The 576,716-nt window shown below is 41.4% G+C and overlaps 1 protein-coding gene, 3 long non-coding RNA genes and 1 pseudogene across 11 annotated transcripts; 3 read left to right on the top strand and 2 right to left on the bottom strand.

The window, feature by feature from the left end:
- Positions 1-100,957: 100,957 nt before the first annotated feature.
- On the top strand, positions 100,958-127,660 carry LOC113594128 (uncharacterized). 6 transcript variants are annotated; one of them, XR_008298960.1, is made up of 6 exons: positions 100,958-101,073; positions 121,935-122,037; positions 124,789-125,069; positions 125,562-125,679; positions 126,783-126,933; positions 127,204-127,660. It is a non-coding gene; the product is annotated as an uncharacterized LOC113594128 (long non-coding RNA). The 6 variants fall into 6 exon arrangements; XR_008298959.1 differs by having other exon boundaries at positions 124,789-125,205; XR_003414424.2 differs by lacking the exon at positions 125,562-125,679.
- PIK3R1 (phosphoinositide-3-kinase regulatory subunit 1) lies at positions 119,933-485,267 on the bottom strand. Of its 3 annotated transcripts, XM_053223535.1 has the most exons (16): positions 485,254-485,267; positions 194,950-195,311; positions 149,239-149,331; positions 148,723-148,797; positions 142,027-142,158; positions 141,016-141,217; positions 140,730-140,809; positions 128,527-128,629; positions 127,728-127,826; positions 127,445-127,625; positions 127,109-127,234; positions 126,239-126,381; positions 125,859-126,035; positions 125,692-125,760; positions 124,878-125,048; positions 119,933-123,971 (listed from the first exon to the last, which is right to left on the bottom strand). In XM_053223535.1, exons 2-16 carry the CDS (start codon positions 195,284-195,286, stop codon positions 123,782-123,784), a joined length of 2,178 nt encoding a protein of 725 aa, XP_053079510.1. In that variant the 5' UTR covers positions 195,287-195,311; positions 485,254-485,267; the 3' UTR covers positions 119,933-123,781. The 3 variants fall into 3 exon arrangements, with proteins under 3 accessions (XP_053079510.1, XP_026896475.2, XP_026896484.1); XM_027040674.2 differs by lacking the exons at positions 140,730-140,809; positions 141,016-141,217; positions 142,027-142,158; ... (2 more) ...; positions 194,950-195,311; positions 485,254-485,267 and adding an exon at positions 132,121-133,026; XM_027040683.2 differs by lacking the exons at positions 140,730-140,809; positions 141,016-141,217; positions 142,027-142,158; ... (2 more) ...; positions 194,950-195,311; positions 485,254-485,267 and adding an exon at positions 130,018-132,081.
- LOC106976961 (small nuclear ribonucleoprotein E-like) lies at positions 286,467-288,458 on the bottom strand (annotated as a pseudogene).
- LOC128315856 (uncharacterized) lies at positions 478,693-482,120 on the top strand. The gene is made up of 2 exons (XR_008298961.1): positions 478,693-478,839; positions 481,606-482,120. It is a non-coding gene; the product is annotated as an uncharacterized LOC128315856 (long non-coding RNA).
- A 5,507-nt stretch (positions 485,268-490,774) lies between the features above and the next one.
- On the top strand, positions 490,775-508,895 carry LOC128315854 (uncharacterized). Its single transcript, XR_008298950.1, has 3 exons — positions 490,775-491,376; positions 502,013-502,140; positions 507,738-508,895. It is a non-coding gene; the product is annotated as an uncharacterized LOC128315854 (long non-coding RNA).
- Positions 508,896-576,716: the final 67,821 nt, after the last annotated feature.

The raw sequence follows: 576,716 nt of genomic DNA, 5'->3' as shown, positions 1-576,716 counted from the left end.
AGGCCCTCTAAGGAGTGATCTACAGAGTACCCTTAAGGGATGTTCAGGCAACCAAGAACAGGCTGCATTCTTGAGAGGGCACATGGCTTCCAGTGTACTTAATCAAAGTCTGTCAGGAGATGGGCAAAACCTCCCCTGATAAGTCAGCCCTTCTGTGTAACTTGACTTTGTTTTTTCCTCTCAATGTTCTAAGGTTGCCTTTGAAGCAAAAACAAGAAAGATTTATACAAGTTTTTGAAGCTTCATATATATATATATTTATTTTTGGTCTGCTTAATTGGAGGTCAAATGGGAAAGTACATAAGTGAAATAGAAAATCTAAAGCTTGTGGCTAAGGAGCTTGAATTAACATTTCCTGTAGTTGTAATTCAATAAGTCAATCTATTTTACTCTAGGAGAAGAAAGGTGACTCACTAAACTTCTGTAAGGATCAGCTGTAAAATTAAGTCTATATCAAAAGTCAAGACACCTGGGAATATGTAAGCAAATTACTTATTGCAGTGTTAGCACATATGTGCTAATGGGTATTATGAGTATAGGTTTAACAGGTAGTATGGCTTCTTTAGTTAAGAAAACAACCATTTATTTAGCTTAGTTAGGCTGGGCTCAGCCGGATAGTTCTTCTGGTTTTAGCTGGGCACCCTTACGAATCTGGTGTGAGTGACAGATCATCTAGGTGTTTGTTTCTGGGATGTGGCTGGCTATTGATTGGGACAATGGAACCAGTGGTCTTTATGTATCTCATCTTCCAGAAAGGCAGACTGGGCTTATTCATGTGGCTGTCTCAAGGATCCAAGAGAAAAAAAAAAGCATTTAAGGCCTCAAGGCTTGAGTTCAGAACTGGCATACTCTCATTGCTGCTATATTCTCTTGGCTAAAGCAAGTCCCAAAACGAGCCCACATTTAAGGGATGGGAAAATAGATTCTACTGCCTCCTGGGAGGAGTTAAGAAGGCATTTGGCAAAGGCCATGATAAAAGGACGCATGAAAATTTATGGGCTTTTTTGTTATCTACCACAATAAGTATATGCTGTATAATTTATTATTTATACTTAGCTTAATTTCACAATGACTTTGAGGTGGCTTATATAAAAAATGAATAGAGTGATATAGTAACATATCATAAAAATAAAAGCTAGTCATAATATACGTGAAAACAGGCCAAATCCAGGATTTTTATAATTGAGAACATGCTGTTGGGAACAGTGAAGCTGTCCTGATAGACCATTCAAACCATTGAGGTGACAAGTTTGGGCCAAAAACCTATTAAATAAAATGGTGACATAGGTTAATAGTAATGGAACCCTTGAGCCATTATCTGTATAGCGTATATTAGGCTGATTGAAGAACTAAGAGATTGGTAGTATAATTGTCTGTGTCCCTCTTGAATTGTATTGCTGTGATTCAAGGACCTCATGAGAAACTTGATGAGGCAGAAGAGAGGGCTTCAGAGCAAGACTGTCCTAAGTGACGAACTGGGAGTTTATCCAGTTCTGTGCGGCCTTTCTTGACAGTCTTCTCAAATTTGTGCTAATGATGCCTATGGGACAGAATCTGTGAAGTCATGTGAGAAAGATGTTGTAGATGTCAAAAGTGTCACTTTCCTCTGATTCTTTATTTTATCTTGTCTCCCAGAAAACCTGCATAACTACTTTTTGCCAGTGGTATTGTTTCTCCTTAGTCATCCTCAGGTACATCCAAGAATAGAGGATATTTATGGAAGGGAATTGGTGGACGTTCTGAATCTTTCCCTCAAATAAAATTTCCAAGAATAGTTCCCCAAGCCAAAACAAAGGCCCTTCCCAATAGATTGAGGGGAGTTTTCTGTGCCTTGAAGCCTCTAATCTGTTCAGCTCTCCAGATTCTAAACCCTAAGGCCATTGGGAGCATTCTGTGGCACAGTAGCTCCATTCCAAGTGTTGGGTTGGGTGTGCCTTTTGCTCAAGCCAGTCTGTGGTCTCCTGAAGCTACATCATTTGCTTCTTTATCTCAGAAAAGAGAGGGGATAACGTGGCTAGAAATATCTCTGTGTCTTGATTGAGTCATTCATTTGTATTTCTTATGCTCCTACTATGTGCTTTCTTGGGTCAGCGGAATGTGAATAAGAAAGACAAAGTTCCTGCTCTTATCCGTGGATCTTATCCATCCATGGCTTCCATCTATGGAAACCAAGGGACAAAGAGATAATAAAGTACTAGATGAGATCAGATAATGATAAATGGTATTTTTTTAAAAAGTAAGATGTTGTGATAGGGCATCTAGGGGTAGGGACAGAGGTGGGCACTATTTCAATCTGGTGCCATGGTTGACCTCACTGGTAAAGAAAATGTATCTGTACTGAGATACAAATAAAAAGGAGTCTGCCGGGAAGATCCTTCCATTCAGAGGTCCCATAAGTGCGAAGACTCTGAAGCAAGAATAAGCTTGATGTATTTAAGAAACAGCAAAGGCCATATGACTGGAAGTCTAGGGAGAGGGAGTGAATGGAAGGAAATAAGCCAGAGAGATGGGCAGGAGTCAGACCTTGGGAGTCTATGTAGACCCTTATAGACTTAGTAAGAAGCTGAGATTTTCTTAATATATATATATATAAAAATATATAAATTTCTTATTTTATGTAAATTTATGAATATACATTTATAAAATTATGTAATATACTCTATATAATAGAATCTTTATATAGATTATATGTAAAATTTATATACAAATATGTATATAATTTTCTTATATAAATGTATATAATATCATAATAATATTTTCAAATACATAAATACAGTTTCAAATCTAAAGGTAGCTTTTTGAGTGTAGCGTCCATTGGTGACACACTCCTTGGTTCAAAGCCATAGACTGTATGAAAATTTGGTCTGCTTGAATTACATTTCTAGTATGTATAGCCAACTCATCGATGCTGGAAACATTTTAAATAAAATATTCCTTGAAATATAATGAAGCAGAGGACCAGAGGACCTAAGTGATAATAATGAGCAGCCCTGCCATGGACTAAATCCAGCATTAATGGTGAACTCTGAAGATCCATCTGTGCTTGGATGTGATCAGAGACTTCAGAAATGGTCCCTTTGCTATCAGCCTTCTTTCCCTTCCATTATTTATTAGGAAATAAATATTTTGTAGTTGAAGAATCCTGAGTGGGTAATTTCTGTTAGTGAGCTTGTGTGTACCTATCTGTGTCATCTGTCAGACATTAGTTTGTAAATTTCTGAACTATTCACGATTCATTTGCTAATTTTCTACTCACACCAGTAAGCTCCTCTATAGAAAAACTGGTCTTCTGTGAAAATGTATACATGTAGGCATTATGGGGAAAAAAATCTATATAAAGTAATTGGTTTTTAATGAGCACCTACTACGAGCATTGCACTAAGTGTTGGGGATAAAATAATAAACCAGAAATGCATAGCCTAATAAGAGAGACCAGAAAGGCTTCTTTCTCGCCCTCTCCAAAAAAAAGTGACAGTAAAGTATAGCATGCAATGAACACTAAAACTCCCTCCTCAGAGATGACTGTTGGCCATTGTTTTCTGGAATTTCTTCTTTATATTTCCCAACATATCTCTTTGTATAAATGTTACTGAAGGCAAACTATTTCTTTTTTGTATTATTTTCACTTAATAGATCTTGAACATCTTTATGCGAGAATACTCAGAAGTCAACTCATTTCAGTGGTCATGTGCTGGCATTTGTAATACAGAAATAAGAAATAGGAGGAAGGGAGAGGAGGCTACGGCAGGGACATGTAGAAAGGCACTTCCCCCCGACCCTGGATATTAGGAATGAGTTCCCAACTTGCATGGACAGAGATCTGTGAAGTAAAACATGCTGGATTGGGTGGAGGCTGGGCTAGTAGGGAGGGAGCCAGCATGCTGGAGGAAAGAGCGCTCCAAATAGAAGAGTCGTGGGCAAAGTTAGTGAACAGGTATGAGGATGGGCATAGAGAACAAGGAACTGAAAGCAGTTCAAGTCTCTCAAAATTATCTATGTAATTCTTTTTTTTTTTTACTATTTCTTTTTCTTTTTTTTAAGTAACCGACACCCAACGTGGGGCTTGAACTGACAACCCAGAGATGGAGTCACATGTTCTACCTACTGAGCCAGTCAGGTGCCCCTAATTTTTAAATGTGGGATAAAATTTATAGTTCAATTTTTTTTTTTAGATTTTTTTTTTTTTTTTAATGTTTATTTTTGAGACACAGTGCGAGCGAGGGAGGGGCAGAGAGAGAAGAGACACAGAATCCGAAACAGGCTCCAGGCTCCGAGCTGTCAGCACAGAACCCGATGCGGGGCTCGAACCCATGAACCACGAGACCGTGACCTGAGCCAAAGTTGGCTCAACCGACAGCCACCCAGGGCCCCATCAAATGTTTTTCTTTTTAAAACTTGGGCACAAAATGAAGAAATTTATAATATGTGTTATGCAAGGGGATTGAAACTGAGACAGTCACTTCTTAGCCCGTGTTGTCCCAAAGGGAGCACCAATTTGTTTTCCTTGAGCACTTGGAGAAGAAATGAGTGGTGGCCAGAAGCATCAAGGGCTCACTATTTAGGTGGAGCCAACAGTTTAGAGATCAAAGGCATTATCAAGTAGTGGGAGAGGCAAATGTTAATACTAATTTTTGTAGTATTTTATGGCTTAACAAATATTTCTACTTACTCTTCACAGCATTTGTGAGAATTGGAAAAAAATGTAAAGTCCTAATTTGCAGCATTTGCCAATTTCCATGGTATAAATACTCCTACTGTGGCCAATTTCAAGCTAATAACATTTTAACAGCTGGCTCACAAATTCCTGAATATTTAACAATCAGGTCTCCAGCACACAACTGTAAATAGTAGGGGGCACTCAGCTTCATTTTTCCCTCAGTCCAACTTGTACCTCCGAAGGCACCTCTGTCTTTGGTTTCTCGAATTCAATTTGGTCGCAAGATGAAGTCTGACAATGGGTTCTGTCTATTGACTAGGCAGTTTCTTTAGCAAAGCGATTCAAAGATAGTCTGTGTCTCTTTCATCCTTCAATTACTTAACACTTATCTATTAAGCACATGGTAAGGGTTATAAATTACATCTCAAAAAACTTATAAGACAGCTACTATTATTATCCAGTTTGACAGATGGCAATAAAAACACAGAGACTGAGGGATTTGCCCAGTGTCACACAGGTGTTAAATGCAGGAGCTGGGATTCAAACTCGGGCATCCGGCTTGAGTCCGTTCACAGCGCTTCTTCCGTGCTCGTGTCTGAAATATGCCTACAGCACATTAATATCGCAGCCCACGTCACCTAAAAAATGAGGCCTGAGTCAAAAACTTACATGTGTAGTAACACTTCGTTTAGAAGTGTAATCCTAAGGCGGCAGCAGTGGGGGGAAAAGTGAGGAAGTCAGGACAAAGGAAAAGCACATGGAAGGGGATGCCGCTCATGGTTTCCAGGACAGCTATGCTGTGGTCTCAGGGGTTGTCTACAGAGAAGCCACACAAAGCTACTGTACCTCTTGACAGTGCATTCCACAGATGGCAAGAGAAATTCATCCCAAGGGATGGTAACTCCCTCCCCTGTACTTTTGGGTTGTCCGTACGCGGGTGCCAGGTGGGTCCTGGGATGTCTCACGTCTCAGCAGCAACAGAAAATCCTGGGACGTGAGGTCGGAGGGCTGTGGTGTAGGCTGTAGTAAGGTGCCCTTGGGTTGTGCCTGTGAGCGGTCTGGGGGTCAGAGTCAGCAGCCACCTAGTCAGCACACCCTTGAGTCAGTGGTTGTGGCGGAGGCAGCAGGGACCTGGTTGCCTCAGCACAGGTGTTGATCCTCTAAAAGCCAAATCGAGGTAAGTGGACAGATCTGGGATTGTGCCTCAGTTAGAAGCATGACTTTGAATGGGAGGGTGTCAGTATACCTTACATTTAAATATTGTAGCGCGGAGTAGACCGGCTGCCGACTCGTCCCGCAGTTCATAACAGTGCTGCTGTTAATGGAGGGTAAGGACCGCATTTCTCCTTCTCACAGAATCCCCATACACTTGCGACTTGTAGGGGATCAATGGTAAAGTGACTCTGGAGACCCAGGCCTAAGCCTCCTGAAGAAGATAGAAATCAAGTTAGGTTGTAAACATCGAAGATGTCCTCTAAAGCTACTTGGCAATCCTAGGAGGTCATCTGGAAAAGGATTAATTCAATCTCCCACTATACTCTCATAATACTTTTGTTGTTCTTTATATGACGTATTTGGCCCTAGGTTAACATTATTGGACTCACAATCCTAGACTGTAAGTTCCTTGAAGGTGTGTATCTCATTTTTTGTCTTGATCACTCCTTTCATTGGTTCATGTAATCACCAACTCAATTTTTTGACCTGAATGTAATGTTGTATGGTATATCATGTATATGTATATGTATCATACATGTATGATGTATATATCATGAAGGGCTTTGTGCAAAATGAAAATGCAAGGTCTGTTTTCAAAAAAGAGAAAGTGCTGGGATGCCTGACTGGTTCAGTTGGAAGAGTGTGCGATTCTTGCTCTCAGGGCTGTGATTTCAAACCCCATGTTGGGTGTAGAGATTACTTAAATAAATAACTTAAAGGTGTCATTAAACCTACAAAAATAAAAGATTTAAAAAGTTATTATAAAACACAATGTGGATAATTTTGGAGTAACAACACAAACTTACAAATTATGAAAAAAATATTTCTGATGCTGTCATTTTATACAATAAATACAACAAACGTGATCTTCATCACAAATTATTTATTGCCTCATTTCTCTAAATTCATTTATTAGATCATTAAACACACTTTGAGCAATATTAAAATATTTTAAGCAATATTGAAAGTGAGGTCATTTTTTGAAAAATGTTTACTTTGGAGAGAGAGAGTACAAGAGGGGCAGGTGCAGAGAGAGAGGGGGACAGAGGATCCCAAGCAGGCTCTGCCCTGACAGCAGAGAACCAATGTGGGGCTCGAACCCACGAACTGTGAGATCATGACCTGAGCCGAATTTGGAGGCATAACCCATGGAGTCAATAGTGCAGAGACATCAGTCATTCGTAATTTAGGATTGAAAATATTTCTTGTAATTTTTACTGTGCTGGGGCACCTGGGTGGCCCAGTCGGTTAAGCTTCCGACTTCAGCTCAGGTCATGATCTTGTGGTCTGTGAGTTCAAGCCCCACATCGGGCTCTGTGCTGACAGTTCAGAGCCTGCTTCAGATTCTGTGTCTCCCTCTCTCTTTGCCCTCCTCTGCTCATGCTCTGTCTCTCTCACTCTCAAAAATAAACAAACATTAAAAAAAATTTTTTTTGAAAGTATTTCTTGTAATTTTTAATTGTGAGGAAAATCTGAAATAGCTGTTAGTCTGGTTAGGAGTATTTTATACACCATGACAACGTTAGGATAAATTTCTGATATCAAAATAGAAGTTTGTAGCACATCTAGAACTGATTCCTGTGGAACAATTTTTCTAAAAGGATTTAATTTTTCACAAAAAAACCGTTTTGAGTTGGTGTGAATTTAATTTTATGTGTAAATTTACACAGTGGCCTTTTAATGTTTCCTCTGACAATTCTTGTAAACCTGTAGAGGTTGTACAAGATGCTACAAGTGACTTGGTGATCTGCATATAAATCAAAACATGTTTATGCATAATATTGCCATGTATTCAGTTACAGTAAAATTTGAATTTAAAAAAATTGTTTTGTCATTAATCAGTTTGTCTCAAGCTTCATATGAAAATAGCGTGGGGGGAGTGTTATTCAATGCTACGATATTTCCATTAACTTGTGTTGATAAGCCTGTGGGTATTTAATTTGCAATATTGTAAGCGCTTTCCAAAGCTGGAGATTCTAAACTCCTTTAAGAATTCTAAGAACTCCCTAATGTTCTTTATTTCCATGTCCCTGCATATGCTTTTGTTGTGTAATAACAGACTGACAAAGTTTAGTGCCCTAGCACAACAAAACGATCGCCATCTAAATGGGTCTCACACCCAAAAAGTTGACCCTGGCTGTATCTTAATTTTAGCAAGACATCCGTGGACTGTGGAAAAATAAGGCCTAGATCAATGGGACCAAAATGCTTTTGATTCCAAATGTAAAAAGAAGGACGTATGACATCATGACTCAGATTACAAACATATCTGTATGTTCCTGAGACAGACGTTTTCTGCAAAAATACTTAAAATTAATAGGAGAGGCCCTCTGATCATTTCTGTCCAACTTTTAAGGACTAACAATCCACCCAGTTGATTTCACAACGTGTTATCAGTTGTAACCCTACAATTGGAAAAATGGTGGTGTGGATAGGGATACAAGTCAGTAGCTTGACGGGAGTGACAGTGTGCAATTCTGTATTTTAAAACTTTGAAGTAAGGCATATTATCTAACTGGAAAATCTTGCTCAAAGGTAGCTCCTTAGAAGGAATGGTCAGAAATGGAGACAAATGTTTTGCAATGAAAGGCAAGGCTCAATACTCAGCCCTGCTTGGTTGAACATTTCCATCGGTGGCTTGGATAAAACGGGTTTTATTCCCATTCAGTGCAGCGTGCACAACTCTGGGGCTTAGTGCTGTGCTCTGGCTGGGGTTGCCTACCTCAAGTGAAGGACCCAAACACACGAATCAGTACAATAAGGTGAAGTCCTATGACAGAAGTCAGCACCTGGGGATTCAGGAGCACACAGAAAGGAAGGAGTCCTCGCCTAACAGTGCAGGCTGGTCACGCACAAGAATACCATCCCCAAGCTGTGAATTACAAATACAGTAAAAAAATGGGGGGCAAACAGACCTCACATGCTTTTAGTCATCCCCAACACTTAAGGGCATTAATGCCCATCAAGCAAAACAATGTTCTAAAACAAGGGACAACTTTTTTTTTTAATTTTTTTTTTTTTTTTTTTTTTTGTGAGAGAGAGAGACAGAATGAGCAGGGGAGGGGCAGAGAGGGAGACACAGAATCTGAAGCAGGCTCCAGGCTCTGAGCTGTCAGCACAGAGCCTGACGTGGGGCTCGAACTTACAAACTGTAAGATCATGACCTGAGCTGAAGTTGGACGCTCAACTGACTGAGCTACCCAAGTACCTCAAGGGGCAACTTTTTGACAAATAATTCAAGTGCTTCGGAAAAGACTAAATTCTGAATCTCTCTTGATTTCTCCTTTTTCTCAACTGGGGTTTACATGGAATTATTTTTTCCTGTTAAGGCTAACGTTACTTGTCGACTGGGCCATGGGGGTGCTGCGATCTTTGGTGAAACGTTATTCTGGGTGTGTCTGTGAGAGTGTCTCTGGATGAGCTTAACATTTGACTCTGTAGATGGAGTTAAACTGATTGTCCTCCTTAACATGAGTGGGCCACATCCAATCATTTGAAGGCCTGAATAGAACAAAAAGGCTGCCTTCTAAGCAAGGGAGAATTTCTCCTGCCTAGTTAGGACATGTCTTGGGACATCCAATGTCCCAGTTGGGGACCTCAGATTTTTTCTGCTTTCTGACTCAAACTGAAACAACTACTTTTCTCAAGTCTCAAGCAAACCAGCCTTTGGATAGAAACCACACCCTTGGTCCTTCTGGCTCTCAGGTCTTCAGACTGGGACTGTAAATACACCTCTTGTCTCCTGGGTCGCTAGCTTAACCACTCACCCTGCAGACCTTGTGGCTGGTCAGCTTCCATAATCCATGAGCCAATTCTTTAAAATAAATGTCTTCACCTCCACACACACATCCTATTGGTTCATTGTGTTGGTTCTGTTCTCCCTAGAACCTTAATACATAGTTGTAAAAAATTTTTTCAAGTTATTTTCAAGTTTTTTTATTATAAAAGCAATGGAACTTTAAGTGAAAAATTGAGATAAGCTGAAAAGAAGAGCATGGAAAGGAGGGGAGGGAAAGAAAAGGGAGGGAAGTAAGGAACAAAATCCATAATCCTACCAATTTTAGTTAATCCCTGTTACAACCTTGGTATATATCCTTCCAGATCTGTGAGTGTTTATGCACATAGATATTTAGTATAGTGAAAATGGGATTACATGCTTTCATAAACAGTTTGATTTTTTCAGATGCTGACATATTTTCAACCTGTTTCCATGTCTGTAAATCTCCATCCTCTACATCTTCTATAGCCAAATAATATTCCAGAACTTAATACCCAAGGCTATGTTGTTATTTAGATTGTGTTCAATATTTTAATAAACATTATACACATCTTTGCATCTATTCTTAGCATATACCCATTATCATTTCCTCATGATAAATTCCTGAAGTGGAATTTCTGGGACAAAGAAATGTACATTTTAAAAGACTTTGACCTCCCTTTTTTGGTGGGGGAGGGGAAGATAGGAATTTTCTTCCAGGAAATGTGTCCCAATTTGTACTTCTGCCAACATGGTCTCAGATGTGTAACATCAACAGAAAACATGAACTGAGAGACGTAATACATTAATTGGATAACAATTAAAATTCACAAAAATCTCAATGGTTTTCACTCTAAATAGCATGATCATTCACAGAAATACATAAAAGGTCTTTAAGTTCATAAAAATATTTTTTGTTTATTACTGGCTGTGAAAAACTTGTGTCGTTCTGATAATCTCTTGCTGCATAACAGACCACCTTAAAACTTGGAGGCTTACAGCAATGACATCATTTATTTTGTTTGTAAATCGGAATCTGAGGTTTGGTCAGGGCTTGGTGGGGTCATCTCAATTAGTGTTGATGCTGCCTGCTGCTGGGAATCCAGGTGGGTCTGTCACCCAGAATATCGGCATGTCTGTGCCCTTTGCCTGGGTTTCTCACAGCAGGATGGCTGGGTGTTCAGGGCAAAGGTCCTCATGGGGTCCAGGTGGAAGTTCTATTGCCCTATGACTTAGCCTTAGAGATCCTGTAGTGTCACTTCCTCCCTTCCCAGACCCACCTGGATTCGAGGGAATGTGAATTTCCCACTTCTCTATAGAAGGTTGTAGGGGCGCCTGGGTGGCGCAGTCGGTTAAGCGTCCGACTTCAGCCAGGTCACGATCTCGCGGTCCGTGAGTTCGAGCTCCGCGTCAGGCTCTGGGCTGATGACTCGGAGCCTGGAGCCTGTTTCCGATTCTGTGTCTCCCTCTCTCTCTGCCCCTCCCCCGTTCATGCTCTGTCTCTCTCTGTCCCAAAAATAAATAAAAAAACGTTGAAAAAAACATTAAAAAAAAAAAAGAAGGTTGTCAATATTCTATCATCAGAGTAAGCGGAATGGGATATACTGGGGCAGCCATCTCTGGAACATACAATCTACTACATATGTTCTGTGAAAATGGTGTTTTAGTTTCAAGAACAGTACAAATAAGGGTGCCTGTGTGGCTCAGTTGGTTAAGCAACCAACTTTGGCTCAGGTCATGATCTCACTGTGGGTTCGAGCCCAGCATCGGGCTCTGTACTGACAGCTCAGAGCCTGGAGCCTGCTTCAGATTCTGTGTGTGTGTGTGTGTGTGTGTGTGTGTGTGTGTGTGTGTGTGTGTCTGTGTGTGTCTGTGTCTCTGTTCCTACCCTGCTTGCACTCTGTCTCTCTTTGAAAAATGAATAAATGTTTTAAAAAATTTTAAAAGAACAGTACAAGTCAGCTACATATCCTTCATGCCAAATAGAATCTTAAGTTCTATACTGTAAGAACCTGGACATTAAAAAGCATTTTTCCCTATAATTATTCCCCAGGATTTAGGGACTGGCCTCATATTTGAGAATCCCCTGTAAAACTTTCACACAACTAAATACTATTGGCGTAAGATATGTAGCCTAAAACAAATTCAGTGTGTGTTTGTTTGGAGATAGTTTTAAAGGTCAAAAAATAAGATCTATGAGAGAGAAGTGAAGAAATTTTAAGAAGTTTTAGTCATCATTCAGGGTATGTGACTTCACGGGTGAGTACTGTAGGTGACTAAAAATAATATTTTATAAATCACTTTAAAAAGTGAAAGAGTCAGTTGTAGATAGACCCACAGAACAAAGGGGTACAGCAATCAGTACCTGTGGCATGGGATAAAATTTCCTGTGTCAGCATTACACGTTTGTCTCAATTTGGACCGAGTTGAACATGATATTTTCCAGAAGCTGTATAAGATCATCAGGATTGGCTTGAATGATGACAAAGTCAGTGATGTCAAGAGTGGATATATAAAGTTTGAGCAAAATTATTTCATGAGATATGAGTAAGGAAAAACACTGTTTCTAAATTCAGATTATTTTATACAATTTGCAGTTGGAGAAGCTGTTACAAAATTCATAAATTCATAAACAGCTGACTGTATCATCTCCATTTTTCTATAAATATTTGCCTCATGTTTCAATAGTTTATATTTTCATTTTATTTTTAGAACAGTATTAAATGAATTTTTGAAGTATTCTCGTTTTTAGTTTATTAAGGTTATTTTCCTTGAGTGTGATCAATTAGTCAAGCGATTTAAAATGTTCCAAATGGCTTAATAATAACCAAATCTGTGTTTCAACTAACCTGATCTGTGTGTTCCAGTGCCTGGGACATACTGGGCCCCCAGTGAACGTTCCTTGAAGTGAATGCATCTCTTAGATCCTCTCTGCCGTTTTATATTAGCCTGTAGGGCCAGGGGAGGAAGGAGAATAAGGCCTATCAGCTGGCTTGCGATTGCTTTTGCTTCAAAGGGACCCCCTGCCCTCTACCTGCCTACTCTCCCACAAATATTTAAAATGCAGGAGGAGGGGGGCTCCTGGGTGGCTCAGTCAGTTGAGCGACCGACTTTGGCTCAGGTCATGATCTCACGGCTTGTGAGTTTGAGCCCCACGTGGGGCTCTGTGCTGACAGCTCAGAGCCTGGAGCCTGCTTCGGATTCTGTGTCTCCCTCTCTCTCTGCCCCTCCCCACTCATGCTCTGTCTCTCTCTCTGTCAAAAATAAATGAAACATTTGAAAAATAAACAAAATAAAATAAAATGCAGGAGGAGGAAGAATTCCAAAGAAAGTCTCTCTTAACCATTTTGAATGTTACCTGCCATGGGAAAAAAGAGGACATAAAACATAAATATTATGACAACCTTTCGGGGTTTGGCCAAACTCTCTGCCAGGTCACCCCTTGCCTGGAGGAATATTCTGAGGGCCTAGGTCACACAGGCCAGTCCAAAGAACACATTTATGCTGCTTCCTGTATTGTGCTTTTTTTTTTTTTTTTTAAGAGAGGGAGAGAGCCTCTGTGAGCAGGGAGAAGGGCGGAGGGAGGGAGGGAGGGAGAGAGGGAGAGGCAGAGAGAGAGAGAGAGAGAGAGAATCTTAAGCAGACTGCAGGCAGACTCAGCATGGAGCCCAACATGGGACTTGACACCACGACCCTGGGATCATGACCTGAGCCCAAGTCAGGAATCGGATTCTCGGCGCACTGAGCCTCCCAGGCACCCTCTGAATTGGGCTTTTTGAGTGACAGAATCTCAGTGCAGCAGGTGGTACCCACCTACCATGGGCAGTACATTGTGGGGTTAAGCTTGTGTTTGAATTACCTGAGTTAATAGAGTCTCATTTCTTGGACTTGGGGGGCTGCTGCAGGGGCCGTGGGCTAGCCCTGAACTGGAGGCGCTAACAAGTAATACTGACCAATGCTGAATGTGGAGGAGACCCCAGAGTCTGAAATATTATAAGCCTTCCAGGACTGTCTTTTTATCCACGCATGGAACTTCTTGGTTTCTCTTTAGGATCCAGTCCATCATCGTTCCCTCTCCCACGGTCTTTTTTCCTGCAAATTCCAGTTTTTAGAAACCCTCTTTATTATCTGGATATTGATGGGTTTGGGGACGTGTGAGCTTAGGAAAATGAAAACTTTTTCTGAATGGCAGTATAGATACTGATTTCTCTTACAGATTGGTCACTTGTAGGCATAGTAATTTAATGTACATATTAAGAAAGAGTGTTTCATAGAACATTTTCTGAGATGCTTCCTCTAGTTGGAAAAAAGTGCCTGGTAAAAGGAGAATAAATCTTCTATAAGGTTTTTGATGGAGAGAGAGTTCTCTGAGGTAGTTACGGATGCTTTGGCAACGGTATAACTACTGGGGTAGCTCCTAAAGGTGTTAATTAGCACCTTATTCTTGAGATTATTTATCTATTGATTTTTTTTCTTTTTTTAAATTTTGAAATATTTATTTTTGAAAGAGAGAGAGAGCGCGAGCGCACATGCACAAGCAGGGGAGGGGCCAAGAGAGAGGAGAACATAAAATCTGAAACAGGCTCCAGGTTCTGAGCTGTCAGCACAGAGCCTGACGTGGGACTTGAACTCAAACCGTGAGATCATGACCTGAGCCGAAGTCAGATGCTCAACGACTGAGCTGCTCAGGCACCTCCCCACCACCCCCCACCCCGCCATTGATTGCTTTTTAAACTACAAAGCAATATACAACAAAATGTGTGCAAGGAGAAATTTAGTGATAATATTTGTGATACCTCCATACTACTTCACAAAGTAACCAATATTAACAGTATAGTGTGAATAATTCCATATAGGTCTATATGTTAATTAGTTTATTTAACAAATTTTACCAAAACACGTTCAATCTGATTGGTCTCATTTAGCAGTATACCACGGTTATGGTCAATATTCTATGCCAATGCATAAAGCTTTAACTCATTCTTTTTATTATCCATATCTAGAGTATGCCTGTACTGCACCTGAGGCCATTTTGTTGTTAACTTTTTAACCCTTTGAGCCATGTTTTCACCAATATTTTTGTAGCTACATCCTTATGTATGGTGTAGCACACTCAAAGGGTAAAAAACCTACTCCTGAAGAGGGAACCCTCTTATACTGTTGGTGGGAATGCAAAGTGGTACAGCCACTCTGGAAAACAGTATGGAGGTTCCTCAGAAAGTTAAAAATAGAACTCCCCTATGACCTAGCAATTGTACTACTGAGTATTTACCCAAAGAATACAAAAATACTAAATCAAAGGGATACATGCACCCCGATGTTTATAGCAGCATTATCTATAATAGCCAAATTACGGAAAAAGCCCAAGTGTCCGTCTACTGATGAATGGATAAAAAAAGATGAGGGGGCACCTGGCGGACTCAGTTGGTTTAGCTTCTGACTCTTGGTTTCAGCTCAGGTCATGATCTCATGGTTTGTAAGTTTGAGCCCTTCGCTAACAGTGTGGAGCCTGCTTGGGATTCTCTCTCTCCCGCTCTCTTTGCCCCTCCCCTGCTCTCATGCACTCTCTTTCAAAATAAACTTTACTTTTTTTTTAAATCTTTTTTTTTAACGTTTATTTATTTTTGAGACAGAGACAGAGCATGAACAGGGGAGGGGCAGAGAGAGAGGGAGACACAGAATCCAAAGCAGGCTCCAGGCTCTGAGCCATCAGCCCAGAGCCTGACGCGGGGCTTGAACTCATGGACCGCGAGATCTTGACCTGGGCTGAAGTCGGACGTCTAACCAACTGAGCCACCCAGGCGCCCCTCAAAATAAACTTTAAAAAAGAAGAATGAAATCTTGCCATTTGCAGTGCCATGGATGGAGCTAGAGAGTATAATGCTAAGTGAAATAAGTTAGAGAAAGACAAATACTATGTGATTTCACTTATACGTGGAATCTAAGAAGCAAAACAACTGAAAAAGGGGCGGGGGGAGGGAGAGGCAAACCAAGAAACAGACTCTTAACTGTGGAGAACAAACCAATGACTACTAGAGGTTAGGTTGGTGGGGGGCTGGGTGAAATAGGTGATGGGGATTAAGGAACACACTTGTCATGAGGAGCACTGGGTGATGTATGGAAGTGTTAAATCACTATATTGGATACCTGAAAGTAATAGAATACTGTATGTTAACTAACCAGACTTTAAATAATAATAAAAAAACCTACTCCGTACCCCTATTGGATGTTATAGATTCACATCCACCACGTCCAGTGCAGTAGCGGTGAGCTACAGGTGGCAATTAAGCATATGAAACATGGCTGGTCTGAGTGAAGATGTGCTAGAAGTTTAAAATATACATCAGATTTCAAAGATTTAGTGAGGAAAAAAGGAAAATAGCTCTTAAAATTTTTTACTGCTTACAGATGGAAATACTATATTGGCTATAATAGGCTAAACAAAACTTATTACTGAATTGAATTATATGTGTTTGGTTTTCCTTTTTTAAATGCGGCTCTCAAAAAACTTTTAATTACTTACATGGCTCCCATTTGTGGCTGGTATTCTATTTCTACAAAGACGAGTGTTACAGGTATTTAAAATTTTTTCCCAGGTGACTCAAGCCATTGTAAATAGGTTTCCTACTTTGTTTTGATTTAAATTTTGAATAGGTAATATGTGTACACAGTGCAAAATTCAAAAAGGATAAAATGGTGTAAGAAGTGCTTATAATGGTCTTCTATGACTACTATAACAAATTAGCCCAAACTTCATGGCTTAAAACAACACAAATTTATTCTCTTACAGTTCTAGAGGTCAGAAGTCTTTTTTTTTTTTTTAATTTTTTTTTCAACGTTTATTTATTTTTGGGACAGAGAGAGACAGAGCATGAACGGGGGAGGGGCAGAGAGAGAGGGAGACGCAGAATCGGAAACAGGCTCCAGGCTCTGAGCCATCAGCTCAGAGGCTGACGCGGGGCTCGAACTCACGGACCGCGAGATCGTGACCTGGCTGAAGTCGGACGCTTAACCGACTGCGCCACCCAGGCGCCCCGAGAGGTCAGAAGTCTTAACTGGGTCTCACTGGCCTAAAGCCAAGGTGTCTTTTTTTGCTGGCTTGCCTTTTCCCACTCTTAGAGATTGCTTGCATTTCTTGGTTCGTGGTCCTGTACCATCTTCATGGCCATTAACGATGGGTCACATCTCCTGCTCTGACTCTGGCTCCCCTTCTGGTTGCCTTTTTCCCCTTTTTTTCAGGCAGCTTTGTTGAGATATAAATCACATACCGTACAATTTACCCATTTAAATGTGTAACTCGGGGGATTTTAGTGTATTCGTAGACTTGGGCATCCGTGATGACAATCACTTGTAGAACATTTTCATCACCTCCAAAAAAACCCTGTAGCCTGTAGCCATCAACTCCCCTCCAGTCACTCTAGCCCCTAGAAACCACTAATAGATTCCCCATCTGTCTAGATTTGCCTATTCTGGACTTTTCATATAAATAGAATCACAATACATAGTCCCTGGTGACTGGCCACTTTCACTTAGCATGATGCTTTCCAGATTCATCCATATTGTACTGTGTATCAGCACTTTCTTTTTATTGCCAAATAATATAGTATTGCATCCTCTTTTCCACCACTGAGGACTCTTGTGATTCCTGGACCTACCAGACAGTCTGGGATAATCTTCCTATCTAAATTCAACTGTTCAGCAACCTTTGTTCCATGTGCAATCTAAATTTCCTCCTGCTGTTTAACATTTATATTCACACGTTCCAGGGATTAGGATGTGGAGGTCTTTGCGGGGGGGGGGGGGGGGGGCGGGCGGGCAGGCATCACTCTGCCTATCTGCGTGCCCAGCTTCAGGAGGTACCTTTTACAGCAGAACACAAGAAACTCTCTTCCCAGAGGCAGCACTGTTGCTAATGTCTTTTATATTCTTAAGTCATATTCTGCATATGCAGACATAGACTTTTTTTTTCTCATGTCAGAGTAACATCTACACTATACTATAAACTGTATATACTATCTTTAGCCTTGTTTTTTTGTTTTTGGTTTTCTAGTCTTAAATTTGTCTTGGAATTTGTATTCATTCCCTAGGAGTGCTGTAACAAACTACTACAGATCGGGTGACTTAAAACAACAGAAATGTCTTCTTTTACAGCTCTGGAGGGCAGAAGTCCCTCCAGAGGGAAGAATCTGTTCCTTGCTTCTTCCACCTTCTTGTGCATCCAGACATTACTTGTCTTATGGCTACATCATTCTCATCTCTGCCTCTGTCTTCACATAGCTTTCTGTCCTTCTCTCTTGGTGTGTTCACCCATCTCTTAGAAAGATACTTGTCATTGAATTTAGGGCCCACCCAGATTGTCTAGGGTGATCTCATTTTAAATCCTAACTTAATTACATCAGTAAAGGCCTTTTCCCAATTAAGGTCCCATTCACAGATTCTGGGGATTAGGACATGGGCATACCTTTTGGCACATCAACATTCAACCTACTAGAGCCATCATTCCACATAACGTGTAGCGTAGCCTTACTCGCTAAAGCAATTGCATAGTATTTCATGGTGAGATTTTGCTTAGACAAGTGTCCTATGGTGACACCTATGTTGTTCTATTTGTGGCTTTTCTTTTAAATTAGCGGTCACAATATTTTGAAATGGCCTGTAAATTTACATAAAGGGGCGCATCTTAAGAAAAAGAATGGCTGATTTAGACTGTCTTGTGGAATCGTGCTGGGAGTGGAATTAAGCAAAGGCACTTAAAAGAGGGTATCAGGCATGCCCATTGCTGTTGAATTTGGAGGTTATTTCACACTGAAGGAGATACAGAAATCCAGTTGAAATATTTCAGGCTTGTGAAGGGACCTGAGGTCATTCTGACCAGGGAGTAGGGTAGAGCCCTTGTTGGCTCTTTCCCGGTACTCCTTACCCTCCCAGGGAGCTGTGAGCTTGCTTCAACAGTGAGCTCATATTTACCAACTGCCTGAGGATCCTTGGAGAGAGACGTGCAAGCAGACAGCTCTGCCAGGTTCGGGAACAGCCTCTTCTCCTCTGGGAAGAACGAACGTCCCAGAGCCTGTTTACTGGTTAACCAAGTGCTTGCCAGAATGGCAGCTGTCCTGCCCAAACCCCATACGGTCTCTAACTTGTGTGGCAGCATCTGGTTAAGTCGCCCTCCCCATATGATTTCAAAAGCTGCATTTTGTGCCCACAACTTCATTTCCCACAAACTTTGCTAGTGAGAATTTCAAGTTTGACTTGTAGTTTTGTTCTTCTACTCACTTCCCTTCCCCCTCAACACACACACACACACACACACACACACACACACACACACACCCCGTCAAAAGAAATCACATCAGGTAAACTTGGGTTATTGTGTTTCTTAGGTAAGGCTTTTAGATAAAACCTGAGGTGCGGCACTGCTGGCTTCCAGTGGCCTCCAGCCCAGAAGCAGTTTGCATAGATTATATTACACAAAGGCACGATTCAGAGAGGGCTCCAAACAAGGGCGTATTGTATCACTGTCGCTTTGTTGGGAGTCCTGTTAATGGTTTACATGCACTGTGTCCTCCAACTTAAACATATACGTCCTATATAACAGGAGCAACCTGAGGACTTCTATGATAACTTTTGCAGACTGACTGTATTTGAGGGAGACCCTAAACCTGGGGTGCCAAGGACCTTCCTTCTCTCCCCTCTCCATCCTGCCAGCTTCCCTCATTATGCCACTCTCTGGCCCCTCCCTCTGGAGCCACTGCTGACTTATGACTCCAAACCCTCAGGGCCCTCTCTGGGACTCAGGTCTAGCAGGGGTGGGGGTGGGCAGTAGGCACCCCAAACTTGACAGAGCAGCGCCTTCTCCCGCCCCCAAAGGAAGTAACTGCTTCAGTGCCTGGTAGGGGTGATTCTAGCTCTTTGTGAGCCAGGATGGATTGCTGTCTCCTCTCCACAGATTGCTCAATCAGACCATCAGATAATAACACAATGTCCAATTCTCCATGCTGCCCTTAGGAGGATCCAAGCAATCTGTCTCCCTAAATAGAGGTAGGAGAAGCCCTCTCACCTCTCTGCACAACATGGATCTCTGATAAGGCTAATGCTAATATAATGCCAGCTGACATTCACTGAAGGCTCACTCTATGTCTGGCCCTTTTCAATTTTTTTTTAATGTTTTTATTTTTTCATTTTTGAGACAGAGACAGAGCATGAACAGGGGAGGGGCAGAGAGAGAGGGAGACACAGAATCTGAAACAGGCTCCAGGCTCTGAGCGGTCAGCACAGAGCCCAACACGGGGCTTGAACTCACGGACCGTGAGATCATGACCTGAGCCGAAGTCGGATGCTTAACCAACCAAGCCACCCAGGTGCCCCTGTCTGGCCCTTTTCAAGATTATTCCTATCAGGGCTGCCTGGGTGGCTCAGATGGCTAAGCACTGGTTGAGCACCCAACTCTTGATATTGGCTCAGCTTGATCTTTCACTGTTGTGGGATCGAGTCCTGTGTCATGCTCCACGCTGAGCATGGAGCCTGTTTGGGATTCTCTCTATCTCAAAAAAAAAAAAAAAAAAAAAACTTAAAAAAAAAAAAAGATATTCCTATCAGTCTTCACAGGAACCCCAGGAGGCAGGCACTATGACTGACACCATTTAAGCAGATGGGGAAACCCAAAGCACAGATAAGAGAAGTGACCAAGGTTACATCTTAAAGAGAATTTCAGGGCTGGTGCTCACTGGGGAGGCGAGCTCACCACAAGTACAGACAGGGTTCCCACTGGCCCAACCTGGTCCTGTTTGGGTTACTGACAAGGGCCGCGGGGGGGTGGGGGGGGCAAAAAACGTGGGTGTGGGTCCGGCATGAGCGGCCATTTCTCTGATTGTCTATAATGGAAGGATGATGTAATACCTGATTTCAGGCTCAGTTCTGCAAAAGATATGAGGGATGGCTTATATTCTTTTTGTAAACATGCCATTTATATTAAGGATGGACTTACCTTCATCATAAACTTTCCCTCTACTAGAGATGAAAAAACAGTAAATGTCCTGTGTCAGTTTTCAGGAGGATCCAAGACCACCTCGTTTTGGAGCCTTGTTGCCCATGTTCTGTCACGTCAGTACAATCAAAAGCATCTTCTTGTTCTAGGTTTGAGAGATATGGTGGTTAACAAAAGCTGGTCAGTTCCTCTTTGCATGGAGACTCCTGGGTGCCCTTCCTGTAATCAATTATCTCCTTGGAATTTTATCCACTGTTTGTGGCATTGACTGACACCATTAATAGTCAGCCAAGTGCTTATCTAATCAATTCCTTGGGTCGGAAGGAGGGCAGCCACCTATGTGCAGAAGAGCCTACATCATGTGAGGGAGGAAGCGGGGGGGACGTCCCCCAGGCCTAAAGACTTTCTCTCTCCTTAGGAGTCCTGAGGCTCCTGGCATCTCACCATTAGATTCCATGCTTCCCTTAGACATACCCCCCGTGCCAGGCTTTTATGTCAGTTAGGACTGAGTTGATTTGCATGTAACAGGAACCAAGCTTGCATAGTTTAACCAAGTTGTTTATTTTTCTCACATAACAAGAAGTCTGGAGATAACTGATGCAGAGTGGTGCGTACCTGAGGAGGCCGCCCGGTGCTCACGCCCCTCACTGTGGCCTCCTGCTCAAGTACCTTCCGTGTGTGTGGCTTTTGCCTTCACACTTGTAAGATGGCACCTGCTTTCCTCTGCTATCCCATCCCATTTGCATTCCAGGTGAGAAGAGGGAAAAGAACAAATGGAACAAAGCTCAGGGCCAGCTAAGTCTGCTCACTGTTATTAGGCAAGCAGTCTCCTTCCCAAACCTCCACCCGTAGACATCCTAGTCCTTCTCAGATCCACCTCTATCTGGGAGGACGTTTGAGGGGGGTCATTGTTTTTACTTGGGCACATTGCTTCCTTGGACAAAGTTGTGAGATCTTGAAGAAAAAAAAGATGGACCCTTTGAAATAGGGTACATCTCTTGAACAGGAATATGTCTTGAACAGTCAGCATGTGAAGTCATTAACACTCTAATACAAATTGGGGTATTGTAGCCAGATACTGTCTTCCCGCAACTCAAGGAATCAACGGCCACACAGGGACACCAGGCTAAAAGATCAGGACCAGAGGACAACAACTTTGTCCCCTTCACACATCTGCTTGCTTGCTTGCCTGCTTCTCGGATGTGGTCAACTTCCCTCCAGTCCAGGGTTTCTGAACCTTGGCGCTACTGACATTTTGGACTGGGCAATTCTTGGATCTGAGAGCTGTCCCGCGCACTGTAGGATGTTTATCCTGGCCTCTACCCACTAGATGCCAGTAATGCTGGGCCTCACCCCCAGCTGTGATAACCAAAACAGTCTCCAGACACTGCCAGACTGCCCTTGGTTCGGAATCACTGATCTAGTCTGTTCCACTCCACAAAAAATTGCTGACAAAACCCCTCTTTTTCCTGGTTTTTGAAATGAGAGGTGTGGACTTGACCTCCTCCCCAGCAGTGGACCTCGGCCAAGGAGGACCTCCGGGCAAGATCTGTCCTGCACATCTGCACAGCAGCGGCAGTGGGCTGCTTCTGGCCCACGTGGCACCTGCAGGGTGGCCCCTTGTATTCAAAGCCCAGCACCCCGTGGGCAAAACTGAGGGCTGTCAGATTGTAAATAAAAATAAAAACGTGGAATGCCCGGTAAAATTTCAATTTCAGATGAACAGCAAAGAATTTTTTGATATGAGTGGGTCCCATACAGCCTTAAATGGGAGCAACGGGTCTGTGTTTTCAGTCCGGATAATTCCTGAGATCCGCTTTTACTGCCACGTTTCATGACAGTGTGCACAGCCACTTCCTCTTACTAGTATACCTAGTATGCTGGCAGCCAAAAGCTCTGATAGAAAGGCATCACACATAGAGGCTGTGCCCTTACCCTGACCTTGAACCCCATGTGGTGCCAAGCAAAGTCACCAGGCACTCAAAGGCAGTTCTCATTTCTGCCCCTTCATATCTTGAGTGCATCAGGCCCATTCGTCTTCACCGAAGAAGGGATCCTCTGGCTCTGCTTCTCCCCTTGTTCTCCATAGCTAGGGGGCAGGGGGAGTGTTCCCTGGGCAAGGGACGGGACTGTGTTCCCCAGGTCGGCCCCAGACTCTCCAGGAGTCTGCCAGCTGCCAGCACTGAGAAAGTAGGATGCTTACCTCCTTCACATGGGAGCCCTGAAGTTCCACCTGACACACTCAGAAGAGTGGTTCCCAGAGTGCGTCCCCAGGGTAGGCTCCCTGGCACGCTGCAGGAGGGAAGTGCCTGGGCACCTTGTGTACCCCAGAAAGCTGCCTTAGGGAGCCACGGGATACATTAGCAGGTTAAAATCTGGGAAGGTCCTGCATTAAGGAAGCCCGTTTGACTTTGTCTAACCCAAGCTTCCTTCAAATTATCTGACAGTCTTTTTCTTGCCCTGTACCTATTCCCAGAATGTACTTGGGCATTTACTGCCAATGCAGATAACCTGTGCAACAGCAGACAATCGACAAATATTTATTATGCATATATATATAGTGCTGGGCCGGGTGCTTGGGATCTAGAGGTTTGTCCTTCTTTTTGTAGTTCTTAAATCAGCTGTAAATATTTAATTAACTATAATTATTTGTTTAGTGTCTGACTCCCCCCCATAAAAGTTTGATGAGGCAAGGATGATACCCCTCTTACTCACTATCATGTGGCCAGCCCCTAACAGGTCCTGGCCCATCATAGACACTCAATAATTATTACTTGAATATGTAGAGAAAAATACAATCTTTGTCCTTTGAGAACTTCCTGTCTAATACAGTGGTTCTCATGGGACTGCAGAACCTAATCATAGCAGGAAGTTTTTTTTAAAATACAGGTGTCTGGTCCTCACCACTGGACATGGTGTAAAAAAGATGGGGAGATAGCATTCTATAGACAAAGCTGAGGTTTGAGACAATGCCCCTGATTCTTCAGGAAACGCATACATACCACACTTTGAATTAGTCTGCCTCGCGGACTTCTCTCTTTTGTCTCTCAAGGCCGGCAAGTCTGGGCCTAGCTTATGCTGCTAAGAGGCCCTAGGAGAAAAGCCTCTTGGAAGCTAAGTGCTCACCAGAGGGCAACAAACTTTTCTTTTCAAGGGACAAGCATGAAGCGTATTTAAAACAAAAACAAAACTCCTAGAAAATGTCGTGACGGTGGCCATGGAGTAGACTGCTCACTCATTTCCAGAAGGCATTTAACTTTGCTTTTTGAGCCTTAGCCTGTGCTCCAGCATTCAAGTCTGGCCCTAACCTCCCACTTCTGAGCTCCTGGCTGCTCACACATTCTCCTCGCATGAGGCTTTGAGATAATTTGTCAGAGTGCACTTTGAGTCCTTGGATTTCTTCAGGACAGAATAAGTCCCAGTTTTAGCCCCAGGTAGGTGTTTGCCTTCCCAAGTTTCACTTCCCATCACTGCCCCTCAGTTTAGTTGGGGTAAACCATCTTCCCAGGGAAGACTTTACACACATACACACACACACACACACACACACACACACACCACATAGAACTCCCATTTATATGGGGTTATTATAAAAGTCGACTTTTCCATTTCTGCACAATGCTTTAAACATTGATGGAGTCTAAATATAACTGTGTCTTATCAAGAATCTTGGATACAGAGGCACCTGGGTGGCTCAGTCACTTAAGCGTCCGACTTTGGCTTAGGTCATGATCTCCCAGTTCGTGAGTTTGAGCCCCGCATCAGGCTCTGTGCTGACAGCTCAGAGCCTGAAGCCTGCTTCGGATTCTGTGTCTTCTCCTCTCTCTGTCCCTTCCCCGCTCATGTTCTGTGTCTCTTTCTCAAAAAATGAATAAACATTAAAAAAAATTTTTTTTTAAATCTTGGATGTAAGGAAATTTGAACTCCTTTCATATATCAGGATCTGGTTTGTTATTACATGTATATGTACATACACATATATATATATATATATTTATATAGTGTCTAGCAACATGGTTTTTAGGGGTTTTAAGTGTCTTTTTTGTACTGAGTTTTGGTGGAGGTGTGCAACTTCTTTGTTTACTAATGTGTGTATTCCATTATGCAAGTATCCATTTACCATTCTCCTGAAACATAATGAATTATCATCCTAACTTGGCTTCTGAATCGTTATCCTCAGTAGCCCCTTCCTTAGAAATGGTTAATTCTTGTTCGTTATTTTTATCTCTTTCTTACATGAATGCCAAAGGAACAGAAACATTAAATAGATTTGAATCAGTTGCTAAAAAGCCAGCATTCACAAAATTCTAAAGCATAGGACTCTAGCAGTAGCTTCAGTGAATAATGCAATATGCTGCTTACAGAATTTGGATCAGGCCTTTGATATAAACTGAAAGATTTTTCAGTTCACTATGTTTTATTCCAGTAATATTAAACATGAAAATAATCTCTGTTCTCTGTGGATCCTTCTCCTCCTTCTTTTCATGCCGATGCATTGGCATGAATCTCAGAATTTAACTGTGCTGTCCTCTGGTCCAGCTGAGATGCTTCCTCAGCGCTCACAATCTACGCTGGTGTCGATCATAGCACACGGCTGTGTCATCGTGGCATTGTTTGCTGGTCTCCTGTGGTTGACTGTCAGCTCCTCGAGGACGGGCATATTTAGTTTAGGATTGTTGTGGTGGTCCTCTTCAGCTGTTCTGTCTAAGACCTGCATTGCTGGCTAACAGAGGTCAGTGCCAACCCCAGATGCTGACCTCCAAATTCTTCTTTCCTAGCTGACTTCAGGAGATCAGTTTCCTAGGAACCTATTGGCCCTTTTGAGAAAATTAGCTCTGAATTCTTCATGGTATTTTAGAATGGTAAGATCTATATAGCACAGTAAATGCTAAGATGGGGGAGGCACTCTTCTGTTGTTTTTCTACTTCAATTGTACTGATTGCTGTTCATTATTATTTCCGGCCATCTTTCCTGCTTTGGATTTAATTTGGTCTTCCTTTTCTGATTTCTTAAAGTAGAAGTTTTGATGACCACTTAGAAAACTTTCTCCTTTTCGAATATAAGTATTTACTGCCATAAATTTCCCTCTACGTACTACCTTAACTGTATTCCATACATTGTGTTATGTTTTTATTTCCATTCTGCTAAAATATTTTTAATTACTCTTGAGAATTTTTCTTGGAGCCCTGGGTAGTTTAGAAGCACATTGCTTAATTTGCAAATATTTGCAGATTTTCCAGATATCTTTCTGTTATTTATTTCTGGTTTAATTCTGGTTATGGCCAGAGAACATACTTTGCGTGATTTCCTAGTCTTTTTAATTTGTTCAGGTTTGTTCTATGGCCTGGAATATGGCCATGTCTTGGTGAATGGTCCATGTACACTTAGAAAGAAGGTGTACTTTGCTCATTAATTGGAGGATTCTATAGACGTCAGTTAAGACAAGTCGGTTGATAATGTTTTTTAGGTCGTCTTTATTCTTTCTGTTGATAACAGAGAAGGAAGAGGGAAGCCTCCATGTATAATGCTCATTGTTTCCTTTTATTTCTGTCTCTTTCTGATTCAAGTATTTTTAATGCTCTTCTGTTAGGTGTTTTGGATGGTTGTCTTTCTGGATCGCTAACCCCATTATCATCATGCAGTGTTCTTCTTTATCCCAGAGGTGGAGGGGTCTTGCCACATCCTGCTGCATTGGGCTGTGGGTGTTGGTTGCCTCCTCCCCGCTCCCCCCAGCAGTTTACAGCTTTTGTTCTGCAGAGGAGATGCAGGGACGAATCTGGGCAAAATTTCAAGCCTCTCTGGCAGTGGCGGCCCTTCCCCTTTTCCCAAACTATACCCCCAGGGTGCTTTCCCGTGACTCTTGCCTGTCCTTCCATGAGTGCCCTCTGGGTCCATGCAGAAGGGCCTTCGTGACATTCCCATATGTCTGTGGTTCCTGGGATTCCCGTGTCTTGTTTGCTTACATTTGGCCACTGCCAGCAAGTTCTCTCGTAGTTTCAGCAGAGTCCTTCTTGTGAGGGCCTGTCAATCAGCCCCAGGTGAGGAAGTGCTCACATCCCATCCCTGCTCATGATCATCTGTCTAAAACTAATTAGTTTTGGTTGGTTGGTTGGATGGTTGCCCTGTGACCTCAACTCTCCGATGTATTTATAAAAAGTTGCGAATATGCAAGTCTAGGTTTTTATTGTTTGAAGAGGAAGAATGAAGCTCTTTTCAGCTTTCTACCTCTCATGTGTAAACGGAAGGTAGGGATTATTATTTTATCCAATACCCCCATCCTTTCTAAAAAGGAATTTGAAATGGCAATCTTGAGAATAACTTTCTGGACCCAGCCCAATTTGTGATCCGTTTCCTTGACCTTAAAACTGGAGCCAGACTTTCTGAAGGGAGGGAAGGAACAAAGGATAATATGGCTAGGAATAGAATTCCCTGCTTTGCCTTTTCTTCTCTCCTTGATAGAGGTTGAATGAGATAGCATCACTATTGTTCTCTGACTCTCAAAACAACGGGTTTGGGCTAGGAAAGCTAAGTAATATCTGGAGGCCAGAGGAAAAAAAATAGAGGAAGTTTTTAGGTACTTCTCAATGAACTGAAATGAAGATTCTGTCAAAACTTCTCAAAGGAATGCAACCATTTGGGAGATTAACTCATAGTACACATTTTTCTTCCTTCTACACCTCTCCCCCATCCCCCTGCCCACTGACAGTGGGAACCTCAGTTCGCTATACCCCTCTGGGAGAGGGCTGAGATGCTGGGCATGGGTGGAAGAGGAGACCCTGTTTGCTCCTGCTATTCACGTCTGTTACATGGTGGCATCCACCCCTTGGTCATGTTTGCATCACAACACACCTCATCAGCTTGCTTTGACCCTGACACCATTTTATAGGCTTAATAATAATAAATCTATGTCCTGAAATAGTTTCACAGATTATAGCAATCAATCAAAATTCAGGGAGCCCAAGACCATTAATGTCATCAGCAGTGATGCAGCACCCCGGGAATCCATCTAAATCAGCCATTATGACGGAAAATACACCTTAAGAGCCTGAAGATAGAGAGAGTAGACGGAGGCATAAATTGCAATTCTATTTTTATCAGCCATCAAGTGATAATTTTCTTGGGAGGCTTTGTTCTTGGTAGGAGACAAAACTAGGACTTGCTGTCCATGGCTGATTCCCACTCCAAATTAACAACTGGAAAGATTTTGCTGGTCCTGGGACTCAGAGGCCTGAAATGCAGTCTATAGTTGCCTGCAAGCCTAAGCCCTGGGCATTTTCTTTTGAAACTCCCCAGTGAGCCCAGTCAAGGCCCTGTACTTTGCCTTTCTTTGTAGATGGCTTCAATTGCTCACACATTCCCTTCGTCAAGACAAATCCTAAATGAACACTCAGCAGAGAAGGACTTGAGATGCAGCCACACGGATATCCTAGATCCTCCACAAAGATGGCTTGTGGCTGATCATTAACTGAGGATGAGGGGTAGGGAGGAATGAGAAGATGCCTTCTCAGGTCCTCTGTGGTCTATATCTTCCCATAACCTCTGTGAGACTTGTTTCTTGTAAGACAATATGGTATAGCAAAAGTAACTAAGATTTAAGAGTGAGGAAAAATGGATTCCTGGCTCTTCAGCAAATTAAAGGACCTTGGGCAAGTAATCTCACCTTTATGGATCTTATTTCACCGTCTATCTGTAAAGTGAACGGGTCGCTCTAAATCGGGCATTCTAAACCAGTGACCCATGGTTCAGTTCCAGATGTGGGTTTGTTTGGTTTTGCGCTGGTCTCTGTATGCGCTAAATAATAACTTAAACATCAGTAAAGTTCACATACTAACTAATGTTTCATCTTCTGAAAACTTGGAGGTGCTGGCTCTACTGGGTCCTAGCCCCACATGGCAGCTGTATGGTATTGCTGGCTAGTGAAGACTGCTTATGGCAGGGCCTGTCTCCTTGTCCAGGACTCTAGAATCCCATCTAATGTCCTACCTGCCCCTACCCCCATGACTTATTCACATGGTCCAACTGTTAGAAGCACAGCTCCTGGATTATATGATCTATATGAAGAGTGATATTTAACTTTGTCTAATAAAGCAGAACTGAGGTTGAAAGACGTTTAAGGCAGGGGTGCCTGAGCGGCCGGGATGGTTAAGTGCCCAACTCTTGATCTTGGCTCAGGTCCTGATCTCATGGTTTGTGAGATCGAGCCCTGCTGTCAGCACAGAACCTGCTTGGGATTCTCTCTCTCCCTCTCTCTCTCTCTGCCCCTCTCCCACTCTCTCTCCCACTGTCTCTAAAAATCAATAAGGATCTCACATTTTTCATTCTTCACTTCAAATAAGCAGTATGAGTACAAGCAGCCACAGATTAGTAACGAACTGCTGCCTTCTTAATTTGCAATAGAAAAACAAGAAATAGTTTATTTTTATAGCCTCTTTCATTTTAAGCTCCTTTTACATGTACTAGAAGGCCTTCTCCTAGGCCTGGGGACACAGGCAAGAAAACTGGAATTTGGAACTTTTGCTAAGTATTAAGTTCTTGGGCCAGTAGTAGTGTGAAGTTAATCACGCTCTCATTCATCCTTCTCTTCTTCCTCCGCTGGTGGCATCTACTATTTAATATTAATCGGTCCATATCCTCAGGCCTCCTCTTGCTGTTTCATATGTCAACAAGTATAAACTCCTTGAGAGCAGGGATCAGATACAATGCTTTTATAACTTCTTTCTTTCCAAGTGCAGTGCCAAGCAGAGCCTAGACCCATCCCAAGTGGTCCCTAAGCAAAGATCTGCTTTTGTAGTCTTGACCTTGGTGAGAATGTTCCTTCCAAAGAATCAGCCAAGTCCAGAGCTCTTGTCATAAGCCCATCCAAACACAGATGAAGGGGCCCTGATTGTGGACAAGTTCTGAGATCCCAGGGCCCACATTTAAGCACTCAATGCCAGAATATTGGAGATTAACTGTGGGGTTGACGATTGATGTTCCTGGACTCACTGTTGTATTTCACTGCCCTCTCTGGTTAAGCTGTTTTCACTAGATGAGTCCCTGTTTGTCTCATTCCCTGCTTTACCCTCACAGCCTCCCCCTCCTTGGTCTGCACAGTGGATTGATAATAGCAAGATGCATGGAAATTTTCAACTAAATGCCTATAAAGATAAATCATCTGACACTTTCCCTTCTTTGCCCTCTTAGCCATTGTCTCAAATGGAGCTTGTGACCCTTTATGTGTTTTCTAATAAGAGAAAGATTGATTCCATGGCAGGGAGTGGTGGCCTCAGCAAAGCCAAATAATTGGATATGCCACGAGGTGCCAGGCCTGTCCATTGGGTTCATTTGCAGTCATCGCTGGTACTGTTTTCTCTGAACAATATGGCTGTTGAGTGGGACCGGAGTGGTGGTCGTCCATGCAGCAAGTTGCTGAAAGAGCCTTCCAATTTCATTGTTAATGGGAAAATAAAATCAGTTACTGTATCAGCCAAAGCTTTTCAGAGAAATCAGGTCACTCTCTGGTCCACAGCTCTTGTATTATGATTGGAATCATGTGACTACCTACACACATAATAAAATGCTGCCTTGTTGGTCTGGGGAGACAGGAGAGAAAGTCAGGTTTTCAAAAGTTTGATTACATTTTACTTTCTTGAGACAACACAACTGTGGGAACTTTGGGAAGAAAGTAGCCTCAGCTTGGCCAGGAAGCAAGTTGAAGCTGTGGTGGTCCCTTATGCGGAAAAAAGAGAAATGAATTTTTCTTGTGAATTTGCAGCCTACTCCCTTCATGGAGAGACCAGGCCATTGTACAGGACCCATCTCTGCCCCTTAAAATTACACTGGCCACCATCTCTTTACCCAGGCCTGAAATCAGGCACACTTGCTTTTACATGTGGGCTCTCCCACTTACGGGGTGATCTTGGGCAAGTTATTTAACCTTTGTTTCCTCGCTGTCTGAATTAAGTGAGATTGTGCTTAGAATGGACTCCTCGCTCTGAGCCAGGGGTTATTAAGTGGTAGTTGTATTCGTATCATTATTGCTACGGGGCTTGGCCGTTGGATCCTTAATCACCTGTGGGCTCCACCCCATCAGTGTCTGTCTCCTGACGGCCTTCTTTGTACCTGGGTTTCACTGCTGGATCATTGCCAGCTTCTCCCCCCAAAAGCACCGAGGGAATGGCGTCCTTTTCCTTTCTCTGGTTGGTAATGTGATAACCTCCAGGCACTTTCACATTCCTTGAAGCAGAGCTATAGTCTAACAATAGGCGCTCCCTGAACTATGGGCACCCAGAGCCTTGGGGCACAGCAGAGCCCAACCTGTCTGAGCTCTTTGGACCACCCAGGTAGGAAATTCTCTGAGCCTTCCACTGCAGGGAAAATAGTGGCATAGTAATCCTTTGTTTCTGCACAGAAATATATTTCCAAGGTGCACACAGACTTTCTTTATACTCCTTCCAAGCACCTGCCAGCATCCTTTGGACACAGGGCTCCAGACCACCCTAGTTTCATAGTAGTCTGCTAGTGTCCTGTCAGTGCTGCTCACAACGGGGGATGGGGTATCGTCTCCATCCCCACACGTTCTGTTGTTGTTGACTGTTGAATTGCCGGCACTAAAAATCAAAACTTTTTCACATTTAAGTTTGGATTTGGGGCTTTTCCTGATAAAAAAAAAAAATTAGAGATTCTGGCAACACTGGATCAGCACACTTCACTGTGGAAGGGAAGAATAGTCATCCTACGTGTTTAATGGCAACAAAAAAGTGCTTAATGTACAAATGTTCTACCTCTTTATGTCAACTCCCTGGCCCACCAAGTACCTGAGTTTGAAAATCTGATCTAAGGAGGTTGAACTTTCATCATGAGTCATAACCTCTTAAAACTGGGGGAGGCCCTAAGATTAAGTCATCCAGGAACTAGTCCCGGACAGATTAGAGATGTGTCTCAAATTCACAGAAAATTTGTGGCCAAAGAGAAGCTGGGGTGCCTGGAGTCACTGTCCTTTCTCAGGGCAGCATGCGTTCCCTACATTCAAAAGAAACACCGTGAGAACCTCTGGTTTAGGAGGCCTCTGTCAATCCTTTTCAAGTTCTGAGGGAGTGATCCAAGGGGCTAAGAGAACCACTCAATCCATGGTCTCTCTTCCATCACTCAGGACCAGAATTCCTACGGTTCGTATAGCACAGCATTCATCTGTGAAGCAGTGCCTTCTACTGGGTTAAGACCCCAGAGTGGCAACATTTATTGAGAAAATGCATCAATTAAAGTTTTTCCCAGAGTACTTTACCTCTGTCATGGCCAGCAGAAACAGGGAGTTCAGAGAATGGGTTCTGGATGATTTTGGGCCGAGACTGGGGCGGTAGAGTAGAGCCTGGTAAAGCAGAAAAGTCATAGTTGTGAGTCATGAACCCAGTGTAATTGATGGATCCCTTATACTCAATTTCTACCCCTGGGAAGTGGGGGCATTTGGCATGATGGTGTTTGAGAGCCTCCCTAGGCCAGGTAGTCCATGATTTTACAAACAGAAATGTCTGGAGTGATGGTTGTCCCTGGTCTGAAAGAACAACATGAAGAAGGTCTTTTGGAAGCCAAACCCATGGGATTCCAGGACCCCAGGGCAAGAAGGTGGCTTGCCAATATGAAGTTGGAAAAACTTTTTGTAAGGGGTGGAGAAAGTTAGGCTCATAAAGAAGTGACTAAGAAATGCACTCTAATTTAGTAAGGAATGTAAGGAGGAAGTTTGAATTTTGAAAGTGCTATGATGTGGAAGAAAGAACACTGGCCATTGAGTTGTAAGACTTGGGCTCCAAATACCTCCTCTGATGATGCAAAAGATATGACACATGAGATTTTCAGAGACTTTTAGAAGTACCTTTCACACTTAGAATCTAAGCAAGGTCAACCTGCTTCCTGTAGCAGACATCTTTTTGATGTCTACACCTATTGGAGGAAGTGTGCAGTCTTCAGAAGTAGCCACAAGAAAATTACAAGGCCACAGATAAACCTGACAGTTTCAAAGACAAGATTATTGTGGACAGACTCGCTGTTTTGAAGTATGATACGAGTGGATATCAGTCATAACTGGTCAGGAAAGCTGCCTAAGTGTGTTGCAGCTTAAGCTGCTTAAGCTTAAGCTAAGTGTGGAGTCAGATTCTCAAGGACTCCACTGCTCATTCGACTGTGTGTATGTGTTTGCCAGGACAAGGAAGATAGCAAGGGGATGCTTGGGTGGCTCAGTCAATTAAGTATCCAGCTCTTGATTTTGGCTCAGATCATGATCTCATCGTTCATGAGATGGATCCCCTCAGTGGGCTCCATCTCTCTCTCTCTCTGGTCCCCACCCCTTGCTCATGTTTGTGCTTATGCTCCCTCTCTCTGTCTCTCTCAAATAAGTAAACTGAAAAAAAAAGTGGGGGTGTGACAGAAGGGATGAGAGAAGAGGATAAAGGCAAACACTTGACTGTCGTGCCTTTGGACATGGCTTCTACCTTGGCTCACAGCTGAACAGTGTCACTTTTGCCATCACAACCCATAAAAACACTGGGTGGGGATCCTTCTGTGTGCTTGATCTTAGACCATGGTTGTTGCCTACATTCCCTACAGCAATCAGAGGCCCTATACACAATCCTTTGGATAAGGACTGACCTTGAAGACAATTTTAGTCCCCTTTTAGAGTTGCCATCCTTTATTGGCCAATCAGGGCATCAGAGTCACCATAGTTTATCAACGCTCACTTAATCCATTGGAGAGTGGGGCTCAAGCATTAGGTTTATTACATGCAAAAGCTCCATCTTTCAGAGAGACTTTGTTCTCCAGTGACAAAGGTCCTTTCAGGGGACTCTATCCCCAAACATCCTCCTCTGAACTCTATCTCCCACTGCCAGCGTCATGCTTTTTAAGTTGCTACCACAAGTTAGAATTGACGTAAGAGATTATTACCACTGTCTGTTTTTAGAAACCTCCATCCAAATGTCCTTAGGCTCAGAGGAATCTTTTTTCATTTTAAGTACTTCCAGAGAAAGAAAGTTCTGCAGATGTCTTCATCAACCTGTTCTGGCACTGGGCAACCTTCACATCCACTTCCTCACTTTTTTATGCCCTTTGTGGGGTGGAGAACTATTTGCCACAGTCTTAGTACTAATCTTTCATGTGCTCAGAGATGTTATTGTGGCTATTTCTGTGGTCTCCTCTAGTTTATGAAAACCTGTGACTACGTCAGTGACAGTTGCAGGTTAGGACCCACTCTTTCCCATGAGCCAGCCAGAGATGTGGAAGACAAAAGTGGTGTTGTGATTCCTACCTTCCAGAAGCTTCAGGTTCTGCTGGGGCAGTGGTGCATGTATATATACTTACATCAAGAACTGAAGGCTTGCAATACCCCCTTAATCCTAACCTGGAAGTGAAGAAACTCCAGAAGCCTTGACGTGTAGCCGTTGTGGGGGTAAGAGACGTTTGTAACAAATCACCCTAGAGTTCACCTATTTCCTTTGTAAACTGTTTGAACTAGGGCAACACTCGTGGGGTTCAATACATTGATGACATAGGCATTTATGCCCAATTTAAAGCACTGTGTATACAGTTATTGTACATCGACTATAATGCAAACCCCTGGAAGGCAGGGATTTTTGTGTCTTTGGTTTGCTGATTAGTTCAAGTGCCTACAACAGTGCCTGGCACAATAGAGTCATGCCAGAGTTACCAAAGGAAGAATTAGGGGGGAGAGGGCTCAAGAGCAGATTTTTTACTCTATTAGTCTATGAATAGTATGGTTCAATTTATTTTCCCTCTGGGAAAAATAATAATGAATAACCACCAAAGTTTTTGCCTCCTGATTAAATTATGTAAATATGAAAAGATCAAACCAGCCCTATGAGTAACCCCTTTCCAGCAAAGATGTTACCTCTTTTTACCCATTTTTGTTTCCTATTTGAGAAGCATTTTATCTTCACATTGAGCTATTTTACCCCCTACCATGATTTCTTGCCTGGGACAGTTGACTTTAATGTGCAACCTTATTGAATGCTTTTTGAAGTTTTAGGTGAATATAATCCTAGGCTTTGGTCTTTCTTTAGTCTCCTATCGCAGTAATTCCTCTAAAAAATATATAACTCAAACAAATCCAAGGGGTTCTTTCAAACCAGGCCCGCCATCAAAAATCCACACTGGCTGCATCTGACTGGGTTTTGGTACTGTGGGTTCTTTGCCCCTTGACAGCCCACTTGGCTTCTATTGTTTTCTTGGCCAGTCTGATAGACATTCTCTTCTGATTGTAGCAATTTGGGAATAAAATGTGTTGGGCTTGGCCCTCATTCCTTTCCACCCTCTTTTGCGACTGGCTGGGGAGGTTCATTAGCTGAAACCCAGCCAAGGGAAGGACGTGTCTCTTGAATACAGAGATGAGCTTTACTCCAAGGGCCAAGTTTTACTTGATTCCAAAGGCAAGAACCTATAACTGCTCTTTGGGCAGTGCGAGTCTGGGAATTGGGAGGTCAATCAATACCGTTTGGAATTTATCAAGATCATTTCTATTTCTTTCTCTTTTTCTCAGCCTCTATTTGCTTTCTCCCATTCTCTCCATTCTGGGGATACAATGATAACCCTCGGCCTGCTTGAGGTTAGATGGTGCTTTGGACTCAAGTAGATCTGGGTTTGAATTCTGACCTAGGGTGTTATACTTCACGTCTTGTTACAGACTGCATGTGTCCTTCCAACATTCATATGTTGAAGCCTTAATCCCCAATCTGGTGATATCGGGAGGTGGGGCCTAGAGAGGTAATTACTTTTGATAAACCCTCATGATGGGGTTATTGCCCTTATAAGCAGAAGAGACCTGAGTTCTCTCTCTCTCTCTCTCTCTCTCTCCACCTGTGAGGATACAGAAATAAGGCAGCCATCTGCAAACCAGAAAGAGGGCCCCAGCAAGAACTGAACTGGTTGGCACCTTCATCTTGGACTTCCTGGACTCCAGAACTGTGTGAAAGAAGTATGTGTTTTTAAGCCACTCGGTCTGTGGTATTCTATTAGAACAACCCCAGGCAGACTAAGATACCTCTCTAAGCTTCAGTTTCATCACCTGTGAAATAGAGTAATAATATCTTCTTGAAATTGTTGTTGTCAGGATTACATGAGGGAATGAATGTAAAAGGCTGGGCTTTCAGGAGACACAAAATGAAAGGTAGCTATTGTAGTATCCTCCCTCTGTTCAACTCCACAGACTTCATAAGTAACAATAATAGGAACAAAAACCACTAACATTTATAAAGCCCTCGTTACATATAAGCCACTGTTCCGAGTGCTTTTCGTGTATTAAGTCATTGAATGTCAATTGCTGTGTTCTACAGTTATCTCTCTTTCCCTGTTTACCCAGCCATCTTTGGGTTTGCCTCTTCGCCATTTTCTTCTAAAAAGTCTTTTCTCTAAACGTCTATGGAGATTTATGCATGGAATATAAACAACAATAAGATGCGATTCCTTGTATGTCAGGAGAATTTGACCAGTGTCATATTTTTAGCCAGAACTCATGGCCACATCCTGGGGCACTATAGCCGTTCTCAGCTATGGCTGCCCTTTAGCAGTGCCTGGGGAAACTTCTGAAAGCTCTTTACCCACCTCACAAACCCAGACCAATTAAATCCGAATCTCTGGGAATGGGACCAGGCACCACCTCTCAAAGTTTAATGCATATGAGTATTACCTGAAGATCTTGAGAAACTGCAGATTCTCCTTTTCTAACAAGCTCCCAAAGAGGCTGATGCTGCTGGTCAGCAGAGGCCCCTTGAAGTGGCAAGTCTAGATCAGACACCCCTCACTGCTCTTTGGGCTTCTTCTAACTTAGTCACAGACTATTTCTTGACTACTCCTCAGTCACCCTAGAGTAAACCCTAACTGGGCTTGAAGGTCACATACCACAACAACAGTTGATATGACCAGTGGCAGAGAAAGAAAGTGACTCACACACATAGGCAGACCAAATGTCTTTGCTTAGGAAATTCATCTAGAACCCAGGATTTGGAGATCAGGGATGAACCACTACCAAATGCCTTGGAACAGCTTAACATGGAAGCATTTCTCAATCTGTGCTCCTTTCTAAATCATGGGCCATTCTTGACAGGACCTTTATAAATAGGATATGAGAGTGTAGTGAATTATGATTTTGTGGCTTCGTCAGCTTCCTGCAGCAATCTTGGGCAAAATTCCCCTTATTCTGACCTCTTATCTGACCTCTCAACATTGACCACCCAGACCATCCTCTCTCTCACTCTGTGCCAAGTGCTGGTAGCTTCTTGAGCTATTTAAGTTACATGGAGGGAAGAGAAAGTAAACCCCCCTAAGAAAATGCTGGAAGGACATGATATCCCTTCTAGAACTCAGCTTCCTCATTCGTAGTGAATGGAAAGGTTCGAGTCAGGCAACCTCTGAGCTGTCTAACTCCTAATGCGTGTGTTTTTGAGTTGAGGTCAGAGCATCACCTTCCTTTCAAGGGCTTAGATAAGCAGGCCTTTAAGGGTAATGATAATTCTCCAAATGCACATTGCCTGGTTCTCTCATTTCTTAAATAAGTTTTATCCTTAAAGATGACAAAGAGGTCTCATGAATTATAGTAGTGGTTCTCCTGCATCAGTCACCAACATTACATGGAAATTAGTGAATGGTGAATTTAAGTTGGAGAAATAGACTCAGATTCCAGTCCTAATTCTGCTGTAGATATGTCCAAGGTGGAATTAAACCAAGTGTTTAACAAGTGAAGTTGTTTTTCTCTTCATTCAGAAGACAGGCATAGGCAATGTTTCCAGTCAAGTAAAATTAAAAAAAGAAAAAAAATCATGCTGCATGGTGACCATATTACCTATTGGCCCCTCAACTTGGGATAGTTTAAATAGACAGATAATAACTTCTTTCTTCTTTTCTCTTCTGTTTACCAGGAGAGTAGCAGCTGCAAGTAACATTTGCTGTGGAATGAATCTAGACTGTCTTGAAGAGCTAAGATTTAAGTCCACTCTTTCCACATTTCCATAGTACCCAGTTTGGTTTCAGCTGTGTGCATGTTTGATCTTGTTTAAAGCCAAGCTCCTGGAATGAACCTGGAAAAGACGGGAAATGCTGGGAAACCCAACTCTTATTTATTTTGGAAGCAAAGGGCCACTGCATTCCAATTTTCATGGCAGGGAGGCAAATCTATATCATGTTGTAACACTGTAGTTGGAGCGTGGAGAAGGAAGGGTGATTGAATCCTGTCTCGCCTCCAGTTGTTCCATAGGCCTGAGCTCTCTGATAGCAGCAGATACATTGGTTTCTTTTTGAGGATACACAATGGGAACTTAGTGAACTTGATTTTGAAACCTTGATATTAGGTGCAGCCACTTTTTACACCAAACCCTTCAAATTATCTTACAATAAGTACAGCATTTTTCCGACCACCCCAGTTTTTTGCAGTTTTTAGCAGCCTTCCCCCCATTTCAGAATGCACCCTTCCCTCCTCCATCCCACCACAATAACATAATGAAAACACACACTGATGGTTTTGTCATTTGGGCATTGTGGTTTCCCTTGGTACAGAGAAAATAGTTATCTGTAAGATTACCTTGAATATTATTCATTCTTAGTAAAAGCACATTATTCAACAAAGAGAAGACTATAACCAAAGAAGATTCAGGGCATGGCAAGTTTTAAATGTCAGTTCTATTTTAGGTTTTTCTGCACTGCCAGAGATCAAATCCAGAGTCAATGTTGGAAAACTAGCAAAAACCGAACAAACAAGTAAACAAACAAAAATGGTTTAATTCAGCTTATATGTGGAGGAAAAAAAGAATGCTCATGCTTTTTAGGTTTGAGTTTCCCACTTCTCAAAGTGAAGGCAATACACTCTCTCAGCATGTTGTGTTGGTAAATGTGTTGCTTTCCTTCAGTTAAAAAATTTTTTTTACATAAATATATTTTAAGGTTAAACTTGTAGAATTCAGGCTTCTGGCTGAGAAGCTTGGAGGAATTCATGGGAGAGTCATTCCCCCTATCTAGTGTGAATTGCATTATAACAGAATACAAAGAAAACTACCCGTCTGAAATATATATGCACTACCTAGAAAAATAAATGAAACCACCCCTCCCTGTCCTCATGGCTATAAGAATCTTTATGTCTCAACTCCATGCACCCTGTTGTCACTCAAGTCCTTTCCTTAGAGCTGGGTCCTCTGAAGGAGGGAGTGACTGTGTTCTGTCCTTCAGACAATATACACTGAACTCTCTCTTCTTCGTCCTTCCTTAATTAAGGCTCTCTTCACAAAAGCCCTTCTCTTTTCTATACAATTACATCCCATTCCCATATTCCTTCCAGGTATGGCTCACTTCCAGAATCTTTCCTCACTTTTGCTATCTATTTCCCTGGCTCATCCTAGTTGGCTCTGTCTCACTATCTCTGTGGGGCCCAGATAGGAAGCACAATAAGCCAATAAAGGTTCCACTGACTGGGAATAGGGATGAGAAGTCCCTTGGGACTCTTACAGCCCTCTAAGTAGGCTGCTGGTGGGAGTGGGGGGGGGAAATCAAATGATCCCAAGAGACTTCTTCATTGCTTCTTGTTCATGGAAACTACAGAAATAAAATGTGAAAATCATACCATTCTCTGAAATGTTAATCTTCCACGAACATGCATGTACATGTACCAACAGCATGAAAGGAATGGAAACATCTGACCCATCCAAAATCAGAAAAGAAAAACCCCACACAGACCAGCCAGCAGCTCCCCCTGCTTCCCCTACCCCATTACCAAAGCAGACTTCTTGATTTGCATCTGCCACCACACCCCAGTCCCTGTGAATACTGTGTTGACTTGAACGTGCCATCAACAATGGTTCTCTTTCTTTTTAAAATTTCTCTGCCAAAGACAACAAATGCAAATGGTAAGATGGAATTGGGATTAAAGGAGTCCAAATAAGGGCTAGCATAGCACTAAGGTTAGGCCTATAGGATAATCCCCAAATGATCAAGAGGGAGGCGAGTACAGCTGTGTGGGCCATAAATAAAGCTTTTCTGACTTAGCATGTAAAGTCTCCACCCTAAATGTTACATTAACATTGTTTCGTGTAACCAAAGGGAAAGAAGTCCCCTGTAAGGATTTTGCCCTTTTGTTGCTTCTACCTAAGGTGTATGGAACCATACTTTGACTTAAGGGTTTGAAAGTCCTTAGAATTGGGCAATTTCTTGTAATATTGGGGTAACTGCAAAATGGGGGTGGAGGTGGTGACTGTAGAGAGTGTGGTGGTCAGGCAAAGGGCCAAGAGAGAAGTTTCCCAGAAAGTGTTGGATCTATTCTCTACCCTGCCGGAAATACCATCTCTTTTCATTGAACTTGTCCATGATATGAGCTGTTGTTTTCCCCAAGTAAGGTTTTAAAAGCTTATAGACAGGGAATTACTTTAAAGCTGAGTTATCCATGGCTTCTTTTTAAAATATACAAATTAAAACAGGAATGAATACGTAGGGAAAGCAAAGTTGGCTCTTGGGCGTGAAGCTTCCTCCCACAGTCATAAAGATGCAGACAGGTAGATCTATCACTTTAATTTAAAAATGAAAATCCCTTTAGAAAATTGGCAGACAGTCAGCCCTGGCCAAATGGACTTGAAAGGATTGTGATTTCTCCTGCTGTCAACTGGCTCCAGGAGAGTGGCTGCTGGCAAGCCCATTCATAGTAGGATTTGCAATGGAGCCTCCAATGTACCATCACCCTTGGCTTTGGGCTAAGTTGGGAGGAGGCTTAAAAATAACAGCATCTATATACTGAGTACTTGGTCAGTAACAGGCAGTGGAGGTTACCTGAACGGTCTAGGCAATCATTTTAAGATGGGTACCATTATTAACTGGATTTCAGAGAGAGTGCATTAGTTTTCTATTGCTGCTATAACACAGGACCCCCATGCAGTGCCTTAAAACAACTTAAATTTATTATCTTATGGCTCTATAGAAGTCTGATGCAGGTTTCCCTGGAATAACATCAAGGTGTGTCCGAAGGGTGGCAGTCCTTTTTGAAGGCTGTAGGGAAGAGTCATTTTCTTGCCTTTTCCAGCTTCTAGAGGTCACTCATATTCCTAGGCACATGGTACCCTCCCTCCATCTTCAAAGCCAGCAAAGACTGGCTGAGTTTTTTTAAATCACATCACACCCCTCTGACCTTTGCTGCCTTCTTGGTCCTTTGTGATTACTGTGGGCCCATGTGGATCACTGTGGATAGTCTTCCCATCTCAGGGTCAATTGACTGGCAACTTTAAGTCCATATGCAACCTTAATTTCTCTTTACCATATAACCTAACGTAGTCACAGTTTTCAGGGATTGGGAAGGGGCCATCTTTGGGGAGCCATTATTCTGCCTCCACAAATAGAAAAGCGGAGGATTAGAGATGTGAAGACATTTATGTTGGGTCACACAGCTACTTGGTAGTAGCAAAGACTACATTTGACCCAAAGCCTGGACTGGGAACAGAAGAGGAAGAAAGAAAGAAAGTAGAGAAGAAATTTTTCCACCATAGAGGACACTGACTTTTGTCAAAAAACGCACTGTTGGTTATAAGTCAATTTAATAAGAGGAACGTGTGAGTAGACAATTTGCTTTTGTTAACCACCTCCTTTATTCCCCCATTTAACCTGTAAAGAGTTTCCATAAATCATAGTTCACCAAATTACATCAGCCTCACTCATAATACTGGTCTTTCTGGTGTCATAAAATCTACCAATGCATTGAGACCCACCCCACGATGGACCACACACAATTATAGGGATCTAGTATGAAGGTGTTAGTGTATGTACACACACATACATACACCACACGATGCATATTTAAGCAAGTTGATGCATATTTAAGCAAGTCGACTTGTTCCATATAATCCTCATAGAGAGGATTTGAATGAATAAGTGAAAGGTAGGGGGAGATAAGTCAAGATTAAGGTCCAGAAGACTTTTTCTAACAGGAAGAATGGTAAGCTACCCAACAGTAAGACTCTTTGCCTCGGGAATTATCAAGTCAATGCTAGAGGAGCCCTTGGATACCACCATTTTAAGCATTTTAGTGTGCTTTCTTATTTGGGACTCCTACCACTTGCTTCTCTAAAAGACACATGCAAGGAGGGAATAAAAGCAAGAAAGGGCAGAAGTTCTTTTGTGGTTTTTTACTGACAGCTATTTCCTACAGTTCCTCCTTCTCCAGCGGAATCACTGAATATTGCAGGAATATTTGAGATGTCTTTGTCCAACTCTCCATACACAGATGAGAAAAATGAGCATCAAAAAGATGAAATAACACCCTATAGAGATGATTCCGGTAGAATTGCATGAAACGTTGGGCATCGGTTCTAAAGTCCGATAAGCCTAGAAAAGTCACATGAAAGTTAGACTATCATCCCCTGCTGAAGACTGATGTGTGGTTTCTTGAAAAATCTAGCACAAACAACTTTCCACCCAGTATTGCAATAGAAGAAAGACCCTTTCCTTGGTGCATTTCAGGAGCCAGGTTAAATGAAAAACATATGCGAAAATATATGTGAAAAGCACACGTCGCGTTGGAAGATGCTCACTCTGTCACAGGCACGGGGGCACCCAAAACTGAAGTGGGACTAGGAGATATGCATCCCCCACCTCACACCTATGGTAGGGCATCTACCATCCCTGAGTAGAAGGCCACATTCTCGAAGGAATCTTAGTCATTGTAGGTTATAGTGTACATAGCCCCTGGGGTCAGGGAAAATGGAACAGTTTGCCTTCTTGATCTTTGCTGCTGTGGGTTCTCAAACATTGTGCAGATAGGCCGATTTCTTATCTGGTCTCTGGGGCCCTAAGTGAAGAACTGGGTCTCTTGGGAACTGTTAGGTCTTGCTCGTTTCGAAGATGAACCAAAGTGGGAAGAAGGACATCTTTGAGCAGGCCAGGCACAAAATTCTCTGGTGGTGTAGTAGAGTGTCAGGATCACCTCCTTTTTGCTTTTATCAGATTATATGGGCAGATGTGTAGTTTTCCAAGTGTCCCAAACCTTGACCAGTGCTCTGAAGCACTGTGCATGGAGTATTGTGCATGGAGTTGTCAGCTCTGAGTATTTGCATTTGACTTCTTGTTCTGTCCCATTGTCAAGAACGTTAGTCATTATGAAATTCTCATTACTCTAGAGGATATAACCTTTTGTCATATAAAGATTAGTATTTTATATATCTCTAAGGTTCTCATTCTCTCACCTCCCCACCCCAGGGGTAGGTCTGTCTAATTCTCCTGATGGCAAAACTCACTGTTCTTTTTAAGAGGAGAATTCCCAGTCTTCTAGATGAGTATATCTAAGGGAAAAGGGAACCTCTCTCTAGGGACAATGATGGCATTACAAAAACTATGGCAGTAGAGGCAGAGATAGGTAGGGATCAATATTGGAAATCCGGGGAGCGGGGGGAAAGAATTTAATAGTATACTCCTGAAAATCTTGGTGTCATCAAATGCTAAGGTTATCATGTCATCTGGAGTGGGCTTTCAAATGTTGCAGGGTTCTCAGACACATGGACGGACTATTCTCTGGAAGAAGCAGAGATCACTTGGGAATTTGGCAGGTGAGATGGTGCTGAGTGGGTGAATCCATCCTATGCTTGGGCCTCATACTATGATTCAGTTCAATGGCAGGATTGCTATACCCCTGTTGAAGGTATCCTAGCCTTTTCTCTGTCCCTGTGAGGACAACAGCCTCCTGCTCCACAAAGGACTGCCAGGGGATGAGGCCTTCACCTTGTCAGGAGTTAGGTCGGTGGTCCAGGAGCTCTGGGGGAGTGGGGGGCGGGGGGAGCGGTACACCCAGCCCTGACTGATACTAAATGTAAGATGGTTCAGCTGCTAAGGAACACAGTGTGGCAGTTCATCAGAAAATCAAAAATGGAACTACCATATGACCCAGCAGTCCCATTTCTGGGAATCGAGCCAAAAAACTGAAGGCAGGATCTTGAAGAGATGTTTGCACCATCATGTTCATAGCAGCATTATTTATAAGGGCTAGGGTAGAATAACCCAAATATCCAGTCATGGATGAATGGATAAGCAAAATGTGGTATGGACATGCAATGGAATATCATTCAGCCTTGAAGAGGAAGGATATTTTGACACCTGCTACAACAGGGATGAACCTTGCAAATGTTAGGCTACGGGAAATAAGCCGGACACAAAAAGATAAATACTGTATGCTTCCACTCATGTGAGATCTGAAGTTGTCAGATTCATAGAAACAGAAAGGAGAATGGTGGTTACTAGGGACCAGGGGAGGAGGAGATGGGGCGTTGTTGTTGAATGGGTATTACAGTTTCAATTCTGCAAGATGAAAAAGTTCTGGAGACCAGTTGCCCAATAATGGGAATGTATTTAACACTACCGAACGCTGCACTTAAAAATGGCTGAGGTAGTAAACCTTGTGTTAGGTGTTTTTTTTACTGCATTTAAAAATAAAAATTACCAAACAGAAGACAAAATGTAGTTTAAAGAAAATGAGAGACTCAACAGTGATACCCAGCAACGAGCAAAAAACCCGCAGTATTAACAACTTTCTGAGATGCACTTCCCTTAAATTTTCCTGGTACAGAAGACTTTTGCGGAGATCGGTAAGTAAAGATTCCTTGGAGTGACTCCCCTGAAAGGTGGTGAGTTTATTCAGTCAGCTTATTCTGGAAGCCAGCCAGCATATGAGAATTACAATAGTTTAAGCTATAAATGCTCTGTTATGCTTCCCTGGAAAAAAAAAAATGAATGAATGAACGTCTAAATAAATAAAAGGTGATCCAAAAGTCTCTGGCCTGTTGCCAGGATCCAGCTTGAGGAATTGCATTAAAGAGCCCACCCTGAGTGGTTCTCCACACCTACACGCTTCTCTGCCCCTGCTGGGCGATACCTCGGAGGCCTGGGAAACTCTGCATGGGATTGGACAGTAATGGATAAATGAATGGGTCCTTTGAGTTTGCTTTCATTGCAGCTCTACCTTCATCCCTACTAGGGCCCCTACCATGCTCCCCCTCTCGCGGTAAGCTAGACTCTGCTGCGGGTGCCTGTATCGTTCTGTGCATACTGGCCTCTGAGCACTTCCTGTGCTGTATTAGCCACCTCTCGCTCACTGATGCGTCTGTGGGTTCCTCTGAAAGGACAAGATTTTCGACAAGTGGCACGAAGCGAAGAATACTGTTGATGCTTCACGAATCGGTGCTGTAAGACGATGACATCAGCGATTGTTTTTGTGTTCTCAGGCCACGAGAATGTCCTTTTTGGTCAACTCCCCATGCGGATGGAACAACTGTGAGCGTATTCTGGCCCCAGCGTTGTGCTCCTGCTCAGAACTTCTTCGAGCTCCATCTTCAGTGACCTGACTTGCTTCATGTCATCCGTCTGTCACCTCCTCCCAAAATAAGCGTGTGTGGTTTCTGTTTGACTTGTTTGCGTTATACGTGTCCTTATTAGTCATGTGTGGGCGTCCCTACACCTCATTATCTCCTGAACTTCTCAGGGACCCAGTAGCCAACTCATTGTCTGCATTGTCCCAAAGCATCGCACACAGGGATACCACATTTAAAAGCGCTGACTGCTGGAGAAGCGTCTGACCTGTCAAAAGGCTTGAAGGACACCCCTCCTCCTTGTTCTGCCAGGATCTCCAAAGGTGACTTCATCATCTTTCGTCCATCAGCCTGCTCGCTTTTCTGAATTCTTTGAGGGGTGGTTGCTTCTATGTGTTTTGTTTGTTTCAAAAGAAACAACAAAAAAAAAACCTTTAAAAAAATTTTTTTTAATGTTTTACTTATTTTTGAAAAAGGGAGACAGAGTACAAGCAGAGAAGGGGTAGACAGAGAGGGAGACACAGAATCCAAAGCAGGCTCCAGTTTCTAAGGTGTCAACACAGAGCCCGACACGGGGCTCAAACTCACAAATTGTGAGATCATGACCTGAGCTGAAGTCGGATGCTTAACTGACTGAGCCACCCAGGGACCCCAGAGACTGCTTTTCTTAATAGCACCAAATCTTCTCCCACTCTTAAGATTTGAACACTTACTGTGACCTTTGACCTGGCTGTCTTCATGCTTGCCCCTGCCCTAGTCAAAAATGTAGGCACTAACTATCATCACCCAGTACCTGCTGGCCCCCAGGACTTTATATGCCAGCTTCCATCTATTGGAATTGGAGCAGAGTTTTGAGACATGTTGATGCTTTGTCTGGGATCAGCAGAGGAGAATACAGTATTTTAATCAGTTAAAGTTCTCTGTTGTGAGTATAGCTGAGAGGATCTACGGCCCAAGTGGTGAGATTCTGTCATCTGTGGCCAAGACCAGCCCTTTCCCCCCCCGACTCCTCATCCAGCGCATCCTACACTCTGACCCAAAGTTGACTCTTTTAATTAGCACTGTGGCATCTTCCTAAAAAAATGATATCCCGTTGCCCACACCATCTGCCAAGCTTTCCCAGCCACTCACAAGACTCTCCACTGCCTACCACATACAGGCTCATTCATGCCCAGGAGCTGAGCTGGTCTAGATTAAGACAGGAAATGTATCAGCTGCCTCAACCCCTCCAGATACGGGGCCTAGAGTTAATCGTGGCTGCCCACAAACCTGGTATCTGGTCCACCTCGCATAGGCCCTGGATGCCAACTTAGCCTCCAGGTCACAACACTTTTTTATCTTTTTTTCTACTTCCCCTTTCCCCACACCCTCAGACATACTGGCCTCTGGATGCTTCTGAGCCTCTGTCACAGGTTACCTGGCTGTTCTCAACAGCTTGTTTTGAACATAGCCTGCTTATTTCGGCTCCCAGGAATTTAAGACTTGCCAGGTTTCCTACTCCCAACCAGGCTGGCTTCTGGCCGTAGGTGAGCAGATTGTCCAGAATTTTGTGGTGGATTATGGGAATCTTCTACTGGGTCAAACCCATCCAACTGCCCCCTTCCTACTATTAGCCCAGCGCGGTCCTTGGATGAGACTGCCGCATGCTCTGGATACTGCATAGGAGTACTTGGCCCAAACAAGCCAACAAATTCCCTACTCCCTCGTTTAGTGCTTTCCTTTTGCCAGCACTCCCAGCGAGTCCTGTGCTTGACCAGAAGAATTATAATGATATCATTGATTGAGCACCTGCAAATAAGTTCTTTGTACACATTACCTCACTCCACTTTCATAAGGACCCTATGAAACAGGTACTGTTGGGGCACCTGGATGCCTCAGTCAGTTAAACATCCAACTTCTGCTCAGGTCATGATCTCATGGTTCATGGGTTCGAGCCCCACATCAGGCTCTCTGCTAATGGTGTAGAGACTGCTGGGGGTTCTCTCTCTCCCCCTCTCTCAGCCCCTCCCCCACTCATACTTTTTCTCTCTCTCAAAAATAAATTAAAAAAAAATAAATTTATGCTTTTTCCCTTTACTACAGATTGGAAACTAGTAGCTCATGGTAAAATGTTGACCATGGTTATATTTGGTTACCACAGCTTTTTGGTTGCTTGTTTACTTAGGGCCAAAGCTTTAAAAGGAGATGTCACATAAAAATTTAGATGTATGACTTCTCCTTACAAAATTGGAAGGCCTAGAAACCTAGGTTCCATGTCCTATAAAGCAAAGTCAAATACAGCTGAAAGAAGTCTGTCCTTCACATGGAGTGGGAGCTCATCAGTTTGCCTCTGACTCTGCCTTATGGCAGTGCCGTTCAGACGTTACGATCCATCAGAACCATCTGGAGATTGCTGGGCCCCACCCCAGCGTTTGTGATTTGGTAAGTGGGGGTTGGGCCCAAGAACTTGTCTTATTACAACCCAGGTGTTGATTGCCACTTCTCATCTCATTGCTACTGTTGCTATTTTTACATTTCAGCCCACCCACCGACTTCTTTTAGCTCAGTGCTCCCTATGGGCATTTGAGTTTGTATCTGAGGCGCTTTGTTATACTAACAGTAAGGAATCAGGGCCCTCTCCTCTGTTCCTAAACTCCCACTAATCTCCAACATGAATCTTAAACTTCATCTGGACGATTACTGTTCAACTTTTTCTTTCAACTCTTATAAAAACAGCACAACTTCTTTCTTTAATTTCACAAAGGCAGTAGAAGATTTAATAAATAGCACCCAAACACGCGTGTTGCACTACCTTCTTCCCCTGAGCTGGAAGGGACAAGCGTAAAAAACACATCTTACGTATACGAAAGATAAGAGCTTCTGCGAACATAATCCTTTGACAGCTCAGATTTAAAAGCTGTAGGATCCACACAGAAGCAACCACTCCATCTATTCTGTTCTTCCAGGAGAACCTGGTTGATGGCCCCAGCAAGCTCTCTTCCCTGGTTATACAAAGTCTACTCCAGAAAAAATCTGTTCATACATTTATGCAGGAAACAGAGCTCATCAGTTCAAAAAATGCTCATGAGGTTTTCGCTGTGCCCGGAATGCCCTAATTACAATCTTCAAGACCTATCTTGGATGTCACTTAGTCCAAATGCCCTTCCTGATTAGCCTAGACTGAAAGAATCCCTTCTATCATGCCCATTTCCATGACACTCAGCCCATACTTCCCTGAAATATAAAATAACTCTGTTGTCACCTATCTCAGTTATGAGATTATAAACTCTTTTAGAGCGTAAGATGAGACCACGTGACTTTGTGGCCTGAATTATGCCTGGTATGGTACTTTGCCTTTAGGTGATGCTAAGGTCAGACTTCTGAACATTTAGATGAATAGAGGGACTGAAACACAGTGTCATGGAGAGGGCAGAGAGCAGAGCAGAGGTTCAGAGCCATTTGGGACCACCTGAAGTGCTCAGTTACTTAGGGCCTATTCACTTGGACACTACTGGAGATTGGAGCACCAAATGATGAGCCCTGCCATGATAAAACTGGCATAACCAACACACGCGACCAAAGCTGAGAACACTTGACAGTGTGAGCACTGAACTACGTGAGAAAGAAGAGACAATTGGATAAATAAAAAGTTGAGAAAAGAGCATAAGGAGAGTGAGCTAGAAAAATGGAGATGACTCTACACAGCAGAGCTCGCATATGCATCCGAGCCAGGTATTTATTTAAGCAGGGGTGGTTCAGTTTTCTTCTGCCAAGTTCATGAAGATTCTCTCATGTTACCTGCTAAAAGCTTTATTATTTTCCTTTTCGATCTAAAATGCATCTAGAATTGATTTTTGGGCATGGCGTGTGGTGGAGGTCAAGGTTCGTGTCTTTCTGTATGGATATGAAATTGACAGGGTATCATTCATTGAAAAAAACCCTCCTTCCTTCTATAGTACCATGGCAACTTTACTATAAAAACAGATGTCAAGTATGTATACGTTTATTTCTGGACTCTCTTCCTTCATCTGTTTTTCTATCCTTGCCTCAATACACACCATTTTTGTTTGTTTGTTTTTATATTCTTTAAAGAACTGTCGCTTTGTAAGACCTTGATATTTAGTAGTTCGGATCCTCTAACTTGATATTTTTCACATTTGTCTTTTGCTGCTCTTGGGCCTTAATGTTTCCCTTTTACATTTTAGAATCTATGTGTCAGTTTCCGCAAAGAAGTTCTGGGATTTTGATTGCGATTTTATTGTATCTGAAGGTTAATTTAGGGGAAATTGGCAGTTTTACTGTATTCAGTAGTCCAATCCCAAACTGACCTATCTTTTCATTTCCTTAGATCTTCCTTTATTTCTTTCATTCATGTTTTGTATTTTTCTCTGGTGATGTTTTACATTTTTCTAAAATTTGATTTGTTCCTAGATACTTAAAAGTTTTTAATTCTATTTTTAGTTATATAACTTAAGAATTTTATTTTCAACTTGTATCTTGCTAAGGTATAGACATATAATTGAGCTTTTTTATGTTGATCTTGTATCCAGGGACCTTGCTAAATTCACTTACTCTAATATTTTAAACCTTGATTTTTCTACACGCACAATTATGTCATTGTGAAAAATGACAGTTTTACTTCTTCCTTTCCAATCTTTACATAGATCTTTTTTTTTTATCTTTAAATTATTTCACTGTCTGCAACCTTACGGTTTGCGTATACATACTAAAAATGGTCATCTTGGCCTCATCCCTAATCTCAGGATTACTTTTTTTTTAATGTTTATTTATTTTGAGACAGAGAGAGACAGAGAGAGACAGAGAGAGAGAGAGAGCTGAGTGGGGGAGGTGCAGAGAGAGAGGGAGACACAGAATCCGAAGCAGGCTCCAGGCTCCAAACTGTCAGCAGAGAGCCCGATGTGGGGCTTCTGTGGGATCATGACCTGAGCCGAAGTCAGATGCTTAACCAACTGAGCCACCCAGGTGCCCCAGGATTACTTTTTTAAAAACTAATTTTACTATTAAGTGTGAAATTTCATGTAGGTTTTTTTTAAAAGATTTTATTTTTTAAGTAATCTCTATACCCAACATGGGGCTTGAACTCACAACCCTGGGATCTAGAGTGTCACATTCCACCAACTGAGCCAGCCAGGCACCCCAGAAGTTTCATGTAGATTTGTAAAAATGTATACTTTATGAAGTTAAGGAAGTCTTTCTATTCTTGCCCAGAAAAAAAAAATTAATAATAAGTGAGATTAAATCTTGTCAAATTCTGTTTTACATCTAGCAAAATAATTATGATTTTTCTCTTTTATCCCATTAACGTGGTTAATTTCATTGACTGATTTTCTAAGTTTTTCAAACTTAGAAAAATGCGTTGGTTTTTCCTTGTATTGTTCTCCTGAGTTTTTGGAATGAGGGTTTGGTGGTCTCATTAAACTAGTTGGGGAGTGTCAACTGTTTTTCTATTCTTTGGAAATGTTTATGTACGATTGGTATTATTCCTTAGATATTTGGAAGAATTCACTGTTGAAGCCATGTGGGTCTAGAGTTTTCTCTGTGGAAAAGTATTTTAATACAAAGACCTTTTCTTTAATAAAGGATTTTCTATTTCTTCTGGTGTCCTTTTAAATGTTATATTTTTTCAGTGAATTTTACCATTTATCTAAATTTTCACATGTATCAGCAAACACCTCTTCATAAATACTCTCCTCTTTGTACCATATGTACAATCTGTAGTGATGTTCCCTATTTCACTCTTTTTATTGATGTATATGTTTTCTTTTTGCTTGCTAAACAAAGTCAATCAATTTTTTCAATATTAAAAAATTTTTTTTTAACATTTGTGTTTGAGAGAGAGAGAGACAGAGCATGAGTAGGGGAGGGGCAGAGAGGGAGGGAGACACAGCATCCAAAACAGCCTCCAGGCCCCCAGCTGTCAGCACAGAGCCAATGCAGGGCTCCAACACAAGAACCACAAGATCATGACCTGAGCTGAAGTCGGGCGCTTAACCAACCGAGCCACCCAGGCGCCCCAATTTTTTCAATATTTTTAAAGAAAAAACTTCAGGTCTGTTGAATTTCCCTATTGTATGTTTGTTTTCTGTACCATTGATTTTTACTTTTTATTGCCTTCTTTCTATGTTCTTTGGGTTTAATTTGCTATTCCTTTTCTAGCTTCTTGAGATAAAAACTCAAATCATTCTTCTTTGCTAATGTATTTAAAGATACAATTTTTTTTTTTCTGAGCACTGCGTAGGCTATGTAATAGATTGCAAAAATGACCACGATTTTTTCCTATCTCTGTCAGCATGACCTATTGTAGAGTTTTTTCCATCAAGAGGTATCTCCACCCTTGAGTCTAGGTTTGGACATGTGACTTGCTTTAGTCAAGAGATGTTAGCAAATATAAAACAAACATAAGCTTGGAAAGCTTTTGAGCATTGGAGCTTGTCCTCACTTGTTGTGCTTGGAAACTTGAGAATACTATGTGAATGAGAGCAAGCTAGTTTGCTGGAGGGTAAGAGGCCACACAGGAAAGAACTAAGGCATCCTGGCTGAAAGCCTACCAACGGCCAAATAACGTAAGGCTATTCTAGATCTTCCATACTCCCCAACCTCTGTCTGATATTAGATACAGGCAGTCCAACAACATCAGTTGAGCCAGAACAGAAGAATTACCCAGCCAACCCATAGAATCTTGATATAAATAAAATGCTTCCCTGCAGGCTACTGAGTTTTGGAATGATTTGTTACACAGCAAAAGCTAGCTGAAACAGGCTCTAACCTGACACAAGAGTGTTAATACGAAGTATGTTTCCATTCTCACTTCATTCAAAACATTTTCTAATTTCCTTGGTGATTTCTTATTTAGATCCATGAAATATTTAGAAGTTTACTGTTTAATATTCAAGTTGGAGACTTTATTAGTGATTTTTTTGTGACTGACTTCTAGCTGAATTCCTCTAAGGTCAAAGAATATAATCTATAGTCTTTTCAGTCCTTACAAATTTGTTGAGACTTGCATTATGGCCTGACAAGTAGTCAGTCTTAACAAATGTTCTTTATTGGCTACTGGAGATTTGCTCAGAAAGATCAAGCTTAAGTGTCAGATTAGTCTGACACATGTTACTTTATAATTGCTGGAAGTCAAAGTCTCCTGTGTGTAACATTTAATATCTTTAAAAGAAAATACTCACGTAATTACTGTGAAGTTAAAAACATCTTATAAGCATGATTTGACCAGCCTCACTAAGGCAGATTTGGTTATTGTGTGGTAGTTGCCAAAGTATATTTTTAAAGACAGGGGCTCCTGGGTGGTTCAGTCAGTTAAGTGTCTGACTTTGGATCAGGTCGTGATCTCGTGGTTTGTGGGTTCGAGCCCTGCATCGGACTCTGTGCTTACAGCTCAGAGCCTAGAGCCTGCTTCCAATTCTGTGTCTCCCTCTCTCTCTGCCCCTCCTCCACTCACTCTCTGTCCCTCTCTCAAAAATAAACATTAAAGAAATCAAAAATAAATAGATACAGTATATGCCTGTATATATTTGCAGTGTTGATTCATAGTCCTTCCAAATAATATTGCCTTAATGTAAATGGATGAGACTACTAGCTCAAATGAAGCTTTTTTGATAACAAAACCCTTGTAATGCTTTCATTTTTAGAAGTTTTGGACCCATTAGACCCCACTGTATAAAATATGTCAAATCACAGTTACCTTGAGGCTGATGTCAGCCACAGATATCAACAGCGAGGAATGAACTTGAAATGATTTATTCATGAGAGCCTTAGGAAACTCCTGTCAAGTTTTAATTTTTCGTATTTCTTTAAACCTCAAGCAAGAGATAGGCTGTTTATGACCATTAACTATCTGGTAATTTAATTATTTTTATGAAAATCTTTAATAATTCTAATACTCTAAACATTTTTTTTTTTAATACTTAGGCACTAAGGGGCTAAGGTTGCAGGAACACAGGCCTTTGATGCATTTGTGAAGCTTTCGGCGAGTTATTTAAAATACAGATAGGAACCTTCAGAATTATATGTTTTAAATTTATAATTTTTATATAATTCTATTTCATTGTAGTTATAATAATGAAACAATCATACATGCATAAACAGAGAGAAATCTCTTTTTTAGCCCAATATTAAAGAACTTACACAAAATAAAACATCCCACAACAGAGCATTGTATTTTAAAAGTGTCACATCGATGGGACTGAATTGTATGCCACCACTTAAAACTATTTTAGAGGAATATTTAGTGACATAGCAATTTGTGAAGTAGGGGAAAAATTCTTTTTATGTATTAATTTTTAAGTTTTATTTATTTATTTTGAGTGAGAGAGAACATGAGCAGAGGAAGGGGAGAGAGAGAGGGAGAAAGAGAATCCCAGGCAGGCTCTGCACTGTCAGCACGGAGCCCGATGTGGGACCCAGGAACTGTGAGATCATGACCTGGGCTGACATTAAAGAGTCGAAGGCTTAACTGACTAAACCACCCAGGTGCCCCAAGAAATTCTTTTTAAAAAGCCACCAAGAGTTGAATGGCCAGTTCAAGTGAAAGGTCATATTCCTTTTGGAGTGAGACTTCACTATTAGTTTAGGAAGACACCTGAAGGGGCCTGCTTCACTTTGAAAGTTACGGTCTCCCACCCCCCCCACCCCCCCCCCCCCCCCTGGGACATAACCTAGATAGAAGACCTTTAGACCAAGAAAAGGCAAAGGAATTTGGGAGTGGGCCTTTGGGAGCTCCTGAGTAAGCAGTAGGAAGGGGCCGAGATTAAAACAGGAGAGGGCAGTGGAACTCGTGTGGGGGGGTCCACTACATGGGAACAGGGGGAGTCCGGGGGGAGCCCAGGGGGAAGAAGTTGGCCACGCTCTATTTCCCTGTGGTAAGAGGTGGCCAAGCAACTTGGGGACACAAACGTTTATTACTAAATTTTAGGTCGTCTGCTGTGGTGGACTGAGAACCACATGCAATTTAGTCACTTGTCACCCGAAGGATCCCCAGCAAACTACAAATGAAATAATGTGCTTCGTTAACCCTCACTTCACCTCGTGGTTGGTGAGAACCCGCAGCAAGCAAACTGTGGCTGTAAAGCTATCTCATACCTTGCCTGGTCTGCATCCTTTGTTTACCTGTCTTTATCCTTTCTGGCCACATGACATTTCCTTTCTCTCGGGCTTTGACACCAATTTCAGAGACATTTGTCTTTCTATCCACAGTTCAGGTTCCATACAATGTAGTTTTTGCCCCTGTATGGTATTTCCTTTACTACCCCCACCCCCACCCCCCACCACTTACTTGTGTTCATGTTCTAGCTGAGGGAACTACATCCTGTGCTTCGGCTTTTGGCTGGGAGGCTGGGAACAGCCTCCAAGTTAAATCCATCTGGAAAAAGACTCTTTCAGGAGCGACATACTCTATACTTCCGGCACAGCACGATCCAATATTCCCCTGGCTGCGATCCTTCATGTTGGTCTCGTGAGCACAGGCCACGTTGTGATCCGACATGATTCCTGAATTAGCTATTAAAATCCAGAGTCTTACTGCTCTCCCTTCCTTTCCTCTTTGGCCTTCGCTGTGGCTGGTTGTATTTATGTCGCAGTTGATTCCTATGCTATTGCCTGTGCTCTGAAACCTTTCAGTGACTGCCTGGTCTGAGAGAGGATGCTGGCACCTGTCAATGATCAAGTCCACAGGTAGATACAAGAAGAGATGCAGAGAAGGAGTGTCACACATTTTTTTCTTTAATGGAAAAGGTGTTATTTGTATTATGTTTTTAGTTCGTTGGTTAATTAATCTTATTTGTTGACTTACAGTTGACTTTCAACATCACGTTGGTTTCCGGTGTACAACATAATGATTCGACAAGTTTATAGGTTATGCTGTGATCAACCCAAGGGCAGCTACCATCTGTCACCTTGCAATGCTATTGCACTATTCCCTATGCTGTGCCTTTCATGTTATATATAGTTTTTGATCACCCTTAGTTGTAAGACATTACAATCACCCGTTCAGCACCACCTTGTTTCCAAACAAGAATGTTTTATTTAACATACACTGAGAGGTAATTCACTTTAGAAAAATCAATTGTTGTGTAAAGGGCAGTTCCCCCTAAGAACCTATTTTGAATGAGATCTGAATATTTGCTCCTCAAGATTTAATGGCATCACCTTGATAACTGCAGCACGCTGCCTTGGAAGAGTCTGTACCCAACACTTTGACCTGTTATTCCTTTGAGACTTTCAAAAGTGGAAGCTATTACTATCAGGCAAATGGAGAACTTGTAAATTGTTCCTGTTTGGGAGGAAATCTGCTGGTAGCTGGGATTTCATGTATCAAGTTCAGTTTTGAAGTCTCAGCTATAACCTTTAGGCTTAATAATTGCCTTTGTGCAGGTAATCTGACAAAAGAGGGTTTCAAATGCTTTGTGGACCGTGGTTTGAACATACTGCTAGTGAAGAGTTAGAGAGTGGATTACATTATTGATAATTCATTTTCTCCTAGTAGTAAATAAGCATCTATTATCTAGGTAAAGGGCTAGGCACTGGGGTCAGGACCAGCTACATAATTTGTGAAGCCCAGTGCAAAATGAAAATGAAAGGTTTCTTGCTTGAAAATTATCTAGAATTTAGCAATAATTATGAAGAATTTAATGTTCAGACAGCAGAACGTTAAACCAGGTGCGGGGCCGTTCGAAGCTCCAGGCTCTGTGAGACTGCACAGGTCACAAGCTGCTGAAGCAGCCCCCCACTGGGGTCAGTGAAATTGTACTATCTCTGACTTCAAGGGAACAAGTAAGTGAGAACCAGTCTAGTCCCTAGGTGGGATGCAAAATGCTCTAGATTTCATTTATGCATATTAAAAAAAAATTTTTTTAATGTTTTTATTTATTTTTGGAAGAGAGAAAGAGACAGAGCATGAGCAGGGGAGGGGCAGAGAGAGAGGAAGACAGAGAATCTGAAGCAGGCTCCAGGCTCTGAGCTGTCAGCACAGAGCCCGACGCAGGGCTCGAACCCACGAACTGTGAGATCATGACCTGAGCTGAAGTCAAATGCTCAACCGACTAAGCCACCCAGGCGCCCCAATTTATACATATTTTTAAAACAGCTGCTTAACTGTGAAATTGACACTTTTACAATTGAGGAAAAATCTAAATGCTGATGGGTATTACCTGAGTTTGTACCTTGTTTGTTTGTGTGTGTGTTTGTTTAGGGACCTGTTTAACAAAGGTCACAGGCCCAAAACTGCCAGAGGCACCATTTCCACTCTCAGTCTAATTAGCCTTTCTCACCCATCAGGCAATTCTTTGTATAAAATGGATTTAGTTTGAAAATCCTACCTGAAAGTCTGGAGGTCTGTCACCTTTCTTCAACCTCCAGGCCTTGGAAAGCTTAGGTGGCCTCTAAGAGGTTGGGGAAGAGCAAGGCTGTATTTCCTCCTCATCTAGAGACGAGGCGTGTCTTCGGATCTAGCCCTGACTTGGTGACAAATTGGATAAAGAAAGGGTGGGTGAAATGAAGCGTTGGGCACTATTTCTTTTTTTTTTTAATTTTTTCATGTTTTTATTTATTTTTGAGAGAGCGCAAGAGTGAGCATGAATAGGAGAGGGGCAGAGAGCGAGGGAGACACAGAATCTGAGGCAGTTTCCAGGCTCTGAGCTGTCAGTGGGGCTCAAACTCACAAGCCGTGAGATCACGACCTGAACCAAAGTCAGACGCTTGGCTGACGGAGCCACCCCGTCCCCCTCTCCCCCCGCCCCCCGATGGGGACTATTTCTGCCAGTGAAAGTCGTTCTCCAGTCTTGGCTTCTCCGGGGGATCCACCACGAGGTGCATGAGAATCACACGGGAAGGTGCAGAGGTTGAATGGACACTGTCTGAAAATCACAGGACCTGGCCTTGTTATGCAGTAATTGCTACCATTTACTGAGTGTTTTGTGTCGGCCAGGGGTGGTGCCCACCGATATCACTGCAGTTGCTCTTTACAAATACTCTTCTCCTATACTCTGGTTTCTCTTCAGATCGTATAAATCTTTACAAATACTCTTCTCGTATTCATGCGCACGGGGGTGGGGAAACGGGCAGCAAAGTGAGGCAGGCTTCCCCCGGCTGGCGTGTGCCTGGAGCTGGATGCAAGCCCAGGTGTTGGTGCCTCCAAGGCCCCTGCTCTCTGCCACCATACAGTTCTGTCTGCCATCCCTGTTGGAGAACCTGGAGCGCAGGGGCTGAATCTCACGCAGTGGAAAGGGGCCTCCAGCTCAGTTCCCAAAGAGGCAGGAAGGCAATTCCCAGGAACCCACTCTGTTGTTGCTTTTCCCAACACAGAACACGTTCCAGACAGGACACTGAAGAGGGAGGTGTTAGTTGCCTTCATCTGTGAAGTAGAGCCCCATGAAGGGTACAGACAGCTGGAAGGAGATCGGATGGCTCTGGCGGCACAGCCACCAACAGTTCCCAAGGAGCATCCTCAGTTGGGGAGATAAACTGGCTGGTTATCATGGCTAAAGGATGTGGAGATGGCAGGGTTCGGATGCCCAACAGGGAGACTCGGGATGTGCTCAGGGAAACAGAAAGCCTGGCCAGAGAGAGAGAGGAGAGAGAGAGAGAGAGAGAGACTGTGTTACTCAGTTTGGGTAAACTTACCTAGAATTTTGAAATCAGGAAATGTAGAATGAATTTATTTCTGTTTCAGCCTTCACGTGGACACTGTGTTTCTAGTTTATGGTTTGTTTTGTTTTTTTTTTTTTAATTTTTTTTTCCACGTTTATTTATTTTGGGGACAGAGAGAGACAGAGCACGAACGGGGGAGGGGCAGAGAGAGAGGGAGACACAGAATCGGAAACAGGCTCCAGGCTCCGAGCCATCAGCCCAGAGCCTGACGCGGGGCTCGAACTCCCGGACCGCGAGATCGTGACCTGGCTGAAGTCGGACGCCTAACCGACTGCGCCACCCAGGCGCCCCTAGTTTATGGTTTTATATAATGTTTAGTCTGAATTATTTATGTGATGATTAGCATGAATATTTTATATCAGTGTGATGGGTATCAAAATCTCATGTGTGCTTAGGGCCTCCAACAGTCTTAATCTGGCCCTGAGCATCTGGCGGCTCTTGCTATCCTAACACCCGTCCGTCGTGTGCAAAACCCCTCCTCGGACTGTCCTTGTGCCCCACATCCCACAAATGCAGACCCCTCTTTGGAAGGGTAAGAACTTTTCCCAGTTCCTCTAGGATGATAATAGTGTCTCTTGAACCAGTTTAGGAGGTGATGGTAGACAACAATATTTTCAAGATACAGGCTAAGGACCTGGGGCCAGTAGGAGCTCAGGACGGAAAAAGTCTTAAAATAAGGCTGTAAATGACATGCCCCTCTCCCTAGTCCAGAGTTGAACTGTATACTTATTTAATCCCTCCCATCCTCCGGTTGAAATGCCTTTTCCTTAATAATGTGAAATCCACTCAAGAACTCTCCCCTTACTTCCATGTAAAATGTAGACCCCAACCGAATGCGCAGACTTCATTCTGTGTCTGGATCTGTGTTCTTGCACATCCACACACACCCCCAAGTAAGCCATCCAATATATATTAAAAGTTATCACTTCACGGAGACCTAGGAAAATCTCTTGTAAATGACGAGATAATGCTGAAGTGATAATAACAGTGTCCTTTATTTTTATATTAGCCTCTATTCATTAAGAACTTGACGTCCAGTAACTCATCGATTCCCACAAAAACTCTCTGAAGCGGGCAGTCAGAACCCCATGTACAGATAGGTAAGCTGAGCATCGTAGAGGTTAAATAATTCACCGGGCGTCACACAGTGCCATGGGCTGTCGGGTTCCTGGCCTGAGCTCTCTCCATCACTATTTCACTCTGCCCCTACATCCCCTATGGTGCTGTGGCTTTAAAACGTGTGTTCCTATTAATTATCTTATTAATTATTCACATAATCCCCCTGGGCATGAATTATTAATCCCATTCTACAGAAAAAGACACTGAGCCTCAGAGGTTTAAGGCTCACCCTTCTTTGTAAGGTACATTTTAATTTGAGTTTCGCTGTAGAACATTCTTGATGAGAAATGAATGGGGAAAGGGCAGTTCATGAATTTGAAGAAGGAAGACCATGTGGGATGCTGAGAGATCTTAGAGGAATGACTGCTTCCCTCCTTACCTCTATGCTTCAGCAAGGGGGAAATAAAACTTAATCATCTGTCGTGAAGAGCTGTTTGCAACTGAAGTGCGGAAAGGCTAGCCCCCTGGGAGCAGAGAACTCTCTTGTGGAATTTACCGAATTAATGAAAAGGTATTTAAATGAGACTATGGAGAGATAATGAGAAGGAAAATGCCATCAGTTCGACCTTAAGCTCTGTACTTTGCCTCACAGAAAACCTACATCCATATTTCTTGAATTGAATTGAATCCAATTCTTTGGTATGCATTTTCCTCTTGAGCAATCTACTGCCAATTCAAAAGTAAAAGAAACAGCCTGCTTTCTAAAACATTTAGGCTTTTGCAAGACTTTAAGGTCCTTCAGACTCCTACAATTACCCTCACATGATTGCGCCACATCAATTTAATGTCCAGATTGAAAATGAAATAAATGTTTACCAGAAACCCATTTACTTGTCAACTTCAACAATGAGTCTGGAATGAGACACAAGATTCTCTGAGCTGAGGGGTGTAATTTCACCACTTGATGCCATTGTCAATGTTGCATCAATTGAAAATCAATAAAATTCAATCATTTCCCTAGGCCCATGGACCTTAACCTTTGGATGGCAAAAGGGCCCTTCCTGTTCCAGAGACCTTCCGGTCTAGGATGGTTTTGCCTTTTTCATATAATCAGCAAAGCTCAGACTGTTTCCTGATTGAACAAAATTGCTCAGCAGCCCCTGGCAAATGATTGGAAAAAGTGTTTTCTAACAAGTTTCTAACAATGGCTTCAGAAGTGTATGCAGTTGGAGAAAGCCAGGCTCTTGGTATCTCTGCAAACCCCCGTGGTTCTTTTCTTTATTTTCCTGTTCTATTATTTTTATTTTTCCTGTGTTTGTTGCGGTGACCTGAAGTTAGCTGGGCCCCTATCTCCTTCTCTAAGGGCCAGGGTGACCCCCATTGGGAACCTGCTTTGGCAAAGACCTTGCATTACAGGCATGGATATTCCACTGCCCAGGCTTGCCCCTAGCTCCTGCTGTTCCAGGATGTTTTGAGATTCTGCTAGACTCTTGCACAGGGACAATTGGACTTTTCCTTGCACTGGGTAAGACTTGGGCTGGTTAGTTTTTCCATCTATCTGCTCCTATTTATGCTCTTTTGCCAAATTCCTCCTAATTGCTTTCCTGTTAATAGCACTTTGCACTTTTTCAGATTAAAAGTTTGTTTTTTAAAAAAAAATTCTGAAATATGTATTTGGTCTTTTCCATAAGAACTTAAGAAGCAGGGGAGTGGTTAAACGTGCATGCTTCATTCGCCATTTTAGAACGGAAGTCTTGACATCCTTTTCAAAAACAATTACTAATACAATTTATAGTCCTGTTTATGGTATAAGAGTAAAAGCCCATGAAACTACTCAGCACTGTAGGAAATGAATGGTTTATTAAACTGTTGACTGTGTTCTAATCCTGGCTTCAGAATGATTAACTAACAAATCTATCATCTGGGGGAAAGCTGGCTTGGCAGAGATTAATTCCTAAACTATTCTTATTTGGGGGCATTGTTTGGTTTTTATTTGGAAGAGCTTCCAAAATTGTTAAGAAACATTATATATGTTTGTTTTTAATTAAAACGGAAATAATCTGCATTTTACACATGGCTATAGAGGCACTCTATACATTTTAACTGGTACCGAATTTTTTTAATGGTGCAAAAGATCAGAATTCCAGCAAGGAGCTCTAGAAGGTTTCATCAGTAGCAAAAAGGAGGCAGGCATATCAGTTAAGGTTCAGTTGATGGCAGGCACTAGAAATCAACTCCAGTTAACTAAAGATCAAAAGAAGAAATTATTATAAGGCTATGATTGGAAGGGGGGGCCCTCCCAGAATCTGCAAGTACAGGTGAAACTAGAGAGGGTTATCAGTTCCCATGGATTCATCTGCCAATTACAGAAAACTAGACATAATGGACTTCTTCCTGACTCAGGTTAACTGGAAGTCCAAGGTAGGAGAGAAGGGCTCCCAGGCTGGCCAGTGATGTTATCAAATTTCTTTCAGCTCTCTGCCTGCTGCTCATGTTACTGGCTTCATCCTTGCACTGGTTCATATGGCCACGAGAGAGCTACCAGCAGTCTATGAGCTTACATCCTCCTGGGCTTAGCCCGGGTTCCCAGGAAAACTGCTGGGTCGACATTTTATTAGTAATCGGAATGAGATCTTGGGATGCAAGAGAAGGAAGAGAGGCAATTAAGCGGGAAAGGGGTGAGACCAAGTACAATGGGGAGGCTTCAGAGGGGTTGCACGAGCTACTGTATCTCAGGACTAGCTGCGTGGGTGTGGGAAGAGAGAAGAATTGACCCATCAGCTCCTGGGAAACAGGACAAAGTGGGGCCAGGGCAGAGGCTCAGCAGTCTCTCTGTGTCAGGTAGCCCTGCTATGTGGCCTCTCCATATCTAGTGTTAGCAATGGCTGCAACAATGACTGCGCCCATAGTCTCAGTGACAGCAGGCTATTGCTGGGGTCTTGATGACCTATAAGCAAGGCTGGTGCATGGATCTAGGATGACACATAAACTAAGTCCAATATATCACCCTCCTCTTTGGTGGGGATTTCTTCCAGCAGCTGCTCCAAAAAAAGTAAGGAAGCCTCTCTCCTTGAATCCCTCAGCAATTACCTTTCTCTATGTCATTCCTGTATCCACTTGGTGTTCCTGTCCATCTCTGAACCAGCACCTTTACTCAGAGAATAGGATTGTGATAAACTTAGGCCACAGTCATTTAACTGTGGACTTAAACAGTTTCCAAGGGATGATTGCAGTAGCTGTGGATATCAAAGTAAAAACTGAGTGGTTACCAAAAAAGGAAGAATAAATGTTGAGGAGATAACCATAATGATCACTGCAAGAAAATTCTTGGAAACAGGAGCCAGAAAAGATAAGAAGACAGTTTCTCCCCCATATACATCTGTTTCATTTTTCTCATTCTAAAGGGAACTTCGTGTCCAGGGCATAAAATATGGCATGAAAGTTTAATTGTTCCAAGTCTAGCCACACTCAGACTGAATCTTTTCTTTGTATCTGATTGACCCAGCTTGAGTCCCATATCTCTCTTGGACCAGTCCACCTGTCACCTGGGAAATAGTTTACAATGGGCTCAATAGAAGCCCATTACCACAAGACAGCCCTGTGGATGGGGGAAAGATGGTTACAGAAAAAAATAATATTCATAGAATTTCTTGATTGGAGCATTTTTAAGGTTAAATTAAACTGTGTATTTGCCTCCAGATTAGTATATTACATGACATCTCTGATCCTGTTCAAAGTTTCTTGGTGCTAACCAAATGTGGCCAACGCCATTAGCTCCTACTGGGCAATATTCTCTTTAGTTGCTATAACATCTCCTATTTCCATTTCATGGATGACAGCAAGGCTTCCACTCCATTCCAGAAGATATTTAATTTCAAACTCTAGTTGTGGAAGTTTCACTACTTGGAAGATCCAGGAACTCGCTCTCAGCCAAAGTAGCCAATTCACTGTGTAATTATGGGCATTCCATCTTAAAAACATATTCCACTGGCATTCAGTACACATTCAAGTACCATTTGCCAAGAAAGAGTTGATATACCACCGGACTAAAACCACCAACCAGAAACCCTCTGAGCCCTGTCATATTCATGTAGGAATAGTAGTCACATAAGCTAATAGGAAGGGACAAGAAATTCACAGTGGTCCATTAAAGACATGAAGTAGAAGTAAAAAATACTCTTGAGATTAATTTAAGAACAGAGAAGTAAACAATAAATGATGGCAAATGAATGAATAAACAAGCTTTGGCGTATCGCTACAATGGAATAGTATTCGGCAATAAAAAGTAAAGAGCTATCAAGCTGCAAAAAGACAAGGGGGAACCTCAAGTGCATGTCACCAAGTGTAAGAAGCCAGTCTGAAAGGGCCGTCTACCGTATAATTCCATCTGTGACAGTCTGGAAAAGGCAAAACCACAGAGGTGGTAAAAAGACCAGTGGTCACCAGGAATTGGGGACAATGGATAAATACGTGGAGCATGGGGACTTTTAGGGTAGTGAAACTATTCAGGACATAATGACAAAGGCATGACATTGTACAATTGTCAAAACCTGTAGAACTGTACAACACAAACAATGCACCCTAATGTAAATGATGGACTTCAGGTAATAGCGTATCAACATTGGTTCATCAGTTATAACAAGTGTACCACCCTAATGTAAGATGTTGATAATAGGAGAAACTGTGCGGGGAGAGGAGGAAAAAAGGAGCATATTGGAACTCTCATTTTTCTGGTCAGTTGTTCTCTAAGTCTAAAACCACCCTAAAAAAGAAAGTTTATCCAAGGAAGTAAGGAAGGAAAGAAAGAAGGAAGGAGGAGGGAGAGAGGGAGGTAAGGAAGTGGGAAGGAAGGAAGGAAGGAAGGAAGGAAGGAAGGAAGGAAGGAAGGAAGGAAGGAGGAGGGAGAAAGGGAGGGAGGGAGGGAGGGAAGGAAGGAAGGAAGGAAGGAAGGAAGGAAGGAAGGAAGGAAGGAAGGAAGGAAGGAAGGAAAGAAGGAAGGAAAAGGGAGGGACTTTCTGTGACTCTCTCCCCCTGGCGGCAGTTGGATTGTTCCAGGAGAGAATAGGTCACTCCAGTTGGGCCAGTTAGACTCAAAGGAGAGATTTAGTCTTTGTGAAAGTAGATGGAGTTTTAATTTTATTAAAAAAAAAAAAAAGGCCCAGTCAACAACTGTGTTTGCAGAGAATAGATTCTGCTACCCTTTAAAGACCATAATTTGTTTCCTTGGGGATTTTGCCCAATCTGGTCTCGTAATAAAGGAAAGATTTTCATTCAGATCTCCATAATATAAATTCCTTGAAGATGCAAATTCTGTCTGCACAGTCAGCCCTCCAAAAACATGTGTTGTCTGTGATATCAATGACAATTGTTGTTGATAATAATGATAGAGGAGGAAGTTATTCAGTAAATCTTACTGAAGATTAATCACCTGTAAAACGGCATTTCCCCACTTTGTCCTTTCCTGGATGTCCTGAGGATGAACCAGGGCATGCTGGTCTACCCTCCTCAAAGCTGTGTGCTCTGTGAGCTTGAGCTGCAGTCCCTGACGTGTGCCAGTGGTGGGAGGCCCTCCTTTCGTTGAGCACCACAGTCCCCCCAGCCTCGGTGGCTGTTCATGGTACAGGTAGGTTAGCAGGAAGAATGATGCACAAACCCAGTCTTAATACAATGACCTTGCTCTGCTTCTTAGTATTTTTGCCCTTGTCTCCCAAGGGCTGTGAGGGCTTCTCTAGGCACAGGATCTATTCTGGGGCTTCCTGTGAAGTAGACAGAAGAAATTGGGAAATTGTAGTACACGCGAACAATGGCAAGTCCTTCTCCATAGTGTCGCCTGGAGAGAGCTTGATGACATCAGCAGCAGGGTCTGTGCCCTCCCCCACATGGTGCCCCAGAGTTTCTGTGCATGGGTGAGCGAGTGTCTTATGAGCTGAATGATAATTAGGAAGACCATTGAGAAGATGGGAGAAGCATCCTGCAAATGAAAGAAAAGTTGAAATGTAAAAGGAAATGAAATCCTCAGTTTTCTCAACAGAGAGGCAATGTCGCCTACCAACACGCTGACCCTTTTTCTCTTGACTTCTTCCCACCCATGCTCCCCTCTGTCTTTTCTCGTGCCCATTCACAGTCTCTGAACTGAGTTGATTCTGCTTCAGACAGCTGGGTGGCTTCTGTCGATGTGTCATGAAAGCGACGACATGGCTTCAAGCATCTGACAACTTAGTCCAGGCTCTGCCTGCTGAGGGACCTGCCTCCTCTTGCTGCACAGAACCTGCCAGGTGTCTGGGGTGCTCGGCAGGTTCTGTTTGAGAAGTCATTAATGTATGAGGGCCCTAACGAACACCGGCAGGTTGCCTGGAGGAGGGCTTTCTTTCCTGTGCTGTGGGACACTGGTGGGACAGTCTTGGCCAGTCTATTCATTATAATGTCTACTCCTCTACCCTGGGTTTTTCCTCTGGGAGCTGTGGGGTCAGGCTCACCCAAGCCTCTGTGAGCAGTGGTTTAGCTTAGTGCTTCCCCAATGTTAACATTCACACACATCAGCTGAGATCTTGTTAAAATGCAGATTCACAGGAGGTGGGGGGAGGAGGGCCTGGGTGGCTCCGTCGGTTGAGCATCCAACTCTTGATTTAGGCTCTGGGCATGCTCCCAGGGTCATGGGACTGAGCCCTGTGTCAGGTTTCATGCTAAGCATGGAGCCTGCTTGGGATTCTCTCTCTCTCTCTCTCTCTCTCTCTCTCTCTCTCTCTCTCTCTCTCTCTCTCTTTATCTACCTCTTGTCATAAATAAATAAATAAATAAATAAATAAATGCAGCTTCAGATTCAGTGGGTGTGGAGTAGGCTGATGATTCTGCATATCTCACCGAGCTGCTGTTCCACGGACCACACCTTGAAGAGCAAAAGCTTCACCAACCAAAGCGGGGTCCACCATTTTGTAAGAGCCCGCCTCCATGAATAGATGGGAAAACAGAACCACACGTGCCTTTGGAATTTGCCACCCTCGTGACCTCCAGAAAGGGGAAAGGAAATGGAACTATCAATAATGTGGCCTCTTTTCACGCCCTGGGCATGAAGCCAGGCAGCCAGCATTTAATTATATTATCTCAGTTGATGAGAATCTGAGCAACTGGAAAAAGAAAGTGCTGAAGTAAACCTTGTCTGGGGAGTCCCACCCCTTTTTGCCATTATGAGTAGCTAGTGTTGCCAAGGCGACTCGGCAGGCCCAGGATGCCAAATCTGAGCAGAGGGGACCTCAAAGGAGACCGCGTACTTAACGCGCACTACAGGAAACCCCAACTCCAAAAAGACCTGCCCAAAATAGAGGTGTGCTGATGCAAATGAGTTACCACTGCTATTCTCAGGGTATAAGAATAGGTTGGAAACCTCTCTGGTGACTCATCAGCCTCCACTGTTGCCAGGAGCTCTACCGCTAGTCAGACAGCCAGTCCCTGCCTGGCTGGCGGAAACCTCCCTGCAAGCTTTTTCTCGAGGATGTTCCGCATCTGAGGCAGGAGCTGCTTGGACCCATCAGTCAGGAGGCAGGGAGGACTGTGCTGCACCCTCTGGGAGGGACATTCTGAGGGCACGAGAACCAGATCAGTTTGTCATAGGCCCCGACCCCCTTCTGGCCTAAGCCCCATGCATGGAAGAGTGTGAGTGGTGGGGGGTGGGGCTCTCCAGAGCCAGCTGGAGATGCATTGCTCTGGGATGCTTGACGGTTTGGCGAAATGAATGAGGACCCATAGTCAGAAGAGCTAGTGCAGAAACCATTGGGCTGGCCTCGTGAAAGTGCCCCTAGCAGGCAAGTGTCCCCCCGCCCCCGTGACCCCGTGACTCACACTCCTTTGCGTTTCCCTGACCATTCTGACTCACCCGTTTTTTTCCAAGGCTCCTGGTGACTGAAGAAAGTAAAAGTCAACAATTAAGGATGGATTTTAATAATGTCAGGTCTTCTGAAATGTTTACTCCTCTGTAAAATACTCCTAAAACACCCAGCTCCTGGCCTAGGATGTAACAGAGCAGAAATGTTTCTTTGGCTTGTGGAAAGGAGAGAATTATCAGTGTTGGCTGGAAACCTATTCTGAGGATTTGCTATGGGTATGACACAGTGTTAGCAGCTGCGAGAAATAATAAAAGCTACTCCTCAAATTTTTATTATGTGATGTGGAAGAGGAGTTACGCATTTAAAAAAAAAAGCATGTATGGAACATTAGCGTTTATAGAGCACTTTCATAGAAATTGTATGGTACAACCAACTTGCAAGGTAAAAAATTATCTTCTGCGTTGTGGAGATGAAAAAAAAAATGAACCTCAGAGGGGTGGAGATAATTTTTCAAAATTAAATAGGAATCTAGACGTGGATTTGAGATTAAACGGAAGTATTGGGTGTGTTTTCTCCTCATCACAGTGCCCAGAGTCAGTTCAACCCTTCTGGAGTTAGGAAGGAAAGGGAGAATGCCTCTTGTCAGAACCTTTACCCTTGGGGCACCTGGGTGGCTCAGTCAATTAAGCATCCGACTTCAACTCAGGTCATAATCTCACGTTTCATGAGTTTAAGCCCTGCATTGGGTTCTCTGCTGTCAGCACAGAGCCTGCTTCAGATCCTCTGTCCCTCTGTCTCTCTCTTCTCCTCCCTCACTCATCCGCTCTCTCTTTCAAAAATGAAAAACAAAACAAACAAACAAACAACGTTTACCCTTGTTCTAGAAGAGCCCTGAGTGTATGCATCTGTGTGAGCAGGAGACATCCCTGTGCCCTTTCCTCTTCCTTCCATAGCCCTTCATTCTCCAAAAGGCACAGAGTCCTCTAGTGCAAAGCTCATGACTTTTAACAATGCATCCTTCCCCAAAACATACCCCTGATCCCCTGAGGACTTCATCTTGACTTAGCCACACTCGCTTCCCTTGCTAAAAGTATAAAGAAGCAAAGTTCCTGCTGTGCAGGGAATGAGCCATACAAAACAGGGACTGCATGATACCCTGTCCCGGAACCATTTTTAACCAGTCACAATTTTGTCATAACTATGCTCCCCTAAATTATTTCATTAAGGGCTACTAGTCTCGCCAATTAATCACCTGTCTGTAAGCATTCCAGATATGGATTGCATTTTATACTTCTTCGTTACTCCAGCTCCTAACAGAGCTTCTTAAACAATTGTAATTATTAGAATAACCCAGGGAGAAGCCTGGGTATTAAGGAAAAGCCTGAAAAACTCTTCTCTCTGTCATAATGCCTCTTCCAGGATTTTCTTTGGTGGGAGGGCGTACTTACAGAACATGGACTGTATCCTCCACCCTTGGGAATTCAGTAGAAGGGGTTCTTTGAGCTGGGAGGTGGAGAAGGCTCTCGGAGGAATGTTCAGCTATAGCACCTCCCTGGAGTCTCATTGCCTCCTCTTGCTCAGCCAAAACTTGGTTAATTCTTTCAGGCTCTGGGCCAAGAGAGGACCAAGGATGCAAATTCCCACCTCTCCCCCACCTAAGAAGGGTCGGTTCTGTAGATCTAGATGGAGCCCGACCATGTGCATTTTGAAAGGCACTCAGGGTGATCCTGACTCAGGTGGCCCCCACACCACAGTTTGAGAAAACACTATTAAACAGAGATCATATTTAGGGCAGTGGGTACCATTCCTTGGGGAACCTCAAGTCTGAGTCATGCCCAGTCTGGTCACATCTTGGCAGACAATCAAGGAAGCCATTTCTGGGTCATACCAGGACCATTCTTTAAAAAAAAAAAAAGTTTTTTAATGTTTATTTATTTTGAGAGGGAGAGCATGTGCAAATGGGGGCAGGGAGAGTGGGGGAGAGAGAGAGAATCCCGAGCAGGCTCCGTACTATCAGCTCAGAGCCCAACACGAGGCTCAAACTCATGAACTGTAAGATTATGACCTGAGCCGAAATCAAGGGTCAGACACTTAACCAACTGAGCCACCCAGGCACCTCCATACCAGGACTACTCTATGGGGATATGACGTTTCTGGTCCATCCATATGAGTCACAGTGTATGGGACACACCAGGCCTTCTCCAGTTTAGGTAAGAATTTACTCAACTTCTCCTTCACCCAACCAGGGTATTAAGTGTTTCTATGTGTCAGCCACTGTTTTGGCTTTCACATGGGTCAGCTAATCCTCACAATGACTGTATGGGTTGTTCCCCTGTTAGAGATGATAAAACTGAAGTCCAGAGAGGCTGAGGCATTTGTCTCAACAACGTTAAAATGACTATTGGACTACGCATCCAAGCACAGACTATGGCCCACCAATCTTCTTTCCACTATGCTGTGCTCTCCCATCTAAAACAAACAGCTCTGGGATTACAGAAAGAGGTGGCTCAGTGGGGATTATCTCTACCTGAAGATATTCCAGCCCCCACTGACATTGCATTTCCATCCTGTGGTCTAGCTGGAATCTTTCTCTACTGGGGACGTTTGTTTAAAAAACTAAAATAAAAGCTAAATAGGAAGTCCAGAAAGGTGAAGGGGAGTGGGAGCATTTATGTGCATGGCTGGATGAGCCTGCCTGTCTACCATGAAACTTGCCCTTTGCCCCACACACCAAGCTGACCTCAGGGAGCACATACAGCCCGTTGCCAGGGCCACCCAGGGCGAGGGTCAGTAGGTACACAAGCTCAGACCACCTCATATCGTGGTCATGTCGGTTTGGGCAGGATCGGACTGTTTTATCTTATACAGAACATTCATCTGTGTATCTAAGTGTAAAAAGGGAGAGACGAGGGATGAAGGGTCGGTAGCAAATTTAGCAGGAATTAGGAATTGGTGCGCACTCTTTAGGACAGACCCGCAGGCTACCTATTTGTTCCACGTAAATTAGTGGGTTTATAAATTAATAACATCGTGGTATTTCTTTCCTAAAAAATTCAAGGCACAGAACACAGAATTTGGATCAGACATCCCTGGATTGCCACCCTGCTTCCGTCACTTGAGCAAGTTGCTTAACCTCTGGGTCTTAGTTTCTCGGGCTCTAATTGTGGACAGTAATATCTGCTTGAAAGAGTGAGCTGTGGCGATTAGAAATAATGCAGGGGAGGCTCTCAATAAATGTAGCTAACCTGATACTACTCTAGAACTCATTTCCAAAGTTAATGGAGTATCTGAAGATGAACCTAATTGTATGAAAGGTGTAGACTTCTGGTAGTTACAGTTTTGAAAATAATAATGCAGAGTTTTAACTGGTATATTCCTGCTTCTGGGAGCTCAGAGCACTTTATAAGTAATTAGAAATTTGGCATTTATTTTTTCCATTCGATCCTCATAACAATCCTGTGATATATTGTGGGTATCATTGTTATTTTACAAATGGCCATGTTAAAGATTAGCAAGATTAGATGGTTTACCTTAAAGGACACTGCAGTACATAGCAAGGATAACCCAAGGGGATGTGGATGGGCTCTGCTTCTTGCTCACTGTAGGACTCACACTTGGGCAACTTAACCTTATTAGACTGCATTCCCAAGTTCTAACTGGAGAAGAACAGCACCAGCTTCAGAGTGTTGCTGTGGTGATAAAATTAGATTATAGGGGCGCCTGGGTGGCTCAGGTGGTTGAGCGTCCGACTCCAGCTCAGGTCATGATCTCACGGTTTGTGAGTTCAAGCCCCGCGTCGGGCTCTGTGCTGACAGCTCAGAGCCTGGAGCCTGCTTCGGATTCTGTGTCTCCCTCTCTCTCTGCCCTTCCCCCACTCGTGTTCTGTCTGTCTGTCTCTCTCTCTCAAAAATAAATAAACATTAAAAAAATTTTTTTTAAAGATTATAGATGTGCACCTGGAAAAGAGATGCTCAATAGACATGGGTTTCCTGTAGTGCATGCATTCGGTTGGCAAACATCTACTTGGCAAAACCTGGTAATGAAAGTCCTGGCGTCATGAAGCCTTCTCATGCCCACAAACCAGGTACAGTGGGTACTTGGCAGGGGTGGCCAACCATCTTGGCAGTTCTCAGCCTTAGCCATCCTGAAGCAGAGCTGTTCCTGGAAGGGGCATTGAAAATGCTTTGACCTCTGTAAATACATTGATTCCCTCCCTTTGCTGCATAAGGGTAATTGCAAATGAGGGTGCTAATGCAATCCACATGTCAGAATTGTTTGCTTTGGAAGACTTAGATGTTGATAACTAAAAGATAGACAAGCACTCAAGTTCGAGCTTAATGTGAACATGTGCTTGCCTAAGAACCAGACTGGGACCATTAGTTCATAGCACGAAGGTTACTGAGCCTCTCTGAAATGATCAGAGCACTCACTTGTTATTCCCATCAGAGCAACGGTGAGTCCTGACTCCCATTACCAACTGTTGAAGCCTCATTCTTCTGGCCCTGTTTGTGGTCTACCCGTGCACAGGGGCAATTCCCAAAGGTGGGAGGGGGAAATCCATTTGATTTGAAGGAGTTAAGTCTTTCCTGTGAGTCTTCATTCTTCTCAGCAGACAAAGTAATTGGGGAGACTAAAAGTTTTAGCTGTCTCTATCTCTATGTGCGTATACATGGGTGTTCATGAGCATGTGTACAAGTGCACCAGCTGACCATAAACCAATCTTGTTTTCATAATTGTCTCCTTCTATATGACCATGATATAGAACACACCATGAGGGTCAACTTATGTGAGGATTATGAACAAAGTCACTTTTCTAAAGGCAGGCTGTTATCAGTGACTGTCAACTTGGGCTCATTTACTACTAGATCTGTGGGTTTGGCCCTCGCTTCTTGGCTTGTCAAATCTGAGTTCTTAAAATTCTTCATGACCTCACCTTGGTGGGACAATATCCAGTGGTTTGTGTTTTGGTTTGATTTTAGTAGGTTCTAGTTTAATGGCAATATTTCAGGTGTCAGTAGCAGTCAAATAATGGCCAAACTCTAGACTGCTTTAACCCCAGGAAGGACCCAGTGGGCCAAGAAGAACCTTGTTCTCTGGTACCTTCCTTGGTTTTGGTCTTCTTCCCAATCACAGGAATCATAGCATCTGCCCTCCTTGTCCAGCATGTGGTCCCTTTCATCTCCCAAGGGCAGCCTGGGAGGTTTCCACCAATCTGCCCTGGTCCTGAGGGTCCAGTCATATCAAGACCCCTCTATTCTATGCACTTTCTGGATGGAAGCCAGTAAAAGCTCAGGCCATAATGTGGTAGTTTCCCATAACTACTGAGACGAACTGAATGGCTAAAAACCACACAGATTGATTATCTGTGTTATAGTTTTGGAGATTAGAAGTTCCACAGAGGTCTCACTGGACTAAAATCAATGTTGGGAAGAGTAACCTGCCTTCTGGAGGTGCTGGAGAAGAATCTGTCTCCTTGCTTTTTCAAGCTTCTAGAGGTTACCCACATTCATTGTGTGACACATGGTCCCTGTCCATCTTCAAAGAGAGGCAGGTCTTCTCACACTGCCATCTCTCTGGTTCTCTCTCTTTGGCCTCCCTTTCCCACTTACAAGGCCTCCTGTGATTGCGCTGGGCCCAGCTGCACAGTCCAGGAGAATCTTCTCATCTCAAAGTCAGATGATCAGCAAACACAGTTCCATCTGCAACCTTCATTCCTCTTCGCCACACAACCAACATAGTCACAGTTCCTGGGGATTAGGTTGTGGACACCTTTGGGGGCTATTATTCTGCCTATCAAACACTTGTTTTTTTTCCCACAAGGTAGAGGATGCACAGGACCGTTGCCAAAAGCAGGCCTGATCAGGTACAGCCTCGCCCACTGAACCGCCTCTTCCTGTCCACTGGTAAGTGTTTGCGAGCAACCTCCCTTGGCAGCCTTCCCCAGCATGTGGTCTGAATCTACTATCAGGAATCCCAACATCGTTTCCCTTTCAGCTGACACAAGCTCTGTGTCCTCGGTCGTTACCCTGGGACTAGTTCACTAAACTCCACCTTGGATGGAAATTTCACTTTGGAGAAACGTGACTGAAGCTAAGCTTTCTAATGGCTCGGATCTGCTCCAGGCAGAGTGTCAACACTTGACCTTGGCCTGGGTCTGCTGGATCTCTGAAAACGTCCATGTTGAGCTTCCTCCACCAGCCCCTGGGATGGCATATGGCCCAGGCCTAGCACTGGGAGTATGTCATGCTCTGGCCACAGTCCTGGGCCAAGCCAGGCATGGTAGGAATGGTGAGAGTCATCAAACATTCTAAATTCTCCCTCATATTCCCAGCCAGCATGTGGTTAGGCAGGGCCATGAGGGTAGTTTTAACCAAAAAGGAGAGGAAGTGTTATTGGTCACTTCTAGGCTGAAGCAGTGAAAAACTTACGCCTAATTCTCTAGTTTTCTCTTTCTTCTGCTGCAGCAGTGAAGGAAATGTTAAGTTCCAGATGGTGCAGCTGCAAAATGGGGGAATGTCCAACATTCTGGGTACCTGGGGATCAATGACACACATTGGACATGAGCAGGAACTTGGGTGTTGAGTCTCAAATTTGAGATCAACCGTTACCACAGCATAACCAGCCTATGCTGCTGGCTAACATACCAGCCCAGTAAGAGTACTCCCTGAGACTTCCCAGAGCTCTCAGAAAAGGCTCCACATCTTTCTTTCTCCGGCACTATAAGCACATTTTGAGACATCTTCAGCTTGGAACTTCCAACAGCCATCTTGTCATCGTGAAGTGAGGGTTTATCTGAAAAGAAAGCCACTCAGAAGTGAGAGATGAAGAAAAAGAATCTTGTCGACTTCGTTTGAATTCTTGGATACATTTGGGCACAAAGTCTACCTGACCCTTTGAATCTCTCCGCAATGTGAGAGAGACATGTCCATTTTTGCTTAAACTAATCTCAACTGTGTTTCTGCCCTTTGCAGTGGCAAGAATCCTCCCAATCCCTCTCATCTGACGGACTCATGTGGCAACATAGAATTATCCTTGCCACAGAAAGCAAGACCCCTGAATATCAGAGTGGGTCCCTCAACACAATTTGCTGCCACTAGAGAATATAATTCTGTATTCTATATGCATGTCCCCCATTGAAGTATAATTACATCCCTCTTTCCCATTTCCAGAGAAGGAAGGGTGTGTGACCGTTAGGAGCAGGGAGACAACATAATCATCCAATCACTAAAGGGAAGAATTCACAGTGATCAAAAATAAAACAAAGGGAAAGTGAATTATTGATGATTTCAACTTATGAAACCAACGGAAAGAAAATGGTGCTGCCCTTTTTTTTTTTTTTTTACTATCATACTCTCTCTAGGCATTGATTTGCCTTCACATGTTTCCTGATAATTTGGGCCTTTGGGAAAGTGACTGGAGGTTTTGAGGTTTTCCCCAGTAGAAATGATGAATGTGCACAGACCCACCCACAGTCTCTCTTTTGTTCCCTGTACCAGCCAGGAAGGAGGCATGTGGGAGGCGACAGATTGAAATGAGGTTACACTCTGTGGCCATGGGATCGAACCAAGCTATCAGGTCCCCTGAAGGGTCAAACCAACAGAACTGACCTCTGCTCCACACTTTAACCACCAGTGCCAAATCCTGACCAGCTGCCTTGGCTGGGCTGGACCACACTTTGATGTGACCTGAGCTGACCCTGGATCCACACAATCCAAACACATGATTCCTCAGAAAGCCTCCTGAATTGACCAGATGAAACCTTCTAGCTTAGAAATGGCCAGGGGCCTGGAGGCAGCAGAGTCAGAATTACTTCCACCCTGACCACAGCTGTGAGTCAGTGGATGAAACTGAGTCTTCACCAAGTGTCCTTCTGGGACTAAACTTGGGAATTCAGCAAAATCTATAGGAAGGATAGCACTTTATTGAGAGCAGGAGGTCAGTTTCAAGTTTTCAAAAAACCCCACGGCTACCTGATAGCTTTCACTTAGCAAGGGAACATAGTATGCACATTCCTATGTACACATGTGTATTACTGACCTACAGATTATCACTAGAAGATTGGAAAACTTGTTTTCTTAGTCATATGGCCTCTGATGGAGAGTCTTCAAGCAGTTTTCCCCACAGCTGACTAAAGCCAGAATACATTAACACATATTTCAAAAGGATCTATTTGCCCATTGGAACTATTACTATCTTGGGGTCATCTCTAAATAGTGTCTGACTTGGGTGAAAACAAGTTGGATGCCATTGACAATATTTCATTGAATTATCACTTCTCATTACTTCTTGATAACTGTGTTAACACATTTGTTGCCAGAGTGTGAACTTTGACTTGGAGAATTTAGCATTTCATATGCGAAGGGATTATCTAGCCTACAGGCTCAGATGTTCTCCACAACATTTCCTACTAACATCCCCCACTTCAGCCTGGGATGCTTCTAGAAACAATCTGTAGTGCGTATTGCTGGAGCCCTATCATGTCACCCGGGCCCACCTGTGAATTCACCCCTAGCCCAGACCAGACTCACTTTGAGCTGATGTTGTCTCACCTCTGCTGGGTGCCCCACATATTTCCACTTCCGTTCATGACCTTCTCTTAGGCCGCTTACTGTGCTAGCACAGCCAAGAAGTAGAGTGGCACTAAAGCTTTGAGGGTAACCTTCAATCAAGGTGGGGAGGGGGAGGGGCGGTGGGCTCTGGGTCATTGTTGCTGCCTGCCCTTCTTCAGGTGGATGATTCTGGGAGGCTTGCCACACGATTATCAGAGGTCTCTGGATAATGCTCTCTTATTGGCTCCTCTGCCTTTCCTACCTCACTCCTCCAAGCCCTTCTCTCTTTTCCGTTACCTGGGATCTTCTCCCAAAGAAATGGCTTGCATTCAAGCCCTTGTGTCAGGCTCTAATGATGAGGGAAAATAGACTAAATTATAGCCTATTCCATTGTGATGGGTAAGAATATGGGCTTTGGAAATATACTGCCTGACACCAACTATGTGACCCCGGACTAGTTTATTAACCTCTATGCCTTAGTTTATCTGTAAAATGGGGGTAATAATATTACCTATATCCTACAATTATTTTGAGAATTAAATATTTTAAAAGCACTTACAAGAGTGTCCAGCTCATCCTAAGTGCTGTCTAAGCTTTGTTTCTATATGTAGGTTTGTGTACACGTGAATATCAGTCATTGTTTAAGGACTTTCCCCTAGTCTGATGTGGAATCTGTCATCCTATAAATTTTATCCTTCAGACAAAAATGGCCAAGAGCTTCAGGTCACAGCAGCTCAGTTGGTTAGCAATGAGGGGAATGGGGAAGTGAGTTAAGTTTACTGGGGATTCCTAGATCACTTGTAAATCATTTTTCTGGAACTGGCTTTGTTCTAGGCTCCCAGGGAACTAAAAACAAAAAATCCTACAGTGATGAGACAACCAGATTATTTTAATAAGTATAAATGAATGGCAGTTAATTGTTACAAAAATACTAATGAAAATGCTATTTAATGCAATAATTTTCAATAATTTTAATTTCTTTTCTTTTTAAAAAATTTTTAACGTTTATTTATTTTTGAGAGACAGATCACATGAGCAGGGGAGGGGCAGAGAGAGAAGGAGGCACAGAATCCCAAGCAGGCTCCAGGCTCTGAGCCGTCAGCCCAGAGCCCGATGCAGGGCTCGAACTCATGAGCCGTGATATCATAACCTGAACCGAAGTTGGACACTTAACCATCTGAGGCACTCAAGTGTCCCACTGAATTCTTTTCTTTCTAAAAGCAGGGTCACAAATATCAGAATACAATATCTGGCCGTGTGACAATCTGAGTTTATTATTGCAAATGTTCTTCTACCAAGAACACCTGCCTCCCTTTGATACAGAGCCTAACACTATGTGGAGATTTAATGTACAAGTATAGAAAGAACATTTCAAGGAAGTGATAAAAATCAGAGATTGAGAGACGATAATGGGGATTTGCTGGGGTCACCAATTGGCAGACTGTGTGTGACAAGGAACACAGGGAAAAAGACTAATTGTAATTGCGGGCTCCTACTAGCCCTCTCCTCTTGCACTCCTTTGCAAACATATCCACTCAGTTTCTAAAGCCTTTTTACTCCAACTATGGGCATAGACCGGCAGCATCAATTACATGCATCCAGAGAGCTTCTCCCTTTTGGAGTGGAAATATCACAAAGATACTGTTGTTAATCAGAATACTTTTAGAATTTCATTAAAACCCAAAGCACATTCTTTTGACTATCATCACAGAAGGGAAGTCCTTATCTTTTGGGGAAAGGCTTACTTCTGTAGGTAACCAAAGATCATCATGAGTCAAGTGTTGCAAGAAAAGAAATGATCAGCTGAGTAAGAACATTTTTGGTCAAACAATGACTAAAATTGATTTCCTGATGTGGCTTTAGAGCAAAGTGACCATCCATCCGAATTGCCCAAGACTGGGTTTTTGCTGGTTATCCCAACTAAATTATTAATAGTACCCACTGTCACTCTCAAGGTGCCCGAGACTGTGTGATGAATTATGATATCCTGTCCTGAAAGCAATTCCAAGTAATAAGTCACAAATGTGTAAGCAGTGTCAAGATTTCAGGACTGAGAGCCCAACTTCCTAATATGACTTTTTAAAAAAAAATGTAGAGTTAGAGAGCAAATGGGGAGAGGGGCAGGGGCAGAGGGAGAGAGAATCTTAAATGCTCAGTACGGAGCCAATGTGGGACTCGATCCCACAACCCTCGGATCATGACCCGAGCTGAAATCGAGAGTTGGTTGCTCAACAAACGGAGCCACCAGGTGCCCCCTAATATCACTACCTTCGAGAACACATTGATAGAAATGTACAAATTCTGCTGCCTTTTCTTTAAAAACAAACACAGAAACAAATAAATCACCCTGTACATTTTTCTTGGCTTTTTTGGTAAAAAACGTGAGCATGCAAATAGCAGGCAAATAGAGCTGACGTGCGACAGTGATTGGCAGCAAGCCTCCCTCCTCCCCCCTCACATGCCATCAAGATGAGCTTGCATGACTTTTCCTCCTGCAGATTGCCCTTGATATTATTTACTGGAAGTAGAATTTCTCTCAGTAATAGCATTAAGAGAAAACGAAAGGGCTCATGTAGCGTAGTGTCCTGGGTCCTGCAGTCCCACAGGAATGGCCTTGAAGGCATGAGTTTCTTTTCGGAGCCAGGATAAAACCAGGAGTGTGCTGATCCGTAACACTGTAATGCAGAAAGTGTGAGAGCCGTCGCTCTAGTGCGGGGGGCGTATTCCCATGCATCGCCAACAACTTAATTCCATACCCGCTCTCTCTTCCTTCCATTTGGGGGAGGGATACACTGGCATCCCTGGCATCCCTTCATAACTATGACCTTACTCATTACCGTAATACACTTTCCCGTAAGCTGGAGAGGGCAAAAAATAACGCGTGGAGACTTGTGATTATTGCTGTAACATCATAAAATTCCGTTAGAACCATGAAGACATAATACTGACACTTCAGACTATTTTGGGCTAAGGAATGTAAATAGACAATGTTTCAAATAGAAACATCCCCAACCTTCTGATATCAAAAATAACAACTTTGCAACAGGCTATCTATCTACGGGTACTGGCAAGAAGAATTTCAGGGTGGAATCACAAACCATAGTGATGAAATGCAAGAATCAAAATAACACCATTTCATCTATTTTGGGAACACTTTTCTCCCAAGGAGGTCAACATCATCAAGATGTTTGATCGTTTTCCCAAGCCGGCTTTCTTTCGGAAGGTGGTGTAGGCGGGACTGGGTCAGAGGAGGGGTGGGAAAATCAACAATTAATTGATGAGCAAATATTTATTGAGTGACTGTTGTGTGCAGAGCACGGCACAATGGTTAAGCACATAGGCATTACATCTGCCCCCACAACTTACCAACCTCCGGGGACCTGCCTTAGCTCTGTCTATCCCCGCTCTCCAACCTAATGTGGGGCTAATGACAGGACCTGCCTCACAAGTGTCTTGTGAAAATTAACAATTTTAGGCATTTTTAAATTGTAATTAGTCATTTATAAAGTAAGGGGCACAGAGCAAGCACTCAAACGTTATGTTTACGGGCAATAAAACATCTGTAGGTAAAAAATACAAGGGCCAAACAAGGCAGCAATGCGATGGTAATTAACTACAGCCAATCAAGAGAGGGCAGATGTCCGTGTGTTCGGGTGCATGGATTCCTCGGGGAGGAAGTGGGGTTTTCCATAGCCCTGATGTTCTTTAGGAGAGGAGGTCAGTCATAGGGAGCACCACGTGCAGCATGGAGCAGGTGAGAAGGAGATGCGATCGACAGGGCATTCTGGCTGGAATAGAGGGTTCATGCAGGAGACATGAGAGGAAAAGTGGTAGATGTGGTTTGGGGGTAGTTTGGGAGACTCTTGGATTTGAGCCCCAAAGGCTTTTTGGACGAGCTCTTGCTTGTGCAACTGATGCGCAGTTGCTTGGCGCAACTGATGCCATTGGAAACATCATCAGGTGGGGCTGGCTTGCCGGCCAGGACGAAAGACAACCTATAGGATGCAGCACAGCGGGTCACGTGAGAGGGCCTGGCGTGGGGGAAGGCGGCCAACAGTATCAGTCTCCTGCGCATTCGGCCAGAGGCAGAGGCTTCTGCCTAACTGGAGCTAAACCGACCCCAGGGTTCTCGTGGTGCTCAGGGCAGGCCGCAGGTCACACAGGTCAGCCTAGGTTGCTAGAAAGAGTGGTGCTTGTACTTTCTTTTTGGTGTTGGACAAGAATATCCTCGGAGTAACAGTTCTCTTTCATCACAAAACAATGTCGGGTAACATTCAGAAGAAACACAAAACGAGTTCTCTAAGAACCCTAAGGATCTCACAACCAGGGTAGGGAAGGGGAGAGGACGTGTGTGGGGAGAGGCATTTGTTCAGAAGAAGGCCAGACATATGGCTTCTGTGTGTTCCAGAATCGAGTCAGTAATGTGAGTAGAGTGTGCTCCTGAAGGGCAGAGGGGATTTCTTTAGCCACAGTGGTTATAGAAGGCCGATTTGATGGTTTATTTTATTATAAATCAAGATAGTTCTCATTTTCGAGAGGAAAAGACAATCTTATATTTGGTTAAAGTGGAGAGCAAATTAGGGAAATAAAGTAAAATTCAACAGTATCGCTGATCTCTTTGCTCTTATGAAGCATTCCATCTGGCTCCTAGACTTGAATGAGAAAAAAAGAGATTTAATAGTAATAGCTAACATTTATTGAATGGCTACTTGGTTCCGGGTGCTATGTGATGCCATTTACGTATCAGCTCATTTAATCCTCACAAACTTTACTAAATGGGTCCCCATTTTTTTAAAGATTTTATTTTATTTTTTAAATGTTTTTATTTATTTTTTTTAGAAAGAGAGAGAGACAGAGCAAGTGGGAGAGGGGCAGAGAGTGAGAGGGAGACACAGAATCCGCAGCAGGCTCCAGGCTCTGAGCCGTCAGCACAGAGCCCCACGCAGGGCTCGGACTCACAAGCCGTGAGATCATGACCTGAGCTGAAGTCGGACGCTCAACCAACTGAGCCACCCAGGTGCCGTAAGATTTTATTTTTTAAGTAATCTCTACACCCAGGGAGGGGCTCAAACTCACAGCCCAGAGCTCGAGAGTCGCATGTTACACCGACTGAGCCAGCCAGGCACCCCACGTATGCTTTTATTATATGCCTTTTTCAAATGGGGAAAGGGCTGTGTGGAAAGAGTCTACTTTGTTCTCCAGAAGATTTGCTTCGCTGTCACATGACCCCCATGATTAGACTCTGACCTGTCCTGTCCTTTGTTTCAGCCACCTTTTCCACCACTTTTATGAGACTAATAACCTTATGTTTGGGAAGCTTCAACTGCGGGGACCCTTAAGCTCTAGCCGAGGCAGATTTGTGGATTCCCTCTCAGTGTTGTCACGCCATAACTGTCGTGGATGCAGGTGTGTTTGGGCACTTGTAACGGTCTCTGCTGCCAGGGCCACCCTGCGGCGCTCACAGGCCTGGGCACTTGTGTGCTGCCAGGGACACCCGCGTGCAGGTCAAGAAGCCAAGGGGTGGAAGTCGCTGAGGTCTGCGTGGGTCCTGTGCTTCTTCAGCTCTTGTGATCATTGTTGAAAATGTCAGCAGCGCTTCATATTTCAGTCACTTCCCGTTCTTCCACTTATTGGCTGTGTGATCTGGGCAAGGTATTCAGCTAACCATCACTTTCCCTACCTTTCACATGAGGATGAAAATGGTACGTCCCTCGTAGCGTTGTGTGGTTAAGTACTAACCGTAAAGCACTTAGAATAATGCTTGGCACGTAGCAAGTGCTCAGTCGGTGTTTGTTGATTACTACTTCCCGAGCTTCCTCAGTGTTTGTGGGGGATACTGGGTGGGTTCAGGCACTAGAATCAATTCATGACTTAGGAACTGTAGATAATTATATGCAAGAACAGGTTGTCGCGTGGTGACAGAACAAGACTGCCAGGTAACTATTTTACAAGTAAAGTACCTTGGGCTGCAACTTAAGTTTCTTTATCAATCAGGAAGGAGAACAAAAGCAAGGACAGACAGCACTGTAAGGAGAGCCTGGTACCTCTGATTTGCGTGTGATGAAGGTTGTCATAGTGCTGATCAGAGTGAAGTCTCTTGCCTGGGTACTTCTAAAAAGGTCAACTCTTGGATCCTGCTGATTCAGAAGCCCTGGGAATTTCTTTCTTCTCTGCGTCTCTCTCTTGATGCCTCTGTCTGTCTGTCTATATCTTTCTCTCTCTTTTAAACAAGTACCCTGGCTGATTGTTAGGCGCTTGAAAGTTTGGTCGTCATTCGTCCAAGGATTAAGAAATGGCATTTCACCAGGTTCAAAGTAGTCATGCAGCTGGGCAAAAGCAAGCCTGAGCCTTGAAGTTTGACAAAACGATCCCAATTCCTGGGCCTTCAGGACATCAATTGACCAGAAAGATAATAACAAACTGGCCCTGTGGGACATTTATTGAGTAAAGAGCATTGATCATCTTATGATCCCACCTTGCCTGATACCAGCTCTGTAGGACACCCAATGATCAAGGGACATGGGGCTTAACAATAGCTGAGTAACAATGGCTTAATCTCCTCTCAAAACTCATCCCGTTAACAACAAGAATTACAGGCAACAGCAACACTGTCATCCACATTACTAGAGCCCCAATAAAACCCTGAAACGTGAGATACGGGGACAAAAAGAAGATGGAAACTTGGTAAATGACTTAGTAAAACAGTATAGGGTCGAAACTAAAGGTCTACAGAAGAAGAACTAAATCAAGTCAATTCACCTGTAGGACTCTGGAAAGCCATCAAAATTGGAGATACCAGGTATTATAAAAAATGGGAAAAGATTGGGTGGGAAAGGCTGAAAAAAGATGTGGGGGCTAATAACAAAATATTAGCAGAACAAACCTGTTTTTAGATATATTAACCAGGAAGCTTCTCTCTCTCTTTCCCTCTCTCTCTCTCTCTCTTTCTCTCTCTCTCTCTCTCTCTCTCTCTCTCACACACACACACACACACACACACACACACGCAGGCGTACACACACATACACACATAGTTCTTTTTTCTCGCCCTCTCGGCTCACAGGAACCACAAGCCATGTGGCCTCCTTTTTGGGATCCCCTGGATTCCAAATAACTACCCTACCCACTCTTCCTGGAAACTATTAGAGGATGTACTGACCAAAAGAGGGTATAAACTAAGAAGGAGGAAGACAGGTTTTAGGAAACAGGAGATCCACACAGGAAGGAGACGAAGGGAATTCCCTGGATGATAGCATGGGGAAGTCCCTGCACAGCAGCTGTGCAACAAGAACAGAGAACAGCCAGCCCAAAGTGGAGCAGGAGAACAGAGGACTCTGGGAGGAATGTCTCCAGGGAGGGGTATTGAAACTTACAGTTATCTGAGGGGTTTGGGGATATGAGAAAAGGTATTGAAAGCCATGGTGCACAGCTACAGAGACACATGGAAAGATTTTGCCATTGATTAAAAAAAAAAAAACTAAGCAAATAAAAAATTAGGTAATAATTAACTTCAGGAAACACAAAAAGTTATACAGTCTAGGGAATGTAAATAGTGTACATTATTTGGCTTAGAAGTGAATTGTCATCAAAAAATGAAAACACTGAGTATGAATTTAACCAAAAATGATGATTATAATTATATTGAAAGAATATGAAGAGTGAAAATGCTCATTGTGAGAATTACGTAGATTTTCCAAAATTAAAAACCAAGAGATAGAATTATATGAATATCATTTAGAACTATAGTAGTAAATATCCAAAGACACACCCTCAGAGAGTTAAAAGTAGATGCTTGTGAGGAGTAGGACAATGAGGAGAAAGAGAGTGTGAGAGGGAGAGAGAGTTAGGAATCTGCTGCTTTTTTTCCCCAAGACTCTAAACTCTAAACTTTTATTATAAACTTTCTTGAAGCAGAATACCGTAATATTAAATGTACTAATGCCAGAGAAAAACTGTTGAAGTTCAAATTCTAATGCCACTGCTACGTAGCATGGTGACCTTGAGAAAGTTACTTATGATCTGTGTGCCTCCGTTTTCACATCAGTACAATGGGACTGACATGACGCAGGGGGGGTTGAGAAGTAAGTAAGATAACGCTTGTAAAAGTACCTAGTACAATTCTGGCATTCAACAACACACCCTATCCATTATCATTTCACTTTTTAAGTGACATTCATGTCTTACTTTGATAAGAAAAAAAAATTTTTTTACAAGCAGATAAGACACACAGAGATTCTTGACAAGGGAGTTGGGGAAAGTCTTTCTAGCCACCCCGACACTTCACCCCTACTGCATCCCGATTCACCATGCCAAAAAAGGAGAGTCCATGGGTTGTGCTTCCTGTGAGCTGACAGGGAAAAAGGAACTCCATGTTTGTGCACGTGCGTGTGTTTGTGGGTGAGAAAGAATGAAGCTTCCTGGTTAATGTGCCTGCTTCAAAACAGGTTTGTTTCACTAACGTGTTGTCATTAGCCTTCCTCTCCTAAGTCTTCACTTAGGTGTGTAGAAACATGCCCCCTCCTAGAGAGTAGGAAGGAGAACAGTCTGGCAACTCCCGATGAATTCGCTCAGGCCCCGGCATAGTCCTGCCGTTCGCCTGTGGTGGGCATGTGCAATTCACAGGCCTGGGACAGTGGGGTTTCGTGCGGTGCTGTCTCTCCACTTGTCTAGCTGGGGAAAATGACCAGTGAAGATTGGAGATAGTTCGAGCTCGGGGTTGTTTTCCTGACTGCTGCTAAATCAAAACAGCTAATTGGTACCTTTTGCAGCTCACTCTAGGTGCAATTGGCTGAAAATCAACCATAATAGCTGATACAGCTGGAACTTCATTTTGTTTCTCCTGGAGAGGTCTGTCTGCAGGGCTCTTATTAGGAGCAAATAGCGTCTGCTGACTCACTCTGCTCTGAAGTTTTTCAGGCCCGCACCCCCCACCCCCTTAAGGCTGTCCTCCTGGGGACCCATCACACTGCAGGTGTCTGGAGAACAGCTTCTCTTACTCACTACGCCCTGCAAAGAGGTTCGTTGACGTCCATGAAATGCCACCCTTTCACAAAACTCTTGTCAGCCCTGACCACTGGAACGGAGATAACTTCTCACTTCTTCCTGCCCAGGCTTGGAACTGTGGGCCCTCCTCCCTCCCACCCCCAGCTCCTCAGCCTGGCTCCTCACCTTTCCTGCACTTATCCTTGATTTAAATGGGCCCATTCTTTTTTATCTCTTCAGCATTTCGTGTTTAGGTTTAATATGTCCTAGCTTGTCCATGTCTTAGATTGTGAATGCCCAAGGGTCAAGGACTTGAATCTCTGCAATTCTCTCCTTTGGGCAGTTGACACGGCAGGAAGGTGCTTCTGTAGCTGCTTTGGTAAACGGGGAGAAGTGGAAAACTTTGAAGCTCAAAGAGTGTTTAGAAGAGTAAGAGAAAGTACCTGACTTTTGGGTAAGAGAACACGAAGACCGAGGTCAGGGACCAAGTGGCATTGTGCATTTGGGCTCTTTGCAGTGCCTCCATGCATGTTGAGAACTTTTCGTCAAATAAGGCATCAGGCCGGGGCTGCTGAACCCCTTGGGGGGACAGGTCAGGCTTGGCTACTTGCCGGCCTTCAGCAAGTCCCTCATGTCTCTGTCCTTAGGTATCCTTCCAAAAACGTTCCAAGACCAATGGCCAGCTGTAGAGGGTGAGATCAGGTTGAGGAGTGTTTCTGAGGGCCCCTGAGCGCGGAGGGTTTAAACCTCAGCAGTGTCATGATTTGGCAAGTAGGAGAGAGAGGGGAAAGAAGTGGAGATTAACTCAAAGGTCGATAGAAGTGGGGTTGCATTTGTGGCTTCAGCCAGGGAAGCTGGGACACCAAGCCAGAGGAAGGCTGGAGGGGGCATGGGAAGTGAGGACTCCTCCTTTCTGCCATAGAAATCCAGAGCAGAAGTTCCTGATGTGCCATCGTATGTCCGGACGAGCAGTAGACACTCCCTTATAGCTCATCACCTGGAGGGGCACAAGGAGCAGCCTTCTGATCCCTGCTGTCTTCGTCTTTCCATAGCTTCTGTAACAAATGACAATAAAGGTAGTTATCTCACAGTTCCGGGGGTCAGATCACAAACAGCTCTACCATCAAGGGAGAGCTGCCTTCAGGAAAACCTGGTGGAGAACCCATTCCCTTGCCTTTTCCTGTAAAGCCATCCTGCCTCTTTGGCTTGGGACCCCACCTGCGCATTTCTCTGACCTCTGCTTTGTCCTATCTTCTCTTTGACTGTGGTTCTTCTGACTCCCTCCTTCGTATGAGGACCCTTGTGGCCACATTGCTCCTCTCCCCCAAGTCATTCATGCGAACCTTCCTATCTCAGGAGCCTTAACTTAATCACACCTGGGAAGTCCCTTTTACCAAGGAAGGTAAGTATATTCAGAGGTCCTGGATGATGGAGTAGAAATCTCTAGTATGTCACCACACTCCCCAGGGAAGCTCATTCCCTTCGTTAACTGATTTTTTTTTTATAGTGGTAAAACCATGACCCTCTGCCAATATAAAATAAACATGTCAGAGATGTTATTTAACTCACTAATTAATTAAGGAGCTGGTCACATGACACAACTGTTGCAAAGATTAATTAAAAACCCATACAATAGGGACTCCTGAGTGGCTCACTTGGTTAAGCATCTGATGCTTGATTTCAGCTCAGGTCGTGATCTCATGGTTCGTGAGGTCAAGACCCACACTGGGCTCTGTGCTGACAGTGCAGAGCCTGCTTGGGATTCTCTCTCTTCCTCTCTCTCTTAGTCCCTCCCCTGCTCTCTCTCTCTTTTTCTCAAAATAAATAAATAAACGTAAAAAAAAAAAAACAGAATATACATAGGCCCTCAGGAATCCTGAAATGAATTTAATCAATTGATATAAAATTGTCAATATAGAACATTAATTGAGTACATCTCCTCATAATCTGCCTGTACATTCTTTCTACGAAGAAAATGGTTTGTATCACTATTTGTATTCTACAATTGACAAGAGTTGTGGTTTCGTTGAAAGGCAGAGATAACCCAGTGTACTATCCCAGATACCCAATCACCTTTTTTTGCCCATTTCCATCTTTCCCACTGTTTCCTGACACCTCCTACAACTGAAAAATTCCCTGTGATCCTCAAAGAAACATGGGGCAACCCCAGATAAGACTTGAAACACCCATGGTGTGGCATCAGCACCTCCCGCCTCCCAACTGCACAGAACTTTGCCTCTGTTCTCCCCACCCTTGTGTCACGAAGCCACCTCATGGACAGGCATTTACAATGACCCAGTACACTCCTGAGCGAATGTAAAACAAACAGGACTTCAAGTATTGTAAATCAAATGCAATAAAGTTGAAAGTGTAGGCAACAGGTTTCACCCTAGTCAGAACTACCTCGAAGATTTTTTCTTTTTTCTGAGTGCAGTGCTGGGATGCAACCTTAAACCAACTGAATCAGCATTTCTGTGGGTGGGCTTGAGCCCTGATAGTCTATAAATCTCCCTGGATGATTTTCCTGTGAATTCTTACACGAATTCTTACACTAGCTCTGCTAGTTAAAGTGCTGTCCGGACACCAGGGCACAAGGAGCTAGAAGTTCATTAGATGTCTCGGGCCTCACCTAGACTTTCTGAATCAAACCCTACAGATTAACACACTGTTAGGTATTTTGTACGTAGGTTAAAGTTTCAAGAACCCTGGTGTTGACCAATGGTTCTCAAACTTTAGCCAAGCATGAGAATCACCCAGATGGCTTATTATAACATTGATTGCTGGGTCCCATCCCCAGAATTTCCAATTTGGTAAGTCTCAGTGGGGTCCAAGGATATGACTTTCTTACAAGTTCCCGGGGAAACACATCTTGAGAACCACTTATATAGAGCACGAAAAAGTTCTGAGGAGGCATCGCTTCTTCCAGGCAAACCACACCGTGTTCTTGGCTTACCTATTCCGTTGAGCTAGTTGGTTCTCCGAGCAAATAAATGAATTCACATACCCCAAACTCTTCAGGGCGACCCTAGAAATTGTTGCAAAGCCAGGCAGGGAGTTGGTCCTAAGAGCAGGAATGTACAGAATGAGTCTTGGGCAGAATTTACTCACCTTCCCCTCTAAAGTCCTTCGATGTCCGTCATTCTTTAGGTTTTCTTGGCAGTAGAAAGCCAATGTCTTCTTTCCCCTCAGGCTATAGTGTAGGAATGACTCCACTTACATCGCAGTTACCTTAGCATTTTAAAAACATTTCTTCGTTCCTTCCTTCCTTCTTTCCTTTCTTCCTCTCCTCCCTCCCTTCCTCCCTTCCTTCCTTCCGTCCGTCCTTCCTTCCTCCTTCCCCCCTCTCTTCCCTCTGCTCCACTTCTCTCTTTTTCCTCTCTTTTACTTTTTTGCCCACCAGAGAGTCCTAGTTACATCAGAATGGCTTGCAATTAACTGCCACCTTGTTCTGTGGCAATCTCTTTTAACATTTTCCTGATCCAAACCTGTTCCCTGGGATAACAGCAGCCATAAGTCTCATTTTATAGATGTGGCGTCTACAGCTAAGTTACCTGCCCAAAGGTACTTAGCAAGTTGGTGCTAAGGCCTGGTCACTACCCACAAACGCCCCTAAGGGCTTTTCAACAAAGAAGCCATCCATTCAGGCTTGCTTGCTCCAGCTGTCCTCCTGGGAGAAAATGTCACTGAGGTAAGTGGAGGAGCCTGGAGTGTTGCTTGCAGAAGTGGGCAAGGAGGAATGGGATTCTGCATGCTTCCAGGCGGGAGCCCACGGCTGCCCCTGGCATCTGTCTAGCAGCCCTCAGGGAAGTGGAATGTTAAGGCTGAGAGAGAGTGAGTGGGGAACTCCAACTATACGAGGGCCTGTTGGTGGGTCCCAGCCCAGTGACTGCTTTCCAGAGAGCCTGGTAATAGGTGGGTAGCCCAAGGATTTCACTGCCATCAGTCGTGCGTATTTCCTTTATCCCTTCCTTCTTCCTCACAGGGCTTACCTAAGGCCACCTTCTCAGGGTGGTTAGGAGGATAAAGGCTTTCTTCCAGCTGCCCCGGAGAGTTAAAATGTAAACGTGTCGGCCTGGTTCTCCGTTTCTTTTCCCCCTCTCGTTCATTTGGTCTGCTTGCCTTCTCCCACCTGCTGGCTGCTTCCTGGGATCCTCCCCTTACAGGGGCCTCTCTTTTCCCCTTGGCCTGATCTAGCCCTCTTGTAATACTGTGTTGGCTAGAACAACTTTTGATAAATGCTCTGAGTAATGGCTCTTTGTATGACTCTTCCTCCTTGGTACATCTTCACTACTCCACAGAGATGTCTTCTCCGTGTGATTGTTTCTTATCAATGCTACAGTCCCTGGCCACTCTCTGCATGCCAGGCACTGAGCTAAGTTTGTTTGTTTGTTTTGTTTTTTTAAATTTTTAAAAAAAATTTTTACCTTTATTTATTTATTTTTAAGAGACAGAGAGAGACAGAGCACAAGCGGGGGAGGGGCAGAGAGAGGAGACACAGAATCCCAAGCAGGCTCCAGGCTCCGAGCTGTCAGTACAGAGCCCGACGCGGGGCTCGAACTCACAAACCGTGAGATCATGACCTGAACCGAAATCTGACGCTCAACCGACTGAGCCACCCAGCCACCCCCGTTGGTTTTGTTTTTTAAATTTTGTTAATATCTATTTTCGAAGGAGAGAGAGAGAGAGAGCGTGAGCGAGGAGGGGCAGAGAGAGAGGAAGACACAGAATCCAAAGCAGGTTCCAGGCTCCGAGCTGTTAGCACAGAGCCCAGTGTGGGGCTCGAACCCACAAGCTGTGAGATCATGACCCGAGCCGAAGTCACATACTCAACCAACTGAGCCACCCAGGTGCCCCACTGAGCTGTTTTTTACATAGGTTTGTTTGTTTCCATTTAATTCTCCTAATCCTGCATGAAACAGGTATTATTATTGAACCCATTTCACAGATGAAGAAGAAATCAGAGGGGTCACCAAGAGTTTAAGTGACAGTTTTTTAGTAAATGTGTTGTGTTCCAGAATATTATAGCAGATTCCCATTGAGGAGGTCCTAAGGGTAGGTTACTCCCAAACTTTCATGTGGTCAGTCCCCATACTGTGAGCTTCAGGTAGAGGGATGACAGAAAAGGACCTATTCTGAGTTATCTTTTGGCAAGGTGAGTAGGTTATAGGGAAGGCCATACCATGTGTGGGGAACAAGCACAAGACACAGTGCCACAGGCCTCTCGTCAATCCCAGATGTGTCTTGTTTAGTAAAATGCAATGGTTGAGTTATATTACTTCCAAGAATGTGTCCAACTATGAAAGCCTATAAATATACAAAAGCTTTAGAAAAGTAGAAGTCCCGTTTGATCTTAGCTGCTCCCCCTTTGTGTTTGTTAACAGGGAGTCCAGCCTTCCTGTGGACTAGTAGACCAGTGAGGCATATGACCTTGAGTGACGCAGAGGGTGTGGCTGATCATTCTCTGCCATGAGGGGAGTATCCAATGGCAGAAAGGAAAATTTAGCTGAAATGGTTTGCTAACACTCTACTCAACTAAATTCCTGTTTTATAGTCCTGCAGACAGGGATGCTTAAAGCTCTTACCTCTACTTGCCTTCTCTCTTTGCTATGGTCCAAACTGGGAAAACATGTTTCACATCCAAAGCCTTGAGAGCTGCCCTCTAATCAGGGATTTACAAAGTGTGAGCCCAATCCTGTGGCCAAGTGCCATTTCCTATCTCCTGGAAACTGGGTTCTTCTGGAAATGGAGGTAGCTTTGGAAAGAAGCTATGATGGGGAAAATGTGGAAAAAAGAAATCATAGAAAGCATGGGGGCTTCTTCTCTACCCAAAGCTTGGCTCCAAATAGCTGGGAAGCTCTTGAACCGGGTGAGAATGGCATATTCTAATGGGAACTGTGAGCTAAGAGGAAGCAACCTGAGTCATCATCTTTCCATCTGACTTCAAAACCTTCTTTGGAGAGAGACAAAGATGTCCAGAGGAAGGCTGAGGCTAAAGAAGGAGAAGGAAAAGAAATTTAATTTGGAGATAGCATGTACATTTCCATCACCTAGCTCAGGTAGCATGGCTCCTGTGCTCAGGATGCCCAGGGCCATAGGTGAATTATCTGTGATCCCAGTGAGAGGCTAGAGATCTAAGCTGGTGTCAGTTTGAACCCTACTCAGTCTAGTAGTTACGCCAATGATCCATTACTTAGGGGCAGGGAATGAAATGAAAGCTCTGTTGCTACTTTCCTTACACCCCACTGGTTTAACAGAGGGCCATGGTAGAAAATATCCCAAACTAGAAGTCAGATGACCAGGGTCCTTGGCCAGGCACTATCATGCATTAGCAATGTGATCCTGGCCATCCTGCCTCGTCTTTCTGAGCCTGTGCACGCTTGTTTGTGAAGTGTAGATTGTTGTACCCATTCTTCCTACCTCGTATCAGGTGGTTTATGAGGTTGAACTTGAAAGGCTGAATATTAAACACTGAGAGAATGAGTATGGTAGTGTCTTAGGATTAGTGGCTTCCAAAAAACAATAAATGTTTATTGTAGTATGTCAGAAATTTGGGGGAAGTTAAGCTGAGTGGCTGGGGTTTGAGAATTCTCAGGAATTGGCAGTCAATATAGCTTCCAGGGCTGTGTCATCTGAGGTTTGACTAGGGCTTGAGGATTTGGTTCTCAGACAGTGTCCTCACATGGCTGGCAAGTTGATGCTGGCTTTTTTTTTTTTTTTTTTTTGACAGGAGGCCTTAGTTCTTCACCATATGGACCTCTCAGGGCTACTTGAATGTTCTCGTGACATCCAGCATGTTTCCCCCAGTGCAGACTTCCCCTGGTTACATGGGTCAGCCAGATTCAGTGTGGAAGGGACTACCTAGGACCATAAATACCAGGGGTCAAGAATCCCCGGAACCATCATAGAGGCCATTCTGTAAGCTGGCTACTGCCATTGTCATCAGCTTTATCACTGAGAATATTGCTGTAAGGTGGAAATTTTCCAGCTTACGTGTTGACTTTGGCTAAAATTCAGGCTTTCTTTCAGCACAGCATTTCTTTCTGTTCACTGAACTTATGACTCCAAAATGTATTTTTTATTTATTTATTTTTCAAAATGTATTTTTTAAAGGCCATTTCGAGAGCAGGGGCGAGTAGGGAGGCAATGCAAATGATGGGAAAGAAAAGGCAAGGAAGTATCATGGATACTTAAAAAGAGCAATGACTAAGGATTGGGCAAAGGGGCTCAGAAAAGTTTCAGGAATGCTAAGTCAATATTGTCTTTGCGAGCCTTCACTGTGCCTACCCTTGAGACAAAGCAGTAACAGAACCAACCTTAACCAATAGTTTCAAATTTCCACCCCAGCAAACCTGTGATTAGTTCTGCCAACAAAAGGCAAATGCAGGCTTGACTTCCTGTGGTGTGTCCAGCGCAGGCTCCGTAAGCGGTCAGCCATCATGGAAATGGTTGGCAAAAGTGGCCAAATCAGAAAAGAAAGCGTTAGGTTCAGCGACCTCCCTTCTGCTCTGAGAATTGCATGGTTTTTTTTCACAATAGTGGAATACAATCAAATCTTGACCGGGGCGCCTGGGTGGCTCAGTCAGTTAAGCATCTGACTGCGGCTCAGGTCATGATTTCACAGCTTGTGAGTTCTAGCCCCGCATCGGGCTCTGTGCTGACAGCTCGGAGACTGGACCCTGCTTCAGATTCTGTGTCTCCCTCTTTCTCTCTGTCCCTCCCCTGCTCATACTCTGTCTCTCTCTCTCTCTCTCTCAAAAAATAAGCATTAAAAAAAAATTTTTTTTTAAATCTTGATGGGATTTCTCAAAGGTTTCCTTTCACTTTTTGTCTCAATCAAAATTAAAAAAATAAAATGTCAAAAAAGAATACTCCTTATATTTATAGGTATTTTTTTTAAACTTAATAAATGAATTTCACAGGTATTTATATAATACCACTAATGTGCCCGAGGCCTTTGTGAGAGTGGGGAGGGGGCACAGTGAAGAGAAAATTAAAAACACTGCCTTCAGGAAATGTATGGTGTGTGTGGGAATGACAGAGGATTAAACGAAAAGAGCTGAAAGGGACTATGAAGCCACAGGGGCAAACACCATTGACTGGCTGACCCAGGAGTCAGTCTAGTACCTTCTCCTTGCCCACCTTCCACTATAGATTAAGAAGTGAGGTACTCTCTTTCCTGGCCTCACTGGAAGCTGGGAATGTCCACATAACCCAGTCTTGGCCAAGGAGATATAAAGTCTGCTGAAGGCATTTGGGAAAGTTTCCTCTTACTTTATAAAAGGGACCCAGTGTAAGAAGAGGGCTCATTCCTTCCTCTCCTTCCTGCCTTGAATGTGGATCTAATGGCTAATATGGAGGAGTTATCTTGTGACCATGAAGCATCAAAGATGAGGCCAAAAAAACTATATGTAAAGCATGAAAGGAACCTCAGTCATGGATGGCATTGTTGTATCACCAAACTGACCCCAACTGCCTGCCTCCAGATTTCTAGTAATATTTATTTCATCATTTTTTAACATTTATTCATTTTTGAGAAAGAGAAAGAGAGTGTTAGTGGGAGAGGGGCAGAGACAGGAGGAGACACAGAATCTGAAGCAAGCTCCAGGCTCTGAGCAGTCTGCCCAGAGCCCAAGACGAGGCTCGAATTCATGGACTATAAGATTATGACCAGAGCTGAAGTTGGACGCCCAACCAACTGAACCACCCAGGCGCCCCTCTGATAATATTTATTGAAGCCACTTTTTAGGTGGCTTTTCTCATATTTGAAAATTATTCCTAACTGAAATGGAAGATAGAACTTAAGGCCAAATGAGAGTGTTAGAAAGTAAATGTAATGAAAAATCAGTGAGAAGGAGTAGAGAGTAAAGGGAGGGCTGGTTAGAGGAATCGGAGTCCATGGGGAGCACTTGGATAGGTGGAAACGTAGCTCAGGGATGAAGAATGGCATTCTAGAATGGATGCACTGAAATCTGTTTACTGTTGTCACCAAATCTGTATCTTTGAGGACGAGGTTGTTATGAGTCCCTGTTCCCTAAGATGTGACACACGGCTAAAGACATTTCATATAATTGAAGATAATACAGGCTTCTCATGTCTGAACACAGGCTCTGGCATGAGGTAGACATGGTTTTGGGTCCCAGCTGTATCACAAACTGGCTGCATGAGTTTTTAACATTCTACACAACCTTGTTAAAGCTTCAGCTCCCTCATCTGTAAACTCCAGGCAAAAAAAATTAAATAAGGTAACACAAATATGGCACATAGAGCTCAGTACAAAGCAGTCAAGACAATGAGTGGCAGTTATTATCATTACTGTGACCAGATATTATATTGTCCTTCTTTACATGCCATCATAGGGATGCTTTCTTTTTTTTTTTCAATATATGAACTTTATTGTCAAATTGGTTTCCATACAACACCCAGTGCTCATCCCAAAATGTGCCCTCCTCAATACCCATCACCCACCCTCCCCTCCCTCTCATCCCCCATCAACCCTCAGTTTGTTCTCAGTTTTTAAGAGTCTCTTATGCTTTGGCTCTCTCCCACTCTAACCTCTTTTTTTTTTCCTTCCCCTCCCCCATGGGTTTCTGTTAAATTTCTCAGGATCCACATAAGAGTGAAACCATATGGTATCTGTCTTTCTCTGTATGGCTTATTTCACTTAGCATCACACTCTCCAGTTCCATCCATGTTGCTACAAAGGGCCATATTTCATTGTTTCTCATTGGCACGTAGTACTCCATTGTGTATATAAACCACAATTTTTTTATCCATTCATCAGTTGATGGACATTTAGGCTCTTCCCATCATTTGGCTATTGTTGAGAGTGCTGCTATAAACATTGGGATACAAGTGCCCCTATGCATCAGTACTCCTGTATCCCTTGGGCAAATTCCTAGCAGTGCTATTGCTGGGTCATAGGGTAGGTCTATTTTTAATTTTTTGAGGAACCTCCACACTGTTTTCCAGAGTGGCTGCACCAATTTGCATTCCCACCAACAGTGCAAGAGGGTTCCCATTTCTCCACATCCTCTCCAGCATCTATAGTCTCCTGATTTGTTCATTTTGGCCACTCTGACTGGCATGAGGTGATATCTGAGTGTGGTTTTGATTTGTATTTCCCTGATGAGAAGCGACGTTGAGCATCTTTTCATGTGCCTGTTGGCCATCCGGATGTCTTCTTTAGAGAAGTGTCTGTTCATGTTTTCTGCCCATTTCTTCACTGGGCTATTTGTTTTTTGGGTGTGGAGTTTGATGAGCTCTTTATAGATTTTGGATACCAGCCCTTTGTCCGATATGTCATTTGCAAATATCTTTTCCCATTCTGTTGGTTGCCTTTTAGTTTTGTTGGTTGTTTCCTTTGCTGTGCAGAAGCTTTTTATCTTCATAAGGTCCCAGTTGTTCATTTTTGCTTTTAATTCCCTTGCCTTTGGGGATGTGTCAAGTAAGAAATTGCTACGGCTGAGGTCAGAGAGGTTTTTTCCTGCTTTCTCCTCTAGGGTCTTGATGCTTTCCCGTCTCACATTCAGGTCCTTTATCCATTTTGAGTTTATTTTTGTGAATGGTGTGAGAAAGTGGTCTAGTTTCAATCTTCTGCATGTTGCTGTCCAGTTCTCCCAGCACCATTTGTTAAAGAGACTGTCTTTTTTCCATTGGATGTTCTTTCCTGCTTTGTCAAAGATTAGTTGGCCAAACGTTTGTGGGTCTAGTTCTGGGGTTTCTATTCTATTCCACTGGTCTATGTGTCTGTTTTTGTGCCAATACCATGCTGTCTTGATGATTACAGCTTTGTAGTAGAGGCTAAAGTCTGGGATTGTGATGCCTCCCGCTTTGGTCTTCTTCTTCAAAATTACTTTGACTATTCGGGGCCTTTTGTGGTTATAGGGATGCTTTCTTAACCCTCTGGAACCTGAATGTTCCATCTATCAAATAAGAATGTCATCTCTCACCCTTTCAAAGTAACACCAGCATTCTTCCCAGAGCTAGAACAAATAATCCTAAAATTTGTATGGAACCATAAAAGACCCCAAACAGCCAAAGCAATCTTGAAAAAGAAAACCAAAGCAGGAGGCATCATAATCCTGGACTTCAAGCTATACTAGAAAGCTGTAATCATCAAGACAGTATGGTACTGGCATAAGAACAGACACTCAGATCAATGGAACAGAATAGAGAACCCAGAAATGGACCCACATACGTATGGCCAACTAATCTTTGACAAAGCAGGAAAGACTATCCAATGCAATAAAGACAGTCTCTTCAGCAAGTGGTGCTGGGAAAACTGGAGAGCGACATGCAGAAGAATGAACACAAAAATAAACTCAAAGTGGATGAAAGACCTCAATGTAAGACAGGAAGCCATCAAAATCCTCGAGGAGAAAGCAGGCAAAAACCTCTTTGATCTTGCCCGCAGCAATTTCTTACTCAACATGTTTCTGGAGGCAAGGGAAACAAAAGCAAAAATGAACTACTGGGACCTCATCAAAATAAAAAGCTTCTGCACAGCAAAGGAAACAATCAGCAAAACTAAAAGTCAACTGACAGAATGGGAGAAGATATTTGCAAATGACATATCAGATAAAGGGCTAGTATCCAAAATCTACAAAGAACTTATCAAACTTAACACCCAAAAAACAAACCATCCAGTGAAGAAATGGGCAAAAGACATGAATAGACACTTCTCCAAAGAAGGCATCCAGATGGCCAACCAACACATGAAAAAGTGCTCAACATCACTCATCATCAGGGAAATACAAATCAAAACCACAATGAGATACCACCTTACATCTGTCAGAATGGTTAACATTAACAACTCAGGCCACAACAAATGTTGGCGAGGATGTGAAGAGAGAGGATCTCTTTTGCATTGTTGGTGGGAATGCAAGCTGATGCAGCCACTCTGGAAAACAGCATGGAGGTTTCTGAAAAAACTAAAAATAGAACTACCCTATGACCCAGCAATTGCACTACTAGGCATTTATCCAAGGGATACAGGTGTGCTGTTTTGAAGGGACACATGCACCCCCATGTTTATAGCAGCACTATCAAAAATAGCCAAAGTATGGAAAGAGCCCAAATGTCTATCGATGGATGAATGGATAAAGAAGATGTGGTATATATATGCAATGGAGTATTACTCAGCAATCAAAAAGAATGAAATCTTGCTATTTGCAACCATGTGGATGGAACTGGAGGTTATTATGCTAAGTGAAATCAGAGAAAGACAAAACTCATATGACTTCACTCATATGAGGACTTTAAGAGACAAAACAGATGAACATAAGGGAAGGGAAACAAAAATAATATAAAAACAGGGAGGGGGACTAAACAAAAGAGACTCATAAATATGGAGAACAAACTGAGGGTTGCTGGAGGGGTTGTGGGAGGGGGGATGGACTAAATGGGTAAGGGGCATTAAGGAATCTACTCCTGAAATCATTGCTTCACTATATACTAACTAATTTGGATGTATATTTTACAAAATAAAAAAATAAAGTTAAATTTAAAAAAAAGGAAGTCATCTCTCAAAGGTGCATTAAATATTCATGAAGGTCCTTGTGGAATTGTGTGAAGCAATTTTGCCTATATATAACATGAAATTTTATTTTATTTTATTTAGTCCTTTAAATACACTTTTGAGCTAAAAATCACTATGTGATTTTTTTTTCCCCAGCAGAAGATATAAGAATTAGACAAGGAGACAAAGATCAAGTCTTTAAACAATGACCTTTACATTCAGTGAATGTTTCAGGGTTGCTATAGTCCGAAGTAAACTGTCTTAGATATTAACAGTTTCTAAAGGAGTTTGGACCTCAAGGCATGCTCTGGAAAATTCTGGGTCATGAAGTTGTCTCTTTTAGTAAGACTTTCTTGTATTGTATCCGGTGTTCACTGTTAACAAAAGATGAAGGATATATGGGGAGATTGAGAGTAGGAAAAAGATGCCAAGTCAAGAAGAAACCTGGAAGCTGCCATCTGAATGTGCTTTTGAATTCTTGAAAACTCTCCAAGGGTTTCCAGATGACGGTTACTCAGGTAAGTGATTGAACTCTGAGCATTAACATGAACAAACGCATACATTTTCTCACCTCCACGCATTTCTTCCTGCTTCAAACTGGGTGCCTTTCAAAATTTTTCCCTCCTTTATCCATGGTATTTCTTAAAAGCCTGTATGACACCCCCAATCAAAATGTGCTACTTTTGTTCTCCCTTAGATACTTGCTTTTCACATTTCAAAATCCCACAGGTATTCCATGCTCCCTGAAGGAAAATAAATAGATTAAAGAAGACAAGAGATAAAACACCAAAGGCAGTATCCCTCAAAGAATTGATAAATTCGGCTTCATTAAAATAAAAAACTTCTGCTCTGCAGAAGACATTATCAAGAAAATACAAAGGGAAGCCACAGACTGGGAGAAAATATTTGCAGAAGACATGTTTGATAAAGGATTATTATCTGAAATATACAAAGAACCCTTAAAACTCACCAATAAGAAAGCAACCCAACTAAGAATGAAGCCAAAAACCTTACAGACGTCTCACCAGAGGAGATATACAGATGGCAAGTGAGCATGTGAAAAGATGTCCCACGTCATATGTCATCTGGAAAATGCAAATGAAGGCAACAATGAGATGCCACTACATATCTGGTAGAAAGGCTCTTTCTGACTGCCAGCGGTTATGCTGGAGCTGACTCAAAACTCAACTTGCTGTATTTTCACTTATTTCGCAAGCTGGTTGTTCTACACGGCTGTTATTAAAAATTGAAGGATACAAACTTAAAATCAGATAAATTATATCTTAGGTAACAATTAAATCATATAAACTTATAACCAAATAAATATCCAACACTCATCACTTCCCCAATGTTTTACTATATGTTATTGTATGTGACCTTGAGGGCATTTTTCATGTGGAGTATCCGTATGGTGACAATGCTCTGTATTAGTGTGCTGCTTTGCGTATCTTCCCTATTCCACATTCAGTGACATTTGGGAGAGCTGATGGTTGAATATTTTCCATCATCCCCTGCTGACCTACCCTTCTAGCCTCAGTTTCTCTGAACTGGGGAGGGGTGGGATATGTTGTGGAATTCTGTTGAGGTTCGATAGCCACTTCATTCCCCGAGACACCTTTCCTTCTAACGCCTTTAATCATAGGCTGGTCAGAACCTCCTTCTACCCTATCCTGTCCTCAAAAATTTTTACCGAAATTCTTCAAAAGTTCTACGTATTGATGAAGGCTCTCTCCCCGAACCCCGCCCCCCACCACCTCTCCAAGGAAAAGACCAGAATACTTGGACTTCCAAAGATTCAGGGGTGTTATTGAGCTAAAATGTATCATTGGCATCTATCTTTGAGAGATGAAGTAAAAAAAAAAAATAAATAAAGGTGACGTTAAAGATGAACTGGAACTAGGAAATCCCATAGGAGAATGATGAACAGAAAGTAGCTGCCTGTGGAGGCGGGCTCCAAACCAGACCAAGCTGACGACTAGATAAGAGGAGGCAGTGTCTGGTTCCCCATAGCTTTGAGACCTGCCTCCGCCACAGGTGTCACAAGGACCTCTTGAAAAGTTGCATTAACTTTCATTTTGCACTAACGTTTATTCCCCATGTGCCAAAAGTAATGTTAATTGGCAAAAGAAATTTACCACTGAGATTCTGGCCTGGAACAGTCTAGGGAATGAGCTGTGGTCTGCAATTTTGTTGGCCTTTCCTCTTGAAGAGCTTTGCAGATCAGCTTTTTCAGTCATGTTAAAGTGAGTGCTGCCCAAGGGTGCTAGGAAATGGACAGGTACCATGAACAGGGTTTTAGAGCCAAGCCAGAGGACCTCCTTTCTAGATGAGCACCAGGCTTCTGCCACAGTTTGAATAAGAAAGCACTGTATGGAATAGTTCTCAGACGTTTTTAAATCAAGAACATTGTGTAAGAGCTACTGTGGTTTTTACAAAGGTCCCGTAGGCAGATTCCTCTCAAGTATTATCTGGACAAGGCAGATGCTTAACTCACAATGAACTACAAGTTCCTCTTATTGGAGCATTAAGTCTATGAAACCATAGCGTGGTTCTTTTTTTGCTTGGCTGATAGGAAGCTCTGTTTTCCTTTAATTATTGGAACTTTCCTTAGACATGATTTGTTTTCATTCTTAATAACTTCTCCCTTCTCCTCCTCCTTCACTACTTGTTTTGTGTCTATTTTATGTTGGCCTTTTTTTTTTTTAATCTTGTCATACTTGTATTTGTTATATGTTAAATGTTATAGAATATTTTTAAAGGATAATTACGTAATAGAACGGCCAATGGATCAGTGAAGTTAGTGTGTTGGATTATGAGTAATCCAATGTGGGTACCTAAGATCTAATGAAAGTAAAACAATAAAATATTTTTTGGAAGTCATTAAGGTTGTAAATAAATACTTGAGAAGCTAAGTAAACTCATTTTCAATGGTCTGCCGTATGTCCAGCCCAATGCTAAGAATGATAGTAAATTGTAAGTTGTAGATACAGTTTACTGAGAATCTAATTTTATTGGATGGGGAAGTCTTACCAACAATTATAATTATTAGCTTCCATTATTAGATGCCAGCCATGTTCCAGGTGCATTCTAGACATTATCTTATTTACTCTATACCCTTGAGATTCTATTTCAGTAGGTCAGTTTTCCTATTAAATCGCTACCTACAGGTGGAACTGAGAGTTTCTAATCCAGAATAAAAGGAAAAGGTGTAACTGCATGCATTTCACATCCGATGCCAGGCAGAAGCCAGTGAGGCCGTGACATATGCCCATGAATGGAGGACAGCAGCCTGCCTGGAGAGAGGAAAGTATGAGGTCAGCTGATGGAACCACAGATGGGGACATTCAATTCTGGAGGAGAACTGGGAACGAAGATAATGCCTGTGACAGCACTTAAGGAAAAAGCAAAACCACTTCACCTTAAAAGTGATTGTACTAAGAGGCACTGTGGCCTTGCTACAAAAATAGTAGCTCTCCTGAAGGCTGGAGAGGAGTGTTAAGGGCTGAAAACCCTAGCCCCCATTGTGATATTTGGAGATGTGTTGCAGACTGAGTCTCGAGTTCTCTCTTGTCCAGCAAGAGAGCGGACACAGAATTGAATAGGGGAGTGCGGTAGGGTCCCCACCCTAAGGAGAGGGAAAAAAACCCCAAACCCTCAAGGCAACCTGGCTGTATGCGTAGGTGACAACATCCCTCACAACCTTGTAACATGAGACGCCTTCATCAGACTGCATGTTTGTGTGTTACCATATAGGGGAGACAAAGAAATAGAAAATGTATTAAAAAACCCATGCCACATGGCGTTCAGGGCTCACTTCTTTGGGTACAAACCCAGCTGAGCCGAGCTGGCAGGAATAAAGTTGCTTCCTGGAAAGAAAAGCCTCGGTGTCACGACTCTCCGTGTAAGAATCCTGCTACAAGAGAGCCTAATGTCCAGGAGGAGACCAGAGTCCCAAACCGGGCTTTCATCTCCCTATTTATTGAGCTCACAAGATGTTACCCACATGGTGAACTTGAGGAAAACAAGATCTTACACACGTGAACGTGGAGAAAAACAATCAGACAGTCATCATTAACTTGTGTGTGTAAGAAGCAAAGGGTCGGGGCGGGGTGGGGGGCATGCAGTTTGTGATCAAGGTAGATTGGCGCCAGGTGGAGGGTAATTTCCTGCAGGTGATGTAACAAGTTACTCGTCATCCCATTATAGTCTCTCTCGCTCGCTAACCTCAGGCGCTTTCGCCCCATGGTGGCGGCTTTCTGCCCCAAGCTTTTTTCTAACCCGTTTATGTAAGTATAAGGAATTCTTGAACCTATGTCCCCCCAGAGATGGACTTTTGGGAGGTAATTAGGGTCAGAAGAAGTAGGGAGATACTCAGGTAGGTGTCCTTTATGTAGAGAGACACCTCAGCTTTTGCTCCCTATACCCACGCACACACGCACGCACACACGCATGCGTGCAGGTGCAACAGAGGTCGTTAGAGCATGTAACAGACAGAGGCTGCCTGCAAGCCTGGAGAGGAGGCTTCGTTGGAAGCCTACCTTGCCAGCCTCTTGATCTTGGATTTCCCAGACTCTGGAATGGTAAGAAATACATTTCTTTATTCTCTTATTTATAAGCTACCCCAGTTATGGTGTTTTGTGATGACAGCCAGAATGAAGACAGGGAGTTTTTCTAAACTAGGTAAGGTTTCAGGTATCTCCTTTCTGAACCTTTGCCTAACTCCTCTCTCTGGCCTCCTGTAACTTACTGTTCATTCCTCTCCACTACATTTCTTACCATGATGATAGAGTTTGCTTTCACTAGCAGCAGACTGAGATCTTTGACGACAGCCACCTGTCTTCTTGGTCATTGGGCTTCCAGAAAGCCCAGTGTCCTGAATAAAATAGGCACTCAATAAAGTTTGTCAAATAAATCAGGAAGCCCTCGTTAGACGTCTCATCCTCGGCAGTGCAAGGAAACAGATCATCACCATGCCAGCAAAACCTATTTAAAGCCCTAAACCACGTGTTACTGGGCCTCTCATAAGATGACAGAAAATCGGAAGTAAAGTGACCAACACATTTTCTCCAGTGTGATGAAGTTATCCATACTTTTTGGTCTGGAAAGGCTTGGACTATAAATCACTGAACCCTGAAATAAACTCGTAAATAAATTGATTCCAGTAGGTTAGTCATAGAACGTATGGTATATTTTCCAGTCAAAACCATAATTCTCGTGAGCAGTCTTGGTGATGAATGGAGCTGTCCTGTAACTTTGCTCTTAAGGTGATGACGGTTGGTAGTTGGAGGTGGATTGTCCTGTTCTCGTATTATAGGCCGACCTCTACATGTGTCAAGCTAGGTGTAGCTTTAGAATTTTTTTATTTAACAACAAGCTAAGTCTGAGGTCATGCTTCAGACAGTTGTGATTGAGTGCTACACAAAGCAGAGAGAATTTCTAAATTTCCTTCTGGAGAGCAAATGCACGTAAGCTTGTTGGTGATTACTCATTTATCCCCCTTCCCTGCAAAGCCTTAGTAGTTTTCTGGGGAGCTGATTTATGACAGCAGTATCAAGCTGGAGAGAACAAAGTTCTCTTGTTCTTCTATCTGAAGTTTAGATGGCTATCAATTGTATCTATTTACACCTAAACGAACACACCAGGATTCTTTTACTGTTTTAGTTTTATTGAGATATAATTGACACATGGCACTGTATAAATTTAGGGTCTACAGCATGTTTTGACTTACATATATTATGAAACAATTGCCACAGTCAGTGTAGTTAACGTGCATCATCTGATAAAAATACAAGAAAGGGGCGTCTGGGTGGCCCCGTCCTTTGAGCGTCTGACTCCTGATTTCAGCCCAGGTCATGATCCCAGGGTGGTGGGTTGGGGCCTTGCTTGAGGCTCCCCACTGAGCATGGAGCCTGGGTAGGTTTCTCTCCTACTTCCCCTTCCTCTCCCCCTCCCCCTCCCTCCGTGCTCTCTCTCAAATATATTATATATAGATAATATATTTTTCCTTGTGATTTAATCTTAGGATTTGTTCTTAGGATTTATTCTTCTAACAACTTTGAAATATACCATACCTTGTTAACTCCAGCCATCACATTGTACGTTATATCCCTAGTACTTGTTTATTTTATAACTGAAAGTTTGTAACTTTTGACTACCTCATCCAGTCATCCCCCGCCCCTTCTCTACTAACCTTTCAACAAGTGTGAGGTGATTTTGTGGTTTTGATTTGTATTTCCCTAATGACTAGAAATGTTGAACATCTTTTCACGTACCTATTGGCCATTCATAGATCTCTTTTTGGAAAAAATGTCTATTAGGTCTTTTGTGCATTTTCAGTTAGATTAATGTTGTTTTGCTATTGAGTTGTGTGGGGTTTTTTTATATATATTTGGATATTAACTGCTTATCAGGTATATAGTTTGTAAATCTTTTTTCCCATTTCATACTCTATTTTTTCTTTTGTTGACTTTCTTTTGCTCTGCAGAAACTTTTTAGTTTGATATAGTCCCCTTGTTTACCTTTGGTTTTATTGCTTATGCTTCAGGGGTCATATCCAAAAACCATTGCCAAGACCATGTCTTGGAGCTTTTTTCCTGTTTTCTTGTAGGTTTCTGATGGTTTTCAGTCTTAAAATTTAAATATTGAATCCATTTTGAGTTAATTTTTGAGTGATGTAAGATAGGGGTCTGGTTTTATTCTTTTACACGTGAATATCGAATTTTCCCACCACCATTTATTGAAGATACTGTCTCTTCTCCATTGAGAGTCCTTGGCTCCCTTAGGGTTCTTTGTGGGCTTTCATTTCTGTTCTATTGATCTATTTGCCTTTGTGCCAATACCATCATATTTTGATTACTGTATCTTTATAGCATAACTTGAAAGAGGAAGTGTAACATCTCCCACTTTGTTCTTTTTCAGGAGTACTTTGGCTATTCAGGGTCTTTTGTGGTTCCATATAAATTTTAGGATTTTTTTTTTCCATTCCTATAAAAATACCTTTGGAATGTTGATACGAATTGCATTGAATCTATACATAGCTTTTGGTAGTATTAATTCTTTCAATCCATGAACACTGATACCTTTGCGTTTATTTTTATCTTCTTTGCTTTCTTTCATCAATGACTTGTAGTTTTCAGACAGAGTTCATTCACCTCCTTGGTTAAGTTTATTCCTAAGTATTTTATTGTTTTTGATATTTTTGTAAATAGAATTGGTTTCCTTATTTCTTGTAAGGACAATCTGTTGTTAGTACATAGAAAAACTGCTGAATTGTGAATGTTAATTTTATATCCTGCAATTTTACTGAAATCATTGAGGAGATAGAGCAATTTTTTGGTGGAGTCTTTAGGATTTTCTTCATGTAAAATCATGTCATCTGCAAATGTAGGCAATCTGACTTCTTTTCCAATTCTGATTGGAAGTTCTCTGGCAAGGACTTCCAGTATTATGTTGAATGAAAGTGGTGAGACTGGGCATCCTTGTTTTGTTCTTGATCTTAGAGGAAGAACTTTGTACATCTCATCATTGAGTATGATGCTAGCTGTGGGTTTATCATTTATGACCTTTATTTATGTTGAGAGATACTTTGTTAAGAGTTGCTGATCCTGAATGGATGTTGAATTTGGTCGAATGCTTTTTCTGTGTCTGTTGAGATGATAAGTTTTTTTGTTCTATTAATGTGTATTTCACATCGATTGATACATATGTTGAACATTCCTTGCATCCTAGGTATAAATCCCACATTATCATGGTGAATGATCCTTTGAATTACTGCTGAATTTGGTATACTAGTATTATATTGAGAATTTTTGTGTCTGTATTCATCTGAAATGTTGATTTGTAGTTGCCTTTCTTGGTAGTGGGCTTTCTAGCTTCGGTAGAAGGCTAATGCTAGCTTTATTTTTTTTTTTTAATTTTTTTTTAATGTTTATTTTTGAGAGGGAAAGAGAGAGAGAGACAGAGTGTGAGTGGGGGAGGGGCAGAGAGAGAGGGAGACACAGAATCTGAAGCAGGCTCCAGGCTCTGAGGTGTCAGCACAGAGCCCTACATGGGGCTCAAACTGATGAACCATGAAATGATGACCCGAGCCAAAGTCAGGTGCTTAAGCAACAAACTGAGCCATCCAGGTGCCCTGGCTCTTGCCGGCTTTATAAAATGAGTTTGGGAGTATTCCTTCCTCTTCATTTTTTTGGGAGAGTTGGAGGATTAATGTTAATTCTTTAAATATTTGTAATATTCACTAGGGAATTTATCTGGACCTGGGCTTTTCTCTATTGGGAGATACTGATTCAGTCTCTTTACCAGTAATTTTGTTTTTTCTTTTTTTTTTTTTTTTGTTTATTTTTGAGAGAGAGAGAGCATGCGTACACACAGGGGAGGGGCTGAGAGAGAGGGAAATATGGAATCCGAACAAGGCTCCAAGCTCTAAGCTGTCCTCACAGAGCCGACATGGGGCTTGAACTCGCCAACTGCGAGATCATGACCTGAGCCAAAGTCGACACTTCCCTAACTGAACCAACCAGGCACCCCTATTAATAATTTGGTTTATTCAAACATTGTATTTTTTCCTGATTCAGTCTAGGTAGTTTGTATGTTTCTAAGAAATTTGACCTTTCTTTTTCTTCTAAGTTGTCAGTTTCTGCACAGAAGGTGCCCTGGATGCAAGCTGGGGGATGCTGGGGCTCCCACTGCAGAGGGTGCCCTGGCAGGTGAAGCTTACAGGGGCATAGATAGGGCATTCTGAGGCACTCTACTTGGAGGCACCCTGGCAGAGGAGCTGTAGCCAAAGCAGGCACAGGCCAGAGGTTTCTAGGTGCTTCATGAGGGGGTTGCCCTAGTGGGGCAAGCAGGCATGGGCTGTGGGGTCCTTGGGTGCTGTATACTGGGAGTGCCCTGGCACATTGTCTGGAGCTAAAGTTGTAGAGGTCTAGAGTGTTCGAGTATGCCTTGAGTCTGTGTCTTTGGCAAGATGGCTGGAGCTGTGGTGAGCACTGACCGTGGGTGTCCTGATGTACACCACCCTGGGGCCGCTTTGGTGGAACAGCTGGGTCTGGTGAGCGCTAGGAGCTGGGGGCTCCTTGAGACAGTAGGCTGGGTAGGGCTTCTGAACCCTCCCCCTGTCTGTGATATTAAAGTGGAAGGGGAGTGTAAACTGTGGCATTTCCCAGTTCCACTGACCCAAAGAGAGTTTCAGCAGCTCCTCCACTGTTTGGCAGGGTTTTAGGGCTGGATATTTATTGATATTCTCCTTCTTTTAAACCACGGCTTTTGGAGGAGATGAGTTCAGGATCTTCCTACCTTACCATCTTGGACTGGAATTCTCCCTTTACCATTTCTTGTAAGGCTCTTTCAGGGTGATGAACTCCTTTAACTTTTGTTTGTCCAGAAATCTCTGTCTCCGCTTCAATTTTGTGTGATGCTCACGGTTGCAGTTTTTTTCCTTTTAGCCCTTTGAGAACATTGTGGCACTCCCTCTGAGTTGCAAAGTTTCTGCTGAAAAATCAGCTAGGAGCTTTATATGGATTTGCTTGTAGGTAACTAACTGGTTTTCTCTTACTGCTTTTAAGATTCTCTCTTTAATTTTTGACTTGGTTTCATCTTGTTTGGAGCTCTCTGTGGTTCCTCAGTCTAGATGTCTATTTTCTTCCCCACATTGGGGATGTTTTTCAGCTATTTCTTCAAATTAGAACATAAACTGAGAGTGAGAGTGAAGGGATGGATATGTGTGTGTGTGTGTGTGTATGTATGTGTGTGTGTGTATATATATATATACACATATATACATATACATATATACATATATACATATATATATATGTATATATATACATATTCCAAGCTTTTTGTTGGTTACCATTTGCTTGAAATATGTATTTTTGTCTCTTCACTCACAGTTTATGTTAAAATTAAAGGTTATGTTAAAGTTAAAATGTGTGTCTTGTAGGCAACATCTTATTGGATCTATTTTTTAAAAATTGATTCACCTGTTTCATGTCTTTTTATTGGCAAATTTAATCCTTTTGTGTTTAAAGTAATTATTGATAAGTAAGGACTTACTACTGGGGTTTTTGTTATCGTGATTGAACATTTCTATACAGTGCTTATCATGATGTGTGTACTCTTAATCCCCTTTATTATATCACCCCTCCCCCGACCTACCTCCCCTTTGGTAAACATCAGTTTCATCTCTAGAGTTAAGAGTCTGTTTTTGGTTCGTCTCTTTTTTTGTCATTTGTTTTGTTTCTTAAATTCCACAGATGAGTGAAACCATACAGTTTTTATCTTGCTCAGACTCATTTCACTTAGCTTTCTACTATCTAGATCTCTCCATGTTGTTGCAAATGGCAAGATTTCTTTCTTTTTTATGATTAATGTTTCGTTGTATATCTGTGTGTGTGTGTGTGTGTGTGTGTGTGTGTGTGTGTGTGTGTGTGTATCTATCTGTAGGCACTTGGGCTACTTGCATAATTTGGCTATTGTGAATAATACTGTAATGAACAGAGGGGTGCATATATGGTTTTGAATTAGTGTTTTTGTATTCTTTGGGTACATATCAATTAGTGGAATTGTTGAATCATGTGGTAATTTTATTTTTAATTTTTTGAGGAACCTCCAGACCATATTCCGCAGTGGCTGCACCAGTTTGCATTCCCATGAAAGTGTAAGAGGTTCCTTTTTCTCCACATCCTCACCGATACTTGTTGTTTTTTTGTTTTTAGTTCAGTCATTCTGACATGTGTGAGCTGATAGCTTATTGTGGTTTTGATTTGCATTTCCCTGTTGATTAGTGATATTGAACATCTTTTCATGCATCTGTTGGCCATCTGTATGTCTTCTTTGGAGGCATGGTCTTCTGTTCATTTTTAATTGGATTATTTGGTTTATAGGTGTTGAGTTGTACAAGTTCTTATATATTTTGGATGCTAATGCTTGGATGTGTCATTTGCAAATAGCTTTTCCCATTCAGTAAGTTGTCTTTGAGTTTTGTTGATTGTTTCCTTTGCAGGGGGTTTTAATTCGATGTGGTCCCAATGGTTTATTTTCACTTCTGTTTCCCTTGCCTCAGGAGACATACCTAGATAAACGTTGCTGTGGCTGTGTCAGAGAAATTACTGCCTGTGCTCTCTTAGAGGATTTTTATGATTTCAGGTCTCAAATTGAGGTCCCTAATTCATTTTGAGTTTATATTTGTGTGTGGTATAAGAAAGTGGTCCAATTTCATTCTTTTGCATATAGCTGTCCAGTTTTCCCAACCCCACTGTTGAAGAGACTGCCTTGTTCTTGCTCCCATTGTATATTCTTGTCTCCTTTGTCAGATTAATTGATCTTATAATTTTGGGTTTATTTCTGTGCCTCTATTCTGTTCCATTGATCATTGTGTCTACTTTTGTGCCAGTACCATACTGTTTGTATTATTATATCTTTGTAGTACCTCTAGAAATCTGAGATTGTGATACCTCCTGTTTTGTTCTTCTTTTTCAAGATTGTTTTGGTTATTTGGGGTATTTTATGGTTCCAGACGAATTTTAGGATTGGGGTATTTTATGGTTCCAGACGAATTTTAGGATTGTTTGTTCTAGTTCTGTGAAAAATGTTGTTGGTGTTTTGATAGGGTTTGCATTAAATCTATAGATTGCTTTGGGTTGTTTGGACATTTTAACAATATTTCTTCTTCCAGTTTGCGAGCATGTAACATCTTTCTATTTGTGGCATCTTCAGTTCTTTTTATCAGTGTTTTTCAGTTTTCATAGTATAGGTCTTTTACCTCCTTGGTTAAGTTTCTGTATGAGTGTTGTTTCTTGTCCAATTGTATATGGGATTGTTTTCTTAATTTATTTTTCTGCTACTTTGTTATTAGTGTATAGAAATTTAATGGATTTCTGTTACTGATTTTCTATCCTGCAATCTTACTGAGTTTATCACTTCTAATAGTTTTTGTTGAAGTCTTTAGAGTTTTCTATATACAGTAGCATGTTATCTGCAAAGAGTGAACGTTTTATTTCTTCCTTAACAATTTGGAAGCCTTTTATTTCTTGTCAGCTTGCTGTGGGTAGGACTTCCAACACTATATTGAATACAAGTAGTGAGAGTGGACATCCTTGTCTTCTTCCTGACCTTAAGGGAAAAGCTTTCAGTTTTTCACCATTGAGGATAATGATGGCTGTGGGTTTTTCATAGATGGCCTTTATTATATTGAGGTATGTAACCTCTAAACCTGTTTCGTTGAGGGTTTGTATCATGAGTGAATGTGGTACTTTGTCAAATGCTTTTTCTGCATCTATTGAAACAATCATAGGGTTTTTGTTTTTTCCTTATTGATGAGATTTGTCACATTGATTGATTTGAGCATATTTAGCCTCCCTTGCATTCTGGGAATGAATCCTACTTGATCGTGGTGAATAGTTTCTTTAATGTATTGTTGGATTTGGTTTGCTAATATTTTATTGAAGATTTTTGCATCTATGTTCATCAGAATTACTGGCTTCTAGTTCTCTCTTTTTTTGTGGTGTCTTTATCTCATTTTGGCTTCAATGAAATAGTGGTCTCATAGAATGAATTTGGAAGCTCTCCTTCCACGTCAATTTTTAGAATAGCTTGAGAAGAATAGGTATTTACCTGTCTTTATTTATTATTACTAACTTTTTTAGAAGGGTGAGGGGACTGAGGGAGAGGAAGAGGATCCCAATTTGATTTCACGCTCAGTGCAGAGCCTGATGTGGGCTTGATCCCACAACCCTGGGCTCATGACCTGAGCTGACATCAAGAGTTGGACACTCAAAACTGACTGAGCCACCCAGGTGCCCCAATAATTAATCGTCTTTAGATATTTGGTAGAATACACCTGTGAAGACTTCTGGTCCTGGACTTTGTGTGTTGGGAGTTTTTTGATTATTGATCCAATTTTATTGCTGGTAATCATTCTGTTCAAATGTTCTCTTTACTCCTGCTTCAGTTTTGGTAGGTTGCATGTTTCTAGGAATTTATCCGTTTCTTCTAGGTTGTCAGTTGGCCTATAATTTTTCATAATATTTTCTTATAACCTTTACATTTCTGTGGTGTCGGTTGTTCTCTTCTTTGATTTCTGATTTTGAATACTCTTTATTTTTTTAATGACAATGGGTAAAGATTTATCAATTTTGTTGATCTTTTCAGAGAACCTACTATTTACCATTTCTATTTTTTTTTTTTAGTTCCTGTTTTTTTTTTTTCTACTCTAATTTTATTTCCTTTCTTCTGGTGTTGGATTTTGTTTTGTTTTTCTTTTCTAGATCCTCTAGGTATAAGGATAAGTTGTTTGAGATTATTCTTCTTGAGTAGGCCAGTATTTCTTCTTTAAACTGTTCTCAGACCAGCTTTTTCACTGCATCCCAGAAATAGTGGACCACTGCGTTCGCAGTTTCGTTTGTCTCCATGTGTTTTTTGATGTCTTCCATGATTTTGTGATTGACCCATTTATGGTTTAGTAGCATGTTATTTAACCTCAACATATTGGTGTTCTTTCCAGGTTTTTTTCTTGTGGTTGATTTCTAGCTTCATAGCATTGTGGTCAGAAAAGATGCATGGTCTGACTTCATTCTTTTTTGCTTTTGTCGAGACTTGTCTTGTGGCCTAATTTGTAATCTCTTCTGGGGAATGTTCCTTGTGTACTTGAAAAGAATATGCATTGTACCATTTCAGGATGGAATGTTCTGAATATCGGTTAGATCCATCTGGTCATTCAAAGGCACTGTTGCCTTGTTGATTTCCTGTTTAGATGATCTAAATGGATTTACTGTTTGATGGATGTAGACTGTTAACATTCCCTACTATTACTGTATCACTATCAATTACTTTCTTTATGTTTACTATTAGCTGCTTTATGTATTTGGGTACTTCCATGTTGGGTGCATAAATGTTTACAATTGTTATATCTTGTTGGATTGTTCCCTTTATGATTATATAGTGTCCTTCTTCGTCTCTTGTTACAGTCTATTTTAAATCAGTTGTGTTTGTTATAAGTACTGTTACTTTTTTTTCTCTTCCATTTGCATGATATATGCTTTTCCATCCCTTTACTTTGAATCTGTATGCGTTTTTTAGGTCTGAAATGAATCTCTTGAAAGGAGCGTATAGATGAGTCATCTTTTTTTTTTTTTTTAATCCATCCTGTTACTCCATGTCTTTTGGAGCATTTAATCCATTTATATTCAAATTAATTATTTATAAGTATGTAACTACTGGTTTTTTTGTTTCTAGTATTGTTATTTTTGTAGTTCTTCTCTGTTCCTTTCTCATGTTTTGCTCTCTTTCTTTAGTGATATACTTGGATTCGTTTCTGTTTTTGCATATCACTCTTTTTGATTGGTTACAGTTAGATTTATGTATAACATCTGCTTAAAGCAGTCTATATTAAATTGATGGTTGCTTAAGCTTAAACCCATTCTAAAACCACCAAATTTTTACTCCTCTGTCTGCTCCATATATTAAGTATATGGTGTCATAGTTTATATGTTTTTATTTTGTGCATCCCTTGATTGATTTTGTTTTTGTAGATACAGGTAATTTTACTGTTTTTGTGCTTCCTACTTGTCTTAATCCTACTAATGACCTTTTCTTTCCACTCAAAACTTCCCCAGTAACATTTCTTGTTGGGCTGGTTTAGGGGTCATGAATTCCTTTAACTTTTGTTTGTCTGGGAAACTTTTTCTTTCCTTCTATTCTTAATGATAGCCTTGCTGTAAAGTGTATTCATGGTTGCAGGGTTTTGTTTGGTTTTTTTTGTTTGTTTCATCAGTTTGAATATATTATGTCACTTCCTTCTGGCTTACAAAGTTTCTGCTAAAAAATCAGCTTACCACCTTCTGGGGTTTCCCTTCTATGTAACTATTTTCTTTTCCCTTATTGCTTTAAAAATTCTCTTTATCACTACTTTTTGCCATTTTAATTACTGTGTGTTTTGGTGTCGACCTCCCTGGGTTGATTTTATTAGGGGCTCTCTGTGCATCCTCAATCCATATTTCTGCTTCCTTCTCCAAATTTGGGAAGTTTTTAGCTATTATTTCTTCAAATAAATTAAAAAAAATTTTTTTTACATTTATTTTTGAGAGACAGAATGAGACAGAGCGCAAGCAGGGTAGGTTAGAGAGAGAGGGAGACGTAGAATCGTAGAATCTGAAGCAAGCTCCAGGCTCTGAACTGTCAGCACAGAGCCTGATGTGAGGCTTGAACCCACAAACCATGAGATCATGACCTGAGCCGAAGCCAGACGCTTAAGTGACTGAGCCACCCACGTGCCCCATCTTCAAATAAATTTTCTGCTCCTCTTTCTTTCCTCCTCCTGGGATCCCTATAATAATAAGAATGTTATTATGCTCGGTGGTGTCACTGAGTTCCTTTAGTCTATTTTCATTTTTCACTATTTTTTTCTCTATCCTGTGGAAGTTGATTGCCTTTCATTACTGTGTCCTCCTAGTTACTGATCCATTCTTTGGCTTTCTCTAGTTTACTCTTTATTCCATCTAGTGTATTTTTAATTTCACTTATTGCATTCTTCATCTCTTACTGGTTCTTTGTGTTTTCCATCTCTTTGCGAAGGATCTCACTGAGGTCCTCCACTCTGTTCTTAGGTCCAGTGAATATCTTTATGACAATCAGTATAAATTGTCTATCAGGCATATTACTAATCTCTGTCTCATTTAGCTCTCTTGCTGTGATTTTTTCCTATTTCATTAGGGGCATATTCCTCTGTCTCCTCATTTTGTCTAACTCTCTTTATCTGTTTCTATGTGTTAGAAAAATCAGCTGCATCTCCTACTTTTGAAAGTAGTGGCCTTATAAAGAAGAGTTCCTGTAAAGCCCTGAAATGCAATGTCCCTAATCGCCAGAATCTGGTGCTTTTGGGGGTGTCTCCTGTTTGTGTTGCATGCACTCTAATGTGGCTGAGCCACTTTTTCCTTTATTCCAGTCATTTGCAACAGCCTACTTTGTTATGGGCAGGGTTTGGTTCCTTCGTTGTTAGTGAGCTAGTCTGGGGCCACGTTGGCCTTGAGTTGTGTCAGATCGGCCATTTGCCAGAGATGGAGTAGCATGTTTTCCCTTGACATGCTTTTGTTGGTAGGCAGGCCCTGCAGTCACATCAGATGCATGCCACCATTCCACTGCTGGGGCTGCATTTGGACTGGTGTGTGTGGTTTTATTCCCTTCTCCCCAGAGTAGAAGTCACTTTGTAGTGGTTTTGACCCCTGTTGGGGCTGTTTGCACCGCCAGGCTTGTGACACTGCTTTGGATGGGCTCCAGCCACGGGTGCATTGGAGGGGGGAAGGTTTGCATGAGAACTTGGGAGCAGGGTGGCAGTGTTAGCATGGTTTGCCCAGGTCTGCTATGGGAGGGGACCTGGACCAAAACCCTGGCTGCAGGGGTCATGGCTGCAGGAGAATGGCAGTGCAGGGCACTATTAACAAGCTAGGTTAAGAGTGTTGATGTTGCACTGGTTCCTGTAGATGTCCATGTATCTAGGCTGGGAGGTGGGGTAGAAGAAGCTCTTTTGTTTTTGGAGAAGGCTCCCAATGATCCCTGCCCCCTCCAGCACATGTTCTCAGATTAGTAAACACACCTTCCTTTCCTACATCCCAGTTGTCAAACTATTGTTTCTGTGTTGTACTTCATCAAGACTGTTTGTTGTGCTATGTCTTGAAGGGCAGGGACTCAGTTTCCTCTCACCCCTCAGCTGTCCTAGAGCCAAGACTGCAGAATTTTAAAGTTCCTTGTGTTAAGTCTGCGGATGGTAAGAAATCCTGCATGTTGGCCCCTCTAGTTTTCAAAGCCAAATGTTACAGGGATTTGTTTTCCCTGTGCAGGCTCCTCGTGCCTAGGCCCCCTGGTGCAAGTGTTTTTGTTGTTTCTCTTCCCTGCATCCACAATGCCCTTTCCTTCTGTGGACAGTCTCATGGCTCTTTTTAGCTCCCGATGGTGTCTCTGCCCTTCCTACCCACTTCAATTTGGCCTCATCTCTACATGGGAGCTGTGGAGAGTCTGTTCTGCCGGTGTCCACTTTTTTTTCTAGGTTATTTACACTGATGTGGGCATTATGTATTTGTATCCATCGGATGATATGAGCATAGGATCTTCCTACTCTGCCATCTTCCCAGGGAGTTTCTTGTGAAATTACTACAGGCTTTTCCCAAGTTACCTTGAGGTTTACATAAAATATCTTAAAATTAACACTGCTTTATTTTAAACTAATAACAACTTCAATAGAATTCCTAAGCTTTGTATACTGTTAGTTCTTCTTCCCCTCACATTTTAAGTTATTGATGTTACAGTTTACATATTTTTTTTAATTTTGTGCAATAACAGACTTTTGTACTTAGGGTTACGTTTTTGTATTTGTTTTTTAGCTTTTAAATTAGAATTATAAGTGAATTACAACCATTACCATATTATGGAATCTAACTTTGACTGTGTTTTTACCATTACCAGTAGGTTTTACACTGCTTTCTTAGATTTTTATGTGTTAAATAACATCCCTTTATTTCCACTCAAAAAACTCCATTAGCATTTTTTTAATGTTTATTTTTGAGAGAGAGAGAGAGAGAGAGAGAGAGAGAGAGAGAGAGCCCAGCAGGGGTAGAGAGAGAGAGGGAGACCCAGAATCTGTAGTAGGCTCTGAATTTGTGCTTATAGCTCAGAGCCTGATGCAGGGCTTGAACTCACAAACTGCAAGATCATGACCTGAACCAAAGTTGGATGCTTAACTGATTGAGCCCCCCGGCGCCCCTAGCATTTCTTGTAAGGCAAGTCTATTGGTGTTGAATTCCTTCAGCTTTTGTTTAGGAAAGTCTTTATCCCTCCTCCATTTCTGAAGGACAGCTTTGTTAGGTACAGTCTTCTTGGTTGGCAGGTTTTTCCTTTCAATATTTTGAATATGTCATCACATTATCTCCTGTCTAGAAAAATTTCTGTTTAGAGAACTTCTGATAGACTTAATGGGGGCTCCCTTGTCATTCTTTTCCTGCTTTTAAAATTCTTTGTCTTTGACTTTTGACAATCTAATTATAATGTATCTTAATGTAACCCTATTTGGCTTCAAACTTTTTGTGGTATTTTTGCCTCTTGGATCTCAATGTTTATTTCTCTCCTTATTTTGGGAGAGTTTTCAGCCATTATTCCTTTAAATATCCCTTTTGTCATTTGCCTTGTCCCTCTGGAATTCCATGAGAGTAATGTTTCTTTGTTTTTAAAGGTTCTGTAGGCTTTCTTCACTCTTCTTGGTTCCTTTTTCTCTTGGTTCCTCTGACCGGTTAATTTCAAATGTCTTACATTTCAGATTGCTGATTATTTCTTCATAGTTGGGTCTGCTTTTGAAGCTCTTTGTTGAATTCTTCAGTTGAGTAGTTATATTTTTCCACTGTAGGATTTCTGTTGGATTTTTTTTTGATGGTTTCTATTTATTTGTTGAACTTCTCACTTTGTTCATGCATTATTTTCCTAATTTCATTTAGTAGTCTCCGCGTTCTTGTAATTCATTAAATTTCTTTAAGAGGATTATTGTGAATTCTTTGACAGTTCGTACATCTCCAATTCTTTAGGGTGAGTTATTAGAGTTTTATTAGTCTCCTTTGGTGGGGTCATATTTACCTAACTTTTGATGATCTTTGATTTCTTACATTTGTATCTGCACATTTGAGTGAGTGTTTTCCTCTTCCGGACTTTGCTGGTTCCCTTTGGCAAAGACAGATTTTGACAAGCCAGTTGAGTTTGGGTTCTGGGACATGGCTGCCAGTAACGTTCTTGGGCAGATGGGGTCTGGTATTAGGGTCTATTTTGGGGTGAGGCAACTGTTCAAGCTCTGAGGTCATCAGGAGGAGTGGGAGGGATGGTATGACACTGAGAACAGTTGTACAGGACTGCTGTTTTGGTTCTGTGCCCAAGTTAGGCTACAGGATGGGCCCCAGAGTTGCCTGGATTTTTTGGTCAGGCTTATTCTACAGTTGGATTGGGTACTCTACTCAGAAGTTGGTGGGGCTGTGAATTGGTTTCCCTGGCCTGGCAGAGCAATAGGATTGGTTCCAGGGCCTGTTTGGCTCATTGTTTGGGGATCCAAATTAGGCAAGCATGCACACTGAATATCCTGGTCAGGCGGGGCCCTGGTGTTGTTCTATAGACATGAGTTACGCTCTCTGTGCAAGTCCAACTGTAAGCAAGGCTCTTGGATGGGTTATGCAGCCCCTGATGTGTTTCGGTAAGGTTCTCTGGTCAGGCAGGCTGAAGACTGTATACACCAGAAAGACAGTATATGAATTAGTTTTTCTTCCTAGTGCAGTGGGAGGAGGAAGTCCAAGGCCACTAAAACTCTTTGTGGTCTTGATTTAAGTTGACCTATGCCCCTCGATCCCAATCACAACCCTGACTTTTCTCTGAGGGTGATCAGCTTAACTTGCCTATCTCCTGGCTTGAATGATGCTGGACTATACAGCCTCCAGGTGTTCTCATCAGCTCTTCCTTTCAGATGGGGCTGAGGGCCATGCTCTGCAGTGGATGGGGCTATGACTTAGCCTTTCTGCCTCGGCATAGGCAGACCAGACTTCAGATCTGGTGAGACCTCTTGTTTGAGAACTCTAATCAGGCAGACTTGCACCCTGTAAAGTACCTTGGTCAGACTACACTCCCGGCTTGGTTTTGCAGATGAGCAAAACTGCTGGTTGGGAATGACTACTTGGGCTCTACTGGTAGGAATCTGGTCTGCCAACATCCAAGTGCTGGTTGATGGAATCCCCTCCCCTTTTCTCTGTTATGATTAGATTCCCAGGGTTTACGTCCTGTAGAATCCCCTGTGATCCCTATGGGACAGAACCAGAATAGCGGCTCTCAAGAACTGCCCCCAGTGCTGCAGGGCTGGATGCCACCCCTGGGCTCTCTTTTTGCACTGGAAGACCTGTAGGCTCAGGGGAGATCTCTTGACATGCTGTGGCGCTGGCCTAGGGGAAGGGCACTGTGGTCAGAAGGTAGCTGTTCCTCTTACCCTGGTAACGCAGTCTATCTTGTTCTCTGCGGTACTTGGGGTGCTTTAGCATTCTAGGATTCTTTCAGTGCTGTTTTTTTCACGAATAGTTGTTAGTTGTGACGGGGAGCAAAATCAGGAATGACCTATGTCCCGATCTTGGTTATGTCACTTGCTGATAATAGCATTTCACACCTGTGAATAGTAATCTCATTGTGATTTTGACTTATTTCCCTAATGATTGGTGATATTGACCACCTTTTCATGTGCCTTCAGTCATTCATTTGTCTTCTTAGGAAAAATTTCTATTCAGGTCCTCTGCCTATCTTTAAACTGGATTATTTGGGTTCTTTTTGCTATTAAGTTTTATGAGTTCTTTACATATTTTGGACATTAATCCATTCCTTCTCATATACATAGATTGAAAACATTTTCTCCTATTCTGGAAATTGTCTTTTCACTTGGTTGATAGTTTCCTTTGCTACGAAGAAGCTTTTTAGTTTGACGTAGTCCCATGTTTATTTTTTACTTCGTTGCGTGCGCTTTAGATGTCCTATCCAAAAATGTATTGCCAAGACCCATGTCAGGCAGCTTTTTCCTGTTTTCTTCTAGATGTTTCATGGCCTCCAGTCTTACATGTAAGTCTTTAGAAAATTCTTATTTTTAGGCAGACTTTAAGGGAGAAGTTCAGAAAAAAAGTTTTTAATGTGTTGAGACGGTGTCAGTTACAACATGACTATAGTCTTGGCACGTCCTAGAGGATTTGGTAGGCCACGTTCTCTGACTCAGTGCTTCATGCTTTGGAGAGTCAGTGTCATTTCCCAGTATGCTCACCTTCACATTATTGAGAACTTAACTTCCTACTTGGAGTCACCTGAAGTGTAACCTTAAGACTTCAGGTAAATGGACCCAAATTTTGCTAATGCATTCTTGGCCATGGTCACTGGCAACACAAGGGGCCAGTTCTCAATAAACTTCAGTGATCTGCAGTCACCATTTATGTTGTGGGTTAACGGAAAACCAGGGGATTGAATAGTCTCAGTCTACTAAATCACACCACAGTCTCTGGGACTCCTTCTAGAGCATATTTAGACTCACAACTTTATTTTACAGGTAAGGAGTTAGAGGCCTACACAGGTGAACTGAGTTGACCAAGTTCCCACAGCTAATTAAAGACCGAAGACAAGACTAGATCTCCTAAACTGAAAATCAGTCTATTTTCTGTATAGGCCCTATGCTATGAATGTAAACTATATCATAAAGTAAAAATATGTTTCTGTCACTCAATAATAGTAGTGGCTTCTAATGAAAATACTGGTAGTACTATTTCAACAATCAGATGATGTTAACTAGTGATTCTCACACTTGAGTTTGCATTAAAGTCAGAGAACTGGGGCACCTGGGTGGCTCTATCGGTTAAGCGCCCGCCTTTGGCTCAGGTCATCATCTCATGGTTCCTGAGTTCAAGCTGTATGTTGGGCCCTGTGCTGACAGCTCAAAGCCTGGAGCCTGCTTCGGATTCTGTGTCTCCTTCGCTCTCTGCCCCTCCCCCACTCGCACTCTTTCTCTGTTTCTCAAAAATAAACATTGAAAAAAACCTTTTTTAAACTGGAGAACTTGTGGAAAAAGGTTGCTGGGCCTACTCTCCGTTAGTAGTTTGAGGGTGAGAACCTCGAATTTGCACTTGGGACAGGTTTCCAAGTAGTGCTGATGATAATGCTGTTGGTCAGGAACCTCTGGTCGAAAGCATACCTTTGCCATTTCCTGCCATTCGTTACTGGTCCCTTGTGCACTGTCCACCAGTGGAAACCACATCTTCAGCGCCTCATCGGGAAGAGTGACCTGTAAACTTTTCTTTGATCTTCCTAGCATTTCCCATTGGAAGGCTGTGACAGCGTGAAGAGCTTTGGCTTGAGTCACACGGCTTAGTGTTCCACTCTGCTCTGTTACATGATTGGAGTAAATCATGTAACATGTCTCCTTCAGTTTCTGATCGTAGAATGGCAAGCTTGTCTTCAAACTCACAATTGTGGAAGGATTATATGAGATGATGCATATACAGTATTGAATGGAACTTACATGGTTTATCAATCAAAGGTCAGCCAGGAAAAAAAAATTGTAGCTGTGATAGGAAGAATTGAATGACGAGAATAGGTTACTCACATGGTGGAAGGTCTCAGAAACCAGACAGGTGGGGGTGAGAGAATCCTGAGGACTAGCAATAGCCGATAGCTGCCACCACCCCTGGGGCCAGACTAAAAATGGCAGAAGGCACTGAGGCTCTATGTAACTCAGAAGCCAGAGGCTTCTTCTGAGAGGCAGAGCATCCTGGGGCCCCTCTAAACCTTGGTCGGGAGGGTTGATCTGGCAAACGTTAGTGCCACGGGAGGACTCAGGACCGAGAAGCCAGATGGCAAAAGACACTGGGAATGTAGTTCTCTGGGATACGGAACGGAGCAGGGGAAAAGCAGGAAGGGAATCAGAGTTCCTGCCATACTCTGTTAGTCATTGTTGCCATGACTGTATTTACGTGCCCTTCTCATTTCCATTACTAGACCATGCCTCCATGTCCAGGACCCTCGCTGTGCCTACATAGTGACTGAGTGCCATATACATGCAAAGTAGCAGGCTGCAAATTCACTCAGCAATAAAACAAATAGGAAAGGTACTGCAGATTAAGAATGGTTTGTATGTATTAACTAGATGCTACAATGAGAAACCTCACTCTGGAGTGTAGCTTTGCTCCCTAAGCCTCACGCCACATCCCGTGTCACACTTAGGCGTGTTGAACAGTGCCTCAGGCTGTCCTTGTCCTGTGGGTGTTCAATATATGCAGACTGCAGAATAGAGACAAAACCAGCAGGTGTAACAAAGTGGGATGGATGGATGGGGAAAGAATTGAGGGACAGTGGCCATTATAGCAAGAACATGCTTTGCAATGGTATCACATCACCTAGAGGTATCTTCTTTTCATCATTGAGAATATGGTGAAACTATGCCAGTAACACTAACCCATTATTCCTGTGAAGGGGTATCTTGCGATAATGTGGTAATAGGATGAAAACGGAGGTGGGAAGCCCTGGGAACAGCAGTGACGTTTGTTAACCAGAAGAGCAAGAGAGCAATTTTAGAAACGCTTCTTAGGTGATCACTGAAACTTCAAACCGTAACTTCAGTTTCAAAACAACCTTTATTCTGTTTGAAGACCTAATACAATGCATCAAAGCAACTTAAAACAACAAGACATAGCTCCATTGAATCTATAGCTTGAACAAAATGTCAAGGAGGCACACTCCCCCCGCCCCCCCACCCCCGTTGCCTTGTAAAGGCAAAATTACAACTGACCATGACATCCTCCCTCTCGTCAAAAGACCAACTTTATTTTAACAATGTCATATAAACAGATTTGTAAAAACATTGAACAGATCGTAGCTTTTAAAAAATACACACATATAAATGAGTTTTTTTTGTTTTGCTTTTTTTTTTTAATTTTTTTTCTTTTTTTTTTTTTTTTCTTTTTTTTAATAGCAGCATCCCGGGCAGCTAATGCTATCTCATGGTGACAAGTTTAACCTTAAGTTGAATAGTGTTTCCAATGAACCCAATTCTGTTCCCTTGCTACTCATAATACTAATATTTTATACAACTAGATTTTTAAAAAGTGGGAATTTGGTATTTTCAAACTTTGTCCCATGTGAGGCATTGTGCTTTAAACTGCCCCTTTCTTAAAAGGCCCTGCACTCAGATTTCAGGGTCTGTTCTCCAACTACTTGGATACCATGCATAGCAAAAGCACAGGTGTTAAAACCAGCAGAGTTTTTCTCCCATTAAGGAACATCAGTAGGACTCCCAAACACGTCACTAGTTCATAACCAGTTATATGACAAAGCAATTGATTCCCCACAGTGACAGCTCACATAAACACATTGTGACTCGACACACCGAAAATGAGTATTTCCAAGTTAAGTGAGTCATCCAGTCCAGCTCCCCCAAAGGAGTAACTTTTAAAAGCAGAAAAAAAGCCAAAGAATTATGAACTTCTCACTTCACTTGCAAAGTTTTCACCTTTTTAAGACAAAGCAACTTCAAAGGAAAAAAAAAAAAAAAAAACAACAAACCACCCATACACATACACAAGAATTGTACTAGACATTTGCTTGTTATGTACTTGAACTCGACGACTGTGGATCTGTTGTGGCTGAAAGGTGTACTGGAAACAGTCCATGCACATATACATATATACATATATCAAGGGCCGTGAACTTGTCAGATGTTGCAAACACATGCTTTTTGCCTTTTCACACGGTTCTGATTTTTCTTCCGTGTGTACGATCAGGTCCCGGTGCTCCCACTTGTACAGCCCTATCCCAGCCTCTCTGCAGCTAGCTTAGCGTCTGGCTTTTATCTTTAGGATGCTACACTGGGTGGGGAGAATCAATGCATGCATAAAAGCATGTTATCAGGAATGCCTCTGCTGTATCCATTCATACTCACGAGCCACTCAGTGTTATTAGGAGAAGACTGTCTGATTGAACGCAAAGAGCCCTTCTGGTCAAACATCTATAAGGACGAATGTGGTGGGTATGCCACACGCAATTAAAAAGGCGTTTGGCAGAGATGTAACATCACAGATCTAGTGAGTTACGACATAACAGGGAATGACGAATCCTGCCTCTGCTGTTCAAAGAGAAACTTTCCTCTTGCATTTATGTTTGCGAAACGCAAAAATAAGGCAGGTGCCTGAATACCATGCCACCTCACCAGAGTGTTGAACCAGAAACATTAACAAAACTTGGCATGAAACATTCCATCTTCAGTCTTGTATTTCAGACAGTAAATGAAAATTCTACCTAACAGCATACGTGGATGTGCTATCAAAAAAACCCCACCAAAATGCTAGTTGATAAACCACTCTTAATTAGTCGTCAGACTTGTGTGTGAAGGGGAAGGGTGTTTTTAAAGTTGACACTTACAGACTACACCCAGGGGGATCCTCAGTTGTGTGATGAGAGGGAGGCGGTCAGATCAGTACAGTCAAGTGTGAAGGCTGACAGTCTGGCCGTAAGACTGACTATTGCTCTTGGTATGGATAGCATCATAGCATCATGTAAAGAAGAAAAAAATACATTCTACAGTTGATGAAGTCAGCGGCTAGACTGATTATTTTCAGAAGAATTTTTAAAAGGAACAACACTGAAAACCAAAACAAAAACCCCTCCCCAGTGTCAGAAAGCAAGCCGTGGCTGAACCACTCCTGGGAAAGGAAAACTGTGATTTTTTTTTAAGATCCTGTTTGACCCTACCCGGAAAGGGACCGTCACACTGATCCTGTGCTGCTCCCCCCACAAATGGACAGTTTCCGTGGAACAGAATGGACTTTGCATATGTCAGTCAGGGAGAGAGACCTCTCCCTCTTGCCCAGAATTGGAAAGAACACTCTAAAACCTCTTCCTTTCCCCACAGTGACGTGTAACACACACAGTGACTCTGATGAATGAGAAGCACTGTCAGGATTCCTGAAGCGGCCAGGACCTTAACGAGCTCGACACAGCCCAACGCGGTAACGGTGAGGATCCTGTTTATTTGCTTTATGATCTCAATTGAATGGAAAGCGAGGAAAATAACACATGGGCGGATCGAAAATAGTTTTTCAGATCATGCTTCTTCCAAAATGAGGGTTTATGGTTGCAATGGGTAGTCTAACGTTGGAGAGACACACGGTCTAAATGCAGCGATGATACCTTGAAAACAGTGGTCCAAACAAAGGCGGACACTGCCCCAGGAGGCTCCCTTTCTTCCTAAGAACTAGATGCTCTGACCTGCTCCATGGCGTTAGCGTTCCAGTAGGTCTTGTACTTGTAATTAATGTGTAATAACTCGCAGATCCAAGTGGGAAAAGAGTGAAGTAGTTACTCATTTCTCTGTAATCAGGAGAAAGTGCAAACCATCCTAGCCCGCCCTCCCCCCACCTGTACATCCCTTTGCTACCTCTCCCCCCCCCCCACCCCCACCCCAGATTCAAGAAGTTCACAATTCTTAATGAAGCACACATTACCTGGTACCGTATTTTAAGAGTTTTGAAACAACATTGTTGAACTCAGCAATACTTTGTCATATTCATATATCTTTCTCTTTTTTTTTATTGAATAAAGCAGCTTTGAAGCTTATCAGGCACTGCCCAACAAAACATTTAGTCCACAAAAATCTGTTATGAACTTTTTAACCTTGGGCTAACAGCCAAGTACTCTGTACAAGAAAAAGTGTAAAATAATTCATAGTTTTAATTCTGAAGCCATTTTTGTTTTTTGTTTGTTTTTTTTTTTTTTTTTACTGGCATCCTGTACACATTTCTTCTTTAAAAAAAAAATCACAAAATGAATATTAACAAAAAAAAATTAGGGACAATAATATTTTCAGGCAACAAAAATTGGGATGGGGTAAGCTTATTCTGAAGGTACATTTAAAACTGAGAACAATGAAAATTAAGATTTGCATAGCACTGTGAATTTAGTCTTCAGGAAAACAAAACAGAAGCTATTTGGTATTGATACAAATCCATCTATTTGATAGTTAGTCATCCATTGTTATGTACATATTTTATATAATGAATGTCCTTTAAAGTCCGGTTTTCCAAGCTCCATTTTTCTGTTGGTGTGGTGGTTTTTACAGTTTAAAGGAGACACTTTCTGGCATTCAGCTACACCAGAATTTCTTCTGAACATACGTGAGCGGACGTTCTCCCAAAACGTCTCTGGTGAGCCCAAGTGCCTTTCTGCTACATACCGTTCATTTGTTAGAAAATGAAATAATCCACAGTGCGATGTGTCTGGGTCCACCGTGCACAGCCCATACCCAGGCTGAAGCAGCCCGGCTCGAGCGTTCCCAGGCCAGGGCTCTTGAGCCCGTCCACCCTCTGGTCTACAAGGTCCCAACTTTGAGCTGGTAAAGCTTCAAAAAGCATTAACAAGCACCATGGTTAAAGGCCTCTTTGTCCCTGCACGCAGAGATTTTTGCATTTCTTTTTCTCTTTGTGTCGTGTGTCCTTGTGGCTTTAAATTAAACCAAAAAATAAAAAATAAAAAAAAAAAAATTTAAAAAAAAGGACAAGGACTCCAGAAACGTGTGGTCCTGGCACAGTGCTAGGCTGCGTATCTTCCCCTCTACTTTTTTGTCGAAAGCTCGAGTCCCATCTGAAGGCAGATGGCTGCATTTCCTCAGCTCAATTACAGGTCAGGCTGGAGAGGAGCCCTGTGCTTTCCAGAGGCCTCGGGGTGGTTGAGCTCCAGGAGGAGGATCAGAGGACAAGTGCTTCATCGCCTCTGCTGTGCATATACCGGGTAGGCTAGTGTGACGTTGAGGGAGTCGTTGTGCTGCACGAGGGAGGTGTGTTGGTAATGTAGCACCAGCTCTTTCAGGGAGCTGTACAGGTTATAGGGCTCGGCAAAGCCGTAGCCAGTTGCCGTTTTGTTGATGACACAGTGCTTCACTTCGCCATCCACCCTGCAGAGGACAGAGAGAGAGAACAGGGTTTTCAGAAAAGGGTCCTCGTGAAAAAGTACCTTCTGCAGGCCTTGCTCCAGGAAGGGAACACTCCCCGGGGAGCTACGGGCTTGGGCTGCTACCTCAGCTTCCCTGAGCCACTGTATTCTCATCTTGAAGGTGGCAGACGTGTCACAGGGTGACTTTGAGAAACGAGATCAGGTAGAGGACAAGCGCACTACCATCACCGACGGCCCTGCCACGCGAGCAGAGCTCTACGGTTAGCAGAGGCGTGAATTTATCACGTTGCATTTATCCTCAACTCTCTCCCTCCTGTTCAGTAGGAATATTTCTCCGGTTAAATGGAGGGAGATGGCTGGGTGCAATTTTCAGAACCTTTCCTTCCCAGAGGACACTCGCTTTTCTTAACTCATAGTGATCCGAAACTTAGTGTTCATAGTATTCCCCAAACACATGGGACATAAAAGGAAAACGCGCCACATGCCAGAAAGGTCTTCTCTTGGGTACACTGATCTCAAGGCCAATGACCTCTCTCTCTAGCTGTTGGGCCCTGTTCCTGGTGCAGACTTGACCTGCGGGTGGAGCTCTCTTGTGAATTCCCTCATATTCTAATGCTATTAACCTTGGGAAGTAAAACAAAAAACCCCCCCCCGTGTTGCTACTTCCATTTTAAAGATGAGAAGATCGAGACTGCTCATGATGAGACGAAGGAGTTGGTGAACGGAGACCCAAACCCCAGTCTTTGACCTCAACAGCAGGTTTCTATGCTGCTGCCTAGACCTGAAAAACATTGTATCTTTTTTACTTCCTACTCTAGGTTATGGCACTGTGAGGTTCTTCGAAGCTTGGTTGGCTGAATGAATGAAACACGTCTGCAGCTGTCTGACAGGAGAGAAAGATACGTACACTACCGAGCAGGCATAGCAGCCCTGTTTACTGCTTTCCCGGACCAGGAAGGTGCCATCTCGCTTCCCCCGGAGTAGGTTTTCAGCCTTGTTTCTGTTGCTGCTGCCGACATTCCATGTCTTCTCGTCGTGGTGCGGCAAATCCTCATCATCCTCCACCAGCGAGTATTGGCTAAGGAGGCAGGAGAGAAAGGTTGGACATGAAGCCCTGGGAGAGGTCACCTCTCCCACCGAGCCCGTCAGGCCAGCCACCGCGGCTCTGACTCAGGCGGCACTTGGCCGTGGAGCTCAGCCTTCCATGTGACCTCCCTGGACAAAGAGCCCCAGTAGTAAGAGTCTTCCTCTTTGTAAGTCAGGAGCTACATGTAGGCAGCTGGGCAGAGGGGAAGGTATCAAATGATCCTGTTGGTCCAGTTCAGATCAGGAAACCGACTGACTAGGAGGACTGCCAGTTTCTCATGTAATTCAAACAAAACCCAGCCTTAAGCTTTAGAGATACACTGAACAGAATTGTGTCCTTTTTTTCCTCCCGACTGTTCCAGAAACCCACTGGGGATTTTTACAGGTTTGGGGCCTTCCTTCTAGACAGAGTCACTCAATTGCACTGTGGGTAAAAACTAACTCTGCATCCTTCACTAAACTTTCCTTTTTTGTAACATTCTGGAAAATGCGACGTGGTTTACAGAAGATGTTCCAAACTCCGTGAAATTCCTCCCTTGGTCTGCAAACAAAGCAAGTCACGAGTTCTCTTACCATGAAGACCCCCCCACCCCCGCCAGCCCCCGGGCAGCCTCCCACCTACGGTGAGTACTCACTCTTCAGTGTTCTCATTGCCCAGCCACTCGTTCAGCTTCTTCTGCCGAACACCTTTCTGAGTCAACCACCTGGAAGACAGTTAGAAAAGGAAAATGCATTAATCATGTATCCTTGGTTTGGGCAACGGCCGGTCATTTGCTCCCAGGGTTCTGCCTCGAGGACTTACATCAAGTATTGGTCTCTTGTCTTTCTCAGCTGAATGAGGTCTGGTTTAATGCTGTTCATGCGCTTGTCAATCTCCCGATACTCAGCTGCCTGTTTCTTCAAGTCCTCCTCCAGTCGTCTTCTACTGTCCACAATTTCGCTGATGCGAGACTTCAACTTTTCATAATTATGCATAATCCTATAGGCAAGAGTAAGGCATAGGTCATGACCTGCTTCACCACAATGGTTTCCCACAGCTTATAGAAAGTCAGAAAGAATGCTTTCTCGTGCTGCCATTTTTAAAAATTATTCAAAGGGCAGAAAGCAAGATCATCTTTCAATAGTTTTGGAGGATTTGCATTATTATCTTGAATACAGGGACAACCCTCATGGTTCACCAACCTTTGTATTTCTTTCTCATTGCCTTCCCGTTTAAATTTTTCTATGTATTCTTTGCTGTACCGTTCTTGGCTTTGGCACTGCTCTTCAAATATTTTTATGGTTTCATTAAATGCTTCAATAGCTGTTCTTTTCATCTGGATTTCCTACAACACAATGTTTAATAAGACAATGTCATACCTTTCACAGAACGGATAATTTGTTATTGTGAGACACTGCCGGGACATTTGATGGTATTCCTGTCTAGCATGGAAGGGACTGTGTTAGCAAGGAAGGCCTCTAATTCATAAAACCCATTAAAATAGTATCACAGAAGCACACATTTCCTTTGGGAATTTTCCCAGTCTATGAAAGCAGACTGCCTAACAATTTCCTATAGTTTTCATTTTAAAAGCCATTCCCCTTTATCAGCAATTTAAGGAATCCATGTTGCCTTCTACTCCCTCTGGTGGTTCTAGATACATCGTAGCCTAGAGAAGATTACCTCTCCAGGAAAACATTGTCATAAATGGAGCTTCTATACTTGTTTTATTTTTTTTTATTACAGGGCATCAAAAAGTTAAATCTTCATTTTGGAGGTCAGACAAGTTTGTGGAACTTTGAGTTGTTACGTCAAATCCACTTGAAACTCCCAGCGACCTCTGCAATTATCATCACGAGAACTTCTCATTCTGACACTTACGAGCTTCATTTAAAAGGTTTATTAGAGATGCTATGAATATTAAACAATGATCTGCAAATACATGATCTTTCTCCCCACTTGATGGGCAAAACCTCAACTTTACTTTCTTTTTCCTAAACCGAACTGACACATGTTCGATTCTAGTAACTAAGAGTTCTGAGATTTTAATTTGATTTTAGCAAAAAACTCACCTGGGAAGTACGGGTATAATCTTCATATAATCTATCATATTCCCGACTTTTTTCTTGAAATTGAGTGTTATATTCATGTAATTTTTTCCCTACAGCTTCAATATTATCTTCTTTGACAACTTGATCCTGGAAGAATGAGAGATGGGAAGAGAGAAAACTTCAGTTCATCGGCTATGCAGTCCAGTAACTGGCCATTCTCAAACTGTAATTTTGTGACCACAGGTATAAAGTTTTTGAAATTTTATTACATGCAATTCACCTGCTTCACAATGTTTTCTAAGGATTTGAAAGTGTCTTGTCTAAACATTGTAATGTGAGCATTTCAGTTTTGAATACCTGTTGGTATTTGGATACTGGATAAAGTAATTTCACGTCCAGTTTGGGATTGTACTGAGCTAGGGACTCATTCCGGTAGTGGTTTATTAGTTCAACCACAGAGTTGAAGGTTAGTGGGTCAGAGAAGCCATATTTCCCATCTCGGTGAAATATTTTGATTAACTTGTTATTTCCTCCTTTCCTGTAAACACAATAAAATAAAGGGCATTATTACAATCTTCTTTAGAAATGTGTTCCAGTGTCTACTTACACACCTCAAGCGTTGCTATGTTCCCAGACTCACCTTAGTGTAAGAGTATAATCACCGTGCATTTTAGTAGATGCGTCTCGTACCAAAAAGGTCCCATCAGCTGTATCTCGAAGTTTTTCATTCACTTCTTCCCTGAAATGGACACAGGACAAAGCTCACCTTGAGGATTTTAAAACAGGCTTCATTTTTAGAGTTTTAGCTTCACAGCAAAATTAAGCACCAACTATGTAGAGAGCCTCTATCTCCCCACCCCTTTGTTAATTGCATTTTCTGATTATATGTATTGTTTATATAGAAATGTAATAAATTTCATCTCATTACAAACTGGGAGCTGAAAGAAAAAAAAAAAAAAAAAACAAAAAAACCTTTCATTACTGGTCTATCAGTGGTCCAAACACACTAATCACTCAGTCATGATCCTGAAAAGGACTCCTTCCTCCCCTTCAGAAAAAAAAAAAAAAAAAAAAAAAAACTACGAATAAACAGGCCTTTTTCATATGTACAAGATACTAACATTAATTCTTACACTTCTGCCTAACAGAAAGCGACCCTGGACCCTCCCTTAAGGCGGTGGGCCACCTCACCCTGGTGCTTTCCTGACCTCTCTGTCAATAATGAAGCTTCTCGAGTATTTAATTTCCTGTGGCATCCAGCACCCAACAGTTCCCCAGTGCTCAGGGACTTCTCTGGTCTTCTTTGGAAGACAACCAACTATGCTTCATGCTTATGTTGGAGGATATCCTAAAAATGGAACTCAGCAAGCTGGTGTGTTTCTTTCTCTAAAACCAGAGCTCTGTCTCTAGCGAAAACTCCAGAGTTTGTGGAGCCTTACCTTGAGATATCTCCCCAGTACCATTCAGCATCTTGTAAGGACATATTGTTATTCATACCGTTGTTGGCTACAGTAGTGGGTTTGGGTGGTTTAGGAGGCAATGCTGTAGATTAAAGAGAAACAAAAAGTTGTTTGCGATCCCAACCACGGTGGAAGGTTGCAATGAGAACTAAGTTTCTTTACAATACTATGAAATACAGCAGTAATTCACAACTCCATGAAACATGATCGTTTGCTTTAAAAAAAAAAAAAAAAGGCATCTCTCAGAGCATGGATCAAAAAGAAAAGGAAGTGAAAAAGAGAGAACGGCTTAGAGATGAACAAATAAACCCGGCTGGCCATGTGAGTGTATTTCAGAGTAAATCCTGAGTCCCGGCATTCTGCTTCTAGGCTCTAGTTATATTAAAGTTTCAGGCCTGATCAAATCCATCTAAAATAGGAAACCATGAACATATGAGCAGGAGGAATCACATGGGTTGGCTTTAATTTCCTCCTCTTATTTAATTATAAAAGACAAATTTGGTTTCTGTCCTCCACAAATGCTGTTGCTGTAAGAAAAAAGCTCATCTACAGCAATATGTTTTAAGAGGAGGAATTGGGTTTCTCTAATCTTAGTATTTCAGGCCCTCTTTTGCCAAAAGCCACTTTAAGAAACTCATCTGTGACCTAAATCTCTTTAGCATTCATGTTAATATTCTAGTGGATAGATTGTGCTCTATATGCCAAGACTGATTAAAAACCATATCCCTCTTCCTCAATGTCAAGTGTTTCTGAATTTCTTAATTGGGAGCAGGGCTAATACGGGAAGAAAATTTGGGAAGCAAAATAAGGCTAGGATTTGTAAGTGAATTCTAAGTCGTTAAGTTTTAAAGGACAGTATTTCATGCAAAAATTATTTCAGGAGTCTATCAAGAACATTGTATAAGGACTAGGATGAAATAAGGGCAAGCCAACTCCTTTTCTCAATATAGTGTCTCAATATAAGAGTAGGCAAAGTCTCAGCGTCTGATTTAGAATAGTTTCAGGTCACCTACAACTGAGTTGTAATCACTGCTACATTCTACACGCCTTCTAAAGTACCAAGTGTTATCACTGCAAAGTACCACTGTTCCCATCCACTGTCAAAAGAGAAAAGCAGCACAAAGGACGCATCATTTTAATTAAAGGAACAGTATGAAAGATACACAACAATACAACACAAATACCAAAGGACCTCGATTAACAAAAGACACCAGTGAAAAACTGGAATTCAATTCATATCTATTCAAGTAAGAAAAAAAAACCATTTACCAACAGACAGCCTGATCTGCTTGCTTCCACAGGCAAACGATTTAATGTCCAAGCTATGATCAAACTAATTTTTATTAAGTTACAACAAATTAGTAAAAAATAGAAAACTCAAGAGGATCGGTTTACAGTAGTTGTCAATCCCCCCCCTCCCCAAAAATCCGCAAAATTAACTAGCTTTCTAAAAGAATACTGCAGTGTTACCTGGTGGATCCATTTCTATATAAAACATCAAGTCTGTGCCACAATTTATATCTGTCTTAGCATATTCTAAATCCAGGTCTTCCATATTCCAAACAGTGTTGTACATTTGTGCGAGAGTTTCCTTGGCTGAGCTCAGTTATAAGAAAAGAGTCCGGCTTTCTTTGTAATGGTGTCTTGGAATTCATTTTAAAACCTATAAGGGGCTGCACTGTAACCTATTACATCACACACCCCAGCCAATCAAGTCAGAAAAATGTCACCAGACCACTCCTGCTCCATCATTTCTCTTCTAGATCCAGTCTTAACACAATCCCAGCCTCAGGAAGAACCCACATTTCATAGAACTGCAATGTATACATGCTCATCGTTTCAAAAAGGTGTTTAATTTGACTCTTCTCCTCCAGCACCGAGTTCTCTAATTCCTTTTTTATTACTCCTTGCAGCATGGTACGCTCCGCTGTTGGCAGGTTGACAAAAGCTGATATGCTGCAGCCCGGAGCTTTTTTTTTTTTTTTTTTTTTTTCTTCTTTCCCTAGTGCATCTGGGTTTATGGAGAGCCTGGTCATGCCTTGGTTTAAAAATCTTACAAATGCATCAGAATGGTATATTTAAGGTATATTTTACAGTCCTTAAATGCCTCCTGTATATATTAAAAGCAGAAGGGATCAAGAACTCAGGATGTTTAATTTCATTCCTGCATAACTCACTGACAACTCAGAACTTAAACACTGTTACAAACGTACCACATTAGAAAGCACAATTTAAAGAAAAATCTCCTTCTACCAAACATACTAAAGTTAACACTAGCCACTAGGGAATAATAATGCAACATCTCAACAGGAATGAAGATCTGCCTATTACCAGCACACATTTAATGTTACTGTCTAACAAGACTAGTCCAGGTGAGTTACGCCTTCCAAAAAGAAAGGGGCCATATATATCAAGAATGCAGAGCAGAGGTAGGGTTATGTTTGCAAACTATTTGTCACTGATAAACCCATCCTCCGACTTCTTGTGCTAATACTGCTTGAGGGGAGAGTGATGTAATCACTTTTGGTTGTTCGCCACCCCCCCCCCCCATCTCAAATGCCTTACCCTGGGGACTATTATTCCTGGTTAGCAATATTTAATGTAAAGAAATCAATTCCTCTATAAATCTATTAATTTCAGTTCTCTACAGCCATTCTGCATATAGTCTTCCCATCCTCACTAGAGCTTAATGTACATTTCCATTATAAACCACCTCTTTACATTTACATTATTATGAAGAGGTGAGGAGGAAAAGCCCCCATCCCCAATTAGTAGCTGATTGAAAAAAACTATAGTGGGCTTGTGATCAATGCACTTATGTATGTCACATATTTGTGTGACCATTTAAAGAACACAGAACCCCTTAAAATTTATTGTTAGACCCTCTATCAAATTTAGAATCATATAAAATAGTAGAGCAAAGGCACGTCATTTCACCGAGCACTCTGCTTGAATCCTGTCTAGCTGGATTTATTGTCCCATTGATGAGGAAGGCAGTCTCAACCTATACCCTCCTGCGGATGGCCCGGGCCACTTTTCTATTCCTAAATTCAAAATCACACGCACAAAAATGGTCCAAGTGGTTGGGATATGTCCTCGACTGAGGGTCAGAAAAAATTTTTGACTTTAATAAAAACGTGTTTTCTCTCCCCCAGGAGGAGTCCCGCCAGCAGCTGTGGACAGGCTAACAGCCCAGAGGGCTGCCCCATGTCTTTGGGAGCGCTTGGTGCAAACCAGTCCTGCTGCGGGATCCCATGTGGCAAACCGACCAGGGGAGGAGGGGAGGGAGACAGGTGATTTTCCACGTCTCTCCAAAGCCTGGCCGGGCACCAACTTCCAGCCAAGCACTTTGTAATTACCTCCTTCCCCGTTTCCAGCCTAAAGCCCATCTTTTCCGCACACTGTGCCCCTCCAGGAAAGGGGGGAGTGTCTCCGCTAATCTCTTATCTGCCCTCCCCAGACAGCACTTCGTCTCACTGACACACCCGCAAAGACAAACTACAGAGGGGAACCTGGCACACAAGCACAAAAGCAGGGCAGCGGCGAGGGGGGTACAAGTTAAAGGCAACTTACTTTGCAGGTTATGCATGTCTGCAGTTTCCCGCGGCCAGGCCGGTCTCCGACAATGCGAACGCCGCCCCCGGCTCTCCCCGCCGCCCCCACGGTGGCGCCCACTCCGCGGCAGCGCTCCCGCCCGCCGAGCGCAGGGGCGGCGGCGGCGCGGGACCCTCGGGCTCGCGCGGCGCGACACGGACGTCGGGACGGGACCGCCGCAGCAGCGCCGCTCACCGCCCGCTCCCCATGGACACAGCCACTGGCTGCCGGTGGTGCCGTACGCGGGAGGGAGAAAGCCCCGGCGCTCGCACGTCTCGCAGATAAAGATCACGGCTTCATGATTAACTTGGGCAGGTTCAAATATTTGCTGAGCTAGGGATTTCGGGTGGGGGAGGGGAGCCCAAGTCAAAGTCAAAGTTGTCATCGGCTAACGAGTGGCCACTGCCAGCCCAACTCGCTCATTTTCGCCAAGGAAATGAGAAGGCCATTGTGAGGGGACCTAAAATAGTCTCTCTAACTGGCTGCGGCAGCGCGCGGGGCTCAAGTGGCCACAGTGAAGCGAGGCACTATGCACGGCCAAACACAGGAAGTGGCTGAGCTAGTTCAGCAAAAATAGAATCAAAGCCTTGCTTGTAAAGGCCTGAACCTCTCCGAACAGCCCAGAACACCGTGCCTTGCTCGTGTCCACCTCCTCCCACACACCAGCACAGACAGCCCCGCAGGTGTAAGAGGAAAGCCCTACGGAGGAACTGAGCAGGGGTACAGGGTTGAAAAGAACGTTTGATCCCGGGAGGAGAGTTTGGTGGGGAAGACGTAGATCCCATACGCTCCACGACCTCGTGAAGAGGAGCAGAAAAACCCCACTCTGCGAGCTACTTTTATGAAGCCAATTTCCACTCACGTTTAACTGGCCCTAGAAGTGTCTGGTAATTAAAAGTTGTGTCTGCGTGCAGTTCATGTGACTGCTAAATGGAGCAAAGGAGAGGGCGAGGAGCCCATGAGCCTTTCCAGAGGATCTGTGTCCTTTGAGAAAGTGCTAATGGACCACACTAAAATTTGACCGAAGAAAATTTTCGCTCTGCATCAGCATAGATGGATGGCTTTACTAATATCCCAAGAACCTTAACAATGGAAAATCACAGAATCACTAACTTTAAAACCAGAAAGTAATCCAGAGACCACTTCGAGCAAATCCCTCATGCTACACACACACACACACACACACACACACACACACACACACACACACGATCCTGATCCAGGGGGATCGAAGGGGTTTGCACAAGATCAAAGCTCCGGGGCCACAACCTAGCCTTCTGACATTCAGTCCTAAACTCCTTTTTCTCCACCCACTGGCCCTGTCTTTACTTCCCTCTGCCAGATAAAGTTAAAATTAACAAGTGAAACTTAAGTTAATGTCTTAAAGGCCACATGTGAAAAAATTCACACCTATAACAAAACTGACTTTTTCTGTTCTCTATTTTTAGCTTATTTAAAGGTTTAAAAAAAAACACAACACCTTCTAGTTCTCTTCGAGGCAACAAGGATCTGTCTGTAAGACCCTCAGACTCTGTACAGGAAGGGAACCCCAGGGTCATATGCAGAGAGTGCTAAAGGAAGATCTAGGTGGGGACCATAAAGTCCACGTAGGCAAGGGGTCTTTACAAACTTGCCTTTGGTGTGACTGATAAAGCATGAAAAACCTACTTGCCAGTGGGAAGAAAAGAGTCTATAAGTGAATCTTGCGGCTCCCGCCTGCTGATCACAGGGACGTAAGGTGAGTTCAGAGAAAACCTTTGCATCCTGAGCTGCAGAATCTTGTCCTACTTTTAAAAATAGTCTCTCTAAAGCTAGAAACCTTGGAAACACCGGTCTCTTAAGCATCTGTCTAAATTTACATGATGTTCCATGTGAAAACTTCCCCAAGATTAAAATATTGACTAGTCCAACAGTATTCTGTCACAGAACACTGGCCACTGGAAAGCCTAACAGCTTCGACTTCGAGAGATTTGAAAACTCTGCTTCTAATGTCTCACGATATGTCCAATCCTCTACCACAGAGGTTCTATTACATTACTGAAAGTGTGAGCTGAGTTTTTTCCCCCGTTCAATTTCAGTCTTTGAAAAGTCATGGGCGAGACACATACTGCTTCTTTATTAGCTTAAAAAGGGAGCCCTCTGCTGGTAGAACAGAATCAGTAACTTCTCCTTGGGAGAACATGATCAACTTTCTGTGTACTGTATTTCATTCATCTCCCACTATGTCCAAAGTATCACACAAACATAGGATTCACTTACAAATAACTAATAAATGGAACACACAGATGTTATAACAGCTTAGGAAATGTTTTTCACTTTCTTTAAGCCCTTTTTAAATTTTTTTCAATGTTTATTTTTTAGAGAGAGAGAGAGAGAGAGAGAGAGAGAGAGGGAGAGGAAGGGAGGGGCAGAGAAAGAGGGAGACACAGATTCCAAAGCAGGCTCCAGGCTCTGACTTGTCACCACAGAGCCCGACGTGGGGCTGGAACCCACAAACTGTAAGATCATGACCTGAGCCGAAGTCGGATGCTCAACCGACTGAGCCACCAAGGTGCCCCTTCTTTAAGCCCTTTTTAAAAAAAACTTGTATTTTAATGCCAACATTTATTGGAGACCCAAAGACTCAGCCACACTGGAAAACTTACACATGTAACTGAAAACTAACTTTACCTTGTGGAGTCTTCAAAACACTATGTCTTACTACTTTTCCTTTCCTCAAAGTTTTGTAAAACTCATTTCAGAGGCAAAAAGAGACCACATTCCATTTCTCAGCAGGTGTGATCTTGTCAGGAAAAATATCCTTAATCATTAAGATACGTTTGAAAGAATACACTGAACACTATCTCCCATGTGCACATCGCCATCAGACAGTGACTATCCCACAACCAGCTTGCACCCTGCACAACTTCTTTAAAAAAAATGCAGTGAGAAGGAAAAAATAAACGAACCCAAATCTTCGTTTAAGGGTTAAATGAATACCTCCCTTCATAATTTTAACTTAACACGAATTGGGACAGAAGAGCCTTTCAGTATGATGCAAATTCTTTACTCTATATCCAGTGCTCTTAATGACCCTGCACTAAGGAAAACGTCCATTTGAACTTCTAAATAAATCCAGATTTACATAGGCTACATTCTACGAAATGTATAAAAGGTGGGACCGTTGCTCAGCAGAATAAAGCACTCCTTCCCTCTCAGATGCTGTCCTTGGAGAGAAAGAGAAGACAGCACTGTGAAAACAAATTTGACCTTTACCCCACCAATATATACACCCTGAAATGGGTTTCTTTTTCAGAGCACAAACAAAACTTCCTATTTCATGATAAAACCTAGTATGGCTTGCCTCTCTGTTTATTCCAACCCATCTAAATACATGAAGTTTTTTCAAGGTTTCATTTCTCACCTTTGAAACAACCCTCTAATGTCAGACCACATTTTAAACCCAATAAAAAATAAATCAGAGAAAAGTATAACTCTTTGAAAGTCATTTCCCTCTACCTTAGTGCTTGCTTTAGTCTTGGTTGAAAACCAAGCCCAGTGCATTTAAAACAAGATTTATGAATCAGGCTCTTCAGGATGAATGTTTTGCAATGCGCCAGTGGTTAAACATTAACTCTGACAGGTGTAGAAGGGGCAGGAGGGAAAAAGAGTCATTTATTTTCCACTCTGGGCTTGAGGGTGCAATATTAGACTTCAATTATGCTGCATTAATATTTCTGAATATATCCATGAAATCTGAAATATGTAAATACACTTATAATGGGTTTCATTCAAAGGCACCCTGTGTTAAATGGTCCCAATTTTACCCTAGCTGCCCTATAGAAAGCTGCTTTAGCTACCTAAATATTAGTAGGGTAAACATAACACGTAATGATTCAAGAAAACCTGCTGTTCAGCTTTAGGTATTTTTAAGACTTTTAGTAACAAAGGGAACAGCAGACTATCAAAGTTGTGAGAACTTACTCTCTGTTCCACCTTTCAAACCTTAGTTTCCCTCCAAACATAGGGAAGATCCTTGCTTCAGTTTTGCTGGATGCATTCAATGAGTGGGTGTGCCAAAGCGTGTTGAAAGTTGGTTAGTTTATCAAAACGTTTTTACAAATTTTATTATGCTGTGCTTCGTTCTATGCTAGGAGGAGCTCAACAGGAGAAGCAGCCTTTGCCCTTGAGGAATGTAGCTGAGCAGATGAAAAGAACAGAAAGCACCACAAAAAAGTGAAGTTTAAGAAGACAAGGTGTTAAGGGCATAGACCTATTTGAATGGGTTTACACTGCACACCCAGCAGGGAGAGAGCTACTTGTGAAATGAAGTGGATGGGACTGCTGGGGGCGGGGCGGGGGGGTGGGGGGTGGGGGCTGTGTTCAGTTGTGCGTTCTGTGCACTGCATACGGGCATGTGGCAGGGGGAGCTGGTACTGAAATCCAGGCCCCTCTACTCACCAAGCCACACACAGCGGAAAGGGCATCATACTAAATAAGGTACCTTCCTCCCGCCAAGCAGCGCAGCCATGGAGCAGCAAATGCCAAGGGAGAGGGTGTCTTTTGCAGATTAGCAGTGAAGCCCAGGCAGGTACCTGGAGGCCTGGCTCTGCTGGCTGGGAATGGGGGCTCAGTGGACAGAAGGGCATGACAGGACTCGGGAGCTGGGGCTGCAGAATGGGGGTGGGGGGGAGGTGCTCTGAGAGGTCCTTGAAAACCAGAGCTGGGCCACAGGAGAGATAGGCTATAGGGTGGTGAGCAGCAGTACGTATTACCTCATTTACATCTCACAACCACCCCAAGAGAGAGGCATTATTCCCATTTCACAGACTAGAAAACAGTTTGGAATGGCTAAATTACTTGATAGGAACTTGGCAAATGAGTAGCAAGAGCTGAGTCAAAGCAGATCTATTTGACTCACTGTTCTTACCAGTGCAAGGCGGACGGAGCGATTCTGAGTTTTAGCCCCAAAAGCTATAACAACCGCCGTGGGGCTCCCCACTATATGGGGACCCATAGAAGCCAGTATCATCTATCTTTAGTTTCTTTCTTACTGGAAGCCTCAGAGGACTTGGGACTAGACACTAAAAGCGGTCCCATTGCTCATGAAGCTTCCCAAAACCCAGGAAGCAGGTGCAGCACCAAGCAGCAGGCTGGGGTCCAGGACTAGGTCCCCCCTGCAGACCTAGCTCGGGCACACGCTGCTTGGGTAGCACCAGGGAGAGCTCTCAACCTCTGGGGGCGCTTCACTTTCCTACTGAGCAAATGAAGCATTGGACTATGCCTTTGACTCTAAAATGATGCTTTCCACGACACTGTCATTGAAAACATTTACTACCTCGGGGCGCCTGGGTGGCTCGGTCGGTTAAGCGGCCGACTTCTGCTCAAGTCATGATCTCGCGGTCCGTGAGTTCAAGCCCTGCGTCGGGCTCTGTGCTGACAGCTCAGAGCCTGGAGCCTGTTTCAGATTCTGTGTCTCCCTCTCTCTCTGACCCTCCCCCGTTCATGCTCTGTCTCTCTCTGTCTCAAAAAAATAAATAAACGTTAAAAAAAAATTTAAAAAAAACCAAACATTTACTACCTCTTCAAATCTGGTGTATCCAGCCATTATTTTTGTACTTTGCAACTTATTTTGATTAAACCTCTGAACCTCGTCGAATTGGAATACTATTTCCTCTTCCCCTTTTCAAACTCTAGCAATTCTTCCAAGCCCATTGCAAGTCCTATTTTTTTCTACAAGCCTTTTCAGTCTACTCAGTTACCCTACCAAGTACCCATCACATTTCTAACATTCTTTTTATATTCAGAGTAAGCACCCTAGAGCCTAGCACTTAGATACTGTGTGCTAATGGTCTTATAGGAATTGACACATTGCCTCAGTCGTCATCAGTTTTGCCTATCACCTCAAGTTTTACCATGTAAAAACTACAAAAGATGCCTATCTATTACATGATAGCCTTGCTTCCCTGTCTCCCCCCCTAAAATCATTCAAGTACTTCGTTCTTTTTTTTTTTTTTTTTTTATGATTATTTTTATTTTTGAGAGAGAGAGTGCGAGCAAGGGAGGGCAGAGAGAGGGAGACACAGAATCCGAAGCAGGCTCCAGACTCTGAGTTGTCAGCAGAGAACCTGACGCGGGGCTCAAACTCAAGAACCTCGAGATCATGACCCAAGCTGATGTTGGATGCTTAATCAACTGAGCCACCCAGGCTCCCCTCCAAGCACTTATTTCTATTCACAACAATAAAGGCAGTTCAAATGAATGATTTAAGACTGTTCAATGGAGATGCACTGGTGTTGCGTTTCCAGACCCCTCTGGTAATAGCACACGCTGGGGCAATGATGAAGGACTCGAGGAAAATGTCGGATTCCCACCAGGCCTAAGAAATCATTTCTCTAACCAAGAGTGCCCTGCCAATCATTTGCAGCAAAGCCACCCCTGAATACAAAGGTGTTTCAGGACGACGTTCTTCCTGAAGTAGGTGGTGTGTTTCCACAAGTGAGGGACACTGAAGCCTCTATTTCATTCCAAAGGGCCTACACATTCCTTACAATAGCTGAGAGATACCACACAAAGGGAAAAATAGCTCAAACTAGGGTTTAGAGATTACTTGGGTTCAATTTTCTTGAAGAGGCTGCATGAATCTTGGGATGGTCTCGGAAACATTCAGTGCAGTGTGCGTCATTCAACAGCGCTGATAGAACGAACCCGCCTGGGAAACTGGCACACCACTTTCTTGGAAGAATGTACCAGGGTCTATGACACAGCAGGCGGTCCGAAGCGCGCATAACGAAAATGGATGAACGTGAATGCTTTCTTCGGTGGAATCGCGCTGAAACGGATAAGGACGTTTAACCAGCTTACACCAGACTAATTAAACTCCACCCGTGACTCTCCCAGGTATGTAGGAGATACTCTTAAGATACTCCGGTTAAATTCACTGGTGGGTATCTATCAAACCTTGTCTGGCTGTTAGCTTTCCTACCTCCCCGTGTCCAGAGGGGCGGGCACTGAGAAGAGCGGCACCACCTCTGGCCCTTTCTACAAGCGGGACTCAGCTGTCCCTCCACTGAGACAAACCTCCACATGTACACCATGGGCCAGGAGGGAGTGGGAGAGCACAGCCCCGCCCGTTGGCCCAGGGTCCTGTTTTGTTGTTACTAGTCTTCTCCATTCCCCGCCCATGTGTTTAGTCTGGGGTGGGGACTAGTCAATAAAGGACTCAAGTGCCATGTTTCACACCTGCCCCCTGTCCCCGCATCACAGGGTACCTTTAACAACCGACCACGGACTCTTTCATACTGAGCCGAAAGGCAGCCTCTGAACACCAACAAAGAGTTCCCAAATCCATTAACAAGTGCCCCAAGCAGTTACATGAGATGAACCTTCTGGCCACCCCCTGGGCTAAAGTCCTTGGCTATTGTTGACACACTGCTCTGATGCCATTCACCTACAATTCAGAGTATCCCCACTGAACATCCTGCTTGTTGTGATCTGGAACATTTGGAACATACCACACTTGCCCTATATACTATTTCCGCTGCCTCTCTTACCTTTGGATACCATATTTTGAGCCTGCCCACAGCAGCCCTTCCAAATACTTGCCTCGTGAGTGGTTACCTATGCCATCCTTCAATCCTCACATCCTTCAATCCTTCAAGCCTAAGCCCTGCCTCTCGCAATCTGCACCATCCCACTGCGAACAACCAAGCCTGGCTATTTAACACCTATAAAAGCACAAGTTAATTTCCCCTTGCTTAATTAACACTGATCAGTGGGTCCCTATGCCTGTTTATCCAGAGACAAATTTGGTAGTTTGTATGAGTTACCTATAACGAAGAGTAAATGCATGGTGTTTTATTTTAACTCTGGGCATAAGTTAAGATACAAGCCACATTTTGACTGGTCCTGAAACTTCACTTACTGGACCCGAATCGTTATGCTAAATGACCAGCTTCTGTTGGCTAACTTCTAATCAGTATATGGCAAAGGAAGGTTGTTTAGACTTTCCACAGAAGAAAAATACATCAGTTTAAATTAAATCCACTGCTAACATGGTCTACATTTCCTGCTTTGTTAAATGGCTAATTGAATGCCAGCCTGCTTTCAAAGAAGTGTCTGGCTTGCTCAAACTTGCTGCAGTGAACACCCTGGGTTCATACTGCTTGCATTATTGAAAATGTTTATTTTGACAGACATTTCTCAGCATACCTGCTTCCAAAACACACATTCCAAAATACTTGAAATTATATAGTAATTATAAATCCCCTACTTTAGAAGTATTAGAAAGAAAAACAAGAATGTCAACAACTAAAACGAGCCCCGTAATTTATGCAACAACGGGAGGCATCAAAGCTGACGGGAAGGGGGAGCACTCCCAACAACCCTCGTCTAAGACGGAGGTCATCTAAAATCCACAGACACTGAAATCCAGGTAACATTTACCATATAGGATACCACTCAGCCATTGTGTCTCTAAATCCCAAGGCAAAACGTTATGGATCTCATTCTACAAGAAACTTGTTACTCCACAGGAGTTCTAAAGCCACCATTTTTCAGGCTCTAAAAAACGAACCACGAGAAAACTTGAGAAGTCCAAAAGGCATTACCTGGTGCAGGCTGTCGTTCATTCCACTCGGTCGAGATTAAAATTTCTATAACTTTTATGAGGTGTTCAGTATTCTCAGAGCTACAAAAACAGAGAGCTTGATTAGAGACCTTTTTTTCTCAACAACAAACTCATCTTCATTTCTACACATTCAAGTCAACGTGTCTGGTGTAAATGTGCCCATGAATCTGTGAGCGAGTATCTTCAGAATAAGGTTAATGATCAATCGATCCCCTTAGGACTGTCCCCATCACCCCAAAATACATGCTTCTCTCCTTTCGCCTTACCTGGCTGCTGGGAATCTGAAAAGCAGAGGGCTGAAAAGTTCAGAGAGTACTCTTGCATTCAGAAGATTCTTGCTGGAGATTTGAGAGAGCTTGAAGAAATGTTTTAGCAAATACTGAAGCGTAAGCCAATACTGATGAGGTATGTTGGGTGCCCTAATGAGCTTCTTCAACAGCTGGATATATTCTTCAGGGCTTTGTACTTCTACAGAGTTTAAAAAGAAAAAAAAAGAAAGAAAGAAGCGAAAAAGAGTAAGAGACTCTAGATCTCAGTAGCTCAACACCTAGAACGTTCTTCTGCTCTAGCTACAGAAGAACAAGTCCTTTAAAACAAAGTCATCAGGAGCAGCAGACAGCACGTTTGTTCTCATCACAAAAGGCTTTGTGAGAAAGGAGAAATCTCAAGTCAAATGGAAATGCAAGAAACTTTTGGTGTAAAAAACCACAAGAGGATGAGGGTGTGCTGGCAGAGATCTGCCCCCTATTGAGCAGCTCTCAGTGTGATTGGCTAATTCAGAGGAGCATCAGATAAGTATCACACGGTTTAACTTTGAAGGTTCCGAACCACAATTTCCTGTCCCCAGAGCACTTGAACTGAGCATTAGGCTCCTAAGCCTGAGAGCCCTCCTCTCTCAACACATTTTGTAATGGCCCCTCGAGGAAAGAACATCGCTAGTCAACGGTCCTAGTCCCTGGTTCCCTGAATCCCAAGATGGCACTTGGAACACTGTGGCCTTCAGTGACGTAGTGAACTTTGTTAGTACTGATAAAAGGTTAACAATTAGCCATTTCAACATGTGGACAGCCTTCCTAAGCAAACGAGGGTCTGGGTCTTCCATTGGACGCCCGGGTAAGGGAGGGAATTTGTGCCAAAGGAGAGGGTGTCAGGGAAGCGGCAGATTCCTACTAATATTTTCCAAAACAGCTCTCTTTACAGGCAGCGTTTCATAGAGTTTACATGCGCATCCACATCTCACTGTATGTTCAATGAGGTTTTCAGAACAGAAAACAAACCTTGGGCTAAATAAAGCATCTCATTGTAAACGGCTACTGGAATGACAGGATTCGGTAAGTCCATAAGATAGCGTTTGAAAGCGTCTCCTAAAACTTGCACATCGATCATTTCCAAGTCCACGGAGGCGGCATCTAGGACAGAAACATTTTAAAACGCATTTCAAACATTGTATGCATCGGCAGGGCCAATTTTCTATGTGTGTGACTAAACTGTGACACATGAAAAGTAAGCAGTATGAGGACAGATGTAAAAGACATCAGTGGTTATCAGCAGGGTTTCTCACAGGGGTTGCTCCTGGCATTTCAAACAGAACAATTTTTCTTTGTGCAAGTCCGCCCCTTAAGTTATAAGCATTTAGCATGATGGCCTCTCCCCAGGATGCCAGGGGCACAGGCCCAGACTCTGGGTTGACAACAGAAAAACAATGTTCCCATTATGAGCTGAATTCATATGCTGAAGCCCTAACTCCCACTATCTCAGAAGGTGTATTTCAAGATAGGGCCTTTATTTATTTATTTTTTTTTAAGTTTATTTTTATCTGTTTTGACAGAGAGCAAGCGGGGGAGGGGCAGCGAGGGGGGAGAGAGAGAATCCCAAGCAGGCTCCACAATGTCAGTGCAGAGCCCGATGCGGGGCTTGAACTCACAAACCCTGCGATCATGACCTGAGCTGAAGTTGGACACTTAGCCGACTGAGCCACCCACATGTGCCTTCAGACGGGCCTTTAAAGAGGTGGTTTTGTTAAAATGAAGCCATTAGGGATGAGCCTGGGAGGGGCGGAGAGAGAGAGAGAGAGAAAGAATCCCAAACAGGCTCCACAATGTCAGTACAGAGCCTGACGCGGGGCTTGAACTTTCAAACTGCGAGATCATGTCCTGAGCTGGAGTCGGACGCTTAACTGACTGAGCCACCCAGGTGCCCCTGGTATCCTTGTAAGAAGAGCAAATTTGGACACACAGAGATGCCAGGAGTACATGCACGGAGGGAATGCGGTGTGAGGACACAGTGAGAAGGTGGCCATCTGTACACCAGGGAGAGAGGCCTCAGAGGAAACCAAACCGGCCTTGATCTGGGACTTCTAGTCTCAAGAACAGTGAGAAGACAGGTTTGTGTCTGAAGCCACCCAGTCTGTGGAAGGTTGTCATGGAAGCCCTGGCAAACTAAAGTAGCCCCGCAAATATTTCCAAACACCTTCTGGAGGGTGCTTCTGCTCTGAGAAGAGTTCTGTCTAGGGATGGCTAATCAGAGTAAATGCTTCCTAAAACCTCCACAGGAAAGCATAAAATGCACATCCATTAAATTTCCTAAATTTTGAGTCGCTAAATACTGCATGTCACAATTAATATATATTTAGCTCAACAGAGTGTCTGAACAAACAGTAAGATACACAGAATTTTAACAGTCAATCTCAAGAATAGTCATAAGAATATTTATAACATTTTTAGAACGCTCCCCCCAATTCTGACAGAGTATTCTGATTAGGATATGACTCATCTAACCTGTGGGCACTGAACTAGCTCAGAACAAAGAGAAGACAAGCACATCTATCTGTCCAGTAAATTCCTCAGCTGGAAAAGAGGTCAGGCAATTCAATAATGGGGTGATACTAACCCAAACCACTCTGAGTACTCAGGGTAGAAAAAGGTACCATGTCCAGCAGAAAGAGGGGATGCTGGGGCAGGATGGACCACAGGCATCTAGATCTGAGGAGAACCATCTAGCTGCTGCTGAAGGACTGCACACCCAGTGATGTGACGGCTACCTTGAGGAAGAGTGTCTGGAGATGTGTGTACTCAATGGGCAAAAGGTAAGCTGATGAGCAAAATGCTACATTTTTCAACAGCTTTATTAATTGTGGTGTTAAAAAGAAGTTGGAAAAGGGCGCTGCTGGAAGTGAAAATAACACTTCTGGTAATTCCAATTTTAACGGTTAGAAATGTGTGAGACATGATCAAGAACTAACATAACCTGGTGATTGACTGGATTAGGTTGTGGCCTCGGAGAGAATGAGAAGGAATCCATTCAGTCCAAGGTGTTCGAGCTGGAGGAGAAGGTGGTGTCCTGGAGAGCCATGAAGGGAGTGTGATACTATCAATCACTCCGGGTTGAAACTGAAGTTACCTAAGGTCTTTAGACACATCATTATCATAGACCCGATGCGCCCCACTATGTAGGCAGAATTCTCAAAAGAATCACGCAACACCAATGAAGCTAAGAAAATTCCATCTGGTAGAAAATGTGGTAGGGGAAATGGAGGAAAAGAATTATTAATCTCAGGAAGTGGAGAGGTAAAGGCTTATATCACTTAAGTGTCCAACAGAGAACCACCTGCGGACTTACCGCATCTCTAACAAGGGTGGCAGAGACAATATTACGTCTTTGCATAAAGGATCCACATTAGAAGGAACGCAACTACTAGAAATTGTGTGCGCATCACTCGAGGAACATTCCACAGCCTCTGTCCAATTCACAAGCTGCTGGACCCCATACCCTTCACACCCTGTACACTTCATTTACTAGGTCTCTTTGCCCAGAAAATGAAAATTACTTAATTTGCTCATCATAAAGAATGCAATACCATTTGGCGATGTGCTATAAGATAGTAAGATGTTCAGGATTCTGCGGGGCCCTCCCTCAAGGGAGGGCCACGTCTCTTCCATGACACTTCCCAGATGGTACGGTAATTAAATGTCTCCCTGCTAGACTGAGAGCACCTCAAGGTCATGGGCTGCGGCTCTTTCCTGCTCTTCCTGCTCCCCTCAGGGCCCAGCACATAGGACGTGCTTGCTCAATGTTTGTGGACTGAGCTATAAAAAACCTTAGAGTAATGTTAATTCTCCTAAGACCTTCCTGAACACATGAGATGTATTCCAAAGAGCATTTTATAGCCTTTGAACAAAATCATCTTATTTCAAGTCTTGGGAATAGTCATTGGATAAGCTCACCTTATGTCAAATCCACTAGAGTTGATGACATAGATTTTATTTTCTGTTACTGTAGCTTCTAAGGCTCCTTGGAGCGTCTATGATTCTGCAAATCCCCTTTTCTGCATTATAACCATCCTAACAAGCTCTTCTAAGAGCCACAGGCATCGGTCACGTGATGACTTTTGTGGTGAGCTAGGCGAGAACTACACCATCTTTGGGTCTGGGATGGGAGAGTTGACATCCCTCTGCAACCTCCCTTTTCACTGAGTCTGCTCAGGACAGGTAACTAGTAAGCTCTCTAGCATTTCAGCCTTCCTCCCAATGGAATGGAGTCCCCTTCCCAGCTCATCTCTCCCTTAACTTAGTAGTTCTCAGTTGGGGTTTTGAATTGTTGCCCCACCTGAATTCCCAAGAGATATCTGGCCATATCTGGAGACATTTTTGATTGTTACAACTTGGGGACAACGCTACTGGCATCTAGTGAGTAGTGGACAGGTGCGCTGGGGCTAAAAAAGCCTGATTTTTTTTTTTTTAAATGCGGTATAATTAACATATAACCTTATATATGTTGTTATTAACAACAACATAATGATTTGATATTTGTTTATGTTACAAAATGATCATTCACAGGAAGTCTAATTAACATCCATCACCATAGTTACAGGGTTTTTCATGAGAACTTTTATTATTTAAAAGACATTTTTTTAGTGTTTATTTTTGAGGAAGAGAGAGAGAAAGAGTGTGAGCAGGGGAGGGGCAGAGAGAGAGGGAGACACAAACTCCGAAGCAGGCTCCAGGCTCTGAGTTGGCAGCACAGAGCCCGATGTGGGGCTTGAACCCACGAGCCAAAGTCGGATGCTTAACGGAATGAGCCACCCAGGCGTCCCTGTTAGGAGAAGTTTTAAAGAAAAGGTGTGCTTCAGGATGAGGCACCTGCTGAGGTGGTTCAGTCAGTTCAGCATCTGACTTTTAGCTCAGGTCATGATCTTCTAGTTCCTGAGTTCCAGCCCCACATCAGGCATTCAACACAGAGCCCGCTTTAGATCCTGTGTCTCCCTCTCTCGCCTCTCCCCATCCCCAGCTTGAAGGCACGCTCTCTCTCTCAAAAACAAATAAAAACATTTAAAAAAAGAAAAGAAAAGAGGGGCGCCTGGGTGGCACAGTCAGTTGAGCATCCGACTTCAGCTCAGGTCATGATCTCATGGTCCATGAGTTCGGGCCCCGCATCGGGCTCTGTGGTGACAGCTCAGAGCCTAGAGCCTGGAGCCTGCTTCGGATTCTGTGTCTCCCTCTCTCTCTCTGCCCCTCCTCCACTCGCGCTGTCTCTCTCTCTGCCTCTCAAAAATAAAGAAAACTAATCAAAAATCTTTTTAAAAAGAAAAGACCTGCTTCAGGTTAAGAGAAACCAAAACAATCAGGAGAAAATTCAAATGAGAACAACAAAGAAACAATTCACTGTGGGTCAATACAGTGAGAAAAAAAAAAGAGTAGAGATCTTTGAGTTGGAACAATTTGGGTGCAAGTCAGAGTTCTGCCATCAGCAATAACTAATATCACAAGGGTAATATGTAGATGAAATAAAATAACTTAGTAAGTACTAATAAAAGTGGGATGTTGTCCTTCACATCTATCCTTTTCAGACACTGGTAATTCACAAGTTTGGTTAAAAGCCATGAATTCCAGGGGCACCTGGCTGGCTCAGTGGGTTGAGCGTCCGACTTTGGCTCAGGTCATGATCTTACAGTTCATGAGTTCAAGCCCCACGTCCAGCTCTGTGCTGACAGCTCGGAGCCTGGAGCCTGTTTCAGATTCTAGGTCTCCCTCTCTCTCTGGCCCTCCCCCACTCATGCTCTGCCTCTCTCTCTGTCAAAAATAAAATAAACATTAAAAAAAAAAAGCCATGTTTTCTCTCTGTCTCTCTCTCTTTTTAGTGTAAGTGATTACCCTGAGCTTCCTCCAAGGTATTACAATATTTTTATGGACTGAAAAATCCTCAAGCTATAAAAAGTCCGAGGATCTACTCCTAAATTTAGATAATGTTTACGCCTTCTCTTCTCACAAATTCACTTTTATCACACAGAATCCAAAGGAAACCAGTTTTCTACCTGTGTGATTTGCTCTCAAGGGGGGCAGAAAAGCTGCCTGTCAAAACATACTGTTGACGTAATTTTGGTTAGGTATTCCATCTCAGAGGTGAAGTGAAGGTTTTTTTCTTAGCCTAGCCTGCATCATCTGTATTCAGTCACACTGAAAAGCTTAACCACTATTTCTCAAATAACTCTCATTTCATCGGTCTCTGATGTCTAAACATTTCCTGTGACTGTTGTTCAGTTTGACCAATTTTCTGACCAAAACATGTATCTCAACTCCAACCGGCTAAGGACAAAATTCACTGTTTCTTTCCCACTCTGGTCAGGCTGTAAGAAATAAAGGTACGTCTTTCACCTACAGCTTTCTGCCAGTCAGCTCGTACTGACCCAGTCTGGGGGTGAGGCAGGATTTGCAGCTGTCAGGGGACATGCCCTGCATGTGCGTGACTCTGGTTTCCATGCACAAAATAAAAATGAAAGTTTGAAAAAATTATTTTCAAACTTCAAACATCTGGGTGGTGCATTTCAAATGAAACTATTTACTGACAGAGATAGAATCTTCGTTTTTCCCAGAAACATCTTTTCTAGAAACTTTCATGAGCTGCCTCATTTGAAAGCTGCTCAACTTCAGAGTTTTTCATTTACTACATGCTCTGCACAAGTGTATGTCTCAAAGACCTTCCTCCCCAACAGGGTTTCATTCTTTCGGGTTCCTAAATCCAAATTCGGTGAAATGATGTGAGGCAGAAAATTATTTTTCTAAAAAAAAATTCTGAGAGGGAATGAAGGATCGGAGGGATTCTACAAGTTGATGCAGAAGATGATTTGCCAGAATGATGGCCAGTGAATTTATTCACATTTATAGTTTTATTCGGTTTGGCAAAGGAGAGAGGGAACAAAGAGTAACGCCACCATTGGCTGAATTAATTGATGTCCTTTAACCAGTGGTGTGCAGGCGCTGGCCTGCTCATCGCCAACTACGCTCAATTCTTTCCAAGTTGGAGTTTAGTGATAACATGTTGGCAGCCTGAAACTGACCGCGGCGGGCATATTTATGCCACGGAAGTGGGCAACTAGTACAAACCAGGGTTCCCCCACCTCCCTGAGAGGGGTTTACCAGCACACCATTGAATATAACAGTATCATGATGTTACTTAATATAAACATGGTATGAAAAAGCGAATAAGCATTTGGAAGGAAGGAAGGAAGGAAGGCCAAAAAGAAAAAAAAGGGGGGGGGGAGGAAAATGGAAAAGATCAGAAGAGACATTTGTTAAATGACACAGGCTTATAAATATTTTTTAAGCTGATCCAGATGAATCAGATGTAGCCAAATGCATGGTCAGAGAAAAGATGGTGGATACGCAGAGCCAGAGAAATCCCAAGAGGGTGTTTCTCTCCTCTGCAATTCCTGCAGGGCCCAGAGGCTCTTAGCTGTGATGACAGCCAATATGCCTGCAGGCAGGCACACACACCCCAACTCAGGAGACAAACATCAAAGGTCAGCACTGGTTTGGGCTGTTACCATAATAGGGCAGAGGGAACCGTGTGTGATTTCTGAGCTTCCTTCAAACTCAGAATGCTGCATGATCGAGTTCAAGTGTTTTTGTGTGCTTTACCTGAAACAGAAAGGTAAGAACCGTGTCTCCCATTTGTCTTTCTAGCTCCATGACACTCACCACAATCAAGAAGCTGTCGTAATTCTGCTGGGTTGCTGGAGCTCTGTGTTCTGTATAAAGTTGAACATTCCAGACCTAAGACACAAAACAGACTGAGCACGCAAAACACAGCTCTCTGGAGAACCTGTGGGCCGGCTGCCAGAACGACATTCCAGTTCCCAGCTCCTATCTATTCTAGATGCGTGTACCAAATATTCTTGGAAGTTAACTCCTGCTATTAATCGCAGCTGGCATGTCAATACTTTTGGTGAAGTCGTCTGGCCACGAAGGAGCAAGTTAATTATATTTATTAAATTGTGGAGAATTTAATAGTTTCCATACAGTAACTACATGTTAATATGGAGTCAGGAATCAGACCAAGGCTGTTTCCCCAGGACACAGCAACAAAGAGCTTATGTGTCTAGCACAAGTTGGCGAGAAGCTTATTTAACGAATGCCCAACGGACAAGTATAAATTGCAATACCCATGAAATAAGGACATAACAAATTAACTGATTCCCTCTATCAGCCGATTACCTTTCTTTTCAATGGCTTCCACTAGCTTCACAAGAAGAGGCGGAGCGATGTCAGGAGGGGCAAACTGCTCAGCAAGATCTGGCAGAGCCAAAGCTGCGAATGAACAGAATCCTACAATTAGATTATGTTTAGGTGGGGGCAAGCAAATGCATTAGACAACAACGAAGAAAACCGAAATACAGAACAGGTTAGTTCTACCTGACACCAGCAAACTCAGGCCTGAGCAAGATGGCGCCCTGTGCTGGGCCCTGCACTTCAGAGGGCTCCTCTCTGGGCCTCTTCCAGCCGTGCCTCTTCCTGCAGTTTAAGGAGTTTTGGGGGCCCAAGGGTAAGGCCTACTTCTCTCCTGGGACACACTCAGAATACTTAGCTAGAATCAGGGAATTCCCTGCCCAATTAGCTTCTCAAGGCCTCTTCCCCAGGTCCATCCTCCCTGGGGCAGACCTCCCTGCTGGGGTGTGCCCCTGGGCCTGAGGCAGTTGGGTTGGGGGCTGGGGCTGGGTGGGCAGGACTCAGGGTAGGATGGAATGTGGATGTGCCAGAGCCCCCGCAGTGCAGGGCAAGACTAGGTTGGGTGAGTGGTCAGCTCTCCCCAGATCACCACACTCCGTGGCAGAAGTGAAACCCAAGAACTGGCCGCCTGGCCATTATGAAGCAACAACTTCATAATGTCCAGGTAGGAGGATGGACCAGCCTTTACTCAACTGTTCATTAACATGACTTAGAACTTTAAAATATTCAGACACAGGGCATTTGCAAATGATCACTGGCCACATGACATTAATTCCAAATTAAGCCCCTGTGCACTTGCTACCGAAGCCTTAGTTTGCTCACATATATTTTGGTTGGTTAGTATCTTCAGAAATGCGATGTTTTCACAAACTGTTTTTCCATGCTTTATTTATATGTTTTACCATTCCTGGTGATTCAAGAAGAAACTAACTGGATAACACACCAATAATGGCCTTGAACATTACATTAATAACTGTATTCTCACTCCAAAAATACACGAAACCATTTTAAGTAAAAATATTCATCTCATAATATACCAGAAGAGGGAGCTAAATATATTCACCTTATTTTTCTCAAACTGCAAAATACACGCAAATGACAGTCTATATAAAAATACCTACAGGTGCAACCTTTTTATTAGCCTCCAACATGTAACTTGTTAGACACTTAAGGTTCATCACTGCACCCTCTTTTCTAGGAATAAATCGTTTATATAACTTAAGAAAGATTAAATATTTATAATTTTGTTTCAGGGAGATTTTAGTGGCATGATTATTATACGGCGTTTATTATGCTAAGCAAATTTCTAATGAAGCCCATCTTTCTAATACCAAGAATCATCACAGAACAAGAAACTCACAACACATAAATCAAGTAAAATTATTTTCGATGCTGCCCTCAGAGGGGGACGTATGATTTATGTCGTTTTACAAACCCTAAACCCTGCAGTGTAAGAGCCTGTTAGACTCCAATATGCCCTGGGTCAGACACATGTGGTCTTGCCACTAACCTCTACTGGCCATTTAAGTACTCGGGATAAAAGGATAAGAGCTAAATTTTGGAATAAAATCCCACAGCAGCCCTGTCCAGTCAAACTTTCTGGGAATGATGGAAATGTTCTATTAGTTGTACTATCCGAAAAAGCAGAGACCAGCCAACTAGCCACATGTGGCTAGTGAGCACTTGAGATGTAGCCACTGCAGCGGAATAAATGAATTTTTTAAAACTGATTTAAACTGAAAAAGCTCTATGTGCTAGCGGCCACCATATTAGAGAGCAGGGTCCTGTATGTCCTGAGCATGGACATATTTGTCAAGAGCAAATGAAAGATTCCTGAGTTGGCTTTGTGCAACTAAGACCCCACCATAAAGCCATGCCTGGGGACAGGACATCTGGGCATAGGGCTAAGCGACATCTGTACTCAGAGCACGAAAAGTCTGTCACAGCTTCCCAGGTGACTCCGTTCTACTGCAACATCACTTAAACATGTTATGGACTTCATAAAGGCAGGACAGGCAGGCCACTGACCTTCTAGACCGTTACTAGGCACAGGGCTGAGTGGGAACTTCATCTCTCCTGTGTTCCCTGTACCTACCGGAGCCTATACATCACGTGGAGAACCTGCTAAGAAGAAAGATTCCCAGGTATGACCATAAACCCCCAGAATCAGAAAATCCAGGAATGGAGCTACTAATCTAGTTTGGAGTAGTGCTAAGTTTTAGGACATGCTATTATGATAAGCAAATTCATGTGGGTAACCCCCTGAAAAAAACCCATCAGGGACATCCCCCAAATCTCTAAATGTTAAAATGTCAGTATATTTGAGAAGCACCGAGAATACAATGTCTTGCAAGTTTCGTGTGGTCTTTTTCATCAAAAGTATTGTAAAATAAAAAACGACACACTATCAAATAAAAGAGCATACCATTTCATTCTCTCTGATGAACTATAAACTACTTCCTTTTGCCTCAGAAAACTATCAACTCACAAAAATGTCCTCCCCCATAAATGCCTTCTATGCTGAACCAAGTGATATGTATCATCCCAACAGCACATGTAACAGAGGCAAACCTAAAGGTAGAAATGATGTAGAGAAATATCAGTAAGAATTCACTGTAGTGTTTCTCCTTGGCCTTCTCAAACTTCTAGTTCTCACTTACTAGCACACGCCAAGATGTAAGAAGCTAAAGATTAACTAGTAAATACACAATCCCACATAGCCATGCAACACTCGCCTGGCTCTGTCCCCGCCCTCTTAAGTTACTTAGGCCCTTTTTTTTTTTTTTAATTAAAAAAAAATCTTTAAAGTTGGCACCTGAAAATGGAATTACTTAATAAAGGTTTATCTCCTTCCAGAATCTTATCAACACAATCATTTCTGCAGGCAAATTTGAAAGTTAAATTAACTGATAATTAAAGATTTCACCTAATTGCGATTCAAATATGCACCCGGCAGTTGTTAGATTCCTGGGTTGGCAAATACGACATATAAAAGGGTTTCCATCTATTTGTTCACTTTGGCTTGAAGAAGAAAAAAAGGAAAAAAAGGAAAAACCTTCTTTCTTTAGTCCTTTCAAGGTTTCTTTGGCAAAAAAAAAAAAAAAAAGAAAAAAAAAATGGTAGTTTGCCATCTGTATCCCGAACTACAAAATATCATGTGTTTCCCTCATAAACTATTACTTCAAGGTTTTGAAAAGCACCGTGATAGCCATTGGGTACCTATAACAATTCTGGAACTTTTCTCAAGGAGCGCACCACAATATGAAGAACAAAACTAGATGCATATATAAGGAGTATGGGCAGTCTTCTTATAATAGAGCTAGTGAATTTCCCACTGGGTTGTTAATATTGCTAAAAGCTGTATTACTCAAATGTCTGAATCACTGATCCATTGCTGATTAAGCCTTTGCAATGGGAGTTTTAAAAGATAAATTTTATATGGAGAGACCCTATTTTTTAAATAACAATTCAAGGATTTCCTATTCTCTAGTACAATATCTGTGATTCAATCCGTTTCCCCTTAAAAATATTTAAACATAGGGGATGTGGAGTCCTACCCAAGAAGCTTTTCGAGTTCACATTTTCTCCTACGGGTAAGAGGATCAATCAACATCAAAAATCTAAAAAAGTATTCTAAAGCAAACTATTAATTATTTCAACAATCCTAAAATCAATGATTCCTCTAATTTTATTAAGTACACAAGGTCGGTATTTCCTTTTCCATTACATTCCATTTTAAGAAATTCTAACAGGAAACTATAATTGCGAGGCATTGCCAAATTTGGCAAGTTGTTTTCTGAAAGGTGCATGATAAAGCACCACATTATATACAACAACAGACTAAAACATAGTGGGACTAAAAAAGAAAAAAATACAGAATATACAGATCATCTACAAAACACAAAATCACACAGCATGATCCTCATGAAGGTGATATATACATTTTTATTAGGTTTTATCATTCAGACCAATTTTTTTTAACTGAATTAGGAATGCTTTTTGGCTCTGAAGCCTGCTTGTAGCCAGTGTGTCAAGTCTGAGCCAAGCCCACTCTTAAGAATCTGGGTGAATTCACAGATTCCCCTGCGATAGTCCAACACCAGTTTTTGACTAAGTGGAATCATTTCCCATCAAAAGAAATCAGTATTACTTAAGGATAAAGGAGACAAGAAAGAACAGTAGAAGGGTCCAGAAGTGGTGAAGCAAGACATATATTGTTTCGGAAGAGGAATCAAGTCTTCAACACCGATACAAATACCAATGAATTAGGTGTCCCCGGTTGTAGAAAGAAGTTTTTGATGACACCTCAGATGCTGCATTTTCCATTAGTTCTATTTTTCTACCTTAACCCTGGTGACAGCCAATCACATGGAACAGAAGGGAGCCTTCTTTCCAAACTCAGACCCTTCCCAAACCACTAACCCGGACAGGCCTGAACAGTCCTTGGGCACCAGTGGTGTGTGGGAGACAGTGGCATTCCTCACATTAAATGGTGCCAACACAGCTACAAAGTGCAAGATGAAACCAGCACACAGCTGCACCTTTTGGAGGCGGTCTCCATAAAAAAAGATATTTCAGAGTCAGTGCCTGGCAGGGACGAATGGAAAGTTTAAGCTGAAATTCTGGGACTCCAGAGACCGCCCAAGCCAAGTATTTCATTACTTGATGGAAGTAGCTTGGAAGTACATGAAAAACTGCCACTTACCTTTTAAAATGTCATACAAATACACAGAAAAGAAAGTATATGTGCCAGGCGTGGATCAATATTAAATCAAGATGTGTGCCGATTAACTGTTGTTGAGTCAAAACTTTATTTCTGTCTGAAGGAACTTCTCTCATTGTTTCAAACGAAAAATGTACATTCTGGTGGGCAAAATCTGAAACTTTATAAAAACTAAAAGCAAAAAACCAACATGGGTTCCTCAACTTTGGAACGCACCTGTTGAATCAGAAGTAATACAATTATGAAAAGCACACGTTTAAAGCCAAAGAGACTTGGGGTTTAATCTCGTGTATGTCACTTACTCAATGTATTCTTGGGCATGTTAATTAACTTGAACCTCAGTTTTTTCATGTGTAAAATGGGCATAATTAAGAAGGTAATAAGGATTAAATGAATAATATAAATAAACATGGTAGGCACAGTGCCTAGTATGTAGAAAGCACAAACTAATAGTTAGGTGTTATTAATTTAGAATTATTTATGTAATCTTTTTCACTACTAATAGATTTTCTATTGTAATGGCAAATTTTAAGACCAGATACTATTGTAACGGAGACAGAATTTTCAATACTTTTTTTAAGGTGGCAAACTAGAAACATTTTGACAGAGTAGATACTTGCATTTTACCTTTCTTTCACTGTAGCATATGAACAGTATCTTTTCAGGAGTCGTATCTAAAATACCACATTATTTTCAATATGTTGCACTTTCCCCCCAGAAAGTCTCCCCTATTTGAGTTATACTTCAGTTTTCTGAACATAAATGAAAAATGAAGTTGGAATGGTACTGAACTTGGGGGAAATAGGGACTTTTTTTTGAGGAGGGAGGAAAAAAAAGGATGGACAAAGAAAAAAGGAAGAGCAAGTCGATGCGGAAATAAATCTCCAGCCATAGCTACATTATTTTCAGAGATAACTAGTCAGGGGGAATTAAAAGACTTGTCAACACATTTAAACAGTAAGTTTGCAAATCTTTTCAGATACTCTAAACTAATTAGTCTTTAATATCTTTATCTTTTCCCACTTATCCCTTCTGCTCCACAGCTTAAAAACAAATGAAAGGGATTGGAGTTCTCTGCCCATTTAGTTTTATTTCTAGACCACAGCCTCATATAGGAAACAAACAGCACTCAAAGATCTTATTAAACCTAAGAAGACATTACAGTTTTGCTTTGGATGGCCTTAGCTAAAAATTCAGAGGTAAGAGATCACTGAAATGCAAGATTATACTTAATCTTTGACAGGCTAGCCTAATTAATTGTGATTGTTATCCCCTAGAGTCTGATTTAAAGATGACAATTTATAGTGTATACAAAAAATTAAAACACTGGTCAGGAGGTAAATGAGGAAGAAAGGAACTCCTGTTTTTGTACCCCTGAAAATAATTTATAGGTGAGTCCCTGGGAGTTCCGGGACTAATGACTTATAAAAGAAGTTGGTCTTTTGGTCTGTTGGCTTAGAAAGATTTCACGTGAAGCCCCAAAAGGGAAGGAGAGAAAACAAAACCACATAACACACCACAAGGGGTACTGACCATTCGCTGAATACTAGGGAACATCAATTAGGAGCCATATTCCCACCAAGTCATGGCATTCATTTTTTTTTTTTATTCACAGCCATCCAAAGACGCAATGGTCCTTATTATCCCCACTCAAAAGACAAGGAACTTGAGCCTTAAAGAAATTGAGTCATGTGGTCAAGGTCGCCAAGCTCGTAAGCAGTGTCTTGAAGTTCAGTTTGTACCTGTTTTTCTCCCCCAGAGCCTCCAAGTCCCAGTTGAGGACAGAACCCCGTGAGAAGTTTCCCAGAATTTCCAGCAAGTCTCCTGAATTTAAAAGGAGACTGCGATCGTGAATGGTGTTGCATAACGCACAGATATGTAATGTTTGATCCTGCAGGCGAGGAGCCCCGATACTTGCTGGTGCGCTCAAGTAAACTTATCCTAGCAACACTAGTTTCGGCACTTCTCCCACATAACCTAGGGGGCACCTTCTCCCTCACTAGATAGTATTTTGAAATGCAGGTAATTAACACCAGAAAGAGAAAGCAAAGAGAGTCCCTTTAGTGAGGAGAGAGGCAGGGGCTCCAGGGAACCTGCAGAGGCACTCACTTCTCTCTCGTTTGTGTCTGGTAATAGATTTCACAGTCAAACATATAAAACTACCATGTTAAAAAAGCAGGGTCTTCCAATGTAGTCCGAGAAGCCCCCATCTCTCCAGAATTAAAGATCCTCTGATCAGGAGAGCACAGAAGTGAAAGAGAAACTGTAAAGATTTACATTCCTGGGGAAAGGAGAGAGCTGAAAGAAGCTTCTTGATCCAGGCTGGCCCCTCACTAACTGCGCAGAAGCAGGCTGCTGGAGGTCCGAGGCGTAAGTGCCAAAGGAGGGAGGAGGTGCCACAGAGGCAAAGTCGTCCAGCCGGGTAGCACCAGCTTCCTCACAAAGCCTGGATGGAAACCAGAGGAAAGAACACCAGACTCCATTCTAATGACGACAGAAAGAGCTGGGCTTTTTCTCTGACATTTGGAAACATACCAAAAAGTTGAAAGAATTGTACGGTGAGTGCCCACGTAGCCTCCTCCTAGATTCTACGAGCAACATTTAACTAATCTGTCGTATTACCTATTGATTCATCAATCCACCTTTCTTTCTGGGAAGCATTTCAAAGTAGGTGGCAGAAATCAGTTGCTGTGGACTGAACTGCATGGGGCACCCTCTCCCCTCATCCTTGTGATAAAGCCTTAACTACCATGAAGACAGTATTTGGAGATGGGATTTTTGAGAATTAAGTTTAGATGAGGTCATGAGGGTGGGGCCATCATGATGGGATTAGTGTCCTTCTAAGACTCCAAAAAGCTTCCTCTTTCTCTCCCGGCCCTAGGAGAGAGTAGGAAGAGAGGCCAACTGCCTACAAGTCAGGAAACAGCCCTCACTAGAACCCAACCATGGTGGCCCCTGGAACTCAGACTTTCAGCCACCTGGACTGAGATGAACAAATAAAGGCCTCTTGTTCAAGCCATTCAGTCTATGGTATTTTGTCATAGCGGCCCAAGCTGACCAAAACATCAATACACTACACCCAAAGGAAGCAAGGAAACCTTAGGTCTAGGAAAAAAAAAAAAATCAGTGGCAAAGGCTAATTCCAGAGAGTTAGTAAGTATCTTCTGAGTGTCAGAATGTTCACAAGGGCACATGCTTCCTAAATTTTACTGAGCATACTAAAAGCCCAATTCAGATAGATCTGCGTGGGCTTCAGGATTCTGCATATCCGACAAGCTCCCAGGTAAGGCCCATGCTGCTGGCCCTCGGAACACACTTTGAGCAGCAAGGATGAGCCCACCAGTCCCAGAGAGAAAATCCAGATCACGGTGGGAGAGCGAATCCCAACAGCTAACGTTCCATACTTGATACTTATTACCAACACACCCTGGGCTTCAAGGGGTGGTTTTATACCAGATCCCAGGAGCCCAGCATCTAAACATGTGTCGGACAGATGACAGGACTAACTCAGAGCTTCTAGTTGTCAAATCTAATTAGAGCTGATATCATACCTAATTACACATCCAAAGAGAGATTAGCAGTAGAGGCTCTGCTGCACTGTGTGCCTGGGCACTGCTTCGTGTGGGGAGAGGGGTCACGTGGGTCACGACTCGACAAAGTCCCGCAGTAAATTCAGGCCAAGAACTAAGAAGTACCCACCTCCCCTGACGTCCCCAAGAAAGCTTTTCCTAACTGGTCATGTTCAAGAGGACTCAGGTGTTCAGATTATGGTTGGAGGAGAGGAATAGGAAGTATTCCTACAACCACTACTATAAGCCCTACTACTGCTACTACTTCTACTACTGATAGTACTTGTGTACTTAACACTTAGTTTTGGAAATTGTGCTCAGGGCTTTGTGGGGTTTATCTCATTTAATCTGCACAACCTTGTAAAGGATTATAACCGTCCCCATTTTACAGAGGAGGAAAGTGAGGCTAAGAAAAATTAAGCACTTTTTTTGTGCCAGTAGTAAGTGGTAAAGGAATGATTTTATAGAACAAATCGACTTCAAAGCCAACAGTAACCACTCCAGGCATCTCAGGCGACTCCTCAGGCAGACACACTGCAGAACTCCATTCTGGGGGTTACAAAGCCCTGAGCAGAGAACAAAGATGGAAAAGCACTCGTCAAGAGAAGACACGCACAGTGACAACCCCTGGTGACAAGAGGTGGCATGGGTTCAACTTGAGCTTGGGCTGGCAGGCCAGCATCTCGCCATCACCTCTGCTCTATCAGGATTGAACACTTGCCAGTTCACTCAGCCAGGCTAAATATTTTGAGGACAGCATTTATTAAATATTTTCTCATAAGGCTAAACTAAGCACATTCTTCCCCAAGGATGTAATGGGTTTTATTGAGCTAAATATAGTTGGCTAACATATCACTTTCGGCAAGGTACAGATGGCCATAAAGCCAGCAAATAATTTACAAATACACATACATTGTCTCAGGGGGATGCAAAAAGAAACGGATGAGCCGTCCATGGGATTGCGAAGAAAAAGAAAATAAAGCAAAAAAGTAAAGGGGCCCAAAAGTACTGGACGGAAAATTCCTTATCAGCTACTGCAGAAAAATTACATAAGAACATGTCCATTTGGACAGACTAGTTCAATTAAACATATTTTTAAAAATCACTGATACATAAAACTAAGTTATCCATTTATAATAAGGCAATTGGTAACAAATTTTAACAGTAAACACAACCCTTAATAATCATGAGCAACTGGAATTAAAAAAATAAAATAAGCAATATCCTTTCACTACCTCAAATGTGATTAATTCTGGGGGGCTAATACGTTCTCCTATCTCACAATATACTATGATCACTGGTAAAATGATTATTCACCTCTCAACTACAGAAATTCATGGACTTACGTTGGCTGTGACTTTCCTTTTAAGGGTAACAATTTTAGATGGGTCCATTTGGGCAGCAGTTGGACCATACCATTACATTCTCAAAAAAGCCAGGACAATACATAGTCCTATATGCTACAGAGACTTATTTTTGCCAGACCCATCTACCTTGTTTTAAAGACTGTGATATACAGGAGACCCTACAGACAGAAGCAAAATATAAAATGCGTATCAATTACAGAAAGAAATCGGACCATGTTCCTACAAAGATTCTCAGAAATTAAGCAAAACATATAGATGGGTAATATATGAGGAGTGGGCCTATTTTATAATTGCTTAAAACAGAGTAAGGGGACCACATCAAATACACGAAGAGCAAAACAGTCAAACAAGAAGTGACATCAAAAATTAGGCTGGCCCCAGATACGAAACTATTCCATCAGTAATTCTAATGAACCCCTGAGGTTCTTGATAGAAAATACACTGTAACAGTCTGTAGATTTCACACTGCTGAAACTTCTCAGGCACAGTCCGCATGGTAAAGAAAATGTGGGCTGCCTATAACGGAAGTCACTGTGATGTTGTTAATGAAAAAGTACCCCTGGAAGATGGACGCCCCGGAGGGACTAGCAATCCCTGACCACAAAGGGGTGTTCCTTTCTGCATTCTGGTCTCAGAGCCACCTCTGTCCTAACCACCGTGATGACCTGTGCTCTGCTTCTCGGGGAAGCCACTTGTATCTTCCGTTGGAAGGGAAGTGATAGGGCCTGAACCATGGGACGAAGTTTTGTACATTTTGTTCTATCAGATCAGGCCTCAGTAACTTTATGAATTATGAGCTGTCAACTTTTTTTCATCTGCTATAGAATATGCTTCTTAGAAATCAGCGCTATAAATAACACAACAGATGTTTTTTGCTGGCTTCAATAGGAGCTTGGGTAATTTTTTTAAAAGGGGCTAGAAGTTAAGCGAATTAAGCCAAAAGGATGTACTAGGTTTCCCCCTGTTGGTCACTCTTTGCATTATCCTTTTGAAGTCCCAGACTCAGTGTAGCCCACAAAACAGTTTTTGGGGCCATTTCATGTAACCTATTGAAGAAATGAGAAAGGGTTTTATAACATATTGCATCTGTTCTGTGGCTTCTTCTATCTCAAAAAATATTATTAGGTCCTATGCTAGATTGTTACTCGATGACATCAAAACAATTGAAAAGCTACTGTGCAGCAGCAGACAGCGGGTGCAGACATGAGTTCTAGATGGCTCTATCAATAATAGGTTGGGAACTCGGAGGAAAACATTTAATAGCTCTGGGCCTTCAAGTGCATATCAGTGAAGTGATAAGGTTTAGCTAAAGAATTCTAAAACAACTTTTGGTTCTTAAATTCTGTAGTTGGAAGATAAAAGTTGAGGTAATCATTGGGCCAACATAAAATCACTGAATTACATTTCAACATGAATTGCTTTAACAATAACTCTAGGGGCATCTGGGTGACTTGGTCAGTTAAGCGTCCAAGGTCAGCTCAGGTCACATGATCTCACAGTTTGTGAGTTCAAGCCCCACATTGGGCTCGTTACTGCCAGCCTGTCAGAGCAGAGCCCTCTTTGGATCCTCTGTCACCCTCTCTCTGCCCATCCTCCGCTTGTGCTCTCTCAAAAAATAAATAAATATCAAAACAATAATAATAGCTCTATTCTCTTCAGCTGTTATGTTATTGCATGGCTGGCAAAACTTCCAGAGGAAGGCTGGACTTCATGCAAAAAGTTACTTCAAGTAAGGGGAGGGAGGGGAAATAAATTAAATGAGTTAAATTAAAAGAATGGAAAAATGTCAAAATTGAATTAGATTTCATTCGGCTACCTTAACCTGTAATTTCTGACACAGGATGGGGGAAATTTTTTTGAAGCAGTCTTTTCGAATGAGATACAACCTTTCACTTGGTCATTTCTCCCATTTCTTTGCATGTGGATCTAACAGAAGGACAATGGACTACATGCTCTTAAATGCATCCCAAAGTCCAGACCCGCTACAAATCCGAGCATGCAGTTTCACCTAGGTGTCTATGTAGCACGATTGGGAGGGACGGGGGTAGAGACTCAGAAATTCAGAGCAACGTAAAAGTCAGGCCAAGAGAAGGAAGGAGGGAGAGCGGAGGGTGAACAGTCACTGGCCTAGATACGGCTCTAGTCACTTAGCTTATTTCCATCAGTCACGCTAACAACCTTGTGAAGGACATCAGTCTTGTTTCACATGTGGCAAAGACTGAGAGGTTAGGCGACTGCAGCAAAATCACTTGGTCAGGGTTTGGCAGATCAGATACCAACAACCCACGTCTGTCTGCACCCAAGGGCAGTGCTCTTTCCACTTCAACCTTTGTTCTACAGGGAGGTATTTCTCCTGTGTTCCTTCTCCTGAGTTTCTGAATTAAGTTGCTTGTAAATGCAGCCCCTTTTAACATTTTGGCATTTCTGACCAACGCATGCTGGGCTCTAAGAGATAGCAGGGAGGGTCCATGCAAAAGTGGCTCATGATCTACACAGTCAGTGAGTACAAATATCCATGATAAAACACATAAAGGGGTTAATCATAAATAATGATACTCATGGGAAAGTGCTCCATTTCCTAAAACCTAGATCTCTGTAAGTTTATTCATTTCCTTCTGAGGGGATTTGGCATTCAGTTCACTTGGAAAATGACATGCTCTCGAAAATGCAGTAGTAAGAAATAATCTCAAATCAAACAAGACCGGAAATAATACACCAAGGCCTGCCTTTCACATTTGAGGCTCTCATTACCAACATGCTAATAATAATAATGGCTAACACTTACGATGCACTTAACATGTGCCAGGTCCTGTGCTAAATTGCTTTAATGAAATTATCGCATTTGGGGGCAGGCTGTCTCATCACTTCCATTTTGCAGAGGTGAACTGAGGCTCAGAGATGGTAAGTGATTTGTCCAGGCTCACATGGCTATACCAGTCAGATCCAGGACTTAACTGACAGGGGTTATCTAGTTTAGACATAAAGGTTGCTCCCTTCCAAGGGATCTTTATTTAGTAGTGGAGTGTCCTCTCACCGAGTTCCTTTAGGGCATATAGTTTCCTTAAAGACTACATCTTTTTTTGGTCCAGCCCAGTGCACTACCCTGGCAACTGGGACTGCTAAGAGCCAGACAACAAAGTTAGAAAAAGAAGACTTCTCTAGGTAAAGAACACAGGTGGAAAGCAGAGAGCTCAAGAAGGGCCACTCAGGCTCCTTGACTGACCCATTTCTGTATTTACTATATTCTTCCAATTCTAGAACATTCTACAAGATGTTGAGCATATCAGATCTACACCTACTAAGTGAGGGCAGAACTTGCCAGGCAGAGGGACAACCGACCTTCTCAAACCTGTGAAAACCACAGAGTGATACCAACCATTTCCATGGTCCTGTGTTCTATCAGACGATCGTTCATTTTGAAAGAAAAGGCAAAAATACACATGAAAGGAAATCCAACGAAATTTATGGGAACAGTCACCAAGTACTATTTACCCCAAAAATGCAAAGAATGATTTTTAAGACGCTGTAATGATGGGGTCCAAATATAAGCCATATATGTAATTTAAAATCTTCTAGGGGCCACATTACCGGTAAAAATAAACGAGAGAAAATGTAATCTTTTATTTAACTCTGTTTATCCAAACTATTATCATTTTAACACGCAATCGATATAAAGGTTATTAACGAGGTATTTTACATTCTTTACCTCTTCTTTTACACTCCTCGCACATCTCGATTCAGACCGGTCACATTTCAATGGCTCAGTGTGACTGTGGCATGTGACTAGTCAATGTCTCCTGGACAGCACTGCCCTAGAAGACACAGCCTTTCATTTTCCCTCAGTGTGCTGCCGTCTGCTGACCACAGCCGACAAAAGGTTCCATTATCAAGGAAAGGCTGCCAGAGTCCAGCTATTAAGTGAGACAATCTAAGGTCTGCTTAGGTTCACATCTTGACAGTATGATCCTCAATCATTTCATTTATAAGATTAGTGATCATTAACATGTCCAATATTAGTTACCAGACAAATGAACATGAAAGGGGTGGAAGGGCAGCCATGTCTACTGAGGACTGGAGGCAGAGGCAGAAGGAGGTGCCTGAGGGTGCCCTGCCTATTTTTAAAGCGCAGCATCTTCAAATTCAAGGCCTCAAATACAGCCATCTTTCCGAAACACGCAATTTTACCAATCTGTTCTTACAAAAACTTGGAAACTATCGCTCGACTGTGTTAACCATACAAAGCACATTCCGGGATTCAAACTCTTGCTACAAAGGCAGCATGGCATGGGGCTGTGGACAAGGTTGGAGCAGCTTAAGTGACATCCCGTTCTGTCAAATACCGTCTCTCCCGCGACAGGTGCTTGTGCTGTTTGCTCCCAGTCTTAAAACTTGACTCTTTCCAAGTAATGGAATGTGAAGCTTAAACCCAGCTAATAACTGACACTTCTATGGGGGGCGGGGAGGAAGGAGTTTCACAGCTCACATATCTGCTTCCCTTTTGGACCCCAGAAGAGAAAACTCGTTCCTTTAAAAAGTCAAAGCTGCTATTGTTCTCCCCAAATGTAAAATGTTTTAGAAGTGGCAGAAGCTGGAAGTGGGAAGCGGTTCCCAGCTCAGATTAGATGATAACATTATAAAAAGTATAAAGGCACTGAATCAAATATCATTATTCAGGAAAGGCAACAAGAATGGAGATTGACACTGTGCTCCTCAGACCTTGGGGCTTCTTCCAGGAGGAGGCCTCAGTCTGAAGGCAGTGGGGGTCACCACGCCTGAATTTCAAAGGCGATGTTTACAAGAGTCTGCCCTTATCAGACACTTGACATTTTGACAGAGTTTATCAAGTGAACATGGCTCTTGAGGTGTCAATTTTAATGGTTTTAGCACTTGACTATGCAGGTCAAATCTTGGTATAATGTGCTACTTGATGATGATACCCAGGAAATTGGGTCTTGGGAGGAAGTATGCGGTCTGTAACAGTGTGTCCACGCTGCCTGCATTGAACAGCTAAAAAAAGATTAATTTTAGATGCAAACCAATGTTTGAAGAAGGGGGCTCAAGATCGCCATGAGAATATAAACTCTGGAAACTCACTCATGGAATTCATCGCATACCCACTGCACCAGCACGCAGAGGATGTGATCGGTGAATACAGGTTGTCTGAATGCACGGATAAAGGAGTCCATTACTCCCAAAATGTTCAAGAATTCTTGGTCTAAGAGAACAATTTGAAGATGAAACTTACGACAGACTATGACCCATGTGAGATTCTTAATTAAGAGAGCTTACTGAGTTTAGTTAATATACATGAAAGCACAGGGGCACCTGGGTGGCTCAGTCGGTTAAGCATCTGACTTTGGCTCAGGTCATGATCTCATGGTTTGTGGGTTCGAGCACTCCATGGGGCTCCATCCTGGCAGCGCAGAGCTTGCTTGGGGATTCTCTCTCTTTCTCTCTCAAAATAAATAAATAAGTGTAAAAAAAAAAAAAGTTTAATGAAAGAACAATCACTTTGGAAGTAGTGATGCTACATTCAGATGCTGTTTCTTTGCCCCTCAGTGGTTTGGTGTCTCCAGAGCACACATGTAGGGCAGGGATGTTGATTACTGCACCCTGTGCTTGGTGGCGTGCCTGACACAGGGAAGTTTTTTCATGAATGTTGGTTGGGACTCCTCTAAGTGGAATCTTTCTGGACCTTAGTTTTCTTGGATATAAGCTATATGGACTGAGTTATCATTTCTAAGATCCTTTCCAGTACTCTATGAATACTGTGAATTGAACTTGCTGTCTGAAAATAATTGAGCATCCGAGTTATATATTTCTGCCAGCAATACTGAATATAAGCCCTGACAAAATGTATCATCGAGATTTTAACACCCAGAAGTGGCAGCCCTTTCCTTACCCAGTACTTGAATATGGTATATGAATAATTCAGGGATTACTGATGAACAAAAAAGTATCAGGGGGTTGGAAAAATCAAAAACCAAAACGAAAACCCCAAATAACAGACCATGTACACTGAATGTCTGAACATGTTAATTAATCTGTTCCACAGGAATTGTTTAGCCAAGTAAAAAGAACACCGTTTTACAGGACAGATGAAAAATTATTAGCAGAACAGAATAATTTCAAGTGTAGTACGTACCTTTTCCCCATCCTCGTGACTGTATTACTCCTTGTGGAGACTTTCCAACAGATAGTAAGCCAAAGGCATAAAGGGACCACTGGAGAATCACTAAAGGTTAGCCCCATGTTAATAAGGGTCACTCCTTCATGGTTATATCTGCCTTTCAGCAGGCTCTTTGGTAGACTGGACAAAGGGGGGTGAAATTTGTGGGAAGAGGCAGCTTCTTTCATCCAGCTGCCATATTTCATTGAGTTATGAACTCCTTTATACTTGTTCCTATTATTCAAAATGCTGAAGCAGGAAAACAACCCGAAGTAAAGGTAAGTGACTGGGCAATGGAGCTCTCACTTCTGGTTCTCCCACCTCAGACTGTGGTCCGAGCAGCATCCTACGTCCCTTATGGAACACCTCACAGCAGTGGGCAAAGAGGCCCCCATAAAGCACACTGTCGCTCCCTCTTGTGACCACGCCCTGAAGAGGAGGCCCTCTACCACAGACCCGCACAGGGGATACCCTGACCCTGGCTTGGTGGGTCACCACACTACAACTGGCCGCGTGAATGCACGGACCTCCTTCAAGAGAGCCAGACCTAGGATCAAGTGAAGAACAGGAGACTTCTCTTGAGCATCTCCATTTTCCTTTCCCAAACCTTTTTCCCAATGGGGCAATATTCTTTATCATCTCACACCCTTACTAATCCTCCTCCCCAACCCATGAGATTGCTCAGCGCCTCATGGCCTCTCTGGTTTCCCCCAGGCTCAAAAACCAGCCTCTTACAGAAGGCTGATCACGGTGAAATGGGAATGACCAGCAACATTTCATGTGTTATCATTCCAGAGATATATGGTTGATTTTAATAGGGTCTCTAGCCACATTCTTCTAATCGTAGAATTCCAGGCGTAATCTTCTCTGAAGACATACACCCAAATATATGGTTCCTTAGCATTGGGCTGTAAATGAGTCATTAGAATAGGTCTAAGTTCATTAAAATGCTCTGCTCAGTGGTAGATTTTGCAAACCTGAGACCAGATGATCATTTAGGACACCAACCGTGCTCACTGTCTGTGCTTCAACAACAATCAACTTCATACTGCCACGATAAAATTAAGAAATATTACAATAATACCTTAAATGTCTGTAGCACTTAAAAGATTACAAAATGTTTTCATACCTTTTTTTTTTCGGACCCTCAAAATAGAGGGGGAAAAAAAACCCGAAAAAACACACACAAAAAACAACAACTAGTCAAAGAGAAAAGCAGAGGTGGTGACCAAGGTAGAAAAAGACATAGGTTAACAAATAAGTTCAGGCTGTTTTCATTAAAGAACAGGAAAACATCCAGTTGGGGTCATCAAAGTTGCTTTGAACCATGTCTTATTTTGAATAAACAGATACTTGATTTTAAAGATTTCTGTGAATACGCCCTTATGAATTCTGTGTCCGCCCCCCTATTCCCCACTTGCAACCAGGTGCTTCAGAAAAAAAAAGAATAAAAACCACACCAGAAAGGCACTCGGTTACCACGCCTGCAAAGCCCATGTCTTTGTGGTTTTTAAAGATGTTATCAGCATTTTATATGAAATGCCTTGCAGAATGAAGTCCCAAGCAATCACCACTTCTCAGGAATTGTGCGAAGCATAAATAATATTCCAAATGACATAACAACACTTATGCATGTGCATATTACAATCTCTCTATTACAAGCTTTAATGGGAAGAGATACCAGTTCCAGAGACGAATTGTTTCACTGTTTCACACTGACAGCCAGTGGGTTTCACTTCTGCCCTCTGATCCCCTCCCAAGAAGATCAGTCAACTAGGATCTTAAAAGAATACTACAAAAGAAGTGAAGCCACCAATCAAAATAAAGGTAAGGTTCCCTGTTTTTCCCAACACCACGGTCTTCATAAAATTACTAGCCCATTTTCCCTAAGGACCATTTTACAGAGCATGGCTTCCAGTCAACGCTTGGTCCCTAAGGCAGGCCCATGAAGAAGTAGCTAACAAGTGACATTTGGTTACCAGCCCCTTGCTGAAATAGATGGTGTGTGGCAGAATGAGAGGCTGACCGAGATAAAGATGCTATTCACGTACAGCTTGGTCAAGAATGAATCCTGCCAAAGACCCCAGAGAAGCCCTGAATTCACCATTTGTTCCCGTACAATACTAACTTCCCTTTATCAGCAAGACAGGGTTATTTCTTCCACATGTGTGGCATGGAAAAATCTTTACCTGACAAAAATTTCCAAGGACCAAAAAGTGAGTACTTTGCAAATTAGGGGATGAAACAATTCTCCTTAGGTAACTTTAGAAAATTAGATGCTGTTAAATTTTATCACTCATTTAAAAATCTCAGAAGCTAAGCTCTGTGAAGCTTCTGGAGCAACCCAGTGACTAATGCTGCAGGCCAATCCAGAGTTACATCCCCTGAAAGATTTCTCTCCCCAGCAATCACAGCTTCGGAGCAGCATCAAGTCCATTCATGGTACAAATCGTGGCCTGATCCATGTCAACTGGGGACAAAGGCAAGATAAAGATTTCAAGGCTACTCAGTGGAAAATTTAGGAATAAGATTCCAGAACCTCAGAAAACCTTGATTTAACTTACAATACTACTTAATTTGCCTCAATGGGGGGAAAAAAAAAGACTGTGCTCAGGCAATCAACTTCCCTGTATTATATAAAGTTTTAAGACCTAAAAAGAAACAAGATTATGGGGACAAACAATAGCTAAGCACTTCCAAGGAGGGCTTCTCTTCAACCACATTGAAATTGTCAAAAGTAAGTTGCCAGTGGTGACTAAGGAAAACTCATTAGTCCATTCAGGCCAGCTCCAAGAGAAGGGACTTGACTGTACAAAACGAATAAACATCTACACAGTTCACATTTAGATTTGGGATGCAGAATCATTCTTTAGTCCCCAACAAATTTCTCCTGGTCTAACTCTCCATTTGCTAACAGTGCCAGAAGAATAGAGTTCACAGAGCTACCAGCTGACGTTTGCTCAAACATGGACCATGCAACTGATCCGTAGAATATTCAAGCGTGCCGGCTCACATTATGACCAAATGGCAAACATTTAAAAATGACTCAAGACTCTGGAAAGGTTATAAAAATACCAAAAAAAAAAAAAAAGGAAGAAGAAAGAAAGAAAAAAATAACGGGATTCGTGGGAAGATAAAATGTAGATATTTAATAGCTCCTGGAATGGATATAGATGGGTTTATAGTTCATTGTTTTCAGTAATTCCTCTGACTAAATAAACTTTCCACCTGCTTAGTCAAGTGCTGAGAGAACAGGACTACAGTGATGTATGTAAGAAGCATGCATTTCATTGACCATAAACGACTCTAATAAGGCAAATGTGTGCAGCTGGAATTAACCTGTATCACATTTCACCAATCTCCCATCTCCCTGTAGATATTTGCAAACACCTCTCTAAGTCCCAGCTGCTTTTAGTTAATAGCTGATGTGGAGAGCATCTTGCTGAACTTTCCAGACCATTGTTTCATGAAAAAGGAGGATTCTGAACCTTTTTTAAAATAAGGATCAGATCAATTTATTTTCAAGTCAAACGTATGACCCAAAGATAAATTTAAGTTTAGCTCTTTTAAAAAAAGAGTAATACTTCACATTGAATGTGCTCCTGAGGCCAGAGGAAATGTTCTTTCCTTTCCTAAAATTTCTAGCCAAGTTCTAACAAACCCAGTTTCTTCCCAAGAATATTTGTTTTCTATTTCTCCGAGTCTAGTGTAAAAGGGCTGGAACCTTTCACAAGACAGAATCATTCCATTTGCTAGCTGGCTCTTTCTCCGAGTCCAGCTCCAATCCTATGGGACACGTAAATCCTCAACTGAAATGTAGGGTAAGTGTCAAGAAACATACTTGGAAACTGGGAAACCACCGCTCAAAGCACAAACACAAAGACAGCAGTGAAGACCCACTTTAAATTAAAACTCTAGCAAGCAGAAATACCACTAATCGTTAATTCTTTAGCCAAAAAATAAAACACATTCAAGGAAAAAGTATGCAAATTATTACTAATGGGGGAACAGTAATGCAGATTAATCATTAGTATTGCTTGGAAGGAGGGGCAAGGTAAATAAATTTACATTTACGCTGACTTACTTAAGCCGGACATATAGCTCATTTCTCTCATTAAATACTGTGTCAGGCAGTATCTGGGGTAAAACACAAAAGTGGGAGCAACAAAAAGGAAGAGAAGGCAGGAGGAGGCAGCTTTCACAGCTACTGTGCTGTGCAGGCAGCTGCCACTGGATGGCAGTGGGGTGTCACACAGGTAGGTTGCTAAGTGCTGGGATGGGTCACTCAACACTCCAGGTTCTGCGCCCGCCCGTAACTCAAAGCCTCAGGAAATAAAAAGAAGCTCCTCTCCACAAACAAGGTTGGGGACTTCTGGCTTCGGGGTCTGCAAACCCTCATTCTGATCATCACCAAGTGCCTTGAAAAACACCAATTTACTGTCAGAGTATGGCAGGGAGGACTGAAATAAATTAAATTCTAATTCTAAATAACATCTAGGATTCTGAAATTCAGAGAACGAACACACACTCCACACATACACTCCCTCCAGTTTACTATTGAAACATCATCATCCCAAGCCCAGGACAGCAAATTGAAACCACATTTTATTCTACTTTTTCTTGTTAGCTTGATGGCTTCACCACACTTTTAAATGCTACACACTCTCCTCCCTCTCCCTTGGCATTTGATCCTTTTTTTTTTTTTTTTTTTTTTTTTGGTGAAATCAGTAATCTCACCAGTAACAAGCTTTGCTTTCACTAAGTATATCTGCCAACTTAAACAGCATCTCCTACGGCAACGGGATAATGAAAGACACATGTAGGTACTTGCCCATCATTAGACACCAACTCCTCAAGTCGGCCTGAAATTGGGCCTGTAATTCTGTTGATCGTTGGGCTCAGGAGAGCTGTAAAGAGTGGTCTAAGATAGTCTGGATCTGAGTCTCAGCCGCGAGTGAAAGATGCAAGCAGCCGACCTTTCTCATCTGTGCGGGACTCACCGTGAGGCAAGTCCCAGCTCTTGGGTTCAATGGGGGAGATGTGAAGGATTGCTCAACACTTGGCAAATGGTGACGTCTCAAGACATCAAATCGTGAATTCTGCCTCATTCCTGCTAGTTGAACTGGAGGCAGTGTTTTCAAGCCCAAACTTATGATCCAGCCAGAACATCTCCAAGGTCGGCCATTCCTTCTGCACACAGCCAAGGCTCCACCAGCTCCCATCCAGGGCGGGGCCTGCAGATCTAATCTGAGTCCTTCCACGGAGGACACGCAGTTCACTCCTTTCTCCCTCTCTCTCCACAGTGTCCACTGGGCACTTTCCTCTATGGATACTGACAGATTCTATTATAAAACTTACAAAGTCTGAAGAATGGACTAACAAAAAGGCTGGAAGATTTGAAAGGAAGGACCTGTAGTTCTAGTTCACAAGAAAACCTTCCCATTTTCTGCAGCTGGGTCCACCATCAGGAATCAGTGAATGATTAATCCAGGTCTACAGGCACCCACCCCCCCTCCCGCCTTTCTGCATCCCCCAACCCCAACCTGGAGACTGACTTAAGCCCCTTTTTATGCACTTCCTTTGGGAGTCCATCAGTGGCTCACAAATGTCGGGCCCCCTTACTTCTACTCAACAAGTAAAAACCTAGAGGGCCATTGGGCCTCATAAAGACATGCTCATTATTCAAATTATTACTTTTTTTTTTTAACATAACAGTACATTGAAAAACTGACTCAGGAACCGTTGACATCTTTCATCTTCTAAACCAAGAACCTCTGAGTCATCTTATGCACAGCACGGCAATGAGAGACGTGTTGCAAAGGTTCTATGAAGAATACATTTCCCCTCTACATTAAATAGCTATTTTAAAAGCAAATCTAGAATGCAGGAATTTTAACTTCCATAAGGACAAAGGCAACGTTAGACAACAGGACCACTGTATTACCTACTTAAAAGAAGCTCTTTGGCAAAAAATAGATAAAATAAAAAGTAAATCCAATGGTAGTTTAAATGGAATCCTTATCTGAAAGCAATAGTGGTAACCCATGGCACGTGACTAGGTTCTGAAGATAAATCTTTAATAGCTAAGAGTTGATTATTGTGTCAGGAAATTAATCATTTCCCTCACTTCCCTCCTCCCTTGGGGAGTCCCAAGGCAACAAGCTGTTGGAGCACCAGGTTAATTTTAGTAATATGCATATAAGGTAATCACATATACACTTTTGATTTAAAAGGGCCTTTTAGGATATGAATTAGGTTTCCTTTAGCTCAGTGGCTCTGGTAAGCACATTTTGAAAATGAGTGACTAACTTCCAAAACTCCAAGAGAGTCAATTCAAACTCCCAGAGCAGAACAGAAGTCTGGGGATACGGAAGATCTAACAAAATTTTCCTAGCATGGCTAAATATCAACACAGGAAGTCTCCAACTTATATAGGGATTAGGTTTCCAAAGCTCATTTCTGAGTTGACTGTCCAAAACTCAGAACGCAGGAATATCATAAAGGGTGGTCAGGTCCCCAGATCAGACCGCCCAAGTCTATTTCACAGAAGTTATTTTGAATAACTACACTGGTGATGACTACAAATGGGCTTATTTCAGTGACATTATGGGCAATAAAAATTTTAGTATGTAAATATGGAAACCTAAGGCACTTAAGATAATTTCTGTATCTAAGTATGTCAAGACCCATGGGAGTAACCCAATCCACCTCCCTTTGCAAATGATGTCAGAGCCAAGGGGGCAGGCAGAGCAGTGGGAAATACAAGGGCTAGGAGGAAGGGAACACAGGAGGTATGGCAATGCAAGGAGAGCAACAAGGGGTGGGGGTGGGGGGTTCCCCTCGCCTTCCTATCCTCTGCTGGGGTCTGTCACTGAGATCCCAGACCCTGTGGGAGGTACCCACTTCCCTCTTCCTGCTTCAGACAATCTGAGGAGGGGGCAACACAGCCCCAGCAACCTGAGAAAGGGCAGTGATGCAAAAGGAGGAGGGCGCGGTAACGGTGAAGGAAGGTGCCTTGTCCTGTTTCCAAGGTACACTGTTGCTCACCCGGCTGCAGCCGGAGCTCAGCTCACACACTCTGCTTCCCTCCACCAGGGTTTGAGCTTCAGAGATAACAGTGAAGATACCCTATTCACTATGTTGACCCCCACATCCAGCCCAGTTAAGTGGCATACAGTAAGAATGTAACAAATGACTGTGAGTAGGGGTGCCCAAGGAACTGCTTCCAAATCTCCAGGGCAACAACGTCAGGACACTGGCCTATTCACCCATGTATTGACTCACAAGTACTCTATCGACCGCCTTCCATGTGGAATGTTCAAATAATGGCCCAACTGAGGAAGGATCTGTGTTAACTTTTCTTCCTAGGAATTCCCATTCAGAGTACTTGAAATGCTTGGTAAGTGACACCTATAAACACCTATTAAATCGTAGCTTTATGGGAGGTTAAATCATTCTTGTGCTAGCCCAGCAACAGGAGCTACACAGAGCAGCAGTATTCCCAGAATGGTTTGTTGAACTAACCGATGTCATTGGGGGGGGGGGGGGGGGGGGAACAAAACAGTTTAGTTATGAAATCCAACTGCCCAGTACAATATTCTGAAATGAGAGGGTACATAATCTGTCTGGGCAGCATTTAAAAGGCCCAATGTGTCTGCTTTTATGGAAACACGCTACAAAAAGACCAAGGAGAGATACCACAATACACAGCTGATGGATGAGAGTAGAATTTAAAAGGGGAGAAGAGCTGGGTAGTTGAAAAAAGCAGAAATTGAAGAGAGAGCCAAGTTTCACATGCACCTAATTCTACTCTTCTTTAATGTTATGAATAAAACCAACCAGAACAGGAAAATGACTCTGAATTTTAAATAGTGAGTAAGCATATATTCCTTTTCCTAAGGAAGGGACAAAAATAGAAGAGAAAGAAGGTATCATTACTGGTAAATGGGCAGGTCTTTGCAGAAGGAAATGACACAGACTGATTATAACAATGCACTTCAACTTTCCTACATAAAAGGCTCATGATTTAAAACTTCTGACAACGTTCACAAAGCTACCTTTCCTCCTCTATCTCAACTCTTCAAATTACACCGCGGGCACCAGGTACGAGCCTCCTGCAGACAGCCACAGAAATCTGCTGGAAAATATAAATATATTTTACTTACCTCAGAAAGCATTTCTTGATTTATTATGGACTCAGTCCGACCACTCTTGTGTTTGGTTTTTGCTTTTATCGTGCCTACTCATTTAAATTCACCAATATGTTGCTTTATAACAGTTTATATATTTTCTTTTCACACATAGATAGGTGTACTATATAAAAATTAAAGCAAATAACATATGGTTCTCCCCATTTTCCTTATATTACCTCTTCCTTTAGCTGATAGAGTACTAAGTTCCCAGGGCAAAATCGGGGGAGGGTTGCCGAAACAATTAATTTGGGGAATATGTAATGCCACCAAAGGGTATTAAATAATTATTTGGGAAGTAGCTAACATCAAAAGGCTTAAAATTCCAAATATGAGTAGACATGTGAGCAAAAAATAAGGACACAATACAGGGAGAGCGGTGGCTTTATTCCTAAGTTTGGTAGGATATATATCAACACATACATACACACACACAGTCACAAATAAAACACTAATTTATGTAGGTGTTAATTTTCTCAAGATTTGAATGAAGCGTGTGTAGATATTTGGGATACAGAGGAAAGGTGGATTTAAGATGATACAGCATTAACAATAAAAAAAAAAACTCTACTGCGCTACCGTTTTATATTTGTATCCAAGTATTCTTAATAACTGAATTTATGTATCAATCTTAATAGTGGGGAATGATTTATTAAAAACATTTTCCAGAGACGCCTGGGCAGCTCAACGGGTTAAGCGTCCAACTTCGGCTCAGGTCATGATCCCACGGTTTGTGAGTTTGAGCCCCACGTTGGACTCTTTGCTGATAGCTCAGAGTTTGGAGCCTGCTTCAAGTTCTATGCCTCCCTCTCTCTCTGCCCCTCCCCTGCTCATGGTCTGTCTATTTCTCTCTCTTTCTCTCTCAAAAATGAATAAACATTAAAAAAAACAAAACAAAACATGTTCCAAGTTTGTAGACATTTGAGACTTTCCAAAAAAATCACCTTTTATTATTTTATTATTATTACTATTATTATTATTATCAATGCACCTTTAAGATGTTCAAAGACTATGGGGAGATGGCATCACTCAGGGCAGTGCTCTCTGTCTAGTGTTCATGATCTAGAAAAGCAGATCCTGGCACCAAGGCACAGAAGGCCAATGTCTCCAAGCCCATCCCATTTTGGTTGGACAGGAAATGATGGATTTCAAAGGCTGGAGTGAAGCAAAGACCAAATTAACAATAAAGTTAGAAAAATGTTTTCAAAATCAAACCTCCAAATTTGTCTAATTAAACATGCATGTATCCATTAATAGTCCATTAAAGTGGAATTCTGACCATCTCTAAACTATGCTTTTAAGAAAGGGATCATGAGAGCAGCACACCTCCTCTCCATCAATATCTACTATGATTTAATGAGACAGGGTATGAAAAAAAGAAAGCACAGAGTAAGAATTCCTCATCAAATCACACGCTTTCAAATATCTCAGCTAAAAGCACCATCAAAGTAATTCCGTTCTGATCACACCCACTATCTGTTAGATGGGCAAACATCTTTTAGTTTTACTTCTTTTTTTAACCAATAGGTGGCAATCTTTATTGCCAAGACTATTTAAGCAAAACCTTCAGTGTAGAAAGACGGTTTTTCCTCCCTCCTGTCAAGACTCAGAACGTCATTTACCAATGAGCTATCTAATAAATGATTATTAATCATAAAGGCGAAATAGTTGTGATTTATTACATTACTGTAATTTTGGCTTGGTAAGAAAAAAAAAAAAGACGACGACCTGACGATTTTTTCAATTAAGAAACATACCGAACAGAGGGAGCAAAATGACACTTTTTTCCTGGGTATGGTTTTGACAGTGTTATTACACCAAAGGAAGGCAGATAATAAGTACAGAATATACCCAAATGGTATATAGGTCATGAAGACGCATAATGTAAAAAGAATACAGGAATTGACCAGAGTACATCTTCTAGGGGACCAGACTTGTTAAGCACACATGAAGACACTTGTAAGGAAGAGAGCACTATGCCAGCACACAGGTGTTTGGCGAAAGCACTGCCCCTTTCCTTGGAAGCGAAGACAAGGTTCAAGAATGAGTCTCAGAAAACTGGTCAGTGCCACAGCCAGGGCTGTGTAGCTTCTGTCATTTCTGCTGTCATTTAACCTCATTTCTTCTTGGGATAGCCACAAAGAAGATACAAAAGAATCGTTTCATAAATTTCCAGATGTTTAAATCAGCTCGAGGTCTTTATTTCCTGTGGCTAAACAATTCCAATTCTTCTCATTCCCTTCAGATCTAAACACATCACTTAATTTTAAGAACTTCTTTTGTGTGCATGCCAAACGCGTTTTTAAAATTTTTGAATGGTATCAACGACTTGCTGATTTTTGCCAAATACTAGGTTTTTAATACTCTAATTTTTTAGGGGCTTGGTTGTGACCACGATGCCTCACCAAAATCCTCTGGTTGGCGGAGCATCATTAAATTCTATTTTACAGATGAGAAAACCAACGTGAAGTATGTTACCATCTTTACGACACACGGCAAATTAGTCTCAGTAATTAGGACTAACGGTTGGCCAAGGGCATTGTTCAAAGCCCAGCCTGTTCATAAGTGTTCTAACATAAGCAAGAACAATGAAAAATGACGTTGAACAAAAAAGTGCAATGGTTGCTTTGGTGAGCCTACAACATTAGTAACAAACTCCTTCTCCTATACATCTTCCAAATGCCCACAAACACCCAAACTTACAGGACATTCCAAACTCAACCAGCTTGAAATCAATGAAGAAACAAAGCATATTTATCAGAAGTCCTAAATTTTCCCACAGGTGCAACCACTGTTAAACAGATCCACTTACAGTACAATAATTATGAAATAGGAATTTGCTCATGTACAAAAGTAGTTCACAATCTTCCTCAAAACAGGAGGCAGCCTCTTTGGAATAGGACACAAAGAGAGTCAGAAAGACCCATCGCGTATTGTGTGCTAGGTTCTTTTAGGATGCTGAAATGTATTTCTTCCTTTTGAAGACAGCAGCTGAGACTCAGAGAACCAACCCGAAGTGAGTGATTTGGATGCCTGATTTAATCCGGCAATTAACTGTGAGTCACTTCACCCCTGGTTTGTCCTTTCAATAACAAAAATAATTCCTTATGCCAAACGGATGCAGGGAAGTTGATTAAACTATACACTGCTTTGGGTTTCTTTAGAAATTGTCTATAAAACCCATGGGGTGTGCTAGTCAACAAAACATTACACAACTGGAAATGAGGTTCAGTTAAAGCTGTTATTTCTTACCTCTAGTCCCACTGACTGCCACATGAGATCTGAGTTCAAAGAGGTATGTTTTTCTAATGCCTAGGCTGTCTTACGACTAGTATTAGAAAACAAAGGGAGAAAACTTGGAATTAAGATAGATCTGACCAGTCAACTATTCGGTGAACGGCGGCATTAATACATTCTGCCTGACCTACAATTATGGTTACAGCAAATACTCTTCACCCCACCGCAGAAATTTAACTTGGTGCTCAATATGAAATATGCAGTCAAAAGACAAGTTTTCACAAGGGCCACTGAGTGAGCTTAATAATCCAATTAAAAGAAATACATCCTCAAGTCTTTAATTAAAACCCATTTAGGTAAGAAACTTTCAATGCGTGCTTTTGGCTAAGTCCCACTGAATGAAAGAACAGAATTTCCTCCTCCCCTTAGTCCTGCATCCAATGCAAATGCACTCCTTTTGACTGTGTTTCAGGCTCAAATTCTTGTTTTTCTTGTACCTAACTAGAAGAAAAAAATCAAGTCAAATTCTTTCAATTTTAAAAGGTTTCTATGTATAAATAAAAGATCACCAAGGATCAGTGATTAACAGAATTTCGGTTTGCTCCTGATAAAGCTTTGGTTTGCATGTACGCATCTGTCAAATCCGCAGGAATGTCATCTTAGTAAAGATATAATTAATGCAGCCACACAACACTCCAAATTAATGCTTTAATTTAAACTACAGCTGTTTAATCTTCTCATTGGAAGAGACCAGAATAACTAATGCTCGATTCTAGAGGAGCAGGAAGTAAACAAGAGTAAAAGGAAACTGAAGTTACTCAATTGTCCATGAAGCTTAAGGAACCATTTTATGCAGTTTCAATTAAATAGTCCCTTGTCACCCTGGTCCACGTGACTGGTGAATGGCAGATGTCTCGGAATCTGAATCCCAAAGCTAACTTGTCTCTGCCCCTGAGCCACCGAAGTTAACTAAGCACTTACTTGCTTTATGTTTACAGTCCTGGGCCGGGACCTAGTCCCCAGGTAGCTTCTTTTTGTTTAGCCAACTACATTGCCTCAAAAGACAAAGAAAGGCTGCGACTGGACACCTGTGTCTTCCACAGCTGTTCACCCATATTCTCTTCAGTGAACATTTTGAGGAGGAAAGAAAGGTAGGACCATTGGGACAAATTCCCAGTGGGGCCCCCAGGCTACCTCTCTCCTCCACTGTGAAGGGACATCAGTGACGTGTGTAGACAAGTTTGCAACAAACTAGGGGACCTCCGGAATCCAGGCTGAAATGGTTTATTCAGCTACAGCTGTGAGAGAACAGAACTTGGAGCTTCCTAACTCCGCCCTCTTTCAATTCACTGAAACTTCCTTTGAAAAATGTTCTAGGTTATGACCTCCACATAGATGATTCTTCCCAGAGATGAATTTTCTCTGAGGGAAATCCTCTCAGCTAGTCGGAGACTGTAAGAGAGGACACGTTTTTTAAAACAGGAAACACAACATCAAAACCTTTCTAAGTTTTATGTGTCTAATCATAGCAGCAAACAAATCTTTTCTTCATCAAAATTTAACCGAGAGCCCAGGTTTTACATGCCTATGAAAGGTTCAAAAATAACAATTCTTCTGATACCAAGAACAGAAACACAAGTGTGTTTCAAATAACACAGAGGCAAAGGCCTCAAAATGGGCCTTCCTCTTTCATCGTGGCCTTTTGTAAAAATTGCGACAGTGCACCAGTGGGAATTCTGGCAGGAAAAAAGTCCCATCAGAGACTGGCTTTTTGTTTTAAGGAAAAAAAAAACAACAAAAAAAACATGCTTATGCTGAAAATTCTTGCTTTTTCCATTATGTGGTGTCTGGGGGAGGGTGGGAAGAGGAAGGCTTCTTTCTATATCTGTAGAGCACTGTAATTTAAAATGAGTCATGTAAAACATAAATGAAAATGTTAACCTCTCAGACGGGGGTCAGCATATTATATTCCTGCTTAGATCCATTTTTTCTCTGGCTAGCTTGACTAATCCCAAGCCAGGGGCTTTCCCTATAGACATACTCCAACGTACCTAGAAAACTGAGGGTTAAGTCTGAAAAATGGCAGGCTTGAGGAGGAGGCCTCAAGGCCTTAAGGATTGAGAAATCCTTGGCCACAGCTCAGCCTTGGGCTATCCCTACACTACCCCTCAGCCCCAGATCCCTCCCATTTCACAGCAGTGAATTTTCCCAAACAGGTATAGAGAAGAGACCCTGACTCCTATGAGGGGTGGAATTATTTGTCTTTGTGTCACCTCCCGCTTAACCTCTCTCTCCTGGACCGGTCCTGGGAAAGCATCTGCGTGTCTGTCTGCCCACAGAAGACTTCTCTTTCTGGGCATGCCCCTGCCTCAAATCCATCTTGACGGTTTACCAGGATCACCCAGCATCGAAAACTTTTCTTCTGCCTGCATACATCACGAGTGGGACAGGAACCCAAATGTGACTGCTGTGCTCTCTGAGCAAGACTCAACATGGGGTCACGTGGAGAAGCGCGGACGCCTGATCCCCTGTCCAGCCTCACCTGCTCTTAGTCAGCGCTGCTCTCTTCTTGAAGATTAAACTTTTACTAAGTCAAGCAATTAAAGCACCAACATTCTTCTAGATTGTAATTGCTATAAATGAGTCCAGGCCTAGGTTCAAACACTGATAACATTCTAATAGCACAATACTTTCACCTGGATGGAATGAGGTCATTGCTTTAACTTGCAGTATTTCAAAGTCTTCCCTCTTTATTGTAAAGAAAACTTTTAAAGAAATTGATGATTTTGTACGAAGAGTCTCAACTAAGTCTCCGGTTTGATATATGGTTCACGTACATGATCTTGATGGAAACAAGATACTGGCTAATCAAGCATTTTTTTAAAAGACTTTTTTTTAACATTTATTTTTGAGAGAGAGACACAGCGTGAGTGGGGGAGGGGCAAAGAGAGAGGGAGACACAGCATCCGAAGCAGGCTCCAGGCTCCGAGCTGTCAGCACAGAGCCCAACGGGGGCCTCGAACTCACGAACAGCGAGACCATGACCTGAGCCGAAGCTGGACACCCAACCGACTGAGCCACCCAGGCGCCACTAATCAAGCATTTTTAATACCTATATCTTGAAGATTTTTAAATTAGTTCGAGGGTAACTGAAAATGACCAAGGATTATAGAGATGCGAGACCCTATTTAAAGAGTCCAACACATAGGCCACTTCTTCCTAATATTCACTTAATATTCGCTTCCAGAATCAGTGATAGGTTTGATATGACATAGCCTCTGGGTAAGTTAATGCTGCTGGAGGTTCCTTTCTTTATCCGTTCCACTTTGAGGGTGGGAAACAGTGTGATGTTGGAAAGCACAGGGAAGTCAGAGTCGGCATGCAAATCCCAGCTCTCTACTATTTACTAGTGTTTGCTTCTGGGCATGATTCTTTCTCTAAGCCTCAACCTGGAAAGTGGAATAAGTGAGATAATGTGGGCAGTGCACACAGCATGGGTGCCTGGCTCAAAGCAAGGGCTCAACGCATGCCAGCAAACTTTAAGAATCATGGTGAAGAAATTTCAAACTTTTCATCCCAGGGGTAAAACATTTCATCTTACACGTGTTTAAGAAAAAGGCAGAAACCAGATGCAACAAACTAAAAAGGGTAATATGAAAAAATTGCAAAGGCAACCTTTTTAGCAAATCAAAAATTCATGTCATCATTTAGTGACATGCTGGTAAATGAAAGGTCCTGAATAAGGCAACGAAATTAATCAGAGCCTACAATGCGTGTGCCTAAAACATTAAATATCAACTCAGTGAGATAGATTTCTGGGAAAAGGCTAAACCAATCAGTAATGATCTCTTCAACTTCTATAAGCAAAGGATTTTTGCCTTCATTTTAAGAAGCTTTGGTTGCTGTAACTATTAACTCTCAGCCTTCTTCATTTCCTTCTCTTAGCAAATTATACATTAAATGTGAGACAACATAATTTGGAGATTACAAACTACATTTGCTGGGATATAAAATTTGAAACATTTCAAAATGTGAACTAAACATAACATCTGAGGCTGGCTAAAGATGGTCCCCTAGAGATTACTTGAATCAAGAGATTCTTAAGCAAAAGCTTCAGTTATATTTCAAACGTGTTCTAGAAAATGGATTGCATGGGGGATACCTGCGAGGTGGGAGGGACAGTGTTCTGTATTTTGGGACAAAAAGATGATTGTAAAGCTGTCCCCATCTTTCTTTTTCAGAGTATATGAAAGGCAACTAGTCCTACAGCCAGACCGTAACTAACACTACCCCCGCACCCCTAAAATGTTTTTTCACCCTTAGACCTAAAAATACTCAAAATACTAACTAAAGGATGGAACAGCGAAGTTGGAATTCGCCAAAAAGCAGCTAAGGGGATAAAATAGTTATATGATTAGACAAATTCCCTTATTCGACCACACTGCCATTGGATAGGCAGAGGTCTTGGGGTCTGCTACACAGGCTCCGGAAGCCAACACGAGTAAACATTTGGTGTATCTTATGAAACTTGTCCTGAATGTGGGCCACAGTTAGACGATTCCATTCGCAGAAGAGTTGGATCAATGTGGTCTGACAGGAAACGGAGTTTCAACCTAAACAACCATGAATTTTATGCTCCAATGTTTAAACTTCCTCTCAATGTTAAAGCTGACCGGGTTTCTCAAGTTTCCCTTCTGGGGAAGATTAGACCACAAATGACAGTTACAATATGACCGTACATGTAACTACAAGCATCTGATGGCTAGGGGAGTAGCAGGCTACAACTAACTTTCAATCCTTTCAAGCCGATTTTAGTGAAATTAGCAAACTCAATCACAAAGGAATATTTGCATGATTGAATCAACAGCGCCTTGTCTGTTTTGCCTTATACACTGTGCCATCAGACATGTTTATATATAGCATTATATACACTGTTCAATATATGTTACCCCATTTTATAAATATATAATGTCATATATATGTAAAAAACATTTTGAGAGGCGCTAGTCAAGTGAGTGCGAACTTAAAAGTTCATATTTTAACCATTTACATCCCACAGATTCCAACACGACTTTAATGGCCTCCTCCCAGCCTCCTGTTCTGATGAGGTTCTTCTGCCCAAACGGAGAGTAACTCACACAACTGCTTCATTGTCTTTAGTTTTTCTTGGGTCCGTTTCCTGCAACTGGAAAAACCTGGTTGTTCAACTCATCGCCTGATACCAGGTCATGTCATTATGTCACAGGTCCCTGGCAAGCCAGGGGATCATCTTTGGCTCAGGGGTGCCCTCCTGGCCGATGGGCTGTGTCCAGGAATGTAGCCTCGTCACAGAGCACAGACATCCCGCCCGAGGGGCCTTCGGCGGTATGGTAGAGCTGCTTAAGCACAGTGGGGCACCAGGCGGACGGTCTGGGGTCAAATCCCAACTCCTACACTAGCTGTGTGAGCTTGGGCTATCATTTAATTCAACTTTAATTTCTTTTCCTTTACAACAGGTATAATAATAAGGCCAATGTCCCAGAATTCCTATGAAAAGTAACAATTTAACGTAGTAAAATGTTATTAGCACAGCACCTGACGCAGAACTAGCATTTGCTGAACACACAAATATAGGTACGTATACATCCACACTTCTAGATTTGTGTGTGTATACACAGGTACCTATGTATGCTTATACACGTATTTCCTTAAATTTTTCACACAAGGTAAGTATCTTCCCCACGGCAATAATATTTTCACACTGTCTCTGTAGTCTGCGTTTGGGAACATGCACTTTATTTCTAGGTATTTGGAAAATACACCCCTGACAGTTTTATCCTTTGGGTAACTGTTCTTCCAGGTAATCAACCTCTGCCTTTCTCATTAAAAAGTTTAAATGAAGAGCAATGTTTAGGTCCTCCCATGTGAGACGAGAAGTTTCGTGTATGTTTCTGAGCTCTTGCTGACAGGATAGAGTGTCTGTCAATTGCCTTTCCATGTGAAATAAGAGGAAGCAACACCCTAAATTCTCAAGTTACCATCTTTGTCCTCAAAACTCTACTGACAGCAAACTACAATCTGTTGGCACGTACAGCTACAAAGGAGAAGGAAGCCTGGTACTTAACCAGATATTGTGACTAGAGGCTTTAATATTTTTACATTTAAAACTTTTTTTTTTTTTTTTTTTTTTTGGCCAAAATGTATCCAGAAGAGGCCTTCCACTGATTTCATACCAACCATGTGGAGAACACTTTCAAATGTGCACACATGCATGCAAGGTTATTTTTATTATGTTGCTCTTTTTCGCTTGATAGGATTTCCTGTTTATCAGCACCTGCAATTCTCATGTTGTATCTCCTTTCTATGCATCCATCATCTTTCTCCCTCATTTTTCTTTTTCTTTGGATGCCAGAAGAGCTGTATCTGCATTTCTTCTTTACGACACTAAATTTCTTTTCAACTGCGTTAATTCTACTCCTAATGGTCTCCCATATGGATTTTAATGTACTATCACATTTTTAATTTCTTTACGATCACTTTTTATGGTTTCACTTCCATTTCATCCATCCCATCGTTTTTTGTTATTTTTTTCAACTCATGAACATCTAACTGCTTTCTGCCCCTCTTTCATCAGGGCCGTGTCATTCTGAAGCAATAAATCATTGCTGGAGGTCTGTTCTTTCTTCCAGTCTTCTATTTGATCTCCCCTTTCCTTTATGGAGCAACCCTGTTGATCAGGCCAAGCTATGTTTCTCCCGTTTCGTGATCAGGAAGCAAGGAGAAATCTACCCAGGCCTGGTGTTTACTCTGAGCTACTCCTGATCCACTGGGCGCTGGCTTCAGAACTGGAGTCGCCTGTCCAGTTGAGATGAACAGTTCCCAGGCCAATTCCCAGTGTGGTTTTCGTTCCAATGTCATTTCCCTGGCCTGAAAGAAAACCTTCTTCTGCCTTCACTGCCTGGCTTCCTGAGGTGCTGAATGATGGAGAACTCGATCAGAGTGCTCAAACCCTCAGTCAACGCAGGTCTTTCTAACTCTTTCCCACCTTGGACACTTTACTTTTGTGGAGGGACAATGGCAGGATGTAACAGTAATAACCCCTGTCCCAAGATCCCAGCTTCGCCCCATTCTTTGCGGAGCTAGGACCTCTCCCACTACATAAGAAAGCACCTTCGGGTGCTTCCACCCCAAAGAGGACGGGAAGGGCACTCTAGGGACAGATGCGTGAGCTCCTTGTGAATTACAGGTGGGGGGTGGGGGGGAGCACATGGCCCCACCCAGCTATTTACAGGGGGCCAGGACTTACTCTCTGCTTTGAAACCCAGTTCTGTTTAGTTTACAGTAGCCATTTCTCATTTTTATAAAACTCTAAGTGATTTTCTTAGGAACTCTAGTGAGAAGTCTCAAAAGGCTGTGTCCGGACCACCCGGCAGACACACCTTTGCAAATCAGGAAACTTGCAAATGTTTTCAAGTATAAAGACATGAGTCCAAATAAAAGCATCCAAGAAGTTTTGCTGGCACTCATTGCCTCGGAGAGACTATCTCTATGCAAGATCATATGGTCCTTTTAATCACCCAGAAATAGGGGCGCCTGGGTGGCTCGGTCGGTTAAGCGTCCGACTTTGGCTCAGGTCACGATCTCGCGGTCCGTGAGTTCGAGCCCCGCGTCGGGCTCTGTGCTGACCTCTCGGAGCCTGGAGCCTGTTTCAGATTCTGTGTCTCCCTCTCTCTGTCCCTCCCCTGTTCATGCTCTGTCTCTCTCTGTCTCAAAAATAAATAAACGTTAAAAAATAAAAATAAAAAAAAAAATAAACACCCAGAAATAAAATTCACCTGTGCCTTTCACGTGCTCTCACCTACCCTCCTGTCCTTGGGATTCTGGAAACAGAAACACAGTGTTTATGTGAGAAACTTGGCGAGGACTGACTGACTTTCCTGAGAAATAAAGCTTGACATTCAAAGGAATTCAGTCATTAGCCAGACTTTAAAATGGCATTTACTGCTAACTGTGACACAACTTAGGTTTAAGACTTCAGATTCATTTGAGTCCACTTGGAATTTCCTGTACTTCTGAATTTCAAGCAGCCAGCATCCATATGCCAAAACACCTAATTCTTATGCTGGACACACTCAGCTTTTTGGCTTTTAAACAGGTAATAACCGGCCTGTGCTCCATTTCAATCAAAATGATATAATTGTGAGAAAGAAGAAAATTTCAAATTCAGGTAAACGCCTGAAACAGACATAAACTTCTTCCAAAATAACAGATATGGAAGTGAAACCATTTAACCATGGCACATAGCTTTGGAGTATCTGATCAAGGTTTATTTCTTCCCCCATGAAAACTGCATATACACACACAGACCCAAAACTTTGTCTTGGTTTCCTGGCCTCATCAGTCTCCTTGTGATGCAACCCTTGAATGTATTTAAGAGACATAAGAAAATGCTGTGAGTTGTATGTAAAACAAAGGTAATTTGTTGTGTGGCTGTATGAATGTAACAGCCAGTGAAACTTAACTGATAAAACAAACATAATTGAAGACCACCCAAAAAGCTGCAACTATCTGGTTTCTTCAGTTACTGATAACTTCACAAAGGACTGCTTACCCAGAACCACACAAGGCCTTGCTGGAGTGTTTCTGAACCCTCTGAATGCTCCTTCTATGGAGCCCCCTCCTTTCTAAATATTTGCACAGTCCCCTGAGCTTTACCTTCTTAATCGGGAAAATAATGGTCAGAATGCAATCTGTGCAGGGTGGATACAAGAATCAAATGAAAAATATCTCTGACATGTCTAGCAAAATGCCTGGCAAACAGTAAGTCTGCAAACTTTTCAGGTACTTTTTTTTATAACAAAGTCTTGATGATATTTGTTAATTTAAGGTACATTTTGAAAAAGGCATTTTCCACATTTAAATACAACCATGGGGAAAGTGTGGTACAATGACAATAATATATACTTTTGATATGTCCTAACCAAATGCACTAAATCTCACTCCTTGGTACTCAGTAGATACTCAATATTATTTAGCAATAAAGTCTTTTTGCTCTAACCTTTCTGAATCTTTCTCCTTCAAAAAATAGGAAATTTATTTTTTGGCTACCTAAAAAAGCAAGTCAGCAACGTTGTGAAATACTTTCAAATTATAAAGTAATGATACAAATATTCAACTATGTTTCTACCATTAGGACACAGGGATGGAAAGATCTATTTCAAATGAACTGTTCACTGATAAAGACGCAACATTCTTAAACATTAAAAATTATTTTAAAAAATAGGATAAAAATAAACCCAGGGGTGTTGAATGCGGATTCACAATAGATGATCTTACTCACAACTTTAAGTAATTTTGAAAAACGAATTTTCCAAGAACCAACAGCAAGTGGGAACCAGTGCGAGGGCTCCTCGCTTTGGCAATGGTACCGTGTGCCGAGTCTGAGTTGTGGCGCCATATGGCAGCTTCCTTCCTCAGGATAAAGCTTGTAGGATGAGGACGACCCCAACAATCTGGCTGACTTTACAATGAAGCCTTGCCCAACGCCTGTGCTCATGTGTTGCCTCTTGGGCACATATTCTAATACTTCCATCACATAAATTTGAAGAGCTCTGAAGAAACAAATCTTTCTAATTGGAATAGACAAATGTTAACACCATCACCCTCTCTACCTGCCTTGGAAAACTTAACAAAAAACCCACTAGACAAATACTTAAGAACTCTGAGCGCCTATCATGTCAACACATTGAATTACACCACACAGACACAGCACAAGGGAGGCATTCCATGAGTATCTCTTAATTCACTCATGAACTATAATATGTCACAATGGGAGTCACAAACTAATTTAGATGTCAGCCATTCCTCAGTGACCACCAACAGAGGGAGAGCGTAAGTTCTCACACTGGTGAAATATATCTTAAAATCATACAGTGCACAGTTTTGCAAAAAAACAAAAACAAAAACAAAAACAAAAACAACCCTTGGTATCAATGTGGCACTTTCATTAGCAATAATCCCATCTGATTTCCTGGCCCAACCTCCATATCAGATCTTGCAGGGGGGTCACACGAGCACATGTGCCCCATCATCCCAGCTTGGGTTTCCATCCAAGTCCCTTCGCCATTTACCCTTCTTCTGGATTCTGGGCTGAAGTACTAATGAACGACTACTAGTGACAACTTAAGTTTTCTGGGTTTTGTTTCTCCAGCAATTCTTATGAGTAGGAATGGAGAAAGTTTTACTGACCAAGTGTCAGTATGAGGTTAAAGCAAAAATACAGCCAAAAATCAGAAGAGACAGTATCTACTTTTTTTTTAACATTTATTTGTTTTTGAGAGAGAGAGAGAGAGAGAGAGAGAGAGAGAGAGAGAGAGAGAGAGAGTTTGAGTGGGGGAGGAGCAGAGAGAGAGAGAGATGGACACCGAATCCGAAGCAGGGTCCAGGTTCTGAGCTGTCAGCACAGAGCCCAATGGGAGGCTCGGACTCACAGATCAGGAGATCATGACTTGAGCCAAGTTGGAAGCTCAACTGACTGAGCCACCCAGGTACCCAGAGACAGTATCTACTTCTTATTTTTACAACTAAACAACACTAGGATGGGGAGGGGCTCAGGAGGAGGAGGAGGAGGAGGAGGAGGAGAGGAAGAAGAAGAAGAAGAAGAAGAAGAAGAAGAAGAAGAAGAAGAAGAAAGTGAGGGAGGGAGAGGAGGGAGGAGGACGGAGAGGAGGAGGGAGGAGGAAAAAGAAGAAGGGAGGGAGGGAGGGAGGGAAAGAGAGAGGGAGGGAGAGAGAGAGGGAGGGAGGGGGAGGAGCAGGAGGGGGAGGAGAGGGAGGAGGAGGAGGGAGGAGGAGGAGGGATGAGGAGGAGGAAGAAAAAGAAGGGAGGGAGGGAGGGAGGGAGAGAGAGGGAGGGGGAGGAGGAGGGGAGAAAGAGGGGGAAGAGGAGGGGGGAGGAGGGGGGAGGAGGAGGAGGAAGGAGGTAGAAGAAGAAGAAGAAGGGAGGGAGGGAGGGAGAGAGGGAGGGGGAGGAGGAGGAGGAGGGGGGAGAAGGAGGGGGGAAGAGGGGGGAGGAGGAAAAGGAGGGAGGATGAAGAAGAAGAAGGGAGGGAGGGAGGGAGAGAGAGGGAGGCAGAGGAGGAGGAGGGAGAGGAGGAGGAGGAGGAGGAAGGAGAGGAGGAGGAGAAGGGCAGGAAGAGGAAGAAGGATTAAGGAATTTAGAGGAAGTAAAGTAGAGTGGAATTTCTGACTCTAATAATGTATCATAGAGATTTATATTTCACTTATACCAACATCTTTACTATCTTGGATATCACATTTGATCATCAAATTACCAACAGTCTCCTACAATACAGTGTAATAAATTCACAGTCAGAACTTCAGTATGCCTCAAACTGTGACGGGATAGATGAATCCATAGGCACCGCATAATACAAGCTATCAACTGAAAATAGATGAACAGATGAATGCAAATACCTCCAAGCAAGAAGTATCCAGAAAAGGTATTCCTGAAAGTGACAGCCATGCTTTCGATGGCAGAAAGCCACTGGGACAAAGTTGTGCATACATAATTAAACAGGAAGATCTGCTTGTTTTTTGTTTTCAAGTGCAAGTTCTATTTTATCAGAACATTTTAACAATGTAGAGTGCATGGAATTATCATAGTAAAAACAAAATACTGTGGACGTTTATAGAAATTAGTAAGTAAGAATAACACATTTATAAAGTATTCTGACAGTTATCTTGTTAAACTTGACATTTTAGGGATTATACCCAAGAAATGAAAATAAAGCCAACTTCTAGTGCACCTTGACCTTCTCTATTTAGATTAGTTTCAATGAAAGCCTAAGAACTGTTTTGGTACTCAATGCTATAAAACTGACCAAGACCTCGAAACATTAGATATAATCCATCATGCAATTATGCTTCTCGTTTCCAGCCATCACACCAAGTTATTTTTCCCCCTACCTCAGCCTTCAAACCAATTTTGTGTCATTCCTCATGGAAATGTGTTTGCAACGAAGATACACATACAAACAACAGTCAGCTGTACTGCTAACAACTGTTTTACAAAGAAAAACATGGGTATGTGTATGACATCACAGATTTGCTATTCTTTCTTGCCAGAGATACAAAATTCTCCCCTTTCTGGATGCTACTTAGCAGATGCAAGGCATCTGCTTTTGTTAAACTTAGTAATTTCAATTATTTTCTCAAACCCTGACTTTGGGAAGAAGTACTTATTAATCAGCATTTCTCCTGTCTTCGACTAAGATGCGTTCACCTAGAAACCAGAAAGATTGACCTCAAAGTTATCAAAGAATCTACTGACGACTAAATGCAAAAGGAAACATTTTCGCAAGACAGAGTTCTATTTTTATGATAAAGAAAATTTCATTAGAGCATCACCATTAGCTGGGTGGCTAGGACACAGAAGAGGCTCACTCCACTTGACAAAGATCCTGTTTGAGGCAGAGGTGTGGAGGCTTTGTTTAGGTTGTACAGATAGGGACATTGGACGTTTTACCCATGTTGGAAAAAAGAGCACATAATGAAATGTTGATAGCCAGAACCCTTGAGGAAATCATCTGAACATATATCTCACCTAAGAAAGTATCACTTCCGTACCAAAGCTCTGTGATTCTACACGACACAGGTCATGGTAACACGGCAGAAATCTTTTCCTCAAATAATGTCTTATCTGTAACCTTGAACTTAACTGTCCTGGAAAAGAGAAAACAGAGCCCTTCTGGTCAAATAAGAGACTGGAGGAAGGAGGGAGGAATGTCTTCCTCTCTGTGTGGGGGTACCAAGGGATGCTCCCTACTCATCTGCCATCAGGGTTTGCCTAGAGTTCCGAACATGGCCAGCCAGCTCCCAGCAGAACTTTTCTGGCAAAAAGCAGCCAAGGTGAGAAGCTTTTCTCTGTCAATTTTCTTCTCAAGGATATGGAAATTGTTCATTGGGATTACTCTCCTTTCCCTTCACATTTCTGGGGAGACAAATAACTAAATTTCAAATTCGCAGGAAAAATGTCTTAAAAGTCAAGAATCTAGCAAAAAAGAACAGCAGTGCTGACACTCAAGAGGGGAGAACTATAATATGTAACTTAACACAGGAGTAATATATTCTGGGATTGCAAGAGAAGTGGTCAGGCACATCTGATCTTATCAGAAATAATTAGCACATTTGTTTTCTCCGCACCTAGTCTCCAATCAATTCTATTGATGATATCCTTTGGAAATGTATTTCATTTCATACTAAAACACGGAGGTCAAACACTTAAATTTTTACACCTGGCTAAAAATCTCTAGCATGCTGACTAAACTTTCTAGTTGGTCAGAAGTCAGAGGCAGAGCTCTATAGCCTTCACCTTCAAATACCCTCTAACCAGCCTTGCTTTCTCACACAAGCAGCATGGACAAAGCCGGGTGGGCAGTCAGCACCAAAAGTCGGGTGTGTTACCCCACCATTCAGGGGACATCGGCAGGACGATGCTCTGACCTCACAGCCAAGTCTCACTTAAGTAGGAAAAAAGGTGCAGAAAGTTACGACAAGGTCTAATCGCAACTGAAACAGAATTCATAAAGGCAGGGCTTTGTGAAGCAAAGCCGATTGCTTTCACGGGTACTATCTGGGGGAGTAACAGCAGTAAGTTATGACCACGAGTCTCAGCAAAGGTGTGCAACTTGGGATCAGGTCGCTATCTTCTGTGACCTCCGTACAGTATAGTCAATTTATGTGATTTATTACAGCCTTGCCTTCTAGACGGCGAATGACAACCACGGAGGGGCACTCAGACGCTGAGTGTGATAAATGTAAAAATAACATGGCTGGGGGAACCTTGAAAGCAAAGACAAGTTAGAAGCTTTTTGCCTTTTCTGTTTAGAAAGAGTTTTGATCAAAATTTAAAATCAGTCTTACCAAATGTATGCTTCATGTTTTATATGTGGAACCAGCTGGCCCCTGGGACTCATGGTCAGGGTCCGCAATGGGGGTGGTAAGGGGTGTGTAGACGGGGGACAGAGGTGGGTACAAACTCGGACCCCTAAGTGACCTCGAAAGTGAGCAGATTCCAATGTTTGTTGGAACTAACAACTAACACGGTCACTAGTTTGTAGAGTAAACTAGATTCTAGTTTGTCCCTAGGATCTCACTAGTCTAAATATTCTACGTGACCGTGACTTTATAATTAAAGAATCGCAAAATGCGGTTTCAAGAAATAGCCCCGCGGCACGGTTTACTTACGTAAGAAAGGAATACATTTTCATTCCTCTATCCCTACATCTCCACCTCCACCATTTCTTGGTGTACAAAGAAGTGGGGACCATGGCTGGATGGGGCTGTGTGTTCAGGGATGGAGTGCCAGTGTCTGAAGAGCCTAACGCAGAAGGAGCCAGTGTAGTCTTTCAACAGCATGGTGCCCCCAAGGACCACATGACACCCATTTTGCACACCCTTCACCTGTTCGCAAGGGAGTTGTCTCCAAAGGTCAAACAGGGCTTGACTGCGTTGTGGGCAAGTGTAACGGGACACTCTCGTTGGCAATTTTAGCCCCCACGCAAAGGGAAGCAGGTGAAAGCAGGGGAGAGGGAATAAAATCTGTGCCTGAAGACACTTTGCTGCTTTTGACACATGTTCTCATCACTTTGCTTAAGTGGCTGACAGTACCCACTATCAGCTTAACACACTTCCCACTAGCAGAACTACCTATCCCAAGCCCTGGAGTATTAAATAACAGCTTTGGAGACATGGCATGCAACAGTCACGGCCAAGGCTGCAAGGTTCCTCAGATGTGAATGGTGTGAAAGAACAAAGAAACTGTGATTTCTAAAAACAGGATGGGCTGTCACAGCCTTGTGTGCCTGTGTAGAACATACAAAGCACATGGCTCCTTTCAAGTCACATGGGATGTGAAACAGCTAGATGATGAACCTCGGAAGCAAGCCTTTATCCACTTACTGAGAACCTACTGCACTGTTCTAGATGCTTCGGATAATGGAGGGACAACCAAGACCCTCGCCCTCATGGAGCCTACAGTCTACCAGAGGGAACAGATGATAAAATACCAACATGGTAAGTGAGTGCTTTGTGAAAGCAGAGGGGCATGTCGCCACGTGAAGTAAGGAGAGCAGAGCCAGCCTCCGTGAGATTTGAGCCAAGAGCTGACGGTAGGTCACCCAAGAGCTGCCCAAGCGGAGGGAAGGAAGCAGAGCCCTGAGGTAGCAGGAGGAAGGCCAGGGTATCAGAAGGCATGCTATCCCTCTCAAATCTAGATGCCGATTTTCATCACTACTTTCTGGCACAAAACAGGGATGCAATTCATGGTGAATGAATGACTCGAAGTCCAATCAACACAACAATGTGCAATTCACACATTTAATTCAATCCACGGGTTGGGCTTCCTCAGACACTGTACGCAAAATGTACTGGTGGAAGGTTTATCGGATTTTCAAAGGAATTTCAAAAGCTAACCTTCACACCTTTATTTCCAGGAACATTCACGGAAAGTGGAAAAGTGGGTTCTATTATGTAAGAAGGAATCCCTCACACAAAGTCTACTTTTGGCCAAAGCTCAATGACAACTTTCTTTTAAGAAGAGACAGGGCACCTGGGTGGCTCAGTCAGTTAGGCATCCAACTCTTAATCTCGACTCAGGTCATGGGATCGAGCTCTGACTGGACAGCACAGAGCTCTCTTGGGATTCTCTCTCTCTCTCTGTCCCTTCTTCACTTGCATGCACAAGCTCGCTCACACTCTCCCTCTCAAAATAAACTTTAAAAAAAATTTTTAAAGGGTGCCAGGGTGGCTCAGTCAGTAAGCATCCAACTTCAGCTAAGGTCATCATCTCAGGGTTTGTGGGTTCGAGCCCCACATTGGGTTCTATGCTGACAGCTCAGAGCCTGGAGTCTGCTTCAGGTTCTGTGACTCCCTCTCTCTCTGCTCCTCCCCTGCTTGCACTCTCTCTCTCTCTCTCACGCCCAAAAAAGAAAAAGAATAAAAATAAAAATAAAAATAAACATTAAAAAAATAAAAAGAGAGTACGTTGCAAGAGTAGGAGACAAGAACCACACAATTAGTAGGCAGGCAGGCGTGAGCACCTTCTATCTATCCCATTCCCATTACGGGGTGTGCCAACTCCCCACGGCACACTATCTCAACAGGAGGACCGCATTTGATCCTTAGACCTCAGGGGTAACCTTCAAAATAAAATAAAGACAGTCAAACACGAAAAACAGGTTAAATCAAGTTAGGAGAGGGGAATAAAAGGAAAAAAGGGCTAAAGAATTCAATGACAGCAAGAAAAGAACTATCCTCTCTGTCTGTCCCACAATCTGTCACTGCAGAGCCTTCCAAGTAAACATACACGTGGGCAAAAAGAAAGTGAATCCCATAGTTGTCCTTACAACTACTTTCCTTGTCAATGTGACATGCAACTACTAGGAGCTACTGAATTCTTACTTCATAGCAGTCATAGATATGTAAATGAGACTAGAAGGTTACATTTCTGGAAAATCTACAGTTTAGTACCAAAGCCCCCTCACAATCTCCCATTTCAACTGCCTATTCAATCTTTCAGTTACTCCTAATGACTCATTTATATTTAGGCCAGCTCTTTCTAATATCTGAATGCACAATGTCACGGTTTCTTTCTTAAATTCTGCTAAAAATTTCATTTAGTCCACTTTCCATGTAGTAAAAAGAAAAAAGGAAAAAGCTGTTAAAAATCTCTATTGTCACCGCATCAGATGAGAAAGCAAGCATTATAAAATAGGTTCGGACTTTAAAAAGAGAAAATCACTTTGCTTATAATGAAAAGTTATACCTAATGGCAGTTTTCAAATGCAATTTTGCTTAGAAATTACTTTTACAGAATCTTGTGTCACTAATCTCAACAGGGTATCCCTTTTTCCACCTTTTATCTTCTCTGGTAATCCAACAGATACTTGTAGGATTCTGTAATCTTTTGTATTCTGGGACAAATTAAGTAATTTTTCCTTTTGAATTTTTTTTTAACTCAAAAAATAAACAAATTAAAAATATGTAGTTTGGTGGTGGTGGGGGGACCCAATTGCATGTATACTTTCTATCTGCTAAATGAAACACAATGATTAACAAAACCATACATACATATGCAGAGTCAGTGTTTTATGTTTTTGTTGCACAAAAAATTAACTTTTGCTTTGGAACTGTACAGTAGATGACATTATCTGGACATGATTTATAAAGTACGGTATAATGTTCATCAAACAAGTATCCCTGTTGGGTCGGGCAGGGGAGGAAAGAGCACATCCCTTCAGGTATCTCTAGGCAGTTACCCTTGACTTTTAAAAATATTCCCTATCCTATTGCTACCCATTGCTAAAAAGCAGCTATTTATCCTTGCATTCTGCTCCTTTATTCTTGTTACCTCATTCATATGTGCTAGAATAAGCCAACGTTCAAGAAGGCATGATTGTATCAGAATCCCTTCCAGAAAGACACTGTAATGCCACAGGCAGTTTTACTCAACATGCAACCACGGCAAATGGGCCCACCTGTTTTAAACATACCTTGCCAAACCTTTCTCAGTCTGAGAAAAAAAAAAAAAAATTTACGTAGGGGAAAGAAAAAAAAAAAGAAAGAACAAAAAGCTTGAAATTTACCGATGAAGAAATGAGTATTTAACAAAGGTGATAACAGCAAAACGGAGCAAAGGGCTGGTCTTCGTGTGAAAACGAACAGAAGAAAAATCTTAAACGACCAGCTGTGCACAAAGCTAGAATGTGGACCATCTCCAGGATCAAGGAGTGGTTTTTGAATCAAGGTGGTTTCCATTTAAGAAAAGTATTCAGTAAGTTTTTTCTTCTCATGAGGGCCAAGCACCGTAGAGGCATTAATGCTACAAATGACATTGCTGATGAAGGAAGGGAACTCCCTCTACACCTAGACTGAGTACAGGATTAGGTTTCAGCTGCAGCCACAGTGTTTCTGGAGAGGAAACCCAGAGGTAGATACCAGGTTATAAAAACAATGGTTTCTTCTCTCCTGAGTTCTGGGGTCACTTTATTACTTTCTACATTTCTCCATACCAATCAAATTAACGTTACATCTACTGACGTTAGACTTACCCTCTTCTTTCCTTAAAGGATTATTTATATGTATTACGAGCAACTAAAGAATAAGGATGCAAGAGATGTTTAATTCAATGGCAACTATAAAAACAGGGTTTCAAGACAGTGACCAAGTTCTCATACACCATCTCCGTCTTTTGACAACTCCCTACCCCACAAACACAAATTTCCAGTCTTGTAATGGTTGACCCAGTTTTTATGTACCATATATAAATTGAGGTAAGGCTGTCAAAGTAAGTTTCTGCTCAGAGCACACTACAGTCTGCCGCAAATCGTAGGCTTTTCCTTAAAAAAAAAAAAAGGGGGGAGGTGGAGCGGGGGTGCCCCACGAAGCAATCGCTCATTAACACTGACCTTGTTGTTGCTCACTGTCTGCTTCAGCTTTTGAAGAACCTGGTGCAACAGGAAGGGGTCGAGGTGGTCGGGGCTTTGGTGTGGGAGGCGAGATTTTTTTCCTTCCAATATATTCAACGTAAGTTCCTGGAAAGTCCCCTCTTTCCCCTGTGGTTTCATTATAACCATTTAACCAGCCAATTTCTTCAGGCCTGGCTTCCTGTCCATCACTGAATCCAAGAGCTACTAAAGACCCTTTATTCACAGTCAATACATCGCCCAAGTGCAAGTCAATATCTTCTTCTCGTTCCTTTTTGTAATCGTACAGCGCCCGGTACTGGTAGCCCTCAGCACTCATGGTTGCAAACCTGTCACGTTACACACTGCAGTCTGATTTTACGTTTCTATGGAAAGCGAATTCAGAGAGTATGTTAAGATTCCTAATATGTGTCCAGCAGAGGACAAAGGACAACTCTCCAAAGGTTTAAGAGGAGAGGTGACTGGATGTCCGGCTGTCCATCTGTCCTCCATCAATGGTGTGACTGAAGACAGAGTGCCACTTCCTCTGCGGCCCGCAGTCCTCCCACTGGCTTCCTTTTCAGCAACTCATCAACACTTGGCCTCCAGGCTGACTCTCACAGCGAGGCCCAATCCTTTCTGACACTCTTGTCACACTGTCCATCTGGCGTCTGATTTTACTGTTGCACTCCACACGCGAGCTTCACCTAGCAAAGGAAAAACAAGGCTTATGAATGAACATCACACTTTGCCATCTGTGTGAATTTGAATTTCTACTTCCATTCAACAAGTATTTAATCAATTTGGCATACATGCACAGGCCGTTGTGCTATTGCTCAACATGATACACACAACAAAGATTAGTAAGAACACCAGGCAGGGGTGGGAGGTGTGCTGGCATGTGGCAGTGTCTCAGAGATAAGAAGGGTAAACAAGGAACCATAACACTAGGTCAGTACCCTAAGACAGGCAGAGACTAAGTGCTATTGGGTTCGATGAGGGAGGGACCACATCTAACTTCAGGGATCTGAAGACAGAATGGAATGTGTAGCATGATCTTACGTACAGATGTGACTAAGCAAATGTCATATTCTGGGAAGAGCTAGAACAGGCAGTCCAATCCATCTGAAGCCAAAGAGGGAACACTGGATCTGGATTAGGAAGATAGGTAGGGGTTATATGACATGATGCATGCCTGCACTGAGTTTGTGAGTCATGTGGTCCAATTTAGGACGCCAATGAAAATGCGTGGAGAGAGGGGAGCAGCAAGGTCAGAGATGCACTTAAAGAATCTCAATCTAGTAACAGCGACTAGGACAGATTGGCATAGGGATAGAAGAGGTGAGGAAAGGTGTCAACCGTGTTCTGCAGTGGTCTGGGCAAAAGGGTCCTGAGGGCATGAACCAAGGTGGCAGCAGAAGGTATGGAAAGGAGAAGAATGAAATAACAGACACTGCCGAAGAAGCCTGAGTGGATGCGGCGATGCTCAAATGTGGGTCAGGACAGCAGCAAAAGGCCTGAACCTGAGTTCGTTAAAAGAATTTAGCCACGGGTATCAGGCAAAGGGAAGCCAAGAGGACTGACAGGCTTACAGATGCAAGGACGGTGGGAGGCAGGGGAAAACCTGGTCTGGGACTCTAAGACAGGGAACATGCTACAGATCTGGTGATCAGCTGCAAATAAGGCAAGCCTGAACTCAGTGGAATGGAGGAACTCACAAGGAAAAATATTAAAGGTTAAAAAATGATGCAAGGATCAAACACTGGGGTTTGCTGAACACACCTGAAAAAGCAAAGTCAAGCTTTGGACACAAACCCTATGTGCGGGAAATAATAAATTAGAGGGTTTTGGTGGGAAAAGCGAATCCCTGAGACCAAATCCCACAGGGGCCTCCAGCAGGGAGGAAAGTGAAGCAAGGCCAGGTAACCTGGGCTCTGCCCATCACCGCATCATCACTGGCTTTTGAGAAAGCAGACCCCAGTCTAGAGGTATTGAGGATACTAACTAGAATTTGAGGAGTTAAGGAACTGAAGAGAAAGCAGAGATGGTTGTGGGAGATCACCCTGGAAAGACAGCCCCAGTGTCGGGGAAAACGAGCAGTTGCAAGCTTTTCTCTTTTTTTTTAACATAGTGGAGGCAGAGGGATTCCAGACTCTCGAGAGGGAAAGTCAGCAAGGGGCCTGCCTGCCAATAGAACAGGGTGTCCATGTACACGCTTTGCACCCTAGTTGTTTCTCAATGCTATCTTTATTACAAAGAGTAAAAGCAACCTAAAGGTTTCAGTTAAGCTGGCCAAGTCACAAAGCCATCCGCGACAGCCACAGAATATCAGTGCTCTATATCAAAGACAGCTTGATACGTTTTAACGAGGGGGGCCACTTTAGATATTTAGTATTAAAGGAACTCATCGGCGTATGCATCTTAAGAAGTAAGATCTAATCGCAGACAGTAATGTTGGCATTCAGAAGCATAAAGCATTCAACTTTACATGGTTATAGAGCCTCTTAGCCATAGTACAATAACACTCTTAGGAGAGTTAAAATTAAGAGAACTAAAAAACAAACACTGGAAACCTTTGCAGAGTAAGAATATTAATTTGAGATAGATATTCTACTTTGTGTTTCAGTCATTGGATTAAAAAAAATTAAAGCAACCAGCAGGGTGTAGGAGAAAAATAAACTATATTATGTTTGAAGACAACCTCTCCTTTTGATAGATCCAGGATCAAATTAAATATTCACTGCAGAAATTCACACAAAAATGTAGAACTAGCAAATTTCGTTTTTAGTACTAATGTACTCTGTACAAATGAGACACAGAACTCTAAAGAACATGAAAATTTACATATCCCTAAATGCCTGGAAACCAGGCAACATGCCTAAGAATAATTTAATTCCTCCAAATCTGCCTTGAAATTTTTGTTAGCTTTTCCTGGCAATGTAGGTCTTTATGGAAAGAAAAAAAAAAAAAAACATCTTCAACTAGTAGGTTGGAGAGATCTTCCCACCAGCTGCTGCCTATGGCTTCCTCTATTTCAACAACCCAGTGGGCCAGTTTGGTGAGATTCTTCACAGAATGGCGAGTATTTTATGCTCCCTCTCTTCCTCCCTTTCTCTCTCCCTCCCGCCCTGTCTCTCTTAATCACTGTCTCCCCCACACAGCCCTCAGCAGCCACCAGGCCCCCCATCACAGCACACCTCTGTAGATATGCATGTTCCTCAACAGCGGAGGCCACACTAAGAGGCTCCACGTGTGGTCAAGGTTTTGCAAACCTGAAAATTATACTAATGTTGGCCTGAGGCTAAATCTGTGCAAAGAGGAAAAAAACCCTGAGGAACTTGATGACCTCAAGAAGGCCAGACCTGAGAGTTAGCAACTCCCACCCAGGTGCCAGAGACCCATATATCTCTACAAATTCCCGTCCCTCAATGTTTGTAAGGAGAACCTGACTTTCCCTGTTAGAAGAATCCTGCGCAGAATTCTGGGCTCTCATTGGATTTAAAAAAAACAAAAACAAAAACAAAAACAAAACAAAAAAAAAGCCACATCTTCTATGACGCTAAGATTATAAGAACACACCATTCCTGTCTTCTGGGACTCAACAATGCCAAGGGCACGAAGATCAATCAAAACAATTCAAGGTTGGCCAAGATTCAGTGCCAACAAAGTGGTTGGAGAGCAACCTTGTAAGAGAAGAGGGAGAGCTGACTAGTCATGTGGGTGGGGACTGGATAGTGTCCTGTCCCTATCCTGTCTTGGCCAGGGAGAAGAGGCAGGCTCTTCTACCCTGCTGCACAATACACAATTTCTCCCAATGGCCATCCCATTTCAATGACGGTCACTGTCATACTGGTCATCACGGGCATCATCTAACACTACTGGAAGCTGTATGTATGCTAATCTATCCAATCTTTTTCCTCTTCCTCCTTATCTAATACTTACTGGGAGCTCTGTGTGTATTAACTCATTCAATCAGAATCATCTAACGCTTAATGGGATCTATACGCGCCCCAGCATGTTGGGTCAATACTCAGCATAACCCTGAGGCAGCACTATCAATGTTCTCATTTTGCAGAGGAGGAAACTGAGATAACAAAGAATTTAGCACCTTGGCCATGGTAACACTGATCAACTGATGGGAGGAATCACAAGTCACCTTCAAGTACTTTAGCTCCAGGTCTACCACTTTTAACACCACGAAAACCTACTGCCCAAATTCAACTTGCTTTGATGACAAAAGACAGCCCTGGTGGGTCCATTGGGTTAATGATGCAGATTCCTTGCCTGCATACTCTGGCCCCCCAGATTAACCTTGAATGTCTGCTTTCTATTTACTCTCTGTGACAGTGGCCCTAACTGATAGTGTCTGTGGCTCTTTCACAAACACACCTGCCAAAAAAAGCCACTACAACCTGGCAGCAGTCCCATCAAGTTCAGGACCCAGTATCTTAGACAATGCAAATTTTCTTCCAAAGAGACTTCAGTAAAATGCATCCTTGCCAAAGAAGTCTATAAACTATGAATAAAAGAATACTGGGCACATCACTTCTGGAAGGCTGCCCACTTCTGGAATCCTGCCCACTTTTGCTCTAAGAGCTTCAACTACTGCCACCTGTACCCCTCTTGGCATTTATGTCCCCTACCGCTGTCCCAGGCCCCTGACTACACAATTTCTAACAACTCAGCTCCTCCTGAGGGGGGATATGAGAAACATTAAACCATAGTCACAAGAGCTATCATATCTTGACAACTGGCAAGTTTTTTGTTTTTCGTCTTTCCCTTACCCTCAAATTCTCCCCAGGACTGCAGAAAACTCAGCAGCCTGAGGCACCGGCATTGCCTGTGTAACATAACCCTCCTAAGATCAATTTGGAGCCCAAACTATCCAGATTGACCAGATACATGTTGCCAAGATTCACAAGATTATGGCTCCAATCTCCTTGGCTATGTTCACCTGTCCAATGAACTATTTCCACCTAGCTCCAACATAATTGTTAACACAGTAAAGGTTTTATATGTGAAAAATATCTACCATCCATAAATTAATGTTTTCAAATAAGTAATGCAGTTTTCTAATCTGGGCTCTAAGCTACTGCACATGTAAATTACTGTAAAAGGTATAAAGAAATCCCATCAACAAATAACAAGCTTACTCATATAACATCACATATAATAGTTTAAAATTTCTTTAACAGTAATTATTGTGCTCCAGTCTTTCAATCTTTTCAAAGATTGCCTGTCACACCATTTATCAGAAGTGTATTTTCTCTCTTTGCTAAGATACTGATCTATTCTTATTCTGTGCCTCAAAATAAAGTTGTGTCTGATGTCTGACAATCAGCAATCCATGACTTCTTAATGTTCAAATGCCTCAATGTAAATTTTCAATTTAACACTCTAACCTGCAGGCATTCTGGCAGAGAACCAAACAAAATTCTTTGCAAAGTGCTCTGACTTTGTGTTGACTTACTCCCCTTTTACAAAGGACAAGGATTTAGCAAACTTAATGGGAGGAAGGAATATAAGATATATTAAAATCACTTCAAATAAATCAAGAATATACTCTAATCATACAATTCTATCCTGTGGTTAAATTAGCAGTTTGGCACTGGGTCCCAGCACACATTGGATGTTCGACTCAGATGCAAAGGCCATGGAGTGTTCATGGACCCCGACCCCCACGCCCCTACATTCCATTTCTCTGTCCTCCTGGTGCTAGGTCTGAGTCTAGGGCAAGCTCCCAACCTAAATTAAGAAATTATTTAAAAAGCTTTCCACCTTTCAAGTATAGTGTTCTGGAAATCATAAAAATCAAAGTCAGAGCAAAGTTAAATTGAACCTAAATCAATAGTCATCAAACACCCCCATTCATTTTCAAACCAACCAGAACGTGCTGATGATTGCAACCCTCGGGGCTGAGTCCCTACTGTGGGCAAGCAGGGTGTTTAGATGAAGACTCCTGCCTGCAAGCCCGTTTGGCACCCCAGGAGCAGTGAGGCTAGGAAGGGTACAGGACAGTACAGGGGTACTAGGTGAAATAACCAGGAGGCAGGACTCTGCAGAAAACCAAGTGATGACACAGAGCCGGAGCACCTGAGGAGGGGCAGAGAACAGAGACCCAGGTCCAGCTGGAGTCATCACCAGGAGGCTGGCAGAAAGATGCCGATGCTCCTCCAGCAGCTTCTGAGGGGCCTCAGAAACATATGCCATCACCCGGGAAAGGCCAGGGGGGTGACTATTCTGGTTCTCTGCCTCATCACGGTGAACAGGTACTGAGGAAAAGGCCATGGAACGAAGAGGACTAAGGAAGATGATCTGAACTGGCTCCTCTTGTGAAAATGCAGCGCTATTTTGCAAAAGTCTTAGCAAGAAGATTAGTATAACCACTGAGCTTCAGACGCGGGCAGCTGTCCCCATCACTGGATTTTTAACCTTGGGCAAGTTACTCAGATCTCTCCGTGGCACAATTTTATCATCTATGAGGCAGATACAATAAGCAAACCTGCACCTTACAGGGTTACTAGGACGATTAAATGAAATTACATCTATAAAGTGCTAAGCTCTGTGCTGGATAATTAGAGCTTAATACAATTAACACCAACGTAGTGTTTACTATGGATCAGGCACAGCTCTTAAGAGTTTCGTATATACCAACTCATTTAACCCTTACAACTTCCTAGATACAATTTGTATCCCCATTTTACTGATGAGAAAACAAGCACAGAAAACTTAGATAATTTGCCTGACGTTACATAGCTAGTAAACTGTGGCTATGTTATCACTGATATCATTATTATTATGGCTACTAGTATTCAACATCCCTTACTTCCAATTATACACTTCCTACCTGAAAGAGGAAAATTTGCTAGGAATTTGTGTGTGTGTGTGTGTGTGTGTGTGTGTGTGTGTGTTGCCTCTAAATGCTTGCAAACCCTTGTAAATGCATCCTGAAGTTAGCCAAAATAAAAGTCTGCTGTCTCCTTAACTTCTTTTCAGACAGACACATAAAGGCAGCAGGTGGACTTTGCCCACCTAGTTCTCTCCCCGCCTGAGGGAGAGGGTGGTTCTGGAGAGACCAGGGAGGGGCCAAGACTTCTCCAACAGGATATGGTGATCTAGCTGCCCTCAAAGAGAAAAGATGACAGGCACTAACACAGTCCTCCAGGGACTAAAGGGAGCTTCGTCCTTAGGTTGCAGCCCTCGCTCCTCCCAGGGTCTGGACCACCGGGGTCCAGCCAGGGAGGGGAGGGGCAAGGCATGCCTGTCCAGGGACCTCGCTTTATTAACTCACTCTGCACAGTGCTGGAGTCTTCTCACACTTTGCCCAAACTCCTGTGATTTCAGTACTTTCTGGGGTGATCCTTAACGTGAAAACTATTTTCACTACAGGTGCCTGTGGGTATGTATTTTATTTACTTTAAGGAGGACAATGCTGGGAAGATAAAATCTCCAAAGATGTTTTTATAGCAGGATTTTTTTCTTCAGCAAAAGCTATGCTAAGCTCATTGTACCCTTTCAAAAAAAAAAAAAACAAAAACCCCTAACATAAGCCAAACAGACAAGTTTATGAGTAATTATGTAGTCTATTTTTCAGCTCATTTGGCATAATGTACATGAAATGGCCTTTAATTGCCATTCTTTTAGGCAAGTAATTCCAATAAGAGCGTTGGCAGAAGCATAACAAGAAATCACATTAGGATATAGGTGGAAGAGACAGAGAAAAAAAAGCAATAAATAATACCGATATTTTAAAAATTACTTACAACCTAAGTCTTTTATTAATAGTTGTTACACAATTTATATTGTGCCTTCTAAGGCAAAAAGCTAAATTGATAAGCCATTCCCTCCACTGATAAGCAATCTCATTTTCTAACAGCTTTACTAAGAGGCTCCATTCTCTTGCCTTCTCTGGCAAATCCCTGTGTCCTCCAAAACAGGGAGATCTGTGGGGAGCCTATTTAAAATGTATTAATGTACAGAAAAAAACACTTCTCATTTTCTTCTGCATGGTGTATGCCCCACAGGTGAGAGAATTAAAAGCAAAACTCTAAATGCAACCATTATCTCAGCTTTCTATGATCTAACCTAACCATTAAATCACTTTCTTTGAATCTGCTCCTTCACCATCGCTTTATGCAATAAAATGCATTTTGAAAATCACAAAATGCAAACACAATAAAAGGTGAACTGAAATTGTTCCTGTTTTAATGAGCATATGGACAATCTTTCAGAGTGGATGCCTTTTTAGAACCTGATCCCTGAACTATCTAAGAAAAAAAGGAGATTTTGACCAACACACTAATTTAAAAATCACACGGCATTCACGGAAGAATTTAATTAAAGGTATGGTCACACCTTTAACAACACAAGATTTGGGTAGTTAGGTGGTGTATCTTTGCAATGAAGATACAAAACCCTTCAGAAATCAGCTTAGATACAATTGGCATTTCCAGAAGATAAACGCATACTACCAGATTCACTACCAACAACCAAAATATGTGGTAACTGTAACTTATTGTACCACTTCATTCCTCCAAACCAACTTTATGCTGTGGGGATTTCCTGATCTTGATAAATTAAACAAAAAATAGCTAAGAAAAGACAATATAATTAACCAATGGGAAGGGAAGTGCTTTTTCACACTATCAGCATCATACGTGAGAAAACACACAGTGATAACATCATTTTACAAAAGCAGATAAAACAGCAGATAGCCAGTATGCACCAGAGTTCTGTTATGCAACTGACAAGAACAGGTCCCAAAACAAGATGGAAGTTAGAAAGCAAATGCACATAGCACTTTGAAAGCCAGTTTGAGATACACAGAACTTCCTTCCAATCATAAAAACCCGTACATTGTTATGGAAAAGTATGACTATCTACTACCTGCCTACAACTAGCATATAAAAGCTGAAGAGGCCAGCAGTGACATAACCCAACAATTCTGTAAGGCAGGTAGGTCTCCTCCACTGACCTTTCCAGTTTAAACCTTGATTCTGAACCAAACACACCTTCTAGAACTTTACAGGGACCACCCCCCCAAGAAAAGAATTACTCTTAAGGTATTTTCTTTGTAACAACCAAAAAACACTTGCTTCCCAAAGTTTAAGCAACTTTTCTTTCTAAGAAGCTATCCTCTGAGTTTTAACTGTTAATTTCAAGAAAGGTGAACTGTATTAAGGAACTGTGGGGGGGGGGTGCTTTTATTTTTCTTTTTTAAGATTAATATTTGCGGCCTTCTGTGCAGAATTCCCCAAATTCCCAATTATTTGCACCCTGAAGATCCTTTATTCTGAGAGCATACCTCAGAAATAAACATGTCTACTCCGATCTTTTCTAGCTTACCTACCCATCTTTAAAGTGGAAAACGCAACCCAAGCTAATGAAACATTAAAATGCAATTCCACATAAATGCCTAGGTCAATAAGCTTGGTCAAAGTCCCGCCTAACAACTAAAACTTGAACCTCCTTACGCTGAAATGACAATCTTAGGCTGCACTCAAAACCCGGAACTGTTTTATCCAGTCGTACTTCGCACTGAATGACAAAGAGAAAAAGAACAGAACAGGAAAAGAAAAAAAGAAAAAAAACCAACCCCGTACCGCTTCCAAAGTCAACCCTCCCCCCCCCCCCCCAATAAAGAGTAAACTCATACTCAGCCACCAACAGTGCTGCAGCTCCACCAGGGATTAACGGTGGAAGGGAGACCTTTTCCATGTTAACAGCACTCAGGGAAGCCTAAGAATTTCCCCAAATCCAGTTCACACACATTCTGCATTCAACATGTAACAGCCATTCCACTCACACCCTTCTAGTTCATGCTCCAATTCAGGTTACCAAAGTATGTATCGGTACTGGAGCGCCTGGCCTGAGCTTTCCAGTTCTCTTTGTCTTGCGATCTGCGGGGCAGTTTCTGCTCTTGGGAAGTGAGTGTTAGAGCAGCGGTTGCCAGATAATTCCCCCACGATATTTTAGCTCGGGTTTGCCACACTCTCTTGCTCTCCCTAGCCGGCTCCATATTGCTGGGCAGGTCCCTCCACTCTCGCTCCGCGCTACAAAAAGCTGGATTTCCGGGCTGTTGGAGGACCCGGTTAAATATGCCTCCAACAACCTGTCCAGGCCCGGCCGGCACTAAACGCCGTTAGGGCCCCAGCGACCAGCCGCCCCGAGGCGCACTTCCCCCACCCCGGAAGAGGAGGAAGACAAACTTCGGAGGGCGGGGGCTCGGGGCGAGCTCAGGGGACCACCGCCGCCCCACCCGCTCGGGGGAAGGGCCCGAGCAGCTACCCTGGCTGCAGCCGAAGGACGCGGGGGAAGGCTTCGCTCCTTCCCGCTAACTCAAAGGCAACGGTTTGGGCGCTCTGTAAAGGACCCCGGAAAACTGCAAGGCGACAGCAAGGACCCTCAGAAGTGTGCGGTAACGGAGGGGTGGAGACCAGCCCGAGATCGCCTGCAACTCAGGGGACGAATGCGCCCGGCGGCGTGCAGCTAGAGCCAGCTCGGAAGAGGACCGGGGAAACGGGAGCTCTGAGGCGGCCGGGAGCACGCAAAATGCTGGCCATGAGCCGGAGATGCCGGCGGCCAGCCCGCTCTCCCCCGGCTCTGCTCTGCAGGAGAAGCGGCTGCTGGTGACAGGAAGAGAACGGCGGCAGCCGCGCGCGCACGCACTGCCTCCCCCTCCCGGGCACACACACCCGGACCCGCTGCCGCCGCCTACCTCCCCTGCCGGCCGGCTTCCTTCCTCTGCGGGGCCCAGGCTGCAGCGGCGGCCTCCGACGCGCCTCCGACCCGGCCTCGACCCACCCGCCGTTCCCGATTCGAGCGCGCCGCCTGCAACCCGCTAGCCCGCAGCCCTCGTCGCGGACGCCGCTTCCTCCAACTCCGCTCCAGCTGCTCGCGACTCCTCTCCGTCAGCCAGCAGCTCCAGCGCCCGGCGCCGGCCCCGCCTCCGGCCCGGCCCAGCGCGCCCCGCCCCCGAGCCCGCGCCAACCAGCGCGCACGTCTCCGCCCCTCGCCGCTGGCGCCGCGCCCTCGGCCGCCGCCACTCACCGTGCCGGCCCTGGAGCTGGGCGGCCGGAGGGGCGGAGCTCCGGCTCTGCGGACCCTTCCTGCCGCCGGGCCGGCCTTCCGCCCCCGGCCACGGGGATGCCCCGGGCGGCCGGGCCCCGCGCTAGGTCCGCGGCGGAGCGCTCTGGATCTGCGCCAGGCCGCGGCACAGCCAGCTGCTGGTGTCTCCGGGACCAGAGGCGGTGGGGCCGGGAGAGGTGGGGGATGATTTCAGACGTAACAGGCTGCGTCTCTGATCGGAGGGTCTGGAGCCGACCCCTATCCTCCTTCGAGCCCCCAGCGCCCCAGCGGAGTGCCAAGGGCGGGGAGGATTCGGATTCCTGGGCTCGCCAAGGCGGGGAGGCCCTGCAATTCCCGGCCTCGCCAGCACAGCCTCGGGAGTGGGCGGAAAAACCACGCTATCCGCGTGGCGTCCCGGGGTGAAGGAAGGGTGAAGGGGTGAGCCGGAGAGGCTAGCGCCCGCAAGCTGCCACGAGCTCCAGCAGCCTGGCACCGCCGCCGCTGGGAGCCAGGCGGGCCCGCGACTGGGGAAGAGAGTTTTATGAAGAGGGCGCACGCTAACTGATCCCTTCCAGCCTTGACATGACGGAGCAAATGTAGGTCGCTCTGCCGGACCACGGCCCCTCGGGTAGGGAGTGGAGGCTCACATGAAATTATACTCTCTCTTAAATGTTAGTTTTCAAATGCAGATTCTTCCACTAAGAATCATTACTTAGTTGCTGAAGAAAAATCTGATGTTGGTTCAGACCTTCCCAGGACGGGTGAGATGGAATGCCAGCAACTTGTGTTCTGCTCTTTACTATTAAACCGTGGAGGAATCCGCTTTTTAAACATCTATTCGCAGATCCCTCTTTTCAGCAGTTTTGAGATCTGCACGCGCCCAGCCTGCTTGCCCTAAAGCCCTTTTACAGCTCTTTGCCAATTCCCTTGCAAGGATTTTCCTTTTTTCTTTTCTTTTTTTTCTTTTCTTTTTTCTTTTTTTTACCATCACTTAAGACTTGTGTCAAACTTTGAATTTGGTGGTTTATTCCTTGGGTGTTGGAAGTAGAGGACATCCTGAAATTGATTGAGTATCCTCAGAAAATAAAATCATTTTGAAAGGTGACTCACACTCTAATGGAAAGAGTTTCTTCTGTTTTAGGTTTCAGGTACTGACCTATTATTCGAACATGTCTCTTAAAGTGGAGATAGAGAAGTAGAGAACTACCTACATGTTTAAGAAACCACTTTACCGAAACTTTACCAAGCAATATCCTTTCCACCTATTCTATGAAATGATGGGCTTCATCTATTGTTTGCCTGAGCATGGTAAATGAAATGAGGTGTCTCAGCCTGGAGTAGAATTACCTTGACCCAGTCCAATAAACTGAGCTCTAAGTGCTGTGATATTTGCACTATTTCCTTTAGGCTTGGGTCTGAAGAAACCTTACCAGCTACCCTCTCCTTTTGTACACGATGAGTTCCTGGAAAGGGACTTACATACTGTTATGATGGGGTTCTATTCCCTCAAACCTAAAAAAGCATGAAATCCTTAAATTGAGCTTCCTTGTTTTTAGGTGGTCTTTAGCAATTTATGTTGTATATTCTTTCATTTTTTCCATCCTATGGAACACACAGCATTAAGTCCCATGGGAGGAAAATTATGCTTTTCTTCGATAAGCTGAATAATTTCAGTCTTTGTTTCCTCTGTATTGATACCTGCCCCCCATAGCACTAACATTAGCTTTTTTATTTTCATTTTCCATTGATGTCTATGAAATAACAAAAAGCAACAAAACAGTAGTAATCAAACTTAAAAATAAACCTTTTTCCTAAATAAAATCTTACCTGGACTCCAGAAATGTAACTGTTACAAGAAGCCTTGTGGTGAGGTCAAGGGAACCTTTAGGCCTTTGGACAAGGCAGGTTATTATCTCCTGGGGATGGGTTGGAAATGCAAATTCTCTGTCCTTACTGCATCACAAATGCTGGGGGGGCGGGGAGGGTGGAGCCTACCAATCTGTTTAAATAAGCCTTCCAAGTCTTCTGTGCACACTAGGGGTTGAGAGCCTTTGCTCTAGGCCTAGGGCAGCTGGGAACACAGACGGAAAACCACTGCACTGAAATGCTCAAATGGGCACAGAAACACCACTGTTCAATCAGTAGCAGCCAAACTGTTGGCTGCCAGGTGGGGCCACTACTGAGGAGCTCAAAATGTCAGAAGATGTACAGTTTCCCAAAGGAAGATGGGTATGATGTGCACAACTGGTGATGGTCAAGGGGGTTTGGAAGTCAGACCTAACAGAGACAAGGACCCGCAGCACCCTGAAAGGCTTTCAGTGGCCACAGCAAGCCACTTTGGGGAAGAAGTGTCCTCCCCAAAGAAGACTGGTCAGATATCCTCATTGGCCCCCATCACTCCAACTACTGCAGTGATGTGAATGCTAGAACACAATTCCTTTAGACTCAAAACCCAATGATGTGGTTTAGAGTTCAAACAACAACACAAGTACAAATGCCTTAGAGCCTTATTTCGCAAAGAGAGGTGCACAGACCAGCAGCATTGGCACCATCTAGGAGCTGGTTAGATATGCAGCGTCCCGGGCCCCATCCCAGGACTCTTGAATCACAGTCTGCGTTTTAACCAAATCCCCAGGTGACTGATGTGCAATTTAAAGTTTGCAATGTTCCGTCTTAGCAGGGGTCCTCAGTTTTGGCTATGGCACTTGTCATTGGCTGGGGAGCTTATAAAAATCCCAGTGCCTGGTCAGCAGCCCAGAGAGATTATATCAAAACTTCTGTGGGTAGAACAGAGGCATCCGTGGCCTCTATAGTTCCTCACGTGTCTCCACTGTGAAGCCAGGGTTAAGAACCACTGCTCTGGGGGATCCAGGTAGGAAAGGTACCATCAGGAAGGCCAGCTGGGAGAGACTGGAGCACAAATGGCTGGTCTTACAGGAAGCAGCTGGTAGTAGCATTTAGCTGATCGTCAGCACATGGGAATGTGAGCCCAAATTTACCAAACCTTCCAATTTTCAGAGAGGAGCTGGAAACCCAGACTTTTATGGGCCATTTCTCAATGACTAAATGCTGGCAATTAATTCAACATTTTTTGAAACCTGGGTTAGGCCACATAAGTGTGATGACCACTGGTCGATGGTTTTATGATGCCTTACATCATAAAATTAAGTGGACCTCAACAACAAAAAAAAGGACACCCAAGAGGACAACTAGCTTGTTGGAATCTCAAACTGCTGGTCTAAAGGCCTCTGTATTTCCAATCTTCTGTTCTCCATGGCACCAAACACTGCAGGCATTCAATAACTGAGAGATAGTAACGGGTGAGAAATGAGCACCACCAAACACTAAGGAGTTTTGCCTAATAATTTTATTTTCCCTCTTTCCTGCCCTGATAATGGAAATTCGGGGGTGGGGGGGCACGGCAATCAGTCCCTGTATTACTTAGCTTAAGATTTTTCACTTTTGTGAATGACTAGGTTAAACACAGGTTAAGGGAAACAAGAAAAAAGTGGCTGGAATGCTTCCTAGCAGAGTGAAAATTCTTAAGGCCACCAATACTGTACTTCTCAGTCTGGTGTTTCTGAGCCTGAACAAGCTGTTAACCATGTTGAAGTCCTACAAAGAGTGACGACTTTCCGAGTGTACCCCAGAGAACGTGTCAGATCATAATCGCTCATACATACCCTGAGTTCTCTGCTCACAATCCATTCTCTGGACATCCCTTTCTAATCTTTTAGTGTCTGAATCCTCATCAACTGTTGAGGATAACACAAAACAAATCAACCAGTATGAAATACAAGTGAATAAGCCACCTGTGCAGTAGTTTTCAGCCACATTCTACCCAATGGCTGCCCTCAAAGTCCCTTGAAATAAGAAGCTGTACTTCAAAAAGTTACAACACAGTAACCTCAGTTGAGGTGATAAAATGTGAAACATAGAAGCAAATGTTTGTGTAGCTATTTTCTTGAATGCAAGGGCCACGTTTTATTTTGGGGTAACTCCAGCAGCTCATGGACTTACTGGTACAGAGAGGGTACTCAGTAAGGGAGAAAAGCCTGGAAGTTGAAAGGAAACTCAATATAAATTCTTAGATTTGTGACCTTTAGAGCAATCGTGTGCAAGCACTCTCGAGAAAGAGCCTCTGAGAGTCAGAAGAAGTCAGGCCAGATTCGGGGACAGAGGGACAGGGCCAGCAGGATGCCAGTCTACAACTGGTGCTAAAACACCAGCAGGCATGGGGCAACTGGAAAACCACATCCACGGAAAAATGAACTTGGGTGCTGATATCCCACCATATAAAAAATTGCCTGGAAATGAATCATAGACCTAAACATCTAAGAGCAGACACTACAAAACTCCTAAAAGAAAATATAGGTTCTAAACCTTTTCTTCTAAAGAAAAGATTTCTTAAAAATTAGGACACAGCTACGAAAGAAAAAAAATCAAAATCAAACTGAACTTCATCAAAACTGCAAAGTTTTGCTCTTCAAATGACACTGTTGTGAAAATAAGAAGCCACATCTTGGGAAACACATTTGCTGTTAAACATATATCCAACAAAGGACTTGTATTAGAATACATTAGGAGGGGCGCCTCGGTGGCTCAGTTGGTTAAGCGTCCAACTCTTGATTTCGGCTCAGGTCATGATCTCACGGTTTGTGAGTTCAAGCCCCACGTTGGGCTCTGCACTGACAGCATGGAGCCTGCTTGGGATTCTCTGTCTCCCTCTCACTCTGCCCCTCCCCCACTCACAATCAATCTCTCTCTCTCTCTCTCTCAAAAGTAATATAAATAAAAAGGAATACGTTAGGAAATCTCACAACACGGTAACAAAAAAGCAAACAAACAACAGTTTTTAAAAATGAACAAAAGCAGGGTGCCTGGGTGGGTCAGTCAGTTAAGCATCCGACTCTTAGTTTCGGCTCAGGTCATGATCTCAGGGTTCATGAGTTCATTCCCGGTAACAGGCTCTGTGCTGACAGTGCAGAGCCTGCTTGGGATCCTCCCTCCTTCTGTCTGCCCCTCCCCTGCTCATGCTCTCTTTCTCACTAAAAAATAAATAAAATAAAGATTTTTAAAAAATGGACAAAAGAGGGGCACCTGGGTGGCTCAGCTGGTTAAGCATCTGACTTCAGCTCAGGTCATGATCTCACAGTTCATGGGTTTGAGCCCCACAATGGGCTCTGTGCTGACAGCTCAGAGCCTGGAGCTGCTTCAGATTCTGTGTCTTCCTCTCTCACTGCCCCTCCCCCACTCAGCTCTGCCACTCTCAAAAATAAAAACATTAAAAAAAAATTTTTTTAATGGACAAAAGATTTAAACACTTTACCAAAGAAGATATGTGCATGGCAAATAAACTCATGTATAGAAGCTAAACATCTTTAATTATTAGAGAAATACAAATTAAAACCACAGTGAGAAGGGACTCAAATAGAAACTTGCATGCCAATGTTCACAACAGCATTGTTCACAAAAGCCAAAAGCTGGAAACAGCCAAGTGTTCAGCAATTAATGAATGGAGGTACAAAAATGGTAAATCCAGGGGCACCTGGGTGGCTCAGTCATTTAAGCAACTGACTTTGGCTCAGGTCATGATCTCACGGTCTGTGGGTTCGAGCTCAGCATCAGGCTCTGTACTGTTATAACAACTTGGAGCCTGGAACCTGCTTCAGATTCTGTGTCTCCCTCCCTCTCTGTCCCTCCCTGGCTCATGCTCTGTCTCTCTTTCTCTCAAAAAATAACATTAAAAAAAAAATCTTTTACCAAGCTTACAGGACACTTAGCCTTCAGCTTTCTGAGCTAACATCACATTCCAGGTTTGCCTCTTAGAAACTAAAACTTAATCACCTTGTTTAGACTTGGGTGATACAAGATCTTCTGCATCACCATTTACAGACTCTCTCTCTCTCTCTCTCTCTCTCTCTCTCTCTCACACACACACACACACACACACACAAACACACTGCTACATCATGTGTTAATTGTTAATTCTGATTTCTTTCTCAGAGGATCACCTTTTCCCAACCTTCTGGAGCCACCTTACTCCAATACAAGCAACCCACTTAGATCCATAAGCATGTGTCAGTTGAGCTAAGAAAACAATTCTGAAACATTCTACCATCGATTTTCTTATTTGAAAATGAGCTTGCATTTGAAAAGTGCCAAGTGTAAATACAATAAGAAGCAAGCAAATAAACTATATTTCTTGCTGATTGAAATAACTGGAAATTTAACCCATATTGATTATATTCCACACCCAAGTTTGGAGCCCTGGCACAAATTGTTAGGGTGCTGTTACAGCTGTCTGGGTAAAAGGATTTGCTTAAATATGCTCATGTTGGCCCTGCCAGCATAAAAATTAAGGGCAAAGTCACACCGACAGATAATGAGCCCTTTATCAAGGAAACTGTGTTGGACAATCTCTCTGCTCAGAAAGAATTTTTCAAAAGAAACCCTAGCCTTTGTTCCCTCCACTGGAGGAGATCCAGAACTGTCAGAGCTTCTGACGGAACCTAGCCCGAGTATTCAGACAGCCTCGGAGAATAAAGGAAACACATTACCCTCAGCCTCCCCAATCTAGCTCCAATCACACAGCCTTTTCTCTGGGTCTTGTCAAGCTGTGTATGCAAAGGAAAACACTTTAGATCAGGTAAGGCTGTCTTCTGACAGTACCCATTTTTCTAAAATTGGTTAGAGTCGTATTTTAACACTCAACATCCTTGGTGGGTGGATGTATCATAATGCTAACAAGCACTTCCTTTCTCCAGTTATGAATAAAATGCATCCTGAAGGAACGACTACTCATAATTTAGGATGTTTTGCAGTGTATCGGTTTCTTTAAGCACTCATGTCTTCTGTTTTCTGCTTTAAGGGAGCTGTGTTTACAATGGCTTTTATATTGGATTTCAATGTTTCAAGAGGGCTTGCACCAAAAAAAAAAAAAAAAAAAAAAAAGAGGGCTTGCACATGAACTGTTCTGTGAAATGCACTGGCTCTGGGTTGTGGGTACAGCACGTGTCGTGACTGCCATCTTACAGATGGACAGACAGACTGAGAAAGGCTTTGTGATTTGACCCGGTCCCATCCATGATGAGCACCAGAACCAAATCTCCACTGGGGCCCTTTTGCCTCGAGGTAGCCCCTGCTGCCTCACTGTTCACTGATACCTTCCTGCTTTCCTGTCACGGTGCCCCTTATCCTGAATTTGTGATGTGCTACTTCAAGGCAACTTTCAGACTAACCATTGTGATTATCAACTAATCTATTGGTGACCACCGATCACAGAGAAACTCTGATGATTTGGGCTCATCAATAGAGAATTTCAGACCTTTGGGACCTCCCTGGTCTCTCTCTTTGGGGAATCCTAAATTAGAAAGCTGCCTAGTGCCTTATGCCTCTAGCTTACCTCTCCCGTTTTCAGATAAGGACACTGAGTCCTAGAGAGGTTAGATAACTGTCTCTGCGTTACCAATGTAGTTGATGCTCCAAGTCACCAGCAGCTGAGTGACAGACAGCATCACGACAAGTACCTAAGCCTCCTCCAGTCGGCCACACTGTTGTAGCTTGTGGTCTCACTGGCACCATCCTGGTTTAGCTGGGGCCTGGTAAATACTGGCCAAATGTAACAGGTACTGTGGAGTTACTAAAGAAAAGATTTACGACTTTTATGCATGCTTGTGGGTCTGTCAGCAATGCCCTTGTAAAAGATTACTAAACTCGTGCATAATTGAGGCACCCTGCCACTTGAAAAACAGGGGAAACTATGCAGGCTGATGATGCAATCTAAGGCAAAACAACCTGAAGTTGCTAAAAAATAATTGACCGCACAGTTCTGTGGCGAAGGAGCTGGCAATTCCGGCTATTTTTGTTTGTTTGTTTTTAATCGTGGAATGCAAAGGGAGAAAAGAATACACGTCTGTTCCCAAGCCATTTTCCTCACAACGAATGTCAGCACACACAACGACACCCGTTCCCACCAATACCTCCTTGCTACAATCCACGTTGGACCCCATTAAAACTGTATCCTAATGTTCTCATTCGGGGGAATGTTCCCTCACCAGTCCCTGCATGATACTAACAAGCTAGTGGTACTAAATCTGAAAAACTCACTCTCTTCCCTAACACGAGGCTCAGCCCTTTGACAGAGGTGGTTATGCCACGCTTTTTTCTTACTCGTTCTTTCTTGGAAGGGGGTTCAGAAGCCTCTGGGCTTACCAACAGGCTACCATGCGGAAAGCTACAGGACGATTTATGTTTTACATTCAAAGCCTATCACGCAAGTGAGGGCTAGAGCCGCAAGTTTGAGGCAGGCTAAACTGATGTGCTTTTGCTCTGGTAAGAAGCTTTGAATAGATCTATAACTGTCCACCGGTGGAAACTTCATGAACAGGAAAGTTTCCTTACAAGGATATGTCTTTACTCACCTGGCATTGAGTGGCTCTTGCCCCATTACCACCTCCCTGCAGAAGAGGCCGCTGGGCCAAGCTCATTGACAGGAAAATACGGTGCCGAAACACAAAATGAAGCTGACGAGGGAGAGAATAATATAGTTAACGGCACTTATTATAAAGTGAGCACTGGTTCAAGTGCTTTACACATCTGAACGCATTTAGTCACCACCGCCACCCTATGAGGTACCTGTAGTATCATTTCTCTCATTTTACAGATGAGGTAACTGTGGCCTGAAAAGGTTGGGTAGGTGGCAGAGCTGAGCTTTGAACTCAAGCAACTTGGTTCCAGACTGCATTGCTAAAGCAGGGGTGTGAAAACTACACCTGTAGGCCAATTCCAGCCATCAGCTATTTTTGTAAATAAGTTCTCTTGTCGATGGCTGTTTTCACACTACCATGGCAGCGTCAGTGGTTGTGACAGGGACTATACGGCCCACAAGGCCTAAAATATTTACTCTCTGGCTCTTGATAAAAAAAAAAAGTGGGCTGACCTTTGCTCTGAATTATACCTGGGGAAGAAGAAAAGACTGTCCATCTCACACCTTTTAAAGATACAAATACATCTGAAGGCTGTTGTTATAGAGGCTAACAATTTAATATCTGGAAGGCAGTGTAGCATCGAATTCTTTCCTATGTGTTTTAAAGATGAGAAAATGGAAGTCTGGGACATGACGAAATTAGCCCTAGGTTACACGGAGTGGTCACAGCAGAAAAAGGTCTACGATCTGAATCCCCACCACACAGTTCTGCTGCGTTTGAGGTAACACCTCAACTACCAGTTAACCCCTTAACAGAAATCAGGTGAAAATGAGTGGAGAACAAGAATTATAGGTACCGTCGAGCAGACAGAGAAGGAAGTTAAAGGTAAGTATAGAGGGTCCAAAAGGGGGAAAACACAGACCTTGCTGATGAGAACAAGGGCACCCAAAGCAAACTGTACCCACTTCACAAACTTGTCAAGAGCCAGTCCCAGCCTGCCTGGACTCCCAGCCCCTGACTCCTCTCTCAACTAATGGAGATTGTCTACTGGACACTCTAGATTCGTTTATAAACATTATTAACCATGTTATTTCTTCAGCCCTAACTAGATTATACATTTATGTCTTGAGGGAAATTCCAAAGGTCATGACCTCACAAAGTATAGAGTCTGCAAAGAAGGCCACACCCTGCGAGGTCAGAATGGAAATACCAGCCGGATTATTTCCTAGTGGGTTTTCAATACCCATCCATGAGATAGCTCCTGGAAGATCTTTATTTATGATCACTTTCATCACCAGTAATGTGCACAGCCCTCATCTTATCTTGGAGCTTCAAAAGAATACACTGTCAAAACCAGCTTCTTCATGACTTCTCTTCTAGCAAGTTCTCCTCCATCTCTTAGGAAACAAAGTACATATTTTCCCAAACGCAACTGAAATCTGAATCCTGCTACTTCTATTTGGGCTTTGGGGAGTCTCAATGTTAATCACATACTAATGAGAATCAAAGGAGCTAGGATTTGTTATGTAATTTTTCCACCTAAAGAAATGCAAATGATATTTAAAATCAGTGTAACATCAGAGCTAGTAGTGCACGGCTTTGGTGAATCAGCTGGAAAACTGCCTAGTCCAAATAATATACAAATACAAGTTTCCTAGCATTCCTCCCTAGCCAATATGAGGTTTTAAAAATTTTGGAGACTTCAGATTCCATAGTAACAGCAGTCTAGAAAGACGGGATACTTTATAAAATTATCAACCTGCTTAGAATTGTTTTCAGTTAGAGCTTGTGGTTTGCACATTTTAATATACTCAACTGGGATGTCATGGCAAACGTGTGCTTTTCCAGGACTTGCAACCCTAGTCCTACCACAATTGCCGAGGACTATCACTGAGAGCATCCAGTGCAGCCAGTTACGTGGGGTAAATGACTCAATGTGGGCTGATCATAACCTTTCCTTCAGATCCTACTTCCTGGCCACAGGTAATTGGTCCAGAGCAGGATACCTGGCGCATTTGGCCAATGAGTTCCTTCCTCAGGATTCTGGAGTTTGTAGTGACAGTCAGGATAGCCTCCCTTGAAGTCTGAGCTCAGAAGCTCTGTAAACCTATCAGAAGCTATCAGCTGCCAGTTCTTGTATGTTGACAGCAGAAGTGATGGAAGCTGGTTGGTGAAGAGACAGAAGCAGGAAGGACAAAGCAGATAGGCAGAGAGCCAGAACTGAGGAGAGATACCATAAAGTCATGAGTTCATGATTTTAATTTTTCTTGGAACCTGGCTGCAAATTTATCTTTGTATTCCAAGTGATACTTTTATAGCCCTACAATAAAATGTTCTTTTAATTTAAGCTTCTTGGAGTGAGGTTTCTTTCTGTCATTCGGCACCAAACATCTCAAGGGATCTGCAACATGAAAAATGTTAATGAGAAGATGGAAAGGAGACAACTTTGCTAGGAAAATGTGTGTATTTACTAGGAAGGCTTATTTACGCGGCAGTAAGCTTCTTCAAGTTACCATCCAAGGCAGATCAATCAAGCCAATGACTTGAAATTAGTGTTTAGTAGTTTTCTGTTGTTGTTGTTATGGTTGGTTTCAATACATAATAAATAGCAAGGATTTGTGGGTGACACCTTGAAGGCCTAGAGAAAGGAGAAGTAAAGCACAAGATGAAATGATGGCCGACTCCACCTGCCAAAACTGAAGCCCGGCCATCACTCTAACCACGTCTGGTTCTGGTCCTTGCTGCTATCCCAACAAATAGCACGGTTATGCAGCCTGCTGTATAGGCAGAACCCTGTTAACCCGCCTCTCTCTTTTCCCCTACAATGAGTCCATGATTTCAGCACTCCCCAACCCCAGAGGTTTAAACAAACAGAAATCTTTCATATTTACCCGTCTCTTTTCATCTCCATGGTTTCTACCCCACCCCCCCCCCCACCCCAAACTTGCACCATTCAGCAGTCACTGAACTAGTCTGCCTTCTGAGGGGAGACCTAGCTTTGCAAACTCCAGAGTTCTGGCCACAGGATGCTTTCTGCATGTAAATCTGATGATGGCCTTCACTTCCCCCTAAACACACAGAGTACACATCTTCTCTTTTAAACATCTTGTGGCTTCCCAGGGCCGGAGGGTCATGATTTCCCATCAAATCATCTGGAAGCTTTGAAAACAAAACATGAAACACAAAGCAAAAAAAAACCTGATGCCTGGGTCTCCGTTCCAGTTCGGATTTAATTTTCTGGAGTGGAATTCTCTTACCAGTGTTTCTAAAATGCTCCCCAGGTTTTTCTGATGAGCAGCCAGCGTTGCAAAAAATGTGTAGGTATACAGGCTGACATCCTTAATGTGGGCGGTGCAGTCTCGTCCCTGCTTACTCTTCTTCCCTCTTCCTATACCACATCCCCGTCCTGTGTCCTCCAGTCACGCTGGCCTTCTTTCAGTTCCTCAAAATCACCACGCTCCTCCCTGCCCGGGTGTAGGGACTCTGAGCAGGTTCTTGGGACACAGTCTCCTTTTTCTCCAGACCTGCACTTTGTACCACACCTCCCTAGGGAAGGCTGCCTGGGGCTCCCTGATTAGGTCAACTCCCCGCTCTGGACTCATCAAACACTTCTTTTACAGCACCAGTCACAGTGTAGCTTTATAGGATGTGTCATTCTGTGAATAATGTTCGTTTCCCCCAGTAGACTATCAACTCCGTGTGGGCAGGGGCCACGTTAGCTTTGCTGACCACTGCGTCTGCAGTCCCCAGCCTATACCAGGAAGAGAAGGCCTTCTTTATATGGGCATAAGGACCAAGGAAGAGAAGGGTGACAGTTCCTGAGAGCAGGCTGTGGAAATGAAAATTCTACACACAGATTTTTTTTGTGACAAAGGTAGCAGCAACTTCAAAGGGAAACCCAAGTCTTGAGTGGAAAGGACAGGACTATATGCCAAGGGGCATGTGGTTGATGACGGGTTGGAGGATGGGGAGGGTGGGGTGTGAAAAAGTCTCAGGACAGGAGGTCTGGAGGAGAAGCCTCTGACCCTTCCATGTCTGGTCTTCCAGTTTATTTCTCTAAACTTCTGCTGCTCAAGCAGCATGGCCTGAAAACAGAAAAGAACATATGCCCAGCAGTCCTGTGGGGTCACTGGAGTGGACTGCAGGCTTGTTTGGGTGGCAGACAGAGAAATCACCCAAATGGACATCTAGTTTGGTGGTTAGACTTGAAGCAGACTCCCCAGTTTCAAATTCCTGTAGCGAGCTCTGCTGTGTAACTTTAGAACAAGTTACTTACATTCTCTATGCTTCTGTGTCCAGACTGTAGCACAGGGACCCTAACAGAACGTACCTCACAGCAGTCACAGCAGGTATAGAAGATTTTATAATCTCTTTAGCCTGGTAGTTACAAATGTAATGGATTCTAACTAATACAATCACAAATTCCAGCTCGCAACCCTTCTTCAGCCATTGTTTTCATAATTTTATTGCTACTCTAAGAACTCTCTGAGGTTCCCTATTTTTGCTTCTGTTGGCAGATGTGCAGTAGACGGCCTGGTAGTTCCATGTCCTTAGCCGCTGTGGCACACAGCCTCCACCCTGCAAGCCCAACTTTGTACTATCAAGTGAGAAAAAGCTACCGGTTTCTGAATAAAACCTAAGGGCGGCACACGTATGATTTCTGAATTTTCAATACGTCATAATCACGCTAGTCACATGGAATTGGGAGTAATGATGGTTCATTTTACGTGTCAGCTGGACTGGGCCATGGGGTCCCATCCAATCAGTGAGGACCTGACCAGAACAAAAAGGCTGACTCTCCCACCAGTAAGAGGGAATTTCCTCCTGCCTGACCACCCTGAGCTGAGATGCTATCTTTTTCCTGCTTTGGACTCAAACTAAAAACGCTGGCCCTTCCTGAGTCTCAAGCCTGCTGGCTTTTGGACTGGAACAAGACTACTGGTTCTCCTGTTCTCAGGCTTTTGGACTCAGATTGGAACTAAACCATCAGCTCTCCTGGTGTCTCCAACTTGTCAACAGCAAATCTTGGGATTTGCCTCCAATCCCAATCCCAGCCTCCAATATCACATGAGCGAATTCCTTATAATAAATGTTTTTCCGTGTGTGTGTGTGTGTGTGTGTGTGTGTGTGTGTGTGTTTATTCTATTTGTTCTCTGGAGATCCCTGACCAAAGAGAAAGAACTTAGGAGAAAGCCTTTTCTGCCTTAGTAAATTTGGGAGGCCAAATGCATGACTTTTTTTCTTGCTAACTAATATTCAGAGGATTTAACACAAATACTCAGCATTGTGAACATGAGTCACTCACTATTCAGTGCGGTGGGAAACAAAAGGGGAATTAACATGTATGAAGTACTCCTTATAAGCTAGTTGCTTCCACAAACAGCACTTCGATGAATTAAAGCAGTATCTACTGACCTAAGAAATTAGCTTAAGAAAAGGTCCCAGACATTAGTTCTATGATTTGTCTTTCCCAATATATATGGAATTTACTAAACTGGAAAAGCCTCTTACACAGCCCAGACACACGCTAAGGCAACAGCCTTCTCTTGCTTAAGGAAACTATAGAAACTTCAAAGGAGAAGGTGTGATTTCTTTCCTTGTTAAGTAACTGAATGGTAGTGTTAAAAATGCCATTCTTTCTGACAAACTGCATCTTTGTGATGCAGAAGAGGTGGCTTGATATTCAGCCTTCAAGACCCACAATAGCTAGGATGACTGTTTTAGCATATCACAGTACCACATGTGGTCACCCCCTGAACATACAATAGGACCCTGTCCCAGATTTAGGCAGGCTCAGGGACATCTCCATTTCCTCACAGGCCTTTTGTAAACCACAGGAAGCCTTCCAGATTCAGCAATGCCCCTGATGTAAAACTACAAGATTTTGGTGGAAGACATGAGAAAAGGTTCAGAAAATTAGTTTTTCTGACCTGTATCTGAAGAGAGCCACTTGGGAGTCTTATGGCTGGCGCCATCTTTCTGAGATTTTCCGTGTCTGCACAATGGAATGGGCAGAAAGGACAGGACACAGTGTCTCACTGACCTCAGCCTCATATATAAAAAGACCTGAACCTCACTGACCCTGCAATTTTTGATACAGTCATAACTGAACAGTGACCGGCAAAAATGTTTTATAATGGAAAAGATGCAATGGCTAGAATTTTACAAATAGAGACTCTACCTCTATTGTTTAGTTTAAGTCACTTAACTTCTCAGTGCCTCAGCTGTAAAACTGGAGTGGGGTGAGGAGGGCTGGGAAGGTGTCAGGGAGGGTGGGACCATACGATTTCTCAGACTCCCTGACCTTTAAAAATCCACGTTTTTCTGTTATCTCCATATTAGAGTGGTGTTATTGGCATGCTAACCCTTTTAACTTAACAAAGGTAAGAATTTGTTGGCCACAAAGTACCTTCTTCATTTGGATGGCAGGGTTCTGAGCTAGTCAACCCTCTGTTTAGTTTAACAAACATTGTGGAGTATCTGCTAGAACAGAGAACCATGCTACCTTCTGGATGTACAAAATGAACTCACAAACTTGTGGGGTCTTAAGGAGGATCCAGATTACTGGTCGAAGATAATATGCACTAAACTGTTATTCTTAAAGAGAAACACAAAACCGCATGTAGGGCAGTTTAGGAATATCTGTGCTATTCCTTCTACAAAAGGGGTCAATATTAGCAAGTCATTTGTAACCAACTGAGTCTTGCAGCAGTCATGTTCTGTCATGTCAGAGGCTAGGGTGGAAAAGGCTTCTGCCTGGTTCTTTTGGGACAATCATTGTGGCAGAAGCCATTTACCAGGGGGCAAGTCTGACTACCCTGAGGCCGCCACGCTGATGGAAGTGCTCTGTTACCTACCACTGCTGAGGTCCCATGGGACTCTTCAACTGTGGGGCTGTGAGAAAGCTCCGGGGAGCCTCCGATGACAGCAGCCTCGGGAGCATCTGACCTGCCCACACTGAGCTCTTCCTGAATTTCCAGCCCACAAGACGGTGAGCAGAATAAAGTGGTGTTTGCTGCTCTTGGTTTGGAGTAATTTGTTATGCAGCAAGAGTAACCAGAACATTATCCTCACCAAAGTTACTCTCGAGATAATTAATCCAAAATCATGGTTACCACAGAAACACTTACATTACAATAAATTTTCCAGTGGATATACAGTCCATGCTTCCGGAGAGAAACAACAATGGCACATGCCACCTAAAACCTTCACGAATGGAGTCATGCAATGTTCTAAAATACCTTTTTTTTTTCTTTTTTTAAGTATAGCCTTGAAAAGTAGCCTGTTTGCTCAAACTAGGAACGCATGCACAGAACATTATATTCTAAAAAAACAAAAATTTAAGAAATTTGAAACCAAGATGACCCTTTATTGTTATTTATTATTTTTTTTTTTTGTAAAACCGAGATGACCCTTGAAATAACAACTACAGTTGTACTATTTCACATTATCAGTGCTCCTCAGGACAACTGAATTTTTTGTTTTTGTTTGAAAAAAAAAGTCACTCTGAGTCTTTATTTACTCTAACCACAGTGAAACACATTCTGGCCTGGTGATCAGAGGAAAAATACAGAAAGATAAGAATAGACTCCCTGCCTCCCACCCTTCCAGCTATATTTCATGGCGCACAATCCTCCAATCAGGAATTTGCAGGCATTTTCAACACCATCAAGATTCAAGTACTCTAACTCAAGGGGGGAGTGAAGCATGAGCCATCTCCTAAAAATGAGAGCTTCATGACTTTGACAGACCTGAAGCCTGTCGGAGGATGCAGCTTTCAGTCACTGCAGAAAATAGCTCCATTTCAACAGGTGACAATTTAAGGCCCCACCAAGGGGAGCAGCTAGCGGCTGACCTTGCCTCTTCATTTCGGTTTCTCTATTTGCAAAGTTGCAATTATACTCCTGACCCATCTTAACAGACACTTTGTCAGCTGGGGGGGAGAATGCAAACAGGTTTTAAAAAAAATTCTGAGAATTAAAGACACTAAGTCAGCTTTGCCAATATAGTAGCTTTGAGAATAAACTTCTTTTCACCCAGGCCATGTGTGCCTGTGCTACTGCCTCCCTTTTGTCATCTGAATTTTAACATATTCACTCTAAAGGTACAATAAGTACAGGTGTGAGGATAGGGGGAGGGGTCAGCAAATAAACATAAAACTGGAGGTCCTTTTGTGTTTGGAACTAATGAATAGAACAAGTGGGGAGACATCTATTTTCATGGTTGCATATCACCACAGGTTACGATATGTCAAGTCCCATTTGAAAAAAATACAAACGACAACCCAGAAAATAAGGGGTTATCTACATAAACAAATTCACAGTAAGGTGCTCCTTTATCTTACTTATTTAGTTATTTAAAAAAATTTTTTTAATGTTTATTTTTGGCGGGGGGGAGCGGCAGAGAGAGAAGGAGACAGAATCTGAAGCAGGCTCCAGGCTCTGAGCTGTCAGCACAGAGCCCGAGGTGGGACTCGAACTTACAAACCGAGAGATCATGACCTGAGCCGAAGTCAGATGCTTAACCAACTGAGCCACCCAGACGGCCCGGTAAGTTTCTCCTTTAAATTTTTTTTTTTACGTTTATTTATTATTGAGAGATAGACACACAGCATGAGCAGGGGAGGAGCCGAGAGAGACGGGGAGACACAGAATGTGAAGCAGGCTCCAGGCTCAGAGCTGTCAGCACAGAGCCGGACGCAGGGCTTGAATTCACACGCTGTGAGATCATGACCCAAGCCGAAGTCGGATGCTCAACCGACTGAGCCACCCAGGTGCCCCTAGGTTCTCCTTTAAATAGGCTCTCCTTTTATTTGTTTGAAATATACTTAAAATATCAAAGTTTGTCCTGTGCAAGGCTTCTCAGGAACACTTCTAACAACAACAACAACAAAAGGACAAGACTGTATCAAATAACTTTGGGTCCTAAGCCCATGAAGAAAAAAAAAAATTAATACAGTTGCTTTTCTTTGCCAACCCAATTGTGCAAAGTTCCTCCACTGCTTCTCCTTTTCTCCTATGGTTGCGAGGTTTCATTTTTCTTAACTCACCTCCACTGTCGCTTCATCTCTGTGATCTTCTGATCTTCTGTGAGCCCTCTCCTCACTTCTGTCGGGCTCCCATGGGACTTCATTCATTTCTCTCTATATGCAACCCTAGTGCTGAGTGAAAAAGGCTTGCCTATAGCCTGTGTCCTCCATCAGACTGGGGCTGACTCATCTGTCTTCATACCCACAGCACAGATGGCTCTCTGTGCAGCAGGGGCTTAGGCCAGGCTCAAGGCCCCGTCCTTGGATCTGTCTGCCACCACTTTGTTACCCCTGCATTTCTGGTAGGTCACACATCTTTTCCTCTTAATATTTGTGATTTTTCCTCTGAATCCTTTTGGGTTTTGATTCCACGGTTCTTAGTTAAGCGATGAAATCACATCAGCCGGTGTAAGGCTGGTGCGAGGCATAGTCAGTCGGGGGTGTGTGTGAGGCAAGTCGCTACCTCCCGCTTCTGGCTTTGCTCTTCTCATCCACACCCCATCCTTGTGCTGTATGTTCACTCCTCCTTCTCATTTCCCTCGCAGAGCACATGTGAAGGTGAGAAAACTTCTTCTTACTCTTACATTTGTACTTCCCGAATACTATGTGGAATCCGGCCACACTTCTATCCTTCTGAAGAAAGGGGTTATCTAGTGCAAAATAAATTTTCTTGTAATCTCTAGTTACAAAAATCCTGTCCTATTTTGTTCAAGTATGGCATGGTGTACGTAAAACTCTGTTCTGAACCTTTTCTTGGCATCAAGATACTTAGGGTGAAACTATTCCAAAGTCATTACAAGTCATTCTTTTAAGAATACCTAATGGCATATGCAGTGGTCACCACAGGTGGAAAAAACCACGGTATAAACCTGAATAGAACCGGATTCCATTTAAGCACATTGAAAACTTCTTTTCATCGGTGTATGTGTGCACATATAAAAACTGAAAGGAAATACATAAAAACATCAGTGCTAATTTAAGGACATGGGGCTTATATTTTCCTCATTATACTTCTTTTCCACATTTCTCAATTTACCACAATTATAATGTACTTTTCTGTAACTAGAAAAAAAAAACCCTAAATTCTGACATGTTAAAGAAAAATAAGCGTGAAAGTTAAAAACAGAATAGACCGGACATTTAAAAAAAAAAAATCCACATTTTGTATTTTAGCCTGAGAGAAGGGGAGACCGAAAAGGTTTATTGTGTTTTTTAATGCACTCAATTTTTATTTTTTTTAAGTTTATTCATTTATTTCTGAGAGAGAGAGAGTGTGCGTGTGCATGAGTGGGGAAGGGGCAGAGAGAGGGAGAGAGAGAGAATCTCAAGCAGACTCTGTGCCCCACAGGAAGCAGGGCTGGAACTCACTAATGGCGAGATCATGACCTGAGCCAATGTCCGGTGCTCAAAGGACTGAGCCACCAGGCGTCCCGTTGCACTCCATTTTTAAAGTCTCCAGAAGAGAGAACAGCATAGGAAGGTCCCGGGCACCCATCTCTCACTCCGCTTCCCCAATAACCACACTGCTATCTGTCTTTCATGCACTTTCCCGTGCCTACTTTGTCTTCAAAGCAGTTTTTTAGGGATTCCAGTTATCCTTTCATTTGGATATATTTGCTTTTAAGTAGCTTGGGTTTTCTTTTGGGATGGCTTACAAGGCCAGAAAGCTTCTGAAGACCCGCTAATGTGAGAGGGCACCCTGATTCTGCAAGCGTGTGCCCTTCGACCCCATCCGGAGACAATCCTACTGAAGTCCCAGGGAGCAAACATGTAGCAAAAGCAAAGCGATATGGTATTTACTCAACTTGACTCCTGTCCGGTGGGTCAGAGAACAGACTCCAGGGTCCAGGATCAAGCCGGGCCTCGCTGGCCTCGGCAGCTCAAGCCGCTCCATTGTGATTCAAGATTCGGGGTGTAAACACATGCAGTGTTTAACCATGGCCAGTTTGCTTTGAATGTTTGATAGCCGTGACTGAGGCTCAGGAAGAACACAGTAGTGACTTCTTCGCTGGAACTGAACTTGAGGCTTTATTTAGTATTTGGGCAAGCGGCACTGGCAGCTGCAAGCCCTCAATGGGCGCTTTCTAGTCCCAGGGCGGCCGTGTTGCTGGGAGCTGAGGGTCCGGAGCTGCCGGGGAGCTGGGTGGGGGGAGGAGGAAGCAGGACTGCCCAGCCTGGGGCCATCCCGGACCCAGCGACAGGTGCTGAGGAGCAAGGAGGAGGAGGCCCTCCCCGCCCGCTCCCAAGCCCAGCCTTGGTGTCTGACACTAACTGCCGTTTTTATTGCGTTTTTGTTTCAGGAATACAGGACCTTGGCAGGCAGAGATGTACCCCGTGGCTTGGGCTTTCTCTGCGCAGCCAGTGGTGATGAAAACAATAACAAAGACCCTGACGTTGCTTAATGGCCAAGACTCGCTCAGATAACAAACCAGCACAGTTATTGACCGAGACCCTTGATTACAGAGGGGAGGGGAAGGGACAGAAGGAGCTCTAAGTTATATTTCGGTGCAATCAAAGGAGATTATCGTCTCGTGATCTGGACCGATGATCGCGTTTATTAGTAACTATCGTTTCCTGACAACTTTTATGTGCCAGGTACTGAATTAGGTACTTTATGTTCATTTTCTTGCTCACACAACCCTGCAAGGTTTTGGTGTTTTCTTTTTTTTAACAGAAGAGGACACTGAGTGTCAGAAAGGTTAAGTAACTTGTTCGATATTATTACACAGCTTATCAATAGTACAGCCAGAAATCCAATCTTGGTATGACTATAACATAACTTTTATTCTTTCTTGGGGAAACAGATAGCTTATGCCTTATAAATTTTCAATTCAAAGTGTCAGATGACTAGCCTGGAACTGCTGAGTTGGCCATGGGAGTATGTAGTAAAAGTCAGTAATTTACATACACAACAATGTCTACTCTTCATTACAGAGAATTACAGAAAAATTTGGATGAGGTAGAATCATTCCCCCCCCCCCAAAAAAACCCACAAAAGGCAAATGATCCTGTGATGATGATAAAGAGGAGGACAAAGACGATGAAGGAGGAAAGAAGTTTAAAATAAAGTATCGTTTTTCCAGTGTTGTATATACAACATTTGTTTGGATGTCTACAGTATATACAAAATAAAAATAAATAAAATAACTGCAGATGTAAAGCACAGTTCTTATCTAAGAAGACACTTTAAATTTTAATCACTTCTGTCTCTGAACTAATGAGGGTACTTTTTCTTTGTTCACTTCTTTCTCTTAAAAAATATTTTTTAACACTTTATTTTTGCAAGACAGAGAGAGACAGAGCGTGAGCAGGGGAGGGGCAGAGAGAGAGGGAGACACAGAATCTGAAGCAGCTTCCAGACTCCAGGCTGTCATCACAGAGCCTGATTTGGGGCTCGAACCCACAAACCGTGAGATCATGACCTGAGCCGAAGTTGGACACTTAACTGACTGAGCCACCCAGGCACCCCTGTTCCCTTCTTTCTTGTTTAAATATTTTACACTATACTTTTTTAATTAAAAAAATTGAAACTTTATTACTATGTCAGAAATGTCACTGAAATTGTCCGATTCTGATAGCTCACTTTAGTGAGAAAAAAATGAACAAAGTCAGCAGTGTGCCTTTGACCTTGAACTGTTATTTAACAAGCAATCTGAGTATCAAGCTTTTTAACATCTTATCAAGGTCCTAGATTACCTAGGTATATCCTTCCTATAGGTCACATATGCCATTTTTTTTTTTTTTGAGTAGGAAGATTCAGAAAGTGGACTTCCATTTTATCCAAAAGAATCTGCACCCAAATCTACATAAGGAACAAGATGGATGAAGAAAGATGGGTTAGGTGAATTCACCCCAGGGAAAAACAGAAAGGATTTTCCTCAGTGGAAATACACTGATGGATATTTTAAAGGAAGTTTTTAAGAGACTTATTTATTTTATCCAGTGTTCTGAATAGGACACCAAATAAATATCCTCTGGTGGTAGGCAAAGGGATCATATTCATAAGCTGATGATTGAAGCACATGGCAGTGATAATGCAAAGGCAATGATGCAGCCCAATGTTTTCAATCTTTTCAAGAACAAGAATCTCTTTGGCAAGTCAATAAAATTTTATGGGTCCCCATATGATAGTAGTTGTGTTCATTGACAAAATAAAGAATTATAAATTAGGGATATTAATCACATAACCACACTACGGCTTCCGTATACATCTGGAAAACCGGTAGCATCTCTGTGTGAAAACATGGATCTATTGAGTCTGTAGTGTTTGCTGCATAAAGCCTTATAATAACCTCTGGGGCCCCTAAACAGGAAGGTATGAGGGTCTTCTGCTTCCTCACCCCTCCCTCCTTCCCCGCCCAAAGGTAGGTTCCTGACCTAGGCCTTCTCTTCTAGCAGATGAGCTATCACACCTAGACTTCCAGTTTCTGTGGATCCACTTCCTCCTCATATCTCCAGAGAACTCTGTGAGAAGGAGGCACAGAGGGAACTCCGTGTGGGCTGGTGGGTTGATCTAGATGGAGTTCTGCTGCTCTTCCAGGGTCCAGCCAACTCTTGGCCACACTGGCCAACATATCCCCCAGCTCCCACTACCAGTTCTAAAAGTACCACGAGTGTGGAGTAAGGAGCATTTGGGTCTTGGTGCCTTGAATTTGTTTGTGCCCCAGAGCACAGACCAAGCTCAAGTAAAACGGTATGAGCTCTGGGTTCAGACTCACTCCTAAGGTCACTCATGGATCACAGTGTCCTATTCTGGCATCTTAGGTACAATGCATGCTACCTCAGGAAAGGTACCTTTTGTCCTCAGTAAAGGCTTTTGCTTCTTGGTAGATCTGCCTTCTCCCTCAACTCCCTGGCTCCCCTGAAGGCACTTCTGATTTTCTATCCCTGCTCTGCTGCCTCAGGAAGTCCTGAGGAAAATCCAACACCTCTTTCCCACCTGCTCACCTAGTTAGCTCCCTTCTTGGTTGAGGTGTGGAACCTGGATTCATAGGAAAGACATGGGCTTCCTCCCTTTCCCTTGCCCCTTATCTCACACCAGCAAAACAAAACAAAAATGCAAACCTGCCCCAGTCTTGACCGATACTAAAACCATAACATTACAGATCCTTTGGTTTAGGCTTTAACTTTTGGTAAAAGTACAAAATGCAGCTAAGGGCAGAGGTCACTGGTTAAGCCTTATCAGCAAGTTGCCAGTGAATGAATGAGCTTATCAGATCCTTTCCTGGTGGCAACTCTCAATAGCAATCTGGTAGAAAGAGGAGAGAGAACACTGAACCTTGCTCCTTCAATACCAACCAACAGTCAGGAAAAGCAGAAAAGGAAAAACCAAAGCTTACACAGATTAAGAGTAAAATTAGGGTCCCTCTTGTCTAATACCACAGTCAGCAGAAGTTCTTTTCTAGAGCAGATATAGAGTAGATGCTGGACTGACTGTAACTAATTCACACTGGATATAAAGAGAGTACAAGACTCCTGAAAGGTGGTCAAGATGGGGCCAAGATGGAAAAAGAATCAGAGCCACTGATATAGTAAATTGTGAGCTGGTCAATGGTAGGAAGGACCTAGCACTCACCATGCTTCTGATGTTGTTTTATGCGACTTACATTCAAGAGATAGGTGCTATTATTATGCCCCAGTTACCACAGGAGGAAATCAAGGTCTGAAAAGATTGCTCAACTGGACCTACCCTGGGGCAGGGGCAGGCACTGAACCCCAGTAGTGTGGTTCCAAAATGAGAACTCTCAAAAAAACACTATGCTATGGATTAGAGAAGTGGAGCCCAAAGCACACTCTGGTTCTAGTTTAAGCACTGCCTCTTGCTATATGACTTTAGGGAAGGTCATTTCAGCTCTCTGGCCTCAGTTCCATCAACTACAATATATATATATATATATATATATATCATATATATATATATATATTTATATATATATATATGATATATATATATATATCATATATATATCAGAGTAGACGACACAATGTTCTCCCACTGCTCCAACATTCAGTGATTCTACATGGAGTACATACAGCCATAAGATGTGATAGCCTGTGCAACCAATACAGTAGGCTGAGGGTTCACAGTACCCCCCCCCAACTCCTACTCCCAAAGACTTATGTGCCCAGAGGGGCTTTTCTGCCTTCCTTTCCTTATCCTCACTGATAATAGTGGCTGATGGTGATGATAACAGAACTGATATGAGAAGGTACTTCTGGGATCTGTCAAAGGAGAAGAGGAGGGAGAAGCATCGGAGGCAGATGAAAACCTGCTTGGTGCTTTGTAACATGATCTTGCCCAAGTTAGTTAACGTCTCTGAGACTCAGCTTCTCCATCTGCTGTAGTCAAAGTAGCTACACAAAAGGTTTTCATGGGGATTCAGGAAAATACGTGAAGAACCAAGGCCAGCACCTAGCAACTGCTCAGGAAGTTTTAGTTCCAGGTACTTTTTCTATCATTCTCCCTTCCTAACAAATATTCCGAGTTGTAATACCAACAGGGATGCCATGTGATCTCATGTCCCCTTCTGTTATATTAAACTTTTGTGTTCTAACACAGCTCTTGTTTTTCCAATTTTTTTCAACATTTATTTTTGAGAGAGAGAGAGACAGAGAAACAGAGTGTGAGTGGGGGAGGGGCAGAGAGAGAGGGAGACACAGAATCTGAAGCAGGCTCCAGCCTCTGAGTTGTCAACACAGAGCCCAATGTGGGGCTTGAACATACCAACTGTGAGATCATGACTTGAGCTGAAGTCCAACGCTCAACCTACTGAGCCACACAGTCACCCCTAAGACAACTCTTGATTTAGGTGAAAGGGAGTCACATTCCTTTGTGTAGACAGCTTGAGGTACCCGCCTAGCTCAAAACAATTTTGTCTTCTTGGGAAATATCCAAGATACACAAATGATTTCAGATATAACTAACAGAAAATACAACTTATAAAGGTTTAATTAATAAAGGAAAATACTGACTTAATGTTTGTTAAGTCTATCTGTTAAGTCCAAAGGAACATAAGCTTCAGGGAGGGCTCACTTAGGCATCAGATAGTACTGAGAACACGGTGAAAAGTAAAAAAATAAAAAAATAAAAAAAAATGAAAAATGAAAATACAGAGAAATTAAAAATAAAGTTTAGAATGATAAACACCTACATTGAGAAACAAGAAAAAATCTCAACCTAACCTTATGCCTTAAGGAACTAGAAAAAGAACAAACTAAGCTCAAAGTTAGAAGAAAAGTAATTACAAATATCAGACTGAAAATAAATGAAACAGAGACTGTAAAAGAAAAGATCAGTGAAACTAAGAGCAGGTTTTTTGATAACATAAACAAATAAACCTCTATCTAGTTTCACCAAGAAAAAAGAGAGAGGATTCAAAAATCAAAAATGACAGATGTTACAACTGATACCATAAGAATATAAAGGACTCTGAAAGACTACTATGAACAATTATACACCAAAACAATAAGAACCACAAACCCCAAACTGGACAACCTAGAAGAAATGGATAAATTCCTAGAAACATACCAACTACCAAGTATGAATCATGAAAAAATGGAAACAGACCAATTACAAGTAAGGAGATTGAATCAGTAATCAAAAACCTCCCAACAAAAGAAAGTTCAGGACCAGATGATTTCACTGGTGAATTCTACCAAACATTTGAACCACTAACTAATTCTTCTTACCCTCTTCCAAAAAAGAAAAGGGGGGAAACACTTTCACCCTCATTCTATGAGGCCAGCATTCTCTGATACTAAAACCAGGTAAGAAAATCACAAGAAAATTACAATTCTAATATCCCTGATGAACACAGATGCAATAATCCTGAACAAAATATCAGCAATCTGTATTTGACAATACATGAAAGAAATCATACACCATGATCAAGTGGAATTTATTCCAGGAAGACAAGAAGGGTATATAACATCTGCAAATCAATCAGTGTGATACAGCACATAAACTAAAAAATAAAAATCATATGAACATCTCAACAGATGCAGAAAAAACATCCGAAAACATTCAACACCGATTTATGATAAAAACTCTCAACAAAGCAGGTATAGAGGGAATGCATCTCGACATGATAAAGGGTATAGATGACAAGTCCACAGCTAATACCATAGTCCACATTAAAAGCTGAGAGCCTTTCCTCTAAAATCAGGGACAAGGATGCTACTTTTGTTCAACACAGTATTGGAAGCTATTGGAAGGTCTAGCCACAGCAATTAGGTAAGAAAAAGAAATAAAATGGATCCAAGTCAGAAAAGAAGAGGTAAGTAACACTGTCACTATTTGCACATGATGTGGTATCATATAAAGAAAACCCTAACATCTCCACCAAATAGCTCTTAGGATAAATGAGTAAGTTCTACAATACAAAACTGGCATACAAAAATTAGTTGTATTTCTATACACTAATAACAAACTATCAAAAAGAGAAATTAGGAAAACAATTTTGTTTACCATTGCATCAAAAAGAATAAAATATCTAGGAAGAGATTTAACCAAGGACTGAAATACCTGTACACTGAAGTGAGAACTATAAGATAGTGATGAAATAAACTGAAGACACAAACAAATAGAAAGACATTCTATGCTCAAGGAGTGGAAGAATTAATCTTGTTAAAATGTTCATACTACCCAAAGCAATCGACAGGTTAAATGCAGTCCCTATCAAAATTCCAATGGCATTTTTCACTGAAATAGAATGAAAAAAATCCTACAATTTGCATGGAACCATAAAAGACCCTAAGTAGCCAAAGTAATCTTGAGAAAGAAGAACAAAGCAGGAAGCAAGCTTTGTGATTTCAATTATATTACAAGGTTACAGTAATCAAAACAGTATGGTATTAACATGAAAACCAATGAACAGATGAATGGAACAGAAGCCCAGAAATACACCCACACATATATGGTCAATTAATTTTTGACAAGGGAGCCAAGAAAATACAATGGTGAAAAAGCAGTCTCTTCAATAAATGGTGCTGGGAAAACTGGGCAGCCACAGGAAAAGACACCACATGGTATCTTACATCATACACAAACTTCAACTTAACGTGGATTAAAGACTTGACCATAAGACCTGAAACCATAAAACTCCTAGAAGAAAAAATTGGTGGTAAACCCCTTGATAATGGTCTTGACAGTAAGTTTTGGGATTTGACACCTAAAGCAAAGGCAACAGAAGCAAAAATAAACAAGTGGGACTCCATCAAACTAAAAAGCTAGTACACAGCAAAGGAGACCATCAAAACAAAAATGGAATGGAATAAAATATTTGCAGATCATTTATCTGATAAGGGGTTTATGTCCAAAATACATAAAGAACTTATACAACTCAACAGCAAAACAAACAATCCAACTAAAAAGTGGTCAGAGGATCTGAATAGAAAAGTTTCCAAAGAAGACAGATGGCCAATATATACACAAAAAGGTGCTCAACACGACCAATCATCAGGGAAATGCAAATCACAACCAGGTGAGCGATCACCTCATACCAGTCAGAATAGCTCGCGTCAAAAGCAAGAAATAACAAGTGTTGGCAAGAATGTGGAGAAAAGGGACCCCCTGTGCACCGTTGGCGAGAATGTAAAACTGGTGCAGACCCTCTGGAAACCAGTATAGAGGTTCCCCCAATAATTAAAAGTAGAACTACCAGATGATCCAGCAATTCCACTCCTGGATATTTACCCAAAAGAAACAAGAACGCTAAACGAAAAAGATACATGCATCCCCATGTTCACACCTGATCTTAGCCAAAAGGCCGAGAAGCAATGCATCCCCATGTTCACTACAGCATTATTTATGAGAACCAAAATATGGAACCAACCTAAGTGTCCATCAACAGATCAATGACAAAGAAAATGTGGTGTGAGTATATACACACACATACATAATAGAATACTAGTCACGCTCAAAAAAGAAGGAAATCTTGCCACTTGTGGCAACACAGACAGACTCTGGAGGCCTCATGTTAAATGAAAATAAGTCAGACCGAGAAAGACAGACAAAAAACCAAACTAAAATAAATTTGTGGATACAGAGAATTCATTGCTGATGAATAGCAGGGGGCTGGGAGTGGGGGAAATGGATAAAAAGGGTTAAGAAATACAACTCTCAGCTCTAAAATAAGTAAGTCATGGCACATAATGTACAGCATAATAATACTACAGTTAATAATACTGTGTTAGTAATACTGTGTTGTATATTTGAAAGTTGCTAGGAGAGTGTATCTCACCAAGTTTTCATGGTAACAAAAAAAATTCTAAGTATGTGTGGTGATGGATGTCCATTAGAGTCATTGTGGTGATCCTATTGTAATATATACATATACTATACCATCATGTTGTATACCCTCAACTATTATGTCAAGTGTATCTCAATATTAAAAAAAAAAGGAAGAAAAAGATTTGGTACATATACACATATACACTGGAATAGTACTCAGCCATAAAAAAGGATATTCTGCCTTTTGTGGCAACATGGATGGGCTTTGAGAACATCATGCTAAGTGAAGTTAAGTCAGACATAGAAAGAAATACTATACGATCTCATTTCTATGTGGAATCTAAATAAAAATGAAAGCAGAGAAACAGAACGCATTGCTGTTGTCAGAGGCAGAGTTGAAGGTTTGGGGGATTAAGTGAAGGTGCTCAAAAGGTACAGACTTCCACTTATAGGATAAATAAATTTTAGGAGCATAATGTACAGTGTGGTGAGTATATTATCAATACTGTATTGTAGGTTTGAAAGTTGCCAAGATAATAGAGCTTAAAAGTTATTGCAAGGAAAAAATTGTAACTATGTGAGGAGATGGACTTTAACCCTATTGTGATAATCATTTTGTAATATATACATATATCAAATTAGTATTTTGTAAGCCTTAAATGTATAGAAGGTTATGTCAGCCATATCTCAAAAACTAGAAAATAAATAACAACAAAGAGAGTCACAGGGCCAGCCCATATTCAGTGTGGACCTACATAAGGTCATGAACACTAGGAGGCATGATTCATTGTGGGCCATCTATGGAGACTAGTTACGGCAATCGGACAATGAGTAGTCTTCCAGTAATTTTCATTTGTATTTCTTTGAATAAAAAAGAGTCAGATTCTGCTGCTTAAAATAAAAACCTCTTTATTAATACGCCTCTGATCAACCCTAATATAAAAGGGTAGAATAAGCAAAAGAGAAAAATATGAGAGAAGTTAACCGAAGTCAGTTATAAAAATACCAATTGTCTCTGTGTGTATGTGTGTGTGTGTGTGCGTGTGCACACATGTGCACATGCTCATCTTCAAAGACCTAAACATTTTTTTAAAAATCAAATTTTATTATTTTAATTTTTTCAAGACATATCATTCCATTTACCAACACGTCTACTATGTATTTCTAAGACATACTCTTCTTAAAAATCCATGACACCATTATCACACCTAAAAATGAATAGTTCCTTATTATAAGATCAGCATTCAGGTTTCCCTAATTGTTTAATAAACAGCTTTATATTTTTAAAACCTCTAATAGCCAAGAATAATGTGGGTAAGAGGTTCCAGATTATATAATATGCTCATGAATTAGATATTGAATCAAAATATTTCTCAAAGGAATGGGTCCCCAAAAGGGGTATATTCCATGAACTAAAGGAAGAAATAAGACAGACACTTCTGAATGTAAGAGCCTGGCCTTTCTCTACCTGTAGCACCCTTTTTTAATTTTAATTTTTTAAAAAAATGTTTATTTATTTTTGAGGGGAGGGCAAGAGAGAGAGAGGGAGACACATAATCCAAAGCAGGCTCCAGGCTCTAAACTGTCAGCACAGAGCCTGACATGGGGCTCGAACTCCTGAACTGTGAGATCATGACCTGAATCAAAGTCAGACACTTCACTCACTGAGCCACCCAGGCACCCCTACCTGTTGTACTCCTATTCATTTCTTCCTGAACAGCTCAAACTTTACCTCTTCTCTTACCCTACTCTATCCATTCCACTAGGCAGAGTTACTTGTGTTCTCTGGTTTCCCATGGCTCATTGTAGGGATCTTTAATATACCATTTAATATATCATTTACTCTGGCAGACAGTAACTTTTTTGTTACATGGGGTAGACAGAATTTTAAGACAACCACCAATAAGCCCCGTGTATGATTCCCTCCCATTCTGTGTAAGGACCTGTGAAATGTGAGGAGGTGTTACTCCTTGATTACAAAACACTATTGACACAAGGGATTTTACAGATGTCCAAACTGGTTCACCTTAAAATAAAAATATCACCCTTTGGTTGCACTGACCTATCTGATCAGGTCAGCTTTGAAAAGAGACCACATATGAGAGGGATTTGATGCCTGGGAGACTGCCAGCCTGGAGATGGAGGGGGCCATGTGGCAAGGAATGCAAGCAGCCTGTAGGATTGGAGACCAGCCCCTGGCTGACAACCTGCAAGAAATTTCAGTCTTATAACTGTAAGGGAATGAATTCTGTCACAAGCACACGAGTTTGGCCTAAGATCCCAGCTCTAGATGAGAATGCAGCCCACTTGAAACCATGATGTTAGTCCAGAGAACCCACCTGTGCTGTACCCAGACTTCTGCCTGCAGAACTGTGAGCTAACAAAAGGGTACTGTTTCCAGCTGCTAAATTTATGATTTGTTACACAGCAATACAAACTGATACATTATGAATCTGTCTTCCCCAATGAATGGTGATCTCTTGGAAGGCAGGGACCACCTCTTATCAACATAGGCTCCTCTGAGCAAAGTGTCTGATTTGGAGCAGTGGTCGAATAAATGCTTATTAAACAAAATTATAAATTAATCGCAAGTGCTGCATTTTGCAGCACCGTACAGGGAATTACAAAAAAGGGTTCATTGCACTCAATTTGTTTCATTAAGTGTTCTTCAAATGCCCACTAAGTGCTTAGCACCATGCCAAAGTCACGTTCCTCCAAGGTAACATCCCTGATTCTCCTGGTCTCCTGGGGAGCCTTATTACAAAATCATGGGGCTTTGAAAAATTACTGATGCAGACATAATTAATCATGGTTATTACACTAGTAGAGTTAAGAACTGATAGGGGGGTGAAAGTAAGAGACAGAAAAAGTTCCAAAATTTATTTTGAGGAAGAACTTTATTATGCTGTCCTAACAGAACTTCTGATTAACGCCACTCTTGACTATAACTCAGGGCAATTCATTGATCTTTGAGTTTCAGTTTCCTAATAAAGACGTAGATTACATTAGGTCACTCCTAGCTATGAGATTCTAGGTGGCCTATGGATTTCGTGTCTTCTCTTCACCCCTGCTCACTATCCACACAACGAGATGTTCACACTGTGACCTACGAGCTCAAGAAATGGCAAGGCGACAATCATCTACAGATTAACTCTCTTATTTTCTCCCCAGGGGTTAGCATTTCAAAATCTTCAAGAAACAAGAAGAAAACAGGTTCTTATTTTTAAAAAATCTCCCGGGGCGCCTGGGTGGCGCAGTCGGTTAAGCGTCTGACTTCAGCCAGGTCACGATCTCGCGGTCCGGGAGTTCGAGCCCCGCGTCGGGCTCTGGGCTGACGGCTCAGAGCCTGGAGCCTGTTTCCGATTCTGTGTCTCCCTCTCTCTCTGCCCCTCCCCCGTTCATGCTCTGTCTCTCTCTGTCCCCAAAATAAATAAACGTTGAAAAAAAAAAATCTCCCAATATCTTCGCCTCAATGTTTAAGAAATCAGTAAATCGCTTTTTTACCCTGAAAAAGCTCAGGCATTATAGTGTAACTGGAAGAATTCCAGTCTGAAAGTCTTGACATTTGACTATCTGGGCAGCAACAAAACATGCACTCAAAAGGAAAAGAAAATGACATGATGTTTGAACTATGCTTTAAAGTCCCTCCTGCCACCCATTGTGGTGGGGTGGGAGAGGAGGAGGTTGGATGATGTAAGAAAGCGTATCTCAAGGGTAGATGAAGACATTAAAAGTGAACAATATCCAAGTAGTTTCCTGTTGGTCGGCCTGTTTTAACCCAGAAAAACAAAAAAAGCATTGGTAGCTAAGTTTGGTCCCCCCTACAGATGGAAAAATACTCTGAGAAAGGGCCTTCTCATTCATTTAGCAACCAATCGTGTGCTAGGTACTGCTGTAAATGATAAAGATAAGAGCCGTGAACCTGCCTGTGGAGCCCACAATATTAAGTGTATTAAGTAGAGGTCACTTTGGCCAGGAAATGTCCATTATGTGCCGGGGATGGAATGTAGAGATGCATTCTTAGTAAAACTGATGAACTTTGAGCTTCATGGTTGCTTACTTTCATGGGCCCCTTCTAAAGTATAGTTATCTTCCTCTGAAATTTGGGGCTCATCTGGGTGCTTGGTGGGCTGCCCAACTAGGGCAGTGCCCTCTATATCCTGGGTCTCTAGACGATGTCAGTGGGCTGCTGGAAAGCTGACTGCTTTTGCTGGCCCCTAGTGACATCCTATACTATGTGGGGCCTCTGCAAATATCTGCAGCCCAACCTCGGTACCCAGGAGAAGATTCTAATTAAGATGCCTCTCCACCTTCTCCAGCCTCCAGAAGAAGGCTCCAACAGGAGCTCCTTGTGCTCTGAAAACTCCTTTCCCCTGCCCAGGACTACTAACAGGATGCTGGACCTGGCTGAGCTGGGCCAGCTGTGGAGGCAAGGGTCCAGTGACATCAAAGGTCTGAAGCCTCAAAGGGCTTTTCCTAGGACAGGAGGCACCTCCAGAGTAAGAAATTATTTCAGCTGTGGCATGACCAACAAGTTATGAAGCTGAAAGAACCTTTTCTAAACCATCCATAACGAAAAACATATTTCTATCTACTATGCCAGAAGACAAAATTATCGTTCTCTCTTCACAAAATGGTAGTATAAAACTTTTACCACGTGAAGAAGGATCAGAGAGGATAAAACCAGAGAAGTAAGGAAAAGATTTATTACACAGGCAGATCAACCAGTGAAGGTATAATAGTAACAAAAATCATTAGAGCTACAATAATGCCATTTTTCTAGATGCTCCTTAAAATGTGTAATTCGTTATGATTTCTTGTTTTCCTTTCAAATAGATATATATTTTTGAACCTACTTTCCTATTCTCTTTCACAAACAGGGCTCCACATTTGAAAAGCTTCAGACCTCATAAGAATCTGGATCTAGACTGCCAACTCCTTTTCCTTAAGAGGTGAGTAGGACAAAGGACATGAAAAAAAAATCACTAATATCTTGAGGAATCAATTCCCACAGCTTTTCTTCACTCCATTAAATCCTCACCCTCTCATACTTGGTCTTGAGTCTATTAAAGAAACTTAGAAGATTCAAATGCCAATAAGGACTACTGAAAATGGGTAAATGCAAAAGACCTGCCTGACCTGACTTCAGTGAAAAAGCAAGTCTCCATTCTGTCTTCCTAACCTGGAAGAAGGCAAATTGGCCTGGATCGCTTTTTTGGAAGGTGATTACTTCAGAAATGTGGCGCTCCAGAAACTGCAAAGTGTATCATTTTGTGAGTACGTTTCTTTTAAAATTAGTTATTAATACAGAGGCGGTCACTATTGAATGTCTTTGTAACAACACATCAACCGCTATTTTCCATCAATTCAGGAGGGAATGGCAAGGCCGAGAGCCAAGGAAGGGAAAAGAAATGACTGCCCATTTTGTTGCAGCAAAACCAAAGGACTCTTGATTTATCAGTACATTTGGCACACTCTTTTTGGGGAGGGGGGAGGGGTGACTGGGAGATGGGAATAAAGGGTTGTAAATTTTATAAATGCAAGCCCTCTAAAGTAGGCCAATTGGTCAGCTGCAAACTTGGCAGACGTGACGAAGCATGTGTGCTGGGGCAGCTTCAGAACACGATGTTCTGGTTCACTCTGAGAGCAAAGGAAAGTGGAAGAAGGGCTCAACCCAGGACAGAGAGGGCTCAGCACAGACATGCAAGGGGCCAAGAGACAAAGCCAACACTAAGGAATAAATGCAACTTGGTTAGACTCCTGGCCACAAAATCAAGAGAGAGAGAGAGAAAGAAACAGAGAGAAGGAAAGAAAAAGCTATTAAAGCCCCCAAGAGAGGTGCTGTGGTTCTGATGTTTACTCGAACTAAATTCTGGAAAATTCAGAGCTGTTGTGTGATTAATGATTAAGAGTAATCATTGAATGTTTTATGTAACAGTAATGATGAAATTCTGCAAAAGCGCTCAGGAATAATGCTGAGTCTATAAACTTTGAAATATAAAGATGCATGGCATAGAGAGAAAAAGAGTATTAAAAAAAAAGAAAAAGAATAGCATCTGAGGTCCAAATTTAATAAGGACCTACTAGGGCTTTTTGAACCTTTATTTACAGTTCATATCATTTCAGTAATTACTCAGCTGCTAATGAATAAACTAATAATGTATAATATATACAAATAACAAAATATTTGGCATACTGGAGTATGCAACCTTCTCAGACATTTTCAAAAGATTCAAGAAAGTAAACCTAATACTTCAAGTTCAAATAACATGAAATAATATTAACAGCTCAAGGAAAACAAGGAACCAATGGCAAATTATATTTTAATTCACAAAACATTCTGTGGATTGGTACTGAATGCCCATAATCTTGAGATTTTTGTTTTTTATTAAAAAATTTTTTAATGTTTATTTATTTTTGAGAGAGACAGAGACAAAATGCGAGTGGGTTAGGGGCAGAGAGAGAGACACACACACAGCATCCGAAGCAGGCTCCAGGCTCTGAGCTGTTGGCACAGAGCCCAATATGGGGCTCGAACTCACGAGCTGTGAGATCATGACCTGAGCTGAAGTCGGTCGCTCAACCTACTGAGCCACCCAGGCGACCCCAGATTTTTATTTTTATTCAAATGATTTTGAACGGTGCTAAGGTTTTATTCCATTAGATGGAATCATTTACAGCTGATAACATGCAATGAGTAAGTTCACACATGTGTTTCCTCAAACATCCGGTACTGTCATAAGCTTGGAAGGACAGAGATTCCGCTCGGGATAATTCCTAATTCCAAATGTACACTATCATTTAAAAATTTCAAGTTGAAAATAATTTCTTAAGGAATGTCTCTACACCTGATTTATTGCACAAAACAATTCAAGTATATATGAAAAAATGGTTTTTACTACTCCTCCACGTAGGAAAAAAAAATGCAGCTTATTTATCAGTGTAAAAAACCAGAGCCTACAGTAGCCAGAAGACTCAGCTGGTCTTTGCAAAGGAGTTTATAGCTTTCAGTTGAAAACTGTGAGGGAGAATTCTCATTCTCAGCTGCTGGCTCCCTGTGAGCTCCCTGTGGCCTCTGGCCCCATTTCCATGGAGACAGAGGTGGGAAGGGTAAAAATAAGTTAAGGGGAAAACTTTTCTTTGAAGGAAGTATTTCCAAATCCCTACTCCTCCAATACTTATGAGTGTCCAAATTAAAACTGACCGCACTTTACTGACTGAAGTTCACATTCAGTTCTTCAAGGTTCAGTGCCTGAAAATAACACATCTGATGGTTAAGGTATGTTTGCATGAATCAAAGCAAATACCTGCCTTATTCGGTACTCTGTAAGCTCAAAATAGAAGCTCGAAAGAAAGGTAAAATGGCTGCTGCCATTCAACAGTGGACAGAGAATCCTACCATTTTCCAGGGTCTGTCTACCTACTATTCGAAAACAATCCTGCCAGTTTTTTATTGGCTGAGAGCTGTGAAAGTTACCACTGCAAACCTCTCATAGAGGAGGCAGGGTGGGTTGGTGTTACCCCAAATATGAGAAAAATGGGATCTTCACCAGGAGAATCTTTTTTGAAAAGTGTTGGTTTTCCTCGGGGCGCCTGGGTGGCTTGGTCGGTTAAGCGTCTGACTATAGCTCAGGTCATGATCTCACAGTCTGTGAGTTCGAGCCCCGCGTCAGGCTCTGTGCTGACAGCTCAGAGCCAGGAGCCTGTTTCATATTCTGTGCCTCCCTCTCTCTCTGCTCCTCCCCTGTTCATGCTCTGTCTCTCTCTGTCTCAAAAATAAATAAACGTTAAAAAAAATATTTAAAAGTGTTGGTTTTCCTCACATGTAGCAACTAATCCATTGCCTCGCTCTAGGCTTTTGTTCCTGAGCATTCTACCGAAGTTAATAAAAATAGATAGGATGGTCAAATAACTATTGCTATAAATCATCAGTTTACAGCTCACTACTAGCGGTCATTTATTGAGTCATCACTGCCTACCTGCTACTGTCTGATGTATCTGTTCACTTAATGATAGTGTCTTAGGAAAAACTTTTCATGAGGAAAAACTCAAACACACACACAAAACAGAGCACTCCGCTGAGCCCGTGTGTTTATCGCTCAATTATGACAGCCATCAATTCAAGGCCACTCTTCTTCTATCCATACTGCCACACACTGCTCCACTATTTTGAAGCAAATCTCAGATAATTTATGAATATTTTAGGATTAATAAAATATAACAACTCATTAAAAATAAACAATACCATTAGCACACCTAACACCACTATCACACCTAAAAAATTAATAATTTCCTAATAACTATTAAGTCAGAGAACTTTTCGAATTAATTAGTAGTCATATTATTATTATTCTTTATTCACATTTTACAATTACAGGGAGTGAGGGTGAGAGGAGTTTAAAATCCTGCATAATACCAAAGAGAAGTTAAGTAGGAGAACTCACTTATAGGTTCAGGTATAAGACCACCACAAAGCCTGAGTTTAAGGTCACAGGGTTTACATTAAAACAAAACAAAACAAAATAAAAATCCTGATACTAACAGTTTTTCTGTGAGTTAGTAACTACGGGACAAACTTTGTTCTGACTGTTCTCAAAACAATCCAACAAAATAAGAGCCAATACCTGCATTTTACAGATGAAGGCACAGAGCTAGTCCAGGGTACATCTGGTCTGAACATACCTTCACTCACTGCCTCATGCCTTTACTCACTTTGTTACCTTAAAAATTTTTTTTTATTTATTTTTATTTTAATTCCAGTATAGCTAACATACAGTATCATAGTATATGTTGTATAACATAGAGTTTCAACAATTGTATGCATCAGTCAGCGCTTATCATGCTAAGTGCACCCATCTTCCCCACCTACCTCTCCTCTGGTGGCCATCAGTTCATTTCCTGTAGTTAAGAGTCCGTTTTTGTCTCTTTTTTTCTTCATTTGCTTCTTGAATTCCATGTATGAGTGAAATCATATGCTACCTGTTTTTCTCTGAATGACTTATTTCACTTGGCATTATACTCTGTAGATGTATCCATGTTGCTGCAAATAGCAGGCTTTCTTTTTTTTTTTTTAATAACTGAATACAATTCCATTGTGTGTGTGTGTGTGTGTGTGTGTGTGTGTGTGTGTATACACATACATATACACCACTTCTTACCCATTAGCAGAATTACTGGATTATAGGGTAGTATTTTTTTTTAATTTTTTGAGGAACCTCCATACTGTTTTCCAAAGCGACTGCACCAGTTTGCATTCCCACCAACAGTGCACGAGGGTTCCTTTTTCTCCACATCCTTGCCAACACTTGCTGTTTCTTGTGTTTTTGATTTTAGCCATTCTGACAAGTATCAGGTGATATCTCATTTGATTTGCATTTCTCTGATGATGAGTGACATCAAGCATCTTTTCATGTCTCCACTGGCCATCTGTATATCTTCTTTGGAGACATGTCTGTTCATGTCTGCTGCCCATTTTTAATTAGATTATTTGCTTTTTTGGTGTTGAGTTGTATAAATTTTTATATATTTTGGATACTAACACTTTGTTAGATATGCCATTTACAAATACCTTTTCCCATTCAGCAGGTAGTCTTTTAGTTTTGTTGATTGTTTCCTTTGCTTTGCAGTAGCTTTTTACTCTGATGTAGTCCCAACAGTTTATTTTTGCTTTTGTTTCTCTTGCCTCAGGAGACATATCCAGAAAAATGTTGCTATGGCTCATGTTAGAGAAATCTCTTCATGAGCTCTCTTCTAGGATTTTTATAGTTTCAGGTTTCACATTTAGGTCTTTAATCCACTTTGAATTTATTTTTGTCTGTTATGTAAGAAAGTGGTTCAGTTTCCTTCTTTTGCATGTTGGTGTCCCGTTTTCCTAACATCATTTGTTGAAGACACTTTTTCCAATTTCATATTCTTGCCTCCTTTGTCAAAGATTAATGGATCAATGTAATCATGGGTTTATTTCTGGGCTCTCTATTCTGTTCCACTGATCTATGTGTCTATTTTTGTGTCAGTACCATACTGTTTTGATCACTACAGCTTTGTAGTATACCTTGAAACCTGAAATTATGGTACCTGCAGTTTGTTGGTCTTTTTCAGGATTGCTTTGGCTACTCGGGGTCTTTTGTGGTTCCATACAAATGTTTGGAATGTGTGTTCTAGTTTGGTGACAAATGCTATTGGTATTTTGATAAGGATTGTATTAAATTTGTCGATTGCTTTGGGTACTTTGGGCATTTTAACAATATTTGCTCTTCAAATCCAGGAGCATGACGTCTTTTCATTTGTTTGTGTTGTCTTCAGTTTCTTTCATCAATGTTTTATAGTTTTCATAGTACAGGTCTTTCACTTCCTTGGTTAAGTTTATCCTAGGTATTTTACTATTTTTGGTGCAACTGTAAATGAAACTTTCTTAATTTCTCTTTCTGCTACTTCACTATTAGAGTATGGAAATGCAACAGATTTCTGTATGTGGATTTTGTATCCTGCGATCTTATTGAATTCATTGATCAGTTCTAGTAGATTTTTGATGGAGTCGTAAGGGTTTTTCTACATATCATGTTATCTGTAAACAAAGTTTTACTTTTTCCTTACCAATTTGGATGCCTTTTCTTTTTGCTGTCTGACTGCTGTGGAGAGGACTTCTAGTACCATGTTGAATAAAAGTGGTGAGAGTGGACATTCATGTCTTATTCCTGATCTCAGGGGGAAAAGCCCTCAGTTTTTCCCCATTGAGTATAACTAACGCTGTGCATTTTTCATATATGGCTTTTGTTATGTTGAAGTATGTTCCCTCTAAATCTACTTTCTTGAGGATTTTTATCATGAATGGATGCTGTACTTTGCCAAATGCTTTTTCTACATCTATTGAAATAATCATGATTTTTATCCTTTTCTTGTTGATAAATCACTTGGATTGATTTGTCTTTTTACACACCTTTATATCTATCAATTCATTCATCTATATAGTCAGTTATGTGAATACTTAATATGTTTTCATGGCTCAAAACACAAGAGGTTCAACATGGTACTTATGGAAAAATCTCTATCACCTCTGTCCAATTCCCATTTCCAGAGGTAACCAATATTTTTGGTTTCTTGATTGTCTTTCCATACGGATCTTGTGCACACACAAGCAAATGCACATCCTTTCTCTATTTTTACACGGGAGGCAGGATACTACATACACTGTTCTTATTTTGGAGCTTTATTCTCTTCTTTTATACAGAGCCCACACTATGCCATCCTGCCCATTCTCATTGAGAAGCAAGCCCAGATCTGAGTTTCTAAGTCTCTAAATCTTAACTTCCCTATAAATATTTAATATTGACTCAGAACTTGTATGTTTCCCTCATTCATATTTTGAGGCTGTTTAAGCATTCTTTAAAATCAACTAATTCTGCTATCATTGCTTTAGGCAATGCCCTGAAACTTACTTTAAAAGCAAAGCACATTGGACTGTGTTGCCTGAGATACCAGCAGGTTTATTTAAAAATAATCCAATGTTATAATTACTGGCTTTTAAATATTCTTCCGTTTATTTGTTTCATTTTGTCGTTTCTATTTAAAAGTGTTCTCAAAGAGGATGGAAGATGATTTGCAGTAATGGCACTATCAGCTAAAGCAGCGAAATTAAAAACTAATAAAGATGGGAAAAATAATTTAAAATGTCTCCTTGGAGAATTTCTAACCATACTGGTTTGGGGCCATCATTTCCCATGTCTATACAGTGTTTATAAAAATCCCAAATTGATATTATCCCCAGGTGCATGGCAGAAGTGAACACAAATTCTCTTTAACCCCAGCCTTTGAATGAATTCCTGTATGCCAAGGTCCAAGGAACACCAATCATCATCATCCCCCCACCACACATACACACACTCACACACACACACACACACACACACACACACACACTCACATAGAGTAGCATGGGCAAACCAGCCACCATGAGTAAGAGTCAGCAAAACAACATAATACACAAACAGTCCCACAAAGGCAGGAGATTTGGGAATTATCAGATATAAATGAAGTTAAAGAAAAATAGATTTGAAAAGGAATGAAAATATAAAAGAGAAGTCTAGAAATAATGGGCATGGGGTGAGATAACCTAATGTAATCAGACTATTAGAAAAGAGAATAGGAAAATGTAGCACGTTTTAAGTTGCATGAAAATGTAGAATGGAATTAATTTCTCCATGAAAAGGCCTATTCTTAGATTCAGGCATCCCAGCAAATCCCAGGCAAGTTAGACAGAAATCTACATTTAGACACATTATGGAGAAAGTGCAGAAGTTTAAAAAAAAAAAAAAAGAAGTATCAGTTTGAGCAGAAGACAAGTTTAGTACAAAAGAATAATTAGTTGACCGGTCAAACAGCTATATGGAAATTAGAGGACACTGGAATACTACTTGTGGGTATCCCAACAATGCATCTTCAAAACACACTAACTAAATACAGATAGAACTACAAGGAGAATCTGACACGTCTATGAACACACTAGATCTGTGGTTCTTGACTTTGAGTGTGCATCAGAATCACTTGGTGGGCATGTTAAAATGCAGATTCCCGGGTCTACCTTTTGTTTCTGATTTAGTAGGTCTGCGGTAGGGCCCCAGAATTTGTATTTCTAGCGAGTTTCCAAGTGGTGCTGATTCTACTGGCTCAGGAATTACACCGTGAGAACCACTGCCCTAGAAAAGTATTATACATATGCATCAAGAGACAGGTATATAAAAGTTTACAGCAGTGCTGGCTGTTATTGAAAATTACTGACAACCTGTTATGTCAATCCACAACAGAAACTAGAAGTAACTCATAGTATATTGAGGCAACTGAACGCTGTAGAGTGATAGGAAAGAACCAACTATTGCTACTTGTATAACATAGCTAATTCTCAAAAACAATGAGCAAAAGAAGAAAATCTAAGAAAAATACATAAACTAGGATCTCATTTACATAAATTTCAATTAAAACATTGTATAAAGATATGTCTAGTTTTAATAAAGCCATGAAGAAAACGAATACTCCAATAATAGACCTGGCAATTTCCCCTGTAGGGTGGGGTGGGGACATGCAATCATGGAGACAAATGTTCTACTTCTTAAATGGGGGTAGGTGAGTTGTTGGATGCTTATTTTATTCTAAGTTGTACAGTTACATGAGGCATACTTTTTGTATCCAAGGTCTATCTTGCAAAAAAAAAAAATTAGTAGGTAATGAAACCAGATAGTATATAAGAAGAGCCAAATCACTGCCAGCTAAAGTGGTCAAGAGTGGATTCCACAAGGAATGAAGATTTGAGGGATTACTGAAAATGTGACAGGCAAAGATTTGGAGCAATGGGGGTACTGCACCCTTGGCAGAGTAATATAATCAAGTGATCAGAAGTAGATTAGTCTGGCCAGAGAGAATTGTCATCTGGGCTATTGCAGGCAGATTAGGTTGAAAGGGAAGCTAGATCAAATTCTTTTTTCTTAAATATATAATTAATTTGTTTATTTAGAGAGAGAGAGAGAGAGAGAGAGAGGGAGGGGAGCACTCAGGGAGCAGGGGGGGGGGCAGAGAGGGAGAGAGAGAATCCCAAGCAGACTCCACGCTCACCTTGCAGCCCAAAGCAGGGCTCAATCTCACAACTGTGAGATCATGACCCGAGCCAAAATCAATAGTTGTATGCTTAACCAACTGAGCCACTGAGGCACCCCTCAAATTTTTAATTCAACTAAGAATATAAAGTCAGAATTTTGAGAAATTAGGACATACGCAGATACCTTTTGATGGGAGAGGTGAAGACGAATCAGGGATAGGGCTACTGTTAGGCACAAGTCTTGTTATTCAGTCAGAGCTACCTACATAAAAAGGGAAACGTCTTTGATTTAGTAACTTCCTTTTTTTTTATACCAATATGAGGGAATATACATATGCTATTTTGATAACTCTGTAAGGTTTAAAATGAAAAATAATAGTTGCTTTCTCTTAACCCCACCCATTCCTAAGTTCTACTATCTAGAAGAATGACTTCCACCATTTTTCAGGCTTTTCTGGTTTTAACTTCCATTTCTTTTTTGAAGTAACATACTTATTTTATACAGCTATGTCTTGATTTAGACATGATTTTCTCTACTAGGATTTGGCTCTTTTATAACTACTACCTGTAGACTCAAGCACACACAAGCACTTTCCCACTTATTTCCCCCCAACACAAATCAGAATTTTTGGCTAACCCAATGGACAGTATTTACATTATTACGGCCATATGAACATTGTTCTTACTGAACCACGTGGCACACTGTGAACACATTACTTTTCTTGTATAGCTTTTAAATTTTCTAGGAGTTAACTGCCTTTTTTATATTTGAATAGCTTCTATTTACCTATCAACAATTTATACCCAAATTCTCCATTCAGGCTAGAACATTCCTCAAGTGGTGAAATTCGATGGGTAATTTGTATGTTCCATTTCTCCCCCTTGGAGACATCCTTCATGGACTACTCCATATTCTTGCTTCAGTGTGGCTTACTAAGGAGTTGTTATCCCAGAATTCACTTAATAACATTCTAGAAATTCTTATCACCTTCTTCTTTTGTTGGATATGATCTTCCTTTTTCTCCTGAGCACGTGGGGTGGGGCTTGTCAAATGGTAGACTATGTGGTTTTGGGGGAAACCCCAAACACTAGTTATGTTTACATCTTACCAGTTTTCTCAGACAGAATCATTTGGGTACCTGATGGTAGGAGACTGTGGATAAGGCTGGCAGCCAGAGTTTTGACTATCATGGCTGTGCCATGCATGGACAGGCCTTGGAGAGAAGGCTTACCTTTCAGGATGCATAAATTCCCTTAATCATTCTTTTTTCAACAGAGGGCTTTGCTTTTGCCTTCAAGTATTCCAGGGGCCTAAAAAATAGCCCTCTCCTGTCTAGATGGACGAAGGTTGAAAATCATATCACCAGACCATAAAACTATCAATATTATAAGTTAATTATATTTTATAGTTGACAAATGTTTAAGTGCCTCATCTGAGCAAAGCATTGTTGGAAACTGAGTGAATGCATGTATGCTTCTTTTCCAAATTTCTTGGAACCGGAAGCTATCTTTAAGGGGGGCGGGGGGTGGGGGGGAGGGAAACAACCAGAAAGTGGTGCTGACATATAAGGTCTTAAAATTCATTACTTTGAGAGAATCTAGGCTAAATGTGAAAGTACTTCCAAAAAAAAAAAAATATAGGAAAATTCGCAAATGTCAGTTCCATTAAAAGAAACTAAAATGTTTAGAAACATTTCTAATTTCTGAGATTGTTGTAGAGAACAGTCATAGTTTTTATAATTTTGGTGGCAGAGGGAGAAATATTCCTCAAATGCCATGTGCAGTTCTTGGGATCTACTAAGTTCTAGTATGAAGAAGTGTATCTGCTATTATGTATGCCTATCAGAAGATATTTTCTAGAATATTCAAATTAAGTGTACTGTAGAATGATCATCATAGACCAGTAGTTCTCAAAGTTAGTCTGTGGGTCTCTGGGGGTTCCCCAAGGTCTAAAAATTTTTTTATGATAATTCTAAGACATTACTGGTCTTTTTCACTGTGTTGATATTTACACCAATGTTGTAAGTCATGCTGATGCTTTAGTAAGAACCAAGACAGCGGCATCAAACTACACAAGCAGACATTTTATTCTTTACCATCAGGCACTACTGACAGTGGGGGTGGGAGGGTGGTGGAGAAGCCAGGTTCACTTAAGAATGTCTTTGATAAAACAAGCAAACAAACAAAATGATTGCTCTTATTAAATCTCAACTATTAGGTAAACTTGAAAATACATCCTGCGTGGGGTGCCTGGGGGGATCAGTCCGTTCAGCATCTGACTCTGGATTTTGGCACAGGTCATGATCTCACAGTTCATGAGTTCAAGCCCCGTGTCGGGCTATACACTGGTAGCATGGAGCGTGCTTGGGATTCTCTCTCTCCCTCTCTCTCTCTGCCCTCCTCCACTCACTCTCTCTCTCTCTCAAAAATAAATGAATCAACTTTAACAATATATATAAAAATAAAATATATCATGTGTGATAAAATAGGAAATGAACATAAAACTTGCAGCATGCTACAGGAGGACGGCTTGTCTTGAGGAAAAGGGCATATTGAATTGTATGGGCTGCAAACTAAATAGCCATTTTTCACAGAACATGATTTTTTATTTGAAGGAATGACTGACAAATTATGGTTTTCATACTTGAGTATTTGTCAGACATTTTCTCAAAAATTAATGAAATAAGTCTTTCACTTCAAGGGAAGCCACTGGCAGTATTTGTTGCCAATGATAAAATTCCAGCTTTCAAACTCCTATCTACCACTATGAGCTTGACAACGGCCTAATACTTAAAGACACTGCCTTTGAGACTGGCAATTATGTTAATGATTGTGATTTCTTATGTTAAAACGATAACATCGATAATAAAATGGGCCAAATACGTAGAAGAACCACATAACTCAACAAACCAGTATTTTCCAAATGACCAATGCATGGGTAAAAGACCCTTTCAAAATGAAAGGGACACAAAATAATCTTAAAATTACAAAGTAACCTTTAAGAAACTACTCCTTGGTGAGTTTGGACACATAAAGAAAAATATCCACAAGGACCTGAAAAGGCTGTTACAATACTCCTCCGTTTTCCCCCTATATCTATGTGGAATTTTCTTTATATGCTTCAACCAAGACAGCATATATCAACACGATGAAAGAAGAAGATACGAGACTCCAGCTGCCTTCTATTAAGTTAGACAACGACATTTACAACAATGTAACACTGCTACTCATCTTTTTTGAAAAAATAGATTTAATATCCATAAAATATTTATACAAACATGTAATGAGTATCTTATTATTGTTTTTCAATGAATACATAAATATTAATTTTTTTTCTCATGCAGTCAATATTGATAAGTTATACCCAAAATACACAAGAAGCCCAGTGAGCTCACCAATAATTTTCAAGACGAATTCTGAGACTCAAAAGTATGAGAATTAAACAAACCTTAACTGGTCTTTCTGCTCATGGTCATAGGTTTGGGCAGATTGAGGAGATAAATTTGGAAGCAATGACGACGCATTGAAAATAATTTGGCAAAGCAATGGTTCCCACCTGGGATCAATGCTGACCACCCATCCCTTCAGGGGCACTTGAAATGTCCGTAGACCTTTGTGCCAGTCATGCTTGAAGGATCCAAGTGTGGGGGTTGAGGGGTTGGGGGAGTTGCGGGGAGGTGAGGAGAGTTGTTACTGGCTTCTAGTGTGTAGAGGCCTGGGATGCTACAGGACAGATTACAATGCACAACACAGCTCCCACAACAAATAATTATCAAGCACAAAATGCTGGTAGTACTGAGGGTGAGAAACCCTGGAGTAAAGTTTAGTAGATAAATATAAAAACTGCCTGTCAAAACAAAATACTGATGCTAAATCACTTAAGTGTATGCATCCAAGACACCACATTTTTCCATCCAGATACATACAGATTAGAATGGGATAAGCACATTTAAACCATGAAGCTGCCTTCTGATTTACCAGTGAGACCAGTCTGTCATTTTCTAAAGTCAAATAAAGGACTAATGTTTGCTCTCTGCTCTATCATTAAAACCCTAATAAATTCTTAAAAGTTCAGTCTACCCCACATTCAACATCTAACTCAAGTCTGGTAACATATATCTGTATTTCTGAGGACACAGTAAATGTGAGATCCATAAGCCTTAATGTTAATTAAAAGGACATGGTAAATAAAAACTTGTGTTCTGACTCAAGGCAGCATCCTAAGGTGCCCCAATCATTTATAAAACACAAGACTTAAAGAATCAGCAAGACATCCATTAAACAAAAGAGAGTAATACTTACTACTCGGTTTAATACTAACGGAGACAGTTAATAATTGTTGGGCCAGCCGATGTCATCATTTTGGTAGAAAGCAGTTTAGAAACTCCTAGACTCTCACAGTAGGTAGGATCATCCTATCAGCCAACTAGTCATACCTACCTGTAGGCCATCCCCAAACTCCCAACCCTTGGTTGAGGTCCTAACCCTCTCTGTACCAGTGAATGTGACTTTACACGGAAATCAGGTTTTTGCAGAAGTAACCAAGTTGAGATGACATCATACTGGATTAAGGTGGGCCCTAAACTCAATCAATGACTGATCTCCTTAGAAAGAGAGAATGATTTGGAGTCACACATAGATGGAAGACGTCCCCGTGAAGACAGAAGCAGAGATTAGGGTGATACAGCTACAAACCAAGGATTAGGATTAGGATTTCTGGCAAGCACCACAAACTAGGAAGAGGCAAGAAATGATTCTTCCGTAGGGCTTTCAGAAAGAGCATGGTCCTGCTGCTAACTTGATTTCTGACTTGGGGAACCGTGAGACAATAAAATTCTGTTGGTTTAAGCCACTCAGATTGTGGTACTTTGTTACAGCAGCTTAAGGATGCTAATATATCTAGCAATCTATACCAGAGTCTCTTCCTTCTAATCCTTTGGTGACTGTTTTCTGGTATTGGATGGAGAAGGTCCAGCGATGGGACACTCATTAACAGAAGAGGCAGGTTTGCTGCTGGATGATTCTAAAAACTACTCAGTTCTTCTTTGCATAATGAGCAGACAGACTTTTCCACTCGGTTGCTTAAATTGTTTTATTTTTATCAACCATCAGTCTGGTATTCTGTCATCTATAAGGCCTATCATGATATACTTGGACAAATGGGTCACTGAAAGTTCACCTCATCCAAAGGCAGAAACCAAAATCCCCAAAGGCTAAATCAAGGCTCTCTCTAACTCATCAACGTTAGAGCAGGCAATAACAAATGTGTGAGCCTGAGCTCTCACCTCCACCGAGAATGATGGGCATCCCCTTGAGTCATTCAAATTCAGTTGTAAAAACGTGTGTAAGGGGAATCTGGCCCAATGGGTGGGAGCCCAGTTTACGCAACATGGATAAGTGCCTTCTGAACCTTCACAAAATGAGTAGCAGAAATGAGATTAGAATTCACTTCATTATGCACCAGATCCTAGTGGTTTTTCTGACTTCCGTGCAGAGAGCCTTTCTTGGGCACACTGTGGGATATTCATCTTTACTCCACTATACACTGTCCCTTGTGAGGGGAGATCTTAATAAGGTGTTTAATAAACGCTCACAAATTAGTTTACTTCCGTGCCGTTGAGTGTCCCTTCTCTCACAGCAATTGAAATTCTATTTATAATAAATTCACTCAGTATTCACGTGGGCGATGCATACATTTCAAAATGTTCAGCTGCAATTTGGATCTAATTAGTTGACACTTTGAGGACTGCCAAAAGTTTTTTTATTCAGGAGTGGATTGGCTGTTTCAACAACAAATCCTCAAAAACATCTGTAGGATAAAGCCAACTGACAAAAATATTTATGTTACAGTTTTCAGCTGTGACATAAGGGGACATTCCGTTTTATGTGCTTTGCATTTATTGCAAGAGCTTTGGCCACAAAGATGCTCTGTGGGAAGGACTTTCCTCATTATCATTTTGTCTTGTCCTTCCTTTCTGTTGGTTCAAATTTACAGGGTGCTATAGAGGGAAAATTCAATAGCCTGACTGCATACTTTGTTTTGTGCCTCAACATCTCATTGTCCGTAGTTAAAAATTAAAAGCAAGGATGACAGCCACATTCAAAATCACTTTTAAAAATGCTGCAGAAGGATGACAACAGAGCAGGGGCTAATTATGATGAAGATGTTGAAGAAAAAGGTGAAGAAAACAATCGCAGCTAACAATGATGCAGCTTACTTTTGCACAGTTGCTGCACCGGATGTGGGCTCTCAGGCGGCTCTCTCAACAACTCTGTGAAGTAGGTATGCATTAGGCCCATTTTGAAGATGAGAAAACTGAGACTTAGGGAGATTAAGTCACTTTCCCAAGGTCTCAGAGCTCCTAGGTTGGGGGGACCAGCATTTGAAACCAGGTCTGACTTGCAAAGTCACAACTTTACACGGACTTAGCTGTGTTTCTGGAGAAGAACAGGAGAAGAACAATGACACAAAATGAAAATGTGGCTTTCTACAGTCACAGAGGAAGTGAGTATCCAAGGGACTCTGCCTTTCTAGGTAGGTGTCGTGCAGCAACACGTAAGAAAACTCCAAGGCAATTCTCTCTGCAACCGAGCAACCCCTCATTTTTGTTTAATTCCCTAATGGTGTGCAGGGCTGATGTTGTCCGAGTAATTGTTACAGTGATTCAGCTTGATAATTGCCAGTAAAAGGATGCAGACCTGTTTCTACAGTCTGATAACATGAGCCTTTGACCCCAGCCCACCTCAAAGGGATCTGAGCTGGGGAGGCCAGACTGCAATGCAGTGTGCTGTGTAAGAGCGAGCTCCGGAACCAGACTGTCTGGGTTCAGTTCCCGGCAACATGAATCATTCCCTACGTGATTTTGGAGAAGGTTTAAAATTTCTTTATGATTTGGGGCGCCTGGGTGGCTGAGTCGGTTAAGCATCTGACTGCAGCTCAGGTCATGATCTCACTGCTCGCGGGTTTGAGCCCTGCATCGGGCTCTGTGCAGACAGCTCAGAGCCTGGAGCCTCCTTCAGATTCTGTGTCTCCCTCTCTCTCTATACCTACCCCCACTTGTACTCTGTCTCTCTCAAAAAAAAAAAAAACAATAAAAAAATAAATAAAATCTTTAAAATTTCTTTATGATTCCGTTTCCTTCTCTTAAAATAGGGGATACATCTGGGGCACCTGGCTGACTCAGTCAGTAGAGCATGTAACTCTTAACCTCGGAGTTGTGAGTTCAAGCCTCGTGTTGGGTGCAGAGATTATTTAAAAATAAAATCCTTTAATGAAAATAGGGAACACATCTAACTCCTCACATTTGTTGGGTAGATTAAGATAATCCATAAATGTAAAGCACTTGGAGTAGTGCCTGACATAAGTAAGGGCCCATTAAGGACTGGCCATCATCATCACTGTCACTGTAATCTCTCAGCCTCTTGGGGGAACTGAAGGGTTTGACTCTGCTACAGACTTTTTTTTACTATGGAGAAACAGCCCAAAGATCTTCATCTGTACCTCAAAACTTCCCTAGGGAAATTCTAATAGGTATTAGAACCTTTATTAATTGCTATTATGTTTGTACTCAACACCAATAATTTTCAAGGTAATGTGATAAGCAGAAGTTTTTAAAATTTGAGTTTTTATGAAATTACCTTTTTGAAAAGTAATTCGTAAAGCAGCTTTTTGGGGGGTGCTTGGGTGGCTCAGTTGGTTGAGTATCTCTTTTTTTAAAAAAGTTTTCTTAATGTTTATTTTTCAGAGACAGAGAGAGAGGGAGAACGCGCACGCACATGAGTAGGGGAGAGACAGAGGAGAGGGAGACACAGAATCCGAAGCAGGCTCCAGGCTCTGAGCTGTCAGTGCAGAGCCCAACATGGGGCTCGAACTCATGAACTGCGAGATCATGACCTGAGCCAAAGTCAGACAGTTAACGGACTGTGCCACCCAGGTGCCGGGAGTGTCTGACCCTTGATTTAGGCTCAGGTCAGATCCCAGGGTCATGGATCAAGTCCTGCATAGGGCTCCTCGCTGAGTATGGAGCCTGCTTAAAATTCTCTCTCTCCCTCTGCCCTTCTCTCTCTCTTGCACTCTCTCTAAATAAATAAAATTAAAAAAAAAGAAAACAGCTTGTTTTTAAAGAAGTTACTTCTCGCTAGAGATAACGTAATAAAACATATGGCACCGTGACTAGCACAGGGAAGGCACTCGGTAAATATCACCATCACTACTATTAAGGTAATATCTTCCTGTCTGTTTTGTGGTCCTTAATAGTACTTTATCACACAGTGTGCTTTTCTGTTGTGGATTACGGTGTTTGTTATAACACTGAGACAGTTGGCTTTTTCCAGTAAAGCCACTGTAACTTCTCTATCCCTGAACCTTCTGGCTAAAAATATCTGCCTCACCCTTTTCTCTACAGCTGTGATTAGAAAAATTTGCCCTGGGCATGAAAATCACTAATTAGAGTACATACCCCCTTCACAACAGGACCTGATTAGGTGCTACCTACACCGAGGCCTCCCATTTCATGTTCCTCAACAGAATCAGTCTCAAATGTCACTATGGATGGTGTTCTGTTAATATCAGCTCAAAGTGCACCAAAATAAGTGCAACAAAAGATTCAACTTCCAGCCCTTTTCATGATGAGGAAAGAATGGCAACGTTAGCAGGCTTGAACGACCTGCTGTAAAGCATTTCCTTCGCACGAACAGACATACGTAGTCTATGTTTTAGTGGAAAATGGTGTGTCAACAGGGCATCGTTTCACGGTCCCAATATATCACACAATATTTTAAATGTAAGCTAAGACACAGTTATCATTAAGTAATGCATGTTAATTTCCAACAACAACAACAACCAGGAAATAAGAAAGGAAAATTATAATCACCTGTGTAACACTACCACAAAACCAAACTACTGTGACATTACCCTACCCAGCCTTGTAGATTACGTCTTTCTCTGTATCTCCATGTAATTTCTGTTATTTATATTTGGGGAAATTTTGCAAGTTTCAATTTTTATCTAATTATCTAACTTCTCCTTTTCTACTTGTATGGTACTTAATGAGCTTTTCCATGTTCAGTTGTATTTGCATCTATTATGATTTCTTTCTTTTTCTTTCATTCAAAGTCCTAATCTATTTGAAACTGATTTGGTTTAGGAGCGAGCGAGAGACCGCACTTGGTGTTTCTCCAAATGGCTGACCTGTTGCTAAGACACAATTTATCAATCCATTCCTCCCTGTTGATTTGAGGCTCGCCTCATATAGTAAACATGGTACTTTCAGCCAAGACCCTAAGATGATAGATATTACATTGCCAAATAGCAAGGTGAGTGCCATACCAAAATATGTCTTCAAAGGAAATAGTGAGAATACAGTTTCATGACCCTTAAATTTCATACCCATGTTGAGGATATAAAATGGTGGGGTGCTGGTAAAAAAAAAAAAAGGACAGTGAGATGTATCTGTAACTGTGAAGATTAATGTCTTTGGAGAGAGTAGGGCAGTGTGTCCCATTTTTCACCCACTCAGGCCTTGAGAGAATCTTCCATAGAACTACTTTGAGAGTTTGACATATGGCCCCGGCAAATGACGGACACTAACAACAGTATCAGCAACTCGTCCTCAGCGAAGAACCAGTGAGGACAGAGGGGCTGGCTACTGTAGGTGGAGCCATAGGAGTGCGGGTCACGTGACTCGGGCCTGCAAACTCAAGAGTTTGTCAAGACAAAGAATATGTGAGTTGATCCTCATGTACCAGATGTGGGCCACAAATGAGACAGAGACAAGGAGGGGTAGAGGGGTGGAGACGGACAGTGAGCGTGTGTGAATTCATGCACAATCATCTGGCTAGAGGGACAAGAGACGTCAGCAATTGGAAGCTAGAGGTGGACTGCAAGCTTCCCGGGAGGAAGAGCAAGAAATGCCCCTATGGACAGTGCACCACACACATCAAGGGAATGCAGGTGATATATGTCCATTCCTAGGAGGGATGCCACAAAAAGGCCACAACAGCATCCCCTGAGTAGGGTGACCAACTATCCCAAGTGACGTGGATTGAGGGAATTTCAGAGACATGGACTTTCATGTTAAAATTGGGAAGGTCTAAGTAACCTGGACCAGTTGGTCACACTATCCCTTAGTAATGAGGTCAGTTTCAAACACCTGGCGGGCCTAGAGAGTGTACAGCCATCTTAGGACAAGAGAGTCCAATTCTTATTCTCATGTTCTCCAAACCTCTCTCATCTCACCCTGGAAGGGTCAGAAACAACAAGGAACAAGAAGAAGCACAACTGAGCTAGAGAAGGCTAGCCTCATTTGGGAGAAGGGGTGCAACCGGAATGCTGAGTGGGCATTTTGATTATGTACTTTGAGCTCGTGATCTAAGGTGATCCAAAACTTTGTATCGTTCACAAGTGATCAGAAAATTCACGGAACTGGGGTGCCTAGGTGGTTCAGTCAGTTAAGTGCCAACTCTTGATTTTGGCTCAGGTCATGACTTCATGGTTCATGGGATCAAGCCCCACACTGGGCTCTGAATGGACAGCATAGAGCCTGCTTGGATTCTCTCTCTCCTTCTCTCTCTGTTCCTTACCTGCTCTCTTTCGCACACACACACACTCTCTCAAAATAAATAAACTTTAAAAAGAAAAAAAAAAAAAAAGAAAATCATGGAACTGAATTTTCACCCAGAGGCAAGAGACCTTCCCCACTGAATACATTTTAACGGGTCACTGGGACACAAAACCAAGTTGCTTTGTGATTTCACTCCACGAGCCATGCTGTGTCAATGTGCTAGCTTTTTATTTGTGGGTTTAAAAAAAAACCCTACAAAAGTGTAGTATGTTTTGCACCCTATTCCACTCTGTTTTTCATACAATATACTTTAGGGCTTATCCATTATACTCTGGACAGAGCTGCTTCATTCTTTTTTAATGTTACATGGTATTCCATAATTGGATAATCCATGTTTTATCTAACCAATTCCTCATGATGGCTATCTAGGCTGTCCTCAAGATGGTCCCATTACAATTGGCTGTTAGTATCAATTTGACACAAGTGTGAATATAATCTAGAAGTGGCAGGCTGGGTTAAAAGATCATTTAAATTTTTGCTGGTTACTAATGAATTGCCACCCAAAGAGGTTCCATTCATTTATATTTCATTTGGAAATAAATGTAAGGCAGAACACTTACTTCTCCATTCACTAACATATGTGTTATTAAGCCAGTCTGATAGAGAGAAAGCAGCAAACGAGGGCCTTGGTGGCTCAGTCGGTTGAATGTCCAACTCTTGATTTGGCTTGGGTCATGCTCCCAAGGCTGTAGTTAGAGTCCCATGTTAGGCTCCATGTGAGCATGGAGCCTGCTTGAGATTCTCTCTCTCTCTCTTCCTCTCTCTCTCCCTCTGCCCCTCTCCCCCACTCATGCATGCTCTAAATAAATAAGAAAACAGCAAACAATAATTTATGTTTACATTCCTCTCATGGGATTGAGAATCACTTCATGTTTGAGAGCCACTTGGATTTTCTCATTGAGGACAGGCCCTTAGTTTTCTAAGGGCATTTTATTTATTTATTTATTTATTTATTTATTTATTTATTTGTTTGTTTGTTTGTTACATTTTATTTCTTTTTGAGAGAGAGAGAGGCAGAGCACAAGTGGGGGTGAGGCAGAGAGAGAGGGAGATGTAGAATCTGAAGCAGGCTCAAGGCTCTGAGCTGTTAGCACAGAGCTCGATGTGGGGCTCAAACTCACAAACAGTGAGATCATGACCCGAGCTGAAGTTGGATGCCTAATCCACTGAGCCATCCAGGCGCCCCGGGCATTTTATTTTTAAAATATGGATTTCTAGGATTTCAGTATTAAGAAAATTCGTCATTTGTGTTTTGTGTCTTTAAATATTTTCACACACTTAATTTTTCTATTCGTCTTGTTTATGGCTTATTTTTATATGGAAATTTTGACTTTTATATATTCTAATTTTTTAATTTTAAAAAAGAGTTTCTGGGGCTTTGTGTCTTACTCAGGGAAACATTTCATACTCTGAGATTATAGAGTCTTTCTTCCATATATTATTTTAATATTCTTGTATTTTTAATATTAAGTCTTTGATCTCTCATATATTTAGATATAATAAAGCACTGATTTTTTTCCAAGTTGTCCCAATGCCCCTACTCAAATAGTCTCTAGTCTCCATTTCTCCCCACTGATTTGCAATGCCATTTTATCACAGAATTACTCCCTAAAAATCATCAGGCCCACATAAGTTTTCCTAGTTGAATTTTACCAAACCACTGCGGAACAGAGAACCTCTAATGTTATTTAAACTCAACTGAACAGAAAAAAGAAATGTTCATACAAATAAACAGATGTTTTTAGGAAATGGCTCTTTGACACGTTCCCTCCTTTAGTCTTTGGAAATTTAAATGTTTGATTTTTTTTCCCTCTTTCTTATGTACTCAGTTCTGGAAAATCACACATTTCATCCAGATTTTTTATTTTACTTGTGTAGAGTTTAACATTATTTATATTTCCTTTGTAGTTCTGAGTATTTCCCCATTCTTTTTTCCTTTGAGGGTATTTTTTGCTTTGTTGTTTTTTTAAATGCTTATTTTTTTGGAAAGAGAGAGCAAGTATGCGTACATCATGGGGGAGGGGGGGAGAGAGAGAGGGAGAATCCCAAGCAGGCTCCACACTGTCAGCACAGAGCCCTACACAGGGCTCAATCCCATGACTGCCACTGAGATCACAACTTGAGCCGAAATCAAGAGTTGGACACTTAACCAGCTAAGCCACCCAGGTGTTCCTGCTTTATTTTTCACTTGATATGATTAGCCTGTTTCACCCAAGTCTCTATTCTTGAATTGATTTATTGGTTTTATAGTTGATTTTTTTTTTTTTTACTCTCTTCTTGGGTTCCCTTTGTAGTTCATTTTCTAATTTGTACAATTAAGTACTTAACTCCTTGCCATTAACATAAATACAGACTTGCCTTTCAGAATTGCTTTATCTCTACTCCACAGATTCTGCTAGGCCATGCTTTATTATCAGCATTTCTTAAGCATTCTTCAGTTTCTGATTTGATTTCCTTTTTGTTCTAGGAGTTGTCTAAGGGAGCAGTTTTCAACTTTGGCACAAAGGTTTTTTTGTTTTGTCCCTTAGTTTTTAATATTAAAAGTTAGTTAAAAGTTAGTTTTATTTATTTGTGTTCAGGTAACTTTTTTTTAATGTTTTATTTATTTTTGAGAGTGAGAGAGAGACAGAGTGTGAGTGGGGAGGGACAGAGAGAGGGAGACACAGAATCTGAAGCAGTCAGCACAGAGCCCGACATGGGGCTCGAACCCATGAACTGTGAGATCATGACCTGAGCTGAAGTCTGACACTTAACCGACGAGCCACCCAGGCACCCCTGGTAACTTTCAAACAAATGTTTCAGTGGAGAAATTCTTTCCTATTTCTCTGAAGGCTAGATACTCCTGGAGATAAAGAAAGGTGTGTGTGTGTGTGTGTGTGTGTGTGTGTGTGCAGGGATGGTGTAAGGTAGCGAAAGGGAGTCCATAAACACTCCTTGTCTAGAATCATTTCCTTAAACCCCTTCCCTACCCTCTGAGAAAAACATGAAGAAGGAGGGGAAGTAAAAAAAGGGGATGGCACGTGGATGGTTTTTGTTGCAGCAATTGTGGATTCAACCAAGTAAGGCTTCTGTGTGGCAGGAGCCATGCCCTGCAAGAGACAGGCTTAGCACCATTTACCTCATTAGTAGGCCTCCATGTTGCCATGCTGGGTATGAGGGCGGAGGACTAGAGCTGAACTGCTCCAGTGCAAGGGACTTGTAGAGATGATGTGAGGAATGAGAAAGAAAGGGAAAGCAGCAGCAAGAGGCAAGAGAAAACCTTCGGGGGAAAACCGAGATGTTTACTGATGGCTGTAACGAGTTCTCCTCAAAGCTTTCAGAAAAAGTTCTATGTTTTGCCATCGTGGTGTGTAGCTGGATCTCCCAGAGCGCCCTTACTGAACGGATGACTGGGATTTCCAGTTTCATGAGGCATGAAAGCAGAGGTGGTCAGTAGGAGGTTACTATACTTGAGTTACACCTTTAAGGGCTTGATATAAAACATGTGTTCCTTTAACAGCATGAAGAAATGGTCTGAATGGAGGACTGTGAGACCCTGCACGTACTTTGGGCCTTCTCACTTTCTGTGCAATCTAGAGGAGCTCAATGACACCACTAGTTCTCAATCCCTCTGGAAAAAGACTGTGTAATAGCAGCTTACCCTTCATCTCTTTCTGGAATATTCCAAAAGCTAAGAGCTCTGAATAGGGTCAATGCACCCGGCTTTGCCCCTGACCTCATCATCTGGTTTGATCCCGGGCAAGTTACCCAATCTCTTTAAGAAATGAATTCCTCCGGTGTGAAATGATAATAAAATGTTGCCTGCTTCAAAGAGTTGTGGTAATGATTCAATGAGATAATTTCTTAAAAACTTGTTTATCAGAGTGCAGGATGCAGGGTAAGAATCAAACAGGTGGTATCTGAAACAAGTTAAGAGGCAAATGAAGGAATCAATGCACAAGACTACTAGGAGTTCTAGTTCAGGATGAACAGGCTTAGCTTTGTAGTTGCAGGCAGTTCATCTAACCTTTGTCTTCAGCTTCCTCATTCAACTTAACTCTTAATTATTCAGAAGGTGTTTTGATAGACATCACAAGTCACAACATCTCTGGCCTTCCATTTCTTCACTGGCCTAATGATAGGATCAATAACAAAAAATCAGGATTTTTTTTAATATGCTTTTTAAAAAGATGTTTATTTATTTTGAGAGAGAGAGAGAGAGAAAAGAAGAAGAAGAGAGAGAGCAGCCGAAGGGAAGAGAGACAGGAGGAGAGAGAATCCCAAGCAGGCTCCACACTGTCAGTACAGAGCCCAATGTGGGGCTTGATCTCAGGAACCTTGAGATCAAGACCTGAGCTAAGATCCAGAGCTGGACCGTTAACTGAATGAGCCGCCAAGGCGCCCCACCAACTAGCTGGTTTTTAACATCCCTTCCATCTCTAACTTTTCATGAGATCATTATAGTTGTTACCTTCAACATCTGTGTCCTTGGGCTCAGTCATTTATATCCTGCTCCTAAATATCTATGATCTAGACATCAACATCAGCGGTGGTCTTCCACTCTTAGACATAGCATAATATCCACACTGCTCAGGCACCCAAACATACTCAGACACATTGCACTCTTCTGTATTTATTCCAGGTTTCCTTTTGACTTGATAACCAATGACATCACTAGTCAAGAGCCCTAAATGAGCTCGTAGATGACTCCTAAACTCCACAGTCATTGATAAAAGGATAACATACTCACAAATAACATAGGATGGATTGTATTTAATGTCATTATATGTCCTCTCTTGAAGTATGAGGCAAAGGTAGGGTACAAAGAAAACTTTGGTGTCAGGTCAGTATGAATTTGAATGGTGGCTGATTGTACTTCCTAGCCTAGTTGGGCTCGTTAATCTCTCTAAACTTCAATTTCTTGGTCTGTATAATGGAGCTAGATAGCCCAGCATAATTTGAGAAAATTAAATGAAATAATGATGTAAAAGGGCTTCGCACAGTGCTCTGCATTCCTTCCTTCTCTCTTGGAAGGGAGGTATAGATTACAAGATTGATGCATCCCAGTAGCTCATGATCCTGGAACCCTGTTGACCGAGCACTACAAATGAAGGGGGAAAACGCCATCTCTGATGCCACATTTAAAGAAGTTAAATTGGGAAAAAAAAGAAAGTACTTCCGTAAATGAAGCCTCCAAGGGTTACTTACTGCAGGGTTATTCAGCATTTTCAAATTCTGCGACCTGACCTCAGTTCTTAACTGTCCTGTTGTGCCACCGTGTGCAGGGGGTGTGGCTGTGACGTGTGCGTGAAGGACAGCAGTCTTGGAGAAAGGACTGGGAGAGTGATGGGGCTCTAGGGACCCGCCCACATGATGCCATGAAGAGTCTAATAGGAAAGAGGGGAAATGGGAAGAATAAAGAAAAGCAAAATGCCAATAAATTGAAAAATAAACCTTACTATCCTTACCTGTCTTTTTGCTTTATCCAACTGCTAGCAGATACTCTAACAAACAGTACAATCTCTCTAATATGGACTAGGAGAGGCTCATTTCAGGTCTGATGACAAGAGAAAGAAAAGCAAAACTGAATAACTGAAAATCCAAATGCCGATTAACCGAGAGTTGCCTCTAAAAAGAATGAAAACATCTGCTGGCTTCTTTGAAGAAAGAAAGAAAAAAAAAAAACCAATCCCTTTGGGTTTTTCCTGCACCAAATCCTGTTCTCAATTTTCTGTTTGGGAGCCATCCAGGAAAAAAATGACCTCTCCCATTCGAGTAATGAATTTCTATTCCCTTTTGAACTTTAAATATGTTAATTTAATCCCCACATGGTCACCAAAAAATATGTATTGTCAAACCATAGATCTTGACACACTGCTTCAGGGCTCACTGCTACCCTGGATCTCTGTTTCTCTAGTTCTAAACATAGAGCTTGTCCAAAGGAAAGATAGCCTGGCCTGGCCCAGCCCAGGCCTATCCCTCCAGTGTTTACAAGAATTCTGCCTTTTTGTCACAATGTCCCTTCAATGAAATGAAGCATTCCCAAACCTCTAACGATTTCAGAAACTGGCCAAGAACAGTCAGTAGGATGGGACCAAAACCACACTACTACTCATTTCTGGCCATGAAATCAACCAGCATTCAGAACATATTATCCTACAACACGGTCAATACCTCCCAACTGGGATTTTATTTATTCTTTTTTTTACAAAACTATCCAAGTATTTGCCCTCATTGAAAAAAAAAATGTGATATGTTAATTTGCAGGCCGAAAAACATTGTATAATCTTGAGTGTGTGTGAACACTGAGGGTGGTTGGATGGGCTTGTGTTCCTGGGAATACTGATACCTGCTGCTGCTCAACGTCTAGCTGGTTAGGTGTAGATTTTTTTAAGCTGGGGAGTCATCTTTATAATCTGGGATTCACAGGCATTTATTAAGTACAGGGTGCTTTCGGGGAGGCAGAGTCTAAAAGCTATAGGAAATTTTGTCCCTGTCTTCAAGGGATGCACTCCCCCACCCTCCTTCCACCGTGGCAATCAGACTTACCCTCTTGGCCATCCCAAACCCTCCAACTTAATGCAAGCAGGCCAAAGCTGCACATATAGAAAGCATTATGTGAGGGTTTGAGCATTACTATAATCATCTGTAAAAGCAGTATGCAAACATCTAAAGATTTACTGGAACCATTTGCAAACCATTAATTACACAAACTTATCGAACAACTGCTCTGTGTGCTAAGAACAGGGGGAGGATGCACAGATGGCCAGGGCAGACCTCCTTTTAGGAACCTATAATTGAGCAGAGCCGATGAGAAATGTACACAGCCCCATAAATGAGGAAGAAATTCAGATCCCTGAACTACCTGATCCATGTCATTTGGTTACTTCTTACATCCAGTGATCTTTTTTTTTTTTTTTTTTTAATATTTATTTTTGAGAGAGACAGAGAAAGAGAGACAGAGCATGACCAGGGGAGGCGCAGAAAGAGAGGGAGACAGAATCTGAAGCAGACTTCAGGCTCTGAGATGTCAGCACAGAACCTGACATGGGGCTCAGACCCATGGACCATGAGATCATGACCTGAGCTGAAGTCGGATACTCAAGTAACTGAGTCACCCAGGCGCCCCATCCAGTGATCATTTTTATATTTATTCTATCTCGCTGGTTCTCCATTTTATTTGCTTCCTTGGTCCACAAGTATTGGAAGTGACTGATAACAAGAGGGTCCACAAGAAAACCATGACATAATATTACTAGGAAAAAAGAAAAGCACCTCCATAGTCACAGATATCTTCAATCCTGCTGACCCACTCTTTCCAGGAAGTAGCCTCAAGATTCATTCTTTACCACTTCACATGTTTTTTATCTCAGTCACCTATTCCTACTGATAAATGTACCCTGGGTCTTACCACCTGGACTGTTATATCCCCTGATATCGTAAACTCTAATTTATTAATTATTGGCCAACTTCCTTCTCTTTTTCTCCCATATCCAAATATGCTTTTTATTCAACCTCATCTCCTTGCTTTAAACACACCAGCTTTTCTATGTTCCTTTCTCTCCCCATTTATCAGCCCTACTCATGTCTTCGCTTCCTTCCTTCCCCAAACTAGACACAAAACACATCACTTCCACCACTGTTTTTCTGCTACACCTGAGTCCAATTCCCAAACTTGGGTCAACCAAATTATCTGCTGTGTCCTATTTTTATCTGTCACTCAGTTGCCCATTGCTGCCCTAATACATTCAGAATCTCCAAACTCACTTGGTCTTTGGGGTCCTCTGTGTTCTTTGAAAAAAATTTTCTGATCCCTCTCTCATTCTGGGGATGAGATTTTCACTCCTCTTTTCAATGGGGAAGACCCCTCTTTGCTCATGGGGAAAATCAAGACCATCGTGTAGGACAACCCTAAAACTCAAGGGCTCCTTTTAGTGAAGTATCTACCTCCTCACCACCCCACCACCTCCTTATATTTAACAGCAGTAGAAGGGAGGTCCCTCCCTGAACAGAGTTTATCCATCTTTGTTTCTCTAAGAGGTTCCCTAGGATTCTAATGTGGGGAGAAATGAGTTTTCAAGTGTCAGATAGAATCCAAATTTCTACAATTTCTTTAACACCACTTCTTAGGAAACTATGTCCCAACATCTATTCTCATAACTGGATCTCAGAGCTGCATCTAGGACCTCCTCCAAGCACTCAATATTATCAAATGTGGGGACATGATAAAATCTATGATGACATACAAATGTGCAAAGTTCTTGAATACTCTATTCCATTTTGTATTTTGGAATCTGCATTGCGAATGTACCCAAGATTTATACTTTGAAATTTTTAAAATTTCCTGTTAGTTGTTATCAAACTGGGATTTAAGGGAACAAGGTCCACATTTACCCACACATGAGACAGCCAGGAACAATTTGAAGTCTGTCAATAGTAAACTGATAGGCAGGGAGAGTAACTCAAGGAAGCTAATAAAAATGGAACTTCAGAAGACCCTCAACAAAAGAAAACTATCTCTAGATACAGGAAGCCCTTCACTCCAAACCCATCAATTTTGAGAACAGTAAGTTGTATTTATAAATGGGCCTCATCAGGAATTTCTCAGTGTCATCACTAAGTCTTTCCTATAAGAATGGTCTTTGGGCAACAGTGCTCCAAGTGCAACTAGTCTGTAGGTAAAGTCTCAGCCAGCCCACTGCCAAGCTCGGCATTCAGCACGCTGAATCTGGCTTATGGCTGGATTACCCCAGCCATAAGACACAGCTTCACACTATTTTATAAGGTTCAAAATATTCTCAAACTAAGTCAATATTCTAAACCATGAGCATCCCCAGGAGATGCATGTAATTCTAAGTTTACTCGATCCGTGCTACCAGGTGTTAGGATGGACACACGATTGCTCAGCAGTGGACCTACCTACCTTGACTAACATCCTCCTGCTTATCTGTTGATATGAATCATGTGAAGGAGTTCTTTCCTTGGCCACAAAGAACTGAAACATCGGAAAAGAGGAGTTCAATACTTAGGATACCCACCTTGGGTGTTTGCTAAAACCCTCGGGAGAAACTCTCATAGACAGAACCAACGTAGCGTGATTCAGGCCAATCACCAGGCAGTCTAAGGGCTGACTCAAATTTTAGATTTTGGTTTACACATCTTTAAACTGAGAAAAATGACAATGTCTACTTATAGAGTAGTTTCCACGGTTGCAAAGCCCTTAGCTTTGAAGACAAAATGTTACGTATAATTTATTGTTTTGGTCATCAAAGACCCCATCCAGTCCCACTTTTAGAAAGAATTTTTGCTATTGGGAAATATAAGCAGGGGTCATTTCTAAGTCTCAGAACATAAAGGGAAGCTATAGCTGCTGGCTGAATATAATGACTTGAAATCAGCAGGCCTAGTCATTTCAACCAAGACCTAACATGAGCAGCCAGTTCTCTGCGGTAGGAAAATCTGAGGACTCCCTGGATCCAGATACCCACAGAAGAGCTGGGTTCCCAGGAGAGGCTGCAGCTGAAGAAGAACCATAACTGTGCCGAGCAGAGCTGGAAAGGGGCCAGGAGGGAATAACCCAATCTAAACCCTGCAGATGAAAAGGATCTTGGATTAAACAAGGTATGTCTTAATTTGAATGAAAAAGGCATATTATGAATCAAAACATGCCTCTCCATCTAATCAAGTGCCACCATCCTGAACAACCGCTGCAGCTCTACGTGGGAGCCCTGCCATCAGATAGCTCTATCTAGAAACACAGCTATATCTGTATTTATAAACCCAAGTGTATCTATAAACACATCTATAGCAATCATCTTTCATTCAGATCTAGATTTCTAGTATCTCAGTCTATACCCATAAGGAATATAAAGGCTATACACCAAAGTGTTAATACTAGTTATCTCTGGGTGTATGTGGTTATGGATATCAAGAAATTTTATACTGGGGCACCTGGGTGGCTCAGTCAGTTAAATGTCTGACATCAGGTCAGGTCATGATCTCACGGTTTGTGCATTCAAGCCCCATGTCGTGCTCTGTGCTGACAGCTCAGATCCTGGAGGCTGCTTTGGATTCTGTGTCTCCCTCTCTCTCTGTGCCCCTCCCTGGCTCACACTCCATCTCTCTCTCTCTCTCTCTCTCAAAAATAAATAAACATTTAAAAAAAATTTTAAGAAATTTTATACTATTTTTTTGCTGGGTTTTCTGAGAAGTATGTGTTACAATTACAACAATACAATAATGGAATACTGATTTTGAAAAAGACATTGGAGGGAAAGAAAAGACACTGGGGTGATCTCAGCCTTTGTCAACTTCCCCTTGCCCCTCGTGAGAAGCAGCACCAGGGAGGCATGTCCTGGGGGAAAATCTTGTCAGTGAGGAGGGATCAGACTGGAATAGTTTATGAACAGGAAGCAAAAAACAAAACAAGGAAAAACAAAAACAAAACAAAAATCAAACCCTGCTTGTGGATTCTCAGCTTTTGTACATGGAATTTCATTTTAAGGTTATATCCTATACAATGTGGTGTGTTTTTTTGTTGTTGTTCTGGTTTTGTTTTTTGTTTTTTTTTTTTACTAAAGTAAAACCAAGAATGTTATGGTTCACCATCCTTGGACACTTCTCTATTCTTCCCATTGTAAAGAACTTTGTTCACATGGTTTCCCTGAAATTAGATGATTAGAAATATATTTTATATCATGCTTCTTAAAAAGAAAACAGATAAAGGACACCTAAGAAAGAAACTCATTTTAATTTTTCCAATGTAATGCCCACACAAGTAAAGTTGGTATTTCCCTAAGAGGCAATTTTAGGTCATGTGTCTCTTGGGCTTCCCAAGTTAGTATTTTGGCAGGGATTCAATCCTAGGAGGCACGGATGGGAAGGATGAGAAATAGGTGAAGACAGGAAGAAAAATAGGATTTTTTACATCTGTCTGGGTTAATGTACGGTAGAGGATCCTGGACTTTGTGTATGAAGAGGTTCTAGACTCACAATGGAGAGGATACCAACAGGTGTGATGGAAAGAGCAGAAAGCCATGGGCTTCACTGTGCTTCTTGTCCTTGGCTCTTCACCTGAAGAGAATCTTCCGATGGCTCCAGGACCATTATTTCTATAAAAGCATGGTCTTGTTTTCCATATACAGACCTTAGTCGCCAGCAGACATCTATACTTTGCCACCTCATTGGACTGCAAACCACGACAACTGAAAATGATGTGTTTATCTTTCCCCTCCCATGTTTCCTGTCTTGGCAATGACATTACCACTCACCTGGTCACTGTGACTCCCCCTTCTTTCATTCTCTCTATCCACTCACTACATTCAAGCCTGGAAACTTCCCTACAGTTTCTCCTCTCTCTCCATCCTGTTTCAGTTGCCTTGGTTCTGGCCCTCATCATTTTTATTCTTGGACCACTTCTAGGCCTAAGCTATTGGCCTTCAGTCTGTCTCTATTCTATTCAAGTCTCTTCAATCACATTCGAACTAAACATTATTGTACACCTTTTAAGTGCTAGATGTAGAGTGCCAGATGCTGGATGTACATACAAAGCTTATAAAAATAGGTAACAGCTAATCATCATTAGTCCTTAACTCCATAGCAGATATACACTTTACATGTCTAATATACTGTAATCTTCACAATATCCCAGTGAGGTAGCCATCATTATTATGTCATTCTACAGATGATGAAATCTAGGAGTAGAGTGCTTAGATACAACTGCTGAAGGCATATAGCTAGTACTTCTTGGTGCTGGTGTGGGCCCTGACTGTTTGACTCTAGAGACTGGGCCTCTGAGGTCTAAGAAGAGAGCTCTCTGGCCTTATAGAGTCACAGAATAGCGGGAAAGGCAACTGATACTCAAATATATACATATTAACTGGCATCAATTTCCTGTGGGAACATGAAACATGATGTGAGGTCAGAGAAGTGTTCTCAAAAGAGGTGGCTCTTGACCCAAGCCTTCTATGAGGAACAGGACTCCACCAGGGCACAATAATTGTAACAGAGAACTCTTAAACAGCATTTATACTGGGCACTGTTCTAAGTGTTCTACACATATTGACTAATTTTATCTTTATAATTTTTGGTAAGAGATATGGTTCCCACTGTACAAATGAGAAAACTGAGATTAGGTAGGTTAAGTGAGAAGTTCAAAGTCACACAATAATGGAAATGGCAGAGCCAGGATCCCAAACCGGATTTTTGGGTTTTGGGATCAATGCTGTTAACCATTACACTCCCTTGCCTCTCAAGAAAAATGTGGTCAGGGCATTCCAGGCAGAGAAAAAAGTCCAGGCAAAGACATAATGCATGGTATGGAGTGTGGCCAATGACAGGAGATGACCTCTGTTATGGGCCATAACATGTTTATATTGAAGTCCCAATCCTTAGTACCTCAAAATGTCCCTGTATTTAGAGTTAGGATATTTGAAGAGGTAATTAAGTTAAAATGAGATAGGGTAAGCCCTCATCCAACATGATTGTTGTCATTATAAGAAAAGTTTAGGACCCAAGGAGAAGGCAGCTACATACAAACCAAGGAGAGAGGCCTGGAACAGATCTTTCCCTGAAGGCCTCAGAAGAAACAAATGTTGTGGACACCTTGATCTTGGACTTCTAGCCTCCCTAACTATAAGAAAATAAACTTCTGCTATTAGAGTCATCCAGGCTGTGGTACTTCATTACAGCAGTCCTGAAGATTAATACAAGCCTACAGGGGTAGGCAGGGACATGTGAAATTGGGCCTTGATCTTAGGGGCACTGGAAATGGACCACGGGGTTTTCATCTGTAGTCATATGCTCTGACTGCTGTTTAATTGTGGTCACCCTGGTTGCACTGTGGAGATTAACACTTGAGGCTTGGTGAGGTTCATGTGGAGGTCCATGCAGGGGATAATGAAGGTCTCATCCAAATCAGGAATAGGATGGAGGAGAAGGAAGCAGAAATCACGATGAGGGAGGCAACCACCTCCTTTTCCTTCCGGCCCCCTGAACCTACCTCTACAGCCATTTTGAATTTCCTATCAGTTACCAAACATGCCATGTGCCCCCCACCCCCCATTACCATGTCTCTGTACCTTTGTACATAACATTCTGAGCTGCCTCACATTTACAGATGATTTTAAGACCAGGCTCCAGGGACAACTCCTCTAAGACACTATGTCCAGGTCAGTGTGTCACTGTCTGCTTTACTTCCATAGTATTGTGTATACATCTTTATTTTGACTTTCACCCTCTTGGCTCTGTGACTGTTCCATGTCTGTCTCTCCAATTAGATGGTAAAGTCCTTGAGAGAAGATATAGGCCTCTAATGGACAAAGGTAAGTGCATGACAGATTCTTTCTTCCTTCCTTCCTTCCTTCCTTCCTTCCTTCCTTCCTTCCTTCCTTTCTTTCTTTTTCTTAGAGAGAGAGAGAGCAAGGGACAGAGAGATAATCCCACAAGGAGCAGAGAAACACACACACACACAGAGAGAGAGAGAGAGAGAGAGAGAGAGAGAGGAAGAGAGAGAAGCAGGGCTCATGGTCACCCAATGCAGGGACTCGAACTCATGAACCCTTAGATCATGACCTGAGCCAAAGTCAGATGCTTAATGATTGAGGGCACCCAGGCGCTCACAACAGATCTTGAATGAACAAAATAAAGCCTTAAAAAAGGTACAAAGGACCACACAAATTTAAAGGAGAACCAGATTCTGGTTCCATAAGGTTTCTAAGGATGTGCATCACAAATCAGGCATATAGGAAGAGATGCACTCTTGAAATAGGTCACATGTACCTGTTTGATAGTCTTGCCCTTTTTTCTGCTAGAGAAGCTCAATATACCCAATTTCTCTAGTGGGCTTTAGAGGAAACCACGTTGGGGGCAGCATAGGGGATTCAACATACTTACTTAACAAAGGATGATAAATGAGTTGAATGATCCTAATGCTCTGTGGCCTCTAATGGAGTTTTCCCTTGTGTAATTTGCTATGTCAGCTTTGGTTTTTAAACTCTCATTTAGATAAGTGTCTAGACTTTATAAAATGACTGTTGCCTCCACAGCCTTCAGATCCATGAGGATGTCTTGGTTACAGCTCTCACATTCAATCCACAGCAACGGAGGCAAGAACAAATACCAGTCAGAATGTGTGATTATACTCAATGCCGTATTGACTTCTTAGGCACAGTGAGTGGCCCAAATGTATATGGTTCTCAGTGTAGCTCTCTCTTGAATGGTATTTTTCACTGAAGTTTCATTTTCTCTGTGGGTGATATGAGCATTTTAGTTTAGTTTTGAGGTCATGACAACTAGAGTATAACTAGAGGAGTTGATTTTCATTTTTGGCACAAATTCTTGATAAATCCATCATTCTCAGAGTCACCATCAAATATCAGATGGTGAAGGTGATGCTATGATGCCCTGTTTACAAAGATGAGGTGACTGACCTCTGTTAGTTTCCTATGACTGCCATAACGAATTAGCACACACTTGGTGGCTTAAAAGAGCAGAAAGTAATTCTCAGAGTTCTGGAGGATAGAAGTACAAAGTCAAGGTGTCAACGGGACCAAGTTTCCTCTGAGGGCTCTAGGGCAGATGCGGTTCATTGCCTCTTCCAGCTTCTAGTGCCTTCAGGTGTTCCATGGCTCCTGCCCATATAACTCCAATCTCTGCCCTCGTCTTCCCTGGTCCTCTCTTCTCCACTCACATCCTCTGCATGTCTTCTTAAAGGACACTTGTCACTGGATTTGGGGTCCATATGGATAATCCAGAGTAATCACCTTAGGGTCCCTACCTAAATTATATTTGCAAAGACCCTTTTTCAAAGTAAGGTCACACTCACATGTTTGGGGAGATAGAACATTCAAGTATTGGGGCGCCTGGGTGACTCAGTTGGTTGAGCGTCCGACCTCGGCTCAGGTCATAATCTCACGGTCTGTGAGTTCGAGCCCCGCGTCGGGCTCGGTGCTGACAGCTCGGAGCCTGAAGCCTGCCTGAGATTCTGTGTCTCCCTCTCTCTGACCCTCCCCCGTTCATGCAAAGTTTAAAATAAATTTTTAAAAAAAGAACATTCAAGTATCATTGTGGGGACCACCATTCATGTACTACATGATCCAAGGGTAGAAAGTCGTGAGGTTGGTAGAGGTGCTTTCTCAGGAGTGATGACAGGTTTCTACTGATGTACCTACAGCTCTTGCCACTTGGACTCTGAATGTAAAGTTATTAATTTGCACACCCACTAGCCTCAGAGCCAAAAGCCAGCTCTTATCAAGGAATGTCTTCTCCTTGCCCTCCATAAACATGCCTTTAACATGTTTGAACTGGCTGACTATGTGAAAAATGGGAATATTTTTTACATAACAGTCTAGGTTTCTGGCTTTTCTTGTAATGTCAGAGCTAACAACACTGGGTCCAGATTCTCTCTCAGTAACAAGGCTGTAACTTGTACTGTAGCTGCTCCCTTAGATGGGGTCTGAGTTTGCCACAGTCCCTCACCACCCTATTGCTTATCCAAGCTCCACTTTACTCACTGGAATTACACTTGACTCTTGAACATGGGTTTGAGCTGCCCGAGTGTGTATTATGTATTACATGTATGTTATACATAAAAATTATATGTATTTATTATATTTTTATATTTACACATATACATATGGCCATATATTTACAATATGTGTTTATGTTATATAATGTAATATTTATATATAACATACATATAATTAATGTAGTATTTCTATATAACATACAAAATAAGTGTTAATTGAGTAGGTTATTGGTAAGGCTTCTGGTCAACAGTAGGCTATGAATAGTTAAGTTTTTGTGGAGTCAAAAGTTATAGGCAGTGTTTTAACTGTGCAGGGTGTTTGACATGGCTAATCTCCCTGTTGTTCAAGGGTCAACAGTAGTTACCTGGCTCCTGAGTTGGCAATCTGTGGCTCATGGGCATGTTTCAAGGGCAGTTAACCATGGGTGAAAATTCAAACAATGACCCTGATTCGTTCTAACCATGGAGCTGAATTCCAGAAACTGTTGTCCAAAGCGTTTGCGTAGACAAGGATAATGAGCCATTTTAGATTGCCCCAACGTATCCAGTGGCAGCCAAGATTCACGACCCAAAGATCTACAACTCTATTACTAGGAGACAGATCCTATGAAGTAATGATCTCACTTCTTTCAGGCCCAGCCTCATGTAAACATTATTTATAATCTTGAATTTTGCAGGCCCAACTTAACTCCAGAAGACTTGCTCACAGCCTTGTGCACCAAACGTTTTATCTATTTTATAATACTCGTTACATAATATGATGAATATTTTCCTACTCATGGTAAAATTTGTTTATTGAGCTTATACCCACAGAGCTTAGCTGAGTTAACCTCTCAGCATTTTATTACCCAACACCTTTTTTCTAAGGGCATACGGGGGGAAAGTAAAAAGAAAACTGTATTTTCAGCAGGAGTGGATTTAACAGACATCCACTACTTGTGCTTCCACTCTGGAGTCCAGATCATACAGAGCTAGGAATGGCCATGAAATAAAGAAATATACAGAGACCTTCAACGTGCAAGACTCATTTATTATTTGCAATTAGACTGACAGTTGGCAGTGAGTAATTAAGGAAACACTGACCTAGCTAGTGTTCCTACAGAGGTATTTTCTCTGGCATTAGCTGTTCTTGCACAAATTTCCCCATGCCATTCTCAATTTTAAAAACTGGTATGATTTCTGCCTGTAACATGGAGATATATTTTCATGTGTACTATTCTCATGAACAAAATTGAATTTCCTTCATATATTTTGTGCTTCTTTAAATACATTTCAATATAATAAATTCAAGATTCTTGAAAAAATATCACACACACACACACACACACACACACACACACAGAACACGCTTCCTACTGGGTCAAACCTGTGACATCTTTCTTCATTAGCACTGACTAATGAGTTGACTTACTTTAGCAGAGACAATCTAGGTAAAATGACGGATTAAGTGGCAAATTGAACACACACAATGGCAACATTCAGGGTATACATAAAAGCCATCACTTTTCAAAACCTCAACCAAAGTAGATTCCACGGAAGTAGGGGTGGGAATGGCAACGGGCTGGTTTATAATGTATGAGAAAACAATCTGCTTTGGTATTCTATGGAAAATAAATTATTTTTTAGTATATAAGATACAGAAAGAGATCACTTTAAGAATGATTAAATAGCAACTCTTGTCTATCAACTGATGAATGGATAAAGAAGATGCGGTATATATACACCATGGAATGTTATTCAGCTATAAAAAAGAACGAAATCTTCCTATCTGCAACGACGTGGATGGAACTAGAAAGTATAATGCTAAGCAAAATAAGGCGGTCAGAAAAGGAGTTAAGACCATACTGATTTCACTCATTATGTGGAATCGAAGACATAAATGTACAGAGGGAAGAAAAAAGAGAGACAAACCATGAACTAGACTCTTAACTATAGAGAACTGAAGGGGACCAGAGCAGCGATGGGGAGACGGGGTGAAGTAGACGACAGGGATTAGGAAATGCACTTGTGATGAGCACCGGGTGATGTACAGAACTGTTGAATGATTATACTGTGCACCTGAAACTACTAAAACACTGTGTTAACTCACTGGCATCAAAATAAAACCCTCCAAAAAGAAATTAATAGCCCTCTTATAAGAGACATCTCACAGTCTACCTCATTAATAATATAATAAGGAGTGTAGCTGCCCACTTTGATAATTCACCAAAGGAATTCTACCCATTTCATTGAAAATGCTTTGGAGGAAATTCTTCTAACTAAAATAAGACAAAATTTACCCTTGATCTTTTATTTGAAACATTCAAGAGCTGAATGGTAGAGGGCTGTCACTGATTCTTTGAAGACTGCCTCCAGATTCCTCTCTCAAGACTTATGTGAACCATGCTTATCGACAACCATGGAGACACTGCGTAAAGTGAGCAGCAGGCTGAGGAAGGGAAGTGCTGATTAGTGAGGCCTGCTGGCTGTAACCCTCCATCCCGGACATCTGTCACTGGTTTTTGTGAGTAATGAATTTTGTTCCTATAAATTGCTCTGAAAGAGTTACACAGTCAGAAGCGTAATTAGTGATGATAAATAGCTATACGCGAGGCTACTGCAGCTCAATCAATCTTAATTTTTCAAACTGTTGCTTCTCTACAGAACAAATGGACATAGCCATGAAGTGCTGGCAAAGCAAGGTTGACTAAGCAAAGACTGATAAGGAAATGAGTTTACAAAATGCATATTCCATTACATAGGGGCCATAACGTCACAGTTACTTGTTCATTCATTTCTCCTAATAATCTTGAATCATAAGCTCTTGAGGTAGCGAAATATCCTCACTGAGAACACATTTTAATCTCAAAATAAGCCAGGTGGTTCTTCAACGTCTCCAGGAATTTTTTTCCATTCTTTAAGCTACAAGAACATAATTACTATTATCGCCACTGATACGACATGTGTTTAACAAGCGTCTAAGGAGCATCTGATACTGTGGAAAACTCAGGGAAGAGGAGGAAGAGCTCATATGACATAACCTCAGCCTCAGGGATCTTGGGGTCCAGTTGATGTGGTGACATGACAGTAAAGAAGCACCAAAATGGCAACATTAGTGGCTACGGAGTCAGGACTGTCCCAAATAGTGAATGTCAGGATGACCCCAAGCACTGAGGGTGTCCAATGTCAGTGTGATACACACATATGGGGAAAGCACCTTAATGAAGTGAGATACAAGTCCAAAAAATTTTGCAAGAGGGAGGTTTGATGTAAAGCATAGCGGTGGACTCTATGGACTTTGCAAAGCAGTTCACCTGGGGAAGTCACTAAGCATCTCAAGGGGTTGTTCTGAGTCCTTAATGAGACAGCAAACAAATCGTGATCAGCATGATTAGCTTGGTGTCTGTCCTACTCCGGTAATTATTATTATATTCCCGATTTTATTACCCCAAGTTTTAACAACAGTTGCAGAATGTGCTCAATTACTAAAACAATTTACTTTGTGATGCATATTGTAAATAAGAGCCATGTGAAAAATAATTAGATACGTTGACTTCCCCACCGTGCTCCCCGCCCCAACTGTAGCATGAAATGCCTGCTTGGACCCTTTTATGGTTCCTTCCCCCATGAATTTTCATAAGTTGAACTCCTAGAATGGCTCTCTGGTGAATCATTACTAGATGGATAAAGCTTTTTAATTTGGGTGCATACTTGATTTGACAGCTACCAAGTCTGGCCAGGTCCCAGATTTGCAGATTGATAAATTAACAGCCTCTCAGCCTGTCTGCTTTTGTTCCCTCCCCCCCACCCCCTGCCCTGAGATTTGAAGGCCCATGATGTGAGCAATTTTTCCAAACTTATGGCATCTCTCCGGCACAAATCGTTCTCCCCGGAGGCTAGTAACTGGCCTCAGTTGTTACAAGAAGGATCCTTTAACAACACCTTTCAATAAAGCTACAGAACGCAGAGCAGTTTTGACTTTGGCACACACAGCATGTCCAGCTAAGCATGTCTTTCTCTGGTCTTCCCCACTAGGCATGGGGATTCAGCAAGGGAGGTAGCTTAAGACCTAGAGAGGGAGGGATTATTGCAGGGAGCCCAAAAGCAATGAACACAGAATAGAAACAGGGACACCTCGATGAGGAGGGTGGTTCTGTGGCCTTCACAGCCTTCGCCTCCACCTCTTTGAACTATTTCGTCTCTTGCACAGGCATCTCAACCTGCAACCCCTACAGCATACAGGTGGCCTATCAGCTCTAGACAGGGCTCTGCCAGTATTACAACACTGGTTTACACACACCGGCCAAACTTGCCTCATCAGCTCAAGTCTGGTGCCAGCAAGCCTGCAGATGTGGCTTCCTTTCCTGTTGCCCAAATTTTCCTGCTTATAAGACTCAACTGAGACACTGGTAAAAAACGCAGATTCTAAGGCTCCTTCTCTGGAACTTAGAAGGCAGAGCCCAGGGATCTGGCTTATTCACACACCTCAGGAGGTTTTTAGGATCTGGCAGAGCAGCAAAACACCGCTCTGGTCTTCCTAGGGGTACCTACTGTATCTTGCAGGAGAGACCGGACGTCAGTGGGTATGTTCACCTATGTTCAGTCATGGCTCCGACCACAGAGTCAGAGGCTTTGAGGTGTTTTTCCAAAAGCATCAAATCCTCCATCTAGTTTCCAGGCACTTAAACCATGTGAGAGGTAATGTTTTTAATACTCATCTAAAAGCCTATAAAGAAGGAAAATTCCAAATCCCAGTTGCCCTCTTAATTAAGCACCTGGACAATTTTGCATCAATAGTGAAAACTTCTTAGAAAATCACTGAGGAGGGAGGGAGGGATAGTCAACTATTTGTTGAGGGAGCCAGAGAGTGAATAAAGTAGCTGTTTTTTGAGTATCACTGTTGGCTCAAGCCTCACTTGTGTACATTTGTAAACTAAGCATGCATTTTTCAAGATCCATTGTTGCTTTAAGAATGTTTAACCTTGGGGCACCTGGGTGGCTCAGTCAGTTAAGCGTCCAACTTCGGCTCAAGTCATGATCTCGCGGTTCATAAGTTTGGGCCCCGCGTCGGGCTCTGTGCTGACAGCTTGGAGCCTGGAGCCTGCTTCAGATTCTCTGTCTCTCTCTCTCTCTCTCTGTCCTTCCCCTGCTCTCACTCTGTCTTGCTCTCCCTCAAAAATAAAAACATAAAAAAAAAAAAGAGTAACCTTGTGTATGTTCTGAAATGTTCATAATAAAAAATAAAAGACTATCTAAAACCACTTTTCTCATCAAACTTTGTTGGTGCATTTAGAGATATAAAATATATGTAATCATAATGTTCTTTCAAGCCTTACTGTAAATTATCTGACCCTCACTTCTCCTGGATATGTTCAGAGAAAAAGTATTTCCATCACTTTAGTAATTGTACATAGATAGACTTTATGCCCGGAAATATGTTTTCTCCTTACTGGTAACTTGGCTGAGCCATCCTGTAAATTAAAGCCCAGTACATATTTAAAAATACAAAAACCATGGGATACTAAGATTTTTTTAATTAAAAAATTTAGATATAAATAAGGTCTGTAGATTTGATAATAGTGATGTATCAATGGCTGGGTTTTGATCACTACTGTGATTATGTAAGATGCTGACATCTGTGGAAAGTGCATGAAGGGTATAGAGAAATTCTTTACCCTGTTTTAACAATGTTTGAAGGTCTCAAACTGTTTCAAAATAAAAAGCTAATGAGTAATTTAAAATTAGATGGGATTCAAATTCATATATTCACCACTTAGACTGCATACATGGCAACATTATCTTACTTGCCTTTTTAATTTTTATTATTTTTTTAATGTTTACTTTTGAGAGAGAGATAGGGAGTGTGAGTGGGGGAAGGGCAGAGAGAGAGGGAGACACAGAATCCGAAGCAGGCTCCAGGCTGTGAGCTGTTAACATAGAGCGTCACTGGGGCTCGAACTCATGAACCATGAGATCATGACTTGAGCCAAAGTGGGACCCTTAACCGACTGAGCCACCCAGGTGCCCCACCTTGCCTTTGTTTTTTTTAAGGAAAAACATTTAACAAATCAATCTTCTCTTTCATCACTCTGTACTCCCACTAGCAGTGAGTAGAAGCTCCTGTTTTTCTTCTTCTTCTCCAATACTTGGTATTTTAAGACTTTTTAGTTATTTCCAGCATCTAGTATAAAGAACAGAATTTTACTCTCACCACTTCTAAGACAGATCGAACTTCTTTGAGTGGCTGATTTGCCACTCAGATTTTCTGTTCTTCATAATGTTCATATTCTTTGTTGGTTGGTATCTTCCTATATTTGTTTTCTTCTTTAATTTTATGTTTATTTTTGAGAGAGAGGGAAAGAGAGAGCGTGCATGTGAGGAGTGGAGGGGCAGAAGGAGAGGGAGACTGAATCCAAAGCAGGCTCCAGGCTCTCAGCTGTCAGCACAGAGCCCGACGTGGGGCCCAAACTCATGGACAGCGAGATCATGAACTGAGCTGAAGTTGGGACACTGAACCAACTGAGCCACCCAGGGGCCCCTGTTCTTAACGATATGATAGCTCTCAGTGTAATCTGCAAAGTAGCCTTTACTTACAATATGCTTGCATATATCTTTCATCACTTCATAGCTTGCCCGTTTATGGTGTCTCTTGTCGGACAGATATTTTGTATTTTAACAAAGTCACAGGTTTCCATCTTTTTCTTTTGTTTTTAGTATCTTATATATTTCCACTTGCCTCAGTATCATGATAGCTTGATATTTTGCTCCAAAAGTTTTGCTTTTAACACAAGTTTTCATCTTCACAGAACTTACGTCTGTTACTATTTTAGAGGCTGGAATCTATTTTTACTCACTTGTTCCACTTTATTTAATGATTTATCCTTTTCCAACAGACTTTTAATGCCACATTTTACAACAAGTTTTCATATATGCTTGGATCTATTTTTGATTCTCTGAGCTGTTCCTTATTTGTCTTTTCCTACACAAATATGTCACTTTTACTTTACCATAACTTTAAAATAAGTCTTACAATCTCGCAGATCAAGAGTTCTTTTTTCTTCAGAATCATTTGGTGTTTCTGACTCTTTAATCTTGTGTATGTATTTTGCATTCATCGCCAGATGACAAACATTTTAGGTTTTCTTAATTGGAACATTATTGAATTGGCAGATAATTTTGGAGAAATTGACTTTATGACATTGTGCCTTTTTATCCACAAATATGGCATAATTCTTCACTTACAGATCCTTCTACATTCTTCATTAGTATTTTAACTTTCTCTATAACTATCTTACACAGATTAAGTTAGATTTATTTCTGAATAGCTTATAAGTTTTATTGCTTTTGTCAATGAGTTTCTTACCTTTATTTGGTTATTGACACTGTGTAGAAACACTATTGACTTTGGTATAGTAATCTTATACCCAGGACCTTATTGAACTTTCTTATTAAAAATCCCAGATTTTTAATGAGTGGCTCAGTCAGATAAGTGCCCAACTTCGGCTCAGGTCATGATCTCATGGTTTGTGAGTTTGAGTTCCGCACCGGGCTCTCTGCTGACAGCTCAGAGCCTGGAGCCTGATTCAGATTCTGTGTCTCCCTCTCTCTCTCTTCCTCCCCTGCTTGTGCTGTCTCAAAAGTAAATAAACGTTAAAAAAAATTAAAAAATAATTCTAGGTTCCCAACTCTTAATGCTCACTGAAAAATAAACTAGTTTGGGTTGAAGATCACAGGAGAATTTTTGGTGACAACCAGGAATGTGCTGGGACTCCTTCTCACCAAATGTAAGTAGCTCCCACTCCTTTCTTAAATCCAGACATGAGGGATTTAAGAAGCCTAATAAAATATGTCCTCACGAGTCTATAGTTCTAAGTGGACCGGCACTCTGCCTTCCCATGGGAAATGTAAAAGGGGTGGCTGAGCAAAGGAGGGGTGGCCATATTGGCAGCCTGGACCATTGGAATTGGTCGGGGCAGAGGCTGGTGGGATGGTTCCTGGGATTAGGTACAGTTCAGTAGGAGAGCATGCTGTATGCTCATTACAGGATTTGTTCAAGAGTACTACCTTGATGGGTCAAAGATTCCAACAGGAGTAAAATGTCAGACATCCAGAAAATGAAGAAGGAGCTACATGAGCAGTTGGACTGGCATTCCTCTAGAGAATTACAAGTGAGAAATCTGGTAATGGAGGAGGGGCTGCAAACAACAGCCTTTAACCCATACAGATAGTCAGCCTTTAACCCATAGCTACAGAAAACTAAGGTCAGATTGTTGCCAGTTAGGCAAGACATTTCTGGCCACTTTAGCTCTGCTTTCCCCTTTTGGCCCTGGAGGGCAGGGGTCAGAAACCACAGCTAGCAAGACAAGGGAGGTGGAGTAAAGGGGAAGTTTGGGAAAAGGGAGGAAGGTTAAACTCCTCTTCCCTTACCACCTCTAGAGGCTGCTGATCTGTATCATGTAGGTTTTGAGAAAAGAAAACTGTGTAATGAAGTTTCAATTTCAGCTGTTGCATTGGCCTGGAGATGCTATTACCGATGGCAGGGACTTACTCCCATGAGTCCTGCTAACTGTGACATGACATAATATGGGAGGTACTATACTGCAGAGGTTAGATACTGGGCTTGGAAGCCAGACTGCTGAGTCCTAGCTTTGTTATTCGTCAGATGTCTAAACTTTCTGTTTCAGTTTTTCCCTTTGTAAAGCACGTAATTGTGTTGTTATGAGCATTCAGTTAATATATTCAGAAGTGCCTAAAGCAGTGTCTGCCCTTTTGTAAATGCGTAACACTTACTGTAAGCAGGCAGTAAATGTTAGCGAGCATGATTATAATAGCTTTATTTATAATTAGCTGTAAAAGTCGTCTGTTAACACATACAGTAAAGTTCAGGTTTGAGAGACACAATACGCTTATGGAAGGTATTTGAGGGTTTGTGAGCAGTTTTAAGGAAATTTAACTCAATTATTTTCAATGTCCTGGTTTACCTGCCTGGCAAGAAATTTCAAAATATTTTTCAAATATGAGAACACATTTTTTTTCTCCTCAAAAAATGAAGACTGAGCCCTTACATGGAGATGGTGCCGAAAGCAAAGAAGGAAAGTTAGCTGTGCGATGCCCCTGCTCCTCCTGAAGCTGAGGCCAAGGCAAAGGCTTTGAGGGTCAAGAAGGCAGCACTGGAAGATACCCACAGCAACACCAGCAACAGAAGTCCACAGATCACCCACCCGGCAGTCCAAGACACTGCTGCCCAAAGATCCTTGAAAGAATGCTCCAAGGAGAAACGAGCTCGATTACTAGGACCCAATTCCCCTTGACCATCAAGTGGGTCACAGAGACGGATGACAGTACGTGTGCGTTCACTGTGGATGGCTAATGAGCACCTGATCGTCCAGCCTGCGAAGAGGCTGTAGGACACTGAGGTGGCCAAGGTCAACACTCTGAGCAGGACTGATGGAGAGAAGAAGGTGTGTGTTCCACTGGCCCGTGACCAGAAGATGCTTTCTCTGTGATCAGCAAACTTGGGATCATGTCAGTCCAGGTGGCTAATTCTAAATATAATAAATTTTTTTCCAGGGAGAAAGAAGGCTGATCATACCTCTAACTGAATGCCACCCGTATTGTTGAAAATTTCACAAAACCAAGAGGGGTAGCCTCTACAAAAACTCATGCCAGGTGAGTTCAGATCTGCTGTACCTTTGCTATTTAGCAAAACTTTTTTTTTTTCCATTTCCCTACCTCTTGTCAAGTGTGTACTGATTTAACACCCTCCATCAAATCCCCATCTTGATCTCAAGACTATCCACTGACAACCCAGAGAACTCCAACTCCCTGACTGTTCCCCAACCCTTTTCCTATTCCTCTGATCCCATTTCCATAAAAATAATAATTTAAGAGTAGGCATGATAATAGTGTCCTTCCTTCTTTCCGAAGTGAACTTTCCATTTCAAGTGCTAATTTCTGTTGACTACTACCTACTCCATTAATTACCCTCTTCCAATTTCATCTTCAAATTTTCCTCTTAAAGTTTTTTACCCCCCATAGTATATCAGAATTCCCACACTAAATCAAAAGGAAGAAAAACATATTAGAAGCTGAAATCCCTAACAATGAACCAAAATATTTCCTGTTAAATAACTCTTTTTAACCAGTAAGAGTGCTATGAGCAGGAGGTGAGAGGAAGAGGCTAAGGTGGTAGAGAAACATGTGTAACTAACACAAAATAAACATACTTCGTGATTTTTTTCAAAATCTATTATGTCAGTTAGCCATGTAGTGTCTCCTTAATCAACTCATAGAGAGCTGGGATATCCTGGCCAATCTTGTATAGTTTGCATTCCTCTATACACTCCCCAGTTGTTTTGTTTTGGTTTTGTACACAGCTACTGAGTTATGCTTAAAATGTAATAAATAGCATCTATTTAATAGTACATAATGTGGTAAGTTTTGATAGGCACATACACCTGTGAAACTATCTCCATGACTAAGTTAATCAACTGTTCCCTTGGGCTCCCTCACAACTGATTAGCTTTGTCACATTTGATCAATTCACATTTTCTGTAATTCCATACAAATGTGACAAGTACTTTTGTCTGGCTTCTTGCACTCTGCCTAATTATGTTGGGATTCCACACATTATTGCATTGTATCAATAGCTCATTCCTTGCTCTTGCTGAGTAGTGTTCCATTGCACGGATGTACCACAGTTTGCTTACCCAATTACCTGTGAATGGAAATACAGGTTGCTGAGATGTTTATTATAACCACGTGCTATGAACATTCTGCTGTGGGTCTTTGTATGGACTTAGGCTTTCATTTCTCTCGGATAAACACGTAGGGGATAAGATGGCTGGTGTATGTTTAAGTTTTTAGGGAACCGCCAAACCATTTTCCCAAGGGTGTACCACTCTGAACGTTTAAACATTTCAAATATCTTTTTATCCCCCTAACTTATCCGACTGCAAAATATGAGAGGTTCAATGCTGTTCATAGTACACAAGGTAAGGCTTTTAAGAAAGATGATGTTTCATCACCTAGGTCTTTGCTCAAATCCTAGGAATATAATCCCGTGTCTGCTTTGCTCAACAAGACAGTTCAAGTATTCTACAACGTGAGGACATGCGCCAAAGAGAAATGCATGCGCCAACCAAATAACAGCTGTCCTTGGAGGGCTGCTGATTAACCAGCAGGGCTTTGATAGCAGTACAGCCTAAGCAAGGTGGCCCTGTGCCAGGAGCCTAACTATCTCATTCATTTTAATGGTTTTGGCAACATGGAACTACTCATGTCATCTTATTTTGATGAAGCTTTCAATTTTCATTACCCCTTTGGGAAATCAATTTCAAATAAGCTGCCGATGGCACGGTGTGTGTGTGTGTGTGTGTGTGAATATCCATGTCTATATACACACATGTATTTGCACACAGTTACAGATATAAACGTAGACATCTTCTCTTGCTCTAGGAAGATGGAGGTCAGGGTAGTGACATGTATTGTGACATTTCTCACTTTTAAGTTACTAAACCCAGTGAGAAATCTGTGGCATTGACTTAGCAAGCTTCCTGAGCTGGGCCAAGGACAAGCAGGTCCGTGTGGATTGGTCGGAGAAGCCAGATCAACTCTGGCCTAATGTGGAGGGGGAGGGCTCAGGGTGGGGACAGACCCGGACGGAGCACGAAAGGTGCCAGGGAGGCAGCTGCATGCAGACGGCGATCATTCCAGTAACTCTCTGCTGCTGTCATCACCATTCATCCAAGTGAAAAAGAAATTCTCCTTTAAAGATGGCACTTTGGGGGAGTTGCTGACTTCCTCCATTTTTTTCTGCTGTGTTTCTGTCCACCACACTGTTTAATAAGTTGGAGCGCATAGCATCAAACTATGATGCAACGCACTTCAGGGCATCCAAGCTACATAGAGATGTGTTAAGTTATAGTTCAGCACAGCTTCAACTACTAACTGTTTTTTTGGGCCAGGGCATCCCTATTCTCTGTCCCTCCAATGCCAGGTTCTTTCTCTAGACTTGATTTCCAAGACTCCTTCATTTTCAGCCCAAACCAAGGCAGGGATCCACCTTAGGGGATCATGGATTTTTTGTCCTCTGGTTCCTTGGGCACCACTGATTGTCAGGGTGAAAAGGTCTCCTCACACTGACCTCAGCCTGATTCCTGAGACAAAGGGGAACTTTCCCCTGTCCTTTCTGGGCACCACTTTGGGTGACTCTTCACAGTTAACAACTCTCATGTTTCCTCCAATCCCCTGATTCTTCCTAAATTCCATCCTGTACCTTATCTTGGAGAAATTCTTAATTCCCATTAACTTACACCCTTCTCTTCTTTCAGGAAGCAGGCTCTATGCTGCGTCTCCTCAGATAGCATTATCACATCATAAACTCAGCAGCTGTACGCAAACATGGTACGTTGCATTTGGAGGAGGAGTATTGCCCTGAACTTCTTTTCTGCAAAGGACATAGGCTTTTAAGTTCAGAAGGCTGAATTCATTTACTAACTGGCTAACTCTGGGCGAATTACATTCAGCTACAGTTTCCTTACCTGAAAAATGGGGTAGCAACAACTATCTTTCAGGGTTGTATATGAAGGTCAGGTGGGAACATATGTGCAAAATTACTCTGAGACATGAATTCCTTTTACACATGTGCTCGGGGAGGAGCAGTCATCCACAGAAGTGTCAGGCTCGATTTGAATCCTGACTGTGGTAATAGCTACGATCCTGAACAACTTGCTTCATTCTCAGACTTTCAATTGCTTCATCTGTATAATTAGGATAATGATATTTACAAGTCTTGTAAGGAATAAATGACACTGTGCCTATGTCAATGCCTAGAGCCTGCTAGGAGGCTTGCATAGATATGACAGATTCAAAGATTAGTGTAATGAGAGATTTTGAAATATCAAGACTTCCTAGAATCCCCATTCTGTAAGCAGAGAATCTAGGTCTTTCGGTCTTACCTTCCTGGTAATTTTCAGATCCAGACTATAGGCAAAACAATCAGGAGAAAGGCTACTTTCTATCTACTTCTGAACTAGCAACAAGTGAAAAGGACTGTGAAAATGACTGTCTAAACTTTGAATTCAAAACAGCCATTGAAGGAAATGCTAGATGTCTAACATGAACTTGAGGGAGCCAGGGGCCCTAAAGCCTTACTCTTCTGTTATTCATGCTTGATTGGCTCCCTTTCCAATTGGAAAGGACTTTCATCCCTTCTCCTGTTTCCACACTTGGAACTTTGCTCTCACGTCACTGGAAAGAAGAGAAGTCAGGTAGCCTGAGTTCCTCCAGTTTCTTAACTTCCACCTTGTCTTGTCCACCTGCCCCCAGCCTGCCCTCCCTCCTCTTGTCTCCATATGGCTGATATCCCCAACTGCAGGCCCACCGTCTGTCTCACCCATCTTACGTGACTTGAGACTAAGTTCTCGAGTCTTAAATTCCTTTCTACCATTTGTCCTTGCTGTCTTCTCCCTTCTGTGCACAGCCATTTTCTGATTTCTCTCATTATAAAACTGCTGTCCACTGACACTGCCTCTCCTTCAAACTGTGCCCTCCCTGCACAAGGAAGCAAATGCTTCCTTGAATAACCTATGCATATCTGCTCCACTTCTCGTTCTCTTTCTCAAAGTTGGGCTGCACCTCGCCTCTACCGGTACCATTTCCCACCTCCTGAGCCCTGGTAAGACACAGGTCTCATGTGGGATTCCAGCTGCCTGGACCCCTCTGCCACCTGTGATGCGGCAGAACCAGCCTTCACTCTGGAAACTCCTCTCACTTCCTCTAGCTCATCCCTCTGCAGTGGCTTCCTCCCTACTTTTCTCATCATTATTTCGCAGTCCTCTTCATGGGACACCTCTACCTCTGCCAACACCTCCAGATTAGGTTTGCCTGACTCTGTCCCTTGCCCTCCAGTTCTTCCTAGTTTATGCACATCCCTTAGCGATCTCATGTACTTGGGGCTAGCTACATAATGTGAGGCCTAGCATGTACTGAAAAGGCAGGGTTGTTTGCTCAACAGTTATTCAAGATGGCAGGAGCAGAGCATGAAACCAAGGGTGGGCCCTTTGCAACAGCACAAATCATGTGTCAACTCTGGAGCTTCCAAATACATAGTGTTTCGCCAAACGGTATTTCCAGCCAAGAACTTTTTCCTGAGCTTTAGGCTTAAACACTATTCTGCATGAACATCACTCCAGGTAGATTTTGTTTAAATCCTGGTGCTTTTACTTACTAGCTGTACGGTTCTGGTAAAGGCATTTTCTCTGAGCTTCAGGGACTCAATGTAAAATCTGCAAGTTTTTGCAGGTATCAAGCTGATGATTCAATAATAGAGGTTAATAATATATCCTATAAACAGCTATAAACTGTCCACATTCATAAAATACAAAAAGCCCTGAAGCAGGAAAAGTTGGTAGCTGTTGTAACATCAGGGCTGGCTAGGTTCCAATCGTTTGGAAATCGTGCAAATTAGGACAAAGAGGTAGCAACCTTGGAAAGAGCTTGGGAGTAACTTTTTTTTTTTTTTTTAAACAAAAACAACGCCACAGCATTTATTTTCGTCTGGTAATAACATAAAAGTAATCAAAACAATATGAACAGATGTTTCAGAACTACACTCCCAACAAACACCACATTAAAAAAAAAAAAAACAAACTATACTGCCTTCTCAAGAATTTCGCACTTCACTGATCATTTCGAGTTGGAGACACTTTGGAGCAGGGTAATATCTCTTTTTATCATGATTTTACCCAGTTGTTTTCTTGACTTTTACAATCAGTCCCTTCTATATCACCTAATAGGAGGTTTATACACTCATTAAAGCCAGTAATATGGCCCTCTAACCACATATTCCCTCATAAAGCCACACCTGAATCTGAGATTTCTCAACCATCGGAGTATGACGGTTGCTGGGCTGTACCATCAGCTTTTGACTTTCTGGCCCTGGCCACGGCACACCACAGAGGAAGCTGACAAAGACCATATTAACCTGCACACTACTCCAGAAAGCAAATCAAGCTTGGAAATAATTGTTGCCCACAAGCAGTATTTTAAAAACATGTGCAACATCGTATTTCAGTGCAAGAACAAGGACGCTGAGGGCGAGTTCACCTAGCAGAGATCTAGTCACTCTGGCTCTAAGAACTTAACATCATGTACTTTGAGCTGGTGGCCAGGCTCCAACCTCAAAGGCAAAGAACATGGATGGACCCACACAGCAAAACTAGAACAGGTCAGCCTTCAGCTGCCAACACTCAGAAGAGGATAGCTTGTTTGGTAAGTGATGTGTGGATTTCCAACTTACTAGTGGACATCACAAGCAAGAGGTTTGGTTGCAATGTAAAATTCAACATACTCCACACAGAACTCAACAATCCCCTTCCTTCTCAAAGCTGCTTTTCCTCAAACCTGTGTGTTAGTTACTGGTCCCACTGACCACCAAGTTGCTGCAGCTGAAAACCCTGGTCAAGTTTTGCTCTGCTTCTCTTCCTTCATCCCACCAACTACTCCCCATAAGCCTCTGTATGACAACAGGCATATAAATTAAACAAAAAGACAAATGGATCAAATAAAATACTGTTTACAATAATGATTTCATATTGAGAGCCGTAATAGTATTGTCATGTGATTACTGTTTTTCTTACTTTTCTCATTATTTTGTAGGTAGACTTACCGCCCACGCTATTTTAAATGACTACAGGTCAATGAGAAAAAAACCACAAACAGATCAATGGTAAATTGGGCAAAGGCTATCAGCAGTCAATTCAGAGAAATAACACAGATGACCCATATACTTCTGGAAATATTCTCTATCTAGCAAAGACTAGGGAAATGTTGATTAAAGTAAGATAATTCCACCCATCAGGATGGCTTTTAAAAAAGGATAATATTTAGTTTTTATCAGGTGGTGGTAAAAGGGAATATCTGAGACAAACCATACTTGAAACGTGCCCACCTTTGGACTCAGAAATTCTACCTCTCAGTGGCTATGTCTGAGAAATTTTTGCATGTATGCCTAAGAAAGCATACATAAAGCTAGTTCACGACACATTTTCCATGGTAGCAAAAAAAAAAGGGGGAGAGATCACCTAAATGTAGACCTGTTGAAAAGAAATCAAGCAAATTATGGTATATCTAGACTAAAATATTAAAGAACAGATAAAAAATAAAGGAAAGTGTTTATAAATTCTAGCTTGGAAAATCCCTACACATTAAATGAAAAAAATGAGTTTCTGTCAAATTACAACAAAGTAAAATTTAGCTGTATCACATTTATAGTTATGTGATTATACAGAAACAGGTCTGGAAGGAACCTTATTCATAATTAAGAGGGTAGGGTGGCGAATGAGGGTGTGAGGGGGATGAAGGAGGGAAGGGCACTGTTCATTTAATTTCCTATTTGAATTTGCTTAATGGGAATGGCCATGTTAATTACTTATCTGTAATATGGTAATCATTTAAAAAACATGGCTGATACATTTTATCATCACTCTGGGATCAAAATACCTGATTGTATCTGACTAGTATGGATCTGTTTGTATCATCTAAGGCAATGCTCCTCAAAGGGAGGGTTATAAGCTACCTCTATCAGAATCCTTAGGGGTACGTGAAAAAAGGGGGGAAAAATACACATGGCCCAAGCCCATTCCTAAATTTAATGTTATAGCTATGGGATGGTCCCAGGAATTTGTATTTAACAAACTCAGGATCAGAGCGGGAGAACCACAGGAGCAGGGAATTAACTTTATTTGGGTTTCACTGCCCCTTGAATGGTTTTGAATTCCTAGTTCTCTTTAAAGAGACTAGAAAATAAGGCCAGACTGACTTGGGGTGGGAACAGGAGACTGTCATTTAGTAGCTAAATTTTCAAAAATGCTCCCCAACCACCTGTGCTTGTGGATGCAGGTGCTGACCTGTGTGTCTACCTGAGGTGGTTACTTGTACGCGAATCCACACCTGCCATGTTTGCACCGATTCAGAAGAGGTTCAAGACTATGTTTTCTCTTCTGTTTCCTACTTCCAGGGTTTGGGCTTCTGCTCCTAATTATGGTTCTACCTTTTTTTTTTTTTTTTTGTATTCCCCAAGGAGATTTCTGTCTGCTAGCCAATACAGATTCAAGAAAAAAAGGTCTCCTGGGCTTCAGCTAGCATAGCACTTAAACATTATGGTTTGCTAGTTATCTGTGTCTTTCTCAAGACTGTGAGCTACTCAAGGACAGAGCTATTAAGTGCTGTTTCTCCAGCAGCTAGCGTAATCCTTGCTGACCCATAGTAGGTGCTATGCTCCTCACATATCCTTTCTACCACAAGGTATTTGTCTTTTTCACAATTCAGTCTCAAAATTAGGCTGACAAATGAAAACTCTCCTGCCCCCAATTTCTCTCTCCCGCTTTTTACCACTTAAGGCATCATTTTGTCTTCTTGACTTGGATAAATGCAATGGAGGTGATTTACTAATGCCACACTTCAGAAATGTGCCTACTCAATCTTCCAGATTATCCTGATTTCTATTCTTTCAAGATGTTTTACTTCCAATTCTTTTCACGTTATTTATATACCTCTTACATATATTATTTATATAACAACATTTTGTTAAAATTATTAAATATTTATTTAGGTGTCTGTTTCCCTTCCCTGGGCTGTCTGCTCCTTTAGGCAAGCCAACAGCCCTAGTGCCTGGCACCTAGAGGGTGTCCCTGAGCATTCTCCACAACTGAGAAATTTCTCAAGTTTTAATTTCTGTGCTTATTTCTGATATGACACTTTTTTTTTTTAATCTGAGAGAGAGAGAGAGAGAGAGAAACCACAAACAGGGGAGAGGGGGAGAGAGAGGTGGGGAAAGAGAATCTTAAGCAGGCTCCACATTCACCATGGAGCCCGATGTGGGACTCGATCCCACAACCCTAGGATCATGGCCTGAGCTGAAACTAAGAGTTGGACGCTCAACCGATTCAGCCACCCAGGCACCCGGACAACACTCTAAAAGAAATACCATAATTTAAAGAATACAGCATATTTTTGGGGGAAAAAAATCTCAGTTGAATTTCTTATAAAGGTGGAACTTTCAAGACACCCTGAAAATAATCAGTGGGATAGCTGCCATAGAGCACGTAGTTCAGAAATAAGTACCATATTCATATCAAACGATGCTTTCACTTCAGCAGATCACTTGTTTCTAGGTCTAGAAAGAAAGCACGGTGGGTTACACGGATTAGTCTGCTCACCCAATTGCAAAATTCCGACTTTAATAAAATGTGGTTTCTTCCTAACAATAACTTAGGAAAAGTTAACTCATGCGGCACTCTTATTCTTTTTCTGTTGTTCTTAACTTTCAATACATTTTTTGCCCTTTCCTCTGGCCCTTTAACATTTGAAAACTGAGGGAAGAGAAAAAAAAAATCGACCATCCAAATATTGAGCCACTTTACCGTGTTGGTACCACCTGACTCTTTAGCAGCCTGAAAGCCGATAATCCCCTCTCACCACTGACGATTACAGCACCGTCCTGGGCTGCAGGCTAGTGATTCTATCTAATGCAGTGCTCAATTGCATGAAAAAGCAGTTCATAGTCACCCCAGAGGTGACTTTTCCAGTTAGGACAGCTGACTCCAATTTCAGTTTTTCTTTGATTCTCGCTTTTGAGTACCAGACACGCTAAGCATAATACAACATATTGTTATATTTATCAGGCTCTAAGAGAAGTCATGATCTTGAGCCACTATCAAGCTCTCGGTAGTTTTTGCAGGCCCTCTCAAGCTTGTGCTCTCATCTGCCACTGGGATTTCATCTATTTTTCATGCTGGTCCCTGATAATTTCCCAGACATTCCATTTTAAGGCTGTGAAGAGGACTACTTCTACCTACCTCTGAGACGCCATTTGTTCAACTAGGATCTTGCCAGAGGTCCTAGAGAGAGAGGGAAAGAGAGAATCTTAAGCAGGCCCCACACTCACCGTGGAGGCAGATGCAGGACTCGATCCCACAACCCTAGGATCATGACCTGAGCTGAAACTAAGAATTGGATGCTCAACGGACTGAGCCACCCAAGCGCCTGGACAACACTTAGAAAAAAAAAACAAAAACAAAAACCATAATGTAAAGAACACAGCATACTTTTGGGGGGAAAAATTCAGTTGAATCTTTTAATAAAGATGGAATCTCCAAGACACCCCGAAAATAAGCAGTGGAACATGTAGTTAAGAAAGAAATACCATACTCCTTTCAAACGATGCTTTCACTTCAGCAGACCACTTGTTTCTAGGTCTAGAAAAAATGCATTTTTAAAAAATAAACACACCAAAATCAATTCCACAAGTATGATGAATCAATTCCTGCCTTTGACACTATGGCACAGTATGGACCCAAAGCAACCTTTTTCTGCAGGTGTGTAAGGTGGCACAGTGGGGGTAGGGCAGTCTGCAAAGACATCTCTAAGCTCCAGATAATAAAAGGGAGCCAGCCACGGGAAGATTTAAGGACAGGGTATTCCCAACTCTTTGATAACAAAATGTAAACTTTCTTTAGAAGTCAGGTTTATAACACTTTATCAATTTTAATATCAATCACGTGGCCCTGCCCTAGCTGCCTGCCCTGCTAGGGAAGTGTGGAGCTGGTATTTTGAGCTTTCCTACTAGGAGACAGATTTCACCATGTTAGGGAATTTCCGCATTGAAAGAATCCAAACCTGGGTTGCCGAAAACAATGATAAATATTACTGGTAGCATTTTAAGAGAAATACTGAAAACAAAAAGGTAAAACAATTTAAAACCGTATATAAACATAGTTCTCGTTTAGTTTGCAGTGAATCTCACCAAACTCATTTCACTTCATTTTCAGTTACCAAAGTTTCTGTACTTTAGGTACTTTGAATTTACCATTTGGGGAATAAGGAAATTCTTGTGAATTTCAAATTTCCTCTACTAAGGAAAAAAACCTAACTGGTGAGAAGACATTTACAAAAAAATGATTTACTGTAACATTTGGAGTTAATCAAAGTAAGTTTTTCATGACCTAAAAAATGGCCCCCTTGGTCATTCACTGGACTGGTAATACTAGGAAATAAACCTTGGTAAATCCCACAAGTTAGTCTCTGTGCCATAGTCGTACTGATTTTATTTTCAGTAAAAACCAACCTCTGCTCTCTCCTGATCTTCGCAGGTTTCTCTTGACCCAACTCTGTAGACCACAGGATTCTTCCCCACCCCCTCCGTTGTCAAGGTTTTTGCAACATCGCACATTCCTTACTCTGTAGGTCAAGAACGCTCACTTTTCCTCTTTGAAAAGTGGGCAAACGTAATGATCCCAAAGCGTCTGGGCTGAAACCAGAAAATCATTCTTTTAACTAAAAAGATAGCCAGTAAACAGGAATATCATACATGTCAAGGAGCAGGGATCGCAGCTTGTGCTGGTCTCAGAGAAGCTGTCCAGGTCTCCCAGAGCTCCCATCTGCCGGGGCTGCAGAGCCTCTGTGGTCTGCGGCCCGGCTTCCAGGCCCTCCTAGAAAGGTCCTCGGAGCCAGGTGCTGCAGGTGCCACCCCCCCAGCTCTATTCCAACCCCCAGCTGCCTGCGCTATCCCTTGCAGATGGTCTCGGTTTCCAACCATGTGATACAATGTTCCGCCAATCGCCGGCCCTGCAAGGAGCTGGTGGGGGAAGTCAGCTATTGGCTAGAACTGGGGCAGAAGATGGCCTGCCATTGGCTATTGCGGTTGCTACCCTGGTGAGAGCTCCCACGGTGCTGGAATTGGGATCTCAGCATGGAGCCGCAAGCAATAAAACATCTTCCAGTCACTCTAAAACTCTGGTAATTTTCCTTAAGTGTTATTTGCGATGCAATAGCACTATTGCAGAGGGCATAGAGTTTGTCCTTAAAGAGAAAAAGAGATTCATATATAGAAGGAGCTTACAGCCCTATATGTGTCTGAATATATGTATGAATAGATACATACATATACAGGTATCCCCTGCTTTCCGAAAGTGCGCCTTATGCCACTTCCCTTTTTATGGAACACCTGCATGAATATGGTAAAGGCTTTTTTTCCTAAAAAGGATGTTTCCTAAAATCCCCTTTGTATTTATCTTCGTGAGTGAGAACAGGTGCTAATTTAGCTCTTTCATAAAAGCTAAGTGACTTACTGGTAAACCAGAAGTTACTCTACTTTGTGCCATTTCTGCTTACTAAAAGTCTCATAGGAATGCTGTCCTTTGGGATGGGAGGGGAAAACAATGTAAATGTATAATTACGTATGTATAATAATAATACATGTGTGATTGTTTGTATGTTGGTCTCTGTAGACTGTAAGATCAAGTCACTATTTTTCTTTTTAATCTTCATAGATTTAAGGCCTAAGAGTGTGCCTGACACACAGTAGATGCTCAACAAATATCTCATGAACGAACATATTTACCCCCAAACAACCTCAAGATTTAGTATAAAATTTAATGTACCGTTCAGTTGATGTAGTAGACAGTCGTATTAAAAATCATGTTATTTGTGAGATGCTGCATGTAATCAGATGAAAGTTTGAAACACACACAGCCAATAAATTATAAAAATTACTATAAAAGTAAATTATATAGGGGCGCCTGGGTGGCGCAGTCGGTTAAGCGTCTGACTTCAGCCAGGTCACCATCTCCCGGTCCGTGAGTTCGAGCCCCGCGTCGGGCTCTGGGCTGGAGCCTGTTTCCGATTCTGTGTCTCCCTCTCTCTCTGCCCCTCCCCCGTTCGTGCTCTGTCTCTCTCTGTCCCAAAAATAAATAAACGTTGAAAAAAAAAAATTATATATATGTGTGTGTATTAAAATGTAGGCAGATGTATGCTCTGATAATGACATGGGTGTTAAACCAAGTCACCTGAAATGCTTCACATCTACTTCTCCAATGGTCTACACTGGTTTAAAATATTAAAAACTCAAATCCTAGTAATTTTGCTTATACCTCTGTACACAGTTCTTAAAATATCACCTGAGACTCAATAAATATTTCTGAGAGTATAAAATAGCCTTTTTTTTATTGCTTAGGGAAATCAAGCACAGCCTGAGGTTGTATGAATTTTGCTTCTAAAGGGATAGAAAAAAAAATCTTCTTTTCCATATTCCTGATTATTAAGAGTCAAGATACAAACATCTTTCTACTTTTCTCCTGCATTAGTTTTCGGTTGCTGTGTAATGAATAAGTGTAGCAGCTGAAAACAATACCCATTCATTAGCTGCTAGTTGTGAAGGTCAGTACTCCTTCACAGCATAACTAGATTCTCTGCTCAGGAAGTCACAAGACAGAAATCAAGGTACTGTCTGGACTGAGTTCTCATCTAGAGACTTCGGAGGAAAATCCACCTCCAAGCTTGTTCTAGTTGTTGGCAGAATTCAGTTCCTTGCGGGTGTAGGACTCAGATTGCCTTTTTTTTTTTTTTTTTTTGGCTTGTCAGTTGCAGCTAGGGACTGCTCTCAGCTTCTACAAGCAACCCACATTCCTTACCAAGTGGGCAACCTCCACCTTGAAGCCAGCCATCAAATCACATCAAATCCATCTGCACTACAAATTTCTAGTTTTTCTGTCTTTGATCTTTAGACAAAGATTTAAAGATCTTATGTGATAAGGTCTCACCCACCTGGATAATCTCCCCCTCTTAAGCTCAAGTGATTTAGGAACTGAGTTACATCTGCAAAATGCCTGTTGCCATATTAGTGTGACATAATCATGGAAGCGACATGTCATTATATTCAGATTTTGACACTCGAGGGGAGGGGATCACTGGGGATCATTTTAGAATTCTGCCTATGCCATTTCCTGGGCTTTGGCTTGAGGACAGGTATTGTCAATCATCTGTGTGTGTGTGTGTGTGTGTGTGTGTGTGTGTGTGTGTGTGTGTGTGTATGTGTGTGTGATGTGAGAGAGAGAGAGAGACGATGTGTGGTGTGTGAGAGGTTGGCTCATTCTGATCTCTGAGGTCAACTGGATTGGTCCATGAAACAAGGATCAATTGCAATAGTGTTATTTTAAAATTTGAATATTCTGGTTTATTGTCTGGTCTCTTGGACACCTTCTGTTCCTCTTTACCCGCTACCCTTCCTATCCCACTTCGAAATAGTTGGTGGTCAGCAACACTTCCACTTTTCCCTTGGCTTCTGTCTTCATGTAAGAAGACATGCCACATACTTCTGGTGAAAATAGTCACATTGAAAAATGGAAGCCCAAGAATATGAACACATGTCCGCTTGTGGTAACGAGTGGGACGCTGTGGCCCTGAGGGCAAGTCTCTTAATTAGTTTGCATGGAATTAATATTAAGTGATTACTCAAATCTGCCCAATGGTTTTGGTTGCAAATGTTTTCCCTGAAATATTGTGTTCCTATCAGCATATTTGGACAAAAACTGCCATGAGAGAAAGTGTTGGAAGATTAGTTATCTGGAGGTATGAAATGACAAGTTAGCTAGGAAGAGACCTCAATCCTGTTATTTCTGAGTGAAGGCTGTGTGTTAGTGGTGTGGTTTAAAATTTCAAATTAGTAAAACAAAAATCCTTGTTCTGGCCCAGGGACGCTGCACCTGCAGCCCATGGGCCTCCAAGGTTCCCAGGTGGGCATCATGGAGGACCAAGGACTTTTTTAAATTGAATGTTTATTATGAATTTGTATGCTTATGTTTCTAGAGAGGGATTGATGATATCAATAGATCCACTCATGAGTCCAGTTCACCCAAGCAATGAAAAATCACTGGGCTAATTGAGGACCGTCTTTTCATGATCATGGAAATCGATGCCCAGCGGGGTGAAATGACTTGCCTGCAATCACAGGACTAGTTTATTTGTTGCACGACTAACATTGGATTTGTAGACTCCTGATGCCCATTCGGAACAATGAGCACTTTATCTCACTTCAACCCGCGAAAGACATTTGAGGTCAAACAAGTGTGACAGTCATATCCTAACTAAAGCAATATTACACTGATCCTTCAGAAGTAGTTCTTGAGATACATGGTATTCTCTTAAAAAGAAATGAGCCAAAATGAGGAAAAGGTATATTAGTTTGGGACATACATAGATATTGCTGTGTACATAATAAAAATTCTATAAATGGCCATTGAATAAACGGGATGGTCTACTTACAAAATGAAGGTAGATGAGGGACCTGATTTTTGACTAGTACCCTGTTATTTACTAGTTGTACCATATGCTGGAATTGCCATAAAAATTACTTTGGGGCAAGTATGGGTTTTTTAAAGATACGTTACAGGCAGGAGAAAAAGCTCAGGGCATAATAATGAAAAAATATATTAATGACGATAATGATAGTGAGAGTATTTGAGTGAATTTGATGTACCACGCATGACTGTGCTGAATGATTTACCTAAATTGTCTCACTTAATGTAATCCTCGCCAACGTTCCATGATTTAGATGTTACCCCTAAATCTACAGATGAGGAACCAGCGGTGCAAAAAGGTTAGTCACCTTGCCGAAGGTCAGAGTTAGTAAGTGGCAGGGGAGGATTTCAAACCCAGATGGGCCTTTTGCTTGAATCTCTAAACACATGGTCCACTCCCAATAAAGTGGAATAAACCATGGAACAGGCAGGTTTTTAAAGAACCAAATAACAAAACCAATAGGAATTATCTTCAAAACAGTTTTAATGAATGACCTCCCCACCCCCTCAAAATACACCCATACGAATTTATCTTTAGGACTTACCTCAACATTAACTGTACATTTTTCTTTTGTTGCAGGTTTTCCTTCGGGTCTGGGATTAGCTGAATTAATGGGAAAGAAATACTTTTACCGAGGCCTATTAATATAAAACATAACTACACAGAAAAACCCCTAGAGACATTAGGAAAGTTGAATCTAAAAACTTGGGGCCAGAGGCAGTGGAAGTGGCAGCTTTTTAAGGCTGAATGCCCGCTTTCCAAGTGGTGCAAGAAATCCAGATTCTCCACGTGAATGGCATGTGGATTTCCATTTGTCCTCAGCGCTTACACATGACATAGACAGTTAAGCCACGGGTTGAAAAACACCCACCAGCTTTTTATTGACTCACGACATACAGGCAATAAAGAGCACACCTCATAGGGGTTTTAAGTTTAATTCGGATACCTTTCAGGGTGACTGCCTTTGTTTCCCTGGAAACTTGTTGGATAGATTGTGACGGTAGAGGGGATCCAAGAGTGACCTGGTGGTTTGGTGCGGTTTTACACTTGGGTCTCGGTAACAGGAACCAATGGCAAGGCCAACCTGTTCCAGCCAGTTTATATTCAAACATATCACGAGGAAAACTGGGGTGAGCCAGCTGTTCTAGTGAATTTATACACCACCACCAGGAGACCTGGTGTCCGTTACTGTTGTGGGAGGCTTTAAAATACCAACGACAGCTGCCTGAATGTTCCCAAAATGTTGTGAAAGTAGCTGTGGAAAATGGCTCTCATTTACTGAGGGTGACTGAGGATGCCAAACCAAGCCTGGCTCTTGCATAGGGGGGTGGGAAGGTCATTGCCTGGGATGTGAATGGGCTTGGATCTTACCTTCTCTCTGCTGTAACAAAACATGTTCTTGGGCAAGGACTTTGTTTCCCTCATCTCCTCACTTACAGTGAAAGAGTTGGACAGCATTAGTGATTTCCAAGAGGAGATTGAGAGAATTAGGATTGTCCTCCCTGGTCTCCTCTGCCCCAAGTTATTAGATTCTTTGGAAGAGAGGAGAATAATTTAAATAAAACGATGGTTGACAGTTCAGTAAGCTTTGGGGCCTAATGGCTTCTTCGAGTTTTTATTTTCTACTTGAAGACTCCTGTGTATATGTAAAAATATTTAGTACAATCTGTGTGCTGTTCTCCTGTTAATCTGTGTGGTCAGTTTAGTTTTTAGGTCCAGCCCCACATAGGAGGGAGAGAGAAGCTTTTCCGTCCCTATCCTTTCCTCTCCTTGAGGTCCTGCAAAACTAGCCCCTCCACATGCTTTCTGGATTTCACTCTGTGCACTGGCTTCAATGGTGTTCCCCCCAAACTCATGGCCATGCAGAACCTCAGAAGGTGACCTTATTTAGAATTAGGGTCTTTGCAGATGTAATGCTTTAAGATGAAGTCATACTGGATTAGTGTGGGCCTGCATGACGACATAACAGAGACACAGACAAACAGGCAGGAAATCCACTGTCGATGGAGGCTGAGTTTGGAGTTGTGCGGCCACAAACCAAGGAACGCCAAGGAGGTTGACAGCCACCAGAAGCTGGAAGGGGCAAGGCGGGATTCTTCGTCAGAGTCTTTGGAGGAAGTATGGCCCTGCCAACACTTTGATTTGGGACTGTGAGCCCCCGGAAGTGTGAGAAAATACATTCGCTATTTGAAGCCCCCCCGTTTTGCACTACTTTGTTATGACAACCCTAGCGAACATAGATTTGGGTACCAGGAGTCATTCCTTTACAACGTTATGTCTGTTATTTCCATTCCTTGCCACTTCCATTTCTTCTCAAGTGCTTTCATTTCTGCCTTTATTCATGTTTATCCTGTCTGACATATGTAAAAAAAATGTCTTTCATGCTCCATTCTCAATTTTGGCTTGCTGTGATAGCCCTTCAATAAACTGTTTCTGTTTCCCACTGCTGAACACCTTCTTTTCTCAGCGCTATTAAGTTCTTAACTGTGGTCAAAGCCCTTGATAACTCACCTATCATATCAGGTTCTACCTCTTACGGCCGGATGCTCCAGGCCTTTCTCAGTTTGGTTTCTCTCAATTTACCAGACTCCTTCATGTATTTCCTCTACTCTAAACAGGCGATCCTATCCCAAGTCTCTGTTCATGCTGTTTCCCCACCTTTTCTTTCTGAAACGCCTGAAAACCCCCTGCAGCCTCTTTCTTCCCCTTCTGCCCATCTCTAGAAAGCATCTAGAAAGTGTCTCGACTCAAGATCCATATCAAGGGCTCTCTCCTTTGTGAAGATTCTACCACCTTCCTTGGAACACACTTGTTTCTTCATTTTCTGAACTCATTTCATAATTTAGGTCACCACCGCCCTTGGGTATCATGTTGACCAATGATCTTGTGACTTATTTTAGCCTAACTCAACTGTAAACTGTTTAATACCAAAGACTGTGCCTTCATACCTTTATGTCTTCATATCCTTTCTAGCCCCTCATAGGGCTGAGCATAATGATAAGCACAGACGAAGATTTAGATAAATTCATGTTCATGAATTACAGGGCAGTCATGGGCTATTTGGCAAACACAGCCAGGGATTTCTGTTAGGAGAGAATGTGCTTAATTTACTAAAATTCTCTGAGAGGGTCAGTAAGCATGCGGACATAATTTCTTTAACCTTTCGAAAAGCCTTGACAAAGTTCCACACCAGAGGTTATTTAAAAATAAAAATGAGTCATGATGAGATTGTGGGGAATGTTTTGTCATGGGTAGGGAACTGGCTTAGGGATCAGAAACATCCTGAACCAACTCTTCTAGTAACGAATTCCATATGTTTATAACGTTCCACCCAGAGAAAATGGGCCCTTCTCTGAATGGGGAGGGCCATATGGAGGGGGGACCCCAAATGGTGCACAGCTCAGTTTTATTTAGCATGTTTGGGAAAAGAGCGTTCACAATGAAATTTTTCTCAGAATTAGAATGCCAAGTCAAAAGAGGGACAACTTGAGAATGCCTTAGGAGAATACATGTCATCAAAGAAGTGACTGATGAGTCTGCGTGCTGGCAACGATAAGGGAACGCATTTGGGAAAAAGCAACACAAGCTAGTTTTAAGAGGTGATGAGTCCCCAACTATCTATTTCCACCAAGCAAGGAAACCAAGACATGGGGTCCTCTGGAAGACTAATAACTTAGCACCCCTTCAAACAGTGCTATTAAAATGTTTGATCGGGGGCGCCTGGGTGGCTCAGTCAGTTAAGCGTCTGACTTCGGCTCAGGTCATGATCTCACAGTTCGTGGGTTGGAGTCCCGCATCAGGCTCTGTGCTGGCAGTTCGGAGCCTGGAGCCTGCTTAGGATTCTGTGTCTCTCTCTCTCTCTGCCCCTCCTCTGCTCACACTCTGTCTCTCTGTCTCTCTCTCTCTCTCTCAAAAATAAACATTAAAAAAAATTAAAACAAAATGTTTGATCAACATTTATTTAGAAGAAAGGCCAAGAGCTGCCTGGGGGAAGAGCTAAGAAGGTGGTGGCTCTCAGCTTTTTCTCTATTGTTCTGTAAAATTCCATTTGACCCCAAAGTTGCGTCTCTGTATCAGGGAAACCAAACAACTCAGCAGTTCACTGAATGCACCTTCCATAGTGATCGTCCACTATGACTCTAAAATGAGTCTTGGACGCTCATCTCCTCACTCCAAGAAATATTGGTATTCCAAACGTATTCTTATTTGATAAGGAGGGAATTTTAATACAAGAACAGTTGCCCTGTTGTTGAAAATTAGTCTTTGGAGGAAAGGGGAATGCACGCAAAACCTAAAAGACATGAATGGTTCGAAAGAGAGGGCTTTATTGCAGGAGTATGACTCCCACCTTAAGGAAAAAATGGTGTCTAGAACCATCAAGAGCGGGTGTGTTAAGAGAGGCACAGTGTGCCTAGGACCACCAGACTCAATCCCAACCTTGGGCATGGACAGCAGTAAGACTGATTACTTGCTGCTTCTGCAGGTGTATATTTTGCAGCTGCAAATCTCAAGTCTGGAAACTTCTGCAACAAGTAATCACAGAAAAAGTGAAAATTTCAACCCCTAGGCTTTCATCTTCCTATAAAAAAGAATTTAGACAGAAAACCAGTAGGCGAGAAGCTAGTCTTATTTTAGGTGGAAACCCATCTGCTGGCAGAACCTAGATTAGAACAGTTGAGAGGAAAATCATGATTTCGAATTAGACAGATAACAGTGACTCTGCTATTTTGCAACCCAAATATATAAAGTAGAAGTCACGCTAGATTGAGCACCAAACAGTGATGTGCAAGAACTGTCTTGAAAGGGGGAAAGCAGGGCTTTTTTTCTTCTCATTTCTCTCTTTTCAATTAAGAGGAAAAAGTTCTGCAAAATGTACACAGATACTGCTTTTTAGGCAACGTAACAAATTATTAGTTTATAAAAAAGAGACACAGGAAGAAAGAAGCCAGATTCATGTTGTTGAGCACAGAAGAGGCACTGACACTTGGCTGGGCCTTAGTGATAGAGGGAAGTTGAATACAGGATTAAGGAGACAGAGGACCAGAGCAAGAAAAAGATGGCAGTGGGGAGGGTGGGAATGACTTGACTTTCAGAATGGCATCAGAAAGGACTTTTTTTTTCTCTCCAGGGCCGTGAAGAGATCTTTCAGGAAGGGACAAAGCATTAGAAAGAATGATTAGCCTTTCTACTTGAAACAAATGACATCAGGAGCCCATAAATTCCTGAAAGTAAGAAGAATGACTTCTTCAATACAAGGAGAGTTTAACCATACTGAGTAACAACACTGCGACAGTCAACATGCTATGTCGTGGGGACACCCTATTGGACAAGGCTCCACCTTGACCTTCATGGAGCTTACTGTGGAGCCCCTTTGTAAGAGGGCAGTAACATGCATAGAAACATGCATACAAAGCCTTCATTGGCCTCCTCTCCCCTCCTCATCTGCCTCCTTCTCTCTCTTCCTCCAGTGGTAGCTCAGTCAGCCTTCTATCACACCACAGGTCACACTGTCCTGGGAGCTTCTTGAAATTACAGATGATATTTTGTGTATAATATAAATGAACTTGCCTATTAACGAAATAATTGAACGAAACCCCCCAAGAAGATTTGAGACACTATACAGAAATACTTAAGAGTGAAAGCGTAAAAGCAAATACATGCATAAACAAATCAGGGGGGAAATTGGGGCAAAGGAAAAACAGGTTAAGAAAAATAAGATATATCTAGGAATAATTAGAAACTCAAACTGGATACTGAAGGGTGGATGGCAGTCTTCTAGGCAGAGAAATGGGATTAAGAAAATTCTAGAGAGCTCTGGCATGTGGCATGTTTGAAAAATGTTATTGCTAGAAGCGGGAAAGGTGGCGGTGACAGACTGAAGACAGACTGAGAGCTGTGTGATGGAAGGTTTTACACAACCTGCCATGGGGGAGGTTTCCATCCTGCGGGAAATGGTGAGCCCCAAAGTGTCATGATTAGATCTATTTTTTAGAAACGTCTCTCCAGCAACAGCTTGCAAGAGGCATGAAAGCATGAGTTGGAGGTCTTTCTCTTATCTCCTGAAAATTCTCACCATTTTCTCTCTGGGCCTCAGAATATGACTTGACCTCTTATTTTCCTATTGTAAAGAGGGAAAATACAGCATTTAGTGGGAACTCCTCTGAATACTTGCCTGTTCTGTCAGTCAGCTAGAACCAGGCCACCACTACCCTGGCCCCCATCATCCCTCGTCAAAGGCAGAGGTGACTCTTCTCTGTGAGCCTCATTCATCCACAATATGTGATCAGCAAATGTCTTCCTCTCTTCTGTATCTATGGCACCCTGGTCTGATGCCTTCTCTTTAGTCCATAAGGCACACCCTTCTCGAGATGACTTCCTTATTACTTCTCTCTTCCCTTGCTTCTACAGTTAAGTTGCTGTAACTTTTCTACATTCACAGTTGGTATTTTTTCTCTTCTAACTCACTCATCAACCACTTCATGGTGCATTTGACATCCCAAATTGCTCTTGTCAAGGCCCTTGTGACTTCCAAATAGCCGTCTAAAGAATACTTGCATTCCTATCTTATTTGACGTTACCATGGTATCTGAACCAGGTGACTACTCCCTTCTTGAAATTCTGTCTTCTTCATTTCCTCTTTTCTTTCCATAGAGAAAATATTATCACTAAATCTCTTGCTTTTTCCAGGACTAGAATCTTAGGCTTGTTTTTTTAAAGTTCAAATTCCTTAGAAATATGTATCTGGATCCCAGAAAAGAGGTGGTTACATGCACACATTTGGCCATCATTAGACATGGATTCACATGAAATCACCAGAGAGATGATGTACAGCAAGGAAAGAACAAGGACAATGATGAAATCCTAAGGGATATCAATATTTATGAAGTGGGGAAGAGAAACAGAGAAGATGAAGACAGTGAAATCATTAGAGCAGAGTAATGAAAGAAATGTTGGAAAAGCCACACAACAGTTTTGAGTCCTAAAGGAAGGCCAGATAGAGTAATAGGGAGTCATGAGGCAAGAGTTCAGCATGGCCTTGGAGGGGACAATTTCAATAGAGTAATGAAAAGAGAAACCCACATATATGGGTTATTACAAGAAATGGAGATATCAAATTTATACTCCATTTTTCTTTGTACATTATTTATTTATTTATTTAGAGCACACAAACAAGGGAGAGGCAGAGAGAGAGAGAGAGAATTCCAAGCAGGCTCTGCACTGTCAGCACAGAACCCGATGCAGGGCTCAATCCCACAAACTGTGAGATCATGACATGAGCTGAAATCAAGAGTCAGATGCTCAACCGACTCAACCACCCAGGCACCCATATTCTCCATTTTTCAAGAACATGGACTTGAAATAATAAGAGGGAATAGTTTGGGAAGGAATAAGGAGGTCCTTTATGACGGTAGAGATCTGAACACACTTATAAGCTCTAGGCAATCTTTGAAACTGGTAAGAAGCAACTAATGACAAATGAAATGAAACGTCAGTTTATACAGAGGTTATTAATAAATATAGTCCGCCTAAATAGATATTCACTAAAGAATCAATGAAGTGGATCAAAGTGCTAATATTTTGTAGGGTTTTTGTGAAGAATATGATGTGTTTGTTGGCTTATGAGAATTTTTTTTTTGCGAGTCAGTTGGCTTTCTGTGTGCAAATTATTGATAGGAGGTGGCATCATAAAATTTAAAACAGCTTGGTAAATGCTGATGTAGCAGAAAGGGGCATGAAGTTGGAATCTAGGGACCTGGATCTGTTACTAACCAACAGTTTAACTTCTTCAGGTCTCTGTTTCCTCCTTGCAAGTTGAGGGATTAATTGAGATCATCTAGTCTCCATATGTATTTTCAAAGGTTTCTTTCTACTCCAACATCTTTGTTGTTTTCCAAGCTAAATTTTTTTGCTTCCAAAGCCTATGGTCATATTTTCCTGGGTTGTGAACTCCTAATGAAAAGCTTTAAATTATATACCTTCATTTTAGTGGCAAAAAATGAAGCACGTTTTTGATCATTTGAATGATGAACCTGTGTGTGCAGATTTCAAAACCTGCATTTATTTCTGTATTTGCCAGTGTACATCTGGGGTGACGTTTTGATCTCTAAAAGGATACGTTTAAAATGTTGGAAATCTTCTCTTGCTACCTATAATGGTTTCTTTTATTCTCAAATCGATAACCAATGTCCTGTGTCTACCCCTGAATTTGTGTTGAACTATTTTGCTCCATTTAATGACAAAATTTCACTTTTTAAAAGCTGTTTATTTATTTTTGAGAGAGAGAGAGAGAGGAAGCCAGCACGCTGCTGCGCGCACATTTTTGCACGCACCAGCAGGGGAGGGGGAGGGGACAGAAGAAGGGGAGGGACAGAAGGAGGGAAAAAGAGGATCTGAAGCAGGCTCTGTGCTGACAGCAGAGAGCCCGATGCAGGGCTCAAACCCACGAACTGTGAGATCATGACCTGAGCTGAAGCTGGATACTCGACTGACTGAACCACCCAGGTGCCTAGACAAAAACTTCACTTTAATGTCAATAATTTTCAACTAAAGGACATCTTAATAAATGAAGTAAGACTTTAATTTCTTAAGTGAATTAATGCATTGATAATTTGACGGGACACTCTGGAAATGACACTGCAGCAGCATTACCCAGAAGGCTGGTGGACAAGAAGACAGGTCTGTTGAACCTAATTAATGAGCTCTGGCCAAGTGAAGGTCAAAAGACATCATAGTGTTCTGAAGAAACACAGGCTTTGCAGAAATTTGGACTTAACAATATGTTGGGAAAGTGGAATCACAACATCACAGATAATATTATACATGTAGGAAACGTAAAAGAACCTTTGCTATAGCAGTAGGTACCCTTTTCACGTTGAGCAAGAGGATTTCATCCCAACAAAGCAACCTCATAGCCTACATTAACTTATATTATTGGAATTTTATGCATTTTTGGTTTATACTGAATTCATAATTTTAGTTTGACTTGATAGTTTTATAAAAGCTATGGATATTAGAAGTTTATACCTGTATTTATGCATGTAGATATTTAAGTAAAATTTCAATGAAATAATTTAGGTTAACACGTTTGTCTTAAGAATTTTTTTCCCCTTTACAAGATGTCGATACCTAAAGTTTGATAACCTGGTGTTGATTTTAAAGCTTATATATTTCTGTAAATTCCGTTGAGCAAAGTGTGGGGAAGCAGACACTATTGGTAGCCAACGGATACGGATGATACAAAGAAAAGCTTGACAGTTGTGGGGACTTTATGGGCAGAGTTTCCCCAGAGCCAGACTCATTTCCTACCATTAAGGAAAACCACAGGGAAAGGTAGCGTTAGATCTCAAACCCCATTTGCCAGATTGTTGGGACGAAGTCAGACGAGTGGGGGCAAGTTCGGGTGGCCAAAGAAGACGGAGAAAAAGCAACTGCCCACGAGTAATGTTGGTTTTGTATGCGTTAAAGGAATTGGGTATCAAAATTAAACATGAGTCAGGAAACCAAAAGTGGTTTTTGAAAGGCCAGCTCAAGGCTGGCGCATAAATAAATGAAGCAGTCATCTCCAGCATGTGAATAACGGTCAGACCCTCCACACAGCACTGGGCTTTTCAGGCAGGAGCTCCCCGATTCAAGGGAGGAGGGAAAGCAGAGCTTGATGAAGACAGTAGAAAATGGCATCGAATAAGACTACGAAAAAGGATTGCAGACACCAGACTTCTTTTGCTTCGTGAGATAACATGAGGGAATAAGAATTTATTTCTACTGACTCTAGTGCAAAGGGAGATTATATGAAACCGGGCACCAGAAGTTCTCCAGCTCATGTAGTAGGAAAAATAAAAGTGGGACCAATGCAGACTGTAGGGATTCAGACTGGTGGCACTTAAGGGAAATGACTTTAAAGGGACCTTGGGGGGAACTCACTCGATTGACAGAGAGTGTGGACATGGTCTCTAGGAACACTTGCAAAGCAATTTATTGAATTCTAGGCCCGCCAGAAAGGACTCTCAACCCCCTGGTCATCTCTGGGAACATCAGACAAGAAAAAGGAGGAGACTGAATCCCAGCAAGAGTGTCAGAAGTGGAAAGAGACACGACTCGCTTGGGGATGTCTCGGAGGAAGCTGACAGAGCGTGACTCGGCGAGAACTTGCCCTGGTAGGGAAAGGATGAGTCAGTGAATCCGCGGTTGCCTGCTGAAAAAGGGAGGTCATGTTTGGAATTCATGGTGTGGAAAGAGCTGTGTAAATATTATGCTGTCTTTTTTTTTTTTACTGAGGTTCACATACAGCAAATTATGTTCAGTATTTGCTACTACGTTTTACTCGGAGTGTGAACTCCTCCAGGCAGCTTCTTCAGGCTCTTCTCAGCAAAGGGTTGGGAAGTTTCTTTTCCCCTCAAGTTTGTAATCCTTGTTGAAGGTCAAAATGCTTCTGTTTCACTAGAGGGTTGCCCAGAAAGAGCCCTTAAACAACAAACAAACAAAGAAAGGATGGAGCGAATGTACTGAAAATCTAGCCTTTTGCAAGGTAGGTTGAGAAATTCTTGCAAGTGTACCTGTTAGGATTTCGGCGGTTATTTAACCGTGTAATGAGGCATTCTCTCACAGCTAGCCCTGGCAAACGTGGACTGGAAAAAAAAATCACGCTTTTAGTTCTTAGGCAGCTGCTTTGAAAGTTCGTACATCGGGCACAGCTCTCTGAGGAGTTTAGGGAGAAATCCATTTTATAGGGATGGTTACTGTGTGAGACGTACTGGAAAAACATTGGAAAATGTGACTTTTCTTATGACATTTGCTGCCTCTTCCTTTACCATGGGGAAAATCCGAGGATCAATGAATTCCTATAAAGTCACCCGTGACAGCACCCTAAATGTCCTTTTCCTGAGATGAGGGGACACCTCTTTGGGAGGAGGCCTTCTGTCTGTGTGTGTTTCACACTTGGGATTGAATTAGGGACAGAGAAAGGGAGGCTATTTGGGAAACACTATAATAACATTTTTTATTACCACACCTTCTTGAAATTGTCAGGTGAGTCATGCTGAGGATATTTTTGATAAATTCAGATGTTGAGAAACTGGAAACAAGCAATTTCTAAGTAAATTGTCTCTGGGTACTTTGAACTAAAAATGGAATACATCTGTCTATCAGGTTATTGAATGTTAGTCTAAATCAATTAAAAATTAGTTTAAGTGCCCACAATCTAAAATGACTTTTTACTTTCTGAGGAAGTTTCCAGAGGCTTACCCTCTCCACATGTTTAAATGAATAACCACAGAAACTAATGAGTGATTTACTAGCAGGTGAGTGGAGAGACTCTCTCTTGGTAGTGCTGCAAGGTTCGAAGGCAGAGGTACAGTGGAGAGAGCATTTAACTACGAATTAGCACATCTGGGCCTTGACTCTTCCGTGACTGGTTCACATAACCTCCCTGGACATAGATTTTTCTGTTTGAAAAAAGAGCGCCTCTAGAAATCTACCTGTAGTCTCTGTCTATATGTCCTGCATGTAGCTGAGTCTCAACAGACCCAGGATTAACCCCCTTCCCCTTGCACCTGCAACATACTCTTCTCTCCGAACTCTCTGACACAGTGAGAGAGCCACTGCCCAGCTGATCATCCAAGAACAAAGACCCTGGAGAAAACCCACCCTCTTTGCCTCCCTCCCTTCCTTTCTACCTTCCCTAATCTGTGTCTGTCTCATTCACCTTGTAATATGTGGGAGGAAAGAAGACACTCTATGTCCAGGCTTGGCCCCTAAACCCTCCCATAGGTTTATAAGGAATGCAAGGAGGTAGAGTGAGTTGACAAACACCAGGTGACGGGCTTGCTCTTGAGTCTTACTTAATCACAGAATGGTAGCTGTAATGGGGACCAGAGTGTTCCTGGAGTACAAACCCAGGAGATAAGGAGACAGAGTCCCAGGCTGATTAAATGACTTGGCTGTATTTCTCATGCATGGGTTCCCAGAGCTGAGGGCCCACAAAGAGTCTCCTTATCAGAAGAATTGTTGGCCTTCTTCTAAGCCTCATGTGGTCAGGAGCTCAGAACAGAAGTTAATGCTCAATGGCCATGATTGATTAATTACAAGCACCTTGAACAAAAGTCTTGCCTTTTACTTGGTTTTGTTTCCTTTGTTTCCTTCTCCTTCTCTTTCTCCTCCTCCTGTTCCTCCCCTTTCTTCTCTCCTTGGTCCTATTTCCTCCTGTTTTCATACTGGCAACGAGACTGCAAGAAGGCATATTATAAGTTACAATGACATATATACTAAAAAATCTTCCCCTGGCACCAGCTGCCAGTGTCACTGTAGGCGCTATGGGCTTTTCTGTGGCCCTTTTGGAGGCTGAGTAGAGCACCTAAAAACAGCCTTCACGCTCTCCCTCCTCTCCAAGGAAAAGCACTCGGCCTGCAGGGTGCGGAGAAGGGAGCCTGGGCTTTTTCTGGGGGACTGAATGTCCTCGGGGTTGGGTGTCCAAGGCGGCTAGAGCTCTGACACCTGTGCTTCCAGATGGCCTCCAAAGTGGTTGTAGCTAAATTTCCTTGTAATTGATGTCTCTCATCTAAATAGGTTTGGGTCCTATGTGTCCCACCTCTCCTAGCCCTGGGAGGTCCTCGTTGTGTGGGTGTCAGCCTAGTACTGACACTCAGGGTCTCTGGCCAGAAGCTGCTGCTTGGGCATGTTCAGACTGCTGCCTCTGGACATGGCCCTGACCCTCTCTTCACATGAGATGACCTGAGCAGGTGCTACGATGACTCCCCTGATTTCCTAACAATAATTTGAGAAAATTTGGGGAAGAGTAAGTTTAAATGTTCAAAACCATATTAAGCCATCCCTGAGAAGCAGGAAACATTCCCTTTTCTTGTTTCTACCACATGATTTATTGAGCCACTATGGGGTTTTGTTTGTAACATGAATGTGTCAAGGATCTCAAGTCCAATAGGATGGGGTGGTGGGTTAGGGTGGGGATGGCAGGCAGACAGTGGGAGGAACTGGGAGTGTAGTGGTTTTATCTAGGGGGTGGGTAGATAAGGTCTGAAAGATAAGGAGAGAAGGAACAGGCGTGGGCAGGGAAACTTTAGGATGGTGATGTAGATCTGATGTGATATAGATCTGACGCTTGGAGAGGGAAAGGGAGGAGAAGGTGGGATTGGGCAGGGAGCTGCTCAGGGTGCAGATCGGACTTGACAAAGCTTGGCCAACCCAATGGAGATTTTCAGAACAGAAGTGCCTGTGAGAGGAGTCCTCTTGTAGGACGAAATGGCCAGGTCCTAGTTCCCTCGGTACTCAGTCATTGGCTGACAGCTGCCCAGGAAGACCATGACCTCAGAATAAGGCTAGCAGATCCTAAAGACAATGTTCCTGGGGCTGTCACCCAACAGTGCTCCCTCAAGTGCAGTAGCCCCTGAAGGGAGGTCTGAACAGAGAACGTCCAGGGCTGTCATTGGGTGGGGCGGGAGGTGGGGTAGAGGCCAGGGAGTGGAGTGGGCGGGTGAACACATAAAAAGAGAAGGAAGGACAATTTACTTTGTGTCAAGCAATGGGCCTCATCATTCTTTTCCTTTTTATAAAAAATAACCATTAGATATGCAGATACACTTGATTACTGGATACATTTCAATGCACGAATCAAGCAACAGAACGCTATTAGGTTGTAAGAACCTAGAGACAAGGATTTGGGATTGTTTCACATTTTCCCTGGGTCTAGAGCAGAGGTCAGCAAACCATGGCCCATGGATGAAACCTGACCCACAGCCTGTTTATGTGAATAAAGTGTTACTGGAACACAACCAGGATTCTATTGTTATATTCCCCTACATTCATACTACAATAACAGAAGTGAGTAGAGTCCCTAAGGCCTAAAACAGTTGCTATCTGGTCCCTTACAGAAGAAGTTTGTACTGACCTCTAGGCAGTATAATACCACCCTCCAACTGTGCCCTATGTATAACTGGCCCCATTGTCAGCTTGACAACCTTTGTGGATTGAACTGGAAGCTTCTGATTGCTTCCCCCTCCCAACCTCCCCCTGTCCCCAATGTTTTAATGGTGGGGTAGGTTGAAGATACATTAGAACACTCGGACCTTGATTAGCCTCAACAGTCACTGCTGGAGGTTTAGGTTTCAAATCACAAAGTGATTGTTTATTGTATGTGACTGGTTAACACATTCAACTACTATTATTCCCCAGTGTTAGTTTACCAGATTAGCTACCAGGACTAGATTAGGTGAGATCTGATGGATGGGATGGGAGCGGGGATGATGAACAAAGGTCTGGCTTTAGGAAAGGATCCTGGGATGGAAATCTGTTAAGAGTAAAGAAATGAAATAGGGTAATCATTGCCTGACATCAATAATGTATGATGATGGCAAGGTAGTCATTCAACAAGTAATTACTGAGCACGTACTAATGCTGGGTCCTGCTGTAGGTGCTAGAGATATAGCAGTAAACAAAATACACAAAATTCCCAGTCCTCATTCAGCTTACATTCCACAGAGTAAGGCACACCACAGCAAGATAAATGCATGGAATACATAAACATTGTGTATGATGTATAGTGTGTCGAATAGTGATAATTGCCAGGGAGAAAAAATAAATCAGGAAAGTGGTTTATGATATTATGATATTATGGGTGTTTGGGGGTTGGGGGGGGAGCATTGCCATTTTTTATGGTGTACCAGGGCAGGACTTCTGAGAGTATGAATAGAGAGAAGATCGTTTTTTCATAGATCTCCTCATCAGCCTCTTCAAAAAACACCTAGAAAATTAAAGAGAGAGAGAAAGAGAGAGAGAGAGAAACATTCCATATTGACATTCTAAAAGTATTTCCCAGACAACATATGTCATCTGAAATTCTTGACAAATCTGTTGTGCAAAAAGGAAATGAATAAAACATGGAATTATTGCTCTCAACAATCATTTTTTTTACCTGTGGCATCTTCTGAAGTGAAATGCAAAGTAATAGTTAAGGAGATTTGTGAACGTCAGACTGATTAATTTCAGGCCTACTGCAGCCTAGGCTGAACTTGCCTATAGGTTAAAACAAATTGAGGGTCTGCCCTTCTTAAAGGGTTTCAGGCATGAGTATAGGGTTCCTCGCAGTGTTAAAAACACCACACAATAAAAGTCCAGGCTATAAATTTTGCTGTGCTTCCCGGCTAAATGGACGCTTTGAGTGGAGACAGACTGGCGGGAGCTGAAGTAGTTATAGCTTTGATTTACCGCTGCTCTATCATTCCATCCTACTGAGAGTCCTGAGCAGGGATGTGAAGGCATGCTGATTGGCCGCTGTTTGGAGACTGAGACAGCACAAGGGACGTCTAGCCTCGGTCGGTTTGCAAGCAGTACTATCAACTTAGTGTGGCAAAGTCTTATGGGCATCAGGAGATGAAGAAAAGGGACATTTGCTAATAAATCTGTGGAGAGTAGTCCTCTCTGACCCTCATTTGTTTCCACGAGGCCCTCTAGAAGTGTCACTAATAGGAAATCACTTGTGCAAATTTGCTATTTGTACTCAGCACGACACTCGTGAAGGCCAGTGTACAATATTTGCTTTGAATATCCCAGATGTGGGTCATCCCTGCTGATTTTTTTTTTTCCGGTACTAAAAGAGCTCAAATGAAGGTTGGCTAAAACAACAACAACGATGACTATGCCGACGATGCCATTTGATTAAAAAAAAAAAAAAAATCGGCTGCAGATGCTGGAGAGGAAGTTAGTCAGATAGCACGTGGTCAGAACATAGCTGAGGTCTCTACCAGAGCTGCATTTTTATTTGAACTTCGGCCCTCTCCTTTTGGAAGGAATGAGTATACGATTGAAATCAATAAGAGGTTCGGGGTGCCTGGGTGGCTCAGTCGGTTAAGCATCCGACTTCAGCCAGGTCACGATCTCGCGGTCCCTGAGTTCGAGCCCCGCGTCAGGCTCTGGGCTGATGGCTCAGAGCCTGAAGCCTGTTTCAGATTCTGTGTCTCCCTCTCTCTCTGACCCTCCCCCGTTCATGCTCTGTCTCTCTCTGTCTCAAAAATAAGTAAACGTTAAAAAAAAATTTAAAAAAAAATAAGAGGTTCTATGGCTGTGAGATTTAAAACAAAAATTATTATCCAGCCTCTTAGTTTTTCATCAGCTTTCATTTGGTATGTTTTTATTTACTTTGATGTTGGTAAAACTCTCCTAATGCTGTAATTATAGGAGTAAGACGGAATATGTTTTGCTTAACATCTGCGAGGAAAATGCAGCGTTTGATTTGTTTCTTTTTTAATGTGCAGTCTACAAGAGGTTGATGAATCCGTCGGTAGAGTCTTCTGTTCCATCTAAAGTTACCCCCGTTAGGGTTTGTTATAAATCCATCTGGGTAGTCGACTGAAATTTCTGGAGACTAAACGGCTGCATGGATCTGTAACTCGATTAAAAAAAAACAGAGTTTCACTCCTCAATTCATGGGGATGTTTCTGAATTGTGCCCGTGGTTTGAACGTTCTTTTGTGAAAAGAAATCTCATTCACTTGTCTGTACCATGACTTGTCATCATACTTGTCACCTTCCGTCATCTTGGCTTGTGGTACCATATTGAGTCAGAATTTTAGTATTCGTTTAAAAAAAAAATCCAAATATTTGGTTCTGTTAAATCATATCTGGAAACTTCTTGTTCAACTGTCTTTTGAAGGGAAGATCACCAGAGAGGAATGTGTAAGGATAAACACGTGCTCACTCACACTACCTCCCTGTCTAGTGCTGTTATGCAGATGGGGCTTCGCATTAACCCGAGAATGCCAGCCACGTGAGGGAGCGACGCCACGCACAGGGGCAGGAATATCAGAAAGCCTCAGGGGAAACTTGTTGGTGCCATGACAAGTACCTGACATACCACTGGATAAGTTAAAAATCAGAAATTTAGAACTCCCGACATTTTTCATTTTGATCCACGTCTTACAAAATGTTGAGAAAGAAAAAAAAAAAAAAGGACCTTGATTCACAGTTTCACGATGATCATAAATTGGAAAAAAAAAAAAATTGGTCCCTGGGGACAGTTGAAAAGTAAAATGGAAGTACAGCCAGAAAATGGAGACTAGAGGGAAAGTCAGAGTTCCTGAAAAGAACAGGACAGCTCTATAGGCTGCTCACCAATGTACCTGTTCCCTTGTCGTAGCTGGGGAACTGTGGGAAGCCAGGTGAAATGTACACTTTTCACCTCTGTGCATATGATGGGGTAACACACTTTTCTATTTTTTTTTCAGTTTATTCATTTATTTTGAAAGAGAGAGGGAGAGAGAGAGAGAGAGAGAGAATGAGTAGGGGAGGGGCAGAGAGAGATGGGGAGAGAGAATCTTAAGCAGGATCCTCACTGTCAGCACAGAGCCTGATTCAGGGGCTCAATCTCATAAACCGTGAGATTATGACCTGAGCCGAAATCAAGCTTAACCTACTGAGCCGCCCAGGCGCCCCAAGGTAGCAAACTTTTAACGACTGCAAGGGTACTTCTAAATTCTGGGAAAGGGAATACAAAAGGTTCCCAAATAATAACCAAGACACATGGACTCAAACATTCCGAGGTCAAAAATTTGCTGGGCGTTAGGAGAGTAGATCCTAAGAGTTTGCATCACAAGGAAAAAAATTTGTGTGTGTGTGTCTATGTGAGATGCTAGATGTTAACTGAACTGATTGTGGTAATCAGTTCACAATACATGAAGTCAGGTCATTATGTGGAGCACCTTCAGCTGGCAGAGTGTCCTATCATGGGTTATATCTCCGCAAAACTGAATCCAGCATCCAGATTTAGCCGTTTCTTTTTTTTTTTTTTTTAATTTTTTTAATGTTTATTTATTTTTGAGTGACACAGAGACAGAATGCGAGTGGGTTAGGGACCAAGAGAGAGGGAGACACAGAATCGGAAGCAGGCTCCAGGCTCCCAGCTGTCATGTCAGCACAGAGCCCGACGCGGGGCTTGAACTCACAAGCTGTGAGATCATGACCTGAGCCGAAATCGGACGCTCAACCGACTGAGCCACCCAGGCACCCCCAGATTTAGCCATTTCTACTAAAACCATGGTTTAATAAAGGTAACAAACCCTTCTGGTCCAAGTTTATTTTAAATCTCTGTTAGTTTGGGGGTGCCTGGATAGCTCAGTTAGTTAAGGCTCAGGTCATGATCTCACGGTTCCTGAGCTCAAGCCCCGCATCAGGCTCTGTGCTGACAGCTTAGAGCCTGGAGCCTGCTTCGGATTCTGTGTCGCCCTCTCTCTCTGCTCCTCCCCTGCTCACACACTGTCTCTCTCGCCTTCAAAAATAAATAAACATTAAAAAAAAGTTTTTTTTAAAAAAAAATCTCTGTTAGTTTAAAACTCTTAGGCAAATTGAATGCAACTAGAAATAACATAGGCTCTTTTTTACAGCATTTATTGTGAACATGATACCATGTGGGGGGAAAAGGTATTTTACATGTGAATAAATATATCTTAACCTGAAATTTGAAGATCTTACCATTTATATAGATTTATGAAACTGTTAGAGAATCAGGTAGAAAAATAAACGTACGGTTGTAACCATTATACCGTAAGTGAGCTCCTTATGTATAGACTATACTCTTTTTTAAGTAGATGAAGCTTTGGATAGTGACAAGTTTTCATTTTTCTCTGAGAATAGTCCTCATCTCATTATGGGTGCTGAACAACAAGCTCTGAGTATAAAATACCTCCTGGAGTATGGCGTAACCCAATATGTCATTTTTTGCAGCCTTCTTCAGTGTGTGGCTGTTTTCACCTCGTATTAAAAGAAATTCCATTTGGGGAATAAATGTATCCCTGTCGTCCATCCTGTAACCATCTGCAGGATACCAACATGGCAAACTATTAGGTATCAACCTAAAGATCCTCACAGGGCTTGAGAAACTGATGTTTGGTTGACTGGAGAGGAAGAATGAGTAACACAGAAGAGGACTTCAGAGAAGAGCCCCTGAGGTCGTCCAGCTGATCTCAGGATGCTGCTCAATGGCCATTGTTCACGACCATTTTAAAAAATGTCTTCGCTTGAGTGAACTCGAAGAAATGAAGGGCATGTGAGTTAGTCCAAATTCATATCTTTGTGAACTGAGGGTCGACTCCAGAAGGACAACCAATGGACTTGCTTCAGAGGTCAATGTGCAGCCTCTGAATTTCAGTCCAATTAGGTCAATGGAGCTTGTACATGGCATTCAGCTGCAGGCCCGGGCTGTGACTCACAGGCCCTTCTGCTGTTGTCAACAGCATCAGCTTTAAGGACTTTGACAAATGACATTAGAAAATGTGTACAGTGCTTGAGCCAGAGTGCTTGATGAAAACTGTGTGTATCTTTATTGCTCTTGCAATACCAAATTTATTATTAAATTTCTGTTGCCCAAACGGGACCTATTGAAAATGACCTTGAGAAATCCTACCCTCCTTCATCACTTCCCAAACCAACAAACTTTTCCTATAAAGATATTTGTGCCCTTTCTGTTGTCCCTCTGAATTTAATTTAATGCATGTTTTTGCACGTAGATCTCACATTTGTAGAATTCAACTCTTAAATAGCTGGGTTAGGGGTCTAAGTCACTTAAAATTGTTCCATAAGACTATGGGGTTAAAGGTTTGTATTTGCCACCCACCTGCCCCCACCACCCTCACATTTTGGAGGGAAATGAGAAGGAAGGAAGAGAGATGAGGACATTCAACTCAACTCATCATGGAAGGAAGGTTTTCAGGTGCAGACTTGAATGTCTTCCAGTTGAGGAGGACTAAAAGACAGACACTGGGACAGTCTAGTATGCTCTCCAGAAAGACCACCAGCTGGAAATGCCCAACCATTAAAAGAATCCCTAGAATTTGAGGTTGAAGCGTTACATGGACCTCCAGAGAAAGTTTAAAAAAGCTGTTTTTGGTGAACCTGGCATAAAACTTTGTGATTATGGGAAGAGTATCTCATGATTTGCTGCCTAAATTGCAAGACACTGCAGTGATGTTTGGTAAACCTTGCAGTTTTTAAAGTTTATTTATTTTGAGGGGGGTATGCATGTGAGCTGGGGAGGGGCAGAGGGAAAGGGAGAGAGAAAATCGCAAGCAGGTTCCACTCTGTCAGTGCAGAGCCTGATGTGGGGCTTGAACTCACGAACCATAAGATCATGACCTGATCCTAAATCAAGAGTTGGATGCTCAACCAACTGAGCCACCCACACACCCTGGTAAACCTTGCATTTTAAAGCTGTTCAAATTAGACTTTATGGGTCTTTTGGAGATTAAAAGACAGGGAGGTTCAGTAGAAATAGCATGACACAAAAACACCTGGCTTCCAATGTCACCCTGTCGCTTTAGTGAATGTCTGATGTTGGGTAAGTCACTCAACATTTTTAGGCCTCGTTTTCTTTAGAGAGAAAAAAAAATTGCCTGTGAAGTCACCCCTAAGTTTACAATTTCAGTTTTTCAAAATATTTTCCTGACTTCCTTTGCACATTAGTATTCAAATGAGAAAAGAAATGAGACCGAATTAGAGTGGGTGAGAAAGAGATCCTGTCATTACCCCTACTCCCTCCAACCTTGCTTCCCCTAATAAAACCCACAGTTTCTGAAGCGCCTGCTAAGGCTTCTGTATTTTCTCATCAGGGAAATCTCCAGGTAAATGAGAAACAAATAGGCATGTGTTATTCACCTGAAAATAAAAAAGGCCAATAGATAATTACAACAAAATTTAGTGGTTTGGGTAAATAAATTATCTTCTAGCTAGTTAGAAGATACTAATTATCTTCTGTTTTTCCAGGGTCAAAATATGCCTTCATATGCATGTTATATGTTTTAAAAACAATACAAGTAATATATAACTAGGTAATCATTAAAGAATTACACACTATAGAATGTCTCTCTTCTCCAACTCCCAATCTTATTTCCACACTCCAGAGTCACCCACTGCTAATGATATGGCATGTGTATCTCCTATGCCATGTTTAATTAAGTTACATGCATATGTTTATGAAAATTTACATATATATATATATATATTTGACACATAAACAGATTATGTGCCATCCTTGGAAAGCTCAAAGTGTCTGGTCTTGAACTAATCACAGCACGATCTTCTCAAAATCCCTTGTTTTATAGGAAATGAAGCTGATATGGAAGTCTGTTCTATGTTCCAGAAAGATGAGATTGGGGGAATTAATGACTTCTCACATCTTCATTTTCTAAAGACTTGTGAAAAGATCACATTTGATTGGGTGGATTAAATAATACCTGTTGAGATAACAATGGTAAACAGTGATTCCTGGACCTATCATACTTCAAAGCAGGTTGTGAGATTCACAACATATAATTGGTATTCACCAAAACTCAGTTTTATAAAAGCCTCTCACTTTTCTAAGTCTCTTGACAGGCTTTATGCTGGGGTGGCTGTCGTGCCCGAGGAACAACAGACGTCACAAAATCCAGTCTACTTCATCACCGGATTCCAAACCTGGATTGGTCTGCTCATCCTCTTATTATTGTAGTACCCTGGGCATATCTTTACCATAGCAATCTTCCCACCACAAGATAAGCTGCAACAGGGCAAGAATCTTCATCTACTTTGATCTGCTGTGTCTGAGCACTTAGGAGAGCGTCCGCTGCATGGTAGGCAATGAATAGGTATTTGTTGTTCAACCATATTTATTTCACTGAATTCTCTGTCTACTCACAGTATAACGTAAGCTCTTTGTCAGTATTCATCTGTACAGTCCTACAACTGGTATGAGAATATACTTGATGCTCAAGATTGCTATTGTATAAGAAAAGAAAAAGGAGTGAGTAGATAAGGGAGTAAGTAAATGAATGAATAAAACAAGGATAGGTTACCTACACCAGAAAAAGATACCACTGCTGATCAAGTGAACTTGTTTGGGTCTCAATTAGAAGTCTGGAGAGTAAATTTGTCTTGATTTGCTCTTTATTATTTGACTTGCTCTTAGTTTTTCCTTAGCTACCTTGACCTGCTATCTTTTCCTTTGTAAAGAAAATCCTGGTCCTTCACATATGCATACCTTTTAACAGATGCTCTTTAAGGACCTGCTCTTAAGGAACCATCACTTCAGTAATGGTTTATTTCTAAGATTTCCAGTCTGTTCTATACATACCATACAAAAGGCTCATGTTTCATATCAGCCATGATCATTTTCACTTCCACATTCTTTAGATATTCTCTGAAATGTGCAGCTTGTGTGTGAGTGTGTCTGTGTGTGTGTGTGCAAATTATCATTTTATTTATATAGTTTGTACCAATGAGTTTGCTCCTGGGGGAGAATAAGAAAGAATTCAGAAAGCACATTCATAACCTTATCAGGAAAGTGGGAATTCCTTCTACCAAGAGGTCATATTAGCCGGAAATCATTCTTATTTCTTAACTGTTCCACAACTTATTCCCAAAAAGTTGCTACTTGAGAGGTGTCTGTAATTTCCACCACCAACCCAGGACTGCTTTAGGACTATTTTCCTGGGTTATTGCATTTTCATGGATGTGGACTCTTATCTTTTCACATATTTATCTAACTGCATAAACTGAGCATTGCTAGTTTCACATATACTGTCACAACTCAGATCTACTCAGCATAGGCTAACTAAATTAAGCCAATCATAACCGAAAGAAAAGAAACTGACATTTTAGTTATCACGTCAAATGGATGACACCTATTAGGATTTTTGAAATATTGAAAAAAGTTTATGTGCCTCTATGACTATCTTTATGGACTTCTGTGGAGCTGGGGACTAGCTATTTATAGGATTCCCATAAATTTGAAGATCCTGAATGAGGAACTGGAAGGGTTAGGCAAAGAACATGGAAAAAGAACTAGGAATACCTACTGAGTGATGGCTGGAGTCACAGTCCTCTAATATATATGCATCCCATTTTATACCTGCTAAGGCTTTGTCCTTTCTGGATTGATGTTGTGTGATTGATTTGCACTTAAATAATCAGTGTAAGCACACAGAACTACATTTGTCACAAGCTTACATTGTCATATCAAATTACACCCCAACCATATTTACAACAGGAAGTAAAATAAGTAGGTTTAAAGTGACACTTAGATGTGGTGAATTTACTTGTCTACTGGCTGGGTCTGACTCATCTTTTTCTCTTCCTATTTATTGTAATAAAATATATTAACATATATCTGTTCTTATGATATATTCAGTACAACACAAATTAGAATTAAATATTATGTCTGGTTCTGTGGAACGGAGTTACCTTAAGTGACGGAAAATAGCGCTGCGTTCTCTCATTCGTTAGTTGTTAAACTGGTTTAGGAGATGTGTTGGTGTTTAATTTTATGTAGTGTTTCTTTGAATTCCATGACTGTAGTGACCATAACATTTAAAGAGCCTGAAGATTTTTTTTTTAATGTTTATTTATTTTTGAGAGAGACAGAGACAGAATGTGAGTGGGTTAGGGGCAGAGAGAGAGGGAGACACAGAATCTGAAGCAGGCTCCAGGCTCTGAGCTGTCAGCACAGAGCCCAATGCGGAGCTCAGACCCACAAGCTGTGAGATCATGACCTGAGCCAAAGTCCGACACTCAACCAACTGAGCCACCCAGGAGCCCCAAAAGAGCCTGATGATTAACAAATATTGCAGGTCTCTATCTTATGGGCATGATACAAATCATGCTCTAGAACAGTTCATTAATCTGATTGGGAAGTCTTAGAAAATGTCTAAGAACACTTGCCAGGCCCCAGAGTTAAGCAGGTGATAGTGGTAAGGGGCGACACCAACAGCACATTAAGCAGCATCTATGAACCGCACATTAAGCAGCATCTATGAACCGCACCTTAACTTTTACTGCAATCCTATCTTCTTGCTCCCTTTCCTTTCAGGGTATGCCAGTCCCTAATTTCATTTTTTCTAAATAATTATTAAATTATTAAGAAGTCTAATTTCTTCTTGTTTTTGTTCTGTCTCCAGAGTAAAATTAAAATTCAGGCAGATGGGACACCTGGGTGGCTCAGTCAGTTAAACGTCTGACTTTGGCTCAGGTCATGATATCACGGTTCATGGGTTTAAGACCCGTGTCGGGCTCTGTGCTGACAGCTCAGAGCCTGGGTCCTGCTTCCGATTCTGTGTCTCCCCCTCTCTCTCTCCCCTCCCCCGCTCATTCTCGCTCTCTCTCTCTCTCTCTCTCAAAAATAAATAAACATTGAAAAAAACATTAAAAAAAATTCAGGCAGATGGGGGGCACCTGGATGGCTCAGTTGGTTCAGCGTCTGACTCTTGATTTCAGCTCCAGTCATGATCTCACCATTGTGAGATCGAGCACAGGCATCGAGCTCTGTTCTGACAAGTGCAGAGCCTGCTTGGGATACTCTCTCTCCCACTCACTTTGCCCCTCCCCTGCTTGTGTTCTCATTCTCTCTCTCTCTCTCTCTCTCTCAAAAATAAGTAAAGTTCATAAAATAAAATAATAAAAAAAATAAAATTCAGGCAGATGGGAGTAAATGGAGATGTAAAGGACTTAAAATAAAAGGGAAAAAAACCTACCAGAATAATCAGTCCATAAAAAAATAGAGGTGTCCGTGTACCTTGTGAACGCATGTGTTTAATAGCCGTGACAGAACATGGGTTGGTTCCACCAAGTCTAACTCACTGGGGAGGGAGAAGAGGGTGGGTAGGATGAGAGAAAGGGGCAGAGTGATGTACAGATCAAAAAGTGGTGTCTCACTGGTCAGCAAACAGAGTGTGATTTTTTTCCTAAGAGGTCTGTGATGAGCATGTATCTCATATGACTAGACATTCCTTCAAACAATAACTGACCTTCAATTTTCAGGGGACAGTTGAAGAGCTCAGGGGCTCCACTCAAGGGCTGCACATTCTGGATAAACTCAGAAAGGGTGGACTCAATCAAAGGTCCCATGTAAGACAGATTTACGGTGACACTGGCCTTTATTTCATCCTGGTTTTAGGATCATCATCACTGTATGAAATCTTACAGGGAACTATCATCGCAGGCTCAGAAGAATGCTCGTGATAATAATTCTGACGCTGGATAATGCTTAGAACTTTTTTCAAAGTGCTTTTTCACTTGTTATTGACGTCAGTCTTTCCAGTACCCTCGGGGCATTAAGTTTAGGCACTGTTATCCCATTTTATGGATGAAGCAGCTGAGGCTCAGAGCAGTTTGTCACCTGCTCTAGGCCATAGATGTCAGCAGGTCAGTGTTCAGGGGGACCCAACACATTCTCCGATTTCTGTTACAAAACGCCATCATGCACGGAAGTCTCATCCTTTCCTTTTCTTCCTTTCATAAATGCCAGGGAGATTTTTCAGAGGGTAGTACTCAAGCTGACCAACTCTCTGGACTGGCCTCTCTCCTTTCACAGGCCAGTGGGTGGGTGGCTCCTGGAGGATTTGTTCCTCACCGCCCCTTCATTCCACCCCTTGTACAGATTTCCTGTCTCGATAAGAGGAGCCTGGCTCCAAGAAGAAGGGGTGGGTGTGGAGTTGTTGAAAAGAAAGTTATGTGCCTGTCTTCTGGAGCCACGTCGAATAGTCTCTGTCACAGGTCCTCATGCAGTTGTTGGCACTTTCCAATGAGTTTTCTGTGGCAAATAACCCCCAATGCTTTACACAGGGAATAGCTTGCAGATGTGGCTATGATAACCTGCAAAGCATGACTTAAATATAGTAATTGTCTCTAGCCTGCTCTTAACTGTGGCGACAGAGTTTCTACTATGTCATTAGGGAAGGAATTTCCAAGCCTTGGAACACAGCAAGCAAAGCTTCTGGCAGCGACTGTTTTTAACGAAGTTAATTGGCTGCTGACCAAAAGGGGGTTAAAGTATGTGGGAAGAGGAAAGATAAATGGAGGTCAAAGAGTGTCCAAAAGTGTTTGTAAAAGGTTTTTGTTGCTATTGTTATTAAGCTTAGAAATAATCACTTTATCTCTTTGTGCTTAACCCATTGTCGTCTCTGTCCTGATTTTCTGTTATCCTTCTCAGTAAAACAGCTGCAATTTAAAGGTGAATGATTTTATGGGGCGCCTGGGTGGCACAGTCGGTTAAGCGTCCAACCTCAGCCAGGTCACGATCTCGCGGTCCGGGAGTTCGAGCCCCACGTCAGGCTCTGGGCTGATGGCTCAGAGCCTGGAGCCTGTTTCCGATTCTGTGTCTCCCTCTCTCTCTGCCCCTCCCCCGTTCATGCTCTGTCTCTCTCTGTCCGAAAAATAAATAAACGTTGAAAAAAAAATTTAAAGGTGAATGATTTTGCTTTGCAGACTTGCTCTACCAGCCCCCCCTCCCTGGGTCTGCCTAGCAGAGCCAAGTAGAAGAGACCTACTGGATGTTAGGGATGGATGAAGTTGAGAGATGATCCGTTCCTATCTCCCACCGAACAAGCAGATTTCCTCCATTAGCCCTTGGCAGGTGGTCCTCCAAACTCCCTACCTTCTAGGACCCCACTTTTGGACAGTTGTCACCCTTAGATTGTCCTTCTCCATCCTGGATATTTATTACTCGCTTGTTCTGGTTTTACCCTCTGCAAGTGGATGGGACTTGTTCAGTCAGTTATTTCATATCACAGGCTTTCAACTACTTCATAGGGGAAATCGTACCATCCTTATAGCCAGAATAACCGGTAAGTTTTGTCTCGGTTGCCAATTCCAGTGGATTTGATCATGGCTGTCTGGAGGGCTATGAGCTAGGCAAATGCTGTGGGAAACAGAATCATGATTGATTCATAATATCTGTCATGGACAAAGGGGGAGAGAGTGAGTGGTGTTGCAGGTGGTCCATGTTTTTAGATTTTGTCCTTAAATGTGATATAATCACTTAGCACCATGTTCCCTTCAACTGTTCTTCATACACCACGATTAGATACTTCATTATCTGGGCTGATTTTCTCTGAACAGTATTCCTCTTGAAAAACAGCTCTCAAAGGTGAACACAGTAGTCCTAGTGTGGTCTGACTAGATCGGAAAACAATGGGACTATGGTATCCATTAAACCATATTCACCAAGGTCATGCACAATTGCATCTTTCGTGTGACTCATAGAGAGCATGTGGCCTACTATCACCTCTAGGTCATTTTCATACAGCGATCAACAATGCAGTATAATTTGAGGGGTACCACAAGGCTCCAACCACCCCAGATACTCCAACCAGTATCTTCCCACTAGACTGTCTGATGCTGTAGGCTCAATCTATGTGACAGAGAATGTCTGACATCCCTCCAGTAGAGTTACTTTTTTGGGTTAGACAACTGTGCTTGCGGGAATGAGTTGAGTCTGGGCGGCTCCTATGAAGATACTAGAAATCATTAGCACAGTGGCACACAATGGCTTTCTCAATTGATTCAGTGAATACTTATTGATTGCTTGCCATGTGCCAGGCATTGTTGTAAGCACTGTGGATAAGGCAAAAAGAGTAAAAAAGACGAAACTTCCTGTCCTAATGGAGCTTGTGCAATAGTGTGGGAAGACAGACAATACAAGAAAAAATAATAAAAACAGATGGTAATAAGTGCTGTGGGGAAAAAATAGAGCAAGGGAGAGGAATGGGAAATGGTAGGAGAGGAGACGGTTGGGATGGAAAATAAAGTGTTCAGAGAGGGCCTCATTTAGAAGGTGATATTTGAATCAAGCCCGGAAGGGGATGAGAGAGGAAGTCATGTGGACATTCAGGGGGAAAACATCCAGGCAGTGGAACGGCAGGTGCTAAGGCTATGGGACTATGCTTGTGGGAGCAAGGCTGAGGAACAGCGGGAAGACCAGAGTGGCTAGAGAAGTGAACGATGAAAAAAAGAGTAAGAGATGAGTAGAGAGATAATGGTGGTAGATTGCCTAGGTTGCGCAGGCTATCGTAAGGGCCACGATTTTTATTCTGGGTGAGGTGTGAGACCATAGGAAGGTTTTGAGCAGACAGGCAACATGATCTGACTTCCTTTTGAAAAGGATTCCTCTAGCTTCTGTGTTGATAATAGAAAACAAGGACAGAAACAAGACAATTCATTAGAATGTTCTCAGTTTAATCCAGGTGACACATATTGGTGACTTGGACCAGGATGGTAGCAAAGGAGGTGATGGAAAATGGTTGAATTTGGATGTATTTGAAAAAGAGTCTAAAGAATTTTGGGGTGTTTAGATATGGAGTTATAAGAGAAAGAAAGCAATCAAGGATGACCCTGAGGTTTTTGAGTCTGAGCATTTGGAAAAGTGGAGTTGCCATTACTGATGTGGGGAAGACTGGGACAAGCAGATAGGGGAGGGAAAACCTGGATTTGTGGACATCTGAATTGAGGTGTCATTAGGCAGGTGGATGTATTAGTCTAGAGTGTAGGAGAGCAATCCAATCTGGAGACATAAATACCTCAGCACAGAAATGGCCATTAAAGCTCTGAGGCTGGATGAGGTCCCCGAGGGGGTGAGTGCAGCAAGATAAAGAAAGGACAAAGGATTGAGTCCTGGGGCACTACCAATGGAAGGACAGGCTGCAGAGGAGACTGGGCAAGAGTGTCCAAGAAGGAGTGACTGGTGAACAGACAGGAAGTCATGACAGCGCTGTGTCCTGGAAGTCCAGCAAAGAAAGTATATCCAGGGGGAGGGAATAACTCAGGGTATCAGATGCTACTAATGGGCTAAGTAAACTGAGGACTGAAGATCATCACTGGTTTTAACAACTTAAGGGTTACTGGTGACCTTGATAAGAGCAGATTCAGTGAGATGGTTGAAACAGGAGCCTGATAGAGTAGATTCAAGAGACAACTGAAGGAGAGAAATGGAAAACGCAAGTAGAGACAAAACACTTAATTGGTTTTGCTATAAAAAAAAGAGAATAAAAATGGGGAGTAGATGGAAATGTAGCTGGAGGGGAAGGTGGGGTCAATAAATTATTATTTTTAAGATGAGAATAGTATAGCTTTTTCCCCCCTGATGGGAATGACCCAGTAGAGAAAGGATGGAGTAGATAAGACCCAGGACAATATTTTCAATGGGAGGAGGAAAGGTCTAATTCTTGGCATCTTCTAAGAATTGAGCAGGCTGTGAGGGAGAAAGCAGCCCTTTGTAGCTGGATTAGCAACCTGGCAGCATAAACCTACTGGTGTGGGCAGGATTGGGCATGGTGGGGAGTGGGAGAGTGGACCCTAAAGACACCTCTCCCTGCTTCACACCAATGGGAGGTGCTCCTCAAGAACACAGAAGTGAGGTGCAATCCACCCTAACATGTCAAGTCTACTTTGTTTCCACTTTTTTTTGTTTTGTTTTGTTTTAAATCAGCCAGATAGTTAATCTGTATGTATTTGTGAAATACCTCCTAATCTCAATCTAATTCCCCCTTTGTCCAACTTCCCTTTGTGTCTTATTTAGTTTTCCAAGATACATGAGAAAATGTAGTTTTCTAGTTACAAAGTTCTCTTTATTCCTGCTAGTGTGGGTTTCTCCCCCAACTCCCCACCTGCTTTTATGACTTCTTTCAAATTTAAATCTCAGTGGGATCTGAACAGTTAGCACCTTATCATCCTTCCTGCTATGTCTCACCAGAGACTCACCTAGTTAACCAGAGCTGGGATTCCTCTCAAACAGGTGGCTCACTGGGGCCCATCTTATGTTCCCTCTGGGACAAGAGAACAGGTAATTTCTATTCATCTATCCATCCACCCACCCACCCATCCATCCATCCATCCATCCAATTTAATATTTATCTAGTACCTACTTGGTGCCAGGCATTGTTTCTGGCACTTGGGGACTCAATAAGGAACAAGACAGACCTGGCCCCTGCCCTTAGGGATCTTACATTATAGTGGAAGAGAAAGATGATACACAAGAAAACTGAAATTCAAATTACTGGGATAAGTGTAATGAAGAAAATGTACAGGATGTTATGACACAGAATAGTAGGGAAAAGAAAGGAAGGTATTTTCTTTAGATAGGGTGGTCAGAGAAGGCTTCTGCATTTAGAATGCTTTCACTCCTGGGGCACCTGGGTGGCTCAGTTGGTTGAGTGTTTGATTTCAGCTCAGGTTGTGATCTCATGTCTCATGAGTTTGAGCCCCGCATATGGCTCTCTACTCTTAGGTCAGAGCCCACTTTGGATCCTCTGTTCCCTTCTCTCTCTGCCCTCCCTTGCTCTCTCTCTCTCTCTCTCCCCCACCCTCTCAAAAATAAATAAGCATAAAAAAAAAAAGAACGCTTTCACTACCCCCACCAAAAGTAACACCACCTTCCTGGTGAGGTGAGTGGGGCCATGGTGCCCATTGTGTAATTTGTCCCTAAAAGCTCCATAGCCTCCCTGTGAGGTGAGAGTGAGACCTGATATTCAACTGTATTTGGCTAGTCTGAGATTACATTAGGAGACTTTAGCAAGAATATAAGTCTATTAGAAATGGATATTGGCAGTTGGGTTATTTTCCCTCTGGTGCCTGGGACCATCTGGCAACTCACGGGATTCTTCCATGTTTTCCCTGGTCCAGGAGCTCTGCCCTAAACATGGGGAATAAGAAAGGCACTGGACTGGGAGTGGGGATATTGGGGTTCAACCTGAGGGGAAAAATTAAACATTTGGTTGAATATTTAGAAATCTCTATTTATTTTAAGTACTGAATATCAAATCAGAAGGATTTTAATTACAAAGGGACTATGTGTTAGCATAACCTGATGGTGACTTGTCAAGTGGGCATTGATAAGATTGCCTCCCTCCCCAAAGTTATGTAATAGCAAGATCAACGTGCCTGACCAATGCTGGCATTCATAATTCAACAGCCATCATATTAAATAATGTCAAGTGGAAAATCATACTGGCATGACAGATAACCAAATGTCCATCAAAACAAACATGATGGTCCAAGATAGGTTGAGAATTCAAATACAGAACAATGAAACATCTGTTCCAAGTGGAAGAAGAGCCACACGAATGGCGAGAAGGAAAAGTCCAAGGAAAGAACATTTTGGGAAAGAGCCTCTTTTAATTGAAGTCACCAAGGCCCCCACAGGTATGGAGATGAAATAAAACTTGTTATTTCCAAGCACTTTCTACTTTTCAGCATATTTAATTAGTGTTTCTGAATGGAACAGCGTGAAGATTGCCAGAGGATCTGTGTAATTTAAAGAGTTAATTTGGGTTCGAGCTGATAAATATTACCGGCTGACATAGATCTCAGTCCTCTCCCTGGAGTGCCATTTCATGCAGCCAAGTCTTGTCCTAGGCCAGCTGGGTTAGATGACAATGAAGGCAGGACCTTCTAAAAGTTTGCAATTCAGTTCAATCCACCCTAATCTAATCATGGGCTCACAGTGGGTAAAATTACTCCTTCCTGCTAAGGGAGGCTTACATCTCTCCAGTGTATTTCTACTTGGTTCCTTATTTCATGTAACTCAGGTCATGTTAGTCTTTATAATGGTCCTAAACCCTAATCGCTCCCATCTGTTCAATATTACATGGTAATTTGGTCGTGAAAGAGTACTAGGCTAGGAGCCAGTTGGATTCTAGTCCTAGTTTTGTCACTAATTAGCTGTGTGACTCCAACAAGTTCGTTCATCTCTATCTTGATTTAAAATCTCCTCCTCTCAGACCAGCTTTCTCTACTCTTCTTTGGCTTCTCCAATATGTAGGGAGAGGAGATAGTTCTAGGAAAGTGCTTGGGAACTTCATACCTAAGGAAGTGAAGAGAGAGATGAGGTAAAAGAAAGGAAGAAATCCTCATCTCCTTGACCTAGAAATATAAACCCTCATGCGTCTGGACCTGGCTTTTTCTTCCTACCTGATAAAATGAAGGACACGTCCCTGCTCCTAGAAAAGCCCAGCTCCTCCTTCTGGGCTCTGAATCTGACTCCTTTCTCCTCTCAAATATTCTTCTCTGTTACTTCCTCTTCTGCCATCAGCTCTCCTCTCTCTTGGATCAGTCGCAAAATATACAAACATTTTCCTTGAAATCTTCCCTTGTCCCACATACCCCATGGTTACTGCTCCATTTTCAGCTCCCCATTCATTGTGACTTCTTTAAGAAGCCGTCTACATATGTTGTCATGGCAAACCCCTCAACATGGTCCCCTGTGGCCTCTTCTCTGCTATATCCTTTCCTTTCTCATTTCGCTATTACTTCACAACCTAATATTAAATAGTCATAACATTATATCTACTTATATTACATGATTATGCCTAAATGGTCTCTACCTTGGAGTATAGGAGTGTAATTTGAGCATTTTCTTTTCTTGTATGATGTTTTTGTATTCTCTAGAATTAATAAAATTACTCTTTAAAACCATTTACTTAATTTTCCATGCCCCATTACTATTTTTATCCCAGGGACTCAGTGGCACTGTAAACGACCCTCTTAATATTTCCCATACTTTGCACCTATTCCTTTTTTTTTTTTTTTTTTCCTAGAGACCTTCTTCTGGAAACTCTCCTCCTTGGCTCTAATCTGAACCTGTTGTTCCCTAGGCCTCCTACTCAGCTGTCAACTGGGGCCTTCCCTTGACTGTCACTTGATGACATAAATACGATTTTAGCTGGCAGCCTTTTGCGGGGCATGTTGGAGCCAGGGAAGATGGAAGTGGTAAGGCTAGTTCAGAGGACTTGGGAATGAGCTCAAGCTTGAAATAATTAGAACTTTAATGTATGCTTATGAGTGAGGCATAGTCTCCTTTCTAGTTCAGGGATAGTATGTCAATAATAATAACAGTCACGATTATTCCTCTTTCAGTCAGGGTTCCATCATGCAAGCAGTGTCAATTTGATCGTTATGGGATAAGGGATTTATTTTGCTACTAGACTTTACTCAACAGCAGGAGGCCGGGGGAAACAGAAGATCAGAGGATTCACCAGCTAGTGACACCTAGAAGCCAAGCAGGTCCAGACACTGAAGTGAAATCACGAAGGGGATAGGAAATGTCTGTGGGTCTTCAGCTTCATTGTTGATGATGGCTTGGGGCCCTTTTTGGGCAGTAGGGTCGAGGAGAGCTGGGAAGCAGAGGAGAACCAGGACCAGCTGGATTTCACTGGCATCTCTGTATCTGTCTGTCGATTCTACCAACCACCGTGACCCCCAGGGAGCTGTGGCTACTCCTTCTCTTCTAAACAAGTATGTCTTTTGGCCAATTTTAGCCAGGAACCATTTAGATAAGGGGAGCAAAATTCCAGCACAACCAAACGGACACCCAGTTAATAATGGACTGAATTGTGTCTACCTTCCAAAATGTGTATGTTGAAATCTCAAGCTCCAGTACCTCAGAATGTGACTTTATTTCGAGACAGGGTCTCCAAAGACGTAATGAAGGTTAAATGAGGTCATCTCATGAGGTTAAATGGGTTAAACACGCGCTGGACGCACTCAGTATTACTGAGTGTCCTTATATGAAGAGATTAGGACACAGATACAGAGGAAAGACACTGAAAGCATGGGGAGGGGACAGCTATATACAAACCAAAAGAGAGGGCTCAGAAGTCGGCTGTGCCTACACTATGACCTCCGATTTCTAGCCTCCAGAACTGTAAGAAAAGAAATTCTGTCATCTAAGCCACCCAGTCTGTGGCACTAAGTCGTGGTAACCTTAACAAACTGATACATGGATCAATCTAGCACTATGCTTTCTGTATGTGTATGTCTTTACTCATAGCAAAGTATTTCAACATAATAATAATAGCAGACATTGATAATTATAGCTAACATTGGTATAGAGTTACAGTGTGCTAGGCATTGTTCTAGGTAATTCACCTATGTTAACTGCTTCAAACAATAGCCTCGTGAGATGCTATTATTTTCATTCCCATTTTATAGATGAGGAAAATAAAGATAATTCAGCTATTTACTTGAAGCCATGAAGCTAGTAAGTATTGAAGCCAAGACGTTTCTTTCCATTTACGTAGTATCACCTGTTCACACACACAAATCTCAGGCTCGATCTTCCCCTTTGTGGGTCATGGATCTAACTTCCCTGTCCTCTTGGTGGCTTTCTGCTTTTGTTCACAGGGGAAATCTGCCAGGAAACCCGTGTACATTTCCCACAACACACACAGGGTCACAGGCTTCCCTGACCCTAGGGCTGTAACCGCAGGTCCAGATTTCCCAGAGAGGAAAGCCTCACCCCCGGGGTGGTGGGGTCATTATGTGATATAGAATTGTTCAAACGGCAAAAAGCACCAGGTAGTCTCCATTTCATTCTTATAATAAAATTTGATTTTTAAACCACTTCTCTTTGCAGTGGTCAAAATAGTTCCCCTGCCTGAGGTCATGTGATTACTCAGCAGATTTCAGTTCCCAAGCTGGCAATTCTAGAAATTGTCCACTTCGCTCTCAGAAATCACATATCAAAAAAAAAAAAATGACAGAAAAAAAGAAATCACATATCTCTGACACGTCTCTTGCTTACACCAAATGTACTAAAATCTGCTAAAAACAAAGAGTTACGTCTATTCGACTATGTCAGTAATCTCTGTTTGGTTCCAAAATGGCAGATTGAACTGTAGTTGGAATGAAGAGGCAGTGGGCAGCCGTATGAAATGCCCAGGGAGGCCACTGAAACAGTGGCCTTGGTTCATATTGCCAATGAGGCTGAATTATAATTACCCACACTGCTTCCCCAAACAGTCGATCATCTAATACTTGGGGCTTCTGAGTAAAGTTAAATCCTATTGTGGCATCAGAAATAGGCATTTCCTTTGCCTGTTAAAAGACTCACCTAATATTTCTCCCTCTCATGTAACAGGGAGATTTAACCCGACCCCCACAGGGAAAATGCTAGTTACCAAGCACTGTGAAGATTAAAATACAACAACTACTACCACCATTTAATGAGCACATATTATGTACCAGTCACTCTTCTGGAGGCTTTCCAGGGATCTCTTTTAACTCTCACAGCTCTTATGAGGTGGACACCATTTTCATCTTCGTTTTACTGATAAAGAAATTGTGGTCCAGCGAACTCGAGGGGACTCATAAGCACGAGTGAATGGTAGAGCTGGAATTGAACACGGGCCGTCTATCTTCCAAACCTTTGTTCATAGCCTACTCTGTTTTCCTACCCTGAAGGAAAAAATATGAAAATAAGTGATTAGTTTTCGCTACTGATATTGGTTTCTGATTCCGAATTCATCTCGTGTGTGGTAGCGGGTCACCCTGGGAAGGAGAGAAAGGTGTGTGCAGGTTCAGTGGGATGTGACTAGGCAAGTCTCTGCTACCTTAAACCCTCCTTCTCCCTCATCTCTAGTTTAAGACAGCTGGGTCCTGACTGGCCTGAGGTCCATGCCTGAGGGCCTGGCAGAGGGATGGGACAGGCCTGTTTGCTACAGAACACTCAGGCCGGGACTCTCAGCCAGAGAAGCAGGTAACTTTGATGGGATGTTGAGCCAACACAGGTGCTCTCAACTTTCTTAGAGGGTGTGACCCCGCTCTAAGCTACTGGGCTATCTCTCTCCTTTCTTTTACTGCCCAGCGTCTTAGATGCCCAGTTGCGTCAGTCAAGGCTTGCGGTAATAACCTACAGAAGTCAATTCTGGACAACTACCGCAGGCAAGTTATTGACAAGAAGGATTTCACAGACCTCACAAAATACATGGGAAGGCTAGAGAACAAAGAGGGGAAATGAGCCAGGCTGGAGGAGGTCAGGAGCAGAGATGCACACATGGCATGCTGTAGGGAGAGTGTCATAGGATGCCACCGAGGTCACACACAGCCAGAACACTGCCTGTCTTAGGTATATCATTCTCCTGCATAATCTCTACCTCTTTCTGCATTTTAGGGTCAGGCTCTTCAGAACGTATATGGGTCTGAGTGGCTGGGAGGAGGCCATTTGTCTGCGGAAGGTATAGGGTCCTGATGAATTGTGGAGGTAAGTATATGAAAGCTTGACTGACTTTTGATAAATTCACATAAAATTCCCCGACTTCAAGGGGCTAAAAGTAAATAGCCTAAGGTCTGAGAGTGGGGCCTAGTGATGTGCAAAACAGAGGAAGGCCTGAGAGAATAGGTCTTGTCTTTGAGTTAATATACAGATAACCTTGTAACTGTTCTTGGCCTTGGAAAGCTTGTGGGGAAGAGGGGATTAAGAAGGACTGCCCAAAAAAGAAATCTGCTCTTGGCTCCACCGCTGGCTTTGTTATCTCTGTTTATCCCGGAAATAAAACTTGGGTCTAGAAGGGATGTGGATCTAGTGAGGGTCTGCTCAGGCTTATTTTCTTTTTAATTCTCCTGTGATTTGCCACCTCCCCCATGTTATTGTAGCATAACTGACACCAAGAGGAGAGAGATGGTCTGATTTGTTTCTCATTTATCAGTATCACCAGCAAAGAAAGGAAGCAAAATTATTTCCCAGCTGGTCTTGAATCACTATGCCTTCTTAAATCCTGACTTCGATAGGATGGGAATGTTTAAATACTTTAAAAATACAAACCTTTTAAAAGACCTATAAAATTTCCCTTATTTTTAGTTTTAAAAGGATTTAAATGAGGAAATTGAATAAGATGTGATATTTTACAGAAAAGATGAGAAGAGGACAACTTCGGTATTTTTACTCTGTCTTAAATTTTGGCTTCTCAGAAGCTCAGAGTTGCTATCCTGGCCCTTAAGACATATTTTCCAGTTTCATAAGGTTGAAAATACCAAATACCTTTTTTGTTTAAGGAAAAATGCATTAATAGTTGTCAGACTCCAAACAGCAAATATGGCAACTCTCTTTGGGTCAGCTAAGCAATACTGATAGCGCAAGTATTATGGTTAGTCAAATACTATTAAAAATTAGAGCATATCCAAGGCAATAATTTAATACAAAGACCAAAGAGAGAAAACATTGTACCACATGAAGAAGGATGTTTCGTATGAATGGTTATCCCTTTAATAGATACCTCTGAACTCCATTCACCTGGATTGATTGATCGATTGATTGATTTTCTTCCCTGTTCTCCTCTCTTTCCACTAATGGATCTGATAAACTTATCTACATTAATAGAGTGGTTAAGACCAAGGGCTCTGAAGTCAGATAAACTTGGCTTATATTAACTCTAACCTTGGGCAACTTAACTCCTCAGTTTTTGCTTCAGTTTTTGCATTAGTAAAATGGTGATAATAATAGATTGTTTTGAGGACTAATAGAGTGAAATGTAAAGTGCTAAGAACGTTCCCAAATCGTATAGCTGCAGCGAACACGGGTAATAACCTACAGAAGTCAATTCTGGAGAAAAGATATATACATCTTTTCAAATTAGTGTTTCCATTTACTTTGGATAAGTATATGGAACCGGAATGGTTGGATCATATGGTAGTTCTATTTTTAATTTTTGGAGGAAACTCTATCCTGTTTTCCACAGTGGCTGCACCAACTTATACTCCCACCAACAGTGCACAAGGGTCCCTTTTGTCCACATCTTTGCCAACACTTGTTATTTCTAGTTCTTTTGATAATAGCCCTCCTACCAGGTGTGGGGTGATCATTCACTGTCGTTTTGATTTGCATTTCCCTGATGATTAATGACGTTGAGCATCTCTTCATGTACCTGTTGGCCATCTGTATTTCTTCTTTAGAAAACTGTCTATTCAGATCTTCTGCCCATTTTTAAAATTAGAATGTTTGTTTTTTTGCTGTTGAGTTGTAGGAGTTCTTTATGCGTTTGGATATTAGCCCCTTGTCACATAAACATGATTTGCAAATATTTTCTCCCATTCAGTAGGTTCCTTTTCATTTTGTTGGGTTTTGCCATACACAGCTTTTTAATTTGATGTAGTTCTCACTTGTTCATTTTTGCTTTTATTGCTTTGCTTTCGGTGTCAGATTAAAAAAAATCATTGCCAAGACCTATGTCAAGAAGCTTATCACCTGTCTTTTTTCCCGGGAGTTATATGGTTTCAGGTCTTACCTTCAAGCATTTAATCTATTTTGAGCTCATTTTTGTATGTGGTGTAAGACAGTGGTCTTGCTTCACTCTTTTGCATGTGGCCATCCAAGTTTCCCAGCACCGTTTATTGAAAAGACTGTCCTTCTCCATTGTATATTTTTGGCTTCTTCATCATAACTTAATTGACTATATATGTGTGGATTTATTTCTAGGCACTCTGTTCCATTGATCCATGTATCTGGTTTTATGCCAATACCATACTGTTTTAATTACCATAGCTTTATAATACAGTTCGAAATCAGACAGCGTGTTGCTTCCAGCTTTGTTCTTCCTCAAAGTTGCCTTGGCTACTCAGGGTCCTTTAGGTTCCATACAAATTTCATGTGTTCTATTTCTGTGCAAAATGTCATTGATACTTTGACAGGGTTTGCGTCAGCTCTGCATATTGCTTTGGGCAGTATGGGTATTTTCTGGAATTATTTTGTGGCATAACTTTGGTAATGCTTCCCTTTTTTATTCCAGATTTTGCTTCACAAGTCCTTTGGGGGTGAAAATGAAAATGGAATTTACATTCGGGGGTGACGTCTAGAGAATACGGAAGCATGACTGCCTTCCTGGTATGTTATCCATCTCTGCAGCTGCACAGGGCTCCACGCTCAGGAAGTCTCTGTGCCTGATTTAATGATATGCTGTTTCTGTCTTGAAATTCTCAACACCATGGGAGCAATGGGCAGAGCATTTTTGTTTTGCAGTGGGTCCCACAAATCATGTAGCTGGTCTGCATAAAAGCTGCATTAGTACAGGTTCTGCTGGGATATCATTAGTATCTCACAGTAGGCTACCCCGATGGCTGGCAAATTTTTTTTGCAAAGGACCAGAAAGTAAATAAACATTTTAGGTGTCGTGGGCCAGTCTCTTGCTGTAAGGACTAAACTCTGCTACTGTAGCTGGAGAGCAGCTATAGACGATATATGAGCTAGTAAGTTTTATAACCTTTACTTGCAAAAACAGGTAACCTGAATTTGGCCCATGGGCTGTAATGCGTCAGCTACTTGGATAACCAAATGGCCTTGATCTTAGGTGACTAAGCATACTGTCAAAGAGACAAACAGGCAGGGGGGGCTATATTCTAGAACTCTTAGTCATGCAGGGAGCACTTTCAAAGTTTCTGCCATAACTACTCATATTACTGCTTTCCTAAAAGTTCATATTATGCCAAAAAGTTGACAAATAATGGTGCATTTTATAATCCCTCAATGACCTAATGAATTATAAATTATCATTTTCATTTTGCAAAAGAAACCAATGTTCAGTGGATAAGCAATTTGACCGAGTTATACAGTAAAGGCTGGACACCTAGAGCCTACACACTCACTGTGATGTCTCCCATCATCTGGTGAGACGTGTGGCAGGCACTTGGCTACTAGGAATACTTGAAAATACTGACGTATGCAGATGGTTTATTTTAAATGTTTAAATTAAAAAATATATATATATAAGTGATAGCAGGTTCAATGTCAGCTTTCCAATTAACATCATCTTACCACACTAATACTATGCTTCCTTGATGGGGGAAGGGATCACACCTTAGAATTCACACTTCTGTGTGCCTTCTGGGTACCCATGGCAAGGGGGTGGGCAAGTGTCCTTCCGGACTTTGCCGCCAGTAGAAAACCATATGGGAAGTGCTGCTGAAGGTGTCAAGAGTAGGCCAGTGACAGGATTTGAAGATCTTTGCCATTAAATCTCTTTGTAGGCCCAATGCTACCATCTAACATGCTACTTCTATTCCTTTCTGGAAGACTGAGAGGTATCTCCCCAGGCAGACACCATCTTGATCCTCTAATACATAACTGGAATTCTCAAACTCTATTCCCTCTTCATGAAGTCAGAGATCCAAAACAAATTCTAAACACATGCTTTCTCGTGATAGACCTAGGATTTCTGACTCCAAATAATGATGAAGAAAGAGAGAGACAAAATCAGAAAAGCTTCTCCTCCATCGCGAATTCTGTCATTGCCACAGGGAGAGACACAGGCACATCACTTTTCTAATTCTCAGTAGACATCACCATGCATTCTCTGGGGCCAAGAAGAAGGGGAACCTTCTGTCTCAGGGGGGTGCCTTTGGATTTTTTGACTTCTAGAGAGCAGCCTCCTCAGCCCAGGGAGAACAACTCATTGGTTCTCCTAGATGTCCCTTAAGCTACACGGCAGCTCAGCACAGGCTTTTCATGTCCCTGGTGCCAGGCTGCAAAAGGAGGGCTCTGGATAAGAAGCATGCTGGTATTATCAAAAGGAAGAGAAAGTTGGAGAACAAGTAGTCTTAAAATAAGGCAAGAGAAAATTTACATTGAAATATTTTTATGAACTTTTTTCTCCATAGCTATTCACCTATCATAAAAAAGGACACAAAACCTAATTTATTCCCATAAAATCTGAGCTCAGTATCCATTTTTAAAGTGTGTTTATTTATTTATTTTGAGAGAGAGCGAAAGAGAGGGAGAGAGAGAGAGCATGTGCATGAGCAGGGGAGGGACAGAGAACGAGAGAGAGAGAGAGAGAGAGAGAGAGAGAGGGAGAATCCCAAGCAGGCTCTGCGCTATCAGCACAGGGCCCAATGCGGGGCTTGAACTCACGAACTCTGAGATCATGACCTGAGCCAAAATCAAGAATTGGATGTTGAACCAACTGAGCCACCCAGGTACCACAGAGCTCAGTAGCTGTTCATATTATCATTTAGAAAATCAGCAATATACATTCAGCACTTAAGATAGAAAATTAGAATTGTCCTACTGACCAGAGGGATTACCATGGTAATTACAGTATGTTTTGTTTTTAAACAGTGTGTTTTGAGTCAAGAGAACGATGATTCCATGTTTTTAATTTATTTATTTATTTATTTATTTATTTATTTATTTATTTATTTATTATTGTTTTTTACACACAGAGAGAAAGAGAGAGAGGGCACATTGTGGAGAGACAGAGGAATAAGGAGAGAGACAATCTCAAGCATGCTCCATGCTCAGCATGGAGCTTGATGTGGGGCTCAATCTCATGACTATGAGATCATGACCTGAGCCGAAATCAAGAGTTGGATGTTTAACTGACTGATCCACCCAGGCACCCTGATTACATATTTTAAAAGTCTTTGTTTTTATTACTCAAAAAAAGCAGAGACACTTAAAAGTAGGCTACTACCTTTACAAGGAGCTTGATGACAAAAATAGACATGGATATATATTGTGACCACATTTCTGAGCGGTTTCAACTCTATGGACTAAATGATGCAATATGCAATATTAAATGGAGGGACCAGCCAATCAGGCATGTGTCTGCCAGTCCATTATTAGGAAAAGAAGGGACAAAACTCTACTCTTGAGAAATCAAGGTGCTCCAGGGTCCGGGAAAATGAGTGGCTGTTTCCTTCTCCCTTGTCTCTTTCATCTCTTCATTTCATATCTGTCCCTTCATCACTTTCCCTTTTCACTCTCCCTTGTTTTTCATTTCCCCCTCACTCCAGCCATCAGAGAGTGCCATGAATTTCAGAGCATCTTCCCAGAGTCAGGGGAACCAAGGCTAAATATGTGAAGATATTCCTGTTTAGCAATTAGAATGACCTGCTGTTTCTAATCTAATTCCAGAGAAGCCTGACTAGAGAAAAATCTGGTTGTAAGGAGTGGTGAGATAATAAGGGTGGAGTGGGGTGGTGTTCATTTAAATACTGTGGGGAGGGGACATCTGCTACCTTATGGCTTGAACATCCCCAGGATACAGTCCTCCATCATTCACCCAGAACTGATTCACTTATTACTTTGAGAGAACTACCCTCGCACCTAAAGGTGTGCTTAAACATTGTTTCCCCATCCTCACCATGGTAGCAGCATAGGATGATAAAGGGAGGAAATCAGGAGATGAATAGAAGGGCTCAAGAAGTATTCCTTAAGTACCCTACTAGGTAGCTTTCTACTCAGATACGCCTGGGAGATATCCATGTTATACTGGTCCATACTCTACATACACCATCAAACAGACACATAAGCAGTGAAAAGGACATGAGTCCACTTGGGACGCCCCAGGAAGGCATGGGAGGGGAGATGTCAGATCTATACCAGCGAGGATAGGTGCTCCTAGAGATAATATACTTGCTAAGATGGGATGAGAATTAATTTAGAGGGGTCAGTTCTGAGGTACAGAAGAAAACCATTCTCCTTATTCAAGGGACACATCCATGCTTAATCCTAACAAATCTGCATTAGTTACCTATTGCTATGTAACAAATATCCCCCCCAAAATAACATCAACAAACACTTATTATTTCACAGTTTCTGTGGGTCAGGAATCTAGGGGCAGCTTATGTGAGTCCTCTGGCTCTGTAGCCAAAGGACTGTAGCCAGTGTCTGTGGCAAGGCTATAATCATGGTGTGGTTGGGGCTCCAAATGTCTCCAGGCTTGAACGGGGGTAGATCTGCTCCAAGCTCACTACGGTGACTGTTAGCAGACTTCTGGTCCTCTCTGGCTAATGGCTGAACATGTGAGTCCCTTACCTCTCATATGGCAGCTCTCAACATGGCAGGGGCTTCCCTCAGAGAGAAAACAAAGGAAACAGTAATCCATATAAAGACAGTGTGAGCAAGATGGAAGTCACAGAAATTTTGTAACCCAATTTTGGAAGTGAGCTGTATTCTATTCCTTAGAAGTAAGTCTAGCCCAAGTCAAGAGAAAAGGGTTACAGAGGGGTATAAAAACCAGGAGGCAGGGATTATCATGGGCCAGTTAGCTGCCTGCCATAGATAATCAACTTAATGACCAATTGTAGTCTTGAGATTTAAGTGCAAGTGACTTTTGGTTGCTTTAAAAAAACAAAATCCATTCCCAAAAGGTAAAGATGAACCACCACTGAGGATATTAAAAAACAAAACTGTCATGGCCTCTTAAAGTATTAAACATCTGACCAACTGAAGAGTCTATGTCAAAGAACACAACATCCTTTTGGGGATTTACAATCTGATAACTATATACTTTGTTCCATTCAAATCACATTTTTGTTTTCATGATCAGGGTCTTTGCATGTTGGCAATTAGCACAAATTAAAAAAAATATTTTTCCAAAGTGAAAATATATCCTCGTGTGAATCTAGCTCCCACTGACTTGTGGAGTCTTTGAAATGGGCAGGAGTGAGATTGACTCTCCTGTAGTGATTTGGTTTGGTCATCTGAGCTCCCAGACAGGCAGCAGAGATCTGGGTACCTGAGTTTAACTTCTCTGTGCTCCTATGTCTGAACCTACAACAGGTGGGCCATAGCACAGTGTCCCTGTGCTAGCTGGACAGCAAGGTGGCAAGGGGGCCCAGTAGCAAGATGGACAGAACTGGGCTGCAGCATAACACCATCCACCCTACTCTCTGGGAAGACTTTACTGCTTAGAAAATTTGATTCTCATGGTTTTGAGGAAGAGAAGTTCATATTTAGAAACTTGGAGATAGTGTGAAACAGGAAAAATGGTATTTTGATTTGCTGGGTGTTCCAGGTCCTATTGGCTTCTGGCCAAGCTTCAGGTTGCTTATTAAAGCTATTCAAGGAATGCAAAGAGAAGAATCCAACTCTCTTAATGGGAGTCAGGGCAAGACTGATCTCCTCCACGTAAACCCACCCACACTGCCCCAAGAGGGGCTTCAGACTTTGGCCTCTGCCAAATTCCCCATTTCATCTAACTTTGCTCCTGGTTCTAGTTTTTAAGTCAAAGCTTTGTTCTAAATACAAGTTTCTCCTGATTGGGTCTTTTTTTATCTCTGTCTCCAAAGATAAGTTATATATTAGTAAGATAACTAAGGGGTATGGTTGTGGGCAGGGAGGCAGAAAGTTTAACCCTCTAGTGACTAGAGCAGGCCTCCAGGGTCATTATGGGTCAGGAGAAAAGAAAGAAACTGGAGAAAGCATAGGCGTTCTTGCTGGCATGCACAGAGGAAGGGTGTGCACAAGGACCATGGGAAGAAAGACTCAGGGAGACTGAACAGTGCCCGGACCCTGGTGTTATTCACAGACAAAGGCAAATCCTGAGGCACTCCTCGGATTTCCACTCATGGACAGGAGCGCTGAAGATGGAGGGAGAGGGAATTAGCTTGTTGGTGGGCGTGCAGAGGTGAAATATGGAGGCTCTGAAATTTTATTTTAAATAAAAGTATGTTTTCATATAAACTGTATAGGTAGAAGTTTTTCTTCAGGTAGTGCAGCATATGCATGTCTGTGTGTGTGTGTGTGTGTGTGTGTGTGTATGCGTGTGCATGCCCGCATGTGTGTGCATGCATGTGTGTATGTGATGGTGCATGTGTATATGCATGCCCTATGGGGCCCTGGGGGTTTGCCTTTTACTCATTTCTGTATATTGAGGTCAATATAAGATGTCTGTGCCACAGGTCTATCAGCTGGTTATTTCCCCCCTTGCCATGCAAGCCCACAAAACATGACTTTGTGCTTCCTTCCGCCTAAGCTAAAAGATCATGCAGAACAGAACGTCAGAATAGGCAAAATCTATTTATCATTTCTCAAATCTCCCCTCCTAACCCTCTCAGCAAGTCAACAGGTCAACAAGTCAACGCTGGCTCACCAGCCTGCTTTGCATTCTTGCGCACAGGGAACCAGAGGTGTTTAGTTTGAAGAACACAAAGGCTCTGAAAAAAGCTAGAATCTGTCACGCGTGTGTTGGGAAAAGAAAAGGGAACAAGAGTAGTGAAGTCTGAGGTTTCATTCTGACATGAGCTATAAAAAGAGACTTCACTTTTTCTTTTCTTTTCGTCAGCAGTTGTTGCTGCATTTTCATATGTATTAAGTGTTCTCATACGTGATTAATTAATCAATTACTCCAAGAAAGGCAGAAGCCAATTTCAATAGCAGAAGAAAGATCTGCTGTTTGCAGTCTGTATCTGCTTCCCCCTTAATAGGCTATAGCTATTAAGGGGGGGGGGGTGAGCAGAAGGGAAGGGAAACTAAATCCTGACAGGAAGGAAAGAGGGAGGAAGTAACATAATGTGTAGGTTGTGTCACATGACTACATTTGCACCTTGCCAAATATCCCTTTTATCAACCCTTTTAGATAGAGGGACATGTGTTTATAAATGCGTCCACGTTAACAAAGGTGTTCAGCAACATGAGTTAATCATTGTCAGAGTTCTTACTGAATTTTGGGCTCAATGTTTAGCCTATTTAGCAAAAGTTAGGCTTGTTTAATTTTATTTATTCATTCATTCATTCATTCATTCATTCATTCCATGTCTTGCAATATCTAGTTTATTTATTGATTTATTGATTTAAATAGAATTTATTGTCAAATTGGGTAACGTACAGTCTGTACAGTGTGTTCTTGGTTTTGCGGGTAGATTGCCATGGTTCATCCACGTTGCTGCAAATGGCCAGATTTCATTCTTTCTCATTGCCAAGCAGTATCCCATGGCATATATAAACCACATCCTCTTTATCCGTTCATCAGTTGATGGACATTTAGGCTCTTTCCATCATTTGGCTATTGTTGAGAGCGCTGCTATGAACAGTAGGGTACATGTGTCCCTATGAATCAACACTCCTGTATCCGTTGGATAAATTAAGGTAGGCTTGTTTTAAATCAACATGCCTCAATCTTGGTCTATGGCAAGTCGTTGCACTGGGCCACCATGACATCTGCTTGTCAGTACTGATGTAAGGAAGTTTTGGGTCAGGTGCTAGCTGAGAACACACTCTCTTCCCAGCTAGTGTGATTTACCTTAGGGGACTGAATTCCTTTTTTGGAACTGACTACAGAAATTTGGAAACTGAGAGTCCCATTTGGGATTGATAACTCATGCTTTGGGCAAAAGTAGTCCTAACATCAAGTCCTCTTAAGAGTTTGAAAGCAAAACTCATTTTTTCCCTCCATTAATAAAGAAAATAAAGCCCAAGTATTTAGTGATTAATTCCAAAATCTAATGGAGGTTAAAGTTTGGCATCAACCAATCTTCACATATTTGTAGAGTATTTGGCAAGTACATGGTATCATTGTAGGTGTTATGGGAAATAGAAACATTGGAAGACATGGGTTCAGTCCTTAAAAGTCATATATTCTTTTTGGAGGCTGAGGTACACTCTATACTGAGGCATGGTGAAAAGACGCCTTGAGGGTTTCCATGGCATCTGAAATTATATGTGAAAACTCTGTGTGTATGTATTTTTTAGGTGAGAAATCAAGGGTTTTAAATAAAATATTCAAAGGAACTCATTTTCTAAAAAAAATGCCTAATAATCTGGCATCTATTCATTATTTATTAATAGTAAAAATAAGAACTAACATTTATTATTGTGTGTACTACATACGAGGATTTGAATTAGGCACTTTCCTTTTTATTTATTTTTTAAAGTTTATTCATTTATTTTTGAGTGAGAGAGAGACAGAGACAGACAGCGTGAGCACAGGAGGGGCAGAGAGAGAGGGAGACAGAGAATCCTAAGCTCTGCACTTGAACGTGGGGGTTCGACCACATGAACCGTGAGATCATGACCTGAGCCAAAATCAAGGGTCAGACGCTTCACTGAGCCACCCAGGTGCTCCACTTTCCTTTATAATCATTTCTTGTCATAATATCATTTACAGATATGAAAACAGATTTAAGGAAGTTGCTAATTCCCAGGATACATAATGAATCAGTGGCAGTTTAGGATTTGAACTCAGATCTATTTGATAGCAAAGTCTGTGTTCTTAATCTCTGTAACACACAACAATCAAACTATGAGAGTTGTAAAGCAATAAAGGACAAAAATAGAAGAGAGGCCAGAGGAAAGAGAATCTGGTACAAAGAACGGTAATGCGGAGGGTTGCGTGCACAAGAGTAATGTGCTACTGTAAGGATGTGAGAACTGAATAAAGCCATGTAAAAAAAGAGAGAGAGGGTTTTCTTTTCTTTTCTTCCTTTTTGTTTTGTTTTTTTACATTTGGGAGAGAGAGCGAGCACGTGAGCAAATTGGGGAGGGGCAGAGAGAGGAAGACACAGAACCCGAAGCAGGCTCCAGGCTCTGAGCTGTCAGCACAGAGCCCGATGCGGGGCTGGAACTCACGAGCCATGAGATCATGACCTGACCTGAAATGGGACACTTAACCGACTCATGTGCCCCAAAAGAGAGGGTTTTCTAATTCAGTGTTCAGGACATGAGATTTTGAATTTGGAAATACTTCACTGCAGTCCTAGTTAGGGATAAGTGAAATTCCTAGCCTTAACATCTTAAGCCTTTAAGTATACTTCTGTATCCCACTCAGTAAATAACTTTTTGCACTCCCATGAAGGCAAAGCGAACAGCCAAACTCTGGGGTAACTTGCGGAGGTAAGACAAGGCCCTGCTCACAAACGGGGAGAGGAGAAACATGGGCAGGGAATCCTCATGGGAGGTTGCTAACTACAGAAATATAACAAGACAGATTTGACTTGGATAAAACAAAAGGGAGATCTGAGTGAGCCTCTGTGAGTGACAGCATTTCCCTTCAACAGGTAACGAGACTAGTACCAGGAACTACACACTGGACTGGCATTCCCCCTCCACATTGCCATGAGCCCTTGGGGACATCGTTGACCTTGCTAGTCCGTGCTGTTTTCATGTATAAACTGGGTGCATGTGGGTTAAGACTCCCTCCTAGACTAATTACCTCTGGAATTACAGATAGCATTTTAATCTGTAAATACGTCAATTATAAAAGCATACCTTCCGTTCAAGCTACTAACCCTTCCTCTCACTGAGGCCAGTGGTCCTTCCAGGCTGCCCTCTCTTAAAGAGGCTCTGTAGCGGGACTCTCTCTCTGTCTCACGCATACGCATACACACGCATGCATGTGCACACCTCCCATTTGAGGCTCTCACAAAGGAATGAGCTATTTTGTCTTCTTTTTAGGAAACCCTGTCATGTGAACGGGAGAGGTCTGATGGTCTGATGTCTGGGACATCTGGGTCATTGTTAGGAAGAAAATCGAACTGACCCCGCCCCGTGGTAATAAATGCTTTTCTTTAAGGCTTTTCTTCTCTTTAACATGCCCCTGCGTGCAGCAGCCCGGTGAGAGAGCGGAGGGCACTGCAGACCACAGAGGCATGTGCGGTCCCAGCCAAAGCTGCAGCCGCCTGGGTCTGCTGGAGAGTCTGTTACACTTGACTAATGATCGCTCACGAGGCATCGGGGACCATGCAGAGGGCAAAGGCAAGTACTTCACCTTCTGCATGTGTGTCGCCTGCCAGGGCCGTAGAGGGCAAGGTGGATTCTCTAGGCAGATCAGACTTTCTCCACAGGCTTTCAGTGGCACTGGCCACACTTCCTCAGGACACAATGAGCTCAGAGACCTCTAGTTCAGGGTGGGTGGACCCAGGAATCTGCACTTCCAGCAAGTTAGGGTCTTCTGAAAATTAACCTTTCTTCTTGGCACTGACCACTGGCTAATTTTACATTATGTAGTCATCTGATTATTGTCTTCTACCTTCCACGTGCCACTCCCCCGCATTAGAATGCCCCACGACCACGGAAGATTTGTATTTTGGTTTACTGCTGTCAATATATTCCCAGCGTCTGGCGCATGATACATATTTAATCATTACTTGTTAAATGAATCTAAAGCTGGAAAACGGTGCTCCCTAGAGATGCTGCAAAAACCCGGAAGACTTGTGCATTTCTTAGAAGAAAATTTCCTTCTGATCTGTGGAGACCACATACTTGTGAGTATGTGTGAATATAAGGCAATAGATGGAAAGATCGGTGTCAGCCGCTACAATGCCTCAGTATTCATGACACGGGTTTGAGCCAAATAAATGTGATACCTCGATTTTAAACTAGACCATTTGTACTGTGACCCCATATTTTCAAAAATATTATTTAAACTATTTTTTAAAATGTAACTTACATGCAAATTGGACTACCATGCTAACCCAACCTAATAGGTAGTTTAGAATAGACTACTGTAAATGCACCTCTGTATAAAGAAAAAGCTGTTGGCCACACACTGTAGTCTCACGACAGTGAAATAAGCATGCTGTAAATACATTCTATTTACTGGCTTTTCAGGCTGGGCAAAGCTCGATTATTTACATAACCATTGTATCCTTTATTAAAGTCTCCAGTGAAAAATATAGTTCTGAGCCTTTAAGATCCCAGCGAAGGAAAATAAAAGCAATATCTCATCTGCAGGCCATGCAGAAATATGAGAGTGGCATGCCAAGCTCAAAGGAGGACAAGATTCGGCCAAGTTCAGCTATCATAAATTTAAATAGGTGTTCCTTCCACTTGAGAATGGCTGCCTTCCTTCACTTAAAGAAGAGCTGACTCTCTTCCACTGCAGACATACACCAGCCTTGGAAAAAAGCTATAAACTAAATTAAAGTGCCCACAGGCATTTACTAGCCTATAAAACGTTAACCAAACTTAAGATCTTTCCATGAGGCAAGATCTTGCCTCATGATGAGGTTAAATGGATTAAATTGTGTAGCTATAACCAAACCCCATCTCCAAGCATACCTGTAAATAGTAACTCTCAAGCAAAGGGATCAGAAAAAGAAATAATGGAGAAGACAGAAAAAAGGAATCCATGCTGCTTCAATGAAGAATAAAGAGGAAAGAGAGGCACCAGTAAAGAACACAGCATTACCGCTATGCCATTTCAGAACAACCATCCGGATAATTGTGTTTTTGGCATAGTAACTATCGGGTTTGTCTACTGAAGTATTCTTTGGATAGAGGTCATATGGTCAGGCCACCATGTGTTTAGGAAACAAGACCAGTTGGAGAGAAGAACATGCAATGTCATCAAATATAACGTGTCTCTCAATTACATGTGTGTGTCGACGTGGGGAGGCGGGGAGACATTTACAACTAGGAACCAGGACTGAGCTGGGGTCTTGAAGTTTCCAGTGAGACTTCTCTTAAGCCTCGATAGGATGAAGCCAAGGCCATTTGAGCACCAACTCCTTGTAACAAAAAGAAAGATGGGATCTGTCATGTGACAGCAGGCCAGAACCTGGGAAGCAAGGAGCCTTGAAAAGGTGTAGAAGCATCTTGCATCAATATTGCCTTGTAGGAAAATTCTCTCTCATAGCTCCATAATAAATCCTTTGTTGGGTCAACAGTTTCTCACATCTTTGATTTCTTCTTTATTATTTTATTGTAGAGATAAAAGAGAAAGAAAAGAAATGAACGTTTATTGTCTACTATGTGTCCAGAAGTTTATACAGGTGCTCATAACGTTCCCCAATTCTCCTGACTTGGGGGCTTCCCTTGAATTTGCAGCAAATGTGAACTGAGGCTCCACACCACACAATCTCATCTTCATGAGTTTCTCCTTTGTTAATAATTGTGAGACTTGCCAGAAAGTACACCCACATTCTACTACTCTGATCTTCATCATCTCTTACTTGACTTTACCTCTAAGTATTTCTCTCCACTCCTCTTGCTTTCTACCAACCTCTTGCTGTCTTCTCTCCACCCTGAGGCATTCCAGAGTGAACAACGGCCTTTCTCTTTTTCCCGGAAAGCACAAAACCCACCTAGCTTTGGGATCTGATAAAAGTTTACAAATGGCTTGATAATAACATAAGGCAATTACAATGCCAAGATGGAAAATTCAGACCACACACCATATATTTCCACTCATTTCTGGGAGTGGCTTCTTCCCAGGAACCAGCTACTGGCTGTTCTCTTCTGAGGCCGCAGTCTGCAACCCTGCTACTAACTGATTTGCTCATTATATATCTTTCACTATTAGAATGTAGGTTCCACAAGGGCATGATATCTCTCTCTCTCTCTCTCTCTCTCTCTCTCTCTCTTTTTCTCTCTCTCTCTGTGGGTGTGTGTCACTGTTTATCTAAATCAGTGTCTGACACCTAATAGGCACTCAATGTATATTTGTCAAGAGAATAAATATTATTTACTCTCTGTATAAACCTATAAGATGGTTATTATTAATTTCATTTTCCGGAAGAGAAAAAAAGAGGCTAAAAAAATGTAAGTGGCTTTTTCAGGGTCCCACAGATAGGAAGGTATAGAACACTTTTGATGAGTTTCAGAGACAATGTTATTTCTACAACATATACTTATTTTCATACAGTTCCCCAATAGCGTTTGGCAACTCTAGCCCTGTCTCAGCTTTGTTAAGGGTTTTATCTGAGCTTAACCAAACTTGTAAAGGGAACCACTTCTCAGGACAATAACATAATGTGGTGGCGAGAGAGCCCCAAGGGAAAGGAGAAATACAAACAAAATGGAGTCAAGGCCACGTAATGCAAGGACATCATCCTTCTCAGGATTCCTCCTTACTAAGTTCAACCCTCACGTCTGCTAAAAACAAAATAAAACCAAACCCCTAGCGCCTGGTACACTTTGCATGATGTTTCCTCATGGATTTGTTCCAGATATGAGAGTTCTTTATTCTCTCTCCTTGGTCCAAAGCCTAGTCTTGAAGAGCTTGTCGCATTTTGGTGCACAGCAAACCTGGGTGGCTGACAGTGGAACAAACCTACAAATCTGAAATCCTGGGGCACACTGTGCTAAGTCTCTATACTCACAGGCCACCCTGCATTAAAAAAGAGAAGAATAAAGTATCAAAAAGAAAAGAAAGCCTTAGATCAAGATCACTGCAGTCCCCAAATCACTTTGTATATTCCAATCTTTGCTGTCTAGCATGGCATCTTACTCACAGTAAGTACATAATTCATATCTGATGGTTGACTGACTGCATGAATTCCCCTCATGCAACCTAGTCTCCTTGCTTTCGAGTCTGGACACACCCCACGTTAATTTGTTCTTGAGGATCTCCAGGAGCTTCTGAAGGACTGCAGAGCTGGTAACTTCATGGTTTCACATCTAATGATGTCAATCTCTTGACTTCATCTACCTAACGTTCAGTGAAGTTGTGGAAGAGAGCTAAACTAGACAAAAAGAGGAAAGGCTGCACAATCAAAGTTCCACAGTATGAATGTTTATGCTACCCTTCCTTTTTAAGGACACATTTCATTCACCTGCTCGAGAAAAGTGGTTTGGGTAGTAGTGGCCATTATGTTAGATACCTCCATCTACCTGGTGCTTTAAATTGGTTGAGAGTTATACTGAGTAGGATCATCATGAATCTCCTTCTTTCACCTTAAATTTATTTTTATTTTGTTTTATTTTATTATTTTGTAAAATGTTTTTTTGAGGGGTTGGGGGAAGAGAGAATCCCAAGCAGGTTCTGCGCTGTTAGCACAGAGCCCAACACAGGGTTTGAACGCATGAACTGTGAGATCAAGAGTCAGACACTTAGCCAACTGAGTCACCCAGGCTCTCCTCCTCTCTTAAAATCTAAAATATGTTGGGAAGATTCTACTCCTCTCTGGTTGTGAAGTGATTAGGGATGAGGAGTGAAGGCATCTGGCTAGCTTCCTGCCACCTGGAGAGAATAGTTAAGAGCATACCACCGGCATTATTCGTATTAGCCAAAAAGTGGAAACGACACAAATGTCTGTCAACTGATGAATGGATAAATAAAGTGTGGTGTCTACATAAATGGTATATTATTCAGCCATAAAAAAGGAATGAAGCTCTGATATATGCTACAAAAAGGATGACCCTTGACAAAATGCTAAGTGAAAGAAGTCAGTCACAAAGGACCACCTACTGTATGACTCCATTTACATGAAATATCCAGAGAAGACAAATCTATTGAGACAAAAGTGGATTAGTGGTTTCTCAGTGCTGGGGGTGATGGGAAGGTTGGGAGGAGGGTGATGGCTAACAGGTATGAGGTTTCTTTTTGAGATAATAAACATATTTTCAAATGTATTATGACGATGGATGTACAACTCTGTGAACATTGAATTGTACACTTTAAATGGGTCACTTTTATGACACACGACTGATATATCAATATGGCAGTTAAGAGAGAGAGAGAGAGCAGTTGAGGGAGGGAGAGAGGGACGGAGAAGCAGGATGTGAGAGGGACAGAGAGAGCACCAGAGAGAGGCTAACAAAAGCAGACGCAGAGACAAGATATGTGCACGGAGTATCCAGATGGTGTTTGAGTCACTGCTTCTAGACTTCTGTTCTCCATATTCCATCCTTGCTCCTTCCAAAGTTTGGATGGATGAGCCAATAAAATCCCCAAGCCTTCCTCCCCCTCTTTTCCTTTCCTTTTTTCTTGCTTAAGCTAATTCAAGTTGGCTGTCTGTCACTTGCCACACAGCCCTCCTGTTAAAAGGGAATTATATTTAGAGAGAGGTGGGGATGTGCCACCCTACTAGAAGACTGTGATCTTCATGTCGTGTAGAATATATCCACAGGTCCTCATCTATGGTGGATGTTCAATAAACATTTATTAAACTTAAATAAACATTTTCAAACTTAAATGACAGCGCTTTGCCACGGGGACGAGGCCAAAGATCCTCTCCTTTCAGCTCAAGTTGGGTTTCTTCGATGGCATTCTGTCAAGTTATGTCCAAAACGCTATCTGGGAGATATTTCTGGCATTTGTAATTTCCCCTGAGAGAAAATTTAAACTTTCACCTGCTCCCTTAAATTTAACTGAGTCTTACTGAGGGACTTGTAGGCCTATTTTTGGGTGTTCTCACACTAAGTGGTGGGCAGAATTTGGAAAATTAAAGAAATTTTCAGACCCAAGCAAATGAAGTAATTGCAGGTTATAATAGACAGCAGCATGCCCAGAGCAGACAGCTGTGGCACCATTGGCCCCACACAGGTCAGGCTTCTGCATGAAAATGCACACACACTCCCTCACATCCTTGTCTCTGTGCAGAGAGTTAGTCGGTGTTCCCAGATATTCCTTTACTATTTCTGACTTATCAGGAAAGTAAAACAAATGCTAATGAATGTTCTGTCATACTCCTTGAAATATGTGGAAAATACATTTGCATGATGCAGCCCAATGGTTATGTTCTTTCTGTTTGTAGAAGACCACTTGTTTACAGCAGAGGTTCTCAAACTTGAATCTGCATCGTAATCGCCTGGGAGACTTACGAAAACACAGGTTTCTGGACCCTATTCCCAGAGCCTCTGATTCAGTATGTCCAGAGCAGGCCTGAAAACGTGCATTTCTGACAAGTTCCTGGGTGATGCTGATGCCATTGGCCTGGGGACCCCACATGGGAGACACTGAGTATATGGTTAGGTGCTTCATTTTTAAAAACTGGTATTTAACTTTAGGACTAACACATCTTATGGGTTAGAACCGTAATTTCACCCCTGAGACCTGGATGTGAACGTTTCATAGCTCATTTCTAGTTCTTGAAGCCCCAGTTTTAAATTAAATGGTCATTACTTTAGTTTTTGAATGTACCATTGCAAACATGAGTTTTGTCCAATTCTATCTTGGCCCTTTCCACATTGGCTCATTCCCAACATCATTATAATTCTTTTGGGACAGTTGAAAATGTAAATTCCCAACTGAACAGGGTCTGGCAGAGAAAGAGGAGGAGGTGGGTGGAGAGGCTGTTCTAAACTATCAACTGCACAGCTATCTAAAAATAAGCCTGCTAAGTCAAGAAGACTGGCTTAGAGATGAAAATAGGATGATTAAGAACATTTTGCAGAATTGCATCTGAGGTATAGAAGTCTTCATGTGACATTTCCTTTTTTTTTTCCTCCACTGGGAGAAGAGAAATGTGCTGAAATGCCTAAATACCAAACTTTGTGTGACTTCAAATAAAATTATGACAAAGGGCAAGTCAGCACAAGGGACACAAGGAATTTCAGTTCTCAGCCTCAAAATGCTTTTGCTAAGATTACTAAGCCCTCCATAAGAGCAGTGTCCTGTGCACATGTAGTAGGTAGGGACACATAGCAACATTATTACATACACGTATCTGTGTCTTTTGTCAGACCTCTGGGTTTTCCAAAGGTTTTCCATTTTTAATGTAATATGTACAGAAAATGGCACATGTGAGTGTCAGCTAGAATTTTCAGAAATGGAACACACTTATGTGATCAGTATCCTGATAAAAGAATAAATCATTACTATTTCTCCAGCGTTCCCATCATGTTATCACAAGCTACCTCTCTCCTCTAGTTTAACCACAATCCAGTCTTCTGACAGCATATAGATTTTTCCTTTTCTCCCCTTTTATATATAAATGGAATCACACAGTATATATTCTTCTATGTCTAGCTTCTTTCATATTTCTGAGAAAAATCAAGCCTCACACAATTTTTAAGTTGTAATTTTGTGATTGAAAAACTAATACATATGATAAAACTGAAATCTTCAAATCAAACGATGCCAGAAGATATAAAATAAAAAGAAATAGATGGCTGTGCAGCTTAGTGGCAGATCATTCATTCTCGTTGGTATAAAGCATATTCCATTGTGTGGATAGATCATATTTATCCACTTTATTATTGATGAACATTTGAGTAAATTCCAGGTTGAGACTGTAATGAATAGAATTGCTGTGGATAATCTAGTATGTCTACTGATGAACATATGTATTAAGTTGTATTGGGTTTGGGGAATAGAATGTTAAGTCATAGATTATGCATATACTCAGCTTTATTAGGTACTGGCAAAGTGTAACAGTTTATAAACTGGTTCTCCCAATTTATATTTTAACCAGGACTGTATGAAAGTTCCAGTTTCTCCACATCTTCAGAAATACTTGAAAAATTCCCATCTTATTTATGTGTAACCCACTCTGTGGTTGTGTAGCATTATCTCATTGTGATTTAAATCTGCATTTAAAGATGATTAATGAAGATTAATACATTTTCATTTGTTTTTTGCCATTGAGACATCTATCCACCTTTGTGAAGTGTCTGTTCATTTTTGCTCATTTATTATTAATAGGAGTTCTTTGTATATGCAGCATATTAGGCCTTTGTCAGACCTGTGTACTATGAATATCTTCTCCTGCTATATGAATTTCTTTTTCACTCTCTTTTTGATGTCTTATCATTTTTTAATGATAATTTTTTAATTTTTTAATTTTATTAATTTTTAATTTTTTTAATTTTTTTAATTTTTAAATTTTTTAATTTTATGACCTGCTTTAGAAAGTTTTGCCTACAGCAAGATCACAAAGATATTTTCCTCTATTTTTCTCAAAAAGTTTCATTATTGTACCTTTCATGTTAAAATCTGTACTCTATCTGAAATTAATTTTTGTTTATGATATGATATAGGGCTCAAAGTTCTTTTTTTTAATGGATATCCAGCGCCATTTGTTAAAAAACACATCTCTCCATATCAGTGTCTTTTACAGACTTTCTGTTGAACATTTTTTCTAACATATCTTCAAGGTGATTCTCAGACTTTTTCTTCTGTATTTTCAGCACAAGTCCTCCCTATGGCTCGTTTGCCACAAATATCCCAGCTGGCATCTCTGTTCCCATGACCTGGTCACTCTGGTGTCTATTCTTTCAATTTCTAGATCAATGATCTTAAATAATATTTGCATCATATTTAAGAGGTATATTAATTTTTTGTAGCTGCTTAACAAATTGCCACAAATTTAGTGGCTCAAAACAACAGAAATTTCTTCTATCCCAGTTCTGGAGGCCAGAGGTCTACAATCAGTGTCAATGGGCAGAATCAAGGTGTCAGGTGTCAGCCTCCCTCTGGAGGCTTCAGGGGAGATTCACTTCCTTGCCTCTTCCAGCTTTTGGTGGCTGACAGCATTCCTCGGCTTGTGGTTGCTTCACTGTGATCTTTAAGTCCGGCACTTTTATTTGATTTAAGTTTATTTTAAGTTTGTTGATTTTAAGTTTATTTATTTATTTTGAGAGTGAGCGAGCATGGGTTAGGGGCAGAGAGAGTGGGGGAGAGAAAATCCCAGGCTAACAGCATGGAGCCCAACACACGGGGTTTGAATTCACAAACTGTGAGATCATGACCTGAGTCAAAATCAAGAGTTGGGCACTTAACAGACCAAGCCACCCAAGCATCCCTCAAGTCCAGCACCTTTAAATCTCTCAGGTATTAGTACCTGAATTTTTTGGGTGGGGGAGATATTTTTCAGCCTACCACAAGAGGCTTCAAGCAAGCCCTAATATGTTTTAGAATTGTAATTAAATTTTATTATTGAAAAAATAATAGGGGCACCTGGGTGGCTCAGTCAGTTGAGCATCCAACTCTTGATTTTGGCTCAGGTCATGATCTCATGGTTTGTGAGTTGGAGCCCTGGGTCAGTCTCTGTACTGACAGTGCGGAGCTTGCTTGGGATTCTCTCTCTCCCCCCCCCCCCACCTCTGCCCCTCCCACACTCATGCTCACGCTCTCTCTCTCTCTCTCAAAATAAATAAACATTAAAAAAAGGAAAAAAAGAAAAAATAATACATGTGGCAAAAATAGATAGATAGATAGATAGATAGATAGATAGATAAAGTAAGTAAGTAGGTAGAACTAAAAATTCAAACAATGCCAAAGTATATAAAGGAGAAAGTAATTTTTTCACCCAACCCCAGCCTTATTCCAGTCCTTTACCTCAGAGGCAACAGCTATCCCTAGTTTTCTGCATATGCTTCTAGAAGTGTTCTGTGCATATGTACATATATATGTATGTATGTGTGTATGCATTTAACTAGTTTTCAATTTATGGACATTTAACTTGCTTGCAGCCTTTTGTTATTATAGACAACACAATGGATGTCTTTGTATATATAGTCTTAAGCAATTCCCTTCTATAGGATGAACCCCTGGAGACGGAATTACTGGCTCAAAGAGGATGTGTCTCAGTCTGTTCGGGCTGGGTAACACAGAACTGTATCTTTCCTAGTTTTTGAGGCTGGAAGTCTGAGGTGAGGATGCTAGCACAGTTTGACTCTGGTGAGGGCTCTTTTCTAGGTTGTAGACTGCTGACTTCTTAGTGTATCCTCACAGAGTAGAGAGCAGAGAAGCATCTGGCGAGCTGCTTAAAATGCAGGTTCCTGGCTTCACCCTTCAATCTGGGGCAGGGGCTCAGAAACCCCTTTCCCTTTCCCTTTCCCCTTTCCTTTCTCCTGCTCCTTCTCCTTCTTCTTCCCCTTCCCTTCCCTTCCTTCTTTCCTCCTTCCTTCCTTTCTTCCTTCCCTCTCTCCCTCCCTCCCTTCTGCAGGTAGTTTGAGGGCCATTATTAAAAAAAACACTGGTTCACAATGTACAGGAAAATTGTTTTGTAAGGGAGTGACACTTGAATGGAGATTTGAGGGGAAAGGAATCCTTAAGTGAGAGAAAAAGTAGAGAGAGAGGTATCGGGGGAGAGAGAGTGAGAGAGAAAAAAGGGTATGGTGTGAGAAAAAGCACAGAAGTAGGAATGGAGATGCCATATTTTGTATAAAACATTATTTGGCTTGGCTAGTATATAGGGTCGTAGTGGGAAGCAAGATTACAGAGACAGGTCAGGGCTGGATCAGGCAAGACAGGACCTGGCCCTGCCCCACCTCATCAGGGCCCCTTGGCACAGGAACTTCGCTGTACGGATCACAGTGAGGGTGGCATATGATTACTTTAGATGTGACTTCTGACACAAGGCAGCTCCAGCACACACACCGGGGTCTTCACATCTGCTTGCTCAGCAAAGTCCTGTGTCCCTATCAATACCAGTCACTTGGCGAGACTTTAATTTTTTTTTTCTTTTAACAGTTATTTATTGTTGAGACACAGTGTGTGTGCAGGGAAGGGGTCGAGATAGAGGGAGACACAGAATCTGAAGCAAGTTCCAGGCTCTGGGCTGTCAGCACAGAGTCTGCTGTGGGGCCCGAACTCATGAACTGTGACATCATGACCTGAGCTGAAGTCAGACGCTTAATCGACTGAGCCACCCAGGTGCCCCGGTGCGACTTTAGAAGTAGCTCTCAGTTGGTTCAAACTTCCTTCACATCACCACATGGCTACACTTCATTATTTCTTTAAAAAAAATTCTTTTTTGTAATTTTTATTTCATTTTGAGAGAAAGGGAGAGAGAACGAGCAGAGGAGGGGCAGAGAGAGGGAGACACAGAATCTGAAGCAGGCTCCAGGCTCCGGGCTGTCAGCACAGAACCCAACACAGGGTGCAAACCCACGAACTGTGAGATCATGACATGAGCCGAAGTTAGATGCTTAACCGACTGAGCCACCCAGGCGCCCCCAACCTTGTTTCTTAAAATATGCCAAGGCAAGAAAAAACATGGGCTCCATTTGGCTGACTGCTTCTCCGACCACCTTCTGAGGGTTGTTCACATCCACTTTATTTTCTCCTACATCCAGACTTCCAGGCTCCTCACAAGGCAAAGTTTCTGTCGTTCTTCCATGGAGTCTGGTCAAAGCAGACTGAAGCCCAGAAGGCACTCGGCTTAAATTCCAGGCTGAGGAGTGGTAGCTGGAAAGGGGTTATTTATATATTCCTCAGCTTGGAATAGTAAAACATTTTAAAAGGTATGGTGTTTAATCATGTCTGAGCCTGAGGAATGTGGAGCCCCTGTGAGGAATTCTGCTTTATGAGGATAAAAATAAGAAATTGGTAGCTTCTCCTGTCAAGCTTTCCAGAGTGTTGTTCTTGAGTCTCTTGCCCTCTCTGTCACACTTTATTTTTCTACTGTCTAAGTGGTGTTCTGAAATACTGTGCTTAAGACGCATATCCGTGTCCCCAAGATTGTGAGTACTCACCTTTGAATCCTCTCACCATTTTGTGCAGTTCTCTGCATGTAACCCAAAGAGAAGAAATGCACATTTACCCCTCAAAATGAATTACTTAATAGTATTTATGCATCAGCTAATTATCATTTTCAAATACTTAGGATTTCCTTTTCATTTTCCACAGTCAGTCTTGTGAGAGGAAGGTGGCCTTTTCGATTCTCAAATTAAAGGGGGAAAGTCCACCAACAAAAGGCACTGAAAAGTACGATGGGTGCATTCTTTTCTCAGGAGACCAAGCTTATCATTTTGTCACATTCTTAGCCTCTCCTTAGCCAGTGTCTGAGAATTTGACACTTGAACCTGATCCTCTCAACTTGCAGTGCAATATATAGCAATGATATCATCTGAAGATCTTTCTAATAAGGAACTACTATTTTTGAACAAAAACAATCCCTACCTTAAAAAATAGTATTACTTGTATGCAAACGTTTGGAATCAAATTTCAAGGCATTATAGGTCCAGGTACCATGTCAAACAGGTTTAACCTTAGACATGCAGGAATGCACAAGTCACTCTGAAAGGTTACACTCTAAAGGACAGGCCTCTCAACTTGAGCTGTGTCTGACACCCAGAGTCAATGGGGGAAAAGATTAAGATCATTGTCACGGTCATAAATCATACTGTGTCTCATTCCTCCCCCAAATATGGGAAAGCATCTAATTCCTTGTAAATGAAACACTGCCTTCATAGAGAAAAAGGGAAAAGGATATTGTCAATTATTCAGTAAATTTCCTTCTTTTAGAAATAAATATTTTTATTTTTGGACTGGTTGAAAGAATTACTGAGTCCTCCACTGTTTTGTTTTGTTTTTTTTCCTCATGTTTTTATGGCATATCACATTCAACCTTATTTTGGGTATAAAATTCTGAGCCTAACTTCCATTGTGAGAACAGAGAGACATGATATGGAGAAATCATAAAAGAAGAATGATATTCAAGGCCCAGGAATAATTTTAATACTTTATTAAATACAGTTTCCAGTTTTGGCCTCTGTAGTTCATGGTAACATGAAACCCCCAAAAATGAATGAAGTGTTGGACAACTTAGCCTGTAAGACTATGTCAGGGAAGTTTAAAAAATGGTAAAAAACCAGAGAGCTTTTTCTCTAAGATCACGAACAAGACAAGAATGTCCACTCTCACCATATTTATTCAATATAGTACTAGAAGCCCTAGCCATAGCAATCAGACAAGAAAAAGAAATAAAAGGCATTCATATTAATAAGGAAGAAATAAATTTTTCACTATTTGGAGATGACATACTATATATAGAAAACCCTAAAAGATCCACCAAAAAACTACTAGAAGTGATAAATGAACTCAGTAAATTTTCAGGATACAAAACTAATATACAGAAATCTGTTGTATTTCTACACTAATAATTAAGTAGCGGAAAGAGAAATTAAGAAAAGAATCCCATTTACAATTGTACCAAAAAATAACAAACTTAACACCACACACACACACACACACACACACAATTGTGGAGTATTAGAAAGAGCTGAAAGATATTTAGAAATTTTCTAGTTCAACCACTTGTTCCTACAACTACCATTTTACACATAAGGAAACACAGATACAGAGAGGTTAAATTCATCATGTCTGCATAAGTAAGTAGCGGTTGAGGTGGAAACAGAGCTCAGGCCTTCTGACTCCCAATCTAATGTAATTCCACTGAGGTAATATGGGTGATTTGATGACAGACGTCTCTGATAAATTGATCCATGTGACTCTTCCTATTCCCTTGGCTACTGCCTTACATTTCTTTAGGGTAGGAAACTTGACTTTCCCTTCTATGTCATCTTCCACTATGTGAACCAAATGACATGAATTCTTGTTGAATGTGTAATGTGCATATCATTCCCAGTGATTGCAGAAGATGAAAAAAGAAAGATTTTGTTCAGCACCAAGGGGTCCTTGACTTAGAAAGGCTATCTAATGTGGTTGCAGTCTCTACACTCAGGAATATTGAAAAGAAAACGGAAACTCATCTCTTCTAGGTTAGCAGGACTTTCACTTTCAGAAGCCAAATGCTAAGATATGATTTCTTAAGGTTCTCTCAAGATCCAGAATGTTGCTGGAGGATTCCATTAGGATTCCAGGCCTACTTCTGGCCAATCCTTCATCTCTCTCTAAACCATAGCAAAGCTCTTAAAGGGATTCCTTATGTTCTGTTACAGCCTGAATTCATATGTTGAATTCTCTAGCGTGACTTTGTTCTGAGACAGAACCTTTAAGGAGGTAATTAAGGTTCAAGAGGTCATAGTGGTGAGTTCTTAATCAGATACGACTAATATCCTTTTAAAAAGAGAAAGAGATACCATTGAGCTCTCTCTGTGCAGGAAGGGAGGAAAAACCAAGTCAGGGGACATAGCAAGAATGCAGCTGTCTACAGGTCAGGAAGAGAGGTCTCACCAGAAATCTACTCTGATAGCACTTTGATCTTGAACTTTCAGTTCTAGAGAACTGCGAGAAAAGAGATTTGTTGTTGTTTAAACAATCCAGTCTGTGGTAGTTTGTTACCATTCCAAGTAAAGTGATAGAGATTTCAGTGCAGTGAAGTGGGGTGCTACTGTAATAAATACCTAAAAATGTGGACATGACTTTGAAACTGAGTAATTGGTAGAAGCTGAGACAGCTTTGAAGCACATGTTAGAGAAGGCCAAGATGGCCCTGAAGGATAATTGGTAGAAAAATATGGATGTTAAAATTCATTCTGGTGAAGGCTCAGAAATAAGAGAATCAGAGAGAAAGCTTCTGTTGTCTCAGGGAATACATATATCATCATGAACAGAATAATGGTAGAAATATGAGCATTAAAGGTGAGATCTCAGTGGAAATGAAGAATCTGTTATTGGTCACTGGAGGAAAGGTGATTCTTGTTATAAAGGGGCAAAGAACTTGGTTGATGTGTGCTCTCATGTTCTGTGGAAGGCAGAACTGGTGAGTGATGAAATTAGTTATTTAGCTGAGGGGATTTCTGAGCAAATTTTTGAAAGTGTTTACTGCTTATGGTAAAATGAGAATGGAGAGAGATAAATTGAAGAAACTCTTGGGCCACAATGCCACCAGCTCTTGAAAGTTTGAAAAATTATCAGCCTATCCATATTGCAAAAAAAATAAGAAAACACATTTTGGAGACAACACCAAAGGTGTGGAAATCACTTTCCCATAAAGAGATTATCCATGGTTTTTAATCGGCCATCTCAGCAGAAGCCAGGAATAGAGATGGGATAAGAATGCCAGTTTAAATGAAAAGAGACAGTGACAGGATGAAACAAAGGAAACCTTCCAGACTTCTGGGATTCTATAGAACAGGCAGTAGAGAGATCCGGCTGTAAACATGCTGTATTCTGCAAGAAAAGGAAAGAATGACCCCAATGGGGATTCAGAGATCAGCACAGCCACCCAGTAGTACCAGTGGTTGCTGGGGCGAGGCTGTCTCCTCCCTGGTTTCAGAGGGTGGGGCCACCTTCTCTCTTTCTGGGGCCAAGGCTACCACCTCTCAGTGCTGCAGGGTCGGGGCATTGCAAAGATGGCGATTGCAAAGAGTGCCTCGTCCCCAACCCCGTAGGCCCAGAAGGCAGAGCACTGAGCCAAGGAGGATTATTCCTGAGTGTTAATATCTAACGGAATTTGCCTTGCTAAGTTTTGGATTTGTTTGCTACCTGTCACCCCTTCCTTCAGATTTCTTCCTTTTGGAATGGGAGTGTCCCTCTTATGCGCATCCACTGTATTTTGAAAGCATAAACTTGTGTGATTTCACAGGGTCTCAGCTGCAGAGGAATTTTCCCTCAGGGTGAACTGTACCCCGAGTTTCACCCATGTCTGAGTTAAATGACATTTAGTGAGAATTGACTTGGAAATGATGCTGGAGTGGGTTAAGACTTTTGGGGCTGTTGGGTGAATGCTAAGTGGATGCATTTGGCATGTGAGAAGGACATGAATTTGGGGGGGCTAGATAGATTAATGCTATGGGCTGAGTTGTGTCCCCCAAATTCATGTTAACCCCCAATTTTACTGTATTTGGAAATAGGACGTTTAAGGAGGTTTGGAAGTGAAGTGAGGTTGTAATGGGGGCCTTAATCTGAGAGGACTGTTATCCTTTTAAGAAGAGGAAGAGACATTAGAGAGCTCTCTTTGCACGCACACACAGAGGAAAGGCCAAGTGAGGACACAGTGGGAAGGCGGCCATTTGCAAGCCAGGAAGAGAAGCCTCAGCAGAAACCAACCCTGACTGCACTTTGAGAGCGGACTTACAGCCTCCAGAACTGGGAGAAAAGAAAGTTCTGTTATTGAAGCTACCTGTGGTATTTTGTTATGATGGTCCTGGCCAACTAATACAGCTCCATTCTGACTTGAGCTACCTCCCCTTGTTCAGGACTACCCTATATTGTTGAGATTGATGACACTTTCTTCTGTCTTTCCAAACCATATTTCATATATTTCTTTTTTTTGGGGTCAAAATCTGCATAAATTTGTTTATTTCCAAACATCAGTGACTGTGAATACTTTTTCCCCCCTTGGGACTCATTCTTTAATTACATCGTACGTTGTTAGCATCGTATACCCTAAAAAATTTTAAACTGACATGCAGTAAAATTGACTTTGCATTTCAAATGTAAAAAATAAAGGGTTCCAAATACATAGGGACAAACACAATAAACGAACATGCACTCAAGAGTTCACACCAACCACAGCGTCAGATATTTGTATGGTATTTTTAGAAGTTCACAATTTCCATGGTCTCTAATATGCAAGACACAGAAAACAAAAGTAATTTGAACAAATTTGATGCAATGCTGGAATTCATCACTGAAAAGTTTAAATTAAATTCAATGTCATTATTTTGAAGTCCAAAGAAAATTTAGTAAGAGCTAATAATGTTTTAAGCCAGGGAGACTAATCAGAGCCACTTAAAAATTTTTTTAATATTTGTTTATTTTTGAGAGAGAGAGAGAGAGAGAGAGAGAGAGAGAGAGAGACAGCACTTGAGTGGGAGAGGGGCAGACACAGTATTTGAAGCAGGTTCCAGGCTCTGAGCCAGCAGCACAGAGCCGGATGTAGGGCTTGAACCCATGAACCGTGAGATCATGAATTGAGCCAAAGTCAGGCATTCAACTGACTGAGCCACACAGGCCACACTAAAGGCAGTCTTTTTTTTTTTTTTAATTAGTTTTTCTTTTATTCTTTTACTATATGATAGAATTACTTAAATAAGATTCTTATGTGTTCAATTTTTTTTTTAATGTCTATTATTTTTGAGAGAGAGAGAGAGAGAGAGCAAGGATGATCAGGGGAGGGGCAGAGAGAGAGGGAGACACAGAATCTGAAGCAGGCTCCCGACTCTAAGCTGTCAGCACAGAGCCAGCACAGAGCCTGATGAGGGGCTCAAACTCATGAACTGTGAGATCATGACCTGAGCCAAAGTCGGATGATCAACCGACTGAGCCACCCAGCTGCCCTCAGAGCCGCTTTTTAAAATGAAGAGAAGTGAATTATTATGATCGCAATTCGGACATGTTTATATAGAAGCAAACCACAACAATAGTTTGTTGTCAGAGGTAGGACACTAATGACCCACCTTCTACAGAATTTTATAGTTTAGTTGGTATTTAGTCTGCAAGGGCTGCCATAACAGAGCACCACAGAATGGCTAGCTTCAACAACAGAAGACTATCTTATCACAGTTCTTTAGGGCTAGAAGTCTGAGATCAAATGTCCGGCAGGTGGTTTTGTTTTTGTTTGTCTGTTTTTTGTTTTGTTTTGTTTTGTTTTCTGAGGCCTCTCTTCTTGGTTTGTAGATGGCTGTCCTCTCCCTGTGTCTTTATATGGTTTTCCTCTTGCTTGTGTCTGTGTCCAATCTCCCCTCCTTACAAGAACATCAGTCATATTGGATTAGGGTCCACTTGTATGACCTCATTTTATCTTCATTACCTTTAAGCCCCTATTTCCAAACATAGTCCCATTCTTAGGTACTGGGGGTTTGGTCTTCAATATAGGACTTGGGGGGCAGGAACAATTCAGTACATAACAGGAGGCATGTACTTTTCCATTAGCTTATCTCACCATGGAAACCACTCTCAGAAGCGAGTTGGGTCTTCTATATCCCCAACATGAAGAACTGGGTTTCAAACCAGATCTGGTAACATTAAATTCCAACTCTATCATAACACCCCTAAATTTTAATTTATGTTAATATATAATAATAATACCTAGCAATATAAAATTATTAATTGGTTAAACATGTGCTAATTTCCTAGAATATTTAAGGGTAAACTATGGCTCAGCCCAATGATCACATATTCCAAAGGAATTTTGTTGTAATTTGGGGGCACCTAGATACATACATTTGGTTTTTGATTTTGTATATGCAGAGAGGGAATATGATACTTGAGAATCCATGCTGTTTTAAGTAACTAAGGTCATATTTAGCTTATTACTTTCTGAAAAGATAAAGCAATTAAGTTCATTTTTTTAAAATGTTTATTTATTTATTTTGAGAGAGAGAGAGAGAGAGAGAGAGCAAGTGAGCGAGCATGAGCAGGGGAGGGGCAGAGAGAGAATCCCAAGAAGGCTCCACATTGTCAGCTTAGAGCCCTATTCAGGGCTCAAACTCATGAACCATGCATGAGATCATGACCTGAGCCAAAATTACGAGTTGGACATGTAGCCAACTGAGCAACCCAGGTGCTCTGTTAAAGGATCTCTCAAGGAGATCCTTAAGCACAGGGGAAAAGAACATCAAAACTTTGCCCTTTGGATCAACTCTCAGGTGGAGTCAGTAAAGTATTTTGATGAAGTGTAATAGTACAACTTCTAAAAGAGATAGTGTTGTGCAGTGGCAAATTATACACTCACATGTGTATATATGCATATATATATATATATACACACACACACTACATATATACATATACACACATATATTTATATGCAGTTATATATACATAAATATGTAATATACACAAAGATACACCATTCTCAGTATTACAAAAATTCCTACTTTCTAACAAGATTTTATTTTTTTAAGTAATCTCTGCACCCAACATGGGGGCTCAAACTTACAACCCTGAGATCAAGCATCACATGCTCTACCAACTGAGCCAGTCCTACTTTCTAACGGTAACTATACTAAAAAATATTTTTGTAACACCCGTAACCTGGAGGTGGAGGCATTTATTACCTTTTGGGGGAAATTAAAGTTGATTCTCCAATAAATTGAAAATCGCACACAAAATCTCTCTGAACTCAGGGTTTGTAAGACATGGGATTTGTAAGACATTTGCAACCTCGTGCACAAAACAACAGGTTGGAGAATAGCCATTTTCCATTATTTTTGCCTATGATGTCAACAGAGAAGGCCAAGTGTGGAATGACCTGAGCAAACATTTAGGGTAAGACTGAGTCCAACATAATGCAGATACCCGGTGCAAAGACAGTATGACCATAAAGTTACTTTCTAAACAAGTGTTTCAATTCTCATCACATCCCCTGTCAAAGGTCACACAACATAATGTGGCCAGCAATAACAAACTGTATCCCTTGGCTGTTGGTCCTGGCTCATATTTCCTTCCTGTGACGTACAACCAGTCTACAGGAGATTACATATGGAAGAGCTAGCGAAAAACCCATAGTGTATGTTTTCTAGTCCTTCATTTTTATACGGATACACTCCCGTAGAATGTATATATTTATTACTAAAAACAGATAAAAGAGACATACCATTGTGTCATTTTGATCGTGTACATGTTGGATTGGAGAGTTGTTGGTCTTTTGACTTTCTCTCTCTGCCCAGAACTACAGAATATTGACTCAAGTAGCAGCGTGCTTTATCAAGAGGGAGGGGGCTATCTCCATTAGAATGACCTGATTCTATACAGCTGCATGTTTATTGGTCTGGGCGCATTGTCACTGTTGGGCATTCACTAATATAACTGGGTATAGAAACATTTTCATGGAAAAAAGAGGTGAAAAGACAAATGTGTGCTTTCTTCTTAAAGCAGAAATCACATTCATTAGATTATTATTATCAGATTAGCTGAAAGTTATGCCCTAATATTTCTTCCTCAAAAGCTCCTTCTGAAATGCCTCACTGCCCTTACCTGTCCATCAGTATCTGTCATAGTGAGCATCATAAGAGCTACAGCTAATGTATTGGGTCGCATAACTAACTCAGTTCATGGACTAGAACTCACAGAAAAAATTCAAAACTAAACAGATGACCATTTCCTACTGGGAATGGGGTGTCTGTATGAAAGATGAGAACAAATCACAAGTAACTTTTTTAATTTGGGTCTGACAATGCAGGTGAAATTAATGGCAGAGGTGATGGGAAATTTTCTCTCTGATGAAACTCATGCATCCCCATTATCAAGACAGAAGAAATGAGCCAAGAGGAGGTTCACTAATCCTAATCTCAGTTGTTAGGCACTACAATATTACTGAAGAGGGTCATTTTCCTCGGCCAAATTAAAATCAAATTTCTGCATTAACTGAATCTTCTCCACGACCCACCAGCAGACACCTGTGGCTAGTCAGAATGAAGGTCCCATTTTGAGGATAGAATCAGAAGCTTTGCATAGGAGGCAAAATCATGTTCTAGAATCTGCCTGTAAGTGAAACTCTTGAGTATCTCTTCAGGTGCTGGTCTCCTTTCTCAGAAACACACACACACACATGCCTCAAAGTCAGGGGATTCATGGATTCCTAAGAAGCGATTTCGTGTGCCTTCATGGATTAGGTTAATGACCCTGATGTCAAATGGATCCTTGACTCTACTTCCTCCCCTCCATCCCTTCCAAAGCTGCACCCCTTCACAGATGCCCCTGTTCCTGCCGGATTCTTACTCCACAGCCTCGGTCCTGATCTTCTGGCCCCGGGCAGGCCTGGTCCCTCTCACCCCCACAGCCGCCTGTGGGAACTAGCAAACACACCAAACTCGCCTGTGATTCCTCTGCTCCCAACCCTCCCAGGGTCTTCCTCTACTCACAGGATAAAGCCCAGATGCCCCCCCTGTCTGGGTTTTATCACTACTTCTCCACCCTCACCTTTCATCATATCCTGGATGATACCTAATGCTTCAGAAGTTCCAGACTTTTGCAATCTCCTGCACGTATGTTTTTTTTTTGAGTCCACGCCTTTATTCTCAGCTGTCACATCAGCCTGAAGCCCGTACACCCACCGCATTCCCCTTTCTTGCCGAATTTCCTTTGCACCCTAACCACTCAACTCAGTTACCCTTTCGGCCAGCAACCTATCCTGACCTCTTCTCTCCCATCCCTGGCTTGTTTAGGTACCTTGCTCGGCCATTTGTAATGCCTTGTGGGCACTCATACTCTTTCCACAGTGCATTCTAATTATCCCCCTGGGTTTCTGCCTTTTAAACTAGACTGCAAGCTTCTTCAGGGTAGGGGCTGTCTCTTACCTTTTCTGGCACCCCCTGGTCTTAAAAATGGGCTTAAAGGCAGTAAGTGTTCAAAAAGCATCTGACATTCAAATGAATAAAAAGAACGAATAGATTAAAGACGTTTGCTAATAGACGTTTGCTAAATGACCACTGATTTTTAAAAGTTCTTTGTGCTCCTTTTTGTGGGATATGCAGTAGCTATTCTTATGTATCTTCAGGATTTAAGAGGGAACACATACAGAAATGTAAACTCAATGAAACCATTTATGTGTAAGGACTTAGTACAGTGCTTGACAGATAGTATGCTCAATGTTGACTTTTTCATTTACGGGTTATATAATTAAATGGAAATTTATTTAAATTTATTATGCACATTCATTGTGTATAATGTAAATATATTATCTTATATTATAAAGTATATTACAACTTATACATTAGAATGTAAATTTATTTTTATTCAATCACACCTCAAAGTAGAGTCAAAAATTATGGGAAAATATTTTCTGGCAGCTATTTAATCAGCAGACGTTGAATGGACATTACATGTGCCTGCCAAACACTGTGCTAAGGGCTGGAGGTACTTTGAGGGGCAGATGTGGTGGCTGCCTTCAGAGAGCTCATGGTTCACTGGGCTTCACAAAAACGGAGACCTCCATCCATGCCCCTCATGAACCCAGGAGCTGCTCTATAAGGTTGTAAGTATGTACTTCTAGATCCAAGTAAATTGTTACTTCATTCTGATTTTTATTTAATCCAGAAGGAAGTCTTTGTTTGTTCTTTCTTCTTTCATCCTTGTTTGTTTCTTTTTCTTTTTCTTTCTTGTTTCTTTCTTCTTTTTCTTCTTACTTTCTTTCTTTTTTATTTCTCTTTCTTCTTTCTTTTTTCTTTCCTTCTTTCTCTTTCTTCTTTCCTTCCTTCCTTCCTTCCTTCCTTCCTTCCTTCCTTCCTTCCTTCCTTCCTTCCTTCCTATTTATTTATTTATTTATTTATTTATTTATTTATTCATTTAGAGTATGAACTGGGGAGGGACAGAGAGACAGGGAGAGAATCCCAAGCAGGCTCTGCAATGACAGTGCACGAATCGTGAGATCATGACTTGAGCTGAAATCAAGAGTCAGACTCTTCGCCAACTGAGCCACCCAGAAGGAAATCATTATTTCTATTAGAGGGTCGATGCCAGGGACAGATATATTCTGTAAGTTTAGATCTGGCTTAAGAATGATTCTTAAGGCACATTCCAGACACCATTCAGAGGCAGATTATTCGACCTCACTCTGAGACTTTGTGCTTCTCTGGCACGCCCACGGACAAGGGGGTGAAATTCCTTACACTTCTTGGTCCCAGTCTACTCAAAGGTTACCAGGCTGCACCACTGCGGTCACATGGGGTCACATGCAGTTGCATTTGGAACTATGCACTGCAAGGAGGTTGTGGACGTTGGGAATTTGACCGTGAATTCCAGCCGGCCCTAGTTAGATAAGCAGGCATCAATTACCTCAGGAGGTTGTTTTGAGGGCTTAAATGACTTAGAACTGTTAGAATATTTGAGGAATTCTCCAAAGACACAAAATAGACAACATTAGATAAAATACTGCCTTTTGGGGTCTGTCTTCCTTGCTCGTAGGTCCTGGGGACTGGCTTTTAATGCAATGGTTCTTACGTGTCACTTTTTAGTGCCTTGGGAAACTGTGTCCCACATGAAGTTAAATATGTATCTTTTTAATGTCAACATCATATATATGTGTGAATTTAATGACCTAACAATAAGAAAATAAGACATCTCAGAGATTTGGTTCCAGTAGTTCAATTCTGTCCCCATCTCCTTATCCCCACCCACAGGGGACATTTGGCAATGTTTGGAGCCAGTTTTGGTTGTCACAACTGAGACAAGGGTGCTGCTGGCACCTAATAGACAGAGTCCAGGGATGCTGCTAAACACCCTATAATAATGCATAGGAAACCCTCCCTCAATAAAGAATTATTGATATGTCAAAATAATATGTCAATAGTGTGGAGGTTGAGAAGCTCTGGGTAGGCCTTAAACAGTAAATGATGAGGCCTCCACTCTGGTTATCTTGTTACCTGTATCCGTTTTCACTATGTTTCCCCAAATATATTTCACACAGAAAGAAACATTTAAATGAGGTGTCCGTCCTCATGGGTCTTATAGAACTCGTTGAGTGAGAACATGCAGATCTATAAGATGTTCAATAACAATAGAATAAACAAAACTACGGCAGACCATTAACTGCTAAAGAAACCGTATGAGGAATCTCGCTGTGACTTAGGAAATAGAAGAGGTAGCAGTAAAAGTAGGAAAGAGCATTAAAAGAATAGACTGTGGGGGGGGGGGGCAAGGCTTTGGCCTCTTTCCCATCTTGCTGTCTTCCCTGAGGTTAGCACAATGCCTGGCAAGCAATTAGCCACTCAAATGTATTGAATAAATATCCCTTGCATGAATTCAGGAGCAGGTCTGTAAAGAGAGGGTAAATATTTTCTAGAAGGTTGGGAAGAATGACAAAAATAAAGGTCAGAGGAAGGAATGGGACTGGTATATACGAGACCCTGGGTGGTTGGCTAGAGTGTGTTAAAATAAAAGAATATGGGGCAAAGGGACAGGGAAAGAAGGTTGAGCTACTTTGGGAAATTTGGATTTTCTTGATAGGCACTGGGAACACAGGTTAGAGATTCTGTTTGTCCCACATCAATTCTAGTCCATTGCCTTGTTTATTTGTTGGAGTCTCGGGATGTCTTTTTTTTTTTTTTATTTTTAATGCGTATTTATTTTTGAGAGATAGAGAGACAGAGCGTGAATAGGGTAGGGGCAGAGAGAGAGAGAGAGACATACACAGAACTGGAAGCAGTCTCCAGGCTCTGAGCGTTAGCACAGAGCCCAATGCGGGGCTCGAACTCATGAGCTGTGAGACCATGACCTGACCAAAGTTGGACGCTCAACCGACTGAGCCACCCAGGCACCCCTAGTCTTGGGGTGCATCTACCCTGCACTGAGGGTAGATGACAAGTGTATGTATGAGAGTCTGCGTGTATAGGGGGAATGAGGTAGGTGTGGCCTGACGTAGCCCTCCTCCTCAGCTAAATGTCTTCCTGCCCCTCTTGCCTGAACCCCCACCTCGTCTACCTACCAGGTGGAGCTGGAGAACCCAGGCCAGGTTCTCTGCTCCTGTGTGTGGCAGTGACTCAGGGCTGGGAGGGTGAGGGAAGGGCTGCCCAGAAAGTGCTTTGGTCACAGCCTGCTGGGATTCCAGTAAAGTCGGCACATGAAAACCCTGCTGTTTCTGGCAGACTGAAGGAAATTCCCACGGGTTGTGTCTGCATTTGGGGAATGAGACTTTGTGGTCATTATAGCTGAGCTGCCATTTAAGTGAAAATTTATAGCAGCTCCTAACGTAGCTGTTGGGCTCCCCATGGAAAGCGGAAAAAGCAAGGGGCAGGGAAAAGGTTGTCTGGGGAACAGGCCATCCTGCTTGCTCTTCCTCCTCTGTGGGGCTTGGAATCCTTCATGGGTAACGCCAATGGAAAGAACAGCCCCCACGGGGGCCACAGGCCTGAGGCCTTCAGGAGGATGTTTAGGCAGAGAACAGAGAATACAAGGATAGGAGTTTCATTCTGCCTGGAAGGGAGATTCTTTCAGGCTGGTAAGTTCAAATGAGTGGTTTGTTTTCAGATCTCCCTTTTCCCTTTGATACCCATGTCCTTGTGATACAGAAAGGTGAGAGAAGGCTCAGAGTGCCCAGGACAGCTAGACACAAGACACGCAGTAGGCCCCTGGGGACAGAGTCTGCTTCTGGATAGTCTCTGTCCCAAAATGGCTGCCCTGACCCTGGTAGGGAGGGCACCTGGATACTCAGGTACTGGCCCTCTGGGAAATGGGGTGAAGTGACAGGACTTTGATGCTTTGCCTCCATTAACACTAATATTAATTATGATGACACCCACAAGTGTTATAATATTCAATGTACAAGATTAACATGATGGTAACTTGATCTCATGTCCTCTTTCAGTGATTGATGATTATTATCATTACTATGTTTTAAAATTATTATCATTACTATATTTACATTACTATGCATTCTGCTTAAGGCTAAGCAGTGTGGATCACTATCTCCATTTTACAATGGAGGAAGTGAGTCAGCCAGGAAAGTTCACTAACCAACGACTCCAATGGTCACCATGTTTCCCACTAAAAGAGTTCACATTGTGCAAGACTCACAGGACATTGGCTAAGGTTGAATCATTTGAAATCATAGATGTAGCACCATTTTTTTTATATGTGTACAAAAATGGTAATTTCATAGATCTGACTCAAAATTATCAGGGAAGCAGACGGTCTTGTGTAATTTTTATAGCGTAAGGTCATCTGAGGTCGTTTTCCTATTTACCTAGAGTAGGCATATCTCCATTGTAGAACAGATTTAGTTTTCCGTCTCCCATGCTTGGAAACATCATAATGATCAGCACTCGCCTTCCACAGACTCTTGAACTTCACTCAAGAGCTTCACCAAGAACCTCTACCCTGGAAGGTCAGCCCTGCCCAGTGTCTGAATAATTCCTGACCCAGACAACCAAGTTACCAGTCGGCCCAGTCTCTCTATAGGTGGAGTCTATAAATCATCTGACTTCCCTGAGCCCAAGGTCCATGTGCCAGGAAGGAACGAGCCTGGGACACCCCATAGACGTCACTTTGCAATCCACCTCCTCAGTCCAAACTGTGTCCAAGTCTATACAGCTGCCTTGGTTTCCGGAGCTGTACTTACTCTGTTTTCCTTCTTGAGGTTTAGTTGTGTTGTGAATCCAAGCTAGGTTGGCAATTGATGAGCTTTTTATTCTTTCATTCTGTGAGAGCCTATACTCATCCCAATATTGCACTCATAGGCTGGTGTCCTTCTTCAAAACGGATGGACTGTCTAGTCTCACAGCACTGCCCTATCTCTGGCCAAATGCCCCCATGTCACTACTCCTGATCCCATCAGAGTTTGACACTCCTCTTTGTACACTGCTTTCTCACCTGGAGGGCCCTCCACCTCTTCTTGCCTTCCTCCCAGGACCCAGCATGACTCACACCATGGGTCTCCTCCCATGGCAGAGATGTGAAACCTTACCAGGTGGCCTTCCAGGTCACTCTCATATGGAGCAGTGACCACCAGGAGCTGGCTTCAGGTGTTCCTTACATTTTGGGACACAATCCCATTTTGTGTAAGTGATGAATATGTGAACGCAGAGAGGGGCAGGAGAAGACTCAACACCTGCCAGTAGGAACATGCAGGGGGTGGAGACTACAGAGCAGATGCGGGAGGAGGCAAGGAGCTGGTTGTGATTCTTGCTGGAACCCAGGGCAATTGGGTGTAGCTAGGGTGTATGGTGGGGAGAAACTGTGGCTCCTGGCCTGCATTACCACCCCTTAATTTGTGTGTGTGAAATTAAACCCATGAGTGGTGTCTTGGAAAATGACTGTCAGTGACCCAAACATAATCGATGGTATTGTAATAGGATTTTATAGTGACAGATGCTAGCTACACTTATGGTGAGCGTAGGATAATGTATAGACTTGTTGAATCACCATGTTTTACACCTGAAGCTAATGTAACATTATGTGCCAACTATGCTTCAATAAAAATATGTGGATACATACATACATGCATACATACATACATACATACATATGTAGATTTTTTTTTTAAATGGCTTTTAGGGGCCCAATATCTTTACAAGCCATCTTCCCTCCAGAGTCAGCTAGGAAGAAACCCAAAAGGTAAGGTGATCTGGGGGTTGGGATTTGTCATTCAGTTCAGAAATGCTTTCCACAAAAAAAATTTCCCCCTTTCAGACAACAGGAATGATGGTTTATTTTGATTTATTCCTCCCCATTTTTTGCTATAAATATTGCAAAGTAATAAATAAACACGAAATTATAACATTCATAAGGGAAAAGAGGAAAACACCAGGTGCTTTTTCACCGAGCAAGTGTTAAGTGTTTTGTTGCTCCTGTTTTTGATTTTGACAAGGGACACAGGATCATGGAAGAACAATGAAGTCAGAGTCACACGACTGTTAAAAGACAAACTGAGCCCTATTAAACATTTTAAGAGTCTAGTTAAGCAAAAGTTGATTTCAATTGAACTGTACTAAACGAGAAGTGGTTAGGAGCTCTCCACCTGACAAAGAAGCTCACGGACAGACTTGCACAGAGAAAGTACAGGCGCTAAGTAAGAAAATTACTGACTGGCTATAGCTTAATGTCTAGCTGGCTGCTTCGTTCTGGTTTTCCCTCGGTTTCAATTTCATAACCTTGAGGCACTAACAGTCCTCAATTTTGCTTTGCTTACGTAGGTAGCCACGTCATTAGAGCCGACTCAGTCTAATGGCTTCCTTGTTTAAGTGAACAGGTCCCGGCTCTGTCATTAACTCCATCACCTCTGGTAGCCTCAAATTGTTCTTCCATAGCACGTGTGTTGAGGGAGATCATCCAGATTCTAATGTTCCTGTTCAGTGAGGGTGGCGTATCTGCTGTGGTGCCCTTGAATACCTCTATCATGCATTCAAAATATACCCTGGTCTTCCTTTCATAGCTATTAACACACATCTAGATGTGATTTCCTAGAGGGCTGGGTTCATGTAGTAGATTTTCAAAGAACATATTTTTACTTAGAAAATTTAAACATATTGGACACAACAGATAGTAATATAGCAAAACCCTATGGACTTAACACCCCAAATTAACAAAGACTAACATTTTGCAATACTTTTTTCAGATTTCTTAAAAAATAAATACTATAGTTTTTTTTTATCCCCTCCTCAGAAGTAACTACAATGCTGAGGTTGGTGAATATTAATTCTGTCCATATTATAATGAGCCAACTGCCTGCAGATGTACTCAGTGAAAGAGGATGTTGTTTCCTGTGTTGTAAAAACATATTTGTTTATTCACCTACTGGGTGGACTTTTAGATTATTTCCATTTTCAAATTATAACAGATGATACTGCTATGACCATTTTATGCGTTCTTATTGTGTGCTCGTGTAAGAATTTCCTGAAAGCACAAAGGGAGAGGTGGAATTTCTAGGATATAGTGGAACAACAGCTTCAACTTTACTATGTATTGCCAAATGGCCCTTCAAAGAAAGTATACTAAACAATGCTCTCAACAAGAGTTACCGACTTCTCTCCTCATTAAACTGGGTACTATCAAACTCCTCCCATTGTTGTTTTTATGTGCATTTGCATATTTACTTTTTTGTTGTCCACTTAGATTTCTTCCCTTGTGAATTATGTGCTCCTATCTGTATCTGTCCCAGGGCTCCAGGAAACTCATGACATGCTCAAACCAGAATAATTTAAATGGGCTGTTTACAAAGTTGAGGGCAACTTTTATTTTTTATGGATAAGGAATTTCGTTACTAATTCTACTTTATAGACTTTTTTATTTGTTGAGAGAGAATGACAGTCAGTTTCAGAAGAAGGACTGTGGTTTTAAAAGCCTCTTTTCTTTTCCTTTCCCCTTTACTGTTGGCAGTGGGACTGTATAAATGGTTCTGGGGCAATAGGCATGTCTGCTTTGGATTTTCCCAAAAAAGGGTACCACCAGTTGAGCCTCCAAGAAAGATATCCCCAATCCTGCTATCTTCTTTTGCAAGATATACTATTCATCTTTTGATGGGGGCAATTTAATTAACCACTCTATCTCAAATAGAATATGTCTATGCATTCATTTGACATTACAGGTATGTCTTCACTCTACCTGACCCCCATGCTTCCTTTACTCTTTGAAGACACCCAAACTTGGGTTCAAATTCTAGCTGTCACTTTCTTGCTTTACGTCCTTAGACAACTTACATGACCTCTACAAACCTCTACAAACTACTAGAGCTTCCCTAAACTATAAGGTAATAATAATACCTACCATACACATATATACCCTACATATATATATATATATATATATATATATACACACACACACATATATATATACATATAGATATATATACATACACACATATATATATACCCTACATATATATATACACATATATACACATATATATATACATATAGATATATATGTGTATATATATATATGTGTGTATGTGTATATATATATATGCATAGATACATATATATACACATATATATACACATATAGATATATATGTGTATATATATGTGTGTATGTGTGTGTGTATATATATATATATATATGTATAGATACACATAAAGACATAAATGATTTAGGAACATTTGCAAACCAGGCACATAGCAGATGATCAACAAATGGTATCTCCTTGTTGTTGCTATGATTAAGCATCTACCGTGTGCATACCATAGGCGCTGAGGATACAGACATAAATAAGGTATAGGGCCTGCTTTAAAGAAATGTTGAAGACAGATGTATGGACCAAGAAGTACAATGATGTATTCCAGTTACCAACACAAAAGTCTGCACAAGGCAAAAATGGGACTAAAAGAAGAAATATGGGGGGGAGGGGCGGCTATTTAGAAAAATCTTTTAGAGGAGACGAGTCTTTTTGAGGTGAACCTAATAATAACGAGTAGGCATCTCTTACACAGATTGGGAAGGAGGCTTCTCCAAACAGAGAAATATGAACAAAGCAGTATGAGTGAAACAGCCTATCATATTTAGAAGCAAGCAGCTTGGTACATAAGTTTCAAGCCTGGGGAAGAACGGGTAAGAAAATATAAGGTAGGAAAGAGGGGACGGGCACAGGCTTTTAAATGTTATTCTTCAGAAAATACATTTTGAATAAAGCCTTATAGACATGAAAAGCCATGAAAGGGTTCAAAGCAGGTACATAATTACCCAATACTAACAGAGGATCCATGAGGACAGGACCTGAGTGGAGTTGATGTTTTTGTCCAGCCCCTCCCTTTTATTCTGTGTTTTTATAATTAAGATGCTGGAGATACTATATGCTAGACCCAGCAGGGTGCCATCTGTCCCATTGATTCTTTATTGCCAGTGCTAGCAGGCTGGAACAGAGTGTGCGTGCACACATATCTGTAGAGCGAATGAACGGATACATAAATAAAATAGTGCTTTGTAATTAAACATAATGATTTTTAAAACTAAAAAAAGAGTTGGGGCGCCTGGGTGGCTCAGTTGGGTAAGTGTCTGACTCTTGATTTTGGCTCAGGTCATGATCTCATGGTTTGTGAGTTCAAGTTCCACATCAGGCTCTGTGCTGACAGTGGGGAAACTGTTTGGGATTCTCTCCCTCTCCCTCTCGCTCTGCCCTTTCCCTGCTTGTGCTTTCTCTTTCTTTCTCAAAATAAATAAACATTAGAAAAAAAACTAAAAAAGAGTCAAAACAAAATTTGCATTCAACTTTAAGGATTCTTCCATGAGGATGATAAAAAACAGATTCTGAGAAACTTAGGTTTAAGTCCTAGATCTGCCATGTGACACGGAGGAGGCTACTCTTCAAGTTCTAGCTTTTTCATTTGTTAAAAAAAAAAAAAAGGAAACTAGTCTCTTTAAATTCCTTCTAGCTTTAACATTCTTATTTGTTCTGAATCTCCAACTCTTCTTTGGATACCTAGTGCCACTTGGCTATGCTCTCTGGATACCTTAAATATCACAATGAATCAAATAGAAATGTGTCTTTCTTTGGAAAGTTGTTATGGAAAACGTGAACTCTGAGAAAAGGTTTAGGCAAGTTTCCCAATTAATTCGAATCTTGCAGTGACCACAGCAAAAAAATGCCACGAAAATTTACTAGCTTGGGGGAGGTGGGGGAACAAAAGAGCAAAACTAAGAGGGCGTGCAAAGCATGGGATCAAGCATCAGTTCTGCCCATAACATATCTTCTCCCGTATATGCAGGTGACCTTACGCTCGTACATTTAAATTCAGAATTCCAGTCATGGGTATATTTAAACAGCCATGCTTTAACATTTTGGAAAGATAGCGTGTCTCTCCCTCTCTCCCTCCCTCTCTCTCTCTCTCTCTCTCTCTCCTCCCTCTACCTCATTTATTTTTTTTCCCAGGGTGTAGTAACTCCATACGAGCCAGAATATTCTTTTCTTAGCTCCCACATCTCAGGTCCATTTAATGCACATCTCATTTAATGAAAGTTCAAAGATTAATAAGGCAAACACATTAAAATGCCCTTGGCTTAGTAGAAAGGCCTTTTCATCTGGCTGGGAAGTTACACATGATTCTGTACAACTCAGACACTCCCAGGAGAAGAGCGAGGGATCCATTTAACCTGCCTTTCCTTGTCTGTGTTTGTGCTCAAGGCCACAAGGGCACTTCCCTCATGAGACTATGGGGAGGAGCCATTCTGCTTCCATAGCATGTGAAATTTCTAGCACATTTTATTTTAGAAGAGATCAAGGCTCTGAGGAAGAAAGAGACTTGACTGGCAGACAACCTCATAGACTCACATTCCATACTGTCTTTGCACTTAGTATTCAGTCGGAAGCTCTTCAGTGTTCACGTTGTCAGCTGCGTTTCCTGTTAGTAGGAAGCAGCCAGACCCTCAAAGGATCCATTTCTCACCATGAAAGGGAAACAATTAATCAAGAGGGTTTTTTTTTAAGTGATAGGTTTTATTTTTTAGAGCAGTATTCCCTTTATAGGAAAATTGAGAAGAAAGTTCAGCGTGTACTCATATTGTCTCTGCTCTACCCTTCAGCTTTCCCTATTAAGGTGCATTAATGTGGTATATTTGTTACAACTGATGAATGAATACTGATACATTAGCTAAAGTCCATCATTTGCCTTAGGGTTCATTTTTGGTGATGTGCATTGGCTTTTGAACAATGTATAATGACATGTGTCCATCATTACAGTCTCATACAGGGTAGTTTCACTGCCCTAAAATGGCCCATGTTCCATTTTTACCAATTTGACTGTCTCTATTGATTTGCCTTTTTCAGAAAGTTAGATAGTTGGAATTATACAGTAGGTAGGTTTTTTATTTATTTAAGTTTATTTATTTATTTTGAGAGAGAGAGAGAGAGAGAGAGAGAGAGCACATGTGCATGTGCGAGCGGGGGAGGCACAGAGAGAGAGGGAGAGAGACAATTCCAAGCAGGCTCTATGGGGTTTGAGCTCATGAACCGGGAGATCCTGACCTGAGCTGAAATTAAGAGTTGGACGCTCAATCGACTGAGCCATCCAGGCTCTCCGGTAGCCTTTTTAAACAGGCTTCTATCACATAGCTGTTTGCATTCAAGTTTCCTGCAGGTCTTTTGTGGCTTGGATAACTCACTCCTTTTTATACCTGAACAACGTTCCATTATCTGGATATGCGAGTTTGTTTACCTACTCACCTGCTGAAGGACATCTTGGGTGCCTCCAAGCTTGGGCAATTACGAGTAAAGCCACTGTAAACATTTGTGTGCTAGTTTTTGTGTGAACATGTTTTCAATTCACTTAGGAGTGCATATGGTAAGAATATGTTTAGCTGTAAGAAACTGCGAAACGGTCTTCGGAAATGGCTGTATCATTTCACTGTCCCACCAGCAATGAGTGAGAGTTCCTGTTGCTCTCCAGCCTCGCCAGCATTTGGTGTTGTCAGTGTTCTGGATCTGGGCCATTCTAATAGGTATGAAGTGGTATCTCCATGCTATTTTAATTTGCCTTTCCCTAATGACATATGATGTGGAACATCTTTTATTATGCTTTTTTTTTTTTTGCCATCTGTGTATCCTTTTGGTGAGGTGTCTGTTCAAATCTTTTGCCCATAATTTAAGTGGGTTTCCTTATTGTTGACTTTAAAGAGTTTTTTTTTTTTTTGTATATTTTGAATCAGTAGGTTTTAATAAGCTCTGAGTTGTGAGGCCAGAGAGTATCCTAAGTGTATCCTTCCCTCATTGGGATCACTATCTAGTTGAGAATTGGGATCCAAATTAACACACACGAAACACAGAAGAACACAAGACCACGGGTAATTGGTCACTATAAATGTACTTCTTTTAGTTTATGAGATACAATATGAAACCCCACTTGTATGTTTTATAGTCTTGTAAGCAGAATGTACTGTCCCAGGTCTTTCATTTTTGGATATTTCCTGGGTTTCTATATCTCCCCACCCCCACCACCTCCACACATAAATTGGCAATCAAGAGGCTAGTGTTCAAAGAGAAAAAGAGGCTAGGCTAGTGTTTGATGTTACTGGTTGGGAAGCACTCATGTTTGGTCATTTTCTAAAATGTGTCTTATGATAAAATGTTATTTTAAGCTTTCAGATAGAGAGTTTTAGATTTAATATCTTGGCTTAAGTCAGCAGAAGCATATATGATTTTTTGTTTGTTTTTGTTTTGTTTTTATTTTCGTTTTCCTTAGAAAGGTGACTTTGAAAGAAGGAAAGCAAGTTTAGGAAATGTCCACCCTGCTGATCTTAAAGGGAGAAAATCAGGAATATTCATCCTGCTGACATTAGGAAAGAAAATTCAGAGTCTTAGAGATTTTCTTGGAAAGCTTTCTCTATTCCCTCATTCAGGCAGCAAGGTGAACTTAATGGAAACTTAAGGGGAACACACTTTTTTTATAAGTTGAAAAAAAAATTAATGTTCATTTATTTTTGAGAGAGAGACAGAGAGACAGAGTGCAAGCAGGGGAGGGGCAGAGAGAGAGGGAGACACAGAATCCGAAGCAGGCTCCAGTCTCTGAGTGTCAGCACTGAGCCCGACATGGGGCTCCAACTCATGAACTGTGAAATCATGACCTGAGCTGAAGTCAGACATTTAACGGACTGAGTCACCCAGACACCCCTAAATGGTTAGGCTCTTACCCAAACTTATTTTTCAATAACAAGGAACCACTGCAATCACGTAGCACTTCCTAGTCCATAAAGCATTATCTCTTTTATCCTCATAACAACCCAAGATAGTAATGATTAAGAGTTTTCTTTTTTTTTTTAAATGTTTATTTATGTTTGAGAGAGAGAAAGACAGAGTGTCAATGGTAGGGGCGGGCAGAGAGAGAGGGAGACGCAGAATCGCAAGCAGGCTTCAGGCTCCGAGCTGTCAGCACCGAATCTGACGTGGGGCTTGAACTCACGAACCTCTAGATCATGACCTGAGCCGAAGTCAGACACTTCACCCATGGAGCCACTCAGGCGCCCCCAAGAATTTTCATTTTAGAGACTAATAAACAGTCTGAGAAAAGCCAAGGGATTTTTTGAAGAATATGCCATTGATTTCAACTACAACTAGAGTATCTGACCCCAAGTCCAGTGCTCTGGAATGAAGTTCTGTCTCTGTCTCGTGGTCTGGGTTTGCCTGTCGGGACTCGCTACCTCTAAGTGATGCTGTGTCAAAGGAAATAAGTCTAGATCACTAAGTCAAGTTTAGATTGTTGCTTTATAGTTCTCCCTGGTCAGCCTACTTATTTATTAATGTCTGTCACATATATTCATAGCCAGCTTCCCATTATGTGTAATTCATACAGTTTTTTTATGGAAGACTTTTCAGATTCAATATAACTAGACATAGGAAACATTCACTGTATGTAATGAGTGAAATAAAGTGAAAACAATGATAGTGTGACTCTAATTTCGCTAGGTAAACATACCCTACATATAAGAAATAATACTGGAAGATTATATACCACAATGTTAACAGAGATTAAGGTTGGGTTTAGAGATTAAGGCATTATGAATAATTATGAATAGTCTTAAATTATCTTCTTCATAATTGTTCCCAATTTTCTATAATAACACATTACTTCTATAATTAGCGTTAAAAAAAAGACAAATAAATGCCACTAAAATATGACTATTATCTTCTTTGCCACGAAACTCCCCAGGCTACCTTAGGGCTCACATTAGCTGGAGGTCGACATCTCTATCATTCCTTCTTTACGGGGAGAAACTGTCATGAGCATGCCGTGCAGGGAACCTAGTGACCACAGCACATCAGTCCGGACCCCTTGATCCCCGCCTCTGCAAAACGACTCAGGGCAACACTGGAGCCAAACTGCACTACGTGGGGATTTCACTGATGCTCAGGAAGCAAAATTGTCAGCTGCTGAGCTTATCTGGGTCTGAAACATAACCAGAGAAACAAAACTCACTTTTAAAATCCAGAAGGTGAAAGTAGACCCGTGGCCAGCAAGGGCTGAGCGGAACTGGAATAAAATAGAAACAAGTAACAGGAGCCAGACTGGCAATGAAATGAGGAGTTTGGGCAGTTGTTAGTAGCAGCCCTGTAGTGGCTGAGGTGCCTCCAGCATCGCTGGCTGGTTGGTTATCTTGTCCTGTGGCTAGGATGGGGTAGGATGGAAACATCCTGTTTAAAATTTTTTTTAATGTTTATTTATTTTTGAGGGAGAGAGAGAGAGACAGAGTATGAGCAGGGAAGGGGCAGAGAGAGGGAGACACAGAATGTGAAGCAGGCTCCAGGCTCTGAGCTGTCAGTACAGAGCCCGATGCGGGGCTCAGACTCATGGACCATGAGATCATGACCTGAGCCGAAGTCGGACACTTAACTGACTGACCACCCAGGCACCCCTGGAAACATCCTGTTGAAAGGGGAAGACAAGAGGTTTGTATGTCATGTCATGAAAACAGATAGATGAAACCATATATATATATGTGTGTGTGTGTGTGTGTGTATACATATATGTATGTGCACATATGTATACATATATACATACACATACATATATATATATATCCACAGGATTATATATATCATCTATATTAGAATATATATTTAATATACATCATCTACATTAAAAAATGATCGCAATTATCCCTAAAATCTTTGCTAGAAGACATCTGAGTCCTAGGTAATGTAATGTGAGGGGCAGAAGAACTCATGCCATTACAGCTTCTATTATTATGTGTTAAGATTTTGGCTATCCAAGATTCCCCTTCATCTGATTTACATGCTCGTGGTTTTAACTCTGCAGAGCCCCTTTCTGACCCAGTGCAAAATAATCTTTCCACCAGAATTTATATCCTCTGATTCATGGTCTGTCTAGGAAAGTTACTCATTTGCCATTCCAGTTGGTTGTTAAGGCCATACTGCCGGTTCTTCCAGGGATATCTGTGTTTCTTAAAAAAAAAAAAAAAAAGAAAAAGAAAAAAAAAAAGGACAACCAAAACCCTCAAATAATGAATCTCTGCTGGGAATTTTATCCATCCTGGGAGAAGCACTAAATGGCTTTTATCAGGTCTTCCCAAATCATGCTATCTGAGAAGACTCCTCTGGTCCCGAGAAAGCAAGGCACACACTTGCTTTGTTTTGCCCAAAGGCACCAGCCGGTTGCTAGCCCTGTTTGGGGCAGCACACTTCTAAGAAACTTGCTCAAACATATTCATCTTATTACAGTTATCCTTAGTGTCTGGGAGCCACTGCTCTTCTAATTGTCTGGAATTGTATGATCTTTGTCCAATTACTGTACACACCAGTTTGAAGAACTTTTTATTGATGGAAAATATGACTCATGGTGGTTTTCTGTATACTGTGTTGTTTTAAGATCCTGCTACCAAACGATCTTCATTTACTCAGGAGCACTTGGGTTCTAATGGCTTTTTCTGCCATGGAGTCTATAAATAGAAAGCATGCTTACTTTTGCCAGAGAGGATTTTTTGTATTATCATGAATTTCAGTTCTAGAGAAAAAGGAAGGATTTCACGATAGGCAGAAGATATGTCCAGGATAGGAGACATCTTTGAATCTACGGTTAGACACTGCCTGCACCACCCTCCACAGAACAAGATGAAGAAATCCTTGACTTAGGGTGGGGGGGGGGCAGGGGGAGGCAAAGAGAAATCATAACATTTCCCTTGACTAGTCATTCCAGACATCTTGAACAGAGGCCATGAATTGACAAAGAAAAACAAAGACTGCCATTTGGCCCCCCTTTGCCTAAAGCCTGGGCTAGATCTACTCAACAGAACTTCTGCCTCAGGAACCCAAAGCTGGTGCTAAAAAGTATGTAGGGAAGAAGGGGGATGAATGGGCACAGTCAAGTCTTGGTCACTCAAGCCTGCGCTTTGTGAAGTACTTAATTGGTGAATCTCAGTTTCCCATCAGTTGTGCTAGGGGAGAAGCAGAGCTTTTACTGAGGCTATCGTGGCTGAATCTGTCCTTTTAGGGTTAAACTCAAACCTCACTTCCTCCAGGAAGTTTTTGCATCCTTGAACAGAACATCTAATGGCAGATGTTTTTGCTGGAAAAGACCTGAGTCCTATGTGTGCCTTTTCTGGTGCACAGAAGTATTCTAACTACTTGTGTGTACGTATGTTCTGTCTACCAGAGCGTAAGCTTTGGCAGAAAACAGGTTTGGGGAGAACTAACACCGAGTGCTTAAAAAAGGAAGAACCTTACATTTTCAGAAAGTGATCTTTTATTTCAGAAACTATCTGGAGCTCACTAAAGAGACTACCTACAAAGAATCTAGGCTACATTTTTGGGGTTTGGAGGATGCTCTATCCTGCAAGCAGAGAAGAAGGATCCCAGAAGTCTTTCTTCTACCCGGGGCAACAAGAGAGGATTTATTAGGATGTTGTTGGCAGCTTTGAGGAGAGGGTTTGTATATTTTGTGTTGTTTTCTTCTTGCTCCATGAGAGCTGGTCCCAGTGTGTGTGTATGTGTTTGAAGTCTGCACAGGAAACTTGGGTTATGAGAGCCTCAGCGCTAGATGAATTCCAAGGCCCCGTGAGCATGGGCCAAACCATGGGCCAAGAGCAGTGCAGAATGCTGGCCATTGTGTGAAAAATTGGGGCGGGAGGGAAGGATGTTTACTGGCCTAGTGGCAAGGCAGCCAATGGTTTGGGGTCTGGGAGGGAGATGGGTAAGGACTTTGTGACATGACTATCATTTAGGATTTCCTTAGCTAGCTGTATTTGTCTAACTTCCAAGGTACCTGGCCATGACCCAGTGTGGTAAGAACATTGCTGTGAGAACCTGGACCACAGTCACTGTGGAAAAAGATGTTGCCTCACTGTGGAAAGATTTTTACAATCTGCAATTTGCTATAGGCCAGCAATCCTCCCACTGACAGCCTTGAAAAAAATTAAAAATAAATTTCAAGTTTATGCATAATAAAAACTTTATGTGCCATAAAAATTGTTTCTCTGGGACTGCATTAAGATCCTTGTCTGAGCCACATCTTCTGGAGCTTGTGTTTGGTGATGTGTTGATTTAATTCTCCAGTTCATGCCAAATGAAATAAATATCCCTATTTTTGATCTGGTAACAGAGAGTGGATGGCCAAGGGACTTGCAATCACACGTTGTACTCCCTCAAGAACCAACAGCTGAATGCTCTACTTTAGGATATTATGGTTTCAGACTGGTTGGCCAAAGGCAGCCGGGCATATGCTTAATGTGAAGACATGTAGGAAAGTAATATTAAAACAAATAATTCTGACGATGCCCAAATAGTCATGCATTGGCTTGAATCGCATACACTTTCATTTGAAGTGGGTCAGCGGAACTTAGAATGTTCCATTTGCATCATCTTAGTTTGTTAGGATTATACTGACCAAAATTAATTGGGTTTGGCTCATGAAGTAAGATCAGCTTAATAGTCACTCAGTTTTTAAACTCTTCTCAAGAAACCACACGGAACCAATTCAGGTCAGATACGATATGCACAAAGTCTGAAAATCAGCTACTCCCATTGCCTATGCCTGGCCCAGAATTCTGTTGATCTCTGATTACGGAAGAATTGAGGCTGTTTGTCCCTTAAGATAGCTGTGGCCTCCTCATGTGCATCTCTGTTCAGGACCTGGGTCCTACATGCAGTGGTAATCTGTCTCAATGGCATTTCTGCCAGCTTTCACCTTACTAAGCTCGGCCATTTGACATAGAGATGTATTCACATCTCCTCTGATGCCACTGTCTTCATCCTTATGTAGGTATACATGTATCCCTGCTCACACTGAATTCCAGAAGCACCTCAAATCTTCACAATACTAAAGGAATACATATGGGAACAGAAAGCTATTCAAACATAGACCGGACTTCTTAACAAAAAGAACGAGCTACATTTCAAGTAGGAATAAGTGTTATTACTGTCTTTCTCAAGGGGGTTTGACAAATTTCTTCAGATATTGCATACTTGAGGAAAAACCCCAAAGGGAAGTGTATGAACAATCTTTGTATTTCTAAATTGAGGGGCTTCAATTCTAAAATGAATTGAATCTCCACCCATTAAACAAAGTGGGGAAATGAGACACCAGAGGACTGCAGAAACGTGTTCCATGGGAGCCAGCAGTATATAGTGAGTCACTGGTCATAGCCTAGTCTATGCAGCCTGGATCCTGCTTTCCTCCCCAAATCACAAATAAGTAATTCTAGCTTACGTTTATATCCTTTATTTATGTAAGTTATTTATCTTTTTTTAATTCCAGTAAATGGAGGATGGAAACTATGATAAAAAACCATTTTCCAGTTTGGAGTGGACATATTAACATAGACAATGCTTTTCTACTGTTGTTATTCAATGAACACAATTGTACAGTAGCAAAGTCTAGGGGCGCCTGGGTGGCCCAGTTGGTTAAGTGTCTGACTTGGGCTCAGGTCATGAGCTCGTGGTTCATGAGTCTGAGCCCCGTGTCGGGCTCGGAGCCTGGAGCCTGCTTCCGATTCTGTGTCTCCCTCTATCTCTGCCCCTCCCCCGCTTGCACTCTGTCTCTGTCTCTCAAAAATAAATAAATGTTAAGGAAAAAAAAATGAAGAAAAGTCGCATTGCAAGGTGATAAAGAGGAATCATCAATGTTTGGAACACTAATGGCTCTGGCCAACAATTTTTCATTTTGTTTTATTTCATCTCATGGAAAAATCTCTTGCTGTAAATATTTGTCTAACCGATATCCACACAGGTGCATACACACAGAATCATCATGTATATTTAAAGCTTCCATTTTATATTCTCACCAGTACCATTTTATATGGTAGCATTTATGTCCTCAGAAAATAGCAGCATTATGACACAGATTCCTTCATTATCTCATAGCTGATTATCCTGATTCTATATAACATTTCCTACATGTAGGCAGACTAAAAATAAAAGTCAGGGGTGCCCGGTGGCTCATTTTAGCCTCTGACTTCAGCCCAGGTCATGATCTCGTGGTTTGTGAGTTTGAGCCCTGCATCGGGCTCTCAGCTGACAGCTCAGAGCCTGGAGCCTGCTTCAGATTCTCTCTCTCTCTCTCTCTCTCTCTCTGCCCCTCCCCTGCTTGTGCGCTCTCTCTCTGTCTCAAAAATAAATAAACATTAAAGAAATAAAAGTAAATTAAAAAATAAAAGTTAGAGTGGGGATCCTGGGTGGCTGAATCGGTTAAGCGACTGACTCTTGATTTTGGCTCAGGTCTTGATCCTAGGGTTGTAGGATCCCTCCATACTCACTGAGGAGCCTGCTAAAGATTCTGTCTCTCCCTCTGCCCCTCTCTCCTGCTCGTGTGTGCTCTCTCTCTTCCAAAAAAAAAAAAAGCTATGAAAATTTCAAACATATACAAAAATGGAGAAAATAATACCACAAACCTTTGCACACAAATCAATTAACAATATTTTGGGACAGGGTCAGGATTCGATAGTTTGTCAGATGATATTTAAAGCGTAAGGAAGTGGTGTGGCTTACATCACTCGCCCATTCTCATGTTAGGATTCCACTAACTTAATAATGACATTTATATGGGGAAACAGTTCTTGACTAAAGTAAAGGGTGACTGAGGAAGTTTCAAATGGGGAGCTGGTCAATACAGCACAAAAGATTCCGGTACTCATCATGTCACTTACGGAGTTAGCAATTACAAAGCACCTATAACATGCCAGGCATTGTCAGGCACTGGGAGGCAAAGGTGTGATCATTGGTGCCATCCTTCCCGCAGGTGACAGTTTGATTGAGGAAGGAAGCCAGCCCCATCTCGCAGCTGACCTCCGCCTCAAAAGAACAGCATGGACTAGGGTGGAAAAGATCAATCTGGTTTGATTTATCAAATCAAACCAAAGATAAATTTGGTTTCATGGGAAACTCAAAAGCAGACTCTCAAAAACAAACAAATAAAATACTACAGGAAAAGGAAAATTACCATAGAAACGACTCCCGTGCAGTGGATGATGGGTAAGCTCACTGAATGTCTGCTGAGGTGAGGGTGGCCATAAACCAGCCTGTGCGGATTGATCTGAAGCCCGTAAAATGTTGAAGATTGATACAGACAAACACGGCCAGGGTATAGCTGCAACCTAGACAGTAAGAGCCAAGGAGGGAGGTTTCCAAGAACCTTCAGAAGAAAAAGTCTTCTAAGACACATCAAGAAATGTCTGCCAAGTATGCTTTAAATGTTTTTTTTTTTTTTATGTTTATTTATTTTTGAGAGATAGAGACAGAGTGTGAGCAGGGGAGGGGCAGAGAGAGAGGGAGACACCGTATCCGAAGCAGGCTCCAGGCTCTGAGCTGTCAGCACAGAGCCCGATGCTGGGGCTCAAACTCCCCAACCGTGAGATCATGACCTGAGCCGAAGTTGGACGCTTAACCGACTGAGCCACCCAGGCGTCACCACTAGTGTGCTTTAAAGAAGCAAATCCCACTTTTATCTTTTTTTTTTTTTTTAATTTTTTTTCAACGTTCATTTATTTTTGGGACAGAGAGAGACAGAGCATGGACGGGGGAGGGGCAGAGAGAGAGGGAGACACAGAATCGGAAACAGGCTCCAGGCTCCGAGCCATCAGCCCAGAGCCCGACGCGGGGCTCGAACTCCCGGACCGCGAGATCGTGACCTGGCTGAAGTCGGACGCTCAACCGACTGCGCCACCCAGGCGCCCTCCACTTTTACCTTTAAGTGTCTTCAAGGCAAGTGCCTTCTGATGTGCTGAATGACAGACAACTGGTACAGCAAAGGCTCTGAAAAAGGACTGGTCTATATTGGGGCAAATAATGAGATAGAAAGAGGAAAAGAATGGGGGGGCATGGAGGAATAATGAAAGAACATAGAGGGTTCAGGCTATGATGCATGCGTAAATGAAGTCCCACTGTTTACTAGAAAGGCAGCCCTGCAGAGCAATGAAGAATGCACACTTGGCAGCCTAATCGCCTGGGTTCGAATTCTGTCTCTACCATGAATTAGCTGTTTGTTCAGTGACGAATTTTTCTGTGCCTCGACTTACTCATGTGTATGGCAGGGATAATAACATGTCTGCATACAGTGGGCTTGTTGGGAGGCTTATTTACAGCATGACAGATAATGCCCTCCCCTGAGTTCCTCTTAGAAACAATGATGTGTTCTGCATCTAATAACCTCACCCTTAGCTGCTGCATGTTTGTTTCTGACAAACCTCCGGATAACGAAATTCTATCATTTATCCCCTAGAAAGGCCCTGATTACCTGGTTGGACAAAGCCTCTGGCCTCTCATTTCTGCAACCTTCTGACTGTCACAGAAGAAAACCCAACACAAGAAGTAACATCTGTGTGTATATGCGTGTGGGGTGGGGGAGAGAGAGATGGAAAGACAGGGATCGAGATTGAGAACCAGACCTTCTGAAGGTTAGCAAGCAAAACTAGGGCAGAAATAGAAACCACAAGTATGGATGCATTCAAACCAGAATTATATAGGAGCTTAGGAGGAAAGAATATTATGTCCTGTTGTGGTTTATCCACAAGCTGGAGTGCTGGGCCAATCCTGGAGATTCTAAGGCTGTTTTCAACTCATAAATTCCTGTGTTTTAGAAGAGCCAACTGATTCTTCTGTTGACAGGCCAACTTCCTAAGATAATGTCTCTACCTTCTGCACCGCAGAGATGTTGGAACGGGACTGTTTCTTCAATTTTGTAGGTTGCTGTGACAAAAGACCACCACGAGTTCCTGAAATGGATCTCAGTTCCCTCTCAGGGCAAAGATCTTCCCTAGAATTATTTAAGTATATCACTCCTTCTTCATCTTTGTGTGTATTCACCCTTTTTTCCCGCTGTGGTGGTTAGAAGAGTGTCTTAGGATTTGTTGGCTTCCACTCTCTCTAGCCAACCCTTTACCTGCCTCCACTCTCCACTTAAACGCCTCCACTTGGAAAGATGGGAAGGTGGGCTATGACCATACTTGTTGGATATCTTTTTGGCCATCCCTCTAAAAAAAGAACTGTCCTGATACACCTGAAAATTTTCCTTTAATATCATTTGAGCAAAGGGTACCAACACCCAAGGTATTGTCCCAAACAGTCCAAGGGAGAGGGGAAATCCCACTAAAAGCAATTCGGTTCTTGTGGGTGAGCGTTACCCTATCCCCGTGCTCCTCTTCTGAAATGCAAACACTTTGAATTACTTAACTGCTTGAGAATCTAGAAGGGTGAAGACATATCCTTGGATTGTTTTCCTCTAGGAATCAAGGAAATGAGTCTAGTGACTGGGCATCTGGAGAGGAGGCACAGTCAAAGGGAAAGGAGAGTGTGGAAGGGAGAAATTCATGGGGACAGGAAGAATCACCTTGCCCATGGGACAATGTAGTCAGGGGAAAGCACTGTTCTGTCATTCACATGTTTGCAAGCTTTCATTCACAGCTTCTCTGTAGCTCAGTTTCTTAATAGGCAAAACAAAGATGATGATGCATGTTTCCTAGAGTTGTTGAGAAGATGGCATGATGGGACAGAGAACCTTGTAAAATATTCCACTAAAGGGTAGATGGTAGGGTGCTCCCTGCAGACACAGCCCCAAGACCTTCTGCCGAAGTAAAATTTCCCAGAAAGCCTGTTTTAGTGTATAATGTATGCCTAATGTATGTTCTATTCAAAAGTATAATTCTTCTCTGCAAATCTCTAAGTAAAACGTTGCCCTGAGATGATTAACTATGTTTATCCCATAGCTTTGTAGATCTCTCGGGACCCCCGATATGAGTATCTTGAATAATGTATATAAGGCCTCTGGTGGAAAGTTGTTCCTCAACATGGGTTAGATGCTCACGTTTATAAAAGTTATTATTATTTTTTAATAGTATTCCTTTACAGCTGTCCCAAAGGACAGACCTGATGAGAACACGGACATGTTCATCATGAACCCCGGACAATTTGGTTCTGTTCTGTAGATGGAGAAATTGGGTCTCAGTCTCAATCCCTTTTTGTCTCTGGTGTTGAATTTATCCCATTTCACTGAGATTGCTATTCTTGTGTGTGGGTTTCATACTGAAATGTAAATTTTGGAGTGGGAGCCTAGAGCTGCCAGCTGTTCATTTCTTCCTCCTATTTCTTCATTCATTTACTCACTCACTCACTCAATTACTGATTCAGTCAAAAGTAACTGAGCGCCTGTTTAAATAGGGTGATGTGAGAGGTATTATAGAAATACAAATATGAGACAGAGTCCTTAAAACCTACGACGTCATCATCCAAAGCCTTGCTGGTACAAGATTGCACAATGAAGCAAGTCCTCATAATACAAGAAAAGAATAAACTGACCATTCACAAAGTGAATGGACCCATTCCAACATTCCTCTTTAACTCAAATATCTACCTCCTCTCATAATATCAATGTCTTTATTGGATAGTTTTTTGATGACTAGTTGAAAATGCGCTGGCAAAACAATGCAAAAAAAAAAAAGTGGAAAATGACACAGTGAGGCAATAGTCAGGATTTTATAACATCAATGCAATTGATGGAGGTAAAGTCAATCAGGTAGAAAGCTCTTGACAAATTAAACTCTAGCAGTGTTTGATCAGTCGATTATTGAAAAGGAGAAAATTGACAAAGGTGATGGTGTGCTGGGACTTCCAAGGAGAAAACGGTCCTTGGGGAACTGATAAATCTTTTAATGCTTTTGCAAAAATTATCCTCTCTGTGGGCATGTTGAGAAACCCAAGCATGAAATAAAATTAATTGTATTGTGCTATGATACAATTTTATTAGATGAATTCTGCCCCAAATCGCCAACATTAATTCTTTGTCCTAATATTTAGCACATAACTACAATGATAATCCATACAATAATAAAATAAATCTAACTTATTAAATGTAAGGTAATTAAGTTTTCTTCATAATTTTTTTCATAATTTTTACTTTTAATTTTCAAATTTCCCACCATTTCCTATGTCTACCTTTGTCCCTGTTTTCAATGGATTCAGTTTAAGCCTCTTCTGGTACTAATTAACCTCAGATAAAAAGAACCTCTCAAATCTGCTTACATGTTATATTTGACCAGAACTCTACTGTTTGCAAATACTTTAACAGACCTTGGCTCACTTAACTGTCACAAGAACCCTATCGTTAGCATAGTGTTTTCTCTGTATTATGTAAAATAATATTTAAGATAGAGTAAGTTGCCAGTTTTCCTAACCTTTTAACTCTTCTAATAACCACCGAAATCTCATCTTTCCCAGAAATTCTGATCCACCCATCCCTTAATGGGGGTGGGGGGCAAGCCTTTCACTTTTGATTAAGAATCATGAATACTTCAAAAATGGAGTCAATTTCTATAGGCACTCAGCAGCCAAGATTTGGTTAAACCTTACCTTCTACAATTTGTGTTACAAAAATAATTTTGTGTTCCCAAGCATAAAGTTACAATATTGAGTATACAGTTAAAATCATCTGCAATCCCAGGTTTCTGGCATGTCTTACTGAGTCGTATACCCACCGCTTTCAACGCCAGGTTGAAAAATCACTTGAGCAAGACCACAGAGCCGTCAAAGAGCCACTCCGTCCCTTGGGCTTAGGTCTCTGACTGTATCTCAGTTCTCTTGTCACTACAGGAGTCCCCTTCAAGTTTTATGACATTTAAGAGCCAGTATGTGGCCTACGTACAGAGAGTGAACCCATGGTTCCAGCAAGGCATGGAAAACTGAGAGCGTGTGAGCCTCTTCACGTTCCACATGACTTCAGAAAACTGAAATACTCCCATTGGGCTGGAATAACTAGACAGAAGTCCCTTGGACTGGTTGCCAAAAGATGGGCATAATTCAGAAGGTGGGAGTGTTTCCAGGTAAGAGAACAGACATGACAGAGAAGGAAGGTTTAGGTCACAGTTACAAGGGTGATAAAAGGCAGTCTAAGCAGGGCAGAACTTTAATCAGCAGGATAGAGGAAGGTTGGGAGGACACTTTCAGGATTTGAACAGGAAAGTGAGACAAGGAAAGTAATGTGATGCTTCTGTAAAGTGGGAGAGGATCCTAAGACAAAACGTGTGAATAGAGACCCATGAGAAAGAAGGTTATCAAAATACCTATAGACTAGACAGTCTGAGCGCTAGCAGGGTCTTCGTGGAATTCACCATTTTTCCAGCGCGTAAATCCTCCTTCACTTTCCTCAACAGGTCATGAAGACCAGAAAAATGGAAGGGCTAGGTAGGAATGGATGGTGGAGTACAACACCGAGGGTGGAGTGAGTGCAGAGGGCACATGGAAGACGGAAGTACCTTCTTTAAAGCTAAAAGGTACTATCCTGTCCTCTCTCCTTGCTGTCTTTCCACACCCTTCACCAGTGCCTGGGAATTTCTCTCTAGCTTCTTCCTCCCGTTGGTGTGGGATCTATCCACTGAGAGTGGATCTCCCCAAATTTTTCAGGTAGGTGTTAGAAATCTGAATCATGTGGTCCACTGACTGACTGCATCCTGGATCTGGGAATATAATTTGCAGAGCAGTGACTGGGCAATCTTAGGGGAATGTAGGTCAGGTAGGCCCAGGTGAATCACCATCACTGCCCACTGGGGCTCCAGGCAGGAGATACTATAAACTGGTAGCTGACTTTTCCTGAAACAGATAGGGCAGGCCACCAGCATCTGAAAGCCCCAAGGTACTGTGGAGTTGTTGCTAAGAACGTACAGAGACTGCTACCTTTGCCCACTTCTGCCATCTGACCTTGCCCAGCTGGCCTCTGACTCTTAATTCCAAAAGTTGCCATTGCAGCATGTCTAGGCTTTTGCTGATATATGACTAAAATCATGTTTTCTCTAATCATTATTCAGGTTTTAACATTTATTGGATCATATTGTATGCCAAGGACTAGGGAGGCAAAGACAAAAAGAGAGGTTCCCTGTCCTGAAAGGACAAGAAGAAAACAATAGGAACACAGACATTTATAAAATAATGACATGAGAATATCACGCTGGCTATAATGAATTGCATCTTTAATGTACACACTGAGTTCCTATTTTTAGGGAAGGCCCCCTAGAGTTAAGGGGAATTTGGTTTCTACTTTAATCTAATTAAGTTATTGGCAACTTGATTTTGAAAAATCTTCGGGCATACTAAATTTAAGTCCAGCAACATTTTTCATGGTCCCCCCTTATTTTTTTTCCCCTCTAAGGTGAATTTTTTTTTTTTTTTTTAGCTTGTAGTGGTAGCATTGAGGGGCCAGGAGGAGTGGGCAGATGGTGTTTCCACTGCATTGCCCATTCCATTTGGGGAGTTATGCAATCAAGGGGAAAAATGCATTTTCCACCCTTGAGGTCCTTTGATCACTTTTGCTCTTACATAACTCCCTAACAGCTGGAGCTGTAAACTTTAAAATTGGCCGGAACATAGCTCATATTGCGAAAGGAAATTCAACCCAAATTTGAAGAGAAACAGCTAGATATTTTAAAAGCGATTCCAGTATTTGTGTTCTTTAACATTTAGTGAGTGCTGGTGATGTTCGGGCCATTAAGCAAAACTCCCCGCCCAGACATGTCGCCATCTTGATTGGGACTGCCATCAGCTAGGCCCGGCTCAGCAGAATGGGGTACTTTCTTATCTTTCTTTTCATCGCCAACCTCCAGTCTGCAGCAGCTCCTCTGCCCACAGACAATCAAAGGGATGCTTGCTCTAATGCTGGGCTGCCAGGAGTAGATGCTTATCGATCTACCCACTCCTCCTCCAGCAGCCACCAGGTGCTCATTGGTTTGCTTTGAAAACACGTCTGCTCCATTCAACAATATCACTTCCTTCACTTACGATGCAAAAGGTATCCTCCACTACCTAGTCCTTCCCGATCTTTCTACCTGTCTTCTACCTACTTCTTCTTCCTCCCCCACTTCCTCTTCTTCCTCCTCGTCCTCCTTCCTTTTTAAGTTTTGGATATGAGCTTGTATCTGCGCAAGTGGAAATAAATCTGTACAAGGCACACGTTTGTTGCTGTAACTTCTGCATCTCAATGAGAAAGAGTCAACTCAATTAAAACCTACTTTTTCAGAATCAATAGCTTCTTCGAAGCTGTATTAACACTTAAATACAGTTAGCACCAAATGCAGAAATGGATCTGTAAGATAATTAAACTCTAAATTGCTTAAATGAAATTAAAGGGAGGCAAATTTGTATTTTTCATAGTGAAGCAATCCACTGGAATCATGGATACTGGAGAGTCAAAAATTCAGAGTTCTGGGGCACTTGGGTGGCTCTGTCAGTTAAGCTTCTGACTTCGGCTCGGGTCGTAATCTCACAGTTCGTGAGGTCAACCCCCACATCGGGCTCAGCGCTGACAGCTCAGAGCCTGGAGCCTGCTTCAGATTCTGTGTCTCCCTCTCTCTCTGTCCATCCGTCACTCACACTCTGTCTCTCTCTCTCCCCCCAAAATATATAAACATTTAAAAAAAATAAAAAGAGAATCCACAGTTCTGAGGTAACAAAAGACCTAAGTATCTAAGTTCTTTCTGTTTTCCATTCTTCCCTATCAAAGAACTGTGGATGTGTAGAATTAACCATTAGCAGCAATTGGTGCCTTGAGAGAGACTTCAAATCTACATCTCCAGGAATGGCAGGTTGCAAGTGAGTAAGGTGACACATGTCACCTTGATGTATTTAGACGTGGTAATTGCCAGTTCAAGAGCCTCTGCTCCAAGGTACTCCAGGATGGCTGCTCCAGGATGACAGGGAAGCAGTCAGCCCTCCCCACAAAAATTCATGGCCCTCAGGGGTCAATGAATATTTCATACAGAGAAGGCAACATGGTTCCCTGAAGGGGCAGCTACCTTTGTCTTGACCAGGACGCCTCCTCAGCCTGGCCACCAACCATTCTGAATTCACCTAAAATATCAACACAGAAGAGAAAGGGCTAATTCAAGAGCAGGGAGGCCTTGTTTCCTATTCCTTTGCTGCTCCAAGATTCAAATTGCTTCCCCTGTTTTGAAGCAAAGCCACACCTCTTCCTATGGCAAAGCTTTCAGTCTTGCCTGCTGCTTCTTCTAGTTCCTGCCTCTCTCTTCCCTTCCTTCTGTGGCCTTGCACACATACTCGAGACATGCTTGTGCCTGCTGTAACCACCCTTCCTGACTGCAAAATGGTGCTTCCAGGCCTGGTTTCCATCCCCTTCAGAAAGTGGAGGCTGCTGATTTTGAGAAATGCCCCCAGGCACGGGGGCCATCCTGGAGCACTAGGTCTTCTAGTACTGTGAGTCACTCCGAGAGCCTTCCAGCACCAGGCCAGGCTTCTGGAAGCATCCTGAGAGGATTTTCAGGAAGGAAGAGATATGATCTCTCAGGCATACAGCAAGGTTTTTTTTGTTTTGTTTTGTTTTGTTTTGTTTTTAATCCTTAGTTTTTGGAGGATTTTGATGAAATAAAAGGCTAAGTGGAACAAGAGTTTTTGTATTCATTCTTTTTTTATATTTCATTTTTTTATTCTTATTTTTAATTAATTAAATTTTGAGAGGGAGAGCATGAGTGGGGGAGGGGCAGAGGAAGAGGGAGAGAGAATCTTAAACTCTATGCTCAGCATGGAACACAGCTAGGGGCTTGATCTCAATAATGGTCACATCATGACCAGAGGGGAAATATTGAATTGGATTCTTAACTGACTGAGCCAACGGGGTGCCCCTGTTTGTTTTCTAATCTATATGACACGTAAATTGCTTATCCTGGTGTCATGAACTGCTCATTTCTTTCATGGTTAAGGATGAACTATTCTTGGCTATCTTTTTCTTTTTTTCTTAAAATTTTTTATTAACGTTTATTTTTCTGAGGGAGAGAGACAGAGTGTGAGCAGGGGAGGAGCAGAAAGAGAGGGAGTCAAAGAATCCGAAGCAGGCTCCAGGCTCTGAGCTGTCGGCACAGAGCCCGACACAGGGCTTGAACTCACCAACCGTGAACTCACCAACTGTGAGATTATGACCTGAGCCAAGGCTTAACCAACTGAGCCACCCCAGCGCCCTAGGATATCTTTTTCTCTCTACAGAGATGTTGCACTGCCAAGCACAGGTATGTTGATTAGGCAGACATTGGGGTAGAAAAATAGCTTACAAGTCAAGAAATAAACTCTTCATAAGGTTTACTGTGGCAGGTGCTCATTACTATTAAATATGAATAGTAAAGATGCTGATGATGGTGACAAAGACGATGGTACTTCTCACATTATGGCACATGCTGTGGGCGTGGGAGCTGATGACTGACATCACTGGCCAGCAGGCTGCAAGCAAACACAAGGCTTCTGCTGACCATTGTCCCTCCACAATTGTGCTACTCAGTCTAGCTATGACTCTTTGCCAGAAATGGGCTACTAGGTCATAAAGTTTGCTGGCTTTGTTACAAGTTCATTTGTGACCATGCAGCTTTTTCTCAGTGGAAGCATTTCTGGCTAAAGGGAAAAAGAACTTATGTCCTTAAAAAGGAAGGGGTGTGTGTCTAACTTGTCTCACCTACTGGAGAGTTAGTTGATGATTATAAGAATCTTTGCCAAATATGACTTCCTTGAAACTTTCTTATTGTTTGAAGGTGGGTTTTTTTTGTTTTTTGGTTTTTTTTGTTTGTTTTTTGCTTTTTTTTTTTTGTTCTCACTGGAAAGAATCCAAGAAAGAGCCTGATGTGAAGTGAGAATTTTAATATTGTCCATGCTTTACCTTTATTTTCTTTCAAACAACTTCCTTTCCAATAATGATCATGATGATAATAGCTGACATTCCTTGAGGTCTTGGGGCCACATTGTATATTCAATCCTCATAAGACATTTTTCTCTAAATGCTGCTATCCCCACTTGACAGACAAGGAAAGGGAGTCACGGACATGTTTAATAACGTGCCCAAGGTCATACAGGTAATTATAGATTGAGACCCAGGCATTCTGACTTCAAATGAAGCTCATATCATGATGTGATAAGTGCCTCCCTTGCTGGAGGTAACAGTAACTATCATTGTCCACTAAGATTTGTGAGCTCTCCCTCAGTGCTAGGTTCTGAATTAAGCACTGAGCATACTGAAACAAGCAAAGCAAATATAGTCTTCATGGAATTTAGAATCTAGCAAAAGAGTATACAAAGTTAGTAATTAAATAATTCTATAATTAAAAACTATTATACGTAGAGAGCAGATGCCAGGGGACCTATTAGCTCTGTGAATACACGACATCTACGGTGGGATCTGAAATAGCATGAGTGAGAAGATGAAGTAGGGGTACATGGGAAAGGGGTCCGAAGAAGGGAACAGTTGCTGACAACAAAGGCTGGTGATCTCCATGTTCCGCTGAATACACAGTGACCTCGTGTGACACACAATTTGTTTCATGAACACTTCTTTGAAAGTACAGAATAAGATGTGAATATGTTTATCTACGCAAATGGTCATAACTAGAACATCCTTCTAGCCGGGGAAGCAGTTGCTTAGTGGTAAGAATGAGAAGAGGATGTTAGGATGACAAAAAGGTGTCAGGTAAGAATAGGTATTGGACCAAATCAACACCCTGAGGGATCCCGAGGAAGCCAGAGTGGCTGTACCCAAGGGAAAAAGACACACGGAGACAAGGAGACTTTTTGCGCAGAGGCAAAAATACATTGTCACATTAAAGGTAACTGTGTTTTCCCTTTTTTCCCTACGCATCAGAGCTACATGGTATGATTATTGTGCTTCCAAGTAATCCACAGAACTCAAATATTAAATGAATTATAAAGTCAATTAATTAAACTTTGTGGAATATACCAATTAATGGAATGGACAGGAACTCTAGATGTCAACTCAAATAGGCATCGGAATTTAGTATATTCCAAAGACAGCATTTCCAATCAGTGGAGAAAAATGGTCTTGGGACACCTGACCATCTGTTTGGTAATAAGAAACCCAGACTCCTGATTCTTTCCTTACAAAAAAATAAACTCCAGGGGCACCTGGGTTGCTCAGTTGGTTGAGCATCCCACTTTGGCTCTGGTCATGATCTCGTGGTTCGAGTTCAAGCCCTACATCGGGCTCACTGCTGTCATCCTGTCAGCGCCGAGGCAGCTTCTGATCCTCTATCTCCCTCTCTCTCTGCCCTTTCCCCACTTGCAGTCTCCCCAAAATAAATAAAATATATATAAAATAAAATAAATAAAAATATATAAAATAAAATAAATAAAAACTCCTCCCAAAATAAATAAAATTATTAAAAAAATATGCTCCAGAGAGAAAAAATATGAATATACTTTATGCTATAAAAACACTAGAAGAAGACATGTTTCAGTATTTTTATAATCTTTGGTTGGGAAAGGCCTTTATTACTTTATTAGCATTTCAGGCCATTTATATGCTTCAGATTTTCATGGTTGTGGAGCCTGGCTGGAAATTACAGACAACTGTCCCCAAGACTGTCTGGTTGTACCAGCCACTCTCTCATGGGCCCCAAAGAGGAGGGTTTGACTTCTTTGAGTGCTAGCACATCTTTACTCTTGCTTCCTTTGATTAAAGGCCCTTGCCTACCATAGTGGCACCTGTGACTTCACCACTAACAGAAATCAGCTATTTTTATATTATGTTAGGGTTGTCACAGATATTTCGATTGCCCGCTCTGTTGAAGTGACTGCCTCATTTTAGTTGGGGATGAAAAGAGCGAATTTTTATTGGGCTTCACGGTGCTCTCTTACCCTTAGAAAGTGGTAGTGACTCCTGGGCTGTCAGCCTTAATATACCAAAAGCACTTGAAATCAGTAAGAAAAAGTATCCCTTGCGGAAAAGTAAACAAAATATAGACAACTAAAATTACCAAGGAAGGGAGAAAAGTATTTGGTTCCACTATCAATCAAAGAATTGCAAACAAAAGCAAGATTTTTTAAATGTGCTTATCAACTTGACAAAGTTTAAAACAATGATAACATTCAATCTAATAAAGATATGGAGAGGTAAACAACCATGCCTTCATGGTAGGGACGTAAATTACGATACTTTTTTTTTGGCGAGTTTAGCTTAACAATATTTATGAAAAATGTTATTTGTGCATCCCCTCTCCCCAGTAATCTCCATTTGAGGAATTCACCCTCAGGAGCCAATCATAAATATGTAAACAAATATATGTACTAGAATATTTATGACTCTCTAATTTATAGTGGCCAAAAGTGTGGAGGCAGCCTAGGTGTTATATATTGCAATACGGTAATTCATCAAGATATTTTGCTTTATCTTCCCTGCATGTTACCACCAACTCTAAGAAAACGGTGGCTTTCCTTGCCTTAGGAGAGTTGCATGTTGTATACCAAGAAGCAGAATTTGCCATATGAGAAGATCTTTCCTGACTTTTTTTTTTTTTTTTTTTTTGTAAAGTGAGTTCATTTTCAAGGGGCTAAGCCGGGGAGGGGAAACATGACACTGAATTAGAGAGGTAGAAGGGAGAAGGCCCCCAGGGAGGAGATAGGATTCTGTGGGTCCCTTGGATTGTGGGCATCTGCACTCTGCTCCTGTACTTTGTCCAGGGGTGAGAAGGAAATGGAGGCACCGAAAACACACTCAGCCTGAGCCATCTGACCCTGCCAACTTCAGCAACAATGACCAGCTGTAAGTACCAAGCTCACTGGACTTCGAAAAAACATTCAGACTCAGTGGGTGTGCATGTCCACAGTACCTGGCGTGGCTCAATGATCAGGGTGATTTCTCTGTGTAGATAAGACCTCTTGTGTGTTGGTAGGCAGGGGGTAGTGTGGGAGGGGCAGGAAGTGTCAGTGGCAACTGCCTGTGAATTTCCTCCCAGTCTGGATGGAAGTGGAGGGTAGGATTTCACTTTATTTAAAGAAGTAACCAAATGTCCCAGTTTTCCACCTACCATACCTGAGTTTTCTTGTCAAATCTGCTACAATGTACTTACTACTAACTAAATCTCTTTTCTGATAACTTTGTGGTGAGAGTGATCACAACGGGGTGAGATCCCCTGAAATCCACAGTCTCATGTCAGCTGGGAGGGAGAATCTCTCCATAAAGGCATTCCTGTTCGATGAAACTAGAAATAGGTAAAAAAAAAAAAAAAAAAAAAAAAGGTGTACTGGGATGGTAGTTACAGAAGCCATGTGCAAATCTAAAGGAAACCAAGGGGAAACTCCTGGTTCAAAAGGACCAGGTCTAGCGCATAAAGTAAAACACCTTATGAAAAGAGGGAAGAGGAAGTCTATGGAACCTCCTTATCCACTTTCCACTCAGGAGGTAGAAATGGGGTCAAAACCTGTTCCAACCCAGCCCCCAGGTAAGGGGTCTTGGGCTGCCATGGATCGTAGTTGGATGTTCCAGCAGAACTGAGAAGTACAAAATCTTCTACACATTTGGAAGCAATGGGGGCAGAATTTGTCCCTTGGGAGTCTGGACAGGCATTGGGTCAACAAGTAGAGGGCCATCAAGTACTTAAAATGAGGAGTATGCTTTGTTGACACAGCTTTCTGATGCAGGGTTTAAGAACTTCATACCAGAGGACCTCTATGGTTCAGGTTCTGGAACTAGCCTTCCGTAGTTACTTTGACTCCAAACGTGATTTACCTTTGCAAACCAGGACTGGTCACACACATCCGAGCCAACACTAAAAGTCATGTCATAGGAAAACCTAGTCAAAATATAAAGGGTAATGAACAGTGTGCTTTTATTTTTTGGTTTGGGGCTAAACTAAGTGAAATGAGTAATTCCTTTGTTTCCTTATTTCTTACCTACTTCCACCTATGAGGGGACCTGAATGGGAAAAATGTGACTGCAGACTCAGACTTATCTCACGGTAGAGGAAAAAGCCTCTGTAAGAAAACCCTTGCAGGGCCTGGTGGCTCAGCCATTTAAACGTACGACTCTTGATTTTGTTTCGGGTCATGATCTCGAAGTTGTGGGTTCAACCCCTGCGGTGGGCTCTTTGCAAAGCATGGTGCCTGCATGGGATTCTCACTCTCTCTCTCTCTCTCTCTCTCTCTCTCTGTCTCTCTGTCTCTCTCTCTCTCTCTCTCTCCCCAGCTCCCTCTCCTCAAAATAAATAAACAAACATTTGAATTAAAAAAAAGAAAAGAAAAGAAGAGAAAAGCTGACCTCTATCCTGGGGTTGACACAGATCCAAAGTACATTGGTTAGTGTTAACCTAAACCATTACGCTTCTTGTCCAGGGGACCTCAATTCTTAGCACTGAGCTCAGGACTGAGGAGCCCAGAGCTCTCAGGAGAAACCTCATCCTTCTGCCTGTGTGATACAGTTTGGTCATCTTCTGTATTTTCTGAAGACACTAGAAGCCACCTCTTAGGTGAGGTATTTGCACCAGACAATTTGTTAATGAGATTGGAGATGATGTGATTACACCTTGACTGATTTCTCTTACCCCAAGCAAAAGCCCAGTAGTACAACCTCAGGCCTCTATGTTGGCTCTAATGCTCCCCAGGGACTTCTTGCTAACTCAAAGCAAAGAAAATTAGGCTCCTCGTTTTCTTTCCACAATACATTTTCAGTACTCTGATAGGCCTGGCACCACATAACTCCATGAGAAACCCTGTGCGTGCAGTAAGCTCCCGAGAGATAAACTTGGGAGGAGAGTGTTTCATAAAGACTAGCAGACTATGAATTCAGTGCCTACGGCCGTTCCCCTTACACGCTTATTTTTTTTAAAAATATTTTAATGTTTATTTTTGAGAGAGAGAGAGACAAAGCATGAGCAGGGGAGGGGCAGAGAGAGAGGGAGACACAGATTGGAAGCAGGCTCCAGGTTATGAGTTGTCAGCACAGAGCCCGACGCGGGGCTTGAACTCACAAGCCATGAGATCGTGACCTGAGCCAGAGTCGGACGTTCAGCCAACTGAGCCACCCAGACGCCCCATCCTCATGTATTAATTAAACATTCTTTTGATCTGAATAGAATGGAAGGGCAACAAGATTACAGACATGAACTCATGGTTAACTGCAGGAACCCAGGTAACACTGGCAATGGCGCCTTAAACTACACATGTCGCAAAAGTGCTTTGGCCTCTTCTCTCAGGTGCTGGCCATACGTTTGGACTGTCAAACGCAGAGGTCACTGCAGCCATTCCGGTGAAAATCTGCACTGGATCTTTAGCAGAGAAGAGGCATGTGATGTATGTATGATTACATATATTCATTCATTAAGTTTTGTCGTCAACCCTATACCCTACCCTTATTTCATCTAGCTTTATGATACATAAGCTTGCCCTGGGTCACACGGACAGCGAGGGGTCGAAATTAGAATAGGGCCCGTTTTGTTGGACGCCAAAGCTGTTTTGTTTTTGTTTTTCACCACTCTTCTCTAGTATCTTCTATTTTGAGCACCCTGAAGGCCTTCGTTTGCTTTAGGGTTCCTAGTTTCTGTAGCTTCTCTTCTCCGAGCTGAGTTTGCCAGCAAAATGGAAATACAGCCCTCAAAAGCAAGTGAGTCACAGTATGCTATGCCTTTTCATTTTTTGTACTTGAGCCATTTAAAAAAATACATCGGGACAGGCCCTGAGCAGAAATGGCTTGTACAGAATGTGAGGGAGGATTTGAGGGTTTCAGGATATGGATTGAGAGGCCTGTCACACGCCTTTTAATAGAGGCATGCCTGTTAATCTGTGGCATGTCAGAGCCTGAACACCCGCGTGTGATGTGCCTATCACTTTACTGAAAGGAATCCCACAGGCCCATCCCTATAAGTGTTACAAGAACCCCTGCAGCCAGCTGAGCTGGGTGCCAGCCCCCAGCCACCCAGGCCAGTCCTCCCAAGGGAGAGGGTGACAGAAGGACAATGGCAGTATCGGGCACTAGCAGTCTGTGTGAGAGCTGAGACTGTCATGTAGTTATGTACGGAATCCGTAAAATGTGGCCTCCTTCATGTTCATTTCTGGTGACGCTTGAGGACATTTGCCACAGAGCAGAGGCCTCAATAAATGTTGATGATTGAGATAAAGATTCACATAACAACATGGTGCACGTGTGTTGCCCATGTTATAAAAACAGACATAATATAACAACGTATTGGAGGCAATGTTTGGCTTTAGCAATTTATAGCTCATGGAAATGGCTCATAAAATATTAGGGCTAGGAGGAATATTACAGACCATAGACAACTCCTCCATTTACAGATGATAAAAACAGGGTTTTAAAATATATAATGACTTCTCTAAGGTTATATATACTTACTTGATATAATTGTATAGAAACATAAATGGAAAAAATATATATTGGGAAAATTAGTACTTGTTTTTATAAAGACCTTGTTTTGGAGGTAGGATCAAATATCAGGTCTGAGGTCCAGCAATTCATATTTTCTACTCCACTTAGGATGCTACAGGAAGAGACTGTAATCTGGACCCTCTGAACATTTCCTGCAGGGTAGCTGTTAGCATGGTGCCTGGAGGAGATAAGCCTCAACAAATACGGATTATCATTATTAATTATTCCTAAGAGTGGCTTGTGACTATTATTAATACAAGTATCTCCAAACATGTTTTTAAGTTTATTTATTTTTGAGAGAGAGGGAGGGAGATAGGAGACAGAGAATCCCAAGCAGGCTCTACACTGTCAGCGCAGAGCTCCATGAGGGCTGGAACTGACGAACCCCGAAATCATGACCTGAGCCAAAATCAACAATCAGACGCTTAACTTACTGAGCCACCAAGACGCCCCATCTCCAAACATTGTTGGTGCAATACGTCTAATTTGTAAAACATTTTTAAGCATGTTTTTCCCAAACATGCATTTGTGTCCATATTTAAATTATACAATGAAATACTCAATGTATTATTTATAATATAAGAATGCATGAAATAGAATCAAAAGAAAATAGAAATTAAACACAGTTGCATACATGAACATGGGGTTCATTTTACTCATCTGTTACTTTTTTGTATGTTACTTTTGTCCGTAATAAAAAAGGAAATGGGAAGAAAAATATTAAAAGTAAGCATTTCCTATTTCCACTTTTGAGGATTGTCTTGTGGTACATTCTTAGTTTTCTACCTGGGAAATGACAGTAGAGAGCTCAATTAATCACTCAAAACATCTTCTCTGACTCCCTGAGGAGGGCTCTTTCATACGAACTGAAAGGTGGCCACATGCTTCACTTTCCAGGGGAGTATCATGTGGCAGTGGACAGGTTCCAGATTAGCCTCCAAGATGGGGTTTGCAAGAGGAGAGGATGGCTATGCTAGTCTGTGTGTCTGTGGCGTGGGGACCTTGCAGGAGATGAGCTATGAGCTCTTCCATCATTTCAATCTTTTCTCCCTCCTTACTGAAACTCAACCAATCAGTTGATTTTTCTGACATCAACTACAAACTACTGGGTATATGTAAACACTAAATGGTGTAACAAAAGGGCTAGGGTGTTATTTTCGTCGCCTCCCCTGATAGGATGAAAATTTTAAAAAGGAACAACAAACAAAAAGCCTCCCACGAACCAGCAGGCAGAATCATGAGAATCCTTCATAAAGTACCTGGCAGCCAGAAGAAAAGACGGCTTTGATTGGAGCTCCTGGGTGACTCAGTCAGTTGAGCATCTAACTTCGGCTTAGGTCAAGATCTCACTGTGTGTGGGTTCGAGTCCCGCCATCAGTCTCTGTGCTGACAGCTCAGAGCCTCGAGCCTGCTCCGGATTCTTGTGTCTCCCTCTCTCTCTCTCTCTCTCTCTGCCCCTCCCCCGCTCACTCTCTGACTCTCAAGAATGAATAAATGTTAGAAAGAAAAAAAAAAAAGACAGCTTTGATGAAGGAACTCAAACATGCTGTTGGACTGCAGTATCACACACTCACAACCAGAGTTTGAAGAAGATCCGGAAAAACTACATGGGGAGAAGGAATTCAACTGATGAGCAATGAAAGGCATTTTCTAAAGAGCAAAGTAACTCTCAGAAATGAAGTGCCTAAAGTAAGGAGCAAATATCCCCGCTGCGACCTGATCAGAGCCAAGAGGATCCAGGGGCAGGACGGGGCTGCTCAGAACATGTTCCCTGAATTCCACTGGCTGAGGGTAGCTGCCTACTCTTAGCTTAGGAGGAAACGATAGCTGCCATCAGCATGAGTATGTATCCTTAGGAGGTCAGTGTTCCCAGGTATGGATCAGGAACTTCCTGATTTTTAAAGCAAGTATGGTTTCAACTATTGTTACCATACTGTCCTGTTAACTTTTTTCTTTTTAATTTTTTTTTTTTTTAATGTTAGTTTATTTTTGAGAGAGAGAGAGAGACAGAGCACAGGTAGGGAGGGGCAGACACAGAGAGGGAGACACAGAATCCGAAACAGGCTTCAGGCTTCGAGCTGTCAGCACAGGGCCCGATGCCGGGAACCTATGGGTTCATGACCTGAGACGAAGTCGGACGCTCAACCGACTGAAGCACCCAGGCCTCTCTGGCCTCAGCCCCTGCATCTGTAAAGCCGGTGGGTTGGAAGAGACAACACTCCTCGCTTTTTCCCCAGAACAGCACAGTCTTCTAGTCTTTGGCGATTTCATTCTCCCAGGCCTTGGGCAGCCTACCTACCTTCCTGAAAACAGGAGTATCACAAACATGAAGGACCAATGTGGCCTCTAGAGAGGGTGGGATGTGCCTAGAGGTGCCAGCACTGTTCAAACCATGGTCCCCGAGGGAAGTTGCAGAGTGACAGGAAATTCAAGGAAGCAGCTGAAGGGGGTGGGGGCGATGGAAGGAGGGGGGGCTGAGGCGAGTGGGGGCGGGGAGAAGAGGGTGGGGGTAGGGACAGGAGCAAAACACAGCTGCTCCCTCAGACCCTCAGCAGGCACCACTGAGACATGCCGTTCTGACAACTAAGGGAAAGGTGACGGGAAACCCGAGAACGGGGAACCTGATCACTAAAGCTTCCAGAGACACTTCAGAGCTCGTGTTTTCCTCCAGCTTTGATTACACAGCTTAACGCTTCCAGAACTAATATTGTGTGTTTCACGTGTGTCCACCCAACAGACGCCGATGATCCATTATGACGAGAAATGTAACAGAGCTCGTCGGCCTCCCGGGCTGCCCTTGTATGCTTCTTCCAGGGCACCCATCCTGGCCCAGAGTTCTTTAATTCGTGTAGCTACTCTGCTTTGTCTCTCCAATCAAAACATAAACTCTACCTGGATAGGGATCTTGTCTGATGTTTTTACTCCTGCATATCTCACACCCAGCCCAGTGCCTGGCAACGGTAAGCTACTCAACAGTGCTGTTCAATGAATGAATGAATTTGCTTGTCAGCTACCTTGGCCCTTTTAATGGACAGCGCTAACTAGAAGGCTTTGAGAGCTAGAATGTTAAGGAAATAGTCTCTAGACTTTATCATGTTTCTAGATTACATGATAATGCTAGAGGACATAGATCTAGATAATAGTATGTATGTATCTCTGGATGACAAATGTCTACTTTTCTTTTCGCAAAAGGAATGTTCGAAATACAAGCTTGAAACAGAAACCGAACGGATGAGGGGGAAGACCGTGACAGGACTTGGAGAAGTCGCTATACGCCTGACACCCGTGTCCCTGACCAGCTGCCTGGCGAAATGCATTTCACGGCAGTGGGTTAGACATTCTGAGGGAGGAAGGAAGTCTTTATAGTTCTTAGCTTTCCCGTGTGGAAAGTCTTAACGGACACCATGTTCATTCACAACAGGCTTTCACGTTTTTCTGGAGGTTGGGACTTGCTCATGGGGTTGGGGCTGCTAAGTAGGAGCAGAACTATCCTCACACGCTCCAGTGGGAGTGACACTGAGTCAGCCAGTGCTGGGGTCATAGCCCCTCCGTCAACAGGTGGGACCAGCTTAGAAGGCTTCGTGGACCGGGAACGGCAGGGTGAGGACACGTCGGGGCGCCCAGCAGAGAGACTTCAGCAAACGCATCACTCGGTAGCTGTGTGCCAGCCACTTCCAAGGAGCGAGGAAGAGAAGAGCTTCTCCAGGCCGGGCGCCCTCAGCTTGTGACTGAGGCAACATGGCTGCTGAGGCCAGAGCCTGGAGAGGAAACCCACCCTCTCTCTCAAAGCTTGTCCAGGCACGGAGAGAGACCAGAAACCTGAGACCCATGGGGTGGGGGTTCACCACACCTCAAAGCTCGTGTTTTCTTCCAGTCTCCATGACACAGCTTAACACTTCCAGGCCCAATACTTTGTGTTTCACTTGTGTCCACCCAATAGACACTGATGATACATTTTGACAAGAAATATAACAGAGAGGGCAGGGGTGGGGAGGGAAGGAGCAGGAAAAGCCTTGTCAGAGCCCAAAGCCAGAGATCCTACTAGGGTTCATGGAAAGCCTGTGGCTCTGCTATTCTCGCGGGGGGGGGGGAGGGGGGACTAATAACACTCGGTAAAATGTGAGCACAGACCCTGAGAAAATTCGCATGACTTCTTCCTCCTGGCAGAGGAGGAATCTGGGAAGTCTGGGTTTGGAGCACCTTCACACGTGGAGATTATGTATCTTGTAGTACAAAAAGATAAAAATCTACTTCATAAAGTACCCACACACTAACTTCTGGACTCAGGAAGAGTTTTCTTTGTGGAAGATAAAAACTCTCAACGGGTTCGAAATCTGAGGCTAGCGATAGAAATAAGATGGTAACCTCAAAGACAACTTTAGAAATCCAAGCTTCCAAAGGTCAAATTTCATTCTTTTAACACTTCTCATGCTTTTCTTCATTCGCAGTTCCTCACAGTTGAGGCTTAAATATTTGTTGGCAAAATATGAACACTTGCTAATTTACATCATGTGATTGAAAATTGAGATAAGGCCAGGTGTTAAAGAAGCTGGAGTAGCACTACTCTAAAAGCTCCTGGGGCGCCTGGGTGGCTCCGTTGGTTAAGCGTCTGACTTCAGCTCAGATCATGATCTCAGGGTTTGTGAGTTCGGGCCCCACATCGGGCTCTGTGCTGATGGCTCGGAACCTGGAGCCTGCTCTGGATTCTGTGTCTCCCTCTCTCTCTGCCTCTTCCTCCCTCCCTCTCTCCCTCTCTCTCTCTCAAACATTAAAATAAAATAAAATAAAATAAAATAAAATAAAATAAAATAAAATAAAATAAAAAATAAAATAAAATAAAATCTCCTATAATACCATACCCGAGAAACTTTGAGTACAAGTTAAGGTTAAAAGTCAAGTCATGTGTGTTTTGATACATAACAGCTATTATTATTATTATTATTATTATTATTATTATTATTATCTTCAAGCAATTTTCAAATGGCTATGGCTTTCAATCTTATTACCACTTCAGCAAAATTATGAACAGGAGATTCTAGGAAACCTTTTTTTTTTTTTTTTACAGTTTTAAAAAAATGTTTCTTTATTTTTGAGAGACAGAGAGAGAGAGAGAGAGAGAGAGGGAGACGGAGGGAGGGAGGGAGGGGGGAGGGGTAGAGAGAGGGAGACAGAGAATCCCAAGCAGAGAATCCCTGACATGGGGCTCGAACTAATGAATTGTGAGATCATGACCTGAGCCATAATCAAAAGTCCAACACTTAACCGACTGAGCCATCCAGGCACCCCTGGAAAATCTTTTTAATACTAGTACCTGGCAATGCTGCTTAAAACTTACTAATAGCCTTTTAAAAACAAAGGCAGCATCACAAAGATAGAGAGAGAGAGAACAAGAAGGACGGAGGGAGGGAGGGAGGGAGATATCTACAGGGACCAAAACCAGTGTAATAAATGTGTAAAACAGACACAGTCTACTCTGGAGGAATCTGCCCATGTTGAGAACTTATGATCTGGGTATGTGGAAGAACGAATGCAAAGACTTTGTCCCACATAAAGTGTGGAGAAAGAACAGAGACCTCCATAAACCCTATACTTTTTCCCACATTGAAAGGGTGGGAAAAAAATATCTGTTCCCTGGAAAAGGCGACCAACAAGAAATCTTATCTAAGGTACTGGCTTGGGGTGAAAAAAAAAATCTCTCTGGAAAGTAGCGACCATACGCCTGCCCATGCACAAATTAAGGATTTGAATTTAAATCATTTGTACGGTCCAGGAAAATTCAATTCAATTAATTGAATTAAAAATATTTCTGGATCAGGGTGCTCCAGGATGCTCGGAAAAAAATCACACAAATCCTCCCTGGAGGGATGCACCTCAGCCCAGGCCTTTTAGAGTGTGCACAGGTAAGAACAACCAAATACGGGGCCCTTGTCACATTTTTCAAGAAAAATATGATGGCGCAAAGATGGTGGTTTAGGAGCCCCCAGCCTCTGTCTCCCCACAAAGAGGGATAATCAGACAACTATTCACGAATGGAAATAGCTCTGGGAAAACTCAGGAGTTCACTGAAGAAGCTTCAGCGATACAGTGGAGCACACAACAACGATAACAACCACAACAAAAACCCGAGAAATGCTGCACCCACACACAAAACAGGTAGAAAGAAGAGTTTCCCGTTGCCTGTATCATGCCATCCCTGACTGGCCCTACCCAGGGCCAAGAGGCAACTCCCAGCTTGAGAGAGTTCCTCTGCTGGGAAAAGGAGAGTGATGTGAGCAACCAGGTTCCCCAGCCTTCAGGTGACATTGCGCAAGGGACCCACTTCACTTCACCTCCCCCGGACGCCAGCAAAGCTGAGATGTCTACAGATGGCTAGGAACTAGGAACCAGGGATGAGGGCAGAAGCTACGAGTATCCGTCACACATCCTGAGCGACCAGTGTTCCTGGTGGCCCACTCTGCAGAGGACCCCGCTGGCCTTTGCTGCCGAGGACCTCAACAGGCCTTGGGCTTGCTGTACATCCCACCAATTTTCATCACTGAGTGCTTCATCATAGACCCCGGTAGACTGCTCCATAGAAGAGCCCGGCAGCTTTTGCCACTGAGGAAACTAACGACCAGGCACGTCCACTTTGAACCACCCCCCTGATATTTTCACACCACAGGTTTTCATGCCTGCAGACGTCAGATGCCTGAGTCCCTCCACACTCCCTTTCCCATTTCCTGCCTGAGCCTCGGATCCACAATGGCAGTCAGCCCTGGCTTCGGTGGCTATGCGCATACATGTCACGTGAGGCCCCAGCATCCAACCCCCACTCTCATACACCCACGGCTAGCCCCTACAGCTGCGCCAACAGCCAAGGCCCCCACAGTTTGCGAGCCTGGAGATGACCCTGACTTCTGTCACAGGGCTGCATAAACAAGTATGCCTACGGCTAGCCCCTGCAGCTGTGGACCTACACACTAACAGCTAAGACCTCCAGAGATGCTGATGGGTCCAGATGCAGCCCTGACTTCTGTCAGTGGTCTGCATGGCCGTGAAGCTAGCCCCCATTGTGAGGTACCCTCATGCCACCAGCTACAACTCCTGTTACCAGCCTCCACTGCTGTGTGCACACCTGTGACTAGACCTGCCATCATACAAGTACACGCCAACAGTGAGGGTCCCTGGAGCTACTCATGCTCCCACAGCTGGCCCTGATCCTGGTCTGCACCACTGTGTGTGTGTCTTCAGCCAGACCCCACCACCGCAAAGATGTACCCGCAACCGGCCCTGCCAAAGCCTAATGTGTACACAACCAGCTCCAGCCACCACTGCCGCCTGCCCTGGTCCCTAGCTGCTGGACCTAGAGGCATTGCAGACGACCTTAGGAGCCCTGGCACCACTGTGGACCAGCCCCCAACCACTCCGGTGTACTTCTCACCAAAGATCATGCAGTTATTAAGGTTGTAAACTCCAGCTGTGTGAACCAATGAGACACTATGATGTTGAGACCCAAAGCTGCCACATGGCCCCACACATAGCACCCTCCATTACTAGCCCTGGGGTCACATCATGTTCCAGCAGTCCCTCACCCATAGTTGAAAGTCTTTTCTTACTAAAGTCAGTCCATTAAGTCTGGAGGAGGGGACTGTTTATTCCTATGAAAGACACCTGTGCAAAACTACAGGAATCTCTCTCTCTCTCTCTCTCTCTCTCTCACACACACACACACACACACACACACACACACACACAAATGTCAGTGAAACATACCACCACTAAAGGAACACAGTAAACTTCTAGTAACTGACCTAAAGAAATGGAGATCCTTGAACTGCCTGACAAAGAATTCAAAATAATTGTTGTAAAGATGCTCAGATAGAACTACAAGAGAACAAAAATAAACAATTTCATAAAAACAGGAAGCAATTAACAATAAACAATTTCAGGAAAACAATATACAAATATAAACAATTTCAGGAAAACAGGAAACAATTAACAATAAACAATTTCAGGAAAACAACATGGGAACAAAATGAGAAGTTCAGGAAAGAAATAGAAAACATAAAAAAAAAAGAACCAAAGAAAAATTTTGGAACTGAAGATGACAATGAAAGAATGGGAAAATTCAACTGAGAGCTTCAATGGCTTCAATGGCTTCAAATAGGTCATTTGAAATTATCACGTTAGAGGAGCAAAAAGAAAAAAAGGACCGAAAGGGAATGAACAAAGCCTACAAGATTGAGAGGATACTATTAAAAGAAACAATCTATGGATTACAGGAGTCTCAGAAGGAGATGACTAGAAGAAAGGGGTAGAAAGCTTCTTTAAAGAAATAATGACTGAGAACTTCCCAAATGTGGGGAGAAATTTAGGCATCCAAGTTCATGAAGCTCACAGGTCTTCAAATTCAATCCGAAGACATCTTTTCTAAGACATAGTATAATGAAGCTGTCAAAAATAAAAGGGAAGGAAAATCTTGAAAGTAGCAAGAGAAAAGAAGATCAACACTTAAAAAGGAACACTCATAAGGCTGTCAGCAGATTTTTCAGCAGAAACCTTATAGGAGAGAAGAGAGTGGGACATTACATTCAAAGTGCTAAAAGAAAAAAAAAAACACCAACCAAGAACACTTTGCTGGCAAAGTTGTCTTTCAGAAATAAAAGAGAATAAAGTCTTGCTCAGGCAAACAAAAACTGAGATAGTGCATCACCTCTAAGGCCTGCCTTACAAGAAATGGTGAAGGGAGTTCTTCAAGCTGAAATGAGAGGATGCTAATTGCTAACATAAAAACATACGAAAATATGGGGTGCCTGCGTGGCTCAGTTGGTTAAGTGTCTGACTCTTGATTTTGGCCAGGTCAAGATCCCAAGGTCATGGGATTGAGCCCTGTGTCGTGTTCCATGTTGAGCATGTAGCCTGCTTAAGATTTACTCTCTCCCTCTCCCTTTGCTCCCACTTCTCAAATATAAATAAATAAGTTTTTTTTAAAAAAAGAAACAAAAACATATGAAAATATAAAACATACTAGTAAAGATACATATATAGTCAAATCCAAATACTCCAGCAATGTAATGTGGTGGTGTGTTAATCACTTAACTCAAGTATAAAGGTCAAAGGAAAGAAGTATTAAAAATAACTATAATATAATAACTTGTTAATGGATACACGGTAAAAGAAAAAGTAGACTGTGACATCATAATCATAAAAAGTGTGTGCATGGGAAGAATAAAAGGGTAATTTTTGTATGCAATCAAAGCTAAGTTGTCACCTTAAAATAGATGGTTACATTTATAAGAAGTTTTATGTGAACCTTATGGCGACACAACAAAATCTATAGTAGATACACAAAATATAAAGGGAAGGGAACCAAAGCAAACCACTATAGAAAATCATTAATTCACAAAGGAAGACAGTAAAAGAGGAAGAAAGGAACAAAAGAACCATAAAACAGCCAGAAAACAATTAGATGACATTTAAAAGGTCTTACTGACCAATAAATCCTTACATATGAATGGATTAAATCTCTAGTCAAAAAGCATGTGGCTGAATGGATAAACAAGACCCAACTATATGCTCCCTACAAAAGACCCACTTCAGTTTTTTTTGGTGTTTTTTTTTTTAATTTATTTTTGAGACAGAGAGAGACAGAGCATGAGCAGGGGAGGGGCAGAGAGAGAGGGAGACACAGAATCTGAAGCAGGCTCCAGGCTCTGAGCTGTGAGCACACAGCCCGATGCGGGGCTCAAACCTACAAACCGCGAGAGCATGACCTGAGCCGAAGTCGGACGCCTAACCGACTGAGCCACCCAGGCACCCCAAGACTCATTTCAGTTTTAAGGAGACACATAAGCTCAAGGTGAAGGGATGGAAAAAGATATTCTATGCAAATAGAAACCAAAAGAGAGCAAGGATGGTTATACTAATATCAGACAAAATAGATTTTAAGTGAGACTGTAACAAGAGACAAAAAGGTCATTACATAATAACAAAGGGTCAATTCATCAATAGGATATAACAATTGTAAATATATATCTATCCAACATGGGAGCAACTAACATGTTGGCATGCTAACATGATAACCTGTTAGCAAATGCTAACAAATCTGAAGGGAGAAATAGACAACAATACAATAAAAGTAGGAGATTTCAACACTTCCACATTCAACAATGGATAGATCATCCATACAGAAAAACAGTATAAAGACATCGGTCTTGGACGATACTTGAGATCAAAAGATCTAACATTAATGTACAGAGCATTCCATGAAAGAGTAGAATACACGTTCTCCTAAGCATAGAATATTCTCTAGGATAGATCATATGTTAGGATACAAAACAAGTCTTAATAAATTTAATTAGATTGAAATCCTATCAAGTATCTTTTCCAACCACAACGGTATGAAACTAGAAATCAATAACAGGAGGAGAACTGGGAAATCCACAGATGTATAAGAATTCAATACACTCCTGAAAAACCAATGGGTCAAAGTATAAATCAAAAGAGAAATCATAAAAAGTATCTTAAAACAAGAAGTCGAAACACAACATACCAAAACTTACGGGATTCAGCAAAAGCAGTTCTAAGAGAAAAGTTTGCAGTGACAAATGTCTACAAATGAAATTTCAAGATTACAAAAAAGTAAAGAGAATGACATAAGATATCTCTTTGGAAACTTGCTAATAGAAAATATGATGACTTCATTTTTTTTATCAATTACTTACATTTAGACTAAGTACTCACTAGATAGGTTTGATACATTTCCTCTTGAATTTACAAATACAATAATAAATGCTTATGCAAAAATACAACTTAGCTATTAAATGCAGACTTATAAAAATGAAGGAAGCACACTGGTAAATTATTTGATTCTTTTTGAACTGATGTCCAAGGTAATATGAACTAGGAGGAATGCAGAGTATGTTCCCTTAAGTAACCTCTGCAGTTTATCCAATAAAAACTCAGATCACCTTTGTATGAAATACAAAAGGAAAAACAATAAATGATAGATCGTTGGATATATGGGGCATGTAGGGAATTGATTTTATTCAGGAGGACCCAGACTAATACACTTTGCGTGTCAAGTTTAAAGCCCTATTCCTGACAGTGTAAGAAAGTCTTTTCTAATTAAATTCAGTCCATAGTCTGGAGGAGGTAGCTGTTTTTGTTTTTGTTTTTTTTTCATATGCACAGACACCTGTGCAGCCCATAAGGTGACAAGTTTGTCTAAGGAACCAGCACCATCTTACAAAGTACTTTGGTTCCAAGAAATGTTTTGCTCCAAGTCTGAGATGCCAAACTGATGTGTTACAATGGTTACAGATGTACCACAGACGTCATTGCTATTATTGTTGTTGCTTCTATTTTTACTTGATTTGTTGTAAACTAAAATACAGATACAGACAATTGCACACACGATGAATACATACCTTAATGAGTTATAAAGCAAACACCATTGTAAGTACTGAAACAGGTCATGAAGTAGGGTTATGTCAGCCAACTAAGAAGCTTATTATGGTCATTGCACAGGGAAGAGATAGACGCCTCAATACAACATCTGATTTGGCTACTGAGATGAATGATGCCAAACATGCACCAAGACAATATGAAAAAATTACTTACTCCCATCATGGGCTTCCTGGGCGCTAGGTTTTCAGACCAGGCCCTAGCAGGTCTGAAAATGGTTTGCATAGTTTGAACTTGCAGATGACAAGAGAGAGAGCACATGGGATCTCCTATGGGCTTGCCCAGATGCGCGGCAGTATGCAGAGAGGGTGTGGTGGGGCTTGAAAGCTGTCAGCGATCAAACATCAAAATTGGAGTCGGCCTCCTTATTATACCTCTCCTTGTGCCCAGCCCAGTTATAGCCCCTTCTCTGTCCCCCTCAAAATTACCACTCCTTCTTCTACAGAAGCTACTTTCTTGGCATTTCTTGATAGTTTATCATACAATTATTCATCTCTAACCACCACAGCTTAGTCTTGCCCATTAAAAACATTTGCATGTGTTTTTTAAACCTATTTAAATCTACACGGTCTCTTTCCATCCCTTTCTTTCCCTTCCATTTTTATGTTGAGGAACTAGGGCATTTGACTTGTGCAGTTTTCCACATTCAGGATTTTGTTGAATGTGTATTTATGGTTTCACATAACATGTTTCTCCATTTTCTCAACTTCCTCCACATTAGCAGCTGGATCCATATATTTGATAAGACTCGAGTCCATTCTTTTGACTATCAGGGTAGGTGGTTCAAATCCATAACAGGGGCTTGGTAGTGCATATGAGAAAGACATAACGATAAACGGACTTTGGGTTAGGTAACAGTGGGAAAGCAGACTTTGTGCAAACCTTCCATGTTGTATATCTGATCCCACACACTTAGAGTATATAAGATACACTGATTATGCCATTATGTTTGGAGAGGCTCAGAGACCTTGAAATGCTGATAAAACTTTGCTTCATTTCTTTTGATTTTGCTTTCTTTTCTTTTAAAAATAAAATAGGCAAGGAAGCCACAAAATGCAAATAAAAACAACGAAGCTTTCATCAAAAGACATCATTTAAGAATCCTTCCAACTTGGCAGGCAGAATAAAAGCTCTTCAAATAAACAAAGATCCTGCAAAAACTGCTTGTCAATAGCATCCATGGTCAGAGTTCAGAGGAGTTGAAAAACAAGCACTGGAATTTTCTGAGGGGCCCATGATCTAGGGGTATCTTTTGAAGATATATACAGTGCTCTGCTTTCACAGGTGAGTGGTACTGGATGATGTATCACTATCCTAGGGCTACCATAATAAATCACCATAAACTGAGGGGCTTAATATAACAAATTTATTCTCTCACGGTTTTGAAGGCTAGGAGTTCAAAACCACGGCGTCAACAGAATTGACTCCTTCTGGAGCCTCTAGGGGAGAATCTATTCTATATCTCTCTCCCAGCTTCTGTCTGTTGCTGGCAGTCCTTGGCATCACTTGGCTTGTAACCACACCACTCCAAAATCTGCCTCTGTTGCCACATGGTTTTCTTTCCTGTATGTGTCTCTGTGTGTCCTCTTCTCCTTTTATAAAGACACCAGGCATTGAATTTAGGGCCCACTTAATCCAGTATGACCTTAACTAGTTACATCTGGAAAGAACCCATTTGCAAATAGGCCACATTCTAAGATTCTGGATGGGGCATAAGTTTGGGGGGGGATCACTATTCAACTCACCCCGAATACTTCAACTTTGTTAACTGGTGTCTGAAACTTCCAGCCTTTCAAAAGTCTACTGGTAGTTTTGCTTTTTGTTGCGTTTTACTGTAACAAACTGAATAGTAGCTAATCTCTTTAATGTCTTGTCCTTACCTTGGTTTCGCTTTGCTTTGTTTCCTTTGAAGGTCATATTTCTTGTTGTTCTCATTTCTATATATTTATCTATATAGAAATCTTATTTTATTAGGAAAAATAAGATTCGTAAACAAGGATTCTGAATGATACATTCGTGAAAATGTAGAGATTCCTGTTCTTGTATTTGTACCTTTTAACACTATTTTTGCCTCCCTACTTACTGTGGAAAGCCTGCCAGTGGCAACATTTTTCATGGCACCAAGGAAAATGTTGAAATTGGCAAATCTCAAGCACTGAATACAAAATCAACATTGCCCATGTGGACTAGAATTTTATATATAAGTATTCTGACCTGAGAAACTTCAAGGAATGATATATTGGTCTCTTCCTCTTTATACAAGGTATCACTGTTATTACAAATTTATTTTTACATTTCCTAGGGCTATAGATGCTCCAAAATATTAAATTCTTTTAACCAACTACTTTTCTTCCTGCCACCTGACAGCATCCTCAAAAAATTATCCGCAAAATACTTCGGTTGAAATAGCCACACAACTTCTCAGATGAAATTGCTAACCACAATCTAGCTTTATGCTCATGTCCCACAGGCATGGCAATTTTTTTCCCTGGATTCACTGTTCACTTGTGAGCATCATCCAGAAGAAGATAGGGCAGGAGTTAAAACTCCAGGACGTTAGAAAAGCAACTGAATTTGTTTATATGTGTGTGAGAAAACGTCAGATAGACAATGAGACTATGAACACTCAGAGTGTCTCTTAAATACTCTATTTTCCACTGATTTTCCTGTTTTGGTTTTGGTGTGCCCACAGCTCTCTAAGGAGGTAAGCCTTTGTATCAGTTAGGATTGGACTCAACTGTATCTAACAAAGTCCAAACTAAGGGTGGTTTAAATGAGATAAAAGTTGTTTTTTTTCTCTCTCTCTCTCCTTCTCCCCTTCCCCTCACCTCTTCTCTCTCTACATTAAGGGAAATTTGCAGAGAGGCAGCTCCGAGAGGTATATCAGAAGCATGATATTATCAGGAACGCTGGCTCCTTCTATCTCTACCAGAGCTAAGGTATGACCTTGTTCTTCACAGCTCATGATTGTTCTTCTCTTGTTCCATCATATCCTTCTCAGATGGCAATATGAGGATGGGGGAGAGAAGAGAAGACTATGCCCCTTTCTTTAAAGGAGGTTTTCTACTAACAACATAAACTTCCATTTCATTGGCTGGAACTTGGTCACAAGATCACAACACAGTATGAGCTTTGGAAATGTACTCTTAGCTGGGTAGAAACATAAGAGGTGAGTAGCAGGGTTTCATGGTAAAGAATGGTTAATTCAATTTGATTTTCACATAATCAGTTTTTTTTTTTTTGTATGCGTGTACAATATTTGGGACATATTTGTACTAAATTTTTCTTTCCCCTGGAAGTCAAGTTTATCTTGGCAATCTGTAATTTTATTTGCTAAAGTGTAGGTAGAAATCAGGTTCTTGTATTAAAAGAAGGCAGCAAGTGGATATTGGAGTAGGTAAAGAATGGTCTCTGGTACAGCTATTTGAAAGACCTGATGCAATTAAGTGTTACCCAGCTGTGAGATTAAAAAATGGACTTAGAGATAGGCAACAGGAAAACTGGGAACCAGACCTTCTACAATCATCTTTACTATCTTCACTAATTAATCCATACTAAGAAACCTTTACTAATAAACTCTATGATCGGGGCCCTCACATAAATTACTTAACCTTTCAGATCTGGTATTTGTCAATGAGACTGTAGAATACTTCACATGATTTTCTGCATATGCAGTTTGCCTGTGGATTGTAAATTTACCTCTGTGCATTGCCTTTACAGTTCTGCAGTCTAAAGACACAGTCTTACTTACATTGGGACAGATCTTTGAGTCTGACGCAAGGCATGACGATGTTCCTTTGTGAAGGATCCCCTTTTTACCTGTCACAGATTCTAAATGTTAATTCAGACTTACTATTTCTTTAGCTCATTTAGTTTACCTTGGACTATGAGGGGAGGCCCAAGAGACCATCGGTTCTATTTTGGGCACAAGCTGAGCTTCCTAAATACAGAAGTACTTTTCTGTAGATCACAAGGTCATCTCTGAATGGACCAGGCTTCATTCCTAAATGGGCCTTCAGATATCCAGGGTGGGCCTGACTCACACCAGAAGAGGTACACATTGCCTTTCCTTCTCCATTTTGTGGAGAACAGAAGGGTACACCTTGGAGTTAAAGCCACAATAGGCATACTCTCCTGTCTTCACATCCTGGCCCACATAGTGACCATCAGAATTTTATCTGGTAAAGATGCATGTAAATATTCTTTCTTGCCTCACTTTTTATTCTTACCTATTCTCTCCAGCACATCTGTTTCTCTGACTTTCACGAGACAATTTTGTAGCAACTTTTTCAAATTATAGCTTTTTTCTTTTTCTGCAAAAAGTAGAGTAAAAAAGAATGACTGGAATATTTGGGATTATTGCTTTTCTTATCCCTTTGGGTTCTGAAACTACTGAATGATTCATAATTCATTTCTAGGCACGGATACTATTCTTCTGGCTGCGTCTAAGTCATGATAAGGGAAAAAATATCCTCAGAGAGCAAAACGAGAAACAACATATTTGTGGCTCAAGCTAGATGAATGGAAAAGAACAGAACACTAAGTGGATTAAATAGGATACTGCAAGGCAAGGCTTAGTGATTGAATAGTCGCCCAGTTTATATTAAAAGACATATTTCCATTTACAAAATGATTCCCTTTGTAAGGTTCAAGGCTTAATATGCTGGGCATCTTCCCAGCTCTAAGCATTTATTTTAGAAAAGCCTTACGTGTCAAGAAAATCCAGGTTCTAAAGTGATAAATTTAATGATGAGATGTACAACTTGGAGTTCTGGCTAATTTCAGGTGTTGAACCTCTTCCAACCATTTTTACTGGAAGGGGAGGGATACATCACATGCCATGACTCTGTTCCAGTTGTGTTATCCCCTCCAATCAAATGAAAATGTCCTTGAAGCCAAGGCTATGCATTCCTGAAAGTGCTTACGCTCAATATATGGCTACATGAGGCCAAACTTCAAGATGAAAGTGAAGGAAATCAAGACAGTTGCCCAGAAATTTCCAAATATTGGCAATATATCTGGATGAATGACTGAATTTTTTAGTTTTCATCCATCCCTGCAAATAACTATCCAAAACTGAAGTTATCTTGGTGGGTGCCCTGACTTGGCAATCACAGGCATAATAAGGTTCCTGAGGTCATGGCCCGCAGTACGATGAACACCAACATTACTATGTATGTATTTTTGAACACTCCCGCTCAGGGGCCCCAGAGTGCACCCCAGTGCCATTACTGGCAGAGGGTGAGCTTTCAGTGCAAGATCTCATCATGGATCATCTTCAACTCCTAGTTCTCAGTGTCAAAGCTGCCATATGTTTGGCACTCGATATGTGTCTGCTGCAAAATGGAATGACTAACAACGCAACGGAAACGTAACCACAATGGCGATACGCTCAGAAGAAATATTGCAAAAGCTAAGCCAAGAAGGAGTTTTTAAAAAGTGCAGCTTTGAAAAAAAGGACCCAATAGAGAGATGAAAACCAAGACATAAAGCCAAGTAAATCGGCAGCTGGACCACTTTCCCTCACCTGGTTAGCGTCTCATGGAGCCTGGGTCTCCCCCGGAGGAAAGGAGCATAACCCATATAAGCACAGAGATCCTCATAGCAATTAACAGGAACAGTTCACTGGGCAACATTAATTAAGAGGCAATTTCTTCCTTTATAACTTCCTGCAAAGCATATTTCAGAGGCTCTCCTTCCCTAATCCATGGCAGTGTTGAAACTGTCTCTCTGCTCCAGCTCCATTTTCCTTTACTCATCCCAGCAATTCAGATTCTAGTAGATTGCCTTCACCCCCCACTCCCAACTTAATACTGTTCTTCCTCCCCTACCCCACAGGGCCTATTTCCCTCCATCCCTTCCTCCACAGGATTTCTCTGAGCCCTTTATTGTGTAGATAAACTTAACATCTTTCCAAGTGCCAATTAGCTCTTCCCTTTAGGGAGTGTGTAGAAAGGGAAATTGGGTTAGAAATCACAGAATTGTCTTTGGCATGCTAGATGAGTGCTGTGGTCTGTACGTATCTTCAGATTCATCGTTTGTGTCCCAGTGCAGTAATATTTTTATTCCATGAACAGGCTTTAGGTATACAGATCATGAGATCCCATAACGTGTGCAGCATTCATAAACTCAATTATTTTTATAGCTATCACAGACATTTCAAGTCATATCGGAGCTCACTCTGACAGACGACTCATCTGCTATAGCACAGTAGCAGCGGGGCAGGTAAGCAGACTCACAGAATTTTTGGACTACGGGTTTGGTGAAGGGTGGTTTACAGAACCCAGCAATCCTTGAACTTAACAACTTTCAGGCGAACTCATGTCATGCTGTAGATAGCAGCCCTTACCGGTGGAGGTTGGATTAGCAGCCTAACTTTTCGACGACTTGAAGCACTCGGATGAAAGGAGACGCTCACAACTAAACCAGGTTATTTCCCATTTATTCCCTGGTGGCAGCATGGGATGAATGACTGTTTCCAGTGAAGGATCTTGCGAGAATTCTTGTATTACTTAGTGGCATTGGTTTGACATGTCTCTTTCCAAGGTCTCTTCTAGCTCTGAAAAAACAACTTCACGAAACCATCTCAACTAAAGGTGGTGGAAATGTGTTGTTTATTAAGTACATGCGATGTGTAAGCACTGATTGGCTACTGTCCATATTATGAAAATCAGATTAAGTCCAGAACAATGCAATAAGGCAATAAAGCTAAGCACGGAGTAGAAATGAAAACCAGAACATTGTATATTCTGGCTGGAATGTGAGGCATTGTTAATTATATTTGAAGAATCCTGAGGCTTTAAAAAAATATTAGCGGATATGGGAGTTCAGTTGGAATTATATTCCCAATCTTTTCTCTCCCTGCTCCTTGTGATAACCTCCTTAACTGTGTTCTCCATCTCCTGTCACGCACAACATCTCTGTGGAAAATGTTCTTTATCTACCTCGTGTTTACTTTCAACTCTAAGGGCGCCCTGTTAGATCCCTGTGGTGTTCCATTCTGGAACCCTCTCAGCTTTGCTCCTCACTCTGCCCATCGCTGCAGCAGGTGACCTGTTGCCTGCAGGCTTCGATCAGATCAGCATAGCTTTCAGACGTCAGAAACTTCCAGAACTTTGTCTCTGTCCCAGTCAGATACCTCTTGCTTTATCTCCACTCTGCAAAACTGATGGACCCTCACTCATGCATTCACAGCCAGAAGCAGAAGGGTAATAATGCCTGAGGTCCATCTTCTGGCACTGGGGAGACAGGAGAATAATGCTTTCCTGTTTGCCCCAAGCTATCAGCTCTGTGCGTGTTTTGGAAGATTCCTCAGAAGGTCCCAGCACAATGAAATACCAGTTGCCTGTAGCAGAAGCCAGCTCTACCATGTATTTTTGCACAGGTTTACCCTCCTTTCATGTTTTACTCTTGTATGACGACCCACTGCACTAAAGGATCATATTCCCAAAGAAACTATGGGCACACGGTGTCTGCTTTAAGCTTTCAGGAGAGAGGCTAAAGCATGCATATATCACACTGTCGGGAATCCTCTCTGGTAAGGAAGAGTTAAATAGAAATCCTTTCTTATGCTCCTTTGTTTTGATTACCAAAAACTTATGCTTTGAAGAGGGAATCTATAGACCTGCACTGTCCAAAAAATAGCTACTATGTACATGTGCATGTTAAACATTTGAAATGTGGCTAGTTTAAAATGAGATTGTGGGCACCTGGGTGGCTCAGTCGATTAAGCATCCAACTTTGGCTCAGATCACAATCTCACAGTTTGTGAGTCTGAGCCCTGTGTCGGGCTCTGTGCTGACAGTTCAGCGTCTGGAGTCTGCTTTGGATTCTGTGTCTCCCTTTCTCTCTGCCCCACCCCACCTTGCAATCTGTCTGTCTCTCTCTCTCAAAAATAAATACAAAAAAAATTTAAAAAATTAAAAAAAAATAAAATGAGATTGCCTACTGACAAATTGCATTTTTTAAAAAACATTTTGAATGTGACTGTTAGACAATTTGATATTACATATGTGGCTCACACAACATCCTTATTGGAACTTCTATACATGAAAGGAAATTCAAGAGACATATCAGTGAACTGCAATGCACTGACTTTTTATGAAGTTCACTGAAATAAAAATTTTTATAAAAATTATGAGATGGTGAGGAATATTTAAAAAACTGCCTGGATATTTGATATAAATCATTATTGCTAACTCTTTTTAAGGTGTGATAATGGTTTTAGGGTTTTTTTAAGTCCTTACATTTTAGAGATACATACCAAAATATCTATCCGTGAAATGATATGATGTCATATTTATGCTTCAAAGTAATCCAGGCATGGGATAGGGAGAAAGTGAATAGGCATATAAATGAAATACAACCGGCTTTCAGTTGATAATTGGCGAAATTAGATAATGATACCTGGGAGTCTCTTACACTATTGTCTCTGCTTTTGTACATGTTTGGGATTTTCTATGATACAAAACGTGATTTATCAAAAGAAGAAAACTTTTGTCAATGTCAAGTGATAGCAAGGCACTGACCTATGGGCTATGTGTTCAACAGTTATGTATCATAAGGACATATCTCAGCGTTCAGTCCCTTTTCAACCTCTTGGCAAGAACTATGGTATTTGGTGCAGTTTGATCACAGTTGATATGCACAAAATGCTACGTACCCTCAGTGCCTGGAGAAGTTAGGATGACTACCTTATATGAAGAGAACTAATGTGTATTCACTTCCAAAGTGATCTTGGTACCATCCAAAGAAAGGTATTTAAGTGGTACCTTTTGTGTTATAAATATATAATTAAATAACATAGTCATAAATACATTTATATATAAGTATATTTACATATCATCTTTATTCCTACTCATTTATAAATGTAAAATTACACATATAAAACATAAATAAATATTTATAAAGTATTAATACACAAAAATACAGAAACAGATACAAAACTACATACTTCTAAGTATAAAGGAGCTTCCTTTTATATTCTGTCTTGTTTCTATTCTCTTTTCTCCAAATTATTTCTTTTAAAATGCTTCTATACTGTGCACACTCACTTTCTCTCCTTGTTATAAAAGTGTTAGAATCTGATGTTCTATCATGTAAACTTCTCACTGAGTCCATCAATGGCCACATTGCAACGCTCCTGAGGCAGAGTAAGATTTCAATTAGCCATTGGGAAATTAGAGATGTTGGGGTTCTATGGGCAAGTACTCTAATGAGACATGTCTATACTGGTGGTGCCCTGGTAGACTGACATTTTGTGGCCCATTTTCTGATGGAATGCATCCATTTGGGGCCCAGTCTCAGCATAAGATGACCAATCAAGCACATTCATGCAGAACATTTTCCATCTGCTTTCTGATGCCTCACTTGAGTTCACTGTGCTCTAGGCTGGGACTCAAGACCCTACCATACTTTCTCCACTGGGCCTTCCTACACAAACTCCTCAGGCTGCGTTACACATGTTAAACATGCCCAGAGTAGTTCCATTTAGATAAAATAAACAACCAGTTCTTAAAAGCTCTAACTGAGAACACTCCACACCATTCTCACCTTGCCTTCTGGGGGCTTTTCAAACTGAAGAATGTTTTCTGGTCTAAGAACCTATTAGACTGAGTACTCCTTAAGGGATTTAAAGGTCAACACTTGGTATCTAGAATGTTCAGCACATTGAAGATGCTCAGTAAATGTTTATAAGCGAAAGAAGGCCCAGATTTCTTGCCTAATGGGTTATTGATCTCACATCTCATTACAGTAGGGAGATACAAGGTGTCTACTTCTACTCTACTACCATTGATTTATAAATTGAGATGCACTCAAATCTTGAAAGAACGGAAGTCTGTTTCCCACATTAAAGCGTCCATGCTCTGGGAGTCATCAAATCCTCACACTTTAATGCAAGAGGGTACCTTAAAAAATGTCTAGAGTAGAGGTTTTCAAATTGTTTCCCTGGAAATCCACGATTGCGTAAACAGCTTAAGAGACTTTCATATGACAGGATATACAGGGAGTCTTTATTTCTCTCCACCTCCAGCTTGAATTTGATTCAAACCTAGATTGGGGTTCACTGGGAGGAGGAAAGAAAAATGGCTCTTGGTTTTACAGTTAGAAAATCCCTGCTCTTGACCAACAGCTTCATTTTATGAAGAAACCAAATTTTAAAACTGGTGGCTAGCTCCCACTTGCACTGTCAGAGCAAAATCAAGGTTAGAACTCCTGGTTCAGGACCAGCCCCCACCCCACTCCTTTCTCCAGACCACTTGTGTTGTTCCACGACACAAAGTTACATGACTTTTCTTCCTTTTGTGGTCACAGTGACCCAAATGCATTTGAATATGTCTGTACATTGCTTAAAGTGATCTTACATTTCCATCTTGAGTATAACCTCTGTTTCCCCAAATTAATTGTAATGTTCTTGGAGATGGGGGCTGAAATCTCTGTGTTCTTTGTACCCTATCTCCTGATCCCAGTGGGGTTTCGGGAAGTGTTCAGTAAGTTCACTTAGTCAGACTAAGTGACAGCAAATAGAACCGAAGGCATATGGAGAAGGGAAAACTTTGGTGCTCAGCCACAAAGGACAAGGTAAGGTCTCTACTCTATCAGGCAACATTTTCTGTGGCATAACTTGGAAACACATTTTTGATAAACAGTGGCATTGGGTCCATCAGTTTCACAATTCTTTAGCAAACTTTCCAGTTTTTCAGAGTTCTTGGAACACATACATCACTGGTGTGCTTTGTGTACTTCAGAAAAAATGAGGAAAAGCCCTCATAATCTCTCACCACAGAGATGAAAATAGATAAAACCAAAAATGAGTTGGATAATTAACATAGCAATTAGTGCTGACTATCAGCTAGGATCAAGTTGACCTCTCTGAGTTTTAAATGGCCACTTTAATTGCTGTTTTTTTTTTTTTTCTGGTTTTTCAAACTTTAACAAGGGAAGAAGAGTTGAAGGGACTGGTTTTGTGGGTGCACACTGGAAACAGTCTATTCTTGAATCTTAGCTTTGTCAATTACTAGTTGTGTACCCTTGGACAAGCTGCTTAACCTGGCTGGGTCTCAGTCTCATCACCTGAGATAATATTCCCTCCATCAAATTTATTTTTTTAAGTTTATTTATTTTGAGAGAGAGAGAGAGAGAGAGAGAGAGAGAGAAGCAGAGAGAGAGAATCCTAAGCAGGCTCCACACTGTTAGCACAGAGTCTGATGTAGGGCTCAAACCCACAAACGCTGAAATCATGACCCGAGCCAAAATCAAGAGTCAGATGCTCAACCAACTGAGCCACCCACGTGCCCCGCCTCAGTTGAGTTTATATGAGGATGAAGCATAATACCGGACGTGCCATGTTTTGCACAGTAGCCCGCTACGTGGTCTTGAATATTATTGAGGAGTCACAGGATGAAGGCAGACATTTTAGATTGCCATTCTGTCTATTGTTTCCTAGTTTGCAAATGAGAGAACTTAAAGCAATAGTAGAATGATGATGACTCCGTGCTTCAGTTGTGTCAACTGACTTTTGAGTTTGCTGCTGCCGTGTGCTCTGTATGTTTAGCAGCATTCATGTTGTTTACTTTATAGTGTGTAGGAGAGCCATGAGAGGTGCCTCTCAGACCTCCCATTGCGGGAGCACGGCTGACTGAAGGCCTTGACTGCTGGACTCTGAAACCGGTCCTCGAGTTAATGCTCCCAGCCAGTGATGGAGCACATCAGGGGTACTGAGGCAGCCTCATTCCCAGGTGAGAGAGGGTTCTTCTATCGGGTACTCTGGCTGGAGGAACCCCATCCCCACCACTGGCCCTGCTAAACTTCTTTAAACTATCCTGCAGCCTAAGACTCCCCCACCCAATCTGCCTTCTGTCCCACTCTCTCTCACAAGGGTCAGACCTACACTGTGATCGGACAGTCCTCCCCACCTCCCCTGGTTCTCCTCCCATTTTTCCTCACAGGTGTTTGTCTTAAGAGAATACTTGCGCGTCTAGCCACGTCTTGCTCTTTGCTTCTCAGAGGACCAGGCTAACACAAAGACCAGGGCTGGAGAAAGTAACTATAGTTTCCCAGTACCTAGTGCATGTTGGACAGCTTACTGAGTGTAAAGGCAATGACCAAAGAATCCAGAGCCATAAGGGCCCCCAGAGATGGCATTCAGCCCAAACCATCCTCAAGCAATGGACACTTCAACCATTGGGAACAGATGGCTCCTCTCTCTTGCTTACATGTCTTCTACCTTGGCTGCACATCCCAGATTTGTCTCCTGTTCTTAAATGGATGAAACTTCTAACACCAATACCTTAATCAAAACCATCAGGGGCTGGTGCTGATCTGAAGTTAGAAAACATTTCTGCTAAAGTCTAGCTCCCTGCTAATGAATTGGCCAGAGTCAACAGTTACTGTACCTTAAGAGTATTTTTTGCAAGAACATTAAACTTCTTTGGGTGGAGGAACAGGAGACAGGAGAAAGAAATCAATTCTCACTTATGAACTATCGGAAAGTACAGGCACATTACACATACTAGCTTTTCAAAGAGGCCTACGAGGAGGATGTTACTATTTGCTTTCTCTGAGCAAGGACATTGAGGTTTTGTAACTTGATTTGAGTCAGAGAACAATGACAACAAAACAAAGTGGTCCGCGAGCACACATCTGCCTGGTGCAACAGCCAAGACTGGTCCTTTTCTCTTTATGAAGCTGGTTATTGGTTCTTTTCTAGTGTGGAACAAGAAACTGCACCCGAGACCACTAACCCGTGCAGTGACTTTCTTTCCTAAATAGAGAATGTGGTTTCTCATGGAGTAGTCAGCTGAGTAGTCATAGGAGACTGGAGAATGTTTGGGAAAAAGGGTGACACATGCTGAGTTCCCTGAGGGGAAACTAGTTTGTTTGCTATTCACTTCATTCACATTCACAGGGATTTATGAGTAAGAAGCATTTTGAAAATGTTACTCTGTGGACCGTCAAATGTCGTATGTGACCATGCCTGGATAAGCAGAGCTATAAGCGTTCAAGCAATTGGATCAGTTCATGCTTTTTCCTCACTTTCATATTCAGCAAGACAGTGGTTGGGCAGGTGGTGACAGATACCAAATAGTTATAGGAACAAATACAGTGTTGTAAGAAGAACATCTGACTAGCAGTCAGAAGACCTGAGATCATGTCTTGGCTTCAGCGCTAATCGGCTGGGAGACTTTGGGCAAGTCACTTTACTTCAAGCTTCGTCCCTTCATCAGGAGAATGAGAGCACTGGATTCAGTGAATCCCTAAAGTCCTTCCTAACTCCAATATTCTGTAACTTGATGATCCCGGCCCAGATTGCTTGAGGACGCCTGTGACAGTTCCGGAAAGTCGTCAACTTCCCTCGGAACAGCAATGATTTTGGCTGAGCCTGCTTCATGCCATCTGTCCTATTCTGTGCCAGTCACAGGCATTCCCCTCCAGGATGGGCCTCAGCCCTGTGTCTGAAGCTGGCTGTGCTCCAAGCAGGGTCGGGACCACCAAGACCTGTTTAAACTTATCTAGTTTATAATCCGAGGTGATAAAAAATTATAGGAGCCACACACTAAACTATGGGAGCTTATTAGAACATCTAGGTCAGGTTACTTCTGGGTGCCCCTTAATAAAGGTATTCTGAGTCATCACAATAGCAATTGTTACTGTGAATCCCAAATTCTCACTCTCATTTGCAGTAACTTTCACAGGGTGCCCTTAATAAGAAGCGAGGGGTGGCAGGTGGTGTGTGTGTACCTTCCTACGTGCCCAGAGCAAGGTTACTCAATATCTCCAGAAACTGCATTTCTCATTACAGTTCCTGGCAATGCTCTGATGCAAAGGACACGGAAGTTGGAAGGTACTGTGGTACAATGTTTGTCCCCAGTGACCTCCCCTTCTTTTGCCATTTGTCTTAGTGACATTCAAAGGGCAGACATGATGGTTCTGAAACCCACTGGTTTCCTCTCTTCAAATACCTTACATGTGTCAGCCCCAATGAGGGATATTCCCTAGACACTCCACTAAATCAAATGTAGAGAAATCTAAAGTAGTCCCAATATTCCATGCAGCTCTTCATTGAAAATAGGATTTGTATTTAAATATCTTTGCTGTTCAACATAATTTAAAATTCAGATCGCTTTGAATTTAGAATGGTCTGACTACTCTGCGTGTGAAAACTAGCCCATAATTAGGAACATGACAAAATGTCCACCAGACATCCTTTTCTACTTTGATGCAACAATGTATTGGTATTCTAGACAATACAGTAAGGCATGAAAATAAATAAAAGATACCTAATTGAATAGGAAGAAATGAAACCGTCCGATGGAATCCTACAAAAACTACTGGAACTAATAACTTAAGCAAGGTTGACAAAACAAAAGCAATATCCCCCAAATAGTTGTATTTCCATATATTAGCAACAAATCATAAAAAATAAAAAAATTTAAAAATACCATTTACAATACCATCTGAAATATGAAACATTTAGGGATAAACCTGACAAGATGTGGAAGATCTATATACTAAAAACCACTAAAGTATTTCCAAGGGAAGTTTTAAGAGACATAATTAAATAGACAGATTTTCCAAGATTCTGGATCAAAAGACCTACTATTGCCATCAATGTCAATTCTCTGCAACTTGACCTATGGATTCAGTGCAATACCAGCAGGAATTCTAGCAGGATTTTTTCTTCTGGTGGGGGAGGACAAAAAGTTGAAAAGCTGGTCCTAAATTTCATCAGGAAGTAGAGAAGACTTACAATAGTCAACACAACTTTAATAAATAACAACACTGAAGGGCTAACACCACCCGATTTCAAGACTTATTATAACACTACATGAAGCAAGACAGTGTGGTATTAGAGTAATAATAAAGGAACAGATAAACACAATTAAATATAGAGCCCAGTATTAATCCATATGTGAAAAAGTCATGTCCTACAAAGATACAAAGATAAGACAATTCAGTGGAGAAAGGATAGTCTTTGTAATTAATGGCGCTGAAACAATGGGATAGCCATATGTAAAAAATAAAACAACACTTGGTTCTGTATCTCATACTTCACATAAAATGAACTCAAAATGGAGCATGAACCTAAATTTAAGACTTCTGTAAAATTTCTAGGAGAAAGAATTAGGACAAAATTTTTGCGACCCCAGGTTAGGTAAAAATCTCTTAGATATAATGTCAACACAGCAATCCACCAAAGAACAAATTGTTAAATTGGTCTTCATCAAAATTAAAAACTTCTGCTCTTCAAAATACACTGTTAAGAGGATGAAAAGGCAAGCTACAGTTTGAGGAAAAATATTTTCAAGTATTTATAAAAGATATATCTAGAATATTTTTAAAAGGCTCTTAAGATTGAAAAAATAAGAGATCCAATAAGTTAATTTAACAATGGGCAAAGATTTCAAAATATACTTTACTACAGAATATACACAGAGGATGGATAAACAAATGAAACATCCCTCAGCATCATCAGTAATTAGGGACATGCAAATTAAAACCACAAGGAGACACCACCATATACATAAGAGAGTGGCCAAAATTCAAAAGATGGACCCTAGCACACACTGGTGAGAATGGAAAGGAAGTGGAACTATGTTATGGTACCAAGGGGAATGTGAAACTGTACCACCAATTAGCAACAGAGTTCGGCAGTTTTCTAAAAAGTTAAACATATGCCTACCATATGATCTAGCCACTGCAGGCCTGTGTTTACCCAAGAGAGAGGAAACCCCCACGAAGAGTTGTACAAGAATATTCGTAGCAATGCTATTTGTAACAGCTCCAAACAAGAAAGAATCTAAATGTCAATCACTAAGTGAATGGATAAAAACTGTGGCATATCCATTGAATAGAATACTCCTTAGCAACAAAATAAATGAATGGTGGATAAATCTCAAAACAATTTTGTGTGAGTGAAAGGAACCACACAGAAATGATGATGTATGGAATGACTTAACTTATGTAAAATACCAGAAAATGCAAATTAATCTGTAGTACAGAGAGCAGTTCAATGATTGCTTGGGAGTTGAAGGAGGAGATGAAGAGGAGTAGAAGGAGAAAATTACAAAAATACCTACAAATATCTATTACTTCCAAACATTTCCTAGTAATGTGAAATGTTTGAAGGTAGTAGATATTTTCATTGTTTTTGACTGTGGCGGTGATTTCCTGCTGTATACTTTAATTACGTGCAGTTTATTATAGGATCAATTAAACCTCAACTAAAAAAAAAAAACATTCTGCCAACAAACACTGTTAAAGATCTGGAAATGATAATAAGATAGATAAGCTTATGGTAAACTGATCACAAAATAAAGATACGTCTAACATATGAACACTATTTTAGAAACGCAAAATTCACATGCTTGATGTTAGGAAATATTAGAATGAAAATGGCAGAGCATAAAATCAACAATTTCATTGTCATACATTTGAAAGCACATCAAACAGATAGCTCTTTAGAAAAATAAATGTATTATAAAATTTTCTCAAAGCTAAGAGAATACTTTGCCAGAACAATAAATATTAGCTACATAGAGTTATTAATAAAAAAAAATCTTTGTCTCCAACCTAAAAGGAGCCAGGCCAAGGTTGTCTTAAGGATAACTTTTCTTGCCAAAACTTCAAAGAATAAGATCACTATTATCTTTAATTACTTTTTCCAGAGGGCAGTAAAACAGAGAAAGTTTATTTTACATGACTTTTATTATCTCAAATAATAGAACAAGAAAAAAAAATATAGATAAATCTCAGGGACGAAAGTTAAAATTCTCTATGAAATAATAAGAAAACGAACTATTTTAAGAATTATTTTACCATGACCAAGTAGGTTATATCTGGGGATTGGAACAATATTTCAATATTTAAAATTCTAATTCACATTAAAATATTAATAAAGACCTTACCAGCTCAACTGCTATTGAAATAGTCTTTAATAATGTTCAGTATACATTCATGATAAAAAAATTTAGCAAATTAGGAAAAGATGGAAATATCCTTACAAGAAATCATGATTCTGTGGTTAATGTCATATTTAATGGCAAAACTTTAGAAGCTTTCTCTTTCAAGTAGGAATAAGATAAGGGTGCTTACTATCGTCTTTATTACTCAATATTGTGCTGGAGGTTCTAGAAAATTCAATAAAACAAGAAAAAGAAATGAGGTATCAACCCAAAAAGAAAAAACTGAAAACTGTCATTATATGCAAATATGTGTACATAAAAAAAAAATCAAAGTGAATCAACCAGTTATTACAACAGACCTTGTAAAGTTTGTAGGATGCATTATCAATATATATATATGAAACGATAGCTCTTTGGTATGCCTAAAATGACCAGATAGAAAGTGCAATAGAAAAGAACTTAGTCATAATAGCAAGAAAATGTGTAAGATATCAAGGAATAAATTTCTGTAAGTTTATTTAAACTTCATTCCAGGATGAAAGAGAAATTTGCCTTATTAAAGAGATACATCATATTGGGATCTGGAAAGACTCAATATCATAGAAATAGTACTGTCCTAAATTCATTTGTAAATTTCATGCACATTTATTAATTAATTTATTTTTATTTTTTGAGAGAGCGAGCGAGCATGAGTGGAGGAGGGGCAGAGAGAGAGAGAGAGAGAGAAAGAGGGAGACACAGAATCCTAAGCAGGCTCCAGGCTCTGAGCTGTCAGCACAGAGATCATGACCTGAGCTGAAGTCAGATGCTTAATCAACTGAGCCACCCAGGCGCCCCAACGTCATGCAATTTCAGTTAAAATCACAAAATGAATTTTCATGAAATTAACAGTTTAACTAATGTGAGAGAATAGCAGAGGCACTTCTGAAAATGAACAATAAGAAAGAGGGATTTCCATCTGGTTATTAAGATTTATCATAAAGCATGAATAATTAAATCACTGTTACATTAGCATGAAGATAGAAAAATAAACCAATGGAACATAAAAAATATATATGGAATAAATAAATAAATAAATAAATAAATCAGAGCAAGGATCTGTATCTTCCCAGTCAATGATCTAACTTCAATCATACCTTTCGTAGGAATGATTCCAAAGAGTTAATAAAAATATTCCCTTTGTGTTCTAATGTAACTTGTGTGAGAGTGGGAATATTCAATATCTAGCATCATCGTTATTAGGATGAAGTGCTGGTATCTAATGAGCCACATTCACCTACCTGGAAAATTTCAAATTAAGAGAACATATCATATCTAGGCTATTTCTTGAGGGTAGTAGTTCTCAAACTTTAGGGAATATTAGAGTTATCTGGAAGGCTTGTTAAAACACAGATTGCATGCAAGGCCCCTCCACTCACAGTTTACAATTCAGTAGGTATGGGGTATAAGAATGTGAATTTCTAAGTAGTTCCCAGGTTAGAATGAACCATTGCTGTTTGTGAACCACTGCCCTAGGATAACATTGGGGGCCCAGGCGAAGCCAATATTAACGCACATGAGATTATTTTTTCCATTTCAAACAAGTCTAAAATGCAATTAACTAGTATTTACTAGTAGACTACATAGACAGATGTTAGCACCCTTCGTAGAAATTAATATTAGTCAGTGATTCCATGTACAGGGTGCTCTACGAAATACCGTATTTAGCTAGTCTTGGTTGATACCCCGAGGACCTTTTAACTCCTTAAGGCCAGGTATTGTGTTCTGTGCTAGATTTTGCTCTCATTGTGCACTGCCCCCAAATCAACAAATAAACATCTATTGATCACCCACTATGTTTCAGGAACTGTACTAGATAAAAGATGTAAGCATAAAATTAATACGCTCATGGTCTCATAGGAGCTAGTGACCTACAAATACGTGATTTCAATGTTATATGGTGAGTGGTTAGATGACTTGTATAAGAGCACACTGATGAAGAACCTTGGCCCAAGTCAGCCAAATGACAAAGTCCTGAGGGATGAATAATAGCTGTCAGTTAAAAAAGGAGATGAGGAGGGCAGTCGTGGTAGAGGGAAAAACACAGACAAATGCATGGAGGTGTGAAATAACTTATATATAGGATATGTATCAGTCACTAAAAGCACTTTGGTACACACAGAAATCGAAGTTCTAGGCAGACACGTGAAGGATATCAAGGAACTGACCAGGTCTTAATGGACTGTATATGCTCTGTTAGAGAGTCTGGGATATGTTCTATAGGCAATGGGAGTCTTCAAAGGGTTTTAAGCATGAAAGCCGTGTAGTCATACTTGAGTTTTTCTTCTCTGCCTTAGTTACAGGGTGGAGGATGATTCAGAATGGAACAGAGGGCAACCAAAGAGATCAGGTGATTGCAATCAATAAGTGTTAAAGGAGATTAAGAAGAATTTGAATGTATTTTAAAAGTAAAAGTAGCAGGACCTGATAATTATTTAGATGTTGACATGGATGGAGAAGCAAGAGTCTACAAGTTCTCAAGGTATTCTACTTGAATAACTATAGAGTGAGAAAGGGCATACAGAAGAATGAGCAAGTTGGGAGAGAGCTTTATGTACTCCATTGGGGACATTTAGAGATACTACTGAAATATCTATATGGTTATATCTGTTTGGCAGATAATTCTTGAATGGAGAGATGGATCATCTTAAATTATACAATGAAGCAAAAGTCAAGATTGCCTTCTGAGGGTGAGGGAGTAGGTAGGGGTGTTGAAGAGAGGGTTTACAGAGGTGAGTCAGAGAAGAAGCTGACCAAAGGTGGATAAAGAGATAAGAGAGGTCGAAGAAAGTGGATTTGTATTGACATCAATGAGCTCAACTGGTTGATTTATAGAAATGAGAGTTCTGTAAGCATTTAATGACCAAACAAGTATATTCTGGGGAGTAGAGAGGGCAACTCGTCTGCTCAAAATGAGGATGAGGATGAGGGGTCTTTCACTCAGCTTCCTTCAGTCAGAAATCTTCTATTAAACAATAGGATTTTCCAAAAGCTCCACAGGAAAATAGAAAGCTTGAAATTTAAGAACCAGAAAATTTTCTGGGATTTATCCATTTGATAAAAGGCATGCACAAGGAAGAGGGGATTCAGATAAAAGAAGCAATGAATGTGATCATCTGGGAGGCAGCACAACCCACTAAAGAGCAAGGACTCTGGAGGCAGAAAGAAGATAAGTTCAAATCCCTGTTCTACCACTCACTGTCTTGTGTGGCTTTGGTAAAGTTACTTATTCTCTTTATGACTCAAATGCTTCTTCTGTGAAATGGAAATCATGGCATCTCCTTCATGGGGTTCTCATGATGATAACATATGCAATATTCTTAGTCCAATGGCTGTCCCACGAGAAAGGGTCAATAAAAGCTTACATGGCAGCTTTCTGAGCAGAGGGAAGGTTGGCAGGGAGGGAAGAAAGGCTTCTCTTTGTCTTGTCCAATGTTGCTCAGGACCTTGAATTAGAGGGTGCTGAAATTCATGATGACATTTCCAAGAAGGAAGAGAGGATTTTGAAGTACCTAACTTATGCTGCCTTTATTGTTATTTCCCCATTCAGAAAATCTATCCTATTTTCCATAGAATTTCAAGTTCCTGTAGGGTAGAAAAAGGGTTGTATGATCTTGGTGGTTCCTACACCTGCCAGGCATCTGATGTATTCTTGTTGCTGGGCATGGGGGTAAGGTGAGAGTAGAAGACAAAGGAACCAGGGTGAGTATTATCATTCAAGATTCCCCTATTAGCAGGATGCCAGGGTGGCTCAGTCGGTTAAGCATCTGACTCTTGGTTTCGGTTCAGGTCGTGACCTTGTGGTTCGTGGGATCGAGCCCCACATTGGACTCTGTGCTGGCCCCCCAGATCCTGCTTGGGATTCTCTCTCCAACTCTGCTGCTCCCCTGCTAGCACTGTCTCTCTCTCTGTCAAAATAAGAAAACTTTGAGGAAAAAAAGACTCCTTATAAGCAAGTAATGGCCTGCAGGAGGGATTATAGCTATACATTGGTGGTGATGAGTGCTTAGTAAAGAAACTGAATATGAGACTAAAATGAATATGTATAGTTTCTGAGGGGCAGGAGACAATATGGGGGAAAGCTCCAGAATTCTGTGATGCTTAGATATGAGTAGGGACGTTAAGAAGCAGGCACCTTAATCAAGTTTTCATTGAATGAAAAATGGGGCAAAATGGTAGCAGCACCCACAATGAAAGCAGAGATTGAAGGAGAAACTTGCATTAGAAGAAATGTGGCTGGTTTGGTCTCCACTCTGTTCACTTTCGAGTCCCGAGGGTCTCATGTTCTAGCTACAAAAACATCTTCGTAACGCAAAAAGAATAGGTGTAGAGAGCTACTCTTCAATGAAGTTTATAGTTTCGGTGAAATCCAAGTAACATAAACATATCTACACCCTATTTTGTATCAAAAAAGTTCAATACGTATAAGAGTTATCATTTCCTCAGTGTCTGTATATTCTAGGGTATTGGCTAAGTATTTTATAAACATCATATGAAGTCCTCAAACTACACTGAGAATGGAGTATTGTGATGTCTGTTTTATAGAGGAGAGACCTGAGATTAAGGAATTTGTCCAAGGCCACAGAGTCAATAAGGGGAAAGAGCATGAAATTGAGCCAAATCTGTCTGACACCAAAGCTCAGGAAGTTAGTCACACCTGGCTATCAATGCCTGCAAATTCACCATCTTTGACCTTTTGGTTTAGAATCTGTACTGTGCATTCCTTAGTACTTGTGTTTTATGCTATTGACCCGTGATCTTCCTGACTTCTCCCATTATTTTTTTCGTCTCTTTTGGACCTCTCATTTAAATAAACAAACTTGGCCAATTTAGAAGTCTTCCTTTTGAACCTGAACTGGAAAACACAAACACAATAAAACCAATGAGAGTGCCATCTCTGTACATGTTTTTCTCTGGGTCCTGGATTGTGCCGGACTTTCCGAGAGGCAGAGAAAGGGGGTCCCAGTTGTTCGATGATGAGAAGCAAAAAGGCCAACCTGACAAAACAGATCTCTCTTTGGTAGTTTCTCTTCTGTAACAATTAACCAAATTGGATTATAACTTGCTTGGACTCTGGCGCTGATGATCTATGCACACAAAGCTTATCCAAGAGTGCTCATTCAATAGTCCGTTGTCAGCAATTAAAAAATGTAACTGGAAGTAGCCTGCAGGATAAGAGGAAGATTCTAAGACATGTGAAACAATATTCATGAGGTCTGCTGGGAGAGAGACGAGAGAAAGACTGACCAGGAGGACCTTCTGGGAAGAGCATACCACAGCACAACCCGTCAGTGCTCAGGTGACAGCAAGAAGCATGGGCTTCCAGAAAAAAAAGTACACAGAGTGGGTGGGGTTGCACTGACGACAAGCTTCTCCTCAGCTAGCCCTCTGCTTTACTCCTACAGCCCCAATCTCTCTCCTGTTAAGAACTGTTTCTCTTCCATGAGTTTAACCAGCAAAAAAATGAACCCTATGGAGCAGAAAAAGCCATAGGAATGAGAAGGAGCAAGAAGGAGAATTCACAGTCTCTATTAAAGCCTTTCCCCATACTGTCTTAATAGTTCTTTAGTTGGAGGAACACTTCAAACGTGTACATTATAATATACACATCCTGAAATGTGTGAAAAACCTCAGTACCAAGGAGAAGGGGAAGTGGTTTTGCAGAGTGTAGATGAATAATAACGAAAGCCACCCGAGCAATGCCATGGGCTGTGAGGGCTTACAAATGGATGTACAATAATAACAAGGAGGCTGGATAGAATATCAACTGAGTAAGGGGGAATGTGAGCTTTACTGAGTGGGAGTCTACCCGGAATCATGAAAGATGGCTATAAAAAGATCAGCACCATAGACAATGTGAATCTGCAGACAAGAATGTTTTTGGTCTTCCTGGAATCATATACATCAGATGGACAATCATGATAGGCACAGAAATAGGTAAATAGAAAGGTCTAGGCTAGACCCTCCCCAGAATCCTGAAGAACCTATGGCCCATCACTCATGAACAACACTCTCCAGTCTTCAAGTGAACCAAACCTGGAATGTCCAAACCAAAGAAAAGAAATGACTTTCATTTTTACAAAGATACTCAGTAAGGGTAAAACCACAGAGAGACTAATGGACTCCTTTAAGTGGAAGACAATTTACATTATTAAGAATGCCTTTCCTGTTATTATCTCAAATACTTCCCAATATGGCTTGAACTCACATAGATTTAGGCAACAGTAATTCAAAAGGAACAGTTATAACTCTGTCTTTGAGATAAATCTTCCTACTATGAGGAGGGAAAAATCCAGAAAACATCAGTGTTTCCCACAAAGTCTTATTTTTACCTGGTACCATGTTTGTCTTTCTAGTTAAGTGAAGGCTTTAAGGGAGAGAAAAGTCTCATGCCTTATTAGATTAGATGTATTGTGTTTATTTTGTTTCTCTCCATTAGCTCCACAAGGGAAGGGATTTTGTTTTGTTTCATTTACTGCTATTCCCAGAGTCTAGAAAAGTGCTTCACACATAAGAGACATTCAATAGATTTTCCTGAAATAACAAATTGGACTTGGAATATCATCTAATCATTCTGGCTCCCATCTTACTCTTACCCAATCCACCCTCATCTGAAGACAGAGTACTACTTCCAAAACATGAATCTTTGTTTAAAAAAATGTTTATTTATTTTGAGACACACACACACACAGTGAGTGACTGGGGGAGGGGAGAGAGACAAAGAGAACCCCAAGCAGGTTCTGCACTGCCAGTGCAGAGCCCGATGTGGGGCTTGAACTCACCAACTGAGAGATCATGACCTGAACCAAAACCAAGAGTCAGAGGCTTTAACGATGGAGTCACCCAGGTGCCCCTACAGAGCACTCAACTCTTGATCTCAAGGTTGTGAGTTCAAGCTCCACGTTGGGTGCAGAGATTACTTTAAATTCCCAAAGAATGCACGCAGTTTAGGATAAACTCATTATTCTTTAATAAGCTATTCATGGGCTTCTGTGATCTGGCACCTGCTTGTGTTTCGAAATTCACCTGCCATAGTCTTGGGCCTCCTGCGCCAAGGTTGCAGTGTCTTATCTGATGTGTCCTCTCTACCCAGGACACTCTCTCCCTGACTCCCCTGGTCTCTTGGCAAACTCTTATTTGCTCTTCAAGTGTCAGAAAGAATGTCCTTTCTGGGAAGTCTTCTCGGACTAACCTCAAATCTGGGCTATTTATTTTGGCACATACTTCTACATAAATGACTCTATCAACATGTTTATAATATATTGGGATGATGGACTTATATGTTTGTCTTCCCTACCACTGTGTTCCTTAAAGTTACCTCTAGGTTAGGTACTGTGGCTTCAACACTGCTCTGTTTCCCGCTCCAGATAGTATGTTTGCCACAAAATCAACAGTCAATAAATATTTGGGGAGAGGAACACTGAAAAGGGACTGTGGAATTAGTGGCATTATGAATTTTTTTTTTAATTTTTAAGGTTTATTTATTTTTGAGACAGAGAGAGAGAGAGCAATCAGGGGAGAGGCAAGGGGAGAGGGAGACACAGAATCTGAAGCAGGCTCCAGGCTCTGAGCTGCGAGCACAGAGCCCAATGCGGGGCTCCAACCCATGAAACGCAAGATCATGACCTGAGCTGAAATCCGACACTGAGTAAGCCACCCAGGTGCCCAGCATTACAAGTTTTTTAGTTAAATGTTGATTTTCATTTATAAATCTTGATGTTGTTTTTAAAAAAATACATGGATGACTTTTGCAAGTTTCACTTATTAAGTTCTACAAGGCACACAGTCTACCTTCAGAAGTCATTAGTTTTAAATTTTGTATTGTGCTAAAAAAATATGTAAAATTTGCTACTTTAACCACGTTCAAGTATACAATTCAGCAGCATTACATCACATGACGCTGTGCGACCGTCACCATTTCCCATTTCCAGGACTTGTGCATCATCCCGAACAGAAACACTGTACCCCTTAAATAATAACCCTCCATTCCCTCTGCCCCCAGCCGATAGCAATCTCTCTTTAACTTTATAGCTCTATGGACTTGTCTATTCTAGGGGCCTCAGAGAAGTAGAATCATACAGTGTGTAACCTTTGTGTCTGGCTGCTTTCATCCAGCCTAAAGTTTTCAAGTTTCACGCATGCATAACAATTTCATTCCCTTTGAAAGCTGAATAGCAAAACAGAGGGAAGCAAACCCCAAGAGACTCTTAAATACAGAGAACAAACTGAGGGTTGCTAGAGGGGTGTTTGGGGGTTGGGGGTGGACTAAATAGGCGATGGGCATTAGGAAGGGCACTTGTTGGGGCATCTGAGTGGCTCAGTCGGTTAACTGTCCGACTTCGGCTCAGGTCATGATCTCGCAGTTTGTGAGCTTGAGCCCCGCGTTGGGCTCTGTGATGACAGCTCAGAGCCTGGAGCCTGCTTCGGGTTCTGTGTCTCCTTCTCTCTCTGCCCCTCCCCTGCTCACGCTCTGCCTCTCTCTTTCAAAAATAAATAAACATTAAAAATATTAAAAAAAAAAAAAAGAAGGGCACTTGTTGGGATGAACACTGGATGTTACATGCAAACGATGAATCTCTAAATTCTACTCCTGAAAACATTATTACACTATATGTTAACTAACATGGATTTAAATAAAAAAAACTCTGAATAACATGCCATTGTATGGATATACCACATTTTGCTTATCTATTCATTTACTGTTGTTGGTAGACATTTGAGTTGTTTCCATTTCTTGCCTGTTGTGAATAGTATTGCTGCGAAGCTTGGTCTCAGAAGAAGTCTCTGTTTGAGTCCCTGCTTTCAATTCTTTTGGACATATACCTAAGAATGGAATTGCTGGATGATAAGGTAATGCTGTTTACTGTAAAAAAAAATTTAATGTTTACTTACTTTTGAGAGAGAGAAAGAGACAGAGCACGAGTGGGGAAGGGGCAGAGAGGGAGAGGGAGACACAGAATGGAAAACAGGCTCCAGGCTGTGAGCTGTCAGCACAGAGTCTTATGTGGGGCTCAAACTCTCAAACTGTGAGATCATGACCCGAGCTGAAGTCAGATGCTTAACCGACTAAGCCACTCAAGTGCCCCTTTTTCTGTTTACCTTTTTGAGGAAATGCCACACTGTCTTCCTTAGTGGCTGTGACATTTTTACTTTCCCACCAGCAACGTACAGGGACTCCAATTTCTCCACATCCTCAGCAACACTTGTTATTTCCCATTTTTAACAACAGCCATCTAATGGGGATGAATTAACGGCATTCTGTGGGCACAGAAATTCAACTTTTTGCTATGTTTATGTTTTCAGCTTTGAGAATGAAATTTAAGTGATAAATAGCTCTGCTTAAATTGTGAAAAATGATGAATTCACTATTATTTATAAACCTCTGTCCCCCTGTGTTTGAAAAAAGTAAAGATATTATATATAAGTAAAAAGAAGTGGGGGAGGGGAGTTGGTAATACTCTCATGACTTGCCATTCAGCAATGTGAGTTAATAACCTTCACAATGCGGTCCACAGGCACTTCTGAAACCATATTCAATTGACAAATGTACGAAGGAGGACCATTCTAGTAATGGCTTCCAGTGAAATTGGTTCCATATTTTTGCATTAGCTTGAGCATTTTTACGATTTCAAGGATGGAAAAAAGCTTACAGAAAACCACATACATGCAAATGCGGTGGATTTGGAGATATGCATAGAAAATGTTGCTTATTTTTAATAAAACTTTTTTTTACAGCATGTTAGGGCAAAACCAATGTTATTGCAAAAGGAAAGTTCACATTTCAGCCATCTATGACCCCTGGAGGAACATTAGTTACAGCAGGGAACTCAGGCACTTTAGACGGCTGCCAGGGGGAAAAGACTGCTCTCTCACAGACTTCACTGAGGGAAGCATTTCATAGGAGGAATTCCATAAAAGTGACTTTACAGCACTCTTTGAAGGCAGTCAAATGCTCAGAATTGATTGATTTTGACCTCAGTGTCCCGAAATGAGTCAACACGCAGACAGCAGTATTCCCATGAGACAAGTACTATGAAGATGACCATCCCTTATACACTTTTCCTTATTTTTATTTTTATTTTTTTGACCATCCCTTATATTATATGCTGGTACCGTATTAAGTATTATCTGCAGCTGCACAGTTTTGTGAAGTTTGCCATATAGTTATCTCATAAAATCCTTACAGAGTCCTGTGAATAAGCATTGCGCAAGTCCATTTGTGCAAAGCGGACCCCGGGGCCCAGAGATGGGGTTGTTCTTCCCCTGGCTCACAAAGCTGGTCACCAGATGGGCAGCTGGCATAGAAGATGCATAGTCTTTGCAGAGAGACAGAGTTATTTCTGAGATATTCTATTACATTGTCTTCCATCCATGTCCAGGTCAGACACTAATCAATCACAGCATGCTTTCTCACAGCATGGGGCAACCTCAGATTTCTTCTCAAGCTAGCTAGCATTCTGGGCTTATACACCGACTGAACGGAGTAGGCAGCAGAAGGGAGACTTATTTGTCACCCTGGGCCTCAGCGTTGCCCGTGTTGCTTCTTTAATCTGTCCCTCTGGAATGCCCTGTCAGTTTACGTGAAAGTCAGACATTTTGTTGCGTGGGACATTTGCTTAGAACTCCCTCCTTCCTCCAATTTATTACTGCTGAGCTGATCTAGTCCTATGTATCCGTGATGCTCTCCCAGAGTCTGCAAGAGGCAATCAGAAGAGGAGAAAGTCAACAGTTAAATGGAAAAGAAGCGTGGGATAGGCAAAAATATCCAGACCAACTTGGGTCTTCGTTATTTGTTTTCTAATTCTCTGGTTCTACCGACATTTTTCATTTGAGGAGTTTTGCCAAGTAACGGTATTCATCGAAATAGTCAAATCCATCAGTCTGAAGCTTAGCTGTTATACCAGTATTTGTAGGAAAAAAAAAAACAAAAAAACAGAGGCACTGAAGTGTTCAAGGTCACCCAGTGAGACATAAATGAAAGTGGCAGATAGCTGGAGGTTGGCATCCTTGATGAAGCTGAAGTTATAAAAACGGATTGCTGCATTTTAACCTCTAAGTAATTTTTTGAAGTAGTCAACTCTTCTTTGAGACTTTAATCTCATGATCAAAGAATGTACCTTTTCTTCTGACTACTTTGGAAATGAAGTTTCATTTCTCCCGAGTTACACTGGGAAGAAAACATGAGTTCCTCTGCGTCCTAATGGTAAACAAAGGAAATGCTATCCCTCCCAGTCTCTCAGGCTCGAAAGTAGCTGAAAAGATTTTGCTTAAACTGTGAAACAAAACAAAAATAGCTATCTGGGGCTTACCAAATATGCGTTAGGAACTGGCTTGAAATCTTTGTGTGGAATTCTTCTTGCCTCACAATGCTTCCTGACTTAAAATCAGTGTTCGAACTATGAATAATTTTCTTATTCAACCCTTCCACAGTACAGTGGGATCTTTGACCTTACAACCGCGCTTTGGGTTTCAGCATCTCCCAGATTCATTTGTCATAAAAACTTGTCCTGGGCCACATTTCCTCCAGAGGCTCCCCATATAAGACACAGAGGAAAAGTCAATAAAACATCATCTCAAAGTCTATACATAATTGATCAGGTCAACTTCTTCATACCTATAGGTTGAAGCCTGGAGTAGTGGAGACGTAGTAAAGCCCTTCATAAACGGCTACAGATGTGGACTATGTGGGCCAGGACAGATGCTAGTCCGTTTGAGGGTCTCAGTGGATTCGTGCTAACGGAAGACCCTAACAAGGCCCTCACCATCCTGAGGCTACCCGTGGGGTGCAGACGCCAGCCATGGTAATTCTCTGTGAGTACCATTTGGCCCTTGCTCTACAGAGAACAGATCACTCCAGGGAGAAGTAGGATGTTTTAAAAGCTTCATTCCTGTTTCTTAAACGTCTTCGTGAGTTGAAGGAACATTTAAAAATAAAAACAGACATTTGTTTCTCAATAGTCACGGTCCAACATGGCATGTACGAGTCTCCCTGCGGTCATTTTTGAAGCTTAAAAAGCTTTTCATGTTGCTTTTTAAACAGAAAAGCAATTGGAAAATGAAGGAAAGCATTTGGCATTCCTAAATAGCGAACTGAGTGTTGGCCCCTGTGGCGTGCTATCAAGTAACCCGATTGTCCACAGTGACTGGAGGCAGAGCCTGGGAACACGGCATACGGTAAAAGACCCACTTTGCAGACAGATCTCAATTCTGGCTGTCATGGGGGAAGGCTCCAGGGAAAATCTGGAAAGACAAGTTTACCTTTAGCATTTCCTGCACTGGGCCACATTGGAAAAGAACATGGGCTTTGGGATCAGACAGATCTGGGTTTTCATTCTAGCTCCACCACCAATCAGCTGGGGGCCTCGGATCATTATTTTAACTTCCTGAGCCTCAGTTTCTTCAAAACTAACAGAAGGGACTAGGATACCTACTTTGCAATCTAAACAAGAGATGGGAAATGTGACATGATGAACGCGTGAAAGGTACGCAATGGGTGGCCATCTTTTCCTTGCACCCGTCCACCCTCCCCGGTCACTAACATTTCCACTGGTGGCAGCCTTCCTGGGTCTTAGCTGGTGGTACTGTAGCATGGCATTCTCAACAAAGTTTACTGTACTGTGGTTTAATTGTGTCCTTGGGTCCCTATCTCTGGGAGGGAGGCTAACCCCAACTCTCCACTGATATACCCTTTCACAGAGCTCACAGATCATCAAAATGGGTGCCGACAGGTTGACCTCTCACTCCTGCCAAGTAAGTATATCATTTTAAGATGTCAGAAAAAGTGCCTCGCTCCAAAGAAATGGTTGCAATGGGGGGAAAGTCAAGCAAAGCAGGGAATTCGTTTAAGAATACACATGTACCGGAGCACCTGGGTGGCTCAGTCGGTTAAGCGTCCAACTTCAGCCCAGGTCATGATCCTGCGCTTTGTGGGTTCGAGCCCCACATTGGGCTCTGTGCTGACAGCGTGGAGCCTGGAGCCTGCTTCAGATTCTGTTTTTCCTTCTCTCTCTGCCCCTCCCCTGCTTGCATTCTGTCTCTCTGTCTCCCCAAAATAAACATTAAAAAGAAAAAGAATGCACATATATGGCATCATCTTTCAATACTCACCCTTCAAAGCACAAACACAAGAGTCCCCCTTCTATTTCCACACACAGGGCTGAGCTCTGGCATTCTGATGTTAGTGGTGCCCTAATGGCAGAATATTAAGACAAGCGACCAAGTATTTGCAGTGCATATTCTGGAGATCTCCCTGACTCTAGACCTCTGCCTACCCTATACTCTTAAGTTGGAATACTTAAGTCCCAGCCAGGACCCAGGAACATTCCAGATTTCTAACAAGGCCAGAGGAGCTTTCAGTCTCTGCCTCCCTCTGGACCAACAGCTGGCCTGGCGCTGGCCTCACACCAGCCTTCGCTGCTGACCTTCCCCTTTGTTCTTCCACTCCCAAGCTCCACCATGGCCCTCATTTGTGGTAACTGAATCCCTGTTTTGGACTCCATGATAAACTCCAATCCTCTTTGTTTGATATTCCTCTAAGGCTATCATCTCAATTCCTTCCCACCCAGACTAGACCAGTCCTTCCCCTTCGCATTCTTAGAGCCCAAGGTTCTGTCCCTGAATTCTACACCACCAATAAAAACCATACTTGGTTTGGGGATTTGTTGAGGCACTACTATCAGGGAAACTATGGGCCTCGCAGATATAAATAGGCGGTACCTTAACCTACCAGAAAAATGTACACCGAAGATTGAAAAGGCAATAGAACCAATGGTGAAAAGCTTTAATATTGATATCAGACAGAGCTAGAGTTGCAGCTGGGAATGAATTAGGTACAGTCCTACGAGTTTCAGTGATTTCTTTACCTTTCTCCTGCTCTGATTTCCTCATCTCAAAGCTAGGACTAATAATATTTATCTCACAGGGTTGTTGCAAGCGTGAAATCACAAATGAATATAAAGTAATTAGCACCCTGCCAGGCACAGAGTAAATGCTCAAGACAACCCAGATATTTTCATTAGTGTTAGCATGATGGTTATTTGGTAATAGGCACGCAGGAACACCAAAGAGGAGGTTTCTGCCTACTGACAGTGATGCATCCAAAAATGGAGAAGGCAAGGATAAGACACCTTGTGTTCATAAATAATCGTGGCCTCTGAAGTTTCAGAGGAAACTGGGCACCCAGGTAACCCTGTGTGCCTGGGCACACAGGCCATATAGTGGCCACATCAACAGGCAACTGCAATGCACGCTAGGAGGTTACCTCCTAGAGAGGGGAGATGTTTCCGTAGAAATGGAGAGGTAGCAAGGCCACAGCCAGGGACACAGGTTTTTGCTTTGGCATGAACCCAACAGACACGCATGCGCGCGCGGGCGCGCGCGCGCACACGCACACACACACACACACACACACACACACACACGACATTTGAGATATTTAAAAATGCCTAGCGTTTCAGGTCAGTTTTTAACTGTATTTCAGAAGAACACCACCTAGACTTCCAGAATTTAAGTTGTTTGGCACTCCTAATCCCAGATACAGAAACGATAAATTCTACCTTTATTTTCTATGTTTTATAATTATTTGATATTTTACGCCCTGGGGACCTGGGAAGGGACCGCCCCTCTCAAGGTTAGCTAATTCCTAGAGAGAACAATTTGCCCAGCCAGTGCACGTACCTTTCATATACAAACCACCCACTCACCTTCTTCCTGCAATCCAGGATGTGATCTCTCTGCTTTCAGTCACCCGGTGTTCAGTACTAGACAGCTGGAGACCACCAATAGCCCAGAGCCTCCAAAATTATTCAAACTATCCAATCCTAAACCTGCTCAGGGGCTTACCCTGCCGCACCCATCCCTTATGACAACCACCACAATGAAGCATTGTATCCATGCTTTCCCTTCCTTCCATCTGCCTTCTAACCAAGCCTGGTGTTTCCTCACTGGGCCTGTGTGGCATGACATGCCCCTTCCTCTTGGGTACTATGGCAGACCCCATCTTTTCAATGGTAATTATCTCCTAATCTGTTAACCTCACCAGACCTAAATAAAAACCAAATCCCAGGTACATTTTTAAACAACGCAAAGCAATAGAAATTCATATTCACAAAGTCTCCAGGTTCTGGCCAGATCATCTTGGGCAAGAATCTCAACCATTTAGAACCTCAGTTTCCGCATCTATAAAACTGAAATAATTTATGATCTCATGGATCTATGGAGAGAATCCATGCACATGAAAGCACACATCATTATCAGTGATTAACTGATGTTTGTCCCTGCATTGTTCAGATACCCACTCATTCATTGTTACCCACCCGCAACCCATAAACACAATTCAGTTATCACCTTGTCCCCACTAGTTAGTTCCATAGTAAATTCTGACATCCTTCCAGATGCGTCTAGCTGGTAAACACTGCAGTAAAATTTCTCTTTTTCACTCTTTGTGACCACACTGGGTCTCCTTCCCTTGAGTCCTTCACTCGATTTCTGCCACAACTGCCCCAAAGCCATGCAGTTTTGGAAAAGGCCAGTCTCCCTGGTTCTGCTAACCTCTATCAACCTTATCAAGCAATTCTGGCTGCAAAAGGGGAGTCAAAAACCTTCTGCCAAGCACAAAAGAGATCACGTTGTTGGCAGGTAATTAGCAAAACAAACATCTGAAAGGCGCAGATAATTTGTATTGCACTACAGGCTTTGTGGATGTTTTCCCGCCTACCCTCTTCTAATTAGGGAATGGGGGCTGATAAATGCTGAAGGAGAGAGAGAGATTTCCTGAAATCAGAGAGTCAATGCTCCTGTTGAACTGAAGTCACCTACAGGATCAATGGAAAGAAGGAAGATGATCAGAAAAAACCGTGCAGCGCATAGCTTCAGGTCAGGGTCGAGTCTGACATAGATGGCGAATAAGGCAGCTTTGAGAGAAGCAGCCGGTCCTCCATTTGTACTTGTATTTCTGGGGGATAAGGCTAAGGAGAGAATGCAGCACTCGTGAAGAACTGTGCAACTGTGCAAAAGGAGCTGGCGCCACCCACAGGGTGGGGACACAGGGGACACTGGCGTGAGATGCCCCAGAACTGCTCTTGGGCTCAGACAGTCCGCCCACAGTGAGGTTCCACTTTTTACAGACACAGACAACTCCATGGCATTCTTGGCATTCTTGTGATGGTCATCTGAAATATGAGCCTGGGTGGTTCAGGCAGCTAAGAGTCCGACTCCTGGTTTTGGCTCAGGTCATGATCTCAAGATTCATGAGTTAGAGCCCCACGTCGGGCTCTGAGCTGACAATGCAAAGCCTGCTTGGGATTCTTTCTCTCCCTCTCTCTCTGCCCCTCCCCCCTCCTCAAAATAAGTGTATAAACTTAAAAAAATGGAAATAACGATTTTCAAAGCATTTCATAAAGTCCGAAGAACTGTGTGAAAGGGGTTGTCCTCTGTTACAGAATTACTATGCTTCTGTCTCCTGCTTGAAAGAGTAAGCAGGAATGTTTAAAAGCACAGGTTCTGAAAGCACATTAAGCAGGTTTCAGTCCTGGCTTTGCTACTTGCTGTCCGTGTGAACTTGAGCAAGTGGTCTGATTTCTTGAATCCTCAGCCATCTGCCTGCAAAATAAATAAAATCAGAGTGCCTGCCTTGCTGGGTTGTTGTAAGGGTTAGAGGAGGTCTGCAGAGAAATCTCTTAGCACAGGGTCTGGTTCCTGGTAAATCCTCAATAAATATTATTAATATTTTCCCAGTCTCCTTAGGTTCCTGTCTAGTAAAACTGAAGCCTCTCCTACCCAGACAAGGCTTTCTCTAAGTGCAGGTGGGTCTGTTCACTTTCACCGGGGGGGGGGGTGGGGGGGGTGGGGGTTGAGGCTGACTACGAAATTCCTATGATTGGTAGCAAGTTCCTGCAGGGATGTAACAGTGTTGAATGTGATAGTTCTAAGTCTACACCATATTGCCCATGGATATTTCAGATCTCGGGTCAGTCTACAATTTACTCTTCTATGGACTTGCCAGGCTCTCGGACTGTGTTGTATGGGTGTTATACCTCGCCTTGGTGATTATTACCTAATTAACAATGTAGTGAACTGTGTTCGTGTCTGTGTGTGCGTGTGTGTTTTCAGTTAGTTAGTAGGTACACAGTATAGAACTTCTCCACACAACTTCACCTAAGAGTTCTTATGGCAAACCTGAGGACTGAGGGCCTTCCTATTTTTTGCTTACTTTTTTGGTCTCTATGAAAACAATACTCCTACTATGCATGTGTTGTCCGAAGGCCTGCTGTTAGCAAACCATGCCTCTGTCACTGTCCAGTTCAATACAAGATATTCCTTTGCAGTAACCTTCGTATTTGTCTCCCGGAGCTATGCCATTATCAAATTCTCTCCGACTTTAAGGAGTTCTACATACTCTAGGATTTTGAAGTCTTAGAATGTGGATGTTGAATTTCCCCAAAAATCATAACAAAAAGGTCCTGAAAAGTCCTTATTACTTTTTTTTTTAAAGTTCTTTTCTTTTCTTGCCTTTTCAGGTCCCTGAAGATCAACAATTTTGCAATCTATGCAGTACTCACTAACCATATTTTTGCTGATGGAAAGCACATCCACTGTTAATTAGTTTGGGACAGCAGTCTCCTTTTAAATTTTCTTTAATGTTTATTTTATTTTTGAGAGAGAGAGAGAGACAGTCAGACAGCGTGAGCAGGGAAGAGGCAGAGAGCAAGGGAGACACAGAATTCGAAGCAGGCTTCAGGCTCTGTGCTGTCAGCACAGAGCCTGACACGGGGCTCAAACCCACAAACTGTGAGATCATGACCTGAGCCAAAGTCAGACACTTAGCCACTCAGCAGTCTCCTTTAAGCAGCTAAAATCCTCCCCACCAACCCAGTCAAACATAATCCATGGTATACTTGTGAATAAGAATTCCAGGATTTGGGGAGCAGACACAATCAGAGGGTCAGGGCTTATACTGAGTCAGGGCTAGGCTCCCATGTTGGGTGAGTGATTGTATAAGAAAACCAGGCATCACTGGGGCATCTGGGTGGCTCAGTCGGCTAAACATCTGACTTCAGCTCAGGTCATGATCTTGCGGTTTGTGAGTTCGAGCCCTGCTCGGGCTCTATGCTGACAGCTCGGAGCCTGGAGCCTGCTTCAGATTCTGTGTCTCCCTCTCTCTCTGTCCCTCCCCAACTTGTGCTCTCTCTCTCTCTCTCTCTGTCTCCCTCTCTCTATCAAAAATAAATAAAATGTAAAAATCAAAAAAACAAAAACAAAAAAAAAAAAAGAAGAAAAGAAAACCAGGCATCACCAAAGCCAAGTGAAGAGAGGGGACAAGGACTGGGTTTGTGGGCAACTGGTTTTTGTCTATAATGAAGACCTTTGTCTTCAGTGGCCAAGTTACATTCATTAACATCTTCTGAACACTAGAGAGCTATGCATTGTAAGGTACAATCAGGGCTATTTTCACTATTTTCACTACTATTACCTTATTGAAAACTGGTAGACAAGAGGACTTGCAATATAACTTTAAAATTGTGTCTAGATGTTCAAAGAATAAAGAAGTAAATTGCTACAGTTCCTGGAATATTTTTGGTAACTTAAGACCATTTAAACTCCTAATTATTTAAAAAATATCACATCTATAGAAAAGTTGAGAAATAGTACAATGAACACTCATGCACTCTTTACCGAGATTCTGCAGTTGTTAACATTTTGAGCTACTTTTTTCTTATTAAATTATATTTAATAACTGAAGGTGTATGAAAGAAAAGAGCTGATATTATACCTCACTGCTAAACATTTCAGTTTATGTATCCTAGGAATATGAACAATTTTCTATCTCACCCAGTAAATTCACATTTATTCTACATTATTTAAGGTACTGTCTACATTTAAATTCCGCCAATCATCCCCAAAATAGATTTTATGGCAAGTTTGCTTGCTTTTGTTAGTTTGTTTTAAACTCAGGATCTAATCAAGTTATCATCCCCAAGGTAGCACGTTTATAGCACGTTTGTTCATTTGTTTATTTTAAACCTAGGATCCAAATACACCTAGTACTCCTGCCTTTTTTCCTTTTCATGACACTGACTTTTGTGAAGAGTCCAAGGACTGTCTTACAGAGTGCCACATATTCTGTATTTATTTTACTGACTCCTCATAATTATACTACTTTTAAACATTTTTAAAAAAAGGATTATTTTTGAGACAGACTGCATGCAAGTGGGGGAGGGGCAGAGAGAGAGGGGGAACAGAGGATCCAAAGCAGGCTCCACGCCAAGAGCAGAGAGCCTAAAAAGGGGCTTGAACCCAGGAACCATGAGATCATGACCTGAAGTCAGACGCTTGACCAACCGAGCCACACAGGTACCCCTACTTTTAGATATTTTAAGCAAAAATACTAATGTAAGGTGACGTTGCGTATGACCTTGTGTATGCGTATGTTCACGTGAGAAACATAAAATGTCAGCCTGCCCCTCCACTTGCACCTGTGATAACTTTAAGATTGGATTTTGCTAAGCTCTCTTAGGGAATATTCCAGGGAGCATTAACACCAAGACTTTTGGCCATTCCCTTTAGCATACTGCCTTTCATAGCCCTCCACTGAGACACACCCAAGCTAACAAAACTGGGGACCAAGTGAGGCCATCAAGGCATGACAAGTAAGGGTAATGCTAGAGAAACTTCCCTTATAGCTTGAACCAATCTATCTAGAAGCAAGCGTGATTTGCATCCTATTGAAAATCGCACATGTTAGAACTTATCCCCATAATACTAGATTCCTCCTGTAAAGACAGTAGGCAATGTACTGGCTGGTTCCCAGTTCTGGACATAACTAGGTGGGCAATGATATACCTACTAGAGCATCACTGACATTTGTTTTTGTTCTTTAAAACATTTCTGTGTCTCTCAACAATGACAACAAGCAGGTGACTACACGGCAGAGATCAAAACTTGGGACAAAGGCAGGAGTTGACATTCTGTGGGCCACTGAGGCAAATATACAACCCGTTCAGTACCGGTAATGCATGCATGCCAATCCAGCTACTTAGCAAGCTTGCCGTATTATGGATCCCAAAGCTCAGCCCACATACAACTTGTCAGAACACTCTTTTCTCCGGAGACAGTTCTCATCGAGTTACTCGGGAGGGCAGGCCCAAGGGCTTTTCTCACTATGCATAATACATTGAAATGGAATCCAAGAAGAAAGGCTCAAATGGTTTACTTTTGTCTTTCTGGCAAAAGATGTACAAAAAGAAAACATTTCTCTCCACTGGGGAGAATCCAGCAGGCTAGATTCGGACACAGCATGATATGGAGGTTAGATGGATGTATGCAGAAGACAGGATTTTGCCTTCCTTGCTTCTCCTTGACAAATGAGGAACAAGCATAGCTGTCTTTCTTCCTCCAACTTAGCACCCCCAATGCTTCCTAAGGGGCTCAATTCTGATAAGGAGGAAGCCAAGGAAAACCCTAAATGAGAAAGGGCTATGTTAGCAGTTTCACTGAGGGCAAAGGTGCTTCTGTGCTTGTAGATGTATTAGTTTCCTATTGCTGCTATAACAAATTATCACCTGTTCGGTTGCTTAAAACAAGATAATTTTTTTTTCTCTGACAGGTCTAGAGGCCACAATTCCAAAATGAATTTCACTGAGCCAAAGCTATGGTGTCAGCAGGGCTGGTTCATTCCAGAGGCTTTGGGGAAGACTCTATTCCCTTGCTTTTTTCAGCCGTTAGTGGTCATTTGTATTTCTTGGCCTGTGGCCACTTTTTCTGTCTTCAAAGCACATCACTCCAGGGTCTGCTTCCTGTGTTAGATCATCTTCTCCTCTTTTATAGTCAAATCCTTCTACTTAGCCTTCTTGTAGAAACATTTATGATTCTATCTAAGACCCACCCAGATAATTCAGAATAATCTTCCCATCTTGATATCCTTAGCTACTCACATCTGTAAAGTCCCCTGTGCCATGTACAGTTACAAGCACAGGTTCTGGGGATTAAGATATGGACATTTTTTGGAATTTATCAGCTTACCTCAGTACCTTACTAATAATATACGTACCTTTCACCCATATATGTCATTGGATTCTCACAACAAATTTTATGGTATCTGATTTTATTGTCTATTTTATTTTTATATGAGGCAATGGGAATTCAGAGAGGATAAATGACTTATGTGCAGGAAACCAATAGAACTTAGGTTTCAACGTGTCTTATCATCCACGGCTCTTTCCTACTAACTCACAGTGAAAAGGCAGGAAAATGTCAGGAGACAGGAGAATTTCTAATGGGCTGGTATATCTGTCCAGCGCCAGTCAAAGAACAGAATCCACACCTTACATAGACAGAATTTACTACAAAGAATTATTAACCGGATACAAGCAGTGTTTGCTCTGTGTGGTAGTCGGGGATTATAAAAATAATGACGCGAGCCGCAACCACGCATAAAAATGTCAATAATCAATGAGAAAAATTGTAATTGTGCTATGAACTTTAGAAATTTTCATTAAAGTATTAAAAACTCTTGTCTGTTACAAATATGTAAGGAAATGAAAAGCGGAGTAAAAGATTTATTTACTAAAGTATAATGTAAGGCATTAGAAATATGGAGGTATGAGGTCTTTTGTATTTTCGAAAAACCTAAGAATGATTTGAACAGTGCTCGCTTCTTTCGGTCCTATAATTTATTCTCCTGAGCAAGCATCTTTTCTGTGCCTTGGCAAATTGTCATATTCCTTCCTGAGTTTGGATCAGCTCTCAACTTCCAATGTCATAAAAAAAAAATCTCCTAAAATTCTTTACTGTGAAGTGTCTTGCCAGGGTCCCTTCCTCTGGGACATCTTCATTCTTTAAGCCAAATCCACTTTTCTCATTTGTGTTGGTAAGCTTGTCTCATTAACTTCGTCTGGCCACATATCCACAGTCCCTCAAACCACAGCAATGCCAATGTTCCTCAATGGTCAGCTATTTCTTCCTTAACTCCATTTATATTTCATTTGAATTTCACTGCTAGCGGTACCAAGTTTTGTTTCTTTGTTGCCTTTTCATCTTTACTGGCCAGTTCCCTCTTTCCCAGACCTGTTTTCGTAAAATGTCATGTGGGTTTATCCCTGGGAAACAGGGAGCCAGCACCACCACGTATTTTGCTGTTTGTGTGTGTGGAATGAATAACAGATGCACAGTAATCATCCAGGGGGTTCTGGAAATAAACGACATGATTGGTCACTGATCATGATGTGCATCTGTTGCTTACATAGTAACATGCAGACGAAAGGGCTAGGAATGAAGTATATCTTTGTTGTGATTACTCACAGTTAATATACCACGGTAAGTAAAATATGCATTGTTAGGGGATTGATGCATTTAACTAAACTGTGGTAGCTAAAATCCAGGCCTAGGGGGACTCTGCAGAGAGCAAGGACTGTCTATATTAGAGAAGCTAAGAGGGAGAAAGAAGATCCGGGGCCGTCACCCAGGCAGTACTGTAGGGGAAGCTATTACATCCAGAGATGAGGAATAAGGGGAAATGTTGGTATTTTAAAGTTTAGAGACTTGGAGGAGGGGCCGTGGGAACTGAAGTTAGTCTTCTGAATAAGAGCTACCATGAGACTACTGCTCCTGGGTAAGAAGTGATGCTACAGAGACAAGAAGCACAGAAGACAGAGCCGGCCCCTCCCCAAACCCTGCACCCCTCCCTTAGACCCCTGTGAGAAGAGCCTAAGGTGGAGCCTGCAGAGAAAGGAGCGCTGTGTGCAGTTCACAGGGCTGCAGCCTTGCAGAGTGTAGGACAGAAGGCGGGTCAGGAGCCAAGCCACGGAGCTGCAGCAACACCACAGTCCCAGCCTGGGTCAGCATTCCCTTCCCGTTCTCCCTTGTGAGCCTTTCCCGCTCGTGCCCTCTGCAGATGTTCAGGACCACGGAGAAGCTATACAGTAAAATCTTGGTTTGTGAGCATACTTTGGTCCAGAAACATGCTTGTAATCCAAAGCGTCTCTATGTCAAAATGAATTTCCCCATAAGAAATAATGGAAACTCAGATGACTAGTTCCACAACCCAAAAATATTCATATAAAATGATTATAATACTGTAATATAAGACAAAATAATCAAATACAAAATATAAAGATAAATAAACAAAATAACCAGTACGTATCTTTGAAAACCTTTGTGGCCTTATAAAGGAGACAAAAGAGAGGACTAGTGGAATCATTGTCATCTATTGGCTCAATGGAATCTTTCTGCATGGGGGACATCGTATATATTCACACAGGTGTTGGCTACAATACGGTATTAATAAACTCTTATCATATACTGTAGCTAATGTAACTGGCAATAAGACAGCCGAGGAAAGGGTCTATATCTGCAGGCAGCCTGACCTAGAATGAAGCAAAGCATTCCTAAGCTTACTCTTGTCTGGAAAAGCAAAGGACTGTCCATAGGTGCTTTGAAGTAACAAAAAATACACTGGTGCCAGTTGTGGGCACCTTCCAACATTTGGAAGAATCACTGATTTCTGCCAAACATCGTGGCCTGAGACTGAGCATTCGAGCATGGGAGACGATCACCCACAATCCCACAATGAGACAGAGAGAGTGAGAGAGAGAAACAGAGAGAGACAGAGAGTGAGGGAGGGAGAGAGGGAAGAACCAGTGACTCAGCTGTGATCATGTGACGTTCGGTGTCACATACTCCCCATACTGCAAGACATTGCTCGTTTATCAGGTTAAAATTTATCAGAAACGTTTGCTCGTCTTGCGGAACGCTCACACAACAAGTTCCTCGCAATCCAAAGTCTTATGTAACTGGAGCAAAGTTAGGGGTGGGCTCTCCAGTGGCAGGTGGAGGCTCTGCTGGCCCGTCTACCTGCATGAGGTGACAACTGGGACATCTTAGCCCCATTTGCAGTCATGCACTCAGGAAGGGCAGGAAAGCAGAGGAGAAAGCAGCGTGTATGGTGACCTCACAGGAAATGGGACTACTGGACACAGCACACACGGGGCCAATACCTGGCTGACCCGTGTCATGGCGCACTGTGCCAAGAAGGCCGAAGTGCCACCACCCAACATAAACCTGAGATCGCCGACTACCCAGGGCAGATCACAGACTCTTCCGCTGAAATGCCGCTGCTGGACTTATCCTGGCGTAACCGGTATCCTTTTCCTGGGGTCTTCAAACTTTCACTCAGCTCTAATAACCGATTTTTCCACAGTCCTTCTCGCTCACCTCAGTAAGAATGTTAACTGTTTGGAAAGAACCTAATGTCTTTCCAAGCACTCAAATTCTTGAGCTTCCTTATTCCATACAGCAAACCTGTGAGATCTGCAAACAGGAATATTATTAGCCCCGTTTTACACATGAGGAAAACGTGCCTCTGTGGCTTTAAGCAAATTGTATCCAGGACTTCTCACTCCTAGTCTCATGTTCATTTCTCCCCAGGGAGCTACCCTCCAAACCTAATCCAGATCCTTCCCTCTGCACACGTCAGGGGTGAGCACAGGAGGAGTTAATTTTTACAAGCCAGTCTCCACGTCTGTTCTTCTTTTTCTCCGGGCAGTTTATCAAGGTCTCCCGTGCCAGAGATCCTATGTGAAGTCTCTTGCAATCTATTGCAAATCTGGCTTGCTTGTTTACATCAGTAAGGGACTTTATAAAGGATTGCTAGGGCTTGCTCCTGACTGTATTATTTTTTTTTAAATATATATGCTGAATAGAGGTCCTTTATTCTGGACTTCCTGGAAGTCCATGAATGTTATACTTTAACATTTTTAATTATGCTAGAATTTCTTCCTGTGTATCCACGTATCTTGAATGGCACTGGTGCATTCACCTTGGTGCATTAACTATGAATCATCTACTTTTCTAAAATCCTATTAATTTTCTATAGAATTAAATTAGCTTCGCTCTTAATGAGCTGTTATTAGTGGAGAGGATGTTTGTTCTCAAAGGGAACATTTTCTGTTAGATAAATATCCACACTCCAAGCAGAACCTACTCATGGGATCTTTAGATCCAGGCACGATCCAACCACTGATCTAACCTTTTTGTGAAGAGGGAGAAAAGTGAAAGTGGTAGTTATCGTCTCCAACTGCAGATTATATGAAAAGCACTACCTGGTCAAATTCGGAACAGGAAGAGAAGACAGTGATGATGATTTCAGTAGGAAGAAAAAGAAGTAGTGAAATTATCTCTCTGTTCCCACAGGCAAAGAAAGCCACAAGGCTCACTTTTCCCAACAATTTAAAACCCACGGCTTCACAGTTTCTGGACAAACTGCCAGGGTGTCTGCGGCAAAGTCAGAAATAGAAGCCAGGTGCTGGCTTCTCCTGTTAGTGCTGCCATCCTGTTGCTCTTAGACGACATGGAGTCAGTCCCTGCCATTTGTCACTCATGATGCTGAGAGTGTCACACCCAGAAGCTGCATGGTAACATGCACTGGGTCCACTGTGCTCAGTCCCCTTGGTTGCAGGGAAGCTTTGTAACATGTCCGACATGTCTCCTGTGTCCCAGGTATGTTACAGAAATTCCATGTGTGTTTCACATCAACCACCATTCCAGGGTCATTTTCACCAATGTAGATGCCCCTGCGATCAGAATGACTATTAACCAATCTTGTTCTCGAATTTCCAGAGCAGGCTTCTTCCCCCTTAGACCTGGAAAGAGAGAAAATCTCCACCTTCTGGATATTTGGGTCCTGAATAGAAGCTGTTGGTGCACAGTTTGTCACATCGAGGGTAAAGAGTAGAGAAAGAAATGGTCTTCCAAGGAGGGCTTTAAGGAAGAGATTCCTCATGTCCGCTGATGGGCAGTGCTAATTCAGAAAGAGGACATGGTGACAGAGACTCTATTTCCGGCTTCTTCTCTTGGAATGGTGATCATTGTTGAATGAACACTCCGACAGCATTTTCCATTTTCCATGTGCTTTCCCACTTTTCCCACTACATGCTGGACACTGCTACCATTACTTCCATCCCACAACTCTCTCAATAGGTAAGAAGTTTGATTTTGAGGACAGGCAACAGTCTGAGGCAAATTGATGTGGTTTTGCCTCTGAATAAAGTAATCTCTTGGGTAGAAGTCGCCAGAGTGAAACCTAGTTCTTTGCATCCTAATCAAGACTGCCCTAAACATGCTTTCTCTAGGAAACCTCCCTTCTCTATCCCGATGACTTTTTCCTTCTTAATTGTGTATGGGAGTCGCTCGCTAATTTTGCCACCTATGCAGGGTTGCGTCCTCACGTCAGTCCGGGGGCTCTCAGGGCAGAAATTATATTTAAAACATTTTCGTGTGCATCTAGTACAGTCCTAGGCATGTGGCAGATACCTCAGAAGCTCTTGTTGACAAGTGATGGATTGCTGGCTTCCTTCAAATTTCCATAATTATCTCTCAATCCCCTTGTACTTACTTCACATATTTTTTAAATTTACATTAGCATATGTGCTCCACTACAAATGTTTCTCTGCAGTTTTGGACATTAATTGCTGAGAGTTTTGTCAAGGATGTTCTTAATCTATCCACTGTTCTCCACCATATCTAAAATCCATGAAGGGAAAAAAAACACCAAAAACCCTTTTCTTTACAGCACCCAAAATGTCCACAGCTAGTTATGCAGCAGTTACTTCAGTGAACAAAATTTACTTTAATGAACAAAAATTACTTCAGTGAACAACTGGATTATTTTTAAGTCATCCTAAAAAGTAAACTCTTGACCAATAAGAAGGGATGGGACAGCCTACCCATTGCCATCGTTGTCCCCCTGTGGATATCTCATGGTCTTCTATGGGATACTTAGCTGGAGAAAACATGTTTAGGTTCTCAGAGGCATCTCTTCCTGGAAAATCCAGGATGTCTATTAAAACACACACACACATATGTACACATGAAGAACATTTAGATTATGAGGGTAAATGCTAAAGTTTCTTCTGAGGACTAAAACCCGTGCAATCTACAATGTTCTTTGTGGATTTCTAAACCATTTAATGTCACAGGTACACAGTATTAACACCAATAAAAATGCATGTATCCATCCAGGTTTTTTTCATGTTCCTCCACAAGCTGACAATGGTGACGTTTTCATGAGCAATCCATCTAAAATGAGTAGATTTGAAGCAGCCAGACGATACTCCAAATTTCTGTAAGACATCTGTCAACCATTTCAAATGAAGGGCAATTTTCAAGTTACTTTCCTCACGTTGTTTTTTGTTTGAAATTTTGTTTTGAATTATTTTCGCGTGTGTATGGGGGGTGGGTAAGATGCCTGCTAAAACTGAATTTAAAATAGAGTTGGGTTATTTTCTCTGGCAAAATTTCATTTGGGTAAGGTCAGTGACTAGCACCTGCTTTTCTTGAGAATTTGCATGAACAGTACAGTTATGGATTTATTCCATACCTAATGTCAACACGTTGTCTCAAAAAAATGCCCATAGGGAGGGCCCCTCATCATTTGTCATCTGGGGTCTGTCTGCTCTTCTGGCTACTGGAAGGCCATCTGGCCACTTAATAAAACCAGTATATCTCTTGGGTCTGTTCAGTGATGCCTACCAGGAATTTAACTTTTTTTTTAATAGACTTTCCCAATATCTGTCCAGACAGGCTCGGCAGATAACGTCCCTCTGCTATTTCCTACTTTCCGTGCTCCTTAGTCTTGGAAAGTGTATGCAAGGCCTTACTGTGTGTGAACATAACCATTTCAAATGTATAGTCGTCAACAGTGGGTGGAAGGTACAAGATTGTGTTATTGGTCAAGTATGTTGAAAGCAGAGTCTGTACTTTGTGTTCTTCTGTTCTTAATATGAACAAGACTTGGGGTGGGGTGGAGGTTGGCTATGGAGCAAGTGACTGGTTCCAAGGACACTACACAAAGCCTGACTGTGTGAGTCTCTTCGGACTCCCTTCCTCTGAAGCTGGAACTTCAGAGGAAGCTCGGACTCTGCAAACTCCCTTCCTCTGAAGCTGGACTGCAACCTGCCTTCAAGGCCCAACACGGGGCCCATGTTTATTCAACAACATTCATCAAATATATACTGATCGCCTGCCTGTATGCTGGACAGTAAGCTAAGTGTTGGGGAGGTAGTGAAAAATAAGACAGAAATTTTCTGGCCTCAGGGAACTTACATTCTGGTGGGAAATGTGAAAAAAAACAAAGCAACAAATCAACCAATAAATACAAAGAACAGGCACTGTTGGCACCGCCTCTACTCTCCCCCTCCTTTCCAATTCCCCTTGGCATTCACCTCTACACACAGAGGCCTGCTTCCTGCCAACACTTGTGACTCTGCCTGAGGGCTTTTTTTTTCTTCTTCTCCTTTTTTTATTTTATTTTATTTTATTTTTTTTTAATTTTTTATGGTCAGGAGACTGTGCTTGGCCCCTGCACAGAGCAAACTGGAAGGAAAGGCCAGGGTGTTAAAACTCCTCCATCAATGCCAAGCTGGAATCAATGCATAAATACACCAGCTTCCTTGCCATTCAGGTAGGACAACTCTGAGGCATGTTTTACACCACGGTGAGGAAAAATTGTGAAAGATTCTGAAAGGAGCAGAGATAATTGGATGTTTTTTCAAGGGAATGCTAGGTGTGGTCTGGTGACCCTTAGGGCTTGGTCTACTCCATAAGGGTGTGCTCCTTGGATTGTCTTTGACTAGATATTCTATCCGTCCATAGAGACAGAAGTGAACTTCTACAGCATTGATGGTGAAGCAAATGTTTCCTGCTCATGACAAAATCAATGGATTCTCCCAGCAGAGAACAAGTCAAATTTTCATTTGAACTCGAAACATCTTACCGATTTCCTTAATAATTGACGAGTTAGACAAAACCTTTGATGTATATTCATTTTACATTTGCATGAGAGGCATGATTTTCCCTTTTGAAAAATTTCCTTCAGTACTAGCTTCCTTGGCACAATTAAGCTCCCATTGACTTCCTTCCTTTTCCTGTCCCACTTCTTCATGCTTTATCCCTGTTTCCTGGGATGACATTCTAAAGAAAAAGCTTCTTTTTCTCAGGTCTGCTTCAGGGGGATCCCAGACAAGTAAATCCTATTCCCTGCATTCCTGAAGTAACAGACTCATCACCTCCCTTGCCTTTTATGCTAGAATATCTATACTGTTCTGTGAACGACTTTGTGTGAGAAGGGGAAAGAATATTCTGGTTACTTCAGAGACTGAAGGAAAGAAACATAAAAGGTTAGGAAGGTGAGGAGGGTCTAGCAGTGAGAAGTCAAAATATGGAAGACCTCATGATGTAATCCCTCCTCAATCTTTTGTGAAGTTACTAAACTCAAAACATGAAGGTCAACCTTTGACTTTGAAGGGGCAGAGCTTTACGTTTGGTGATGGTACAGGGACAGAACTCAAATTGCAGGAATATGGAGACAGAGAGAAAGATAAAGAAATAAACTTCGCTGGGAAGCCTCAAGGTAAGTGCAATGAAAATCTTTAAGAATAGGAAGGTCCTAACTAACAGAATATGGCCCCTGAATTGGGTTTGTGTGCATTAATTTGTCTTTTTCAATAAACTTTAAGATGCTAGAACAGGACTATTTTACATCGCATTTGGTCCCTTTTAGAGACCTAGCGTCAAGTTATGTCCCCTAGTCCTTGCTCAATTGTATCATACAATTAAGAAACCAAGAGTTAGTGGTATTAATATCCCAGATTAATGCAGACAGAGAACCACCATTAATACAGAGTCTACAATATAATACTGAGTAATGATTTGATAAGATATACCCAAAGATAATTGTGGAGGAAAAAAGAAGACTGATTTTGCCATGCAAACCAGGTGTCTTTTAGATGGTTCATGTGGAAATTTGAGAGACTCCAGGATTTTCTAAAAACCCTATGTCAGTGTTCCATGGATGGAGATAAAAAGGGGGAGGCTGGCAGGCTGCATACCAAAGCCAACCTACCTCAAGAGTGTCTGTCTTCTTATTTGTTAAGGCGGGCAACAGTACCAATCCAATTTATTTAAGAAATTTACCAATAACAAGGCAAACAGAAACAGGGTACAATCATGGTTTACCTCTTTTGAGTTGAAATTACATCTGCCACACACCTGTTTTACTCAGGTCCTGCATGTGATATTGATAAACGATTACCAAGCTGGAATTTCTCCAAGACTGACCATTATTGGAGCCCAGACTCTTATGGCCTTGGAATAAAAGGCAAACTAGGGAGAAACAAAAACCTTTTAAAGAGCTTATTCTTAACACTACCCTCAGGAGGATGAAGCATCCCCAGTATTCCCACCATGGATTTAAAGGTCCAAAACTACCACTTGCGAGAAAACTTGAGAATCTGACTGAAGTCATGTTCTATTGATTAATGGATATAAGGCAGAAGGACCTGGGTTCTCTTTTTCAGTTGGGTTGTACTTTCTCATGGATCTATGTTGAGGAATATCAAGGAAACACCTTGGCCAGACTGTATTCCAGAATTTATGGTAACATACGCTGGTTCTGTTTTCAAGAGGGCTTCCTTTTTCTGGTGCATACTGTCTTAAAATTAAGTGATCGGTTAGAATACACAAGTCGGCAGGCCAGTCAAAACTTGTAAGTCCTGGAGAAATAGGAACAGCTTCGAGCACTAACTCCTAGGTCAGCACCTTGCACAAAGTAAGGTCCAGTTAATCTGCTGGATGGTTGACAAGTACACCCTTCAATTTGTTAGCCATAGGTCATGGGCATTCTACCCTCATATACAGGCTTTGTCATGCAGTCTCCGGACTAGCACATATTGAGGAAATGTCTGGAAAACAGCCAGTTTCTTTACCAAGTAAAGAACCATCATTCTCAGCAAGGGAAAGATGACTCTTATCTTGCACCAGTCTCTCCCACGCTCTGGCCTTCCTTCTGTTCCTTAAGTAGCCACACTCTTCTTGCCTCTGAATTTTTGCATATGCTATTCCAGCTGCTTTGAATTTTATCCCACCTCCACTTCAAAATTCATCTTGAGTGTCACTCCTGCGAGAAATCTTCTCTGATCTTGTTGACCAAGACAAATCTCCCCACTATATACTATCATAGCACTGAGTACCTCTCCTTTGTAGCACTTAGCACAGTTGTGATTTTGATGCTTGGGATATTATTTAATGTCTGTCCTTTTTCTCTAGTAGCTCCATTAAGGCTAAAAATGTACCTGCTTTTCCTCACCATTGTATCCCTAGCACCCAGCATAGCACCTAACACTTAAAAGATACTCAAATATTTGTGAAATAAATGGAAAATTAGGTTTCCCATAAAGCTGTCCATCTTGACATTGCCTTGACACCCTTAAAATCTCCCCAGACTTTGTCTTCTGAGTTCTACCCCTTTTTTTTTTTTTTTGCAACTGCGCACTTCTGTGGCCTTTCACTTGGGGTTTCTTCAAAACTTTTTGCCCAGATGTTCTTTGGCTTCCTGATTTCCTTGTCTCTACCATAAGCATGGTGTTTGGGGCTAGTCGTGATTGATCAGGTCAGATATCAATCAGATTTTGAATTGAATTCCTGGACAATTTAGAGCCCTACTGTTATCAATAATTTCTGACCCCTCACCAACCCAGCCCTCTGCTCTGAGATCCCAGTGATAGCCCAAGAAGAATCTTCCTCCCAAGAAAGCTAGTTTGAAATTCATCCATTTGTTTCTGTCTCTTGGAGCTGCTCCTGAGGCCATTAATACCTTTGTAAGAATCTTAACAAATAAGATCACTTACTGCCATTTTCCTAGGAACTTTGAGGACCCTTACCTGGCATTGAAGTGAGAAACTGTCACTCCTATTTAATGACTTAAAATTTAAATCTGTGCCATGTGCAAGAAGAGAAAACCATAAGGATGGGTCCATCTAATTCCCTTGACATGTGCACAGAAGCATAAGCACTGAGAATTGGCAGTCAGAGTCTGAGGTTCTGGGGAGAAGGCCAAGGCAGGCTTCACATTTATAGGTACACCTTCCCTTTGCAATTTTCTCTAAGTTCTGTGTGTGGATAACCTCACTTCCTAAAGGCCTTCTAACTGCTGTAAAGGAAAGGAAAGATCTACCAAATCTTTGTTGTTGCAAGAGCAGATCTGGGCAACTTAAAGTGCTGTTGAGAAAAGCTATGTCCTTTCTAAGCATCAGTATCTAAACCCCATGCCTTCTGATATTCTCCTTAGCCAACTAGAATGGAATTTCTCATTCTAGCCCTCGTGTGTGTGTGTGTGTGTGTGTGTGTGTGTGTGTGTGTGTGTGTTTATCTGGCAGGGTTAGGTCCTTATGGAATGGGGGATTATGTAGGAGGAAGAGGAGGAACATGACTAATGTATCTATGAAAGAGGCCATTCTTCACTCAGCCATTGAGGACTAGAGTTAGGTTATATAAACTTCACTTTGAGACAGCATGGAAGGTGGAAAGACCACGTTTTTATGGATTAGTGACTCTCTTTTCACAAATGGCAGAGTAAATAGCATCAGAATTTTAGCTAACTGTAGTTGGAATAATTTTTCTATTTCATTAATCTTAAGTTCATATTTAACAAGAAATGATGACACATTTAATCACTTCTTTTTAAGTGTTTGATGGATTGAGCCTATTTTTCAGTAGATAATAACTTACACAGCTCCATGACATGGTAGATGGAAAAGTCTCCATTCTACCTCTGCTCTCATCTGTCAACCTGTCACTTCTTCACAGTTCCTCTGACTGGTTTTGGAAGACATCATTTAGTTTAGCCCTCTATCTCCCATATTGCCTCTAAACAGGAGGGAATTTACTAGATTTAGGGACACAGTGCATTTCATGAAACATAATTTATTCATATTGCATAGCAAATGGATTGCCCCACCATTCACAAAGCTAAATTGAGCATCAGTAACATTTTTTTTTGAGACAGAGAGAGAGAGAGAGAATGAGTGAGCACATGCACAAGTAGGGGAGGAGCAGATGGAGAGGGAGAGAGAATCTTAAGCAGGCTTCACATCCAGCACAGAGCTCAATGTGGGCTCAATCCCACAACTGTGAGATCATGACCTGAGCCAAAATCAAGATCAGGACACTTAAACAACTGAGCCACCCAGGTGCCCTGAGCATCAGTAACATTCTGATTCTTCCATTGCTAGGTTCTCTCCTGTGAGTAGTGTGGGGCATTTGGTGGGCACCACACCAACGTCCAGTACCTCATCAACCATTCACCTGATGATCCCAACCTTTGGGACATGATGGCAGTTGGAAAACAAAACAAAACAAAAAAAGTCTTTACTGATAAGTAATTATTTACCTACCTGCATCAAAAATTTCTTTTGTAGTTGTAGAATGACATTTCCTAAATCTATTCTTTTCACATATATCAATTGCCATTCTTCTATAAAGTAGAGCTCTCTCAGCTATCAATTAGAACTATGTGGTAAACTTGAAACACAATTTCTCCTGGAAAAACAGGATAAATGCTTCATTTTCTCCTTTCAAATTACTAGTTGTCAAAGCTGAATCAGTTCAATAGTCCCCTCAAATGGTGACCAATATGTTTTTTGCCTTTCTTGTGAGCATTCTTTTTTTTTTTAATGTTTATTTATATTTGAGAGAGAGAGAGAGAGAGTAAGAGAGCATGAGCAGGGGAGGGGCAGAAAGAGAGGAAGACACAGAATCTGAAGCAGGCTCCAGGTTACAAGCTGTCCTCACAGAGCCCAATGCAGGGCTTGAATTCACGGACTGTGAGATCATGACCTGAGCCAAAGTTGGATGCCCAACCAACTGAGCCATCCAGGCACCCCATTCGTGTGAGCATTCTTATAGATGGATGCATTTTCAAATATTCGGTGTCAGTACAAATACTATTCTTTCTGATGCTTAAATTGTCATATCTTTGGCCAGTTGGAAACTCAATAAGCTGGATTCTGTGTCATTTGATAGGATCCAAATAATCCATGAAAAGTTTGATTGCTCATAACCCTATACCCTCCTTGTTCTAATTGAGAAATCAGATATTTCCTAAAGACTCTTAGCATTTTTGATAGGGGCCAAAGTTATTAAAAACCAAACACTGGGCATGAGGAGTGTGTATGCTCACAATGTGACCTTCTTTCTAGGCATTTTCAGTGCTAGATAATAAATAACTTTAAAAAAAATACTAGTTCATACTGATTTTTCCAACTTATTTTTAATATTATATTGTTTTTATTTAACTTCTTTGATTTTATAACTAAAATTTTCTTCCACACTAGAAAATTTTAATTCTAACAACATTAATATAATAATATTATATTGTTATAATTATAATAATATATGATATATATTATATATAATGTATAATTAATATAATTATTTTATAGAAAATAACATAAAGAAAATAATTTCAAAAGAGTAATACCAGTGCGACTAAAATAAAACTTTTGAATGTAGTTTGCAATTTATCTGTGGTATAGAGGTTCCTCAAAAAATTAAAAATAGAATTACCACATGATGCAGTAATTCCACTTCTGGGTGTTTAACCAAAGAACACAAAAACACTAATTGGAAAAGATATATGCATCCTTTATCTGCAGCATTATTTACAGTGGCCGAAATATGGAAACAACTCAAGCGTCCGTCAATAGAGGAATGGATAAAGAAGATGTGGTATACATATATAATTAAATATTACTCAGTCATAAAAAAGAATGAAATCTTGCCATTTGCAAGAGCATGGAAGGATCTAGAGAGCATAATACTAAATGAAATAAGTCAGAGAAAGACAAATCCTCTATGATCTCACGCCTACGTGGAATTTAAGAAAACAAAACAAACAGGAAAAAAGAGACAAACAAACTGCCTTTTAAATACAGAGAACAAAAAAAGTAATTGCCAGAGGGAAGGTGGATGGTGGGATGGGTGAAATGAAGGAAATAAAAAAAAAATCAGTTGTGGTTTTTGCACACAGAATATATCCCACTAAAAATATATACCCTCTACCCCATTTTCCTCCATCCTCTATAATAATCATTTTAGTAAATATTTGTTTATACTGCCAAAAATTAACTCACCAGAAAGAGCTGCGTTCCAAAACATTTGTTTTAATTATAAGCAAATACATATTTAAGTTCTTATCATTCTACTTTCTTATACAAACAAAGCACACTACATAGCCATTCTGTCCCTTGGATCCTTAACATTTATGCCCTGAAGAGAACTCATCATCTTAACACAGAACACTGTAATCTGTTTCGTTCTCTCTTTCTGTCTCTCTGTCTCTCTCTGTCTCTCTTTTTAATGGTTGCATGTTACTACATTCTGAGAATGTATAATACTTTACTCAACCAAATACCCTATTGGGGTCACTCGTGTGATTTCCTACCTTTTGCTATTGCAAACACTGCCACAACGAATAATCTTCTCTATATATCATTTTGCACGTGTACAAGGGAATCTGTAGGCAAGAATCTCAGCAGTGAGATTTCTGAAGCGAAGAGCAAAGGCATCTGTAATTTTGATAAATTTGCTAAATCTTCCTCCCTCAAGGTTATTTGGGTTATTTCAATTTTGCACTTCCATCTGCAATGTATTACAGTACCTTCTTCCCAACAGTCTCACCAACACAACATGCTGTTTGGGGTATTTTCCCTTAAGCTTGTTAAGTATTAAATGCTATCTAAGTGTTAATTTGCATTTCACTTATTATGAATGAGATTGAGCATCTTTTTATTTTCTTTTTGTTTCAGGCACTCGTGTGTGTGTGTGTGTGTGTGTGTGTGTGTGTGTGTGTGTGTGTTTTAACTGTTCATGCCCATTTATTTTTATTTTCACCAGAATTTTTCACTTTGATTTCTAGATGTTCTTTGTGTAACTAGAAAGATTAGCCATTCGCCTGTGATATGAATTGCAAATACTTTCCCAAGTTTTGATTTTGTTTATGGCGTTTGCTTTAATGCTGAATTAAAAAAAAATAATTTATGTGGTTAAATGTATACTGCCTTTTTTTTTTCTGGATTTCTAATTACTTTCAAAGTTGTATAAGTTTACTTTTTTTTTTTTTTTTACAGATCTGTGTTAATAAATTTTTTTTAACGTTTATTTATTTTTGAGACAGGGAGAGACAGAGCATGAACAGGGGAGGGTCAGAGAGAGAGGGAGACACAGAATCTGAAACAGGCTCCAGGCTCTGAGCTGTCAGCACAGAGTCCGACGCGGGGCTCGAACTCACAGACCGTGAGATCATGACCTGAGCCGAAGTCGGACGCTTAACCAACTGAGCCACCCAGGTGCCCTTGTGTTAATAAAATTTGAGGAAAACTTTTTGCCTGGACCTTTATTATCTATATGGCCCCAGAAGTTCTATGGTGTTTTTAAGAAAATCATGTAGAAAACTAACCGTTTAGCTTGGGAGAGTAAAGGAGTCAGAGGAGAGCACTGTGTCCACCACAAATGGTAGAAATAAGCCCAGGTGTCTGTGCAGGATGTAGAGGTTGTCCAGAGAAGGGAAAGAAAAATAGGATAGGAGAGTTAACTCCAAACTCAAACTCTTCTCCCTTAAGTCTCAGTTGCCTTGTACTTCTCCTTCTAGTCTCTCCTGGATTTTCTAGGCTTTTCCACGAATAACCTACCTAATCCAAAAACTCCTCAAAATTTATCTATAGTCCAGGTTTCTTTTCAGAGAGCCAGATCCAATTCTATTGATCTTCAGAAGGCCCCATTCGAAAGTTCCCGGGTACCTCAAAATTCACACATCAGTAAATTGAACTTACTACTTTCCCCATACTTCCGACTTCTTGCACATCTTCTTACTCAGGTTATAACTACTGCCATCTCTCCCAGTCACCCAAGTCACAAGCCTGGGAGACCGCGGAAATCCTTCATCCTGCTGTGACACAATTCTATAAACTCTTCTCTTTAGTTATTCTCAACCCCCCTTCCCTCTTACACACCCCTATTCTAGCTTATTTCCTCTTCATTCTCCACCCCAATCATGACACGGCAGTGCCTTTCATATGGTACTTTCATGGCTTCCCTCTGACTCTAGAATAAAGACTGAATTTCTTCAACTAACATATGAGTATTAGTAACCTTACATTCAATGACAGGTTATTTCGTGCCAGCTGCTGTTTTAATCTCCACATGTGCTGTCATCTATCATTTAGTTTCTTTAATAGGCATAGGCACTATTTTATCCCCACTTATTTTTTTTTAATTTTATTTTAGAGAGAAGGAGAGAGAGAGAGAGAGAGAGAGAGAGAGAGAGAGAGGGAACATGAACTGGGTAGAGGGATAGGGGGAGAGAGAGAATGCCAAGCAGGCTCTGCACTGTCAGCACAGAGCCTGATGTGGGGCTTGAACCCATGAATAGTGAGATCATGACCTGAGCTGAAATCAAGAGTCAAATGCTTAACACACTGAGCCACCCAGGCACCCCTGTAAATAAAATTTTTTAATAATGCTTGGAAAAGGCCAATACTCCCTCCAGTTCTTGGTCTTATCCCAATCTCCCAATCTATTTTATTTTTTTCCACAATATTCACCATACCTTTTAGGAAATGGAGTATTTTTTTCCTTTCCTTTGTTCCAAGTGAAATAAATATAGTCCAATGATCTCTAGATTTTATCATTGCTAAAAAGATAGTACTAATCCATTGGTCAGGGTAAAAGAAAAAGCCAAACTCTTCAAGCCTGAGGGCAACTTCTTCTCACAACAAACTCACTTTTACATATCATTACTTTATTTACTTTGTGCAGAACACCTTTGGACATATTGTTCTGTCTCCTACCCTGCCAAATAAATCAACCAATTCTCCTCTCATTTTCCCCCTTTCCAAGCATTCCTTCAGCCTGCCATCATCAGGAACCCAAAACTTTTATTCACTGAAAAAAAAAAGGGGGTTTTCAACTAGTCTGCACAATGTCCCAATGAGGTCAGCATGATGGCATCATCCTTGTCATTTTAGCAGCAAGCAGACCCAGCACAGAGACTATGCCGCTTAGCCCAAGGCCATAGCACAAGTCGGTACCAGAGCTGGAATTCAATGGGAGGAACCCTGGCCCTTAGCCCTGGACACAGACCCAAGGTCATGTTAACCTAAGAATCCATTTCCCTCAGTTTCACGCTCAAAAGAAGATAAGAGGATGGGAAAACAATACAGCTATTAAAGAAAGGGGCTCTTCCTTACTGCTGAAGCCCACACAATTAAGAAACTTCTGAGTTGATGTACAATGATAGGAAATTCTTGTGCTCCACTCGTCTTCATTTTATGTTTTTTCCCCGCAAGTGATGGAAGTAGCCATCTCTGCGGTCACCAGAGAATCGACACTTCATGGTTCTGATTCTCCAAAAGCCTGTCCCTAAACATAAGCTTTCAGACTTGCCCCTGGGACTATTTGAATTCAGAGCCTTTAAAGGGAGGAGAGCTGGTTTCCATGCTCTTACCTCCTGTAAGAGAAATTAACCTTGGCCACTCCCTAAGCCAATGTCTCACCTAGCAGCTGTGTGCACCTTCTGTCTCAGAAGAAAGGTACAAGCGGCTCCTCTCTGTAGTTGCTCTGGGAACAGGGGCCCCAGCAGCCTGTTGAGGAGGCAAGTGTTCTCAAGAACCATTTCTTGGCAGCAAGCAAAATTTCCATAAAGCTCTTAAATATAATAAAATGTAATTAAAGTGCCACATTGCGTTAGCGCTCTTTGAAGTTTCATACTTACATAATAAACCAAGTCATAAACCAGGACTCGAACTGGAGATTGTATTCCTCTCTACAGATTAATTCTCATTAATTATCTACTTGACCCCTCTGGTTATGGAGAAGTAAGTACCTGATGCACCGTCATCTGTGCCGATAAAAGTTGTAAATGATGAACTCACCCCTAAAAATGCAACTCTCACACACACACTGTCACTTTGTAGCATTTTGAAAATTAGCACCTGTGCTTAGATATCATATTCTCGCAGTCTCATAAATGACTTCAGAGATAGGAGTATATTCTGCATTTTTTTTTGGCCTTTATTACCCTTGAGTATTTCAATTTTTATACCAAGTGGTACGTTCTCTGATGAAAAAGGCAGCCCCTTACAAAGCTGATTTCTTGCTAACCCAATGTGCACAGATCTTAAAACCATAGATCCAGCCACAATACATGATTTGGGAGGTTTTCTTCTCCCCATTGCCATGGAGAAATAAGGTTTTAGGGCTTCATTTCACCTTGCCATGCAATTTTACAGACCTGCTAATAACCAGATGGACAAAGGAGGCTTTTTTTCATCAAGACCAGTGAGAATTTACTAACTCACAGGTTATGTCACAAAGACTGATTACCTGTGACTCACAGTCAATGAAAGCTACTTTCAGTGAACTCTGAATCTCAGAGCTGAAAATTAATTTGCTTTTTGTACAGGGCTGTTTATATGTATCTGGTACACCCATGTGTGTTTCAGCTGTCTACAAGTACTTTATGCGTTCTTTCTTCCTGGGCTGCAGAGACTGGGGTAACTCCAAGGATGGGAGTACCTCAATATAGTGACAGAATTAGCAGAGGGCTGCTCAGAGAGCCAGAAATGAATGACGACATAAAAACACAGTCTAGGAAAGTCTTGAATTGAATTGAAATAATGCTGTTGTTTTTTTTTTTAAAGGACAATTTTTATATCGATTCTTAGCCCTGGGAAAATGGCCAGACTCAAACAGAGAAGAAGACACAGAAGAGAATCACACAAAAGGAGGATGCATCAGCAGTGGTGAAAAATTAAGCAAGAGTTGAACAAATCAGGAGACTATAGATGCTGGAGAGGATGTGGAGAAACGGGAACCCTCTTGCACTGTTGGTGGGGATGCAAACTGGTGCAGCCACTCTGGAAAACAATGTGGAGGTTCCTCAAAAAATTAACAATAGAACTACCCTATGACCCAGCAATACCACTGCTAGGAATTTACCCAAGGGATACAGAAGTGCTGATGCATAGGGGCACTTGTACCCCAATGTTTATAGCAGCACTTTCAACAATAGCCAAATTATGGAAAGAGTCTAAATGTCCATCAACTGATGAATGGATAAAGATGTGGTTTATATATGCAATGGAATACTACTTGGCAATGAGAAAGAATGAAATATGGCCTTTTGTAGCAACACGGATGGAACTGGAGAGGGTTATGCTAAGTGAAATAAGTCACACAGATAAAGACAGATACCATATGTTTTCACTCTTATGTGGATCCTGAGAAACTTAACAGAAGTCCATGGGGGAGGGGGAGGGGGGGAAAGTTACAGAGAGGGAAGGAGGCAAACCATAAGAGACTCTTAAATACTGAGAACAAACTGAGGGTTGATGGAGGTGGGAGGTAGAGGAAAGTGGGTGATGGGCATTGAGAAGGGCACCTATTGGGATGAGCACTGGGTATTCTATGGAAACCAATTTGACAGTAAATTATATTTAATATAGAAAAAGAAAAAAGGAAAATATTTACTTTGTCAAAAAAAAGAAAAGAAAAATTAAGCAAGAGTTAACCAGTGAATAATACAACCCAATCAACATTTTATTGTGTTCCTTTGGCAAAATCCTACTGTGTCAGGTCTCAGGGATCAGTCACCTTGAGCACACTTAAGGAGCTACACCAGATTCATCAGGTGATAATTGCATCATAAAGGATAAGGAACACTATCACGTCAGAGAAGAGCAGGTGGTTATTGTAGGCAGAGCAATGTCAGGCTGCATCAGCAGCTTGACTAAGCCTTCAATAGAATATTTGGAAAATGGATTAGTTAGAACTCTTTGGGTTATAGATAACTGAAACTAACACTAGTAAAGTTAATTGTAAAAGGAAAAATTATTATTCTAATACAAGATTAATTCATTGGACCCTGGGGTAGGTATATAGCCAGTCTTCAAAAGGGACTAGAACCAGAGGCCAGAGCCTTGGGAATCCTGTAGGTATCTTCTTTCCAACTTCCATCTCATTTATGTTTCTCCCTGTTTATCTGCTTGGTTTTGTACTCAGAGACTAGTTTTCTCTCCTTCCAAGGTGGTAGGGAGTTCTATTCATCCCCCCCAGACCTCAGTAGCCAACAGTTTGCCATGTTCTATCTTTTTTGTCTAGGAGACCAGCATGGCAGAGATTGGAATCTAAATTCTCTGAAGAGAGCTTTTGATTGGCTCAGGGTGAATCTGGTGCCCACTAATGATCAAGCAACAGTGTCTGAGAGTAGGTGTGGAGTATGGGGTGAGGCCAGAGGGAGGTCATGAACCAGTTGCAGAATGTAAACTGTTAGAGAAGCAGCAGCGGTTTCCAGAAATCAGGGTCAGAGTGAGTTGGTTGATCAGACCAAACACAGGCATTTACTACAGAGAAATAAGGCAGATGAGAGGACTTGCTGGAGAGACTAAGCAGACAAAACAAGAAGAAATGATGGTCATCTACACATAGCTATGTAAAAAAAAATTCTGGAAGGGGCTTGAGAAGATTTGCCGGCAGGTGCATAAAGGCAAAGTAGTAATATTTTTAATATTTCAGTTATTTGGCGAGTTTATGTCCTTGTCATAGTCACGCTGATGTTATGAACAAACAACTTTAAGCAACATAATCGAAGTTGTAGCAGGGTGCTGGAGACTATGTTTTCATAGATTTTTAGCCGGTGAAACCTGGCTCGTTTATCATGTCTAGAAAAGAAGGGGGAGGTGGCAACGAGAAAAGGGTGAAGACTTCTGCTCCACGCCTACTTTCTGCAATTTCTCAAAATGTCACCAGAGCTAAGGCAAAGGAAAGCATTGTGAAGGCAACTGGGTCTATGGAGAAAATGAGTCTTTGTCACTCACCATGCACGCAGTTTGGCGGAATCAAGTGTTTCACAGGGCTACGTGGCTGTGCAAAGGGCTTCCCCACAAGCAGCACCAGCTTCCTCTGGGGTAAAGGCTTACAGTGTCAATGTTCCCAGGAAGACCTGTAAAAATGAGCGAGGTAAGAGATTTATGAGGTCACCCTCCCCTTGTCTTTGCCAACCAAGGTAGAACTCTCCCCGACCTACTCCCTGGTGAATCTTATCTAGTCATTCTTTGAATAGGAATGAAAAGAACAATTTAGGACTTCCTCAAATGGTAAACATGACTATGCAGAAGGCTGTCTGTGTTTGCATTCTTATGTCTAACCATTTGCCTGATTAAATGGATATTTGTTTTTGTTTTTGTTTTTGTCATTTTTTCCCACAGGAGTCAAAATTGGTGTTGACCATGAGCATGGTACACAACTGGAGAATGAGGGGGAAGGGAAGGGGGTTGCTGCAGTGGTCATATCAGTACGTGACAGAAAACAGCAAAGCTATAGAGATTATGCAAATGTCCCTCTCAAAATCTTTAGACATCTCTGTAAGCCTGACAGCACATGGGGCTAATGGAGGGAGCCTCTGGACACATTTGTGCGTATAGCAGGCCTTCACACCAGGAGATCTCACCCTGCCTTGCTGACTAGGAACCTGATTGGGATCATGTTATGTGAAGGAAAAATGTTCTTAACTCTTTTCTCCAATGTATTAGGTAGACAGGAACAGGCTTCCCTTTAACCCCAAGCATTCAAATCTTCTTTTATTTGCCCAACAAATACTGAAGCTGGAGTGAGGAAACTTGGGAACACAGTGAGGAAAACATATTCTGCTTTTTTATACATTCTTGATTGCTTATATAGACCTTTCTGACAAGGACAGAACATGAGTCCCATTCCACTAGCTTTGGTAAGGACTCCAGGACCAAAAATTCATTCTTGACTTTGAGTAGTAAGTAGCCTCTTCTTGTGCATCTGAACTGACATTTTAATTCTTAATCAATACCCTGACACCCTTTCCCCAGGCCTTCATTCTTTTGACTCAAAAAACCCAGATTTAAAAAAAAATAATTCATAAAGAGTTGGGAAACAAGAAACAATTGAGCAAAAGGGGAAAATATTAGAGCAGGAAAAAACAATGCAAACCAAAACCTAGGAATGCAAGCCACTTCTCTCACATCAGACGAATGACCCATCTTGCAAGCAAAACAAACTGTACATGACTTCCCAGGGAGTACTGACTGCCCCTACATAGTCGCCTTATTTAGGCAAGGGAAGGCTCCCTGCTTGTTTTGGGTTTTTCACCTGGAAGAAAGTGGAGCAGGTGACCCTCTGCCCAAAAGCTTCTCCAAGGATCACATTATGCACACAACCTCCTGATTTCTCTACAGCCTGGCAGAGAGTTGCTTGCTGGCAGCGTGAGGAAATGAAGACTCATGAGGAAACAGGTGCTTGGAACCTCTGAAGATCCCCAAATGTCCACTGCACCATTTCAAAAGAAGTGGCTGAGGTTGTTCTGAAGCTTTGTGAGGCCAGGGATTGTCACATCCTGTAGAATATGGCCAAAAGACTCTGATGGGATAGATTTCAGAGACAAAGGCAGCAGAACCATTTTTAATTGTTGCAGTAAAGTCTATTACTTATATACCACAGGCAAATAGACGTCACACCTTATTAAAAGTCTGAAAGAAGAGCAGAGTTAGAAGGGAAATGACAGTGTACCTGCTCCTCCACTGAAGAAGCCTCTGAGCTATTGCGTAGTTATGGAAGGCAGGCCCCACATTTCCAAGTACTGACACTAAGAGGCAGAAGCAGACAATAAGGGGATCTCATGGCAGCAGTGCGTGTACTTGGCTGTTAAGGGTCGAAAGTCAAAGAACACTCTGGGGTCTGCATCGTGCCGTGACCTATAGGAATCAGTACCATGAACTCAGCTTAAGCTTTTGAGACTTGTAAGGCCTGTATTGGAGCCCATCTCTACTCAGCATGCCAACTGATCACCCCTCTGGTTCAGAACAGGGAAGAGGCAAAGCTCTGGAAGAGAACATGGGATAAGGGCAGATGGAAAGAGTTCGGGTGGAGATAGAATAAAGCGCCTCTTCTCACTCTGCTTAGGGAATACATGTTCCCTGAGGCCCAGGGAGCATGGGACTTTGTTCACATCTGTATATACTAATGACAGTGAGCTTGGCTCCATCTTGGGAGAAGAGCAAATGGCTTTGAGAGTGCAAGCAAAGAGTAGGCATCCCAAAGTCATTGACCACACATGAGGGAGTGGGTGAAGCCATCTGCATATTAGACTTGATAAATGTCTTGGAGAACTTTCCAGTGTCTTTGGTTCAGCAAACCCCAAAACACATGTCACCAAAGAAGTTCTTTATTTGCCTTTATTTTAAACCCCTGCATATTTTTAGGACAATGATATCCATATGTTCCTGTTTCATTTACACTTAACTCATTAAAGTGATGTTTGGTGAGTGCCATTTGACAGATGTCCAGAGAGTCCTCTGTTACAATTTTATGAGCGTTTTGAAAGGTCTGCATTCAGAATCCAGGAGCCAGCTAAACCAGATCTGAACAAAACCCAGTTTGGCTTGAGATGTAAAATTTTTGAGGCTCTGCTGGATCTCATTCTTGGCAAAATCCCTTCTCCTGTCCCGGATCCAAAGCCAAAAGGCTGCTGTGCAAGCCCAGCCCCGGAAGAAGGGTTAAGGGAAGTGTGTCAGAACACTTAATTAAAACAACGAACCCAAGAAATGTCTCAAGCAAATAAAATATCCAAAGGAAAAATTTCATTTTGAAGTTAGTTCCTACCAGCTCTTATCAAATGGCACGTGAAGAGCAATGATCAGATTGAACCAAGACAGGGAAGAAATAGCAATTAATTGGGATATGAAACTCAAGTTTCTTTGCTCAGATAGATTCCATCGAATGCTTTATATTTTTCATTAAGGCTATCAAAGGAAAATATAAAGTGTTTTATGGGATCTGTATAAGCAATGAAAAGGAGAGAAGAGTATCAATGATAAGCCAAAGCAATAAATAATTTTTAAAGATCTAGTATGAACTGGCTAGATAGAGAGAAATAGGGACTCATCTATGATTCGTGCATGCCGGGGAAGAAAGTGGGTCTTTCCCTTCCAAAACTCTTCTAGATGTGAAAGAGTTAATGGCCAGCAAATCAGGCATGCTTTCTACTCAGAAGGAGTTCACGGTGTAGCGGGAGAGACAGAAAACCTAATTCAACCACCCTAAGAGGAAATACCTGATTATAAATCATGATGGAGACAATGAAGAATAAGAAAAGGGTGATATGAGAGTGACAAAGAGGAAAGCTAACTTAGTATAGGGGATCTGGAAAGGCTTCTCCCAAGTAGGGATACTTTTAGAAGATACAGAAGAAAGTAGAAATGAGGTAGAAAGTGGTCCAATCACTAGGCAAAGGAAAATGTATGCACAAAAACTCTGAGCTGGAAGTTGGTCAAAGGCAGTTGAGAGCTGGAGAGGAAGCACACAACCAGATGATGCTAGCTTTATCCAACTTTCAAGTGGTGTATTCCATTATCTATGCTGGACAAGGTTTACACAAGCTACATTATCTGCTAGGCTATGTTACTCCTGGTTTTGTTTTCCCCCTGAAGCTCTGTACCCTGCCTTTCAAGGCTGTATTCATGCATTTTTTTCTTTGGCATCTCTTCCAAACATAGCTTTCAGGTATCTTCATCCTCTTAGACAGTGGTCCTCAAAAGCTTGGTGGTCTCTGGGCTAGTGGTATCAGCATCACCTTAAACTTGCATGAAAGGAAAAAGAGGAGAGGGGCAGAAGCAAACATTTGAAAGCTGGGCTGGCCCTCATGGTAAGCCATGTCATTCTCCTACTGAACACAGCAATCTCACAGAACAACAACCTCATGCAAGGTTACTCTGAGACCATGATAAAATGACACAAAACAAGGCCACTTCATAATTTTATCTAAACGCAGACAACAACAACGTCATTGTGCAGCCCACAAATGACTAAACATTTCCACTCCTGGCCAAGATGAGTGGCTGCTACTTCTCTCCCAATTATAGCTTATACTCTTGCAAGTCTCCCCTTCTGAAAGATAAAATTTATTCTAATGTCCAGTCAGAGAATTGCCCTCATTTTCTGACAACATTGAGTCTAGAGCAAAGTCCCACTTGTTTATACTTTCCCTCAAATCACTCAAAGTTCACCTCCTATAGTAGAGCCTTCCTAACACCCTTATACTGAGACATTCAGGGTTCCCTAAGGTCTGTGTTCTCCCTCACTGCAATGAATAATAAATCCAACCTAACTACAGGTATGTTCCTGGTGGTCTTTGGCTGAAGGGCATTGACATGTAGGCCCCACCTCAGATCTAATGAATCAGAAACTCTTGGGGTGGATTCCAGCAACCTATACTCTAATAGGCTGTTCAAGTGATTATGATGCACTCTCCAGTTTGACAACCACCCCTCCAAGGCAATGGTTCTAAGTCCTGGCTCCCCATTAGGATATGGATGCCTGAACCTCCCAGAGATCCTGATTCAATTGGTCTAGAAAAGGGTTGAGAAATCTGTACATCTTTTTAATGTTTTTATTTTTTATTTTTTTTAGAGAGAGAGAGAGAGAATGCACATGTGCGTGCAACACACACACACACACACACACACACACACACACACACAGAATCCAAAGCAGGCTCCAGGCTCTGAGCTGTCAACATGGTGCCCTACACGGGGTCTAATTCACAAACCACGAGATCACGACCTGAGCCAAAGTTGGACGCTTAACTGAATAACCCACCCAAGAACCCTGAAATCTGTACATTTGTAAAAGCTCCTCAAATGATTCTATTACTCAGCCAAAGTTGAAAACCACTGCTCCAAAATAGTGATTTTGACAACAATACCACTGAAGGAGAATGTCTGGATTTGCAATGTGTTCTTATCAGTAACAGCCACTTGCTGCAGTTTACAACCAATTGCTGGGGGACCCAGTTGTAGTTTTGCACCTTCCTATCCATGATATGACACTGTGTCCTGCCACAGAGGGTGAGAACTTTGCTCTGGGGGACTTTGGTCTAGTGCCTTGGTTTCTTGGTCATATGTCAACAAACTTAGTCACATGCCATATCTTCTCTCATACTCAGCTACCTTCCTTCTTTCTTTCTTTGTGTGAACAGAGCTCAGCCATGCATACAATTATGTAAGTGTAATCTGTATATACTAATATGTCTGTATCGACCTATCAAGAGGCGTGCTCATTTTTTTAAGTCTCAAGATAATTACAGCTTATGTTTACCTTGCGCTTAACTTTGTACCAGTCACTAGGTTAATAATCCTTAAACCATCCTAATGAGGTATCATCTTTTTTCACAGATCAGGAAACTGAGGTTTGAAGAGGTTGAGTAGCTAGTCCAAGTCATACAGTTGGTGAACTGATGGGGTCAGGTTTCCCACGCAAGCTGTTATGCACCAGAAGCCACACTTTTGGCCACCTACTCAGCTTCCTCACTCAGATGGCCACATCTCCTTCATTGGTTCCCCTCTTGTATCTCCATAATCTTCTTTGTGTTTCTTGACTCTCCTCTCGGCATGATGTTTCCAAGCTTTTGTGGGATAGGGGTGGAGGTGGGGAGGGAAGGAAAACTTCTAGCATGCTGAGATGTCTGTCCTCTCAGGAACAACAAACTCTTTCTCTAGGCTTCCCCTCACCCCCCCCCCCCCCCAGAGAAACGTCCTTCTCTGTCCACAGCTGTGTGGCAAAAGGAAAGTGGTCTCGCTTAGTATTCAGACAGTATGGCACACATTCAAACTGCTGTCCTGGTACAGAAGGCCCTTTCAGCACTTTAAAATGTTTTAACTGTTTCCTGCCCCAATTTGTGGGTTATATTAACATCACGGGATAATTTTGAATAAAACATCTACATATTCTTTCTTTCCTGTTTCGATTTCTACAACATGGTCTTTAGGCTCAGGATCACTTATTCTTTCTCAAATCCTTTTGATCAGTTTCTGTATTTATATCTTTTCAGAAATAGTTTTCCACCGGATTTTCCAAAGGATTCATCATCATGTCTGTAAGACTTGTCTTTCCATGAACATCATAACCTGGCGTGAATCCAAGGACTGGAATATAGTGGCCATTCTGCCATCCAATAATAAGATTCCTGAGAAGCTAGTGGTAAAGATGAAATGAGTTAACTATTCAAATCACTCTTACGAGTACAGGGTATGTACCATATTTCCAATTCTAATATTAATTTTTATTTCACATTTAAACATCTGTGAAATTTGAATGTGTCTTAGAAATGATGATTGATGTTAAAATGATAATTGACATTTCTGGGGGGCATCTTTCAGTCTTAAATTTAATAAAAAGTATTAAAAAATTCTCCATAAATCTTATTCTTCCTCCTCTTCCTTCTCTTCTTCTCACTCCTACTTTATATCCAAAGATTACCAATTCTTACCAGGCATCTAAGTATGAGAACTACACAGAAGGTTCTTTCTCCAGGTTGTGTGACCAGGCTATTAACTTCTCCCCCATAAGGTGGGAGAATAATACTCACTGTTTTTTTTTTTTTTTTTTCACTCCTGAGTGAGAAGGTAATTCCCATCCATGTACCTATAGAACAGATATTGAGAGTCTACTATGGGTCATAAACTCTACTCTATATTAGGGACACACCCTGCCTTCAAGCAGCACATAGAGCAGGACAACAGTGCAAAAAAATAATTAAGAACAAGTGACTGGACACCATAGCCCTCCCACCTAGGAGTGTTAACATCTTATCTACTTCAAAGCAGGACTTGAAGATTCCTGCGCAATCTTAAAAAGTAAACACAACTCCACAGTAATAAAGATTTTTGAGGTAAAATGAGAATGTTCAATTTTATAGTACAGGGCAAAACTCAGTAAGAAACCTGAATAGATGTTTTTAACTTCCTCACATTACCACTTTAATTGCCAAACATTATCTTCCTCACAACTTTTTTTCCATTAATCACTCTCCTTTCTCTGGCTCCAACCCATTCCCCTCTACAGCATGGATCGCTATCCCCTTCCCATCATTTTCCATGCCAACACACAAATATGTGCATGTACACATGCGTGCACAAACACACATACACGTGCATCGATTCCCTCTGTATCTTTTCCTTTTCTCAAAGATCTTTAGCTCTTTTTAGTTCCTCCAAATTATTTACATCCTCACACCCATCGACTTTCTCCACCTCTTAACATTCACCTTCATCAGCACATAACTTTTCACCTGACACAAGTTGTGTATGTGTGTGCACGGGCGCACGCCAGAGAGAAAGAGAAAAAACAGGCAAATAAAGGAAAATAAAGTACCAATATAACAGGTATACAGAAAATAATATAAGAGCACAAGCACTTAAGAGCAGTTCCTTATCCTGATCCCAGAGGAAGGATCAAAGTATACCAGTTATTCTCTATATCTGGGGATATCTGGAGAAAATTTTAGTTGTCACAGTCAGAGAGGAAGTGTGGTACACAGCTAACATCTATTGAGTGGAGACCAGAGATGCTGCTAGACATTGTATAATACACAGGACAGACTCTACAACACAGATTTTTTCTGGTTTCAAATGTCAATAGTGAGGTTGAAAAACCCTGAGTTACACATTTCATAAGAAAAGTGGCAGGTGATTACAGTTTTGAAGGAGGAGTAGAAATTTCCAAGAAAAAGAGTGAGCAGGAGAAGATTCCAGCAAGGAAAAACTGCACGACAGAATTTTAGAAGATCACTTAGCTTGAGAACTCTTTCAAAAGTTTACAGAAAGTTCATATCGAAGATGTGGAAAGTCACAAGAGAATGTTGCTCCCAGAAAAATGCCAGAAAATTGAAAAATTGTTATTATTTTAAGCCCACCAGAGAGCTGAAATTGAAAAGTGACCTGATGAACTAAAATCCAAAAGTGGACCAATCTCTCCTAACAGAGATGGGAACCACGACTGTTTTTATCTCTAGAAGAACACAAAAAGAAGGATAGATGAATCATAAATGAGGGTCAGAAGAAAATAGCTGAACTTCCAAAGAATTTTTGAAGGCAGAGTGTGGGCTGAGTATGAGACTGAGAATCTCTCACGTGTTTTGTGTTTTTCTTTTCTTCTTCTTTCTTCTCTTTCTTCTTTCTCCTTCCTCTTTTTTGAGTACTTACTTTCTCACTTTCCCACACTACAAATCACTCCAGGTTCATCCTGTACATTTCCCAGCCTCAGCAATTTCTCCCAGGATTCTGTTTCTTTACATTGGAGAACAGTATTAGAAAATAAGACCTGAGTGCTGGGTGTCCTTATTTGTTTTTACATTGTCATTATATTTTCCTTGAATTCTTTAGATATATTTATAACAGTTGTTTGACCTCTTTGCTAATACCAACATTTGACTGACTTTTTTCCTGAATGAGGCTCACACCTTCTTATTTCTTTGAATGTCTCCATATTTTGTTGTTGAAAGCTGAATATTTTAGATAATACATTATAGCAAAACTGGATTCTGATTTTCTCCAACGGGGATTTTCTTTTTACTCATCTGGGTTTAATTTTGTGGAATCTGTCTCTCTGAAGGTATGCAACCACTGATATATCCACCCAGATTTTTTAAATTCTTATTTTCATTTTTTTACCTGGCTTATTAAGGGTGGCTCAGGAGTCTCTAAAGCATCTCTTTTGCTGATTGATGAGCCAGTGGTAGGGCAGATATTGTGCTTAAATGTTCCATCCCTAAGGTGCCTACCCTTTTCTGGTGGATCTGTAGGTGGGTTGGAAAATGCAATCAAAGTTCAGGCTTATGTGAGGTCTGTTCCAGCTTCTACCTTCTGCCAAGACTTCTCAGGTCCCCCCTGCACATGTTAGTAGTTATAGATGTATGAAGATGGGATATGACAAGTGCTTGTACATCTCTTCTATGATTTTCTCTAGGATCTCGTTTAACTTATGACCGGTCCACTGTTCTCACCAACTGAGACTAGAGCCTCAGGCTAGCAGAGCTCTGCTTTTCCCTTTTTGCTGTCTACCAAGTTCATTACTTATATTGACAACACTACCAAGTATGGATTTTCTTTATCTGCTCCAAATCATGTAAGCCAACCAAGCTTACTGATTTTCATGGATAGCCGCACCCTGATAATATTCTAGCACAAAGTGAGATGTTGCCGGGTAGTAAAGTATACAGCCCCAAGCAAGATGACTGAAGATTCCCAGTGTGTGTACCTGAAGTTCTAGCAGTTGTTCATGAAGAAATTATTCACTTCTGCCATTTGCCTTTGCTTTGGTCAATTTCCCAAGCGCTGAAATGGTTTTCTTTTTGACAATTTTGTCCAGTGTTATGCTTTTGGTGGTGGGGATATTAGCCTACCTCTTCACCCCACTGTTGCAGAATTCTGTCTCTTCTGGTTTCCAATAGTTTTATTAAAAACAAAACAAAACAAAAAAAACCCAATTATACTCTCACTTAGCAGAGGAGACTTGGAAGCTATGGACTCAGTAAATGTACTGCCCTATTAAAACCAGACACAGGTGACCTGATTATTTAATATTTTGCAGTTTGAGTGACAAAAGGATACAGGAAAAGAAAGTTGTTATATGAGGGAGATGTCTTCTATAATTTTTTTTTCAGAGTCTCCATCTAGTAAGTAATTTCCCTGTTGTATCCCAAATGAACATCTAACAAGAAGAACCTACTCACCTCCCCTAGTTCACCAATAATCCCTAAGCCCCCAATTAATTACTCCTTTTCATAGCTGTGGAAAAGAGCAGTCTCAGTGCATCTTATATCTGGGTCAAAGAAAAGCCACAGAATGAATAGCGAGGACCCTGTTATCTAAAGGGAAAATCCAGTGGTGCCATGAGTTTTGAATTTCATAAGTATGTTTTTGTTTTTTGTTTTGTTTTAGAAAATCAGGGCAACTTTTACTTTATCAAACAAAGACATTTTTTAAAACAAACATATAGGCCACTAACTGTCACCATCATTATATAAAGACATCCTATCACCTCCAAAATAGGAAGTTTTTGATTCCAATAATGTTTGTAGTTGTTTCTTATTTTTCCATATAAGACAGGATTTTGAGCTGTAAATACATCTCTAGGAGGGGCATAAAAACATATTTCTAGGTTACACAATCAGGGACAGTAACCAAACATGCTTTCAGATGACTCCAACGGAGCCCATCTTGCCTGAAGTTGGCATAGGTATTACAGTTTATGTTGCTGACATTAGACAAGGGATATTACCACCAAGCCATCAGCCACAGCTCCCTCCAACATAGAGTTCTGCTACTTCTGTCTTATCCTGGGTTCCCTAGAAAACAGAGCCTAAGGCAAAGCTTACATGCTTACATTATGTAGGCATGGTTGATTAAATCATTGGCTATACGACTGAAGTCAGTCTCTAGCCACCCTTCCTTCTCTGGGAGTCAAGAAATAGAGCTGAAATCCCCACCCTCTTAACATGTCAGTTTTTCTGGCAGAAGACCCCATCCTAAAGATATCTAGGGGCACAGCCTTGAGTCACTTCATTAGCATATACTCAGATGTGATCCAAAAGAGCTCTTTATGAGTAACAAAAGACCTTCTTAGTACTCAGGAATTCTCAAAGTTTTTTGAAGTTCTGTGCCAAGAGAATCTGAGCCCCTGGAGTAAGCATGTGCCTACCTGGGGACAAAGACCAAATAGAGTGTTTGCTATATTACAACATGGATGAGTGAATCTAGGGAGAGTATAAAAACTGGGTCCAGTATAGTTACCAAATGGGTTTCTATGGCTCCTGCTTCTCTTTCATGTTACTGGCTTCCAAAGAGAAATTTCAAAGGCCCTGAGTAATGAGTAGAAGGGCGTATGCCTGCCTCTGGACATATGGATACAAGTACTCAAAATGAGAGATTCCTGCAAACATGGGACATGTTCAAATGTGTCAATTGTCCACTGTACTGTAGACTTCTGAATTTTTATCAGAGTGCCCCCAAAACTGCTTTTTTGGAAAAGGGTCATTAGACAACATATTTTTTTCTATGAGCCCTTTTGCTGCCCTGCTATAAATGGGACCCATTCTCTTCTTTGTGATTAGTAAACGGTATTCTTGTCTTCCTAGGGGACTTCAATACAGTTGACTTGCTTTAGACTTGAGGTTCAAACATAAATTATGTGAAGCAAAAGTTAATGACACCATTAATTTATTTCATCTAAGTGTAGATTAATTTAAGGAAGGAGAGGAATGCAAACTAAGAAAAAACTTAATTTGTATTTAACTATTAAGTCCATATTCATTGGTAATTTAGTCAGTATCTAACAGACGTCAATCACTCTCTCTTATGTTAACACCAAATCTCACAGCAACTCTAGGAGATAGGGATTTTTATTTTCATTTTATAGACAAAATAACTGAAGCCCTACTATTAAAAAACTGATGGCACAGATGCTCCATGGAAGAATAAGAATTCAAACCCAGGACAGGTGATTTCAAGACTGACGTTCTTATTAATCTTTCTCAGCTGCTTTTTGAAATGCAAAGTCGCTTTCAGGTACTCTAGGAATCTACATAGAGTTTTACAGCTCTGCCTTCTTTTGTGATTTTACAAAACCAGTTAAATATGCTCAAATGGAAATAATTCTCTCAAAGGCTCTTCCAGGAAACTAAAGAAGAATTCCTTCTTCCAGTTTAGAACAGAGTGATCTCAAATACCACTTTTATTTTGACTCACACTTGACACACTATTATCTTCCTTGATTTTATCAATATTGATAAGGGAAACATTTACTAACCACAGCCATGGTCTAGGCTTTGCACCAAATAGTTCTCATTGAACCTTTCTCTTATAGTTCATTCTGGCCCTTATCTACATGCTCCTCTATGGTAGGTTTAAATTGTTTGGGATGCATTAAATGTGTTTGGGATCACACCAACTCTCATCAATGAGTTGGTATGATCCATGAGCGAGGGGATATAACCTCCACAGTGTTATCCTTGAGTGAGGATGGTCCTTGAGTGAGGGGACACACACCACACTATTAACCAGTAGCTTACATTGAATCAACACTTCTTGAATGAAGATTCAGATCATTTAATGAATGACAAGAAGCAATGCCTCATGTAGGAATTACCTGTTTATTTCCTTTGCTATACAACCTTCTCAAACTGAATATGAAGTTAGTTGTCAATAATGCAAAATACTATGAAGGTGATGGGTAAAAAAGAGGGTGCAAAGAGGGTCACTTTTGACATTGAATTGGTAGGTATCTTGGTGCTACAGTAAATAGGGGGGTAATTTGGCAATGGAAGCACAGTTTTTCAGCCTAATTGTCCCTCTCTGCAAGGAACAGAGGGAGGATATGAGTCCATTGTAATACTGAGTCCTTTCTGTGAAAACAAATAAACACAAGGGACTTAAAATCAGAGCATCTTAACTTTAGGAGGGGCTCTAGCTGTGAAAAATATATTTAGGAATAGGTTTGAGACCTGGGAGTTGTCAGGATAAATTTTTTTTTACATAATTTTTTAACATAATGTTGGTCTCATCCATTTTGGTTCTTGACTTTGCACATGATCTAATAGCAACCTCTCACTCTTACAAAGGTCTCGTTACCCAAAATATGCTTTCTTAAAAAGTGAAGTGAGAACTGCTCTTGGAATAATGTCAGTCAGTGGTGTCTTGCTTACAACTGTCCCACTATCCTATGAAAGTAGGGAGAATAGTATGGAATTAAAACAATGGCTGCCATTTAGCAAGGCCAAGGCTTTGAGGCTAAATCCATAGGAAGACACCTGGTAAGGCAGAAGACAGTTTCAGCTTCTCTATGGAAACATATCTCAGGTCCACTTGGCCTACAAAGATTTTTTTTTTAAGTTTATTTATTTTGAAAGAGGGAGAATGTGAGTAGGAGAGGGGCAGAGAGAGAGAAAGGGAGACAGAGAATTCCAAACAGTCTCTGCACTGTTAGCATGGAGCCCAACAAAGGGCTCAAACCCATGAACTGTGAGATCATGACCTGAGCCAAAACCAAGAGTCAGTCACTTAACTGACTGGGTCACCCAGGTGCCTCCAACATATATTTTTTAAAGGGTAGACAAGTCAACAAGGCAAGACCAATAATTTTCATCAGTAAATGTGAAGATTAAAAAAATCTGCTTCAGAGGTCAAGACAATTCAAGGAGGAAGAATAGTCTTTACAACAAAAGGTGCTGGGGCAAATAGTATCCACATGCAAAACAATGAAGCTAGACTTCTCCTTAGATAAAATATAGGAGTAAAAATGTAGGAATAAATCTTCATGACTTTGGGTTAAAGCCTTCCTAGATAGGACACTAAAAGCACAAATAAAAAAAGAAAGAAAAAGAGATAAATTGGACTGCATCAAAATAAAAAAGAATTTTGTGTTCCAAAGAATACCATCAAGGAAGTGGAAAGACAGCCTAGAGAATGGAAGAAATATTTGCAAATCACCTATCTGTTAAGAGACTTGTATCTAGAATATGTAACAAATGGCTAATGCAGTCATGAAAAGATGCTCAACGTAATTAGCTTTAAGGACATAAAAATCAAAGCCACAATGAAATACCAAACCATACCCACTGGGATGGTGAGAGTCAGAAATATAGGTAAGAACAGCTGTTGGTGAGGATGTGGAGAAATTGGAAGCCCTACACACTGCTAGTGGGAATGTAAAATGGTATTGCTATTCTGAAAACACTGTGGTGATTCCTCAAAATTGAGAAGTACCTTATAACCCAGAAATTTCCCCTAGCTACATACCCAAGAGAAATGAAAACATGACCACATAAAAAAGTCCACACAAATGTTCAAAGCAGCATTATTCATAATAGGCAAAAAATGGAAAAAAAAAAACTCAGAATGTTCTTCAATTGAATGAATTAATAAAAGATTATGTACCTATACCATGGAATATTACTCAACACTACACTTTCAAAATTCTTCAAAAATAATTGACTATTTAATGCAAAAACAATAACAATGCATTTATGGGCTTATAAATTATCATAATCAAAATATATGACAGCAATAAGACAAATTCAAGAGGAAATAAACAAAATATAGTGTTGTAAATTTTGATTTTACATGTAAAATATCATGCTACTACTTTAAATTAGACTATGATAGTTAAAGATGCATGTTGTAATTCCTAAAGCAAGTAATCACATACATTCAAACAAAATTATGTAACTAAAAACACAATAAAAAAGATGAAGTGGAGTAATAATAAATAAATGATAATTCAAAGAAGAAAGGAGGGGAGGATGAATAACCAAAAACAGACTGGTCAAGTAAATAATAAATAACAAAATAGTACACTTAAACACAACCATATCAATAATCACACTAAATGTGAATGGATGAAATTTTTTGATTAGAAGGGATAAAATTGCAGATGGGATAAATACAGTAAACTTAACTTATACAATGTTTACAACAGATGTACTTAAATTACAAAGACACGGATTACAGGTAAAAGATTTGAAAAGATATACCATTTAACGCTACTCAAAAGGAACTTGGAGTGGCTAACATCAATGTCAGACAATACAGACTTTAAGATAAGAATTAGCTTTAGAAACAAACATAGACACCAGGAAGACATAGCAATCCTAAATGTGCATGCACCTAAAAACAAAGCTTGAAAATATGAAACAAATAGTGACAGAACTGAAGGGACAAATAGACACATCCATTAACTTTCATCGGAAGCTTTAAACATTTCTTTCTCAGTATTTGATAGAACAAATGAAAAAAAATCCATAAGATAATAGTATTTTAACTGCACTATGAAATATATTGATCTGATATTTATAGAACACTGCATTAAACAAGTTCATAATATATGTTCCTTTCACAAGCATTTATTCTTTTCATGAACATGTATTTCTTTGAGGTGCTCATAGAGCATCCATAGATTAACAAATTCTTATTAATAAATGACACTCAATAAATTGTCAAGGATTAAAATCCTATGTGCTCTTACTTCAACATAAGTAAATCAGAAATTCACAACAAAAATATCTGAAAAATCTGAAAATCTATATATGGAAACGAAACATACTTTTTCTTCATGTTTATTTATTTTTGAGAGAGAGAGACAGCACAAGAGGGGGAAGGGGGCAGAGAGAGAGAGACAGAAGATCTGAAGTGGGCTCTTCTCTGACAGCAGTGAGCCTGATGTGGGGCTTGAACCCATGAACCCTGAGATGATGACCTAAGCTGAAGTTGGATGCTCAACCAACAGAGCCACCCAGGTGTCCCTAAATAACATACTTCTAACCCATGGATAAAGATGAAAATGTAAGGGAAATCAGAAAATATGTTGAAATGAACAGCACAACTTCTCGAAAAATATGGCAACTAACAGTGAGTGCATGGAAACTTACATCATGAATGCATATATTAGAAAAGATACTTATTTAAATATTTAAAATCTACAATCTTAGCTTTCATGTTAACAAGGAAGAAAAAGGCAAATTGAAGCCTAAGTAGTAAAAGGAAAATAATAAAATCAAGAAGAGAAATAAATGACATAACAAACAGAAAATAAGAATTAACTTTAAAAATGATTAATAAAATTGATAAATCCTAGATGGGGGGGGATGAAACAGAACATCCCAATACATGATCTATAAATTAAGAAGATAACAAGAGAGGGTTTGTAAGAGATGTAGGCTACAAAAAATGAAATTTTAGATAAAAAATTAAATTTCATTGAGGAATATACTTCAAAATGGACACAATGAAATAAAACAAAGAGAAATAAGTAGGGGCAGTAAGAAGAAATAAGAAACAAAGAGAAATGAATCTAAATAGCCCATTATCTATTATGGAAATGGAATTTGTAATCAGAAACTTTCATAAAGAAAAACTCCACACCCAGACGGCTTCCCTGGTGAATTGTAAAAATGATACAATTTATACATATTCTGTTCAGAAATGAGAAGGGACCATCTCCCAACTCTTGTAATGAGGCTGGCATAATCCAATACTGAAACCAGACAAAGGTATTGCATTGAAAAATTATAGGTGTAAAAATTCACAACAATTTAACAAATTCAAGCTTGCAATATATATTCAGAATGCTGCATCAAGACCAAAAATGTTTATCTCAGGAATGCAAATTTGCTTTAGCATTCAAAAGTCAATCAACGTCATTCAACAATTTAAAAGAAAAGAGAATAAAAAAAATCATCTTAATAAATGTAAATTCACTACCCATTTATGTTTTTTTTTTTTTCAGTCACAAAACTAAATACAGAAAAAAGATTCTCTCTTAAGACTGGGAATAAGACAGAAATAAAGTCCCCCACTATTTCTATTTACCACTGTGTGCAAGAGAATTTAAAGACAACCTGCATAAATTGGGAAACACACTGTATTCATACATTAGAAGATTCAAAACCATTAAGGTGGTATTTTATCTGAAATTCATCTATAGATTATAAAAGTTCTGAACCAAAATTTCAACAGCTTTTTTTTTCTTTTAGAAATTGGCAAGTTAACTGCAAGTTTATATGGGAACTTAAAGACCTAGAATATCCAAAATTATATTAAGGAAAAACATGTTGAAGGATTTATACTACCTAATTTTAAGACAATATAAAGCTACAGAAATTAACACAGCGTGGTAATAGTGAAAGTAAATGGTAAATGACAATGTAGAAACTAATTATTGAAATAGGAAACAGGGTCTAGAAATAGACCCACCCATTTAAGTGAGCCATACTTTAAGTGGTCCAAACAGTCCTCATTTTCTGTACATACAACTTTGTGTAACCCTTTCCCACATTGTATAAGGGCTGGTCTGTGGGACTAATGAAATATGACAGCACAGAGCCTGCTTGGGGTTCAGTCCCTCCCTCTGTCTCTCTCTCTGCCCCTCCCCACTCAGGCTGTCTCTCTCTGAAAAATAAATCAACTTTAACAAAAATAAAATAAATTATGACATTCTTTATCTGCCATCTCAAATTTGCGATTTAACTGATTGAGTAAGGGTTTCAACTTATTGTAAATTTTAGTTTGGAATATCCACTTGTTTTTCTTTCCATAGTTTCTATTTCCTATTGAGTCATTAACAAATTAAGAGAACTTGGCATGCTTTCTTCCAACTCTTTGAATACTTCAATAGCTGCTTTGAGGTCTTTGTTTGCTAAATTCAATACCTGGGACCACTCTGTCAGACTTTACTGACTTCCATTTTGCCCCTAGGAAAACAGGGTACATTTTCACATTTCCTTACATATCTGGTAGTGTTTTTATTGAAAAGTGTACACTGTGGATAATAACTGTACAATTCCACCATCTATTTTATGTTATTCTGAGGTTTGTTGGCTTTTTAATTTCAGTTAATAGTTAACTTCGTGATTTAAACTGCAAAATCTGTCTCCTCTGCAGTGTGAGCCACTGATGATTTTGCTTAGTATTTTGGGGAGGAAGGTGAGAATGTCTGGGTTCAATAGCGGTCTTCCCTGTACTTTTACAGATCAGCTATTAGCCCATTATTTGGGCAGAGATTGTGTTCAGACACCTCAAGCCTGTAAGTCTTCTACCTTCTGCTGACCAAGCTGTGTGGGTTGAAGACTGCAATAAAAGGCACAGCAAGTTCATAATTCTCCCAAGGCTTTCTGGAATCCCTGACATCTACATACATACATACATACACATATATGTATGTATACTGTATACTATATATATATAGAGTATATATACTGTATACTGTATGTATATGTATATATGTACTATATATGTATTTGTATATGTATGTAGTATATCATACATATACATATATATTCACTACACACATATATACTATATATACACATATATACACTATATATACATACATATATACTATATAAACTATATACACACTATATATGTACATATATATACACTGCATATTTACAGTATATATGTATATCTACTATATGCATATAGTGTATATATGTATATCTACTGTATGCATATAGTGTATATATCTACTGTATGCATATAGTGTATATATGTATATCTACTGTACGCATATAGTGTATATATGTATATATACAGTAGATACACACTGTATATACACTATATATAGTATAACAGACATGCAAAAATGTAAGAAGAATTAATTTATTCTGGTCTTCTCTGCCTCTATCTTTCTTCTAAATATTTTGTTTTTTAAAATTTATTTATTTTGAGAGAGAGAGAGAGCACATGCCAGCAGAGGAGGAGCCAAGAGAGAAGGAGAGAGAGAGAATCCCAAGCAGGCTTCATGCTGTCAGCTCAAAGCCTGACACTGGGTTCAAGTTCACCCATCATGGGTTCATGACCTGAGATGAGATTAAGAGCCCCATGCTTAACGGAACCAAGCCACCCAGGTGCCCTTCTCTTTCAAATCTTAAATTTCAAGTTTCTCTGCCATCTTTCCTTAAACTGCCACCTCTGCCTGGTAAAACTGTAGATGTTTAACACTCATGCTGTGGTGAGGTGGGATCAAAATTTCCCCAGGAAACAAGGCCGCTAATAGCCATTCTTACCCAATGTGGTGGTAATTTTTCCAGAAGTAAACACTATTCAAAGACTTATCTACTTTTGGTCATTTTCCAGTGCCCTAAAAAATTTGTCTTAAATAATCCTGTCATGTTTTATTCTTTTTTTCTCAGAGAGGGATCAGCCAACAACATCATGCCATTACTGAAAGTAAACTTTCTGTGTAAGTATTTTCATTCATTAATTGAAATTCCAGATGCTTAGCCTAAGGATATAATTGAATACATGGACAAAAAAGTTATTTTTTTTTTAATTTTTTTTTTTAATGTTTTATTTTTGAGACAGAGAGAGACAGAGCATGAACGGGGGAGGGTCAGAGAGAGAGGGAGGCACAGAATCTGAAACAGGCTCCAGGCTCTGAGCGGTCAGCACAGAGCCTGACGCGGGGCTCGAACTCACGGACCGCGAGATCATGACCTGAGCCGAAGTTGGACGCTTAACCAACTGAGCCACCCGGGCGCCCCAAAAAAGTTATTTTTTAAATGAGAAATTCTATCTCAATTGCCAGCAATTGGTTATTTGCTAACTATTTTGTGTATCTATAGAAAATTAACAGTACTGTGCAGCCATTAAAATATGTAGAGGGGCACCTGGGTGGCTCACTCGGTTAAACCTCCGGCCTCAGCTCAGGTCATGATCTCACAGTTCGTGGGTTTGAGCCCCGCATCAGGCTCTGTGCTGACAGCTCAGAGCCTGGAGCCCACTTCAGATTCCGTGTCTCCCTCTCTCTCTGCTCCTCCTCTGCTCATGCTTACTCACTCTTTCAAAAAAGAACATTAAAAAATATTTTTAAAATATGTAGATAAAATTAATTGATTTGGTATAATATTTACAATATGATAGAGTATGCTTATATCACTAAAAATATAACTTATAAATATACCCATTCGTACATATATTCTACAGAAAAAGTTTAGAACATGTAACAAATATTAAAATGGTTTAAATTAAGTAGTCAGAATATAGGTGGGTTGTTTTCCTTTAAAGTTTTCTGTGTTTTCATAATATTCTATACTGAACATTTTTCATTTTACAGTAATAAAATAATAAGTAAATTCATTATGAAAATAAATTACATACATTAGGAATCCCTTCCCTTATGATTCTAGCTCTCAGGTGAGTCTTTTCTAGATATTCTTCCTTAAACTTAGATAGGTAAAAAATCTGTTTCTGCTTGATATTATGGCATAAAAATATCCACAGCATGAATAAACGTGGTAAATTATATCAGAATTTTCAAAAAACACATTACAAAGGAAGCACAAATGACAATTAAGTCATTTCAAACCTTCAAATCCCAAATTTACTAATCTAGCCCAACTCTGTCACCCAAATTCTAGATCTAATTGATATTAAGTATCTCTAACTGGATAGCATCTAAATTCAAGATAACAAAGTTGGAGCTCATTTTTTTCCTAAATTTATTCTTTCTGATCTTCCATTCTTGGAAAATGGTATTATGGCCTACCTAGTTATTCAATCTGAAAGCCTGGAAGGCTTCTATTACTCTTTTCTCTGTAATACTTTTCTTCATAATTGGTCACCAATTCTTAAAGATTCTCTTTTCTTAATATCTCTGAACCTATTCTTTTCTCCCCAGTTACTAAGACCTTTGTCTTATTTCATAACGTCTTCATTTCTTAACCAAAATATTCAACAGCCTACAAACTGGTCTCACTGACTTCAGTTACCTGAAGTCCTTTAATTAATTTAGTATTATATTAAGGTAAAATTTACTAACACATGTATCTTAAATGAATACATCGTAAACATTTGGTTACTTTTGACAAATAATACACTGGTTATGACCACTTTGAAAAAAAAAAGAAAACATTTTCATAGAACCCTTCCTAGTAAATTATCTTCCCCATTAGGAGCAACAACTGATAATATTTCTATTACAGTAGATGAACATGGTATATTCTAGAACTTCATACCAAAAGAATCACATAGTATGTACTTTTTTGTGTCTGACTGATTTTACTTCACATTATGTTTTTAAAAGCATTCATGATGCTGTGTTCATTAGTTTTCTTTTTTTTTTTCTTTTTTTTTTTTTTTTAGTATTCCACTGAATGAACATACCTCATGTGTTTATCTAATCTCTTTGGAATGGACATTTAGGCTAGTTCTGAATAAAGCTGATATAAACATTCTTTAATAATGCTTTTCATGTATGTATTTTCTTTGGGGGCAGTGAGGGACAAAAAGGTAGGCCTGGAATTGTGGAGTCACACAAGATTTTCATTTACCTTTTTAAGGCACTGCCACACCGTTTTCCAAGATGGCTATACATTTTATACTACCATGGACCATGTAGGAGAAATCCAGTTACTCCAACTCCTCTTCAAAATTAGGTGTTGTCATTTTTTTTAGGCTAGCCATTCCATTGGAAATGTAGTTTTGGGTGGGTGATAAACTATTGTAAGCATTTCATTTTATCTCCTCTACTGGTCATTTGCTACGCCTCCTTGTACTGACTTTTCTGTGGCTACTACAGATATTTCATCATGTATCTTTTAACTTGTCAGAGTCCATCTTCAAAAATGTTCAATTACTGGGGCACCTGGGTGGCTCAGCCGGTTAAGGGCCTGGCTCTTGATTTCAGCTCAGGTCCTGATCTCACGGTTCGTGAGTTTGAGCCCTGCTTTTAGCTCTGTTCTGACAGCATGGAGGCTGCTTGGGATTCTCTCTCTCTGCCCCTCCCTTGGTAGCTCTACCTCTCAAAATAAGTAAACTTAAAAAAATTTTTTTTAATCTTCAATTACTCCACAAATAACATAAAAACCTTTCTACAATATACTTCAGACTATAGTCCACCCATTCTTTGTGTTATTTGTCATGTATTTTATTTTCATACATGCTACAAAACTGATACTTCTTTAAAGTAATTTAGTCAATAGTCTTAAAAAATATTAATGGTATATAATGATATAAGTGATTGTTAAATGTCCTGGTATTCTTCATGTCTTCTTACAGGGCCAGATTTCTATCTGATACCATTTGTGTTCAGGAATTATAAGCTCTGCTCAATAATATAGTATTGGATTATCGCTCAATGTATAAAGTAATAACCTATTTCCATATATATACAAATATACTATTGAATAAAAAAATTGGGCGAAGTGAACAAATCTCCCACACAGAATTTCAAATAACTTACATAGATATTCTCACCTCAAGGAGATAGAGGTTACCTCCCCACTGTCAGTGTAGGATATGGATAGTCACTTACTTCTCAAGAGCATAGTATGTAAAGTTGGAAAAGAGTAACTTCTCACTAGCAAAATGATACACACTCCCAAAGCCAAGTGATCAAAATTAATGTAATCAGTGATATATTATGTTAATACTATGGCCCCTTGATATGATGTGATAACAATAACACTTTATTATCCTCCTTTAAAAAGCCCATAATTTCAGTCTAATCATGAGAAAAACATAGGAACAAATTCAAATTAAAGGATGATCTACAATATCCCAAGTAGTATTCCTTATAACTCTCAAGATCATCTAAAACTCAAAAGGCTGAATATGTATCATGGTCTAGAACAGTCTAAGAAGATATGAAAACTTAAGATAATGTGATTTCCTGGAGGACACCTGGAACAGAGAAAGGACTTTTCAGTAAAAACTAAGGAAATCTAAGTAAATAAAGATTTCAGTTAATAATAATGTGCCAATATTGGCTCAGGTATGACAAATACAATATGTTAACAATAGGGGAAACTGGATGTGGGGTATATGGGAACTCTCCAATATTCTTACAATGTATCTGTATGGGTGAAACTTTGCCAAAAAAACTTTGCCAAACTGGATGTGGGGTATATGGGAACTCTCCAATAGTCTTACAATGTATCTGTATGGGTGAAACTTTGCCAAAATAAAGAGCTTATTTTAAAAACGACAAATGGAGGATCTTATTAGACATATAGAAACTGTAAACAAAAATGATAATTCTCAAGGTGAAAAGTATAACTTAAATTAAAATATATTAGAGAAGATCAATAGAAGATTTAAGACTGTAGAAGAATGGATCTGGGAACACCAAGATAGAGCAATCGAGATTATTTAATATGAAGAAAGTAGAGAATAAAGATCAAGGAATAATGGACAGAATATCACAGACCTGTGAGCCATCAAGCACACTCACATATGTGTAAAAGATATCTGACCAGGAGAAAAGAAAGGAAAATAGTTAGAAAAAATATTTCATGAAAAACACTTATCTACAGATCCAAGGCCAGGGAACTCCAGGTAGCATAAATACCAAGAGATTAATGTCTAGATACATCATAGTTGAACTGCTGAAACACGAAGAAAAAATATTAAATGACAAGAGAAAAACAGTGTTTAACATATAGGTAAAGAACAGTAAGTAACAGCTAATACCTGTCTTCTCATTAGATTGGAAGACTGTGCAATATATTTTACATGATGAAAGGAAAAACCTGTCAACCATGAATTCTATACTCAACAAAACCAGCCTTCAAAAAATGAAGGCAAAAAAGAAAAAAAAAGACATTTCCAAATATACAAAGACTGAGATAATATGTTGTTAGCAGACCTGCTTTCTAAGAAACACTAGAGAAACTCCTTCAGGTTGAAAGAAAATGATACCAGAGGGTAACGTGAATCCACAAGGGAAAAATGGAGAGCACTGGGAATGCTAAGTATGTGTTAAAATGTAAAAGAATGCAAATACATTTTTCTTTTTTTATAATTTAAGATTGTAAAACTGTACAAAGCAATAATTATGTCCCACAGTGTTGACTTTATATTATATATAGATGTAATACGAATGATAATGATAATAACACAAAGTGGGAGGGAGAACTGTGTTATATCAGGGCAAGATTGTTAATGGTTACTGCAATCAAGTCATAACTAACCAGACATAGATTGTGATGAATTAAGAAGCACATTTTAATCCCTAGAGCAACCACTAAGAAGTAACTTTAAAACCATATGGTTAAAAGTCAACAGAGGAATGTAAATGATACTCTAATAATTATTTGTTTAACACAAAAGAGGGTAGTAAAGGAGAAAGAGAGAAACAAGAACATACGACAATACAAAAAACATCTAGAAGAATGGCCATGTACATCCAACTTGATTTACACTAAATGTGAATAGACTAAACAGTGCGATCAAAAGATTATCAAAATGGAGAAAAGTAAGATCCAACTGTATTCTGTCTACACCTTAGATTCAAAGATACAGATAGTGTGAAAGTAAAAGGATAAGACAATATACATTATGCAAATAGTAACCATAAGACAGTTGGAGTAGCTATATTAATATCAACCAAAACACTCTTTAAGACCAGAAATATTACTAGGAAAAAAGATATTTCATGATAAGAATGTCAATACATAAGAAAGATAAAACAATTATAAATATATATGCATCTAAAATTAGAGCCCTAAAATACATTAAGAAAAAAAGACAGAATTCTAAAAATTTTTAGGTTTTTTTTTTTTTTTCAAATTTTTGAGAGAGAGAGAACCAGAGCATGAGTGGGGGAGGCACAGAGAGAGAGGGAAACACAGAATCCAAAGCAGGCTCCAGGCTTGAGCTGTCAGCACAGAGCCCAATACAGAGCTTGAATTGATGAACCGCAGGATCATGACCTAAGCCAAAGTCGGACACTTAACCGGCTGAGCGACCCAGGAGCCCCCAAAAAACTGAATTTAAAGAAGAAATGTACATAGTTTGAAATTTCAATAACTTTTCTCAGTAAGTGATAGAAAAACTAGACAAAAAATTACTAAGAATATAGAAGAGCTGAACAAGACTATTAGCCAACTTGATTAATTGACATTTAAAGAACAGTCTACCCAACAAAATAATGTATTTTCTTTTCAAGCATACACAGAACATGCTAAGTACAACATTAAGCCATAGGCTAGGCACTACAACCAGTCTCATAAATTGAGAAGCGTTGAAATCATACAAAGTATATACTACAATTACAGTAGAATTAAATTAGCTCTTAACAACAAAGAAAATTTGGGAAACGCCCAAATATTTGGAAGCTAACACATTTCTCAATAGCTTATGGATTAAGAAGAAATCACAAACTTGGACCAAATGAAATTGAAAAGAAGACATATATCAGAATGTATGAAATGCAATAAAAGCAGTGTCTAGAGATAAATTTATAGTTTTAAACTCCAGCCTAGAGAAACTAGTAAAGGAAGAACAAATTAAACTCATAGCAAGCAGAAGGAAGGAAATACAGTAAAAACTTGGATTGTGATAACTTGTTCTGCAAGGATTCTGCAAGATGAGCACACAGTTCTAATAAATTCTAACTTGATAAACGAGAGTGATGTCTTGCAATACAAATAGTATGTGATGCCGAATGTGACATGACCAGACCACAACTGAGCCAATGGTTCTTGAAATTTGCTTTGACATATGAGTGCTTTGGATTATAAGCATGTTTCTGGAATGAATTGTGCTCACAAACCAAGGTTTTACTGTAGTAAAAATCAGAACAGAAATCAATCAAATAGAAAATAGAAAGCAGTAGAGAAAAATTGGGGCACCTGGGTGGCTCAGTTAGTTGAGTGTCTGACTTCAGCTCAGGTCATGATCTCATGGTCCATGAGTTCGAGCCCCACTTCGGGCTCTGTGCTGACAGCTCAGAGCCTGGAGCCTGCTTCGGATTCTGTGTCTCTCTCTGCACTTCCCCTACTCACACTCTCTCTCTCAAAAATAAATAAACATCAAAAAAAATTTCTTTTTAAAAATTAAAAAAAAAAAGCAGTAGAAAAAATCAATTAAACCATACACTGGCTTTTTAAAAACAAAAATCAACCAAAGTGACAAATCATTAGCTAGATTCACCAAGAAATTATGAGAAAAGATATAAATTGTCAAAATCAGTAATATAAGAGGAAACTATAATGCTAAACTAAAAGAAATCAAAATGATTATAAAGAAATATGAAAAACAATCTCAAATTTGATATGTATATTAAAGGAACAATTTCATAAAAAGACCTAAATAATCAAAAGTAACTCAAGAAGAAACAGAAAATTTGAATAGACCCATATCAAGTAAAGAAATTGAATTAGTAATGAAAGATCTTCCCACAGTGAAAATTTGAGGCCTAAATGTCTTCACCAGCAAGTTTTATTAAGTAAAAAAACACAAATTAAGAAATAATACAAATCCTACTCAGACTTTTTTTCAGAAAGACAGAATACCACACAGCAAGATCCTTGAGTAAAAATTCTTCACAAAATATTAACATACCAAGTCCCAAAATACATAAAAAAAGTTTTACACCATGACCTAATTAGATTTATTTCAACAATACAAATCTGGTTTAATACCTTAAAATCATATAATTCAATACATCATATTCACAAAGGAAGAAACCACATTATCCACTTAAGTGAGGCAGAAAAGGCATTTGACCCAACCAAAAACCCATTCATGATAAAATCTCCCCACAAATTAAAAATAAAAAGAAACCTCAGCTTGATAAAAGACATCTTAAAAAACAAAACAAAAAAACTTCCTGACAACTGTTATCATGCTTAATAGTAAAATAGTAAAATAGTAAAAAATAGTAATGTAGGAATGCTTTCCTCCTAAGATGAGGAGCAATGCAAGGACGTCTACTCTTAGCATTTCTAATCCACCCTGTCCTTGAGATTCTAGACAGTTGACAACATCTTAAATGTAAATGAAGAGTCATTTAATGTTAGTGTATTGGAGACTCAATATTAAGGTGGCCATTCTTCCCAAATTAATCTGTAACTTCAAAGAAATCTTTATCAAAATTTCAGCAGGCTTTCTTTAAATTTTTTTTTTAAGTTTATTCATTTTTGAGAGAGGGAGACAGGGTGTGAGCAGGGGAGGGGCAGAGAGAGAAGGGAGACACAGAATCTGAAGCAGGCTCCAGGCTCTGAGCTGTCAGCCCAGAGCCCTAGGCGGGGCATGAACTCACAAACCGTGAGATCATGACCCGAGCTGAAGTCAGATGCTTAACCGACTGAGCCACCCAGGTGCCCCAAAATTTCAGCAGGCTTTTATATTTTCTTTTGTAGAAATTAACATGAAGCTCCTAAAATTTATAGGGAAATGTAAAGGGCTTAGCGTAGCCAAACAAATTTGGAAAAAAACAAAACAAAACAAAAACAATAACAGAGCAAATGTAGAGGACTTTTAATTCCTGATTTCAAAACTTCGTAAGGTTAGTTGCACCAGTCATGACAGTACAGTATTGGGGTAAGGACAGACATACAGATCAAAAGAATACAATTGAAATTTTAGAAATGAAGCCTTGTATTTATGGTCAATTGATTTTCACTAAAAGGGTCCAAAGTGATTCGATGACTAAAGGACAGTTTTTTTTCAGTAATGGTTACAGGAGCATTGAATATCCATATGCAAAAAAAAAAAAAAAAAAAAAAAAAGAGAGAGAGAGACACAGAGAGAGACAGACAGAGAGAGACAGTGGACTTACATTTTTATCTCACATCCCACACAAAAAATGACTTTAAATGGATCAGAGACTTAAGTAAAAAGAAAGACTATACAACTTTAGAAGAAAACAGGAGAAAATCTGTTATCATATTATATCATAGGACACCAAAAAGCTTTAAGAAGAAAAACTGATTAACTGGACTTCTTCAAAATTAAAAAAAAAAAAAAACAACTTGCCTTAAAAAAAAATCACTGAAAAAATGAAAAACAACAAGGCACACACTTCAAAGACATATACGTGATAAATGACTTGTCTCCGGAATTTAAAAACACTCTCACTATTCCATAAGTAGGCAGCCTGATTGTAAAGGAGCCAAAAGATTTAAAGATACTTCACCAATGGCATATGGATGGGTAAATGGAACATAAAAACATGGTTAACATCATTAGTGGGTAGAGAAATGCAAATTAAAACTTCAGCTAGAGGCCAATGTATACACACTGGACTAGATATAATTTAAAAAAAAAAATGACAATACCAATTGTTGGGGAGGATCTGAAGAAGTAGGAACCCTGCCTTATATGTTCCACGTGGGAATACAAATTATTGGAGCTGCTTTTAAAAAGTTTGACAGTTTCTTAGAATTTAAGGTATATTTATAATATACCCCAGCCATTCCATTCCCTAAGCATCCAGCCACGAGAAATAAACACATAATATCCATCTAAAACCCTGCACATAAATGTTTACCCAAGCTTTATTATAGTCGCCCCAAACTGGAGGCTAACCAAACCCAGAAACAAAATACAGAAACAAAGTAATGCTCTATACTGACAGAAAGAAATGTACCATTGATACATGCTAAACATTGATAAATCCCAAGATAATTATGCAAGGTAAAAGACGCAGACTCTAAAGGCTCATACTGCAGTATTCCATTTAAATTAAACTTCTAGAAAATGCAAATGTTATAGAGAGAGTCAGTGGTTACTTGAGGCAGGGGATGCAAGCTGGGAGTGCCCGAAAATGGGTATGAGTGAACTTTCTGGGTTAGGAGAAGTGTTCTTTTTTTTCTATTATTAAAAAAAAAATTAATGATCATTTATTTTGAGAGAGAGAGAGAGCGAGAGCGAGAGCACAAGCAGGGGAGGGGCACAGAGAGGGAAACAGAGGATCTGAAGCAAGCTCTGTGCTGACAGCAGGCAGCCTGATTTGGGGCTCAAATTTGTGAACTGCCAGATAATGACCTGGGCAGAAGTTGGACACTTTACCAACTGAGCCACCCAGGCACTTCACCAGAAATGTTCAAACACTGGATTGGAGGGTCTGTTGCACAACTTCTTATACATTTACTAAGAATTACTGAATTACACCTATATGATGAGTGAAATTTTTAAAAATATTTTTTAAAATTTTTTTTAATGTTTATTTTATTTATTTTTGAGAGACAGAGAGAGACAGCATGAGCAGGAAAGGGCAGATAGAGAGAGAGGGAGACCCAGAATATGAAGCAGGCTCCAGGCTCCGAGCTGTCAGCACAGAGCCCGACACGGGGCTTGAACTCATGAGCCGCGAGATCGTGACCTGAGCCGAAGTCCGATGCTCAACCGACTGAGCCACCCAGGTGCCCCTAAAATGTTTTTTTTTAATGTTTATTTTTTTTACAGAGACAGAGACAGAGTGTGTGCGGGGGAAAGGGGCAGAGAAAGAGGGAGACACAGAAATCAAAGCAGGCTTCAGGCTCTGAGCTGTCAGCACAGAGCCCGACACAGGGCTTGAACTCAAAAACCTGGAGATCATGACCTGAGCCGAAGTCGGACGCTTAACCGACTGAGCCACTCAGGTGCTCCTGAGTAAATATGATGGTAAATTATGCTTCAATATAACTGTTTTAAAAATCACTGCACCTGGGTGGCTCAGTCGGTTAAGCATCAGACTCTTGGTTTCAGCTCAGGTCACGATCCCACAGTCATGGAATTGAGTCCCATATGGGTCTCTGCACTGACAGCATGAAGCCTGCTTGGGATTTTCCGTCTCTTCCCCTTCCCTGTGTGTGGTCTCTCCCCCTCCCTCCCTGTCTCTCTCTCAATAAATAAGTAAACAAAAAAATAAATAACACTTTAAAAAAATGACTGCACATACATCAGAGGCCCACCACTGCAATGACGGCCTCAGAGATGACGTGCAGTGCTTTGCTTTAGCCAGGTATGTTCCAGATGGAAGCTTCAAAATGTTCATGTTCTTTCCACCCAGTAGTAAACACTCTATGGGTACACGAGAAGACAAATCTAGTTTAATAAATGCAATTAAAAACCAACTCCTACATTTCCATAATCATTCAATTTTTTTTAAGAAACTATTGGATTTTATAGCACACTTGAAGAATGAACAGTCTTAAAAGAAAAATGCTTTGGGATTTTTGTTCTCATTATTTTTGATTACGTGTGTAATAAAAAAGCTGAAAAAGAGCACATTTTAAAGGTAAGACATTCTTTCACTTCACTTCTCATTTATATGTCCTTTACTTATCTCCACAACAACGCCTGTTTATATTTTCTAAGCTCAGATTTTTCAAAACTCTCTGCTTTCATTTTTACTGAACCTTATTTTTTGCTTGGGAACATTTGTACTATTCTATTAGTCAGGGTTCTCCAGAGAAACAGAAGTAATAACAGAACAGAAAGAGATTGATTATTTGAGAAATTGGATCACAGATTGTGGGGACTGAAAAAGCCCCACAGTCTACCATCTGCAAGCTTGGAGACCCAGGAAAGTCAATGGTGCCACTCAAGGCAGAATTTGAAGACCTAAAAGGGAGCTGATGGTCTAAATCCCAGCCTGAGGGCAGAGAGAGGCTGACTTCCCTCAGCTTAAGTAGGAAGGCAGGAAGCTGTGAATCCTTCTTTCCTTTGCTTTTTTGTCCTATTGATGTCCCAATGAATTGGGTGATGCCCACCCACACTGAGGATGGCCATGCACTCCACTGTCTCCAGATTCAAATGCTAATCTCTTCCAGAAATACCCACACAGACACAGAGAAAGAATGCCGAACCAAACATCTGGGTATTCTGCGATCTGGTCAAGTTGACACATAAAATGAACCACCATAATTATCCTTTATTATGTCTGCCTTCCTTAGAGATAACAACATTAATTCTAAGAGGGAGAGCCCCCCCCCCCCCGGCCCCCAGCCCCATATCCCCTTTCAGGATCTGGTTCTACTGCTTCTTTCTGCTAGCTCTTGACCAGTGCTCTCTTTATTGGTTTGGCCATTCCCATGCTATGCTTCTGGGTTCTCATCTGTAAAATGATGGACACATAGAAGAACCTTTGAAGTTTGAAAGAGGTAAAACACTTAAAGTACATAGCACATTCTTAGCTCTCAGTAAAGACCGACTTCCTTTGCCTTTTGAACCAATATTTATTGAAACAATCAATGTTGAAGATTGGCCATTTGTAATAAAATCCCTCCATGGAAATAATATAACATGTGAAAATTATTAGATTTTTGTTTAGGTCTCTCTATAAAGTCTAGATTAACCCATAACATCATTCTGTGGTTCTCAGTCTGGTGTCTATATATTGCCAAGTATATAAAATAGCATACAGAATATACTGAAGGACCAGAATAACTGTGACTCATATTTTAGAAGTGACTATTTTTATGTGTATAAATAATCTAAGACGTTTTCAAATTTAGATAAATACAGCAAGGAGAATTAGAAATGCTCAAAACTTTTATGATAAGCCTTACATCTAAAAAAACACAGCAGGGGAGGAGTTTGGGGGGAAATGAGAGGATTACACAGCTTCTGCCCTTTGATGGATGCTTGGATAGAAAAAACTAATCATTTCTCATCCAGCTTCAGGATGGGATGCACACAGTGGCACTTGAGAACCAACCTTCCTAGTGTAATATTGTGGCTATGGAGTAATTTTGCACTAGACATTAGTTACAGAGAGAGGAGTCTACACCATTCTCATTTCTACCCTACTACCCTTTCAGTGGCTGTAATGCACCTTGACTTCTCTGCCTCAGTGGGTAAGGAAACCACACAGAGAGTCCCAAGCAGGAGGAAATGGGAGTTTACTGTTCTTGAATGAGGATCCTAGGCAGCAGGCAAAGGGATTGAGGCAAAGGTCTTGCAAGATTTAGAAGGGGATTCAAGTCTTCCGTAAATCAGCTTGCGAAGTAAAATCTTGGGGAAGAGGGAGGAAAGGGGACGATCAAGCTGCTTCGCAGTCCCTGACAAACGGCAGTGATGGCTAAGGTCCTTAGCTGTAGGAAGCCATCCACACACGAAGGATCTATAGCTTCAAGGACAGCCTGTTGACCCTCTGACATTACAGGTCATGGAACAAGAGGGGTAAAATAGAGGGAAAACGATGGTAAGGAGGAAATAACAGCCGCAACGCCTGATAGTGCAACGCACTGTTCTACTGGCAGCGGAAGCAGAGTCTCAGAACGGAAATGGGTCCCAGGTCGGAGTGGCCATTCTGATTGATCATCTGTAATACGTCAGGCATTCCAAAGCTGGGGACTTCCTGTCTACACACTAGGAGATTACCTGTGAGAAGACAGTAGTACGCGTGACATGTGCAAACAAACAGCAGAGAGCAAAGGTCATGAACTGGAGATCAGGAAAGCACATCTGTCTCTCAGATGCATTGTGTTTGGCCTGGCTAGCACTTTACACACAAGAGGGGATATGATATACCTCTTGAGATTTCTGGATTTCGTGGAAGAAAACGTCACAGGATCAGGTAAAACCTACCCCCGTTTCATCAAGGTGACAATCAACTAGAATGTGCTCTTCAGCGGTCTGCAGTCTGCTCCATTCCCTGCACCTCACACCCAGCTCTCGGCTCTCCTCACTCACGTATTGCAGGCCCATGGGGTTTTAAGCCCAGGCAAAGACAAAGCATACCAAGGAGGCTCCAGAACATTCATTTGTCTATGAGAATATGGTTAGGGAGTCTTCTCACTTGGCTTGTTTCTAGTCACCTATCCTAACACAGCCATTGTTAAATTAGATGTTATAACAGTATCTGACAGAGCAGATAATAATATTTATTATTATTCCCAGGAAATACAAATAAATACTGAAAAACCTTTTTTTCCCCATTCAGATTTTTTACTGATTCAGTCTGGCTAATTCTCACCACCCAATAATACTATTCCCATGACCGCCCCCCCCCCCCGCCAATCCCCCAGAATCTATTTTCCTAAAACTCAATCAAATCTGCACTTATCAGTGAGTCAATATGAGCCTGGGTGTACATACTAAGTTCTACCAAGTACAATGTTAGCCTGATGTTACTTATTAACCTCTTTATTCATGATCTGGTAATGGAAGAGGGAGCCTGGTAAGCAAACTGGATGTCTGTGGCTCTCCTCTGGAGACTAAGATTTAAACACAAATTACCATTTTTTTTTTAAATAAAGCAGGACACCTCTAAAATGGCTTTCACAAGGAGTCAATTCTTCGTACTGTATTAAAGGAAGAAATTAAAATCTCTACATAAATATGAAATGCTGTCAGAATTGCTTGGTGCGAGCACAGCCCTGGAAGATGTGATAGTCCCAGAAGAACTTATCTGGGAGCCGGAAGCAGGCTCCACCAGGTTACCCAATCCTTTTCTTCAGCTGAAGGAGGTGGTGAACTGAAAACAGGGGATGTCACCTGAGCAAGGGCAGGGACCCATGGTGGCTCAACCAGCCTGGACCACGTCTGCTCTCTGCAACCCAGCTCTCTCCCCCCTTGCAGACACCTACCCACATTGTCAGGTGCTTCAGGTTGCAAAACGCAGAGACGGCCACCTTGGGTGCTTCTCTTACCTCAGCATTAGTCAAGCTTTTATTTGAGCCCACTCTTCAAGGTCGCTGCCTTCCCCAGAGACATAATGGTGGCCAAGTGCAGAGAAAAGCAGTGGAAGCTATTAAAGTATAGAGGAATGGTCCCCAGGAAGAGAGGTAGGAGAATTTGGAGCGTATTGCTAAGAAGGGTAAAACTTGACTGGTCTCTACAAAAGAGGATAAAGAGGTCGATAAGTAGGCAATTAAGGTAAGGGTTAATAAGTCAAAGAACCGGGCCTTTAGAACAGCAGAGAAACTTAAAGAGAGTGTATTTAGATCCCTCCTTTGATCTACAATAAAACTGAAGCTCAGAAACAGTCAGTCACCAAGTCGTCTACGGGTCATGACAGAAATGGGTCAAGACCAGAGGACTCCTTACCTCTCATCTTCTACGCTTACCCTGTAGGAGCCACTGCAAGTCATTTGCCAAAAAAGAAAAATAACAAATACAGTCCCAAGAAGACTAAGAAAATGGTCCCAATTTCCCCGTGAGTAAGTGATGAATCACTAGAAGACAAACTTCTACATTCCCCTGTCAGGCTGGATCACTAAATCATTCTTTTGCTTTGAAGCTCTGCTAAAACCTGGACCTTTCCCGCCATTTTTAAGCCAGAAACTACTGATCTATCTTGCACAAAGTTTCTCTGGCTCATAGCAGTTTAAACAAATATGCCCAAGGCCTCTCCCTTTAACAGACTTTGCTCAAACCCTGCAAAACAAAACGAAAAGCATTTTCTACCATGAGAAGATCGGGTTTATTCTGATGGTATCATATTTTTCTCTCTTTTTCTGTTTTGGCTAGTGAGAATTCCAGCTTTCCATATGCTTGGTTACACCACGTAGGCACCAGGATGGGGCAAAATTGTCTTCTTTCTTTTTTCATTTTGCTCCCCATCTACCCCGCCACAGTCTTTCTCAGTAGTGAACAGGATCTGAATGTTGTCAGCATGCTATTAAGCTTCAAACTAGAACCGAATGACTCTTTGATTTTGTTCCAGGAAACATGGCCAATATGAAGCTAGGGCCCCAGGTTTGCAATTCTGAGGTCAGATTTAATATCTCAATAGAGAGTGGAGAACTTGTCATTTTAGCTGGGCTGAACCCCCATAGGGTACGGGGGGGGGGCACATGCACTTTTCCCATCTCAGGCTTGCAGTAAGCCTGCTTATCAAGCAAAAGCCTTTTAGGTAGCGGGTACAATGAGTTCTTCCCCAAATTTATCTCCAGTTTGTTCAAAAAGCTCAGCAACCTATGGGCCTTCTGCTGCCTTTTAAAACATTTTATTATTATTTTCAGTCTCTTTGTTGAGCTTGCATGTGATTTTACAAAGACTACCAGTAATTCACATCAATACAATCCTGGTATTTTCAAGATCAAAATGAACCCATCACAGAACCGATCACTGGTGGCTGATGGTGATTTCTGTCAACTCTTGGAAAATCCTTAAAATTCCTAAGGGGTTAGTAAGCAAAACAGCCTGTTAGTTATGTAAAATGAGTTAAAAATAATGGGTCTGAAGAAAGTGATTCAGTTGCTATCAACTACTCTCTCCCAGCCCCATTCCATTTGACCACTGACTTTTTTTATTTCTTTATTTCTTTATTTCTTGGGGTAAGAGTAATGGTACCAGTGTTTTACTAATTAGTTATGTCAACTGGAACATTTTTATTTTCTTAATTCTAATAAAACAATAACATTTTTGAGTTAGAAGAAATCTCTGCCTGCTGAAAGGTGATAAACCAAATTCTGCTTTCTTATTTTTAAAGGCAAGGAATGTACTTAGGTTTCAAAGTTACTTTTTTTCAGAAATGCAATAATATTACAGAGAATTTTATCGATTTTCTGTCCACTCTGAAAATTAAATACATTTGAAAAGAATACATATTTCAGTAGGAAAATATAACAGTAATTTCTTATTTTCCTTCATATAACATATATGAGCTTCATATTTTCACATTGCTTATAATGGAAGGCATTTTGTTGATATATGGATTTAAGGTAAAATTTCCTTTTTTTTCCGCCTGAGAGGTTGTTTCATCAGTGATGTTCTACATTTGATGGCATCTTGGTAAATAAAGACATGTGGTGATTATAATACCTTATATCATATGGCAACATAAAGCATTTTTAGTTCTGCTCATTTGGGGATAGGGTATGTGTCCTGTTTATGTGTGTACCTAAATTCTACTGAAAACTAGATGTTGGACATGTTGTCTTTCAGCTCCCACTCAAACAATTGGAATTCCCTAGATGGTAAGAGGAATCATGCCAAGGAAAACCCAGGACAGATTTCAGAGAAGGATAAACACAGAAGCAGAAAGTCAACCACTTAAGAAATGCTTCTGTACTGGAGACCAACTTTCCTCTCCAGCCCCTTCGGCGAGTCACTTAACTTTTCTGAAGCTGAGCTCTCTTCTGTAAAACCAAGACAATAAAGCAAGTCTCTGAAGACCACAAGACCACAAATCACCTCTGGTGATTTCTTTAAGCTCAAGCTCAATGGCAAAGAGGAGTTACTTAAAACATTTGATTGTTAATATCACCCCTTTTTAAACCATATTTTAAAGTCTGGCCCAATATTGATGGTTGATGTTTCTTCTCAGTTGTCTATTAATATTGTTTCTATTGTCAAACTTCCCAGTGTGCTCAGTTTTGATCTCGAATGCCAGATACTATGAAAAAGGGACTATTTGAAAGGAGGAAGGATAATGGTTCTTTTTAGGACTCTGCCAGCATTCATAAGAACAACAGTGGGTAAATTATTCCAAAAACAATTTGAAATAATTTAAAGAGATGACATATTGATATTGAAAACCCAATACTTCCTTCAAAAATCACATGATAGGAGTGTTTTATTGACCTGAATTAGACTACTCAATATGTGGTACTATGCCCTTGGAGGCAATAGGAAAGGAGAATCTTTTGTGTAGTATCAGTTGTTCTCAATTCTGTGCTCCCGTATTTAGCTAAGTCATGATTTCTGCTTTAATTAATTTCTGCCAAGCAGAGATTATTGCCACTCATATTATGGCAATAACACCTGTCATGACTTAACACCTGTCAACACTGCCGTTCATCTGAAAAAAAAAGGGGAGTGCTGGATGCCTATATGGCTGACATACTTCTCTAATTATCACATTTCCTATTCTATGGTAGGATTCAAATCTCTGTCTTCCCCTTGAATAATCATAATGTCCATTCAAATGAAAAAGGACAAGGGCTCACATGGTATATATAGGCTCCAAGTTAAATATTTAGCATTCACATCAAGATTTACAGAAAGCCTTAATTACCCTCTAGTATCCAGGGCATTCCTAACTTATGCTTCTGATAAATGCTCGATGCAGGTTTTTGATAGCCCACTGGTCAATAAAAGGTTTTCTAAGCTTCACCCAATATAGGGAGTCCTAAGCAGTGGCATATATAAAACCTGCCTAGTTAGCATCAACAGAAAATTCCTAAGGCTGGCAAATACCTTATCATTAAACCCACTTTATCCCATGCGTAGCAATTTCCAGAAAAGGCAGTGAAGTTTCCTTTGCATTTTGATCAAATTGTGCTTTGACAGGAACAGGAGAGAATGTGTTAATTCTGTCGTCAAGAAGCTGGCTCGAACGCGGGAATTCACACCAGGGACTTATCAAAATCAAAACTGTGATGCAGATTATTACCTTCCTACCACTCCATGTCCCCAGTAAATCTTTTGGTGAGTCTATTAATGCACTAAACTGAAAAAAAAAATATTTTCCTTCCTAGGCTCAGTCAGGCTAACAGGGAATTCATTGTGCTGGGAATGCCTTCTTTCTTTTCCAAGAATCCCAGCAGCTGAACATAGAGCAACAATGATCTAGGAAATTATTATGCGCTGCATAAATGCTCTGCTCATAAGAACTAGCTGAAAATGCCTTTCGTTCTAAAGATTTAGGTACTTCAAAACCATTCTAAAGAAGGACCAAGGACTGGGGCGCCTGGGTGGCTCAGTTGGTTGAGCGCCTGACTTCGGCTCAGGTCACTCTCTCACAGCCCATGAGTTCGAGCCCCACTTCGAGCCCAGCTTCGGGCTCTGTGCTGTCAGCTCAGAGCCTGGAGCCTGCTTCGGATTCTGTGTCTCCCTCTCTCTCTGCCCCTCCCCTGCTTGTGCTCTGTGTCTCTCTCTCTGTCAAAAATAAACAAACATTAAACAAATTAAAAAAAAAAAAAAAAAAAAAAGGAGGACCAGGGACTCTCCTATCACATCCTTTCCCCTCCACATCTACAGGATTCCTGGTTATCTCTGAGGACAGAAAGCATGGAAGAACACAGATTTCAGCAAAGTACTTGAGACCCTGCCTTTAAAAGCATCTGATTTTCATTCTTCCTTTGGCATTTTTATAGACATGCTTCTACAAACTTGATTTTCTTTTCTTTTCTTTTCTTTTTTTTTTTTTTTAAGCTGTGAAAACAAAAATTCTCTGGCTGGAACGAACAGTCGGGAATGTGGAAATTCATACACTGTGTGCATGTGTGGTTAGTGGTGTGTGTGCCATTTGTACACATCACTGACTGGGGAAGTTAAATCATTTTTGGATACAGTTTGTGGCCAGCATATCCAAGGTGCCCAAATCCAGGTCTTTGAAGTAACATTCTGTACTACCTGTTATTGAAGCATTTCTTGCCAACTTAAAGTAGAGGAAGTACCCATTGAAAGAGGAATATTTTCCTTTTCTTGCCATTCAAGCCACATAGGGACATTCTTTCAACTCATGTGAAAAAAAAAAAAAAGACCTTCTAAATGTTTCTTTATTTCCTTTCCAGCTGGTGAGGACATAATGACTTATGATATGAATATTTACCCTTCTGAAGTCCTCCTTTTGCCTCTCATCTCTTCTAAAGTATGATTTAATAAGCACATGTATAAATAAGAGAAGGTGAACGTGGGCAGATACAGTTAAGAGAAAAGCCCACTGCAGGAGATAAGGGGCTGGGTTAGAGATAAAAAGCTTAAAAGGTTAAGTCCACCCTCTCGTCGGGAGGACTGAGGATTCCAATCCCAAATGCAAGCAGCAGCCCTCCTGACTCTAGCATTCTACTCCCTCTCTTTTCACTTTATGGATAAAAAGAAGGTAATGGTAACTGTGGCATCCGCTCCTTCCACAGGGCTGTCTTGAAGGTTTTGCTCATTAAGCAGAGGGAAGAGGACTTTGGGAGCATAAGCAACAAAGTAATAGGCTTGGCTGACGGCAGACTCTTGCTTTGTCTCCCAGGGTTCTTGGATTTGTGGGCAATTGTTTTTTCTTTTTAACAGTTCGTTCTACTGGATTTATAATACGCCAAGAAACCAAAATGCACGCAGGAGTATTCTAAAAGGCCTATCAATTCCAGCTGTGGACATCAAGGACATTGGATTTTGACCATGGAGTCCAAGGGTGCTGACCCTGTGCTCCAAGGAAAAGAACACAGAGGAGGTAGTTAGATCAGGCAGCGAGCTAGGCGGGTGTTGAAAGAAACAAAGAGACCAACATTGTTATTTGCTTCCGCATCAGGTCAAAAAGGTGCTGGCTGAGAAACCTTACCCAGTCACCACCTGGGTAACTGGCTGTTTCTTAAGCAAAAAGGAAATGCTGTCTCTAAGTATCACATGTGACTGTGCTGTCAAATGACTCCCATAGGGCAGCTCCCAAACTCACCTCCTTCCTCTCACATTCCATTAGCATAATAATATGTTTGTTTTGTTTTCAACTCACCAACCCTGTAACTCCACCCCAATAAGCCATCCCTTGGGATTCAGAGAGAGAGAGGTGTTATCAGCTGTGAGACAGGAGCACAGCCTGGGGTCCACCTGGACACAGTTTCTTGTGCCACCTCTATCAGTGTAAGGAGAGCTCACAGCATCTGGATGCAATTTCCGATAGAGGCACCTGCTAATGACGTGTGGGTCCATGCTTGCAAAACCCCTTTCCACACTCCTGACAATGGCCAACAGATCCCCATATCCTGAATCAGACAGTGGAAGCCTCTGGACAACTAACCTGAGCAGTTTGCAATGGCTCCCAATAGGAGTGGTGTTTCCAGCTTCCAAGAGCTACTCCTTTCTCCCAGCTGTACACATTTACAAATCACCACTAAAAGGATAAAGTCATCTTTCTAGAGACACCACACCCCACTGGCAGCTTTAGGTTTCCTTGTGTTTCTATTCAGGTACCTAAGATGCCTTTTGCTTACGGATTCCTGCGGATAGTAAGAGAGGCAAGGCAAACAGATGGGTGCTCTGTGGTGCACAGCCAGTAGGCAGGTCTCACAGGTGGGGCGGTGGCCAGCTGTCTTGTGAGAAAACCTACATGGCCAAAGAGGTGAGCAGGGAAAATACAGACAGCACTTCAGACTCCCACTAGCTATTTGTTCATTAACTGAATTTCATCAAGGGTGGTGTAAGTGGAGGACGAAAAATTATCTGTGCCAGGACACCTGTGTGGCTCATTTGGTTAAGCACCTGGCTCTTTTTTGTTATTTTTTTTTATTATGAGAGAGAGAGAGAGAGAGGTTCGCATGATGAGCACGGGAGAGATGGGGTGGTGGGGGAGGAGGGAGAGAGAGGGAGAGAGAGAGGGAGGGAAGAAGGGAGAGGGAGAGAAGGCTCTATTCTGTCAGTGTGGAGCCCAACATGGGGTTCCATCCCACAGAAAGTGAGATCATGACCTGAGCCAAAACCAAGAGTTGGACTCTCTATCAACTGAGCCACTTAGGGGTCCCAATGTCCCGCCTGTTCTCAGATCCCAAGTGGGAGCCTCTGTGATGCCAGGAGAATGAATTCCAAGCGGGATGGATTTCAAGGAAGGGTGGGAAGGAGACTATCGGCGATTTATGATGTTAAGGGCCGTGCTGGACACTCTGCACTCATTTCATTTAATTCTAACAATTCTGTGAAGTTGGCACAGTCATTCCCATTTTATGGATAAGGAATGGGAATCTAAGAGGCTAAGGAGCTCGACCAACACTAGGCTGATGGCAGATTACTAGAATCAATAGGGTGGGAGCCTTGGACTCAAGTTCCCAAGAATATACTTAGTTCACTAAACCGGCTCTTCTCACACTTCTGCTTGGATATCCTTCTAGAGGCAGAAGAAAGAACTTGAACCCTAGTGGTGTTGGTGGCCATGGCAGCTGGGATGGGGGTGGAACTGGCAGCTTCTAGTCTTGCAGCATACAGTTGTTCAATTCAAGTGCTCATTTGTAGAGGTCTCGTATTTTACCTTAAAACAAAGAACGGTGTTGCAACTAATCCCATGTTATATCTGTTTTGTACAAAAATAGAATTTCTCTTTCAACCTTTTAAGTATAACTGTCCAGAAAAGAAGGCATGTTTTGGGGCACCTGGGTGGCTCAGTAAGTAGAGCAACCGACTCTCGGTTTCGACTCAGGTCATGATCTCACATTTCGTGAGTTTGAACCTGGTGTCGGGCTCTGCGTTGATAGTGTGGAGCCTGCTTTGGAATCTTTCTCTCCCTCGCCCTCTGCCCCTCCCCTGCTCACTCTGTCTCTCAAAATAAACGAACTTAAAAAAAGAAAGAAAGAAAGAAAAGGAGGCATGTTTAGACTACAGCCATGACAGTCTTCTGGCTACTAATGGCTGATAAGAATGTATATGCTTTGGTGGGAAGCGTGCCCAGTTTAAGAAACACCAGGCTCTCTGGTGCTGCACCCTTACTGGAGGCTACAGTACAGAGATGACCCAGTCTTGGGTGCACATCAAGAACATATGTGCATTCTATAAAAGGTTGGACCAGAGGAGGCTAATTGCTAATTTTCTATGTGACTAACATAATGCAATGACAAAGGGTAAGGCTGTAAGGTCAGACAGTCCTGGTACTCACATCTGCACTCTAGCAAGTGCCAGCTGTGTGATTTGAGGCATGTTACTTAACATCTCCAAGCCTCAGTTTCCTAGTCTGTAAGAAGTTGTGCAGGGGCACCTGGGTGGCTCAGTCAGTTAAGCATCTGACTTTGGCCCAGGTCATGATCTCACATTTCTTGAGTTTGAGCCCCACGTCTGGCGCTGTGCTGACAGCTCAGAGCCTGGAGCCTGCTTTGGATTCTGTCTCCCTCTCCTTCTTTCTCTCTGCCCCTCCCCTGTTCACACCCTTGTCTCTCTCTCTCAAAAATAAATAAACATTAAAAAAAATTTATAAAAAAAGAAGTTGTGCATGTGTTAGGATATGGAGAGGTACAGGAAGATCAGGTTCTACAGCTTGTTAGCACTTTTAAGTGGAAGATCACCCAAACCTCAGTCTTCAGCCTACTGTCTTACTGATTTACGACCTGCTATCACCAAGGTACATGTAAGTCGGGTGGGAAGAAACTGGAATCAGTTTGTAACAAATTAAATATTTAAATAATGAATGGCTAATGTGTTTAGGAGAGACAAAATAAACCCATAAATGATTTTTAAAAATTAGAGCTCCCCTCTAAGGGGCCTTATAAGGAGTAGACAACATACAGAGAGCATGTTGCTCCGGGAGTGGCACACATCAAATATTCATAAATGAGGGGGCACCCAGGTGGCTCAGTCAGTTAAGCATCTGACTCTTGGTTTTGGCTCATGTCATGATCTCACAGGGCTTGAGTTCAAGCCCCACATTGGGCTCTGTGTTCACAGCACAGAGCTTACTTGGGATTCTCTCTCTCTCCCTTGCTCTCTGCCCCTCCCCCAACTCATGCTGTCTCTCTCTCAAAATAAATAAACTTTAAAAAAAATATTCATAAATGATGGTTATTGTTATTATTACCCAGGAGGCTTTGGGACCTGTGCAAATGAGCCCTCCAGCAATCTCCTTAGGCCTTCCTTCCCTGTGGCCCCTCCCCTCCTTCGATAGCCCGAGGAAGAGAGGGTAATTGGAGGTCAGCCAGGGAAAAGAAGATGGACTGATGTGAGCCACTTCCTCTGCAGCAAATAGAAATGTTTGGGCTCCCTGTTTCCTGCCTGTGGTTTTGCACACCCTTGGAGGAATACTCATCCCCACTAATGCATTTCTTCCTCTCTCACTGCTCTCTAGGTACCAGGTAGGGGGCATGTGGTTTTGGCTACAGCAAGAGGTGTTCACCAGGGGTATTCTCCTTAGTATTAGGTAGCAACATGTAGAACAGTTGACTTCCTCATGTTTACTGTGAATTATGAGAGCAAACGATAAAGTATGCTAAGGGAATCTGGATCTTATACAGAGAAAGAGAGAAGCCAATAAGAAAGTACTTGCTTTGGGGCGCCTGGGTGGCTCAGTCGGTTAAGCGTCCGACTTCGGCTCAGGTCACCATCTCGCGGTCCATGAGTTCAAGCCCCGCATGGGGCTCTGGGCTGACGGCTCAGAGCCTGGAGCCTGTTTCAGATTCTGTGTCTCCCTCTCTCTCTGACCCTCCCCCGTTCATGCTGTCTCTCCCTGTCTCAAAAATAAATAAACATTAAAAAAAAATTAAAAAAAAAAAAGAAAGTACTTGCTTTTAAAAAATGAGTCAAATGTTATAACCACGTTTCTAGGCTAACCAGTCATTTCAATGCATGGAAGTTTAGAATCAGGAAGAGCCTGTCTTCTGGTGTTAACAGAGCCAAAATCCACCAATTCTATCTGATGCTACTTCCAATCTGTGTCATGTCACTAGCCATGATGACGAGCAGTCCTCCTGCCCTGGGCTGTAACAGAACATTCCCCCAGTGTATTCGCACCTCCTTGTCTTCTTCATCGATAACATGATTCTTGTTACCAAAAAACATTCATTTTGCTTTTTGCTTGAAGGAACACCAAAACAGGCAAAATGTGTGAACAGCCAAATCCCTGGTCCAAATGAATTTACAACATTTAAAGATCGCAGCCAGAGGTGGGCAATGCCGAATAAAGCACAGTTCAAATAAGCAATGTCAGAATGACTTCTTAGGCGCCGTTCACAAGATAATCAGAGCCTCAGTGGGAAAACAGGTGAGCCGGTGAGTTCTGTCTTCACTGACCAGTTTGATTCACATAACTGGCATTTATGTGAAAAGCAAAAGGGGCCAAAAAAAAAAAAAAATCCCTTTCTGATGGAAATTCATAAAATGCATTAGAGGAGTGACAGAAATGTTAGTGAGTGGAGCTCCTTATCTTGAATAATGGAGTATTTCCTCTTGGTGGAAATCAGCTGTTCTGCCAAGACAACCTGAGGGAGTAATTGGGAGGTTTTTACGTGTTATGTAAGCAAGTTTATTTTGGGAGCTTGGGGTACGGTGTGCTGCTGCCTTTAACCACATCTGCTCTCTTCCCATATTGACCCCTTCACTCCTGGGCTGTGTGGAACACGGCCTACGTTAGCCATGGGTCATTAGGAGGTGGTGAAGCTCCAAAATTATCAAGCTGCTCTGATGATGATGATGTTGAACCCTGCTCAGAAATGAATGTATTGATTCGGAAATTTCAAGACACTACTAGTTAAGCCCATCTATTATTGTCTCTGGGTCCCCATTCTCAAAGGTATCTGAAGGGACCTAAATTTACTCAGCTTTTGCTCTGAGGCAAAGTCTCTTTTTTACTTTATTCAGTTCAAGTAAGCATTGCCCAACATTTCTTAATGAATGCGTAATGCAAATTCTGCATGCTTCCAACTTAAAAGCCTAAATTTGTAATGATGGCTTTGTGTTTGCGAAGCTCACACATCGCCTTGGATTTTCTCAGCTCTTCTTGGACATACTTCACTCTTCTTCCTGTAGCTCCGCTGCCTACGTCTTTCTAAGTATGTCCCTTCCATCTTCATAAAGCTGGTGCTTGTCTGTTCTCAGTTCTCCTCTTTTAATTGGCCTCACAGTCATTCAAGTGTAATTTTCAAAAATGTAAGAATCACGATTCTCAGGCATACATTAAAACAAACACCTCACAATCCCTCTACTTAAGTCGTCAATTAATTAACGGAGGACTTGAAAGATGTTCACCCCAGCCCAAAGAGCACTCAAAAGGTTACCTATTTCAAAGAAACAAAGAAATATTAATTAGGGTAGTACTTAGGAATTAGATACAATACTGGTTAATGTGCAACAGGTCTGTAAACCTGCATCACACCAGGGGCCTGTTCACTCCAGGCAGTGAAAAAAATCTCCAGGTTATCCTCTGTCTCTAGAGAACTGTCTGTCATAAAAAAATTATAAAAAGGGAATCTTAGCCTGTTACTCAAAGTCCATTCAGTGATACCTTTCCAAATATTGAGTGATTTTTTAAGGTACTATCTAGACTCTCTCACAGTACAAAAAACCTTGCAAAACAACAAAAACCAAAACAAACAAACCCAAAAACAGTCATACTGGATTTTTCATCTTTAGTCACCTCTTCTCTGACTCTCTCATCCATATTCATAGCCCGAGTACTAGAAAACGCTGCCTACTTTCATGGACTTCACTATTTTCACCTCCCATTTCTCTTCAACCCACCTCAGTATTTTTTTCATCTTTTGTTCTGCTTACTCGTGACCATTTGTTTCTAGATCCAAGTATTTTTTTTTAACCTTTATCCAATCTTTCAGCAGCTTTTGAACTTTTCACAACATACTCTTGGATACATTTTCTTCTTTGGGCTCCTGAGACCTAGTACTCTCTGGACTTTTCCTCCTACTTCTTGAGACACTTCTTCTCTCTGCCTCCTTTGTAGGCTCAGTTCTCTACTAATATGTCATTCTATGCTGGAAGTTCTCTGGGTTGAGTACTAGTCACTCCTCGATTTTTCAATACTAATTTCTTCTTAGATTCCATCCAGGTTAATAAGCTCAAATTGTCCCCATTCGCAAATTAAGTACAAATTGGTAGATCCAGGCTAGATACTTCAGCTCATATACCCTCTGTCTACTTGGCATCCTTTCTTCAATTCCCAGAGACATATCAAGCTCATTAGGTACGAACCTGGACTTATGAAATCCACCCCAACACTCCACATGAAAGCTCTTCTTCTTCCAGAGTAATGTATCTCAGTGAATGTCACAAGCAACCAGTCAATTACGCAAGCAACGACCCAGGAAGCAATATGGACAGATCCCTTTGGTCAATTCCTGTCCCCTTCAGACCCAGGGGAGATGTCTACCTCCCTGCAGAGAAGCTCTCCCAAGTTCAATCAATGCCTTTTAGAATTTATAATAATCCATCAAAAAATTGTCCAATTACTAAATTCCAGTTAAGCCTAAGAGTGGGCCAAATAAATGAAATTTTACTGATATAACTTCGAATATACATCCCAATTCCAGAAGGATGCATATGGGAGTCGGAGTTCCAAGGAGGAAGCAAGTATGTTGGTCCAAAGAAAAGTTAGAGATGTGTCTAGAGGGTAGACACATTGTTGGCTGGGTTCAGTTTGTGCTACTTCTAGTACAGAAAAAAGAGATCAGGATCATGTTCTAAAAAGAGCTGAAGCAAACTTGGAGAGTTTCTTCATTTTTCCTTATTTTTTTTAATGACATTTACTTTTTTATTATGATTGCAAAAATAAATATTCATTATTAACACTCTTGAAATGACTGAAAAATAAACAATGCAAACCGGTCTTAAACCCAACACCCAAATGAAACCATTGTTAACATTTTTTTTACCTGTTATTTAAAAAAAATTTTTTTTAACATTTATTTATTTTTGAGACAGAGAGACAGAGCATGAACAGGGGAGGGTCAGAGAGAGAGGGAGACATAGAATCTGAAACAGGCTCCAGGCTCTGAGCTGTCAGCACAGAGCTCGATGCGGGGCTTGAACCATTGGACCGACCGCGAGATCATGATTTGAGCCGAGGTCAGACATTTAACCGACTGAGCCACCCAAGCACCCCGATTTTAAATACTGCTCTATACTTACATACAATGACATTTAACTACTGTGCATTTATGTATTTTATTAAAAGTAGGTCCAAACTGCATATAATGCTGGAAAAGAAATTTCAGTTTCAAAGAGAGAATATCATAGTTTTTAGAACTAGTTCATTGTTTAGAGATTTACCTTTTGAAGTTGAGATTTCAATGCCAATTTATACATACCAGACTATCACCTTTAAATGTTTTCCTTTCTGCTTAGCAATCATCTGCTTTCCAGTGTCACTGGGTTCCAGTCAAGAACCACACTTAACACCTACAACATTGGTTATGATGATAAAGTCCTGCCCAGAAGGAGTTTACCGTCAAAGAGCTGAATATTCACAAGGGAACTGAAGGTGGCCTTGAGACACAACAGCCACATGCTAATAATAAAACATATTGTCTTATTTTATGTATTCTTTCCCCTCAACCATTTACTTTTTTTTTATTTTGTGGTGGAGGCAGAAGATGAGATCACAGTGGAAGGAATGGTCAAGGAGACAGGCAGTATGGGCACTAAGGTTCAGATGAACCTCCATCAAGAGAAGCATTTTCTACCCTGTTATGAAATTCCATTGCATGAATGGGTAGCATTGCACAACATGAGATGATCAAAATTATGATGTAGTGAAAACTTGGTTTCCAAATGAGAAAGCCTGAGCCTAAGAAGAGCACCGTCATCTAGTATTTTATTTTCACCTGTTCTCTCTTGTATTGTCTCTCCGACTCCTAACAGAAATAACAGCTCCTCTTAAATATAGTTTAAGGTCATTTAAAAATAACAGAATACATTTATCTCCCAGAATTACTTGATGAAAAACTGATTTATATATTTATTTCTGCCTAAGTGGGAAAATGTGTTAGAAAGAAGCCCTTACACTTAAGGATTACTGGTATTGTTATATATTATTATAATAAGGATTATATGGATTGCCAGTACTTCAAGATTTCTACTTCCAGTTCCCTGTTATTAATGAACCCGTGTTCATATACAAAAAGGCGGCACAGTGTATGAGTGACAGTATCAAACTGAGTATTTGTAAATCCTCTGCAAGGAACCATGTGTTAAACAGGAGCCGATTTCTTGAAAGCGGAAAAACTACCCATACCCGGTAGGCTGAGGAGGAGAAAGTGAATGCTTGAGTCATTTTCATTGTGGCTAGGGAGCCAGTCACATGCCCAGAGCCTCACTTTACACCTAACCTGAATGTCCAGGATAAGCCCATTTTGCCTCTGACAAATGTGACAGAGACTGGCTGAGTATTCATCAAACCTTTCTCCAGGGCACACGGCTAGACTCAATTTCCTAGTCTTCCTTGCAACAAGGTGTGATCCTGTGACCGAATTCTTGCCAACAGACCGTGTGTGGATAGAGGTGCCGCAGAACTCGCTCAGGGCTGGCCCCAGGACTCTGCCATTCTGGTTCTCGCTCTTCCCCTTTTGGTTGCATGGGAGCAAAGTATTCTGAACTTGTGCGGATTAGAGGGGCCACAGGAGGAAAGGAGAATGGGTCCCCGAATCACTTCCAGAAAAGAAGTGATTTCATCAGCCCGAAAAGAACCTCAATTTTCTTAAGCTACTCAGATGTTGGGGGCTTAGCGGCTAGGGTTACTTCAACTTAATACAATTATCAAAGTAATATATGCGCTTTTCCAGTACCCGGTTGGTTCAGCATTATCTGCCATAAAGTAACACAGGGTCATTCCTGATAGGGCCCTCCCTTCTCGTCCATCTTTAATTTTACCTCTTCTTCCACTTTGTCTTCCTCTTCTCTAGACAAGTATTTATTGTTCCCTCAACTCAGTATGTATGTAAATTCCCTTTCTTTGTGAATTCCTTTGCCTCTGCCTGGGGTACCTTTCCTCAGGGTATCCATTCTGAAAGGAAAACATGTTTTCCTTCATCTGTAAGGCCACTCAACTATCTTCACCTTCCTTCTTTGCCACTCACTTCATCCATCCATTTATCCACCTAACTCTTCATTCATGCAAGCATGTACAGAGCATGACAATGTGTCAAGCCCTCAAAAGTGGGTACTTAAAGGTGAATGATGTCCTCTCTCTCCATAGGGAACTCAGGGTTCAGTCTGACAGGAGAGACCTCTGAGCAGATACCTACAGCAGAACATCTAGACTAAACTCTAGAGAAGTTCTGGGTACCATAAGAGCAAGAAGAGGCCTTAATGTATGTTTCTCCCTTCCCAGAACATGCTCTCCTGGCTCCGTGCATGACTGTTCCCTCTTCTATCTCCAACCTCAGGTGTTCTCTCAGAACCTCAGGCTTATTTTCACCATACCAATGATCATAAACTGTCTCTATTTTACTCATTGGCACGTTTGTTTGCTTTCCTGCCCATCTCACTCATTAGGAGCTAAGAACCTTGGGGACAGGATGCAACCTTTCTTTTCACCATTGTCCCTCTGGATCTAGCACAGTGACTGGTACACTGAAGGTGTTCAATAAATGCTTGTTGAGTGAATGAATGAATGGATACATACAACCAACCTGCCTGTGAATAGGCTAGTAAGAAGACTTTCTTGAAGGAGTCGATGCCTGATCCAAATTGTAAAGGATAAGTAGCAATTTGCGTGGAAAACACAAAAAGGGGAATTCCAGGTAGATGGGAAGGGACTGAAAACAGAAAATATGGCCAATGTTTGTGGATGCCATGTTAGTGTTGCTAGAGCAAAAGTGGTTAAGAGCGGTGGAAAAGGCTGAAAAATAATAAACAGTAGGCAAATCACTGCTTTCTCTTCATTCACCCAACAAGCACTTTCTCTGAATTCTGGAAATGTTTCACACATAAAACTTATGACACCATATTCGTTATGATATTTTTAAACATCTCCGTGGGCTTGAAGGGCAGAAACTGATTCTTACCTTATGTCTTCAGCTCCCAATTTTATCATTGATGTAAATTGTAGGCAATTGAGAACGAAGAGGATTAATTCACAGTATTTTTGGTTGTTCTTAGAACAAAGACAGACGACACCTAACCCAGAGTCAAAATGTATGCTGACAAAATGGTCGCGTAGAGGAGAAGAAGGGACGATGACGTCCCTTCCCTCTCACAAGGTCAGTGTACAACATAGTTTGGTGTCTTTTCTTCCCACAAAGCAAGGTAACAAAACTAAAGTTGATAAAATCTCAAATCTAGAACAGACTTAATTGGAGCACCAGCAGATGCTTACACAAATGTGATGTGTGCAGTGATAAGTTAAAAGACATTAGGGTTCAAGAAAACACCCTTACACTGAGTGGAGGAATAGCATAGAAGCAGCCTGAGAGGGGCTCATTTTTGCTTTCAAGAAAAGTAGAAACAAATGCACTTACTGAAAGCTGAGTCTTTAGGACAAAGACAAAAAGGAAGCTGCCCCTGTAATAGACATCTTGAAACTAACAAATACCTCACACCTGTAACCATGTTTTTCCCCCCTCCTTTGATTATACAAAATACAATTTTGTGGCCAGTGTAAAACGCGAAGATGAAAAAGGAATTATATAAAAGCCCACTAACCGGCAAGAAACAGTTAATTTGTCTGTGTGTGTGTGTGTGTGTGTGTGTCCTTCCAGATAGTTTTAAACACACACACATACAGTGAACACACACAAGTAGTTTATAATGGGATTCAAATTATACATGTGGTTTATAATCCGCTTTTCTACCTTAATATTTCAGATACCTTTTATACTAATGCTTTCATATATTTATTTTACAATTTTGCATAGGATACAGTCCAGTGTATGAATATTCCATGATGTATTTAAATGTTAATCAACAAATTTTTATTGGCTCTAACTCTATGTCAGCAGCTGTTCTAGATTATCAAATACACGAGGAGATAAAAGAGAATACTTGCAATCAAATTATTTACCTTTAACTTCAAGTAAGATAAATAAGATAAATTCAGGTATTGGCAAATACTACAGAGAAGAAAAAAGACAGTAATGTGCTAAAGAGTGATGAAGGTTAGCTTGATTTCCAGGGATGAGGTAAACGAGTCTAAAAATAACCTCTTTTTATAACCTCAACACACATACACAGTTTAGAAAGAGTACAGATTTTTCCCCCTTTGGGGCACGCATAGCCAAACTAGCAAGGCCATAAGGAAAACCCCTGGACACAAAATGTAAAAAGCAAACAATTATTTAGAGTAAGACCAGCACTGAATCTCCCTGAGGCTGGCTACCAATATGGCGTTTCAATGGCTTCACCAGGTAGAGGAGACAAAGACTGAGGAGCCTGTAGGAGGAGCAGCCAGGGAACTGAAAAGCGGCACAAACTCAGGGCCACTGAAGTACTACCAACTCACTGAAAGGATGGGATAGGAAATATTCCACCTACCTTCTGAAGGAGGTGACGAAAGAACTTCTGTCTTGGCTTTAAATCCAGAAGGAAGCAGAAAATGGTCTCTCCCGAGAATTCATCACCACAGCTCTGCCCTTGTGTGGATTTGAGCTTTAAATGTGTACCACCTGCATGAGCTAGGAAACCCTAAACCGAGAAATTAACCCAGGACGGTCAGTGCCCTGGGCACCTGGCCAAAACCAGAGAAAAATCCTCTGCTCAGTCTGAACTGAGGCCCTCCTGAATTCCAGCAGATTTAGGTTGCTCAAATAGCTCAGATATATTGAAAGACATGTGAGAAACATCAGGAGAGGAAGATATGTGAAATCCAAGGGACATTTACAGCTGTAAAGGCTTGTCAAAGAAATGGAAAAACACTAGTAGAGATCTGTGCATCCAACTTAAGCGGCAGGAAAAAGGAAAGAAGAAAAAAAAGGAATGAAATCAACCAGAGAAATAGAAAACAAAGATTATACCAGATAATGGGGTTTTTAAGGACTAATTACAGGGACAAATTATGCAAGGATGATCAATAAAAAAGAAGAGAAGTTGTTAAAAGAAAAAGTCAGAAGTGAAAGGGCTAGAATACTGATAGCTAAAAATATGTTAATATAACCAGTGAATTTGTGTATGCCAATACATTTGACAATTTAGGAAAATGAATAATTATCTTCAAAGCCAAAGCTGAAAACTATTTATAGACTAGGGACCTGAATAGATCTCTGATCATTCCAAAAACTGGATCAGTACTTACAAATCTACCCACCAAACAAACAATACCCACATGCTTGGGGGCTCCCTGCTCTAGGACCAAGCCTCTGTGAGGTGTTCTGTCTTAGTGGAAATTCCAGTGGTGAGGAGTGAGCTATGCAAAAATCTGGAAAATAACATCCAAATGTAAGGAATATCAAGTGCAAAGTGTCTAAGAGAGAGAGAGAGAGAGAGAGAATGAAAAGGCAGAAATAAACTAAAAGGGGCCATACTTGTAAACAGCTGTAACTTACTAAATTCTACTCTGTGCCAGTGACAGAGCTCAGAGCTTTATGCACATGATTTCCAGTCCTCAAACATTCCCATTTTATAGAAAAGGCAAAGGAGGTTCGCTGAGGTTGTATTGTGTGGCCCAGAGACACAGAGCTAGTGAATGGTGGATCCTCCACTTGAAACCAGTCTGAACATCTGAATTTCCATCTACGCATGCTGTGCCTAGGGAGAAAGGGCTCCAAACAAATGCCACCTTCTGCGATGGCTCTCCAAGTGTGGTACCTGGATCAGCATCACCTGGGAACTTGTTAGAAATGCAAATCCTCAAACTCTTGGCCTCATCCCAGATGTACTGAATCAGAAACTGTGGGGGTGTTCTAATGAGCCCTCCAGGTGATCGAGAAGTTCTGCTCTTGAGCAACTAGACAGGTAGGAGGTTGTCACAAAAATGACAAGGATCTCAGAGGCAGGCAAGCCCGGCTTGAGTCCCAGTTCTGCCACTTTCTAGTATGTGAACTGTATATGTCACTTAAAATTTCTTAGCATCGGCTCTCTTACCTGTTAAATGCGGAGATAATTAACAGCATCCACCTTTAGGTTTTTGTGAGGATTAAGTGGGGTCATGTCAAGACTAGGGCCTGGCACCCAGAAAGTGCTCAATAAATGTTTGCTATCATGAATTTATCTCCCATGCCTGGAGTCTGTACTCCCCCATAACCTTTCCATTCTCTACCCTCATGGTCCCCGAGAGGAGGAGCCAGAAGGATGGAGAAGTCTGAAGCCCACAAAAGCTGCAGGGGTGAGCTCCAGGTGAAAGCTAAGAGGCAGGTGTGCCGGAGCAGTGGCAGTGACCGAGGACAGAAGGGGAGGGCTCAAGCACTGTTACTCTGGAAGCCTGATTGGATCCTGGTGCCCGGTCACATGTAGGGAAGAGCAAAGAGCAAGGAGTCACAGATGACTCTGGGCCTCAAGTTTGGTGGATGGGGTAAGAGTGATTCCAGAGGGAAGATGGAATCTGGAGAAAGACCAGGTCTGGGGTCACAAAAACGGGTTCGCATTTGGAAAAGGGAATCTGAAGTACCTGACATAATAGAGAAAGGCATTCTCGAGTCAAGGTGTGGGTGCGTGTGTGTTTGCGCATGAGAGAGAATGAGGGAAAGAGATTAGAACTCTAATGTCAGTTTGACAACCAATGCTCTGAGTCCTTTGTAATTAAAATGGCTGTCCCCTCCCTGTGAGTACCAGTGTGGCAGAGTGGTACTTGCCAGCCAGCAGGCCCTGCTGGAAATGCCACATTCCGCTGATGCACCGCCATCGTGGTCCCTGCTAATGACACAAAGAAATGTCATTCAGGAGACAGAGTATGTGGGAAGGGAATGAAGCTGTTACTAATGAATAGGCTAATGGGACCCGATGAGCAGTGAAAATCAATGAGGCAAAAACCGCTTGCCTCAAACAAATGAGCGAGGTAAGAATGGACCAGGGCCAAACCACAGTGTATCTCAAGTCCATGCTACAGACTCTGCCACCCAGGGGGACACAATTCACACCAACTGTATACCATCCCTGGCATGGTCAGGGGTCACGGTCGCTGGTGCTTTCTCTTCTATAATGTTAATAGCACGTCTAGGCAGGGCCAGGTACAGGGCAAGACGCTGGGCACGAAGCCAGGAAAAAGACCTGGTCTCTGCCCCCAGGGAGTCATGCAGTCCTATCTCAAAGATGAATTCTAGCTTGTTCAGCCTATTACATGTAAGTTAGATTCTGCACGTCTCCTTTTCTTCCTCCTCCTTCATCTAATTAAAACTACCACCCTTATAATCATCACCATATCGCCATCATCAATATTAATATTATTTTATCACTCAATATCACTCACAAACTACCTCCGACTCTCTTCAGCTGTTTATACATACCTATCTTGCAAAATCGTAATCCCTGTGCCCGATTAAGGAACTTGATCTGCTACTCCTATCTGTTGTCCAGACAGCACAGGCTGTGTCCGGGACTCCTTGCACCACTTTCTCTAATACTGGTGCACACATGGCACATTTACCTGGGTCTTGGTTTACTCACCTGTAGAAATATGGCCATATCAAAAGCCACTCATGGCACGGGAATGTTTAGGCTTCTCCATAATTCCATTCCTGATTAACTGCTCTAAGTAAAGTGTGCGTGAATGCACGCTTTATATTTCCAGGAAGGCGTTTCCCCACCCAAGGCCATATTCAGCATCAGTGGCCAATTGGCTTGTTTGCATCTGAAGGCTCTACACAAGCCACACAAGGCTGCTATTCCTTCCTTTAACAGAAGCAGCACATAAAAGTCCTTTGGCTGCAGAGGGGTGGCTTCCGCTGCGGAAGCCAAGGCGCTCTCCAGTGGCCTTCGTTGTGTTTTTCTGGCCACCACGGGTCCCCTGATTCGTGACCATCTACTCAGACCTTTGGCAGCCCGAAACACCTTGTCCGTCAGCACCTGTGCCTCCCTGTTGCCAGCACACCGCTTCTCTTGACAACCGGCATCTCCACGCATCCACAGCTCCTCGTGCCTGTCGGGGGTGCTGACTTCGTTCTTTGACTAAACCGTTGACCGGATGGTCCTGGCTCCTAGCGGCTCCTCACACCTGACCCACATCCTGGGAGACGGCTCCCGTTCTCAGACACTTGGTTATCTCAGGCCGGATACTTGGCCCTGTGTCTATGACTCAGGGCCTCCCGCCGTCCAGATAACACCATGCAGATAGGATTCTCTGAAATGGTACTTGACTGGCCTGAAAGAGGTTGTTTGCTCAGTCGGATGCCGAAGAGAAGAGACGTCGATTATAATTGCGAAAACTGTATTCATTTCTTGCTATTTGCTGCGTTCTAAAAACCCTGCTGGGAGAGAGGAGAGGAAAGGGTGTGAACTCGCTCAGCCTTCTGATGAAGACTTCGCCTAAAGGAACTTGCTCCAGCTTAGACCTATGCATAAGGCCTAGCAGCTGCTGCCTTTATTATATGTGGTGACTTGGGCTAAACAAAATGAATCAGAACTGCACACTGTAAGCAAGGGATATGATTTCTGTCGTTTTGGGCTGCCAACAAAATGCCAACAAAATTACAAAGTAATAGCTACTACTGTGAAAGAGAATGAGAAATAAAATAAACTTTTTATGCCTAAGGAAAAGCTTTCCATTCCCTCTACTTTTACAGGGCCGTACAAGAGCCTTCTGTGGGTCCTGGCACCAGATATCCCATAAACAATCATTTGCACACGCCAGGAATCCAAATGTGTTCTGTTCCTGGGCTCTGCACCCTTTACCTTGAAAGGAACAGAGAAAGAGTTTTAATCGGATTTATTTTATATACAGCAGTTGCCTCTTTTGTCAGCAAGAAAGAAATCCAGTTAAATGGATATTCTTATAAAGAGCAGCATAAGCATTTTTAAAATTAAATCACACCTTATAAGACTTGGCCTTTCCTCCCCTTTTCCTACTTCCTCCCAAATTCATCGTGCAAACCTGGCAGTGACCTGCCTTCTCATTGTTTGAAGTCCTGGCAGGAACCTGCAGAGAAAGAGAAAAGCTGTTGTCCAATTATGCTGTAGATGTACATTCAATCCCTGTTGAAATTTTTCAAAAAGAAAATTTGCCTCAGGTGGTAATGCAAACATTCAGCATGTCTCCGTGGTTTTCCCACTTGCTTCAGGATTGAAATCTGTAGGGTCCAGATTTCAGCGCATTGATGGGGGATCCAGGTCTTTACAGAAGGTTGTCTTTCTAGAGCCATGAAGGGTCTATAGACTGGGGAAAAGACCAAACCAGGGCAGAAGGGGAGACAGTAAGGAAATGCATGAGACAATTGCAAATTCATAGATTCAGTTCAATTTAGGAACTGAGGCATTCCCAGATGACAAACACAGTCTGAGAGTGCCATAGCAACCTTGGACTGCCATCTACCCTTGGAGAGCCACTGAACTGGCCAGCATTTCAGGCAACTCAAGGGGAGTTTGCTTCGTTAATTCCACAAACAATGAGATTAGATTGTAAGCTCCTCCCAGAGAAATAATACATTCTGTACTTTATTTTTGACACTGGTGCAGGCCCTATAGAAGAGCCTGAGTCTCCTTATTTCCACCTCTGAGCTCTTCTTGTTATGTCATGTTTAGTGGTCAGCATAGTGTTCACGTTTGGAAAGGAGCAAGAAGATGAGAAGTTGAGAATAAAATATAAATATCCGTGCACGCGGCAAGGAGAAGCTCAGGATATTTCAGCAAATGATGGTGGTCACTTTCGTTGGGTAGATAACAAACATCCGAACTCTATGGGAAAAATAGAGACTTTTGCAGCAGAAAATATGAATCCAATTTCTGGTTCTGTCATTTCCTAGGAGCAAGATTTTAAGCATGTCCCTTAACCTTTCTAAGGTGAGTTTTATTCATCTGTTAAAAATAATACTTGTTTGTCTTCCATTCTTACCTGGTATTTGAGAAGGTCAAAAAAAAGACAATGAAGAGATAATGGAAGGGATTTGTAGATACAATGTAGTGTATAAAATGAATCCATTTATTCAGCAAACATTACTTGACCAAGACGAACTAAGCAGTCCTCAGCCCTCAAAACTCAAATAATCCAATCTAATAATCATCGATATGTGTGCTTGAATATGAGGGAAAGCATACCTCTTGAGCTCTTGGGGTCAAGCATAACTGGTAAACGATGCCAGAGAAGCAATTTTAGCAATAAAGTACATCTCTATGCCATGCCAGGTATGTTAAATTCCTCTTAGGTTTAGTATAACAAACCAAGTGTAGGAGTTGGGTGAAGGGTTGGGAAGTTTCTATAGAGCAAAGGAGAGTATCCATTCTGTGGGGCATCCAGTAGGCCATCCCCGTGTAATTCAGATAAAACGCTGAGAGTACACCTCCTATGCTTCTGGTCTATTTTTTAAATATCAACCTTGGTTTTCTCATGATTACTTTCTAGCAAGACCAATAAGGAAACAAAATGAAGGTGAGATTTAAAAACTCCCGTGTTTTCAAAGGAAAATGAGATGGCCTGACAGTTTTCATCTCACCAAAATGATTCTCAGCTCAACTGTGAACATACAGATATATTTTACATTGTCTGTAATGGGACCACTCTAACATCAGTATACAAATGCGTATGGTCAAATTCCCACCTGCTTCATGGAGAACACCAGTCTAACAGAACCCTCTCTACATATTTCCAGGAATCTCTGGGGATGCACTCATATGTGCCTAAATTAGACTTTGCCATTTCTTGCAAATACTGGCCAGAAACAACCAGTGTTCTTGATATCCCAAGTTAAAACTTTATTTATTTATTTGGTTATTATTTTTATGTTTATTGATTTTTGAGAGAGAGAGCACACACACATGAGTTGGGGGGGCAGGGGCAGAGAAAGAGGGAGACACAGAATCTGAAGCAGGCTCCAGGCTCTGAGCTGTCAGCACAGAGCCCGACGCTGAAGTCAGACGCTTCACTGACTAAACCACCCTCATGCCCCAAACCTTTATTTTTAAAACTGTGTTCTTATCGTGACAGATGCTTCCCCTGAGCTGCAAATCCATGGTGCCCAATGTGGTGAAACCCGAAGATGACAGCTGTGCCTCCGGGTTGGAGATCTTGCCACTGTTCTTGCAGACTGTGATGGAGACACTCCAGTCTTAAGCTTAGGTTGGTGCTGGCGTGGGATCCCTAGAGAGCGATGTTTGGATCCCGATATGCCACGGTATTTAATGCTACCTTTCTTTCAGTGCACCTTTATTCCAGGCAAGCAGACACAACACAACACAACACTGGGTCAGGATGACTTCTGGTGTCCTTTATCATTAACCTAGAACCTTCACTTTCCTGCAGTGCTTGGACTGTTTTCTGATTTGGGTTCACTTTTTGAAATTGTCTTCCCTTGCTGGGGCCACCTCTATCTAGTTGACACATTGGATGCCTGAACCCTAATGGTGAACAGGCTTCGATTCCAGGATGCTCCTTAGGCCCGGGGTAAACCAGTGGATTAAAACAGAGTTGTGGGCAATGGGTGTTGCCTTCCTCTACTCACCAGAACTAGGCAAGCCTGGCTCCAGTCTAGCCAAGGCCCCCATTACTATTGTCAAGCCAGTCCAGCTTTCATTTTGTTTCTGGAACACAGTGAGCTCCTTTTTGCTTCAGGGACTTTGCACCTACTTTTCCTCCTCCGGGTACTCTCTTCCTGTTGGCTGCTCATTTGTCCAGTGGCAGCTTCAGTGTCACCTCCCAGAGACACATTTTCTCAGTCACTATTACATTGCCATTTATTTCCTCCAGAGGACTTCCACAATCTGCACTTGTCTTGTTTATTTTCTTGGTTCATGGAAGATCCACGAGAGCAGTGGTCTTGCCTGTCACTGCTGTATCCCTGGGCCTGGCAGAGTGAAGGGCAGAATAATCAACAAGGCAGTCAACATGGATGGAGCACTTACTATTTGCCAAGTACTGTGCTAAAGACTTTCACTCATAGTAACTCATCTAATCTTAACTAAAAGCCTAGCTAGTTAAGTACCATTATGCTCTCCCTTTCTGTAATAAGGAACGCTGAGGTTAGATAAGATCAGGGACTTGTCTAAGGGCACAGAGCTAATCGGTGCTGGTGTGGGGGCGCAAACCTGGGCAATCTGACTCCAGAGTTCATGCACCGAACTACAATGAATATGGCCTCCTAAATTACTATATATTGTGTCATTTTGTCTCGTTCCAGGGATAAGGCAAAAGAACATCCCCTGATCACGCTCACAGAGAGAACACTGCCACTTTGGCACACACTCGGAGGGAATGTCTCCAGCACAATGATTCTGGTGGAAAATAGACACGGGCAACTAAATACCTCTGGGGTACTTGCCTTGCCAGATAATAAAACTTAGTATTTGTTGTACATATATACCTATGATAATAGCACCCAAAAAGATATGTAATAATGGAACTGAATAGGGAGGACAAAACAGATCCAAGTACTCATGGGAACTTATTATATGGCAAAGATGACATTTTAATTCATGGCCGAAGTTAGCATATATGTAATGACTACTGCTGAAATATCTAGAAGGGGAAAAAATGGGATAAATAAAAGATACCACACATAAACACCAGACAGACTATGTATCTAAATTTTTAAAAATGAGAGGCGCCTGGGTGGCTCAGTCAGTCGAGCGTCCAACTTCGGCTCAGGTCAAGATCTCAAGGTTTGTGGGTTTGAGACCTGTGTCAGGCTCTGTGCTGACAGCCCAGAACCTGTAGCCTGTTTTGGATTCTGTGTCTCCCTCTCTCTGCCCCTCCCCTGCTTAACGCCCTATCTCTGACTCTCAAAAATAAATAAAAGTTAAAAAAAATTTTTTGAACATGTAGGAAAAGACATAAGCAAATTTTAAAATATACTGGGAAATGTATTTGTTACACAATTACCTTAAGATCCATAATATACAAAAGTATTTGTGAAACAATATCTTTATTTTCTTAATATGCCAAAAAAGTCTCTTAAAATGAAGAAAAGACAAACACTCTATGGATCCGAAGGGCAGAGAAGGAAATGTACGTAACTGACAGGCTGTGATCTTGTTAGCAGTCAGGAAGTTGCCAAAGAAAGAAGTCAAACGCCATTTCCCACCTACCGCATGGCAAAAACATTTCAGGGCTGGTGAGGATCTTCAAAAATGGTGGTCATGCTCCCCTCACTGCTGGTGGGAAACTCAGCGAGGCTCTGTTAGGTAGTCACAGATACCTGTTAGGTATCCAGGCATTTGTTAGAGGTACAAGCATGAGAGGAGGATACATCTGAGGGGGGAAGATAAGAGGCAATATAACTAGTAGGCATATGGAAATGTTTTGGAGGCAGAAATGTGGATAGAATGCTCACTCAGGCAAAGTATACAGGTGGGGAACAGAAGGGGCTAAAAATGGAACCATGAGAGTCATAACCACGTAATGGACTCACAAAAGAATAACCACTAAAGGAGACTGGCCCTTATAATCAATGTTCACTCATTTCAAGAGCTATTTTATTTTATTTTATTATTTTTTAAAGTTTTTCTTTTATTTATTTTAAGAGAGAGCTAGAGAGCAAGTGGGGGAGAGACAGAGGGAGATAGAATCCCAAGTAGGTTCTGCACTGTCAGTGGAAAGCCCAATGCGGGGCCCGAACTCACGAACTGTGAGATCATGACCTGAGCCGAAGTCAAGAGTAGGACGCTTAACCGACTGAGCCACCCAGACGCCCCATCATTTCAGGAGTCATTTTAATCGATTTGTCTTCACACTTATGATTCGTAGAGTTATGGGCTTGTCTTATTCTGTTCCCACCTTGCCCCTTCTGCCCCTTCACAAGCCATAATCCCTTCATTAACACAACCCTATATTAGAGCAAGAATGCTAGAGCCAACTGCCTTGGCTTCACATCCTGGATCAGCCACTTCGTAGATACGCAACCTGGGGCAATTTACTAAACTTCTCAGCCTTTCATAAGATTATTATGAAAAATAAATGGGTTATATGTGGAAACCACTTAGTACATCCAATAACTATTAGCTATTATAGTTAGTATTTGCAAGTCCTCATGCTACTAATTTTCAGATACTATCTTGTGCGACTTTATTGAATTTCACAAAAGGCCTTTGAGGTCAGTACTGTAACAATTCCCTTTTGCAGATGTGGAAGAGGTTTAAGAACCTGGCCTCACATCAAGCACTTAGTATGAGATAAAGCTGTGCTCAGGTCCCATCTGGACTACACAGGCCAAGCTTTCAGCCTTACATTATTCTGCCTTTCCTCACCTTCTTTTAAAGATGGTCATGTTAGCATACACCAGGATCATGATAAGATCCTGGTACTTTCTCACCCCCTGCCCCCGCCAAAGTTACCTCTGTATTCATTTGCCAGTAAAGAAAACCTACCTACTATTTTTCCCTCTCTCCAGCATGACATCTCACTTTGGGGGAGAATGTCCCCAGGTCATCAAAGGTGTCCAAAAATGTTTCATCTCTAGCCACTAAGACCTGTGTGCACATATTCTCCCCCAAACAACTGGTCACCAGTGGAAGGAGGATGGTCCTACAAAATCTCTTGTCCATCCTCCAATGCACAGAAGATTGCCAGAGGCTTCTTTCCTCCACACGTATAAGCCTTTTTTCCCCGTCTATGGGTGGTGTCCTTTCTGACACTAAAAAATAACTTCTTTTTCTCAGTCTAAGAATGTGTATCATATGCATGCTACGGTCAGTGCCCAGCCGCCAGGCTGACACCACACACAACCTCCCTTTGCGCTTAATGCCTCTGTCTTCCTCCCCACGTGACAGGGCAGCAGCCTGCCCAGACTGTAAAGGAACTGGAGCGAGATGGGTTGTGTTCTTTTTCTCCTGTGATACATGATTTCCTTTCAGCAGCAAGCAGTTCCTGCGATGCTGTCGATGCTGTCTCCTGGGGACACGTTGCTGCACTTGCCTTGAGCTGCCCTGGTTACATGGTCTGGGCTCATGTACAGCACTAATTCAATTTACAATGCAGTTACATAACTGTTCCCAATCTCCAGTTGACCTTGATGTCAAGCAGCGGTCAAGTTGTACCAACACAGAGAAAGGAGGAGGAATCTCTGGTCAGCCCTTGAGAACATTTCAGCTGGGGTTCTGGAATGGAATGTGGCATAGAAAGGCCAAACCAGACCAGGAAATTCTTTGAAAGGGTGACAAGCAAGGGTTGTTGATTTCTCTAAGATGGATGCAGTTGACATTCAGGGCAATCCTTTGTCACTCAGGATTATGGTAAGTGTCCTCTGACCAAAGATAAGGGGGCTGTCTTCTTTCCCAGGAATCTCTGGAAGTAAATGAGCCTTTTGGACTCATGGGAAGTGCTCTGAGGAGTGTCCTCAGCTTGGAAATCTCTCAAGGGCAGACTTTCCGCGCATTCTTTTCCAGAGAGTCCTGGTTCTTCTCAGTTCTAAATAGTGACAAGAATAGCTTCTGGTCTTAATAAAGCCAGAAAACCAGGGGTTTTTCAACATGAAAGCAAAAATACAAAGTAAAGCCTGAGCAAATTAGTCAAAATTTCAGAAACTCAATAGTATAAAGGCTCTCTGAGAGCAGGGATTATGTTTAGTCTGTTCTCTGTTGTATCCTTAACACCATGAAAACCATCTAGCACAAAGTAGGTGCTGAGAGAGTATTTGTGGAATGATGTATATAACATGACATACAATATGATTTATGGATAGTGACAGTTGATCTTATTCTAGTTAATTTGCCCAAGGCTGCCATACCAGAAGTTTTCAGAACTCTGTTCTACATATTTATTTACATACATGTCTGTGCAAATATAATGTTAAATAAATATTACACAAAGTTACACACCTGGTATCACTTTATAGCTCTATCTATATACTAGTCAGGATTGATGACTAGTAAATGGTTGCTCAGCCATGATGAGCACATTTGGTACAGGGTGCCCTAGGCTGGAAGGTTCTGCACTAAGCAGAGTTCATCCACCTTCTCTGGCTGTCCCCATTGGCTGGTCTGGCTTCTTGGGTGTGTGACTTGTGCAGGTGCATATGGCCCCTTACTTAGAAGGCCTGGACAATAAATTACATACAATAAATAAATAAATAAACTTTAAAGACATTAAAAGATGAAGAAGAAGAAGAAGAAGAAGAAGAAGAGGAGGAGGAGGAGGAGGAAGAAGAAGGGCTGGGTTTGGTTTCATCCTGTCATGATCCTGAAATTCTTAATGCTAATTTTTGACCAGGAAGACCCCACTTTCACTTTGCACAGGACCTCACAGATCAGGTAGCTGATCCTGTCAAAAGTACACAGAGAGCTAGTGTAGTGGTAAAGCATGCACTATCACCTATGTGTGTTAACAGCCCTTGGTGAGAAAAACAGCTGCTTATTGAGCAAGCCAACCGTTAGGATAATACACATATCAAGAAAGGAATAGTCTACTATTTAGAAATCATCGAGAGATACTAACTGATTCATTAACTTCACTAATGACATGCTTTGATATGTACATGCTTTGAAAAAGGTAATCAGGGATATAATTCATAAATTCACTGGTAGTTCTCTGCTATTTACCATGCATCTCTGCTCTGGCCATCTCTACCTACCAAAGTTCTACCAATTTTTCTGGGCCTATAAATATTCTTAAATCATCTTAAATCATTTCTTACAACATAAACCTCTTGATTGCTAACTATTGCTTTCTCTGTATCACATTGTAGAACTTGGTCAAAATCAGTTTGGGACTTGAATAAATCCTATCTAGTGCTTTACATAAAAAAGTGTTGGGGCGCCTGGGTGGCTCAATCGGTTAAGTGTCTGACTTCAGCACAGGTCACGATCTCACGGTTTGTGGGTTTGAGCCCCGTGTCAGACTCTGTGCTGACAGCTCAGAGCCTGGATCCTGCTTCAGATTCTGAGTCTCCCTCTCTGCCTCTCCCCCACTCCTGCTCTGTCTCTGTCTCTGTCTCTGTCTCTCTCTCAAAAATGAACAAACATTTAAAAATATGTTTTAAAAAGTGTTTCCATATCAAACTATTTTCAAAATCTTGCTTCCCAGGAAGCATAGATCAGGAAACATATATAATGTTAATTTTTCCAATACTACATAGCCTTGGACTAGGCACATGCAGCCAGTGTTTAAATATCTAATTAATTAGGATGCCTGGGTGGCTCAGTCAGTTAAGTGTCCGACTTCAACTCAGGTCATGATCTCACGGTTTGTGAGTTCGAGCCCCACGTCATTCTCTGTGCTGACAGCTTGGAGCCTGGAGCCTGCTTTGGATTCTGTGTCTCCCTCTCTCTCTGCCCTTCCCCTGCTTGTACTCGGTCTTTCTCTGCCTCAAAATAAATAGACATTAAAAAAAAAATTTTTTTAATCTGATTAATTAAAATAAAGTAACTAGCAATTAGTAATTTCCACATTAATGCAGGCAATAATAACATCTACATATCTTTTTTAAAGTAGAAGGTAAACTTTCTAAAGCAGAAGTTAAACTTTTGGCTCAAAAAATTATTCAAGTTGCCCTAATGTTAGATGGTACCCTACATATGCTGCTAGAATCAAATGAATTCAAACCTCTTTGTATTTCCAAACTAGAGAGCTGAAAAAATTTCACAAAAACATCAAGCCTTGGAAACAAATGGTAATGGTCTTTTGGTAGATTTAATTTTCCCAAGGTCTCCCAATTTCAAAGCACACCAACTGCTCAGACCTTGTGTTGCGGAGCCATTTAACTCCCACTTGCGTCTCATAAAGTCTCCCGTGTTTATAATTACAGAGGATATTTTACAACCGCCTGAATATTTATTTATTTATTGAAATGTTAAGTCACTCAGCACGTTGGCCGATCAGAGCAGGCTGATTCTCACGCACATCTTGATGCAACGCAATGAAAATGTTGCTTTCAGTCGAGCTGGGGCGAGATCCTCACAGTCAGGTAGTTCTTAATTGCTTTATTCTCTAGATAGGGATTTTCTGAAGTATATTTATTTTTCAGTAGAGAAAAAAGTTCTAAAACTTTGCTTTCACTTCACCCTGAGAACAAGAAATAGGCAGATGGAAAATAACGAGTTTCTTCAATGCTGTCTTGGCGGGAGAATTATTTTTTTAGACTCCACATTTTTCTACATATTCCAGCAACACCAAAATCCTGTTTTTCATTAGTTTGATTCTAGTTAACTACACTTCAATCCTCACTGGGTAGAGTGGAGCACAGATGGGGTGCCATCCTATCATGGTGCCCAGATAGCAAAAAATGTTCTCAAACTTTGACATTGACAGAGAAGCTAACATTTAAACTCATGTCGCCACATACATCACGGTGAAAGGAGTCTTTATGTACATTCCTCCTTTCTAAAGAGGCTCAAGCCTTGTGTCTTCATTGAAAAACGACAACGAAAAACAACAACAAAATACTCTCAAAACACTAAAAGAACACAATGAAATGATGACTTTTCACATGTAAACAGGCTAAGTTAGAGTAATAATCTTTGAAGGGAATCAAACTGAAATACAGCTATTAATTTACTTGTGAAAATCATCTAAGCCCACATATCCAGGCCTAACAAACCAAAAATATTAGCCTTAAATGGAAAGGGAGAGACATCTTAAAAATGTCTACATCTCCCAACATTTTCTACAAGGTCTGCTTTTCATAAAAATCATCACTTTGGGGGAAATTCAATCTATCATTTGCTGCGGGCAAATGACTCTCTTATTTTCAAGGTTTACAAACTCAGTTAGCACAGACATGTTTTCTCTCATGTCTTCCAGGTTTGCCCGATTTTAAAAACACGGGTCTCCATAAATGTTGGCTACATTCAAAGCATACACACTTTCACTAAATCTACATACCTACAATAATGATTACAGTTGACTGGAACAACATAGGCTTGAACAATCTGGGTCCATTTACATGTGGATTTTTTTTTAATCAATACAGTACAGCTCTTTACATGTATTTTCTTTCCTTATTATTTTCTTAATAACATTTTCTTTTCTCTACCTATCTTTATTTTAAGAATACTATATATAATTTACATAACATATAAAATATGTGTTCATTGGCTGTGTATGTTAATGATAATGCTTCTGAAGTTCAACAGGAGGCTATCAGTAGTCAAGTTTTGGGGGAATCAAATGTTTTGACCCAACGGGGGGGTGGGAGTCAGTGCCCCTAGCCCCCACATTGTTCAAGAGTCAACTTGTACCTGATTAGTCACTCATGCTAAAAAGGAAGCAGAAAAAATAAATGAGAAGCTTGAAGGGATTGGTTACTGTAGGTGATCCACTAGGGTGTTAGGACTAACTGATTCTCAGACCTAGAACTGTGAACAACACATCTTTCCTCTCACGTGAGCTAGAAAGCCTGAAGAGAGTTAGCTGGGAGAAGCAGGCATACTTGATAAAGTGACTAGTGGCAATAAATCCAATATGCAACCCCAACTTCCTGCTCATCAAGTGTTTCTAACCAACTGTTCGTAACAGTTGCTAACGTATCCTGTGAACTATGGTAAGTTTTCAGACACTGAAAAATTTATCTATCATGGGTAAATACAAATTTGATGCTAGCATTCCAAGATTTGGAGAAATTAAATGGATTCTTAGTGACCTTAAGTGAGATTTCATGAAATTCTCAGGACACAATTTAATTCACTTTAATTAAAAGAGGTTCTAACCACATAGTGTATGGGGTGAAGTGGAGGAGTCAAGACAGTATCAAAAAGTCAGACTAAAGTAGGTTGGGTCATGACATTAAGTAGGATGAAAATTACTAGCCAAGTATATATCCACTGATACTAGTTCCAAAACCTTTATCGATGACTACAGTTATAAGGGACTACTTGGCCCTCTGGAGGCTTGGCCAGTCAGCTTTGGTCCAACCTGGCCTGAGTCCTGAGAGAGCCCAGGCAAGCTAGGGCTAGTCCATAAATGAAAACCAAAGTTAGATTCACATAGTAATTGAGAGTATTTATCGATCAAAGGGAATACGTAGTTATAGTTCCATCACATATTCATTATTAGAAAAGAATGAACTCAGGAACAAGCAGACGGGAGAGATGTATAAGGCAGGGTATGTGGAAAGGGGAGTGGAGCTTCCATGACCTCTCTGGGCGGGGGCACCACCCTCCCAGCACCTCCATGTGTTCACCAACCCAGAAGCTTCCCTACTCCCATCTTTCTGGGGTTTTCTGGAGGCTTCGTTACGTAGGCATCGGTGGTTAAATCTCCAGCCATTATTTGATTGATTCAAATTTCAACCTCTCTCCCCTTCCTGGAGGTTGAGGGGTGAGATTTAAAGTCCCAACTTTCTCACTATGATTGGTTCCCCCAGCGATCAGTGCCATCCTTGCAGGCTTTCCGAAAGTCATTTATTCAACAGAAACTCAGATGCGGTTACAAGGGGCTTGTTATGAATAAGATTCCTTTCACCTTTATACCCTGCAACTTTTTCAGGAGCCAAAAACAAAAGATCACATATTATAACAAAAGATGCTCCTAATGCTCTTGCTAAAAAGATCTTTCCTGTTTTATTGAGATATAACTGACATATAACACTGTACTAGTTTAAGGTATACAACATAAGGCTTTGAATCATGTTGTACACCTTCAACTATATATGTAATATATATAATTGAATATAATATTACCTAATATATATTGGAATGATCACTACAATAAGTTTACTTAACATCCATCACCTTATATAGTTATAAGCTTTTTCCCTTGTGGTGAGAACTTTTAAGATCTACTCTCCCGCCAACCTTCAAACATGTAATACGGTATTGTTATTGCTTAGGCAAGTGTAAGGGTTTTAGGAGCTTTTTACCAGAAATGGGATGAAAACCAAATATACAGTCCTTATTACAAATTATAATACCATACTATGTTATATTATATTATACTATGTTATATATTTAATCTTATTTTAGAGAGAAGGCTAGATCTGTTATTCATGTTAAAGAAAATCTTTTAAGTCAAACTGACATAAAGCACAGTTTACTGTGTGGCAGTTTACTACACTTGCAGAAATATCTGTACAATTGAATTGGGCTGATAGGTCAAAGGCAGAGAAGGCAGGGAGAATGGCAGAGAAGATATATAACAGCTTTGGGGCAGCGGGGGAAGGGGGGTGGGGGGTGGCTGCGGCGTGGGAGTGAGGGGGACAGTTACGGCATGCACAGTGTCTAATGAGCTCTGCCTGACTTGGGCGGGGAACAACAGTGATAAGTCAGGTTACAGACGCGAGGGGGAGGGGAGGTATGACTCACATGATGGTCTCCAAAGGTTGGACTGAAGAAACACACCTGTATAATGTTGGGACAATCCTCTCCCTTCTGCATGGTATTTTTCACATTTCGGGACTACTTCAAGTTAATTTTAAAATTCTTTCCTGTTGAGATCTATGTTGGCAAGGACCTGCAGAGCATGAACTATCTCACTTTTAAAGGAAACAAAAACCTTTACAAAGCTCTGACGGGTACTTTCACCCCTATGGAATAAGGAAATTGTGTTTTACGATAAAAAAAAGAAGGGGGGAGGGAGGGGCATGGGCAACCTGCACCTTACATAAAGGCGAGTGATTTAACTTATGTTTTTAAAAGAAAGAAAAAGAGCTTGGAAGGAATTCTTTAAAAGTAGTAAAGCTATTTACAAGGGGTGCCTGGGTGGCTCAGTCGGTTAAGCATCCAACGTCAGCTCAGGTCATGATCTCGAGGCTCCTGAGTTCAAGCCCCGCAACAAGTTCTGTGCTGACAGCCCAGAGCCTGAAGCCTGCTTCAGATTCTGTGTCTCTCTCTCTCTCAGCCCCTCCCCTACTCGTGCTGTGTCTGTCTGTCTGTCTCTCTCAAAAATAAGTAAACGTTAAAAAAATTTTTTAAAGTAGTAAAGCTATTTACAAAGAAAACCACATAATGAGAAAATGAGCAAATTACATGCAGTAACTCTGTGCTTAGTAACCAGTTAATCAGGATATCAAGGGGAGACTATCTAGCATCTGGTTTTTTGAGGTCTAAATAACAGCAAATAGAATCTTGAGCAAAAAGAGGGTTTGTGAAGTGTTTTTTTTCTTCTTCTTATTTTTTCATTATAAAGACAGCGATGCGCTTAAGGAGATATTAATTGGATTCACAAAGCCTGGCAATATGTTTAAGTGTTTGTTACTGTAAAGCTGTGTTAAGTATCAGAGGAGATTTTGTGAAGCAAAGGTATTGGTATTTAAATAAAAAACAATTTAAAGAGGATCATGGTCCAGTGGTGGAAACCAGGGCTTTTTCTTAATCCAGCTATTTAGCACAGAAAAGGTTATGACAATCACCAGACCGACCAGAGATGCTGAATTTCTACTAGCTATCACTGGCATGTCACAAAGGTGCTGCTGGTGGATTGTGGGTAAAATGAATGAATCTGCAGAGATACAGATACTTAAATCTTCTGAGTCAATGTAAAAGGCCACTTACTCATGTCTGGGATTAAAAAAAATACATTTTCCTCCCCCTCACACTATCTGGCCGCCATTATAAATTTTCTTGAACTAAACTGGCAACTAAAATGTAGACAGTAAAATACCACATCTAGGCATGAGAGCTCAAAAAAGCTAACGGCGAATGTAGACTCTGCCATTCACAGGCTGCTTTCCTTCCTCTGCAGGAGAGGCTGTGAGGATGCCTCCTGGCAGGAAAGTATTGTCCTTAGAATTAAACATGATAGCAAATGCAAAATGCACGGCAAAGGGCTTGGTACATATTAATGACAAATGGGATTCCTCTTCCCTTTCCCCTTTCATTTTGCAACAAGGATGCCTTTTTGAAAGATTCTAGGAGAATCTTCCTTTCCTGCTTCCCCTGCTACCGAAAGCCACCTGACCTGCCCAGGCTGCCTCTGTTGCTTCTTTGATTTGTATGTGGAGAGGGTAGAAGTGGAGAGAGAACAAGAGGAAGGAGGATGGAGCCTGAAGCCTGCAGAAGTGGATGAAAGCAGGGCCTCTCTCCTACGCTAATGGAGTCGGGCAGAGTATAGGGCTTACCTCTCACCACACTCACCAGTGGCCTCACAAGCAGGAAAAAGGCTACCCCTGTGTCTTCACTGGATGAGGTTATGAGAAGCCATGGACATTCTTCTCTTTTCAGCCACCACGTACATCATACACCTGGACAGAGGTCCAACGCCTACCTTCCAGACGCCCATCTGATTTGGCCAGGCAGAATGGACTTGTGCCTGCTTCACAGTGGGCACAGTGTCTTGGGTTGAAAATGCTTCTGGGGGCCACAGGAATGTTTTAATTGCTTTTGAAATGAGATTTTTAAAAAAATGACCTTTTAGGTCAAAAATCATGTTTTAATATGTACTATTAATGTAACAACAGTCTTTACGCCAACAGAGTCATAAAATACAATTTTTGCTTTTTGCTTTTATTTTGGAGGAAGGGGCCTACAAAGACAAAAGCGCCTGGGGCCCATGGAATTTATAATGTGGCCTAGTACCATAATGTGTTACTCTTCTATTGCCGACCTGGTGGAGTCAAGACTGCAATTCTTATCTTGACAAAGTCAGCTCAGTGCCACCAACCTCTCCCAGGTGAGAAGGCAGGTTAAGAGACATCACCTTGATTTTAACCCAAGGAATGAATAGTTTCCACTTGATTCTTACAAGACATCCCTAGTGGCCACTGAGTGTTTGCCCATTAATAAAGCTGACCCTGTTGGCTTTTCTGCTTTGCTTGTTTTAGTTATTTTTTTTAAATTTCATCTATCAATTTATTGTGTCTGTTTTAGATCAAATTAAAGCTGGTGGACATGAGAAATGTCTTAGGTCTCCATAATCTCCGAAAGAGCTCCCCAGCTGCTCATAACCTACTTTATTTGTGTGTGTGTGTGTGTGTGTGTGTGTGTGTGTGTGTGTTTCCCCCTTCATTTCCCTTTGGAATTATTTGGTCACACTTTATTTCCCTTAGAAAATGAAGATTTGTTTGGAAACTGAAATCTTTATAATCAACCAAGAGTTGTGCAGATACAAGGCCTTGGATTCAAAAAGGAAATGTACTTGTAGTAATATTTCTCATAGTACTTTTTTGGTTCTAGGTCACTGGGATCTTTTGAGGGGATTTTGTCCCACAATTCTAAGGCATTCTACCTTAATTTATTGAATGTTTACAAAGTTTAAGACCCCGTGCCTGAGCTCAGAGGTCAGAAGACACAGATCCAATCCTTCAGAATGGTGCGGTGCAGTATTTGATAACTGTTTTACGGGTTGAATTATATCTCCCCAAAATTCTTATGTTGCGGTCTTAACTCCTGGTACTGAATGTGACCTTATTTGGAAGTAGGATCACTGCAGATGTCATTAGTTAAGATGAGGTCATTAGGGTGGGCCCTAATCTGACTATGTCGTTAATTGTAGGCCAAATTTGGACACAGAGACAAGCACACAGGGAAAGGCCATGTGTAGATGCAGATTAGGATGATAACATCTGTAATCCAAGCAATGCCAAGGATTGCCAGCAAAACACCAAAAACTGGGCAAGAAGAACGTGCATAGATTCTTCTCTCCTGGTCCTCAGAAGGAACTAAACCTGCAATATACCTTCATATGGACTTCTAGCCTCCAGAACTGTGAGACAACAAATTTCTGTTGCTTCAGCCACTCAATGGAGCGCACATTGTTATGGAAGCTGTAGGAAACTAATAAAGTAACTAACTGAACTCTTCACATAAAACAATAGAGACAAGTAATTATCATCAAGCAAACATGAGCTTTCGAAAAGACATTTCTTATGCAGGGGCACCTAGGTGGTTCAGTCTGTTAAGTGTCCAACTTCAGCTCAGGTCATGATCTATCTCATGGTTTGTGAGTTCAAGCCCCGCATCAGGCTCTCCGCTGTCAGCACAGAGTCTGCTTCAGGCTCACTGTCTGCCCCTCCCCCACTCACACTATCTCTCTATCTTTCAAAAATAAATATTAAATTTTTTTAAAAAGACATTTCTTGTACAGAAAGAAATATGTAAAAAGACACAAAAATGTAAAAGCCTAGTAAATATTTCCATTCTGAAATTAGAGTGTTCTTTTAAAACTTACCAGGGAAACCTCCATTTTGGTTTTGCTCATCACCATTGGAAGAGAAGGATGTTGGATTTTTCCATTAACACTTCACACTGCCTTCCTCTTCTGCCTGGGTGGTGACCATGTGGCTGTCAGCCCTCTTCACAACACTCAGCTGTGGTCAGGGTTGGCCTACGATGCCGGGTTTGGTGTGGGCCTTTCAACAGACTCATTTGTTGGCAGATACCCTTCTACCACAGAGAATTTTTTTTGACCAGGTTGTGGTCATTTGTAATAAAAGGATAAACAAAAAAGGAACTCTCTGTACTTTTGCATTTGTAGAAGGAGTCAATATTTAGTACTTAAATGATACATCGTACTCTCCTCTGAATTGCTCTGTGGGAAGCTATTTTAAAATATGATATCTAGGTCCCCAAATAGACAGAACGTAATGACTTCAGATCAACTCTGAAGCCGAAAGGAGACTTTGTGGAGCCTTGTATAGCATCAGAAGTCAAGTGGTACATTCCCCCATCCCAATATATAAATGATAACAAAATTTAGTGTCTACCCTGAAAAGTTTCTGAGAGCAAACCTTCTCCTATCTTAACACAGGATTTTCAAACGTCCTATGGGGATGTCCATCCTACATAGTCATCCACTATAATGTAGGCAGAAAAAAGTAGTGTAGGGTCAGAATAGGGATGAAATATGCAGCAAGCCAGATCTAGAACCAATAGCCTGAAAAACCACTTAGGGCAAAGAGCCAATTTTAGATTAACCAAGAAAACAGGTACTCAGGATTCATTCATTCATTCATTCACTTACTCACTCGCTTACTCATTTGACACCACCAAGTACATAAATGTGGTGAACAACAACACTTGGTCTTTGTCTCATATGTCCTCACAGGATATGGGAGAAGAGATGACACACGTCAAGCCAGTATAGTACAATGTCAGACTAGAGGCTACTATAGGAACTCATATGATCTTAGTTATGGAAATGCCCCTAGATTTGTCCTAGATCTTCAGGAACCAAATCTCTGCCTGCATAAGTTCCACTTCTACCATTTTGGAGGCCATGCGATATGAGTTCTATGGAATAGAAATTTCCAGATACCTGACACACGATAAAGTCCTTTCTATACTGAAACATACTCAATGTAACTGAACCTTTCTTTGGTGATTCAGAAAGCTAAGGCAGGGGAAATACTGCTTCCATGCCTTTGCTACCTGATTCCCAGTGGGTCTTGGTGATGGAATGAAAAGGAAAATGGCCTTCTTTCATTTAAAGTGCTCAGGAAAATTTAGAGTCTAATGCATATTTTCCCCTGATTTTTGTTTCATTCGTGACTCATCCCCTTCAAGCTAATCCACCAGCAGGTCTTAAGGATTACCCCTACGAAGCACACCCCAGATTCTGAAGGTTTCTCCACCTATACCGCAACCGCTACCCTACGATGCCATCATTTTGCATTAGACTACTGTGGTAGCTTCATAACCGATCTACCTACCTTACTACTACCACCCTCCACCCTAGTGATGCATGACAGAGCAGGCTTTTAAAGACATAAATCATACCACATCAGCCCCGGTTATAATCTTCACATGGCTTCTCATCAAGTCAAAATATCCTTACTGGGGCATGCAAAGCTTTACCTGATCTAGTCCCAGCCTGCCTTTCCAACTTCCTGGTGCAGAAGATTCTCCTTTACTGCACCGTCATTCTGTTTCTCCAATATATACATTATCGCCATAGGGCTTTTCTGTTCCCTAACCTCTCTTCCCTTGGTTCGCAATGGCTTGGTCTTGTCATGTTGGTCTCAGCTTAAGTGTAACCACTTCAGGGAGATTTGCCTGATCCCTCAATTCCAAACTAGTCACCAGGTTACTGTCCATAACCACCTTTTACTTCTTTGCATAGCACTTCCCACTCTCTGCTATATTTCTTACTCATTTTTTCTGCCTTTTCCCCCAAACTCTAAGTTCCATGATAAGGGAGGCCTTGTCTTGCCTTGATTACTGTCTCCCCAGCACCTTGCACATCTGAGGCAATTTGCTCAATGACTAAATGTGTTCCTGTTTCACTATTTGCTAAGAATATCGAATCAGTTCTTTTCAGGTTGCAAGGAGCGTAAATTATGCTTAAGTTACTATATTTATTGAGTACATTAACGGACAATAGGAAAAAACCTTAAACTTCCCAGCTGGGCTAACAGGGACTGAAGAGTTATTCAGATGTCAGAGCCCCAACAACCCCATGACTGGGCTCCCCATCAGCCTCAACTGATGCTACTACCCCTCTGCTGCTCAGAGACTTACCTATCCCCTTTGTTTCTATAGTTCCTGCCCCTCTTGATGACCTTTATCAGAGTCCTGCATTTGACCTTCCTGAGTGAGGACCTGATTAGGACACTGCTGTTGGTGGAGGTGTTGATTTAAGAGTCTTCATGGGCCACTGTCTCACCTCACTGAGGCTTGAGGTTAGTGGTCAGCCTCCATGAAAACAGCTGAGGTCAGGATGACAGGGGTTGTGTGGGGAAGGGCTCCTCCAAAGAGGGGTGTGGTGATGCAGCCATTCTGACCCTTCTCAAAGTGGAAAACATTTTTGTCAAACAACTCTCATGTCTGCAGAATATTTTGCACGTTCTAAAATATATAAACGTAAAAATGTATAATGAGGCCAGAGACTAGCCAAAGCACCAAAACTCTGGAGCAAATACATTCTGAGAATTAATCTTAATTCTGATCATTTCCCCAAAATCTGTAATCAAAATGTGCATGTTTCAACAATATTTTATTTTTTTTGGAATAAAATAAGTGCTTTGCAAAATATTTAGCTACCAATCATAAATTGCCCTCACATAAAAATATGGTTAGTTACAAATTTGAAGAAAGTGGATATAGAATTGTTTGTAAATTGAAACACCAATGCTAAATTTTAAGTGTTTCCCGTTTAGGAAAATGGTGCATTTGTTTTTAAAGATTTATTTCAGTGTAACCTCATTGGAGGGCAGTTTGGCTCAGCATTTCTCAATAAATTAGCAGATGTGAGCAAAACTGTATCTACAAGGATATTCACTGCATAATGATTTGTAGTAGCAAAAGTCTAGAAATAGCCTAACTTCCTATAAATAAGGGACAGATTAAATCAATTATTGCACATTCTCAAAACAGAATGCTCCGCAGCTATCAAAAAAGTCAATCTATGCATGTTGATACTGAAAAAAAAATCTGAAAATATACGGTTAAGAGGAAAAGCAAGGTATAGAAATGTGAATGCCATGCACTTATTTATGTGGGGGGAAATGCGGCTTCTGAAGAAGGGAAAAGCTGAATGGGGTAGGAGAGACACTTACTTCCAATCTATAAGCCTTTTTGTCATTCAGTTTATCAAAATCCCATTCATATTTTGCTTAAAAATTTAAAAAAAAGAGAACCTCATTTTCATACTAAGCAAAAAGTACACAGTACTGGCTTTCCACTGAGTTTAGAAGAAATGGTGGGGAAAAAAAATCCAAATATTCGGTATGTCTCACATTGAGAAAACTTAGCCTGTGAGTAACTAAAGAATATACCCATTCTTAGCCATTTTCCCTCCTTTATTTATATAATTTGTAACAGGAAGGCCTTAGAAATAGAAAATCCCTAAGCACAGTATAAAGATAAAAGCATTTGCAATGTAAAAAGTGCCTAGTACCAAAGTGAGTGTTTCCTGAGGGAGAACCAGTTAGATGTGGGCTTTCATCACATCATTGGGCTCTCCCGGGCATTTGTAGGTGTATGTGACACAAATTATATCATTCGCCAATTACTGTAAAGACTGCTGGGCAATTCTTTTCTACTTTAGCTACTACAAAAGAATACGTAACTGAGATGTTGGCCTTCACACCGGTTTCATGACCTTCAGCTCTTCTCTTTTGCTTTAATTTTTATTTGTATTATATTTAGTGTTACTCAGTGAACTAGGACAGAGCATTAAAGATAAATTCGTATTTCCAATTAGCATAGCATTGTAAATTTATAATTTTAGACGCTGCAAATCTTCTGGACATAAAACAATGAAAGGTTTCTAAAAAGAGAAAATAAACGGGGTTGCCTTGGGGGGCTCGGTCAATTAAGTGTCTGACTCTTGATTTAGGCTCAGGTCAGGTCACGATCTCTTGGTCATGTGATTGAGCCCTGCAATGGGTTCCGTACTAAGCATGGAGCCTGAAAATTCTCTCTTTCTCCCTCTGTCCCTCTCCCCTCTCCTCTAGAAAACAAATTTTTAACATATAGGTATTATTAAAAAAAATAAAATAGACAAAAAAGATAAGATAGACATTTTCGCTGACCAGAAGAGGCACTTATATTACATAGGAAAAGATGGGCTGAAATTGAGAGACATTGGTCTGGGGACCTTAGATGCTCCAGGGCTGGAAGCTAGCAGAGGACGCTGTAGATTTTGATGCTTGTGCAACAACGGGAACTAAAACTGTCTGATGTAAGGCTGGGGGATATAAAATTGAAGCCTAGCTTACATCATAAAAATAGAGGCTGGGATTGATTGACCTCACCTGTGAAAGAGGCTAAACTAAACCTATTTGCTACCATTCTTTTTGGCTGTAGCTTCTAATACACCATGTGCATGGGGAGACAGGATAGAGAAATACAGACTCAATGCCAAGAACTTCACTCAGCTGTGTGCTAGCCCAGATGTGTAATATTTTCGATATTTTCCAGCATTGATGCTGTGCATATCCAGTAACAGGCCTGAATCTGAATTCTGGGTCTTGAGAAGGGTGGAGACAATCACAGAACTGGTAGCCAGTGCTGGGTGGTTTCTAAAAGAAAAGAAGAAAAAAAATACCGCTGCTCAAGATGAACCTTCAAACAAAAATTCCACTTATAAGAGGACTACAAATGCCAACAAAACCTGCAATTAGGAAATGAGTTTACCTAAGGATAAAGACAGTAGAGCCACCTGAATATTCATGTAAAATTAGTGTATTAAGGAAGCTGGAAGAAAGAGAGAACACCTCTTCCCTAAAATATGAAGCAGAAAGAGTCAGACCGAGAATTTGTAAATTAGAGCACAGCTCTAAGGAATTGATCCACAACACATCACAGAAAGAAAAAAAAATAGATTTAAATAGATTTTAAAATGTAAAAGCGGTTGAGAGATATGGAGGACACAATATATCGAACAGAGGCCCCAGGAAAAGGGAATAAAGAGAGGATGAGAGAGAACATTCAAAGGGAAAATGGTGAAAGACATCATCCAGAATTAAAGAAATCCTTGATTTTTCAGATTTAAATTGCACACTCAACACTCAGATAAATAAACAAATCCAAACCCAGAAACTGACTTGATATTAAAATTTTTTTTTACATTTTATTTATTTGTGAGAGAGAGAGAGAGACAGAGTGCGAGAGGGGGAGGAGCAGAGAGAATGGGAGACGCAGAATCTGAAGCAGGCTCCAGGCTCTGAGGTGTCAGCACAGAGCTCAATGTGGGGCTAGAACTCACAAACTGTTGGATCATGACCTGAGCTGAAGTCGGACACTTAACTGACTGAGCCACCCAGGTGCCCCGGGAAACTGGCTTGATATTTTATATGTCAAGTATAAAAAGAAAAAAAAAAGTACAAGTTACCCAATAAAGAAGATAGGTGACAGAATAAAAGCAGATTTCTATCAGCAACAATAGGTGTTAGAAAGCAATGGGAATGATAGGTTCTGGGAAGACTGCAGATTAAGATGCACAACAAGTCTGTCTCCCTACCTACACAACAATGGCACTGGCAGAATGTGTCTATTCATCTAGTATGGAAAGTGGGGTCTGCTAAAGGTTTGCCAGCTTCCAGGAGAAGTGTTCCCACTCTGTGGGAACGTAAATGGAACAGCCTCTGTGGAAAAGTGTATGGCAGTTCCTGAAAAAGCTTACCATACGGTCTAGCGATTCTACTTCTAAGTAGACATTTAAAAAATTAAAAGCAGGGTCTCAAAGGGATATTCACACATCTGTGTTCAGAGCAGCATTATTTATAATATTGAAAATGTGGAAAGAATCCAAGCATCTATCTGGATAAACACAATGTGGTACATACATACAATGGAATATTATTCAGTCGTAAAAAGGAAGGAAAAGCTGATACATGCCATGACATGAATGAATCTTGAGGACATTATACTGAATGAAATAAGCCAGTCACAAAAGGCAAATACTGTGTGGTTCCACTTACATGCGTTACCCTGAGAGGTGAAATTCATAGAGACAGAAAGTAGCATAGTGATCATCAGTGGCTGTGGGAGAAGTAATAGAAAGTTTTTATTTAATGGGTAGAATTCCAGCATTCTGGAGATGGATGGTGCTGAAGGTTGCACAACAATATGAATGTACTTAATATGACTGAACTGTATACTTAAACATGGGTAACGTAGTAAATTTTATGTTAAGTGTATTTTACCACCACAAAATATATTGTAAAAGGGGAGAAAAGGCAATAGGATAACATTTGCAATGTGCCGAAAAATAATTGCCAATGTAAATTTTATTTACTATTTATTTATTTATTTATTTTGAGAGAGAGAGAGAGAGAGAGAGAGAGAGAGAGAGCGCGCAGGAGCAGGGGAGGGGCAGAGGGAAAGCGAGAATATTAAGCAGGCCTCACACTCAGAGCAAAGCCTGACGTAGGACTCAATCTCACGACCCTGGGATCATGAACTGAGCTGAAATCAAGAGTCAGATGCTCAACTGACTGAGCCACCCAGGGGCCCCATCAACGTAAATTTTATAATCAGTGAATATATTCTTTGAGAGTAAGATATAAAGTCTAAATCCTTGACCTAATATTCACAAGCATTGCTGATAAACCACTAATTAATGTACACACAAAAAGAAACCCAGAAGAAAGACATGAGATATAAAGAATAAGGGTGACTGTGGAAATTCATGAAATATGTTAGTGTGACAGATTGCATCTTTCAAGTATGGGCACAGCAGCATTTCCTGTCCTTGCTGTTATAAAACCTCACCACACCTCCATCAAGAGACTGAGTCTATTGTCCCTGCCCTTGAATCTGAGGACACTGTGTCTGCTTTAATGAGTAGGATACAGTGAAAGTGGCACTGTGTGACTTCTGGAGCAGGTGATATGTCTTCCGCATGGCCATCTCTCTCTTTGGGGCTTGCCCTGGGAACCCTGCTATCTTGCTCTGGGTAAGTGCAAACTAGCCTACACTGAGAAGCCACATGTAAAGGAAAACAAAGAGAAACTGAGGCCCCCAGCCAACAGCCAGATTCCAGAGGAGGCCTTAAACAGGGTGAAACAATGACACATTGTCTCGAATTTGCCCTGCTTAAATTCCTGACCCACAGCATCCATGAGCATAATAGTGAATTTGCTTTTTTATGCCACTAAGTTTTAGAGCAATTTGTTACAGAGATATATTGACTGGAACAGTTAGCATGTTAACTGTTGACTTTTAAAAAGATTTTGGTAACTACTATTACTGCTACTATAGCTACTAATGATAAAACAATAAGGAAAATCAAGGGTAGTAAGTGGAAATTGTTTAGTAGGTAGGTTTCTTGCTTGATTTGGGAGAAGGGTAAAGATGTTTAATAAATTCAGACTTTGATGACATTTCCTATTTAAGTTGGTATGCTAAAATTTGAAGACTAGCATTAAAAAGAACAGAGATGGAATCTATAGCATCTAATCCAGCAAAAAGAGAAACAGGGGAGGTAATAACGAAATTTTCAAGAATGTGTACAATGAGAGCCAAATCATGTAACATTGCAACAGTCACTTGACTACTTCTCATTGTTTTTCAAGTTCTCAGAATTCTAGTTGATTCAGGCTACATCAGTTTAAAAATCCACGGAGTGAAAGGAATAATAGTCACGTGTCTCAGATTTTCAGAGAGTATAAAGTTCTGAAAGTTTTGGTGTTTTTTGTTATTTTCAGCATAAAACCTTTACACTTTTGAAACAGAGCAGACATACAAAGTCTAAGAACAGCAAAAAATGGTTTTTATTACCCCATGTTTTGTGATATTTCAGTGAGAATGTGTGGCCACCACAATGCCTGTTAAAGTTAGATTTTTCCATCTCCCTACTGGAAGAACACAGAAGAGAATGACTCTAACTAGTTAATTCTAAGCCACTTTTACTAAGATAGCTGATTCATTAAGGAAAAGAATAGCGTTAATCTTCCTCGGCTAGACATGGTCGTTTGCTCGCCGACCTTATTTTTATCTAAGCAACGCACACAAAAATAATGATCATTCGTGACCGTCAGTATTTGCTTCTATTTGCCAACACATTTCACCAGCTTTTGTGCTCGCCACTGTTCTCTGCATCTCTGTCCCTCCCTCTGTGATTCCGTACAGCGCACTAATGAATGCCCTGTTGCGTGCTCTAAGCTGAGAAAAGAGACACACAATCCACAGCGTCGTGTTCTTAAGCTGTGAACTCTACCCCACTCTTCTCATTTCTGTGCCAGTGGGATCCAGGCCCTGGAGCCAAAGATGGCAGGCAGAACAAAGGAAAGCAGCCGAGGATATCAGAGAGAAGCCATGATGACTTCCTTTATGCCTTTATTTCCTTGCAAGATGAGGCAGCTTTCTCTTTTCCTCCAAGGAATGCCAGTACTTACTAAAACTATCACTTATTTGTGTCTTGGTTCATTCGTTGTTTTAGATGGATAACTGTATGTGTCTTATCTCTTTAATCAGACGGTGTCCCATCTGAGGGGTAATAGTTTATGAATTTTCGTATCTCCAGCACTTAAAGTAGTGCAGGCCCATAGTGAATACAATATTGTGTGCTGAATAAATAAAGGCCACCAACAAGAAATGAGTTTTCTCATAATTTTCTCAGCAATGGATTTCCTCTGTAAAATAAAATGAAGTCTGCCCAAGGAATTTAGTGACAGAAACCGAACAAGAAATGAAAGACCTTGCCTCCCTATGCCCCTCCAAGTAGGTGCTACGCGCTTTACAGAAAGCTCATACTCGGAAACCTCCAGATTCCTTCTCGACAAGCCTGTTATACCCACCAGGCTTTTGCGAGGCAATGTCTATGGTCCCTGCTGGCTATAAAGTACCGTAACAATGATCTGGTGCCTTTAATGTCTAGCAAGAATTATGAGCAAAGAAAGCAGTTTAATGACACAGGCACACTTGTGACCTTAATCCTTAGGTGGACTCCTCTTTTTTAATTATGTAAAGGACACATTTCATCGTGAGTACAGCTCTCTTTTTCCTTGAAATAGTCCCAACTATAGATCCTAAGAGCTGACCTCTTGCTTGCCATTATAGTAGTGAGAGTGCTCGTTTATTTATGTAACATGGCACGCCATTTCTTTATATTTTCTATGTTAATAATCCAATATTAATCCTGGGTACACTACCTTCCTGGAGCCTAAGGGTGAGAGGCAACAATCTTCTTCCCCCTCAGAATATTCCTTCCTTATTTTATAAACTTCCCAGTAAAACACAAAGATCCTTGGAGAACACAAAAAATCAGTCGGCAACAATGTCATAAGTTATAAACAATATCAAAATTCCTGAGTCAGTTTCTCTGGGTAGGTTAGACCTTTTCTTCCCATTAGAAAGGACTGATAGGTTCATTGATCTGCACATCTTTTTCTCCCTTTCAACTTTTTCTTTTAAATGCTTGTGAAGTTTTGTGCCTTACATTTATTGCCTGATAGACTAAAAAGACAGGAGGAAAGGGGCGGCAAGAACAGCTGAAGGGAATTGTTGCTTCTGACTGACAAAGAGCTGCAGTGTGTGAGAGAAACAGAGACCTTTGTGCGGGTGAGAAGCATGTGACCAGCTGCCCCAGTTCGGCCAGAGCAGTTCGATTTGTTAGTCTACTTTTCTGGATTTTCATCACGATTCTGAGTGAAACTGCCCCTTTCCACACCTCTTCCCACTCCTGTGCCTGGGTCATCATAAGGGATAAGAAAAACAGGGACCCCTATGGACAGCCATATGGCTTCCTTTATCCTCTACACCCTTCCTTCCATTTTCTACAACATACTCACTCTCCAAACATTTTGATCGTGGATTCAATCAGTAGAATATATGGCCCCATTTGTAAATTCTATACATGTGCATTTATGTGGATACTTTGTGCTAATGTATATTTTATTTTTTTAATGTTTTATTTATTTTTGAGAGAGAGAGAGAGACAGCATGTGAGCACAAACGGGGGAGGGGCAGAGAGACAGAGGGGGACAGAGGATCCGAAGCAAGCTCTGCAATGACAGCAGCGAGCCCAATGTGGGGCTCAAACCCGTGAACCACGAGATCAGCTAATATATATCTTATAAAGAACACAAAAATAAATCATAAGAGTGATACAAAAAACCATGTAATAGAATTTTTCTTAACATCTTCTCTTCTGTACCCTAATGCATCATGTGTGTACTCCCAGGGTGTCTGCGCCCTATTTGGAGGCTCCTGGGTAAAAGACAGTTAAAAATTGACCACAGAAAAGTGTAGTCTGATCTGAGAAGCTGAGTCCTTCGTTTGGCATCATTTAGGGATGTGGTAACTCAGGCAGCGGTCCTCATGTTTCTGGATATTTCTGGAAAGATGGTGCAAAAAGCACAGGCAAGTACCCAACCCCAGGATTCTGAAGACCTAAAATCTCATTCCAGCCTTGTCATTAACCAGCTCTGAAAAAAATCATTTAAACTCTCTGGGTTTAATGTACTGGTAAAAATAGTAACTTTTCTGCCCATTTCTCCTAATTGCTACAAATATCAAAGGAGATAATTGATTTGCAATTTCTTGCCTATTTCTCCTAATTATTATATATAATAATAATAATATAATATATTATAATATATGTTATATGTAACATAATAATTTATATATATACGTGTATGCATGTGTATATATATATATATATATATAATAAGATAATAGATTCGCAAAGTTAACATGGACTAGAAACATACAACAATATTGTTATTCTTTTTAAAGACAATGGTGGACAGGGCAACTTTCCTCATAATGTTTATTGCATCAGCAGACAAATTCCATACAGACTCACTTCCCTTTGGCTCCCCCCTACCATATACACGATCCCTGGTGAATATATATTTCATTTATATATTTTTTAAGTTTATTTATTTTTAGAGAGAGAGAGGGAGAAAGAGAATCCCAAGCAGTCTTCGCACTGTGCAGAGGAGCCCCATGTGGGGCTCAGTCCCACAAACGTGAGATTATGACCTGGGCCAGAGCCAAGTGTCAGACACTCAACTGACTGAGCTACTCAGGCCACCTCAAGCATTTTATTTTAAATGTTAGTGAACAGTTTTCTAACTATTCCTCTCAAGGTTTTAGGAACATAAAAAGGAAGAAGAGGAGAAAATTTTTGGAGCTGCAGGAGCCTATAAGATTATCTCAAATGATGTTCTTAATTTATGGATGGAGGTACTAAAGTTCAGAAGGGCCATGTGAGTTTCCCTGTATCACAAAGCAGGGAAAAGGCCACAATGGGACCTGGGATCCCTACTTTGGAATTGATGCTGCCTTTAAGAGCTGGTTCACACCATCCCCGTTGTCTAATAAATGACTTATTTCTCATTGGTTCTATGTTTCTTTCAGCAGCAAATCATGTCCTGATGAAACCCAGCCTATGTCAATTCTCTATCACAAAGGATTCCCTCCTTTTTCATACCTCTAAATCTTACAAGTCAATCCCAGTCCTCAAATTGTCTCCAACTCTTTTTTCCTTTTATTCAACTCCCACTCCGATTGTCTTTGTTAGCTACCAGTGATCATTTCTCATCAGGAAAGGACTGTGGATTAGACGGCCAGAGGTGGCCACTTAAATTGTCATGGAGTTGTGCGTTCCTTTCAAAGCACTGACAACTCTTATGTGAGTCACTCAAGGTATAATAACTGTCTCACGGAGGGTAAAAATAAGAAGGTAAAAATAATCTTCTCACAGAAGTCTCGCACCTGAAGAAGGCGTGGATATTTTGAAGAGGAGAATTTAGAGATGTGTGGCAGAGATGATGGGGTAGGGGATGGTTAAATGGATCTGTGTCCCTCCCGGATTCTGTTTCTTCTGTCAGATCTGTTTCTGTAGCCAGGAGGGTCTTACCTCTTTCTTCTTCTCTCCTATTCCTCCTTCAACTCCAGCTAACCACTCCCTGTGCCCAACCTACCCACCCCGAACAATCTCTGAATGTGAAATCCTGTTCATGTTACATTTTCAGTGGGTCCTGCTTCCCCCTACCCAGGTTGTTTACAGGTATTTAACAGAAAAGTAATTCTCTATGAGTAAGATATATTAAATGTCAGGGTCCATGTTTCTAATGGGGTAAAGATAAGTTAGTGAATTTATTTAATAAAATGCTTGGAAATGAAGGCTTGACCTAAGCTGTTACTATGAGATAAAGCAATCAGAGATCCAAGGCAAAGAACTGGTGAGATATTTTTGAGATTTCCAATCATTTTTGACTTTGGGCTCATAAAATAATCACTTGGAATATAATAGGATCAGAATGAAAATAACCAGATCACTAGTGCAACTTTTGAGAGCAAAGAAAAAAATTATATATATTCTGTTACCAATTTGTCTCCTCGGAATATCTGGCCATTTAAGTATTCATGGTGCCCTGCTTTGTGCATGGAAGAAGGTCCAGCATTTTCTAGTTTGCTTCCCCTCCACCAGACTCTTGTTATATGTACGTTTGACACCAAAGTATCCAGCAAGGCCCCTAGCACAGAGCAGGTGTTTCATAAATGTTACTAAGTTTAATAGACTGGTGTTCAAACCCAGGAAAACCTCAGACAAAAAGATGAAAAAAAATTTTTTGGTCTAAATGTTAATGGTAAACACAATGTGAGCTCAAAGTTAAAAAAAAATACATTGAAAAAGATGAATTAGAGAAGGAGGTCTAAGATAGCAGACAGCGGACTTAGAGCTAGCCTAAAACATCTCAAAAAGTCAAATTAAAGGCCTGAGGTTCCTGGAAATGTGTCAGAAGACTCCTGAGGTAAAAATCTGCTAACTAATCACCAAGAGGAGGAGAACCTTGAGCAGAAAAGATGGAGGAGGAAGAAGGGTGGGTCAGGAGGTGCCTGGAGGATCCTGGAATTGCCCCGCCCATCATCTCCTCATCCTTCCCTCCCACTGCAGACTCCCCACGTGGGCTCACCATACAGAGGAGGTCCAGGTCAGACTCTTGCCACGCTCATCCCACTGGAGTCCATGGAATGGGAGGGAGAAGAAAGGAAGAACTCCTTGCTTCTCCACCTCTCACTCCAATCCCCTGCCAAAAGCTAAAAATGTCTGACGGCAAAGAAACAGTCCTTCTAACCACTAAGCTCTGATGTAGTATTCCACATAGTTCGGACACTTGGGGTGGCTTTAGTTAGGGAAGATTTTTGCTCCAAAGCCTCACATGCCCTTAAGCATATATGTGAGCACATGTGTGTGTGCGCGCGCGCGCGTGTGTGTGTGTGTATGTGCATGCGCGCACGCATTGGTAGAGAGGTAATGAGTTCTAATCTTAGGCTAGATTTACCACACTAAGAATTCTTCTAGAGGTAACTAGGCTTACATTGGAGCAATTATTTTTAATGTTTATTTTTGAGACAGAAAACGTGAGCAGGGGAGGGGAGAGAGAGAGAGGGAGACAGAGGATCAAAAGCAGGCTCTGTGCTGTCTGCAGAGAGCCTTATGCAGGGCTAGAACGCATGAGCTGTGAGATCATGACCTGAGCCTAAGTCGGATGCTTAACTGACTGACCCATCCAGGTGCCCCGAGAGCAGTTTTTTTTTTTTTTTTTTTTTAGTACCAATAGTAACTGGTGAATTTTCTAAGATCATATATTTGGATCCAAGGAAAACAAGTAACCGACCAACCAAACAGGCAAACAAACAACAAAAACCCACCCAAAGTTTGAAAGTTACCTTCAAGGCAACTTTCATATTATAAACAAATTTCCCAACACAGCTAATGTTTTAGAATGGACACAAATTCGTCGGGCTCTGTGCTGACAGCTCTGAGCCTGAGCCTGCTTCAGATTCTGTGTCTCCCTCTCTTTCTGCCCCTCCCCCGTTCATGCTCTGTGTCCCTCTCTCTCTCTGTCAAAAATAAATAAACATTAAAAAAATTTTTAAATGAACACAAATTTATTTTCCGGGGCACTTACTAGACACCTTCTGCCTGTCTTGATCAAATGCTTTTGTATTCTATTATTTCACCATCTCACGCCTTTACTCCTTCCACTAAAGATCCTCAGGAACTTGACTGAGCCAGTTTGAGAGGTCCATTGACTAGAGCTTCCCAGTGAGATATGAAAGACTTAGGTGATTTGCAAACTTACATAAATATCCAGAAACATGCAGTTACCTAAAGGTCATGTACAGTGCTTGGAAGTCTGGGATGAGAGGAAGGATAATGGGTCTCTTGCTGCTCTGTCCAACACAGTAGCCACAAGCAGCCAGGAGCACTTAAAACACAAAGTGTGGAACTTGAAAATTTTAAGTATGTTGGGAACACCTTGGGGACATGGATATGCTTTTCAAATTTAATTTTATGAAGTCTTAAGTACAGATCATGGGTTTCTGATGAAAGTTTAGCATCTGAATTGAGACATTCTCTAAGTGGGAAACAAACATGCACCACATTCTGAACACTCTGTATGAAAACAAAAACCAGCCTCGTGAACCTATATTTGTACTGATTAAACGTGGAAATGATAATATTTTGGATATGCTGGGTTCAATAAAACGTATTCTTAAAATAAATTCATCTCTTTTTACTTTTTCGTTGGAAAAATAATATTTAAGATGATATGAATCTTAAAATACTGAAGATTAAATATTATGGCTCACATTGTATTTTCATTTGATAGTTCTAGTCTAAAGGGCGGTTTTGACTTGAATCAAACTACTGTAGTTCATCCACCTGCCTAATCATATCTCTGGCAGTAAACCTTAATACTTCTTGGTCAAGCATGCTTTTTGTCTTTCAAACAGAATTACTTAAATCTTCAAGAAAAAACTGAAATTGTGAAGGAAGAGAAGCCAAAAGGGACAGAAGGCTATTTCTATAGTGAGCTTTCTCCATAAACAAGCAAATGCACCCATTTCTTACCTCAAAAATTTATGAATTCTAATTCCTGAGTGATATATGTAATGGTCAGTGACAGAACCACAGAAAAATTTAAAGAAATGGAAGTTGCAACAAGGTGGAAAGCAAATGGCATTCTGACCCGTTTTTCATGACACCGTATGGGAAAAAGTTGAAATGGGAGAGGGGTGTTTTCAGAATAAATTCTTGGGCGCCTAGGTGGCTCAGTCAGTTGAGCATCCAACTGCGGCTTGGGTCATGATCTCACAGCTCTGTGCTGACAGCTCGGAGCTTGGAGCTGCTTCAGATTCCATGTCTCTCTGCCCCTCTCTCTGCCCCTCCTCCACTCACACTCTGCATCTCTCTCCCTCAAAAATAAATAAACACTAAAAAAAAAAAGGTTAAATTCTCACAGTACTGTCAGTGGAAATTTGGACTTACAGGAAACTTCATTTCTTTCTAATGAAGTGGTGCCTAAAGGATGTCAGGGGGTGGAGGTGGGAGAGCAGGGAGTCTTGGGGAGAACAGCACTCACAACATTTTGAACTCTGAGATTTGTTATTGCATATTTTCACTTTGTTTGTTTTTTCTTTTTAGACGGTGTAGCAAACCCCTAGGATGAGCTGCCTCTGTGCCTTAAAAATCCTACCCTTCAGATCTCTGACACCAGCCTTGTAAATCACTATTGGGTATACAGTCTCCATGAATTGGTACCTTGTGTGCTTTAGTGCTCCATTGCCTCTTACATGGCAAATGTACCTCCAAACACACCCATTCATCTATAATACTTAAACCAACTGATGGCTCCATTATCCATCCCACTCGGATGCAGAAAACCGAATTGCTTTCAATTTATCCTTCTTTCTTACCTCTCCAACACCCAATCAATTAATCAATCACCATGTCCAAAATTTCTCAATTTCATCCTCTCTCTCCGTGCCCACTCATCATCTCTATACTGGACCTCATAACTCATCTCCCGGTCTTCAGTATTGCCCCTTTGGAATGCATACCTCAAAAACATTTTAAAAATTATCTACCTGAAATCTAAATCCGACCACATTAGTCGCCACATAAATACATTGAACGACCATACGTCACCTACCGAATTCATGCTCTTTGGCCTGGCCAGCAAGGCCCTTAGTGCCTTTAGCACCTACCCACCAGCCTCGACAACTTAATCACTTGCTGCTTCTTGACTCACACTTCATGCTTGAGTGATAGCAACTATTTATGATCCCTGTAGATGCTGTGCTGGTTTATGACTTTTTGCCGTTGCTCATACTCATCCCTCTATCTGGAACACCTTTCCCACTTCTTATAATATTGCTTGTCCCTCAAGCCCTGATTTGGTTATAGTCTCTCACAGGAAGTCTTCCCTGAACCTCCAGGCTGAGCCATGGCTGCTCTATTCTCTGTGTTCCCACACCACAAGGGGCAGATTTCTAGTTCAGCACTTCACGTGCTGTAGTGAAATTCCTAAAATGATCTGCTAATTGTCTCTCCTGTTAGACTCTAAGAGCCGCTAACGCAGGGACAAACTAACTTATCTTTGTCAGTCCCACTGCTACTGTCAGCTGGCTTTTGGTAAATATTTGTTGGAATGAATGGGACAAAGGGAAGCATCTAAAGGGATTGCGGCTGGAGGCTCTACACCTCTAAAGTCAGACCCTAGACTCTTGGTGGCCTCACTGTAGGGCAGGGCAGTGAAAGTGCAGGAAAACAAGAACAATGTGGAAGAATAAGAGTGACAAAAGAGTGGAGCCTCAGCTGTCGACATAAAAACATCCCGGAGTGAGGACTTACAAAATCACTGAACACATGGGGCAGTCCACACTGGCAGCCCACAGGCTGGGCTCTTACACTTCTACTCCTATGCCCCAGGAAGCATGTGACCCCGTAAGGATCCTGCCCATTTCTGGATCTTTAATTCTACCCCTGAAAACTGTTGGATCAGATTCCACCTGTATAAAACAATTTGGGGTTCAGGGAGTGTAATTTTCCCAAGTCCAAACAAATCTGATTATGTTCATGATTAAAAACAAGATAGGGGAGATTTGAGGGCCAGCCCTTAGGAAACCAACACATTGACTCTCAGTATGAAGAACAGATGTAGCTGAAAGCGATATCCAGATGACTTACCCAATGACCGTGTTAAGAAAGTTTTCTGATGACTTTCCCAGTTGGCAACCAGCGCCTGGTGGCCCAGAGTATGATAGCTGTCCATTTCCTATCTGGGAAGGTCAAGGGGACCCGGAAGTTGAACAGGCGGTCTTAATTGCCGGCTCAGCACAACAGACGTAGCCTGGATGCACAGCTAATGGCGACGCTGGCTTTCTTTCATGTTCAGTTATAGTTACTAGGCAGGGCGTGTTTGAAGTGCCAAGGGATTGTGATTCATGTTTCATCTCCCACTTTAATGAGGTACCACTCTGAATGTTACCTACGTGACTGAAAATTAGCATATCTCCCTAATGAAGAACTGCCCAGGGAGCAGCCAGGAGGAAGGGGAGTTGCCTCCCCTTCCATGTTTGGACTTGGCTTCACTGCAGTGGCAAACCAGTCACCCTAAATAGAGCTGATCTTGTGGCTTGAGATTTTGCAAGCCAGATGTGCAGATGAATGTGCAGATTAACAACAGGAAAGCATATTTGAAAAGCTTTCAAGTCCACTCGAACTTGCATAGATTTCACCACGCACTCCCTGAACCCAAGGCTTATGAAAGATTCTGTGCTCCTGGACCATGGTGCCCGGAGATCCTGTGGACAGGCCAGTAGTTCTACACCAAGACACTGAGACATCCGTACCCTGCAGACTGAGCACAGCAGTCTCTCCCTTCTCTGCCCACACTTCTGGGCAGAGGCTTCGCCCCAGGAAAGTACAGTGTGAACTGGGACAGCAGGATGAGGTAGGCAGCAGCGTAGCAGTGACAAGAGAAGGAGCAACAAGGTCAAGGTTAATAGCAGAGTAGCAGAAGGGAGGTGATAGTCTGGGAAGAAAGGCAAATCTGACAACCCTACATTATGCTGTCAAATGCTAACCCAAGTGAATCTTACTCCCTTTTAGACTGTGGGAAAGGGTGATTACGATGGAGTCTGGTTTCCCACATCATTCTCGAGTGACCGTACCTCTCCAAATGTTAAGCAGATGAGAGATTACGTTGGATGTAAGACACGCAGTTGAGCCCAGATGCAAAGGGCATGACAAAGGTTAAATGATAAGCGTTGCCCGTGGACAAGCACATACATTTAGAAATGAAGTTGTCCTCAAATACATTTTCTTTATACCATGCATTATGCAAGCTTTCCTGGCAATTCCTTATATTTGTTCTTTTGCATGACATCACAAGTGTGCATGGCCGAAGTATACACCGTGTGCCAAATGCTTACTGCATGAAGGGACCGGCTGTTGGTCCTGGCCAGCTGCTGACCCAGATGGGCTCTGCATGGAAAATGAACACCTTATACAGAATACACTGTGGCCTCTACTGATGCCCAAATGGACTGGTGCTGGCAAGACCTCTAAAGAAAAATCTCAGCTGCCAAATTTCCTTCTATCCAAACATTCCTTCTATCTTCCATCTACTACGTGGTCAACACAGGTAGTGTAGACAATGCCAAGGCCACCAGAACTCCATTTCCCTGCTATCCCCCAACATTTGTAGTGTGAGTTGCTGGGTACCCTGTGGCTGTCCTCACATACTGTTTCATCTTCAGGACCCCCCTGGTGGTAAGGCCACTTTGACCTCATCTCCCACCACCTTCTCCCTTTGCTTACCCACTCGAGCTACACCAGACTTCCTGGTGTTCTGTCCTCAGCGATGGCCTTTGGCAAGTGTACTTCTACCCCAACACTCCCCCTCTAGTCTTCTCAGGACTAACTCCCTGGGTTCAGTTTCTGCTTAAATATCACAACCCCAGAAAGACATTCCCTTACAATCTCATCAACCTATTCCTCCCATCCACCTTCTTCCATCCCTACATGTTCTATCATGTTACTCTGTCTAATCTTTCTTCAAGCAGCTTAAATGATCTTATAGTTATATGAATTCTTGTTTGATTATTTTGATGGTGGTGTCTCTGTCTGCAACTAAAATGTAGGATCTATACAGGCATGGGCTTTTCCTCTCTACTGATCTCTAGTGCTACAACACTGCTTGATACATGGTAGGGGAGCACTAAATATTGGCCGATGGAATGAGCGAAAGAATGATATGAAAAACATGTACAGTTTACTGGCTTACTTCACATCAATCCATTAGGCAGAGGGGGAGATGTGACTCAAACCAGGTCTTTGGGGCTTCAAATTCCATGCTATTTCCTGTACACAAGGTTGCCTCTATTGCAAAACTTACATTTGGTTTCAATGTTTATTCTAGGGGGAAATAAACTAATCTAGACAGGAATCCTAAGGCCACTGTCACTGCTCTCATGATTTGGAACCGCTCTCATGATTTATTATTAGGCATTTTACTTGTAACCCTCTCAAAACTGAAAGCAGCACTTTCCCTAAGAAAATACAAAGCTAGACACCTAAGAAATAATTTCTGGAAGAGTGGGAGCTGCTAAGCCTCAATAAATCTGGGGTGTTTCCAACTGGCTTCCAATAATGAGTGTATTAAAAGATCCCCAGAGGCACAAGGCTGACCACCTCAACTTCAAGGGAACAGATTAAAATCCTGATTATAGGGTGTGACTCAAATGGTCACCTCAGCTATGGATAACAGTGACTTTCCTAGCTCCCTGGGTCCTCTGATAGAAATCAATCTCTCCCTTTGAGATGTGAAGTACTTGCTTTATTCTTCGCATATGTTCCTCATCACAAGGTCCATGTACATGAAAGACTACATGTATTCTACAAACTTTATTATGTACTTATTAATATGCATTAAGCATTTATATCATTTATATATTATTATTAAATATTTTTCAGATGTAAAAGTGATACACACTTATTATATGAAATCTGGAAAACAAAACTCCTAAATAAGAAAATTATTCATCATCTCACATAATTTTACAGATGAACTGTGGAATCATTTAATCAAGTACAAAGAAGAAAAATTCTACTGGAGCTATATTTTAGATTTATTTTTATGTTTATATTTCATTAAACTTATACACTGACTTGTGAAGAATTAATATTTTTATAATACTCAGTCTTCAATTCTATAAGCATGATATGTATTTCTATTTGTTTATTGTTTTAAAAAATATATCTTGGTATATATGTATATGCAAAACTATATCCTAATATACATTATATGTAACATATGCATTATATGTGTACAGAATATATATATAGACACACAGACATATATCAAATACATGTAGGATTTATATGAAGAAACGTGCAAAACTTTCCTGAGGTACATAAAAAAGACCTGACTATGTATCTGAATCATGTATATATTACATATATACAGAGATAAGTATTTTGAGTTATGTAAGGATCGTTTTGTATGTAGTTTTACAATGTTTTTGAACTTGAAAATAATTTTTAATCAATGCATTACATTTCATCGTGTGACTGTTGCATACAGAGCTGAACCATCATCCTACTATTTAAGTAGTTTCCAAGTTTTTACTCTAAGCAGTGCTGAAATGAGTACCCTTACAAACAGGTCACTGAATACATCACTGATCATTTCCTCCAGGTTTTTAGTAATCGGATTATGACACTGAAATAGATGAACTTCTTAAGGCATCCTGATACATAGTACCAGATACTTTTCCAGAAAGGCTGAACTAATTTACATGCCTTTGGCGTCTCAATTTAATTTACCATTGTTCTTTTTTAGTATTTGCTAAGTTGTAGACAAACATGGTATTCTAACTCATTTTGGGTTCATTCTTTGAGTAATAAGGTTGACATTTGGGAAAACAGTTCAGCAGTCCTACTTGTGCTCTGATAAAGTTCCTATGTTCAGGTCCTGGGACACTATTCTAGGTTGTTTTATGGAGACAGTAAGTTGTGGGCTGGGAAATATTTAACAAAGAGTTTTTACTGGGGGGCGTGGTGTTTGTAGCATATGCCAATTTCTGTGGTGTAATATTCCCATCAAGCTACCAACGTGACATTACTAAATAGGGAGCTGGGAAGAGGCATATTCTGTCAACTCCAGAGAGTGGGAATGAGCTGGTATCAGCCTACCACTGACGGAAGTACAGCTTTATGGTTAAATAATGAATTTGGAGTTGGTCAGACTTTGGTGTCCTGTCTCATTACCTACTGGCTTTGAGATCTTGGGCATTTATCATACCCAGTTATTTTAAATATTTAATAAGATAATGAAAGTATTTAGTATAGTTATTGGCTCAGAGCAGTAACTTCACGATCGTATAATTATTCTTTTTCATCTAGTACTAATAATGCTTAGTTTTTCTGTCGTGAATTGTCTGTTCCTATCCTTTGACCATTTACCTTTTAGGGTATTGCTGTTTCTCTTATTGAAGTATGAACACATTAAATATTGATGGCATTAACTATTAAGAATATTTTTGGCTTTAAAAAAATATTTTGCTTCCTAACAGTATGTGCTTTTAGATACTTAGAAATTAGAAATAGGTCTTTAGATATGTCTGTGATTTCTTCTACCTGTATTCATGCCTAGAAAACATACCACATAATCAAAAGCAGTATAAATATTTTTTAAAACTCTCTTCTAATTATTTTGCCTGATTTCATGTGGTACACGTAACTCTTTAAATTGCTTACAATTTATGTTGGCCATGTGCTGTGAGTGAGAAACTAATTTTTATGTATATAACCTACTAGCTACGTACTTACTGTGATTGGGTACTATGAACTTTTCTAAGTCAATTTCCTCATTTGCAAGTTAGAGATGATAATATTACCTACTTGATAGGTTTGTTAAGAGAACTATTGGGAGTTGTAATGTGTCAACACAGAAGCAGAAATCTGCTACGTTGTGAGTGCTAGATAGGGCTAGCATCACCTTCATCATTATCAGCCTTATCATTAGATCCTCACTTTTATGTAGCCCATCCTTTCCTTTCTGATTTTTTTTTCAAAGGATTAGACTAGTTAGCAAAGCAAAGCAACACAAACACACCAACACCACTAGAGTAAACTCTGACAAACTTCTTCTGCGGCCCAAGCCCAGCTTGCGTGACTGTAAACACAGGTGTGAGGGTCACTGTGGAATGAAATTGTTTCCCTGTGCCCCGAGCTATTAGAGAGACAGCATTGAGACTGCTGACTTTCACCTTACAGTCCTTTATAGTCAGCAATAACGTGCTCTGGAATGCTGTCTTTCCCCCAGTGTAAACCTCAAAGTGAGGTCTCTGACCTGTTTGCTATGGAAACTCTGTTGTGAGTGATTCAGTTCTACAAAGAACAAGCAGTGCTGGAGGGCCACCAGACTTGCTTGTCCTTTGCAGAAACATGGAACTTCCTGATGGAAATTTGTTCTGATACAGAGAGACCATTCATTGCCTTACAGATACCTAAGCATTGATTGTCAGGGCCAGGCTATGCCAAGCTGTAATTTCAAGGGCCCATGGAAGACTTCTGCCCCTTCCCCAAGATTCCCACCTGCAAACTGGAAATAAAGCATGGTCTCCTACATTTCAGTTTAAGCACGGGAGAGGGACTCAGTTTTGCTGTGAATGAATGAACACCTTGTCTGATTGTTCACATTAAAATGTGCATGGCTGATTAAAGATTCTGGCTAAAAGTAGGAGAACAAACAGTGCTACCCACTGCATACTTCAAGAAGTTGGAGGGGGAGATCGGTTAAGATGAAGGCAAAGGGACAGAACAGTGAACAGATAGCAAGTAAGCCTGGCCCCACTTAGGGCAGGTGAATTTCAGCCCCCAAACAATTTCCTGGTTCTGTATAAGGGCTTTCCATCACAATGCGACAAAAGCCATCATGTCAGAGATTTTGTGCGTGTACTTTGTACTACACAACTCTAAACAACAAACCAAACTCAATGGCCATAACCTCTGAATATTGCTTTCATGTAACATTTCATTTCCCTTCCTTGAGCTCTTCAGTCAAATGGGTTGTTCCTCCTTCCGGGAAAGGTTTTCTGGGTGCCCTGGTTTTACTCCTGAGTTGGTGAACACATCGAGAACCTTTCACAGGAGGCTGCAGCACTGCTGTGGGAAGTGGGAACTCCCATCACAGGGCTTCATTTTTATTTGCCCGAGACAGTATCTCTTTTCCTGTGGAAGGTAATTCCTCAGAATACAGAATTCTAGGTTGGTAATTTTTTCTCTCCCAACACTGAATATTTTACTCCCCTCTAGCTTGCAGGGCTTTTGAGTAGAAATCAGATGTGATGCTTATTTTGTTCGTGTATAGGTAAGGTGTTTCTTCAAAAATTGTTCCTTTGTCTTTGATTTTCTGCAGTTTGAATATGAGATGCCTGGATAGAGTTCTTTGGCATTAATCCTGTACGGTGTTTTGGGAGCTTCCTGGATCTGTGATTTGGTGTCTGATGTTAACTTGGGAAGATTCTCAAATGAAAAAATAAGATACAAACTTAATTCTGAAGCACCTAATAGAATATGTTTCCGCTTAAATTTCAATGCTTTTGAAAAAAAATAAACCTTCTTGAATGTTTCCTTCCATTTTCAGGTAAATTTAGAAAACTATTATCAGGTTAAAAAAAGAACACTGTTTAAATTTTAAATCAAATTATTAGTTTGTGAAGGTTGACAATAATACAATATTACAATACAATAATATAATAATACAATAATACAATATCCATCTTGAAAAGGGTGTGTATGTGTGTGAATACACATACTAATATTTTTAATGTTTGTATATATATATCTTAATGGAAACAATATATAAATATATATAAAGATTATATATGTTAAAGAATATGTATATACAAGAGTATATATGTGTAATTTTCTGTGCTTTCTTTATCTCTACGTTGTAAGCTCCATCAAAATTGAAATCTTATTCTTTTTGTAATGCCTTGGCCAAGTGTCTTCTATATTTTGGGCCAATGAATCCAGGTTCACTTTTTACACAGAGGCAAAAGGTTAGCACCATGTTAGAGAATGCCTTCCATACTCCTTCCAGGAGGCACTGGAGAATAATTACTCCAGCAAGTTTAAATTTTCTTATTCATGTCCTGAATTGAAAGGATGCTACTGGTGAGGTAGGGCTAAGATTATGGGGGAAATGTTATAGGGCAGCTTCTGTTTCATGCACACAATGGTGACAGAGTACGTGATTATGTCACAACATCTTGAGAAAAGTGTCTTTATCCTTGGTGTATGATAGAATCCTTGTTCACCAGGAAGGAATATAAAGAATTGTTTACTGCACCATTATACACAACAGCCAAATTATGGAAGCAGCCCAAGCATCTAACAACAGATGAGAAAGATGATGTGATACACACACACACACACACACACACACACACATACACACACACACACACAGGAATATTATTCAGCCATAAAAACAAATAAAATTGTGCTGTTTGCAACAACGTGGATGGAGATAGAGAGTATAATGCAAAGTGAAATAAGCCAGTCAGAGAAAGACAAATACCATATGCTTTCACTCATATGTGGAATTTAAGAAACAAAACAAATGAACAAAGGAAATAAAAAGGCAAACCAAAAAACAGACTCTTAACTATAGAGAACATATAATTACCAGAAGGGAGATGGGGGCAGGTAAAATAAGTGCAGGGGATTAAGAGTACACTTATTTTGGGGGCACCCGGCTGGCTCAGTTGGGTAAGCATCTGACTTCTACTCAGGTCATGATCTTGCAGTTCATGAGCTCGAGCTCCATGATGACAGGTCAGAGCCTGGAGCCTGCTTTGGATACTGTCTTCGTCTCTCTCTATCCCTCCCCTACTCATGCTCTGTCTCTCTCAAAAATAAATAAATATTTTTTAAAAATTAAAAAAGACTACACTTATCTTAATGAGCACTGAATAATATGTGGAATTGTAGAATTACTATGTTGCATACCTGAAACTAATCCAACACTGTATCTTAACTATACTGGAATGAAAATAAAGTAAAAATAAAAAAGAATATACCATTAACTAATATTTGACAAAGAAGCCAAGAATATTTATTAATGGGGAAAAGACATTCTATTAAAACAAAATAGAGAGATAAATCTAACTTTAGTGATATAGCTGCTTATTGCAACAAGGATAATGAACAAAAATTGCAATTCTCAAACCCATTTGCTGTGAGAGGTTTAAACTCTTTCTCTAGCTATATAGCTAATGTGAAGAGTAAATTAGACAATTATCCAATGGATTAGAAGAATAAATATTGTTAAAATGTCAATACTACCCAAAGCAATCCACACATTCAAAGCAATCCCAATCAAAATTGCACCGGCATTCTTCTCAAAGCTAGAACAAACAATCCTAAAATTTGTATGGAGTCACAAAAGACCCCATTCTGGACTCTCTATGCTATCCATTGGTCTATATGTCTGTCTTTATGCCAGTACCACACTGTTTTGATTCCTGTAGCTTTGTAATAAGTTTTGAAACCAGGAAACATGAGAGCTCCAAGGTTTTTTTTGTGTGTGTGTGTGTATGTGTTTGAAGATTGTTTTGGTAATGCTTTTCTTTTTAGTTTCTTATTTCTCATTCTTTGTTACATTCCTTTAAAAGTGTTTTCCTCATATTATAGCACCTTCTCTTTTTTCTTAGAGAGAGAGAGAGGGAGAGAAAGAATCCCAAGCAGGCTCCACACTCAGGGCAGAGCTCTAAGCGGGGCTTGATCCCATGATGCTGGGATTATGACTGGAGCCAAAATCAAGAGTTGGATGTTCAACACACTGAGCTACTCAGGTGCCCCAAGCACCTTTTCTTTTATAGTTTATATGTCCTGTATCCTTCACAACTGGAACAAAGATGGAACAAGACAGCTTAATTGAGTAACCAAAAAGTAGTTTTGTAAGGTAGGCAATACTACCACTGTGTGGAATAAATCTCTAAATCCTTTCCAGGAAAGGAAGTGTGAGGCTGGAATAGAGACCTGAAGCAGGAGGTACAGACCTGTGTTCTCATCCTGTCCGCAATATTCATTAGCCATCTAATTTTGAGCAAGCCGCTTGACTTCTTTGGCCATTAATTTTCTCAAGAACCAAAAGGAGGGGGGCGGTTTCTAAGCTCTAGAATTCTATCACTCTTCTGGTAGACAAGAGATGTTACCTGGGGACTGGATCTTAGCCAAGGCAATTCAAACCTTCAGGAGCTGGGCAGTCTACTTCTTGTCTCTTCTTTTCTCTTTTCCTTTATAGTTCCTGACTTCAATGGTTTTCCTTTCTTTCCTGTAAAGTTCTCTTTTTTTTTCATTTTTCCATTAATGTTTCTAGTTTCTTACCTTTTAAAATACTTACTCTATTCTCAGAAAGGAAAAAAAGTACCATTGTTCTAAGTCTCATGCATTTAAAGACCATACCACACTCTATCCATTCTTAGAGAAAGTTCAGCTAATCATAGAGCTGGCATCCAAAACGGTTGAGTGGCCAAATATCTACATAAGGTGAGGTGAGAACTGGGAAGATACACATCTCTGTCCTGTAGTATCTGTCTGAAATCTTCTGTTGGGGTGATGGAGAGCACTATAAGATCGGACAATCAAACGTCTTTATTTCTTCTTTCAGAATATTAACTATTCTTTTCTATCTCTTTTGCTTTTCTCAAGTACCTGATATAATTCTCCTAATTTGAGCTCAAGCTGGCCTCTATCATTTCATCTTCTCCCTCACCTACCTTGCATACGAGGCCCGGCTAATCTTCCCGACAGTACACTCACAGTTGTCATCTACTCAAAAACCTACACTGGTGTCCTGCTATCTTTGGAATGAAGTTACAAATTCTTCTGTTTGGCCTTCCAGACTATTTATCAACTGATAGCACCTTTATTCCCAGGGGTCCCCGAAAGGATTCCTTAACAGCTTACTTCCTTTCATGTATTCTATTCCTATTTCTAACTCTTCACCTTTGCGGGTGCTGTTTCTCATCATTAGTAAGAACTCTCCTCATCTCTGTCTACCCAGCAAGTTCTGTCTCCTACATAAAGCTTTCCTCAACTACTCTAGACAATACAGATGTTTCTCCTCATTTTTAAAAAATGTTTATTTATTTTTGAGAGAGAAAAAGATCACAAGTGGGGGACAAGCAGAGAGAGAGAGAGACATAGAGACAGAGAAACCCAAGCTCCATGCTGTCAGTGTAGAGCCCAACACGGGCTTGATCTCATGGACTGCAGGATCATGACCTGAGCCAAAATCAAGAGTCAGATGCTTAAAGGGCTGAGCTACCCAGGCTCTCCTCTCCTCATTTCTTATTGCCAATACAACCCACACCATCCAGTTCAACACTTAATTATTCTATGCATTTGCCTTTTGTTTCCCTGGCTGGAATGTAAACTCTTTTAGGAATGTGGATTTATGTTTTCAAATTATAATACCACAGGCAAATGAAAGATATCATTATTTTTAGAACCGAAAGAGTTTTTTTTCGTATTCACTGACCTGTGTATTCAAATCCCTGGAATTAATCCAGTACAGAGAACTATCCCAAGTCACGCAGCAGGCCAGTGCTCTAAAAGATGAATCCTAGTGTTGATGGGAGCCACTGGGTCTACACCAGTGAATTTAAAATTGAGTTATTTATCTTCTCTGAACCTGAAAGTCTAATAGGTACGTGTATTTCTTTTTTAGGAAATTATTTAAATGATTCCTTCTCACGAGTGCATCCAAGAGCAGCCCAGTGTCTTTCAAAATGACAACAATGTACAAAATGAAAGAATACACAATGAAGCCAAACCAAGAAGAAATTTCTCAGCTTGTCAATGAGATGAAAGAACTTTCCAGGCAGATTCCCCCAAAAAGCAAGCCTCCAAAACTTTTACAGATAAAAGTTAAGATGTTTGAGAAGTCACGGAGCAAGGAAGAAGCCTCATTCAGTCATTTTCCAAACTGAGTTTCATTCAATTCCCCCTCTAAGTAGTTCAAAACACATATTCAAGTGTTTTCATATAAATAAGGAATATCTTCAAGGCTGCCTTTTAAACTGAGGTAGTATCTGTGGTAACCTCATAAATATGCTGACAGTTCACAGCTCTGTTAGTTATGTACAGCCTCTACCCTCCTATGTTCCCTACCTGCACTCCTCCTAAGTCTCGCTCATTTCTCAAAGATACTAAAGCCTACTGAGTGGAATAATCAAAAGGAGAGAGGCCACCGGCTCACTCAAGGCTCATTTTAATTCAGCTATGTAATTTATATGACTTATCTATGAGAAAGACCCCTAACAGTGTTCACACTTTTGAATAAACATGAATTAAAGACAATGCTAGGATTTTCGGGAGATATATGAACTTTTATAGATTTCAGTAAAATAATAAAACCCTAGGGTTAGAAAGAAGAAGTAAATGTTTGGAGAAACTTCACTTTTGCCTTTGCTGCAGGGGCTAAGGGACCAAGATTATTTGCAGCCAATATGTTTGTGCACATGATTCTGAGTGGCTGCATGAAAACATTGTTTTCTCTGAAATCTGGAGAAAGAGCTGTGGTGTCCCAGTCATCGTGGAAAAAGGAGCCATGTGTTATGTTGCAGATGGTCAATTTCCTCTGGTCACATTCACTCTTTGTACATTGGGAAAGCGAAGAGAAGTGTGAAATGATATGACAAAATAATGCTCTTTATACAGGCATAGTGGAGTATTTATTTTTAAAAGGTCAGTTAAGAAAGGGTGTCATACATTGTAGAGTAATACATATGAAAATTAGTTAAAGTCATGAACCCCTGCAGGGGGCTCGGTATTGAAAAGTCACCCAAAGTCCTACAGGAAATGCTATGTTAGCTGGTGTGGTTACAGAATGAGTGAGGTCCTCCGGTTAAAAACATGTGGCAGTTAAGTCTCCATTATGATTTCTCTATCATGCCTGGATTTTCAATACCCAAGCCTCTGAACTCAGACAAGCTGATTCCAAATCCTGGCTAGAACTCTTACCAGATTTGTGATATTAAGTTATCTATTCTCTCTGAGCCTTGATTTTTTATATCTGGAAAATGGAGCTAAACCTTGATTAAATGCTATTCTAGGACTTCCATTCTTCCATCTCAAAATGTCCTTTGGGGGACAAGGTGTTCCCTCTTGCCTCACAGAAATAAAAGAGCAGACAAAATATATGAAGAAGCACTGGTTTTCAAGACGCTGGATATTAGATAGCAAAGGATAGAGACCCCTGGGATATGAGAAACAAATGAAGTGAGACCTCTGATTGTCCCAGCTTACTACCTTCAGAAAGTTTCCTGATTCTGGAGCAGAGAGGAAAAACAAGGTGTCGTCCAGCAGAATCCCGTAGTTGAAGACACAGAGGTGACTGTCTAGGGGTACCAATGAAGCTGGAGTTCATAAGAAAGAGTACAGAGAAGAAAGAGTCACATAGAAAGAGAACTCTAGAGAACTGCACAGCGTCCACCTTCAAGTTCAGAAGAGTATAAATCAGCCCACATATGTGATAAAAGTAATTGACACTGGGGAAAGAATCACCCAGAAGGATGAGAGGGAAAGGCTCACACAGAGTCAGAGCCTATTCTCAACACCTAGAGGGGACATCTTTGTAAACCGCCTGGAATTGGGAAAGTAGTAATAAGGGTTTTGCCTCAATAGTGGAGAATAATTAGTTCTAAACTGATCGTGGCTCTGGGACTACATAACAAATCTTAAAAGAAAGACCTGAAAAGGTCAAAAGGTTTCCAAATAGCTTACTGTATCCTAGAAAAAAACACAAGAATATTTATAAAAACACAAAAATATCCAACACCTACACAAAGGTAAAGGCAGAACACAATCTTTAACATCCAATAAAAAATTATCAGATATGGAAAAAGGAAGGAGAATATGAGGAGACGACTCAATCAAAACTGACCCATAGCTGGCACAAATGTCAGAATGAGCAGACAAAGGACTTGCAAACACTTACTGTGACTGTATCCCATATGCTCAAAAAATTAGGTTGGGAATGGAAATATAAAAAAAATCCAGATCAAATTTTTGAAGATGAAAACTAAAATGTACAAAATGAGAAAATAAACTGGATGGGATAAACTTTAGATTAGACGTGGCAGAAGAAAAGAGCAGTGGACTTGAAGAGAGTGATGGATACTGTTCAAAATTAAACACAAAGATAAAATAATCCAAAAAAGTGAAAAGAATACCAGTGACCTGTGGAACAACCCCAAAAGGCCTAGTACATGTATAACTGAAATGCTTGAAAGAGAGGACATAACAGAAAAATATTTAAAGATATAAGGGTAGAATTCCTTCCCCCAAATTTGACATAAACTATAAACCTATAGATCCAAGTAGCTACCAAAATCCAGAGCGTGCAGGTGCGCACGCACGCACACACACACACAACTACACTAAGGCACACCATAATAAAATTGCTCAAAAATAGTGATAAAGAGAAACATTTTAAAGTAACCAGGGACAATAGATGTGCTATATACAGAGCAATAACAACAAAAAACACAGTGGAGTTTTTTTTAGAAGAAACAATGCAAAAAGATAGTGGCCAACATATCAAAGAAAAAAGTGTCAAGCTAAAATTCTGTGCTCAGGGAAAATATCTTTCCAACAAAACTAAAGGCATGCAAGACTTTTTCAACCATAAATTGCTGAAAGACTTCATCACCAGCAGAAACAACACTCCAAGAAATATAAAAGGAAATTCTCTAGGCAGAAGGAAACTGACAACCCCTGAAAATATGGATCTACACAAAAGGAATGAGGAGCACCAGAATGGGAGCAACCTGAGTACGTATATAAGATTATTTATTTGTGATTTAAATAACTTTAATAGTTAACTGACTGTTCAAACAAAAAATAGTAAGGTCCTTTTGGGTTTATAACAGACAAAGGATACTGAAACACACCAATACTACCAAGGCTAAGTACAGGGAATGTGAAGTATAGTATTGTAGCCTTCTTAAAATATGTATGAAGTGGCCTAAGACCACTGAAAGGTAGACGGTTGTAAGTTAACAGTGTACACTATAAACACAAAAGCAACCACTAAGGTAACAAACAAAGAAGTAGAGCTAAGAAACCAACAAAGGAGATAAAACGGAATCATAAAAAATATTCAGTTGAGCCCCCCCCCCAAAAAGGGAGGAGGGATGAGAAAAGAGGGAAAGGAGAACAAAGAGTGAATGGGATAAATATAAAACAAGGGACACAATGATAGAATTATACCTAACCACATCAGTAATCACATTTAATGGAAATGCTCCTAGCATCCTAATTATAAGGCAGTAATTGTCAGACTGGACAAAAATAAGACCCAAATGTTTTCAGGCTTTTGTTTTTATCTAGACACTGGCAAGCTGGTTTTAAAATTCATATGGAAATATAAAAGACCTACTACCATAGTCAAAACAATTCTAAAAAAGAAGAACAACGTTGGAGAATAACACTACCTAATTTTCAGATTTATCATAAAACGTCACCAATCAAGACAGGATAGCATAGGCAAAGAAAGACAAATAGGATCAATGTAACAGAACGGAATCCAGAAATAGATTCACATCTACATGGATAACTAAATTTCACCAAAGGTGCAAAGGTAAATTCAATGGAGAAAGGATATTTTTTTTCAACAAGTGGTGCTGGAGGAACTGCACATCCATACGCAATGAAAGAAACTTGAATCATATCTTGTTTCACACAAAGCAATAACTCAAAGCGAAACATAGGGTAGATGTAAAACCAAATAATAAAAAAGACATTATATAGAAGAAAACACAGGAGGAAATCTTTGTGACCTTTGGATTGGTCAAAGATTTCTTAGCGCTGACACCAAAATTGTGATGCATAATATTAAAGGTTGACAAATTAGACTTTAGGAAATGTAAAAATTTGAGCTTTTTGATAGATACTCTCAAGAAATTAAAATTAAGAGACAGATTAGAAGAAAATATTTCAAATCATGTATTTGATAAAGGGTTTATACCTAGATTATATAAAGAACTCTGAAAATCCAATGAGAGAAAAAACTACCTAGTTTTGTAAAAATTGAGCAAAAAATCTGACCAGATACTACATTAGAGAAGATACACAGGTGGCAAATAAGCACATGAAAACATGTTCAGCATCATTCGTTATAAGAAAAACGCAAATTAAAACCACAATGAGATACTCCTATTAAAATGGCTAAAATTAAAATGTCTAAGCATCCTAAGCATTGGTGAGAAATTTGAAAAGCTGGGAGTTCTCGTGCAGGGTTGCTGGGAATGTAAAATGGTGCAACCATTTGGGAATACAGTTTGAAAATGTCTTAAAAAGCTAAACATGCATCATCCCACTACAAGGTAGTTACAAGATAAACGAAAGCATAACTCATACAAAGACTTCTACAGAAATACTCATTGCCCTGAACGGGAAACAAACCAAATACTTATCAGAACAAATGGTGATGTATTGATAGTGTGGAACACTACATCAAAGTCCTGGAGAGAGACAGTGTTGGTCGGGAGGAGGAGCTAGGTCTGAGAATCAAAAGTCTTGAGCTGTCACTCAGATAAAAAACTTCATTTCTCTGGACCTCAGTTTCTTCATCTGTCCAATAAAGCAAAAACATTTCTTTTTACTCTAAAGAGTTTCTAATTCCCTCACTTAAAAAAAAAAGTCTAAAGAGAATGAAGCAGAAATGTTATATAAAGGCTAATGGAGTCTGTTCTGTTTCTGTTACTGTTCAATTGGCTATTCCAGAGAATCTGTGCCCACAATGGAATAAAAGTGATCAAATATGACTGGAAAAGAACTTTTGCTCCAGAAGGAATAAGGAATCAACAGCCTAATCCTGACCTCTGAACCACAGAACTCAAGAGGTAAGCCCAGAGTACAATTCTCTAGTGTTTTGGTAGCTCCAATATGGATCTAGAGCCCAAAGCTTTGTGGATATTTGCTTTTCTTTTTCTTCCCCACCCTCCCTTTCCCCCAAGCTTTAAAATTATTTCTATATTTTATAGCACAGAGAAACAAAATTCTATAAGTAAACTAAAGCATATCTGCTGTTTAGTTTGTCTAATCCCCAGGACATTTGCATGAGACAAAATCTACGGAAGAGTAGAAATCTTCAAGGTCACAGGAAGCCATCTTCCTAGTTAAGATCTCTTGATTCCCCCGCTAGGCTCAAATGAAATCAACCTGGACATGGTTTCTGGAGCAGAAGTGGCCATCCAGAAAGTTACATTCCCATAATATAATTTACAGGTTGACAAAAATTTGGAGCAGTGCCAAAGTCTTTAGGCTATTTAATCATGAGAATTTGTTTTCTAACGCAAGGGTTAATGTGAGTAATTTTAGCTATGCCTAAGGCAGTGGGCTACATTTGGAAATTTCATTTAAAT

This window comes from Acinonyx jubatus, chromosome A1 (genome assembly GCF_027475565.1).
Source record: "Acinonyx jubatus isolate Ajub_Pintada_27869175 chromosome A1, VMU_Ajub_asm_v1.0, whole genome shotgun sequence".
In the NCBI taxonomy this organism is placed as follows: domain Eukaryota; kingdom Metazoa; phylum Chordata; class Mammalia; order Carnivora; family Felidae; genus Acinonyx; species Acinonyx jubatus.
This window is presented reverse-complemented; position numbering and strand designations above follow the sequence as displayed.

Coding starts and splice junctions, on each gene's coding strand:
- PIK3R1 (XM_053223535.1), bottom strand. CDS start 195,286: ATGAGTGCTGAGGGCTACCAGTACCGGGCGCTGTACGATTACAAAAAG. Junction 149,332..194,949: donor AGACAGTGAGCAACAACAAG/GTCAGTGTTAAT, acceptor GTTCATTCGCAG/CTTTGGCTCTGCCAGATCTT. Junction 123,972..124,877: donor TGCTATGCCTGCTCGGTAGT/GTACGTATCTTT, acceptor TGTCCTCTGCAG/GGTGGATGGCGAAGTGAAGC.